Genomic DNA, 550,158 nt, shown 5'->3' on the forward strand with positions numbered 1-550,158 from the left:
AGCCATCACCAGCAGCGGGGGGGGGGGGGGGGGAAGGAGGAAAACCTTTCATGGTGACAAGCAAGGTAGGCTAATTCCAGCAGTTAACAAGAATATCAGAGGAACAGTGGGGGGTGGGGGGGGAGGGAGAAATACCATGGGGAAATAGTTTTACTTTGTGTAATGACTCATCCATTCCCAGTCTCTATTCAAGCCTAAGTTAATTGTATCCAGTTTGCAAATTAATTCCAATTCAGCAGTATCTCGTTCGAGTCTGTTTTTGAAGCTTTTTTGTTGAAGGATAGCCACTCTAAGATCTGTGATCGAGTGACCAGAGAGATTGAAGTGTTCTCCAACTGGTTTTTGAATGTTATAATTCTTGACATCTGATTTGTGTCCATTCATTCTTTTACGTAGAGACTGTCCAGTTTGGCCAATGTACATGGCAGAGGGACATTGCTGGCACATGATGGCATATATCAGATTGGTAGATGCACAGGTGAACGAGCCTCTGATAGTGTGGCTGATGTGATTAGGCCCTATGATGGTATCCCCTGAATAGATATGTGGACAGAATTGGCAACGGGCTTTGTTGCAAGGATAGGTTCCTGGGTTAGTGGTTCTGGTGTGTGGTGTGTGGTTGCTGGTGAGTATTTGCTTCAGATTGGGGGGCTGTCTGTAAGCAAGGACTGTCCTGTCTCCCAAGATCTGTGAGAGTGATGGGTCGTCCTTCAGGATAGGTTGTAGATCCTCGATGATGCGTTGGAGAGGTTTTAGTTCTACATAAAAATGTAGAAGCCCTCTACACCAACATTCCACACAAAGATGGACTACAAGCCGTCAGGAACAGTATTCCCGATACTGTCATGGCTAACCTGGTGGCTGAACTTTGTGACTTTGTCCTCACCCATAACTATTTCACATTTGGTGACAATGTATACCTTCAAATCAGCGGCACTGCGATGGGTACCCGCATGGCCCCACAGTATGCCAACATTTTTATGGCTGACTTAGAACAACGCTTCCTCAGCTCTCGTCCCCTAATGCCCCTACTCTACTTGCGCTACATTGATGACATCTTCATCACCTGAACCCATGGAAAAGAAGCTCTTGAGGAATTCCACCATGATTTCAACAATTTCCATCCCACCATCAACCTCAGCCTGGACCAGTCCACACAAGAGATCCACTTCCTGGACACTACGGTGCTAATAAGCGATGGTCACATAAACACCACCCTATATCAGAAACCTACTGACCGCTATTCCTACCTACATGCCTCTAGCTTTCATCCAGATCATACCACTCGATCCATTGTCTACAGCCAAGCTCTACGATATAACCGCATTTGCTCCAACCCTTCAGACAGAGACAAACACCTACAAGATCTCTATCATGCATTCCTACAACTACAATACCCACCTGCTGAAGTGAAGAAACAGATTGACAGAGCCAGAAGAGTACACAGAAGTCACCTACTACAGGACAGGCCCAACAAAGAAAATAACAGAACGCCACTAGCCATCACCTTCAGCCCCCAACTAAAACCTCTCCAACGCATCATCGAGGATCTACAACCTATCCTGAAGGACGACCCATCACTCTCACAGATCTTGGGAGATAGGCCAGTCCTTGCTTACAGACAGCCCCCCAATCTGAAGCAAATACTCACCAGCAACCACACACCACACAACAGAACCACTAACCCAGGAACCTATCCTTGCAACAAAGCCCGTTGCCAACTCTGTCCACATATCTATTCAGGGGATACCATCATAGGGCCTAATCACATCAGCCACACTATCAGAGGCTCGTTCACCTGCACATCTACCAATGTGATATATGCCATCATGTGCCAGCAATGCCCCTCTGCCATGTACATTGGCCAAACTGGACAGTCTCTACGTAAAAGAATGAATGGACACAAATCAGACGTCAAGAATTATAACATTCAAAAACCAGTTGGAGAACACTTCAATCTCTCTGGTCATTCGATTACAGACCTAAGAGTGGCTATCCTTCAACAAAAAAGCTTCAAAAACAGACTCCAACGAGAGACTGCTGAATTGGAATTAATTTGCAAACTGGATACAATTAACTTAGGCTTGAATAGAGACTGGGAATGGATGAATCATTACACAAAGTAAAACTATTTCCCCATGGTATTTCTCCCCCCCACCCCACTCCCCACTGTTCCTCTGATATTCTTGTTAACTGCTGGAATTAGCCTACCTTGCTTGTCACCATGAAAGGTTTTCCTCCCCCCACCCCGCTGCTGGTGATGGCTTATCTTAAGTGATCACTCTCCTTACAGTGTGTATGATAAACCCATTGTTTCATGTTCTCTGTGTGTGTATATAAATCTCTCCTCTGTTTTTTCCACCAAATGCATCCGATGAAGTGAGCTGTAGCTCACGAAAGCTTATGCTCTAATAAATTTGTTAGTCTCTAAGGTGCCACAAGTACTCCTTTTCTTTTTGCAAAGAGTTACAAAGGAATCTCACAAAACTGGGTAACTGGGCAAGAAAATGGCAGATGACATTCAATGTTGATAAATGCAAAGTAATGCACATTAGAAAACATAATCCCAACTATATATACAAAATGATGGGGTCTAAAATTAGCTGTTACCAGTCAAGAAAGAGATCTTGGAGTCATTGTGGAAAACGTGCTCAATGTGCAGCAGCAGTCAAAAAATCTAACAGAACTTTAGGAATTATTATGAAAAGGCTAGATAATATGACACAAAATATCAGAATGCCACTATATAAAGGCATGATACACCCACACCTTGAATACTGCATGCTGTTCTGGTGACTTCATCCAAATAAAGTTATATTATAATTGGAAAAGATACAGAGAAGGGAAAGAAAACTTATTAGAGGTATGGAACAACTTCCATATGATGAAAGATTAAAAAGACTGAAAATGTTCAGTTTGGAAAAGAGATTACTAAGGGGGAGATATGATTGAGGTCTATGAAATCATGAATGGTGTGGACAAAGTGAATAAGGCAGTGCTATTAACTCCTTCTCATAACACAGGAACCTGGGTCACTCAATTAAATTAATAGGCAGCCAGTTTAAAACAAACAGAAGGCAGTACTTCTTCACACAATGCACAATCAACCTGTGAAACTCGTTGCCAGGGGATGTTGTGAAGGTCAAAAGTATAACTGGGTTCAAAGAAGAATTAGATAAGTTCCTGGAGAGTAGGTCTATCAATAGCTATTAGCCAAGATGGTCAGGGATGAAGCCTCATGTTCTGGGTGTCCCTAAGCCTCTGACTGCCAGATGCTGGGACTGGATGACAGGGGACGGACCATTTGATAATTTCCCTTTTCTGACTCTTCCCTGTGAAGCATCTGGCACTGGTCACTGTTGAAAGACATGATGGGGCTAGCTGGACCATTGTTCTGACCCAGATTGGCCATTCTTATGTTCTTATCATGCTGGTCCCTCTCCACAGGCCACTGCAGAGAAGTCTGGGGTCATGGCAAAAGACAATATTTATCTGGCCCACATTAATAGTTAAGGGGATTTTAGAGCCCACTTTGCACAGGTGAGAAGATCTGCACAGGATGCAAGGCCAATGGCAAACCAGCCCCACTCTGTTACTGTCTCACTGTGATGCTGATTGGCTTCCCATCAACAGACTTTCCAGAGTTTGAGCTAGAGATGAGTTTATTGGCGTCCATCTCCTCTGCAAAGAGTCTCTAGTGCTTTGATGGTTTTTAGTGCACAGCACACTCAATTAGAGAAGTGAGATCAAAAGAGCCCTCTACGTGAAGAACATGCCATATTCCCATTGTTTTGTTTGATGTAAGGTGGCTCCATTCTAAAGAGCAGAGACACAGTAACCTATGTTTTAAAAGCATTTCTTTTCTTCTCACTATCAATGATGCCTTTATTGCCTCTTCTTTCATTTTGTGTTTCTATGTGCAGGAAAGGAGGCCTTTTCTGCACTCTGGTAATGAGTGGGAACAAATTAGGTTTGATCCCCAAATAACTGGTAATTACTTTCCCTGGTATCCAAAAGGTGGGTCAGGGGTACCCATTTATTTAACAATAAACAATCTTAGGAGCCACAAATACCATAAAAAAACCCTACAGACGATTTTGATTCCAAACTGAATTTACATGATTTATAGGAAGTACTAAAAAGACCGCTATTTCACTTCATGAGTCACCTCATTATGGTGCAGCTATTTGACTAGGCAGAGTACAAGGACCACTGTAAATATCTCACCAATCTCACATCTTTCTGTTTGAAAGAGAATGAGAAATTATGAAAATTGTGTATTTTAGGGAAATTTCTGTTCCTAAAAGAGCAGCTTACGTTTCATGGGCTCTATAGTGCTTGACGCCATAGCACATCTATTTCCAGTCCCTCTTCATGTACCAAGTACTGATTGCTTTGTCTGAATGTACAATTATAGGGTATAATTGTCACTGAAAATGTATGATTGTGAAGATCTTAACTTTATAGATACTAGACAGACTATATTAGGCAAAAAGTCTTCCATTTACAGTTTACCCTTTCATTTGTGGAGTAAAAATCTTTAAAAACCAAAAATAAAAACTAGTATAAAATTAATACCAGAATCAGTGATCTTTCCATTTGAAATGAGTTTACATCTCACAGTATCCTCATACTTAAAAACATTAGGGGCTCAAATTGCTATTCCACAGAACTTAATGCAGATGAAGGGAAGAGAAGCAAAGGTAGCTTTAAGTACCTTTACTTCTCTCCAAACCCTGGTCAATGGCACAAGTTAGATGTTATCAGGGTTATTCCATTTAGTGCCAGCTAGAATGGTTCCATGGGACCATTCCACTGGCTGGGAATCAGCAGAGCATACCATGCTCCTGTTCTGCCTCCTCCAGCTCTCATTACTCCTTTTCCCACCCATAGAATAGGTTCTCCCCACCACTAAACATAAGTACATAAGAATGGCTATACTGGGTCAGACCAAAGGTCCAGTATCCTGTCTTCTGACAGTGGCCAATGCCAGGTGCCCCAGAGGGAATGAATGGAAAATGTAATCATCAAATGATCCATTCCCTGTTGCCCATTCCCAGCGTCTGGCAAACAGAGGCTAGGGACACCATCCCTGCCCATCCTGGCTAATAACCATTGATGGTCCTAACCTCCAAGAACTTATCTAGTTCTAGGTGGAGGGGTGGTAGGGAAAGAGAAGAAGTGGGTAACTGTCAAAGATCTGGTCATGCACCATCTTCTGGTTACCCCCCAGATTGCTGTGAGAGGAATCCAAGCTTCTGGATTCCCATGTTTTAAGCCTCCTAAGTCTGAATGAAGTCCAGCCACTGTCTCCAATCCTGAGGCCCCGATGCATATTCTCAGGGCACAGACCTTTGTCTAGCACCCCTTTCTAAGAACTGGAACCCACTGTCCAACTGCCTATCCCCTGGTTCAATTGGACCCCTCAGACTTCCCCTATTTAACAAACTCCCCCTCAGACCCATTCTGGTTTACCATTTCTCTCTAAGGAGGTTGTGAAGCATCTAACACACCAGAAAATGAACACACTGATGCTCTTTTATACTTAATCGTATGATTCCCAGGAGAGTACAGATCATTTAGAAAATAACAAACACCTTAACTGAAATCCCCCTCACTAGCTCATCCTTCCCTAGGAGACCATCTGTGTCAAGTTGGCAGGCAAGTAGGGACCCCTGCCTCATGAAGGCTGTTACATACTAGGTGGCTTCTCCCTCAAGTAATCTTCTTCCCCAGCACCTGTCACCTTCCTCGCTCTCCTGCCCAGTGCTTCCTGTTCCTGTCCATCTCCCTAGTTTATGTGTTCTCTTTGTAACACCTGGTTTTCTTTGTTCTGTCTTTTTGTAACTTTCCTCTGCTCCAAAAAACAAACAAGTAAATACCCTCCGCTCAAGGAGGATGAGTAAAACTGGTTTCTCCCTAGGATAACTTGTATGGTCAAGCACCATCATTAGCATTAAAATATTTTCCATTGTCCCTTATCTGATGTATACTTGCTGCAAGTCCTGTACACAATGATGGATGAATGTACCACAGGTTTCCATGATACAGCCCATTTCATGATAATGTCTGAAAAACTTTTCAATAGCAACCAGAATTCATAAGCTGTATGAATCCCCAAAATCATCCCAGTAACATCACTCCTGTCAGGCCCTCTCCCCAACCTAGAGCATCTCCACCTAGCCCAGGTATGCCTCCATTCTTAAACTAGACTTTAGAGTAGCTTTAAAGTCATTTTGTTCTGCGTTGGCAGCACAGTCAACTTACAGGGGGCCAAGGATCTGTCCCATGGGGCGAAATATGCATATGGTCAGTTTAATGTAATTTCCCACCTCACCTCAAGCAAAAATGGAAAACCTTTTGCTCCCATCTCAAGGGAATTTTGCACCTATGCATCTGTCACAGGGTGGGACAAGTGTCCTTCTCCTTGTTCCTGCTCCCTGTGCTTGGGCTGGCAAAAGAAAGGGTCTCAGATGCCTCTTGCAGGTGCTTCACCCGTGTTCTTTTATTTACAGTGGCTGTACAGTCCCAATTCCCCCAGCACCGGTCCCCGCTCCAACCCCTCACTGAGTCCTCTGGCCTTTGAGGCTTGTGTCAGCCAGCAGAGGCAGAGCCACAACCCTCCTATCCTCCTACCTGGCTAGCCTCTCCTCACTGAGCTCTTCCCTGAGTTTATATTTCTTCCCAGTTATCAACCCAGCTGGTTCCACTTGGCTCAGCAGATTACACTGAGCCTGCCCTAGTTAGGGCCTGCAGCTGGGCTCCTGGCTAAGGGTCTTGGCCCATGTACCTGGCCACCCTACAGGGAAGCAGGGGGAAGCCGGGTCTTTAGCAGGGCATCCAAAGGTTTTATACCTCTGCCCTGCGACAGCATCTGACATCTACTACAATGAGTCACGTATTCCTGTATCCATATTTCCCTTTAGACTGTTCCATATAAAACATAGTATTGTAGGCACTGGCCCGCTATTACATATATATGCAATCGACACATCCTCCTTTGATGTTCGAGTTTCATTGACACCATTCCTCTTACATACCAATTCTCAGAACCGTGCCCTATACCACACTTATTCTACCATCACAATATAGCCAAGAGGTAGGCTTTGAGTTCACCGCAAAAAAGGTGTATTTCATCCAGATCACTATCTTAAGGCAAAGAAACCTTTTTATACAGTGAAGATATAGCCTGGGGGTATGTCTACACTACAAAATTAGGTCGAATTTATAGAAGTCGGTTTTGTAGAAAGCGTTTTTATATAGTCGAGTGTATGTGTCCCCACACAAATGCTCTAAGTGCATGTAGTCGGCGGACTGTGTCCACAGTACCGAGGCAACAGTTGACTTCCGGAGCTTTGCACTGTGGGTAGCTAGCCCACAGTTCCCGCAATCTCCACCACCCATTTGAATTCTGGGTAGAAATCCCAGTGCCTGATGGGGCTAAAACATTGTCGCGAGTGGTTCTGGGTACATATCGTCATGCCCCCGTTCCCTCCCTCCCTCCGTAAAAGCAAGGGCAGACAATCGTTTTGCACCTTTTTTCTTGAGTTACCTGTGCAGACGCCATACCACGGCAAGCATGGAGCCCGCTCAGCTAACCGTCACCGTATGTCTCTTGGGTGCTGGTGGACATGGTACTGCATTGCTACACAGCAGCAGTTTATTGCCTTTTGGCAGTGCAGTATGACTGCTAGCCGTCGTCGATGTAGTCCTGGGTGCTCTTTTAACTGGGCGCCTGGGCAAACATGGGAGTGACTCAGCCAGGTCATTTCCCTTGTTTCATCTCATGGCGATTGAGTCCTACTGGCAGTGCACTCTCTTTTAATTTGCAGCCAGCAGAAGATGATGGCCAGTAGTCATACTGCATCGGCTTCTGCCGAGCACTCAGGAGGTGATGATGGCTAGTGGTCGTACTGCACAGTCTGCTGCCAGCATGATGTATAAAGATAGATGAAGTGGCTTAAAAGAAGAAATAGACCAGATTTGTTTTGTATTCATTTTCTCCTCCCTCCCTCTGTGAAATTGACGGCCTGCTAAACCCAGTTTTGAGTTCTATCGTTGAGGTTTTGAGTTCTATCCTTGAGGCAGCCATTCAGTTTCTTGCAAAGCCACCCCCTTTGTTGATTTTAATTCCCTATAAGCCAACCCTATAAGCCATGTCATCAGTCTCCCCTCCCTCCATCAGGGCAACAGCAGACAATCATTCCGCGCCTTTTTTCTGTGCAGACGCCATACCACGGCAAGCATGGAGCCCGCTCAGATCACTTTGGCAATTAGGAGCACATTAAACACCACACGCATTATCCAGCAGTATATGCAGATCCAGAACCTGGCAAAGCGAAACCGGGCGAGTAGGCGACATCAGCGCAGTGACGAGAGTGATGAGGACATGGACACAGACTTCTCTCAAAGCATGGGCCCTGGCAATATGGGCATCATGGTGCTAATGGGGCAGGTTCATGCAGTGGAACGCCGATTCTGGGCTTGGGAAACAAGCACAGACTGGTGGGACCGCATAGTGTTGCAGGTCTGGGACGATTTCCAGTGGCTGTGAAACTTTCGCATGCGTAAGGGCACTTTCATGGAACTTTGTGACCTGCTTTCCCCTGCCCTGAGGCGCAAGAATACCCAGATGAGAGCAGCCCTCACAATTGAGAAGCGAGTGGCAATACCCCTGTGGAAGCTTGCAATGCCAGACAGCTACCGGTCGGTCGGGAATCAGTTTGGAGTGGGCAAATCTACTGTGGGGGCTGCTGTGATGCAAGTAGCCAACGCAATCAAAGATTTGCTGATATCAAGGGTAGTGACCCTGGGAAATGTGCAGGTCATAGTAGATGGCTTTGCTGCAATGGGATTCCCTAACTGTGGTGGGACCATAGACAGAACCCATATCCCTATCTTGGCACCAGAGCACCAAGCCAGAGAGTACATAAAGCGCAAGGGGTACTTTTCAATAGTGCTGCAAGCACTGGTGGATCACAAGGGACGTTTCACCAACATCAACGTGGAATGGCCGGGAAAGGTTCATGACACTCACATCTTCAGGAACTCTGGTCTGTTTCAAAAGCTGCAGGAAGGGACTTTCTTCCCAGACCAGAAAATAACCGTTGGGGATGTTGAAATGCCTATAGTTATCCTTGGGGACCCAGCCTACCCCTTAATGCCATGGCTCATGAAACCATACATAGGCTGCCTGGAGAGTAATCAGGAGCTGTTCAACTACAGGCTGAGCAAGTGCAGAATGGTGGTAGAATGTGCATTTGGATGTTTAAAAGCATGCTGGCGCAGTTTACTGACTTGGTTAGACCTCAGCGAAACCAATATTCCCACTGTTATTACTGCTTGCTGTGCGCTCCACAATATCTGTGAGAGTAAGGGATATACATTTATGGCGGGGTGGGAGGTTGAGGCAAATCGCCTGCTGCTGGTTACACACAGCCAGACACCAGGGTGGTTAGAAGAGCACAGGAGGATGCGGTGTGCATCAGAGAAGCTTTGAAAACCAGTTTCATGACTGGCCAGGCTACGGTGTGAAAGTTCTGTTTGTTTCTCCATGATGAAATCCCCCGCTTCTTGGTTCACTCTACTTCCCTGTAAGCTAACCACCCTCCCCACCTCCCTTCGATCACCGCTTGCAGAGGCAATAAAGACATTGTTGCTTCACATTCATGCATTCTTTATTAATTCATCACACAAATAGGGGGATAATTACCAAGGTAGCCCAGGAGGGGTGGTGGAGGAAGGAAGGACAAGGCCACACAGCACTTTAAAAGTTTAAAACTTATTGAATGCCAGCCTTCTGTTACTTGGACAATCCTCTGGGATGGAGTGGCTGGATGGCCGGAGGCCCCCCCAACGCATTCTTGGGCATCTGGGTGAGGAGGCTATGGAATTTGGGGAGGAGGGTGGTTGATTACACAGGGGCTGTAGCAGCAGTCTGTGCTCCTGCTGCCTTTCCTGCAGCTCAACCATATGCTGGAGCATATTAGGTTGATCCTCCAGCAGCCTCAGCATTGAATCCTGCCTCCTCTCATCACGCTACTGCCACCTTTCATCTTCAGCCCTCCCTTCAGCTCGCCACTTACTCTCTTCAGCACGCCACCTCTCCTCCCGGTCATTTTTTGCTTTCCTGAACTCTGACATTGTCTGCCTCCATGCATTCGTCTGTGCTCTGTCAGTGTGGGCAGACAGCATGAGCTCAGAGAACATTTAATCGCGAGTGCGTTTTTTTTCTCCTTCTAATCTTCGCTAGCCTCTGGGAAGGAGAAGATCCTGTGATCCTTGAAACACATGCAGCTGATGGAGAAAAAAAAAGGGACAGTGGTATTTGAAAAGACACATTTTATAGAACAATGGGTACACTCTTTCACGGTAAACCTTGCTGTTAACATTACATACATAGCACATGTGCTTTCGTTACAAGGTCATATTTTGCCTCCCCCCCCCTCCGCGTGGCTAACAGCGGGGAACATTTCTGTTCACCCATAGGCAAACAGCCCAGCAGGAATGGGCACCTCTGAATGTCCCCTTAAGAAAAGCACCCTATTTCAACCAGGTGACCATGAATGATATCACTCTCCTGAGGATAACACAGAGAGATAAAGAACGGATGTTGTTTGAACACAAGCAAACATACACTGCAATGCTTTGTTCTACAATGATTCCCGAGTACGTGCTACTGGCCTGGAGTGGTAAAGTGTCCTACCATGGTGGATGGAATAAGGCTGCCTTCCCCAGAAACCTTTTGCAAAGGCTTTGGGAGTATAACCAGGAGAGCCACGAATGCCAGGGCAAATTAATCATTAAACATGCTGGCTTTTAAACCTTGTATAGTATTTTAAAAGGTACACTCACCAAAGGTCCCTTCTCCGCCTGTTGGGTCCAGGAGGCAGCCTTGGGTGGGTTCGGGGGGTACTAGCTCCAGGTCCAGGGTGAGAAACAGTTCCTGGCTGTCGGGAAAACCGGTTTCTCTGCTTGTTTGCTGTGAGGTATCTACAGCCTCCTCCTCATCGTCTTCCTCGTCCCCAAAACCTGCTTCCGTGTTGCCTCCATCTCCATTGAAGGAGTCAAACAACATGGCTGGGGTAGTGGTGGCTGAACCCCCTAAAGTGGCATGCAGCTCATCATAGAAGCGGCATGTTTGGGGCTCTGACCCGGAGTGGCCATTCTCCTCTCTGGTTTTCTGGTAGGCTTGCATCAGCTCCTTAAGTTTCACGTGGCACTGCTTCGGGTCCCTGTTATGGCCTCTGTCCTTCATGCCCTGGGAGATTTTCACAAATGTTTTGGCATTTCGAAAACTGGAACGTAGTTCTGATAGCACGGATTCCTCTCCCCATACAGCGATCAGATTCCATACCTCCCGTTCGGTCCATGCTGGAGCTCTTTTGCGATTCTGGGACTCATCATGGTCACCTCTGCTGATGAGCTCTGCATGGTCACCTCTGCTGATGAGCTCTGCATGGTCACCTGCAGCTTGCCACACTGGCCAAACAGGAAATTGAAATTCAGAAGTTCACGGGCCTTTTCCTGTCTACTTGGTCAGTGCATCTGAGTTGAGAGTGCTGTCCAGAGCGGTCACAATGGAGCACTCTGGGATAGCTCCCGGAGGCCAATACCATCTAATTGCGTTCACAGTACCCCAAATTCGACCCAGCAAAACCGATTTCAGCGCTAATCCCCTTGTCAGGGGTGGAGAAGGAAATCAATTTTAGGAACCCTTTAAGTCGAAAAAAAGGGCTTCGTCATGTGGACGGGTGCAGGGTTACATCGATTTAACGCTGCTAAATTCGAACTCAACACCTAGTGTAGACCAGGGCTTAGGCTAGGAATGTATTCCAGAGAGAAGAAAGAACAAATGATATTGCTATGTGATTACATGCAGGGCTTACAAGATAGCAAAGTTAAGCTTATTTAAGCTACTTTAACTGAAAAATTGAATCGGGAAAGTTGATAGCAATGAATATAAATTAGAAGCTAGGAATTGTAGAAAATTGATAAGGGAAACAAAAGGACACAGTGAGAAGACACGTGGCCAGCAGAGTTGAAGACAACAAGAGTTTAAATATATTAGGAACAAAAGGAATCCAATGGTTTTATTCCATTACTAGAGGGAAATGGTAGAATTGTCCATAATAATATAGAAAAGGCAGAAGTGTTCATTAAATATTTATGTTCTGTTTGGGAAAAAGCCAGATGATGTATTCATGTCATATGATTATGATGATGAAATACTTTCCATTCCAATAGTAACTCAGGAGGATGTTAAACAGAAACTACTAAAGTTACATATTCTTAAACCAGCAGGTCCAGAAAACTTGCATCTGAGAGTTTAGAAAAGCTGGGTGAGGAGCATTCTGGTCAATTAATGTTGATTTTCAGTATGTCTTGTAACACTGGAGAAGTTTCAGATGATTGGAAGAAAACTAATATTGTGCCAATATTTTAAAAAGGTAAATAGGATGACACAAGTAATTATAGGCCTGTAAAGCTGGACAAAATAATAGAATGGCTGATATGGGACATAATTATGACTGAAGTGTGTTTACCAGACAAGTCTGGGAAGTGGGAAAACATGTTTCTTAAAGACAAAGGACAAGTTGACAGCCCTAGCCAGGTGTCATCAAAGATGATGGGCAATCACCTGTCAAATGGCCATTCTTTGTCAAGGAAGGGGGGCAGGAACAAATAGATCTGCATCTTGGTAAACAACTGCATGAAACCACTCACCCACCACATTCCATGTCTCCTTGCTCTCAGCTGGAAAGAACTTTATCTAGGGGGTCACTCTCAGGAAAATGCATTTCAAAGGGTTCCAGAACTATAAAAGTGAGGGGCAAAAACACCCTAAGTTCTCTCCCTATCCATCTCTCTCTTTTCACCTAAGAAGACAAAAAGAAAACAGCCGTTGGACCTTGGGAGCAGATCCAGAACTGAAACTAGGTCAGCAATGCTACTGAAAACCTATGGCAAGAATTTTCCCTTGAACCATGTCTAGTTTGTTAAGTTTAGTATGAGTTAGTGTTTTATCCTTATTTTTCTTGTAACCATTTCTGACTTGAGTGTCTTCATACTTGTACTCACTTGAAACCTCTCTCTTTGTAGTTAAATAAAAAAAATTATTCTTTAATCAAAATGAATCCAGTGTTATGAACGGTGTGCGTAACTCCATTTAGGGTGGTAACCTGTTGTATCTTGATGCCCTTAGAGGGGCAATGGATCTAATATATCTGGATTGTCTAGGACTCGGCTGGACAGTGCAGAACACGTTTTTTGGGGAAAATCTGGGCTGGGGAGTGTTTTGGGGTCACCATGCAGGTGGTAACCAAGCCTGGAGGAAGCTAGAGTGTGGCTTGTGTTTGCTGACAAGCTGCTGGGGTCAAAGCAGCTGGACCAGGGCTGTGGTTATACACAGACACTCAGGGTGTGACCTGCATGCTGTTTGGGAGGAGCCCAGGTTGGAGCCACATAAATAAAGCATTGTGAGACACCCCAGGTTGCAGGGAAGGTAATGACACAGACTTTCACTGGTCTGGGTTGCCCCCTGGAATGTCACACTCTGCCCCAAAGAGCTGATAGACTAGGTAAGATCCCACCCTGCAATGAGCAAAGGCAAGAGGCCTGTCACCTGAAAAGGCACACTCAGAGCAGTAAGGTGACATAAGTGCAGCTAGCCCCATAACCATGCTGTTGTCACGTGCACATTAGGAACTTTGTTGAGACCATCAATCCATTAGATGGTAGTATCTTTCAGCAAGAGCAATCAGAATTTCCATCTCATTCCTGGCTGTCCAGTGCTCTTCTAAAAGTTTTGTGTATAGCCTGAGAATGTACAAATGTTTTCTGATGGGTCTCTTCGATAACATAAAGTAATAGGTTCCAGTATATTTACCTGTATGCATCACTGGATAGTCACATACCTGGAGCTACCAAAGCCAGGGCCACAGAATTAAAGTGACAGGTTTCAGAGTAGCAGCCGTGTTAGTCTGTATTCGCAAAAAGAAAAGGAGTACTTGTGGCACCTTAGAGACTAACAAATTTATTAGAGCATAAGCTTTCGTTGAAGTGAGCTGTAGCTCACGAAAGCTTATGCTCTAATAAATTTGTTAGTCTCTAAGGTGCCAGAATTAAAGTGGTCAGCTAGGGCACTGCATTTCAGAGGGGGCATAAGCAGCCTCTCTTCTTTCCTGTGCTGTGTTTTAATTTTGCACTAGCATTTTGAAAGATACCTTTCCCCCCACCAACACACACATCTTGGCTGTTATTCAAGATCCGCTTCTCTGAGACTCTGGAAATAGCCCAGTCTCTTCTCACATGACTTGCTCATCAGGGGAGTACCATCATATAAGAAGTTGGGAAGCAAAAGGGAAACAAGTGAAAGATTAGAGAAAAGACAGAATAAAAAGGAAGTTCATAGAGGCAGATCTACAGAAGGCAACAGTGGAAACTAACAAGGGAGAATAAGAAAGCAGTGGTAGGGAATGGCAACTAGTAAAAGAGGAGGAAAAAGGGATATGAGCCAAACAAATAGGAAGATGGAAAATAAGAGAAAGGCTTCAGGGAAAGCAAGAGGAAGAAAACAGAAATACGTGTAGAAAAAGGGACAGAAAATTACCAAATGTATTTCAGCTAGCTCAAATAACTTAAGGACAAAAATACTTATTGAGACATTGTTTAACAAAAATCAGACATTGGAAGGCCAGGAAATTCTAAATGACATGAATGTGAAAATAATTGCTTGACAATATAGAAATTCAGAGTTTCATACATCGTAAGGCCAGAGGGACCATTGTGATCATCAAGTCTGACCTCCTGTATAACAAAAGCCACAGAACTGCCCTGAATTAATTCTTGTTCAAAATAGAGCACTCCTTTTAGAAAAAAAAAATCCAATCTTGATTTTAAATTTGCCAGTGATGGAGTATCCACCATGACCCTTGGTCTATTAGATTGAAGAACCCACTATGAACAAATTTCTGTTCCTCATATAGAGACTGTTTTTGATGCTGTCTTTGTATAATGCATAACATTATAGGATTCAGGTCTATGACTAGGGCTCCTAGGAACTACAGTAATACAAATAATAATCATCTGCAAAATGTATCAGTGGTGGTTTCATGTAAGTAATTATGGACTGTGATCAAATCACCCCTTAACCTTCTCTTTGAGAAGCTAAATAGATTGAGCTCCTTGAGCCTTTCACTATAAAGCATACTTTCCAATCCATTCTGAACCTTCCGAACCCTCTTCAATTTATAAACATCCTTCTTGAATTGTGGGCACCAGAACCAGACATAGTATTCTGGAAGTGGTGATACCAGTACCAAATATAAAGCTAATATTACTTCTTTACATCTACTCGAGATTCCCCTGTTGATACATCCAAGGATCACATTAGCCTTTTCAGCCACAGTGTCCACTGGGAGCTTATGTTCACCTGATTACCCATCGTGACCCCCGAGTCTTTTTGGAAGTCACTGCTTCCCCGGATAGAGTCCCCCATCCTGTACGTACTGCTTACATTCTTTGTTCCTAGATATATTAACTTACATTTGGCTACATTAAAATGCACTTGTGATAATTGGCACCAATATTCAGTGTCATTGCCCTATACTCATTTTCATACAACAATACAATTCCCTCCTCATTTCCCTCACCCCTGGTGGGTCATGCTCATCATGGCTGCTGCTGTGAGCACTCTGAAGCAGAAGTGTCAATAAACATGTTTTGTATAAAACTTTAGGGGAGCAAGGAAAGGGAGTTCTGAACCTTAACATTCACTTTCTGTTGTGATTATACTGGCAATGGTACCTCTGTGTGTTATATTTATAGCTGCTGAGGTGTGGCCTTAAGGGGTTCCCCTCCCCATCTGCAAATGCCTGATCCAAATACGGAAGAGAAAGAAGAACGCTCGGGATGACATGTTCTGTGAGATCTTGCAAGCCAGGGCTGCCTCAGACTGTGCTCAAAGGACCTGGATGGTGACTATTGCAGAAAACCTGGAAAAGGAAAGAGCGGACATGAGAAAAGCACATGAGTCCCAGCAGGAAAAGGAGAGTGAGATGCACCAGGGTATAATGGGACTTTTCTAGACATGAACACAGATGCTGCAGTATCTTGTGGACCTACAGGTTCAACAATCCCTGGGTCAACTCCTTGTGCAGTCCATGGAGAACTCCAGCATAGCACCTCCCTATGCCCCGCCCTCAACATTCCATGTGGCATCAGCAGCCGCATCCCTACCCCTATTAAGGGGTATTAAGGTCTACCACAGCTTCAGAAACACTGGCCTGTGAGAGCCACAGTTGATATATATGTAGCTAAAATGGACATGAATGTTCCTTCCCCTTCTTTAAGCTTTGCTCCATAACTGCATTAAGGTTTTAATGCATTTGCTTTTAACTTGCACTCGTTTTTAAGTGTTTATGTTACTCAGTAAAATTCTATATGGGGTCAATAGCTATGCTACTATAGTCCCCATAGTGTAGACATGACCTGAGTATGTCCCCTCAGTCCCTTTTGGTAGAATGAACACAGAGGTCATATTTTGGACACATGCCAATATGCACTACATACAGAGAGCTGTGGTCATATTTTGTTGCAGACAGAAAACAATGCCACCACAGTTGGTCCTATCTGGCATCTTTGTTGACAGTCTCAGCAGAGATACTAAGATATGAATACTCACAGAGAATGAACTAAGCTCTTGACCAGAGTAGGTTTGATGCACTTAGGCAAGGTAGTGTGGGAGAGCTTTCATTACAGCTCTCCACTCTGTACCAGTTCTGCAGATAAACTTATTCTCCCAGGGTAACACATAGGCAGGATTCAATTTAAAAGTATGATGCTCTAAAACTAGATGTTATCACTATGTTTCAGATACTGCTATTCTTCTTGTGTCCAAGAACTGTTTTAAATTGGGTTGCACTGAAATTTATGGAGCTGCTGCTTCTGGGAAGTGGGGGTTTGTTTTTAAAGACTAGAGTAAAACAGATAAACAAAAAGGTTTAAGGCATCATTTGCATGAATTAAAATCTCTAAGTGGTACCTGACCTAGATGGTGCAAAGAAAAATGTTTTCAAGATAGTTTGAAGTGGATGAAGAGTGCCTGAGAGACATACTGAGGTTTATCCAGAAAGATTTTTAAGGGCAAGTAGGAGAGATAGTGAATGCAACAGAGCTTTCCCTTGTAAATGGAAATGTAAAAAAAAGCAGAAGTGTGTCATACTCACATATGCATGTGGAAGTCTACTTTTTGTCCGTTCCCTTTAAGTGCATTTTCTTTCCCTTGTAGGCATGCAAGTGACGTACGATTTCAAGATGAGATCTTAATCTAGTTTATATATATATTACTACTTATATAGTGCAGTAGCACATGATAAATACCCTAAGGGTTGAGTGATGCTCTGTAATGGAAGTCTTAAAAACCTAAAAGACGTGCTTTGTGCTTCACTCAGTAATGAATCATACATCGCCCAAAATTAGGAGTTTACAACCCAAGGACACATCTACACTCAAGCTGGAAGTGTAACTTCCAGCACAAGTGGACATACATGCTCTAGGTTTGATTGAACTGATGTGCCAGAACTAGAAGTGTAGCCACAGCAGCACAGGTGGCAGGACAGGCTAGCCATCTGAGTTTGCATCGAGGGTCCCGGACATGACTGTACTTGGGTCAACTTGCCCAGCTGGCTGATATAGCTACACTTCTATTTTTAGTGCACTAGCTCAATCAAAGCTAGCATGAGTACATCTATTTGAGCTGGAAATTACATCTTCAGCCCAAGTGTAGATGGACCCTAAGTTCAACAACACACAGCGGAAAGCGATGGCATGTAATGCTAGCTTGGGCTAAGAGATGAATGAGGGTTACAGTTCATGATCATAAGATTAGCTTTTACCAGATTCATCTTGCTTGTTCCATTTTCTTAATAAATCAATCTTATTTTAGAAGTATTGTAAGTTTTTTCTGACTCATTGCAGGGGGAGGGAAGATGGAAGATAGGAACCGACAGAGTTCATGAGGTCACAGGAAGCTGGGGGAGAAAAGAGAGGAGGAGTGGCAGGGGTGGAAACAGTACATGAAGAATAAAGCAGTTTAGAGGTAAAGATCTAGAAGACAAGAGCATCAACCCGAATGAGGCAGGGAGAAGGCCACAAAAGTAAGAGACTGGCAGCACACGGTAGCACAAGGAAAAGAATCTGCAGTGGAGAAAGACAGCAAGTAATTTGTGAAGGTGGCAAGGAATAAATCAAAACAAGCAGTGCTCATACATTAATCAAAATTGTCAAGAACAATATATACTGTTAGCAGCCAAAAGAATGACGGCATGAATAATGGAATGGAAGAAGTGTTAAAAACCAGAAGTTATTAAATTGGGGGAAATGAATGAAGCATCAGAGAAAAAACTGGCAGCATTAAATAATAGGTAGAGTTAGCGTATTGAAGTACTGAACAAAATAGCAGTTTTAAATGGTAGACGAAATTCAGACATGTAGGCGACTCTTCGTTGACAGAGTTCAAGCTGTGACAGAGTCATTGGAGGGTCTGACAATATTTGACCGTCACTCTTGAGCTGTGGTGAGGCCATGGGCATGGAGAATTCCTCCATTGTCTGTTCAGGGAATGGGGTGTCATCTGTTGTATGTTCAGGAAGATCACGTGATTGAACATACAATATTAGTGAACTTGCATCCATCAATGTGAGCTAATGCTGGAATTTAGACTGCAGCAGAAGCACTTGCCTATTCTGCAATAAGGACAATTAAACAAATCACTAAAAGTTTCCTTTCTTCCTGAATCACTCCATGCTATCTATTGGTGATGCAAGATCCATTCAGAAGAGAAATTGGAAAGAATTTCTAACTAGGATTGCTAAAAAATAGAGAATGTTTTTTGCAAAGGATTTCTCCCTTTTTTTGTTGGGAAATTTTCCAATCAGCTCCATTTGTAATCTCATAGTTCCATATAAACTGAGCTACCTCTTCAGTGAGTTAGGTAGTTATTGGGCACCCTTATGCACCTTTATGGATCAGAGTCTCATCTGGCTTTGACTGGCACAACTCCATTATAGTAAATGGAGCTGCACTGATGTCACCTGCTGAGAATGTGACTCAATTATCCTTATTCCATCAGGAATCACATTGTTTCAGTAGCGTTGCTGGTGGAGTAAGGTACTACTCAACATAAATAAAGGGTGTAGAATATGGGGCTAATGCATACCTGTTCCTTGAAGGGAAATTCAAAAGCTACGAACTTCAAACAGCCTATTTATATCCCTCTGCAGTAACCAGCATAAGCACAGTCAAGAGCTTGCTCTAAAGGAACAGAACCTGCAACTCTCAGCTTCCTCTTGTTTCTCTTCAAGGAAGAGTTACCTTACAGGGATGGGACTTTCATAGCACCTTAGTTAGGAAATTGAAAGCTAATGGGACTTGAGGGGCTAACTCATATAGATGCTTTGAAAATCCCACCCTAGATTTGGAACAAACATCAGAGATCTGGTAGTTCTCACATCTAAAGATTGGTGTAGAGCTGATATCTGGGGATAAGTGACTGAAAGCTAAATTATGTTGTTGCATTTTCTTATTTTAATGAATTTGTACTTAAGAGAAAACATGTAAGAACCTGGAATAATGGAGAGTTGAAGGTGCCTTTGCTTCTCTAAAGCACAAAATAAGTCCTGGGGACAAAATACACTAACTACATATCCCAAAGAAAGTATGGTCTGGGATAGCCTGAGAAGTCAGTCATGTATTAAAGCCTACATTTTCATATACCACTATACCACTCATTCTTAGGCACAAGAATAATTTCACATGGGGTTTCTGGGCTCTAATACCGAGCACGTGAGGACTAAAGGACAGGTGGGTGCAACTGGATTGGGTTCTGGGAATGATGCGAAGGACAAGTCACCAGGTTTTGTTTTTCAGAATTACTGGGAAGCACTCAGGGAAGCTTGAATGAATGCAAGTAGGCAAATGCAAGATAGCCAACCCTCCACTGGCTATGTATGCTGCTCAAGTACAAGAGAGGCAGCAGCTGGAGAAAAAAATCCCCCCTCCCTCCCCCCTACAAACTGCCTCTGTCTTGTTCATTAATGAACAAGACAGAGGCAGTTTGTAGGGGTGAGAGACTGAGGAAGACAGATAGAGATTTGGTGTCCAGAAAGTGGTTCAGGCAATGTTGAGAAGGAGGTGAAAACAACAAGTATAGAGTTACATAAGGGGCATGAAGCTGGAAAGGAAGAGAGCATCAAAAGGCACAAGATACTATAATTCTCTAAGTGGCAATTACCAGCCACACATGAAGCTGCTTCTGAGATTCAGTAAAGACACAGGAATGATCGCATTGCACTTCTCAATTCATGAGGTGTGACTCAGACGTCGGCTGCATGACTGTCCTGTTACAATTGGTTCCTTTTAATTTCCAGGTCAGCACAGCTCCACTGCTGTGCAAGCTCTGTTGTGTTTTGCAAGTGCGGTACCTGCTGTTGCAGTTAGTTGAATGAGTGCTGTTTTCATGCCACAAGAGGAAGAGATAAATGGAACAAGAGAGAAACTTTATTAACCAGGGACATGATGAAATCTGGCACTTGGATTCACATTTACTGGCCAAAGTGATTTTCCAAAGCCAGTGCATGTGTTATGCTAGTTAATGAAATCAAACAAGCTGCACAAACACATGAAAAGTACGCCAGGAAATATGCAGATTCATTTCAGAGGAATTTAACTGATCTCAAAAGAGAGTGCTTTTCAAAAGGTTACCTATGTCTCTCAAAAAACCTTAAGCATTAAAGATATACTGTATCTTTAAGAACTGCTACAGCCTCATGCAATAAGAATGAGATTATTCTACACATATTGCTGAAATCATGTCAGAAAAAATTAATGGACACAGAGGTGAATGCTCCCAGTCTGCAACAGCACTCAGATGCTCCAGTGATTAAATACCTCTTGATGTGCAATCAAAAGATTGAAAAGATGCACAAATCAAAGAAATTTTACAGCAATAAGGAGTCTATTGATATTGTTGGACTGGCAAGAGTTATTGGTTTTGTTCCTTATTTTTATACTGTGTATTTTATTGTGCAAACCACACTCAATCACAAGTCAACATTTTAAGTTAAATAAGGGGTAAATAAGGTTTTAAAAAATACTTTGATATTTGTTTAAAAAATGTATTTTTGATCAATCTGGAATGGATTTTTAACATGGTGAGTGTTGGGATGATTTATTTGGGACATTGTTTGTCATGGACGTGAAAAGGGTAAGAACTGCTGATCTAGCATCAAGGACCTGAAGGATGACATGGAGAGTACGACCCAGCAAAGACACATTCTTTCTGCTAGGACTTGCTGTAAAACAAGAAGTCTTTTTCATGAAAAATGTTGAGATGTCACCATTTGTTTGCATTCCAATGTAGAATACAACCAAGACCTATCGAAACTTTTTATGGTAAAGAGAGAGAGAGAATCAGCAGACCAGAGATCATTAGTGAGCCATTAAAGCTGACGCCCCAAACACTGGAGTAAATATCACAGGGGCATTCTTCTAGATGGCCTGGCTGGCCAACTTGGAAAAAACAGTTGGAGGCAGAAAGAAGACTTTATAGGTAGGCTATGTGACAAAGACCACTGAGCAATATGGTGACTGGGCTTAAGCACATACTGAGGAAGGTAGCGTGTTGGGTTTTGTGTTGGGTTTTCCTTAGGAAATGTAGTTTCCTTGAAACAGAAAAGGCCTGGGAAATATACACAGTGGAAGACAAACTGGGACTATCCTGAGTCCCAAAAGCTCCTGGGCTTCCTGAAGTAATGTAAATTGAAGCTGTTGCTTTCCTGTAACTTTTCCAATTTTCCTGTAAATTTTCCAATTTCCTGTAATGTAAATTTGGGCTGTTTCTTATCCTGTAGTGAAGGATAAGATCAGATGAGACTAAACCATGATGCAGGCAGCTTTGAAATAATTTTCTCTAATGCTTTGTTCCATTTGCTAACAAACATACTAGTTTTAAGAAGGTTTTTGTTCACTCAGATACCCATAAGAGCACCCACACTGTACAGGGGGGATCAATCAGATTTGAAGGTCCACTTACTCCATTAAGTTGGTTTCTTGACTAGGTGACATTTTCTCTTGAACTCCTTAGCTGATGGCTGAGGGGGCAGGATATCACCTTGCTAATCTCTAGAACTCCGTAACAGTGGAGTAGTGTGAATTTAGCTGTAGACACAGGGAAACTGACACACTATCACCGTGGCCTCTGGTATTTGCTCTATGCCCAGGTGGGGGTGAAGGAGGGATGATGTAACACTCCGTCTGTCAACATTTTGAGGTATAGCAGAGAGCCAAGTCCACTCATGACATTGGAAACAAGCCAATCTCCCCCACTCCCTGCACTTCACTGTGGTGATAATGCAGCCCAGCAGCTAGAGCCAGACTTCTAACAAATGGTGGCCAACTGTATGCTCTGCACAGGCTTGGCTTTCTGCAGAGCCAGCTCTGAAGCCCCCACATCCTTGCTAGAAGGCCCATCTCTACCTGCCTTTCTTGAGGCCAGCTTGTCCATTGCATTAATTAGGCCGTTCCTGTGCTTCCTTTATTTCCACCAATGTTCTCATGCAATCTCCCACAGCACTGACCCTGTCAGCTAAATATTCCTCACCTCCAACAGACCCTGCTTTAGGGTTGCCTCTAGTTCATGGCTATTATTTCACAGACATCAAGCTTTGTGCTTCAGCGTATGTTGATGTTAGACAAGTGTTTACAGTGGAGAGTGTTTGCTTCTGGGACTACTGTCTTCCTCTCACACTGCCAGTAATTACTGAGGAAGCCAGACAGTTTGGGCTCTCTGCCATACCGCAGCTTGTCCTTGTCTGTAGTGGCTGTTTTCAGCACATTAAGCTAATTTGCATGCAAGGATCCAGTACTCTATTCAGTTAGAGTTAGAGGGCATGTTCATGCCCCTCTGCGTGCTCACCTTTCAATGCTTAGCCCTTCAGGGGGCTGTGATGAAGTGAGGGGTGCCAGAACATGGGGCCATGGCCCAATCACATTTTACTGGCTGTAAGGGCAAACAATGGGGCGGGGGTGAGGAAGGAGAGGAACAAGCAGCGGCCGGGGTCTTGGGGGGAAGGTGCGGCGTGGGAGGAGGGCCTTGGGGGAAAGGAGTGGAAGCGGGGAACAGGACCATGGGTCAGGCATAGGTGGTGCCCCCTCACCCCCCAAGTTTTAGGGGGTTTCCACTGCTCCTGGATGACACCTGCATGCCCATGAGTGGTGTGCAGTCCTCCGTCTGTGCATGGCAAAATGGAGCCACAAGCAAATGAAGGCTTTGCAACCACTAATCAGTATCTGCACAGAAAGGAAAAAATACAAGTCTGATTTGCCCAGAAGTGTGGGAAACAAGTTTAAAAAGCAGCATAAAATAACGTCGAGGGAAATGTCCAGCACCATCAGCGTACGAGCAGGAACACAGCTGGCAGTCTTCCCAGTAATTTTCTCAGTGCACTCTGCTCCTCTCTGGAGGGGGAGAATAGAAGCTGGAAACTGGAAGCAACATTACAACCAGCAGGAACCAGGGAGACTAGGGATAAATGGAACCAGGAGCAGGGCCAGGTTTTGTAACTAAAGAGAACTGAGGGGAAGGGGGAAGGAGAAAGGGGGAATGATTCCTTGGTAGCCATTTTTCAATTGCAAAATATGCTTGGAAAGGCACCATATATACATCTAAAGGGCACCCAAGGAGTGGGTGAGGAAGTGTGACAGTTGTCAAGACTTTGAGCTACCCTGTTACTCCCTGCCTACAGTGAGAGGGAGTCTCTTGTAGCTGGGTGTCAGTTCCCTGGCTACACCAACCTTTCAGTCACTCTGCTCTAGGCTATCCTAGACCTAACTTCCCCTTGCACCAAAAGCCTTGAATCCCTTTGAATCATTTCTCTGCAATATCCAGGCTATTCTGACACTGGCTACTCTCAGAAATTTTAGATTCTCTGCAGTGTCCCAGTTTTACTTAAGCCACTGCTCCTGTAAACCACATAGCACTTGTGAGTTCTTAAATAAGAGCAAAATAAAGTTTTATTTAAAGTAAGAAATAAAAGACATTTAACTAGACATAAGCACATGATGAAAACAATGCGGTTGGCAATACAAATTCATAACCATGATCAAATTCTGGATATAGATTTAAAAGGTACCCTTTCCTAGCTAACGAAAGTGATTTTCTTCTTAAAAGTTTCCGGTCATTTTGGCCAATCTGGCTGGTTTACCTTAATAACTCAGGATCTAATATGTTCATAAAAGCACCCTGCGTCTGCCAGGGATTTTTCACCTCAGATGAATGGACTCTCAGGGCTGCTTTTCCTACTTCTTGTGTTATACTGTGAAAACAGCCTTTTGTTTCCATACACAACTAGGGCTAAGCTCTAGTGTGTTCTAATGATTCCTTATTCCCACCTCTACGAGTATTTTGATTATTTGGTAGGTGTCCTCCATGGTTTATCAATTTGATTCGTTTTGGAAGGGAGCAAGGCTGATCAACTGGGACTATGATTATCTTGCCAGCAGATTAGGGAAGGGTTGCAAACTCGCCTTGCTTGGATGGGCCATCCAAGTCAGTAAAGCACTTTCAATAAAATACATTGTCCTTTAAATATTACCTCTGCATATGCCTCATAATTATGAGTCTTGACAAGTTACAAGCTTTCTGTAGACACCTTATATGATATCCCTTATGGATAAATATCTTGCAAGATATTTGTTGGTGTAATGAGTTTGTCAGGTCTTAGGTGAGAGCTGTTTACAAAGAACAGGGAACTTTTTGCCAACGGATCTGTGTGTCATAGGTGGCCATCTCCCTATTGGCCCCATCACTAAAAGCTGTATAGGAGAAGTACTGATCAATTATTTTATGTGATAGCATCTCTCATTCACTCACTCACAGCCACACTCACACACTTTATCTGCTGCTGTGGTGAACCACAGAAAGATCCCAGCTGCACTACCAAAGCCAACTGGGGGATATAGCAGAATGGGACCCGGAAGTCCCTTTTCAAAATCCCTGTGCTGTGTAAGTGCTCGATGTCTCCATCTGGCCCCATCTTGTCTGTGCAACACTTTGTCTTCTGAATTATGAGTGGTTCGGTTCTGAAATTATGCTAAACAAAATCCTTTGCATGCAGTGAAATAAGCATTTACACATTCCATCCTATAACCCTTAGAAGAATCTGAAAAATTAGGCCACAGCCCTAAAGCTTCTTCCAAAGAAGACTATTGGGTATTGTGCTAGATATTAATTGAGGATTGTGAGAAAGATTCTGCTCTTCTCAAAACACAATTGGAATGAGGCTTGGAAGTGTTTCTATTTAAGTCTATCTGCACTCAGTTTGCAGCTGCGTTTAAGTCAATGGAGCTCTAAGTCGATATACGCTAGCTGAAGATCTGACCCTCTTTCTTTTTTATTGAATGTCAAAGCAGGGTCACAAAGATGAAAATGACAGTGTTCTATCTATTTACTCCTTCCTTACCTTTGGTTTTGTTACAAGTATGGAAAGAGAACTCCAGAGAGTGAACTCACAGAGGTATTTTGTTTAGCTCTAACATCACTAATTAACTTTTATTAAATGAATGACAGTGACCTACCAATGTTTGTGATTATCCTCATGATTTTTTTCAAAGACATTTTGTTCCGTTCTCTGAATACTATAACTAGTTGAGAGTTTTCACTGAACTATTCTGATGCAAAATGTGGTTTCCCTAAAAATCAAAATTTTGAGTGGAGAAAAAAAGATAATACAAACAAAATCATCAAAATCTACGTGGAAAAAAAATCAAAGTGATGTTTCATTTTAATTGGAATGTTTTGAAATATCCCTACATTTCCAAATAGAACTGTTCTGAACACTTCATTCTTGTTTTCATGGCTTATTATTGGAGCAGGGCCATCTGTACCTCCATTTTAGGCCTGTCCTAAACTTTAAAGTTGTACTGAAATAACTGTCTGCTAGGAGTGGGGTTTTTTAATTTTTATTTTTTTATATCAGTACTGCCTCTAATGTGGGCCCAGTTATACCAGTACATTTACTCACATTCCTATACAGGAATAACTAAACAAGCATCTTTATATCAATATAACTTATTCCGCAGAGTTTATACTGTTTTACTTATAGCAGCATAATTAAAGCTGTACAATTTTTAGTTTAGACGAGGCCTCAGTAAGTTAACAATAATTTCATTATTAGAATCTGCAATTTGTTATTTTAAAGTGGAGGTGGTGAGAACATTCTTAACTGATTGTATTTTTGTCAAAATATGCTGTTTCATCAAAGCTAATTTTTTTTGTGGAGATATATGAATTTTGATGGGAAGGTTTAGAGGTCAGGAGTGACTAGCAAGCCCTGGAAAGACACACTCATAATTAAAAATCTTACCTTTTTGATCTGAGGTTGGACATTGGACACCATTCTGTTTCATGAAAATGTTTTAAAGGTTTTGTGTTCCTTCCAATGCAAAAAGAACATTGTACTCCTTCATCCTCTGGCCAGCTCGAGTATTAAAGGTGTATTGTATCCATAGAAAGTTGCTCTGGGATTAAATTTTTCATTAGAGCTGGTTAGAAGTTTAGTTATTTGGGGAAGGGGTTGTTTGTTTTTCATGTGGAAAATTTTAATGTAAAGAAGTTTTCATTTTTGTCAAATTTTTCCACATGAAATCATCATGGATTTGTCAAGAACAAATTGTGTCAAACTAACTTAAAAGCTTTATTTGACATGGTAACAAGCCTTGTGGATGGGGGGAAGTGGTGGATGTGGTATAGCTTGACTTTAGTAAGGCTTTTGATACTGTCTCGCATGACCTTCTCATAAACAAATGATAGAAATACAGCCTAGATGGAGCTACTATAAGATGGGTACATAAGTGGTTGGAAAACCATTCCCAGAGAGTAGTTATCTCTGGTTCATAGTAAAGCTGGAAGGGTATATCAAGTGAGGTCACACTGGCATCAGTTCTTTGTCCAGTTCTGTTCAATATCTTCATCAATCATTTAGATAATGGCATAGACAGTATGCTTATAAAGTTTGTGGATGATACCAAGTTGGAAGGGGTTGCAAATGCTTTGGAGGATAGGATTAAAATTCAAAATGATCTGGACAAATTGGAGAAATGGTTTGAAATAAATAGGAGGCCTTGCTGAGAAGAGTCTTGACTATTAGCCTCTGTGTGCAATTGGCTTGGCTATTAGCTTCTTTGAGTTGTTCTGCTGTCCCCAGGCCCTTCTGTGACATTGCTGTATAAGGCCTACAGGTAGGAACTGAACATCTATAAATGAACGCAAGTTACGGTTATTTAATACACTGTTTGACAGCCACTTATTTTCTCTTTTGGAACCAGTAATCCATTTCTTAGGTGCAAAGCAGAACAAGACCCTTACAACTTACCTTTCCAACCTATGTTAAACTAATGGTAAAGATCTGGCCAAAAAACTTGCAAAAATAGATAAATTGAATTAAGGCAAAGCTGACTTCGGTTTGAATTACTGAGCCTATACTGCAGGGCTGTCCACACAGTGGGAGATCTTACTGTGGGCTCAATTGTATCTTTTAGAAAGCTGAGCTAGGGGTGGGGAGCAGATGCAGAGATGGTACCTGGAAGCAGCGGGTAAGATTTTCAAGAGTGCTCAGCATTGACCTATCTCTGCTCCCAGTGAGCTCAATGGGAGTTTCACTATTAACTTCAAAGCGCTGGACCAGTGCTGAACACTTTTCAAGATGCTATGCCCCCACATTATGACTTTGTAAGGACCAATGTTTCCTGGAAGTTTGATGAGAAGTGCCCCCCCTCCATGCTTGTAGAACAGATGCCAGTCTAAGTTCCCTCTAAGGTGCGCGGCCACGCAGCTGCTTATTAAGTGCTGCACAGGACATGCCATGGCACTCCTCCCCCAGCCCTGACCAAGCCCAGCCCCATACCTGCCACAGCTGGGGGACAGGTGCCCCTCCCACAGCCGTGACCCAGCCCAGCCCCAAACCTGCCATGGCCAGAGGACAGGCACCCCTCCCGCAGCCCTGATCCAGCCCAGCCTAGACCTGTCGTGGCTGGGGGAGAGGCGCCTCTCCCCCCAGCCCAGGTGCTGCTGCACGGAGAGAGAGCTGGGGCGGGGGAGTCCTCTCTCCCCACTATAGCCCCACAGAGCCCCATTGCACCCCAAACCCCTAATCCCTAAAGCCCACCCCAGGGCCCGCACCCCTAGCTAGAGCTCTCATCCTGAACACACACCCCATCCCTGTGCCCCAGCCATGAGCCCCCTCCTATACTCCAGACTCCTTGGCCCCACCCTGCTACATGAATTTTGTTATGTGCACCAATATGGAGGTGATGTGTCACACATCACTTCCATATTGATGCACACAACAAAATTCGTTCCGCACATGGGTGAGAATAATGAGAGGGTTAGGGTTAGGGTGCCAGTGCTTCTCCAGTACAGCCATGCTGATGCATGAGGATTGAGGTTTCAGTCACCCCTCCTGCATAAGCCCTTTCTAGTGCTGCTTGCAGCATTAGCCAAACTTGGTGTATTTCACAGGCCTTAAGCCAAATTATGGCTTCCTATTGCAAGGGCAAAGTGAGCGATAAGGGCTTCTTCTTCATGTTTCACTCCAGGACACTTGCACTTGAGAGACTATAATTTGGTTCTTTATGCACTGCAGTATATAGTGCCTTTGTTTCTCATCTTCATTTCTTGGCTTGAATGTTTAAGTCAGATGCGAGCTATTTTTAATTAGGTTCTCCAACTAGTTAATGATTTTTTATTGTTGATCATCTAACTTTTCTTAAACCCAATATGGACATTGCATAATAAGAAGTTATGGTTTATGATGTAGGGCTCATCAGCTTTGTTGAACTCCACAGAGATCAGATTTTGGGTACAATGGAAAAGCCTCTCAATTACAGATTATTATTTGGAGTTAATGCCATATAGTGCACCAGTATGTGGCAGGTTAACAGATTAAAGTGACCAAAGAATCAGTTTATACTGATGAAATTTCATTGGTCTGTTTATAGAGGAGAAATTTTATCTTTGTCTGGATTTGTTTATATTTCAAAGAATGTGGTTTAAGCAATGAATATGCTGCATTCCTCAACACTTGTTCTATTATTCTTTGCTAAACTGAATATGCCATTTGAATTTATTCCCTATGTATTTAACAGCTTTCTTTATAAAATGTTTTACCATATGTGCAAAATGTATGCATAGATTCAGAGCTCATTAAGGCCAGAAGGGATCACGGATGGGATCTATGAAGGGGTTTAGGTGTTGCAACCCTGGGTGTTGTGGAGCCTAACTTTTAGGCACCTAGAAAGTCATGGGAACAACACTGCAATCCACAAAACTGGATTTAGGTGCCTAGGCTCCCTGTACAATGAATGGGGAGAGATAGGCACCCTAGACTGTGATCCACTAGTTTGGCAGAACTCTGGGCAGGTAGCCACCTAAGCTAGCCATTGAAAGATGCCTACAAGATAGATATGTGTGAGCTGCACACCTCTCTCAGAGAGAGGCGCCTAACTAATTCTGGGCTGCAGGGAGCCACCTAGCTCTTTTAGCAATCCATGAACGGGGGAATGATAGGTGTGATAGATGTTTAGCTAGCTAAGTTGCACACAGTATCCAAAACAAACGGGCTTGGAGTGGGTGAGGGGAGTACCTCCCTTATAACTTTTAGCCCAGTGGATAGGGTACTCAACCAGGATGTGGGAGACCCCTAATTCAAGTCTCCCCTCCTCTTGAGCAGGGATCTGTCGCCTCTCTGGAGAGTGCTCTAACTACTAGGCTACAGAGTCATCCCAATTAATATTTAATTATTCATTTGTTTAAAATGGAACATTTTAATAGGAAAGATTGAGGGACTCCCACCTCCAAATATTAGAGCCCTCACTGGAAAGTTGACTAATTCCTGTTCGTCTCCCACTCTGGAGGAGGGGGATTTGAACCAGGGGTCTCCCACATCCCAGGTGAGTCCACTAGGCTAAAAATTATAAAGAAGGTTGTCCTCCTTCTTACCTCCCAACCCCCACGTCACAGACCACCTACCAGATCAGCCCCTCCACCACCACCCCGGACATGACTTAGGCAACCCAACATCTATCTTTCTCAGTTTGTAAATTGCTCTGGGATTTAGGTGGGAGACAGGCATCAGGATGCCTGTCATAAGGCAGCAGTGCACATGCCCAGGGGGAAAAAATATTAAGCACCAAGTGAGTTTAGGCACCTACAGGGTTAAGCAGCAGCTGAGTACCAGTTCTGTGGATCACAGCAGTGCCTAAAAATGCGACTTAGGCACCTAAATACTGTTGTGGATCACTCTGCCCTCTCATTAGATCAGATAATCTGACCTTCTGTGTGTCACAGACCCTTAAATTTCAACCAGTCACCCTTGTTCTGAGCCCAGTAATTCACATTTGACTAGATCATAATGTGTTTGGCTAAGGTATGTCTTCTAGAAAAGCATCTAGTCTTGTTCTGATGACATCAAGAGATGGAGAATCCACCACTTCCCTTAGGAGTTTGTTCTAGTGGTTAGTTACCCTCACTGTTGAACATTTGTACCCAAGTTCTAATTTAAGTTTGTCTGCCTTCAGCTTCCAACCATAAATTTTTGGTTGGACTTTCTCAGGTAGATTAAAGAACCCTCTAGAACCCAATATTTTCTCCTCATGAAGATATTTATACATTTCTCAAACTTATTTTAGATAAATTATACAGATAGAGCTCTTTGAGTCTCACTGTCAGGCATTTCCTCTAACCCTTAAATCATTTTTATGGCTCTCTTGCATCCTCTCCACATTTTTAAAAGGACACTGAAAAATTGAACATTAGAACTGTACATGGTATTCCAGTATCAGTCTTCCCAATATTATTTATGGAGGTAGAATCACACCCCATTAGTTCTGCTCCTTTGTTTATATATCCAAGGAGGACCACATTCATCCTCTTTGCCACAGCATCACATTGGGGGTTCATGTTGAGTTGCTTGTCCACTATGACTCCTTAATCCTTTTTCAGAGTCATTACTTTGCAGGATACAGTCCCCCAGTCTGTAGGTATTGCCCGATATTCCTGGATATATAACTTTGCATTTGGCTGTAGCAACACTCATTCTGTTTGAATGGGCCCAGCTTACCAACCCATTCAGATTGCTCTCTATCACTGTCCTGTCCTCATTTACCTCTGTGCTAAGCTTATTTCATCTTGCAACTTTTAAAAAAATGAGGCTACATAAGTAGAAAGTTCATGTCACATTTTGATATCTTTCCCGTTGACGCTACGAGAGAGGGAGGCATACAGGAAACAATTTGAATAAATTAAAAATGTTTACTGTGATTGTGTTCTTGTATTGGTTTTCCATGAACATTCTGGCAAGTGAGCTCAGTGACAAATGTTTATGCAAACTATGAATTCTACACAGATATTGGAATGTATTCACCAAGAGAAAATATTAGCAAAAAGCAAGTTTTGAAATAACATGAGTATCCACACTGGAAACTTGACACTAAGAAATGCCCTCAAACCAATCAGGTAACAAAGATGCACCTTATGACCTATATGTCCAGTCATAAGCAACCAGCACAGCTTGTGATGTTGAATATCAAATTATTATAATGAATAGCTCATAAATGAGGTACAGTCAAAGTTATCCATGGGGAAAATTTGTAAATTTTAAACAGTCTGTGAAGAGTGATGTTTTCAGATAGTTTGCACACACAAGTTTAGCCTAAGTTAGTCACCTAGCTCTACTCTTAACAGTGTTGCAATATTTAATATCTATTGCAATTTGTTGTAAGTTAGCAAAAAAGCATAACATTAGCTTGTGGGATTTTACATTAGTTTAATGGTGCTACTTTCATGTAGTTAAATAATGTTTGTTCACTGGGAAAACTGTATGTACAGAGAACCATTGTAACAGTCCTGCATTTATGTATTGCCTTTCATCCCAAAGAATATAAGAATCCTTTATAGAATGATCTGTAGCTGTCCTATAACACCAATGATTGGAATGACCAAAGAACCAGGCCTCAAATACACATGCAAGCTGTCCAGGGATCTCTTCATCAATCAATTAAATACAGCCACTATGGAATGAAAAAATAGTGCAGTGCAACACCACCCAACATTTTTGGACAAAAATACATTATCCACTCCTATAATGCTCACCAGAAGACAATCTCTAAGGGGCAAATAATTGATCGCTCAGATCTACCGAGGACAAGTGTTCTGTATAAGCTTAGTATTACTACTCAGAGTAGCTAGCACCTGGAGATTTCCAGGGCCTCTCTGGGAACTGTATGAAAACAGCCCGTTACTAAAATATTTTGTGAACGCTGAAACAATTTCATTTTAGTTGTATCAAAACAAGGTGTTTTGACATTTCTACATCAAAGGTTTATGGAAGTTTCTGTTCTGCAAGAAGTTTTTCTATTTTGACTTTTCAATGGATTCAGGACTAAAGTTTAGAAATAGCAGAATTTCCGACAGGATAGAAATTCCGATTTTTGGCTACCACTTGCAGATAGTTAATAGATAAAGTGTGAGTTGATAGCAAGATTACATAGCATAGTTCCAGAGGTTTGTAGGACCAGTAAAACTTGTAAAGAGTTGCTAGGTAGAGCCATTTGCAATGCACTTCAAGAGGTCTGTGGGTGCTACCATGATGGGAGCTACTGAAAATACTTAGATAAGTGGCAGTATTTATCATTAATAATTTTTTTTAATTCCAAGTGTAAAAGCTATTGATTCTCTAAAGTAGGACCTGCCCCAGACATTTTGCTGCCTGAGACAAACTTCAATCTGAGCCTCCCTCAACACACGATCAAGCAAATATATTCCAAATCATGTTTTTACTAGGTTATTTATTGCCACTTTTGATGTTACTTATTAATAAAACAAAAAGTTAAAGCTTAGTTGTGCCTTGAGAGACCAGAGCAGCTCTGGATCACCATAAGATTAGAAGGACCATGAATCTTACTGCCTTCAAAGGAAAATTAAACTAGTCTCACTGCTTCCAGGCAGGCTAGGAAATACAACAAAGCAGAAGCAAGGGAACTTTAAGAGGTACAAAGATTATGTCTGCAGACAGACACACTAAACATAGTGGCAGCATGGGAATCACTAAATTTTTCTCACTGACCAAGTCAAAGAGCAGATGTTACAGTTTAAAAAAAAAAAAAAAGCTTTGTAAAAGCAGCAAGAGGTGTGCAGAGTACAAGTCCCAGAAGACAAAGAGAATCCTAGAAAAGCCTATCTACACCTGAAGCGACTTAAGCTACCAGATTCTGGCAATCTAAATATACACACATTTCTGCTTTCTCTACAGTGAACTAATCCAAGCCCAGCAATGTCAATGGGAAACTCCTGTTTACTTCAGTGGGAATGTGGGGGGTTCAATCCAGAGTCAAACTGTTGCTCACTTTCTCCAGGCTTCCTGTTCTCTTCCACAACCACTACCACCCTTCTTCCTTCCACTTCTGTGCCTATTCCCCCTGCTACTTCCCTGCCTCTCAAAAAATCCCCAGTAGTTTTCTGTTGTTTCATGGATTCCATTCAGTAGAAGTTATGGGCTAATAAAAGACACACATTTGTTAGAGTCAGTTTGTGTTATAAGGCTGTGAGAAACACCATTTACCTTCTTATTAGGTTCTGCCAGTACTTCAGTTTCTCCATTGGCTTAGCCCTCCAACAAAGCCTGTGTACTCTTTTTGTCTACCCAAATTTCCTGAGCAACAGCCCCCTCATTAGCAGCTGAGTGGACCATCTCTCCTTTTTTTCATGGGTTCATTCTTATTCATGAATGGCTCTAAAACAGTGGTTCTCAAACTTTTGTACTGGTGACCCCTTTCACATAGCAAGCCTCTGTGTGCGACTCCCCTTATACATTAAAAACACTTTTACATATTTAACACCATTATAAATGCTGGAAGCAAAGAGGAGTTTGGGGTGGAGGCTGACAGCTTGTGACCCCCATGTAATAACCTTGTGACACCAGCTTGAGAACCCCTGCTCTAAAAAAAGCCTTTGCTCAGCTCCTCTCATGCTACTTCCTCAATGATTTCTCCTTAAAAAGAACAGAATTCCAGTTTTTTTGGGGGGGGGTCTGTTTTGTCAAGAAAACCCACAGCAAGACAACTATTTCCTTGATCTTCCTCATTAAGAAAACCAGAAAACCAGCATGCTTAGCAATTTACAGTTCCCATGATTGCTGAACTACAAGTGCCAGAATACTTGTTTTCAGCCAAAAACCACACCACAGGTGTGCCTGAAAACTGAACTCAGAAAAGCTTAGCTCCCATGTAACACAGGAAAAACTTTTTCACTTATCTGCTTTTATCTGAGTTGTTCAGAGATTTTCATCACATCCAGTGGAATATGTCTTTTCTACCAAGGTAAAATCATCATTTTGGTTGACTACTTTTTCAAACACATTGGGGGTGGGGGAAGGGAGAAACAGGGAGGGACCTCCACGTTCTCTCACTTTTTTATTTTTTCCACTGGAAAGAGATGGAAAAGGATAGTAATGTATTTCTCCACCACAACACCTGCTCACTCTGAAAAATGAAGCTTTTTATGTCTCATTTTTTAACAAAATGAAAAGTTCTCATTTTTTAAAAAAAATTGCATGAATTATACTTTAAGAGTTTGCATTAAGAAGGATAAAAAAAACCTTTCTTGTTACAACTATAGGGATCTAAGTGTATATGTATGTTTTATACAATTGAAGTAGCATCCTTGACCCCAGAAGCTAGGTTTATATATGAGGATGTGAAAAGGCAACCTTGGTACCTGATGCTCTCTGCTTTAGTTCCCATCTTCTAGCTCCAGGAACTTCAAGTCTCTCACTTTTGGACAGGTCAGTTCCACTGATCTTAATTATTTAGCCCTGTAGCCAAATCAGAAAGCCTGTGGGTCAACAAAATAAACAATGGTTCAGCAACCTCATATTGGGTCTTCAGTCTGACTCCAGACTTAAAAGTCCATCCAGCCTGCTATTCAAGGGAGCTTTCATACCATCTTGCTCAGACTTTCCCTCTTGCCTCTTTCTCTTCCTTTTCCCTATTCTCTGTTATTCATTCCCTCCACTTTCTCTCAGGGTTGCCATGCAACAACAGTCCTCTGCACATACCCTTTTTCACACTCTCTCCTAAGCAGACAGAAGCCCAGTACCATCTGCGTTCAAGTCAAACATTCAAAGTAATAATGCTCAATGAGGTTGAAGTAGGAAGTTCACCCATCTCTAATGAAATGAAAAAAGGAGTCTGATTTAATTAATATGAAGACGTTGGTTCTATTTTATGTTTCTGGATTTATAAATCTAGGGTCCAGTTGTATGTTCCTTGGGTTCCTTAGGTTACCCCTAAACACAAATAATATTCATGAGATTTTGGGGTGCCCAGTGAATAAATGCAGGATCAAACCTTTAATAAGTACTGCTCCTCTATTTTGGAGGAAGTTTATTTTTTTTTAGAAATGACAGAACCATATATCAAATTCTCACAATGCACACACCAAAGAAGTAGCCCTTAGGCGAATCACAATGCTGAAATTGCTGTTCTGAGACTATAACAAAGTTTCTTGCTGTCAAAGCACAATAAAACTAGATTACATGGAAGGAGAAAAGCATAGGGTGACAATAGAAATGAAAACATGCTGTACAAATGATAAACACCTAAAACAATCCCCTACCAAGCAAAAACTTTTAAAATTTATAAAGAAAAGTAATGCAATGAAAACTATGAAATAACCATAACCCAAGAAGCCTCCAACATGTGTATTAGAAAAGGTCTCCACTCTTTTAAAGAAAATGACCAACACAACACAAAAACACATTGACGCTAATGATTGCATGACTTACTGGTCAGAAACCAGGTTCCTATAAGCATAAAGAAAAAATGTGTGTGGTGGCGGGGGGTGTGGGGAGTTGCAGCATTTTCCACATTTTAATTAGCCTCAGTGTACAAAAATTTCTCTGTACCGCCACCAAGGCCTGGTTTTATCTGAGTTACTGCTTATGACCTTTCATGTTTGAACCTGTGATGACCGTAAGTAAGGCTAGAATTTAGACGTGGGTATTTTTAGTAAAAGTCATGGACAGGTCATGGCAATAAACAAAAATTCACGGCTGGTGACCTGTCCAGCCTTATACTCAAAATACCTGTGATTAAATCTTGGTGGAGTGGGTGTTAGTAGGGGGACATCCAGAGGGGCCACTGAAGGGGGAGGACGGGGGAGAGTGATGCTGCGGAGGGGATGCCCAGGGCCAGCAGCACCAGCTGCCGGGGACCATGGACCGAGACCTACAGCTGCGCTGCTGGGTCCAGCAGACCACGGTTGCTCCAGCTAGCTGGGGACTGCTGTCTGGGGCCATGGACTGCAGCTGCTCCAGCTGCCCTGGGACCACTGACAGGGGCCGCCAGATCAGCGGCTGGTGTGGCTGTCCCTGGGGCCGCTCCAGCAGTGGCTGATACAGCTGTCCCAGGGACCATCTGAGCAGCTGGCTCTGGGGTCAGCCACACTGGCCACTGCAGAAGTCATGGAGGTCGCAGAAATTCACAGAATCCATGACTTCCGTGACCTCAGTGACAGACTCGGAGCCCTAACCATGAGCAATTTTATATTCCCTCCCTCTACACTGCACTTTTCAATGGTCATTGTTACCCAAACCTTTCCCTCCATTTTTTTCCTTTCAAAACGAAGGAGTTGTAGACCAAGCTGGATGAGCAAGCATCTTAGAGAGGTGATTAAGAAGAAGCAGAAAGCATACAGGGAGTGGAAGATGGGAGGGATCAGCAAGGAAAGCTACCTAATTGAGGTCACAACATGTAGGGATAAAGTGAGACAGGCTAAAAGTCGAGTAGAGTTGGACCTTGCAAAGGGAATTAAAACCAATAGTAAAAGGTTCTATAGCCTTATAAATAAGAAGAAAACTAAGAAAGAAGAAGTGGGGCCGCTTAACAATAAGGATGGAGTGGAGGTTAAAGATAATCTAGGCATGGCCCAATATCTAAACAAATACTTTGCCTCAGTCTTTAATAAGGCTAAAGAGGATCTTAGGGATAATGGTAGCATGACAAATGGGAATGAGGATATAGAGGTAGATATTACCATATCTGAGGTAGAAGCAAAACTGAAATAGCTTAATGGGACTAAATCGGGGGGCCCAGATAATCTTCATCCAAGAATATTAAAGGAATTGGCACCTGAAATTGCAAGCCCATTAGCAAGAATTTTTAATGAATCTGTGAACTCAGGAATAGTACCGAATGATTGGAGAATTGCTAATATAGTTCTTATTTTTAAGAAAGGAAAAAAAGGTGATCCGGGTAACTACAGGCCAGTTAGTTTGACTTCTGTAGTATGCAAGGTCCTGGAAAAAATTTGAAGAAGAAATTAGTTAAGGACATTGAAGTCAATGGTAAATGGGACAAAATACAACATGGTTTTACAAAAGGTAGATCATGCCAAACCAACCTAATCTCCTTTTTTGAAAAAGTAACAGATTTTTTAGATAAAGGAAATGCAGTGGATCTAATTTACCTAGATTTTAGTAAGGCATTTGATACCGTGCCACATGGGGAATTATTAGTTAAATTGGAGAAGATGGGGATCAATATGAACATCAAAAGGTGGATAAGAAATTGGTTAAAGGGGAGACTGCAACGGGTCCTACTGAAAGGCGAACTGTCAGGTTGGAGGGAGGTTACCAGTGGAGTTCCTCAGGGATCGGTTTTGGGACCAATCTTATTTAATCTTTTTATTACTGACCTTGGCACAAAAAGTGGGAGTGTGCTAATAAAGTTTGCAGATGATACAAAGCTGGGAGGTATTGCCAATTCGGAGAAGGATCGGGATATTATACAGGAGGATCTGGATGACGTTGTAAACTGGAGTAATAGTAATAGGATGAAATTTAATAGTGAGAAGTGTAAGGTTATGCATTTAGGGATTAATAACAAGAATTTTAGTTATAAGTTGGGGACGCATCAATTAGAAGTAACGGAAGAGGAGAAGGACCTTGGAGTATTGGTTGATCATAGGATGACTATGAGCTGCCAATGTGATATGGCTATGAAAAAAGCTAATGCGGTTTTGGGATGCATCAGGAGAGGCATTTCCAGTAGGGATAAGGAGGTTTTAGTACCGTTATACAAGGCACTGGTGAGACCTCACCTAGAATAGTGTGTGCAGTTCTGATCTCCCATGTTTAAAAAGGATGAATTCAAACTGGAGCAGGTACAGAGAAGGGCTACTAGGATGATTCGAGGAATGGAAAACTTGTCTTATGAAAGGAGCCTTAAGGAGCTTGGCTTGTTTAGCCTAACTAAAAGAAGGTTGAGGGGAGATATGATTGCTCTCTATAAATATATCAGAGGGATAAATACAGGAGAGGGAGAGGAATTATTTAAGCTTAGCACCAATGTGGACACAAGAACAAATGGGTATAAACTGGCCACCAGGAAGTTTAGACTTGAAATCAGACAAAGGTTTTTAACCATCAGAGGAGTGAAGTTTTGGAATAGCCTTCCAAGGGAAGCAGTGGGAGCAAAAGATCTATCTGGTTTTAAGATTCTACTTGATAAGTTTATGGAGGAGATGGTATGATGGGATAATGGGATTTTGGTAAGTAATTGATCTTTAAATATTCAGGGTAAATAGGCCAAATCCCCTGAGATGGGATATTAGATGGATGGGATCTGAGTTACCCAGGAAAGAATTTTCTGTAGTATCTGGCTGGTGAATCTTGCCCATATGCTCAGGGTTTAGCTGATTGCCATATTTGGGGTCGGGAAGGAATTTTCCTCCAGGGCAGATTGGAGAGGCCCTGGAGGTTTTTTAACTTCCTCTGTAGCATGGGGCATGGTTGACTTGAGGGAGGCTTCTCTGCTCCTTGAAGTCTTTAAACCATGATTTAAGGACTTCAATAGCTCAGACATGGGTGAGGTTTTTCATAGGAGTGAGTGGGTGAGATTCTGTGGCCTGCGCTGTGCAGGAGGTCAGACTAGATTATCAGAATGGTCCCTTCTGACCTTAGTATCTATGAATCTAAAACACAAATAGTTATATCTGTGAGAATGGGAAGGGAAATGAGACAGACATGTGGAATGCATGGGCAATATATGGATAGATTTCCATAGACACTGCAACAAAAAATCCCCCACCTCTCTCTCGCTGCCTCTGCATGTAGGGATAAAGTAGCTGAATTGAGTGACAGGTAAGAACTGGGAATTCTTTTCTTTCAGTGGATGCTAGTTGGCATGAGGGTACATGCTGCAGGAGTGAAAGCCTTTTGAAAAGCCCAGGAGAGTTTAAATATGCAGGAGGGGAGGCTCACATAAAAGGCTCACCCCCAGCCAAAGGAAAGGCAGCAAACCTGAGAGGGGTGGGCAGCCCCACGTCTAGTCATATGCTGTCTCGCATCACCCCTCCCAAGGCACCATGTTGTCTCCCCATTCAGAAGTTGGTCCAATAAAAGATATCACCTCACCCACCTTGTCTCTCTAATATCCTGCGACTGGCATGGCTACAATACATAATTCTGACTCACAGTGATTATGATATCACATGGCTTTGGGCCTTGAAACTGCCAACAAAAATGTGAGTGTAGACTCTTACACCAACAGGGAGTGCCATTTATACGTAAGTGTCAGAGTTCACACAAATGCATCTATTTGCAGGATCAGGTCCTTATTTTGTACAGTAATGACACATGTATCTCACAATGCTTAACAGCATTAAATAATATAGGGTATGTCTACACAACAGCTGGGAAGTGTAATTCCCAGTGCTGGTAGGCTCTGCTCAGCCTAGCATGCTAATAATAGCAGTGTGGTTACAGTGAGTGTCATGGGCAGGGGCTAGGGTGACCAGATGTCCTGATATTATTGGGACTATCCTGATATTAGGGGCTTTGTCTTCTATAGGCAACTATTACTGCCCCCCATCCTGATTTTTCACACTTGCTATCTGGTCACCCTAGTAGGAGGCACAAGCTAGCCGTTGAAGTACAATCTTTCCAGATCCCCTGGGTACAAACTCGGGTGGCTAGTTTGAGTCACTGCAACCACTCTGCTATTTTAGTGCATAAGCTCAAACAGAGTTAGTGTGTGCCTGTCTCCCCATGCTGGGAATCGCATCTCCCAGCTGCTGTGTACACATACCCACAGTTACCTTTTAAAAAAAATCTGTCTTCCTTTCCTATTATTTATTAAAAATAATCTCTCCACTTTTCATATTTACACAGCCACCAGTACCATAGTAGCTAAGCACCTCACAACACCCCTGCAAGGTAGACAATTGCTAGCATCCCCATTTCAACAGATATGGCACATGGGTCCAAGGTCATACAGGCTGTTTGTGGTAGAACAGCCACTTGAACCTACTTGATCTCCCAGACTAGCACCCTACCCACAAGACCATTCTTCATAGTCACACATTTAGGCAAGGAAAAAGGATATATTTTCAGAGGAGCTATGAAAATAGCTGGACAGTTAGTAAGGACTAAGCTATAGGAAGACTGCTGTAGATGTCTGGAGTTGTAGCTCTTGCACCAGCAGAAGGTGAGAGAAATTATATACAGAGTAGGAATGGGAAAAACATGCCTTCAGAGGAGATTTGACAGGAAATAGAGGTGATGTTTTTAACCACACAACAACAGTTCTGCCACCCTCATTAGTCAAACATTTCAGATAAAGGCAATAAAGGCCTCATGAAGCTCCAGAGAGGAGGGTGAAGCAGATCAATATTACACTGGCTGTTTGGTCTTCATTCAGTATTTATAGTATTCTAAAACACTGGTGGCTAGAGTCACAAAGGAATGCATCATAGAATATCAGGGTTAGAAGGGATCTCAGCTAGTCCAACCCCCTACTCAAAGCAGGACCAATCCCCAATTTTTGCCCCGATCCCTAAATACCCCCTCAAGCATTGAGCTCACAACCCTGGGTTTAGCAAGCCAATGCTCAAACCACTGAGCTATCCTTCCCGCCCAACATAGGCATGTTGCTGCTGAGATTCACTATGCCTAACCTAGAAAATCACCGAGGGTATGTCTGCACTATGATAAATAGAACAGTCACAGCTGGCCCAGATCAGCTGACTCAGGTTCATGGGGCTCAGGATACAGGGCTAAAAATTCTGGTGCAGACATTTGGGCTCAGAGTAGAGCCCAGGCTCTGAAAACCAATGAGGGGGATGGGTCCCAGAGCCCAGGCATCTGCATGAGCCCAAACATCTACATTACAGTTTTTTAGCTCTTCAGCCCAAGCCCTACAAGCCCAAGTCAGCTGTGGCTCTGTGACTTGGTGCCATGAGTTTTTTATTGCAGTGTAGATTTACCCTGGGATTCACAAAGCCTGAGTTCAGTGCCTAGGCTCCCTATGCAATGAGTGGAGAGAGAGATAGGCACCTCAGAATGGGACTTATAAAAGCTAGCATGCTAGGCAGCTCCCTCTCTAAAGTAGCCAGTGGGATATAACAGGGAAAGGGGTGTATCTTAAGCCCCACTCCTCTCTTGGAAATAAATGCCAAAGTCTGGGCTGCAGGGAAACACCTATCTCTGCTTGGGATACTCAGCTGCACACCCTGTCTTACAGAGATGTGCCTGTGCTGTTTTGACACCAACAAGGAGGAGGACCCTCCCCCTTAACTTTCAGCCCAGTGGACAGGGTACTCACCTGGGATGTGAAACACTCACTAGTTCAAGTCCCTTGTCTCATATTAAATGAGGATATTAATATAATAGGCATCACGGAAACTTGGTGGAATGAGGATAATCAATGGGACACAGTAATACCAGGATATAAAATATATCGGAAGGACAGAATAGGTCGTGCTGGTTGGGGAGTGGCACTACATGTGAAAGAAAGTGTAGAATCAAAGGAAGTAAAAATCTTAAATGAACCAAACTGTACCATAGAATCTCTATGGATAGTAATTCCATGCTTGAATAATAAGAATATAGCAGTAGGGATATACTACCGACCGCCTGACCAGGATGGTGATAGTGACTGCAAAATGTTCAGGGAGATTAGAGAGGCTATAAAAATAAAAAAACTCAATAAAATGGGGGATTTCAACTATCCCCATATTGACTGGGTACATATCACCTCAGGACAGGATGCAAAGATAAACTTTCTTGACACCTTAAATGACTGCTTCTTGGAGCAGCTAGTCTTGGAACCCACAAGAGGAGAGGCAATTCTTGATTTGGTCCTAAGTGGATGACAGGATCTGGTCCAAGAGGTGAATATAGCTGAACCACTTGGTAATAGTGACCATAATATAATTAAATTTAACATCCCTGTGGTGGGGATAACACCACAGCAGCCCATCACGGTAGCACTTAATTTCAGAAAGGGGAACTACACAAAAATGAGGAGGTTAGTGAAACAGAAATTAAAAAGGTACAGTGCCAAAAGTGAAATCCCTGCAAGCTGCATGGAAAGTTTTTAAAGATACCATAATAGAGGATCAAGAACCAAAAAGGTGCCTCTGTGGCTAAACAACAAAGTAAAAGAAGCAGTAAAAGGCATCCTTTAAAAAGTGGAAGTTAAATCCTAGTGAGGAAAATGGAATGACGCATAAACTCTGGCAAATGAAGTGTAAAAATATAATTAGGAAGGCCCAAAAAGAATTTGAATAACAGCTAGCCAAAGATTCAAAAAGTAATAGCAAAAAAAATTTTGAGTACATCAGAAGCAGGAAGCCTGCTAAACAACCAGTGGGGCGGCTGGACAATTGAGATACTAAAGGAGCACTCAAGGACGATAAGACCATTGTGGAGAAACTAAATGAATTCTTTGCATCGGTCTTCACGGCTGAGGTGTGAGGGAGATTCCCAAACCTGAGTTTCTTTTTAGGTGACAAATCTGAGGAACTGTCATTAGAGGAGGTTTTGGAACAAATTGATAAATTAAACAGTAATAAGTCACCAGGACCAGATGGTATTCACCCAAGAGTTCTGAAGGAACTCAAATGTGAAATTGCAAAACTACTAACTGTGGTCTGTAACCTATCATTTCAATCAGCTTCTGTACCAAATGACTGGAAGGTAGCTAATGTGATGCCAATTTTTTAAAAGGCTTCAGAGGTGATCCCGGCAATTACAGGCCAGTAAGCCTGACTTCAATACCAGGCAAATTGAAACTATAGTAAAGAACCAAATTGTCAGACACATAGATGAATATAATTTGTTGGGGGAAGAGTCAACATGTTTTTTGTAAAGGGAAATCACGCCTCACCAATCTACTAGAATTCTTTGAGAGAGTCAACAAGCATGTGGACAAGGGGGATCCAGTGGCTACAGTGTACTTAGATTTTCAGAAAGCCTTTGACAAGGTCCCTCACCAAAGGCTCTTAAGCAAAGTAAGCTGTCATGGGACAAGAGGGAAGGTCCTCTCACGGATCAGTACCTTGTTAAAAGATAGGAACCAAAGGGTAGGAATAAATAATCAGTTTTTGGATTGGAGAGAGGTAAATAGTGGTGTCCCCCAGGGGTTTGTACTGGGACCAGCTCTATTCAACATATTTATAAATGATCTGGAAAAAGGGTAAACAGTGAGGTGGCAAAATTTGCAGATGATACAAAACTATTCAAGATACTTAAGTCCCTGGCAGACAGCGAAGAGCTACAAAAGAATCTCACAAAACTGGGTGACTGGGCAACAAAATGGCAGATGAAATTTACTGTTGATAAATGCAAAGTAATGCCCATTGGAAAACATAATCCCAACTATACATATAAAATGATGGGTTTAAATTAGCTGTTACCACTCAAGAAAGAGATCTTGGAATCACCATGGATAATTCTCTGAAAACAATTGCTCCATCTGCAGCGGCAGTCAAAAAAGTGAACAGAATGTTGGGAATCATTAAGAAAGGGATAGATATTGCCACTATATAAATCCATGGTATGCCCACATCTTGAATACTGCATGCAGATGTGGTTGCCCCATCTCAAAAAAGATATCTTGGAATTGGAAAAGGTTCAGAAAAGGGCAACAAAAATTATTAGGGGTATGGAACGGCTTCGGTATGAGGAGAGATTAATAAGATTGGGACTTTTCAAAAAGAGATGACTGGGGGGGATATGATTGAAGTCTATAAAATAATGACTGGTGTAGATTAAGTAAATAAGGAAGTGTTATTTACTCCTTCTCATAACACAAGAACTCGGGGTCACCAAATGAAATTAATAGGCAGCAGGTTTAAATCAAACAAAAGGAAGTATTTCTTCACAAAATGCACAGTCAATCTGTGGAACCCTTTGCCAGAGGATGTTGTGAAGGCCAAGACTATAACAGGGTTAAAAAAAGAATTAGATAAATTCATGGAGGATAGATCCATCTATGGCTATTAGCCAGGATGGGCAGGAATGGTGTCTCTAGCTTCTGTTTGCCAGAAGCTGGGAATGGGGACAGGGAATGGATCACTTGATGATTACCTGTTCTGTTTATTCCCTCTGGGGCACCTGGCATTGGCCACTGTTGGAAGACAGTGCTAGATGGACCTTTGGTCTGACCCAGTTTGGCCATTTTTATGTTATGTTCTCTGATTGAGGTAGGAGAAGGGATCTGAACAAGGATCTGCCACCTCGCAGGAGAGAGGGCTTTAATCACTGGTCAGTAAGAACTTCTGATGTGGGGCTCCCTCAGGCTGTCCTGTTGAACCTGTCCTACTTTCGATAATAAATAAAAAATCCATTGGCTCCTGAGTCTCCTAGGTGAGTGCTCTAACCACAAGTCTACAGAGTCATTCTCATGCATAGTCATATTCTCTCTCTCTCTCTCTCTCTCTCTCTCTCTCTCTCTCATATATATATATATTTCACTATTTATCCAAAACTGAACAACTTCAACAGGAGAGAGTCCCAGTTCAGCTATAGGAGACCCACTATATACTATGCCAGATCCCAGTGGTTAGAGCACTCACCTTAGGGGTGCTAGTTCATATCCCTTCTCGCACTCAGGCAGATGGTGGACTTGAAGCAGGGGTGTTTCCCATCCCAAAGGAGCACCCTAACCACCAGGCTAAAAGTTATGAGGGAGGTCTTTCTGCTTGGCCTTTTTGTTATAGGGTCACCTATAGGAGCCTGATCTGAAAAGGGTGGCCTAAACACACCAGATTGGGTCCTGCAGGCAAGTTACGTGGAGGAGCACCTATTTTCTCCCATATCGCTCTGGGGATTAGGCACCAGGATGTCTGATGTGAGGCTGCAGTGCACAAATTCAAAGACAGACACATAGGCACCTAGAAAACTCTTACTGCAAAAATGTAAGTACTGGGTGATTTTAGATGCCTACAGAGTTCAGGGGCAGCTGAGCAGGAGTTTTGTGAATCCCATGGGGCCTGATTCTGGTATTCAGGTGCCTAAAGTGGTTGTTAGATACTAAATCCTTTTGTAAATCTAGCCCTGAATTAGTAGAAGACCTATTCCACTAGCTTTCACAAGAAGCTAATAATTTATATTCTAAGACAGATGAAAAGTCTTTTAAATTATTGTTTGAATGTACTCGTGTAGTGAATATATTAGGTCATATTTGTCCCCTGTATGAAACTAGTCTATACATGTAACTTTGTGCAAATTGCATGGTGGAGAAAAACGATCTCACAGACATCTGAGGAAGGGGTGTGAGTCATTTATTATTTTGTGCCCAAAACCAAGACTGTCAAGGAGTGAAAACATGGATTTTAAAAGTGCGAAGATATATTTGGCAACGTAGGAAATGATCTATGAATACTTTGGCTTTTTCATTAGTAACAAGGAGCCTTTCATGTTGTGCCTGTAGAAACATTTGAAATAAATCTCTAGCTAGTAATTACCCCCTAGAGTTTCAGAGATTTGTCATTTTTGTGTGCAGAAGAATGTACAGAATAGAAAAAAGATCCGACTAGATGCTTATCTCCTCAACCACATTTATGCCTCATTTTGCATGTAGAAATAAATAATTCAGGAGTGAAGAAGTTAATGATCTCCGTTCATCTTGTCTTATCTCTGCTTATCTTTAGGGCTTGTAACTAAACCCAATACAACCCAATTTCACCTTCTTTTCCCAATGTCTTTGAGTTGCAGTTAAACCTGATTTGTAACCATTTTCATCAACACATAACATTCTGGGGAAGAAAGGGGGAGAGAGAAAAAAAACCCGCTCCTTTTATTGGCCCATGAAGCTCTGCAGTTGTTTTCTACCCATAAGCAGCACAGAACTGGAATGTTCCATCTCCCTTTTACGCCACATCCAGACTTCTCAACAGAGCAGCGTGACAGAACATGTACTGACTGATGCACAGCAGCTCATTACAGTCTCAGTAATTCTGTCAGTCTAATTAACTGGGAAAATCACTTCCAAAGGCTTTTCACTGATTGAATTCAAGCATTTCATTTTAAATAAAACAGGTACCACTTTTCACCTACCAAAAAACTTGAAATAAAGTAAAACCAATTTCACCAAAGACTTTAACTTTATTTTTAAATTGGTCAGTTCTTCTGTCTTTCCTTTGCTGATAATGAAGATTCGTGTGATCTCCAACATCTTTCACCTTTTCCTTTTGTCTTCTTCTGTGATTAGGTCATATTCAAGTGCTAATGACACTACAACGTCTGCTGACATAGGAAATTCATCTCTGATTTGGGGTTCCTTCAACACATTCTTCTCTCTCTCTGACTCACACCCACACCCACAATATAAAGGTTTGGGCCATCCCCTGCTGTAGAAAAACCCATGTGAGGGATTCTGCAGTAGGAAATCTTCACTGAGGATCCACATGTAGACATCTCCCCACATACTCCCATGGGGTTGAGGGGCAGAGTGCCTTTCTCCCCTTGCCATATTAGGCCATACGGACTAACTCTAAACATAATGGATCTTGGGGTGATCCACAGGAAGTCAAGATCAACAATACAGTTGCTGTTTGCTTCTGCATTGGCTTTGGCCTCCAGATCTATGCTAGCAAGGAACCCACTCCTCTCCTCTTAGCTGTAGCGCCTCCACCATCCACAAAAAGCTAACTAATGTTCTCACAGCCTGAGGGGGAAACCAATATGCATCTACCCATCTTTCCCCCGTCCTGACTAGTCTACACCCTTACCCTGGCTTCTGGAGGGTGTGGATAGGGGGAGAGTAACATTGTGGTACCTGAATTCCACTTCTTCATGGAAGGGAGGGAGACCATTTTTTCAGGGGTATGCAGATCTAGGGATACACTCTGACCAGGTATATTTAAAAAAATGAATCATGCTGTCACTCCTACAGCCTGGAAAGGGAAGGACAGAGACTGTTATAATTTCTGGTTTTAAACACTTCGGAGGTGCTCAGGTACTCCAGGGATGGGGGCCTTTTGAGGGCTGAGACAGGCAACTAGAAAACAATGGTGATGTACAAGATCCTGGGTTACAATTTCAGTGCCCATTCACATTGGGTGAGAAGATGGGGGAAACATGTCTTGATCTGCTGCCAGACTTTCCAGCTACACTCAGGGAAGACCCCTTTGCTGTTTATGGACAATAAGAGCACAGTAGGGGCAGTGGAGAACTGACAGCAAAAGGGATCGATACAATGGCTTGAGTAACAAGTAAACAAGTAAGAAAAACTGTTAAAAATGAGGTTATGAAAACTCAGATTTTCAAATTATTTTCCATGTGAGCTGACAATTTAGGGATATTTAAATGTACTGGAAAAGAAATGGATAATAGATAAAGACTCAGTGACAAATAATCAGATAGAGGAAACCAATGAACAATATAAAGCAGTCCAATTTTAGAACCTAATCCTGCCAACACTTACATGAGCAATCCCTACCCATTATGAATGCTGTCATTGACTACATAAGGCTGCTACTCTGAAACCTACATAAGGATTAGAAAGTGAGGTAATGTTTGTGGGATCAGACCCTCATTTACATCTTTTCATATGTATTGCATCCCTAAAAACTTTACAGACTTCAATAACAGAATGAGAGAGAAATAAGAGTGGAAAAAGTAATTAATAGGTGCTAACAACAATAAAGGAATTGGAAACCACTGGCCCACCAATAGTTAATCCTGATTGCTATTTCCATCTACTCATGGCAAATTTCCGAGCAATTCACCTGCAAGGGATTTTGTCTTGTCTAATACCTTCATTTTGAAAAGGAGCAAAGTTTCGGTAAGTATACATGTTTCTATTTTATCCCATTTTCCCATTTTCTAACAGTTTTTGTTTTATGCTGCTTGGCTGAATATTGTAGAAATAGCACATCCCCTTTCCCTCCTTCCCTGAACTTTTGTTAGTTATCCTTACCTTTTAACTTTACTCAGCATCTTAGTTTGTGGTAGTTAAGTACATTTATGATTTAACACCCCAATTCTCCAACCTAAATCTCTTCTGTTCGAGCTTTGATTCAGTTTCACCATGCAGTACTTAAGCATTCAGCACTACCTCTGGCCATTCATAGAAAGTACAAGCTTGCCTCCAAATAGAAAAACTATGAAATGCACAACACACGGGAGAGCTCAAACTGTCATGCAGGTTTATAAACACAGAACAAAGTTATCACAGCTTTGATGGATCATGATCTGACTCAAAATTGACAAAGAGAAAATCAGGGCTGATTTCTAATGTGAAAAGCTAATCTAGGTGGCTAGAATTCATTTCCTCCTACTGCACTGTAATACCATTAAGATCAGTTCTGTTTCATGTATGTTTTCCTTTAGCAATATAGCACTGCCTGCAGCATTTCACTTCAGCCTCATTACGATTACAACGTCCCCTGAAATGTGGAGTGTGTGTAGTGGGGGCCTGGGGAAAGTGGTGTTGTAAGAACCAACCACTGGAACAAGATCCAAGTTTCATGACTGATCCCATCACTATCATGGGCCAACCCAAAACCCCAGATCTGAATACCCACCTTACTGAGGATGACTATAATTTACCGAGAGACAAAGTGGGTGAGGTAATATCTTTTATTGGATCAACTTCTGTTGGTTAAAGAAAAGCTTTCTAACTACACAGAGCTCTTCTTCAGGTTTGGGAAAGGTACTGAGGGTATGTCTATACTTAAAGTGCAACAATGGCACATCTACAGCTCTGCATCTTTGCCGCTGTAGTGCTTTAGCATAGATGCTACCTAAAGCTGATGGGAAGGGTTCTCCCATCAGCATAGGCAATCCACCTCCAAGAGGCAATAGCCAGGTCAATAGAAGAATTGTTCTGCCAACCTAGCACTGTCTATGCTGGGGGTTAATTCAGTTTAACTACATTGCTGAGAGGTGAGGATTTTTTACATCCCTGAGCAATGTAGCTGGATTGACCTAACTTTTTAGTGTACACCAAGCCTCAGAGTGTCAAAGCTAAATATAAGGTAGAACAGACTGTTTAGCATAAGTAGTTAACACACATTATAAGAGATCTTTCCAGGTAAAGTGGCCCATTAACATCTCTGCAGTCATAGGACAAAAAGGGAGGGTTAGTGGGTTACAGATATTTGTAATAAGCCATTAATCCAGTGTCTCTGTTCAGTCCATGATTTTTAGTGTCTAGCAGAGTTATGAATTTAAGCTCCCAGGCTCGTCTTTTGAAGGTGTTCTGCAGATTTCCTTTGAAACTGTGGACTTAGAGGTCAGATATACAGTGATAGCTTTGTGAAAAAATGTTCGCCGACAGGTGATAGGGTGTTTTTAATCTTTTATCATTTTTCTGAGTGAGTTCATTTGAGAGCATAATCACTGTCTGGTTTCACCCACATAGTTGTTCTTTGGGGCATTTAATGAACTGAGTGAGGTACACCACATATTGTGATAGGTATGTGTAGAACCCATGGATCCTTGAAGATCTGATGTGGAGGTAGCCTCAGAGATATGTCTGTAGGTTTTGCACCTGTTGTTATGGCAAGGTCTGGTGCTGCTTTTAGTTGGCATGTCCTGGTCTGTGGTAAGGTTGCTTCTGATGATGAGCTTGGAGAGGTTGGGGGGGGCAGAGTTGTTTGAACGCCAGAAAAGAGGGTTCAAGAAAGATTTCTTTCAGGGTATGGTCCTCATGAAGTATGGATTGTAACTGTTTAATAAAAGCCTGTATGGGTTCTATTGTTAGGTGTAGGTGACAACTAGGGGTGTTCCCAATCCTTATTTTTACCTGTCCTTAAATTTACCTGTCCTTATTTGTCTGTACCAAGGAACTAGAGCCAATAAACACATTTCCAGTCTCTTTCCTCCTCTTCCTCCCCCTTTCATTCAGCAGACCAGCTAGAATGGGACAACACAAAATTGGGGTCACAGAATTGAGACCTCAGATCTCAGTCTTTTCAAAGCTTGTGACCATTTTTACAGTAAAGAGGTGACAGAATTCATTATTATTTCAGGCATGCTGGTGAAGGTTACATGAGCATTTCACTAATGTAATGCTTGATATAAGAAGCAATGTAGCAATCTCTGCTCTCTATATCTTTTAACCTCTCCCATCTAACACTGGTAGTATTTCCTAATTTCCCCTTTCCAAAGCTAGCATTTTAAAAGCCACTTTGCATTTCCCTGCACCTTCATCAGCCTGAAGAGCAAAGATGCCTAGTTCCTGGTTGGCAAGTCAATTATCATTGGCTAGAGTTGTTAGACCAAGTCAAGTTCAGTTTGTCTTTAAAGCAACAACAGTTATTCTATCCATAATTCATGTTTGATGTGGAGCAGAAATACTGGGAAGGGAAAATGATTAAAAAATATGAGTCCCTCTGTCACAATTATTGTGCACAATCTTGTGTGGCATCGCCAAAACAGGGATTGTTGCATTTTTACTCTCTCACTCGGCCATTTAACACAGAGTTTCTTTAGGAGGTGAAACAATCTTTGAGCTCCAAGAAGAAGTATGAATAAGAGTGTCTGGAGCCTCCCTGCTTAGGATTTTCAGTCTAAAGGCATGGTCAAGGCCACTTCCTACAATGCCAGGGTCTCTCACTCTCCTCTCCCCGCACCATGCCAGAAGTAGTGACTAAGTAGTGACAGGGCTATGAACAATTTTGCCGTCTGAGCACTGCGTAGACACAGCAAGGTTAGCAGAGAAATTCTTCCATCAGTCTAATTACTGCCTCTCAGAGAGATAGATGAACTACATTGATGGACCAACCCATTCCGTCGATGTAGGAAGCGTTTACACTACAGTTCCATAGCTGTGTCGATGTAGTTGCTGTAGAGTAAAGTTGCTCTTAGATGTAATTGTGTACTTTCGTCACAGGTTAGATCCTGGGAACTGCATATGGCCCAAGGCTACTCGGAGATTCATGCTGTAGCAACCATAACTCACATTTTCTTTCTTTGCTGAATCTGCATCTCAGATTTCATAACATTTTAATGTAATAGTTTTTCTTCACATTGTAAACTGAAAATCTTATCAATGGATTTAAATGGTTTACCAAAAAGAAGGGAGTTGATTCAATTACAAAGGGAAGACTTACAATTTATAAATACTAAAAGGATATTTGGGATGGGGATTTAGTTGGGGATTGGTTCTGCTTTGAGCAGGGGGTTGGACTAGATGACTCCTTCTAACCCTGATATTCTATGATTCTATGATGCATTACAGCATCCTTAACCATGGAGAGCACTACATTATGAGATCTGTTTTCCAGCTCTTTAAATTCAAGTCTGTGCTAAGCAGCTAGTCTTGGATTACAGATGAACCAATCCATACTTTAGTCCCAAAAGCAACTGAAAGAGATGAAAAATAAATCTGAGTGTATTATACATCACTGTGCTAGCCCATGCCCAACAGAAAAACAGCTTTACTTGAGAACTACAGCAGGGAGAATATGGCAAACATTTCCATATTTTGTTTGTTTTATATTGATTCGCTTGCAATGTGTTTCCCTTCCTTTCTTGCTCACTTTCTACTAAGATACAAGAGTTTGACTTTCAGTAGCATGACTGGTTTCAGAAAGCAAATGTTAAGCATGCATGTCTGAGAACTTGAGGGAAGTGAATTTTAAATTCACTGCTCAAAATAATTCACAGAGGAAACTTGGTTATAATAGCTAGCCTCATTCAGTGTGGAACAGAAATAATCTGATGTGATTACTAGCACCAATAACTAGATGATCACACATTTTGTTGCTTCTGAAGGCTAAGCAAATAGCACACACCAACAAGGGCTCCTTGCATTCCTCCATTCCCTCATCGTATGCTCCCTGTGTGCTACCCTCCCCTGCCCCTGTATTTCAGGGGCTCCCTGCAACACCCCCATTCCCTCCCTTGTGCTGAGGGCTACACCTGTCTCCCATTCCCCCAACTGTGTGTGCCTCCCAACCTCCCCATATCAGGGTTCCCCATTCTCCCCCCAATACTAGGGGTTCTGTGTGCTCTCCTGTTCCCCATTTCAGCCTCATATCTCTCAATCCCTCCTTCCCCACCATGGCTGGGTCTCTGTGTGCCCCCACATTTATTTCCTCTGCCACATGCTAGGACTCTCAATCCTTTCATGTCCCTCTCCCCTATTCCCTTGTCCCCCATTGTCCCCCCACAAACACACCAGAGGCTCTATATGGCTTCCATTTCCACTGTCTCCCCATGCCTCCCATTTCTTCCTTCCCCCGCCTTACCAGAGTCTCCCATTCTTCCCTCCCCTGCCATTGGTTCTGTGCCTTCCCTTCCCACTTTCCACCCATTCTGGGGTCCCTCATTCTTCCCACACCCCATGCCAAAAGCTCTGTGCCAAAAGCCCCTATTTCCCCCTTCCCCACTATGGCAGGGTCTCTAAGTGTCCCCCATGCCTCCAATCTCCTCCATCCACACCAAGGGCTTTGTGTGGCTCCTATTATCACCTTCCCCCCATTCTCCCTTTCCCCTCATCATTCTTATTCTTTTCTTTCTGTATGGGAAGTAAGTCGCTTAGGGTGTCAATGTTTTTAACTGTATTGTGAGGCTCTGCAGAGGAGAGACATGGAGTACTGTTAAGCAGGAAGGTGTTAATGGGTTCCATCAGACTGAAGGATGCCAGGGCTTCCATATGTCTCCCATTTACCCCTTTCAGTTTTTTCTGGTTTTCTCCAAAATCAATAGAGTTCTGCCCATTAATGCCTAGAACATTGCCTGAAATTTGTGAACTGATCAGATGCAGCATTCAAAAGTTCTCATGTTGCAGCCAGCCAGCCAGCCAGAGAAATGCCATTGAACTGAATGTTAGACTTCACTTCACTCAGCCAAAAAACTAAGCAATGTAGCATGGATTTTAAATTTCAATAGCAAGCCATAGACTTAATGAAGTTTACAAAATCTATTTACTGACTACTTTCAAATAAATACATTTGAGAAAATCATGATGTGTTTGCAGACAATCTACAAACAGAAAAGGGGTAATGCTGGTCAAATAAATTATTCATTACAAGTTATGCACTCCTCTCTGCTGAGAATTTACCAATAAAACTGAGAACTGAGCCTGGGGAAAACTCTTGGTGATAAAGATGCCATCTGTATCACTGCCTGATTCAGCTGGTATTCTTATACTGTGGTACAACACATTTCAGAACGTACAAAGAGGTTACACCCCTATGACCAAAGGTGTTCAGATACTATAATGATGGGTATAGTATGAAACATTAATAGACAGATGGTCTGCCTGACAGATAGTGAGGTTTTGATTTATTTATTAAAAAGAAAGAAAAAACTGTATTCAGTTGAAATTGCAGAAGGATGTTACAACTGCACATAGAGGACTCTGACCAGAACACCTTTTCTCTCACATGATCTTTAATTACCAGAAATGGTCAGATTCTTTGGTTTATGTCTTATCTGTGTCATATATGACAAATATTTGCAGAAGGACAGGGTGCCTCTAAACACCTACTAAATCACTAGTATCACTTGAAGCTAGTAAATCCCCTCTTAGGGTGATCTGTTGTTATGAACTTTACAAACAAGACCCCAAGAAAACAACAGGGAACATGCATTAGATCATAAAATCATAGATGTGTAGGACTGGAAGGGACCTCAAGAGGTCATCTAGTCCAGTCCCCTGCACTCAAGCAGGACTATGTAATAGCTAGACCATTCCTGACAGGTTTTTGTCTAACCTGTTCTTAAAAACCTCAAATGATGTAGATTCCACAAGCTCCCTAGGCAATTTATTCCAATGCTTAACTATCATGACAGTTAGGAAGCATTTCCTAATGTCCAACCTAAACCTCCCTTGCTGCAATTTAAACCCATTGCTTCTTGCTTCTTGAGTATCCTAGGATATATTTCATCAGGCTCTGCCAACTTGAAGACATCTACATTGTCTAAGTCATTTTTAGCTTGTTCTTTCCCTGTTTTAGCCTCAGATCCTACCTCATTTTCACTGACGTTCACTGTGTAAGATGTCCAATCACTCATTACCTTTTTGTGTAAATGGAGACAAAAAAGTTGTGTAACAATTTGCCATTTCCACATTTTCTGTTATTGTCTTTTCCCCCTCATTGAGTAATAGACCTACCCTCTCCTTGCTTCTAATGTATTTGAAGAATGTTTTCTTGTTACTCTTTATGTCTCTAGTTAGTTTAATCTCATTTTGTGCCTGGGCCTTTTTAATTTTGTCCTTACAAGCTTGTGTTGTTTGTTAATATTCATCCTTTGTAATTTGATCTAGTTTCCTCTTTTTGTAGGACTCTTTTTTGAGTTTTAAATCACTGAACATCTCCTGGTTAAGGCAGGGTGGCCTCTTGCCATACTTTCTATCTTTCCTACACGGTGGGATAGTTTGCTCTTGTGCCCTTAATAATAATTGCATTGAAAAACTGCCAACTCTCCTTACCTATTTTTACCTTAGACTTGCTTCCCATTGGATCTTACCTACCAACTCCCTGAGTTTGCTGAAGTCTGCCTTCCTGAAATCCATTATCTTTATTCTGCTGTTTTCCATTCATTATCACTTTCAGCCAAGCTTCCTTCCACTTTCAAATTTTCAACCAGTTCCTTCCTATTTGTCACAATCAAATCTAGATGTCCCTCACCTCAGATCGGCAACAGCACCCCATTATGTAGACACAAGAAATCCTATTAAATTACTTCAGACTGTTCTCCACAAATTCGTACCATGAAAATGTAGTGACAGATCATCAGCTTATGCAAATCATCATAGCTCCACTGACTTCAATGAAGTCACACCAATTTATACCAGCAGAGAACATAAGAACATAAGAATGGCTATACTGGGTCAGACCAATGCTCCAGCTAACTCAGTACAGTATCCTGTCTTCCAACAGTGACCAATGCCAGGTGTCTCAGAAGGAATTAACAGAACAAGCACTCATTAAGTGATCCATCCCCTGTTATCCACTCCCAAAGTCTAGCAAGCAAGACATGGTGTGGCATCCCTGACCATCCTGGCTAATAGCCACTGAAGGACCTATCCTCCATGAACTTATCTAGTTCTTTTTTTAATCTTGTTATAGTTTCAGCCTTCACAACATCCTCTGGCAACAAGTTCCACAGATTGACTGTGCATTGTATGAAGAAATATTTCCTTTTGTTTGTTTAAAACCTGCTGCTTATTAATTTCGTTGGGTTTTTGTTCCCCTAGTTCTTGTGTTATGTGAAGGAGTAAATAACATTTCCTTATTCATGTTCTCCATACTAGTCAAGATTTTGTAGACCTCATTCATATCTCCTGTTAGAAGAGCCAGAAGATCTGACCCATTGTATCTTACCACATGGTTCTCCTAACTGACTCGAGATTTTTTTTTAATAATAAAGCTTTCACCTTCTAAATTATAGCTGATGGTGAGCCAGATTCTGCTTTCATTGACACTAGTGTAAATTTGAAGTAAATCTGACTTCAGTGGCATTATTCCAGTTATGTACCAGGACAAATGAGAGTAGGATGTGGCCTATTACTTTTTCAATTAAAAGGCAAGTAGTTCCATCTGTTTTTCTTATCTTAAAAATAGAAAATTATTAATCAGTTTTTCTCTGAACTTCCCATTGATACCATTCCCATTATAATAAATAACACAAAACTAGAACAAAAGCGCTTGAGTAATAACATAGTCATTTCTGAATAGAGCATCTGGCCCTTATTTACTTTACCTCCACTAGAGGTACATAGCATTAAAAATGTCCTTGAGTTTGATAGAACATGACATATATGCAAGACTTTGAAATCCTCTAGAGCTATCAGGCAGATTCTCAACTGATGTAAATCAATTTAGCTCCATTGATTTCAAGGCAGCTATAAAATGAATGATGATTTATTTCAATGGAGTAATTCCAATTTGCACCAGTTGAGGATCTGGCCTGTTATCTTTAATAGTTTTTATTGAATATTTATCCTCATAACACAGAGGCAAGATAGCATCTACAAGGAGGCCAAACACAGATCTAGTTAACAGTGCCAACAAGCTTACAAATATGTAAAACAAATCAACATTTTTCAGAGCTGAAATTCCCTTGCTATCTCTCTTCAGTCAAGATATAGCCCAAAAAAAGAGCAAAAATGAGATTCAATAATGAATATATCATGATCCAATATTAGATATGCTTGTAGCTGTTAAAAAGTGACATTCCTAATTAAATGCAAACATTCACTAATCAATCTGCTACTAACATGTAACACGCCTCTAAATGAAATAGAGGCAAATGGTGCCTACCCAAAGTAGTCAATGAATCAAGCTAAATCAAGATCCCAATTGTAGTTTGCAGTGTTTTTGTAGACGTATTGGTCCCAGACTATGAGAGAGACAAGGTAGGTTAAGTAATATCTTTTATTGGACCAACTAAATAAAATAAAAAAAAAAGATATTTCCTCACCTACCTTGTCTCTCTCAGGATCACAGTAGCATTCAATGAGTATCACATGTCCTGAATAAATATGAACTACTAGATTCATAGACTTTAAGGCTGGAAGGGACCATCATGATCATCTAGTCTGACCTCCCACACATCACAGGCCACAGAACCTCACCCACCCGCTCCTGTAATACACCCATAACGTCTGGCTAAATTTAAAGTCCTCAAATCTTGATTTAAAGATTTCAAGTTACAAATAATCCACCATTTATTCTAGTTCAAACCAGCAAATGACCCTCTCCCCATGCTGCAGAGGAAAGCGAAAAAAAACCAGGGTCTCTGCCAAGTGGGAGGGGTTCGCCCATAAGGGTAGGTTAATCCACCTCCCCAGGAGGTGGCAGGTAGGTCTATAGAAGAATGCTTCCATTGAACTAGCACAGTCTACACTGGGGATTACGTCAGTTTAACTGTGTTGCTCAGGGATGTGGATTTTTCACGCTCCTGAGCAATATAGCTGGGTATCTAACTTTTTAGTGTAGACCAGGCCTCAGAGCTCTCTCCATCTAGTGTGTTAGGAAAACGAAAAAAACCCAGGGTCTCTACTAATCTGACCTGGGAGGGAAATTGCTTCCTGATCACAAATATGGTGACCAGCTAGACCCTGAGCATGTGGGTGAGACCCTCCTGCCAGATACCTGTGAAAGAATTCTCTGTAGTAACTCGGGGCTTGCCTACACTTGAAATGCTACAGAAGTACACCTACAGAGCTGTATCTGCACTGCTGTAGCACTTCACTGTAGACACTACCTATGACAGTGGGAGCGGTTCTCCCATAAGGGTAGGTTAATCCACCTCCCCAAGAGGTGGCAGGTAGGTCTACAGAAGAATCCTTCCATTGAACTAGCACTGTCTACACTGGGGATTACGTCAGTTTAACTATGTTGCTCAGGGATGTGGATTTTTCACACTCCTGAGCAATATAGCTGGGTATCTAACTTTTTAGTGTAGACCAGGCCTCAGAGCTCTCCCCATCTAGAAGCATTATCTCCAGCCATTGGAGATATTTGCTAATAACATAAGCATCTGAGTTTTCCATCAAAAAAAGTCCATATGTCTATAACCACAGGGAGCTGGATAATAAAATCAAAATGTCCAGACTTGCTGCAAAGGCTGTATTCTCTCCTATGCATATTAGTTCTCCATAGGGGACGCTCCCCTCAAACCTATATATACCCAAGATCTGCAAAGATCTGAAAGGATTAAATGGAGGCAAAGCACATTTGCACAAAGACTATTTGATGCTTCACTGCCATCCAGGTCAGTCCATCTCCCAGATACCCATGGACAGCAAGGCTTGCACAGGAACAGTTCTGCCATGGCCTTCACTGATCATGGCTACCTCTGACATCCATCTGTGGAGTGTGGGGGCTGGAGTGTGGTTCCAATATACAGAGGGGTATGGAATATGACTAACTGCAGAGCCTGTCTGACTAGTATATACTGCATTGGCTTGCAGGCATTGAAGATGGGAAGATTCCACTACAGTCCACATGATCATCCCTCCCGGTCCTGTTACCCCTCCCACCCTCCCTCATGGAACTGAACTTGTAGACCACCTGTGCCAGGGTTTAAGTGGAAGGGGAGGGTGTGACAGAGTTGTGTATCCATGTGACGGCGTGCTGGAAGCTAGCAAGCTTAGGCATCAATCAGCTTTGCTGGAGAAGGTTGATTGGGGTTGGGCAAGCTAATTGGCTGATCAGGCTGAGTGAGCCAAGTAGTCCAGCAGCTGTGGGATATAAGAAGTACACAGAAAGGACATACTGGAAGACAGAAGGTATAACTAGGGCTAGCTGAGCCCAATGTGTACAGAGATCTCAAGGAAGGGAGATCTCTTTCCCATGCTGGCTCCATGGGAAAGGGCTAAAGGTAGAGAAACACTGCATATAATATTTCAGCTAGGACTGTATTGGTGTAGGTAATGGAAATGTAAGTAAATCACATGAAGTGGCCACACAGTGGAAAGAGTTTGAGAAGTTGCGGAGGCATCTGAGAACAGGGACAGACCATGCCCTGTCACAACGCCATTAAGGAGGATCCACAGTAGCATGCTCTCCTCCACTTGCAGACAAGCAGGAGAGGAAGGGCATAAAATCATATGAATTTCCAGGGGGAAAAGTGTATTAATTGAACAATACTAATACTGCATTCATTCTTCACCACACAGAACTGCCTCATGCAAGGAAATAGCACCATAATCACAGGAATCTTTGCAAGTCTAGAAATAATAGGCGAAGCTGTAAATCTCCCTCTATTTTGAACTTGTCTTGTGATCTTGCAAGCACATCTGCTGAGATTTCTAATTTCTAGGGAGTCACAAAGTTTCAGGCATCTTGAGAATAAAATCTATAAATATGTCAGCCATAGTCTATTTCCAAAAGACAGCCACTTACTTACGTTAATTATTATCATTATCAAAGTTATGGTAGCACCTAAGGACCCCAAACAAGGCTAATGGCTCCATTGTGTGTGATACCATACAAACACAAAGACAACCCCTGCCCCAGAGAGTTTATGATATAGGTGACAGACAGGACCAAAAAACCAGACAAACAGGGAGGGAGGACAAGGTACCAAAACAAACAGAAGGTAACAGAAATCACAGCCTATCATTTGCCTAACCAGTGTTAAACAGGAGCAATCTCCAGGCATCACTTTTGAAGTAGGTTCTAAGGAGGTGGTTAAAAGAGGATGCGATGATAGCTTAATGAATGATGATATGGAGTTTTTCCAAAGGATAGGAAGGTACAGTGGGAAAAAGTTTACTTTAAACTTACAGGTTATTGTATATAATTTTTCATCTCAAAATTCCTTCCTTGCAAGATGGTATAGGGTAAGACAACCACTTTCAACCACGGGCATAGTTTGGGAGGCTGGGGGAGGCATTGCACCCCCAAACTACAAGCCTCACCAGGCACAGAACTTGCCCCTCCCCACAAGCAGCCCCATTGGCCTGACTGGAGTTGCACCCACCCTTCCAAAATATAGAAATTATAGTATTTCCGCAATTTGCTTTTTAGTCTTAATTTTCTTTCCCCCCACCCTCAACTTTTTGTCTCTGCGCATGTCTACACCACAATCAGGTGTGATTGCAGCACCTGTAGATGTACTCAAGCTAACTTTGAGTAACAAAAGCAGTGGAGCTGTGGCAACATACAGCTGCACCAGCTCACCCTGTTTGCTCAGGGCTCCAGGTACACATGAAAGCAGCTGCTGTCTGGGCTGCCACAGCTTCACTGCTATTGCTATTCAAGCGGACTTAGATTTCTGTTATCAGTTCAAGAAGGTAGGTCACTAGGAACTATGCCTGCAATCAGTATGGGCATCTTCTTGGGTGTTTTCTCATCCCTAATTTTTATGGTGTGACAGATAAAGAGCCATATTGCTGAAACATGGTCTCTTTGACTGTGGGATTACTAGAACTCCTTACTTTCCCCGCTTCCAAAACAACAATAAATGGCCTCAGTTCAGGAAAGCACTTAAACACATGCTTCAGTCTCACAGATTTCATATACAGAATGATTACATACTTTATTGGCTTTCAAAAATGATAAATAGAAAAAAAAATAGAAATCACTCCAAGAGCTACCTACATAGTCCAAGGTTTAAGTTTCAAACAAATCAGTGAAAGAATTCCCCCCTCCCCCAAAGTTGCATATTATAGGAGGATCTGGCATCATTGTAAGCTGGTTGGAGCAGGGACTTTCTTTTTGTTCTGTGCTTGTACAAAGCCCAGCACAATGGCGTCCTGGTGCACGGGATCCTAGGTGCTATTGCAGTAAAAATAGCTATACTAACAATATTAGTTACAGTTGCCTAATACTTTCCATTGTAAGCCTCTCTTTTGATATCTAATGTGTGTAATTCTGTTACTCAAGCTACTAGTGGGATAGACCATGCTATCTATGCACTACCCTGCAAAAGGGGTGGCATGGTGCAGCACTTTTCCAGGGAGGGGAGAGCACCAGAGTGCAAATCTGCCTAGTCCCAAAGCAGGCCATACAAGTTGGAAAGGCCTTTCAGTTTCCCATGCTCCACTCCCCTCTCCCACTGCAACATGTGCAGAAGGGCCAGGCAAAATCTAGTCCACAAAGGGCCTGGTCCCATTCCTATGTGTCAATAAACAACTCTTACTGACATCAATCACAGCAAGACTGGGCCCAGAGAGCACAGCAAGTGAAATAAAATGGCAAATTGATCTTATATGTGCTTGTAGATTCAACTGAGAAAATATATGCTAAATATTTGTAGATATTAAATTAATTTAGTGTCTGTATTTTATGAGTGGTATCATTGCTTTGGCCTACTAATCATTCATTATAATTTTTCAAATGAATCATAAACTGTTAGCTGGTGATGTTTCAATGGAGTGCCTGGACAATTTAGGAAAAAAATAATATGTGGCTGGGTGGAGGGGTTATGTTAAATGGTTTTGCACTTCTTAAAAACAATATAGCTTGTTTCTCCTTGTTTGGAGGCATCAGCTCAAGTCTCTCCATGTCATTATAGTATCAATAAGCTGTTGCTAGGATGTGAATGTTTCCATGGCAATAGATGAACTCTCTAGCTGCATTGACAGCTAGAATTCCTTTCTCCCTCTCTCTTTCTCATATTATTGAATTCTTTCTTTGTTTCTGAACTAATGTATACATGAAAGTAGAACACGGATGGGTAAATTCTGCATTGATTTGGACACTGTGCAATCTCTGTTACTTCAATATGACTGCAAGGATTTGAATGAAGCATAAATCTGGCCGCAAGCATAGTTTGCTGCTTTCTTTTGATTCAGATTTCTAACATGGAGCCAGTATTGTAAGTACCATGCTCAGAAAATGGCCAGAAATCTTGAAGAACACAGGTCAGTCCTGGCATTCTTTCCTCTCCCTTGTTTTGTTCTTTTTTGGGACTACTTAAGAATGCAGAGCCACTTTTCAGCACACTCTATGAACAGGAACAGGCTGTGGTGTGATTGCCACCTGTTGGGTTTGAAACTGCAACTGCAGTGTTGCGAACTGTGAGGTTTCTGGAGCTTCACGGATCATGCTGTGGTAGGTTAATTGGGTGTCCTTTAAACAATGTTTTCAGGCCCTGGGAGGATTTACAAAAAAAAAAACCCTAAAAGTGTTTTGCTTTAGTTTACATAACCCCTAAGCCTACCCTCCAGAGACTGGCTACCGGAAGTAGCTCTTGGTCTTCTGAGCAGGTGAAAGTGGCAAAAGGTTGGTCACTACAGGTGTGCTACAACAACCATTTCCCTGACAAACAGCAGCATTTTGTCCCAGTTTCTATGTAGCCCTCTTCAGAATCAGGTACGCTGACCTTGCTGTGTCAGCTCCACCAGTGCAATTGATCGGAGATTGGCTAACAAATGTACTCCTCAAAGACCACCCTCACCAGATTTGTCACACGTTTTCTCTCCTTCTTCCCACAAGACCTTCAGTAATTGCTTGCCCCCGTTAGCACAAGATCCACATCCCCCTCAGCTGACCAAATCTCCCTGGAAACGCTCCAGGACACTCTGTTTACTCTGTAACTCACTTATTTCTCTCCTCCTGTTGTGAGGTTTAGGTAAGGGTTTTTAGAGCTACCCCATTTTTTGTCGTTGTTGTTGCCAGGCACCTGTTTTTGCTTCACAAGCTATTTAAATAAACACCCATTAAATCAGAAAGGGAAAAAAGGACACTGAACACTCAAAAAAAAATCAAATGAATCTGCATTTTAACAAACTCCCTCGTTCTCTCTCAACTCGCACAGTCTCTTAACGGGAAAATCTCTTGCTTGAAAGTCTTTCAAATGGCATCAAATGTCTCTATTGGGAAAAGGAGAGAGTAAGGCTGGTCGCTTTCATTTTCTAGTTTCTCTTCTTGCTGTTTCTTCTTAAGACAAATGCACACAAGGGGATGGAGTGAAGAATGACAAAAGATAGGAAAATGAAGCTTCTGCCTCTAGTTTTTGCAGTTCATTTTCTAGAGGACCACAAGCACAGCATATGACCCAACTAGCCACTCCTGGACCCCTGGCTTCATATTCCTGGTTGTAAAAAAAACCCAAACAAACATCTGGCTCGATTGCTCCAATTTTCTTCTCACCAGGCTTTAGAAGGCAAAACTTACACTGCTAACAGGCTTCTCTGTCATTATGTTCAGCTGTGACTGGTCACAGCAGGGTATTGTTAGATGACATTTCTCCTGGCTGCCTATAATGGACTCTTGTTAGACAGCCAGCAAAAAGGGGAAGGTAGGAGATATAAGCTGAGGTAAAAATAACACTCAAGGAAGGGGGAATTAACAGAAACTTTAAGTTCACATTTTAAATCAGGGTGGCCAACCTGCGGCTCCTTGTATAGGCATTGACTCCAGGGCTGGAGCTATGGGTGCCAACTTTCCAATGTGCTGGGGGGCACTCACTGCTCAACCCCTGACTTTGCCACAGACCCTGCCCCCCACTCCACCCCTTCCCACCCCATCCCCTGAGCCTGCCGTGCCCTCACTCCTCCCCATCCCCCTCCAAGCCTCCTGCACACCATGAAACAGCTGATCGGGAGGTGTGAGGAGGGAGGGGGAGATGCTGATCGTTAGGGCTGCCGGTGGGCGGGAGGCAGGAATGGATGGGAGGCTGCTGACATATTACTGTGGCTCTTTGCCAATGTACATTGGTAAATTCTGGCTTCTTCTCAGGCTCAGGTTGCCCTCCTCCCCACCCCGTCTTAGATAGTTGCTCCAGACATGGCAATGGAGATGGTCCCTTCTAGCTCCCTTTCTTTGTCTCGTATAGTCAAATCATCTTCCAGGAAGAAGGGGGGAAAAGGCTGAATGGAGTGATAGTAAATCTCTGTATCCCAGCAGGTAGTAGCAGTGGTGACAGTGATCAGCCATGGTGAGATAATTAGCCCTGCTAGAGATGACATCCCTGGGACTCAAATTATTTATGAAGACAAAGCTCTTTGGTGAAATCTGATCTATTCTGAATGCAAACTCACTCAAAACAAAACAAAAATGGGGGAAGAATTTCAGACCCCACGTATGAGGTCTTCAGCCCACCACATCTCCCTCAAAATACTCAAGCTGAGCAGTGTGCTAGACTGCCAATATGCTCATCATATTTTTTAGGAACTATCTCTAAACATTTCTGGCATGTGGTATTTAATGTGTTTGTTTGCAAATGGTTTTGGCAACATTCCTTGCTTATATAATATGAATAGATTTCCCAGGCATGCATCCCAGGTAGACAGATTAAGGAGGTCACAAGTTAAGGAGAAATGTGTCTGGAATTCCCTTGCTAAAATATTCATAGTACATTGTTGCCTTTCAGCCTCTGCCCTAGGCTGTTCCTTTGTTTTCTAAAGTTAGTTCTCTACATTCTGTGGAGAAACTCCCAGTCAGAGTACCATCAGCAAATCCTAGGGTGTCCCAGCTCACAGTGATGTTCCTCAGTATCACAAAACACATCTCCCAATACTTTTTGCTTTCCCTTACTTTGTCAGTCTATTGTTAATATCAGACAGATTATAAATATTGAATTTTGTGTCTTCCACCAGTATATGTGCTATTCAATGACTTTGAAAAACTGTTCCCAGCTTCACAGCTCTTCTGACCCATTTGCCTATCTGAAATTTTCATAATTTAAAAATTGCTGTACTGATTTTGTACAAAAATCAGCTCTTCAGCTGGTGTAAGTATGTGTAGTGCCCTGGAAGTCAGAGACAGGCCTATTTACATAGGCCCAGGTATTTTGCAGCTCTCATTAGGCCAGGATTTGATGAAAATGGTGGAGTAAACTACATGATGCTAGGTCAGCATCCACAAGTGTAACTGGCACGCTGAAAAGCTGCAAGGAGAGGTTGTTGCTGGAAAAACAACTAATGAGATAAGAAAAAACTCAGAGTTGCCTTTAGCTCTTATTGAAAAGGCTTCAGCCTGTCAGACATTCATAACTTTGAAATTACTTCTCAGATTGTTTTCAGGTCGTTTCATTTAAATAAACAGTAGGCTAAATTCAGAGGTGGCATAAATGGTGTGCTAAATTGGTTATCAGAGTAAGCTGATTGCAATTTACAGCCCAAAAGACTGATCCAAAGCCCACTGAGGTCAATGGAAATCTAACCATAAACTTCAGTGGATTTTGGAATAGGGTCCAACAGGGAATGAGGAGAGGACATGGCAAGAAAACTTACTTGTAAGGGCCAGGCAATGTAAGAAGGAATAAGATAAAGGAGGGGTCCTGAGCTAATTTCATTTACACTAGAGAACATTGCATGAAGTTCCGTGCAAGGTGACAATATGCCAATAATCCCTAGTTTCTGTTTCTTTCAATGACACTGAGCCCTGGTCTACACTAGGAGTTGAGGTCGAATTTAGCAGTGTTAAATCGATTTAACCCTGCACCCGTCCACATGACGAAATCCTTTTTTTTGACTTAAAGGGCTCTTAAAATCAATTTCCTTACTCCACCCCCGACAAGGGGATTAGCTCTGAAATCGGCCTTGTCGGGTCGAATTTGGGGTACTGTGGATGCAATTAGATGGTATTGGCCTCCGGGAGCTATCCCAGAGTGCTCCATTGTGACCGCTCTGGACAGCACTCTCAACTCAGATGCCCTGTCCAGGTAGACAGGAAAAGGCCCGTGAACTTTTGAATTTCAATTTCCTGATTGGCCAGCGTGGCAAGCTGCAGGTGAGTGCAGAGCTCATCAGCAGAGGTGACCATGACAGAGTCCCAGAATCACAAAAGAGCTCCAGCATGGACTGAACAGGAGTTACGGGATCTGATCATTGTATGGGGAGAGGAATCCGTGCTATCAGAACTACGTTCCAGTTTTCAGAATGCCAAAACATTTGTCAAAATCTCCCAGGGCATGAAGGACAGAGGCCATAACAGGGACCCGAAGCAGTGCCACGTGAAACTTAAGGAGCTGAGGCAAGCCTACCAGAAAACCAGAGAGACAAATGGCTGCTCTGGGTCAGAGCCCAAAACACACCGCTTCTATGATGAGCTGCATGCCATTTTAGGGGGTTTAGCCACCACTACCCCAGCCGTGTTGTTTGACTCCTTCAATGGAGATGGAGGCAACACGGAAGCACGTTTTGGGGACAAGGAAGATGATGATGATGAGGTTTTAGATAGTTCACAGCAAGTAAGCGGAGAAACTGGTTTTCCTGACAGCCAGGAACTGTTTCTCACCCTGGACCTGGAGCCAGTACCCCCCGAACCCACCCAAGGCTGCCTCCTGGACCCACCAGGCATAGAATGGACCTCTGATGAGTGTACCTTTTTAAAATAGTACACATGGTTTAAAAGCAAGCATGTTTAATGATTAATTTGTCCTGGCATTCGCTGCTCTCCTGGATGAGCTCCCAAAGCCTTTGGAAAAGATTTCTGGGGAGGGCAGCCTTATTCTGTCCACCATGATAGGACCCTTTACCACTCCAGACCAGTAGCACGTACTCTGGAATCATTGTAGAACAAAGCATTGCAGTGTATGTTTGCTGGCATTCAAACAACATCCGTTCTTTATCTCTCTGTGTTATCCTCAGGAGAGTGATATCATTCATGGTTACCTGGTTGAAATAAGGTGTTTTCTTATGGGGACATTCAGAGGTGCCCATTCCTGCTGGGCTGTTTGCCTGTGGCTGAACAGAAATGTTCCCCGCTGTTAGTCACAGGGAGGGGGGAGGAGTTAGCCACACGGTGTGGGGAGGCAAAATGCAACCTTGGAACAAAAGCACATGTGCTGTGTATGTAATGTTAACAGCAAGGTTTACCGAGAAAGAGTGTACCCATTGTTCTATAAAATGTGTCTTTTTAAATACCACTGTCCCTTTTTTTTTCTCCACCAGCTGCATGTGTTTCAAGGATCACAGGATCTTCTCCTTCCCAGAGGCTAGCGAAGATTAGAAGGAGAAAAAAACGCACTCGCGATTAAATGTTCTCTGAGCTCATGCTGTCCGCCCACACTGACAGAGCACAGACGAATGCATGGAGGCAGACAATGTCAGAGTGCAGGAAAGCAAAAAATGACCGGGAGGAGAGGTGGTGGGCTGAAGAGAGTAAGTGGTGGGCTGCAAAGAGTAAATGGTGGGCTGAAGAGAGGGCTGAAGCTGAAAGGTGGCGGCAGTGTGATGAGAGGAAGCAGGATTCAATGCTGAGGCTGCTGGAGGATCAAACTAATATGCTCCAGCATATGGTTGAGCTGCAGGAAAGGCAGCTGGAGCACAGACCGCCACTACAGACCCTGTGTAACCAACCTTCCTCCACCCCAAATTCCATAGCCTCCTTACCCAGACCCCCAAGAATGCGGTGGGGGGATCTCTGGCCACCCAGCCACTTCACCCCAGAGGATTGCCCAAGTAACAGAAGGCTGGCATTCAATAAGTTTTAAACTTTTAAAGTGCTGTGTGGCCTGGTCCTTCCCTTCTCCACCACCCATCCCAGTGCTTTTCTCCTCCATCACCCTTCCCAGGCTACCTTGGCAGTTATCCCCCTATTTGTGTGATGAATTAATAAAGAATGTGAAGCAACAATGACTTTAGTGCCTCTGCAAGCGGTGATCGAAGGGAGGAGAGGAGAGTGGTTAGCTTACAGGGAAGTAGAGTGAACCAAGGGGTGGGGAGTTTCATCAAGGAGAAACAAACAGAACTTTCACACTCTAGCCTGGCCAGTCATGAAACTGGTTTTCAAAGCTTCTCTGATGCGCACCGCGTCCTCCTGTGCTCTTCTAATCGCCCTGGTGTCTGACTGTGAGTAACCAGCAGCCAGGCGATTTGCCTCAACTTCCCATCCCGCCATAAATGTCTCCCCCTTACTCTCATAGATATTGTGGCGTGCCCAGCAAGCAGTAATAACAGTGGGAATATTGGTTTCGCTGAGGTCTAACAGAGTCAGTAAACTGCGCCAGTGTGCTTTTAAACGTCCAAATGCACATTCTACCACCATTCTGCACTTGCTCAGCCTGTAGCTGAACCGCTCCATCGTACTGTTCAGGCTGCCTGTGTATGGCTTCATGAGCCATGGCATTAAGGGGTAGACTGGGTCCCCAAGGATAACTATCGGCTTTTCTACATCCTCAGTGGTTATTTTCTGGTCTGGGAATAAAGTCCCTTGCTGCAGCTTTTGAAACAGACCAGAGTTCCTGAAGATGCGAGCGTCTTGAACCTTTCCCGGCCATTCCACGTTGATGTTGGTGAAACATCCCTTGTGATCCACCAGTGCTTGCAGCACTATTGAAAAGTACCCCTTGCGGTTTATGTACTCGCCAGCTTGGTGCTCCGGTGCCAAGATAGGGATATGGGTTCCATCTATGGCCCCACCACAGTTAGCGAATCCCATTGCAGCAAAGCCATCCGCTATGACCTGCACATTTCCCAGGGTCACTACCCTTGATATCAGCAGATCTTTGATTGCATTGGCTACTTGCATCGCAGCAGCCCCCACAGTAGATTTGCCCACTCTAAATTGATTCCCAACTGACCAGTAGCTGTCTGGCGTTGCAAGCTTCCACAGGGCTATTGCCACTCGCTTCTCAACTGTGAGGGCTGCTCTCATCTTGGTATTCATGCGCTTCAGGGCAGGGGAAAGCAGGTCACAAAGTTCCATGAAAGTGCCCTTACGCATGCGAAAGTTTCGCAGCCACTGGGAATTGTCCCAGACCTGCAATGCTATGCAGTCCCACCAGTCTGTGCTTGTTTCCCGGGCTCAGAATTGGCATTCCACAGCATGAACCTGCCCCATTAGCACCATGATGCCCACATTGCCAGGGCCCGTGCTTTGAGAGAAGTCTGTGTCCATATCCTCATCACTCTCGTCACCACGCTGACGTTGCCTACTTGCCCGGTTTTGCTTTGCCAGGTTCTGGTGCTGCATATACTGCTGGATAATGCCTGTGGTGTTTAATGTGCTCCTAATTGCCAAAATGATCTGAGCGGGCTCCATGCTTGCTGTGGTATGGCATCTGCACAGAAAAAAGGCACAGAACGATTGTCTGCCATTGCTCTGAGGGGGGAGCGACTGATGACATGGCTTACAGGGTTGGCTTACAGGGAATTAAAATCAACAAAGGGGGTGACTTTACATCAAGGAGAAACAAAAACAACTGTTACACAGAATGTCCCCCTCAAGGACTGAACTCAAAACCCTGGATTTAGCAGGCCAATGCTCAACCCACTAAGCTATCCCTCCTTCTGGTATTTCAGGCAGGACTGAATCTCCATTAAAGTTTTCAAGATGCCCCTGACAGACCTCACCAAAATGATTGTCGGCCATTGATTTCACGGAGGGAGGGAGGGATTGACGAGGGAGCAAATGAATACAAAACAAATCTGGTCTATTTCTTGTTTTGATCCACTCCATCTATCTTTTACATCTTTGGCTGGCAGCAGACGGTGCAGTAGAACTTCAAGCCATCCATATCTCCTGGCTGCTCAGCAGAAGATGGTGCAATAGGACTGCGAGCCATCCTCATCTCCTGCCTGCTCACCATAAGATGGTACAATAGGCCTGTCTGCAGGACTAAAGAGAATGACCTGGTTGAGTCACTCCTAATTTAGTCCCTGTGCCCATGTCTGCCCAGGCGCTCCTGACCGACCTTACTGAAGCGGCCAGGAGTACCTCGGACATGATGACAATGGTTTTCAGGCCTATTGCACCATATGCTGCCACAAGGCAATGGGTTGCTGTTGCTGTGTAGCAATGCAGTACCACGTCTGTCAGCACCCAGGAGACATATGGTGACAGTGAGCTGAGCGGGGTCCATGATTACCGTGGTATGGCGTCTGCATAGGTAACTCAGGAAAAAAGGCGCAAAACGATTGTCTGCCGTTGCTTTCATGGAAGGAGGGAGGGCCTGACGACATGTAACCAGAACCACCCGGGACAATGTTTTTTGCCCCATCAGGCATTGGGATCTCAAACCAGAATTCCAATGGGCAACGGAGACTGCAGGAACTGTGGGATAGCTACCCACAGTGCAACACTCCGGAAGTCGATGCTAGCCTCGGTACTGTAGAAGCACTCCGCCAAGTTAATGCATTTAGAGCATTTTGTGACACACACAATCGACTATATAAAAACAATTTCTAAAAAATCGACTTCTATAAATCCGACCTAATTTCATAGTGTAGACATACCCTGAATGTACATGCTTTGCCGAAGTGTTTGCAGGATCAGACCCTCTTAGAATAAGAGTGGTTGGCATTTTCTCTTCTTCATAATAGGTGATAGAACACTTGGCTGCCAGAAGTCCATGTGATATTCATGTCTTGAATGAAGCCCGCAAAACTCTACTGGGTGACTGAGGATAACCTACTATTAGTAGCTTTTTCATTTGTCTATGTATCAAAAAACCTAGCATATTTGAATGTGAAACTATGGAGACCCAGGCCTCCCCTCCTATCCCCAGCATCTTCTAACCTACAGGAGCCCCAGAATTTACCTATTTCACCAGCACACATCCCCTACAATGTCCCAACAGCCCTCTAAAACCATAACTCTGTTCTATAGTGACACCATGAAGAGGGGGAATGAAAAAGAAATCTGTGTCTTAAAAAATATCAATTTAATCTAATCTAGGTCCCCAAATACTAAAATATCTGAATCATAATCTCATAGTTTTTGAATGGTATCACTAGAGGGCAGAGATGGGGGTTTCTGTGAAGAAGACAAGTTCAATTATGAAAAATAATGGGAGGGGGAAATGGGCATAAATCCTTATATAACCAAATGTGGCCAGTGCACAAGATTTCATAGAGTTCTACTGCAATGAGATTGGAATGCTATGTGACAGGGCAGAGTTAAGGTACTTTGGATGTCATAACTCTGCATTCCTGTACCTTGCTATGTTTGGATTTCTTTTGAGTTTAACTTAACTGTGAATTTTATTAATGTATAAACACTTGGGGATAATTACAACATCCCTATAATGTAGTGTACCCTAAATTACTGATATATATTTTCAACTTTAACTCTATTTTAATGGAGTTTTTTTGGTCTGGATAAAGGGTCTGAATCACTACTGTGTTACTCCAGTTTTATGCTAGTGTAATGCAATTAAAAGAATCAGGTCACACAAGTGTAAAACTTGAATAACACAGCAGAGCATCAAACCCCAAATTTCGTACATAATCTCCAGCATTTATCCCTCACTTTCCCTGCTTATTTCACTTGTTTCAATCAGCCAGTTTAAACAAATTTCCTCTTATTACCAAGCAACCTGATGTCAATTTTCCTGTTTAGCTATTTACGTTTTTTGATTCAAGACTTTCCCTGCTGTGTCATAAATATTGTCCTTTTATCTGCATTCATAGGGTTTTTATGCCTTGTTGTATAAGCTTCAGACTGTTCCCTTTATATTGTTGTTACTGCTAATGAAGCTCTCTCTGACACTTCTCTACTTAGAGCATCTCTATTTTTCCCCTGGGTAGTGTAACGTAATACCTAATTTGTATGAACTGGAAATATGGCAGATCAGAGCATCTGTATTTCAGTTTAAGTTGAACAAGATCCAGCATCTACCATGATTAAACATCTGGTGAAATGAGCAGATTCCAGCCTTTTCAAAGCCAAGCATTCTTTCCCTGGGTTTGAAAACCTCCATTTCATGACTCAGAGATAAACAGGAGCAAAAAACAGGTTAATGTCTAGGTGACTTGGTACCTTGTTCTTGGGTTATTTTGGAAGTAGGAAGTGATAGAGGACTCAGGCTTAAACTTCTGGTGCAGTCAAGCACATTCACTGTCTGCAGGCCTGGGTCTCCCAGGGGAAGCTGATGAGCTTGAGGGCTGCTCCAATGTATGTCAGCTGCTAACTGCCCCCAAGGAACCAGAATTGCAGCCAAGGATCAACACAAACTCCTGGCCACATGTCCCTCCACTTCCACGCCAGCAGGAGGGAGAGGATAGCACAGGAGCCTCTCTGTTGGCTCCAGACCACGATAGGATCCTCCTTACACCAGGCTAATTCTTCTTGGCTCAGGTGCACTAGCTTTATAGCCAGATTCTAACAATGCAAAGAGGCCCCACCACATAAAATTATTTAGTTCTAACTCTAAAAAACTGCAAGGAATGTTATTCTTTGCAACATGCACAGGTGTTCCGGGGACCTCGTCCTAGCATCCATTGATGTCAGAAATAGTATTCAGCAACAACCTCTAACACATATTGATGGCAGTGCTCCTAGGGTCATCCTGTTGGAAAGAAGTCAGGACTAAGATGAACTTTATTCCACATGAGGGCTTTTGCTGCTCTTTGAATTGTTCATACTCAGGAGCACAAAGCACTCAGTCACTTTGGAGAATCGTGGCCATTCTTAAGATAAGGCTGTCTAAAGGGTAATTCTCTTGCTGTGAAAAAATATATGAGTAAAACTATTTGGTGATAGGGATACTGGAGACCTGGGTGGTCTTCCCTACTCTGTCACTGTCTTGCTGGAGGACCTTGAGCAAGTCACTTCACCTCTCTGTGTCTCCATTTGCCATCCCACCATTTCACTCTTTTGTCTATTTAAACTGTAAGCTCTATGGGTCAGGGACTATTGTTTAATGTGTGACTCTACAGTGGCTAGCATACTGGAGCCCCAGTCTTGGCTGGGGCTTCAAGGTGGTACTTTGCAAAAAAATAAATATCGTAATAATTTATTTGACATAATTACATTTGAGGGAATGTCTTCCACCAGCTCAAACAAACCTCATGTGGATGAAAAAAATTTGCAGCTCTTCACAAAGTTTTTTCTTGGACTCAGAAAATAATGTAATACCGCACTGGTTCCTTTTAATTAATCATTTGTACTGGCTTAGCTATAGCTCCTCTTATAGAGGCTCAATTAAAAAAAAAGTCTGTGATATGGGTTCTCATTTTGAATGATGTCTTGACAAGGTGGTATTGTCAGATCTGTGTCTTGTTTAGTGTATTTCTTATTGTTTCAATGGGAGGTGTCTTTGCTTTGTTAGTACAGGGAAAATTGATAAAACTTTTTCTTCAGGATGGTGAGATTGTGTCTAGGATTTTCTTAAATAATCTGAGTATCTAAGACACATTGACAAGCTTGTCTTAGATTTCTGATTCACTATAAATATAAAGCTTACATTTTTTCCAACTCAGGTACATCCTAGGATGATGCATCTCCAAAGTTTTCATGCTGTGGGATACTTTGAGAAAGAAATATCCTGTTTGTGACTCCCCTTTCAATACTTCGGTCACTCAGGCTTAGTTCTTAAACTGTTTTAATTTTTAAGACAAGCTACAGAATATTTGTAGATACCTAATGACCATTTGAGAATCACAGAAATCCCAGTTTAAAATGTGTGTGTGAATGTAATAGTTTAAATCCTCTCATTAGTAGATATTTGAAAACATCACAAAAACACCAGACACTTTAGTTCAACTGAAGATCAAATCTGTGAAACTTGGAGTCACTATTTCACTGAATGCATCCGATGAACTGAGCTGTAGCTCACGAAAGCTTATGCTCAAATAAATTTGTTAGTCTCTAAGGTGCCACAAGTACTCCTTTCTTTTTGCAGATACAGACTAACATGGCTGCTACTCTGAAACCTATTTAGATATACTAGAGCTACTATATATGGGAGTTTGCTATGTGTGGAACACCTACTTTAGATTACATTATAACCATCAAGCTGGCTGTCACTGAGAATTGAACCTAAGAGCTGTAGAGATAAGATCATAAACCTCTACAGCTTGAGGTAAAGGACTAAATGGGCATCTACATCAAATTCACATCTTTGATGGATCAGGCACAGAGAGGGACCCAAACTATACACCAAACAGTGGTTTACTTTTGTACCAAGTTTTCCTCTTGCCATTTTTATCAATCTCTGACTTTCATGAAGGTGTTATAAAATCATGTGCATGGCCTTTCCCTGTGTCACTATCATCATCTCTCTATGCAGCTACAGAGGTTCCAAATGGGCAGTAGCTCAGAGAGACCCCAGCATCCCAACCTTCTATTCACACTCATTTGATTAAACACTTACAAACAAATAAAGTACCTGGAAAGCTGATTAGATTTCTTCATAGCTGTAGCTTCCAAAGTATATAGCAGTGGACAGTCCTTACTTAGAATTCAGTCAACCCTCAGCGTTCATGTTGACTTCATGGGAATTATTCACACAGAAGGAATGCAAAACTCTTACTGATTCATTTATAACAACATAAGAATGGCCATACTGGGTCAGACTAATCATCCATCTAGCTCTGTCATAAATATAAAAAAGAGTAGCATAAAAGCCCTCCTTGGCAGCTGTACTGAATCATTTTACCTGTAAGGGGTTAAGAAGCTCAAATAACCTTGTTGGCACCTGACCAGAAGGACCAATAAGGAAAGAAGATACTTTCAAATCTGGTTGGGAGAGGTTTTGTTTGTGCTCTTTTTGTTGTTCCCTCTCCAGACAGAGAGAGAAGTCAAGTGGGGACAACATCTCCTGAAAATATACCTGGAATAATCCATCTAAGAATTACAGAAATTGTAAGTGAGGCAAGGAAATGCGTTAGGTTATCTTTTGTTTTAGCTTATGAATTTTCCCTATGCTAAGAGGTAATTTTATTCCTGTTTTTGTAACTGTGAAGCTGAGTCCAGAGGGGAGTCCTCTGTGTTTTAAATCTTTTTATTACCCTGTAAAGTTACCTTTTCATCCTGATTTTGCAGGTGTGATTCTTTTACTTTTTTTCTTTATAATAAAATTCTTCTTTTAAGAACCTGATTGATTTTCAGTGTCCTAAAAACCAAAGGGTTTGGTCTGCACTCACATTTGTTAACCAATTGGTTGGTATATTATTCTCAAGCCTCCCCAGGAAAGGGAGTGAAGGGACTTGGGGGGATATTTGGGGGGAATGGGGACTCCAAGTGACCCTTTCCTGATTTTTTGTTTAAATCACTTGGTGGTGGCAGCAATACCATCCAAGGACAAGGAAAAGAATTTGTGCTTAGGAAAGTTTTTAACCTAATCTGGGGGTCTTTCATGCAGGTCTCCACATCTGTACCCCAGAATTCAGAGTGGGGAGGAAACCCTGACAAGCTCATTATCCTGTCTTCCGGCAATGGCCAGTGCCAGTTGCTCCAAAGAGAATGAACACAAAAGGGCAATTATCAAGTGATCCAGCCCCAGGTTCTGACAGTCAGCGGTTTAAGGACACCCAGAGTTTGGGGTTATATCCCTGATTATCTTGGCTAATGGGTCAGTGGAGGACTAAGGTTTGCTTAAAAGAGTACATTGCCAAACAGCCACAGTAATACATCAGCAGCCCTCCCCCCCACCCCGCTCCCAGTGCCTCCTGCCCACCGGCAGCCCCCCCAATCAGTGCCTCCTCCTCCCTCCCCATACCTCCCAATCAGCTGTTTTATGGCATGCAGGAGGCTCAGGGGGTGAGGGAGGTGCGAGGGCATGGCCAGCTCAGGGCAGGGGGCGGGAAGGGGTGGAGTGGGGGCAGAGCCTGTGCCAGAGCCAAGGGTTGATCAGTGAGCACCCTCTGGCACATTGGAAAGTTCGTGCCTGTAGCTCCAGCCCTGGTGTCGGTGCCTATACAAGGAGCCGCATATTAACTTCTAAAGAGCTGCATGTGGCTCCGGAGCCACAGGTTGGCCACCCTGATCTAGAAGATAATAACATGATAAGTAACAGTCAGCACTGATTTGTCAAGAACAAATTGTGTCAAAACAACCTGATAGCTTTCTTTGACAGGGTAACAAGCCTTCTGGATAGGCAGGAAGCAGCAGATGTGGTATATCTTGAATTTAGTAAGGCTTTTGATACTGTCTTGCATGATCTTCTCATAAACAAACTATGGAAATACAACCTAGACAGAACTATTATAAGGTGGGTGCATAACTGATTGGAAAACCATTTCCAGAGAGTAGTTATCAGTGGTCCAGCTTGCGAGGTGGAAGGACATATCCAGTGGGGTCCCACAGGGATCAGTCCTGGTTCTGGTGCTGTTCAATATCTTAATCACTGATTTAGATAATGGCACAGAAATACACTTATAAAGTTTGCAGATGATACCAACCTGAGGGGAGGGGCTGGAGGTTGCTTTGGAGGATAGGATTAAATTTCAAAATGATCGGGACAAACTGGGGAAATGGGCTGAAGTAAATAGGATGAAATGGAATGTACTCAATAAGGACAAATGGAATGTACTCAACTTAAAAAGGAACAATCAGTTGCACACACACAAAATGGGAAATAACTGCTTAGTAAGGAGTACTGCAGAAAGATCTAGGGGTCATAATGGATCACAAGCTAAATATGAGTCAACAGTGTAACACATATATATATATATATATATATATATATATATATATATATATATATATAATGCTACAATTCTGTAACTGATACAATGTCTACACTACAGGGACTATCCCAGCATAGCTACAGCACTGTAATTATACCAGTATAACCCCATCATGTAGATAAAACCTACACCAATGGAAGGGGATTTTCAATAGATGTAGGAACAACAAATTCACAAGCCACAGTGGCTACACAGATGGAAACATTCTTCCATTGACCTATTTGCATCTACACTGGGGGTTAGGTCAGCATATCTACCTCACTCAGGTGGGTGAATTTTTCACATCCTGTCAACCTAAATTTTAAGTGTAGAGCAGGTCATAGGTCCATACCTAGGCATATTCTGAAAACCAGTATGAGACATTGAAATGACAAGAAACCAAGAAAAATAGCACTGCAAAACCAGACAGGTGAGATTTTATTTTTATTAGCATATTGTATATGATATCAGTAAAAAAATCCATTTCAGATAACTGTATTTATGAATAAGATTCCAAGGAACTGAGAACTGATATGTACCTCATGTCATTTCATGGTTGAAAGGTGATAAAATAACACAGCTGAGTGAAAATTTCAAGATCTCTGAACTTTCATTTTTCAAAAATATATGAGAGAAATAGCTTGGCAGATTGGTCCAGATTTTATTTAATATAGAAGTTTCTCTTGAAAATATTATGCAATATTTATTACAGCTAATCTTTCATACACCAACCAAGAAAGAATTACACAGCAGGTCTTTTCCTCTTCCTCCTACATTTCACAGTGTTTAAAATGTAATGGGGCCAGGCCACTTGTGTTAAATATAAAAACTAGATGATGTATTGTGAAATATAGTCTTCATTTGTTGTTGTCACATATTTTGAAGGCAAGTTTTGATATGTTGGATTAAAGCTATAATCAAAGTATTAAAGACATCTATTCCTTGCGACAGAGTCTAGTGCCTTGGAGGCAGCACACCCACTGTGACTTGTGTTGCTATATATACTTGTTGGCAGAATTACACTAATTTCTACAGCTGTATAGGACCTGTCCAAAAACTAAGAGCACACATTAGATTGATTCCCTTGCTGTGGGCACACTGAGCCTGTATATTTTATTTTTTATTTTGAAAAGTGTACTTTTTGTCATGAATGAGCCATCTTTTATTTTTTATCTTGGATTGCTTTTCCCCCCCAGTACTGCCTTTTAAAAAAAAATTTTAAAAAGTACCCTACATACATATTTGAAAAGCAGTATTTTTAAATCAGCAGGAAAAGACCACACAAAATCACTAGCACTGATTTTGTACTTCTCTGAAGGAAATGTTTCATGCTTTCCCAAATAAATTCTACAAGATACAGTTATGCTGGATGATGTTAATGCCTGCCACCCATTGAGACTTTGATGCAAAGACAATAACCAACCTGGTAAAAAAACAATGGATGTACTAAGCACCCTTCTTTCAGGCTAAATGGAAGGTACCAAATAAGCTCTTTATGTCATGGCTGGGTTGTGGGTGGCCAGACCCAGTAATAGTAGCCAGAGTCCCACAGTAAGGAAAGAGGAGTCAAGAGCCAGCTGGGTCAGGATACCAAGAGGTCAGAGGCAGGAACCAAACTGGAGATCAGGAACCATATGTCATATGCCAGGACTTGAGAATTGATACAGCCCACAGGGACTCTCCAAACATCATCCCCTAAAATCCACCATCCAACCCCAAGAAATATTGCACCTGGTTCCTGATACCCTTTAGCTCTGCATTTCCTCTCTGAATCTTAAAGCACTGAAAAAATAGAGCTCTGCTTCTCCGCCTTCTGCAAGCAAAATAGTGCCTCTGCCTGATGGAACACATCCGATGGTGATACTACAACAGGTGTCTGCAGATAGTGTTGAAGTTAAATCTGCAGTTTCTACCCCACAAACCACCATGATTGAGATTCAGAGTGCACTGTAAGCTCTACCCAGACAGATGAGTGAAACAGAACGCAGAATTTCTGAAGTGGGAGATAATTTCAAAGAGAACAAATTACTGGTTATGAAGAACTGTAATGATACCAAATACAGATGCCTACCTCATTGATATGGCTGACCTTGCAGCGAACAATGACTAGCATTCTATGGAAAGGGAATGCCTGAAAAATGCAAAGCAATTTGGACTGACTTTTTAGAGGTCTAAGATATGTCATTTTCCCTCCCTCCCTTTATTCTAACTCTCTTATTTACTTTATGCATTATGATGATTCTGATATTTTTGTTGTTAATGGAAACATTTATAAAAAATTTAAATAAACAAAGAACATGAGTTGAATGGTAAACAGTATTAATATCATCTACTGTGCATTTCCTATTGAGGAAATTATGGAAACAGGCAGTAGTCTTTTCAAATGAGAAATAGTTTGCTTTGTTTGTTGATGTGGTAGGGGGATAGTACTGATTCTGGCTTGATCCTTCAAAACCTTGCTTGTGCAAGTTGTCCCAAGGAACTTAAATGTCATGAATGAATCTCAATGTCATAATGTAATGAATAACGGCTTGCTTTATCAGGCCCTTTTTTGAGATCTTACAGGGTTGGAAAAATATATTTGGCGGAAATTATATGTAATGAGGGAAAAGAGAGAAACTCTGCCTTCAGAAAAATGATTAATTTATATTATCATAGCACCCAGAAGTCCCATCATGGATCAGGACCCCATTATGCAAGGTGCTGTACAAACAACAAAATGAGAGTCACTGTCTCCAAAGAGTTATATGTCGTTAGACCTGGTAGATAAGGTCCCCTGGGATGAAAATCTAAAGGAAAAAGGAGTTCAGGAGAGCAGGCATTTTCTTCAAAGAGACAATATTAAAGGTTCAACGGCAAACTATTCTGATGGGAAAAAAAAGATAGTCATATTGGCCTCTTGCTATTCTCTTGCTATCAGGAGCTTTTTAATGACCTGAAAATCAAAACGTGTTTCTATTTTTTTGTAGAATTCCTGACAAATTGCTTTGCTAAGGATGAGTGCAAAAGCGTAGTACAAACAAGAAGGGACAAAATCAGAAAGGCTAAGGCACAAAATAAGTTATACCTAGCGAGGAACATAAAGGCAGGGCCAGCTCTGTGGCACAGCTCCAAGAGCGCAACTGCCCTGGAAAAAAAAGGATGGCCTGAATGCCGCCCCTGGAAATGTGCTGCCCCAAGCACGTGCTTGCTTTGCTGGTGCCTAAAGCCAGTCCTGCATAAAGGCAATAAGAAAAAGTTCTGTAAATACATTAGGAGAAAGATGAAGGATATTGTTGGTCCTCTTTCCAGTACCAAATTTAGGGTGACTGGTGTATAATTCTCTGGGTCCTCTTGGTTCCCCTTTTTAAAGATAAGATGTTTGTCCTTCTTGAGTTTTCTAGTCCTCTGGGACCTCACCTGTTCTCCATGAGTTGTCAAAGATAATTGTTTCAGCTAGTCACTTAAATATCATAGGGAGAATTTCATCAGGCTCTACCAACTTGAATACCTCAAAATTTATTCAAATTTTGTTTAACCTGTTCTTTCTCTATTTTGGCTTGACTTCCTTCCCCCTTGTTGTTAATGTTAATTGTTAAAATTAACAAAAAGGAGAAAGGAACCATGAGGATCTGGGTCATTATAGACCAGTAATCCTAAATTCTATACCTGGAAAGAAAATGGAAGAAATTCTTAAGATATCAATTTGTAAGCACCTAGAGTATAACAGGGTGATAAGTAATGGAAACATGGATTTGTGAAGAACAAATCATGCCAAACCAGCCTCATTTTCTTCTTTGACAGGGTTACTGGCCTAGTAGATAAGAGGAAAGCTGTTGACATGCTGTATCTTTATTTTAGTAAGGCTTGTGACACAGTTTCACATGACACTCTCATAAGAAGACAAAGGAAATGTAGTCTAGATTAAATTACTAGCAGGTGGGTACAATACTGGTTGAAAGAACATATTCATAGGACGACTTATCTAATGGTATCCCACAAGAGTCTGTTTGGGGTTTGGTACCATTATGTATTTTCATTAATGACTTAGATAAAGGAGTGGAGAGTGCGCTTGTAACATTTGCAGATGATCCCGAGCTGGGAGGGGTTGCTATCACTCTGAAGGACCGGATTAGAATTCAAATTGACAAATTGGAGAAATGGTCTGAATTCAACACTATAAAATTTAATAAAGACCAGTGCAAAGTACTACACTTAGGAAGAAAATAATCAAATACAAAATGGGGAATTACTGAATAGGCAGTAGTACTGCTGAAAAAGATCTGGAAGTTATAGGGGATCACAAATTGAATGAAAGTCAATAATGTGATGCAGTTGCGAAAAAGGCTAATGTCATTCAGGTGTGCATTAACAGGAGTGTCATATGTAAAACACTCTATCCAGCATAGGTGAGGCCTCAGCTGGCGTGCCACACTTTAAGAAAGCTGTGGACAAATTGGAGAGAGAGTCCAGAGGAGTGCAACAAAAATAATTTAAGGTTTAGAAAACCTGACCTATAAAAAAAGGTTTAAAAAAACTGAACATGTTTAGTCTTGAGAAAAGATTGAGGGGAACCTGATAAAAGTCTTGAAATATATAAAGAGCTATTATAAAGAAGATGATGACCAATTGTTCTCCATGTCCACTAAAAGCAGGACAAGGAGTAATGGGCTTAATCTGCAGCAAGGGAGATTTAGGTTAAATATTAGGAAAAACTTTCTAACTATAAAGATAGTTGAGCACAGGAATAGGCTTCCAAGGGTGGTTGTGGCATCCCCCATCATTGGAGGTTTTTAACAACTGGTTAGACAAACATGTATCCATGATGATCTAGGATATGGGCCTTCTGGTATGATCTCCCAAGGTTCTTCCAGCCCTACAGTTCTATGAAAAAATAATGTTATGTTGAATGCATCTTTACAGTAAAGATCCTTTTGAACTACACACAAGCCTAAGCAAAAAGAAAAAAAAAGGAGTACTTGTGGCACCTTAGAGACTAACAAATTATAAATAAATGCTCAAATAAATTTGTTAGTCTCTATGGTGCCACAAGTCCTCCTTTTCTTTTTGCGAATACAGACTAACACGGCTGCTACTCTGACACAAGCCTATACTCTTCTAAAATACATTTTAAACTAAATCCTACTTTTCCAAATAAGCTTCATGTTATAGCCAGAAGCACACAATTTTCTCTCCCCCTCTCCCCCCACCAAAATCTGGCTACAATGTGACAATGCTTCACTGTTGGCACAATGAAACCTCAATCATTTCACTATACAAACATCCATTTGACAGAAAGATAGATATAATTTTGTTAGTTTGAAATAGCAAAAATTAGCTCATTTAAAGAAAAAATGATTACAAAATCAATAGCTGCTGCTTTGAAAAATAAGTGTTTTGTACTATGTAGTAGTAGAAGACTATTATCTTCTGACATTTTCTTTCCCTTTAATGATGTTTCATAAATACACAGAAACAAAGGATCAGGACTATTACAGTAAGTATTATGTATATATCTATCAAACAACATTGGATAATACAAAATTTATGTTAACATGTTTGTTTTCTGGATTTTCTGGATTTTTCCAGGAAGACATTTTTTAGGAAGAAAAATTATGTAAACATAGAACTAATTTCTGGCATGTGCTAGGTGTGTGCACTAAAAGAGGCACCAGCTACAATGGTCATTTTACGCTCCATTGATGCAGTGTTAGGCTAAGTGTTTTGTGCATGCTAATATACCCAGACGTGCTTTCTTAGTGCACAGGGAACATGAGCAGACATGCAGCTGGAGGTATGGCCCAGGGCCTGGCCCCTCTGCGCACCTGGCAGTGCCTGGAAGCAGAAACTAAGTGTAATACACAATTATTTTTTTGGACATTTCTCAACAAGTGCCGCTGGCAGGCAGAATGACTCATGACGCTTTCACTCAGCTAATCCAGCTCCTCTATATCGCTTTCCCACTCACTGTGCCTCTGGCAACAAAGCCAGAATCTAGCCCAAAGAAAGAAGAAAAAAAGTTGTTAGACTGTCACAAGACAGAATTATAACGAAGACATGAGTAGATTATAGAAATAATTAAAGGGAGATGATATTATGGGCCAGATCCCCAGCTGCTGTAAAGAAGCATGTCTTCAATGACTACAATGGAGCTAGGTCAATTTTCACCCATGGAAGATCTGACACTATGTAGAGTTTACAACACCAAGTGAGATAATGGGGAATGAATATGGATGTGTGTGTAAGAAATCCCAGTGGATCATAACTCAAGATTCATTGTCCCAACAGCAGAAACTCCACCTAAAGGCAACCTGAACCCAGCTAACATAATACCACAAGTGTGGGTGTGCCTGGAGGAGTGGGGGAAGGTTTCTGAAAAGAGCTATAGGCAGAGGATAGGGTACAGTATGTGCTGATCAAGATGGTATGATCTAGCGGATAGAGCACTAGGCAAGGAGTAAGGAAACTTAGGCCATGTCTACACTAGAGAGCTTACAGTAGCAGAGCTGTACCAATGCAGCTGCGCCACTGTTAGATCTCTCATGTAGCTATTTTATGCTGAGGGGAGAGAGCTCTCCCGTCAGCATAATTAAACCACCCCCAACAAGCAGTGATAACTACATCGGCAAGAGAAACTCTCCCACTGACATAGCGCTGTCCATACCGTTGCTTATGTCAGTGTAACTTATGTTGCTTAGGAGGGTGTTTTTTTCACACCCCTGAGCGACATAAGTTATACCAACAAAAGTGAAAGTGTAGACATAGCCTTAGGGCTTGTCTACAAAAACAATTAGTTTGTGGCCAGCTAGGGTGTGAATCTACCCTTCACTAGCCTACCACAGACCAGCGGTCCATGTGGACTCCGCTGACATGCATTAACAATTTGTTAATGCATTTTGATCTAGTTCTCTTTGAAACAACTAGATTAAAATGCATTAACAGTTTGTTAATGTACATCAGCAGAGTCCACATTGATAGCTGGTCCGCAGCACATTAGTATAGGGTAGATTCAGACCCGGCGTGCCTTGAACTAAATGTTCATGAAGACATACCTTGAGTGTGTATTCCCAGCTCTGCCATTCAACTGTTGTGTGACCCCAAGCAAATTACTTCGCTTTTCTGTTCCTCTGTTTCCTCTTTGGTGCAGTGGCTGTCTCTCACTGTGTGATTGTACAGGGCCTAGCACAAGGTGGCCCTGATTCTGGTGGAGTTTCATTGAAACCAGTTGTAATACTACAACAATAGCAGTAGTGTTAATCTCTGTTGGTGACACTTCTATGGTGTCTCAACCACAAATGAAAGCTTCCCTCCCCCACCAGAACCCACAGGCGAGGGAATGCCATTGCTGCCTCAATGAGTTGCAATTTGCTGCTCTCTGCAATAGTGGTGGTAAATTGTGCACCCCACTCCCACTCAATCTGCCTCTAGAAATATCTAACTTTGTGTCTGAGAATGAGAGACCCTGACTGCTGTTGAATCTTCTGTATTATATACTTGTCTGAGCATTTGCTTAGATTTCTATTTTGTGCTTGGGCTTTGCTCATGAATTCTAGTTGATGGTACAATGCTGTGGAAGGGTGCTTGCACTAAGGGAGGTCTATCAAATGAAGTGACTGACTAATTGAATGAGTTATTGGTAATAATAATGAGTCACTGGGTGCTTTTTTCACCTCTCTTTCAAACCAGCTTCTCCAAACCAGAGTCTTTATATATCAGAGACTGCAACGCTACTTCAAGATTTCAAACTGCACAAATTAGTCACTAACGCAGCAATAACACTTCAGATTCCCCGCAGTCTGCCCTCCCAAAATCAGCCACATCAAAGGGCAAACTTTTGTCTGCTGGTAATGACCTGAGATCTCAAATCCCTTTTCTAATTATTGGTTTCAGAGTAGCAACCGTGTTAGTCTGTATTCGCAAAAAGAAAAGGAGTACTTGTGGCACCTTAAAGACAAACAAATTTATTTGAGCGTAAGCTTTCGTGAAGTGAGCTGTAGCTCACGAAAGCTTACGCTCAAATAAATTTGTTAGTCTCTAAGGTGCCACAAGTACTCCTTTTCTTTTTTCTAATTATTGTGTCTGTTCTTCCTGACCTAAGAAGCATTGCAGGGAACTGGCAGACAGATTCTCAAGTCAAGCAGAATCTATGAGTTGGCTGCCAGCTATTAGAATCACAGTGCCAGCTTTTTAGCCTTTGTTTCCTTTGCATTAGGATTGGTGTTGACCTTTTAGGTTTTTGCAAATTTAAAGACTGAGAATTCTTAACATGTATAAGGTATGTGTGAATAAATTGTCTGAATAATGAATATCTCCACCTCAAGCAGTGATGGTTTTCAATTAGCAAAAAAAATCCTTAACCTCTTCAAATTGGTTTTGATTAGTGCTACTGCACAACTTCACGTGGTATTGTAACCAAAGAGAATGCTTTTGCCAAGAGTAACTTGATGAAATGGTATATACATGTATGAAAAATTCTGAATATGATATGGAATAATAATTTTGTGCATTTCCACATCAATTGTAATCTGAGGAGCTCAAAGCACTTTACAAATATTAATTAAACTACATAACATCCTTAGAAGATAGATAAAGGATATACAGAGATCCCTAAACCACCATTTAAATGCAGCCACCTCTAGGGTGGAACAAGGCTACTGCTTGACAGCACACAACAGCTTTAGTCCATGAAATGAAGAACAACATATCCAGTTGAAACCATGTGTGAGTGTGTGGAATGTAATTACCTGTTTTGTGGTAGCAGTGGTTTGTAGAGGTCTCAAACAGGACACCAGAGTTAACAATCTTATTTTTACTATGAGACCATGGAATCATTAATGGCCACAAGTGTTTATCAGAAAGGCTCCATCTCCAGCGGCAGTGCCCTCTAAAATTGGGGTATTGGTTTGGCATGAACTCTGATGAAAAAGGGTCAGCTACTGAAACACCTACACCACTTATTGCAGAGCCATCACTGCTTCTTGGAGGCGTCACGTCTAAATACTGATTCAGCTCAACTCCTCCTGATCTTGTTTGATCTAACAGGATCACAGTCCAAGGTGGCATGGCTACAGATAATATTAGTGTAGGGAAAGTGTTTCCTGCTATCATTATTATTTGTTTGTATTGTAGTAGCACATAGAGGTCCCCAATCAAGGATCACAGCCCTTTGTGCTAGGCACTGTACATATATAACAAAAAGATAATATCTGTCTAAAAATTTTACAATCTAAATACATCAGATTACTCACTAGAAGCCTTCCCCAAGGTAAGAATAATGAATCTGATGCTGTTCTCACACACTGTAACTGCATTGCTTTCAACTGAGTTATTTTTTATTTACCCCAGCATAACTGAGCAGAATTAGGCCTTTCTGACCCAACCACATTAAATTCAATCATGACAAAATGTGTTCCTTCATATTATATATGGTACATAGAGATGATGGCATCTGTGTACTGATTGATTACGGTTAACCCAAGTCAGCTGCAAGTAGTAGTTTAGCAGAGGCAAGTATTCACTGGAGTAATACAAATGCTGCTAATCTCTCATTTCAATGACCACTCAGAGGCACTGAATTCATACAAAAAAAATTATAAAAAATAATCATGTGAATATGAGACCAGCCATGCTTTTTATCATTGCATCTCCTCCCCCTATATTCCCCATACTAGCTCTTTTACCCATCAGGCATAAATCCAGACTCTTCATGACTCTCTTAACTCTCTCAAGCAAAGACAAATATCATACTCATGGACCAGAGGCCATAAACCTCCAGCAATCCCAGCTCAGAAATGACCTAGACTACAAACATTTCATAATGAGCCAGAGGGGGTGGAAAACAGAGAAGAAGCCACTTTGGTAATACTGGTAGTTTCCTTCAAATTTGAAAGGATGATTTTTAAAAACAATTAAAATGTTTATCATTTCTAAGGTTAATATACAAAAATAATGATCTTCCCCTCCTTGAAACTTCAGTATTCTTTAGAGAGCAAGGAACCTACTATTTCTAATGGTTGCTAGCACCCAGATTACTTGATCTTCTAAGCAATAATATTCAGCTCCTGCATGGCTCTTCATGTTTTCCTAGTCGCTTAAAAACATTAATTGATCAAACTTTACCATGCTTTGTGATACAGAGGTTTTTAAAGCTAGTCACATTTTTTTTTCATTTGAAACTTTTTTCAACTAAATGACTTTTTGGAAACATTTAAAAATGTTCAAGTTGTTTTTTTTTTTAAAGGGTTTTTGAAAGCAAAGGGGTTTGTTTCCCTTTCCCCGTTTTTTCTTAACCCCCTTGAAGGGTTAAAATCCATTGCTGGTGTAATAACCTGGTATATGGATTTGTGTACAGGCCCAAAGTCCAGAGTTTGGTCAAAAGGTCAGAGGCCTAGCAAATAGTGATTAGCTAAGAAAAAGCAGAATAACCTTGTTTTTTGTTAAATATGTCTGGTCAGCAAAACGCCAAATATTAGGGGCAATAATTGTGTCTTATTCAAAATTGAAAATAGAATAAAGAAGCCCTGTTTTTGTTGTGTTAGTTTCTTCTGTAGGGAGATGTTCTTCCCACACATCCAACTTTGAGTTTATAAAAGGTTGGAACATGTCAGTATAAGATATGGCCTCCTCCCTCCTCCCTTTCCCAGAACCAATGCCTGCCTTAAAACACAAATAAGCAACTTAAAAAACAATCTTTACTGCCATACACTTTCACTGTTTCTTTGCTTTTACCTCTAAATATGTATCTATGAAACAATCAAAGGAGCTACTTCATTCCTATAAACCACAAATTAAATTCAACATATATTCTATACTAATACATTTATTAAAGTACTAATTAAATACTATAAGTTAATTTGTTAACATAAAACCATGGGCGGAGACATTATGTAACCTTTTGACCATTGGCTACTGTGCTATCATGTCTTGCAGCTAGACCTATCCGGGTGTGTGGGACTGCCTACCCCGTCACTTTCCCCGCCCATGGAAAATCCATATATTCCATTGTAATCAATTAATTGACAGTATCTCTGAGCCTAATAAGCAAAGTGACACTCCATCAGTGCTGTACGCAATAAACTCCTATGCTTAACCTCTACACGGTGTGGATTTATGTCCTTTACCCCATCACCCCTTTTTTTTTTAAAGTCCCACTTTGCCACTGAATAAAAAGGTGGGGAAGGAGATAAAAGGGGGAAAAAACAAAACAAAAAAAATTAAAAATTTCCAGCTTTTTTTCTTTGTTGAAAAATCTGAAAATGTTTTAAATTTTCTAGGAAAAATTTTGTAATAAGAAAAAAAGTTTCACAAAAGATACTTACAATTATTCATGAAGCCTAACAAGTATTATTATCCCCATTACACAGGTGGGAAAACTAGAACATAGAGAGGTTAAATGACTTGCACAGGGTGAATTGCTACAATCTGCTTATAACACAAACCAGCCTTGTCTGCCCACCCCTGGAAACTCCCCCAAAACTATCAGCTGCTGGCAACAAAACCACCCCCAGGCTGGAATCCACAAGCCCTGCTCTTTCCCTCTGCAGGCTAGCAATTTGTACACCCCAGTCCTTAGGCCCCTGAGTCCTTGGGACAAAGCAAAGATAACAACCTGTGGCTAAATCTATGGAGATAGTTAGCCCGCAGGGTTCTGTTCTGGCCCTGGGGCACAGGTCCCTCCAACCTGTCAGTACACCCCACTTTGTTACACTCGAGTGCCAGTCCCTCGACTTCTGGACACCCATAATGCACACAGATTTGTTGCTTTCGTGAAAGCCAGTTCACTAATTTTGCCTTAGTTTAACCTTAGAACACTTCACTTAGTCGTGTCTATAGTAAAAACAAAGACAAGTTTATTTGACAAAGCTTAAGATAAAGATTCAAATCGAAGCAAGTATAGGGATTAGAAACATGAAGAAAAAATGCAACAAGAAAAATATCAAATGCAATCTAGAGCCTATAATTATTAACAAGTCCCTTTCCTGCCTAATCAGGTTTTTTTCTCACCCAATAGTCAGTCTGAACAGCACTTGTCCAGTCAAGAGAGCTGGGATACACTTTTCATGAGACTTTCATACTGGCTGAGTGTTACCTCTATAATAGATGCCATCTTGCACCCTTATTTTTTCTATTATACGGTTCCCGACCTTTTGTCTTTTTCATACCCAGGGCATTTGATTAACTCCACTTCCTGCTGGTTCCCTATTCAAGATCTTTTTCCTTGGCTCTTTTGTGTTTTGGAAAGGCGCAAGCCTCCAACTTGTCAAGATTGTCAATGTTTGGCTGAGCTAGGTCAAAAGATGCTAATTATTCTGACTTTTCCTTGAGTTAGCTCTGAGAACCACACTGCTCCAAGTGACCAGCTCAACTTTTAGCCGCTTTGGAACACAATAGTCTACATGTTACATAACTCTTAAAATATTTTATGTACATAAATCCTGCAATAGCCATGGCAACCAGCAAGTATTTAGCTATAGGCAGGGGCCATACATGCCCCCCTTTGGTGAAATATTATGAAGATGATGAACCCAGGGGAAACATGGGCCATGTCTAGGCAAGTCCCTGGGTATAGACTCTGTATCCCCCATCTGTGACCAACATGGGGTGTCTGGTTCACAGTTAGCATGAAGAGAATAATGCACATTAGGCCCTAAGTACCAGAGAAAAGTACACTCAGAATTGATGCACCCATTGATGCGCTGAATGAGCATCACAGATTTTTGTGTTCCATTGAAGTCCCTTGCCATATAGTGCAGGGAGAGATAGAGTACTTCATGTTCCTAAATTGTACACATTGTGCAAGGGCTCAAGTGCTTCTAGTGTTCAGTCCAATAGCTCCCACTAATGATTATGGACCAGACTATTCCTGGCTATAGTATGGATGAGCTAAGGTGAGACATCCCTTGCACAAGGGCCAGGGAAAAGAGCATTGGGAAAACCACTCCTCCTAGAGCTCCTGAGGGGTAACTCAAAGATGGATACATAAGGAGCAGGGCCATAATCTCTCTCTGTCTCTCCCTCTCACACACACAAACACCATTCTTCAGCCCATGGAGCTAGCTGGACATAGAGACGGGAGCACAATTCTAAAGAAGACTATATGCACTGAAGAAGGAAACAGGAGATCTATGTGCCTGTCTTTGGTGCAAGGTAAGGCACAGAGACACATTTCAATGAGTTTTAATAGAGGTTACTATGCAACCTTGAGTGTTCTATAATAATACAGCAGGAATGGGTAGAAAAGGACAAGATCTGAAGGGAAAGTGATTTTTCCCCATAAGATATAAAGCAAAGCTCAGGGGAGAGGTGGGCTGAGATACCCCCACCTAAATATCATATTATCTGTGAATGCATAACTCTACAGGACGGAGGGAATGTGAAATAAAACAGGGTTGCGGGGGGGGCAGTTATAGAATACTTTAGCAAATGGTAAATATAAACCTTGGGCCAGATTCAGCAGCACACGCCTGCTGTTTTGCATTGCTCTAATGATGCAAAAGCACCCATAAACCCAGTTTAGCCGGCAGGTTGAGATGGGTTTACAGCTATTTTGTATCAACTGGGACAGCACAAAGCAGCCAAAGCATAGCAACGAATCTAGGCATTTGTCTTTTAGTGTTGGACTTATTTTCCCAAATGTACCAGCTCGCTATTATAAAATTAATGAGGTAAGATGTAAGAGAGAAAAAGTAGGGGGGGAAAGCAAAAATAAAATATCTTTGTGACTGAGAGTGTGGTTTGACCTTTAATTTTTAAATTTAAGATATACTGAACCGTATTGTTTCCTCATAACCCATTTGATTGCACTTCAAACAAATGACACAAAATTTAGGTTTAATAGTCCTCACTAGTATCCAGATGTATTGCTTTTGTTTTGATTGTGCCTAGTTTATGATAGCAGCAAGAGAAGTCCCTCCCACAAGGCCTGGCTTAAACTTCTTCCCTCGAGCTCACTAATAAGAGAGGCTTTTCCCCACTCCTCGCAGGGGTTAGGTCCTGGGTTCTTTATTTCAGCCTGGTGCCTCCTCGCAAGGTGACGCCTCTCTGTGCCTGGGACACAAGAGGTGCTGTCCATTGGGAAAATAACTAATATCATCTCCCTAGTCATCAGGAATATAACCCAGCACATGAATAACAAAACGTAATACCCCACCAATTAAATGCCACACTCAGATTAGAACAATATAACACAGGGGACTTGATTGGAGACAGGAAACAAAGGCTCTAGGCAAAGAAAGAATTAAGACGAACTAAAATACTAGATCAATGATATAACAAATTCCACTTCTCCCTACATTCCCACTGCACATATAGCCCCATTCTCTGCCTACCACCTTTACAGGGAGATGGGACACAGAGGATAAGTCCTGTGATGAGTGCTGCAGCACTGTGAATGTTGGGCAGCTTGACAAAAAGAAAGGGCTTCCCTTATTGTGTCTTCACCCCGGGACTGGTTTCTCTCCTGGATCCCTTATCTGGGGTCATGTGGAGGTCTTGGCTGGCTCTAGGTAGTCAGTAGAGGATTGGTTCTCTGCCTCCCTGATTGCTGGTTTTTGCAGGGCTGGCACAACCTGACCACATACTAAATCCCACAATAATTCAAAGTCTCCTTTTGTGTGAGGAATCTGAGTTGATAGTTGCTCCTCTCTCTGCTCCATAGATTCCAAGGCCAGAAGGGACCATTGTAATCATCTAGTCTGACCTCCTGCATAACACAGGCAAGAGAATTTCACAAAAATAGTTCATAGAGCAGATATTGTAGAAAACCATCCAATCTTGATTTTAAAATTACCAATAATGGAGAATCCACCATGACCCTTGTTAAAGTGTTCCAATGGTTAATTACTCTCACTGTTAAAAATGTCAGGTTTCAGAGTAGCAGCCGTGTTAGTCTGTATTCGCAAAAAGAAAAGGAGTACTTGTGGCACCTTAGAGACTAACAAATTTATTAGAGCATAAGCTTTCGTGAGCTACAGCTCACTTCATCGGATGCATCCGATGAAGTGAGCTGTAGCTCACGAAAGCTTATGTTAAAAATGTGTGTCTTATTTCCAGTCTGAATTTGTCTAGCTTCCATTAATTTTATTATACAATTTTCTGCTAGATTAAAGAGCCCATAATTAGATATTTGTTCCCCATGTAGACTACAACCAAGTCAACCATTAACCTGCTTTTTGTTATGCTGAATAAATTGAACTCTCATGTTTTCTAATCCTTTAATCATTCCTGTGGATTTTCTCTAAACTCTCTCCAATTTATCAACATCCTTCTTGAATTGTAGGCACAAGAACTGAGTACAGTATTCCAGCAGCAGTCTCACCAGTGCCAAACAGAGGTAAAATAATACTTTTACTCCTACTCGAGATTCCCGTTTATGCATCCCAGAATTGCATTAGCCCTTTTGGCCACAGCCTCCCAATGGGAGTTCATGTCCAGCTGATTATCCACCACAACCCCCAAATATTTTTCAGAGTCACTGCTTCCCAGCCAGGATAGAGTCCTCCATCCTATAAGTATGGACTGCTTCTTTGTTCCTACATGTATACATTTATACTAGCATATTAAAAATACATATTGTTTGCTTGTGCCCAGTTTACCAAGTGATACATATCATTCTGAATCAGTGACCTGTCCTCTTTATTATTTACCACTCCCCCAAATTTTTATGCTTTCTGCTAACTTTGTCAGTGATGATTTCATGTTTTCTTCCAGTTCATTGACAAAAATGTTAAATAGCGTATGGCCAAGAACCCTTGAGGTTCAGAGACGTGACTGTTCCTCTTTATTTGTTAAGATAAAGTATTCCCCTGGGGTGGCTGCAATGCTTTTTGAGTTAGGAAATTGTTGTCTATAATGTTTTAGTATTCCAAACTCAGACAGCCTGAAAATGAAATCAAAATGAGTCCCTTTGTCTCTGCGACAGCCTGAATTCCCCCATCCCCACCCCCTGAGACTGAGCAGCCCTCACTTCTCATTGGCCTAGCAAATTGCCTAGATAAATCACTCCATCCAGTGCTCCCTGCAGGCTTGGGTAGGTCTTTTCAGTCTATTCTGTCCCCACCCGAGGTCCTAAGCAGTCTGGGAGATGGTATGTGGAGGCTATGGAGCCACTGTTGCTGTAGTCCAGAGGTCAGCATCTTGGAGGCTCAGTTCCGTGTTCTGGGAGCTAGAAAATTCCTGTCTACATTCCAAGCACTACAGAGACACAGCTGTACCAATACCACTTTAGTGTAGACACTAGCTACAGCAACAGAAGGGGGTTTTCCATCGCTGTAGTAAATCCACCCCCTTGAGATGCAGTAGCTATCCTTCCATCAACCTAGCTGCAATTACAAGGGTTGGGGAGTGGCTACATTAACTACATTGCACAGAATGCAACCTTTTTCCACAGTTTTGATCAATGTAGCGAGGCCTATCTCACTTTCAGGCATAGACCAGGCCTCCAGAGGCAATTACAGAAGTATGAAATGAGAGTCTTCAGAAAATTCTCTCTGGAAGGCATATTTAAACAGTAGACCACTCCTTGTGTTTTATTTTGTCTTTAGCATCTTCTCCTCCCTCCATCTTCTGGCCTCCCTCTGTAAAAGGCAAGCAAAATGGACAAGCACAGAAAATTGGAAGTCTTCCAAATTCATTTTGTCAAAAGCAAGGCACATTGCCTGCAGTAAGGACTCTTGGTCTCTCTCTCTCTCTCTCTCTCTCTCGCGCACACACGCTCTACAATGAGACACTTAGTTTGCATTCTGAGTATTTATTTTAATGGCAGGCAAATCAAGTAGAAAACAGCGATTACAGTCAAGAGATGGCCAAGTCCAATAAAGAACCTTCTCTTATACTAATTGACCTAAATATTCATCTACTAGAATAAAAGAAATTCAACTTGACAACAGGTCACTCTGGAATGATGAGAAACAAGTCCATGTAATGCATATGCTTAATTGCACCCACTTGTCCTTATTATTGCTACCTGCTGTAGCTATTATTATGGATCACTGCTTTTTCAGTCTATTAGAACTTCTGAAATTATTCCCATAAACTAACACAGGTCCTGATAAATGAGGTGAACTGTACTTCATCTATATCTGTACCAGATGATTGGAAGATAGCTAATGTAACCCCAAATTTAAAAAAAAAAGTCTCCAGAGGTAATCTTGGCAATTACAGATTGGCAAATCTAACTTTAGTACCAAGCAAATTAGTTGAAACTGTAGTAAAGAGCAGAATTATGACACATGTGTGAACATAATATTTTGGGAATGAGCCAACACAGTTCTTGTAAAGGGAAATCATTCCTCACCAATCTATTAGAATTCTTTGAAGGTGTCAACAAGCATGTGGACAAGGGTGATCAAATTAATATATAGTGTACTTGTCTTTTCAGAAAGCTTTTAACGAGGTCCCTCACCAAATGCTCTTAAGCAAAGAGAAGGTCCTCTCATGGTTCAGTAACTAGTCAAAAGACAGGAAGCAACGGTCAGTCATAAATAGTCAGTTTTCACAGTGAAGAGAGGTAAATATCAGGGTACCCCCAAGGATCTGTACTGGGACCTGTGCTGTTCAACATATTCATAAATGATCTGGAAAAGGGTAAACAGTGAGGTGGCAAATTTTGCAGATGATACAAAATTATTCAAGATAGTTACAAAGGGATCTCACAAAACTGGGTGACTCGTCAAGAAAATGGGAGATGAAATTCAATGTTGATAAATGCAAAGTTATGCACATTAGAAAAAATAATCCCAACTATACATACAAAATGATAGGGTCCAAACTAGCTGTTACCACTCTAGAAAGGACTTGGAGTCATCGTGCATAATTTTCTTAAAACATTCATTCAAAGTGCAGAGGCAGTCAAAAAACTAGCAATGTTAGAAAATATCATAGTGCCACTATATAATACCATGGTACTCCCAACCCTTAAATAGTGAATGCAGTTCTGGTTGCCCCATCTCAAAAAATATATATTAGAACTAGAAAAAGTACAGAGAAGGGCAACAAAAATTATTAGGGGTATGAAACAGCTTCCATACAAGGAGAGAGAAAAAGACTGGGATGGTTCAGCTTAGAAAAGAACTAACTAAGGGTATGTCTACACTACCCACTAGATCGGTGGGCAGCAATCGACCCCCGAGCGCTCACTCAACGACTCCTGTACTCCAGTGGCGCAAGAGGCACAGGCAGAGTCGACTGGGGAGCGTAGTGAAGATGCCGCAGTAAGTAGGTCTAAGTATGTCAACTTCACATAGCTGAAGTTGCGTAACTTAGAATGATCCCCTGCCCCAGTGCAGATCAGGTCTTAGTGGGCGATATTATAGAGATCTATAAAATCATGAATGGTGTGGATAAAGGGAATAAATAAGTATCAGAGGGGTAGCCGTGTTAATCTGGGTCTGTAAAAGCGGCAAAGAGTCCTGTGACATCTTATAGACTAACGGACGTATTGGAGCATAAGCTTTCATGGGTGGATACCCACTTCGTCGGATGCATGCATAAATAAGTGTTATTTACCCTTTCATATAAGACAAGAACCATGGGTCACCCACTGAAATTAACAGACATCAGGAATAAAAGAAACACAAGGAAGTATTCCTTCACACAACACACAGTCAACCTCATTGCCAAGGGATGTTATGAAAGCAAAAGAATAACTGGGTTCAAAAAAGAATGAGATAAGTTCATGGAGCATAGGTCCATCAATGGCTGTTAGCCAAGATGGTCAGAAATGCAACCCCGTGCTCTTGGTGTTCCTAAACCTCTGACTGCCAGAAGCTGGGACTGGACACCAGGGGATGGAGCAGTCAATAGTTGTCCTGTTCTGTTCATTCCCTCTGAACCATCTGATCCTGATCACTGTTGGACAACAGGATACTGCACTATATGGACCATTGGTCAGACCCAGTATGACCATTCTTATGTTCTTATGCATATGGAAGAAGGGCGAGTTAAAATTACAAAGGGAGACATATTGAATTCTTTTACAGGGACATCAGTCTATTGGTCCCTAACTGAACTTCCTGGGAGTGTAATTTAGCTCTGCCTTGAAGAGAGAAGCGTATGTTAATTGCATTGCTTCTAAATCCCCATTTCAGACTTTTTATTGATTGAATTCTGACTATAGCTGGATAAATAATGAAAATGTGTTCATAAAAGATTCCTTCATGAAATCCTGCCAACCTTCTCAATGAATATTAACAAGCTCAGTGACCTGGGATCAATCCTGACACATGTAAGATAATGCAAAGCAATAATAGCAATAGGACTTAAATTATGCCTCTTTCTCTGATAGAAAAAAAAACAAAACTATCTTCTAAGAGATTTCTAAAACTACGTCCCTTCTGTGCTGTATACATTAAATAGAGGTCAATGATATTGAAGACCACTTATAGATAATAATAAGGTAATTAGTGTTTATTAAATCCTTCAGCTTTACACTGGGTTGGGCATAGTGAGAGTTATGGCACTCAAGGGAGCACAAAAGCTACTGACAGCATTTGCTTCTGCAAAAGGGACAAGAAGCACTGATCATGCTCTACCATGCCTTTCTAAAGTGCAATCCTTCCCAGGACTCCCCACTGGGACAATGCAATTCTACATTTCTCCCAGCAAGGCGCCTGTGACAATTCCTGGGCATATCCAGGTTTGTGAAGCTACCAACCACCTGCCCTTAGCATGAGGAAGCCTTGTCTGTGCCTGCTATGGGGCAGTTCTCCAGCACCACCAGCCTCTGACAACGCTAGCACTGTCCTCCAGGCCACAGCCCTCACTCTCTCTTTACAAGTCAGCAATAGGGACGCTCCAACCCTTGAGCACTCTGAGCATCCCCATGTCTTCCCACTTATGACCAGCAATATAGCTCTTCTCAAATCTACAAACCAGGCCAGGCCTGCCTTCCTTCCCAGTGCTCAAGCAGGCCACAGACCTCTTACAATCCCTGGTGCAAGTCCGGCTCCTTGTTCTACACAGGAGAGGCCTGCCTGCTTTCCTTCACTGACAGTCCTCAATTGCTTGGCATTCATCCTCTTAAGTTGCACACCCACAGCCTAACTGTTGTGTGATGGGGCAAACTGAGCCAAGGGTTGCTTTTTAACCCCTTCCTATCTGGTGCAGGATTTGTCTACCCTGTCACAGGTGACAAATTTAAAGTTCCTATATCCAGACACAAAATATTGTTTTAAAAAATACCTTTTGATTAGAAATGCATCATGCTTGTTCTGAGTCTAGATGAAGATTTTGGGGCGAAAGTCTGAAAAAATTCTGTTTGGCCATTTCCGTACCATGGACAAATACATATTTTTCAGCATTTCCTCTGCACTCTGACAATTCAGAATGGCTTGTTTTTCTAAACTGAAAACTTTGCTCGTGTGTAATCATCCGAGCAATTTGAAGAAAATTGATCTAGGTACACTAAGATTATGAACTGTAACTCTCCAGGCCCACACTAACCTTAACTTTCAAAGGCATGCCAAAGTGCAGTCTTCCAGATAAATGTATATGTCTATGTTTGTATTGCTGCACATTTATTTCCAGGCATCAACATTTCCTTCAGTGTTTGATTATTTCACCAATTCATACAAAATGTTAAAATATATGCCATGAACATATGGGACTTGGCTTTCACATAGAACACCCTATGGATCAAATGCTGCTTTTTCCAGAAATTATGCTCTGACTTGGGCCAGATGGGCAGAGACAAACACTGCAGGAGAGACACTGAGGACACTGGCACTTGAAATAACTCAAGGACCCTTTTAAGGGTCATCCTAACTCATTCCTGCAAGAAATGCCTTAGGTGCCCAAGCCATCTGACTGCAGGTGGGGAGTTCCCAATCATGGATCACTAAACAGACATAGGCACCTGCCTGCAGCCCGGATTTACACACTGGTATCTGAGCAGGGGCGGAGCTTATGGCTCCACACTCTGGTTGGCATCTCCCAGTGGCTAAGTTAGATGACATCCCCAACTAGCATGCTGGCTTTTGTGGGTAGCATTCTTAGGCACCTATCTCTCCCCATTCAACATAGAGGGAGCTTAGGTACCTAACTCAGCTTTGTGTATCACAGTATTGTTCCTGGATTTCCTAGGTGCTGTGACATTCAACACTGCAATGCCTAAGTACCTTTGTGTATCCCACCCCCTCTGCCTCAGTTCTTCATCCTATGGCTAGTGTTATGCTGGAGATCACATCATAATGGTCCCTTCTGATCTTATAATCTATTAAATCAATTAACCTATTTATTTGGAAATTCTTGGGAATATTCATTCTCTACATTTGGGGTGGATACACTATATTATTTGTACATAATAAAGAGATACGGGGACCTCATTGTCCACCCCCTTTTACTTTATATAGTTATTTACACCTGTGTATTTTGTTCTGGTAGCATTTTACACCACTTTGAACAGGTGTAAATTACAACGTGCAAAGCATTGGAGATTCCAACACACCAGGTGAAACCCTGGTCCATTTGAGTAGTGGGGCAGGAGTTCACCTACTATTCCTGTTTTAAATGGAAATATCACAAGTACCCCCAAAATTTGAGGGGTTCGGAATGACATTGTCCATAGGTTCTCAGGGATGTGCAAGCTAAAAGCGATGCCTCTACCTCCTGTGTGTGCCAGCTAGCGCTTCTCACCTGACTCAGCAACTTTGCAAGTGTATACTCAGCAAAACTTTGATTATCCTGGCCTCAATTATCCTAAATCTTCTGTTATCAAAAAGAGGGTCACATGCATTAATCATATTAAAAATCCACTTAATTAACTGAAACCTTGATTATTCAGATTTATTCAGTGTCTCCCATGCCGCTTCAGTAATGAAGTTTGTACTGTGTTTGTAAAATGACATGTTTAACCAGTTTTCTTTTTCTTTCACTTACCTCTGAAATTTTGCTTAATGAGGCTTGTTCTTAATGGGACTAATCCCACAGTCCTCAGTGCAGTCAAGGTTTTCACCTGTCAAAAGGTCAATTTCATTTAATGTGCTATTTTTTCTGTGTCATGTAACAGAGATTATTATGTACCACCACTTTTATCTAGGCATCAATAACTCATTTTAAAATGTCAAAGGTCTTCCTAATGACCAGTCTGATGAGTCATTGAGCTTCATTAAAATCAAAGACCAAAACAGGCAACAGGTGGTTGTGATAATTAAGGAGTGAGAAGGGATGTGAACAGGCTCTCCTAGCTGCATTAGCTTCTGCCCTACACCTTATTCTGAGAAGGGGGCTAGGCAATGGCACATCAGACAGATTAATGACCACCTGGCTCCAGTCCTGAGTTAAGCTGTCAGATGGCTTTGATGAGGGCTGAGGGAGCAAAAGGAGGGACTGCTCCTCTTCATGCATGCTCCAAGATTCATTGTATTGAGAGTGGCTCAGTTTAAGGCCTTCTCATCTACTCATTCCGCATGCCAGAAAGTCCCTCTTCTGTTGAGGGAGAATGAGGCATCAACTCTGAAAGGAAAAAAAGTTGTTGCTATACTTTTCCCCCTTCTGTAGATTTTCACACTGAAGAGGAATGTTCCTATTCTAAAGCACCATTTAAAAATACTATTCTAACTGGCTATGCCCCAATCAACAGACCATGGGGCTTTTGAAAATAATCACTTGGGTATAGAAAACTGCATGCTGATAATCACCAGTTTACACACACAGCAGGTTCTTTGACCTTTCCCCTCCATTTCCCTGACAACTCCAATACCCCCTGATGATACGTCACTTTAGAAAAAGGAAGAATAATCCCCCTGATACAGATTTATCTATCTCAAATAATTATTTTCCAACTGTGAGTCCTACAGCATCTCTTCCCTTCCTCCTCCCATTGCCAATGAACTGAGGTACTTCATCAGAATTTGCTGCCCCCTTCCTATGGTAACCACTTTAACCTCCGCTAGGAATGCAAATAGAACCCCTGCAATGGACACATTGTTCTTGGTATGGAGTGAAAATAACTGCCAACCCCCAAAATGGATGCTACTCAGCCATCTTGCCTTTCCTGGATGTACAGTGACTAGACTTTGGAGCCTTACACCAGGGGCACCATTTCAGATTTTGGGGGGGCAACTTTAACCATGATTCCAGGGGCTACTTAGGCACCTGAAAACGGTAGGGGTTTTTTTTAAAATAATAACTTAGAAATTAGCTCATAGGAGCACTGTATCTAATTCCTATATAAAAAAAGAGAATTAAATAAATATTAGACCCACTCAGCTCTAATACTAACATAGTCTCTCATCTTGTGTCAAGTCACTTAAGGAACGCTGGTTAGGTTTAAAATTTTAAATGTATTGTGACAAAGTTCCTCCTCTGCCTTGGTGGGCCCTGCGCTTATTGGCAGATTTGCTCACCTCAGAGGTTCACGGCAGCCCTCAGATTGGCCACTTTCATGGCTCAAATCTGCCATTCACTCAGTTTGCCTCATCACTGGCCAGCATGCGGAAAAGGAAGAAGAACAATCCCTGCAGTCTCTGCTGATCCACCTAGTGTATTGGGGAACAGGCCAGAGACTTTCCCCTCTGGTGAAACCCACAGTCCAGGTCAACTCCTCTGGTATCAAGTAGGGAGTTGGGGGGATGGAGGGAACCCGGGCCCGCCCTCTACTCCAGGTTCCAGCCCAGGGCCCTGTGGATTGCAGCTGTCTATAATGTTTTGCATAACACCTGTGTGACAGCTACAACTCCCTGGACTACTTCCCTATGGCCTCCTCCCGACACCTTCTTTATTCTCACCACAGGACCTTCCTCCTGATGTCTGATAATGCTTGTACTTCTTAGTCTTCCAGCAGTATGCCTTCTCACTCTCAGCTTCTTGCACCTCTCTCTCACACACACACACACCACAAACTGGAGTGAGCTCCTTTTTAAATCCAGGTGCCCTGATTAGCCTGCCTGTCTTAACTGATTCTGGCAGCTTCTTGGTTGGCTGCAGGTGTTCTAATCAGCCTGTCTGCCTTAATTGTTTCCAGAAAGTTCCTGATTGTTCTGGAACCTTCTCTGTTACCTTACCCAGAGAAAAGGGACCTACTTAACCTGGAGCTAATATATCTGCCTTTGATCACTCTCCTGTAGCCATCTGGCCTGACCCTGTCACAGTATATTTTTAATTTGTTGCTAACTCTTGAACACAACAATTGAAGCAATTGTAGAAAATCTAGATTACTTTCTATCACTTTTTTGCAGTTCACCAAGCTTGGAAATTATCATTTAACTTTGGAAACATCCTGCCAGGGCAAGGCCCCGGCAGTTTATACTGCATCTGCCTTGGGCTCTAGGGGTGTTACCCCACTACAAATAATAAACTAGAAATTTTTCCCTGCTTTGCACAAAGGACGCGCATTGACACTGAGCAGTGGCTGAGCTAGACCTGAGCAATGTAACGCAGAATATGGAGCAGTCACTCTGCCTGCTTCCCATTCACTGGGAGTTAACTTTTCTCTCTCACTTGCATTGGAGCCCCTTCGACTTCAGGGATGTGACAGCAAAAGAATTTGGTCCAAGAAATGCTGAGCAGGCAGCCTGCTTCTGGAAATGCACAGGAGTATCTCTGTTTAGCTTTGGAATGAATGTTCCACTTAAAAATGCCAACCTGTCCAAACAAGTAATGTGTACATAAAATACATGCCCACAGCCTTCAAATGTGGTGTCTTTGGGTCTGTTCCTGGTAATGTTAGCAAATATTTTAAAATCTCCACACATTGATAAAATGATCATTACATTGATCAAGCAGAAGTTTCTCTGGTCACAATCCTTAGGCTTCTTGAAAAGCAGAACACAAACCTGTTTGCCAATCATTTCACAACCTGTTGCCATATGGTAAATCACATTTTATTACTAGATACAGCAAACTCCCAGTGATGCTATCTAATAAGAGGGCAACTCCCCATTAAGATCCCCTGACTCATTATGTTAATCAATTGCATTTTAAACACCTTATAAGCTCAGCCTGTTGAATCCCTAGCTTCAGGTCACATTCTCTGTACTAAGAAGAAAAGGAGGACTTGTGGCACCTTAGAGACTAACAAAGTTATTTGAGCATAAGCTTTCGTGAGCCACAGCTCACTTCATCGGATGCATTCAGTGCATTCTCTGTATTGATGCTGGTGCTTTGTTGTGCTCCAAGATCTAACAGGAGCAGGTACAAGCTCCTGGGGAATGGCTGATTCGAAATGATTTTATTATTAATGCCATTGCTGCTAGGGGCTGGGTCCAAAAGAATGTACTGCATTTGGGAAAGACAGCGGTGTGGTTTGTCCGAGTACTGTACCTGCCCTTCTGTCTCTCCTCCCCCCCCCCCATGAGGAAGGACCCCTCGGTGAGGAAGGAGTGGAGCAGAACAAAGCTGGAGGTAATGAAGGCAAAGGGGATTTGTAAGTTCAGCCTCCCCCCCCCACTCCCCGAGTTTCCTCTGCCCGGGGGCGGGGGGAGTTGATAGTCACCCAGTCTTGGGAGGCTGGGACACAGCAGTGGGGGTCACATCATGCCCCCCCCCCCGTACAAGTCCGGTAAAAAGAAGAAATGCCAGGAGAGGAAAAGGCGACTCACGTCCCTTCCCCTCCCCCCGCAGGCTCCGCCTCTCCACGCTTGTCCAGCCAACACACACACACGTGCCGCCCATCCCGCGGTGGGAGCGGGCGGGCGAAGCTTTGCCGTTTCTTTGGCGCAAGATCCCGCTCTCCCTCCCCGGCGCGGGGGTGCGGCAGCTGCCGGCCGCAGACAGTCGCGTGTCAGGCGCTGCGAGGCGCGCTGTGCATGTGTCACTTCGCCTCTCCCCGCCGCCCGGTGCGCCTCGCTGGCTGCGGGCTGGGGTCTCTCCCTCTCCCGCCGGGGGGGGGGGACGCCGCGGAGCCCGCCCGCCGCTCGCCAGCTCCTCCGCCCAGCACCATGGACAGCTCCTTCCCCGCCAACTCCAGCGCCTGCGGCCCCTCCGCCGCCTGCCCGCCTCTGCCGCCGGGCGTCTGGGGCAACCTGTCCGGGCGCCCGGAGGAGCCCGGCTGGAACCAGTCCGACGCCTGCGGCGGCGCCAACAGCAGCCAGGGGGCAGGCGGCGGCGGCCCGTGCCCGGCGAGCGGGGTCAGCCCGTCCGTGGTCACCGCCGTCACCATCATGGCTCTCTACTCCGTCGTGTGCGTGGTGGGGCTCTTCGGAAACTTCTTGGTCATGTATGTCATCATCAGGTAAGGGGCTGCCCCGGGGCCGGGGGCCGGAGGGAGAGAGACCGAGGAGGCACCACACACTTGGTTCTTGGTCGCTGTCCTCGGCACTGCCCGCAACCCGGGAGTAGCTCCCTGGCGCCAGACAGCGCAATTGCTTGACCCCGGGGCTGGGAGAGGACGGGCTGGAAGGGGGGCGTTAATCGCTCTTGAATTGGCTCGGCTGAAAGTAGGGTCCTGCTTGGAGATACTTTCCACACCCAGCTCCGTCTCTCCCGCCACCTGGAGAGGGTGTGAGGTTCTCGCAAATTTACCTCTTCCTGCTTCAGACGGGGGGCTGAGGGGGGATCTTTTAGACAGACCTCTCTGTTTTCTTCTTTCTGCTTTGTGGCTAATCGAGACGATATTAATGTATTGCTAAAATACCCTATGGGGGCATGACGCCTCTGCAAGGGGTAAACTGAAGAGGTGCTGGGGAAAAGTTGCACTCTAGGTCTGGTAGTGAAAGAAAAACATTTCGCAAAGATCAGATCAGAGGAAGGCAACGGACCTTTCTGCCTGATGAAGGAAATTTCGGCAAGGCTCAGAGGTGAGCTAACTAAACGAATAATATTAAATTACAGAGAAAGAAATTAACACAGTGTGTCACAGAGGCAAATATGACATCTGTTTGTTTACGTGGCAATTTATAATCTTCATGGCTGTGATTTATAATCTGGTAAACGCTCCCTGAGAGTCCAAAACAAATGCTCTAAAATAAGTGGAGAGAAATGCATTTGCTCAGAACATTTGTGATGTGCTTTCACACAGAACTCGAGGATACTAGCTAAGGAGACAGAAAGATTTAAACTATGATTCTTTAACACTACACACACGTGAATATTATAACACCTAACCTTTTTAACACACATAGCCCTTTCTTCCTGGGGCTCTGTAGTCTCCCCCTTGAAATTAAAGGCAAAATTCCCACTGACATCTACTAAGGAAAGGATCGGGCCCATTAAAACTAATTACTGTTTTTCCGATGTTGTTGCAATCTTTCTTAGCTTTCTCACAGATAATCTCCCTTCCAGATAAATATATTTACTAGTGGGACAACTGTTATTCAAAGGAGCCATTTAAGATTTAAAGGGTCATTTTATAATAAGTTGCAGTTGCTTCATAAGTGATCCCTCCACACTTGCAAATCAGATTTCTTAATACAAGGCAAGAGAGGAATGAAATTTGCTCATTACATTTGTCTAACATTTGGGAGAAATCAGATTACAATCACTTTCTCTGAGAAAACAGCACCATCTATTGAAAGCAATGATCGCAACAGATGGAATTGCTGTAGGAAATTGGGGGTTCATTTAGAATACATATTCTCCTGAGAATATACACCTTTCTTGCGTTAATTTTAATGTAATTTTTAAAGGTTTTCATGATGTGATGAGAAGAAGAAATAGAAATAATTTTATATATTAAAGCAAGGTGATACGTTATCCTGAGTGGTCCTGAAGTTATAAACCATTAGTATTTTAAATAAATAAAAATAATACGATGCCTTACCAAAGGCAAAACCAGATTAGTAGTTATTTTCTAAAATTGTTATGGTTTTCATTAATTTAATTTTGTTGTTTTAAAATAAATTTGTATTTTCCAGGGAATACAAACAGGAGGGAACTTTTTAATGTCTGATTCAACCTGGGACTAATTTGGCAGATTGGTGCGGCAGGGCACAATTAGCAGGAATAGCATGGAACCTAGTTGCTAGTGATGAGAGCTGTATTGTAACTGAAAGGGCAGGATGGAAACAGTCCCACAGCATCTGCTTGCATTACAGCAGCAACCACAGAAGCTTCACAATGGACATATTTCCCAATACTGTGAATCTTAACTGCAAAAATACAGGATTTGAGATATTGATGAGAATAGAAATTTGTCTCACCCACAGTATATATTTAAGAGCAGAAGTATCATGCTAGTGAATTTATGGTACACCAGTTAATAAGACAACTTGGCCAACAGGGTTAATGGAAATGGAGATTCAGTAATATACATCAGTGGTTCTAACTGGAGTAGTCCTATCCAAGGTCAAGGAGCTGTTGTTTCAAATAACCCTTTAGGAACTAGATTTTAAATTGAAATAGCTGGAAAGATTCTGTACCACTCTATGATTTTATCCAATCAGCAAGACATGCCATTTCCTGGCAACTTTGCAGCTGCACAAATACTTCTAAATGGCATGATGACTGTAATTGTATGATGCATGTATTGAATGTATTCCACTGGGGAAAATAAGATGCATAATATAACAGAGTAAAGATGCTTGTAAACAAATAAGTATTGGTTTGGGGTTGTTTAGTTATGCCGGCTGAACCTGTTAAATATCCAATAACTGATAGCACCATTTTAACAATCCTTGCTTTTATTATTATTTGTATTACAGCAGCACCAAGAAGCCTCAGTGTCCTAGACATGGTACATAGGCATTTTAAGGAACAGTCTCTTCCCCAAAAAGCTTACAATCTAAATAGACAAGACAAAGAGTGGGAGAAAGGAAGTATTATTACTTTCATTTTACAGATGGGGAGATGAGGCACAAAGAGGTTAAGGGTGGGATCCATAAAGGTACTTAGGCACCTAAATCCCAGTTGTAGGCACCAGTGAGATCCACCAAGCTCATGCTTGGCTGCCACATAACCTTATAAGTAGCTAAAGTCACTCAGCACCTATGTTTTTGCAGTAAAAGTTCCCTAGGCGCCTATGTTCCTACCTGTGGACATGTGCATTGCTGTCTCATTCTAGGCATCTGGGTACCTATCTCCCACCTAAGACCCAGAGTCATTTGCAAACCAGGGGAAGATACGTGTTTGGCTGCTTAAGTTGGGGTGGGGGCAGGATTTGATGCAATGAGCATGCTCAAAGGCTGCCTACCACATTGAGCTCCTCAGGTGAGTTCACACAAAACTGCAAGGGATGAAAGGGAAGAGGCCTCCCTTATAACCTTTAGCCCAGTGGTTAGGGTATGCAGGTGGAATATGAGAGACCCCGGTTCAAGTCCACCCCTCTGCCTGATAAGTAAAAGGGATTTGAATAGGGATCTGCCACCTTGCAGGTCAGTGCTTTAACCACTAAGCAATAGAGTCATTCTAACTGTCTGTGACTCAATTAATATTCAGTTATTTAATTAAAATGGAACAACTTCAATTGGAGAGAGATCCGCACGAGAATATTCTATTTCTTCAATGGGAGTTAGGCACCTAAATACCTTTGAGGAACTGCGCCTGGGTACCTTGCTCAGGGCCAACAATAACAGTAATGACTTGATCTTCAGAGGTGTTGAGCTTCAATAACTCCAGCTCTTTTGGAAATGTAGTCGAAAGCACATAGAGTTTCCCCATAGTCAGTGGTGAGCTGGTGCCGGTTCCCACAAACCGCTTGCTAAATTTTGAAGCAGTTTTTAGAACCGGTTATTAACCCGCTTCCCTGCAGGGGGCTCTGAGGCTTTGATGGGCTCCGGCCGGGAAGTGATGTAATTCTTCCTCCGGCCACCGGGGGCGATGCGCTGTGGGAGCCATGTGGGCTGCTGCCTGGCCCTGGGCACAAGCCCTGTTGCTGCTGCTGCTCCCCTGGGCCTGGGGCTCCCAATGCTGCCTGGTGGGTCCCCAGCTACTCTGCTGCGCCTGGGCTGCGTCCTGCTGCTCTCCCCGTGAGTAACCACCACCCTGCCTTGCAGCCAGCCCCCGTCTCCAGCCACCCCTGCACCCCCTACGCACAGCCAGCCCCTGCTGCACCCCCTGCCCTGCCTCCAGCCACCCCCGCACCCCTGCCTGCCTGCAGCCAGCCCCCGTCTCCAGCCACCCCTGCACCCCCTACGCACAGCCAGCCCCTGCTGCACCCCCTGCCCTGCCTCCAGCCACCCCCGCACCCCTGCCTGCCTGCAGCCAGCCCCCGTCTCCAGCCACCCCCTGCCCTGCCCTGCCCGCAGCCAGCCCCTGTCTCCAGCCACCCCCTCACCCCGTGCCCTGCTTGTGGCCAGCCCCAGCGCACCCCCTGCCCTGCCCGCACCAGCCCCTGCCGCACCCCCTGCCTGCAGCCAGCCCGTCTCCAGCCACTCCCGCACCCCTTGCTCTTCCCGCAGCCAGCCCCTGCCGCACGCACCCCCTGCCCTGCCCACAGCCAGCCCCTGCCGCACGCACCCCCTGCCCTGCCCGCAGCAAGCCCGTCTCCAGCCACCCCCACACCCTCTGTCCTGCCCGCACCAGCCCCTGCCGCACCCCCTGCCCACAGCCAGCCCATCTCCAGCCACCCCCCGCAACCCTGCCCGCAGCCAGCCTCTGCCACACCCCCTGCCCTCCCCTGCCCGCACCAGCCCCTGCCGCCCCCCCTGTCCTGCCCTCAGCCAGCCCCTGTCTCCAGCCAGCCCTGCATCCCCCTGCCCTGCCTGCAGCCAGCCCCTACCTCCAGTCAGCCCCTGCCCTGTCTCCAGCCAGCCCCACACCCTCCTGTCTCCAGCCAGCTCTGCATCCCCTGCCCTGCCTCCAGCTAGCCCTGCCCCGCGCTCCTGTCTGCAGCTGGCCCCACGTCCACTGGTGCCCTGCAGTTCCCAGGGCAGTAACCCTGCACACCTGCTTCAATGAGGGGGGCAGGGAGCAGCTGGGACCCACACATGTGCACACCCTAGGGTGACCAGACAGCAAGTGTGAAAAATCAGGACGGGGGTAGGGAGTAATAGGAGCCTATATAAGAAAAAGACACCAAAATCGGGACATCTGGTCACCCTAGCACACCCCCAGGGAGTGGCGGGGACCCACACATGTGAAACGAAGCTCATTTCTAGTTCAGGCCCATCTTTTTAAAAAAGAACTTTAGGCAGGGTTAACATACATCCGCATTTTCCCGGACAGGTCAGGCTTTTTGGTTCTTAAATCGCCGGTTCTTAAATTCCTCCTGGGAAAATACAGATATGGTAACCCTGTTGGTACAAAAAATACATACTGGGGCACAACCCTTAAATCAGAACTTTTTATAGGGAACCGGTTGTTAAGATTTTGGCAGCTCATCACTGCCCATAGTTAAGGTGAAAGCTCCATTAGAAGTAGTCAAACATCTACCCCCTAGCTCCTCCAAAAAGAAAAGGTCTTTCTGAAATTTTGCACACCACATTTCATTGTGGGTACATTATCTTTCCAGGAAGTTTGATAAGGTTAAGAAAAGGGGTTTTAAAATTATGGTTTTGGAGCACTGATCATGCAAGTCCTTGCATAATGTTCGGGTCTAACTATAATCCTCCATACTACTACTCAAGCCACTTCTGCATCTGCTCCCTTACTCTCCTGAGCAAAAGGGGTCAAGTCAAAGAGTGAAAGACATAGGCTTAAATGTGAATCTCAGTTTGCAAATTAGGTGCTTTGCTTATCTGTTTGCTCTTTTCCTTGACCAAATTTTTGCCACTAGGGAGGAGTGACTTGGCAGCTATTCAGCAGCATTCTCATTGATGCAGGATCAGATTCTCCAGCACATCCTGACTTTCTCATCACTTTTTACCTTGAATTTATATGTACACCATTCTTTACCTGCATCCTGTTGGATCAAGTCCTGGGTAGCCAACTCTAAGTTGTTTCTCAGTGATGATCAAGCAGCTCCTCTGCTGTGTTTCTGAGTGAACAACAGAACTCCATTTTATCACCCTCCATTGATTTCTTGACTATTGTGGTGCTATATTAGCTATTTTCTTTATGGATTCCATATAAATATTAATTACAAAATGAATAGGGTGCTGTAATGCTTTTCAAAAGACATGAAGGCGAATTATAATTTTCTTCTTAAATTAACATTTTCGTCGGCAAACATTGCTAGGCAACAACAAATGTGACTTCTAGCTATTGAGTGGCACATAAAAGTGTGCTATTAGTAACACAGTGAATTCAGTCACCAAAGCAAACTATGGGCCCTGTCCTGCTCCCATTCAAGTCAGTGGGAGATTTGTCATGGATGTGCATGGGAGTAGGATTGTGGACTAAGGGTCAGATCTTCAAAGCTATTTAGGCACCTAACTTCCACTGATTTCGATGGGAGGTAACTGCCTAAATACCTTTGAGGAGCTGAGACTAAGACTTTAGCATGTCCAGTGTTAGAAAGATGTAATACAAATGTAGTCAATTATCCTTGACACTACATGGATGTCTGGAAAGACGGAATATTTACCTCAGAGCTCAGTCCCAAGGTACTGAACTCCTCCTGAGAGGAGCTTAGTGCCCACAACACCCAGTAAAGTCAATGGGAACTGAAGGCACAGCATACTTCTCAGGATTGGAGCCTTAACTGCATTTCTTATAAATTAAGACTGAAGTCCCCTTGGTGATGTGTTCTTTATAAGAAATGCCTTGTATCTTGATGGTAAATGATTTGCCTAGTACCACAAACTTGAAATTACAGCATAAGAATGGCCATACTGGGTCAGACCACCAGTACATCTCGCCCAGTATCCTGTCTTCTGACAGCGGCCAATGCAGGGTGTTTCAGAGGGAATGAACAGGAGCTGGCAATTATCAAGTGATCCATCCCCTGTCATCTGCTCCCAGCTTCTGGCAGACAGACGCTTAGGACACCCAGATGAAAGGAGTCTTTACCAAATGATAGAAAACAAAATTCCTCCCTTCATATTTCTCAGGACATTTTTTTTAAACTAATGATTTAAAGGTAAAAGAGAAGCTATGATTAAGCTCACTGAAATCAATGGAAGTCTTTCAGTTGACTTCAGTGGGTTTTGGATGAGGCTCTGTAGGAATAAAAAATAACATTACTTTTAGTTTTTAATCACAGAATATGCTTTATATATTGTGGCAAATTGCCAGTACGATTATGATGGGTCCCGCGCTTCCTCCTCTTGGGGTGGAGGGGGTTCAGGGTGCAGTTTCCTGCCCCAGAACTAGGGTATCTACTGTCCCACTAGTAACCCAGAGAAGAGTAGTGGAGAGGGAGGGACCCGGGCCCACCCTCTACTGCGGGTCCCAGCCCAGGGGCCCTTCGGATAGTGGTAAACCACTTGAACTAGTGCTTCCTGCCCCTGGGTTACTTCCCTCTCCTGCTCTTCAGCTTGTGGGGCTTCCTGCCCTCTCTCTCTCTCTGCACAAGCTAGGTGTCTCTTTACCTAGGGTCTTGGTCTTCTAGCCAGCCATGGCACTGCTCCAACTTCTTCAAACTGCTCTCTGCTCCAACCACTCCTGGTCCGATTGAAACCGGGGGGGGGGGAGGTTATCATGTGACTGGCTTCAGGTGCTCTAATTGGCTTCAGGTGCTTTAATTAGCCTATAGCAAACTTTCTTCCCTCTACAGGGAATAAGGCTCCCTTCTATTACTCTCCTGCTGCCCTCTGGCCATGCTGTATCACAATATTCAAACAATTGAAAATTGTATTTTGTTCTTTTCAGTCAAGACATGGTGGTTAGAGCCCAACCTATTGCCAGGACATATTTCAGAGTCATCCCTTTGTGATCAGATGAAGAAGGGAGCAGCAGGCAACAGCAAGTCCAATCTGCACGTAGCTGATCTCCATGTGTTAGTTACAACAGGTCAAATTTTTTTAAAAAAAGTTATGGTTGAAAAATGGCCCTTTTTAAAACCAAACATTTCACACAAAACTCATAACTTTCTCTAAGAATTTTGCTTGCCATGGCATTTTTCACAGTTATCCCACTTTTTTATCAAAACTATTACCAACATTTTCCATGTGAAAGCTGGAAATTCTGATTCAGTGGTGAGTTGGCATCTAGCAATTTAAGTAGCCATGACCTCGCGATAGGTCATTCTGTGTTAGCATGGAGCAGGAGAAAAGGAGGAAGACGAGCCCTCAAAGATCAGAGGCAGGAGGCAGAAGACAGCCTGTTCAGGATTTGGATGAGGGGCAGTAAAGGAGGGAAATGGGCTTAGCGGGATAGTGAGGGGCCGTGGTGGAAAAGAAAGGGCCCTCAAGCTCATGATGGGAGGCAAAGAGAAGGTCTAGGACCAAATTAAGCCTATCCAGGGCAGTAAGCACACCACACCATTAGAAATTGATCTAATGCTATGGCACCCTTTTGTAGCAGCCAAGATCATCTCTCTTATCTGAAGAGGTAGGGTGGCAGCATTGGGATCCCTCCAGTACTTAGCTCGGTAATTGAGGTGCATCTGCTTGGGTAAGTTGATTGGACACACTGCACTCTTCTGCTCCTGCCACCCATACAGTGCTTTGCTGGATTGGTGGTGGTAGGGTGCCTCCAAGCAGGGATCTGGAAGTTAACACCTCATTGAGATGCATTGTGAGGTTCACCCCTCTGAGTGTAATTTCAGGGTCTCTGCAAACTCAGACTAATGTGTCTGCATCGGCTGCACTGCAGGTGCATTTTCAAATTTTTCTTCACAACTAAGAAGACTAGAAACTTTTTTTTTAACTGAAAGACAAGTTTCTCGTGTAATCAGAGGACTCCTGAATCTGGGGCCAAAGTGCCTATGCCTCAATCCAGGCTCAGAGTGAGGTACTGAAGGGATGGAAAATGTTGATGCTGATGTGTATTTTTTATAGGAAGGCTTTTAGAAGGGGACTCAATGATTCTTTTTCTTGTGTTATGTGTCACTGTTGTGAGGGTAATCTTTTCTTTGCTTATTTTGTGGAAAATATTGCTGCTGATTTCTTCAGATTCTTTCTGCTTTTAACATGTGGTATGTGAGTTTTTCTTTGCTAATGGCAACAGTGGGTTTATCGTGCTTGGTTTTCTTAACTGCTTTTTTGAGTGGTGAAACAGTGGTTTTGGGAGTGTTTGTTGTTTGGAATGCTGTACATTAGAATCCGATTAACTTATTAATGACTAAGAGACCCACTGCTGAATTATTGACATTGTCAAAAGGCCTGATCCAGAGAAATCAATGGAAATCTTTCAGTTGATGTCAGTGGGTTTTGGATCAGGCCCAGTAGGAGAAAACTGAAAAAGCAAAGGTGATGTATCTCAAAATATGTTTTATATATTCAAATACTTAAACTTATTGTTATTAATTACTCGATAATGTTTCAGGATACACTACTATAGTAGAATTTGTAAAATGAATTAATTCTGGGCAGTATGTGACCTCACTGTAATTGTATTTGATAATAGGCATTTTCAGAGTAACAGAAAGAAACAGCATTTTTGTGCAAATTATAGAGTGTGGATTAGTAAATTCTACTGTGAGTTTTTTTGGTTTTGTAGGTTTTGTACTTGTTTCTGCAGTGTAGAAGCCCTGGTCTAATAAATGTGTTATCAACTACGGAATTCTGTCAGAAATCTATTTGGACAACCCACTTCATGAAATCATACCTAACAATCGTTCCAAGTGCAAACCACTAAAACCAAATCCCACTGTGAATGTTTTGGGGGAGGGGGTTGCAATAGTGCTGCACTTTTAACTTTCTTCAAGTGGGATAAAAACTATGTGCTGTATCTGGGAAATTAACATCCGTTTTTCTATTTCTGGTATTATTATTTGTAGGACTGTCAATCGCAGTTAACTCAAGTGATTAACTCAAAACAAATTAATTTAAATTTAAAAAATTAATTGCAATTAATTGCAGTTTTAATCACACTGTTAAATAATAATAGAATATCAATGTAAATGTATTATAAATATTTTGGATGTTTTTCTATATTTTCAAATCTATTGATTTCAATTATATCACAAGTACAAAGTGTACAGTACTCACTTTATATAATTTTATTACAAATATTTGCCCAGTAAAAAGCTAAACAAAAGAAATAGTATTTATCAATTCACCTCATACAAGTACTTTAGTGCAATCTCTTTATCGTGCATGTGCAACTTACAAATGTAGAAATTTTTTTTACATAACTGCACTCAAAAACAAAACAATGTAAAACTTTAGAGCCTACAAGTCCACTCAGTCCTACTTCTTGTTCAGCCAATTGCTAAGACAAATAAGTTTGTTTACATTTACAGGAGATAATGCTGCCCTCTTCTTATTTACAATGTCACCTGAAAATGAGAACAGGCACTCGTATTGCACTGTTGTAGCTGGCATTACAAGGTATTTAGCCAGATGTGCTAAATGTTCAGATGCCCCTTCATGCTTTGACTTGTAGATTGCACTATTATTTATCTTTTTACAGTGCAAATATTTGTAATAAAAATAATAATATAAAGTGAGCACTCTACACTTTGTATTCTGCATTGTAATTGAAATCAATATGTTTGAAAATGTAGAAAAACATCCAAAATATTCATAATACATTTAAATTGTTATTCTACTGTTTAACAGTGAGATTAAAACTGCGATTAAGCGTGATTAATTTTTTTAATGGTTTGACAGCCTGAATTATTTGTTAGTTTTAGTAGTCGTACCAGAGTACTGACTTTCTTAAGCTTTTCCTTTAAGACTATACTAGTATTTATGAGAGCTGTCTGGAGGACAACAATTCTGGTTTGTGGCAGCATTCAAAATTTTTGTTCCACACAAGCACAACACCGAAACCTTTTGAATATTTTCATGAAAAATAGAATTTTGTTGAAATGTCTGTTTTCAGATGAAACATGAGGTTTTCTGGTCAGGAAAGTGTTTTGAGTCCATGGCTCGCTGGATACTTCAGACCACAGAGAGCAACTCTCATGCTCTATAGCTTGCTAGGCTGTGGGAGATCCTGCTTCAAGTTCCTTGACTCTGCTGTGAATCAAGGACTCGAACCTGGTCTCTCTCAACCCAGTGCAAATCAGTGATCAGAAGATTAAAGAGTATGAGAGAGTCTCTCTCTCAAGTGTTTCAGCTTTGACACAATGATATTTTGTCAAAAATATTTCTTCCAACTCTAATTTTTACTTGCTCACTGTCTTGAAGCTGCACAAGAATTGACTGCTGCAGTCATGCTGTACTGTTGGCACTACAATTGTGCAGGGATAGCATGCCAGTGCTGCTGATTTGGTATGAATTACCCTTTGTTTCATACCAATTTATACCTTTTCATTCCTTTGTGTGCTTTGCACAAGGGGATGGGGTGACCGGGCCCAAGAAAGGTAGTTTTGGACTGACTTTTGATATAGATAGGAGGTCAGTGAAGGTGACGGAGGATGCTGTGCGTGTGATGGAAGAAGACTCGACAACTCTTTCTCTGACAAGATTTAAAGCTTTAGTCATTATTCACAGGGAAGAATAGGGGCCAAAACTGACAGATAGCAAGGGATTACGAATTAAGGCAGTCTAAGACTAAGATTTTGTCAACACTAGCACTTTTGTTGGCAAAACTTTTGTCAGTCGGGGTGTGAAAAAATACATATGTTTCACTGACAAAAGTGCTGGTGTGGACAAAGTGTCTTGCCAACATAGCTAGTGCCACTCATTGGGGGTGGTTTAATTATGCCGGCGGGAGAACTCTTTCACCAGCATAGAGTGGCTACAGATCTTACAGGGGCACAGTGTATAGTGTAGCCATAGCTTAAGATGGGAACTGTTTGGACCAGGCATAGGTTGAATAACCAGACAAAAATTATCGTAAAGGAAATTTTATCAATATTCATGGACTAGTTAGAAATATTTTAGATCCAATTTTTTTTTATTTTATATACACATTGAGGAGTAAGAGGCGGGTATAACATGGTGTGTACCACACATTCTTACTTTTGTATTATTATTCTTCCTGGCCTCTGACTTCCCCCTCCTAAGTTTGTCATTAACTCTGTTTGTAACCCTTCCTTATTTAGATCCAGAGACAACCACATGTGTTTACATTATCCCCAAGGTACTCAAAATAAGCAAGGACAGTAGAATGTAAGCCCTTAGATTGTAAACTCTTTGGGATTTGACATCATGACATTTCTGTGTTCTAGAGAAACTGAGCACACTTAGGAGGTTAGATAAATGGTAAATAGCAATTAATGTGGTACACATTTTCAATATTTGTGGGTTGGGTGGAGGGTGATTTTTGTTTCCATCAAAAATTGGTCAACTGAGAAGAAAATAGTGCATGTTTTGAGAATTCAAACCATAACAGTTCCTTAGTAGCAGTTAGCCAAGTGATTATATGAAAAATGCACTCCAGTTATATGCTGTATTAAAGTCCATATGGCTAGCATTATTACTATGAAATTATTGAACGGTTATGAGAAAAATACCACCTGGTATTTCATGTTAAATAACCTGAACACCATTGTAGCTATCAGTGTATTGATCCATATCTTTTACATTTACAGAAAGACAAATGTCTGTGTTTACATACCATCTGTGGTTGAAACTTAGCCTGTGTAATCTCTACGGCTTGGTAAATCTTTGACTATCAGGCCATTTTCCCCCAGAGATCAAGGGAACCAAACTGATGAAAAGCATTTATACCTTTGTATTTATTTTATTAGAACTTGAACAAAGAATGAACATGACTCAAATGCTCTTTTCTATGCCTTTATTCAGCCTCATTAACAAAATCTATATTAACATTTTTTACATTGAAATATCACATTTAGGATAAATTGGGTGCCTCGGGGGATTGGTAATGGACCACATAAGCTTTCGTTTTATTTAAGTCTAGTTCAGACTGCCACTGATCAAAAGTTGTTACCATTTAGAGGTCAATCCTGTGAGGTTATTAATACCTCTGCTACACCCCTGGATGATTTGGTGCAACACACATTACAGTATCATACCTTGAAGCAAATACTGGGTGGAGAGAATGTTGCATCTCATAAAAGGAGTGTTACACAAATTACCACACCATGCAACACAGGAACTCCGGGAAGAACTGTGCTTCTGAGGAATGTCCCTGAAGCACAATTCCTCCCAGACCACCCCCAGGGCAATTCATCTGTGCCCCATATCTTACTTTGGGCTGTGTCAAATTAGCTTTATTTAGCTTTCTCATTAGATGCAACTGTGTAAAAATCCTGCAACTCCATGTTATTGATAACAATTGTGGTCAGATAACAGTGAAAGGATGAGATCAACATTTATCATCTAAAGTTATTTGTCTTACAAATATCATACTAAGTGATTTAAGGCATTTGTAATCACTTCACATACAACTCAGAGTGGTGAGTTTGCTGATTTTCCTTAAAAAATAAGGACCAAATTATATCCATGAAGCTGCATGCACATCTGATGACCAGTTTTGACCCATATATTACAAAGCCAAAGTCACTCCACTTTGCTACATGTTGTTCTCAACTAATAAATTAGAGTTATTATTGAGCCAAATTCTGCCCTTACCTCCGCTAATGGAAATTTGTAGTAAACTAATTTGTTCCAGAAGGATTACTCGGAATATACCCTGTTGAGCCTAAGGACAGGATTTAGCCCAGGACTCATGAAGTAATTAGCTGTTAAATGCAGAATGATTCTATCTTTATGGACCATGATTCATATGGAAATTTCCATCTGAGTTCAAACCAATAATGCATCTAGTCCAGTGTGCTGTCTGATCATGACTGTGTCAATCAGGGTCCACACAGCACAGGGGGAGAACAGGTTTACCTCCGCCCCCAAATTGAGCAGTTAAACCAACTGATTGCATACTGTATTATTGTACTACAAAAGAGTAAAACCTTTTATGAAAGCTTGTGATGTTCTGAACTTGATGGTCATTCTGAGATACGTATTATATATTGTGATTATGAATCTGTAGAAAACTACTCCTAACCAGTACAACTTCAGCTATACCTCACAGCAGGGAGGGGCACCTCCCACGCCAGTTGTTTACAGGAAACCAGCTTCAACAAGTACCCGTCCCTTGTCCAGCCCAGGAAAAGTCAATGGTGGACCATTACAATTAATGGGAAGACATTGAGACATCAAGTTCAGAATTTTTTTTAATTGTTGGCAAATTGACAAGTCAGAAAAACTGAATTGTTTTAGGGCATACAAAAGGGTTCTTTTAGACAAAAGGGAAGTGTTTTGTTTTGATCCAGGTTTGATTGGTGTTTAACATATTATTAAATAATTTTAATTAAAAAATTTCCTAGCAACCATGAAGCATTGCTTGTGTGCACACAGATCCTGTGGAGTATTCCTGCAAATGTTGCATTTGTTATTATGGGTGCAACCACTGATCTTTCTCAAAAATATGTTTCCCTGGAAGCATGGGGGAGGGAAGAAAGGTGAGTAGTTGAAGTTGAGAGTGGTTTTCTGACAAAGCAAGTATACCCTATAAAGGCCCACTGCTAGATAATGAGGATATACTGTATGTATTAACAACATTCATCTTTTCTCAGTGGTGTATTACACAGCTCGTATGGGAGCAACAGTTACTACTGGAGTCCCACCTTGTGTCATACTACCTAGTCATAATGAGACTGAGTTAAAGGTGGTTTGGCAGTCTTACCTCCTCTGACTGCAGGGAAGTTCGACAGTCTAAACACTTTTGACTGCAGGGAAGTTTCACCCATTTACACTAGAGTAGATAGAGCTCCAAATGTTCTTACTGTTCATTAGTTTGTGTATCAGAGCATTCACTTTACAGTAAATTTCTTTTTAAAATGAAATTGCTCTTCACTGCAAGTCTGGGAAAAGAGGAAGATTAAGACAATAAGAACTTTTTGCACTGAAACATAAAAAAACAAAGAATTTTTCTTCCCTGGCGGTTCTTTCTCTTTTAGAGATGTATTATAATAAAGAAACACGACATTATCAGATTGTTTTTATTTAGTGAAGACTCCTGCTAGGGCTATTTCCATACATATATGTGCAATAAAAAAGAGGAAATAAAATCATGAGATAAAAACAGTGGTAAAATAATTACATTATATAAGCTTTGCAGCAATTGCACATTCTAGCTAAAATAAATTCCTTACTCTCTGACTGCTAGAGTCTTCGCAGTCAAAGCAAAAAATCTTGCCTCAACTGGCACATAAGATTTCCTCTCTGAATGGAGATAAACTGCCATTCTTTGAGAAGAAGAAAGCTTTTTTGTTCCATCTGGGGGAGGACTAATACCAGTAAATAATTCATAATAAGTCATAGACAAAATATGAGAGGTCCCTCCTTTAGGAGAAAGTGATGGGAGGCAGGGGGAGAAGAGCCATTAAAAAAAAGCAACTAGTGAATTAATGGGCAGCTTGAGCCCAAGGCCAAACGCATTAAAACAATTAATTAAAAAACTGAATGAGTCAGACACCCTCAGTGAGACATGCAAGTGGGTGTCACATCATTCCCTACAAGAGCAGTGGCAGGTGGCTAAAAATCAACTAGAACCAACAATTACCTCTGCTTTCCTGCCCTCCTTTCCAGAAGCTGGGTTGCTGCTGAAACTGCTGATTGGCCCTGAATGCGCGAGAAAGGGCAGTGAACATACAGGCTTCTCCAAAGTAATTTTTAGTCTTTTGAAGCTACTTCCTTCTCCTATCCTGCAGGTGTTCTGTGAACACAGGGTGAGGGTTAGCATTGCTCTTGTCTCCTGGAGATGCTTCTCCTCCTCTCATTGCACCCTCTAGTATGGGAGGAGAGTAGCTCGGAGGGCAGAGACTTGGAGGAAGAAAGAAAATTTAGGGGAAGAGACACCTTGGGGAAGGGGAATAGAGTCCAGGGGAAAGAATGAGATGAAGAAAGGATATTGTGGGGAGAGGAATCCACAGAATAAAAGACCAAAATAATGGGAGGGTGGAGCTGGGTGGACAAAGACTGGTCTAAACTAACCTAACCTTCGGAGCGGAGCAGCTCCGGAGCAGTGGAGCTGCAGGATTTTGCCTGGAGCTGGAACGGAGCTGGAGCACAGCTCCAAACCCTGAATATAGGAGCTATGCTCTGGTCCAGTACATTCTACATTCAGATCTACCGTATATCTTTTTAAATGCCTGTACAGAAATTCCTTTGGGAAGCTGCACATCATCTAGCAGTTATGTAGGGAGAGAAGGGGGTTGTCTCTAGCAGTAAAGACAGAAATTGGATTATTTGGTGGCACTACTTCATTCCATGCTGAGCACATCTCAGTTCTGGTATACCCTCCCAACACTCTGCTGCACGTAAGTCTTGACAACTCTTTCCACTCTGTGATGCTTCCTGGCTCATGACTGAATTACAGAGCAGGTAGTGGAAAACAAATAAGTTCCACATTTCCAAAGAAGCCATTTGGACTGTATTATACATATTGTGCAGTTATCTAAAAATCAGTGCAGTTTTCCTGGCCTCCATACAGCATTTATCACTTTTGTAAGTATTAAGTAAAAACCAACTATTGTCCCTGCATTTACACGTGCTTCCTAGATTATGGCTAGCAAATTTAAAAGCTAGACAAAAAACACAGGTCTTGACAGCTTGGCCTGGATCATAAGGATTGCATGGTCTGTTTTGTTAGAACAGCAGTTTGGCCCAACATCCTATTCAAAATGTGTCCTTCTCCTAACCGATGCGGTCCAGCAAATTGCCGCCTTTCATCCCAGAAGTGGCTGCATGTCTATTAAACTTTTGCAGAACAAACATTTAAATCTCCCTTTTGAAATTTGTCCTGACCACCCCCCATCCCAATCACCACACTTCTTTGGATTCCTCTAATTAAATAATCACAGTCCCTAAAACCCAGAGGTACATTCTTCTCTCTCTCTCTCTCTCTCTCTCTTTTACACACACACACACACACACACACCATTTTTGAACTCTTATAATTAGACGCATGGCTAGTTAACCCCCTTCCTCATCATCATCTAACTGGGTTGGGTCAGGATAAGTTGATGAAACCGCTCAGGTCTCTCAGCTACGTCCATTTTCAGGTTTTGTCAAAATGCTATTTCAACCAGCTCTTCCCACCAACACCCCAGCTGTGTTCTGTACATGCCCCTGGTGAGACAGGGAAGCAGTCCTGGCAGTAAGGGGTATGGCAGGAGCTGGTGAGTCAGGCAGGGAGCATGAGGGGTACAAGTTTTAGGGAGGCAGGGGCTGGGTTTAGCTGGAGTAGAGAAGCCTGTGTGCAGAGGCAATGTCTGTGTGAGAGGCCCAGAGCGAGGAAACCCAGTGTCTCTTTGCCACTATAGTGGTACCTGAAGGGCTCGCCCTGGTACTTCTGCCTCACTTCCTCAGAGCCCAAAAGCAACAGTGCTGTACAAAGCCCATCAAGCACCAATGTAGAGACACTGAGCTCCTTCTAAACTGCTGCTTCAGCGTGCCAATACACCCAGGCAGCCATGACATGGAGAGCCCATGTCACTCCTTTTCCTTGGCATAGAGAGTCTGTGTTTCCTCACATCCCACGCGTCACTTGACTTTACCCTCACCCACTTGAGTGTGCATTTTTAGAGTTTCAATAGGCTCTTAATGACACCAGTTCCTGCATGGGGGGGGCGGAGGGAGAGGGGCAGCAGAACGGACAGATGCTTGCAAAAATATTTCTGAACACTACATATTTGTGCTGGGCCCAGTAAGAATTGAAAGTATTTGGTACTCAATGACTCACTAAGGACCGTGCGGAACTGGGCCCTGAGCCCACGATAGGCACAAATACTGTGCTTATTGTATGGTTTAGGGACCTGTAGCACGTATCCTCATACAATCAGGTACAAAACTAGGTTGCTGGACAAGACTGGCTTGGAGAAGTGTCTGTTTCCTAATCCAGTTCTTTAACAGTATAACACAGAGCACTGCTGCTGCCACACCATTGTGCTGTAAGGTTTGCTGTACATATCAATATAAAAAACATATGCAAACTAATGCCCATCTAATACCTCTGAACAGAACGATTCCTTGCAGTTCCTTTCAGTAAGGAAAGGAACAGCAACTTCAGTAAGTTGTACCACTTGCATTAAAGTGCCATGAACTAACAATGGTAAAAGCCCCAAAAGAAAATACGTTGTTGCTAATTATTGCTTTATTAGGGGGGATATATTATCTAGGCATGTATACAAGATTAATCAGAGCAGCCATGAAAATAAATGCTAATTTAAATTAGTTCAGCTTGGTGTATTTCATGCATTTTAATGTTCTGAAGCCCACTCAAGGAGACCTCAACTACATAAACTAGTTTAATGCATGCATCCATCTGAACGTAATAAGTCTTCATTTGTTTTAACACGTCATGTGTGCACAGAGGGTGTTAGTTTGTGAAGCTAATTTAATGTCCCCGAGCAAAGCAGAGAGAGATTTGTAGGAATCGTGTCCGTTATTCGTATACAGGTCTTTCCTGCACATTTCCTAATGGCTGGTTTGTCTGCCTCCTTATTTCAGTGAGCACAACAGCAGCCTAACAGTTTCATAAGAGCCTTCTTCCTGCAAAGAAACTCCCAAAATGACATCACAGCCAATTTCTCATTTATTTTCCATCTCCTGTGCCCTCACCAGACCAAATCTGGGCCCCTGCTCTAACCCCTTTGTACCAATCTGGTGGCCCTAAGGCCAGAAAGTTGCTCTAATGGGACAGCTGAGGATTCCTCTAGCTTGGAGTTCCACCAGCCGCAGCCCCCTCCGATGTAACACGCACACCCAGGGAACATTAGGAACAAAGTTGGGTGGGGCAGGAGTAGTATTCAAAATGCATGAGTCAAGCCTGGAAAAGTCATATGATCATGATATTTAAGCTACTTTTTGGTTGCTTTCTGGCTTTAAGTTTTGAATCTTTCTAGGGTTTATATATTCAAGCATTTCTCTGCAACCCTGAGGATGAGAAACCTAATGTGTATTTTAATGAAAGCTGCAATTCTCACACCTCGGTCTCTTGCCTCCATTTGTGTTGAGATGATGTCTAGGGCAGCTTAGGATCTGGCCCATTTTTGGACAGAAACAACTAAACAAAGTGCAAGGCACTGGAGAAGCAAACCTGTTACAAATAAGAAACTTCAACACCCGCAACCCGTAGTTTCAATTTAAAAAAATGAATGCATTTCTATCCTGTAGAAATTTGGATCCATTTGCTAAGGGTTTCCAGGAGAATAGTAGTTTGGTTTCCATTTTTCTTTGAAAAAGGAGACAACATTGCTGATAGAACAAGTTACTTTTTACATAACCAGTGAGAGAGAGAGAGAGAGAGAGAGAGAGAGAGCGCTATGCAGGAGAAGGGAATGCAACTTAAAGCATGACAAATAGAGTTGAAGGCCTACTGTGAAGATAAAAGTTGTTTAAAGTAATAGTCATGCATTAAATTGCCAAGGAAAATTGACAAATGATGACTCATGTCACATCAATATTACAACAAGTTTTAAATTTTGCTTTTATTTTGTTCCAAAATACAAATGTATTCCCACTGTTGCTGCACTGAGACCACTTGGACCATGCCATCTGCTTTAGTCAAATAATTTACAGTTGTCTGGAATCTTATGCATGGTGAGATGGGATGTCTGTGCCCGTTAATATTCTTCTCCTGCAGTATGGCAGTGATCCAGCAGAGCACATGCTTAACTTTACAGGAAGTTCCATGGAAGTCATTGGAGCTACTCATGTGCTCAAAGCTAAACAAGTATTTTAAATACTCTGCTGGACTGAAGCCTAAATGAGAGCAGAATTTGCCTTGCAGCCCCTTTAGAAAGATACACAACCTTTTCTTACTGTTCTAAGTCTGGCCACAATGCTCTCAAAATTAAATAAAAGATGAGATTTTTTTTTAAAAAAGTCTTAGTAATAGATGCTGATATTGTAACTTGAACATAGTCTATTTGATTAGTAAGTATTAAACCAGCACTGGGACAAAATATTACAACCTCAAATTTTTTGAAGTATTGCAATTCTATGAAAACATAAGTCATGTTTTGCAAAGTCAAATCCTGCCCTTGCTTACAAACAGGCCTATTGCAATATAAACTCCTCAGCATTTTCAGAATTTCAGCTGTTGAAATTCCATATGCCAAATGTTGATATTCAAATTTTCATAGGTTTTGATGCAAAGATTTTTTTTTAATACAAAAGCCAATAAAAAGATAGTTTTCAGGCTTCAAAGTTGCCTTAAATAAAATTCCAATTTTTTAAATTCTTAATAATTTACACCCACTATCATATTTCTTTACAAATGTTACTACATATATTTTAACTTATGTAGATGTGCTACAATTACACACATACACACACACTTACTTCAAGGTACTGTAACCTCATCATAGATGCCAGTAGGGCTGGATAACAGAAGAGTCTATGCACAATACTCACACAAGCAGGTTGATACCTAAACAGAAAACATAATAGCTATGAAGAAGTCTTTGGAATCTATATTTTAGGGAATGAGTGTTATATTTGTATGATGTTAAAAGTCTTTTAAACCAGTTACTTCAGTAATTTATTTGCACACCGACATGATACTGGACATATGAACAATCCCCTTATTTGGACAAATAATCACTTTTAATGTAGTTCATCTTTTAGAAAAAAGCCATTTATATAATCCAGGGGGCAGCAGGGTAATCCACTGGCAGGCCACAGGACATTTTGTTTACGTTGACCATCCACAAGCACGGCCCCCCACAGCTCCCAGTGGCCATGGTTCGCCAGGGTATTACGCTGATGGGCCATGTGCCAAAGATTGCCGACCCCCGATATAATTTTTAAAATGTACAGGAGAGATAGATATTTAAGACCTGATCAGGCCCTTGAGAGCCAAATACTTTCAGTAAGCATGAAGGCTCTGCTTCCTTTATATTTAAGAACAGATCAGTTAGGAATTTGAAGATTACATAGTGCATCAAGCAAGATCCTCCATAGGTGGTTTATATAGTCTATGAAATGAAATAATTCATAGTCTATGAACTTTTAAGGCCTTACTGACAATGAATAATGCAAAGACAGCAATAATGAAAGTATCTGAGCCTGGTCTGCCCTAGAAAATGAGATCGGTATAACTACATTGCTCAGGGGTGTGAAAAATCTCATCAACCCATCTACCGCTTCTCAGGGAGATGAATTACCTACACTGATAGGAGAATCCATCCCATTGGCACAGGTAGTGTCTTCACTGAAGCACTACAGCAGAGCAGCTGCAGCATTTAAGTGTAGAAAAGCCCTTTTATGTGGTGTGGCATGTTGTTGTCCCAGTATGCCCCATCATGGCCAGATGTGGCATTGCAGCAGTGCTACCTCGATTCCCACCCCCCATCCTTTGAGGTACCATGGCCGTAGAAGTGCTTTGGCCCTCAACCAAACCCCTTTGTATAGCCCCACCTCTGTCAGGGGTGCAGCTTCCTTTGCCAAAGTCCGACAAAAAATAAACAGAAAACCAAACCTTCAGCTCAGTTGGGCTCAGCAAGCCAGCTCTTCCTCACAAGTAGCTTTAATCTGCTACAGTTTGTCCCTACCCCAAGCCTCAGGCTCCTGTTCCCTCAACAACCCTACTGTTCAGGGGCTGGCACACTCCTCCCCCACTCAGGGGTTTATGGAGACTACAGTTTCATAGATTCATAGATATTAAGGTCAGAAGGGACCATTATGATCACCTATTCTGACCTCCTGCCAATGCAGGCCACAGAATCTCACCCACCCACTCCTGCAATAAACCTCTCACGTATGTCTGAGCTATTGAAATCCTCAAATCATGGTTTAAAGACTTCAACGTGCAGAGAATCCTCCATCCATGCCGCATGCTGCAGAGGAAGGTGAAAGACCCCCATGGCCTCTTCCAATCTGCCCTGGAGGAAAATTCCTTCCCGACCCCAAATATGGTGATCAGCTGAACCCTGAGCATGTGGGCAAGACTTGTCTCCAACTCATCCCTGGAGTATCTTGTTTGCTCTCCTTCCTCCATTTCAGCCTTCTTGCAGGCTGCTTGCGAAAGAGAGAGCACACAAGCACATACATACACAAGTGAGTACACATGCACATGTCCCACCTCCATTCCTGTGAGTCTTCTTCCTTCAGCTAGGTTCACCCACCTCTTTATGGCAACAAGCTCTATTCTCCCCCATCCGAGATTTATTTCCAATTAGGCCTGGCCCACCCTCTGGCACAAACAGGCTGGTTAACTGGCTCTCAAGCCCATATTAACCCTTTCCCTCCAGCAAACCATCACCTACCAGCCAATTTTTTCCTCCCTCCTCCCTATCTGTTGTTTTGATAGCTCTGGCTTTTTCTGAATCTCTCCCACATGGAATCTCCCCCAATAGTTTCAGTATCTCTTAGGAACCCAGCAGCTTCTTCTAAGTACGTCTCCACAGGAAAGAAGTATTGGTACTCTGAGAACCTCGCACAGAACCTACGTCTCTCTCTGATCACCTTATGTTTGTTGAGTAACCTATGTACTCACCCTTCTGTCCGGGCAATGTGGGGAGTGGCAGTAGAATGAGCAGCCTGGGTACTTTTTTGTTTCAGAATGCATTCTGTGCTTAGGTTTATAATTTAGATACATAGTTATGTATCATAATTTCCCCAAAAAAGCAATATGAGTATGATATCAACAGCTTGCTGTTTTAGTTTTAAACTAGAGAAAACTATTAAAAAAACAAAAACATTAAATGTGGGTTGCTTATGGCTGTACATACACAGTGCTATAAAATGAGAAACTTAGGAGATTAGTAACTGCTTCTGATATTCTGCTAGGTCAGAAGTTTTAAACCAAGTTCTTGAAACCATGTTCAGGTTGTACAAATCTGCTTTCACTAGTTAATGGTGGCTGCCAATTCCTTACAACCTGCAGCTGTTCAATAAAACTTCTAAACAGAGCAAGGCAAGAGAAAGAAACATAGAATATCTTCTTTTACACCTTTTACGTCTTTCCCCAGAGGGCCTCCTAAAAAGATCTTTAGTAATTTGTTTCTTTTACAAATCAGTCCTTAAAATGTAAAGACATTTTCTGTTTGGTAAGGCACTTTATATGTTATTTTGTGGGACCACAAAGGAGTTTAATTTAAAAAAAGATCATCTGACCCACTGAGAACAGGACAATCAGTGTGCTTAGCAACCTAGGAAGCAATCAGAATTCCAGAGCAGAATGGCCTGAAACTTACTTTTGTGAGAGAAAGTTTCATTTTACCACTGCAAATCTTTTAAACTCAATGACCTCATGCAGTATCAAATGTCTTCGTGAATACTACACTGTAGGATGTTCACAAAGGTTAATGAAACAAAGGGGAAGTTAATGCACCACTCAGAGCAATATTAAGGGTCTATCTATACTACAAGCCTACAAGCACTACAGGAGCACAGTTGTAGTACTGCAGCGATGCCGCGGGAGAGTTATAGCATAGACACTTGCTACAGGAACGGAAGGGGTTTTACCATCCCTGTAAATCCACCCACTAGAGAGACTGGAGCTAGGTGGAAGAAGAATCCTTCTGTCCATCGACCTAGCTGTGTCTACGGGATTAGATCAGCCTACTTATGTCATACAGGGCACAACATTTGTTGCAGCCCTAAGCAGCGTAGCTAGGTCAACCTACATTTGAGGTGCAGACTCGGCCTAACTCAAATTAAGATTTAAATTAACAACAAAAAAACCCTACCTGTTCAGCTGTGATTGAAAGGTACTAGGTAGATTTAAAACTAACTGATTGATTTTTAAAGCTGGTTACTAAGTGTACACTTCTAAAGAGTTAGTCCTTATATTAAAAGCAGCTCTCTTCTCATTCAATTTTTCCTAATTACGTAAGTAACTCACACTAACATACCAGGTCAGGATATGAGATCATCTTACATTTTCCACTGTTGTAACGTAATTATAGTAAATTTGTTATGTAATATTGTAAGTTTTAAATACAACTTTCCTAAAATTAGTAGCAAACCAAAAACTTTTAAAATAAAATTGGATTTTAGACATATTGGACATTTCTCTTTGTTTACTTTGTCACCAAGAATCTGAACCATTGCAATGCCACAATATATATGATTTAGGTCTCCATTTTTATATACTGCAATTCCAATACTTAGTAGATACAGCAGTTCTTTTCATCTAGTGTGGTGCCCAGTGGATACTAAAAATATTTGTTGAATCAGTTTTTGTCTCAATTCTGCTTCAGCCATAATGGTTCTTCTGCAAATTTTCTCCTAGATTGCACTGTCACTTATTAGAACAATACTTCATTTTGTTTTACAAACATTCATGGAGGTGTGTAAAAATATTTCATTTGAAGCCTGTGCATTAGACAGTTGCTTGATTAAATAAAATTAATTATAGAATGTGTCTCTGAATAATCTCAAAGCCAATACTGTTGTTTCACAGATGCTTCCTACAGGTAAGTCACTGGTATTGATTTTATTGATTAATACTGATAGCTGTGTTCATTCACCCACTTTCTGATTTTTCTAGGTACACCAAAATGAAGACTGCCACCAATATCTATATTTTCAACCTTGCCCTGGCAGATGCCCTAGCAACAAGTACTCTGCCATTCCAGAGTGTGAATTACTTGATGGGAACATGGCCATTTGGTACAATCCTTTGTAAGATCGTTATGTCCATAGACTACTACAATATGTTCACAAGTATCTTTACACTTTGCACCATGAGTGTGGATCGCTACATAGCTGTTTGCCACCCAGTCAAGGCTCTTGATTTTCGCACTCCCAGAAATGCCAAAATTGTCAATGTCTGCAACTGGATTCTTTCTTCAACCATAGGTCTGCCAGTTATGTTCATGGCAACCACAAAATACAGGCACGGTGAGTCTGACTTTCATAACTGGGTTTAAGTTAAACTGAATGTTTAAATGCTCACTTAAAACCATAATGTCCCCAGACTTATGGTTTTAAGTCGTATCCTCCACATCTACTCTACCCCTCCAAAAAACAAAAATCTATATTTTCAAAATATACACCAAGTACTGTAGGTGAACACGTATGTAGACGAAGCCTGTCACGTCATGAGATGTACACAAACTATAGCTGACAAGTAAGGAACATACTTTCAAGGGCTTTTGTTTCTTAAAATATACTTCCAGTTTTCATGTAAGAAAAATTATTATTGACCTATTAAGAGCCTCATCCAAAGCCCAAGAAAATCAGTGGAAAGACAGTCATTGACCTAGGATCTGATCCTGAGCCAACTGAAGCTAGTAACAAAGTTCCCCTTGATTTCAAAGATGCAGGAAAGAGCCTTAATGCACCAGATCAAGCCTTAACTTTCAAAAAGTGTGCAGGGCACCACTAGTACAAACCAAAGCATTAACAGTCTAATCCTGCAAACAGATTTGCCCGCACTGATTTTATTGGAACTCCTCATAGGGTTCAGGAGTCCCAGATAGCCAATCAAGTTCTAAGTAAAAATATGACCGGACGGGGTGGGGAAGGACAGCGGAAGGATGATAGAAAGAATAGGATTACAGAGACAAGAGCATGAGTTAGCTTAGTGATACTGCACACAATCTGAAGATATGGTTTAAGAACATAAGAATGGCCCTACTGTGTCAGACCAAAGACCAGTATCCTATTCTCCAACAGTGGCCAGTGCCAGGTGCCCCAGAGGGAATGAACAGAACAGGTAATCATCAAGTGATCCATCCCCTGTCGCTCATTCCCAGCTTCTGGCAAACAGAGGCTAGGGATACCATTCCTGCTCATCCTGGCTAATAGCCATTGATGGACCTATCCTCCATTAACTTATCTAGTTCTTTTTTGAATTCTGTTATGGTCTTGTCCTTCATAATATCCTCTGGCAAGGAGTTCCTCAGGCTGACTGTGAAGAAATACTTCCTTTTATTTGTTTTAAACTTGCTGCCTATTAATTTCATTTGGTGACCCCTAGTTCTTGTCTATGAGAAGTAGTAAACAACACTTCCTTATCTACTTTCTCTACACCAATCATGATTTTATAGACCTCAATCATATCTCCCCTTAACCATCTCTTTTCCCAAGCTGAAAAGTCGCAGTCTTATTAATCTCTCCTCATACGGAAACTGTAAGGTGTTATGTTAACTTGCATTACAGTAATAGCTGTGTGCACAACTTGTTTGTGTATATTATATATGGAAGGCGTTGTATGTCACTTCCTATCTTTAAATATTTGAGAACTTTGGCTTATATCACTAAAGAGCTTTGTTCTCGCTGTATGTATGTGTGTATGCACACACACACACACACACACTAGATGCGCAGAAATGCTGTAAATAAAGTTCTCCCAGGACTTATAAAGCACCTACAATGCAACTCAGACTTTGCCTATTCTGCCTTTATAAAAATATTCCTTTTTTATTATAGAACTTATTTTTTGTAATCAAGCACACCCACCTAGTGATTTACATTCACCATAATATAAAACATTAATTTCCCTCATATGCCAGAATATAATAGCATATTAGCACTTCAGAATTTCTTTTTAACGAGCACATTAACAGGAAATATTACCCAGAATAACACTGGAGCCATGCAGAAAACTCATCTACATAATAATTCTAGCAAACGCAGAAGTAGATCCAGGACTAAAAAAAGAAAAGCCAACAAGATACAAGAGCTAAGATATTGATGCTGTGGAGCAGAAGTATCTTCCACCGCTTGACATTTGGGAGTTGTGGCTACCAACCAAGGAGCAAACAAAAGAAAGGAACTTCACATTTGAACATAAGTAGCCACTATTATTGTCACAATTTAGAGTTAAACAGTTGAGTTGTCATGGTTAAGATAATTTAAACACACATGTAGAAACACAGATTAAGAACTCCACGTGCAGCAATAATACAAATGACAGAGAAATCTGAAAAATCCACAGGTTTGAGGGCAGAGTGGAAAATCTTGCATTGCAACTGCTGTCTTTATATGGATAACGGAAGAACTGCCTAGCCAATACATTTCATGTGTGTTAAATACATTAAATTGCAAAGAAAACACTCTCAAAAATATTTATGGGAATGTCTTGAGTACTACCATTTTGGATTTCATATAAACACAAAATCACCTTCACTCCCAACATTCAGTGGAAATATTTATCACATTTGATCTGATTGATGCATCTTACCTGATCGTTTCAGCCAGCAAGTTATGTTTTTGAATGTGTATATTATTATTCATGTTTAATAAGACTGGTATAGCCACCTCCTCTCCAGCCTGCTGGGCTCTTGCCTCTCTACTCTAACAATCAGCAGCTAAATTAATCTTCCTTTCCCTTCCTCAGCCATCCATGCACTTCTTTAAGGCCTCAAACCTTCAAGGTGCTGACAACTCTTAGCCTGATTCAACACAGCTCTTATGCACAAATTTAAACGCTGTAGTAACTAGGGATGGACTTAAGCACATGCTTTTTGTGAGCATGCAGGTGACTGTGACAGACTGCTGGGAGCTAGCAGCTGAGCCAGGACTCTGGTCACTTTGCATATGTTTACATAAGGATAAAAAAAACAGCGATTGGCCTGGGCCAACTGGCTTGGCCTCGGGCTCTCGGCTGAAAAATTGCTGTGTAGATGCTCAGGCTGCACGGTCCCAGAGCTCAGGCTCCAACCCGAGCCCAGTGTCTCCACAGCAATTTTTCAGCTGGGAGCCTGAGCCCTGGGAGCCTGAGTCAGTTGACCTGGGCCAGTCACAGGTTTTTTATCCCTGCATAGACGTACCCTTAGGGTTTCTCTAGGTAAAGTAGTTAGTGTCTGACTGGGGGGGCAGAAGACTGTGGGCTGATAAACTATGAAGCTAACTATCCCATCCACTAATAAGATAACCAAAAGAAGGAAGTGCAAAGGGAGGAGAGAGGGCTAGCAGGGCCCTGGGGAAGCCAGGTTGCTGGCTGATGAGATTGCTTTGTCGTCTTCTCCTCCCTGGAGAAAGAGTTGAGGATTGAAGGACACTCTAGGTAGAAGTGCTGCACAGGAATTTTGATGATGGCTTGGTGGAGGAAACAAATGAAAACAGAGGTATTGACAATAAAGAAGCGGTCCAAGACTGTTTGCAAGGAACCCAGGGAGGGAGAGACGCCTGCCCTGTTACTATGGTCCAATTGATTTCAGTGTGTGTAAGCATGTGTCTATGTGTTTTGCTGGATCAGGATAGCATGCAGGTCAGCACCTTGCAGGACTGAGCCCCAAATCTCTCCAATGCCATCTTGTCTCATTTTGCAAAAAATTCAAACTTCTCCTGACTTTTGAGATCCCCTGCTTGCAACTCATCTCCTATCACTCCCTCTGCTTCACCCACTCATCTTGTTGCTCCCCTCCTCCCATTCTTGCTTTTGTATCTTTTTCATGCTGCTTTCTACAGCTGGAAAACCATCCTCCTTCCTCATTGTCCTTTTAACCCCCAAATCCTCAAAACAAAACTGCCCTGTTTCAACAGATTTCATGCTGAAACTGAAAATTGGCCCAAGTTTGCAAACCATAAGTGAACCTTTTGACAAACAAAAGCAAAGCAAGAATCCTTTTGTTTTGGCTTTCTAACAAAAACATCATAACTCTCTAGCAATAACATTACATTTTTCAGAAGATGTACAGATCTGTGTACAGATCTGCATGGCTGTAAACAAACATGCATCAGCCATTCAAAGCTGTTTTGTTTCAGTTACTCATTTTATAAAATTGCATTGTACAATGTTGTGGGGCACGGGGAGGGGAGGAAAAGACTAAAGCAAAGCAAATTAAACACTGAACTGTTCACTCTTCTCTGTAATTTTGTTTTACTTTAGGTTCCATTGACTGCACACTTACGTTCTCTCACCCAGCTTGGTACTGGGAGAACCTACTGAAAATCTGTGTATTCATCTTTGCCTTCATCATGCCAGTCCTGATCATTACCGTGTGCTATGGCTTGATGATTTTACGCCTGAAGAGTGTCCGCATGCTGTCTGGCTCCAAAGAGAAGGATAGAAACCTGAGGAGAATCACGAGAATGGTCCTTGTAGTGGTGGCGGTGTTCATTGTTTGCTGGACTCCCATCCACATTTATGTCATCATTAAAGCCTTGATCAATATTCCAGAAACTACGTTCCAAACTGTCTCCTGGCACTTCTGTATCGCTTTAGGATACACAAATAGCTGCCTTAATCCAGTCCTTTATGCATTTCTAGATGAAAACTTCAAAAGATGTTTCAGAGAATTCTGCATTCCCACTTCCTCCACTATCGAGCAACAAAATTCCACCCGCATCCGACAAAATACTCGTGATCATGCCTCCACTGCCAATACTGTGGATAGGACTAACCATCAGGTATGACTAGCAGTGGAGATGTCATCTCTGGATTCAGGCCTCCCTCCTGGAGATGACATGTATTCGGAAGTTACAGTCTTTACTGATTTATAGCTATCAGGAGGTAGCTTGGTTTATCTTTACAGCTGGTGTACACGTACACACAACCCAATCCAGTGAGATGCTAAGTGCTCGCAATACCCAATGAAGTTTGGAAGTAGGGGGCTCTCAAAAGGACTTTGCATGATCAGGCCTAGTGTGTGTATGTGTGTGTGGCTGTGCGTGCGTGCGCGCGCACACACACACACACACACACACACACACACACACAGAAAGAAGCCGAATGGTCTTACTTACAGAATGTTTGCAACTGCTGAACAGTCTGTGAATGACTGATGAAGGATCATAGACTTTTCTATTCACACCACTAGTGCATGGTGGTAAGCCAAATAGATATCCCTATCCTCCTCCCATTTTAAAGGTGACTTTCAAAGGTAAAAAATATATTTGTGCAATCTTTTTGCTTCTTTATGGCCTATGAAGAAGTTCTGAAAGGTCGTTTTTCCTGGAAGTCTACACAAGCCTGGGCCCAGTCGTCACACAGTTTTTGTTCAACTATGTACAACTATGTTGGTTAGAAGTGTGATATTTTTAACCAATATAGTTATACTAGTGCAACCCCCAATGTGGGCACAGTTCTGCCAGTATAAAGAAGCTTTGTAACCCCTTCCCATAGAAGAATAAGTTATTACAATGCAAGCCAAGTTTATGACAAAATAAGTGCGTCCACGCTTCTTGTGGGGGGAGGTCTGTGCCACTTCAGCTATACTGGTATAATTAAAGCAGTACAACTTGTGTGTGAAGACTGGCCTTAAAGAACTAGTAGGTTTATGGCATCACAGATACCAAGGAAATCAAACTGGATTTATTGAGAGGGGAAGAGATTTTTATTCAAGCTGTTTAAAACGCTGGGGTTTGTTTTGTCTTTTTTTTTATTGATACCTATTTAATTCAATTGTCAAACTGCTGGATAAGAAGCTCTTCTGTTCGTGATTCAACACCCATGCCCCTATAATTAGGTCTGAGAGCTTCTATTCCACATCTGAGTCTTCCCAGGGAAACATCAAGCTAAACAGGGAAAGAAAAACATAACTTTCCTGTGATCAAAAAAATGAAGCAGAAAAATAAACCTTTATCAAGATCTTCTGAGTGTTCTTTACAATTCACATAAAAAAAGAAAAAGGGCACAAAACCTGCTGGTGCTGGGGAGATTCATACCCCAACTTGCTGCAAACCTTAAGTGTTTTTGTAGACTGGCCCTTAATCAGCAAACACACTCTGTTTCTAGTATAAGCGGCATCTACAGTACACTAGGAGGATTTGACAGAACTACCACTATAGCTATACCAACAAACCTTTCTAGTGTAGACAAAGCCTTAGAGGGGATTTGGTATGAGTACTAATTCCTTAGACTGCTCAGCACAATTCATATAATTTTCAGTGGAACAGACAAAGGACCCTAACAAAGTGCTGACTGAATGCTCTTAACTTCCACTAAAGTTAATGAGAACTGAAGGCACTGAGAACCCAAGCAAGATTAAGCCCAAAGTGCTTGAGACTTGAGCTGCTTGGGAATTTGACAAAGAATTGTGTGTCAGAAAGTGACAATTCATTGAATTGTTCTGAAAAGATGGTAGTATTTCACTTGCGTTCATTGAAGTAGGTGCTCAGATACTGTGGTGATGACAATCAATTAGCTAGAAATGAATCTATCAAAATGAATTGGACTTTTCAGAATTCAGCAGTCATCATCAACACAATTTGTTAACAGCTTATTTTTGTTAAAATAATCAGCAGCTGCCAAAAAAGAATAATAAAAAGGTCTTTTTCAGTAACAATAGGATCGTTAGCATCCTCCGTGCAGGAAAAATATTCAAGCAGATTTTAACCTAGGAAACAGAAACCTGCAGATAGTGTTCACCTGACTGGGGTAAGAAGTGGTTTTAAAATCTTTGGACCAGATTCCTAGCTGATATTAACCAGAATAGTCCCATCAAATTCAACAAAAAGCTGTTATGCCATTTACACCAGTTGAGTGTCTGACCTTTCCTTTATACTCTATACCAATGCTGGGTCACTCATAGAAGAGTCCAAAGTACTTTAACATTAAGCAGTTTTATTTGGGGAAAGGGACTTCCTCAGGATCCCTCCATTCCTTCTTTGCTTTTTATTCCTTCCTCACTTATACATCACTGTAAGTGCATTTATACTTTTATATACAGCCCTACAGTAAAAAAAAAAATCAAAGTGTGCCAAGCTTCCCTTAACCAAGGAGGTTTAGACAAGTACTCATTTCAGAACCCATCAGCTCCATCTCTTGAGTCAGCCAGGGAGAATCACCGAAAAGTGACACAAGTTGCTTCATCTCCCAGGAATGGAGCATGCCGCCCTTACATCATGCCCAGTGTTAGCAAAGTAGAGTAGCCCCTATCTTTTTTTTCCCATGTTAAATTATTTTGCACCATCTCAGAAGTATGCTGTGGATCAAATTCTGCTTTGTATATCTTAAGGGAGAACTGCACCTTATATTATTAAAAATGGGCATAGCCACACTATAAATAATAGCATACTTCAATTACTATAAAGCATGGGGGGGGGTTCTAATGAAATACTTCTAAATAACCTTGTTGGCAGAAAAGTGTCATTTTTGTGAATGTTTATTGCTAAATTCAGCAGCTCTTTAGAACTGGGCCCTATTCTGAAGCTCTATGACTGTTGTACATGGAGTGGCTCTAGAAATGAGCCCATTGCTTTTTCTCTAATGTATGTGATTCTCAAATCTGTTTGGCTTACTACTCATAAAGAAAATCAAGAATAAATGACACTCAGTGGACTGGAACTAACTGATTATCTTATAAAAATGCATGCAATTGCTGAAGCTGGTTTTTACAAGTGTGAAATGAACTTAATGATCAGGAAACACACGTTCATAAGTATATGAAAAATGGAAAGCTTTATGTGATCTATAAAAGTTAGAGATGGGCCTAAGCCACAACATTCATTTTTGGATGCAGATTTCCCCAAAGCATAGGGATATTCAGATCTGAGGATTATAATCCATTTCTAACTAAGTAGCTGCTAGTGGAATTTCACAGGGTTGCAGAGTTGCAGACAGAGCTGAAATAAAGCTTGTGAAATTTTGACACTGCTAAACCTGAATTTGATCTCTGGTTTGACCTCAGGTCATATCTTATTTTAAACCAGGAGTTAAAGAAAACACCTCCTTGCTGAAAAAAAAGTAAAGGCTCCTCTCCTGTGTTTCGCTGGGTGAGCAGGGCTGCCCTGAAGCACCTCGTTCTCTGTGACTGGTGCAGGGAGAGCTTCTCCTTTCCTGTTTCAATCAAGCCAGTGGTCTAAGTCTAATCAGGAGCTCTACTTTTTGAGCAACAAACACTTCATTTGGAAGGTGTTTCACCTTGATTTCAACTTGCTACAACACTGAAAAATACAGCCCATTTTCAGAGCATAGAAATGATCAGTGGCTTTCGAGAGAAAAACTGGCCGGTTTTGCTGTTGAAATTGTTGGTAGTGCCCTTCTGCACAGGTGCAGCACTGATCACAAAGAAAACTGTAACTATCTACCATGTGATATGCTATTGGGGGGTTCGTGAGCAGGGATTTAATTCCCGTCTTTTCAATCTCAAACTGAACTTTTGGACTATTACAGATGAATTATAGAAAAGTTAAAACTCTTAATTTAATTTAATTTAATTTAGAGTGACAATTGATTGTATTTAGCACAATAGGAAGCAAAAGCTTAGAAGAATATGCTCATGTATCACAGAGAACACTAACTTTTCAGCAATGACTGCAAAAAGTGCATTGAAGGGACCAAAGTTGTTCTCTACTAATGAAATTCACATAGGATTCTCTGTATAGAAAGAAAACTGCCACCATTATGTGCTTGGCACGTAATGTATTCTAGTTTAAACATGGTAACATAGTGTATGACATGGAGAAGATATTTCTCTATTTTAATTCCTCTGTTGTAAATATATTGGGCCAGATCCTCAGCTGGTGTAAATCAACATAACTCAGTGGAATTCAATGGCACTATGTCAATTCACACCAGCTGAGGGTCTAGCCCATTCAAATATGTGAGTAACCAATTAAAGGAACACAATTGTTGCCGCCTTACGTTACTGAGAACCAGCAAGAGGTTTTAAGTGGAAGAACTACTCTTATTTTGAAATTAGAGTCAGATCACTAGCTCAAACCACAATTTTTGTGGTAGTTTCTTCTGCCTTCATGATGTAAACTGAAAGGAAATTCTTGCCTTCAGCTTTGCACAGTGAAATAGTAGCAGCAAATGCTGGGTAAATTCACACACAAAAAAATTTGCAAGAAACACATGGGAGGGGAAATCAATGACCTACTCATGGTATTTACAATTTCTTTCCTTTCAGCTGGAACTTCTGGAAGCTGAAGCCACACCACTGGCATGAGAGGGTGTCCTGCCGCATAGCCCTCAAAGCAATCACAACACCAGTGCCAAGGTGTGTTTGTGGGGAATGTGTAGGAGACACTTTTTCCCTCCTGGAGGAAAGTGCTTGCTTTTAAGATCCATCAAAGTGATTTGCCACTACAGCAACTCTGCACTGCTCATTACAGAAGCATGAAACCTAATAGCAGGCAGAGTCAGATGAAATGGGGGCTTAGCATGCTCCAGTGTACAAAAATATACATATTCATCCAGAATATATACATTTATCTAAAAGAGGAATACTGGACATTACTGGGGTCAGATGGCCTGAGTTTTGCTCTGAATGGTTGCAGTAGCATTAGGTTGGAAGCAAAAACTCAAGGGATGGACAAATATAGGCTGCTTAATGGAGGTGATTTTCTAATAAATGGAAGTAGAATTGCATACAACACAGCAAGGGATATTTTGGAGCAGTTTCAGCTAGAAATGTGCTTTATAATGGTGGTTTCTTGCATCGGTTACAACACATGTTTTTTATATGAACAATCATCACTTAATCAGCTACAATAACAAAGGAGATCAAAGCTACCTGTGTGACACAGAGAACTTTCTCAAAAACTATCACCCTTTCAGCATTTTAATGGGAAATTACTCACTTTTTCAATGCTCACTTCAAAAACCCGAATCTTAACCTCCTCTTCCACTTTTAACATACAAAAATATTTTTCCAATAAAAATAATGCATTGTCATTTGTTCAGGAAGAAGCAAGTGGGAATAACAGTTGGAAAGGTTTGATGTTCCTCTGAGTTTTGTTGTGGTAAAATGGATCAATAAAGGGACTGCAGCTTTTTCTGTAAATTCCATTGTGAATATATGTATATTGTTAATCTTTTCAGAGCTAGCACAGTGTGTTTAAAAATTCTCTTTGAGCTAGTTTCTCCAATTTCACCTGTCCAATCAGTAACATCTCAGACACATCCAAGAACTCATTTTTTGTATAGCACTGTGGGATCCTTCAGGATGAAAGGAGCTATATAAAATGTAAATCACTATTGTTAAATCTGTGAAGAGCTTAAGCAAATACAGAACTTTAGGTCTTTTTTAAAAAGAAAAACAGTAAAGTTACATTATGAAAGTAAATTAATTTTTTAAAACCAAGCCCATAACATTTATGTTTTTCTAATCAATGTAATAAAATTGTAGTCTGTATTTCCATTTTCTGTTGGCTGCTAAAGCACTTCAAAATGTACAAAAGAAACACTGTACAGAAGCAATTGCCATGTAACCTGCTCTCTGGTATAAAAGACAACTTTCCGTGTAGATAAATTTGTGGTAATATGGTATTTTGTAGCCACTGTTTGGTATTTGCTGTATATAATTAAATGGTCAAGTTATTCATGAAGCAAAAAGTACTTACATGAATTTACGTGTATCGTAAAATAAAACCTACTCTCCCTCTTGTAATTAAAAAGCATATATAATTCTAATATTTTAGTGTGAACATGTTTGTTTCTGTCATGTATAGTGTAATACAGATGGAGAGCCAAACCCCGATCTGGTATAAATCAGGGTAGCACAACTAAAGTCAATGAAGCTACAATCAGTTTCTTCCAGCTGAGTATCTGACCATGTGCATCAGTAAAATACATATAATGGAACCCATTTGTTTCTCTTTCTGTTGAAAGCTGCCTCATGTTGCCACAGAATTTAATCCAGGGAAGCCACCTCTTACAGTAACACAAAACTATGAACCTCTTGCATAGGTCATCATTACAACACAGATTTCAAGGAGTAAATCCTTGATCTGGTTGCAATGATGGGTGAGCCTCTAGAGGGGAATGTGACGCACACTTTGCTAGTATATTTTATTATTCCTTGGCTAACAGCAAGAAGTAGAAACATCTCACGCATTATCTGTACCAGGAAGGAAAACTGAATAATTCTCAGCCTGCTTGGTTACTGACCAACACCAACAATGTCACTATTCTGCTATAGTCCATTTAATGGAGTTTACGAAACTCCAAGTGAAATATAAAGCTCACCAACTTCTTAAAGCCCTTAGTGGTAAGCCAGAAGAGCAATATATTAATTAAAAACAGAAGTCATGGCTTCCTGCACTCAGTTTTCCACTCAAAGTGCTTAATTATTTAAAACCCCAGTTTCTTTTGGACTAGGAATGGAATAACGTTCACAAGTACAGTAATCTCACTCTTCATGGTTAGTCAAATATTTTAAAAATGTGGCTTCCTACAGTTCAATAATTAAGTACATTTATCATTATTCAATGTGAATACCTATTAGCAGACATTGTAGTGAAGCATTAGAAGCATTAGAAAAGTGTATTTCCTTCATTTCTGGCAATGATTTAAAATGTCACAAATTACTATGTGACTTTTTGTTGTAATGCATTAATAAAAAATAATTGTGCTTTTCATTCGTGCACAATGTACTGTATTCCAAATGGCATCCATTCAGCAAAAACATCTAAAAGCTTGTCTCACTGTCCAAGCTTTTAGCTTAGTTAGGAAACAAGGTTAAGATCCAGTCTACACTACAAAACTGGAACCATTTTATTACCTCGTTCGGGGACAAACACAGTGTAACCAAGTTCCTTGATATTTGTTTGTGGACAGGCCTTTTCGGATACAAATGTCACACTTCTGGCACCCTAGTATCCTGCCACATGTCCTCATCACAATTAAGTTGAGAATAGTAAAAACGAGTGCTTAAAGTTGGCTCCAAAATAAATATTTGGGAATGTAAACAAGTGACCTGATTTTCAGAAGTGCCCCTTAGAGTCACCTTGAAGGATCATGTCCTTAACTATCCAGCTGCCTTCGAAGAGAATCAATGTTCTTTGTACAACAATGGAAATTTCTTATGTTTTATTATAAAAACAAAACATACGGGCTAAGCTCTGCCTGGATTTGCACCGCATGCAACCATGCTGAAATTACGAGTGTTACATAGACTACTGTGTTAAAACAGAATATAATCCCTGTCAGTCAAGTAATATACAAGTTAGGAAAATTATTTTTACACACGTAAAGTATAACAAATTCCAAATACCCGATTATTTGCTAGTTACAAAAGTAATACCCGATTATTTGCTAGTTACACAAGCTGATTCCATGCATTCCCCTCCCCCAACTTGGAAGAATTCTCAAAGACTTTTGGTCATGTATAGTACCCAGCTACTATAAATTACTGAAATACTATACTTCTGTCCATTCAGAGAATTCTTAATAAACAACCCACATGGTTGGAATTGCAGATGTAAGCGTGAACTTTGTATACAAACATGCAGGGCTCAACATCTGACTGGGGTCAAATTTTGTGTTTATACTTAGAGTCAGTTTAGGGCCAGAAGGGACCACTAGATCATCTAGTCTGATCTCCTAAACATGACAGGCCATCACCACCCACACTAAACACAACCACCAAAAATCGGATCAAAGTATTACAGCTCCCAGAAGACTAGACTAGACTATTATGGCAGAGAACAGAAGGGCCTGGGAAGCACCGTTGCCTCTGGCCCCACAAAAAAGACAGGGAAATGATTAAGTGAGAATATACGCTGACAATCCTGGCAAATGACCCGCATCTGCACATTGCAGAGGAAGCCCAAAAAACCCCAAGGTCACTGCTAATCTGACCTGGGGGAAAGTTCCTTCCTGTCCCCACATAGGGTGATCAGTCAGATGCAGAGCATGTGAACAGAAACCCACTAGCCAAGCACCTGAGAGAAAAAATGGTTGGTGCTGCCGCATTTATGATAGACAGGTGTAAATTTGTTTTTACTTCATATTCCATTCATTCAGTTAACTTATTTATATAACTCTGAAAACTTAGAATCTTTGTTCATTTTCTCATAATGCTTTCTCCAACCCTTTCTTTGCCTTTTTAATAATTCTTCATGCTGCTGCTTTACATCTTGTATAGTTCAGTAAGTCCTTGCTATTCATTGTACTTGTTGCTTGCTTGTATTTCTTTCTTTAATTGCTGCTTTACAATCTTCATTCCACCAGGGAACAGGATTTTGGAGTTTGTGGCAATTTGATGTCTTTCCTATGGTGAGGTTGGCTGCTGCTACAACTCCCTTTATATTATCATTGAAATTCCTCTAGATTTTTACTTATACAATTGGTACTTAGATTCTCAGAACACTTACTCTTTAAGAGTCCCCAGTTTTCATTTCTAAGGCTCCAGGTAGGAACTCCTGCACTGGCCTTCCCATTCCATCATCTTTATAGATTTCCCACCTACATTTAATTATGTTGCTTGTTGCAATTCCCAGCTCTAAACATGAAAATATTCCATTCACTGAATTAAACCTAGAAGGTGCTCCACTATTGAGCTATACCAGATTGGGTATGTCAATGAACTGTTCCAGGCATTTGCCATTATAATCAGTTTTTCTGCTTCTCCATAATTCATTATGGCTATTAAGATCTCCACAAATAATATATGGGCCTTTGACACCTTTAACTATCTCTTCCAGTTCTAGATTGTCTAGTTTTTTTACATGGATTGTAAACTTTCTAGATACATATTAAGGTGCTATTATCTGCAGAGGACCCTCAACAGTATTAAACTCAAGATTTATATTTTGTATATCCATGTGAATGTAGCTAAGACCTTCCTTTATAAATATACAGATCTCCTCCTCCTCCTGTTATTTCTCAGTCACATCTGAGGACATCATATGCTGCCAGTCTAAACAAATATAACTTTTTTCACCATCTAGGTTTCTTGTACTCGTATCACATCAGGTTTGCTTTCCCATTTTAGAAAACAGTTTTCTTTAATTCCTGTTCATGTGTTATTAAACTATGTGCATTCCAGGAAAAAAAAACACCATTAGAATCACATTGCTTAAACTACATTTTTACCTTCATTTAAATTTGCATGCATGCAGCCTATCAAGAGATTGGCTATATCCAAATACTTTCCTGTGGCTTTTGTTATAATTTTTATTCTTTCAGTCTTCTTCCCTGTCTGTAGAGTACAATTAATCATTTCTTTCATAAATGCTATAAATTTATCTTTACCTACAAGCCATATATTTTCATCTATCCCCCTTATGTTATCTTTCCTGCCCTGAACTGCATATTATTTTACCAGTAGCTCTTTTCCCTCACTGGCATTTTCCTCTTTCTCCATGTTATGCTGTGAATTCTTTTGGTAGCTTCTGCATAGGCTGTTTTATGGATAGTTTTATGTATCTCCCTAGCTCATTCTACTGCCATGCACACTTTGTATGATGCACTGGGCTTATCCCCACCACTGCTGCATTTTAGTTGTTCCTTCAACACAGTTCTCATACAAGTGTTCTCCTCCACACCTTATAGAGAGCCACCACATGCCCAAATCTTTGACATTTATAACATCTCAAAGGAGCCAGGTTGTGTGGCTTAACCCAGAAGAATAGATACCCTGTATTAACCCTATCAGGCAGCACTGCACCTTTGAATATTATTCAGACAGTTGTAGATGTGTGTTCTCCCCTCTCTTGCTAATTGGTCACTTAACAAACAGCACTTGGTCCTGACTTGGTACCCTTTTAATTTCATCCTCAATCATACCTAGTGGATCCCTATATTACCACTCTTGCTTCTATCATAAATTTAAGTGGCTGGCAAATTACTCTTATTTTTCCCTAAAATTGTAGTTTTAAGAATTTTTTCAGCCTATTTCTTATGTGTACATTCCACTAATACGTCTCCATGCTGCATTCTTTTAGCTCTTAATAGATCTGCAATACTTCATGTGACCCATTTTGCTGTTTTCAAGGGATTAACATCTCCTGTTCTTATATCTTCCGCTAATAATTTGTTGATTAGAATGTTGATCCTATTCCTTACTCTTTTTTCTATTCCCTGCCTGCTCCCGGTTTTTCAGATACAGATATTTCTATTTCCTCCCCCACTTCTTCCTACTCTGAAGCCATTTCTCATCCCTTGATTCTTCTCCCTCATTTGCCAACATAACTTCCAGCCTTTCTCTTTCAGCCTGTATTTCCAGCTCTGTTCAGCCAGTCCAAGCTCTCAGCTTACCCCAGCCAACTAGCCACGGTACCATAGGCCAACTAAGATTGTCAGGCATCCAGTTTTCGACCGGAATGCCCAGTCCAAAAAGAACCCTGGCAGCTCCAGTCGGTACTGCTGACTGGACTATTATAAGTCCGGTCGGCGATGCAGCGGGTGTCAAGGACTAAGGCAGGCTCCCTACCTGCCCTAGCTCCGCGTGGCTCCTGGAAGCAGCCACCAGGTCCTTGCAACCCCATGGCACATGGGGGGGCCAGAGAGGCTCCATGTGCTACCCCTGCCCCGAGTGCCAGCTCCACAGCTCCCATTGGCTGGGAGCCATGACCAATAGGAGCTGTGGGGGGGGCGCCTGTGAGCATGAGCCTTCCTCACTGCCCACATGCCTATGGGCTGCAGCGACCTGGAGGCCGCTTCCTGGGAGCTGTGGTAAGTGCTGCCAGAACCCCACACCCCAAAACCCCTCTCGCACCCCAACCCTCTAGCCCAGCCCAGAGTCCTCTCTAGGGTTGCCAGGTGTTCTGTTTTTGACCGGAACGCCTGGTCATAAAGGGACCCTGGTGGCTCCAGTCAGCACTGATGACCGGAATGTTAAAAAGTCCGGTCGGCTGAGCAGTGGGGCTAAGGCAGGCTCCCTACCTGCCATGGCTCTGCGTGGGTCCTGGAAGCAGCGGCCTGTCCCCCCTCTGGCTCCTACGTGTTGGGGCACCAGGGGGCTCTGCACGCTTCCCCCAAGTGCCAGCTCTGCATCTCCCATTGGCCAGGAATTGCAGCCAATGGGAGCAGGGGGAGGGGTGTGGCACACTGCAGAGTGGCCTGCCCGTGCCTCTGCTTAGGAGCTGGAGCGGGGACATGCTGCTGTTTCTGGGAGCTGCTTGATGTAAGCACCACCCAGAGCCTGCACCCCTGACCTGCTCCCACACCCCAAACCCCTGCCCCAACCCTGATCCCCCTCCCACCCTCCGAACCCCTCGATCCCAGCCCAGAGCACCCTCCTGTACCCCACACTCCCAGCTGTAGCCCTCACCCCCTCATGCCCCAACCTCCTGCCCCAGCCCAGACTTCCCTCCAGCACTCTGAACTCCTCATTTCTGGCCCCACCCCAGTGCCCCCATACCCTCCCATGCCCCAACCCCCTGAGCCAGTCCAGTGAAAATAAGCGAGTGAGTAAAGGTGGGGAGTGTGAGCGACATAGGGAGGGGGGGATGGAGTGAGCAGGGCCTCCGAGAAGGGGTGGGGCAGGGGCAGGGCCTTGGAGGAGGGACTGGGCAGGGCAGGGCAAGGGTGTTCAGCTTTGTGCAAGTAGAAAGTTGGCAACCCTAGTCCCCTCCTGTACCCAAACGCCCTCCTGGAGCCCGCACCACCCCCCCTCCAGCCTGGAGCCTTCACCCACACCCAAAACCCTTCATCCCCAGCCCCACCCCCGAGCCTTCACCCCCATCCAGAGCCCTTACTCTCCTCAACCCCCTGCCCCAGCCAGGTGAAAGTGAGTGAGGGTGGGGGAAAGCGAGCAACAGAGAAGGGAGATGGAGTGAGTGGGGATGGGGTCTCAGAGAAGGGGTGGGGCAGAGCAGGGATGTTTTGTTTTGTGCTGTTAGAAAGTTGACAACCCTCAGCCCAGCTCAACTGTCTCTTACCACCAACTTCCTCTTTTTATAAGCTTATCCCAGCTCCTCCCACAGCTAGGCTTTATCAGCCATTAGGCCTCATCATGTCCAAGTGCAGCCTATAAAATTAATTGGCCTATTTTATCTCTTCAATCTTGTAGGAGGGAGTGGACACCCCAACATATAGAGTAAGTCCATTGTCCCAACTTCAACCCTCATATGAGTATTTTGGAAATTTTTGGTGGGAGGCAAAAGCATTTCTCTGACTGTTTTGTTTTGTTTTAATGTTAGCTGTTAGAAGCAGCTCCGGGTTTTGAATAGTTAGAATAAACCCCAAGGATCTGGAGTAGTGAGCAAAGGTGAATGAACTAAATTTGTTGCAATTTAATTTTATCTGCTAACCACTTTAATTTTATCTGCCTCTTCATTCTAGCACTTCCTAACCTTTGTGTGCCTGTTTTTACAACTTTAATGTTATTTTAATGTAGTATCTTGTTTAGATATAATTCTATATTCCTCCTCTTTGCTCTTTATTTAAGAACATCTGTATGAAGATGTGTATTTAAGTGTTCATCTGCTGCTGTTTATTCCCCATCAGTTCCCAGTCCTCTCTCACATCACAATTGGCTGTCAGTCAGAATCACTGTACAACTCGGAATTATCACCGTACTTATTAGGTTCCTATGGACATGAATATGACACTACAAACAGAAGAGTTTGACTTCAGGTAAGGGAGAAGTTTAGGTGAAGATCAGCAGGGCACAAGGATTTTTTAGAAATAACCCTCCTGCTTTTGTCAGTGTCCTTGGGAAAGAAGTAAAAGAAGCATAGAAAAGTACAGACAATGTGAAATAAAATAAAAGGGAAGACTCACTTTTCCAGATGATGATTTTCCATGAAATATCAGCAGCCTTTGAAGGGATTACTTCATAGACTAAGCAAAATCCATGTGCTATCCATATGACTTGGAATATATTTTTCAAACTTCATCCAGGCATTTTGCCTTTCTTGCCATGTTAATCTAGGAATACACTCAATCTGGGAAAGTAAAGGCCACATATTGTTTGGTGAAGATAAAGGAAACTCACCCATACCACTGAAAACACAGAACTTTTCTTTTAATATTAAAATTGGGGTTGGTGGTTTAAAACGCTACTATTTAATTTTAACAATTATCTTTCCTTATTACTGATATTTATAGCTTACCTGTTGCTGTCTATCCACATTACTGGGGTTGAAAAATAAAACAACCAAAAGGAGCTTGAGAAAGCTACAAAAAGAAAAATACAAACATTTCTGTAGCTGTCAGGCTTCTGGAAAAGCCACAAGACTTTGACTATAGACGTTTGGATGGGGACTGCTGTGACACCAGTGGGGAAAATATAACTGCAGAAGGTAATGTCAACAAAATACTGGGAACCCCTCAAACTTGTCAGTTTCCTTTCAGCTCCTCTTGCTTAGAGATGAAGGCAGAGACGCAGCATAGAGACTACGGTGAGCGTTGTAGGTTTCATAAACATGTAGCACAGAGAATGGTTTATCAGTAACCAGAGTTCTCTATGATATTGTGAAGCACTCAGCTGAAGGAACATGCTAGGAGCTATATTAGAAACTGTCAGGACCCGGAGGCAGGGGAAAAGGAGAGGTGAAACTAGAAACATTCAGATTTTGCTGCTGTCCTCACAGTTTAACTCAAGTGCAGCCTTCTCCTTCTTGCCTTATTGAATACCAGGAGGCAGGCGGGCACAAGCCCGCCCTCCTCTAAAGGCTCCTCCCCAAACCATAGGGGAGGATCCACTGGACCTGGGACTTAACTGAATACTGGGGACAACTAAGGAATAACAGGTCAGAAGTGGGGGTCATAGGTTCAAAAGGGCTCCAGAGGGGACACCGAGCCGAGCACCCCGGTCAGCTCCCACTTCTCCTCAAAGTGGTGTAGGGAGCCAGTGGATACCGCCCAGAGGAACTCTGCCTGGATGTGAGAGACAAAGAAGGAATGGAAATAAGCCCTACAGTCACAGAGCACCTCCCCTCCAGTATCCTCCTCCTGGTATTGTAGATGGCAACTTTGGCCAGCGCCAGGAGGAGGCTGACGGGGAGGTCTCGCGACTTTGTGGAGACACAGACAGGGTGTGTATATATATAGAAAGGTTTGGGGAAAAGTGCAGCTAGAACCTCCAAAAGAGGTTCTGGAGGAGCTGAAAAGGGGGCTTCAACCTGGTGCATTCCAGATAGGCATGTGCCAGGGTCTCCCTCATGCCACAAAATGGACAGGTATAACAGGGATGGGGGTGAACCGACCAGGTACACGCCCATGCTCATGGCTCTCTGAATTTCTGACCAAGCAGTTTATTCTTAATCAGTACCCAGGTTGAGGGGGTCAGAGCTAAGGGGAAAATATCATGGGATTTGAATAAAGAGCAATCATTAAAAATAAATTGCCTGAACTTGCTAATGCTCTGAGGTTTCCATTTTACTGGTTGTTAATGATTGAATCTTTGCATTTGATTTCATAATGTTGCTTGTAGAGTAACTCGTCCTCCCCTTAACCAGTTATGCAGAGGTTAATGGATTATTATGGTGCCTGTTGAAGCAGTGGTTTCAGATTTCTGTGCATCAGGGGATATTGTGTGTATGATGGGTTGGACCCCCCCCCCTTCTGGAATGCCACCTCATGTACTGGGATTTCACTGAGTCTCTCCTGCTCCACCGGCCTGAGTTCCTACTCTGTTTTGCTGAATTAGGAACTCTGGCCTCTTGTAGCACGCGCACGCGCACACACACACACACACACACACACACAGGTAGAGCCACACCCAGCTGCAGCCACAGACTGAAGTCAGCTCTGTGTGAGATGACTCCCTCAGCACTCATGGGCACACCCCTTTTGGGAGATAAACCCAAAATAATACTGTCTTGTACTATATAGAAAAATCTGCACCATACAAGCTCATAAAAATCCGCCGTTTTCTTCAATGTGAAGAGAGATGTGCACGACTTCTCCTCCCCCCCAGTTAGAAATTATATAAACTGGGTTTAATAATAAAAAAAATTATTAAATACAAAAGGTAGATTTTGAACAGTTAAAGGGATAGCAAACAGAACAAAGCAGATTACCTTAGTAACTAAACAAAAACTGCAAATTGAGTTTAACACACTGGATAGGTAGGATACAAATTAGCAAATTCTCACCCAGAGTGATAAAAAGCTGGCCGATTCTTAAGGCACAAGTTGCCTTGGCTTTCCCAGGTTTTACTACACAGGCTAAAGATCTTAGCCTGGGACCGTCACTTCCCACTGTTCAATCTTTGTTCATTGGGTGTTTTCAGGTGTGTTGTTGTAGGGGGAGTGAGGACCCCTCATGTTCTCATTGTCCCTCTTTTATATTTTACCCCCACTTGCTGGAAAGTTTTTTGCTGTGACCTGGGTCAAACAGTTCCGATTGTGTACAGCTATCTCTGAGAGGTTTCTATTGTACACAGTTCCTGGGGTAATCATTATGCTAATGTGCATTTCTTCAATAAGCCACTAACATTGTTTGGCCTCATCCAACTTAGCACATCTGAAATACAGAGACATGATCAATATTCCCAGCTTCAGATACAAAAATTGAATACAAATTGGATAAACGCATTCAGTAAATCATAACCTTTCCAATGATACCTTACATGAGCCATCTTACATAAAGTACATTTTAGTTACGTCATATCTATATCATATTTCCATGAAGAATATGGGGTGTAACGTCACAGTATGCTCTGTTAATAATTAGCACTGCTATCGCACTTTTCATCTGCAACTTGATTATAAACAATGATTATTTATTGGACATTTACCCCAAAGAAACTTGTGAGCATACTGGAACGAACTGAGAAACAAGAGCGACTTTCTGCCGTCAGATGTAGGCAGTGACCCTTTGACTGCCAACATACTACAAAGAGACGTCCAACCCTAACTTCCTTTTACCTTCTGTTTGGTATCTTGTCTGGATGGCAAAACTGACCACAGCTAGAATCAGTCCCATCTAATCACACATCAGGCTTTTCCTGAAGTCAGTTCAGAAATTTTTTTAAGACAGTCACAATTTGTCCCCTCTCTGCAGCAAGTATGTCGGTCTCTCTCTCTTTTTTTTTTTTTTTTTTTTAAAGAGTATTCTGTTAAAGTCAGTCCCCTCACTCAGCCAGTGCTAGTGAGACAATTGACATCTTGGTTGATATCGGGAACGAATGAGGGAACCTCAAAAGCTAAAAGCATGAATTCCTACAGCTTGGGCTAGGTCTGGAGATTAGTCCCTGTATTTGGGAACTGTAAGACATCCTCTGAGTGGATGCAGATAACGTACTGAACAGTTGCTTACATTAACATAATGCTGAGGGTCATTAGACAGCCTTCACAGTTTAGGATTTAATTAATTATTTTTTGTGAAATTGATCTTTTTCCCTCTTTTAAAAGAAAAACTATTGCCTATTACTATTATTATTATAAGCCTGGTTACCTAAGTTTTGTGGGGCTAGACTTAAATAAAATGTCTCCTTCTTCTTTAATTGAAAAACTGGTGGTAAATTTCTCTCTCTCTCTCTGTTTCTTATTTTAACTTATGGTGTGACACTTTTCATCTACTTGGACTAAATATGCATTATTTTCCCCCTTCTGGTTGACAGATGAAAGAGTCACACTTTAGGAAAAATTGACAATGACAGTGTGTTTGATAGTTTCAGGCTTTATACTTTTTAGAATGAAAAAGAAGTCTGTGAGAGCGAAACACTTGTTGGACCCCAATATATAGGCTACTAAACACTGTTGTGACAGGTTTCCCTCAGGGTGCCACTTGGAACTAGGGTACCACTGAGCCTGCCTGACCTACCAGCCTGAGTTCCCTTTATACTGTACTGCTATGCAACCTGTCAAGCCCTTCATTAGGCTTCTGACTGCACTTAACCAGCACATATACAGGTAGGGACACACCCAGCTGCAGCTATACGCACATGCTGAGATCAGCTCTACATTGGAAGGCTCAGCTAAGGCACCGCCCGGTGACTAAGACATGCACCCCTGTCTGGAGTGTAAATCCAAAATTATAGCATTTTGCGCTGCACAGAGAACTGTACAGCTTACGCTCATGAAATTTGCCCCCTCCTTCAAGGTGGAGGAAGATATGCAACAGCTTTCTGCCCCAAGTTATAATTCCCACACACATTGGTTTTAAACAAAACAAGTTTATTAACTACAAAATATAGATTTTAAGTGGTTATACGTGATAGCAAACAGATCAAAGCAGATTACTATAGTAAATAAACAAAACCGCAAACTGAGTTTAACACACTAAATAGGTAGGATATGAATTAGCAAATTCTCACCCTGAGTGATAAACAGACTGACAGATTCTTAAGGCACAAGCTGCCTTGGCTTTCACAGGTTTTCATACACAGGTTAAAAATCCCTGTAGCCTGGGACAGTCACTTCCCACAGTTCAGTCCTTGCCCCTCCGGTGTTGCCATGTGTGATGTTGTAGGGAAAGTGAGGTACCATCATTTTCCCCCTTTTATATCTTCTTCCTACTTTCTGAAAAGCTCTTTTGCTGTGACCTGGGTCAAACAGTTTCCATTGTGTAGAGTTATCTCTGAGAGGTTTCTTTTGTACACAGTTCCTGTGGTAACCCTTGTGTCTGTGTGCATTTCCTCAATGAGCCATTAACATTGTTTGGCCTTTTTACTGTTGTACCTGAAAGGCTGCTTGTGGGTGTTTTCAATCTCACAACATGTTTCACTAATACATACATAGCCTAACTTCACATATGAGGATAGCACATACCAATCCAATGAGATATTAATGTCTAGCAGATCAAGACTTTTAGAATGATACCTCATAAAGCATACTTTGTACAAACATATCGTAATTACACAATAGTGATGAATATTGAGGTGCCAGAGTGTCAACTGTGATGCTGAATATGCTTATATTTATTACAATGAACATAAAAGACCTTCCATGAGTAGAGAGAATTCTGTGAAAAATGATCAAATATTCATGGTACATTCTGCTTTATTCATAAACTTTTTAAATACTAAGAGCAGCAAAAATAAAAGGCTTATCATAAACCTGAAGAGAAATATGATACTCCATTTCACACACTCCTTGTATCTGTTGCCATAAGACCTTACCCCAACCATTTTCTAAATATTTTTATATATTATGGTACCCAGAGTATGTATGCATGTAGGCCTGGGACTCCTAATGAATATTGCTAAGATGCTACTATCCAGTGATCTGGAAAACAACAGCACTTTGAAGTCCTAATCAGAGATTAACACCCCATTTTTCTACGTGCTGTGCAGACAAATGCAGAAGGGAACATTATGATCATCTAGTCTGACCTCCATCTTAAAGACATGGATAATGGAATGGAGAGTACACTTATTAAATTTACAGAGGACACCAAGCTGAGAGCTGTTACTAACAGTTGAGAGGACAGGATTACAGTTGAAAACATCCTTGACATATTGGAGAATTGGTGTGAAAGCAACACGATGAAATTCAATAAAGTAAGTGCAAAGTACTACACTTAGGAAGGAAAAATCAGATGCACAACTACAAAATGGGGAATAACTGGATAGGTGATATTACTGTCCAAAAGGATCTGGTGGAAGTAATGGATCACAAATTGAATGCGTCAACAATAAGATGCACTTACAAAAACTCATTCTGGAGTGTCCTAAAAACAGAGCTCTAAACAGGGGAGTTTGAGTGGGAGTTCTGTTGGAGGAGTTTGTATTGTGGTGCTTGTTTGGGGTTTGCTTTTGCTGGGGGGGCTGTGGTCTTTTTGGTGTGGCTTGTGTTTCCCAGATTAACAGGATTTAGGTGGGAAGGAGATGACAGATACAGAGGCAGCTGTGGGAGTGACTCCTGTAGTGAAAGACACATTGAGGATGACTGGATGTGGAAGCTCTGGTATGTACATGATCCTGGAGGGGGGAACCCGAAAGAGTTTTTTCTGCATGAAATGTCGTCTGATAGAGCTGATGGAGGAAAAGATCCGAGGTTTGGAGATGCAGGTGGAAAGTCTGGTTGAGTTTAGGAAGGGGTTTGAGCAGATGATGGAGCAAAGATATGAGGTATCTGAAGGGAAAAGCTCAGACTCACGGATGGAAGCAGGGCTGGGGAATTTTGAGGAGAGACTGGATGAGGAAAGTGGTCAGTGGAAACATGTGACTCAAAGAACCAGGCAGAGAAAAAGACGGGCTAGTGAAGGAGAAATAGAGCTTAGGAACAGGTTTGCAGAGTTGGAAAATGAAGAAGGGGCTCAGCAGGTACTTGTTGAAGGTGGAAGGGTAAGGAAGAAGAGAAGAGAGGCTAGTCCTATAGAAAAAGGGGAAGAGTCAAGGGAGACTACACCAAATATGAGCCCCAGGAGGATACAGGATGGGTTGAAGAAGATTGTAAGGGAAAATAGGAATGGAAAGAACTTGCAGCCAGAGGGAACAGGGGAGAGACTGGAGAATAGCACTGTCACCAGGAAAAGGCAGGTCTATGTGATTGGGGACTCTTTATTGAGAAGAATAGACAGGCCTGTAACTAGAGCTGATCCTGAGAATAGAAGGGTGTGCTGTCTTCCAGGTGCTAAGATACAGGATGTAGACCTGAGGTTGAAAAGGATCCTAAAGGGAGCGGGAAAGAATCCCCTAATTATCCTTCATGTGGGAACAAATGATACAGCTAGATTCTTGCTGGAAAGTATTAAGGGAGACTATGCTAGGCTGGGGAAGACGCTTAAGGAAATTGAGGCTCAGGTGATCTTTAGCGGGATCCTTCCTGTTCCTAGAGAAGGGCAACAAAGGTCTGACAAGATTATGACTGTCAACAGATGGCTTAGGCAGTGGTGCTATAAGGAGGGCTTTGGGATGTATGGCCACTGGGAGGCATTCACGGACAGAGGTCAGTTCTCTCGGGATGGACTTCATCTGAGTAGGGAAGGAAATAGACTTCTAGGATCGAGGCTGGAACAACTGATAAAGAGAGCTTTAAACTAGGAATTGGGGGGAGATGGATGGGAGATGTCCAGAAAATCTCCATGCCAGATTTTAGCATTGAGAGGGAAGAAGATGAAGTAAGAAAGGATACAGCCGTGGGTAGGAGAATGTATATAAGGAGCGAGGGCGGTGTGGATACTAGTCTAATAGGTTATACTGGCTGTAGAATGACTGTGCCTAATAGGATACAAAATGTGAGCGAGTCCAAACAGCAAAAATTAAGATGTTTGTACACCAATGCGAGGAGTCTAGGTAACAAAATGGAGGAACTAGAGCTACTGGTGCAGGAAGTGAAACCAGATATTATAGGGATAACAGAAACATGGTGGAATAGTAGTCATGACTGGACTACAGGTATTGAAGGGTATGTGCTCTTTAGGAAAGACAGAAACAAAGGTAAAGGGGGTGGAGTAGCATTGTATATCAATGATGAAGTAGAATGTAAAGAAATAAGAAGCGATGCAATGGATAAGACAGAGTCCGTCTGGGCAAAAATTACATTGGGGAAGAAAACTAGTAAAGCCTCTCCTACGATAGTGCTTGGGGTGTGCTATAGACCTCCGGGATCTAATTTGGATATGGATAGAGCCCTTTTTAGTCTTTAATAAAGTAAATACTAATGGAAACTGCATGATCATGGGAGACTTTAACTTCCCAGATATAGACTGGAGGACCAGTGCTAGTAATAATAATAGGGCTCAGATTTTCCTAGATGCGATAGCTGATGGATTCCTTCATCAAGTAGTTGCTGAACCGACCAGAGGGGATGCCATTTTAGATTTAATTTTGGTGAGTAGCGAGGACCTCATAGAAGAAATGGTTGTAGGGGACAATCTTGGCTCAAGTGATCATGAGCCAATTCAGTTCAAACTAAATGGAAGGATTAACAAAAATAAATCTGCAACTAGGGTTTTTGATTTCAAAAGGGCTGACTTTCAAAAATTAAGGAAATTAGTTAGGGAAGTGGATTGGACTGAAGAACTTATGGATCTAAAGGTAGAGGAGGCCTGGGATTACTTTAAATCAAAACTGCAGAAGCTATCGGAAGCCTGTAGCTATCGGAAGAAAGGGGAAAAAATTCATAGGAAGGAGTTGTAGACCAAGCTGGATGAGCAAGCATCTTAGAGAGGTGATTAAGAAGAAGCAGAAAGCATACAGGGAGTGGAAGATGGGAGGGATCAGCAAGGAAAGCTACCTAATTGAGGTCACAACATGTAGAGATAAAGTGAGACAGGCTAAAAGTCGAGTAGAGTTGGACCTTGCAAAGGGAATTAAAACCAATAGTAAAAGGTTCTATAGCCATATAAATAAGAAGAAAACTAAAAAGGAAGAAGTGGGGCCGCTTAACACTGAGGATGGAGTGGAGGTTAAAGATAATCTAGGCATGGCCCAATATCTAAACAAATACTTTGCCTGAGTCTTTAATAAGGCCAAAGAGGATCTTGGGGATAATGGTAGCATGACAAATGGGAAGTAGGATATAGAGGTAGATATTACCATATCAGAGGTAGAAGCGAAACTGAAACAGCTTAATGGGACTAAATCGGTGGGCCCAGATAATCTTCATCCAAGAATATTAAAGGCATTGGCACCTGAAATTGCAAGCCCATTAGCAAGAATTTTTAATGAATCTGTAAACTCAGGAATAGTACCGAATGATTGAAGAATTGCTAATATAGTTCCTATTTTTAAGAAAGGAAAAAAAAGTGATCCGGGTAACTACAGGCCAGTTAGTTTGACATCTGTAGTATGCAAGGTCCTGGAAAAAATTTTGAAGGAGAAATTAGTTAAGGACATTGAAGTCAATGGTAAATGGGGCAAAATACAACATGGTTTTACAAAAGGTAGATTGTGCCAAACCAACCTAATCTCCTTTTTGGAAAAAGTAACAGATTTTTTAGATAAAGGAAATGCAGTGGATCTAATTTACCTAGATTTCAGTAAGGCATTTGATACCGTGCCACATGGGGAATTATTAGTTAAATTGGAGAAGATGGGGATCAATATGAACATCAAAAGGTGGATAAGGAATTGGTTAAAGGGGAGACTGCAACGGGTCCTACTGAAAGGCAAACTGTCAGGTTGAAGGGAGGTTACCAGTGGAGTTCCTCAGGGATCGGTTTTGGGACCAATCTTATTTAATCTTTTTATTACTGACCTTGGCACAAAAAGTGGGAGTGTGCTAATAAAGTTTGCAGATGATACAAAGCTGAGAGGTATTGCCAATTCGGAGAAGGATCGGGATATTATACAGGAGGATCTGGATGACCTTGTAAACTGGAGTAATAGTAATAGGATGAAATTTAATAGTGAGAAGTGTAAGGTTTTGCATTTAGGGATTAATAACAAGAATTTTAGTTACAAGTTGGGGACGCATCAATTAGAAGTAACGGAAGAGGAGAAGGACCTTGGAGTATTGGTTGATCATAGGATGACTATGAGCTGCCAATGTGATATGGCTATGAAAAAAGCTAATGCGGTTTTGGGATGCATCAGGAGAGGCATTTCCAGTAGGGATAAGGAGGTTTTAGTACCGTTATACAAGGCACTGGTGAGACCTCACCTAGAATACTGTGTGCAGTTCTGGTCTCCCATGTTTAAAAAGGATGAATTCAAACTGGAGCAGGTACAGAGAAGGGCTACTAGGAAGATCCGAGGAATGGAAAACTTGTCTTATGAAAGGAGACTTAAGGAGCTTGGCTTGTTTAGCCTAACTAAAAGAAGGTTGAGGGGAGATATGATTGCTCTCTATAAATATATCAGAGGGATAAATACAGGAGAGGGAGAGGAATTATTTAAGCTCAGCACCAATGTGGACACAAGAACAAATGGGTATAAACTGGCCACCAGGAAGTTTAGACTTGAAATCAGACGAAGGTTTTTAACCATCAGAGGAGTGAAGTTTTGGAATAACCTTCCAAGGGAAGCAGTGGGGGCAAAAGATCTATCTGGTTTTAAGATTCTACTCGATAAGTTTATGGAGGAGATGGTATGATGGGATAATGGGGTTTTGGTAAGTAATTGATCTTTAAATATTCAGGGTAAATAGGCCAAATCCCCTGAGATGGGATATTAGATGGATGGGATCTGAGTTACTATAGAAAATTCTTTCCTGGGTATCTGGCTGGTGAATCTTGCCCATATGTTCAGGGTTTAGCTGATTGCCATATTTGGGGTCGGGAAGGAATTTTCCTCCAGGGCAGATTGGAGAGGCCCTGGAGATTTTTCGCCTTCCTCTGTAGCATGGGGCATGGTTGACTTGAGGGAGGCTTCTCTGCTCCTTGAAGTCTTTGAACCATGATTTAAAAAGACTTCAATAGCTCAGACATGGGTGAGGTTTTTCATAGGAGTGGGTGGGTGAGATTCTGTGGCCTGCGCTGTGCAGGAGGTCGGACTAGATGATCAGAATGGTCCCTTCTGACCTTAGTATCTATGAATCTATGAATGTCATATGTGAGACATGAGAGGTAATTGTCCTACTCTACAGGACACTGGTGAGGCCTAAGCAGGAGTACTGTATCCAGTTCTGGATGCCAGACTTTGGAGAGTGCACAAGAGAGCAACAAAAAAGATTAAAAGGTTTAGAAAATCAGATTTATGAGGAAAGGCTACAAGAACAGACTAAACATGCAGGAGAAAAGAACAGGAGGGGGACGACCTGATAACAGTCTCCAATATGTTAAGAGCTGTTATAAAGTGTATTGTGATCAACTGATCTCTGGGTCCACTGAAGGTAGGACAAGAAGTAGTGGGCTTAATTTGCAGTAAGGAAGATTTAGGTTAGATATTAGAAGAAACATTTTAATTATAAGAATAAATAAACTCTGGAATAGGCTTCCAAGGGAGGTTGTGGAATCCCCATCATTGAACGTTTTAACAATAGGTTGGACAAATACTTGCTGGGATGGTCTAGGTTTATTTGGTTTTGCCTCAACTCAGAGGGTTGGGTTTGATGATATCTCAAGGTCCCTTGCAGCCCTATATTTTTATGATAATACAAGCCATAGACCCTCAGAAGCCTGTATTGTCTGTTTGAACTATAGTATATCTTCAGGAAGGATATCCTTAAAGACTTCCAGTAATGGAGAATCCATCATATCCCTAGGCAATCTGGTCCAATGATTAATTACCCTCACAGTGTAAAATCTGTGATTTATTGCTAGACTGAATTTGTCTAGCTGCCAACCATTAGATCTTGTAACAGCTTCTTTCTTTTTTTTTTTTGGCTAGATCAAAGAGCTCTCTGCCATTACATTCTCATCCTCATATAGGTGCTTGTAGACTGTAATCAAGTCACCTCTTAATCTTCTCTTGAATACGCTAAATTGATTGAGCTTCTTAAGTCTTCCACTAGGAGGTATTTTTTCCAGACTTGTAATCATGCATATAGTTCTTTTCTGAACCCTTCCAATTTTTCAACATCTTTTTGAAATGTGTACAACAGATAAGAAAATGTTTTCCAGCAGTAGTCACACTGATTCTATATAATAAGGTAATACCACATCCCTACTCCTACTTGATATTCCCTTGCTTATGCATCCCAGCATCGTGTTCACCCCTCTTAGCTATAGCAGCACACTGGAAGATCATGTTCAGTCGACTCTTTACCTCTAAGTCTTTTCTAGTGTCACTGTATTCCAGGACACAGTCCCCCATCTTGTAAGAGTTACCTACATTCACTATTCTTATATGTATGCCCCTGGCCTTACCAAGCAATCCATACTGGCGCATGTGCTTGGCTGTATTCAGCACTAGGTTACTGATTCATGCTGGACTAAAAACAATAAAAGTCAATGAATTATTGACAAAAAATGGAAATATTTTTAAAATGTCATTTTTCCACCATTTTTGCATATCACTCCAGTAGCGGTAGACTCAATGATTTCTAGTCAGTTTCACTTTCTGGTTCTCTTTCGCTAGAACAATGCTGCACTATGGCAAATGCAACAGGGAAATATTTAAAAGTAATTTGATATTTTGCTCACATTTTATTTTAAACTAAAATCTAGGTTTGGGGCCTGAACTACCTGGAGTATCTGCTTAATAATATAAAAGCCCTCTTTCCTCTAAAACAAGTCAAGTATTGTACTGCCCACCACTTCAGCAGCCAATAAATTGTTGAATGTATTCCTACATTACTACATAAATAGCTGGTACATATTGACAGTGCAAACTGTAGTAAGTTTATTGGGCCAAATTCACCACTGACATAACAAGGGACAACATAATCAAAGTCAACAGATTTAAATCATGTTCCATAAGCTGGGAATTTAACTCTTTCTTATTAGTTGAGCCAGCGTAAGCCAATATAATAATTACATACATTTTGCCAAAGATTGGTCTGAATTCCTCAATTCTTAAAAAATAGCTTGAGGATATAAATGATGGAAAAACACCAGAGGAAAAAAAATGTTAAAGTATTGGACCAAGGGAAACTTGAACAGTCATTTTAAATTTAAAATCTCTATTACAATGAAGCTAATAGATTGAACAGAGGTTATAGATTGCATATGTATGTTTGTTACTACTTCTTTTAAAACTATTTATATACTAAAAGATGGTCTTTCCTCCAAAAAAAGATGTTTTTCTTTTTAAGATTATACCGCATCTGAATTCCAAGGACTGATACAATGATAAGAAAGAAATCTAGGCAAAGTTCTACCATTTTTTACAAGAAAAATATACATATGGTGTGATAATGAGCTGCTTGCAGACATGGAGACCTATGGCACCTTAGAGACTAACAAATTTATTAGAGCATAAGCTTTCATGAGCTACAGCTCACTTCAGCTCACGAAAGCTTATGCTCAAATAAATTTGTTAGTCTCTAAGGTGCCACAAGTACTCCTTTTCTTTTTGCGAATACAGACTAACACGGCAGCTACTCTGAAATGGAGACCCTATGTAATTATCACCACTAGGTGGCCCACCATTCAAATTGCTCCTCCAACAGTGACACACTACCTTCTACATTACCGAGAGTTAATGTCATTGCATACACACTGATCCATCACAAGTTATCATTTACAGTTGGCCATCTTTTACGTTTGACTGGCTTCTGGATACTGTGGCCTAAGCTGATATGGCATGCAAAAAGTAAAAAAAGCCACATGCGAAGTTACAGCAGATCAGAAGTTAATGCAAGTCATTCTTGTAAAGGAGGATCACCTGATCAACATCACAATGGATCAGTATATCTTTAAAGCCCTTTGTTACTATTACCTATCTAGTCATTTATAAACCTCCAGATTATTTTGTACAATATTGCTTTTTTAATGGTGGTGCCAGAATATACAAACATGTTATTCTGTATTGTAATGTTCTTGCATATGAGATACAATCAGGTTTACAAATAAAGAAAAATAATTAAAACAGAACATTTTGTGCATTTCTCTAGGAACACTGTCAATTAGAGTGAGAAAATGCTCAAAAGAAAGTACTTACTATTACAGAAATTGAGAAACCTGAATATTCATAGGACTCCATTAAATGCTAAGAGATATTTTGGGTTACACATCATAGAATCATAGAATATCAGGGTTGGAAGGGACCTCAGGAGGTCATCTAGTCCAACCCCCTGCTCAAAGCAGGACCAATCCCCAATTAAATCATCCCAGCCAGGGCTTTGTCAAGCCTGACCTTAAAAACTTCTAAGGAAGGAGATTCCACCACCTCCCTAGGTAACGCATTCCAGTGTTTCACCACCCTCCTAGTGAAAAGGTTTTTCCTAATATCCAACCTAAACCTCCCCCACTACAACTTGAGACCATTACTCCTTGTTCTGGTCATCTGCTACCTCTGAGAACAGTCTAGATCCATCCTCTTTGGAAACCCCTTTCAAATAGTTGAAAGCACCTATCAAATCCCCCCTCATTCTTCTCTTCCGCAGACTAAACAATCCCAGTTCCCTCAGCCACTCCTCGTAAGTCATGTGTTCCAGTCCCCTAATCATTTTTGTTGCCCTCCGCTGGATGTTTTCCAATTTTTCCTCATCCTTCTTGTCATGTGGGGCCCAAAACTGGTTGCAGTACTCCAGATGAGGCCTCACCAATGTTGAATAGAGGGGAACGATCACGTCCCTCGATCTGCTGGCAATGCCCCTACTTATACATCCCAAAATGCCATTGGCCTTCTTGGCAACTAGGGCACACTGTTGACTCATATCCACTTTCTCGTCCACTGTAACCCCTAGGTCCTTTTCTGCAGAACTGCTGCCTAGCCAGTCAGCCCCTAGTCTGTAGCGGTGCATGGGATTCTTCCGTCCTAAGTGCAGGACTCTGCATTTGTTGAACCTCATCAGATTTCTTTTGGCCCAATCCTCTAATTTGTCTAGGTCCCTCTGTATCCTATCCCTACTCTCCAGCGTATCTACCTCTCCTCCCAGTTTAGAGTCATCTGCAAACTTGCTGAGGGTGCAGTCCATGCCATCCTCCAGGTCATTAATGAAGATATTGAACAAAACCAGCCCCAGGACCGACACTTGGGGCACTCCACTTGATACCGGTTGCCAACTAGACATGGAGCCATTGATCACTACCCATTGAGCCCGATAATCTAGCCAGCTTTCTACCCACCTTATAGTCCATTCATCCAGCCCATACTTCTTTAACTTACAGGCAATAATACTGTGGGAGACCATGTCAAAAGCTTTGCTAAAGTCAAGGAACAACATGTCCACTGCTTTCCCCTAATCCACAGAGCCAGTTATCTCATCATAGAAGGCAATTAGATAAGTCAGGCATGACTTGCCCTTGGTGAATCCATATTATTGGATATAATGGTCAGTATCATCTGAATTTCCTTGGAGTGCAGTGCAATAGCAGAAGTACTCTGATGCCCAGAGGAATAACTTCTAACATCACTTTCTCTGCACACACCAAAATATTGAAGGTCATCATTCCATCCCCATTCTTTGTGCAAAGGTCCCATTGTTAACAATGGGAGTTCCCAGACCAGGATGAAGGCAACATATACCTCTAAGGAAATGTGAGGTACAAGAAAGAAAAAGTGGTTTTACACCGATGTGAAGATCACGGGTGACAGTTATCCTAGTTTACACAAATTCTATTACATTTACCAAGGCAACTATTATATGGGGATATTTACATCTGTGGAATATCAACAAATACATACAAAGAAAAGGAGTACTTGTGGCACCTTAGAGACTAACAAATTTATTTGAGCTTAAGCTTTCGTGAGCTACAGCTCACTTCAATGTAATTTTAAAAGTAGTAGCACAGTTCCAATCTCTCATTGTTACTTCAGAAAGGTGAGACTATAGAAACAAAGGCACACAACAGATGATGTGTGCAAATCATTGAAAACTACGACTTGCAGGGACTAGGTGGTTCCCAGATCTTCAGGGCGGCCTGTTTGGAATCAAGTGCAGCTTGGAGTTCGGGGAAGAAGAGAGCTACAAAGGTGACTGTAAGTGACCTTTATGGTTTCATGATGCTTTCGCCACTGGAAAAAATTGCAAATATATTGTTCTTGTGGAGAATTCAAAAAAATGCTCAGATTTTTAGTCTGGGCAGGGGACTAGGCTAAAAATACGAATACATGCTTGAATTAGCATTCAGCCAAAACAGTATAAATAGTTTCTGATTCACTCCATTCTTCAGATGAAAATGCTTGACATTTAATAACTGGAAATAGAATTGGGGAGGGGGCAGGAAAATGTTTCAGTAGAAGAGCAGAAGGGCAGTTTTTGAGTAAAAACTAGGAGATTAAAGAGCTGATCTGGCTATCTGATTTAGGGGTTTCTATAGTATCTGCAATTGTAATAGCTATTTCCAATCAATCAGTTCCCACCATGAGAACAGTATCCAGTTCTAGAAGATGTAGATAAATATTGTTATATAAGCCAGTGACTCCCTGGTCCAACAGACATTATAAGAGAGTGCACTACTGACTAACTTGAATCTTCTGGAACACTACCAAACACTTTGAGAGAATAGTGAAAACAATTAATCTAAGTCTGAGTCACTGCTGGAGAAATGAGTCAGGTTTCTTTTGAAAGTAATTGCTAATATTTTTATATGAATTCCCCAAATAGACTGAGTTTTGAACAGAGTGATATGGGGTTTAACAAACTGGTATTAGTGCAACAGAAGAGCCAAAAGCTTTACAGTCATCAGAGGAAATGAGATTTGAAGACTAACTCCTGCTCTTGTCAGATTCTTTTCAGAGAGAGACACCAGGGGTCAGATTCTGATCTCATGTGTATCAACAACAAGTCATTCAGTTGAACTCAGTGGAGTGAAAGTGATAAAGTCAGTGTCAGGCTCAAGAGACTCACATTTTGCAGCTATGGAGTGGGTATAATATAAAGAAAGTGGGAAAAGTTACACCTAGAAAGCCCCAGGATTTGGGCTAGGCTGGCTCCTCAGCAAATCCTCCTTGTCCCGTACAACAATGCACAAGTGGGAGTCTAAACAGGAAATCTTCTTGACATGTTCTCTCACTCTGTTCCACCACAACATGCCCTCTGGGAAGCGCAGTATGTGGTAGACTAATCAGGCAGAGGGAGTGACCCACAAAAGAAGCTGCTTAAATGCCCATCCCCAAGATCTGAGAAACTTGCGTTGCCACCACTTTCTGCACCCGTCTGTCTAGGTGCTTATAGAATCCTCATCACTGTAGCATATGAATGTCCCACAATTACGAATGGATTTTTTTCTTCACTGCAACCCTGTGGGATTTTACAGTTGGAGAATTGAGACACTGGATAGATGGCACGACTTGACCAAGGTCACACAAGTAGTCTGTGGCTGAGCTGGAAATTTAACCCAGGTCTCCTGAATTCCAGTTCAGCAGTATCCTATCATTAAGCCATCCTTCCCATCACATGCAGATCTCTTACACTGTGTGTGTGTGTGGGGGGGGAGTTAGTTACAGTACTTTGTACCATAAACTTGATTGCTCTGGGATGAGATCAATATACTTTGTTGCGCAGCTGCTCCAAACTCTTCCCCCAACCAGCTGCCATGCAGTGGCTTCTTAGCTGCTACCAAATTTCTGCCCTGGTCTACACTACAGAATTATTTCAGTATAACTACATGGCTCAGGGGTGTGAGCAACATAGTTATACAAAACTAAATGCTGGTGTAGAGAATACTCTGTCTGCAAGAGAGCAGCTCCTGCTGACTTAGCTACTGCCTCTCTCAGAGGTGGATCAACTAAGCCAACAGGAGCTCTCTCCATTGGCTTACAGCATCTTCATTAAAGTGTTACAGCAGCACAGCTGCATTGGGGCAGCTGCACCAATGCTGCATTTTAAATGTAAACAAGCCCTTTGCAACAGTTAGATTATAAGGCAGCAGGATGCTGATGTAGATAAAGCCCCAGGTCCCTGCTCAAGTAGGTTTTCTGTAATATTCCTCTTATCGGCATCATGCTGCAGAAAGGAGCATGTGCCCCATAGCTGGAGAATTCAGCCAAACACTCAAGCAGCCATGGATATAGAAAGTGACTGAATTGATTCTATCCTTTGCTCCAAATCACAAAAACATTCCCATCTGGAAAATCTACCAGCCTCAAACTATATTCCTGCCTGATAAACTTTACCTAGAATAAATATCATTGATTAGAGACCAGATTCACAAAAAAACAATTTGCAATATAAACACACAAAGATAGCAAAAGCCACAAATTATCTACAGATGCAATCTGCCCGTCACCCTGCACTCAGAAAGCTTTCAAGCTCCCCGTATTTGACAGGAGTCAGCTGGGAGAGCATTAAAACATCCAAACAATGAAGCAAGTCCAAGTCATCCTTCTTCAAGGCTATTTGGGCTGCTAGAGTTAAAAATAACATTTTAAAGTTAGTTCTATCATCTGTACAGCTTCTATCCAACAAAGATGCATGTTACTGTCCTGCCTCTCTTGTTTTAGTGGGGTGAGAGGGGAGAGAACTGGCTGTACAGAGCCACAGGGAGGTCACAGACAGGTCAGGTTCCATAAGAGAGAGCCACACCTGAGACACTGGGAAACCAGGTGCCAGCCCTTGCCAGGGCTTTAGGCTCAGCCGAGCACTGACAAATTCATTACTGGAAACTATTCTGTTTCACCTGCATGTTAGTATGGTTAAGATGGATATTGCATTTATAACAATGGGTTTAGTGTTTAGACTTTATTAAATGCTTGGATGTTGCTGCATGCATTAATCTCACTTAAAATATTTTTATCACATGCTATTAGGTAATACTTACATTTTTGCTTTATAACTGTAAAAAAATGTTTGCTCTAAAATCAGACGAACACACACACACATTAACAGAGTGCGTCTGAAGAGGACCGGGTTAAACAGCACTCCCAAGCTGACCCTTATATGTCCCTGGACTCAGAAGGCTGAGTCGAGCAGCACTTCCAAGCTGCCACCCTCATATGCCCCAGGTTCAGCATGTCCCTAAGCCCACTTTCACGTTACAATTGATTTGGTAGTAACCCACCTGATGAGCAAACCCCACAGGATTTTTGGGTGCTGCAGGGATCTTTAGCTTAGGTACGAGAAGCATTGCTGCAGAGTGAATGGGGAAGCCAAAAAACATCTACGAGAGCGAGAGAAGCAACCAGCTTAACCATGAAAGTTATTTATTGCCAGGTAATAACCATACAAGGGGAGCCAACAAACAAAACAGTTATAATATTAAATCTAACTTAAATTTGATTATAAAAGTCAGGTTTAGAAAACTATAACTGATCACACAAGTCAGGGTCAGAAGATCATACCTACAGAGTGAGAGCTGGGTTCTCACCACGCCGTGAAACTTGAATCGATCAGGGGTCCCAGGTGGTGGTGGTAGCTGAGGGTCTGGAGTGTTGGAGACAGGCAGAGCCCCCAGCACGATCAGTCAGGAGAAGATGAAGTCCCAGTGGAACTGATGCAGATTTTGGATCCAGGCATCAGAGCGCTTACTTGAGCATGGTTAGGGGTTTTTGTAGGGAAAGAACAATGGTTCAAGGGAGAACACTAGATTTGTTTATGGGTAAACTGATGGCTCAAGGAAGTATACCAAAGTTGTTTTGTTCAGGCTAGACCAGAGGTGGGAAAATTTTATGGCCCAAGGGCCACATTGGGGTTGCGAAACAGTATGGAGGGCCGGGTAGGGAAGTCTGTGCCTCCCCAAACAGCCTGGCCCCCACCCCTTATCTGCCCCCTCCCACTTCCTGCCCCCTGACTGCACCCCTCAGAACCCCCGACCCATCCAACCCCCCCTTGCTCCTTGTCGCCTGACCGCCCCCTCCCAGGACCCCCCGCCCCTAACCACACCCCCAGGACCCCACCCCCTATCCAACCCCCCTGCTCCCTGTCCCCCCAACATGCCCCATCCAACCCCCCCGCTCCCTGGCTCCTGACCACCCCCCCGAACTTCCACCCCATCCAACCACCGCATCCCTAATTGCCCCCCAGGGCCTCCTGTCCCTTATCCAACCTCCCCCCTTACCCTTACCATGCCGTTCAGAGTGGCAGGATAGGCTTATTTGAAAGCCTGGGAGGTGGGCGGGCACAAGCCGTGCTGCCCGTGAGGCGGCGTTGCTGAGGTGGAGGGGCCGGGGTGAGCCTCCCCAGCCGGGAGCTCAGGAGCTGGGCAGGACGGTCCTGTGGGCTGGATGTGGCTCGCGGGCCATAGTTTGCCCACCCTTGGGCTAGACAATAGGAACTGCTCATTCCTGACTATGGGTTGTGTTCCTTTGAGGGAGCTAACAAAACAATTAGGCAGCTTCAGTATTTTGGATTCCAATAAAGGATGTATTATTAGAATTGGTCTGATAACTACTGAGCTGGATGTGTGCAGGTATGGGTTCATTAACATCTGGAGCAGAAATCCCCCATCATGCAATGTTTCCCTGCTTTTCTGGTCCCAGAGTTCAGTGCGGTTCCTGCCTTGAAATCTCTGTTCTCCATTCTCTATGCTAATGGGGATGCCTCCCTGTTCCATCCTTGATGCAAATGAGGCTAAGGGAATTTCCTTAATCCTGTCACCCTTGTTCAGAGAGGTTTAGGTGCGTCTCCCACGGCCTTTTCATTGTTTTTTTGTGAGTCTTTCTTCTGCTCAGCTTTGGTTCAAGCAGAGGCAGGGGTGGGGTGGGGGGGAGAGATCTTTCGTGAGTCAGACAGGCTGGGTACTGTGCCCTGGTTCCCCAAGAACACAGAGCTGATAGGTAGCAAGTTCACAAGAAAGGAAGCATTAAGGTGATATAACATCAAGCTCAGCTTGATCCTTCATGCTGACTGCTGGAGTTTCAAATAACATACTCAGAGCCAAATATTTGTGATCAACCCACCCAACAGCACAGAAAATAATACATGTCTTTGGTAAAACTGCAACAACAAATTCAAGGAAATCACACTCTGCTCACTGATGTTTCTTGAGCAAGGAGAGAGGCTAAATTAACTGTGTGTGTCAGTTCTACTTCATACCCTTGTTCTTACATGGACAGAGTTGTTTTACAAGCTATTCCTTCCTATATCCTCAAAGCCCATCTAATTTCCTGAAGACTGAGGAAACCATGTTTCCTTGGTAAGCAAGCTATGTGGGTCTCTCAGTCACAGCAAGCTATCATTTGTGTCACTCTCAGAGGCTCTAGATGTATCTGCATAGAATTCTAGAACTGCCCAAGGCGAAAGTATTAGCAACATAATTCAGCATTTTACAATATAAGAAAATGGGGTTCAAATCACAGGCTGATTGAAATTGAATTCCCTTTGTTTGTCATCATGCAAGCAGGAGAATTTCCAGACTGAATAATAATACAGAGTCAATATCAACTGACAAGCGGCCTCAACGTGAAATAGAAAACAAAGGCCACACACACAGATAATGAAAGTAATGCACATTTTTTCTAGTTATGTGCAACATTGTGTATGGTTTGTGTTGGCACAATCCCCCCATTGCAGGGTTGAATGCTGCTCTCCTTCAGCAGAACCCTGCTGGGTGGACAGCAGTGGCAACATTGCCTTCACCACTCATGCAGTTTGTGTCACCACGTGCTAGCAGGAGTGAATATAATTCACTGTCTTTAAGAAGACTGAGAATTTAAAAAAATGTAGCTTGATCTACAAAGAGAGCAGTGCTTGAAGTGCCATAAGGGAAGAGGGTTTTGTGGAAACAACACTGGATTATGATTCAGGACTGCTGAATTCTATTCCTAACTCTGCCATAGATGTCCTGTGTGACCTTGGGAAAGTCACTTCTAGTCTTTAAGCACAAGTTTCCCAATGTGTAAAAGGGGAAATTTCCCTACCTCAAGTCGAGATTTGCAAGGATAGGTTCATTAATGTTTGTGAGGTGCTCCGCTACTGCCTTGAATAATGCCGTAGAAAAGTCTATAAACACAATATTTGAAGGGCACATTGCTTGCTCAGAGCAACTTTCTCACAAGTTCATAACTTTGATAATTTCTAACCAATTTTTCTAAGTGCAGTAAGGGGGATATAGCATATGTGCTAAATTTCATATTTCAAATCACAGCTGGGTTTTAAGCTATTTGTAGGAAGAAAAAATGTAGCATATTTTTAGAATGGGAAGAGTGTATTTTTATCCATACTCTCAGTAACTTAAAAGCAGTTGGATTCAGCTTGCTTAAACTTTCACCAAAAAAAAAAAAATCATCATTATTGGGACTGAGACAAACCATGGAGTATCTCAGAATAAAAAGGCAAATGTTTTGGGAAGTTGTGACGTGTTGTGAGAAAACTGTGTATTATAACAGAAGCAACCCAGCTACTCTCACAATAGCATTTGCTACCTATGAGCAAAATAGGTAAGGGAGAGAAAATAATTATGTATAAAAATGTAAGTGGGGGACCATATATTTCTGTACCAGTTAATACCTTAACTAGACTTGAAGTCTGTTAGATAATACAATGGTGTGTTTTGTGGAGCTTCTGATGTCAGTTCTACAGTTAGCTAGGATTGACTAATATTTCAAAATCATTTTTCTAGCCATTTAAAAATTATTAGTAGATTCTAAAATACAGAATTGCTTAGATATGTATTAGTGCCCTTGCATTTATATTTGCTTGTACCAACTTAATATATGGAAGCAACAACAACAAAAAACCAAGGAGAGCCAAACAACCTTCAAAAGGCATCTAACAAAATCAAGCTTCTGTCATGAAGATAGATACTGTTATACCATTTAATTATTAGGCACCAACTTCTTGTTTAAGCCACTGCACATAATGGATGTGCCTGAATCAGGGTTGTAGAATGACAAGGGCCTCATGCCGAAAAAAGCTCCACCTCAAGTGCTCCAGTACAGAGGTCTACTGGGATTCCGTGTGGTCAAAGAGTCTGCCTGCCTGGACTCCTCGCAGGATCAGGGCCTAACTTAACCGTTTACGTGGCATATAGCAGAAGCATAACTGACATACAGCCTGCATAACATGTTTTTGTTGGGTTTTTGTGCTGGGGAAGGTAAGTTGGCCAACTGACATACACGGTTGCTATAATTCGTTTTCAGTGCTCAAGTTCAAGTACCTATAGATGTGACGATGGTTTTTGTGCATAATGCCAAGACTTTCAATGATGCAATAAAAATGCAGATGGGAAAATATAAAGATATAAAAAGGAAAAAAAAACATTAAGTCCTATGAATGAGCTCATTATATTATTACTTCACTTGCAATATCACTAAAAGCCAGCAGGCTGTGCATGTGTACTAGTTTTCTTAATTAAAAAACCCTACTATTTGATAAAACTATCATAAAGCTGCCTTTTCCCAAAGGCAATCAAAAGGTAGTTTTATCCCAAAACATTGTCACCTGCTTTTCCTTTGTTTTATTTAAATGTAAGAAGGGAACATAGGCTGAGGATCTTGCCCAATAACCATAGATTACTGTGATATATACAAAAAAGAAAAGGAGTACTTGCAGCACCTTAGAGACTAACAAATTTATTTGAGCATAAGCTTTCGTGAGCTACAGCTCACTTCATAAAGCTTATGCTCAAATAAATTTGTTAGTCTCTAAGGTGCCACAAGTACTCCTTTTCTTTTTTGCGAATACAGACTAACACGGCTGCTACTCTGAAATCTGTGATATATACAGAATGATATTCACATACACACATTTTATGTATATATAACACAGTCTCCCACATATTTAAACCTTTTACTTACAGATAAGGTATATGCCCAGATCAAAGAGTTCCCTTCATTTACATTCTTACAAAAATAAGCTGATGAGCAGTTACACTTTATGCCACCAAAGTAACCTAAAGTAACCTAGGACAGTGTAATCTAAAAAACTGACAAGAAAGGAGGAAATGGAGAAGACTTATGTTTGCTTCATAACAGCGTATGACAGGGATCTGGAAGAAAGATATTTCCCGTGCTGCTGCGTGTGTTGCCTTTCTAAAGTGACATGAAATTTCCCTTATGCAGCTCCCATCACCTTTATTATTTTATTTTGGTAAAAAGAGCTGCCCGGCTGTGCTACATATATGAAAATGTAAACACATCGCATGTCTTTCAAGGACGTTCATTTGGCATGAGGTGTCTTTCTTAAGGAACAGATACAGCAGCCAGTTCAAGGGACTGTTTCAACCAAGCTGTTCCAAAAGGTACATTCTCTCCCAGAGTGCAAGGCATTTTTCAAAATAGCCATTCACATAAACTTCCTGATTCTAAAAAAACAGGCTTTGAAATAATAATCCCCAAGTAAATGTGCCTGTCTTAAGAATGTGCCTGTTTTTTATGTTACTGTTAGGTTTGTTTCGGGGGTTTTTTCAAAACCAATTTGGAAAAAAAACAAAAGTCTGAGTGAAGAATTCTGTCTTGCATGTTTAACACAGAAGTGTCAATGTAGGAGGCTAGTTCCCCTTGGCTACATGCATGTCATGTCCCCTAAATTTAGGAGTTGCATGCATGCATGCATGCATGCACCAAGAGGCAAAAAAATTAGTACTGAGCACACTTATAGCACTTTAAATTTTAAAATACTGAACAAATATTAACTTAACTAGCTAGTAAGCACTAGACTAGGGCTCAGAAGATCTGAGTTCTGTTCCTGACTCTGCCACTGGTCTATTGGGTGACCTTGGGCAATTCACTTCATTGCTCTGTGCCTTAGTTTCCCTAACTGTAAAAAGAGGATAATGATACTGCCCTTCTTGGTAAAGTGCTTTCAGATCTATTATTATTATGCATGTGTGTAACTTTATTCATGTGAGTCATTCCATTGACTTCTCATGGGTAAAGTTACTCACCAGTGTAAGTGTCCGCAAGACTGGGAATTAATCAATCTTCATATCACCATATGAGGTAGATAAGTGTTTATATATCTTCATTTTACAGCCGGGGAAAGTGAGACAAGAAGGATAACTTGTGAGAGCAGTGACAGTAACCTCTTCAAGGCCACACAATATCTGGAACAGAGTGAGCATTAGCACTCAGATGGTTCCTAAGTTCTTGACCAATCTACTAATGCAAAACACCTGTTTTGGAGAAAATTTACCCCTGTGCAGATGGCCCACAAAAAAGCTCATGTTCACGTAACTCCTCAAAATAGGGTCTAAGTGGAATATTAGTGGCACGTCAACTTGGTAGTGCTCCTATGCAGAGGGGGAATTTCACTCTAATAATAAGCCCTTCTGTTTAAAGGGCCCATGTAAAAAAGAAAGCAAGATTTCTAATTTCAGTGGATGGGAACAGAGTAAACTGCAGAACTTGCTGAGAGTTCAAGGAAATCATGACTGACATTTTAAAGTTTATCTTCTTTCTACATGTCCCACATAAAACAGGAAATACCACTTTGGCCTGACCATTAGAAGAAAACCACTCCATTTCCTGTTATTAGAGTTTAGCTTTTCTAAATGACACATACTGCCATAAATGACACATACTGCCATTGTAATCGGTCACCCTTAGGCCACACAAAAAATCTTCCCATACAGTGCAGGGAGACTCCTCCTGTGGAAATGCCTTACAGTTAGAGATGGATTTTATCAAAAAATAAATTGGTATACCAAATATACAGTATTATATTCACACCCATGCCCATATATATAGACCTGATACCCATGCGATAAATTGCATTTATCTTCCACATTGATTTACTTGAACTCTGCCCATTAACTTCTCCAATCAGCATTAATTCCAAAACTCTGAGTAGATTTAAATTAGCTCCATTATCACACACACACACTTCAACATACTGCAACAAAAACATTTCCTTTCCCCCTAAATGGTAGGATTTTCTCCCCCCAAAAATGACGTTTGTCTGCGGCACAAGGCTGTCGCCATTCAGTCCTGGACCAATGACAACTTTTACGTCCACTCTCTGATGAAATCATTAGAGCTAGAAATGACGCTCTGGGATTCTCTCCCATCTCAGTGGATTACAGCATTCACCTCTAGTCCTTGTAGCTTCTGAGCTCTGGAACACTGAAATAGAGAGACATCCTTGATCTACAGAAAAGCCATTAAAAATGGATTTTAGAAATGACTAAAATGGTTAAGTTCTACTTTTCCAATCACTCCAAGGTCTGTACAGCCGGACTCCCTGAACTAACGTAGAGATGGGCCTTACGGACAAAGAAATAACAACAAAGCTTTTTATTTTCTCTCTCTCCCTTGCACACACTTAATTCTAAAACATTTCTAACTAAGTTCTCCTGAATAATATATGAAACAACACACATGGATGGGTAATATAATGGCACCCATTTAGGACCACATGCATAATTCCATGTGTATTTTGCATTTTAGAGTAATGTTACCATTTGAAATTCATGCCCAAAACCTTTTATACAAACACAATTGATGGCAAACACCACTGAGCAGAGAACATGGTGCTCAGTTCTCTCTTGTATTGATGTGATTAACAGTTACATACACCACTTGTGTATATCTGTTTACATAGGATTCATCCCCTCCTGTACCTCCTCTGACTGAGAAATCTGAGATTTTTGAGCTGTTTTTGCTGCAATTATTTCAGCATCAGACAATAGAGTTATTTATCAGCTAAGAAGATTGGAATGTTTTCCCTTAATGAAAAATATGTCCTTTTATTCTGATGCTATCTTTACTTCACATGCTCCATGCTTTCTATTTCCTTCATGTCTGGGAGGCCTCAAAACCATCTGAAGAGCCAGGAGATGAGTTCTGATTGCTGCACTTATAGGTACAGTAAATTTACTTTTTCAGACAGGAGTTTTTTGCCTGAGATATTCGCTACTTTAAAGTTACCCTGTGCTGAGAATTCTCTGTTCTATTTTAAGTAAAAGTGATGTGACCCACTCTCTGCTAGTTGTGGAAACGTCAATAGTTCAAAAATCTATTGGCCAGCTAACAGGGCAGTATTCCAAAACTATTTCAGGCTACATGACCCTGTTACAACCAATTGTACTGTGTTGGTCAATCCAAGGACATTTTTGCATCGCTATATATTATACAGATATACACACATCTATAAATACACACGTGCGTATGCATGCATTCACACAGAGTAAGAGAATATGAATCACTGGGCCAAACTCTGCTCTCATTTGCACAGTGTAAATCTATTTCAACCAATGGAGTTACTCCAGGTTTTCAAGGGTCTGAGGGCTCATCACTGCTGCTGCTGATCACTCTGGCCCTGGTTCAGAAAAGCTCTGGAACATGTGGGCAGTGGAGGTGTTTAAAGTTAAGCACATGGGAAAGCAAACAGCAGCTTGCAAGACCAAGTCCCAAATGACTGAAATTTGGCCTTCATTTATTTATTGATTGTTTAGCACTAACAACAGGTTTAAATTTGAGATGGACCCCAGAGATTAATCCCCAAGTTGGTACCTCTGAACATGAGGATATCACAAATAGGTTAAGTAACTATTTGATCTAATGCCAAATACATGGGCAGAGATCCCTCTTCATTTCCACATCTCTTCATTTTCACATCTAATCATGTAGTTTTCATTTCGGGAATTACATCCAGGCATCAGACAATTGGATTTTCCCACCTTCTAGAGGTTTTGCTGGAAATGATGCAAGATAATAAAAAACACTCCATTTGCTGTTATTAGAGTTTAGTTTTTCTCATAAATGACACATACTGCCATTGCAATTGGTCACTCTTGAGCCACACAAAAAATCTTCCCATACAGTGCAGGGAGATTCCTCCTGTGGAAATGCCTTACATTTCAAGAGATGGATTTTATCAAAAAATAAGTTGGTATACCAAATATACAGTATTATATTCACACCCATGCCCATATATGTAGACATGATACCCATGCAATAAACTTCATTTATCTTCCACATTTGACTGATTTACCTGAACTCTGCCCATTAACTTCTCCAATCAGCATTAACTCCAAAACTCTGAGTAGATTTAAATTAGCTCCATTACCACACACACATATACGCACTTCAACAATCTGCCACAAAAATGTTTCCTTTCCCCCCAAATGGTAGGATTCCCCCTCTACACACACACACACCAAAAATGAGATTTCTCTGCAGCACAAGGCTGTCATCATTTAGTCCTGGACCAATGACAACTTTTCAGTCCACTCTCTGGTGGAATCATTACAGCTAGTTAAAAAAAAAAGTTACAGGTCAAAAAATATATACACAGATAAGTCAGCCATGAGACGCTAATTAGTAGATTAATGTCTCTTTCTTCACCGGAGTCTGTACTGCTATAAAGCCAACAATTTAATTCTCACTCTCAGATGTATGCTAATCATTTACATTATTTGTTTTACTCCTGAATACACATACACATGGGTTTTCCAAAGGTAAAATCCACTCCTATGCAGAGGGCCCATACAAGGCCTAGCCATGACTTATATCCCACTTAACATTATTTCAAGGGCTAGCATGGGACTGATGTGGTGGATAGGCCTTGTAGCTCACCCGATGTTGGTATTATCCAGCTTATTTAATTTCAAGTTTATCACATGCTCTTTGGGAGGTAATTTTGTCTGTCAAGCCAAAAACGTACTGACAATAAAATCTTCCATCATCTGTAGACTTTAAGGCTAGAAGGGCTCAGTATGAATAACTAATTATATGACCAAAGCATGTATCAGAGGGTTGGGGTGGAATGAATTTATTCCACTACTGAGTGATCACTGTAACAAAACAGAATTGAAAAAGTTAGGCAAATACAAATACATGCACGTACACACACACATATATAAAATGTGCAACAAATTTCTGCTTTGTCTTTATATTTTTCCAAGGCTTTGGCCAAGTTACTAGACTGAGGTCCAGCAGTTTGGTGTCACTTTCCCAGTGGAAAGCAGCCCTAAACTCAGCAGATCAAGCCCCTAAAGGGTCTCTCCTGGATAGATATATCCTTGAGTGGTACAGAGCTCCTGTATGACTCCCACACCAACTACTCTGGCTGTCAGTGTAGAGGGTGAGGCTAGGGACAAGGTCTGCTATTTGGAGCTTCCATAAACCTGGCTGCCATAATGGGGCCATTGGCAGATGAAGAAGGTGAAAGGATCTTGAGACTGTGGCTTGGTACAGAGCAGCCCCAGAATCAGAAAGTCCAAAGGGCACTGCACCAGGCATTCTATGCCTACAGGTGAAGATCTGTCCCTTCAAACTTTAGTTTATTTTAAGGCTTTTTTTAAAATGTACTTATTGTCTAAAATCTTGACAATTGATTTTTTTAAGAAATAAGGAAATATTCTAAGTGTGAGTGAAAATATTGGTTTTAGCATAATTTGTTTGTTGGGTAGTGGGTGCACACTTTACAAAAATGACAGATTAACTTTAAGGAAAGAATTTTTACTAAAATAATAAATATCACTAAAAAAATCTGAATTTTGTTGTTCACTAGGAACAACTGAAAAAAATATGCACGAAGTCTAAAAACATAATGAGGAATTCCTTAATTTCATAAGTCAATATTTTCTTGATTTATCTTAAGCAGAATTTTCTTTAAGTTCCTGAAGTATTTTACAGCTTTGGCTGCATAATGTCAGGATGCAATTGTCAAAAAAAAACAAAAACAAAAACGCAAAAAATCCCACCTTCAGTATTGTTGCTTAACTCAAGAGAATCTATATCTATATCTATCTATCTATATACACACACACACACACACACTTAGACATAAAACAAAGAAACCTTCATCATGTTACAGTTAAGGTTGCTAAGTGCAATTCAAGAGAACGGTATGGATGGGAAGGGCTGATGTCAGATCTATTTACATCACTTAGCTTGTGGTTTCCATAGTTTAGGAGGTTTAGTTAAAAGATTTTGTGGTTTTATTTTTAACAGATGTGCCCAGTGATTCTTTCAGTTTCTTTCTCCGATTCCTATACTAGTTCTTACAACCCAGTTCCAGTCCCCAGCTAGTTCTTGTTCTCTAGCTACAGCTCACCATGTCGAATACTAACGCTGACCCAACAACCAGTCCCACTCCCTAGTTCCAGTCCTGAGGCAGTGCTGGTATCCCAAATCCAATCCTACTTCCGAGCCACAGCATCCAACCACCTCCTGTTTTTGCCTCCTGCGCTTCTCCATCCCTCAGTCCACTCTTCTCCTCCCTCTAATATCTGCAGAAGGGAAAACCTGCTTCATGGGAACTTATACAGTCCACCTAGGCATGGCTCCCTTCAATCAAATTTTAGTAGATTTACCAGCTGCCAAAAGTGCCCAAACATCAGAGCCTCCCTGCTTCCTGCTGCATTCAATTCCCAAGTCCAACCCATCTCTAATGATCCAACATTTCCTGGATGTTCTGGGATAAAGCTAAGTGTTTAGATCTTAAAACATTAATTGCTTAGTAATGAAATGTTTCCAAGCAATTAAAACTAATTGCTAAGCAAGTGGAGGAGATCCAATCTATTCCAGTGAAGATGGTTAATTTTTTTTCATAATCAAAATTCTAATAACCTACACTATGCACACAGATAGGTCAATATCTGAACATGTATGATTTTTTGATATTTATAGCGTATTCTGCTTTAAAGCTAGATGAGTCCAAATACTCTTGAGAACATCTTTACACACTGGCTAACTGGAGTGCATCTCCTTCACGCCAGAGTATTTGGGTGTATATCTTTAAATTCCTCTAATGGGGATCCATTTAATAAAGAGGAATATTTCTTAAAACTCAGTGACTTTACAAAGTCACATATGCTTAAATGTGCAAATCAAACTATACTGCACATGTATAGACAATTCAACACCCAATTGGGAGTTCAAATGTGTATCCTGTGCTGAGAAACCTAAGGCTGAAAATTATGACACACTGTAGCAAAACAATGTAAGTGCTAATTTTTGATTTGATTAACATACTAGTTAAACTATGCCACCTGGGGTTATGAAACCATGCCACTTGGGGTTATGAAATTTTATAGAAAAATATTTTCCTACCCTAGAATATACAGTGAAATTTTCAACCAAATCTCACACTGAGGTCAAAAATAGAAGCAAGGTAGTCAAAAATAAAGCTTACAATGCAACTCCCAATGTGTCCGTAACTTTGGAATGGTATAATTAATATACATTTACATTATTTATATTTGGGTATGTAGACTGCAGGCATTTCTCTTGAAATCAACAGATAAACAATCTCATCTATAACATGTGGTCCTTTTTACAGTAGGAAATGTACAGTACATAAATATATAAATAAAAATATATACAGTACATGGTCACACATTCACATAAGTCATAAAGTGACACATATTAAAAAAAATATAAGCAACTATGTTTTATATGTTTGGATCTGCCCAGCTCCACCACTGTGTGCTGAATGTCATCGGGCAAGTCACTGCCGTTCTGTGCCTCAATTTCCCCTGTAAAACGGGGATAATAAACTGACTTCCTTTGTAAAGCATTTTGTGTTCTACTAATTAAAAGTGCTGTAAAAGGTCTATTATTCTGACTATGAATTCAAGATGAACTTGTACTTTACGTATTCCCTACTATCAAAAATATGTAAGCAGAAAATTGTCCTTTACTGAGTCCTATATTCCATAAGAAAAGTTGAAACTTGATGAGACAGAGTTTCCGCATTGCAGAACAAATTTATTTGTCACCAACACACATAAGGGACCCTCTCCGGATGGTAGGAAAACAGCATCTTGATCTTGTCCATACACAATTAGGAAATGTTTATGGTGTCCATTGACTGGGTGCCTTGAAAATTATTTAAAGTTCAGATTTATGCCTTGTTGTCACTGTTTAAATGGTAATGCAGTCAAAACAAGTGTAAGTAGAGATAAAAGTTCTTATTTGTAGTTATCTTGAAGAGACGAGTGGTAGGAGAGAAGATTGTATCCTGTTAGCATTATCATAGCTTTAAAAAAGTTCCTTCCATCAATAGGTTACATGAATAAAATAACCCCAAAGGTCTAGTATCTACAATATGTACATTCCTCTGTGACTTTCACGTGTGTGTGTGCTCGGTTTACCTCTGATGAAAGATCAGCCATTCCTGAATGTCAATCCATTTCCTCTCTGATTCAGCTAATGTTTGCCTCAGACATGTACCCAGAGGGAGCATCTTTTTTTAATTTTGGGGTTCCATTTTATTGGCATGAAATGAGTTTGGAGAGAGGAAATAATGCTTTGGAGAATGGGTTGTTTTTCTTTTAAAGGGGAAGAGATAAGCACTTGGAAAAAACAAAACCTGAAACTGTAGTAGCTTAAAGCATCAGGAGGTAACGAGGGACAGGGAGGAATCCTATCATGTACTGCAGGTTCCACTGTTCTCAGATAGCATTTTCAATTAAAGAAAGGTGGTGGATTCATCTATGGTTACTTGCTATTCCCTTCCACCACAGCTAGGGCATCGTGCTGCTGATAGATCTCTTGGACCAACATGGTGTTTGTATTCTTCCATTCTCTATACTTCTTTGCTGTCAGCTCAGGATCTTCCAGCAATTGGTTAATCATGGCCAGGTCATGCTCTTTACACTAGTAGGAAATCAAGAGGGTTAATAAATATATATTTTCCCATACACTGTACACCGTATTTTCCTTAATAAAAATAGTATGAACCTAAAGCTGGCAAATTGCTCATCTTGGCAATGTGATTCCCTTTTTGAGTATGGGAATTTTGAAACAAGCCCATGGCAAAAGTTTCTTCCAATTGAAGTTACAGTTCTGTTTATACCTGGGTATTTAAAATATCCCATATTTTTCACAGGATCTTTGCACAAAAGCCCAAGAGAAGAGTTACATGAAGAACTGATCACTTTTCATAAAATGCTAAATTTAAAAAAAACTGGTAACAGCAGCAGCAATTACTGCAATTTGGACACAGCTTTTGACCTTCAAGAAAAACACTCCATTCCCACATTGTAAATACCCCTACTTTAAGTGCTAGACATATTAAATTTAGATGTAATCCATACTCACATAGGGTGGCTATCTGTCCCACTCTAGTGGCTAGACCATATAGGGAGGTTTACAAGGCTGCTACTACTTGTAAGTTAATGAACCCAGTTCCTTTAGCTCAGTATGTAGAGCTCACATTTTTAGGCCAAGAGATCTCAGCTTCAGTCCTCACAGAGGATGTGAGCAGAGACATCAGTACATGGTGAATAAACACCTCAAGGTGGACAGGGATGGTGTCCCTCGCCTCTGTTTGTCAGAAGCTGGGAATTGGCAACAGGGGATGGATCACTTGATGATTATCTGTTCTGTTCATTCCCTCTGGGGCATCTGGCATTGACCACTGTCAGAAGACAGGATACTGGGCTAGATGGACCTTTGGTCTTATCCAATATGGCCATTCTTATGTCCTCTATTGCAGAGCTCCATTTTCCTTTTCCAGGTCTACAGTATCTTACTATTCTTTTAGCATGTCCCAGGCATACAGGACTTCTCCAAGCGGTGATACTGGATTTCAACTATGGAGACATAGACTTCAACAAAATGTTCTTAGTAATTCTAGGATGAGGACAAATGGATCTGAACTGAAATGGTTCTCCACCAACCATCATTTAGCTATGCCAACTCCAGACAGAAGCCTCTGTTGAGACAAATTAACTGCAAAAGTGCCAATTCTCTCTGGCATATGCTCGGAGTAGGCCTCTGCTGTTAAACAGCCCCATGAGATGGATTCTAGTGTTATAATAAGAAGGGATAAGCAAACACCCATTCTGGCTAGAAAAAAAAAATAAAAACAATGTATGTAGTTTGTCCGTTGCTCGTCTCCCTCCAGTGGATGTGAGGCAGCGGACCCCTCCACTGGCCTATGTCAAGCACCTCTAATCAGCCTCAGGCAAGAGTCATTACAGAAGAGAGGCAAAAGTAAGACAGAGAGGTCAGAGCTAGGAGGATGAGACAGAGAGTAAGTGGGGAAAAAAAGGCAGGTAAGAGGGCCTAGCACTTTCTTGACCCCAAGAATTATGCATAAAAGTGGTCCTGACCCATAGCCTCAACAACTTTCCCAAAAGGCCTTATCTCTGTGATCTGTGATTCTTGAATCAACTGGAATTGGACAGTTTCTTAGAAAGGCAGATTACTCAGGTTCAACCCTATGTCTAGCTGGCAACCTTTGTAAGAGAACAGCAAAAGGCACAGGACAGAGAAACAGACAGGTGCTGCTAACGTAGAAGCGGGGATTTTTTTTCCCAATGGATAAATTTTCTTACTTTGTGGATCTTTCTTCCGTATATCTGGAAAAAAGACTAATTTCCTCCAATCCTTTAGCATGTGAAACACTCTGCAAACAGCTTCCCTCTCTTCCTAGCCATCCGAAATATGTTTTGCTATTGATATACTGTGGTAGCAGCAATGATTCATTGCTAGAGATGTGGAGTAGCAAGTCCACACTAAATCCCAGTCAGCCTCGGTATGTTCATAAATCACTCTGCTTTAAGCTGATAAAGGTTTAGTCAAAGCACAGCAAATATGGATCAGATGTAAGACTTCCCTGAGTTCTACATTTGCAATAGATCATGCAGGGTTAATTATGTCCTGCTTCATGTAATATTAAAAAGAAATTACTTTAAAAGCATACTTTTCTACTGATTCACTGTTTGGCATTTTCCTTACTATGAGAATGTGCCTTTCACACTAACTAATGTAAACACCATTGCTTAAAGAATTCTATTTGTCTCTGTGTGAAATTCTCTAATGCCATATTTATCTTGTCAACACTCCAACTTCTCGGTTTGAATAAAGCAAAACCCATATTTTCTGCATTAAGAAAAGCACCCAAGAAAATGATTTTTCCATACTCAACTAGTGTTAGACCAAAAAAAAAAAAAAAAAAGAAAGTCTGGTTATAAAGAGTGCTAGCCACAGTCAGATCCATAATTTACTCATTTATTTACCCAGAGGGATGTGAATCCCCTTTGGAAATAAACAAAAACTCTAATAGCACTAAACTCATCCCAACTCACCATTATTCTAATCTGAAGATTTAACACTAAAATGTGAGCTACCAATCCACTTGGCACTAAGCAGTTCTGTTCTTTCCTTTACTGGTGACACACATTACACTGGAAAAGCCATGTAACGTTTTTCTGTCTCTCAGTTTCCTCACCTGTAAAACATGGATACTATTTATCTATCTTACAAGTATGTGGTGGGGCTTACTTCATTAATGCTGAGATCATCAGACAGCAGATGATACAGAAGAATGGATTATTATGAGTCTCAGAACAGCTGATTTGGCATTAGTACCAGTGAGAAATTTCTTTATAAATTTCTCCAGAGTAGACATGACTTAAAGCTAAGTAAAAACAATTGAGGTAACATACTTCTAATGACAAAAAAAGCAAGAGGATGGGGAAGGCAATTATTTTAATGTTCATTCATAGAATATCAGGTTTGGAAGGGACCTCAGGAGATCATCTAGTCCAACCCCCTACTCAAAGCAGGAACAATCCCCAATTTTTGCCCCAGATGCCTAAATGGCCCCCTAAAGGATTGAACTCATAACCCTGGATTTAGAAGGCCAATGCTCAAACGACTGAGCTATCCCTCCATCTCTCTATTTACAATTTAATTTTATATTAATAAGTTTTCTCTCTCTCTCTCTCTCTCTCCTCTAGTAGCACCCAGAAACAGGACTAGAAATTCCATGAGACACAAATGAGACTCCAAGTGAGTCCTACCCATCAGAGTATTGCAGAGTCTATCTATCTCTCAGACCCTCCAGGGAATGTTCTGAGAAATCCTCTACCCAAGGTAAGATTCCAACATGAAAGCAGGATGCTTGTGTTATTAAAACTATTTTAGTTCCAGTAGGCCCTTAAAATAGCTTTAGCATATCCTGTGCATTCTCTAGTAATCCCTTAAGGAAAACTTTCTTGGCTAAGGGTCATTTGTTTGTCCACTACCCTAAGTGTACTTTTTCTGCTCTCCCTCCTTTGAGGCTGTCCCATTTAGTACACTCACGAAATACCCCCTGAGTGTGTGAATTTTACAGCTGATTACATATGATCTCATAAATTCCTGACACCTTCTCCAATCAGACTGGAACTACAGCAAGAACTGAACTATTGCTTCTGCTTCCACTTTCAAATATAGCCACAAAACACAGAGGCAGGAGAAAGTAAAATATTATTTCAAAGACTTAACTGAACAACATTCACTTTGAGATTGGGTGAAGCTTGGAATTGTTTATTTTTCAATACAAACTGTTTTTCCTCTTTTTAGGCTGGAACTTTACCCCTTGTGTCACCTCACCTTTAATGTGCTATTCAGCATTCGGATTTGGTGAAGTTTCTCATTCATGGAGGGGTTTTTGCTCCGTTTGGCGAAGGACTTTCTGAGCTCTTTTTTGGTTGAAGGTCGACGGTCCCCGATGGGAGACAAACTTGCTTGTTCTAATGACTTGTAAAGTCGCTCCATTTCATCTTCGGAGCATTTTGCCTGTTCTATAAAGAAAAGATAATAAATAAGATAAGAATGTGACTATGACAGCAAGTTGCAGTGATGCTGGATTCAATTAATAGGATTTTTACAAAGTTAAAGCGATTATATTTTCAAAATAAAAACAGATGGCAGTAACATACATATGACAAAAAAAAAAGTAAATGCTGGTATTGATACTTCCAGCTGCTGCCTCAACAGTGACATGTCTATTTGTTGAAGTGAAGGGTTATTTTGTGTTCTGAGTGTCTTTATTATTTAACTCTGAACAACTGTTAACAACATTCACTTTGAGCAAAAAGAAGCTTTGATAGAATCTACTCTCATTCAGCTTTTCCCTTCACTCCAAATACTGTTCATCACCTTGAACACTTGTTCCACTGATCTCTCTCTGTTCCGAGAAAACACAGAGCAAATTCTGCAAGTTCAGCAGCATATCTTGAACTAACATTTTGTAGTTTTTAAACACACAATCAAAAATATTTTGATTGAGGGGATAAAAAAAGGGACATTTCAGGAATCACAAAAAACGTTTCCAAGAAGCTGGGACAAAGTATGAACAACTAAGACATATGGTCACATTACATACAGTTGCCAAATTTCATACACAGTGGCACAGAATTCTTCATGGAACTTTCACAATGAATCCTTGTTTAAGACTGTTTCAATTATTCCTTTCAGTCTGACAGCTTTCTAGTTGCAGCACCATCTCCTCTAGATGGGGACATTTGGGAAAAGGAGAGAACAGCTGGGAATTAAGCAGAAAGATAGGACAAAAGGGATAAAAGGTAAATTTTACCCTGGGATAAAAGGTAAATTTTTAAAAACACTATTTAATATGAAGGTGCAACAATTAATATGTGCCATATTTAGATGAGTGAAGATTAGTAAAAAAAAAATAGGGCTGTCACTTAATCACAGTTAACTCACACGATTAACTCAAAAAAATTAATTGCTATTAATCAGTTTTAATCGTACTGTTAAACAATAGAATACCAATTGAATTTTATTAAATATTTTGGATGTTTTTCTACATTTTCAAATGTATTCATTTCAATTACAACACAGAATACAAAGTGTACAGTTCTCACTTCATATTTTTATTACAAATATCTGCACTGTAAAAAATGATAAAAGAAACAGTTTTTCAGTTCACCTCATACAAGTATTGTAGAACAATCTTTTTATCGTGAAAGCACAATTTACAAATTTTGTTACATAACTGCACTCAAAACCAAAGCAATGTAAAACTTTAACACCTACAAGTCCACTCAGTCCTACTTCTTGTGCAGCCAATCGCTCAGAGAAACAAGTTTGTTTACATTTATGGGAGATAATGCTGCCTCATTCTTATTTACAATGTCACTTGAAAGTGAAAACATAGCTGGCATTGCAAGGTATTTACATGCCAGATATGCTAAACATTCATATGCACCTTCATGCTTTGGCCACCATTCCAGAGGACATGCTTCCATTCTGATGATGCTTGTTAAAAAAATAAAGTGTTAATAAAATTTGTGACTGAACTCCTTGGGGGAGAATTGTATGTCTCCTGCTCTGTGTTTTACCCATATTCTGAAATATATTTCATGTTATAGCATTCTCGGATGATGACCCAGCACCTGTTGTTCATTTTAAGAACACTTTCATTGCAGATTTGACAAAATGCAAAGAAGGTATCAATGTGAGATTTCTAAAGATAGCTACCGCACTTGACCCAAGATTTAAGAATCTGAAGTGCCTTCCAAAATCTGAGAGGGATGGGATGTGGAGCATGCTTTCAGAAGTCTTAAAAGAGCAATGCTCCAATGCAGAAATTACAGAACTTAAACCACCAAAAAAGAATATCAACCTTCTGTTGGTGTCATCTGACTCAGATGATGAAAATGAACATGCGTTGGTCTGCACTGCTTTGGATCATTGTAGAGAAGAACCCATCATCAGCATGAATACATGTCCCCTGGAATGCTGGTTGAAGCATGAAGGGACATATGAATCTTTAGAACATTTGGCACAAATATCTTGAAATGCCAGCTACAACAGTGCCATGCAAATGCCTGTTCTCACTTTGATGTGACATTGTAAACAAGAAGTGGGCAGCACTATTTCCTGCAAATTAAAACAAATCCGTTTGTCTGAGTGATTGACTGAACAAGAAGTAGGACTGAGTGGACTTGTTGGCTCTAAAGTTTTACATTGTTTTATTTTTAATGCAGTTTTTTGTATATTTTTTTGTATACTCTACATTTGTAAGTTCAATTTTCATTATAAAGAGATTGCACTATGGTACTTGTATTAAGTGAACTGAAAAAAAATTCTTTTATTTTTACAGTACAAATATTTATAATAAAAAATAAATATAAAGTGAGCACTGTATATTTTGTATTCTGTGTTGTAATTGAAATCAATACATTTGAAATGTGGAAAACATCCAAAAATATTTATATAAATGGTATTCTATATTGTTTAACAGCACAATTAATCACCATTAATTTTTAAAGCAGTTGGCAGCCCTAGTAAAAAGGCATTTTCAATATGGGAATTTTGACCTTAGGACTCATTTTTCTGCTGGTCTGACAAGAGCAGAGATTTTTGGTCATCAGAGACTTTAGCTCATACTACAAGCTACACATTTTAGGCTCATCTAGCCCACATAATCTCTCAGGAAAAAGGCCTGAGTTTATTGTTTCTTTCCATGATTTTGGGTCCTTTAGCTGGCAGGGGTATAAGAGTCAACTTTATATCACTGATTTTTTTTTTCTACAAATGGGCCCTGATGTGTCAACTGACTTTTGTTGATCAGAATATTTTATAAACTGAAATAAATTAAAAAGTGAAATTATTCCTTTCCTTTCATCCTACCAAACTGTCTTTTCTTGTCTGAACAGGTGCCATCCACCTTCCCCCCACACACACACACTCCCTCTCTCTCGTCTATACAAAAGAGTCTTCACATTATGACTACCCTAACCTCTCCAAGGAAAGGATTAATTAATAATGCCCACAGTGATCCCTCTTCTTGGATCTCCACAGTAAATGTCTTAAGGAAAAGGTAAATGGAAGCCACCACTGTGTCACAAGCTATGTTTATAAGCCTATGTCATACAGGTTCTTGAGTGACTCTTGCAATTAGAGAGCAGCACTAGGGGAGATCAAAGAGTAGGCTAAGAGCCAAGATATGATCCTAAGAATATCTCTGTAAGGTTTTTTTATAGTACCCATGACCATAATGTCTAAAAGCCTCATCCTGTATCCACTGAAGTGAATGGGAATCTTTCCATTGACTTCAATGGGCAGTGGCTCAGGCACAAAATGCTGAAGTGCTTTTTAAAATCCTTCGGCTATAGTGAGAAAACTTTAGTTTTATGGTACATTACACATATTTGTGTTTCCAGTGCTCAAGGCGTGTGTGGGTTATCTGGCACTTTTACATTACTCTGCAAATATAAACAGACTGACTGTACCTTGACTGGAACTAAATATAGCTTATGGCTTTGATACAATATTTGAGGGAGGGGAGATATTTAACAAGCTACAGGAAACCAAAAAAAATTGCACGTGCTAGGCATAATACACGGCAGTAATATTTCCTTAAAATTGCTGGCTCACACTGTTTACTTTGGAAGAAGCAGCTGCATTTGGTTCAAAAGTAGATTTCTGCTCATGGCACGGTTGGTTTTGCTGTTAACATCACACACTGGGATCGTAAATTTGAAACTAAATTTCAGAATGAAGGTAACAATTACCAGGTGTATAAGCAGGCTATTAGCCAGGATGGGTTGGGATGCAACACCATGCTCTGAGTGTCATAGAATCATAGAATATCAGGGTTGGAAGGGACCCCAGAAGGTCATCTAGTCCAACCCCCTGCTCAAAGCAGGACCAAGTCCCAGTTAAATCATCCCAGCCAGGGCTTTGTCAAGCCTGACCTTAAAAACCTCTAAGGAAGGAGATTCTACCACCTCCCTAGGTAACGCATTCCAGTGTTTCACCACCCTCTTAGTGAAAAAGTTTTTCCTAATATCCAATCTAAACCTCCCCCATAGCAACTTGAGACCATTACTCCTCGTTCTGTCATCTGCTACCATTGAGAACAGTCTAGAGTCATCCTCTTTGAAACCCCCTTTCAGGTAGTTGAAAGCAGCTATCAAATCCCCCCTCATTCTTCTCTTCTGCAGACTAAACAATCCCAGCTCCCTCAGCCTCTCCTCATAAGTCATGTGCTCTAGACCCCTAATCATTTTCGTTGCCCTTCGTTGTACTCTTTCCAATTTATCCACATCCTTCCTGTAGTGTGGGGCCCAAAACTGGACACAGTACTCCAGATGAGGCCTCACCAGTGTCGAATAGAGGGGAACGATCACGTCCCTCGATCTGCTCGCTATGCCCCTACTTATACATCCCAAATGCCATTGGCCTTCTTGGCAACAAGGGCACACTGCTGACTCATATCCAGCTTCTCGTCCACTGTCACCCCTAGGTCCTTTTCCGCAGAACTGCTGCCGAGCCATTCGGTCCCTAGTCTGTAGCGGTGCATTGGATTCTTCCATCCTAAGTGCAGGACCCTGCACTTATCCTTATTGAACCTCATTAGATTTCTTTTGGCCCAATCCTCCAATTTGTCTAGGTCCTTCTGTATCCTATCCCTCCCCTCCAGCGTATCTACCACTCCTCCCAGTTTAGTATCATCCGCAAATTTGCTGAGAGTGCAATCCACACCATCCTCCAGATCATTTATGAAGATATTGAACAAAACGGGCCCCAGGACCGACCCCTGGGGCACTCCACTTGACACCGGCTGCCAACTAGACATGGAGCCATTGATCACTACCCGTTGAGCCCGACAATCTAGCCAGCTTTCTACCCACCTTATAGTGCATTCATCCAGCCCATACTTCCTTAACTTGCTGACAAGAATGCTGTGGGAGACCGTGTCAAAAGCTTTGCTAAAGTCAAGAAACAATACATCCACTGCTTTCCCTTCATCCACAGAACCAGTAATCTCATCATAAAAGGCGATTAGATTAGTCAGGCATGACTTTCCCTTGGTGAATCCATGCTGACTGTTCCTGATCACTTTCCTCTCCTCTAAGTGCTTCAGGATTGATTCTTTGAGGACCTGCTCCATGATTTTTCCAGGGACTGAGGTGAGGCTGACTGGCCTGTAGTTCCCAGGATCCTCCTTCTTCCCTTTTTTAAAGATGGGCACTACATTAGCCTTTTTCCAGTCATCCGGGACTTCCCCCGTTCGCCACGAGTTTTCAAAGATAATGGCCAAGGGCTCTGCAATCACAGCCGCCAATTCCTTCAGCACTCTCGGATGCAATTCGTCCGGCCCCATGGACTTGTGCACGTCCAGCTTTTCTAAATAGTCCCTAACCACCTCTATCTCTACAGAGGGCTGGCCATCTCTTCCCCATTTTGTGTTGCCCAGCACAGCAGTCTGGGAGCTGACCTTGTTAGTGAAAACAGAGGCAAAAAAAGCATTGAGTACATTAGCTTTTTCCACATCCTCTGTCACTAGCTTGCCTCCCTTATTCAGTAAGGGGCCCACACTTTCCTTGGCTTTCTTCTTGTTGCCAACATACCTGAAGAAACCCTTCTTGTTACTCTTGACATCTCTTGCTAGCTGCAGCTCCAGGTGCGATTTGGCCCTCCTGATATCTTTCCTACATGCCCGAGCAATATTTTTATACTCTTCCCTGGTCATATGTCCAACCTTCCACTTCTTGTAAGCTTCTTTTTTATGTTTAAGATCCGCTAGGATTTCACCATTAAGCCAAGCTGGTCGCCTGCCATATTTACTATTCTTTCGACTCATCGGGATGGTTTGTCCCTGTAACCTCAACAGGGATTCCTTGAAATACAGCCAGCTCTCCTGGACTCCCTTCCCTTTCATGTTAGTCCCCCAGGGGATCCTGGCCATCTGTTCCCTGAGGGAGTCAAAGTCTGCTTTCCTGAAGTCCAGGGTCCGTATCCTGCTGCTTACCTTTCTTCCCTGCGTCAGGATCCTGAACTCAACCAACTCATGGTCACTGCCTCCCAGATTCCCATCCACTTTTGCTTCCCCCACTAATTCTACCCGGTTTGTGAGCAGCAGGTCGAGAAAAGCGCTCCCCCTAGTTGGCTCCCCTAGCACTTGCACCAGGAAATTGTCCCCTACGCTTTCCAAAAACTTCCTGGATTGTCTATGCACCGCTGTATTGCTCTCCCAGCAGATATCAGGAAAATTAAAGTCACCCATGAGAATCAGGGCATGCGATCTAGTAGCTTCCGTGAGTTGCCGGAAGAAAGCCTCATCCACCTCATCCCCCTGGTCCGGTGGTCTATAGCAGACTCCCACCATGACATCACTCTTGTTGCACACACTTCTAAACTTAATCCAGAGACACTCAGGTTTTTCCACAGTTTCGTACCGGAGCTCTGAGCAGTCATACTGCTCCCTTACATACAGTGCTACTCCCCCACCTTTTCTGCCCTGCCTGTCCTTCCTGAACAGTTTATAACCATCCATGACTGTACTCCAGTCATGTGAGTTATCCCACCAAGTCTCTGTTATTCCAGAGTGTCCCTAAACCTCTGACTGCTAGAAGCTGGGAATGAGCGACAGGGAATGGATCACTTGATGATTGTCTGTTCTGCTCATTCCCTCTGAAGCACCTGGCACTGGCCACTGTCAGAAGACAGGATACTGGGCTAGATGGACCATTGGTCTGACCCAGTATGGCCTTTCTTATGTTCTTATACAAGACTTTCTTTTGGAGCTACTCAATGATCACTGATGCACTACAGGGGCCACTGAGGAGCATGAGACATACCACCCATGAACACACCTCTTCTGATTTCTGCATACTGACATCTCATAGAGCAAAATTAATATTCTTAATAATAATAATAATAATAAATATCAGGGTATTTTATGTGGCAACACAGAGCACTAATTCCTAGGCCAACCAGCCAACTTTCAAACTCTTTTTGATCAATTCCCCTTTCCGTCACCTCCACAAAACAATCCAAAAGATTCTCAACTTGCTACTAAAACACTCACATAGTCAAAGGCCAAAACCAGCTATCTATCTCAAAGCCTATATGACAATGAGCTGATGAAAAATCACATTTAATTAAATCACTTCATCAATTCGGAGAGGTTAAGGCCAGAAAGGACCATTATATCATCTAGTCTAACCTCCTAAATCTCACAGGCCAGTAAATGTCACTCATTTACCACTCCACTGAGCCCAATAACTTGTGTTCTCATCCTACCTGCCTATTTTCTCAATTTACATCTTATGATACAAGAAGGGAGGATTTCCTTATGGCCAAAAAATCCACACAGCAGCTTCCAAGAAACTCCATATGGTAGCTCCCAAGTGACTAGCACTTCAAAGGACCGACAGAATAGGGTGACCAGCTGTCCCAATTTTATAGGGACAGTCCTGATATTCAGGGCTTTGTCTTACATAGCTGCCTATTACCATCCCCCATCCCAATTTTTCACACTTGCTATCTGATCGCCCTAGACCAGAATTTTGAATTCCACTTCCAACGCCTTTCAAAACTGCAGAATTAAAGATTTTTTTCCAAAAAAGGTGGGTCAGAGTCAGTAGATTTCACATGGAATGTTAAAATACAAAGCTGTTTTGCTCAGGTGAATAAAAGTAGCAACAGTGTAGAATCTAAATGGAATTTTAGGAAATGGTTTAAAACAGGGTTCTGTTGACCGTGGTATGTGGAGCACTGATGGAGTGGTCACATGATGTTCTCTGTTTCCAGTTGCTCATCAACCAGGAGCTGTAACCAAGGAGAAGAGTTGCCACCAGAAAAGTTAAAAATAACTAAGTAAATACTTTACTAATATTTCTCTTTGTAAACAAATTCTGTAGTTATCAATAGATAACATGCCTGTCTATAGATCAGAAGATTTCAGATTTGACTCCTGCCTGGCTTGTAGCTCTGACCTCAGCAGCCTGCCTTTTGAGCTCCCCTTCCCCAGAAGCAAAGCCCAATGCTTTGTGACATTGAAGGTTTTACTCAATATTTCATATTCAATGCTATATGGTTGCAAATGTGAGAGGTGATCCAGATGACTATAAATGGCGAAGGAGTTGTCCACAAGCCACTCATTTTTCAGGTGTGGTCCATGCCTTTGAAATGCCTCATTTTAATATGTCAATTAGGTGTTTTAACAAGTCCAATAAACAATTTGTGATAAAAAAAAATACTTAGCACTTGGACAGTGCTTATCAACTTTGAAGTGTTTCACAAGCCTTTTGTCATGTCAGAAAACAAGAAGACACTAATTGTAGTTTTGTTCCCATAAAAATACTAGGGAAAAAATTAAGGTTGGATGGTTGTGATAAAGTAAACACTGACCCAAACCTTGACCTGGAACTGAACTTTTTCTGAGGTTCAAATCATAGGCGCTGATCAGCTGTTCAGTAGCGGGCAGGAGGTGCTGGGGGGAGTGGAGTGAGGGTGGGGCATTGGGGGGAAGGGGTGGAGTGAGAGTCGAGCACCCCCAGGGAAATCTGAAAGTTGGTGATTCTGGTTCAAATAATGTGATGTACTCACAAATACTCAGCTTAGTGCTTCTGGTTCCATCCATGCCTGGAAACAGAGTACTGATACAGTATATCACAAGAGTGACTCAGTATTTCTATTCGAAACAGAAGCATAAGAAATCTCACAAGTAAGCCAATTCTCATGAGCTTTGCAAACAGATGTTTTGGGGTCCAGTGAATTCAATAGTTCATATAAAACTTGAGCAAGCTTAGGGTGTATTATTGTATCATTGCAATATGTTTACTTTGTGTCAGATAGTGAAAGGATATGCAGAGAGTACACATCACTCAGTCTCGCATGTCTGAGTGAAAAAACAATAGGTCATCTATTTTGCGACACCCATGTAAAAGTTTATCCTTTCAGGGCCTTCCCCCAGATCAGCGAAATGGGGTTTGTTCTGATGCTGTACAGTAGAACCTCAGAATTATGAACACCTTGGGAATGGAGGGGGTGGGTAAAGGAGACAATTGCCCAGAAGCCCACAGCAGGGCTAAGGCAGGCTTCCTGCCCTCCCTCGCTCCACACCACTCCCAGAAGCAGCCGGCATGTTCCTGCGGCCCCTGGGGGAGGATCTCTGCCCACTGCCCCGCCACAAGCACCGATTCCACAGCTCCCATAGGCTGGGAATTATGGCTAATGGGAGCTGTGGGGGCACTGCCTGAGGGCAGCGGCACTCCGTGGAGACCCCCTGGATCCCCTTCCTAGTAGCTGCTGCCAGAAGGGTGTGCTGATCACTTTCGGGAGCCTCCTAAGGTAAGGGGCAACCCCCTGGCCCCCTCCTGAATCCCATCCTCTGCCCCAGCCTAGAGCCGACACCCCCTCCTGCACCCAAACTCCCTCCCAGAGCCAACATCCCTTCGGACAAGGGCCCCACAAAATCTAATAGCTTCAGGCCCACAAAAGAGTTAATCTGGTCCTGTTTGTGGCTATCACAATGCCCCAGTTTCTGACTGTACCAAATATGTTGGTGTCTGATTCACAAAAGAGAAAAGAGATCGGAGAGAAAAATTAAAAAGAGAGACAACTCTGCACTTCCATCTTATGGCTCCCTTCCTCTCTCTCTCATCTCATCTCGTCTCCTTTCTCAGTTATGACTGTGGGATTCCAGTGTCTGTTTTCTATGGTAATGGAAGACATAGAACCTGTGGTTAAGAGGAACCAGGGAGACTTAAAATCTTATTGTTCTTTTTTTTAAAAAAAAAAAGTTCTGTTTCAAGATTTTGATGATGTCCCTGGGAAGTTAATTATAGCTTCCTCAAAGCCTCAGACGAAAGAAACTGGGAAATAATTGACTTAAGAGAGCATAGGTTAAACATACTAGTCCCAATGAATGCAGAGCTGCAAAACTCAATGCTGTAAAAGGGAGAGACAGAAGAAACAGGAAGGACATGCCATTACAAACATTAAATACCAGGCCATTTACCCAGCTTGTACTTTGGGTTCAGAACTGAATCAATTTTTAAAGAACTGAGACCTGACTAGAAGCTGCACAGTTAGAAGCTCATTTGCAAGGTTCTGAAAAATGTATAGGTGAATTTTCACTTTAAAACTTTGATCTTTTTCTACATCAATCAGAATTATCATCAAAATAAAGCTCAGGTTAGCCACATCCACTTACAGAGCTACCTTCCACATGCAGCGCCAGATTCTCTCCTGAAGCAGAACTGCACAAAGAGAACTCTGTTGCTTAGCTACAGCCAGAATCTGACCCCTTTATACAGTCAGAGCAGGAAATGGGGGTCAAGGCATACTATTGAATCTGGTCCATGGCATTATTAGCAGAGCTGGGTTAAACTAAGGGAAGAGAATGTCAACTCTGAAAACCAGGAATTGTTCAGATCCAGATCTCATTAACAAATTCTTTCCCACAAAGCCACCCCTGCTAAAGTTCAAGGAGTTTGAAGAACAGGCTCCAGTTTTGCACCATCTCTAATTATAAGCATGTGACAGATCATCAAATGTTACTGTCTAAAATGAAACAACAGAAGAACCATCATGAGAATCATTCGCTGGAAGAATTTCTTGCCTTAAGCTTTAGGCCATTAACCTCAGCTGGTCGTAAATCCTCAGGAAGAAGGATGTTATTGCTGTTGTAGAAGAAACCTATATAAATATATATAAATGTTCCCATTCTCTTGTAGTAATATTTCAATATCTTCTGCTTCCTTTCTTTCTTTGTTGTTGTTATTTGTGGTGGTGGTCATAATCAGGCAATTCATTCCAACAGTTGCCAAAATAAATAAAAATTATAGGGATTGGCTATTGAGTGTATCTTGCTGCCAGGGAGGAGGTAAGAGAAATTCCTGGATACAGAGCACGTAGTCAGATACTTGTTTATATTCTTAACTGACTGATGTTTACTTCTCTGTTTCTTTATGCCAGATGGAGTTTTGATTCCTTTGTCTTATGTGCAGCAAGCAACAATCCTGCAATATTAATTTCTATAAAAAGCAGATAATGGAATCAACTTCCTATTTCAGAGTGAGAAACCTGTTATGTCTCTCTACAGAAAATAGTCCCCTCTGTCTTCTCTCTTATCTAGGGTTTTGTATCACACTCATTTCTACAATATCTGAACCTTCCTCAAAATACAGCACAGTGGATTTAATACGACTACTACTATTTAAAAGCGCTGTGCAAGTCTCAACGCGTTCAGCATTTCAGTTTGAATAATAACTCGAGTCTGAACATTTAACGGAATCCTTTGCTTATCGTAAGAACATAGCCATTTTAAAAAGTCAGAATGGGTTTGTTTCATTTCCATTTTCCTGTGTCCATACAACGTTACTTCTTAAACATGATGTTTCCCTATGATCCACTGTATGGTTTTGGATCTACTGAATTCTGTCTCCTAAGGTGCATCACATAGTAGGGACTCTGCTGGTGTAGCTAGGATTGTATTTCATAAATTTACTGTTGCTTGTTCCTATTTTTATCAGCTCATTATTATACAGTTGGTTTTCTTTGCAGCAGAACATTTTTTTTAAAACTGGGGTTGCTGCGTTTCATTTTGTCTTGCCAGTATATCAGTAAAACAAAATTCCTTGTTTAGTGTTGAACATTCCCTGAGGTTTAAAATAACCGTTTAAATCTATTTTTGTCCCAGTTTTTTTTTCTTCACATATACAGTCATCAATGGTGCACATAATCCTCATAGCAAATGGCAAAACATGAGGCTAAACTCAGCTGAAGACAAACAAGCTGTGTATATACAACTAACCTGATGTTGGGCTTGGAAAGTCTCATTTTGGGTTATGGAACCCTTTACCCACCAGGCCCCCTTCTTTCCTACACAGCCCCTTCCTATAAAGTCAGAGATACTCCTCCCTCCGCGTAGGTCAGGATTTTCCCTATGTAGATCCTTTTCCCCCGGTTGTGGTAACCAAAGAATTCATCAGTTCTGGCAACCTTTCACCTAGGTCCTACATGCCACCATGTTAGAAATTCCATTCTGGTACTTTCCTTGCCAAAGGCCTCAAAGCAGATTGTGTGACAGGTTATTTCTCTCCCCTCAAGAGTGAAGAAGGAGGCAAGTGCATGGAGCTGAATGTGTCAAAGCCAGAGTATTAAACAACTGTATAATTGTTCTGGTTACAATGGTTAAGGCCATTAGGCAATAGAAGTATTGGGCCTTCAAGGAGCAGCAATATAAGCTGGGACCTTGCCCCTTACATCCTATCTCAGAGGCAGAGGGGTATGTAGGGGCATGTCTACACTTACCTCTGGAGCGATTGATCCAGCAGAGGTCGATTTATCACATCTAGTGAAGACGTGATAAATCAACCAGCAAGCGCTGTCCTTTCCACTGGAGCAAGAGGCGCAGACAGAATCAACGGGGGAGCATCAGCAGTCGACTTACCACAATGAAGACACCATGTTAAATAGATCTAAGTACGTTGACTTCAGCTACATTATTCACGTAGCTGAAGTTGAGTAACTTAGATAGATCCCACCCCCCGAGTGTAGACTAGGCCTAAGAGAGTGCAGGAGTGCAGACAAGTACAGGGAAGAACCAATACTGATTGCATTAACAAATCTTCAAGCCATGGTATATTTGTTTCACTGATTAAAACAGTCCTTTTGTTCTGTTGTTGCTTGCTCTGAATAGAGTATTTTTACATCTGGCTTGCCTGGGCTTGCTAATTGTACTTCACAGGGTTCAGACACATCACTATTAGCTATCTGGAGTAGGAATGTCCTGCTTAATGAGCCTCAGAACCAGCATTATATTCTTTCCAATATGCTCATCTCAAGCTGAATCCCTGATTTTCTCAAATCTCATAGCTGAAACACCATGAAATTTATCTGCCACTGAGACTTCACCCCCACCCAAATCTGCTACAGTAAAAAGCTTTCACTCTCCGCCCTCACCCTCTCCTCCACCCAAACCCCCACTCCCAACCAAATAAAGGAGAGAAATACGTGTACAGTATGTAATTGGATTACTCAGTAGTGGTTATGATGCACACAAGCAAACATGGTTATTCAGTTTCCATAGTGACTATGCTGTTGAAGTTATCTATTTCTGGAGTTCCATCACAGACCTTCGATAGCCAGGGATCAGTCTGCAAGCACTCTGCCTTTTTTGACAGCTGCCAGCTAGACAATGAGGGAGGGGGAGGAAACATTCCTTTTTTCCAAAATATGTTCAGCCATTTTAAACCAGTGTTCCAATGGGACCTTTATAACTTCACAAGACAATTATACCAAAAGGTTCACAGATTTTCTTCATCGTTTTTAGAGGTTGGTATTGTGTTATCTTAGTAAGATTTGATTCTGAAAAATTGTATTCCTAGTTTATTATATATCCTTGTGTCTATTCATTATCATGCTAAATCTTAGAGACAAGGTGGGTGAGGTAATTTCTTTTATTGGACCAACTTCTGTTGGTGAAAGAGACAAGCTGGTCCAATAAAAGATATTATCTCACCCACTTTATCTCTCTAATACCTTGGAACTGACATGGCTACAACTATACTGTATATGCTAAATCTTAGTAATACAAGTAATTGTCAAAATAACTGATTATATCACAGTAGTGTATATTAAGCAAAAAAGGTACAGCTACAAAGATTTGAATAGCAACCTCTGAGCGATTGGGGCAGTCCTCTCCCAGAGGCATGGAACCAAGCAAATATTGCACCCCATCACCTACTATTTAAGGAAGCTTACCCCACCTGAGCGAAACTATGGGATCTTGAACATAGAGCTCTTGGCATTAACACTGCCTTTGAACAGTGGTGTCACTACTTGGAAGGGCTCCATCATCCAGGCCATGTATTTACTGAGCTCAAGAACCTCGAGTACAGCGCAGGGCCAAGGCCATAAACCAAAGACAACTCCAGTGGGCCCTATTCTTTTCCCAATTCAACTTTACCTGGACTTACCTCCCTGGAACTAGAAACAGCAAAGCTGACACCTTGTCCCAAAAGATATAGCTCTAACCCACAAGGCCCTAGTCCAGAACCAGCTCACATTCACGTGACCCACTGCCAGGACCTGCTGATGCTCATCCACGCTTCCTCTGTCTCTGGAGTTCCACCATACGAGATGGCCATTACTGACTGAGAAAAACATGACACCCAGGAGGGGATCATGTTTGTCAAGGACCACATCTATGTTCCCCCTGGACCTTCCAGAGTGGCTGTTCTTCAACTGTGCCAAGACACCTACCAGGAAGGACACTTGGGGTGACATAAAACAATTAACATCCAGTACTTCTGGTGGCCCTGTATGCACCCCACAATAGGGACCTTTGTTGCTTACTGCCAGACATGTGCCTGCACCATGATTCCATGTCAGAAAGCCTATGGTCTCCTCCGACCTCTGGACACCCCATCTCAGCCCTGGAAGGCCATTTCCTTGGACTTTGTGGTAGAACTATCAGAATCCAGTGGTTTCATGACCATTCTGACAATGGTGGATTGCTTTTCCAAAATGTCCCACTTCAATTCCTACTTTGGTTTACCCTTTGCCGGCTCTGGCTAAACAATGTAGTCTATCTTCATGGCCTCCCAGATCATGTCACCTCTTATCAGGGGCTCCAGTTCACTGCCTGCTTCTGTCACTAGGTCCTACATCTATTAGGGGTCAATGTGCACCTGTCCTCTGTCTACAATCCTCAGTCAAATAGCCAAAGAATCAACCAGATCCTAGAACAATACCTATGATGCTACACCAACCATCACCCGGATGACTGGTCTACACTATCACCAAATGCTTAGTTCCTGTATAATAATGCAGACCATGCAACCATAGGCCACAGCCCCTTCTTTGTCAACTATGGGTCCCACCCCTGATTTCACCCACAACTATCAACATCCACATTCCCTTTCATTGGCCTCAGACCTAGTACAACACATTCATCACACCCAAGAAGAGGAGAAGGAGGACTACAAAAGGCATATGGATCAGCATAAGCAATAAGGCTCTACCTATTCTGTAGGACAAAAGATATGAATTTCTATAGAAAGACAAACAGATCCTCTCAGAAACTAGACCACAGGTTCCTTGGCCCATACCAGATTTGGTGACAAATTAAACAGGTCATCTTTGAGCTCCAACTCCCTCAATCCCTTGAGTCCACTTTGTATTTCATGTCTCACTCATAAAACCCTACACTGAGAACACATTTCCCCATAGACTCCCATCACCACTCCTACCAGTACAAGTACAAGATCAGGAGGAATACATTGTCCACAAAGTCCTTGATTCCAAAGTCAAGCAGTGTAAATTGTGGTACCTGATTTGATTGGGAAGGTTACGGCCCAGAGGAATGCACCTGAGAGCAAGCTGAGAACATTCACGCTCCTGCCCTGGTTCAGGTCTTTCATAGGAGCCACTCTGAGAAACTTGGACCCATGTCACCCAGAGGGCACCCCTAGGAGAGGAGATGATGTCATAACCCACAGGCCTTGAACATTGGCCCACAGGGTTCACAGGAGCAACCATGCTCCAATCCACCCCTTGGCAGCCTGCTGACAACTGTTTACCCAGGACTCATGAAGCCCAGCCCCTATTTGAGGTTCCACCCCTGAGGTCCTATTGGTGGAGTCCCACTGGCCTGACTTAAGCCAGCAGCAGGAACAGAAAGCTGTCTGAACAACTGAGATCCACCCTGCTCTTTGCTGTGTGCTTCCCACTCCCACTCCTCCAGCTTGACTTTCTGGCATCCCAACTCAGCTTGACTCCTGGCATCTGACTTGTGGTTCTGATCTCAGGTTTGTCTCCTGCTTCTGATCTCCCAGTATCCTGACCTGGCCTGACTCTTGACTCTTGTTTCATGACTGTGGATTCTAGCTCTGACCACTAGATCTGGCTGCCCACAACCCAGCCGTGACAGCAGTTTATATACTCAATGCACTGTACAGACATTCTCTCATCAATCACACTCCACTGGCAAGTTATTCAAAGAAAAATTAAAAAGAAGAGAGGAAAATGCAGAATTCATGTTCTATAGTCCTGCAGAGAGATGCCTCTCTGACATGCTTACCTTTGGATAGTGTCCTCGCTCCTATCAAATCCTCTGGCACAGTTAGGCGATCCCTGCTGCTGTCTGATGAATGTGTCTCTTCACTTAATAAAGAGTTCTGAGATCCATTATTAGATCTGAGAAGCCGGCTTTCTGCCATTTCACTACAGTCTGCCGTTGGATGATCATCAGCATGAATCTGGACACAGAAGGATAAAGGCTGATCAACCTCTTCCATGTTAACTATGTCAAGCCAAGACTGTCTCTCCGGATGAGCCATTTTGGCTAGCAAGGAAGATGAGGAACATTGTGACTTCATGGTGCTTTCCAGGGAGGACAGAGAACAGGATGCTTCACTTGATTGAGGTGAGATCAACAAGGGCTGCTGCTGAGCCTGTTTTCCGGAACAAATTGAGGGGGGAAAATAGTTATCCAACTTTTATTTTCTTATTATAATGGCCCATGAAATAGGAGATAACTATATATATAGTTTTGCACTAAGTTTCCCACATTTTCAAAGTATGAAAAGACGTGCATGGTCACAAATCAACAACTTCTCCCCATACATACTTACACACACCACAGAGTGCACATTCTCTTTTGAAAATGTTAGCATATGGGCTTTCAAATATCAGCTAAGGCCTTACGTGCTAGCTGTAAGCCCCGAGAAGAGGTGAAGAAGGTGCTGAGACTGTGGGGAAGTGGCTCAGGGAATTGAAGCAATATTGCCAGAGCAGTTAAGGCGAGGCAGCAGGAAGCTTCTGTCTATAGGGTCCCTGGGACAGGACCCAGAATAGTGGGTGGGCGTAGATCCTCCCCACTCACCATTGGGGAAGTGGCTGGACTATAGAACTGGGAGATACTTCCCCTCCCAGAAGGGGAAAAACATGGATAGTGACACAGCCGGAGGGCTAAGTCATACAAAGGGTGCTGCAGTTCCTGGACTGGGGTGGGTCTACAAGTGGAGACAAGGCCAGGAGAGGCACTACCAGGAGAGGGTGTGCCCGATGAGGGAGCTAATCTATGCAATGACGAGTAGGAGGCATTCCTCTGGGGAGCAAACTATGTCCCACTGAGTTCCTAAAATAGGAGAGATATCTGTAATGATCAGAAGAGAGAATATCAAAACTGGGAGCATGGAAAAAGGTTGAAGTTGGGAAACCTCGTGACTAGGCATGACAAACATAATGCATACTCATATCCTTAGATAAAGGGCCATTCTATTATACCTATTAACAATACACTAATGATCCATAGATTAACAGCATATCTAAAAACCAAATATAACATTTTATATTATGCTGTACCAGCTTTTGCAATTCACTATTTCCTTTTAAAGCTGGTGGGAGGGAAATGAAGCACAGTTTCTTCCTGGGGTGTAATCACTAATCTTTTGCAGCAGACAAGGAGAGTTGATTAAAAAAAAAAAATCCTGGATAGAGCTATGTGAGTAACTGATTTTTCAGTCACTGGCTGGTCTGAAAAATTAAAAAAAATATATCAGTTTGGGTGGAATAGAAACTGAAATTTTTCAGAATTCTCAGTGAATCAAAAAAGTTGAAAAAAAATTATTTCATGTCAAACAAAATGTTTTGTTTGGGTATTTTTAATAAAAGAAAATGAAGGACTAGATTCACAAAACTGGAGGGGGGGCAAAGGTGACGCATGGGGGGCTACATGCCCCCTCATTTGCATCTTGGGTTGTACTGACCATGCTCAGTAACACTGCTGACACTGGCTGCCCTTCCTCTGTCCCCCCACTATTGGCAGGCACAGGTCATCCCTGGCAGTGCCCTTATATCCAGTAGCCTGGTAGCTAGGGCACTTCCCAGGGATGGGGAGAGATCCAGGTTGAAATTCCCTCTCTGGAGCAGATATTTGAAACTCAGACCTTCCCTCTCCCAGGTGAGCGACTTAACCACTAGGCTATTCTGGAGTGGGTCTCTCTCCATCTCTACTGTTCCACTTTGTATAAAATATTCATTGGGCCAGAGAAAGAGAATAGGAATGACACTAATGGTTCAGGTACTCATCTGGGAAGATTGATGCCCAGGGTCCAGTGCCAGCTACAGAGTAGGGGTTTGAACCTGGTCCTCCCATTTCTCACATGAGGGCACTGACACCTCCACTAGCTCCAATTTTGTGAATGGTGAGTAAATCCCTTTCTGAATCTAGCCCCAACTCTGAAATGTTCCGTTCTGATAATGACAAAAGGATTTATTTTGACATTTCCAAAATATTTTCTTTTTTTGTTTTGACAGAAACAATTCACTGACTTTAACAAGAATTTGTGAAATGTTTTGGCCAACCCACATCTGCATATTTCGATAAAAAAAAGGTCAATCCAAAAAATTTCATCCAGCTCTAATCCTGGGACCCTGCTTGTAGCACTGACTGCATTCTGGTAACTATATTAAAAACGTTTTTTTCAGAGCTCTTGAACCTAACCCAGCTGCTTACAGAATTTAAATTATTTACACGGTCATAAATTTCATCTGCTAGAATCAGAAGTTCCTCATGGTATCCCAAGAAATAAATCTGACAATAAGCAAATCAGGGGGGTTTCTCTTCCCTAATATTTAAGTCAAGGAGAGACACTGGCCAAGTATTTGTACCCCAAAGCAGTACAAATAAAACATAAAAATGAATGCCAATGTGATGTTAATGTTCTGATTTTAAATGCTCAAAAATCAGGAAAGAAAAATTTGGAATTTACATATGTAAAAGAAAAGCCTTAATGATATGTAAACTTTGCATCTGTGTGAAGGACTCTTTTTCTTTTCATTTTGTATTACAGAGAAAAAAGATGAGGGGGAGATAGAGGAAAAAACTCTTCTACCTCTCTCTCTCTCTCTCTCTCTATTTATTTATTTTAAAGATATCCAGTATTTACCTAACTTACCATAGTGGTTGCTTTGGAGCTATTGCAATCTTCCATATACTAGTAAATCTTCATTTTAGAGACATTTTTAAAAGCAGATGTTTGACCAAGGCAATCCTAAGGATCCCACTAGAGATCGATGAGTCTTTAGGGCCTCTTTTACAGAGAAATTACTGACATGAAACCCCTTAACTGTCCTCTTGGGACCTCTGCAGTCTATTATCTCAAGGTAGCTGCTGCTGTTTGGGAGCAATAAATACACTCACATGTGGGGAAACCTAACACACATGGGCAGCAACAGTTTTTGTCCTACAAATGTCCAAAAGGACTTGTTTTTAATATTTTATTTTATTTTATTTTTACAGATACCCAGGAGCACTACTACACATAGTAGACTTATGACCATTCATGTTTTGTTTTTAAACTATCGAACTGATTTTTGGTTAGAGGACTACAAAGAAGCAGCTGAAACTTTATACTGGGAGTACAGCTCAATCCTCACTACCCTAACAGACACCATGAACTGAACTGGCTGCCTATTGGTGTCTGGAGAGAGTTTAAGATGCTAGTTTTGATCTTTAAAGCCTCAAGTAGATTGGGACCTTCCTGCCTGAGAAGCCATCATTTTCAAGAGAGCCTAAGTGATTCTAAAGTTTGAAGTATATAGTCCAGCTTGAGGAGACATACCTGTGCTAGCTCTGACCAAGTACGTACCTATGGCCTTGGATGGGCTCAGACTCAGGGTGGCTAGCTCCTCCTGCTGTTAGCACCACCAGGGCTACGATAATTCCTAGTGCGCTGGCTCAATCGAATTTACACCTTCCAGCTCTTGTGTAGACATACCCTCAGAAGCATAAGTCCCATTTTCAAAAGTGACAGACACTTGGGGGCCTAAATGTCATTGAAAGTCGGAAAGATTTAGGCTCCCAAGTGTATCACTTTTGACATGGGTTTGTGTTCCTAAGATAAATGTTACTTCTAATAAAAATTAGAAAGTATGCAACTAAGGTATGGATTCCAACCCTGGGTGTGTCCAAAAGAGCAGATTTTTCATACAAACGCATCCAAAGTCTGGCAAACGTCAGAGATTTATAGCACAAAAATTCTTTATTCAAGGCACACATCAAAAGCATTACTTCACATACCTTCCCAAAACCAACTGCTCCATTTCAAACATTACCCCAGTATGAGACATGCTGTTCATTTGTCCAGTGGCTCTGCTGCTCCAACAGCTGCCTCTGGTGATTTATGAAATTTTGGCCAAGGAGGACTTTGATATGACATTAAATCAGGTCTGCTGGTGTCTGAGTGCGCTCTGCTAGCTGTGACTAGTAGTTGAAGAAAGCTGTGGGTAGGACCGACCTGTGCCAACTAGTGCACTGCCTACTGACCAGTTCTAAAAAAAGTCTGGGTGCTTAGTGGATAATAGGCTTGTTTCCATCAGGAAGGTGATGTGAGGGTGGGGAGATGAAAGCTAAAGAGGGAAGAGGGTGGAAGAAAGGAAAGAGGAGCTTGATGAGGGGAGAGATCAAGGAAATGCGAGTCCTCACAACGTCCATCTTGCTTACACCCCTCCCGCTCCTCTGCCTTGCTAAAATCTTAAAGCCAGCCTTACTCCTGATGCAGTGGATTTTACATACAACAGAAGAACATATGGGAAGGAGACACCCAGTGATGGCCTTTGCAGTAATGGAGTGGCAAGTTTCTGGCATGCCAGAAAGAGAATATTAAAAATAGTACATGATTAAACCCACTTATGGAGAAATGCAGAGATATTCAATTAAAAACTCAAGATCAACATAAGGGAAGGGCAGCTACAAAGTGTTGTAACAACCCATTTGCTTTTATGCTGGCACTCTTAAGACAATGATTCACTGCAGTATAAAATTCAAGATACTTTATTCATTACTAGCCTTTGACCCAGCATAAATCTTTGAGCAGAGTCTTTAAGGTTTTCATTCTCTCTGCTATTTATAGCCTCTAGACCACATTTAACTTTCAGTTAGCACAGGAAATAAAGAATCTTGAATTTTACGTGCCAGTGAACAATACATGTTCCAGGAGTGCCAGGTGGGTTGTTTTATAGTGTTTAACATTAGACAACAGTTTTAGGAGAGGAAGTGCAGATTAATTTATCTGACTGAAACAGAAGGGGAAATAAGTGAGCGTGTGACACATAATCCTAACTTTATAAAAGCAAATTTAGCTCTGATGCAGAGTGCCAGACAGACATTCCTGCAGACATATTCTCTTTTTATCCACAGAACAGTACTCACAACTACAGTGCAAGCTTCACTGACTAACCCATGTGCCTCAACGTATTCAGGAAGAACTACCTCTATAGGTGAGGGAGTATTTAGTATTTGACTTTTTGCTTAGGAAAAATCAATATGGGAGCCTTTTAGTACCAACCACGCTCAAATTTATTGTGATGTGGACACCTGTTTAGTAGGAACTGGAAATAAGACCAGTTTATTTCACATGTCACTGCACTCCTTTTTGATATTAACAACTTTCATTTATTACTGGCCTGGGGTGGATTATTTAGGTTGCACTAGTGCCCAAAACATGCTAGGCACTTTCCAAACACAAAGTAAGACATAATGTAAGACACACACACATGTTCACTTCAGCTCCAAAGATTGTAGGTCCCTCTCCATCTGAACCCCCTCCTTACACATGAGATAAGTAGATAAAAATGTATAACTAGACCTTCTGTTTAGAATATTCCCTTCTGCCAGGCTTCTGTTATAGATTAAAGTAAATGGCTCCTGGGTGAGGGGAAGGGAACATAAAAACAAAAATCAGACAAATCAGCACCAGGCATTAGTTGCAGTGTCAACGTTTGGGCTCAGGCTCCAGCCCGAGCCCGAGCCCAAACGTTGACACTGGCCATTAAACAGCCCCTTAGCCTGAGCCCTGCAAGCCCAAGTCAGTTGGCCTGGGCCAGCCACAAGTTTTTCACTGCAGTGGAGAGATACCCTTAAAGAGTCTAAAAAGATAAAGAGAAAGGAGGGGGTGGGGCAAAGTGCTGCAACATGCAAGGAAGGTGATAAATAACTAATGGCAGGTGTTGATTTGACTGATTTTTGTTTTTATGTTCTTTTCCCCTCACCCAAGAGCGATTTACTTTAATCTATATCAAAAGCCAGGCAGAAGGAAACTGGGGAATATTCTAGACAGAAGCTCTATGGGGAAACAGAAAGAAAGAGACAACCAGCCTAGCTTTAGTAATAGTACTTTTTTTCCTTCTTCCAATCGTTTGCCTGTTCAATGTTAGAAGAAAGTGATTTTTTATCGTTGTCACATGACATCCTCCTCCCTCCATTCACCTCTCTCTCTCTCTCTCTCTCTCTCTCTCTCTCTCTCTCACACACACACACTGAGTTAAAGTAATAATTAATACATTTATGTTATGGAAAAATGTAAAAATGAATAATTCCAGAACAGACCCCAAATTTTGCCTGACCATTAGAAAGAAATGTGTCTCTCAGTGTGCTGGGTTTGTGCTAACTGAAACATGCCTTTCAGTTCACAAGGTCTGTGTTAATTATAGGAGAACATCCTGAAACAGAAATCTGTTCTAAAGTAATAAAATAACCATTAAGGACAGCTGTTGTTACAAATCTGTTTTCCGAAATTCAGAAATAAAATTTGTTAACCCCCACTCTTGCATTCTTATCTTGATTGTTCTCTTTTCATATGTAACAAGTGGTATGAATGGGCTTATTAAAGTCTGTCATGCCCAATTATTTTAAAATAGTCATGGTAAAAAATAAATAGGTAATAAAATGTAAATGTAATAAAAAATATGTTAAGTAAAATAAAATGTAATTGCGAATGCATGTTTAAATAAACAATAAAAGGTTAAGGTGCCAGCCTTAAAATAAAAAAAACAACTACCCAGGACCGTTTGGCTGAAAAATGCACTGGGTGAAATAGCCTGATAACCCTGAGGGCACACCGGAATCCACCCACAACCACCCCAAGGACGGGGGGGGAGGAGGGGGTCACAAAGAATCAGAAAACAAGATAACAAGTCATTATTGCTGTGCCATCTGCGTGATTGATTTTCACTTCAAATGCGAGACCAGCATGATGAGGCAAACCCCATAGACTTGTATGAGGATGAATGCCTATAAAAACAGATCCTAAAGACTGGGGTCTTTGGGTCTGGTTCTGCAACCAACTTCCAGGGGCATCGGATGCGCATCTGACAAGGCCCTGCTCCATCCTCGTGTCCAGGCTGCCTGGCCAGTGACTTGGCACGAGCAGCTTCTAGGCTGCTAACTGTAACAACAACCTTGCAGAACTTGTATTCACAATAAACATGGCATATTGCCTTATCCCCTGAATAAGATCCTGCTGGTTTTTATTTTCTAAATATAACACACACACACACACACACAGACTTGAGTTCCAATGGTTTTAGGTCCCTCTCTCAACACCAAACCCCCTCCTTCCATGCTAATGAGAAGCTTACTCATGAGATAAGTAGATAAAAATTGATATGTTGGGTGACTATGAGCTAGACTCTTTTCAGTATCACAGAAGAGTCTCTTTGGGAGGGATTTAAATGAGGGCAGGGTAGTGCCCTCCAACTTTCATTCTAAAATGATAACTTTTGATTTAGCACGCAAATTAGTCATTTCATCCATGTGTTCAGTTCTCAGTGCACTATCATGGAGAAGGATGATATATTAGTGTGAACTGTCACCAGGAAGGAAAGGAGGGAGGAGAAGGGTGCAGCAAAATAAGAACATCCATATTTCACAGGCAGATTAAATAAATGCTTACAGCCCTTATTTTAAATTATTAGTCAGACTTGCACCTTTTGAAGAGGGTGTGATGACATTTGTGCCATCAGTTTAGCAATTGGAAACAAGCTAATTACTGTAATACATACCAAATGAGGAGGAGGTGGCTGTTCTGTGTAAGGAGGGGGTGGAGTCTCTCCTGCTATTTCTGTATCTTCATGTTCACTCTCACTATAGCATTCTAGGAAAAAAGAGTAAAATGAAACAAAAAATAAATAGACACCTATTTATTCCTTCTAGCTGCTCAGCAGCTGAAGATCATTATATGATTATATTCAATTATATGATGGAGTTGCCTCCGATTGCAGGGAACTGCACTCAGTGACCCAAGAGGTCTCTTCCAGTCCTATGTATTTTGGTCTGAAGGCCAAAACCCATGGTCTTAATGTCTCCTACAGCAGTGTCTCTTCATTGCTATTTTATGACAACTTGTTTTGAAATGTATTTTTATTCCAATGTTATCGTTATGGCAGGAGTCATTAGATGGCACTGCCATAGACGATTTTACTAGTTCCTTTTCTTGGCATGTGAGCAGTTTTCAGTCTGCAAAAATGCTGCGTTGTTGGTTTTGCAATTTTGAGGAAGCTGTGGGAAGCAGTAGGAAAGTTTGTTCCCTTCCTTAGTCTCTCTATCTCGTGTCAATTCCTGGGGCAGAGTTGCTCCCGGGGAAGGAGGCATTGGTGTTTTGGACAAGATTCCTGGAAGAGGGTGATTGCCTGCATATTGAAGGAGTACTTGTGGCACCTTAGAATGCATCCGATGAAGTGAGCTGTAGCTCACGAAAGCTTATGCTCTAATAAATTTGTTAGTCTCTAAGGTGCCACAAGTACTCCTTTTCTTTTTCTGAATACAGACTAACACGGCTGCTACTCTAAAACCTGCCTGCATACTGTTTGTGACCATCTTCATTCTAGGATTGATGTACATAGGGTCAAACAAACAAGTTGCACTAAGAATGCAGTCAGATTCCACCTCACTATTTTTAACTCCAGCGAGAAAGACCTGAAAGGCCCCAACATCTGCTACTGCTCAGCAGAGGGACAACAATATGAATATAAAGGAAAATAGTAGGGGAGTTAGTGGAAGTATTCACTGCTGCCACTTGGGAGGGTTTTTTTTAAAAACTAGATTAAACAAACAAAGCATTCATAAACATGGTATAGGTTCTAATCCAGTTATACTCTTTTACAGACCGAGAAATTGAGACATAGAGCTTAAAATAGCAAAGGTGACAAAGGAAATCAGCATGCTGTTGGTCCTAACTCCCAGGGCCCTGCTGAAAACCACTGGGAAACACTGCTTCCACTGGATTAAATCCCTCAGTAGCAGCCACCAGCACTGGAGATTTAAACTCGGAGCAAGTGTTTATCTGAGAGACTTCAGTCTATTTAAATGCTTTCCCGTACCACATACCATGTGCGACAGAGTACACACATACTCTGCACCTGGACATCTGATCTGAACTGAGCCACTGTGCGGTTAGCAAGAATCAGTTAAGCAAAGTGTAATGACGACAACATCAGTGGGTGTTGGCAGATTGAGGTACGGACTGTTCCTGTGGTTTCAATTGGAACCAGTATTCTTCACTTCCTCTTCTAAGCTGTTGCACAATATTACTATGTGCTGTTAAACAGCAGTAGCAATACCACCTTGCTATTTTTGACATCGCTTACAGGGAGTTTGTGAGGTTTCTATTTTTATGTTCATGAAGCATTTTGTGGTTTTTGGATTTTATGGCACCATACAAGTGTGCAGCATCACCATTTGGTAACAATCAATTATCATATCTTTCAGATAAATTATTGGTTGTACTTTTTCCCCCTTCTTTTATATATGGAAAACTGTGTGGGTCACTTTTTTAGTTCTAATAATTTACCTGTCAGCAAAAAGCTCTGATGTGCAGATTTTAAACAAAAGAAAGATGTCACAAAGATGCTGATGAAATGATAGTCAGGGGATTTGCCAGGTTTTGTGTAGTTTTGCACATGTTCTCATTTTATTATTGGCAGAACTAGAGGATTATTTTAGTTATTTTTAACATAGCTATGGTTTTGTTTATTGCAAACTTTGGCCAGCTACATATTTTAAAGTCATATTTAGAATAACAGATTGAAATTTTATGCCAGTAGAAACATTTAAGAAATCAAAGGAACTATTGATTAATAAATAAAATATTCTTTCTGCGGCTTTTCTTTTATTCACACACATGACATCCAAAAAGTAAAATCAGTATCTGATTTCTGATTTTGGAAACTGATTGAAGGAGGGACTAAATACACAGGAACCATTCCCCTCAGTCTCCCCCCAAAATAGCAGGAATCCAAGAGTGGGAATCTAAGAGCTCCTTGAATAGTTAAGATGTGTGGCACTCAGGAAAGACTTACAATACTGGAAACTGTAGCATGTCCTTAGGCTATGTCAGCATTTTCCCAAAATGTGAGGTGTGCACACTTAGCTAATGGGAGGAAGATGGATAAACCTTTAACAACACACACACACACACACACACACACACACACACACACACACATGCATCAGGAGTATAGAGCAGGAGATGGGGAGGAGTGCATTTTCCTGAAAACAGCGGTGCGGGGTGTCAGCTTTTAAAAGTTTGGGCAATACTTGAAGAAGTTAAGTTTGTTCTGATGATGAAGTGCTGGTAACTTGGTCACCTGCTGAAGAGGTTAGCTGGGTAGAGTTTCTCAGGACAGGAGCTCTCTCATCTGCTTACATAGTTCCCATTAAGCTCAGTTGACTTTCCTAATTTTAATTGCTTCTTATTTTCCTAACTCTTCTCTTGCTTCAGCTATTTCTCCAAAGACAACCAGCATACTGTACTTCCTGGAACTTTCATTTTTAAGCTCCTGTTTGTTTTCATAATACTGAGAGGTTGCCAGTCAAATTATTGTCATTATCTTTCAATCAGCCATTTTGCTGCTTCTCTAAACAGCTCAAGCAAAGCTGGACCCCTTTCCTCCTCTGGTAAAATTATCAGACTGGGTTCCCTGCCACCTACTCTACAAACCACTCTGCTCTAACACCGGGGTGAGAGGATGAAGAGGCACTAGGGAACATATCCACAAATGGCAAGTTTCTGGAGAAAGCTAGTGGACCAGCAAATAGAGGTTTCTATTAAAGAGAAGGAAGGGGAAATGAACTGGATCCCAGTCAAAACAAAGGAGACAGTGAGGCATCCTGATTCTCCAGGCACCTCAAGTTATCATCACCAGTGATTTCTATCAGCACAAACAGCTTGTAATACCACTCCATATGGCACTGAACAAGCTCAGCAAAGTTAACACTAGCACTGTATGAATGAGTCCTTTGTATGAGCTATGTCCCCATTCACAGAGATAGCAGAGGATCTAAAGCAGGGGCGGTTAACCTTTTTACTATCATGGGCCCATAGGCACCAACTCCTGGGTGTTCCGGTGCTGGAGCACCCACGAAAAAAAATGGTGGGTGCGGAGCACCTACCAGCAGCCTCCCTATCAGAACCTCCCCCTCCCCCAGCGCCTCCTGCCTGCTGGTTGGACCCACCGATCAGCACTACCTCCTCCTTCCCAGTGCCTACCACCTTCTGCTGATCCGCTGTTTCATGGCATCAGGAGGCTCTGAGTGGGGAGGAGAGGAGCAAAGGTGGAGCGCTCGGGGGAGGGGGCAGAACTGGGCAGGTAAGGGGCGGGAAGAGGCAGGTAACAGGCCGGGAAGGGGCGGAGCGGGGATGGGAAGAAGCAGGGCAGGGGTGGAGTCTTGGGGGAAGGGGTGGAGTGGGGACAGCGCCTGGGCAGAGCTGGGGGGAGCACCCCCCAACAAATTAGAAACTCAGTGTCTATGCACGGGCTATTGACCCACATAAAAAAATCAATCACGGGCCACATACATCCCCGCAGGGGGGCACGGAGCCTCAGGGCTTCCCACCTACAACAGGGAAAGCCAGTGCTCACAGCTCCAGCCCCATGGGGTGGGGCGTTGAGGCTCGGGGCTACAGGCCCGGAGCCCCAAGACTAGCCACGAGCCAGATGAAATCAAGCAACGGGCCAGATCTGGCCCACAGCCTGTAGGTTCCCCTCCCGGCCTAAAGAGAAGATTGTATCAGAGTTCTTTGGTGCTCATAAACACAAATAGAGTGAGCCATTTAGGCTGTAAACTCCTTGGGTACAGGGACCTGCTATTTTATATCTCTAAAGCACCATCTACACATATTGTACTGTATTAATGAATAAATAATGGAAACTCTTTTAAATCATAAATTCCACAGTTGTCAGACAGTTAATTGTTGTGCCTTGGTTGATATGGAAATCAGATATTTCAGGGCACAACTGGCTTTTTGGTGCTAGTGAAACATGCAACAGCTAATGAGTCACAAACAAAGTTTAAAAAGAACAGAGTTGATATGAAATGAATTGTAGCAAAAATCTCACTGTGTAAAAAAAATGAAATCGTTCCATGCAAAAATTGTGATGTGGACATACCTTCTTCATTCTTTCCATTGGATGCCTGAGGAATTACAGCTAGCACCAGTTTATTTAGCCACCTATGTTATAAACAGAAAGCAAGCACATTTTTAGGGATATTTGTATTCTACCCTGCAACACCTCTGACAGTCTTCAGAAACAGTGATCTTCCTATCTTTTATTATCACCACCAGTATTTTTTTTCTTTCATCCTCAGTTTAAACTTCCTGAGGGATTCAGAGCTGGTCTACACTACAAGTTGGGTTAAAAAATTTCTTGCCCTCTGCAATGTAGTTAAGCTGACATAAGATCCAGTGTAAACACCACTAGGTTGATGGAAGAATTCTTCTATCAACCTACCCACTGCCTCTTGCAGAGGTGGATTTACTACAGCAATGAAATAACTCCTTCCACAGTGCTACAGCAGCGCAGCTCAAGGTGAGCCCCCCTGTAGTGCAGACTCTCCTTAAAGGGTGCTGAATACCTGCTACTCCCTTTGATTTCAAAGGAAGTTGAGGAGCATTCAAGCACCTCCCAAGGAGATATGTACTCCTCACCTCACAGGTTAAGGAACAATAAGGCTATTTAGAAATCCCTCTATTTTTAAACTGCTTCCATACACGGGTATCTGAACCCGTGACTTAATTATTTAAGATAGTGTAACAAATTATTTATTCCTCACAGTTACACAATCTTATGCTCTTAACAGATAATGGCATACTTTGTAAGAGTAGGTCCTTTAACTCAGGCTTCCTGACCAAATTTAAAATTAGGTAAGTTATGTTCTATGTCCCCTTACATCCCCAGTTTTATATAGCATTCTTCATTTTTTGTTCTAAACAGTTAGGTAGCATTGCTGCATGCTTTTAACAGCTGCTGCATTTCCCACCTTCTCTAGAGGGCTGTGTTTTCTTAGTGCATGAAGTGACACCTGGTTATAGTTTGTGTATCTTTTCAATTTATAAACCATTTGGATCCTTTGAACTGTAAGGTGCTATAGTATGTAAGATATTACCTGCTCAAAAATTCATTCACCCTCCTCTTCAGACCAATCTCTAGGTCTACTCGGCCTCTGGGAACTAGTTATACAACAATTAGATGACCATGTCTGATCTTGTTCCCATTGAGGTCACTGGGAAATTTGCCAATAAACTTCAGTAGGAGTAGGATTGGGTCCACCTCCTCCTGATCACTGTATGAAGTATAGATGTGCATAACAACTAAAGATTACGGATTGTCATTCCTGTAAAAGTGGAGAATGAATTTTGGCTCCAGTTTATTAAGGACCTTGACCTTACTCAATGAAGATTAATAGAAATGAAAGTAAAAAAGAATTCTTAGTATTTCAAACAGAATGGATAGGTCAAAAAAAAATCCAGATTTAAAAGATTACCATCATATAGGAGTGTAAAGTGCACAGTGGTAAATGCATGCAGCTATCTGCTATCTTCTAGCACATGTACTAAATAAATGAAGCAAACTACTTCCTGAATAAACCCATTAGTGGTTTAATGGATGGATGCCTGTAAGAGTTACAAACAAAGGTCCTGCTCCTATAAACATTTATGTACATGAGTAACTTTACATGCATGAATAGTCCCAACGAGTTCAGTGGGACTACTCAGAAATGTAAACAGTTTTAGGATTGGGACCAAGAAGGCAGATACTGCTCACTCTAGTTTTATGCATGTGTGATTTTTATATACAATACATTTCCATGGAAAACATCAGTATTAATACCACACTGAGAAATTAAGTTCTCATAAATCAGCAAATCCACAAAGATTAACTCTGGCCCTCTACAGGGGTGTCTCACTCCATCCTCAAGGAAGATTTTCTGCAAACTGCAGTTGTTAAGTAAATTTCATTATGGCTTAAAAAATCAAGGCCAATATTAAATTAGTGTATGCCCTGTTGTACTGTAACTTACTCTGTAAGGTTGTATAAGAAATTTCAGTTTGTATTATATAATACACATTAAAATTTGTCAGACAATTCATAATTCACAATACACATCATATTTTAAAGGCCTAAATTCAAGGGTCAGAGTTAAGCTTTGTGGATTTGCTGATTTATGAGAACTTCAGGAACATTGATTTATTTTTATGAAACATTCGCAGGCTTATTGAACATTGGCCTTATAATTGGATCCTAACTTAACCTTAACTATGGAGCAAATATTGCCACTCCATAATATCTTATTTAAATTGACATGTTTTTAAATAGCCACCACTAGAGCAGGGTGTTTTATCTTACATTTACCTGGCAGATAACCACTCCATCAGCACGAAAAAACAAAAACAGCAGTCCAAGAATACTCTTGAATCACAAACTACTACTTGACAACTAAAGAACCAACATGCAAACAAAGCAATGGTTCTAAGACGGTGGACAAGGATAGAGAAGTTGCTGTTACTTACCTATTCATTTCCTCCACATTCTCTGCTGCAAAATAAAATGTCTTGATCTGTGGGTGGCTGACCTTAATAGCACTTCAAGAAAAAACAACAACAACAACAACAACAACGCACACATACAGAGAGAGAGAGAGAGAGAGAGGGGAAAAGTTATTTTAGGTAGGAAAAAACAATGAAATTGTGAGAGCAAATTATCCAAAGCAAAACACCTTTGTACATCCCATTCTATTAATGCAGACCAAGTTATCCATTAAGAAATGTATTTCTTTCCTCAAAATTTGGTGCCATTTTTAGTGGAATTTTATAGATCTGTCATTTTAGCAAAGATACAAAGAACATTGGGTCAAGATAGATAAAAGGTTTTCTAGTACTGAAAAGACATTTTCAGAAGGAAAAAAATAGATGTATTTCTAGTCTATTAGCATCATTTTATGTCCTCCTGATTTGTACACCTTTTTGATGAAGAGAAGGGAGTAAAAAAGATACTTGTGAAAATAAATATTATAATTTGCCCTCTAACAAACCAACAATGGTACATGCTTGGGAATCAGCGCTAAAGTATCACAAGAAAGATGTGCCAGCTAAAGAAAAAAGTTTCCAATTCTGGATGCTCACATGCCAAAAATCCATCTCAATTCACCTCTGTTCAGTTACCCCTGCAAAAAGAAAGTCAGCCTGTTTCAGAAAAGTAATAAAGTTGCCTTCTAGTGAAGGACTGGAGGGCCAATGGGACTGGAATCTGCCCACGGGACTGAATTGAAAATTGATTCTATTCAATGGTTGTTTAGTGGCTTATATAAAATGAATTGAACTCAGTCCAAATACTGCAGGCAAGTAGCTACATAAAGACCATCATCAACTCCGTCAATAAGTGGCAGCTACAATGAAGGACCGTACTGCAACGGAGACTGAACTAGCTAGTTGAAACACACTGGTAAGTTAAAACAGAAGAAATTTACACTTCTACAGCCAATTTTATCTCTGTTCTGTGGGTAACTAGAGGATTTCAGGCAGCCGAAGCAGATCATGGGGCACCTTTTCTCAAAATACCTATGATTTTTTCATTTAAGACACCTCACCATTTTTGAAAGGGCACAACTTTATATGCTCTTCTTCCTACATGTTATTAGGTAGCTTTCTAATTATATGCACCAAACTCTAGAAAGGAGATTATTGTTATCACATAATTTAAATAATAAAGCAAATTATGCTAATTTCTGCATTTTGAAAATAAGATCATAGCAGGTCCCCCATATATGATAATTAGTACTGGGAGAAAACTTCAAAAGTTTCTGGTAACATTCATTCCAATTTTTAGATGAATTCATTGACTGTTTGCAGCCTTTTTGTGTTGTTTTATTGCAAATATTCTACCAAACCAGTTTCTGTCAGAAATTATCACTGAAACAACCAGTTGGAAATTAATTTGAGAATATCCACAGAAAGCAAACACTGAATTTGCAAATAAGAGTATTCGCAGAGGAATCCTCATTCTAAGAGTTTCAGTCATCCAGTCAGGGAATGTAAACACATCCCGTGATTTACAATTGAACATTTCATACTTGAGCCCCTAACTTTAGGCACCTGCACCCCTCATTTGCAAACACTATCTATCAGGCTTAGCATAGCAAATGGTCCATTGAAGCCAAAGGCAACAGTCAACACTTGCTACGTGTTATGTGGCTCAGCAAACAAGGGCTCTGAGAAACCAACAGGGAACTCTGGAGCCACAGACTCTCATACTCAGAACATTTTGCCTCTGTTCCTCAAGAATTCAAGTAACAGGCCTTCCAGCAAGCATGCCTTAAGAAAAATGTGGGGATAGAGCACCGGGAGAAGGCATTCTCTTAAAAGCCAGGATAAAACCATGTAATGTTTTATAGATTAAAAACCAAATCCTTGAACTGCATTTAGAAGCATCTGGAAGCCAGTGCAGTGTATGGAGCATGGTGGCTGGGGCCAGCCCTAGATAAAATGGTGCCCCAGGCAAGGAGCATCTCTGGCACCCCCACCCCTTCCATTTGTTAAAATTTTGAATACCTTATTTTTATTGCATTTGTAGCCCTTTTCATGACTTTGATGCATGATTTGCATACATGACTTATCCCTGTCATATAAGATGATAAATTTTCACGCTAGGATCTGTAAATCTGTATTTATTCATGCCATATGAAAGCAAATAAGAAAAAAATTGTTTCCTCAAATCTTATAGAAATATTTTAATTTTTAAGAATAACTGAAATATACTAATATCGAGAAATTGAACTGTGCACCAACAGAGTGGACCAGTATTAAATAGTGTTACATTAGGTGACAGTCTAAGAAGGTTACCCTAGTGCTGGGCTCTCATTTCACTTCACTTTGTTCTTATATCTCACTGACTGACTGCTGATGCCCCTCCCCTTATATAGCATGGCTGACAGCATTCTAGGAGGTTCAAGGAAAATGTAGTTCTCAGAAAGTCTGGAAGGTCTCACAAGATTCTGCAAAGAACATTCCAGCAGGTTAGCGAAAAGTGATTGCACATACAGAATACCTGAAACATTTTACTTCCAACATTCTATTTTCCCTTTTGTTGCTAACAACAAAAACAGCATCTTGAGCCTAGTGCCCCCCAAGGCTGGCACTCTAGGCAGTCACCGGGGTCGCCTGTCCCTAACTGTAGTACTAAATTAAACAGTTTATGCTGCTAAGTAAGTAAGCTGTCATGTCCTGAAAAGCAGAGATTCTGTGTGATCCTCAAACATGTCCCAAAGAATTCATTGCAGTAATCTAATCTAAGGAATAATCCCTGTTAATACACAGTAATATTGTTTATATCATTATTAACCCTCCCAGTTAAGAAAAGGTAGCTAATCAAGAGTATTCTCATTTGGACACTACTTGGAAGAAAGCCCTTGGCATAAAGTCATATTTGTTGTTTAATAGAGTATTATGACTCTGCATACCAGAGATTTTATCTTTACACGGGTGCACCAAATTCACTTTCCACAGCTCCTAAAACTGCATAAATCCCATGCCAGGGTTCTCCGTGGAAGGCTAGCTGCTCAGTCCAGATAGGGCAGCAATACACAGGAGGAGTAGTGAGCAAAAGGCATAGCAGGAAAATAAAACAAAACAAAATAAAGTAATAATAGTAATAAAATAATAATAATAATTTTCCAGGCAATGTGAAACACACAACACTAGCTATTCTTTGCACAAAAGTTAAGCCCAGTCATGGTGAAAGTAAGAAACTCAGAAGTTCTTCAGATAGTCTATTCATGCCATTTCTGACCTCCATCTCTTTTCATTGACCTCCATCAAATTCAAATGTAGCTTTTGGCATGTAAAATCTTTATTTAGCCAAGCATGGGGCTGAGTGACAAACTTACTACTTTTTCTTGCATTCACTCGCTCGGTCCACAGTGAAGTCTGGCAGGTTGATGAATCCTTCAGCTTTCTCTGCCTGCAACAAAATACGTCACCAGAATTAACCCAGGCTCCAGTGGTGGACACTGCTGACCAAGGTTACATGAATTCCCGACAACCTTTTATTCCATGCATATACATTTCTACTGGAAGGAGCGAGATAGGAACCACTTTTAAGTGACTGTGTGTAGGGGAATCAGAAATCCTGCATGGGTTGCCCATCTCATTGTGATGGCGGTGCCACTACTCCACCTCCTGTACAAGGGGGCAGGGTGTGGGCATAGCTTTTGCTCCACACCCCCAAGAACCAAGCCGCACAGATGAACCGGCACAGCAGGGGATGGAATCTGCACCTCGTATGGGGTTAGGGAAGATTACTCCACCCTCTGGAGCAACCATGCACTGACTCATATTCAGAATTTGTCACACAAAGTCACACTCTGGTTTGTAGGGACAGCTATGATACAAGCTCCAAAAGTAAAATTTAGCCTCGGATCAGAACAGGACTAAAATAGAGGAGGTGCTAGGGGAAAGCAGCTCCCTTTGTAATGATCAGTGATCACATGCCGATACTGCTGTACATGAACAAAGTCATCAGCCAGACCTCATACATGCAGCATGGGAAACTGAACTCTTAACCTTCAGCTCCAAAAAACAGAAGCTTCTTCTCATTTGAGGTGAAGGATAATGTCAATATAGGTCAATAGGAGTGAGAACCATATCCTCTTTTCAGGCCTGGCCATTAGCAACAGTCTCAGAGGAGATAAGCACTTGAGTTGACACTCAGTACAACGGTGCCTCATACACCTTGCTAAAATAAAGGGCCAGATTTCCCAGGCGTCCTTTAGTCACCCACAACAGGTGCCAGTGCAATTTAGACATCTAAATCTCTGATTTGCAGGTATAATTAGTTAATTAAGCATTTACAGGTGGGATTTTCAGAAGTGCTCATCCTGGACCCGGTTAAATGCCCGGTATGTGAAACACAGAGGTGCTGAGGGAGGACGGACAAAGCGCACCTCCCCAGATTTGAGTTAATAAAGTTGCAGCCTGCTGCTGAAATCCATCTCCATGTCTGTCTTCATTCACCTGTGCACCCTGTTCAGTCACTGTGGACCTGAACCCTTTCCCTCCCATGAATGGCGGTGATGCAGACACATAAGCACCTGCATCTGTATGTGTGGGGGAAATATGGATTTGTTCTTTCAAAAAAAGATTAGAAATATTAATTCCTGATCTATGCATTTCTTGTCCTTCCCCCTCAACCCTACCGCATTATAATTCTGAAAACGTACACTGGGAAAAGCAGCTGAGCTATCTAAAGATATTTCAAAGAGCAGGGATAATTCAGATGGAGCAGAAATGCAGAAGACTGACAGCATCTAAAACTACATTGTTTGTGTGTGAATCTGAAGTGACTATAAAAAAAGGAGGATATTAGCCAAGAATAGTCTCACATTTTTATACATCAAATATTTAAACTAGAGCGACTGAAGACATTGATAGAGAAAGTAAGTGCAGAGGAAGAAATAGGGTTAATCATAGGAGGTGAGGAAAATGCAGTTTGGTAGACTGGCTTCTTCTGCAGTGAGAAATGTTGTTGGTTTGCTACTGTTGTTTTTTGTCTTCTCTGGATTATAATTTTAATTATCTGTCCAGGGTGCTGAGATAGTGGGTTAGGTTTCTTTTATGTTTCACATGTTGAAATGTAATGAAGTTAAATTAACAGCAAGCAGGAGATCAGAAGTTTTTTTGTTTGTTTGTTTTTTAAAAGGAAAAATAATGTGTAGAAGAGATTTACCAAAATCGTATCATATTTAAAATGGGATAAACAATACCCTGAACTAATGCTTTCAACCTAGCAGCCACAGTATATGAATGGAAAAATAAATGAAAGCCAGTAAGAGAAAGAAGAATTCTGGGAAAGTGCCATCCAAGGTTTGGCTACTGATAGTACTAAGGGAAGAGAACAAGTTATGCAGGGTTAGAGTACCGAAATCTTGGTGACCTCCTAAGCTAAGTACTGTAAACAGACTACTTCTACATTTCTCTTCCCAGTATAAGCTTACAAAAACAAATGCCAACACAGATGAGTGCTCCATGTGGTGCCTAGCATAGCACTGAAACAGCGATTATTAAATGCACCATTGGACTGGAAAGGTACACCCACAATGCTGGTTTCTCCACTCCATTCACCCCCAATCTAGTTATACAATTTTAGAAATAGAGATTAAGATGATCTTTCTAAAAAGGAACATCCCTCACACCCAGCCCTAGCCACACACCAACTAACTGAAATTTAAAGCAAGAACCAATGAACTTTGCAACACCAGGAGGCTCTTTGGCAGCACATAATACGTACCTCCATTTATAGAAGAAGAAGAAGAAGAAGAAGAACGCACACTACCATACTATATGTTTTTATATCTTCCTTGAGGGATCAACAAGATACTACTTGTTGGTGAAGTTTGCCATTACTGAAAACGGATGCAAATCAAAGGCATTCAAAGTGTTCTTAATACACTTTTTACCATTTTAAAAGGAAATTGAAAAATTGGAGCAGATTCAGAGAATAGCTAAAAAATTAATCGAAGGTTGGACAAAATGCCTGACAGTGAGAGATTTAAAAAGCTTGATCTGTTTAGCTTATTAAAAAGAAGGTTTAAGAGATGATTTGATTACAGTGTACAAGTACCTTCATGGGGATGAAATACCAGGTATTAGACTCTTTAATCTAGCAGAGAAAGGTATAACAAAAACCAGTGACTGGAAGTTGAAGCCAGCTAAATACAAATTAGAAATAAGGCACTAATTTTTTTTTAACAATAAGGGCGATTAACCATTGTAACCAGCTCCCAAGGGAAGTGACATGTTCTCTATTGCTTGATATCTTCAAATCCAGATGGATAGCCAAACACTTGTTATGCTTCAGTCAGACAAGTTACTGGGCTCAACATGGGGAGAACTAGGTGAAATTCTATGGTCTGTGGTATACAGGAGTTCAGACAAGATGATCTAATGGACCACCCGCATCCCCCGACCTTAAAAATCTATGAATTTATGAATCCAGGGAATCCTAGCCCTTTCCATTCACCTACAGAGAGTGTATCTCTATAAACAAGTCTAGGATATAAGTAGGATGCAAGTCTCATTTGGGGATTTTTCAGGTTACAGTTGACCTTTTTTGTTCCACTGTGGGCCACTCAGTTTTAAAAGGGAATCTTTTCCCTCAGTCATTTAGGAAGATGGATACTTACAGCCTCAGTAAAATAGTGCACTTAAAAACAGGTGCTTCAACTAAACATGGGATTCAGTTCAGCTGCAGTCACATGACTATTCACGTTCTTAATGTTAAATAGCTGCTAAAATACTTTGCTGGAGCGGAACAATGGTGCTCAGCACTCTTCAGGATCAAAATGTAAGTGCATTTTAGGGTTCCATGTTCATTGTGACTTCATAATTTCCACAACACATTTGATTCATTTGCAAGTTGGACATGCCTTTGTTTTTTTTTTTGGGTGCTGTGTTTTTTTCTCAATTATTATTCTTATTGCTTTGTTTTGTTTCTGTTTAAACTGACAGCTCTATAAACTAGACCTGGTATCTTCCCTGCAATCCCAAGACATGTAGCAGGTATAACTGGGAACAAAGTTGTGATAGCTGTGTTGGCTCCCCAAAATTAGCATGCACAAAAACCAGTAAAATCTTATTGTCACAGAAATCAGCAAATAGGATGCATTCTAAATAAGCACAGGGAGCAAAATAAGGTGCCATTTTGACAGTCATTTTTTGGAGTGGAATGGCATTTTAAAAACTGAAAATTCTGTGAAAATCATAAGCCATTATCATTTGTCTGAAGAATTATTTTCTAACATGATTTTAACTGTACCATTATTAATTTCATAAGGATATGGTCAAGCTTCTCTATGATCCTGTTGTAATATCTCAAGATGGCCATGAAGGATTCAAATTAAAAGAACTCTGATCTACCTTTACAGCAGGATGTTCAAAAAGAAAGAACAAACTGTTACATTTTGATTTTAAGATGGGTTACCCTACATATAAAGGAAAACTGCCCAATCGTTTGAAAGTTCACAAATCAAGATACAGAATATCATCAGGAATAAACTGGGACGTGCATTTAAAAATATATATATTTATCATTGGTATGTTAGATCCTACTATTGGAAGCAGCCCTTTTGCTGAAAAGTCAGTGACTATAGCTGGTTTGTGAAAAATTTCAAAATTTTTAAGCTGTCAAATGATTTTTAAAATCATAATTAATTGCGAGATTATAAAAATTGTTGCAATTAATCGCACTGTTAAACAGTAATAGAATACCAATTTAAATGTATACTATTCATTTAAATGGGTTTGAAATAAACCCATTGTTTTTTAGTTTTAATGTTTTGCGATATTAAAGCAATTTATAAAATATAAATCATTTCCATTTTAGGCAAACAAAAAATATCTATAAAAATCTTGAAAAGTATTTTGATTAAAACTGTTACCAGATTTGTTGCAAAACACAAAAACTGGCTCATTAATGCCAACTTTTTTGAAATTTTTTTTTAAAAATGGATCAACTTTTGACCAAAAAACCCCTTTTCATTCAAAAGATTTCAACCAATTATATGTGTGATAGACACAAAACACAAGATCCCAGTGAAAGATACTAAGCCACTTTACCATTTAATAGGTTGAATACCCTCGGCTATGGTTTGGATTCTTATCTTTACTTTTTACGTGTTATTTATGTGATGCTGTATGGAATCTGGGGGACACTTGAGGATATTATGAATATCAATATTGTAAAATTGCAATGAGTTGTGCCAGATATGCCCTGTAAGGTATTTGAAAAAAATGTTATAATTTGCCAGATATGATGACCTTATTTATATGTTTGTATCACCTTCGTATTATGGTTATAGGTATGTATGTATGTATGTATGTATTTCAAAACTTGTGCTTATGCTTCTGGGTGACACCCCCAGAGAGTTTCAGCAGTGCCTAGCCTGCTTGATGGCCCATTAAGGATCATCAGCTACAACTGACTCATTGAGAGAAGGCAGATACACCTTGTGACTCAGCAAGGCATGCAAGGACATGGCTATGGACAGAACTCTAAGGTTTCCAAGCCATGTACTGGGCAGCTTGTGTTTGGGACAAAGGAAGCACAGGCCACATGGCAAAAGAAGCAGCTGCATCTTCTCCATTTTGTCTTCAGTCCTGTCTCTTGTCTTCAATCCTGCTTCTTACCTCTGGAAGGACTTTGCTACAAACTGAAGCTCTGAACAAAGGACTGAATGATCTATCCAAACTGTGGATGTGTTCCAGAGGGACTTTCAAGCCAGCAAACACACCAATACTGCTAAGAACTTGATATATGGACTTTGAAGTCTTTGTACGTATGTGATTGTTTTACCATTTAACATCTCTCCTTTTTTTTTTTATAATAAATCTTTAGTTTTAGACACTAACGGATTGGGTGGCAGCGTGGTATTTTGGGTAAGATCCAAACCTATATTGACCTGGTAATGTGGCTGACCCTTTGGGGTCAGAAGAACATTTTGTATATGTGAGCAGAGTTTTTTTAAAATAACTTCTCACTGTACTGGACCTAGGTGCTGGCTGGGAGCCAGAGAACTGGAATGCAATAAAGAGGGCTGTGCGATTTTTTTCTTCTTCTTGATACTTGGTGTGGGGAATCAGAAGCACAGTTTGTCACTGGTTGGGGAGTTTAACTTCAGTGTTATCCACCAGTCTTGGGAGTATCTGCTCTCCCTTTTGCAACCTGCCCTGACCTTGGCATTTCCAGTGAGGACTATCCCAGGCACCATGCTTATGTTCTCTTAAAAGTTAAGAGAACATAAACAATAGGGGGAAAGGTGAGAAATTGATAGCACTGGAGATTGAAGTTGTCACTTCATCCACAGAACAGCAGAGCACTGACAGCACAAACTGGTTTCTGTGGCCTCATCAGCATGCTTCAGTTGTGGCTGGGGGGACCATTTGTAGGCATGAGTGAGAAGTTCAACCTCCATGTCTATTCAATGCTCTGCTTCTCCGATAAATCCTAAGATTGCCAGTTGTGGATAATTTTTGTAATGTTTATACAGGCCTGTGAGGAACCAGAATGAAAATTAACTGACTTCATAGTCCAACAAACAGTCAGCAGAAGGCAATGACTTTTCGTCAGTGCCAAAGGGTCTGATGAGCACAGTTTAAACACAATTAGGTGGAGCAAGACTTAAGGATAAATGTTGAGTCCATCATCACCTGAACCCCCTTTTATTGTATTCATCTGATGATTTATCTAAGCTGATTCCTCATGAAACGTTGTTAGAGATCAAGACTTTGAACAATGTGTATAGCTATAGAAGGAAACTTGGAATTTTTGTCCATCCACTGAAAGTCACACAAGTACACAGAGCACCAACAGATACACAACAAACAGTTGATTAGTCTCCCAGTTTCCAATGAATCACAGGTGCACATGTGAGATAGATGTGAGATGAAACAGGAGTCTAGCACCAGAATTATTTGTGTTAGTTTTTCCCTTCCATGCAGAAGTAATGCCCCACTCACAAGGTTTCAGTATGAATGCTCCAGACTAGAACTAAAACTGCTTGGGGGAGGCAGAACCTGATGATGTCTTTTCTAAATGTTCCGTTTAGAAGCATCCATCCGTACAGAATAGCAACAAAAAGAGGGAACTAGAGACTAGCAGACAGTCACTCTCAAAGATGTCCGGAGTTCAGTCTGGATACGCATTCAGACATTTTGGAGCTTATCAGACTAATTTATTAAGATTGCCCCACTTACTCCCAAATCATTTCTCATTCACACCTTTCAACCCAATTAGATCCTTCTCAGTTTCCTTCTCCCAAGATACTCCCTGACTACCTTAACTGCCTCTCCTCATCCTTTTTTATTAAGGTCACAAATCTGATACTGTTCCTGTTGAGATTTCCCAGCTGCTGTCTTCTGATACACTGCTGGTGAGATGTGAATGCATTCGTTCCCCATTCCCTCTTCTGTGGAAGACCCACTATTTGAGCACAATAGCCAGACCAACAAAGAGTTCCAGAGCTTCTGAGGCCTTAGAACAGATTTAATCAAGAGCGTGCAATGCACTGGGGATTGTGGAGAATACCTCACCCTAACTTGAGAAAACAGAAATGTGGATTCAGTTAGAGATTCCACACAAATTCTGATATTTCTCCAGCCTTACTAGAAAAAGGCCATCAACAGCACACTGCTGTTGCTATGCTACCGTTGTCAGTATCTGGTTAACTGTAGCATCTACAGAAAGCTAAAAAACTTCTTGCTTCTTAAAATAAAGTAAGTGGTCATACAGAACCATAGATAGCCAAGGTCACTGACTTAATTCATTCATTTGACCTCAGCTTGATTCTGCCCTCACCACTCTTCACTAGTGCGTCAATGTTGAAGAGCATCTATGTTTAAAGGCCCTTTAATATAGTAATCTGAGTTGAGTGTTTAGATGCTAAAGTGGAAAGTTACTCTGCTGCATCCTCCCAGCCTGACATACAGCAGCTGATCCCCACATTGTTGAAACTACAGAATATTCTAATGTTCTTTAAAACATATAGGGCCCAATTCTTATATCAGTTCTGCTGGTGTAAGTCAGGATTAACTCTACTAATGGTAATATAATTGCACCAGTATAAAAATTGGTGTCATGCAGGTGAATTGGGTCCATAATATCTTTCAGCAAGTCAATAAGAAACCAGCAGAATCTTATTATATGCTGGTCCATAAACACTGCATCTTTATTCTGCTTCAGGCACAAGCATTTAGGAGCAGGAGTGATTAAGTGACCAAGGCATTAACAAGCATTTCTAAACATCAATGAAGAGGTGGAAATATTCGCTAAGCTATAAAATACAATGGGCAAAATACAGCCCTAGGAGAATTCCACTGAAATTAATCAAACTGCACCTGTGATGGCTTTGACCTAAAAAAGGTAAGTGAGAAAGGTTTCCTTTTCCTTTGATACCTTTTTGATGGTGTGATGCTGCTGAGCACTGTCTAGAGCTACGCTGGGCAGAGGCCTGTTCTTTAAGTTGTCCAAGGTAACAATAGTCCAGCTCAGCCTGTTACATAAAATTGTTTATAAAATCAAGAAAAGGTGGAGACAAATGGACCAGTACAAACTGGATTGCTTACATTAAAACAACGGTGATGAGGGGTCTTTCAGGCTCCTGGCATCAAGTTGCGGATTGATATGACAATGAACTGAAAGAGTCTCAAAATGGGAGGAAATGTTTAGAGTTGAAATCACTGAAATGTTTTTTGAATGGTTAATTAAATAAGGTAGCCACCCCTTTTTGGACATGGTCTATCTGAGGGTCACTCAGTGACAGTCAAGGGTGTGGGACATGGACTGTAAGGAGACAACTTTATCACCATGGCTTCCATCTCCATCATCTCCTCGGACCCCAGAATCTACCATTACTCCATTGGGCCTTCATCATCCTGATCCTGAGACAGAGACCTGAACAGAGCAAGCCAGGGAGAGGAAACTGATGATATCGCCACCTCCACCTGGAATGTAAGATTTGCATTTCACTCCCTCATGTCAATTTCCTTCTCACTCTTATTTTTCCTCTTTCCTATCTCTCTCTTTCCTTTTACTTTCGGTCCAAAAAAATTATGTTTAGCAGGCCAAGTCTGACATGTCTCAGAGTGGCTGATAAAACTGTGCTATACCCATGTTTCTCCAGTATCAAGGCTGAAAGTCAGATTCAACAGCAGAGTCAGGAGCTGCATTTTCTATCCTTGTTATTCTTCTCTCCTCGTGTGTCTCTCTTCTTTTTATCTTAAAGAAGGAAGGATTGGACTTCAACAACAACAGCGGCAACAAGAACTGCTGCAAACCACCTCAATGGTCTTCTCTTTTCCTCTAAAAGAACAGTTAATAACATCTAAAAAGAGCCCCGGAAAGGTGTTTCTCTCTATAAAAGAACTCTCTACAGCTAAAGGGATGTTAAAATGAAAACCTTTCTTCATATTTTACGTTTAAATGTTTTAGCAGCTTTCTTTGATAAAAGGTTTTTAAAAATTTTAGAGGTAATTGTTACAATGTAACTAAGCCAGTGAAGATGTGACAAGAAATCCCAGACCACACTTAACTGATTACTGTTGTAATTGTAATCAAAGCTTTCAGTAACTTCTTACCCCTTGTTGGGACCAAGACATCCCTTTTTCAGCAGGACAGCTATTTGCATTTTAAAAAGTTAATCATTCACTATTCAGCAATTTAAACTTCATTGTTCCAATCCACTGTGCTGTCCTAGTCGCCTAATCCCCTGACCCCTCCAAATTCTGTGCTCCCTCAGTGCAGGTGTCCATAAAAAAAAAATACAGTAGGAGCTTTTGTGCCAGACCCATGGGTCACATGAGTGAAACAGAGCAGTGGATGTGACAACAACAAGACAAGAGATAACACCATAATGAGCTGGCCAAGCTGTAATTCTGACACCAGCTTTACTATCAGAGAACAAAAATATCAAAAGGAGAGTAAAAGACAGGTCAAGCAAGGTTCATACTGGAGGTGGGAGAAATAATCAAGTCCCCTTATTAAAATTATGCAATTAGTTCCATTGAGAACATGAGGAGAGTGCTGCCCTTTCCTTGACGGTAAGTGCCTGTAAGCTTCTTAAATTTGCAAGTTCCTTCCAGCATTTAAATGTCAGTGGAGCATGTAAAGAACACGCAGGCTTAAAGGAACAGACTGTATGACAAGTCCATTTCACAAGTGCTTGCAGAAGCAAAAAATGTAGAAAGTTTCTAGCATTTGCTCATTTTGCAAGAAATCTCAGGGCTGAGCAAAAACTAAATAAGCCTGATCATTTATACATCTCCAGATTACACTTCAGATCTCCCCCAATCCTTTCCTTCCCAGTACTAGTAATCCCTGCTTAGTCACTCACACACAGTTAGGAGTTTATTGTACTCACCAATTGGCTGCTGTACCAGTATAACGATGACCCCTTCAGCACAAACCAGAACTTTTTCCATTTGTTACCAATGAAAGGTCCTTTTTCCTTTTTCTTGTAGAGCCACCCCTGGTAATCAGCTAGTCCCAGGTCCTTACACGATATCCTCCGTCGACTCATAACAACAATCTCTGTGCCATTAAAATAAATGGTTCTGCTTGTTTAAATCTACAAAGCTAAATAAATTAAATATATCAGACCATCTACATTTGCTATATTAACAGTCATCCAAGTGTCTCTTAAAATGCACATCAAAGTCAGGTGGTCAGTCAGTTTTATGATGTCTGTTAGACACGTTCATTTAAAAGGCATTCTAAATGTACAAAGATAAAATGAGAAGATGTTCTCAGAAAATAAATGACATGTACTGATTACTCTAATGATAATTGCACACAAATAAGACATGAATTACTGTAAAATAAAACAAACTAGATAAAAATGTGTTTCATCCTTCTTACAGCTTTAGAAAATAATAGATCTATTTAAGTCACAGCTAGAGAGGACTAGCTTTCAACTAAATGAAAAGCTGCACGTCTCTCTCTAGAATCTCCATCTCTCTGTCTATTGACATACCACAAAGGCTTAGTCCAAATGAACAGCATGCTGTCATTTTTTCAGAATCGATGCAAAAATAAGCAGAGTTTAACCAATAGTCCTTCACCAGCTGACCAGCGGTACAAAAACCTCGACCTCCCCCAAACAAGACACTTTAAAAAAAAAAAGAAAGAGGAACAAAAGAGGAGGGAAAAGATCTGTTACCTTGACTTTTCTGTTTGGTCTTCTGACGCAAGGGAACCTGCAAGAAATGCAGGAAGGAAAGAAAGGAAATTTCAGATTGTGTTACAACATTTGTAAAGAAAGACTGGGGGCAACTGGTGGAGGGGGTGTTTATACGGAGGATAAAATCTAAAAACCCACTTGCAGCTAAAGGGAAACTACTAGCTGAAGCATAAAATGTGTTAATTAAAACTGATGTATGTGCAGTTGAACAAGAACAAATGTAGCACTATTATATATATGAATCTATCCACTAGTGCTTCCTGTTTCACACCCACAGGAGCCTCTCTCGGATTGGTTTTTAGCTGAATCGTATGTTCTCTGAAGCAAAAAAAAGAAAAGTTAAGCCTGCAACATTTTAAGCCTCATTGCCTTTATTAGGGATAATTACTAATATGCAAGGGTGAAAAACACGTCAGGTATTTTGTTATCACTGAGCTCTTAGCACATTTTGGGCATTACTGTAAACAAATAATAAAAACAAAAATATCACTGCTTTTCCCCCTTCTTTGTCTTTCTAGTACACTTCTCCCCCTACATGAGTAAGATGTTGACAGAATACATTACAGGTAGGAGGGTAGTGTCTCAATAGTAAAAAAAATATAGTCCACATTTGGCGGATTTTCCTCATTATAATGTATAATATATATGCTTAGTTGATTATGTTATCCCATATATATTTATGTATTTTAATTATAGGCACTCATTTTCATATTTTACATATAGTATATTTTATCCAACATTATTATATGGAAAATATATTTGTCTTACTGAAAAACAGAAATGAAACTAAGGGTTATCAGCTTGAGTTAAAACCTATAGGGGAGCCTGAAGTTGAACTTGAGCTGCCAACTCAAATTAAAAGCTGAGTTGCTGTGTTTTCACTGCTATTTGAACCTGAGTTAGTTCATGTGGGTTAGCTAACCCAAGTTAAGAACATACCATTTTGCATAGTGTACACATAACCTAAACTATATGAAGTGAGGTCCAGAGAATAAGGAATTAGGAATCAAAAGCCCTGGGTTCTATTCTTAGCTCTCCCCTGACCTGTTGTGTTACCTCAGACAAGGCAACTCACTGCTCTTTGCCTCAGTTTTCCCATCTATAAAATGGGGAAAATAATAAATAGTTATTCTTTTTAAAACATTCAGACCTCTCACTGAAAAATGATGCATACAAGCTTAGTATTTTGATATTTGTTTACACACACAATCCAGCTATACAGAGGTGATATTCATCTGATGAACTGCAGAACTGTGTATCAAAGGACTATAATGTATCTTTGAACACTGAACTTGCCAAGATATTAGTCTTTTATCTTTTAAGTTATATTATCTTTAGGGAGAGAAAAGCTATTTTATGCTCTTTGGGGAGGTTTTCGTGGCTCCACGTACCAGTGAACTCATTGTAACTAAGACACTTGGCTTTAAAGTGGCAGGGACAACCACACACAAATATCAAAATCATGTTTTTTTAAACCTCAAACATTTTCTCAATATTTTTCTCTGTAACATAGGTAACACATACATAATTGTGTACCAGAAAGTTTTTATTGGTGCTTATTTGGGATGACTACCTAACTCACTTGTGGATGGCTTTGCCAAGAGTGAATTATCCCAGACTCATTATTTTTTATTTATGCTGTGATCCATTGGATGTTTCTCTCAGGACAATGTTTTCCTTGATCTATTCTCATGGAGCAATGAGCAAAGAGACCAGTTACATGGGAGCCACTAATGTTCCCCCACTCCCATATGGGCTGACCCTGAAGTCTTCTTTCCAAAGGAAGTTGTACCTGACTCAGGCCTGAGCCCATAGGAAAATAGTAAGAGCTGCCAGGACTACCTCCTTGGACCCAATACCTCCTACCTAGCAATTAGGATGGGATGATGAAAGAGGGAGATGAAATAACACCTCTTATACAGAAACCAGGTAGTGGAAATGATTCCATGATGTTGTAAAGATGACGCATCGTGTAAATCCTGATTAATGAAATGTCATGATGGTAAGATTGCAACACAGTGACAGGATGTGGCTCTCTGTAACTATTTGATGAAGAAGTAGCTCTCCTGCTAATGCACGACCTTTATCACTGAGCTAAAGCAAAATAGCTTAGACCATAGACTGGTTTGAAAGGAAGAGACAGAAATCTCATTGCATGAATCATTTATAATTGAACTGAACAAATCACGGGTAAATATAATGGAGGCAGCAATCCCGGGATCTGGACATGGATTGCAGTCGCCATGAATACTTCTGGTACCAGTTTCTATAGTTCCAGTAGCAGAAAGCCATGAACTTTTCTGTTAGATGACAAACATGAAACCTATGGCTAGTGTGCTCTGTTTTCACAAGCCCAACAGCCTTTATTACTTGTTAATAAAATCATATAAAAATAAGAACAGGAGAACTTTTTCTCCTTTAAAAAAATATTCCATTTATTCCTTACAGGTCATGAGCACAGTCAAGAGTCCCTGTAGTCCAGGACTCTGCAGCAGTGGAATTTGTCATGGAATCTCCCCAGTCTCACAGAATTTGTGCTCCAGAATTTCAGCTCTGATACCCCTCCTGGTCCCAAAGCTAATAAATTTAATATGCGGAAAAAAACATCTGTACTCACTGTTCATATTTAATATTGTTGAAACCTCCATTTTTTTAAAATTTAAATTAATCTAACACTACACTTGCAGTCTGCAGTTTGACAAAGAATCCAGAGACTTGCAAAATTTAGGTCCAGCTTGTCACAAAACACACAGGATGCTGGGTTGTACTAGCAAATGGTTCTCCAAAAATCAGATTGAAGTTTCCCATCTGCAAGATATCCAGATATGGCCACCATGTATAGGGAACCTTTCAATTCAGGATACTCAGGTGGGTAGCACAAGGAATCAATAAAGAGACACTTGAGATTTTCCGGTTTGCAAGTTTAATTTCAGATCAAAGACAAATCCTTTTAACAAGGAGGAGTTTTTCAAGACAATGAGAAGCAGAATCACTGAAAATCACTATAAAAACACACCCAACCATAACCAACAGAACTGATGGTCCAAACCAGTGGTATAGCAGCCATATCAGAAGAGACTATATGGATTACATAAGGTGCACTCACTGGAACAATATATGACTATTTGGTATGCTTCTTAAAGCACCCGCCTCTTGGAGTCATCCAATTTATGTGAGAATCTCAGCTTTCATTATCCTTCAAAGAGGACAGAGGAAAACATGAATCCCCTAATGGCCCCAAAACAGAAAGGCAAATAAACCAAATTTAATTTTTTAAAATTTCATTATTTTTAAGCCACTCATGATTTTGTGCAGCCTGACTTCTGATTTTCGCTTGCAGTTGACAATACTGCAATTTTTTTCATTGTAGTTTTACACATCAGGAACGTGGTGGACAGTGGTGGTACTGTGGCCTACTTGAACCTCTGCTCCTAAACGTAGACCACAAACCTACGGCTTACTATCCAGAGCTCCTCCTGCAGAGTGCAAATACATACATGCCCTAGCTGTAGCTTGATGAAACTGCAGAGCTCAAACTAGGTCACATTCACTTACCTCACTGGCTGACCCAATCAATAGGCAGGAACTATAGAGGTGTGACAGTTTGGGGGATATGTCTGTGTCAACTGACGAATTCCATTTTGGTTTTGTGAACATCACGTTGTATTTTCAACCTCCCTCTAGAAGGTAGCCTTTGGTGTGGCTTTGAACATTCATTTGATAACAGGAACTGACATCTGGAGGATAGATTATGAGTATGCTCCATAGTATAGCATAGCTCCATAGTGTAGACTCAGCCTATGCCAATGGAAGGGGTTTTTCTGTTGCTGTAGGAACACCACTTCCCTGAACAACGTTAGCTACATCAACAGAAGCACTCTTCCAGCAATACAGATGAGTCTACACTCGGGGTACTTTTGGAATAGCTGCGACGCTAATGGATGTTGATTTTTACACCCCTGAGCACGAACCTAAATTTTAAATGTAGACCAGGCCTTAAGGCATCCTGTAAATCTCTTGAGTATTAATGGTAGAGTGTTAGAGATTAAGCCAAAAGGGACCACCAGATCATCTAGTCTGACCTCCTGTATAGCACAGACTGTCAACACCACCCAGCAACTGCACACTAACCCAACAACCAAGATGAGGCCAAAGTATTAGTCCATAGGAGACTAGACTATTGCACTGCAAGTAGAGAATAGGAGACCCCAATGTGCACCAATGCCTGAAGGACCCATAATGGTAGGGAAATGATTAAGTGAGAAATACCCAGATCATCCTGGCAAGTGACCCGCATGCAGATGGTGCAGAGGAAAGCAAATAATCCCCAAGGTCACTGCCTATCTGACCTGGGGAAAATTCCTTCCCAAGCCCACATATAGCAATCAGTGAGAGTATGAGAGTGAATATAGAAGCAAATATATTTGCTAAGCCTGCGTTCCTTGCTTTACTGCCATGCTATCCCTGAAGGGTGTAAGTAGAAAACCAGAGCTCCCACACCAGGTGATCTCTGGGGGGAATGTGTCTAAGCAACATGAGGTTTGGGAGGGCTGACACACTGGTTCTGGGGTCTAGGCTAACAGATTGTGGGATACCACTGCCTGAGAAGGGTCAGACATGGGATCTGCACCTGAGAAAGTGCCAGAGAGACCAGAATCAGGAACAGTGATCAGAGTCACTACCAAGACCCAATGGGCTTAAAAGCACATGGGACTCCCCGTTGGATCCAAGCAAAACAGACTGGTGCTCCTCCAGAGAGCAAGACTGGACCAGGTTGTAACAATCTCATTGGCTGGCCCAATCAATAATCAATAACTTATTTAAAGATTGAACGTGATCTCAACCTTTTGGAGAGCAAAACTACACATACAAGTAGGGCAACCCATCCTGCAACTAATGGCTCTAACCAAAATTGTAGATATACTTACAAGAGCATTCCCATCAGCAGCCATGTAGGATTCCAAAACCCAAGGGGAAAAGCTGCAAAGAAAAAATATATGTTTATTTAAGATCTAAGCCACAATTTTACAGCATAAATCTCAGTGAACAGAGAAAATAGTTTTCAAAAATGTTCTAAATTGCTTAAGTTTACAAAAGTTATGTTCTTCAAACTTAAGGGTACTGTATATGATGTAACTTTACTAGCAGAGAAGTAAAATAATGATCTGGACCTTAGGTCTAGCTTCATCAAGTCTTTTTTCAAGATACGCAATATAAAAGCTCAAGGTTAAAATTTGTTTTAGGCAATGGGTAGAGCTGGTCTAAAAATAATTTTCCCTATAGAAATTTTTGATTAAAATGAAGAACTGATTAAAAAAACCCTAAACTTTTCATCAGAAATGTAGAGTTTTCCGACTAAAGACTTTGGCCAAAAATTGGAGTAGTAGTATCAAAGGAGTTTAGTTTGTTCCTCATGTTCCCATTCTCCTCTATGGGCTAGGATCCCCAGCTGGACTACATCTCCCATAAGCCATCCTGGTGTCCACTTTTGGTGGGGAGAAGCAGTGCAACATTAAGTCCTTGGCCAGGGTGTGTTATAGGAGATGAAGTCCAGAAGGGGATCTCTCCCAAAGAGAGAATCTCTCTCCAGGTTTTAGGCCACCAGTCTAGATAATATCAACTGAAGACTCAGTATGACTTTGGAGAGCAATATTCTTTTGGACTCTGAAATATTTGTGTCAGAGAAAAAATCAACGCAACTTACCAGACAGAAGAAAGCCAGAATAACTTTACTAGGACCAGATAACTAACTAGAAAACCAATCCCTCAAAAATAATGGACATCAAAGAGTCTCTCAATAAACCAGAGAGTTTAGAGAATATAGTATTTTGTTTAAATGAGCAGCAGCAGGAATGTAAGGAAATATAGTCACTCTTCAGTGAACTATAACTAGTACTTTTTTTCTGTGCTGTCTAAAACTGTGAATTTAAGAGATATGCCATTCTTAATATGTAATATTTGTTTTATTTTGAAAATAAAAACAGTAAACAGAAAAATACATATTGTGTATATTGTCCCCACATGTAATGGTCTATGACCAGGGTTTCCAAAATCTCCTCCGGCCTGCACACCTCGGGCTGTGACCACTTCAATGCGAGGTGTATGAGGTCAAATAGCTGGGACCTCGGGGGTTTGTTCTCCTGGTATTTCCACTCATGGAACCTCTGGGCCCTTACCGCTGCCGTTACCCCTGCTCGTGCTAGGATCTCTGCCTTCAGACGGGTATAGTCAGTGGCATCTGTGGCAGGCAAGTCAAAGTAGGCCTTCTGGGCCTCTCCACACAAAAAAGGGGCGAGGATCCTGGCCCAGGGCCAGAAGACCTCCCTAGTAGGCAGATGGACACGAGCAGCCAACAGAGAAACTTCCACAACAGAAGGTGAGCCAGAAGCTGCCCCCAGCTATGATGGTGGTGAGCCATTGGAAGAAGCAGAAGCCGGCCCCTGGGAGCTTGGGCAGGTTAGTCCTGGGAGAGAGACTTTTGGGCGGGACCAGGTGGAGGACCCCAGATATGGTAACGCCAGGAAAGAGGTGGCCGAGATTGATGGGATACCCGTGGATGGGAAGGTCCGGGGTCCCGGATCTTACTTTATAGTGAAGAAAGATCTCCTGTACCGCGTGGTGCAAATGCAGGAGCAAGAGATACAACAACTTCTAGTACCATGAAAACATCAAAAAGCCATATTGAATCTCGCCCACAGTCACCTGTTTGAAGGACCCCTAGGGGTAGAGAAAACCCAGGCATGGATCCTGCGGAGGTTCTTCTGGCCAGGAGTACATGAAGATGTTCGGCGATACTGCACCTCTTGTCCGGAGTGTCAGTTACATAGCCCTCGCCCTCACTTGCGGGCTCCTTTGATACAGGTTCCTTTCGAATGGATAGCCATGGATCTGGTAGGGCCCCTAGAGAAGACAGCTCGGGGCCACCAACATGTGCTTGTTGTACTGGACTATGCAACCGGGTACCCGGAAGCTGTTCCCCTGTGAAACACAGCTTCCAAGACAATAGCTAAAGAGCTAATACAGATCTTTGCCCGGGTTGGGCTACCCAAGGAGATATTGACTGATCAAGGGACACCTTTCATGTCCAAGTTGATGAAAGATCTCTGTTCATTGCTCCATGTACAAGCCCTACGGACCTCTGTATACCACCTGCAAACAGATGGCCTTGTGGAAAGGTTCAATAGGACCCTCAAGGCCATGATCAGGAAAATGGTGAGACGGGATGGGAAAGATTGGGATACTCTATTGCCTTACCTGATGTTCGCCATCCGGGAGGTTCCGCAAGCCTCCACGGGTTTCTCTCCATTCGAACTACTATATGGGCGCCACCCTCGGGGCATATTGGATATAGCCAGAGAAGCCTGGGAAGAGGAGCCAAATCCCAGAAGGAACATAGTTGAGCATGTACTGCAGATGAGAGATCGGATAGCCCGAGTTATGCCCATTGTACGGGAACACTTGGAGAGAGCACAGGAGATGTAACGAACCCATTATAACCACCAAGCGAAGCTTTGACGATTCCAACCAGAGGATTGGGTGATGGTACTGGTGCCCCCAGCAGAAAATAAACTGTTGGCCCAGTGGCAAGGACCCTACGAAATAATCAAAGCCGTGGGAGAGGTGAACTATAAGGTGTGGTAGCCAGGCCGCCAGAAATCGGAGCAAATTTACCACATCAATCTTCTAAAACCTTGGCACAATCGAGAGACGTACTTAGTCAAGCAGGAGACCCTTCCCCAGGAGGATAACTTACACGAGCAAGTGAGGATGTCATCTGACTTGATGCCGATCCAAAAGATCGAGGCAGCCGACATGATTAATCGCAACAGAGATGTGTTCTCTACAAAACCAGGGCGGACGACTGAGAACTATCATCATATCCGCACAATCCCCGGAGCCAAGGTAATGTTGAGACCCTACCGAATCCCAACAGCGAAAAGAGAGGAAATCATCATCCATATGTCATCATCCATATGCCAGACTGGGGAACCCGCTTGGAGAAAGTTGAGGTAGTACTGCGCACCTTAAGGCGGGCTGGTCTCATTGCTAATGCTGCTAAATGCGCCATCGGCCTAGCAGAGGCTAGGTACCTGGGATATATTGTGGAAAGGGGCATAGTGAAGCCCCAAAAGAATAAGCTAGAGGCAATTCAAAACTGGCCCCGGCCGACGCAAAAGAAGCAGGTCCATGCGTTCCTAGGCACGGTAGGCTACTACCGATGGTTTATTCCCCACTTTGCCACTAGGGCATGTCCCCTAATGGACCTGGTGAAGGCCCGAGGTAAAGTGGACAGACGCAGCAGAGGGGGCATTTACAGACCTTCAGACAGCCCTCTGTAATGACCCCGTACTCAGAGCCCCAGATTTTAACAGGGAATTTGTTTTACAAACAGACGCTTCCGAGGTGGGGTTGGGAGCAGTTCTGTCGCAAATGGTGGGAGAAGAGGAACACCCAATCCTCTACCTAAGCAGAAAGCTTCTCCCAAGAGAACAGAAATATGCAGTAGTTGAGAGAAAATGCCTTGCTGTCAAATGGGCTAGGGAGACACTGCGTTATTACCTCTTAGGCCGGCAATTTACTCTTGTGACGGACCATGCACCCCTCCAGTGGATGCAGCGGAATAAGGAAAAGAATGCAAGGGTCACCAGGTGGTTCTTATCCCTCCAACCATTCCAGTTCCGCATATGGCACAGGGCTGGGTGCCACCATGGCAACGCTGATGGTCTGTCACGAGCGTACTGCCTGGTGTCCCAAGTTGTCCAACTCTATGGTGTTGAGCAGAGGGGGGAGATATGTGACGGGGCAAGGCCAGATAGCTATGGAAGAGTAGTCTTATTGGGATCCGGGAAGTGGGCGGGCGAAGCCCGTCCACCGCTAAAGGATCCCCCCCAGTCTAAAAGGGGGATCCACAGGACCTAGATACCCAAAAAATTCCGGGGGACAACTAATAAAACAACAGGGACAGGAGTGCGGTCAAAGGGTCAAACTAAGGGAACCGGACGTGGACACCAAGCAGAGAACCCCGGAGAGTGCCCACTGCTCTTCAAAGGTGTCAAGGGAGTCAGAGGACGCCACCCAGAGGAACTCTGCCCAGATACGTGAATGGACCGAGGATCGGAAATAGGCCCCACAGTCACAGGAGACTCCATCGGCCAACCTCCTCACTCTGGTTTTATAGATGGCCATTTTAGCTAGGGCCAGGAGGAGGTTGACCAGGAGATCCCGTGACTTTGTGGGGCCACGGATAGGGAGTGCATAAATGAGAAGGTGAGGGGAGAAGTGCAACCAAAAACGTAATAAAATATTGGTGAGGAACTGGAATAGGGGCTGCAGCCTGGCACACTCCAGGTATACATGTGCCAGGGTATCCCTCACGCCGCAAAAGGGGAAGGTGTCTGGGATTGAAGTGAACCGCGCCAAGTACATGCCCGTGCTCACGGCTCCATGAAGGAGCCGCCAACTGACATCCCCGGCGAGCCTTGGGACTAAGGTGGAATATAGGCTGGCCCACTGGGGCTCCTCACCCTCCAAAGGTGGCAGGAGGTCCAGCCATTTTGTATCGGGGCGAGACACGAGGGTGCGGGCGTGAAGGGTGTGGAGCACGAGCATGTAGAGATGTTTTGTTGGCGCGGTTTGAAAGCAGACTGGCTGCATCTCGTGCAGCCGGCTTCTAGTGAAGGGGTGAAGGGGTCGGTTGGGTCCACGGGGCAGGGGTCCAATTAAAAGGTCCGGCGAGCCTGGGGTAATGGGTGGGCGGGGCGTGCCCTCGTGCAGGACCCGTTCGAGATGAACCCGAGCAGCAGGCGGCAAAGCAGCCTTCACCTCCTGAAGTATGCGCCGGGGAGTACAAGGTCTGGAAAGCCCCATGCGCTGAGCGAGCGTCAGGGGATCCAGCCAGTCTCCCCAGTCATAGTCCAGGAGATCTCCGACTCTTGTGACCTCTGCCAGGACCAAACTCTGGCGCACCGAGCGGGACTCCGCCACCTGCAAATGGAGCTGGGGGTTGTGTAGCAGGGGCTCCGCGAGGAGATCTGCCCCCTCGGTGGCCGCCACGAACCTGGTCGTTGTAAAGAGTTTCCAGGTCCAGAGGAGGTCCTGGTAGAAGACCAGCAGCCCAGAGAGGTCTCGCGGAAGACCTCTCGGATGGAAATAAAGGAGCTGCCGGTCATATCGGAGCCCTCGGAAGCGGCGCAGGAAGGCATGCGCCAGTATGCTCCACGCCAGACTACTTGCACCATAAAGGAGCCTCTGCAGGGTCTGGAGGCGGAAGACATGGACCTGAGTGAGCAGACATTTTAGGCCCTGCCCTCCCTCCTCCAGAGGTAGATGAAGAACCCCTGCAGGGACCCAGCGCAGTCCTGACCAAAAGAACTCCAGAATCGATGTCCGGAGGTTGGCCAGGAAACCCGGGGCTGGGACCAGGGTGTTGAGCCAGTACCAGAGCATGGACAGGACTAGTTGATTAAGCACTAGCGCTCTCCCTCGAAGGGAGAGGCACCGGAGTAGTCCTGTCCATTTCCAGAGTCGCTCTATCACCCCGCCCTCTAAATTCTGCCAGTTCTCCGGCGGAGAGGGATGCGTGGCAGAAAGGTAAACGCCCAGATAGAGCAGCGGACCCGTGCTCCACCGGATGGCCTGAAACGCGGGTGGGAGGGAGCTCGCCTGCCGCCAGTCCCCTACCACCAAGCCAGAGCTCTTGACCAAGTTGACCCGCGCGGAGGAGGCTGCCGAATAGATGGCCTGGCAAGCCTCCACCCGCACCAAGTCGCCCGGGTCCTGGACCACGAGGAGCACGTCATCAGCGTACGCCGACAGGACCAGCCGCAGCTCCGGCTCCCGCAGCACCAACCCTGTCAACATCCTTCGGAGGAGACAGAGGAAGGGCTCGATCGCCAGAGTGTACAGCTGGCCTGAGAGGGGGCACCCCTGCCGTACTCCTCACCCGAAGCTGACCGGTTCGGTCAGGGTCCAGTTGAGCCTGACCAAACACTCTGCGGAGGCGTACAGCACCCGGAGAAAATTCACAAACCTCGGTCCAAAGCCAAACACTTGCAGAGTGCTCAGGAGATACCCGTGATCCACCCTGTCGAACGCCTTCTCCTGATCTAAGGACCGGAGAGCGAACGACAGACCATCCCTACACCCGAGTTCCAATAGGTCCCGGACCAGATATAGGTTGTCAAAGATGCTGCAGCCCGGGACGGTGTAGGTCTGGTCTGGGTGGACCACATCCGCCAGCACGGACCCTAGCTGCAGCAAGATGGCTTTTGCCACGACTTTGTAGTGCGTGCTGAGGAGCGAGACGGGACGCCAATTTCGTAAATCGCGGAGGTCCCCCTTCTTCAGCAATAAGGCCAGCATGGCTCGCCTGCACGAAAGAGGGAGGACCCCACTCTGCAAAGACTCGGTCCAGACAGTGACTAGGTCTGGGCCCAGAAAGTCCCAGAACATGCGGTAGAACTCTACGGTCAGCCCGTCCATGCCCGGAGATTTATTGGTGGGCATGCGATGGAGGGATTCCGAGAACTCGGCCAGAGTGAGAGGTAGCTCTAGCCGGTCTCGGTCGCCCGCGCTGACCATCGGGAGCTCCTCCCACAGCACTCTGCAATCGTTAGGATCAGTCGGATCCGGGGAGAAAAGGCTTGAGTAGAAGGCTCTCGCCCTCCCGCACATCTCCACCGGATCCGTGAGGGGGGTGCCATCTTCTGCCAGTAGGCAGATGACATGTTTTTTAGCCCCCCTCTTTTTCTCCAGGGCGTAGAAGAAGCGGGAGCCACGATCCATCTCCCTAAGGAGACGGATGCGGGATCGAACAAAGGCACCCCGGGCCCAATGGTCCTCAAGGATCCGGAGCTCCTCTCGCTTCTCCCGGCCCACTCCGCAGAGGGATGGATCCTCGGGGCTGGCGGACAGATGCCTCTCCAGCTCTAAGACCTCCCGTTCCAACTGCTCTATTGCCGCATCCCTCCGTCGGCTGGCGCCCCAGGTGTAGTCACGGCAGAAGAGCCGGGCACGCACCTTCCCTAGGTCCCACCACTGTCGCGCCAAGGGAAAGGCACGCCGCTGCCCTCGCCAGGCCAGCCAGAACTCCCGGAAGGACGCCACGAAGCCCGCATCCTCCAGCAAGCTGTTGTTAAAATGCCAATAGGCCGGCCCCGGCCTCTCCGCGCAGAGGGAGGCTGTCACGGTGGCTATATGATGGTCAGAAAATGGGGCCGGCCGGATGCTGGAGGAGTGGGCTCGTGAAAGATGAAAGTGTGATAAATAAATGCGGTCCAACCGGGAGTGGCACGACCGATGGGCCTGCACCCGGACAAAGGTGAACGTGATAGTGTCATCCGGGTGGTGGTCGCGCCAGACGTCCACCAGGGAGTGGTGTTCGACTATCTCCTGGAGGACGGCGACGGCGGCCGGGCTCTGTTTGGTCCCCGAGTGGTCCCGCTCCTCGACGGTGATGTTAAAGTCCCCTCCCAGGACCAGGCACTCATGAGGATCCAAGGTGCCGAGGAAGGCGGACACCTGCTGATAGAATTGCAGCCGCTCCGGGCTCGCTGCTGGGGCATAGATGTTGATGAGGTTGACTACGAGCCCCTCCATATGGACCTGGAGGTGCAGCAGGCGGCCCGGCACAGCCTCGGCGACCCCCAGCACCTCGGGCCGTAGGTCGGGGGAGAACAGGGTCGCCACTCCAGCCGTACGAACTGTGAGGTGGCTAAAGTAGACCCTGTCCCCCCAATCCAGCCGCCAGCTGTCTTCGGCGGTCGGATCCGTATGGGTCTCCTGCAGGAAAACCACAGAGTACCTCCCCTCCCGAAGGAAGGAGAGCACCTGGGACCTGCGGAGACCTATCCTACAGCTGCGGGTGTTCAATGTTGCGATGGTAAAGGGTGCCATGAGGAGGGCTGGGGGGGGATCCTCACCGGCAGGGATGCTCGCGGCTCCAGGTGGGCCGCGCAGCAGTCCGTGACCCACCCTGTAGGTGAGTAAGGAGTCACGGAAGAGGCGGATCCGCTGGTAGGCCGCGGCGCCCTGCCTCCCAGTCCTTTTACCCTCCCCCATAAGGGCCCTTGCGGCCCGGAGGATTTGATTAAAGTCCCCCCATCACTGGAGGGCAAGCTGGACTTTGTTGCGGGAGCCACGGACGTCTTCTAGGAACTCCCGCAACTCCTCTCGCAGCGCATGGGGGGCTGAGGTTACGGTCTCCTGATTACTCCCTGACGGGGCCCTTGGTACAGCCCCGTGGCCCACCGAGACGGGCAGACAGGGTGCGGACCCCCGACGGGGCTCCTGATAAGTTGGCTTAAATGCTGGGGCGATAGGGGGTGGCGGAGGGAAGATAGCAGCCCCTGGTAGGTCGGGACGGGGAAACACAAAGGCCGCTCCCTGGGGGTCATCTGTTGGCAAGGGGAAGGAGACAGCCCCAGGGGCGGCAATAACATCTCGGGATGTGGACGGGATAGGGACAGGGGCAGGGGCAAGGTTAGAGGTGAGATTCTGGGCGGGTAGAGGGCTCTCAGTGATGCTGGGCGCAGGCTCTATGGTGGATTTGGCAGCCACAGCATCAGGGGGTGGACTCTCTTCTGTAGGGCCCTCTCCCAGGAAGGAGGTCGAATGCTCCTCACCAACAACGGGTGCCCCTGGTGGCTCAGGTTCCGGCCGCGTGGCACTGGCTGTCGCCTCAAGAGGTTCGGCGGCCCTCAGTGGGGTGCCATCTGAAGCCGGGTTGATGGAGGAGTCCAGGAGCTCCTCAGAGGTGGGAGTGGAAGCAACGGTTAGGGGGAGGGAGCATGGGGAAAGGGGGGCTGGAGTGAAGTCGCCTATATTGAGGCCCGCTGGCATAGGGTCGTCCTCCCCCTGGGTGACCGGGGTCAGACCCAGGGCCTCGATCTCCTCGTATATTGATGGGAGATCAGTTTCCGCCACCCCGGGATTCTCCCCGCTGCCACCTGATGCGACTGTTGCCTCGGGGCACACTGAGGTTTCAGATGGAGCCTCGGGGGCCTTGGAGGAGAGGGACTTCCGTGGAGGGGAGATACCGCCTTCCAGTGCTGCCACGTCTTCCCCAGCCGGCTCTGGTGGATGGAACACACCCGTGGGTAGAGTGGAAGGCTCGGCATCAGTGCCCCCCTTCCTGGTCTTCCGGGGGGCCTCTGCGTCAGATGGGAGGAGCGGAGCTCGAGCCTTCCACTTGCCCCGCTTCCCCTGGACTAGGGCCCAGCCCTCCATGGCATCATCTGGGGGCTGGCTAGCAGGGATTGTGTTAGGGGGCAGAAGCGATGGCTCAGAGACTCGAGGGGGTAACGGTGGAGCAGCACAAGGGAGGGAAGATTCCCCTTGGGGCGGACCCTCTCCCATGCCTGGCAGTGTCCCTGCCGCACCCTCCTCCACAGGCCTCGCCAGATTGCAAGCAGCGGGGGCGGGGCTCTCCCGCTCGTCTGGGCATAGTTGGGGAGGTGCCCCTTGGGCCCAAGCGGGAGCAATGGTGGACTGGGAAGGAGGAGGGGTGGTTTCGGACGCCGGGCAGCCACGGGCGCCGGCGATGACGGGGCCGGTGCCCTGCCGGGGCTTGGGGATCCCGGATGCCCCTCCTTGCCGGGCCAAGGGGCAGTCCCTCCGGACGTGCCCCATCGCCCGGCAGAGGTAGCACCGGGCCTCCCCCGTGGAATAATGCACCCGGTAATAGGCCCCCTGGTAAGGGACTAGGAAGGACCCCTCCAGCGCCTCTCCGTCACGCGCCGTCGGTGGCAGTTGAAGCTGCACTTGCCGGCGGAACGAGAGGACGTGACGGAGGGCGGGGTCTTTGCAGCCCAACGGGAGAGGGCTGATGACAGAGATGGGCTTCCCCAAGGTAGAAAGGGTGGGTAACAGGGCGGCATTGGGGAGAAAGGGAGGGACGGAGGTCAGGACCAGGCGGATGCCAAGGTCCTCTAGCAGCTCTAAGGGGACGAACACGCCCCCAACTGCCAGGCCCTTCTTCACCGCCTCCTGGGCGGCGGCCTCCGATGTTAAGAAGACGACAACCTTGCCATACATTTTGGAGGCCGCCACAATGGCCGTGGGCCCCACCACCCTCGCCAACGCCCGCACATAGGTCTCCACGTGGGGCGAGGCAGGCACCAGGAGGTCTCCACATGGGACGGACACCGTGCTTCCTGGTCATGGTGGGAAAGGGGCCCTGGCCGCTATAGATGGTAGCGGAAGCGGTGGGCTGGAAAAATGACGTAGCGGCAGGCGGGGGGGCTGCCGCCACCTGGGCGTATGCTCTGGGGGCCGGGGGAGGGACACCTTCAGAGCTGGTGGAGGGAACAGCGGGGAGGGGCGCCCCAGCTGGAGATGGGGCAGGGGTATTGGGGGCAGCCCCTACCATGGAGGGCCTGGTCTTTTTAGCGGGGCCCTTCCCCTTCTTCTTCCCCTGGCCCTTCCCGCCAGCAGGGGGGACTCCCCCCGAATCTGAGGGGGTGAGAGACGTGGCAGCAGTGGAGGTCACCATGGTGCCCGTTGCTGCTGGTGCCCCAGCGGGGGCGGTGGCAGATGGTTCGGCAGCGGAGGTAGAAGCTTGGGGGGGGTGACGGAGGGGTAGGTGGGGGAGGGGGAGCTCAGGCTGCTGGAGGGGTCTCACCCGTCTCATCCCCCGCCATCATGAGCAAGGAGGGAAGGGGGGACACCAGAAGGAGAAGGGGAGAGGGGAAGCAGGTCGACCACTCCTCCCCACTAGGCTGCAGGCAGGGGAGGAGGGCGCCAAAAGGGGTGGACTGGACGGGGGGCAATCAGCGGTTAGGGGTCAGTCACCGACACAAGGTGGAATTCCGGCTCCTCTTGGTGCACTAGGGGAGGGGGGGATACAACAACATTCGGGGTGCAGTGAAAGGGGTTGAAACTAAAATGGGGAGTTGCACAAGCGCATGGGAGGGGGCATGGGCACACGGAGCGAGGGGCTAAGCGGTTTGGAGGTAGAACAGGGAAACCAAGGGGCTAGCTTCAGAGGCTGGGGCGGGGCAAACAAACAAAGGCTGCAGAAGGAAATGGGCGGGGCAGGCAAACAAACTGAAGCTAGTACCGGGGGCTGGGACAAAAGGGGGGGCAAAGCTACAAGTGGCAAATGAGGCAGGTAGTAAAGGGCAAGCAGGGGGGTAGACAGTCCGGGGGGAGGCACGTGCACCCACGTGCGCTTGCACAAGTCTTTTTAAGGTGGCTGCTGCTTCTGGCCCAAAGGGTGGAAATAGGGCGTGGCAAGCCAAGCAAGCAGCTGAGTCCAGAGGCAGGAGCTGAGGCAGATGGTATACAGTCAGTGGGGGTGGTGGAGGGGGCAGTGGTGGTGGTAGTAGTGGTGGGGGTTGGGGGGACACACAGATGGATTGGGGGGCAGCTCCACGCCACACCCCCTGTGTCCCTGGAAACACAGTCAAGACCCCCACCACAAGAGCACAGTTTGAAAATTACTCAGTCTTAGGCCCCCTCCACGGTGGTCTGCAAAGTCTCCAGGTGCTCCCCCACTGGTAGATGGTCCTCTTCTCCTCCTCCTCGGGCTTCAGCAGCTCCAGCCAGCAGACTCCACAGCAACAGCAGCAGCTCCAGGAACTCCAGGTGGTGGTCCAGGCAGGCAGAAAGGACCCCTCTCAGGTGGTGGTGGTATCCGCAACAGCAGTGGCTGGGGTCCCTCACTCCTCCTCTCTGGGGAGTGGGCTAGCAGTCCCCCCCGGGGCTGCAGTTGGAGCAGTAGCAGCACCCGAAAGTGGGGGGTCTAGCAGCCAAGTAGCAGAGAATGGGGGGTGTCTGGCCCAGCCAGGGGAGCAGCTGGAGCAGCAGGGAGAGCTTAGGGCCTAGTAGCAGCAGAAGTAGCAGCTTCCCACCTCCCTCCAAGCTAGAAGGCTATGGGAGAGCAGTGGGAGAGAGAGAGAGAATGAGTCGCTCCAGGCTAAACAAATCCCTGGTACCAGGATAAGTGAAATGGCAGCCGCTTCAGGTCAATTAAGACACCTGGGGCCAATTAAGAACTTTCCAGAAGGCAGGGAGAAGGCTAGGTTGATTGGGACACCTGAAGCCAATCAGGGGCTGGCTGAAACTAGTTAAAAGCCTCCCAGTCAGTCAGCTGGGTGTGCATGTCAGAAGCTGTGGGAAGAAGTTGTGCGGTTGGAGAGGCTGAGTAGTACACATCATATCAGGCACAAGGAAGGAGGCCCTGAGGTAAGGGTGAAGTGGAGCTTGAGGAAGTGAGGGTTGCTGTGGGGGAAGTAGCCCAGGGAATTGTACATGTCATGTTTCTAAAAGGTCAGCTACCATAGCTGATACTATTAGGGTCCCTGGGCTGGAACCCAGAGTAGAGAGTGGGCCTGGGCTCCCCACCTCCACCTTTGCACCCGATTAATCACTGAGACTGGGAGACAACAGAGACTGCGCAAGGAAGTATAACTTCTCCTCACCTCCCTCGCTGGCTTATGATGAAAATGGCTCAATAGACTGTGACCCTTGTCTCTAGAGAAAGAAGGGCTATGTGGAGGGTCACAGTGAGACTCTGAGGCTAGTGAAATCCGCCAGGAAACGTGGGACCCACAGAGGCAAGGACAGAGCTTTGTCACAATATATACAGAGTCTGGCCTCCAACAGTTTCAAACCAAAAATAAAAAGATGAAAGTACCTAAATCTGAAGAAATAGATTTATAAGGAGAGATGCTATAGAAAAGAATGTCAAGGTTTAGAAGTCCAAGCATAAACAGGAAGAGAGGAAACATCTCAGTTATACAAGCAAATTAAAACAGAAGCATCAAATGCTGAACCAGAAAACAAGGAAGTAACTGAACGAACAATTGACAATGGTGATTACTGTGACATGACAGGTCTTTCCATAATTTTTCATTAATTTTTTTGTAATTATGAGAATTTACACAGATTCAGATCACTCTGAGCCTGTGAGTGAAAGATAAGAGATTTAGGAAACTGTCAAGGAAAAAGTTTCTGTATGGCTAATAGGAATTATAGAATCATAGAATACGAGGGTTGGAAGGGACCTCAGGAGGTCATCTAGTCTAACGCCCTGCTCAAAGCAGGACCAATTCCCAACTAAATCATCCCGGCCAGGGCTTTGTCAGCTGACCTTAAACACCTCAAAGGAAGGAGATTCCAGCACCTCCCTAGGTAACGCATTCCAGTGCTTCACCACCCTCCTAGTGAAAAAGTTTTTCCTAATATCCAACTGTCACAGGATCCCCGCAGGCTTTCTCCCTCTTGAGCCTGTGCCCTGTGTTTAAGCTGGTATAATAAAGAATCCTCCACGCCTTCTTTTGCTGGATCACCCAAGTGTCTTTATTTACAGTTTGAGAGGGGTAGCCATGTTAGTCTGGATCTGTAAAAGTGGCAAAGAGTCCTGTGGCACTCTATAGACTAACCGATGTATTGGAGTATGAGCTTTTGTGGGTGAATACCCACTTCGTCGGATGCATGTCAACATTATAGTTTCTTTTATTCATCCCACCTTGAGTAATCTCATTGCTCAAACTCTTTCAAAGTAAAGATAGCTGCTGATAAAATTTTAATTAACATTTGAAAAAAGTATTCTATTTTAACAAAAAGTTCTATATTTTGTAGCCAACCCATTGTGGAAAAAATACATTTCTTTTTAAATTCCTTATCTTATTTATTTGGTTATATATTAGAAGTTTACTCTCTCTATTGTGTGATAATGGTCACCTATTAAACAAATGTTTTGACACATGTACATCACATTAATATGTATTTTGTACATCATAGCTTACCCTAAAAGGTGAAAGGATTACTTTTAATATTGACAGTGAATTGCTTTAGAACTCTAACTACTCTATGGTCAAGGAAAGTTAATGTACATTAACAAGATCTGGATACCTGCAGAATTAGGAATCTTTGTGCAATCTTACATTGCTGCCCACATTAATTATTATTATTTGTATTATTCCCTTGAAGTCTCAAGTCAGATCAGGGCTCCATTGTGCTTTGCACACTATAAACACATGTTAAAATATTGTCCCTGCTTTATAGAGTTTATAATGTAAATAGGCCAGGCAGACAAAGGGTGGGTATTCACTCACGAAAGCTCATGCTCCAATACATCTGTTAGTCTATAAGGTGCCACAGGACTCTTTGCTCCTTTATTTACAGTGTTTGTGCAGTTCCCAGATACCCCCAAAGCTAGTGCCCCACAGACACTCCCAGGGTCTCCTTGCTTTTGAGGCTTCCTTCTTTGGTAAGGAGACAGCGATACCACGCTCCTGTCTCCTCCCAGGCTAGCCTCCCCACTGAGGTTTGCCCAGGGCTTTTATAGCTCTCTCATGCCTCAGGCCAGCTGTCAGCACTTAGCTCAGCATGTTCCTCTGAGCCAGCCCTCATTAGGGCTTGCAGTTGGGCTCCCTGCCAATACCTGTGTCTCTACCCCTCGCCTCCTGGCCGGAGGGAAGGCTGCAGCCAGCATTTTGGCAGGGCCTTAAAGGGGTTTACCCCTGCCCTGCCACACATTTCCCTCCTTCAAGGAGCCGCCAGGCTCACCCTGTCCCTGCCCCTCCTCAGGCGGACAAATCTGCCCCTCAGTGGGAGTGCCTGCATCCCCTCCGGGGGCTCCTGTGGGCCCTCCCCGGGACTTCCAAGCCCCCCTCCACATCTACAGTAGGGACAGGCCTCCCCGGTATGCCCCTTGGCCCAGCAGAGACTGCAGATCTAGTCCAGCGGTGCCTGGTGGCCCGGTACCCCACCTCCGAGTTCGGGTCCCCGGCCTCCTGGTCCTTGTCTCCCTCGGGTTTCCGAGAGCCACACTCTCGGCATTCTTGCCCAGAGGGTCCTTTGTTGCCACTCCTTAAGGTGCTCAGCTTGTTGTCTAGGAGTTTTCGTTCCCGTCTCTCCCCCTTCCCCCGACACAGCGGGGTGGGGGGGGGGTTCTTCCACTAGTTGGGGTTCGACCCTTTCCTCACCCCCTTCTGCTCTCTCTCTTAGGTACCCCCTGCCCCCTTCCTCTGGCTCCCCGTCTCGGGTTCTGGCTTCGCCCGGCGGGGTCCCCAATTGCCTCCCAGTAGGACCGGGTAGCAAGTTCTTTACTAATCCTACCCACTGCCACCGGAAGTGCCCCTGGACCTCCATAGGCTCCCGGGCCATCTGATACCTCTGGGTGTCCCTATGGACGCATCACAGGGCCACCTTTGCCCCTGGAATCACCCAGTGCAGCTTCACTAATTCCTTTCACACCAGTGACCAGTTGGAGGCGGAGTCTATCACCCCCTTCCGGGCCTCCCTCCCAGCAACACTGGTATAGTGGTCAGGGGCCGTCCCCCCGATCTCCTCCGTCTCCCAGTCCACCCACAAAAGTCTGCCAGCCCACAGTCCATCTGTAGACAGTCCTGCTTTTTATGGCCTGGGCATTCGCACTGCCAACATGTCAGTTCTCGACTGCGGGGGGTCCCGGGTCCGACCCCTTCTTGGGAGAAGAGTCCGGCAGGCTTCTTCCTGGTCCTGCCCCCTTACTAGGCTTCACCACCCGCCTGGACCCTCTGCCTCTACATATTCCTCCATTAGCCGGACGGTATCCGCCACCTGGCCTGGCTGATATCTTCGGACCCATACAAGCACCGGGTCTGGGGGCCCCAGGAGGAATTGTTCCAAGATTATTTGATCCATAACCTCCTCCACAATTTGGGCTGTAGGCCTCAGCCAGTGGCCTCAGCCCAATCAGTCAGTCTCTGGGTGAATGCCCTGGGCCGCAGGCCCTCTGTCCAGTGGGCCGTCCGGAACCGCTGATGATATCTCTCATTTGAGAGTCCTACTTGGTCCAGGATTGTGGCCTTTATCACCTCATAGTCCCTGGTCTGGGTCTCGCCCAAGGCCATGAATGTGGCTTGGGCCTCACACCCCCCAAGCGTGGGGCTAGCCGCAGGGCCCAGGTTGCCCGCTCCCAACCGGCCGTCGTAGTCACCTGTTCAAATGTACCCAGAACACATCGGGGTCGTCTGTGGGGCCCATCTTGCAAAGCCCCCACTCTGGCATCCTGGTTCCATCCCCATCACTGTAGTCACCACCCTCTGTAGGATCTGCTGCTGGGCCACTGACTGCTCCCTGATGAACTCCTGGAGGGTCCATTGCTGGTCCACCTGCCACATCATCAGGGCCTGTCTGTCTGCCTGCTGGGTCTCCTGCACCTCCTGCACGGTGCTCACCAGCCACTTCAAGGTCTCCTCCATGGCAGCCACGAATAGCAGTGGATAGGGAGATCCCAGACAAGCCCCCAGTGTCACAGGGTCCCTCTTGAGCCTGCGCCCTGTGTTTAGGCTGGTATAATAAAGAATCCTCCATGCTTTCTTTTGCTGGATCATCCAAGTGTCTTTATTTACAGTGTTCGTGCAGTTCCCAGATCCCCCAACAGCTAGTGCACCACAGACCCTCCCCAGGGTCTCCTGGCTTTTGAGGCTTCCTTCTTTGGTAAGGAGACAGCAATACCACCCTCCTGTCTCCTCCCAGGCTAGCCTCCTCACTGAGGTTTGCCCAGGGCCTTTATAGTCCTCTCATGCGTTGGCCCAGCTGTCAGCACTTAGCTCAGCATGTTCCTCTGAGCCAGCCTTCATTAGGGCTTGCAGCTGGGCTCCCTGCTGAATACCTGTCTCTACACCCCTGGCCTTCTGGCCAGAGGACAGGCTGCAGCCAGCATTTTGGCAGGGCCTTAAAGGGGTTTACCTCTGCCCTGCCACACCAACCTAAACCTCCCCCATTGCAACTTGAGACCATTACTCCTTGTTAGTCATCTGCTACCATTGAGAACAGTCTAGATCCATCCTCTTTGGAACCCCCTTGCAGATAGTTGAAAGCAGCTATCAAATCCCCCCTCATTCTTCTCTTCCACAGACTAAACAATCCCAGTTCCCTCAGCCACTCCTCGTAAGTCATGTGTTCCAGTCCCCTAATCATTTTTGTTGCCCTCTGCTGGACACTTTCCAATTTTTCCACATCCTTCTTGCAATGTGGGGCCCAAAACTGGACACAGTACTCCAGATGAGGCCTCATCAATGTTGAATAGAGGGGAATGATCACGTCCCTCGATCTGCTGGCAATGCCCCTATTTATACAGCCCAAAATGCCATTGGCCTTCTTGGCAACAAGGACACACTGTTGACTCATATCCAGCTTCTCATCCACTGTAACCCCCAGGTCCTTTTCTGCAGAACTGATGCCTAGCCGTTCGGTCCCTAGTCTGTAGCAGTGCCTGGGATTCTTCTGTCCTAAGTGCAGGACTCTGCATTTGTCCTTGTTGAACCTCATCGGATTTCTTTTGGCCCAATCCTCTAATTTGTCTAGGTCCCTCTCTATCCTATCCCTCCAGCGTATCTACCACTCCTCCCAGTTTAGTGTCATCTGCAAACTTGCTGAGGGTGCAGTCCACACCATCCTCCAGATCATTAATGAACGAAACAGGCCCCAGGACCAACCCTTGGGGGCACTCCACTTGATACCGGCTGCCAATTAGACATGGAGTCATTGATCACTACCGTTGAGCCCAATGATCTAGCCAGTTTTCTATGCACCGTCTAGTCCATTCATCCAGCCCATTTATGCTAAGGTGACTGAAATTGGTTTCAGAAAAATCTTTGCTATGACTTTGACTGAAGGTAGAATTTTCAAAAGCATTGAAGTAACTTGAGAACCAACGTCCCATTTCCAAAAGTGACTTTGACATGTAGGCATCTAAGTCCCATAGACTTTTTCCTCATGTTAGTTAACTTGAGTCAAGTCCTGCAATTGAATAAACCATTGTTACAGCCTCATATTCAGCAGGTCAATCGTCTTCTGATAGAGGCCCAGAACAGGCAAATGATCAGTTTCTAAGGTAAAACGTCTTCCCACTAAGTAGACTTTGAAGCATACAATAGCAAAAATCATTGCCAAGAACTCTCAGTCAGGGAATACTTTGCTTCCATTGGGATGAGAGTACAAGATGCAAATATAACTAGATGTTCGTCCTGGAGCAGAACTGCACCCGACTCCTGATTGCATTCATCAGTTTGAATCACTACAGGCTTCCTTGGATCAAGAAAAAGCACAGGATTGGATATGATAGAGGACTTGATGCAGGGTTTCAGAAAACCTGGTTTGTCTCTTTAGTCCAGACCAACTGGCTGTGGCCCTGAGTTAAATCTCACAGCAGCTTTGCAAGGATACTAAAGTGGGGCAGAGCACGGCCACCTATGTATTGAGTTAGGCCAAGAAACAAATGTAAACCCTTACAACCAGTACATAACACTAGTAAAGCAACAGCTTGTACCCATTTACGTGTCAGTTTCAAACCATTGGCTGAAAGTCTGCAGCATCTTTTGCAAAACTGAACTTAGCTGCATTCAACTTTATGACAGCATTGGGTTAGCAAGGATAGGAAGGGTCTTAGCAATGATAAGAATGTCATCCAAATAGCAACGTGCCCCCTGGATATTATCAAGGAGCTAAGAGACCACTCTTCAAAATACCTCAGGAGCAGAGACTAAACCCAAAAGGCAGACGTTGATAGCAGTACCTCCCAAATGGCATGCTGAAAGTCAATAACAATTGCGAACTTTCAGCCACAGGTATTTGCCAATAACTTATCAGTAATCCAACACAGAGAAAACCCAGGATCCACTTACCCGGCATGGCACCTCTTTGAACTTTGGTCATTAAAGCTGCTCATTTTCCACATATTTATTAAATGCTCTAAAATCTGTACACAGTCAAATGTCACCATTCTTCTTGTATACAATCACTGTGGGTGAGCTCCTTTCCATATCCCGAATAATACCGTTATATTTCATGCACTGCAATTCTGCTTGTATTTTGTCCACAAGTGCATGGGGTACACAACATGCAGGCAGTGCAAAGGGCTTGGCATTCCAATCCAACTGCAGAGAATACACACATCCCATGGACAGAACACCATCACTGTTAAATAAATCATGGCGAACAATACATTGGGTATCCCTTTCTAATCTAGCCGACAGAAATGCACCTGAGGTGTCCTGTGCAAGTTCATGCATAGCACAGATCAAATAACAATAATGGGACTATATGCACAACAGCGCCTTTAACAACGTAAAACTTTGAAGTCAAGGCTATGCATTTGTAGGGCACAGAGCATACAGCTTCACTCAGTGTCTGCAAAGCATACCAATTCCAAGACTTTATGTCCACTGTAGTCAGAGAGAGGCGAGTATGTTAAACTTCAGTACCGGTATCCACCATGCACTTCATCAGTGTACCATTAATTTCTGCAATACAGGATACCAACCCCAGTGCCTTGCCACATGAGAAAACCAGATTAAAAGGTGACATCAGGTTCCCTGGTAAAGGTAGTCTCATGCAGCTTCACATTCACAGTATGCACTTCAGGCCTACCCTTGTCATAGTGTACCACAGCACACTAACTTTAAGTGTACTTCCTTCCCACAAGCCCAACACTTAGCAGTTCTAGCTGAGCATGCAGGGAAATTGGCTATTTGACCGTACTGCCACAACAGTAACGGTGAGGAGCTGGTCCCTTTTGCTGATGAGGTCGTGAAGCTGGCTTAGTTAGCACTGTCTGACTCCGGGCAACTGAAGTAGAAGGGGGAGCTGATGGTTTAAGAGTAGAGACAAAGGTAGTAGCAGCCTGACACATAGAACCCCTTTCAGCCTAGACCATCTCAACTGCCTCATTCTTAGCAACTACAGCTTCAAGAGTCAGCATTCTAACATCTTTCACCTGTAACCATTCACCCAGGCAGTCATCGGCTACACTGGTGACAAAAAACGTCCCTAACTATGACTATCATAACATCCCTACATTCACAGTCCTGGGCCAACCACTGCAAACAATATGCAGACTCAAGAATGGTTTCATTGGGCTGCTGACAAATTTCAAAAAATGTCTTCCTCAAACAGAACACAATCTCCAGTGCAAAAATGCTCATTGAGGCACTGTCCAGCCACACCAAAGGAGGACTTGGGCTCTGGAAGTCCATCCTAAATATCAATGTTACCATGGCATAAGCAGTCCTGCAGCAAGGGTAACCTAGCAGCAGCGGAGAGTTGCATGATCTGCACATATATCATGCCATCAACACTTTACTGTTCTTTCCCAGTACTAATCTCTCAGCCTCCAATCTTCAAATAAAGTAGCACCAGTCAACAGCACAAATGATGTGCAGGCAGCATGGGTTGCACAATAGAAGTGCTTGTGTCAAGGTTCCTTCCCCACTCTGAACTCTAGGATACAGAAGTGGGGACCTGCATGAAAGACCCCCTAAGCCTATTCTTACCAGCTTAGGTTAAAAGCTGCCACCACCAAAGTGTTACACAAAGAACAGGGGAAGTGCCCACTTGGCAACGTCTCTCCCCCTAATATCCCCCCCAAGCACTACACCCCCTTTCCTGGGGAAGGCTTGAAAAAAATCCTCACCAATTTGCATAGGTGAACACAGACCCAAACCCTTGGATCTTAAGAACAATGAAAAAAGCAATCAGGTTCTTAAAAGAAGAATTTTAATTAAAGAAAAAGTAAAAGACTCAGCTCTGTAAAATCAGGATGGTAAATACCTTACAGGGTAATCAGATTCAAAACATAGAGAACCCCTCTAAGCAAAACCTTAAGTTACAAAAAGACACAAAAACAGGAATATACATTCCATTCAGCACAACTTATTTTATCCGCCATTTAAACAAACCAGAATCTAACGCATATTAACTAGATTGCTTATTAACCCCTTACAGGAGTTCTGACCTGCATTCCTGCTCTGGTCTTGGCAAAAGCATCACACAGACAGACAGAACCCTTTCTTCCCACCCCACTCTCCACCTTTGAAAGTATCTTGTCTCCTCATTGGTCATTTTGGTCAGGTGCCAGCGAGGTTGTCTTAGCTTCTTAACCCTTTACAGGTGAAAGGGTTTTTCCTCTGATCAGGAGGGATTTAAAGGTGTTTACCCTTCCCTTTATATTTATGACAGCTTGTTACCATAATGTCACAATCAAATGCACCCTAGAACACCCACACCAAAAAAATAAAAAGCAGCAGCAGCAAAACACACAGGTAAGCTGTCAATCAAAACATGTCATAACCATGAACCAGTGAAGTCAGCAACAGTCTGAACAAAACATAACAGTCTAAAATAGGATTTCCAACCCTCCAGGATTGTCCTGGAGTCTCCAGGAATTAAAGATTAATCTTAATTAAAAGTAATGTCATGTGATGAAACCTCCAGGAATTCATGCAACCCTAGTCTAAAATGCTGATGGCTAAGTTGGCCACCCTAGTCTAAAATGCCAATATGCTGGAGCAGACCCTGAGTAGCTGCACACAACCAATTTGTCAAAGTGGGATTTCTTCAAAGATGAATGTTTTCATTTTCAGAAATCCCTGATATTGAAAAACCATTGAAATTTCTGCACATTGGGGAGTCAGGGGGAAGCTTGCAGAGTTTAGACCAGCACAAATTATTAGTACTCTTTACTCCTGTTCTTACAAGATCTACATTAACCAAGTGGCATGTGAGTAACAGATGATGCAATGAGCATGAGAACACAAGCAAGTGACTTATAAGAAATATCTTGCAATTATTTCCACCTGGCTACTGCCTCCATTTTGAAAAATAGAGACATCACTGTCAAAGATCAAAAACACAGAGAGGAAATAAACAGGTACCCACAATCCTCATGTCAAAGGTAAGCCCTAATCTGCTGATCACATTTTTCTTGCAGAATTTAAAAGCTACAGTGTCTGAGTTTGTATCTCACAAGTTGTAAAATACAGTGCATGTGCTCATTTCCAGTGCTTTTGGCGCAAGTCTGACTTTTGGCACATCCCTCAGATGACATCCAGAAAGAGGGAATATGCCTTACAGCTTGTGAACAAACACTTTAGATATGTAACATGACTATCTGTATTGTGGTAGCATCCAAAATGAGCATGGCTCCGTTCCTGCTCAGAAAAGCGTACAATATAAAACAGATTGGCCAAAGAAATTCCATTTTTCACTCAAGCTAGAATCAGGGCTATGAAACAACCTGAAAGTAGGCAAATGATTTGGAATTCTCTCATTTTTGTTTTCTTTTCTTACGTTTCTCACTAACTTTAGCCCCACTGTTTTTTTGTTGCTGGAAAGACCATGCTCCAGTAGATAATGAATTGATAGATGACATTAAACTAGCCACAGCTTTATTTAAAAAAGAGACTTCACCATAGATTTCACTTAATCACCATTAACAATTTCATCACAACAAACTATAATGATGCTTGAGGCACGTCTGCAGTTGACTTGCATCAAGGTCATAGTCTTACATAACAGTCCTTGAGTCATCTCTCATTCTCTGGGGAAGGTCTTTTCAGCCACACAGGGTAAAGCCACATGAGCTTTAACCCCACGTATCTGAAAACAGATGACTCATCTGGACCCCGGCAGCAACACCTTTTGTGTTGTCCTTTTGGCAACTGGAGATGTTCTCAGTTAGCGTGGATTTCCCTTTTCCCAAATTACTATCTCACTTGTATCTCAAGGAGATGGAGGATCATCTGTAGATTTTCTCTGACGTACCTGTATCCAGGAAGGTCAGAAACTAGACTGATCAGTTGTTCCACCAGGGTAGCTTCAGATCCAAATGGTGAACACTTTTTGAATTCCCCATGTACTGTACCCCATGTTGGTGCAGCTGCAATCTGCCCTATGTTGGCTGCAATTAAATAACATTTCAAAATGTAAATGCGCTAAAACAGCTGCAAAACTACAGATTCCCCATTTGTTTTTTAAAGGACAAGAACTCTACACTGAAGCACCATCAACAATTAATGTTTTTCTAAAGAGTATCTGCACCCTGGACTAGAATTATATATTTAGGGGTTGACGGGGCCCCCTCTGGATAAATGGCCCTTTGCAAGGTGATGACAGGTATAAAATCAAGGCCAGTTCTGGAAGCAAGAAATGCATTTAACAGATTTCTACACAGCTTGGTTACAGGATTTCATACATTTCCAAATAGGTTGAAGGGGATTCAGTCCCCTCACATGGATGTCCCCCAAAAAGATGATTTCTGACTCCTCTTGAGAGAGGCCCAAGAAAAACTGGGGCAAGGTTCACTGATCCTACCATAAATGGAAAAGGATCCATAGATATAATCCTGACTGGATCGCAGGCAGTTACTAAGCTGTCAATCCAGCAGGGAGATGTGCAGACAGGCTGCATGTGCACGCACTTCTGAGGAAGTCTGAAGGAAGCAGTTCCAAGAGTAGCTGGCTCCCAGAAGAGAAGGGGAGGAGGAAAAAGTAGATTCAGGAGTGGCTTTAGCACCAGCATCCTTATTCCCTTGAAGCACTCAGGACAAAAACAAATTGTTATGGTGGCTGACTGTACTGGGGGTATATTTCTACCCTTTATCTGTACTAGCCAGTGTAACCGACTGGTGAGTATGTGGTATAGGATCCCTTTTGTGCTGATCTCCAGAGGGTCTGAGCTGTTACAGTCCTTAACTATAGCACTTTGGCTCCAGCTCTAGCAGCTCATGCTGTTACGTCTGGAGATCCCTGGTTCAATCCCCGGCATATCAACCATGTGAGCAGCCCTTACACTTGCAGGCTTGTAACATGCGGCAAGTTCAGGTGAGTGAGCTGACTGGCAGCCTGGCTCTGAAATTTACTCTGCTGCTAGCCTCAAGATAATCCCAAATGGGTTGCCAGAAAAGCAGAGGCCTGCTGGGAGACAGGACTGTGATTATGAAGATGCTGAAGCCCTCTTACTGAACCCCTTCCTTGTAGTGTCCTCAAACAGTCATACAGCAAAGCTAAGCCAGTGGCTGCTGAAATGGGTGAGAACAGCTCCTGAACTCCCATTGCTGGTGGGTGTAGGTGCTGGGGGAAAGCGTTAGTGCTAAGGGAATCCTTCCCACAAGCTGCTCTCCATTCCAAAACACAAAATTCCCTTGGTAGTCCAGACGATGAAAGAAAGGAGCAGTGAGGCAGCAAAAAGGCCTTGCCTGGAATCCTTCCTGAGAAACTGAGGCCCAGGAAAGACTGACAACAAAGGCAATGCAGGGGTCCTATGCTGTAATGTTTTTCCTCCTTCCCTCTGTGGAAAAGTAAAAGTAAATGTTTTCCCCCCAGAAACAAATCCCTGGCAAACGACACACACATGGAATAGACAAGAAACATCTACTCCCCCCCTGTGGAAGCCAACTGCAGAGAGCCCTGTCCATTCAGCAAGCACGTCAGCAGGGGAGATTTCAAGTATCACCTTCCAAAAAGAGAAAAAGCAGAAGTCTGCCTCCATTCACCAGAAACGGACAAGTATACCCAGAGCAGTTGCTCCAACACAAGGTAAAGAAACGTCTCTCATACTCCAACTCCTGTTGCTCTCATTCATAATAACTGAGTTCTTGGGTAGCTGAGTGGAAAGAGGTCTCAGAGTGAATCCCAACAATACAGAACTCCAAATTTATTCTTAGAAGCCACATTCATCTGAGTCTAAATATAGCGAGTGCACTACTGTTCCCTCTAAGCTGTGCACGTGTGCACGCGCACACAGATCCTAAACCCCACGCACAAGGCAAAACACCGCGTGCACAAAAATTTGCACAGAAGAAAATTTTTGCGCACACGGCCTGCCAAAAATTTGCACAGAACAAATTTTTTGCGCACACAGCCTGTCAAAAATTAGAGGGAACATTGGAGTGTGCTTAAAAAATTTCTGTAGAAATAGAAGGTATAGGGAATATTTCTGGAACATGGAAAATAGGAGGTGCAGCTAGAACTAGTAGAATTTTTTAAGGGCATCCACTAAAATAAAATATTTGTTTCCAAAATATTCCCTGAGGTTTTAGCTGCACAACTCACATTAGTCAAGTGAAGGAATCCTGGGAATAAACCACTAACAAACATTTAGAAAATGTAGGGGGTAAGGTTCATTGTAGAGCTGGTCAGAGAAATGCTGACAAAACATTTTTTCAGTCAGAATTTGGTTAGAATTTGTGGATTTGTCAAAAATAAAAATCTTTTGTAAAGGCGGGTTGGTTTTGATATAGTTCAATAGTAACCCCGCCTGTCAGGCGGGTTTCCAGAATAAACCTGCCAGGTTTGTTGTCAGTTCACCTGCCCAGCTCCTCAGTAGCCCACCTGAAAAGGAGCCAAAAGCCTGGAAATCCCAGCTCCCAGACTCACAGCCGCCTGGTGTGCTAGGGTCCCTTGCTCTGGGGCTACCAGCCTACCAGGCTGACAAGGAGCGGAGATCCTGGAGGCCCTGGTTCCCAAGTTCTTCAGCTCCCAGCTCCTCTTCAGCCTAACAGGCAGAATTTCATTTTGAAATTATCAACGTGTTATGATTTTTTTTTTAATGTAAACGTATTTTTAATTTCTGTTTCATGTAGAATTTCAATTGGGGGTTTTTGTTCCAAATTGAAAGGAAAATGCATTTTAAAATCCTCTGAAATGGATTTTACCGATTCTCCTCCCAGCTCTAGTTCATTGCTATGTCATCCACATCAAGGTCTTAATAAGGAATTTACCCTATAACTGTATATATGCACAGAGCCATCTAGTGGCCAGAAATAATTTAATTTAAGACAGTGAACTCATTAATACTTCAGAAACTAATTAACCCACCCACCCATGCCTAAAATGCCCTCTGATTTCATTAGAGCACTTCATGTTCCAAACTGAACATAGAACAATCTAATATCTGAATCTAATATAACTGACTGGCAGGCAATTGTGGCAAGAGCAATCAGTCCTTTTCAGAAGTGATACTAAACATGTCATGACTGGCAGTGGAACAAGATAATAGTAGCAGGTTTCAGAGTGGTAGCTGTGTTAGTCTTTATCAGCAAAGATAACTAGGAGTCCTTGTGGCACCTTAGAGATTAACAAATTTATTTGGGCATAAGCTTTCGTGGGTTAGAACCAGTGGTGAGCTGGAGATGATTCGCACCGGTTCGCGCGAACTGGTTGTTAAATTTTGAAGCAGTTTTAGAACCTGCTTCCCTGCAGGGGGCGCTGAGGCTTTGATGGGCTCCGGCCGGGAAGTGATGTAATTCCTCCTCTGGCCGCTGGGGGCGCTGCGCTGTGGGAGCCATGTGGGCTGCTGCCTGGCCCTGGGCACGAGCCCTGTTGCTGCTGCTGCTGCTCCCCTGGGCCTGGGGCTTCCAATGCTGCCTGGTGGGTCCCCGGCTGCTCTGCTGGGCCTGGGCTGCGTCCTGCTGCTCCGAGCTGCTCTCCCCGTGAGCACCCACCCCCCTGCCTGCAGCCAGCCCCTGCCTCCAGCCCCCCCCACCCGCTGCCCTGCCTACAGCCAGCCCCTGTCTCCAGCCACCCCCGCACACCCTGCCCGCAGCCAGCCCCTGCCGCACCCCCTGCCTCAGCCAGCCCCTGCTGCACCCCCTGCCCTGCCCTCAGCCAGCCCGTCTCCAGCCAGCCCCTGCCCGCAGCCAGCCCCTACCTCCAGTCAGCCCCTGCCCTGTCTCCAACCGGCCCCACACCCCCTTGCCTCCAGCCAACCTCGTACCCTCCTGTCTCCAGCCAGCTCCTCACCCCCTGCTCTGCCCGTAGCCAGCCCTGCATCCCCTGACTCCAGCTAGCCTTGCCCCACGCCTCTGCCTGCAGCTAGCCTCACGTCCACTGGTGCCCTGCAGTTCCCAGGGCAGTAACCCTGCACATCTACTTCAATGAGGGGGCAGGGAGCAGCTGGGACCCACACATGTGCACACCCTAGGGTGACCAGAGAGCAAGTGTGAAAAATTAGGACAGGGGGTGGGGGGTAATAGGAACCTATATAAGAAAAAGACCCCAAAATCGGGACTGTCCCTAAAAATTGGGACATCTGGTCATCCTAGCACACCCCCAGGAAGTGGCGGGGACCCACACATGTGAAATGGAGCTCCTTTCTAGTTCAGGCCCATCTTTTTAAAAAAGAACTTTAGGCAGGATTAACATACATCTGTATTTTCTCAGACTGGTCAGGCTTTTTGGTTCTTAAATCACCATCCAGGAGGAATTTTTAAAATTTAAAAATTTCTCCTGGGAAAATACAGACGTATGGTAACTCTGTTGGTACAAAAAGGGGCACATCCCTTAAATCAGAACTTTTTATAGGGAACCGGTTGTTAAGATTTTGGCAGCTCATCATCGGTTAGAACCCACTTCATCAGATACATGGAGTGAAAATACAGCAGGAGGTATAAATACATGAAAGGATGTGGGTTGCTTTACCAAGTGTGAGGTCAGTATAACAAGATAAATCAATTAACAGCAGGATACTAAGGGAGAAAAAATAACTTTTGAAGTGGTAAGAGAGTGGCCCATTACAGACATTTGACAAGGTGTGAGTAGGGAGAAATTGGTATTGGGGAAATTAACTTTAGGTTTTGTAATGACCCAACCACTCCCAGTCTCTATTCAAGCCTAATCTGATGGTGTCCAGTTTGCAAATTAATTCCAGTTCCGCAGCTTCATGTTGGAGTCTGTTTTTGAAGTTTTTTGCTGAAGAATTGCCACTTTTAGGTCTCAGAGTAGCAGCCATGTTAGTCTGTATTCGCAAAAAGAAAAGGAGTACTTGTGTCACCTTAGAGACTAACAAATTTATTACTTTTAGGTCTGTTATTGAGTGACCAGGGAGACTGAAGTGTTCTCCTACTGGTTTTTGAATGTTATGATTCCTGATGTCAGATTTGTGTCCATTTATTCTTTTGCGTAGAGACTGTCCGGTTTGGCCAATGCACATGGCAGAGGGGCATTGCTGGCACATGATGGCATATCTTACATTGGTAGACGTGCAGATGAACGACCCCTTGATGGTAAAACTGCTGTAGGATTGCTCAGTCACTAATACTCAGCCTCTCTCTTTGACGCATATATTTAAGAGTAAAAGAAAACAGAATGTCTCTACAATTTGTGCTCTATCTGGTTTGTGAGTGAATAGTCTCCCTGATCTGGCCACCTTGTAAATTCATTGTATGTATAAAGATCTGACACTGAGAATCAAAGAGAAATGTCAGAGAAAGTGAATAGATATAAAACAAAGCAAAACAAAATCCATGATGCTGGTCAGAAGGGGGAAAGCTGTGGAGAAATAGCTTGGCCTCTTCCATCAAAAGCCTCCATCCTATATTCATGACAGTGAATTTCTTAAATGGCTAAAAGGATGCTAGACTGTCATGACAGGATGTAGTCGAGATGGAAAATACCACCATTCTAGAATGAAATCCATTCAGATAAGGACCATTTTGTGCATGTCCTATATATAGAATGATGAAGGGCACTTGCAGAACAACAGGGTGCTAGGGGAACCAGAGTGCCAGCATCCGAGTTTTTGTTGTAACAGTTGCATTGGCAATGGCTCCAGAACTTAATATCCAAGCCTAAACACCAATACGGTGAAGAGCCAGATTCACCAAATCATGCTGTTTCAGGTATTTATGAATCAGAGCAGGTATTGCTCCACTGAAGGGAAAAATTCTATTTTAAGATATTAAACTCAAAGAGCAACTGTACTGTAGACACTGTTTGCACTGAAATATATTTTTGCTACTTACTGGACAGTCTACCCACTTACTGTATTATTGATTTTAGCAACACATTTCATTTCCTTTTATTCCCCTATTTGATTGACCTTCACTTTTTTCACCATCATTTTAGAAATGAAAGTTTGACTAGAAAGGAAGAGGTTTATAATTGTACTTAGCACTTATGTAGCACTCTATAGGTCCAAACTGCTACATGAACATTAAGGGTGCAGAGTTGCACCTGTAGGAGGAGGGTTCACAGAGAGGCGGGTAAGTAGAGGAGTATGAACATATAAGAACAATCAGTATTAATTGCATTCAGTCCGCATGGAATGGGAACCTTTCTCCTTTCTCGGTCTTTTAGGGCTTCCTTGTCTCACTGACTCCTGCCCAAGGAAAACCAGCAATCTGATTAGCCTCTATCGCCATGTGATGGGCGAGGATATTAGACTGAACTGGTCTGGGTAAAAGGACTCTGGGAATGATGCATGATAATTGTCAAGAAGAGAAAAAGAAAAACTGACCCTGAGCACCCTCACAGTGTCATCTCGGGAGGGGTGCACTGGAAGTTTTCCCACAAGTGTGAGTTCTGCACTTTTAGTATTTATACAGTATTTTGAGTCAATCTAGAACTTTGCAGATTCTGGCACAGATTTTCAGAAGTGACTAGTGGCTGAGACATTTTCAGGAAAAGCTGAGCACTTGCCCAATGAAAATCAGGCCTTTCCAAGTAATCTCAAATGGCGCACCCACAACCACTAGTTGCTTTTGAAGAAAAATTTGACCATAGCTTTAGTACTGCTGAAGCTAATATGATGTAGAAAAAAGGAGTCCTACATTCCCCCCCCCCACATTCAGTGTTGCTAACTCACAATTTTATCATGAGTGTTGCAATGGGCGTGGATTTTTTGAAAGCCTCAGCTCTTGGGGTCACATAGTATGTAAGAATCTCAGCTTCCATTTAGAAAAGTCTTCACAGTTGGAGAGAAAAGCTTAAAAAATGGGAACCCCCAAAATTCTGTAAGCAAATAAAAAAACACACAAAGTTGATTGCTTTTTACAATCACGATTTTATTGTGGCCTGACTAATTTTAAAAGCTGGAAGTTGGCAATGGAATCCACAAATGGTGACACAGGGACAGGCAAAAGATGGAAGTTGTAATAAGCTGCATGGCGTAGTTCAAGAATTTCCTCTATACACACCTAGAAAATGTAGCAATCAGTCATAGTCTGACACCATTTGTGCAGAAGGAATGAGAGAAAATGGTGTTCAATGAAAGGATAATTAGTACTAGTGTGTTTATATTATTAAATCGTTGGGAATTCAGACCCCCAAGTAAAGGAGGCAGGAAGGAGAGAAACATGATGTGCGAGGAGTGAAGCTCCAAGCACTGGGAGCTGCATGTAGAGAATGTTAGGTGTTTCTCCTGTAACTGAATCACAGATAGTATTCTAGTTAAGCAGCTGTTTCACAATACAAATCTTTTATCTTCACCTAGCACTCAAATGCTACACACTACAACCAGGGAGAAGTGGCAGAGGTTAACTGTCCTCTTTACCACCTTCAAAGCTTCTAGAAAAGTGTGACAATTTCAGTTTGAAAGTAGGAATTGTCTGCATGGAAACTGCCTCCTTTGGGTTATTAGAGAGACAAGCGGTGAGATAATATATTTTATTGGATCAAATTCTGTTGGTGAAAGAGACAAGCTTTTGAGCTACACAGAGCTCTTTCTCAGGTTCTGGGAAAGGTAACAAGAGTGTCTCAGCTAAATACAAGGTGGAAGAGATTGTTAAGCACAAGGAGTTAACACACATGTTGCAAGAGACCATTCAAGTTGAAGTGGGCAGTTAGCACCTCTGCAATGATAGCACAGAGAGAGAGTTACAGATGGTTGCAATGAGCCATAAATCCAGTATCTTTACCAAATCCATGATTTTTAGTGTCTAGCAAAATTATGAATTTAGGCTCCCAGGGTCATCTTTTCAAGGTGTAGTGCAAGTTTCCATTGAGGACAAGGACTGAGAGGTCAGTTGTGGAGTGATTATTCTGTGAAAAGTATTCACCCCACAGATGATATGGTATATTTGTCTTATTTTTCTGTGAGAGTTCATTCGGGAGCATAGGGATTGTTTCATTTCACCTACATGGTTGTTACTGGAGCGCTTAGTGTACTGGATGAAGTATACCATACGTTGCGATGGGCATGTGTAGGACCCATGGATCTTGAAAGGGATGTTGTGGGGGGGAGGCGGGAGGAGTGGTTATTGATCATTGTAGCAGTGAAAATGTCTGCAGGTTTTGCATCTGTTGTTCTGATGGGGCTGATGCCGCTTTGAGTTGATGCGTCTTAATCTGTGGGAAGCTTGCCTTTGATGAGTTTGGTGAGGTTCAGGGGTTGTTTGAAGGCCAGAAGAGTGGGGTTTGCGAAAGAGTTCTTTCAGGATGTGGTCCCCATCAAGTATGGATTGTAATTGGTTAAATGATGTTCTATAAGGAGTCCAGCGTGGGGTGGTAGGTGACAACTAGAGGTGTGCAGTCAGCGGTTTTGTTTTTTTTTTCCCCCCTGTACTGAAGTAGGTTCTTTTAGGATATTTGGGTGGCCCATTCCATGAGATGATCTATTTCTCTGGTGGAGTGTCCTTGTTTGATGAAAGCAGTTTTAATTGTGTCAAGGTGTCATGATGACCACAAAGAAACTCAGAAGCAAGACAGTCACTCGGAAGAGGCACCTCTCTGTAGGGATGGAAATATCTCCAAAGGAATCTTACTGCTGCTCTGCTAAACTTGAGCTAACCAAGCCGTTCCTCTGTCTCTGAGTTAAAGTCCAAGAATTTATGTAAGGCAGCAAATAGCCAGATTCAGATTTTAAATATACAAGAGTAAATCCAGAATAAAATTCTTTTAAATCCATGACTTTATTTGAGTTATATCAGTGGGTATAAGGCAGCAGATTCAGGCCCAAAATTATCAGATGTTTGTGCACTTGTACCCTTCACAGATCTTAGACATGCCCTGTACCTTTTTTGGTTAGAATAGTGATGATGGAGAGGAGACAGAAGAGAGGAAAACCTGCTGTATCTATAGATCACACAAAGAGCCTATGTAGAAATATTTGGAAAAATTCCTATACCTATGGACAGTCTGGAAAAGGGATCACATATGTACCCGTTATTTAAAAACAAAACAAAAAACCCCACCAGAGAGGCCTAGGAGCAAGAATAAAACATTAGCAAAGCTCACTGATAATGGCAAGGGTAGTTGCAGATATTTTACTGTTGTAATCAGCCGGACTGAACAGACTGGATCTATTGTAGCTATAGTTTCCTGTTTAAGCCTAAAATGCACAGAAATGGATCCCCAATGGAAGATTGTTAATTACCACTCGTAGGGGGGTAGCCCCAGCTCAGACAATTGCTTTTTGAACTTTTTACTGTTGAATAGCTGGTGAACACACTCAACCCATAGATTAAGAATTGTCATCATTGCACCTGAAATTAGTAGGTGATTGCAACAAAGTTGGTCCAAAATAGTGATCAAAACTTGTCTCTTACAAAAAATGGGCCTTTTTTAAAATGAATTTTTTTAACAAAATTAAAATAGTGGTGGAAAAATGTTCATGATTTTTTCCCATAAAAATAATTGAAAATTTCTGTGAAAAGCCTGGAAATTTTTCAAAAATTTTAATCAAAAATACTTACAATTTTGTGACCAGATCTGAATTACACTTTTTGCACTCATGGGCTTTAGAGTGTGGAACTCATTCTCCTCTAAAATCTATCCTATACATCTGTCGCCACATGAAACACAATTTGAGGGCTCCTTTTTTAAAATGGGGAAAAATGTATTTTTGAATGACCAAAGGTGACCCTCTATCACCTTCCTTCTCTCCCACATCCCCTTTTTCTCTAAATCGGACCCTATTTGTTTGTATGTGTTTGTATTTTAAGAAGATATTTTATTTGAATTTACACTGTTGTACAGCACCTCAAATACTTCACCAATAATTTTGATGCAATTATTATTTTTACAGTTCTGATGGGAAAAGAAAGCATACGTTCAAAATTTTAGAGTGATAAATGCATGGACTACTTTGTTGAATACAAAAAATCCAAAATAAAAACATTGTAACAAACCATTTAGGGGTTTTGTATAGTTTAAGTCTAACCATATAGCTTGCATATACTGTATTTCAATGGCACATGGGGGGGATATGGATCAGCATTCACATCGCACTCCCTATCAGTACCTCAACCAAGCTGGGGAAGCTAATGATCCAACCAGCCGACCAAATTTGGTGATCAATCCTGGTCACATGCCACCTGAGGAGTGTTGTGCATACGCTAAGAAGAGTGACACATGGTAAATAGAATTAGGAACGAAGCCTGAAGAGATTGATTTAGACACATCGCTTCTTGAACATGGCACATATATGTTATCAAAAAGCAGTAAGTGCCTGGAAGGTAGCTAACCAACACTCAATACATCAAACAGTCATGTACATTGATTTCAATTACAGTAATTTAAATCAGCTAGAGATTTTTTTTAAAAGATTAATATCAGTAGTTTAAATACCAGTGATTTAAGTTGCCTTGACTTAAACCAATCCACTTGGCAGGACAGTGCTTTTGGCCTGAACTCTTGCCTAACATATTGAATGACACTTTTGTCCCTCCCATCTAGGATTAATGGCCTGTCCAAGTACATGCTGCTATGCATCCTGTTTTTCTTCGCCGCTACATGACTTTTCTCACTTCTGATCAGATATTCTAATCTAGTGCATATGTTTCAAAAGTGTTATCATGCATAAGATAATAAACAAATAGTATTGTCTTACAGAAGTACTGTAAGTCACACAGGCTACGTCTACACTGCAATGAAAAAACCCATGGCTGGCTCATGCCAGCACACTTAGGCTCACGGCGTTTGGGCTGTGGGGCTGTTTCATTGCAGTGTAAATTTCCAGTTCAGGCTGAAGCCTGGGCTCTAGGACCCTGCAAGATGGGAGGGTGCCACCCTGAGCCAAGAAGACTACATGCAGTGAAACAACCCTGCAACCCGAGCCCTGCAAGCCTGAATCAGCTTACCATACCAGCCACGGGTGTCTAGTTGCTACGTAGACTTAGGAAACTGAGGCACAGAAAAACTATCTGTAAAATGGGGTTAACACCACTTCCCTATCTCACAGGGATGTTGTGAAGATAAATACATTACAAGTTGTGAAGTGCTTTGTGACCTACTTATGAAAAGCACTATATAGGAGCTAGGTATTATTATTACTATTATTTAATGTTTTGGATGTAGCTCATCTAAGACCAGTCTTTGGCTGGCACTAGTACCCTACCATAACTGAATTAGTGCCTTTTGACCAGTGATGATGCCTTTCTGATACCTAGGTCTGACTGAAGACGGTTAAAAGATCACAGAAAGCTCTGAGTACATTTGCAGAAAACCAGGTTCCTATTCAATAAGGGCAAAAAGCCAGTCTTCCTGAGATAGGATTTCTACGCCGCAGGGTTTCAAACCTGCTTTTAAATAGTGAAGAAATATTTGGGAAAATTAAAAGGTACATAACACCACTACTGAGGGACAAATTCTGTCCTTGCATATGCAAATCTCACAAATCTAAACCATATCTTTGAAGTAAGTGCTGGCCAAACCAAAAAAATCAATTATTCACCCAGCTCTAGTTAGAGCAGAATGTGTGTAGAGAAGTGTACTACATAAGGTTTTGTTTATATAGGGAAAAGTCCCAGAATAGCTCATGTGGAATTGCTTGTGCTGAATAGCTATTCACATTAGCTCACTACGTGGATACTCTTATTCTATACTAAGAGACCTACACAGGGTTACCTTACCTACACAGGGACAGGCAGGGAAGTTAAGGTGACTCAGCTGTAGGTGTGATGTGAATGTGTGTGAGTTAAAGCATGCCATTACCAGCTCTCACTCAGGAGTAAAATTATCTTAATTTGCTAAAAGAAAAGGAGTACTTGTGGCACCTTAGAGACTAACAAATAGTACTCCTTTTCTTTTTGCGAATACAGACTAACACGGCTGCTACTCTAAAACCTTAATTTGCTGTAAATTAATCCAACAGCAAACAGAGACTATGCTTATACTACAGCGCCTATGCAAGCACAGTCCCCTACTGTAATCACAACCCATACCAACACAAGGAATTTTTCTAATAGTGTAGGAACACCTCCCCAAACAACATTAGCTATGTAAACAGATGCACTCTATTGGCATAGCAGCGTCTCCACTGGAGGAGGTTGCTGGCATAGTTACATTGGCTGTGGGGGGAGGGGTGTGTATTTTTTTTCACAGCCCCAACTGACATAGCTATGGTGACATAACCTGTAATTGCAGACCAAGCCTAAAAGTGCCTTTGTGAGCTTTAGCTTAATCCACTCCCAAAGCACAAAGGCACTCTTGGGGCATGTCTACATGGTGACACTCAGAAAAAATAAAATGAATCAAGTAAAGGAGTGAAATCAATGTGCATGAGTTAAAGCACCCCCTGGCTCCTCACACGACCCTGTGGATGCTCTCACTCAGGAGTAAAGTGTAGTCTTATGCTTGGACTACACTTAAAACTTATATCAGCATAGCTATAGCAATCCAGGGTTGAAAAAAACCAAACAGATGCCAACCAGCATAACTATGCTGACAAAAATCCTAGTGTAGATGCAGCTGTGTTGACAGAAAAGCACTTCCATGGATGTAACTATAGTCATTCAGGGAGGTGGTGTTCCGACACTGACAGGAAAACTGTCAGCATAGGCGGCACCAACACAAGGGGTCTATGACAGCACATGGTCTGTAGTGTAGATGTAGCTTTAGTGCGGCATAAGAGTGCTTACATGAGGAGTTAGTGCAGAATAGCTTTGCACTTTAAATTCACATCTTAGCTATTTCTCATTAACTTTCCTGCAACTTAATTGTGTAGACAAGCCCCAAACCATAGCTGATCTATTGAAACCTTATTCCGAAATAGGTGTAACAGCAACAAAGTGGGGAAGTCTGTTTAAGGAACACCAACAGGTTTATTGCCTGACAGATGTTTTTAAGAAGTTATTCAAAAGTATTCCTGCAGGTTTCAGAGTAGCAGCTGTGTTAGTCTGTATTCGCAAAAAGAAAAGGAGTACTTGTGGCACCTTAAAGACTAACAAATTTATTTGAGCATAAGCTTTCATGAGCTACAGCTCACTTCAAAAGTATTCCCAATACTGTTTGCAAATGTTTCTGTTTGTATTACTTGTTTGTCAGTAAGAACTTGCATGGTACTCTCTCTTTGAGGCTGTGTGACAGCTATTATTAACACTTACATTTAGAGTTTTGCATTTCATAGCTCTGAGGTTTAACTCTGTTTAACACTTCTCTGAAAAAATTGTGAAAAGACAGAACTCTGACTTGTGCTGCCTCAAAGAGGTAAGCTGCAGTGCAGAAAATGGGTACAGTAAAAAAAGTGAATAGATTTCCTGCTAGCAAGTCAAACACTAGCAGGTACCTTACATGGAAACTGGATCTGACCAGGCCACAAATCCAAAGTGCAACTCCAACCTCCTCATGGTGCAACCCAGGTACTTAGTTACATAAGTCAAAAAACCAACAAAATGAGTAAAATGGAATCTGCTCATAACCTCGATCCTACCTCAACCTTGGCATTGGAAAAAAAGAGATGATGATGATGATGATGATGATAGTTGTATGTAATATTATCTCATCACCCATGGCACATGCAAGCAGCATTGCTAAATCATCATGGAACCACATTCAGCCTGGTTTCACTAGCAATAAGTGATGCAGCAGCCAGGCCTCTTTCTCCAGTTCCACTAATCATATTACATGCACTATCAGAAGTCTGAGGGGCCTTCAAGACCAGCCCCATGCACAGCATAATAAAATAATTAAACCTGACAGTGACAAAGGCCTGGACAACTACTGCAATTCGCATGTCAGAAAAAAGGGTGCACCCACCCAGCCAAATCTCAGAGGTACAGTGTTCATGGCTTCTCCTGCTATGCTGGAATCCCGTAGCAGTTGAAGATCCAACAGGATCTCCATTCTGCAAACCTGTTCACAAAAGGCTGCATATTCCCCATCCTTTAATCAAGGAAGCAAACCATATCTCCCTCCCTGGATAGTTCCCTCCAGCCACTATTACTACCTCTTTCATCCTGATTGAAGCCCAGCCAATTCATTCCCATCCATTGCCCTATTATTTTAGCTAGGCACTGAAACCATAAAAACAGAGACTTTACCAGAAGCCTGTATTGTCTCACTGTCTCCCCTAGCTGCCTCAGAGTACCTTGAACAGGATGGGGAACAGTATAAAACTCAGCAGTGTAACACACAAGCAAGCATACCATGCTGAACTGCAACATCAAAACACTGCACCCATCCTGAAAGACATTTACCACCACCTTAAAGTCCTTTGCAGTATAGTTGTAGCCATGTTGGTTTCAGAATATTAGAGAGACAAGGTGAGTAAGGTAATCTTCTACTGGACCAACTTCTGTTGGTGAAAGAAACCACCTTCATGCCCTGTAAGCCCTGCTTGCTGGGTGCAAGAGAGCTCCATAAAAATCAGAAGTGTGCCACAAGGATCAGGACAATTGGTGAGCAGCTTGTGCATGAAGAACTAACAATTACTCCACTAACCTGTGCAATTTCACCTCTCTCTCCCTGTCCAGTGAAAAAGTCAGTACCATATTCATAAAGAACACAGAAGCTGCAAACAGAATGTGCACACCCCACTCCTATTAGGAGTAAGAGATTTCCCATTTCCAAAAGGAAGAGAGAGAGAGCGAACAACCTGAACAAAGTCACAATGAAAACACAGTTTACAAGATGAATGTCCACACATCACTGAATTCAGAAATATGGAATTAGATTTTCTTGTACTGTAGGACTTCTACCTGATCAAGGTACATGCAGGAATGTGGCTAGAAGGCCTATGTAATAATGGCATAGCAGGAATATTTACTACTCCCAGAGGGCACTATATATCTCTAGGAAGCTACAGAACTTGAAAGACTAGGAAAAGAAAAGAAGTGACAGCAACCAATGGAAGTTACTAAAACATTTCTCACTATAGTAAGAGATGCCTAAAAGAAGATTGCTCTAAATGCTGAATTGTAAAACACTGGCATAACTGAAAGACTACCAAATCCAGAGAGAGACAAGGTGGGTGAGATCATATCTTTCATTGGATCAACTTCATAAACAAACTAGGGGAATACAACCTAGATGGAGCTACTATAAGGTGAGTGCATAACTGGTTGGAAAATCATTCCTAGAGAGCAGTTATCAGTGGTTCACAGTCATGCTGGAATGGCATACCGAGTGGGGTCCCACAGGGATAGGTTCTGGGTCTGAATATCTTCATCAATGATTTAGATAATGGCATAGAGAGTACACTTATAAAGTTTGTTGACGATACCAAGCTGGAAGGGGTTGCAAGTGCTTTGGAGGATAGGATTAAAATTCAAAATCATCTGGATAAACTGGAGAAATGGTCTGAAGTAAATAAGATGAAATTCAATAAGGACAAAAGCAAAGTACTCCACTTAGGAAGGAACAATCAGTTGCATACATACAAAATGGGAAAAGACTTCCTAGGAAGGAGTACTGCGGAAAGGGATATGGGGGTCATAGTGGATCACAAGCTAAATATGAGTCAACAGTGTAATGCTGTTGCAAAAAAAGCAAACATCATTCTGGGATGTATTAGCAGGAGTGTTGTAAGCAAGACACGAGAAGTAATTCTTCCACTCTACTCCATGCTGATTAGGCCTCAGCTGGAGTATTATGTCCAGTTCCAGGTGCCACATTTCAGGAAAGATGTAGACAAATTGGAGGAAGTCCAGAGAAGAGCAACAAAAATGATTAAAGGTCTAGAAAACATGACCTATGCAGGAAGGTTGAAAAAACTGAGTTTGTTTAGTCTGGAGAAGAGAAGACTGAGAGGGGACATGATAACAGTTTTCAAGTACAGAAAAGGTTGTTACAAGGAGGAGGGAGAAAAATTGTTCTTCTTAACCTCTGAGGATAGGACAAGAAGCAATGGTCTTAAATTGCAGCAAGGGCGGTTTAGGTTGAACGTTAGGAAAAACTTCCTAACTGTCAGAGTGGTTGAGCACTGGAATAAATTGCCTAGGGAGTTTGTGGAAACTCCATCATTGGGGATTTTTAAGAGCAGGTTAGACAAACACCTGTCACAGTTGGTCTAGATAATACTTAGTCTTGCCTTGAGTGCAGGGAACTGGACTAGATGACCTCTCAAGTTCCCTTCCAGTTCTACGATTCTATGATTCTATCAAAGAGACAAGTTTTCAAGCTACACAGAGCTCTTCTTCAGGTCTGGGAAAGGTCAATAACAGATATTACCTCACTCATCTCATCTCACTAATATCCTGGGACCAACACAGATGCAACACTGAAAATAACAAATACTCAATAACTGAAGACACTGTATTCAGATTTCTTAGCTGAAATAAAATAATATATTAGCAAGGGGTATATTAGGATTTAAATTCAACCAAGCACAGAGAGACTATCATACTTCCCAAAGGGCACCTCTTGGGAGTCAGAGATGCTTGGAGAGGTTACTTACCTGAACCTTAAATAGGTCTGAGTTCAGTTTAGGGGAATTGGTATTAGGTTTGGATCCAGTGTTTTGTAATCTGGAATAACCTATTCACAGAGAAGCCGAGGATTTGAACAAAACGAGAGTGACAGTTAAAGCCTTAGCTGAGTGAGAAAGCTGACATAATACATGCCTGTCAATTTGGATACCACCACCACCCCCCCTTCCCCACCGCCACACACATTTTTATGAGCAAAAAGATGAAAGATTCACATATTCATTCCTTCTTTAAAAAAAAAAAACATTTACTTAGTGCTATTGCTACAGCAGATTAAATCCCATTGTTTATATAGCACCATAAATCCATATAACGTTATGAGACTTGCACATTTTTTCTGAAAAACTGAAATTGGTTTAGCAGTTTGTTTACTTCACTATCAAATACTCCTCTTCACATACATCAATCATATTTCAGTGAAGTAACCAAAACGAGGCTCTCACACTCACTTTTGATGCAGCTTAGAGATAATCAGTGGGATCTTTTACAAAGTAGAAGTACATTCACTTAAAAAAAAATTTCAGAATAATCCATTTCCTTTGTTTAAGCAAAGGAAAAAAGGAAGTAGCACTTTTAAGCAGACCTTTATAGAACAGAGCAGTTACATGCCAATGTGAACAGTTTCCTTTATAAGTGTAATTACTGATCATTTGAAAGGAAGTGAAAATTCAATACCATAATAGTCATTCAGCAAAGATAATTTAGGAGGAAAGGATTAAAAGTTACATACCCACCAGCTAGGAATTCCTGTGACCAGCCACGCACTTGCCCTGCCAACTCCTATACATCTCAAAATGGAGAGGAAATTCTTACTCAAATTAGTTGCAATGCTGAAGTTGCCCAAGAGGAAACTGGTGCATCTCTGAAAAGTCATGACTATGCAAACTAAAAGTGGTAAATCAGTTGACATAGCAACTGCTGAACACCATACCAACCAAGACCATTCTAGTTGGGCCTGCAAAATTGGGGTGGATATTTCATGAACAAGTTCTCTCATGGTATTCCTGCACATCTAGTCCTGTAATCCAAAAGTGTAGAATGACACAAGAGGGCATAAATTAAATGAAATTTTACAATCTTCTTAGTTTAGATTTGGGGCTTTCAGTGCTAGTGGTTCCATATTACTGTGATTCACTTCTTCTTGGGTTTGTTTTATGGCACAGCACATTTATTGTTTTGACTACGGGTGTCATTGACACTATTGATGTCATTTGTAGACCATTCAAAAGAGAAATTAAATTTGGGTTTGCTTTGATCTGGCCAGAAAGACCGTATTACAGATTATTGCGCTTATTGGCAATGGAGCAGGGGCCAAGGATTTAATGACCACAGAAAATGAATGACTCATTTCACATTCTAGTGGCAGTCATTCTAAAGCCTCAACCACACTGGGGAGATTGTACCACTTTAAATATATTGGCATTGTTAAAGCAGTACAGCTACTCACCTTCATGTGGACACTGTTCTATTGGCATAAAGGTGCTAGGATAATTAATCCTGTATGGGAAGCGGAATAACTACAGCAGTGTAAGGTACCATTACACCATTACAATTCATCTGTACTAGGTTTGTACTGGTATAACTTTATCGGTAGAAAGTCACACTCCTAACCAACATGGATACATGATATAACTTCCAAGTACAGACTAGGCCTATGCCAGACCTATGTTCAGACTAAGATTCTGCCAAGGTTGAGACAGATTAATAAGGCAAAAGTTTACACTGCTGCTTCCCCCCATATCAGATTTTCTTTAAATAGAGGACTTCTGCTATTAGCAAATATCTCCAACAGCCAGAGATGGGACAGTAGACATGGAGGGCTCTGAGTTACTACAGCGAATTCTTTCCCAGGTGTCTGGCTGGTGGATCTTGCCTACATGCTCAGGGTCTAACGGATCATCACATTTGGAGTTAGGAAGGAATTTTCCCCCAGGTCAGATTGGCAGAGACATTAGGGTTTTTTCACCTTCCTCTGCAGTGTGGGCATCTTCACTTGCTGGTTTGACCTAGAGCAAATGGTATAACTTGAAGACTTTAAATCAAGATCTGTGGATGTCAGTAATTCAGCCAGAGATTATGGGTCTATTATAAGAGTGACTGGGGAGGTTCTGTGGCCTGCGATGAGTATGATTTTCCATTCTGGCCTTAAAGTCTACACGCCCGTATGTAAATTCAGCACCAAGGTTACTTTTTTTAAACAGAGTAAAAATATGTTTTATTATTAAATATTTAGTTGTTGTTGTGCCACATCTCCATGATGGATGAAGTCATCTGTGTTTGGAAGTTTGTGCTGTTTATAAAGCGCCCCTGGAATTTTCTGAATGGGAATGTGCTAGTTAAGTATTATTAAGTACTAATATTTTTTAATCAGAAGCAGTTGTACAGTACAGACCCGTTTACGTGTGAATCTGCTTAATGCACAGTAGTGCCATGCCTCCTATTGCTACCTATTTAACACGCGAGGTTTGTTAACACGTGGTACAGGAACTTGCTATGTAGTGCTACAGATTTGCTCACTAACAAAGAAATCGACAGGAAGTGCGGAGCAGAAATGTGTTGTACATCTTTACTGATATTGGTAAAGATGCATCACGCATGCTTAGTCATTGTCACGCTAGAGAGAGATAATATATATATATATATATATATATATATATATATATATATATATATATATATATATATTACACTACATTAGAAAATGTTAACCGTAGGTCTAATATAATGGCAGAGAGCAAGCGTCAGCGTTCCGACACTGTAGAAGAAAAGCTAGCTGCAATAGATCGAGTAAAATAGCAGAGAAACCTAGGCCAAAGTTTCAAAAGATATTGGGATTGTTGAAACTACTCTCCGAGGCTGGCCAAAAAACGAATCTAAACTGAACGGCTTTGTACAAAATATCGATTCTGTCATGGGGCTTAAGCAAAAACGCGTGCAGTATTCAGCAAAGCCCACAACAGACAAAGCCATTCCCACGGGGTTTGCTCAGGAAAGGCTGAAAGGAATGCCGCTAAGTGGGCCAAACCTTCAACTCAAGCGACAAAATTTGGAAATTAAATAGGGGGATGAATCATTCCAAGCCAGCAAGGGGTTTATAAAAGTCATTTTAAAAAGCGTCATGGCATAGCGCAGGTATCAATTTCTGGAGAAAGCTGATCAGCTGATGAATCAGCCGCGAATGCGTTTCATCTGAGGCGTATGACAGACTTCATAAGAAAGAAAAAAAACTGCAAGCCAGAAAGAGCAGAAAATAACAGCGTTTTTTAAAAAGTGAATCAGAGACACTTTTTTCAGCATGGCCCTCTTAACATGTGGTCGTGACGGGTTGACTCCCCACATCCGCGCGTAAACGGGTCTGTACTGTATTTATTAGTCTATTTGTTATATTTTTATTCTATATTGACAAAGGTTCCAATCCCTCCATGACTAGTCAGTTTGAGTCCCCTACCTGACTCCAGGGAAAAATAAAACTGGAAACAGGTGGACATTTAAATCAGAAGCTTTTCAGTTTCTCCAGTCCCTAGCTATCTAAGGTACTAGTGACTTGCCAGAGAGCAAAGTCTATTTACGTCTTCTTTCCACTGTATAATTTGAGGGTACATAGGAAGACAAGGGTAAGTGTGTGCATATTTGGCTCTGCATTACCCATTTTAAATATTTGAAGGGTATTCAGCAGAGTAATCAGTACTAACTGGGCCACGAAAGTATCAACTCAAAAGAGGAACCTGGGTGTCATATTAGACTGCTCAGTGAAGGCCTCTCTGCACAATATGCAGCTGCAATTAAAAGTCTGAATAGGATGTTAGGATGCCCAAGAAATGGCATGGGGAATAATACAAGCAATATTACAATGCCCTTATAGAAATTGAAGGTGTGACCTCCTATGGACTACTGTGAGCAGTACTGGTCACCCTGTTTCTAAAAGGATACTGCAGAACTAGAGAGAGTTCAAGAGAAGAGTCACAAGAATGATCCAGGGCCTGGAAAAAAAAACTCTCATATGAAAAGAGATTGAAAAGATTGGGATTGTTTTACCTTACAAAGGTGATGAATAAGAGGGGACATGATAAAATAGCAACTGGTCTAGGGAAGGTAGATTAGGAAATTCTGTTTTCCCTGCCTTGAAACACAAGAACATGGGCTATTCAATTAAATTAAAAGGTGGCAAATTCAAAATTGAAAAAAGAAAAACTTTTGCACACATTGCGTAGCCTGTGGAACTCACTGCCACAGAAGTCATTGAGGCCAAACACATCACATGTTTTAAAGAGATTGGGTATCTAGAGAGATATCAAGAATATCCAGGCTTATGACAAAAAGTGGAAGAAATATTAAATCTTATGCTTCAGGGTTTAAATCAAACCATCAGAGATTAGGGTGAGACCTGACCTAGGAGGCAGTTTATCTGATATTGGCCTTCTGGAAGGTTCTGACACCTTCCTCCAGAGGTGCTGGAACAATGTTTATAGTGTAGGTACTGATGATGGAAACAATGTATTTGGCTGTTATTACTACTTCAAGCCAGGGGTGCAGAGCACCCCCAGTACCCCTAGTTCTAGCACCACTGTCTTCCTATGAAGAATCTTGTGCTGGCCATAGTAAGAGATAGCATACTTGACTAGATGGACCTCGGGTCTGCTCCAGTCTGTCAATTCCTATGTTCCTAAAGGGATGAGGGACATAATACAGAAAGTGGACCCTAAGGTCTGGCAATCAGGCAGCAGACCAAGTGTTTTTATAGATAGTTCCTTAGAGATTTGCATTGCAGTTTGTGTAAGTAAAGATAACATGTGAAGGGGATTCCTTGCAAACACAGAAGCTGGAATGGAAGATTGAACCCTGGGGTTTACCAGGTGCATGAAGGCACCAGCAACTGTATGCTACACCTAGAGCTCTGGAAGCTGGCTTGGAAGCAGAATTATTATACCTGTGAAGCATAACAAATGGTGGATCACTGCATATGGGACAGCCAGGAAGAAAGTAGTTCCCAGTAGAAATATTACATCCCACATGTCTAACAGACAATAACTCAAATATAAAAAGTTAGCTATAGGCATAGTTTTCTAGACTCAAATGGTTATGCAAAATAAAAGGCCATTTCTAGGCCAGAGGATAGATTCTGTGCACTGAATATGTGTGGTTTTGATTCTGCTGAATGATGCAAACCCCCAGAAGAATCAAAACTATTTTCCCTCAGCAAAAAATAAATCCTACTAACATTACCATGTATTACACATATCTCAAGGGAAAAAAACTGACCCCCACCATCCCCAGCGTGCGCTCACACACACACACACACACACACACACACACACAGTTTATTTAAATGTTTTGTCAGAAAAGCTCAATAAATACATTCTTAGCACAAAAATCTGATAATCTCTGTATCTCCCATCAGCAAGAAAAATCAAGCTGTCCATCTATTCTTCCCACCCACTCCTGATTGTCTATCCAATTTAATAACTGGTGGCTATGCATAAAGAAACAAAAAAGACACTGAAGGAAAATTGCTCAGCACACTTCCCAAATTCTGCACTCCGTATGATTTCTGCCAAATACTACATACCGCAAATGTTTTCAACCATATGATTCAGATTTGCCACACCCACTTGCTACAGGGAAACAGTCACAGCACATATCTAAAGATTTATATTTAAAAACCATACACCATCTTCACCTCTTCCTTCCCTCTCCCTTCCCCCCGGCTCCCCACTCCACATACACTATGTTCAGATAACTCTAAAGGGTTTTACTTTAACTCATCAAAGCCAGGAAGTTCTGAGTCATGCACAAAGTTCTTGTTTGTTTGGGTTTGTTTCTACTTGCATGCATAAGAGCATGAAGTGGTTTCACAGCTCATAAAAATCAACTAGTGTCTGAAAACTGTAGCAACGCTTCAATACAAAGAGGCTGGTAGGACTTAAAACACATTTGTAGCCTGAATTTTACTTTTCCTTATGTTCTGGGTTCAAGTCAAGCCCTCAGGAGTATTATTTCAAAGCAATTGGGAGGGATTTGGCTGTGCAACTCCCATTAAGGCCAGTTCTTGTCTTTGAAAACATAATCTCAACAGATTTTGAGGGATTCATTTTCTTTTGATTAGAATAGGGAATCAGAACTCCTAAGTTCTAGTCCCAACTCTGCCACTGACTCACCATGTGATTTAGGGCAAACAACTGACCGTCTCTGCAGCTTAATTTCTCCATTTGTAAAATGGGTGTAAATAGTAATTACCTACTTCAGAAGAATGTTGGATGGTTTCATTAATACATACTTGTGATGAAGTGTTGGACGCTGCTTAGATTAAATGTTTCATATGCGGGCAATATATTGCAGTTGTTAAAAAGACAACAGAATGAGAGGAAGGAGAAAGAGAATCTCACCAGAGTGTCCAGAGGGTTGATTAAATGACTTGAAAACAAAGAGCAGCCGGTGAATCTAGCGGAGAACAAAATACTGGGTCAACAGCAGCACTAGCCAGGGCAAGGCATTGTTAACATTTTGTGAACAGAATCGTAAATTACAATGCATCTTCTCAAATTGTTCATTTCATAAACGTGCATCGCTGTTTTTTCCCCTCCCACCACCTTTGACCGAGTAGACTCCAGCAGCTCCAGTCACACGTTAACACAAATACTGTCTATTGTATGTACATAATTGTAATATGTTTGGGTAATTAGTAGCATACAGTAGCTTATCTTCATATGATTACTCACGTAGACAGTTTTCCTTGACATCTGTCAGGAACTTGTCTGGCTCCTGGTGCAGTCACCTACCAACTCAATGAGCTCAGCTGGACCCAATAAACCCTCACTAACTGACTGTGTTCCCTGATTAGACAGAAGGGCCAATGAATCACCATTTAAGTCTTGTAGCAACAGGAGAACAGTGGCTACTCAATGCATTCCACGGTCTGCAGTGGTGCCAGACATGCTTCCTGTACTGGCCCTGGCTGCAACCCATGCCTGCTCCCACTCCAGCCCTAGGCCCTATCTTCCTTAGAACTCCTGGCTCCGACTCCTGGCTTTCCCCTGACCACGCCTCTGGCTCTGCACTTTGATTCTTCTCCAACTACTCAGCCAGACTCCAGTTCTGATCACGAGGTCACAATGCTTACACCCCAGTGTGACACCACCTTTTATAAATCCCCATAACCCTTGATTGATACTGAATGTTCCAGATACAGTAGGTACCTGCTGTGCTTGCTGGTGTTACTAATTCCATACGAATGTTCCACTAAGGCAGGGGCGGCCAACCTGAACCTGAGAAGGAGCCAGAATTTACCAATATACATTGCCAAAGAGCCACACTAATATGTCAGCAGCCCCCCATCATATCCCCCCACTCCAACCTGCAGCGCCTCTTGCCCGGCGGCAGCTCCACCAATCAGTGCTTCCCTCTCCCTCCCCACACCTCCCGCAATCAGTTGTTCAGCAATGCGCAGGAGTCTCTGGTGGGGAGGGGGAAGAGTGAGGGCATGGCAGAGCAGGGGGTTGAGCACACCCCAGCACATTGGAAAGTTAGCATCTATAGAGCTCCAGCCCCGGAGTCGGTGCCTATGCAAGGAGTCGCATATTAACCTCTGAAGAGCCACATGCGGCTCCGGAGCCACAGGTTGGCCACCCTGCACTAAGACCAGGTCTATACTAAATACTTCTGCTGATATAGTAATATTGGTTAAGGGTGCGATTATTTTTAAGGACATTTCTATACGGACAATAGCCCTAGTATAGATGAAGTTATACCATCCAAAAAAAAAAAAGCATTCTTTTTCTGCTCTAAGCTGCTCCTGAACTCACGAGGACAGTTATACTCGCAAATGCTGCTTAAAGTGCTCTGAAAAAAGTGAGAGCCTATCACAATCTGGGTGTTCAGCTTTGGGAAGGCAATGCTTAAAGTGACCCCTTCCCTGACGTGGCTCGATTAAATATATTTGCCGGGTTGTGACCCATCCCCCCACTGCACCTCCACTTTAAGCACTGCCAGCAATGTTTTCTAGTGTACTGTAGGCCTAAAAGAATGATGGCAGCACAGCAGGTTCAGCTGAAGGCCTGCTATAAAGTAGTTCAAGAGACTTTAAAGGTAAGGAAGGCTGGGGGGAGAGGGAGGAAGGTGGGCAGAAGTGCAAACTTATAGAATCATAGAACTGGAAGGGACCTCAAGAGGTCATTTAGTCCAGTCCCCTACACTCATGGCAGGACTAAGTATTATCTAGACCATCCCTGACAGGTGTTTGCCCAACCTGCTCTTAAAAATCCCCAATGATGGAGATTCCACAACCTCCCTAGGCAATTTATTTTTCATACCAGTAGGGCCTGATCCAGCAAGACTTTTGCACATAGAAAAACAATGAAAATCACTCTGCACACAAACTGCTTGCCTGATTAGTCCCACGACTACAATACGGTTATAGCAACTCCTTTTGGACATGACAGGTTGTAACAGCCCCTTGTAGGACTAGCCAAAGTAACACAGTATGGACGTAATGGCTAGACAGATGGCGAACTGAGACTGTTTATTATGAAAAATGGGTGCATTGTAGCATATGCCTCTCCCTCCCAAAGTACAAGAAAAAAAAAGTAAGTGTTCCATTTTCAAAAACTGGAAATGGAAAAAAAAATGCATTTCCTAGTGAACATTTGCATTTAGAAACTTTCCTGCCAAACAAATTGAAAAAAAACTTCCAAAAAAAAATGTCAAATGAAAACTTTTTGGTCAGAATTTTTTAAAAAACAAATAATTACATATAATTTTTTTCAACCAGCTCTACTTGACTGTGAACTTTCTGGGGGTAGAGAGCAGTTTTTATTTATTTGTAGAACACCTAGCAAAATGGGATTCCAGCCCAATGGTAATACAAAGGACAAGAACCACTACATTGATATGGATATGCAATTAAACCATTTACAATTGTTATTCTATATAGGCCTGACCTGGAGTCTATTGACTACAGTTGTCTTTGGTTCAGGCCCCATGTGCAGCAGTCACTTCTCAATGTTAATATGATGTGAATGTTTTAACATGCAAGACCTCATCTCCATTATGGATGATTTTAAATTTACAAAAAGGCCATTTTTATATTAGTAACAAAACAGGAATGTAACATCGTGTAAGTTTTATGTTTGCATCCCAAGTTCTAAAATAGTGGCTTTAAAATATATATAATGCAAGAAGTATGGGGAATAAGCAGGAAAAACTTGAAAAGTTAGTAAATAAACACAACTATGACATAGTTGGTATCACAGAGACTTGGCGGGATAATACACATGACTGGAACATTGGTATAGAAAGGTACAGCTTACTCAGGAAGGACAGGCAGGGAAAAAAGGAAGGAGGTGTTGCCTTTTATATTAAAAATGTATACACTTGGACTGAGGTTGAGATGGAAATAGCAGGCAGACTTGTTGAAAGTCTCTGGGTAAGGATAAAAGGAGTAAAAAACAAGGGTGATGACATGGTAGGGGGTCTACTACAGACCATCTAACCAGGAAGAAGAGGTAGATGAGGCTTTTTTAAACAACTAACAAAATCATCCAAAGCACAGGAGTGAAGGTTCTGGAACAGTCTTCCAAGGGAAGCAGTGGTGGCAAAAGACATATCTGGCTTCAAGACTAAGCTTGATAAGTTTGTGGAAGGGATGATATGATGGGATAGCCTAATTTTGGCAATTAATTGATCTTCAGCTATTAGCGGTAGATATGCCCAATGGCCGGTGATGGGGTGTTAGATGGGGTGGCATCTGAGTTACAACAGAGAATTCGTTCCTGGTTGTTTGGTTGATGAGTCTTGCCCACATGCTCAGAGTTTAGCTGATCACCATATTTGGGGCTGGGAAGGAATTTTCCCCCAGGGCAGATTGGCAGAGGCTCTGGGGGGTTTTCGCCTTCCTCTGCAGCATGGGGCATGGGTCACTTGCTGGAGGATTCTCTGCACCTTGAAGTCTTTAAAGCACGATTTGAGGACTTCAATCGCTCAGACATAGGCTAGAGGTTTGTTACAGGATTGGGCGGGTGAGATTCAGTGGCCTGCATTGTGCAGGAGGTCAGACTAGATGATCATAATGGTCCCTTCTGACCTAAAAAAATCTATGACTTGGTGGTGAAGGGGGACTTGAACTACTCAGGCATCTATTGGGAAAACACCACAGCAGGACACAAATTATTCAACAAGTTCTTGGAATGTATTGGAGACCATTTTTTATTTCAGAAGGTGGAGAAAGCCAGTAGGAGAGAGGCTGTTCTAGATTTGATTTTGACTAATAGGAAGAAACTGGTTGAGAATTTGAATGTGGAAGGCAGCTTGAGTGAAAGTGATCATGAAATGGTAAAGTTCATGATTCTAAGGAATGGTAGGTGGGATAACAGCAAAATAAAGACAATAGATTTCAAGAAAGCAGATTTTAGCAAACTCAGGGAATCGGTAGGTAAGATCCCATGGGAAGCAAGTCTAAGGGGAAAAACAATTGAATACAGTTGGCAGATTTTCAAAGAGACGTTATTAAAAGGCACAAGAGCAAAACTATCCCACTGCATAGGAAAGATAGGAAGTATGGCAAGAGACCACCCTGACTTAACCGAGAGATCATCAATGATCTAAAAATAAAAAAAAAGTCCTAGAAAAAGTGGAAACTAGGTCAAATTACAATGGTTGAATATAAACAAATAACACAAGTATGTAGGGACAAAATTAGAAAGGCCAAGGCACAAAACGAGCTCAAACTAGCTAGAGACAAAGGAAAACAGGAAGATATTCTACAAATACATTAGAAGCAAGAAGAATACCAAGGACAGCATAGGCCCATTACTCAATGTGGGGGGGGGGGGCAGGGAAGAGACAACAACAGAAAATGTGGAAATGGTAGAGGTGCTTAATGACTTCTTCGTTTTCACCAAGAAGGTTGTTGGTGATTGGACGTCTAACATAGTACATGCCAGTGAAAATGAGGTAGGAGCAGAGGCTAAAATAGGGAAAGAACAAGTTAAAAATTAATTAGACAAGTTAGATGACCTGATGAAATGCATCATAGAATACTCAAGGAGCTGACTGAGGAGATATCTGAGCCATTCGCGATTATCTTTGAAAAATCATCAAAGACGGGAGAGATTCCAGAAGACTGGAAAAGAGCAAATATAAAAAGGGAAATAAGAACAACCCAGGGAATTACAGACCAGTCACTTAACTTCTCTACCCAGAAAGAACAAATACTTAAGCAGTCAATTTGCAAACATCTAGAAAATAAGAAGGTGAAAAGTAATAGCATGGATTTGTCAAGAATAAATTGTGTCAAACCAACCTGATAGCTTTCTTTGACAGGGTAACAAGACTTGTGGATGGGGAGGAAGTGGTAGATGTGGTATAGCTTGACTTTAGTAAAGCTTTGATACTGTCTTGCATGATCTTCTCATAACAAACTAGGGAAATGCAATCTATATTGAGCTACTATAAGGTGGGTGCAAAACTGGTTGGAAAACCATTCCTACAGAGTAGTTATCAGTAGTTCACAGTCATGCTGGAAGGGCATAACAAGTGGGGTCCCACACGGATCAGTTCCGGGTCCGGTTCTGTTCTATATCTTCATCAATGATTTAGATCAGGGGTTCTCAAACTTCGTTACATAGAGACCCCCTTCTGACAACAAAAATTACTATATGATCCCAGGAGGGGGGACCAAGCCTGAACCCGCCCAAGCCCTGCCGCCCTGGGTCAAGGGGGCCAAACCCCAAGGGCTTCAGCCCCTCATGGGGGGCCCATAACCTGAGACCTTCCACCCCAGTCTGAGCTTCGGCCCCGGGCGGGGGTTCGGGCTTCAGCTTTGCCCCCGGGTCCCAGCAAGTCTAAAGACAGCCCTAGCAACCCCATTAAAATGGGATGGTGACCCACTTTGGGGTCCCAACCCACAGTTTGAGAACCACTAATTTAGATAATGGCACAGAGACCACACTTACAAAGTGTGCAGACGATACCAAACTAGGAGGGGTTGCAAGTGCTTTGGAGGATAGGATTAAAATTCAGAATCATCTGGATAAACTGGAGAAATGGTCTGAAGAAAATAAGATGAAATTCAATAAGGATAAATGTAAAGTAATCCACTGAGGAGGGAACAATCAGTTGCACACATACAAAATCAGAAATGACTGCCTAGGAAGGAGTATTGCGGAAAGGGATATGGGGGTCATAGTGGATCACAAGCTAAATATGAGTCAACAGTGTAATGCTGTTGCAAAAAAAAGCAAACATCATTCTGGGATGTATTAGCAAGAGTGTTGTAAGCAAGACACGAGAAGTAATTCTTCCACTCTACTCCATGCTGATTAAGCCTCAACTGGAGTATTGTTGTGTCCAGTTCTGGGTGCCACATTTCAGGAAAGAACTGGACAAATTGGAGAAAGTCCAGAGAGCGCAACAGAAATGATTAAAGGTCTAGAAAACATGACCTATGCAGGAAGGTTGAAAAAATTGGGTTTGTTTAGTCTGGAAAAGAAAAACTGAGGGGGGACACGATAACAGTTTTCAAGTACATAAAAGGTTGTTACAAGGAGGAGGAGGAGGAATTGTTCTTCTTAACCTTTGAGGATAGGACAAGAAGCAATGGGCTTAAATTGCAGCAAAGGAGGTTTAGGTTGGACATTAGGAAAAACTTCCTACCTCTCAGGGTGGTTAAGCACTGGAATAAATTGCCTAAGGAGGTTGTGGAATCTTCATCATTGAAGATTTTTAAGAGCAAGTTAGACACCCGTCAGGGACGGTCTAGATAATACTTAGTCCTGCCATGAGTGCAGGGATTGGACTAGATGACTTCTCAAGGCCCCTTCCAGTCCTATGATTCTATGATATACACAGAGGGGGAGGGGAGCTGCCAAAGCCAAATTAACATCCAAGTTGCAGCCCTTTGTGAAAATGTACAGATCAAAATGAATTAATGCCCAAAATGAAAGCTTTACAATGGAAATGCTGATAAATTCTTGGTTAGAGCAGGATTAGCAGGTGCCACCCTCCTAAACTGTTCACTTGTCATTTCTCATCAGCACTTTCTGCTGAGGCTGCAGATAGCAATGTTTTTCGGTTCCTCTTTTTATACTTTGCTCCCCCACTTTATTGCTCTCTTGAGCATTGCAAATGCTGTTCGAGCATGCAAAGAATGACACAAGTTCCTTCTCTTTGGGTTATTTTTCTTTTTTCTGTGCTTCCTCCATCCCCGGTTTATTTGCATTCTCCATTATTAAAGCTCAGTTCACTAAGCCAAGGAAGGGACTAATTACTCAGACACATCAAGAAATACTCTGCTAATGTTAGACTCGTGGTCTAGTGGTTAGACTCCAGCCTTATTTATTTTTAATGTGCCCCTTACTATAATATCTAAGCACCAAGAATCAAGACATCTGGGTTCTCTCTATTTTGCCATTAATTCACTTGTTTACAGTAGCACTTTTCTCACCATTGATTTACCACCGGTGTAAACTCCACTAGAGGTAGCAACAGCAGGAGTGACAGAGTTGAGAAGGAGCAAACTTTTTCACTCGTGTGCTGCCTACCACTTGTGTGTTAAAACTGGAGACTTCAAATCAACATTAAAGTATGGTTCAATACTGTATTATTCCCACTTCGCATATGAGGAAATTGAAGTGCTAGTGTTAGATGACATCCTGCTTAAAAATAAAAACCTCTGCCATTTCTACACTGGCACTTTCACCATTGCTACTGGTAATGAAGATGCACTCATACTAGACTAATAGCAGAAGCACTGGAAATTCCCAATATAGTTGTTCTCACTCCATGAACTTGGGCAAGTCACATGATACCTTGGTGCTCAGTTTCCTCACATGTAAAATGTGAATAATCCTTAACCATCTTTTATTTAAAAAAAAAATAATCAGATTCCCATGATTATCCAACCGTAGTGGCACGCAGAATGGACTTTTGTCTTGAATGGCCCCTTGCAAGTCTTCTTCCTTTGGCAAGAGTCCATATGGGAGGGGTTAGGCTTCTTAAAGCCTTCAAAATTGCATCTTCCAAGCTCATTGGCCTATGCACTACATCCTTCAACTTCAGTTCTATGAACCTTCTATAAAAGCATACCTTCTTCTGCATGTTGGACATGACCCCACCATGGCGGTTATCTTGTTCTCAGCTGGTACAAGATTCCAACTTGCTGGGATCATCCAAATATCTTGTTTGTGACAAAAAATATCAAAACCATCGGATGTTAAGAACATACCATAACTTTTCACATTGAATATTTCTTTTAGTTTCCTCTCTACTTTTAATGACCATGTCTCTCTGCTTCATATAAGACAGCTGTCATATCTGCTGTGTTGAACACTTGTATCTTAGCTGTCACACAGACATCCCATCATCCAAATAGATGCCTTGGAGGACACTCAAATGCCATTGAAGCAAGACCAATCCAACGTGCAACTTCTTCGGATGTAAAACCTTCTGCTGTCAACTGAATACCCACATGGATAAAAACTATACACCCATTCAATGTCATTGCCATCTACATTCAGCATTGGCAGGCCATTCATTTCTGTTTTATAGGAGGCATGCATAGCTTTAGTTTAATCACTGTTGACCTTAAGTCCCATAGATTCTGCCATTTTCCCACCGGTCCTCCAGCATTAGCTGTAATCTCGTCAAATAAGGCAATATTATTTGCATACTCAAGATCATCTCATCAATATGACATCAGAGCAAAGTTAGCTATTGTGTTTTTAATTCATGAACACCTTAGATTCTAAAGGAGAAATCTGCTTTCCTTTTAAATCCTGGTTTAATTTCAAACAACATTTTTAGTCATTCTTACTGATGAGAAGGAATATAAATTAAACCCATGAATGGCAATGTAGAAAAATTGCACTCATTTTTCTCAGTCCACAAGTCTAAAAAAATCCTGAAAATTGTATTATTCTTATAAAAAGGTCTTTGAAGTTGGCACTGCTGACCCAATTGCTGGAGGTGGCCATCTTGGTGAAAGTGAGTTCATTTGAGAGGCTGACAGCACATGAGAAGAACTGACATGAAACAAGTTTCCAATAATCAGAATACATTTCACAAAGACACAATCTAAATGGTGACCATTGCTGCTTATATTGTGCACTTTCCTACTGCTGGGCTGAGTAAAAGGGATGCACATTTTCTTTTCACTGCTTAAGCCTTCTGCAGCGTAGGAATGATGAGAGAACCCCTAAAAGTACAAAACCCTTTAGAAACTCTGCTTTCAGTATACCTACAAAACATTGAAACTTAGTGACTCACAGAGGACTGTTTATCTTGTAAGATCCTCTTAAGAGCTGGCAATGATTCCAACTGCTCAAAGCAAGCAGATGCAAAGTCCTTCCTTACCCACTCTCCTTACAAGAACAACAAAGAGTCCGGTGGCACCTTAAAAACTAACAGATTTATCTGAGCATAAGCTTTCGTGGTTAAAAACCCCACTTCTTCAGATGCATGGAGTGAAAATTACAGATGCAGGCATAAATATACTGACACATGAAGAGAAGGGAGTTACTTGGACTTGTGAGGTACTAGTGTTGACAAGGCCAATTCGATCAGGGTGGATGTAGTCCACTCCCAATAATAGATGAGGAGGTGTCAATTCCAGGAGAGGCAAAGTTGCTTTTGTAATGAGCCAGCCGTTCCCAATCCCTATTCAAGCCCAAATTAAAAAAGGTAAGAAGGAGGATCCTGGGAACTACAGGCCAGTCAGCCTCACCTCAGTCCCTGGAAAAATCATGGAGCAGGTCCTCAAGGAATCAATTCTGAAGCACTGAGTGGAGAGGAAAGTGATCAGGAACAGTCAGCATGGATTCACCAAGGGCAAGTCATGCCTAACTAATCAAATTGCCTTCTATGATGAGATAACTGGCTCTGTGGATGAGGGGAAAGCGGTGGACGTGTTGTTCCTTGACTTTAGCAAAGCTTTTGACACGGTCTCCCACAGGATTCTTGCCAGCAAGTTAAAGAAGTATGGGCTGGATGAATGGACTATGGGCTGGATGAATGGAGGATAGAAAGTTGGCTAGATTGTCGGGCTCAATGGGTAGTGATCAATGGCTCCATGTCTAGTTGGCAGCCAGTATCAAGTGGAGCGCCCCAAGGGTCGGTCCTCGGGCCAGTTTTGTTCAATATCTTCATTGATGATCTGGAGGATGGCATGGACTGCACCCTCAGCAAGTTTGCAGATGATACTAAACTGGGAGGAGCGGTAGATACGCTGGAGGGTAGGGATAGGATAGAGAGGGACCTAGACAAATTAGAGGATTGGGCCAAAAGAAATCTAATGAGGTTCAACAAGGACAAGTGCAGAGTCCTGCACTTAGGATGGAAGAATCCCATGCACCGCTACAGACTAGAGACTGAATGGCTAGTCAGCAGTTCTGCAGAAAAGGACCTAGGGGTTACAGTGGATGAGAAAGTGGATATGAGTCAACAGTGTGCCTTTGTTGCCAAGAAGGCCAATGGCATTTTGGGATGTATAAGTAGGGGCATTGCCAGCAGATCAAGGGACGTGATCATTCCCCTCTATTCAACATTGGTGAGGCCTCATCTGAAGTACTGTGTCCAGTTTTGGGCCCCACACGACAAGAAGGATGTGGAAAAATTGGAAAATGTCCAGCGGAGGGCAACAAAAATGATTAGGGGACTGGAACACATGACTTATGAGGAGAGGCTGAGGGAACTAGGATTGTTTAGTCTGTGGAAGAGAAGAATGAGGGGGGATTTGATAGCTGCTTTCAACTGCCTGAAAGGGGGTTCCAAAGAGGATGGATCTAGACTTTTCTCAGTGGTAGCAGATGACAGAACAAGGAGTAATGGTCTCAAGTTGCAGTGGGGAAGGTTTAGGTTGGATATTAGGAAAAACTTTTTCACTAGGAGGGTGGTGAAACACTGGAATGCGTTATCTAGGGAGGTGGTGGAATCTCCTTCCTTAGAAGTTTTTAAGGTCAGGCTTGACAAAGCCCTGTCTGGGAATATTTAGTTGGGGATTGGTCCTGCTTTGAGCAGGGAGTTGGACTAGATGACCTCCTGAGGTCCCTTCCAACCTGATATTCTATATTCTATTCTAATGGTGTTAAATTTGCAAATGAATTTTAGTTCTGCTGTTTCTCTTTGAAGTCTGTTTCTAAAGTTTTTTTGTTCAAGTATAGCTACTTTCAAATCTGTTATAGAATGTCCAGGAAGATTGAAGTGTTCTCCTACTGGCTTTTTTGTGTTACCATTCCTGATATCCGATTTGTGTCCATTTATTCTTTTACGTAGGGACTGTCCGATTTGGCCAAGGTACATGGCAGAGGGGCATTGTTGGCACATGATGGCATATATAACATTAGTAGATGTGCATGTGAATGAGCCTCTGATGGTGTGGCTGATGTGGTTGGGTCCTCTGATGGTGTCGCTAGAGTAGATATGGGGACAGAGTAGGCAACAAGATTTGCTACAGGGATTGGTTCCTGGTTAGTGTTTCTGTGGTGTGTAATTGTTGGTGAGTATTTGGTTCAGGTTGGGGGGCTGTCTGTAAGTGAGGACTGGCCTGCCTCCCAAGGTCTGTGAGAGTGAGGGATCATTTTCCAGAATAGGTTGTAGATCATTGATGATGTGCTGGAGAGGTTTTAGCTGGGGGCTGTACGCGATGGCCAGTAGTGTTGTTATTTTCCTTGTTGGGCCTGTCCTGTAGGTGATTTCTGGGTACCCGTCTCACTCTATCAATCTGTTTCCTCACTTCCCCAGGTGGGTATTGTAGTTTTAAGCATGCTTGATAAAGAACTTGTAAGTGTTTGTCTCTATCTGAAGGATTGGAGCATATTTGGTTGTATCTTAGGGCTTGGCTGTAGACAATGGATTGTGTGATGTGTCCTGGATGGAAGCTGGAGACATGTAGGTAAGTATAGCGGTCAGTAGGTTTCCGATATAGGTTGGTGTTTATGTGACCATCACTTATTTGCACTGTAGTGTCCAGGAAGTAGATCTCTTGTGTGGACTGGTCCAGGCTGAGGTTGATGGTGGGATGGAAATTGTTGAAATCATGGTGGAATTCCTCAAGGGCTTCTTTTCCATGGGTCCAGATGATGAAGATGTCATCAATGTAACACAAGTCAAGTAGGGGCATTAGGGGATGAGAGCTGAGGAAACATTGTTCTAAGTCAGCCATAAAAATGTTGGCCTACTGTGGGGCCATGCGGGTACCCATAGCAGTGCCGCTGGCTTGAAGATATAAGTTGTCCCCAAATCTGAAATGGTTGTGGGTAAGGACAAAGTTACAAAGCTTAGCCACCAGGTGTGCCGTGGCCTCATCAGGAATACCGTTCTTGACAGCTTGTAGTCCATCCTCATGTGGAATATTGGTATAAAGAGCTTCTACATCCACGGTGGCCAGGACGATGTTTTCAGGAAGATCACCAGTGCATTGTAGTTTCCTCAGAAAGTTGGTGGTGTCTCAAAGATACCTAGGAGTGCTGGTAGTGTAGGGTCTGAGGAGAGAGTCCAAATAGCCAGATAATCCTGCTGTAAGAGTGCCGATGTCTGAGATGATGGGGGCATCCAGGGTTTCCAGGTTTATGGATCTTGGGTAGCAGATAGAATACCCCTGGTCGGGGCTCTGGAGGTGTGTCTTTACAAGGTGCTCCCTCCAGGTGACTTGTCTACCCTCAAATCAAGCAGGGGTCAAACCCATTCACCCACTCAACACTCCTAAGAAATTGTTTCTTCAGTGCAACCAAGTGCTGAGCCCCCACCCACTCATGACACAGTGCTCTGGGTGTGGTAAGCGGCTTTCAACTCCTGTTTTCCATGATTAAAACAGTTCCTTGTTTAACTACCCAAAATGGTGAAGCAATTAAGAGAATGAAATAAAGTGTAAAAGGAAATAGATTTTGAGGGTGGTGGAGGAAAGGCAAGAGACAATTAAGGCTCTAATTGGGCTGGCTTTGTATTGCTCATTCCTGCTTTACTGCATTTGCTTCCATGATGTCCTGCTTCTCTGCTACACACTGCATGTGTTCCATCTCCTGGCTCAACATCTCCGTCCCTCCCTGAAGGGTCTGTAAATCCTGGACATTTAGCCAGAGAGGTAACAACATATTTTGGGAGCTCAGCACAGCACTGGATAGTTTCTAGCTCCAGTCACTCCCTGCTTTCCAAGCCCAACCCTCTTAGGCGGACTCAAATTTTTTTAAATGTCACCATTTCAAGGGCACTGCCTGTCCTGAATTCTGCCTGCTAAAACCTTTGCTAGCCCCAGTTCCTATCCATTTGGGATTAAATAATGTAGGTTCAGCTCCAGAATTTCAGAGTCAAAACTAACAAGGCATTATGATGGAAATTCTCTCTTGCCCCAGTAGATAGCCCCCAGGAGACCCCCTCTCCTTACCAGGTGTTTCACACTAAACCATGCCCACCTCAGTCCCTAGCCTTCAATTAGAGTTGCCTCCCAACTCAGACTGTCCCTGCAATCTTGCTCTTGAATCAGTACTCATCTGAGGCCGACATGACCCAGGGTGTGGAGGAACAGTAAAAGGCCCTTTGCACTCTTTGGCCCCACAGCAGGACTGGGCAATGAGACCGTGAGCAGAGCAGTCATGCAGAAATGCCCACATATCTCCTGGGTCTTTGAACCAGCCTTAAATAAACTAAAGCAAAAAGCTGACACGCGGGTCCATAAAATCCACATTGTGCAGATCCAGTGGCTTCCAGCTCCATGCGACTGGCATGTGGGGCCAGATTTTCAAATGTGTTCAGCACCCAATATGCACCCAATGCACTTTTGAAAATCTGGCTGCAGCACCTATTCTTATACGAGGGAAAAGCAGCTTCAAGAGGATAGCATTGCAGTGCTGTACCTTGGATTGGGAAAGTCGCTTTGACTTCTTCAGTCTCTGCACAGAACTGCACCAAGTTGCTCTACCTTTACACAAGTGAAGTGGATTTCAACTGCCGCACTGTCCTCAATGCATGGATCACACCTATAATGCTATTCTCTACATGCAGAAGGCAGTTTGGATTTGTCTGATGATGCTTTTGTAAGATGATGCAGACCTAAAGTTCATGCTTTTTAGAGGACAGAGTTGTGGTAGATGGCTTCCATGTTTTTCTGAGTTAGTTCACACAGTCCTAATGGAAAGGAAACAAGTGTTGAATAAGTAAATCTATACATGTTCAAGTCTAGTGAAGGTGAGATATGTGGGACTGACTGTAGCATGCAACCTTTCCCCCCACTCTCCTAAAATCTGTTTCTCAGGGCTACCTCATGTCCAGAACAAAAGTTTTGCCTATAACATTTTTCCCCACTCAATAAAATTCTGAGCCAAGTTCATCCTAGATATGCCTATTTATAAGGCTTCCCTAACCTGAAGGCTTTTTCAGTCCTCAGAAAGAGCATCTCAGGGTAAGAGTCCATATCACCTTGAAAAAAAATTCTATGGCACTGCATGTCACTCAAAGATCTTGAACTGCACTAAGATTCACAACAAAAGCTGATGTTTCACTAGCAGTCCTGGCCTCTCCTTGAGAGCAGCTGGAGTTTGTCTGTCATGGTTTTGCCCAGGAACTTCCACAAGGTGGCAGCACCTCAGACCACTATTCCCGGGTAATTTTTACATTGCGGCATTCATAGGAGTTTTAAAGGTCACTGGCAATGTTATGCTGGGAAGCGGCTGCACACACCAAACAAACAGACAAATGAAAACAGTTACATGCCAGCGCTGCTATGCAAGACTGCTTGATTAATAGACATTATACAGTCTGTATGCATTGCATGCACACTCTAAGCAGCTATTGCTTATTTTTTAAATATTAAGTATTACATTTAAATCATCAGGCCTTCTACTCCAAATCTTTGGGCTGTCTGCCATAAGCACTAAAATGGAGTAACTCCCAAGATTTTTCTAAATCCTTACCCCATATAACAAATGTAAAGCATTCTGCAACCCTATCTCCTCCAGCCATAATGTCTTTAAATATTAACTACTTGCTGGACTGTGAAGGATTTTTAAGAGGTACAGAATAAGTTCTGTTTTACTCAGTGTGTTAGGGCTGGAGCAAGCAGTGTTATAAAAAGAAGGTATTTTTGTGATGTGACCCACTTGAACAACCAGAAAGACCGTGGGGACCCACTCCTCTCCAACGGGGCTCAAACTACAGAGAATTCAAATTTCAACCATGTGCTGCTTTGTACAGATCTCAGTTCAAAATGCCAGAGAATCAGGGTAACAAGTGAGGCTATTAGTCCCTATAGGAGGCTACAAAATAATTTTTTAACATGATGATCTCATCCACTGTAGCTGGCCAAACTGTGGTGAAAGCTGGTCAAGCTAGAACAGTGTTGAGTTGTGTTATATTTTAGAGGTTATGATCAGCACTATGCAAGATTTTCCAGAGAGTGCAAGTTACAACCGGTTCTAAATTCCCTGAACAATATTCAGATTAAGCAATTAAGAGCCTTACACTGTCCTGCCCTATAACACATATGGGCGCACAACTTTCTGTGAACCCAGCCAAATGACCCTGGGAGAAGAAATGGGCAGCAAAGACAGACTTTGAAAGAAAGAGCACAAGAAGGTTATTAAGATCCTGGCAAAACTATGTACAGATCTTACTTCAATGCCATTTGAACAATTATAACCCAGTACAAAGCTCCCCTCTATTCAACATTGGTGAGGCCTTATCTGGAATACTGTGTCCAGTTTTGGGCCCCACACTAAAAGAAGGATGTGGAAAAACTGGAAAACGCCCAGCAGAAAGCAACAAAAATGATTAGGGGACTGGAACACATGACTTATGAGGAGAGGCTGAGGGAACTGGGATTGTTTAGTCTGCGGAAGAGAAGAATGAGGGGGGATTTGATAGCTGCTTTCAACTGCCTGAAAGGGGGTTCCAAAGAGGATGGATCTAGACTGTTCTCAGTGGTAGCAGATGACAGAACAAGGAGTAATGGTCTCAAGTTGCAGTGGGGGAGGTTTAGGTTGGATATTAGGAAAAACTTTTTCACTAGGAGGGTGGTGAAACACTGGAATGTGTTACCTAGGGAGGTGGTGGAATCTCCTTCCTTAGAAGTTTTTATGGTCAGGCTTGACAAAGCCCTGGCTGGGATGATTTAGTTGGGGATTGATCCTGCTTTGAGCAGGGGGTTGGACTAGATGACCTCCTTAGGTCCCTTCCAACCCTGATATTCTATGATTCTATAATTCCAATTTCTGTAGACACCTACATTCCACCACTACAGAAGGACAATCTAGGAACTTAAATAGAACTCACCCTATATGCGTAACAGACATAGCAAACTACAAATCTCAAGCCTCTCTTACACATAACTTTCCAGTAACTTGTGAATATCATCTCTCTCTCTCACACACACACACACAATTTGATGGCGTGTGTGTGTCCATTCTCCAAAATGGGAAAAAATACAGGCACTCTATATTATTAAGAAAAATAAAACTGAAAACTAGCAAAAAACAAATGACAAGAGGCTACAAGGCTGTCTGAGATGCGTCTAAAACTACGATTTGTTAAGGACAAACTTCTTACACTGACTTGGCTCCAGTACAACTTCAAAAGATTTAGAGATTGATCATTGTTGTCTCTGCCAAAAAATATAAAGTGGGGGTCGGGAGGGGGAATACAAATACAAGTTATGGAATTGCCCTGACAGAGCAGAACAGTGGCTGGAAAATCAAAATCCTTCTAGATAGAGCGAAATCCTACCCTCCACCTTTCTCTGTGATATCATAGATTCTTAGTCTCATGTATTCTCAATAAACTAGGCTTCTGACCATGCACTGAATGCTCTGCAGGCATAGTGGTCTGTCCAGCCAGAGGTCATTGCAGGATCACAGAATCCTAGAAGATTAGGGTTGGAAGAGTTCTCAGGAGATCATCTAGTCAAAGACCCTGCTCAAAGAAATCATCCCAGCCAGGGTTTTGTCAAGCTGGGCCTTAAAAACCTCTGAGGATGGAGATTCCATCACATCCCTAGGTAACCCATTCCAGTGCTTCAGCACCTTCCGAGTGAAATAGTGTTTCCTAATGTCCAACCTAGACCTCCCACACTGCAACTTGAGACCATCGCTTCTTGTTCTGCCATCTGCCACCACTGAGAACAGCCTAGCTCCATCCTCTTTGAAACCCCCCTTCAGGTAGTTGTAGGCTGCTATCAAATCCCACCTCGCTCTTCTTTTCTGCAGACTAAATAAGCCCAGATCCCCCAGCCTTTCCTCATAAGTCATATGCCCAGACCCCTAACTATTTTCATTGCCCTCCACTAGACTCTCTCCAATTCGTTCACATCCTTTCTGTAGCAGAGGGGCCCAAAATTGGACACAATACTCCAGATGTGGCCTCCCCAGTGCCGAATAGAGGGGAATAATCACTTCCCTCAATCTGCTGGCAATGCTCATATTAATGCAGCCCAATATGCCGTTAGCCTTCTTGGCAACAAGGGCACACTGTTGACTCATATCCAGTTTCTCATTTACTGTAATCCCCAGGTCCTTTTCTGCAGAACTGCCGCTTAGCCAGTCGGTCACCAGCCTGTAGCAATGCATGGATTCTTCCGTCCTAAGTACAGGACTCTGCACTTGTCCTTGTTGAACCTCATCAGATTTCTTTTGGCCCAATCCTCCAATTTGTCTAGGTCACTCTGGACACACCTGTCCCTATCCTCCAGCATATTTACCTTTCCCTCAACTTACTGTCATCCGCAAATTTGCTGAGGGTGCAATCCATCCAGATCATTAATGAAGATGTTGAACAAAACCGGCCCCAGGACCGACCCTTGGGTCACTCCGCTTGATACCAGCTGCCAACTAGATACTGAGCCGTTGATCACTACCCTTTGAGCCCGATGATCTTGCCAACTTTCTATCCACCTTATAGTCCATTCATCCAATCCATACTTTTTTAACTTGCTGGCAAGAATACTGTGGGAGACCGTATCAAAAGCTTTGCTAAAGTCAAGGTATATCACGTCCAGTGCTTTCCCCATAACCACAGAGCCAGTTATCTCATCATAGAAGGCAATCAGGTTGGTCAGGCATGACTTGCCCTTGGTGAATCCATGTTGACTGTTCCTGATCACCTTTCTCTCCTCCAAGTGCTTCAAATTGGATTCCTTGAGGACCTGCTCCATGATTTTTCTGGGGACTGAGGTGAAGCTGACTCGTCTGTAGTTCCCCGGATTTTCCTTCTTCCTTTTTTTAAAGATGGGCACTACATTTGCCTTTTCCCCATCGTCTGGGACCTCCCCCAATCGCCACAAGTTTTCAAACATAATGGCTCTGCAATCATATCTGCCAGCTCCCTCAGCACCCTTAGATGCATTGCATCTGGCCCCATGGACTTTTGCATGTCCAGCTTTTCTAAATAGTCCTTAACCTGTTCTTTCATCACTGAGGGCTGCTCACCTCCTCCTCATACTGTGCTGACCTTGTCTATGAAGACAGAGGCAAAAAAAAAAAAAAAGCATTGAGTACTTCAGCTTTTTCCACATCATCTGTCACTAGATAGCCAGAGGTCATTGCAGGATCAGGGGCTAGATGACTGATGGTGCCTACCATCATAGTTTAATGAATAGTCTGCCGACACTAAATTGAGGAACCTTTGAGAGGCAGGAAGGATGGCACAGTTGTTTGAGCACTAATGTAAGACTTAGGAGACCCAGGTTTAATTTCCTGATCTGCTATGGGCTTCTTGTGTGATCTTGAGCAAACAACATGAAGCCTCGTGCTATTCTCATTAAAGTCAATGGCAAAACTCCCATTGACTTCAGTGGTGTAAGAGCAGTAGTGAGAATAAATACATTAAAGACTGTGAGGTGCTCAGACACTATGGTTACAGGGACCATATAAATAATATCTTAAATATTAGATAGATAGTCATTCTGCATGAAGACCCAGTCATCCATAGCAGTGTCCACCTTAGAAATTAAAAAAATTCAAAGAAATACAAGAGCATATTAAACTGCTCAGCCAAAGTGTGATTAATAAAGGCTAGGCACTGTAAACAATAACTGCAGTTGTACAGAAAGACTTCCAACTAGGTCTGACTACAACAGAATGCAACAGAGCTGACCCGGCTGCTAAAGAAGTCCTTGCCCTCAGCACCAGGGACGTAGACCCTGACCTGCAATGGGATCCATGAAGGCCAATTCTGATATCTGCACAGAGCCCTGTTGAACACAGGGCTGCAAGCGTCCACCCATGTGGATCCAATCGCAGAAGTATGGCCTAAATATCGAGCAAGCCTCCCTTTGTCTGAAATTAATGAAATAGAACAATTTCCCTGGACCCAGCTGAAGACGCTATGTTTCCCTCTTCCCAGATACCAAAGGTAACAGGGGAGAGATGCCAACTCTTCCTATTTTCCACCAGTATTTAATCTAGTATTTTGTCACTTTCCCTCCAGAAGCATCTCCCAGGACAGTTAATCTCAGTACAGTGAAAATTATGGGGGGTTGTTTTAATTCCCTTCTTAAAACATTTTCAAACATTGCCAGATATGATAGGGGTATTCACCCCTCCATACAATAGATTTCCCTCTCCATTTTGCTCTTTAAGATGGTCAGGCAGGGGCAGGGAAGGGCTTCAGGGAACATAAGTTAGAAAAGGAGGATTTCTTGCCACCAGCTTGTTTGTTTGAAATACAAGAAGTTAGAGAGCAGAACTCCTGAGAAAGTGGGTAGCAGCCTCCTTTCTTCCATTTTTAAAATCCAGTGATGTTCCCCTTTCATTTAATCTTCTCTGCTCAAAGAATCTTTTCTCCAGGGGAGGGAGAAAGAAATACAAACACCATGAATGATACCAAACCTTCTTTCAAAATGATGTAGTATCTGTCTCCCGAAGCCTGCCACAGAGAAAAACACTCCTTTTTCCTTCCTTCCCCTTTAAGGAATTTATTTTGCCTACTGTCCTCTCTCCAGCCTGATCCAGAGTCTAGATCTCTGAAGCATCTTGATGTTCCTGGCAGTTACTGTTGTTAGGACTGCGCTAATCCAGCTGAAGCTAATGTAAAGACTCAAGTTCGCCGCTCCAGGCCAATGGGGGCTGCAGAAAGCAGTGCGGGCCGAGGGATGTGCTGGCCGCTGCTTCCTGCAACCCCCATTGGCCTGGAGCGGCGAACCGTGGCCAGTGGGAGCTGCAATCGGCCGATCCTGTGGACGCACTAGGTAAACAAACCAGCCCGGCCCGCCAGGGGGCTTACCCTGGCGGGCTGTGAGCCAAAGGTTGCCAATCCCTGGTATACGCACTTTTGATAACCAATAGCTGTCTCAGAGACTTTCCAGGTATTGATTGTAACCACTAGTGTTTGGTTGAACTGGTGCCAGCTAAAATAAGGAACAAGAAGTCAGGCCTCCTAACACCGTTTCCTAATTCAGCATTAAACATTGATATTTCATTATTATCCAAAACTCACAGATAGGATCAGGGCCACATTGTGCTAGTTGCTGCACAAACACATAGAAAGACACCATCCTGCCCCAAAGATCTTACAAAGATGAGCTTGCAAGGACAAGTGAGATAGCCATCAACTGACATTTTTGCAATGGTTAGAAGCAAAGCCTGCCCCCATCTTACTAGCTCACTTTTGGCCTCTGCCAAAATAATAATGAAATTAACAGGAATATTTAGAAATCTGAGTGTGTTTGCATATCAGGAATCAAACTCAGAACTGGGGATGCTGTTTACGTTCTTGCATATGCCTTCTGATCAGAGCCAAGAAAATAGTTTAAAAAAAAAAAAAAACAGCGTCCACGCTCTGAAATGCCACCATTTGTGAACTTTTTTCAGTTGCTCCAGTTGGTTTTATTTATGTAGTGACACAAGCATGGAAAATTTCAGAGCTAAAATTTGTGGCTTCCTGACTCCAGGATCATTTTGAAGGAGTTCTCCTGTGACCATTCTGCTAGCTAAATATTTACACACATATACTGTGCATAACATTTACTTATGTGTATGGGCAGGAGCTCAGCATATTTCACATAATTTTTCAGGGTCTACATGTGTTTCAGATCATGACAACATGTTGAAAATATGTGCAAAACACATCTTAAACGTATTTATACAAAACATTACGTGCTTGTCCTTGAGGTGTTTTCTATATATAAAAAAACTGAAGATTAGATTTCCTGTTCTCACTCACGATCTTTTCTTATTATTAATCACTTCCTGGCCTTCATTAGGGATCAATCATGTGTTATTTTTATCAGTGTTTTATAAACTCAAAACTTAAGTGAGATAACACACACAACATCCAAAAAGCACCCAACCTGGAAAAAAAATATCCTGACGAAACAAGTGACATTTGATAATTTTACAGCAAATATGGTGGGAAAGTACAGTCACTTGCTTTATAGCCAGTAAGATCATGTCTGTTAAGAAGCTACTTCTGACAGCTCCTGAATGCACAGCCAAAACAGCTGTGATTAAGAACGGTTGTTAAGCTTGTCTGTGGCTGGATTTAAATCATATTTTTTTAAAACCTGTTTATAAAATAAATAGCTTGGCTTTGTCCACACATACTGAAACAAATGGTGTCCAAACCTGATCCAGTCACAGTTCAACTCCACAACGTTTTAAAAATGTCATTGCTTAGGCTGTGGTTTTTACTGTATGGACAGGGCCATAAATGCACTGAGATCGCCTCCTCACTATAAGCTCCAAGGGTCTTTGTTCTCAATAATTCTTAGGCCCTACTCCTGCAATAAGTTACACACATGCTGAGTAGTCCCACTGATTTCAAACGGGAATACTCATCCAGCTAAGATCTATCTATGGCCCCATTAGTGTAGTCTCCGAGCACCTTAGAATCCTTAATGGTATTTATCCGCACAACACCCCTACGAGGGAGGGCAGTACTGAAATCCCCATTTTATTGATGGAGAACTGAGATACAGACAGCCAGATCCACAAAAGGACTTCAGTGCACAGCACAACCCGGAGCTAGCCCACTGGGGGCCCTAAACAGGAATATTTTTGCCGTCCTCATCTCACACACACACACACACACACACACACACACACACACACACAGTAAAACAGGCAAGTTCTTATAATAAAAAAGCAAACAGGGGGTCCCCTTGAGCTGCTCATGGCCCTAAGCAATTGCTTAGTCTGCTTATAACTATCTCCAGCTCTGGTGAATAAACCCCAGATTTAAGCCCATAAGTCCCAGTGCTAGGCATATCTGTGATCCTCACAACCCTTGCTTGGCTGCTGCCTAACCCTGTAGGTGCCTACACTCACTGGGCACCTACATTTCTGCTATAAATGTTCCCTAGGCACTTAACTTTCTGCCTGTTTGCATGCACATGGCTGCCTCACTCGAGACATCTGGATGCCTCTCTTCTGTCTAAACCCTGTTCCAATCTCCTCACTCAGAGAGGGAAAGGGAATGGAACTGGGGTTCTCCCAGTTCCCAGGTGAGTGCTCTAACCACTGGGTTAACAGTTATTACAAACAAACATTCACCTCCTCCTATGTGTGGTGTTAGATCTCTCAGAAAATGCATACTGGATCAGGCCCTGCAGGCAAGACACGTGGTCTTCTGGATGAACCATCAGAGACACTCAAGAATTTATTTCACCCTCTAGTGTCTGATGTGTAAAGAGGATAAAAGCCTTTATACTGTGGAAAGTTAGCCCAGCTGATAATATTCTATGTCACACACTTTCAGTGAGAATATAGTTTTTCATGAAATTGCCAAGAAATGACAATGTTTCAGCAAATAGCACAGAACAAAAATGACAAAACATGCTGCCCCAAATGGGTGAAAAAGTAACCCCGTTTGCACAGCTCTGCTTAAATGATAGCATAAAGAAAGGTTTGAGAAGGCGCGTTCAGATAATTATTTATTATTTGTTAACCACCATCAGTATTGCTCACATGATAGCCACCATTTTGGCCAACACTCCAGTGATAGATCTGGGGAACCACCAGAGCTAAAAGCAAAAGCTGCTGTCAATGAAGCTAAAATTCTGTAGCTGGGGCTATAACAAATTCATAGCCTCTACAGATCGGGCACAGATGAGCACTTATAACAATATTCATCAGCGGGTTACACTCTCTGTTGTTAAAACATAGAGGCAGACTTGGTCCTTGTCCATAGAAGTGAACATTCTAAATGAGATAGTGAATATAGTTCAGACACCCAATGCCCGAGGGCCCCAGATGCTGGTCATCCTAAAAGCAATGCTGATGCCCTTGCTCTAGGCATTTCATTGGGCTGTTGAAGCCCCCTTTATACCTCTGAAACATGTAAAGGAATCATAGCCTGTGCCAGAATCTGGCCCACTGGGTTCCCTCCTCCTGAGAAGATGCCACACCTTCTTCTGGGGTTATTGGACAGTAGAAGTAGATTCTGAAAAGAAGAGGAGCTGCTCCTGGAGGTGAGAGGGAGGGAGGAGCAAGTAGTGGAGAGGTACTCACCTGCCAGGGCAGTGCTTGAGCATGTTTTGAAGGCATGTTCCTTTCTGCTGGATCTCCTAGCACTAATGCCCCCACCTTTGTTCAGTCTCCTACTGTTAACCAAGTGGTAGTGGCAGAAGTTGCAGCTAAAAAAGCAGCACCAGGCAACATGAGCTCACCAGCCAGGAAGGACAGAAACATGGGGATTTTCTTTCCAAAATACTTATCATGCTTTTCTGACTCTCATACCAAGTTTCAGGTTTGGGGTAGAAGTTCAGGCCACTTCTTGTTTTATCCAAATAGGTTTGCCCATCCCTACTTGAGACATGAATTCATTCAAAAAATAGGGCCAAATCTCGGTTGATAAAAATGAGCACAGCTCCATGGGACTTCACCCATTTTCACCAGGAAAAAGTCTCTGTAACATTAGAGTAAATCCAGAATGCCTTACCTTATCCATGTGCACAGAGAGGGGGGTTGAGCCAGAGGATAAATGTGTCTATACAACCAAAGGAGGCAAAATAAAGAATATTTTAAGAAGTGCAAGTGGCGCCTTGTAGTCTGTTAAATTAAGCCAACAAAAAGAAAAGAAAAAAACCACCTTGTAAATAAAGTGATTACAAATCTAGTTTCTAAATTCTGGCATGAGGCCAGGATCTAAGTGTGAAGCACTGAAAGGAAAACCTTTTGTAAATTCTTTCACGTGAAAGTCTGTGTTTAAAAGGCACAGGATACCAGTTTCAGAAAGGTCATGAAGTCACAACAGTATTTCCAAAGCAGAACTCAAAACAAAGTGTAAATCTGCAGAATCTAGCAAGGTCAGCATTCAACAAAAGAGTTGCACCCTCCCTCACACATGTTTAAAATAGTAATTGAAGTATGTCACAAGGTGAGCTGGGGCTGGTTTAACCTGCTTCCCAGGTAATGGAATTGAGTCCAAGGGCCAGCTGACAGTCATGTGACTTAGCTACAGTATATAAGGAGAAGCAGAAGCCTGCAAGGAGGGGATGTAATAAAGGTGAAAAAGTGGAAGTAGGGGATTTAGTTCTCTTCTGAAGGAAGCAAGAGAAATATCTAGGAAGTGCTTTCTCTGGTCTATTTGACCAGGCTAAAGGCAGTGTTTGAACTTGGGCTATAAAGTATGATAAACTGCTAATAAGAGCTAGTGAGCCTAGGGATGAGGGTTGGGAGATCTGCTTTATGGTAAGCTGATAGTTTATATTAATAAACTAGACTCCAATATGGTGAACTAATTCAAAAGCCCCAGTTGTAGGCTCTTTGCCTGGAAGAGGTAAACGGAGGCATTGGACGGGCCCGACATCAGATCAAGTAAAATACGGCTGCTACAGGTCTCTAAGTGGACATTTGGCTGCACTCAAGCAAGCTTCAGTGTTATCAAGAGCTGGCACCTAACATCAAATAGCAAAGAAGTTTTTTGGTGCATACATTCCTGGACAGTGCGGGGGGTATGGTAGTCTGTTCAAATGTGTATTCAATCACACTTCTCCTGTAACTACTCACATAATTGTGCCTCTAACCTTGCTGAGATTGCATGGATCAGTAATTATTACAAACAATTCATTTGCAAAGTTCTGTTATCTGTTCCCTAGATGGAAGTACCTTATCCTGGTTCCCTAATGAAGTCAATGGGAAGTTATGTGGCTCTGGGAAGAAGGATAAAGGAGTTGGAGGCGCAAGTGGGTTCTCGTCCATCCTCCCCGTGGAAGGAAAAGGCCTGGGTAGGGACCGTCGAATCGTGGAGGTCAACGAATGGCTACGCAGGTGGTGTCGGAGAGAAGGCTTTGGATTCTTTGACCATGGGATGGTGTTCCATGAAGGAGGAGTGGGCAGAGACGGGCTCCATCTTACGAAGAGAGGGAAGAACATCTTTGCCAGCAGGCTGGCTAACCTAGTGAGGAGGGCTTTAAACTAGGTTCACCGGGGGAAGGAGACCAAAGCCCTGAGGTAAGTGGGAAAGCGGGATACCGGGAGGAAGCACAGGCAGGAAGGTCTGTGAGGGGAGGGCTCCTGCCTCATACTGCGAATGAGGGGCGATCAACAGGTTATCTCAAGTGCTTATATACAAATGCACAAAGCCTTGGAAACAAGCAGGGAGAACTGGAGGTCCTGGTGATGTCAAGGAATTATGACGTGATTGGAATAACAGAGACTTGGTGGGATAACTCACATGACTGGAGTACAGTCATGGATGGTTATAAACTGTTCAGGAAGGACAGGCAGGGCAGAAAAGGTGGGGGAGTAGCACTGTATGTAAGGGAGCAGTATGACTGCTCAGAGCTCCGGTACGAAACTGTGGAAAAACCTGAGTGTCTCTGGATTAAGTTTAGAAGTGTGTGCAACAAGAGTGATGTCATGGTGGGAGTCTGCTATAGACCACCGGACCAGGGGGATGAGGTGGATGAGGCTTTCTTCCGGCAACTCACGGAAGCTACTAGATCGCATGCCCTGATTCTCATGGGTGACTTTAATTTTCCTGATATCTGCTGGGAGAGCAATACAGCGGTGCATAGACAATCCAGGAAGTTTTTGGAAAGCGTAGGGGACAATTTCCTGGTGCAAGTGCTAGGGGAGCCAACTAGGGGGAGCGCTTTTCTTGACCTGCTGCTCACAAACCGGGTAGAATTAGTGGGGGAAGCAAAAGTGGATGGGAATCTGGGAGGCAGTGACCATGAGTTGGTTGAGTTCAGGATCCTGACGCAGGGAAGAAAGGTAGGCAGCAGGATACGGACCCTGGACTTCAGGAAAGCAGACTTTGACTCCCTCAGGGAACAGATGGCCAGGATCCCCTGGGGGACTAACATGAAAGGGAAGGGAGTCCAGGAGAGCTGGCTGTATTTCAAGGAATCCCTGTTGAGGTTACAGGGACAAACCATCCCGATGAGTCGAAAGAATAGTAAATATGGCAGGCGACCAGCTTGGCTTAATGGTGAAATCCTAGCGGATCTTAAACATAAAAAAGAAGCTTACAAGAAGTGGAAGCTTGGACATATGACCAGGGAAGAGTAAAAAATATTGCTCGGGCATGTAGGAAAGATATCAGGAGGGCCAAATCGCACCTGGAGCTGCAGCTAGCAAGAGATGTCAAGAGTAACAAGAAGGGTTTCTTCAGGTATGTTGGCAACAAGAAGAAAGCCAAGGAAAGTGTGGGCCCCTTACTGAATGAGGGAGGCAAGCTAGTGACAGAGGATGTGGAAAAAGCTAATGTACTCAATGCTTTTTTTGCCTCTGTTTTCACTAACAAGGTCAGCTCCCAGACTGCTGTGCTGGGCAACACAAAATGGGGAAGAGATGGCCAGCCCTCTGTAGAGATAGAGGTGGTTAGGGACTATTTAGAAAAGCTGGACGTGCACAAGTCCATGGGGCCGGACGAATTGCATCCGAGAGTGCTGAAGGAATTGGCGGCTGTGATTGCAGAGCCCTTAGCCATTATCTTTGAAAACTCGTGGCGAACGGGGGAAGTCCCAGATGACTGGAAAAAGGCTAATGTAGTGCCCATCTTTAAAAAAGGGAAGAAGGAGGATCCTGGGAACTACAGGCCGGTCAGCCTCACCTCAGTCCCTGGAAAAATCATGGAGCAGGTCCTCAAAGAATCAATCCTGAAGCACTTAGAGGAGAGGAAAGTGATCAGGAACAGTCAGCATGGATTCACCAAGGGAAGGTCATGCCTGACTAATCTAATCGCCTTTTATGATGAGATTACTGGTTCTGTGGATGAAGGGAAAGCAGTGGATGTATTGTTTCTTGACTTTAGCAAAGCTTTTGACACGGTCTCCCACAGCATTCTTGTCAGGAAGTTAAGGGAGTATGGGCTGGATGAATGCACTATAAGGTGGGTAGAAAGCTGGCTAGATTGTCGGGCTCAATGGGTAGTGATCAATGGCTCCATGTCTAGTTGGCAGCCGGTGTCAAGTGGAGTGCCCCAGGGGTCGGTCCTGGGGCCCGTTTTGTTCAATATCTTCATAAATGATCTGGAGGATGGTGTGGATTGCAATCTCAGCAAATTTGCGGATGATACTAAACTGGGAGGAGTGGTAGATACGCTGGAGGGGGGGGATAGGATACAGAAGGACCTAGACAAATTGGAGGATTGGGCCAAAAGAAATCTAATGAGGTTCAATAAGGATAAATGCAGGGTCCTGCACTTAGGATGGAAGAATCCAATGCACCGCTACAGACTAGGGACCGAATGGCTCGGCAGCAGTTCTGCGGAAAAGGACCTAGGGGTGACAGTGGACGAGAAGCTGGATATGAGTCAGCAGTGTGCCCTTGTTGCCAAAAAGGCCAATGGCATTTTGGGTTGTATAAGTAGGGGCATAGCGAGCAGATCGAGGGACGTGATCGTTCCCCTCTATTCGACACTGGTGAGGCCTCATCTGGAGTACTGTGTCCAGTTTTGGGCCCCACACTACAGGAAGGATGTGGATAAATTGGAAAGAGTACAACGAAGGGCAACGAAAATGATTAGGGGTCTAGAGCACATGACTTATGAGGAGAGGCTGAGGGAGCTGGGATTGTTTAGTCTGAGAAGAGAAGAATGAGGGGGGATTTGATAGCTGCTTTCAACTACCTGAAAGGGGGTTTCAAAGAGGATGGCTCTAGACTGTTCTCAATGGTAGCAGATGACAGAACGAGGAGTAATGGTCTCAAGTTGCAATGGGGGAGGTTTAGATTGGATATTAGGAAAAACTTTTTCACTAAGAGGGTGGTGAAACACTGGAATGCGTTACCTAGGGAGGTGGTAGAATCTCCTTCCTTAGAGGTTTTTAAGGTCAGGCTTGACAAAGCCCTAGCTGGGATGATTTAACTGGGACTTGGTCCTGCTTTGAGCAGGGGGTTGGACTAGATGACCTTCTGGGGTCCCTTCCAACCCTGATATTCTATGATTCTATGATTCTATGGAGCATTGTCATTGACTTCATTGGTCACAGGATGGAGCTGTAATCAAGAAAGGGACAAAGTGGGGTACTAGCTCTCTACTCCTTGTCCCAGTTTTACACTGGGGTAATACCATTCCACCCACCTTGTGGTGTCTTGTATGCTTGTGTAAAGTGAATGGAAAAGCTACCATTATGCTTTGACAGCATTTTGCACAAGGTGTATGGGGCTAGATTCTCTTCTTTGGTCTGGCGTTTCTGTGCTGTTTTGGGTCAGAAAGTTTGCAGGTTGTCCCAGCTAAGGATTCTACTGGCATAGAACTGACATAGCACCAGCTTCCCTATAGCCCCCAGGGCGGAATACCTGAAGAGGGGTAAGGGTGTGTAGTCATAGCATTATCGTGCTCCAATAATCTCCAACTGGTAGGAGCTGAGAGTCACAGTTGCTATTGTACTGTAGAACACCCCAGGGATTATACTAAACTATGCTGGAGCTTGCACAGATCAGGGAGCCCCAACTAGCTTCTTTGCAGCTCCCTACCCCCCTCTGAACCTAGCTGATACTGGGAATTTGGACCTTAATTTTTAAATCCCTTTAAAAACGTTGTTTGCATTGCATCTTGGCTTTGTGTGTACTTACAAAGTTTAATACAAGCCCCCGCTCACAAGCCGCTGTGACAAAGAACAAATTAATACATTTAATATGATCTCCTTCCTCCCGTACAAGTCAGTTTTAAATTGCTGTAATGAATCTTCCACTTCTTTGCATGCGTAACCAGTCCTTGGCATGAACATAGCTTTTTCATCATCAAAGTACTTTACAAGCTAATTGCACTTAAAATGCCCTATTTGAAAAGCTAACCAAAAACGTATCTTCATTTTGAAAGTAATTGTTCTTATAGGTGACTGTGCATTAACAGAGCCACCTAACTATTGCCTCCCAAATGAAATAGCCCCTTTATCAGCGCATTGCACTAGGCTTACAACCTGCCTAGTGAGTGATGGTGACAGGCCTGAAGAGGCATATGTGTTACTTTGTGGAAAGAGCGTAGAAGTGGAGGACACTGCTGGATGTTGCTCAGTAATTTCACTGGTTTCAGAGTAGCAGCCGTATTAATCTGTATTCGCAAAAAGAAAAGGAGTACTTGTGGCACCTTAGAGACTAACAAATTTGAGCATAAGCTTTCGTGAGCTACAGCTCATTTCATCGGATACATTTCACTGATTCTCAAGGGAAGGCTGGCCTAGTCTACTAATTAGTAGAGTCCAAATATGATAGATCCTAGGTTCCAGGAATGTCTCAACCTACTCCTGCTGTAAAGAACCTTGAAATACACCTGTTTTGCTAAAGTGGAAAAAATAGTTCCAGGCCTCTGATGCCAGTGGGGTGCTTTTGCCACTGATAAAATGGTTCTTCCACCTGCTGCTCTTGTATTACTTTTGAGCGAAGGCCTGCTTTGCCAGTGTACTTGGGTTTCTCTATGCTGCTCCATCTGAACAAAGCAGCCCTAAATTTAGTGACTCTGGTCACCGAGGAATGGATTCATCCTGCATAGAGCCATCATAGCAGCACCCCTACAACCCACTCCCCTTTGGGCCACTGGCAGCCAACTAGGACGAGGGAGCCCAAAGATGATTTTTAAAGCCACCTTTGAATGTGCACTCATAAGATGAACTGAGGGTTCCTCAACTGGTTGTCAGGATCTTGGGCCACATGTTTTCTCCTCTTGGGACACCAAATGGGATAGTGCTATGCCTTTTGATTATTGAGGGGAAGAGAATCTTAATTCCTTTTAAATGACAGTTTACAATCTGTAAAAACTGACAAGACATCTAGAGATATGCAAGGCTAGCATTCTAGCTGCCTTCAAGCTCCGTGTTATTTTCCCCCTTTTACAAGAATGAGAATCAAAATTGGGGGTGGGCAAAAGAAATGTTCTCTTACCTGATCATTTCTGTATCAAGAATGATCCTTCCTGGTATCTATAGTATATGAAGAGGTTTAAAAGGCCAGGGTAATAAATATATGTGGTGATAGAGATTGGGTGTTTTTTTAGCAAAGCAACATGTTTTGGCACTGTCAATCTTTCTCCACTAAAGGATCCATCCTAACCCTCCCCTTTCTGTGCAAAAAACTGAAATAGCTCTTAAGAAAAAATCCCATTCAATTTCCTCAGCTACACTTACTTCTGGCGCAACTTTTCTGCCCGTAGGAAATGGGGGTTTTAGTCTAACAAGCTGTCAAATTACAAAAATGGGTAGTTTGCAGATGACTGTTGTTTTTCAAAGTAAACTGGTGCTCTGACAATACATCTCGCAAGTTTGCTTTATCCCAATGCATTCTCCTTTATTGCAAACAACAAGCTATAGTGAGTTGAAGATTTTTATCGCATCCTTCATCCATATGGAGCCCAAAGTGCTTTATTAACTTCACTAAAAGATTGTGCAGATGATAGGCCTACTCATGTCAATAACTCAGTGAGGAGCAGAAAGTCCTCACTTATCAGTTCACACAAGATGTTATTTGTTCCCCCTCCCCACATCCCCTTCTGCGGAAATGCAGGCTGCTTCTCCTGGGGGCTCCCATTCTACTGTCCTGCTTCAACAGGAGACCCAATCAGTTCAGAGTTGGAATATGAGTCATCCGGACTGTTTGACCTCTTGTACCGTTCGAGTGGCACAATGTGCAGCCATATCTCACTATGTGGAGATTTCCCCAGCATGGTGCAATTCCTAGTTGATACAGAGCCAGCACAGACAGTTTTTATGTCATCCCCTCCCCCTGCACCTCTTAACATAGGGGGCATGTTGGAGGTGGCGCCTGCTGCACTCCCACACTTCCTGGCTAGTGAATGACACCCCCACACCCTCATAGGGGCTGCTATCTTCTGGCTGACTTTAGAGCAGTGGTTCTCAAATTTTTTGTATGGGAGACCCCTTTCACACAGCAAGCCTCTGAGTGTGAACCACCCCCCCCCCACACACACCCCTTTATAAATTAAAAATGGGGATTTCAATTTAATTTTAAAATACTTTTAATTTATTTAATTAAGATGACAGCTCGTGACCCCCCCCCCAGGCAACAACCTCGCCCCAGTTTGAGAACCCCTGCTTTAGAGCAACCTTTGTGAACATGCCCTAAATTCAAGGAGGCATAACCTGAGTGAAGCTGAGGCTGTCGGCCAAGGAAGGCTACTAGAAGTACACCCTAGTTTAACAAAAACAAGGCTGAGAAAATACTTCTTAACTATAAATGAAGGCTCTTGGGATAGCTCAGAACCATACCACACACATCTCCACTCCACTGGATCTCTTTTTACTTTACCACGGACCAGAGAGAACCACACTGATTCTAGTAGTCTGCATTTGAAGATGGAGCGTGGCACTTTTTCCTTTGACTCTCTGCCCACTTTCGATCTCTCGGGGTGAGTAAAGGAGGGGAGGCATCTCCAGCTGCATGCAAAAGAAAATAGCAGTCCAATAGAGCGTGCCTTATTCAGACCACTCTGCTTATGCAATTTTTCCATGTAAACCTTTGCAAAAATGCATAAATGATTACATGTGCTTTTCTGAATCAAGTCCATAGTTAATAGTCCAAGTAGTACACATCAAACAATCTCTATTTGAAAACCGAGGAAGGGCATGTTAATGATCCGGAGAGTAGCACATTCAGTCTCAGTGGCAGAAAACAGCTACAGTTCTTCCTGTTCAATGTTTTTAATAACCCTTTTCCCTGTGTTACTCCCTCATTGTAGTGTATATCTACGGTAGTGTACTTATTTAATAGAATCTATTTTAAAGCTTGCATATTAAATAAAAATGTATAAAAGCAGATCTAGTTAAGGGATCACCAATTTTAAAGCTATCTGACCATGACATGTTGGTTTTAGGGGGGGGGGGGGGGGGGAGAAACACACACCAGGCGTTTTTCAGAGGACAGTGAAGTCTCGTACTTACCAGGCAGCAAGCTGAGAAGCAGCGCTGTTTTGAAAGCTCTCTCCCCCCCTCTCTGTGGCAGCATTTTGAAAGCTTGTGATGCTTGAAGTCAGAAAGTGTTAATATTGTAGCCTATTAGAACAGCATTAAGACTGAAGATTTCTGGGCAGTGGGGAACTGCTAGCCAATATAAACTTGCATGCAGACAGCTCTCAGTAAACACAAGGAAGTGCCTCTTTTACTTTTCTAGGTGCAGTGCCTTTTTGTTGAAACCTTCAATTTAATATACTGCACCCTATTCTCCTCTCGCTCGTGCCAGTGTTAATCAGGAGCAACTTCATTAAACCCGATGGAGTTGGTGTTAAAAGCAGTGTGAAAGAAGAATCAGGCCCAGTTCATTCTGGGAAAGCATTCAGTGCCAGAACTAACTGCTCACTCCCCGTATTGTTTTTCAAGACTAACATACAAAATATAAACTCTTCCGGAGGGCTGAACACTCTGTTTACAGAAATCTAAGTCCTTCTTATAGAAATCATGTCAGTTGGTCAATGAATAAAGATAAACTATTGCTAAAGCTGTCTAGAGCAGTGGTTCTCAAACTGTGGTCCGCGAGCTCCATTCAGGTGTCCGCGGATAGTTCCCTCTAAGGTGAGTGCCTGGGCGGCCACACACGAGAGAATGAATGGTCACCACCTAATTAGTGGAGCTGCGCAGGCGTGGCTCCATTAATTAGGTGCCTGGACCCTGGAGAAGAAGCACATGTAAGGTGAGGTGGTGGCTTTGGGGGAATAGGAGGTAGATGGGAGGGGGCAGTGGGTGAGAAGAGGGGGGGGGGGGAATTTGGGATGTGCAGGGCTGCGGTGGCTAGAGAAAGAGGTGACTTTCCCTAGCTCCAGGGCTGCAGCTGCTGGGGAGAGATGGCCCTCCTTCCCAGCCTCAGCTCTGCAGCAGGGGCGAGATCCCACCCCCTTCCCAGCCCCTGTTCGGGGGCTGCTGCAGTGGGGGGAGAGAGGGAAAGACCCCCACACCCCTTCCTTCCCAGCCCCACCACAGGGGCTGCCGCAGCAGGGGAGAGAGGGCACATCCATCGCATTAGAAAGGCAAGACTACTGATATTGAAATACGAGTTGTGTTTTTATTTGTAGAACAAAAAAACCATTAATTATTAAGATTTTTTTTTAATATAGCACTTTTCTCCAAAGTGCTTTACAATAGTTAGCTAATGGTACAAACAACATTTGGAAAGATCATTAAATGGTCTGCCGAGACCCTCAGCAATTTTCAAGTGGTCTGCGAAAAAAAAAGTTTGAGAACCACTGATCTAGAGGAACACATTGCAGCCCAAGTGCATGGTGGAAATCTGCACCAGTCCTGGCAATCTCCTAGAGCTGGGGTAGGGGAAGGTGACACTGTGAATGTATGTTCATTGTTGCAAATAGTTTAACATCTCTGAGAATGATGAAAATCATGGTACGTGCTGGTGCTTAAATTGATAGTGCTGCCACTGGATTGTGGGAAATGTTCATTTGCATCAGTTAAGTGGCTGGGATTTTTGGCCACTGGTGACTACAGGTCCTATCGTCATTGGGTGGAAGGCACCTGAGGAGCGTGCTGCGGTGGTGCCTCTGTTCCTCAAACAGCCAGTGGTTTTGTTTTCTTTCATAATGATCTTCATTGTCCCAATTCATCTTAAAGCCAGAAGGGATTATGATGATCGGGCATGCTGGCCCACATAACGCAGGGCATAGAATTTTACCCAACAATTCCTGCATCAAGCCCATAGTTTGACACCCTCCCTGTATAGCAGCAGGTGTCTCAGACCAACACCCAACCATTCAAGCAATCCTACGTATGTATAGCAGCCGGGAGCATACCTCCCAACACAGGTAGACAGACACACACTAGCTCTGCTGGAGCTACCACATTAAACATAGCAATGTGGCTACAGCTACATGGTTGGCAGCTCTAGCTACCCACCTGAGTTCATACTCTAGGGTGGCTGGGGGGTGGTTGGGTATCCTTATACTTGGGCAGCTAGACCAAGCCACTGCCTGTACCACCATGGCCCTATCATTTTTAATGAGCTAGCTCCAGCACACATGCATCTCGTTTTGCTGAGAGTCTATGCATACTAGAACAATGATTCTCAACCAGGGATCCAGGGCCCCCTGGGGGACCGTGAGCAGATTTCAGGGGGTCTATCAAGCAGGGCCAGCATCAGACTTACTAGGGCCCACGGCAGAAAGCCAAAACCCCTCTGCATGGGGCTGAAGCATGAGTCCTGAGCCCCACCACCTGGGGCTGACACTGAAGCCTGAGCAGCTTAGCTTCATGGGGCTCCCTGTGGCATGGGGCCCTGGCAACTGCCCTGTTTGCTACCCCCTAAAGCCGGCCCTGGCTTTTATATGCAGAAAATCAGTTATTGTGGCACAGGTGGGCCATGGAGGTTGTATTGCATGCTACGGGGGGCCTAAGAAGGAAAAAGATTGAGAACCCCTGTACTTGAATACATTCCTTTCCAGAACCTGGAATGGAGTGCAGTGTGAACATAGCCTTAGAGAACTACATACAATTAATAAAATGACCAAAATCCTCTACATTTTTACTTTTCATCAAAATTAAGAAAGAGAAATTTAACAAAAAATGATTGTTTTTCAATTGGTTATAGAACTGGTTGAAGTTTTCTAACTTTAGAAAGTTAAATTTTAATGCGACTGAAATTTCAATGGGGGGGGGGGAGAAAATTTTCACACACAAAAATCGTATTTTTTCAAACCAGATCCCAAAATTAACTTTTTCAATAAAATAATTACATATTTAATTTTCCTTCACTGGGGGAGAGAGATGTGTGCATGCGCACACGCATGCACACTCTTTAAATTATATTTTTTAAATGGTGTCCTACGATGGCTTCCTAGGTGTGTTTATTCTCTTAAATATTGTTTCTTCTAGTACTCATAATGTGCAACAAATATTTTATATTGCTTACAAATTTTCCATGCTCAGTAGTTGCAATATTGCCAAATTATCTGTGAGTCAAATATATTCACAAATTTCTTCAGCAAATTATTCTTAGTCTATAGTTCATCAAAACTATGACTATTACAATTAAATACATGAGGGATTCTCAAGATGGGATTTTGCAATTCCTGGACAGTTAGAAGGGGGTCACAAAAAAGTGATAGGGGTTATGACAGCCTAGTCTTTTCCATATTGCTAATGGGGAATAGGTACCACATATCTCCCAATTAATGAGAGTAGTATTGGTGGGAATCCCAGTATGGAAGAATCTGAGAACCACCTCAAGAATTGTAAATGGAGTAACTTTTATGACTAACAAAGGGATCCGTTTTAGGCAGATCACTGACTAGGACCCTAAAGCCCTTTCCCACTCCACAATGACCCCGCTGAAGTAGTTGATGGTCTACAGTTTTGGGTGTTCATTCCCAGCCAGGTTTCAGAAGCAGCACCGTAAGGCCTTCCAAGTCGGGAGCTAATTAGGTCCACCTGAGCCTATGTTTTGTACATTCTGTTTTAAGAGTTTATTTCTTAAAACCATCTGCAAAAGGCTTTTGTCTCCTCTGCAGCTAGAGGCTCCAAGTTGGCGGCCTCAAGGGCAAAGCAGAGGCTCTGCAATAAGACCCAACGCAGTGGGTGTGATTTTATGTTCAAACCTGCACTTCTGGTTAATTTTCCTCTTTTGTTGCACCCCTTGTCCTGGTATATTGCACCTATTGTTCTGAAGTAGATAGTCACATAAATTTAACACAAACTGATTCTGGGAGTTTTTCCTGCTTACACAATAGCATTAGTCAGTGTACCTACCATAAGCAATTTGTGTTCCCTCTAGGACTTCTTGGTAGTGATGGCTGCCATTTTAGTTAGGCTGTGAAAGAAACGCGAATACGCTTGGTGGAAGATGGAAATTCCCAAGGTCTGACCATTCTGTGCATCTCTTCTTTCATGTGTGCAAATCTGGAGGTCAGGAGGAGGTATTTCTGAGAATACCATAGGTCAGCAGCGCTTGAAAAGAGCAGACAGAGCCTCTTGCCCCCCCAGTGGGATATCACATTTTAAGTTGGGGGATAAGGAAAGGGTACTGGGCTCAGTGTTCTCAATACATTAGTTTCTCCCAATCGCTCTGTTCATCACAGACTGGAGATAATATTGGTTTAAGAGCTTATGCCCACTCTGGAAGGGTATGCTAGGAAACCAGATTAAAAATTACTTCAGGGAGTTTGATTATACCGCCCCCCGCCCCATCCCCGTTTGGACACTACTTGATTAAAATGATTTTTTAGGATTGTTCAGGTCTAGTCATTCAAACTGTCTTAACCAACTTCTTCCCTCGCTACATGGGGTCAGGGGAGCACTAGCTGAAACAGATCTTAATAGATTTTCTGCTATTTCTAAGGATACGTCTTCACTACCCGCCAGATCGGCGGGCAGCGATCAATCCATTGGGAATCGATTTATTGCGTCTAGTCTAGACATGATAAATCGATCCCTGAGAGCTCTCCCATCAACTCCTGTATTCCAGCACCGCGAGAGGCGTAGACAGAGGTCGACAGGGGAGCAGCAGCAGTCGACTCATCACGGTGGAGACACCATGTTAAGTCGATCTAAGTACATCAACTTCAGCTACGTTATTCACATAGCTGAAGTTGCATAACTTAGATTGTTTCCCCCCCGCCCCCCCCCCCCCCCCCCCCCCCCGTATAGACCAGGGCTAAGAGTCCCAACATTTCCTGCCAGGAGGTGGAGCAGTACTAGCAGTTGATGGGGAAGAGTTGTCCCATCTGGGACATGCCTGTTTCATTCCCTCTTCTGCACAAAAACTGTGTGCATCTTCTCTTCCCTGCTACTAGCTCTTCCTCCATAGGGAATAGTCAGCTCAGCAGAAAGAGGGAAGGACAGAAAAGGGAAAGAAAGGAGGAGATCAGGATTATAGCTCCACCTTCTTTCACTAACAGGGTCTGCAATTGGGATTCAGCAACCAGGAAAAAAGCAGATTTTCCTTTGGTTCAAGTCATAGAGACCTGTGTGTTTGAAGATGAAGGGCCAAGCTTCCAGACACAACCGCTGCTCAGGGTGGTCCAAGCAATTCTTAAGCAGAGTCCAAACTTACAAGTACTCCTTTTCTTTTTAAGTATCAGAGGAATTTTCAGAAAAATCAAAGGCCTGGAAATGAGGATCGCTCCTGGAAACACTGTCTTCCAGTCAATGCTATTATTACTGAAAAGAACAGTAAAGGTCTGGCTGATGTTATCTTAGGCAATAAACCAAATGGTTGGATAAACACTATAAATTAAAATAGCATTTATAGTTAACTGTTTGTGTAATAAATTCTTGGAAAGAGACCACTTGGAATTAATGTAATATAATTCTAGTTTGCAGGAAGTTCTGATTAACATCAGAGTCTCTTGTACTCAGCTTCCACTTAAAAAAAATAAATAAATAAATGGATCCTTATGTGAAGCAGTTAATCAAGAACTTTGATGTCAAACTGTTATAAATCATCAATATATTGAGTGGAATGTACTTCTGTAGAAGCTTTTGGATTGTGAAAAGTTCAGTTATAGCTATGAGTTGGTTTGTTTAAAAAAAAAAAAGAAGCTTCATTTGTACACCTATAAACTGAACTTCTTATTCTCACAATGTACCATGAGAGGGAGGAATAGTATGGAGTTTTAAGTACAGACCTTGAAGTCAGAAGACCTCATTTCTAATACATGCTGTGGCAAGCTTTCCTCTGATCAAGGGTGAGTCAATTACACGTACACCACACGAGACCCTGTGATCTAGGAAGTGGGAGGACTTTTGCAGAACTAGGCCAGTAGACAGATCTAAGAGCCACTAGATGTTGGCAAATTGAGGGAAACTGAGGCAGAAGATAAATGACCACCCCCTATCTGTAAGAATATAAGATTTCTTACTAACCACTCGACAACACTCTCAGAGTTACATAATGAGGCTGATTGATAAGTCTCCATCCCACCTTACAGTCTAGTCTAATGAGAGATGAGCTATGTCCTCTCTCCTCCAGAAATTAACTTATAAGAGGGCATAGGCTTGTGCTGTATTCAGAGCCATTGCACAGATATTTAGCATCAATTTAAACTCTGGAAGGAACCAGTATACTATAGTTATAATTGCCATAAATACTTGTTTCCCATTATCATCCAATAATTGAACCCAAATACATGTTTTGAGATACAGCTATTAGAATTCACTTTGCCAGGTGTGTATATTCTTGGACAATAGTGTCTCTATGGCACCTCAAAAAACTTTTTCAAACTTCTGGACTCCTTTAAAACTTAAGTTTATGCATACTTGTCAGCCTGATCATTGGACCAGCAATATCCAGAAAAGTTTGCTTATGAATAGCGATGGGATGCACCTTCAAATTCTTGATGTTCCTGTGAAAGGTCATAGTATAGGAATAGACAGTTGAATTTCTATTCAGAGCTACAGAACATACCTCAGTCCAAATAAATAGTCCTCTACAATAAAAACTTCTTGAAGCTGTAGAGAGGAATGGTTTGAAGCTTATTAGCCATTTAAAAAATAAAAAACCCTTCCTGACCAGTCCCAAAGCCACATCAGCTCTGCCTTCAGTGGAAAATAGCCCAGTAGGTTTCACTAGACTCTTCAAGTATGTTCTAGTTAGAGCTTTTCTCAACTACATTTTCCCTTACAGATCAGCCTTGAAGGATTACCTTACTCACAGGTGAAATGTTATTGCTCATTTACATTAAAAGAGGGATTGGTAACCAATTTACCAGTTCAGACCCAGCCTCAACTCTTAGTGAATTTAAGTGATTGCCATCTGATGGCAGATTGACTTCAATCCTGTTCCCAAGGGGAAGATTTCCTCATTCCCAAATCACCACTATTTGGCAAACTTGTGGCCTCATCAGAGGACAAGAACTGAACTACAGTCGGACACTAGAGGGGGTCCTTCCAGGTCAGGAATGAGAGATGTTTGTTTTGCTGCTGCCTCTTCTGTGAATAAATACAGCCTCAGGCTCCAGAATTAACAACTCACACACACCTAAGAATAGACAAAGAGATCGGTTTTACTGCATAAACGCCACATGGGAATGAGGTGCTTGCATTCTTTCAAGGGATGATTGAGGTAATCATGCAGGGAGCTGTAAAAAAGTATATTTACATCTGTTCTAGGTCATGCTACAATGTTTCTCTCCCCTACTGGGAACAGAGCTGGAGAATAATAGAGAAGAAATCAGACCTGAGTAAACATATAATCCTCATTCTTCCCATCAGAGAACTAGCCTTGGCAGCCATCTCATGTCTAGTGCCTAACTAGACTAAAATATACATATCCTGCTTGGCTTGTGAGGTACGTTGAGGACTCTGCCACCATCTTCTGGCCCCACCTCCTATGGCCAAGAAAACCTACACCCATATTTACAAGCTCCAGGGGCTGCCTCAGGACCTGGAAAGCCCTTCACCCCTGCTCTTAAAGTGAGAGCTTGCCATTCAAAACTGTCCTCAGTACACCACAGCTCTGAAGAATGTTAGATCAGCGATATTGTTAATGGGATTCAATCTTTTAGCTCTAGACTAAGTCCATAGTGACCAGAAGTAGCAATCAGCTTCCAGACTGCTGTTTGGTGCTCTAGAAGAAATTAACTGATTTCCACTACTCAGGTGACAGGTGCTCACAATCACCCAATGTTTTGAGTGTGCAAACAAGTCAACTACCCTGTTCTATCTAATCTAATGGTCCCTTATTCCCTCCCTCAAAAAAAGTGAATGTGCTGATTACATGATTGACAACGTGCAGAGTTCTCATAGTGCAGCTTGCTGTGAGTTTTCTATTTAAAACTGATGCAGCAATGTAGCCAGTTGAGTTCCATGAGATTACACATAAAAGCAAGCACTCTACTGCTCGTCATATATTTTACAGTTCAAGTCTTATGTACAGAGTTATATATAACCACTTTGAATGACTGTCCTTGTTTCATATATTTCAACACCACACAAATCAGAAATAAGCCAATTGGGAAAGTAATAACTTTAGAACTTGTGTGGGTTTTCTTTCTAGATTTGGCACTATGTGACTAAAATTGTGATAGGGAGAATATGGAGATATTTACTCTTCACAGGCTAGAGCAAATCTTGTTCCAAAACATGTAAATAATTATTTTTGAGAACTCTTCCTACACTTAATGTTTTTAATGAATTCCCTGGCTTGTTAAAGCATTCTAGCACATTATAAAACTCAAAGGCTATAAGAAAAGAAAAGAGAACATCCATACAATTGCCCAGATCTTTTATTAGGTTCTGCACTGGCACAGCAAGTCTGATGCAGGATCAGGGCCAAAAAGAGGAAGGTAAAGTAGAAAGCCTTGATTATTATATAGTATCAAATAATCCAGCCAACACTTCACTTCTATATTGGAGTATCTGATGTTGAAGTCATGCTCCGAGACTGTGTAAGCTGTTAAAGTTAGAGAAACAAGTACCCAAAAAAAAAAAAAAAAAAAAAAAATCTAGAAACCATGTGCAATGAGGCTGTTTAGAAGGTGCATTTTGATGACTGATAGGTCCATGTGTCGTTACCCTACTCAGATAAAAGGGAGGCAGGAGAACTCAAAGAGGACCTAGGATGTAAGCTGAACAGTTCTTAGGAACAGGTTTCAGAGTAGCAGCCGTGTTAGTCTGTATTCGCAAAAAGAAAAGGAGTACTTGTGGCACCTTAGAGACTAACAAATTTATTAGAGCATAAGCTTTCGTGAGCTTCACTTTTTTCCACCAAATGCATCCGATGAAGTGAGCTGTAGCTCACGAAAGCTTATGCTCTAATAAATTTGTTAGTCTCTAAGGTGCCACAAGTACTCCTTTTCTTTTTAGTTCTTAGGAAGGAATCCTAGAAGCAGCAAAACCCAGAAAATAGGTGAGAGCTGAACGTACTGTTGAATTCTTGGTTAAAATTGAAGCCCAGAATTGGGTTTAAATTGGACCCTCTATGCTGTGGATGTGTGTATAGGACAGTAGAGGAAGACACCTGCTCACCACATGCAACAAAAACCCATCTCTTCACAATTTGTACTTGAAAAACAAGTCACTTAAATCATATTCCTGCAAAGAGAAGTCCAGTCATTCCTCCAAATGTAAAGCTGTCGAATTTTTACCATCTGCTTCCTGATTTGGCTGAGTTTTAGGTTTCATGTTGTATTCAATGAACACACAAGTCTACACAGAATATTGTTTTAAAGCAAGTTTTGCTTAGTAAGAGAAAACATCTTGTTAATTTCCTTTAATCTTTGATTTAAAGAAACCACACATATAAAATTTACCCTGTATGCATGTCACTGTTGGGCAGCCCATTTCCAAACAGCAGTTGTCCAGAACACTTATAAATTAGTCATCCCAAATCCTAGAAAACCAGAACTGCTTTATAGTTGTCCTGAATATATCGTTACAGACTGTCCTCATTCTACCAGTTAATTTATTTCACTTTAACTCTGAAGACTTCTATTGGCCTGGCTATCCCCCTCCACTGCTTTTGATGTAAACAATCCTGCAACTTCAATGTACAATGCACACACACTACTCACTAATGCTAAAAATTCAGTACACCAATCTTTTTTGCAGACTGGAAAATGATTTGTCTAATGTTGTTCCCTAAGAATGTGTTGTTCCATCTCTCAGAATATTACAAACAGATGCAGTGATTCTGCATTGTTGTACCACAGCAGGCTAATAAATACTACCAGCTTCCTGTAAATTTAGTATTGCATACACAAAGGTCAACTGTTGCTGTATTCTTTAGTAAAATTAGTCTAGGTATTACTCATTAGCATACACACAGCCTACACACCAATAGTCAAACCCATGGCAGCCAAGTTTGTACTAACAGGCAATCTTGAACTTGTATGTTTCCCAAGTTTCGTCTGGATCCCAAAAGCTGCAAAGCACCCACAATACTCGTTGCCGTCAATGGCGGTTACATGCGCTCAGCACCTCTCAGGAGCAGGCCCTACGACACAAAAGTAGGTCAGGAAATATAGTTAAGCTTGCAGCACGTGTGCATGAAACCCATGAGAAATAAAAACATTCAGAAGTTTCCCCTTCTGAGTCAGAAACAGCTATTTGAATAAGGTGGGTGGTGTCAGAGATAACAGGAAGCTAAGAGAAAAACATTACTCACACAGACACATGTACACACCAGATGTGAGGCTCCCTTCTACAGCTGAGAATTAAGGAGGGATAGGAATGTTTTGGATAAGTCACATTTTTAATACTTTTCTATGCTACAAACAATGTTAAAAAAGAGGTACAACTTCTAACAAAGGCCGTTATGGTACAGAATAAACACAATCCAGACTCTGCCATAATCTGACCTTCATTGCTGCAGGTTCTTCTCTGATTTTAAATCCTTCTAGCTAAACCAGTAGTTGCACTTGTTCTGTATCATCTTGCTATCTGCTAAACATCAGCTAATTAATACTGAAGCTTAAGGTAGAGGTAGAGAGCTGTTCAAGTAAGACTTATCTTAAGTCTATTCTTCTCCCATATACTTCATTTTCTCATTGCCAGCAAAGGAACATCGGATAGGGAAGTAACCATTATCTGCAGATATACCTTGCTTGTGGCAATGATGACACACTATGCTATCTTCAAGTTCCTGCTCTTTTTATTCTGTGCATTTCCCCGTGAGTTAGTTTTTGGATTTCTCATTCATTTAATGCTCATGAAAAGTGAGAGACTTGATATTGGCTTGAAAAAGGATGTAGGGCTTGATAGTCATTTACACTAAGGCCCCTGGTACACCACTCTATCAGTGTCAATACAGGCCACCAGTGTGTACATTTCCCCTTCACAGCTCTGACAAGGCTCTCCCCACCCCCCAATTATAGCCTGAACCACCCCCTCTGCCATTCTAGTCCTCCTTCAGTACAGGGTTCCAGCTGTATGGCCATTTTTTCGATATAACAAGGTATTAGGGGCTAAATACTCCCTGCCTTGGTGCGAGGGAGATCACTTGTGCATGAATCATGGGGCAGGAAACACATGGAATGCTCTGAGAGTCAACTGCAGCCTCTCCACATAGAACATGGGCTCACGGAACTGAGAGATGACCATGGGGCAACATGGCGTGCTTTCCTAGCAAAGCAGGGGTGGAGCCAGAAATTAACAATGTTCCTTGCACAAACTTCTGCCCAGCTGCTTCCCGCCACCCTTCCCCAAGGAAGCAAGAGCACAGCTACCACAGGGAGCAAACACCTGGCCATGCTGCTCAAGAGACCGAAGAGCCTTAATAAGCGCGTGAAGAAAAAAAAAAAGGCAAGGCATTCGGTGGTTGAGCCTGGGATTTTCTCTAGATTCTTGGACTGAAGATGTTTTAATAGCTGCATCCCTTTCCAGGGTTTTACTAGCTTCCTCTCTCTCACCCTGCCCACCACCACCATGGGAAGGTTGTTCCCTCTCCTGTAACCCAACCCAGACTGAAGCATTGTTCCCCTTGTTCTCCCTATTCCCCATGCTGAAGAGGGACAAAATAGCTCTAGGAGAAGACACTTGCACCCTGAACCCAGGGCTCCAGAGGTAAAAAGTCTGTGCAGAACCCCAGCTCCCAGAAACAGTTTAATGATATACACTAATAATTTAATTTAAATGTTCTCATTGGATTAGAAACTTTCAGTGATTGCTTTAATTGTTAATCAAGTTCCTGTGCAGCAAATTAAGATTGCGTCCTCAGGAAGGGATCACACTTGCAAAAGGGTAGGCCAGGTGCACCAAAGAGGGCCATGGTGGCAGACTGCCAGGAACTTGAGTGTTGTCTATTTGACAACACTCTCTAATATATAAACATACACAACCATTATATTTGGTGATATTTCTAGCTTCTTTGATGTGCTGTGTTTCTTATTAATTAGATTTACCAGCAATGAAAACGAAGCGCTAGTGTAGGCTGTTCACAAGGATGTCAGAGAGCAGCAATAGGTTTAGTCTGTTCTAAGATACAGAAAACCAAAAGCAGGGCTGCATGTTAGGTACCTCTGTGCTGGGCAGTTCATGCCTACAAACTGAAACCACTGGGCTGGTAAGATGTTAGTGTCTCTTTCCTTCTCCAACATCTTCTGCCAGCCCTACCTCAAAGGAAAACTTCCCAGATGCTCCCATGGAAAGAAAGACAGTGTAGCCTCCCCATTTGGCAATCCAGTATTTTTTAATTAAAGTCACCTCCTATCAGACCTGCAAAATGCCAGCTTCACAAAGAAAGCAAAATTACAAAAGGAGCTTGCAATCTGCGCTGAAACAAAGTAAGCAAAACCTGGAGCTAAGAAACTTATTTCCCACGAGAGGGGCAAGCTCAGGCAGCTTGCTCAAACACACATTAAAGCATGGTTGATAAACACGTGCCTTTTGCAGCATCTGGAGCCAGTCCATCGTGCTCTGCCTACCAGGGTATGCCTGTTCGTGCTCGTTAACTTTGGCACACCTGATATGGGGTGATCTTTTATTTCACAGCAGTTATGTTTAGGAAGAAGGGATTGCAGACTTGCTCTCAGGAAAGCAGTTTTCTTTGTGGTGGAATTGGCAGAGGCAGCTTCCGCCAACTCAGTTTCTTGCAGAACTGGAGTTTTTTTGATTGCATTCATTCTTTTCCCCTGTTGTGCAGCCCTAATGCTACTAAAAGGTACAAGGTGGGTGAGGTAGTATCTTTTATTGGACCAACTTCTGTTGGTGAGAGACAAGCTTTCGAGCTGCACAGAGCTCATCCTCAGGTCTGCGTAAGATATTAAGGGCAGGTCTACACTTAAAACCCTGTATTGGCACAGATGCACCACTATAGTGCTTTAATGAAGACGCTCCTGTGCTGACAAGAGAGAGCTCTTATGTCAGCCTAGTTAATCCACCTCCTAGAGAGGGAGCAGCTGTGTTGATGAGAAAAGCCCTCCCTTTGACATAGCATTCTCTACACCAGGGGTGAAGTGGGTATAAATGTTGCTCAGGGATGTGGATTTTTCACAACCCTCGGGGATGTAGTTATACAGATGTAAGTCTGTGGTGTACACCAGGCCTAAAAAAATGTCTCCGCTAAATACAAGGTTGAACAAATAGTTCAGCATAAGTAGTTAGCACGTTTTAATGGGACCATTCAAGATGAAGTGGCCCATTAACACCTCTGTGGTCATAGGACAGAAAAAGGGGGGGTTAGTGGGTTATAGGTTTTTGTAATATGCCATAAATTCAGTGTCTTTAGTAGGACCATGATTTTAGCTGTTAAAAGTATCAATCTCAGACACAGCTTAGATCAGGGGTAGTCAAAGATGAACCGAGGGCCAAACCTGGACCGCCAGACACTTTTGAACAAACCCTCAAATCTTTTTATCGGCTTATCATCATTACTGTTGGTTTTTTAAATTATTTTCTCTGGAGTGTGGACCTTGACTACACCTTGACCAAAAAATAATAGACTACCTCTGGTTTAGATGTTGTTGAGCCTCCTTGCACTGCTGTTTTGATTGCATTTCTTGGTTACCATGTACATTATTTGACATTTGAAAATTTGTTGGGGTGGGTTTGGGCGGAGGGGCATGCACTGTGTCTACAACGGCCAACTAAATTATTAGTGATGGGCAAGCCTCCAGGGTGTGGGGACCTATTATGTACTTTGGGCCAGAAATCTTGTGAGATCATGCTCTCGTAGTATTTTGGTTTCCAATGGAAGTAGCAATACAAGGAGTAACTTCTTCTCACAGTAGTTTCCACCCAGCCAAAAATCAGGAATTGCCAAAGTACAAAAAATATCAACCTGCCCTCCAAAATCACAGTAATTGATGGCAGGACTTTGAAAGAAGCCAGAGATTTCTCCAAGGTGAACTGTAAATTAAAAATAAATGTGCTTGTACCCTTCACTGTTCAATGACGTTCAAGACCGGCGCTCCAAGACGTTTCAGAGAATCCTCTCAGGTGGTTTGCTGGGGTAGGGTTTTTTCACCTTCCTCTGCAGCATGGGTCCTGCTAGGATTGTCTGGATAGATCCCACCTAATCTCATCTCTCTGCCATTGCAGAGGCTTCTGCCTTTAGTGGCACCTCAGTCCCACCTGTCCTCTACCTCGCCTGAGGACTGAAATGCATTGATCTAATGTCACTGGAGTCAACAAAGGGGCATCTGGTGAAGTTTAGGGTATGTCTACACTGCAATTACACACTCACAGCAAGGTTCGGGCTAAGGGGCTGTTTAATTGCGGTGTAGATATTTGGCCTCAGGCTGTGGCCCCAAGCCTCTGGGACCCTTCCACCTTGCAAGGTGCTACAGCCTGGGCTCCAGCCCAAGCCTGAACAGGCTGCAATTAACAGCCCCCTTAGCCTGAGCCCATAAGCCTAAGCCGTGGTCTACACTAGGGAGGGAATCGATCTAAGTAAGTCGACTTCAGTTATTCACGTAGCTGAAGTTGACGTACTTAGATTGACTTACCATGGTGTCTTCACGGCGGTGAGTCGACTACTGCCGCTCCCCCGTTGACTCTGCCTGCACTTCTCGCAGCGGTGGAGTACAGGAGTCAATGGGAGAGTGCTCAGGGATTGATTTATTGCTTCTAGACTAGACGTGATAGATCGACCCCCGCTGTATCGATCGCTGCCCGCTGATCCGGAGGGTAGTGTAGACATACTCTGAGTCAACTGGCACAAGCCAACCTCAGGTTTTTAATTGTATTGTAGACACATACATAATGGCCGGTGATAATACAGGTAGTCAGACTAGATGATCTAATGGTCCCTTCTGGCCTTACATTTTATGATGTTTATGAAAAAAATTTAAGAGAAAGGGCCATATTTAAGGTAGTTAGGTGCCGACATATGTAGATGGGGCTAGTGGGATTTTTAGAATGCCTAGGTACTAAACTCCCATTGAAGTAAAGGGAGGTCCAAAATTGAAATAAATGGGAATTAGGGCACGTAGGCACTTGCGAAAACCTATTAAATGCCTATCTGCATCTGCAGGACACCTAAATAGCTTTAAAAATCTGTCCCCTAGAATCAGCGTCACAGCACCTCTCAATTGGGGGAAATGAGCAATGCCACTACAGAGATGAGAGACATCACTCTGGGGTTCCTCCAACAAAGAGAAAGTAGTAAGAGCCTTGCAATATCATTTGTTTTTATTAAAAAGTCTGAAGATATGTTTTATATGAATTAAAGGGCAAGATCAAAAGTTTAGTTTTGCTTTGCAGCCTAACTTTAAAGAAAAGGCAGAGAGGAGGAAGAGGGAATAGCTGGGAGACAGATTTTTAGATTTCTAACATGGTTTGTCTGATGGGTGTGGAAGCGACCAAGGACTGTTATTATAGTGTTCAAAATATAGGGATGCTAACTGGCCATATCAGATCAGCACAAAAGCTGGAACAGAGTAAATTAAACTTAAGATCCAAACTAGGGTTAAGAACCATTCTCAAGCACAATTTAAAAGCCAGAGTAGATTAAGCTGTAATGACTACCGAACTTTTAAACTACTTTGGCTAAATTAGAGCAAGCTTTCCTTACTATTCTTGTTAGACCGAGTCTGGGTTCCAGAGAACCAGATTGGATGAGCTACCACTACTAGACCCAGGAGGGGTCAAGTGTTCTCTGGAGGCAAAAAGCAATACATATCTCCGATTCCACCCATCTGAACCACATGTACAACCCTGTTCACAAATGTGTGCTTCTACAGACACCTTAAGCCCATCAAAGGCAAGCAGAACTTGTATACTATGAATTACACTGAATTTAACAGCAGTTGTTGAATTGGACCAGTTCAACAGCAGCCAGCCTAGCCTGTGTGCACAGGGCTGGACTATGTTGTAAGTGGCTTCTGACACACAATGTTCATTGCCTAGATTCTATTTATACCAGAGCCAATTTCTGCACTCGGCTCCACCCCATCCACACAGATGGAACTCAGCTGAGCTATAAGTGAGTTTGGCCTTGTCTGCACTATCATTTCTGTCATGTTGGAGGAGAGTAGTGCAGTAGTGCCCTCACTATTCTAATGTGGTACGATCATGTCTATGAAGATGGGGCCAAACTGTGTTATAACCGTGTTATAGAATGGGGTTACAGCTCTAGGGACAAATTCCACCCTCGTACAAATCACCATTGAAGTCAGAGTTGCACTAGCTTACCAGAGAGCTTAATTTAACCACCTGGTCTCTAGAGGGCCATAACAGAGTTCCATAACATTTTCGTAACATCAGCTTGGTCACATCTACGTAGGCAAAACCATGCTATGTCATAACATAGTCAGGGCAGCACCCCAACATGCTAAAATCCATAGTACAGACAAAGACTTTAAAAACTGTTAAACTGTTTTTCTTTTCTTTAATGTAGATGGAACACAGGAGACTGTCATTACTGCAAGATCACCCAATGCAGCATTTGGCAGTTGATTTAATGGAGAACATGACAGTATTTGTTTTTGGCACTGGTTAATTAGTGCACAGTGCTGTAGATAGGAATGTACAACTACATCTGGTTAAGAATAAAAAAATATACAGCTATATTTAACACTTAAATTAACCACTTTTTTGCATACTAACAACCTCTTGTACATTCAGTTTTAAACAAGATTTTTTTTAATAACCCTAATTTTACAAGCTTTTTCCCCCTCCCCAAATCCAGCTGCCGCTCGAGACTTTTAAAGGTGGAAAAACTGGAGCTATTTAAAAATAGCCAGTGTCTTACTACTGTAATGCATCACAGCATATTTTTCTTTCTGAAAACACAGATCTATCTGTTCAAAAACTGAACCACTACAGAGGTTCCATAAACCAGCAGGGTTTGTTTTATATGGATACTTTGGTTAACAGCAAATCATTCTTAAACAATGAAGGAAAAAAATCATTTCTTTTACCACCTCTATAGATGCACTTCCTTGGCATGTTGTAGCAATCCACATCTTTATGGATGAGCACTGCAGCAAGTCAGAGAACTAGTTTGCCTGTACTGAGATCTCAATAACTGGATTATAAACCAGGTTTAATATATTCCTAACACAGTTCTCTGGTTATCACAGAGAAGAAGCTACCTTTAGTCCTTACAAAGTTAAAGCTGCAGCAGTACTTGCCACAACCCCACATTATATACAAAATGGATGTTTCCCCTCTTGCCTTTCTGGTCCCGAGAACAGCTCGGATTTTCGCTGAGCCCTAGTATTTGGCAACCCAGTAGGTTGCGCAGCATCAGAGCATTTTAGCAAATGAAGTGCCACTGGACCTCATTGTAATGCAACGATTGCTTCTGCACAGGTCATACAGATTTCAGATCAGATGTGACCTCTGATTCACGGGCGCCTTACTTGTTTCCAGAGGAATGAATTCCCTCAGCTTTGGGGCAGGAAAAAGAAACTAGACCTTTATCCCACTTCCATCTCACGTTATCCAATCCCTCTGTTCCAGTATATTAGAGCCATCAAAAATCACCCACAAAAAGGGGAGGTGTGTACAACTCTCCAGGATAGAGCAAACACCAGTCACTATGTAATACTGTAGCTGAAAAGCAAGAAGTCTGACTGAGAAACAAAGGCCTTGGTAACAGAAGATGCGAACACATTCATTAAACAATCAGTGAGTCAACAGTTTAAGTCTTGTTATCCAACTGACCAGTAGTGAGGCTCTGTGGAGGAAGATTTTGTGGGTGATGTAACAGAGAGTTTTTTAGCTCCTTCCTCCTGGAAAGGATAGTTGCACTGTTTGAAGATCTGTATTCACAAAGCACCTGCTGCTCTATGTAGTCTGCGCCCCTCACTAACTGCTGTCAGCCACTGGCTTGCAAAATGCTGCTGCGAGGAGGAACTTTCTTCAATGATTGGGGTATCCTCTCATTACTGAAGTACCTGCAGAGGACATCTTCACCTGCAGTAAAACAGAAGGTGAAATCATGTAGTTTTTGCCTCTACAATTCATTATTAAGTAACCATCTTACTTTTTTTATACCTATTGAGAGAATCTCAAGGCATGATACAAATATCAATTGAGGCACAAACGTGCTTATGAGGTGATAATTATTATTGCATTTACCGATGGGTAAATTCAGGTCCATAGAGGTTTCAACTGACTTTCCAATGCTTAGAGCATGAAGTCAGTGGCAGAACTAGGAGTTGCTGGCATCCAGCCACCTGCTCTATCTGCGCACCACTTAGACAATAAAAGTGTGCAAGGTATTCAATACCCAAAAAAATAAAATTGATAAGCACAGAACAGTGTTTGAAGGTTAAGTAGAAGACTCAAACATGGCAAACCTGCTGTAAAGCAACATTTCACATGAGTTAAATTTCACATTTCACCATGATAATGCATGTTAGGTGAATGAAAACATTGTTTTCATACTGTGAACGACAAGTTGCACATTGCCACCTACTCCTGACTTGCTGTAAACCCTCTTAAAACCACATATTCTGTTTGGACACTGGAAATCAAGTATTTTGAAGAATAAATTCAAGCTCTTTATTTCTGATTGCACATTTATATTGTACTAACAGTTAGGTACATTAAAAAAACCTCCTAAAATCTAAACAAAAAAGCAGCCCTGCCACTGCTGATCATTCTGTTGGATTGGCCTAATTAGTCAGTTTTCAGCATTTTGCAAACTCAAAAGGAGCTTCTCTATATTGCAATGACCTTTCTTGGAAATCACACAGACTTCTGTAACTGACTTCAAGAACACATAACAATAGTCATCCTGTCTGCTTTCCTATTCTGCAGTTCTTATACAACCCCATCACTATAGTACCTGAACTTCGGAGAAACAACATGAATCAGAAGCTAGTATCCAACACCATCATACTAAGTTTCTCGCCATTCTGTGCATGCTGCTTTAGGATCCCTCACCTCCTAATTGACCCTCCAAATTGCCAAGCAGGTCAAGCGTTCATGCATAATAGTAATCAGTTTTGCCAGCATGAGTACATGTTAAAAGAATTTGATTTCTTCTGGCTTCATTTAAAAGAAAAAAAAAAAAAAACTGTTCAATGGGACCATGTCCCATTAGCAACAAAAACCTGGGTCCAAAATTTTAGAAGAGTCCTGATGACCCAATTTTGTTTTGGATTTCTTACCTTGACGTTTGTTGAGGCTTGAATTGGCACTTCCGGAGGAAGTGCTTCTTGTCTGTCTGACAATGATGTCTCTCGTGAGATAAGCATTGTCTATAGCATTCCTGGTTTTCTCTCCCTTTCCTTTCTCCTGGTCTCCTCTCCCTGCAATCACTTGGCTAATCGTGCCCCTTATCCCAACCACTTTATAAGAGCATCAAGCTTCTAGTGCTGGACACTAGCAGCAGTTGTGATAATTCCTGGAAAGCTCTGCTTTAGCTTGCTCAAAACCAGCCTCTACTTCAGATGGAACAAACATAAAAGCTCTGATCAAGAACAGCTTAGTCCTCAAACATTCACAGGACAGATGTGGGAGGGACGCGAAGGGTATGTGGAAAATGGAACAGCCGTTAGGTAGAAAGCAGAAACAAATACAAGTACAGATCTGCCCTGATCAGTCCAACCCATTTCAGATACTTACTGATCTGCTACAGTCAGCTGCAAAGACTGAACAACAAAGGTTTTGGTCTCAATGTAAACTAAGCCTAAGTTGTCCAACCACTGCCTCGTATTATTAATACTTATTAAAGCATAAACAGTGACATCAGCGCTGAACATCTGATCTGCAAACAGCATCCTTGATTCCTAAATTTAAGATTTTTTTCTCCCAATTCATTCTCCTGATTGAAGGAAGTTTTGTTTGTTTTAATATAGTCTTGCCTTTTCTCCCTGGTGCTCGGGGCCTCAAGAAAGGCTCTGCAGCTCCCAGCCAGCTCCCATCTGCAGGCATTGACAGAGGGCGAGGTTTTCCTAAGGGCAACATGGAGAAGGTTATAAGAGGAATGTACTGTTAAGTTTAAGAGAACATTATCTCATCTCCATTTATCTCATCACAGTGTTGTGGGAACAAATTATTTCAAGATAATTTTTGCTTTTAAAAACAAGGAAGCATTATGAGGTGATCTGACAAAATGCTTATCTCCAATTCTACTAAAAATGACTACCAAAAGTTACCACCTATGCACAAACGGTAAACCGAAATCTGATCTCATCCAACTGGGCTTTGATGCCAGCCATTAAAGTAACGAACAACAGGGTTTAATTTTAATGAAATGAATAAGTGGATTCAAACTTAGAATTTTGTTGTTTATGTTTTCCTCAGATTACCTTTAAAATTCAGCGAGCAGTTCTCACACTCTCCCAAAAAATCCATACCCACCCAAGCATTTAAATCTTGAATAGCAACAATAAAAAGAGGCATGAACTCACCATAAGACTGTGTTTTTTCCCTCATCTTTGTTGGCAGTATATTTGCTTCTATGGGATACCCAGGCAACTGATCAGAATCAGCAATAGTAAACCTTCGCCTTCGGCTTTCCTGATCGAGGAAAGAATTGGGAGACTCTGCGCCCTTGGAGCCAGGTAATGGCTGCTTAGGTTTATTACCTCCTCCATAAACGAGACTCTCCTTCTCATCTCTGAAAGGACATTTGCCTCAATTAGCAATGTGAAAGGATTTATACTACATGCAGTCATGAGTCCAGAATGATCATTCTAGCTCAGAGGTGGGCAAACTATGGCCCGTGTGCCATATCCGGCCCAAGGGACCATGCTACCCAGCCCCTGAGCTCCTGGCCAAGGAGGCTAGTCCCCGCCCCCTCCCCCACCATCCTCCCTCCCCCGCAGCCTAAGTGTGCTGCACCATGCCGCCAGCACAGCAGCATGGCTGGCTCCGGCATGGTATGGGGCCGGGGAGCAGGGGGTTGGATGGGACAGAGGTTTTGGGGGGGTGGTCAGGGGACGGGGAACAGGGGGGTTGGATAGGCGTAGGAGTCTCAGGAGGCCTCTCAGGGTGTGGATAGGGTTTGGGACAGTCAGGGGACAAGGAGGGGGGCTTGGATGGGTCAGGAATTCTGAGGGGGGCAGTCGGGGCGGGAAGTGGGAGGGGGCAGATAGGGGGGGGGGGCTGGGCTGTTTGGGGAGGCACAGCCTTCCCTACCTGGCCCTCTATATAGTTTTGCAACCCCGATGTGGCCCTTGGGGTTGCAAAGTACTTTGGATACTGTGGTTCTCTAGTGAATGCATTAAAAATTCTTTGAAGGGAGAAGTGCAGGTTAAAATAATGATGTTCTTAATTTTTTTTTCAGTTTTGGGTGCATATCCCTATTTGGGAGGTTTGGCATTTCAGTCATTACAAATGATATTAGCCAATGGGAGTATATCACCTTCCCTGCCCACTTACCAAAGAATGATTCTCTTAAGAGTTTTTAATTATAAAAAAAAATTCCAATTAGATTTTTACATGTTCTAGAGTGGTTTCTGCATGAACTTCCCCTCCTAGAGTGACCATATGTTCATGAAAACCAGAAGCACCTGTTTAATTCTAAAAAAACACACACACCACCCCACAACTGTGATCTGACCCACTTTTTACACCCACTATAATATGACTATCTGAAAGAGCTGCCAACCAGCTGAGCCATGAAACGGACAGCAGGTTCCGAGTACGTATGTACCTTAGGGCCCCCCCATCCTCATTCTTATAATTCCAGGCCTATCCAGACCTCTATGAGGCCCAAGAGACACATGTACAGTCATATCTATGGGAATTCAGAGACAGAGCCACACAGAACTGAAGCGAGCGTCTAGCCTAGGGAGAGCTCAGCTATGTCACCACCATATGCAAGAGGCAACTGAGTCAGGCTGGGCAAATGCCCATGGTTCTCTTCACTCTAAGGGTGGGAGGAGAGAAATGACAACAGCATATAAAATATAAAAGGAAGTGGGCACCCTCTCTCCTGCTTCCAGCTGCCAAAAGCTTCCCATGTTTACTTCCTTAAGGGAACAAAACCAACATACAATTATCTACTGCCTTTCCCTATCCCGTCCAGGAGGGGTGTCCGAGTTTTATAAACCCCCACCCCCTAACTCCAACTCTATCCTTACAAACACTCATTCAAGGTGCACACAGCTGGGCTTAGATTTGCTATTCTGGTCCTAAAAAACCTTAAAAGGGCTTTTTAAAAGCACTGCAGAGCCCCATAGTAAAAACTGTTTAAAAATGCTAGTCAAAGCATATCTAGTCTGACAAATTTTAGCACTGAAGACCAATGTTTTAAAAACCTGAGCATCTCAGTTAGGTTGTTAAATACGTATTTATTTACATTTATGTTTCATATTTATGAACAAGTGACCTGACTTTCAGAAGTGCTGAGCACCCAGCAGCTTCTCAGGAGTATTACCATGGGAGACTAGGTAGGTCAGATCACCAATGATTTGGGAACAGCCTAAAGCTAGCATCATCTCAACCACCTGATCTCTCTCTCTCTCTCCCCCCTCGTGACTAAGTCTGAATTTTATTATGGATTGAGTTCCTCAAAGACAAAAATACAGCCTGCCAACTGACTCTTTTACTCTGTCCAGAGTACTCCTGAGTTTTAGGGTTCTTTGTGTCTAAAATTTAAAACCGGTTGTGTTCAATCATAAAATTCTTCCAAGTAGTTATTGAAGCTGATAAGAACAGAACAGATCAGAAAAAAGTACGTCATGAAAAGGATTAAGTATGGCTACTTTTGCTACTCAGTGGTTTTTCACATGCCAGAATAGTACCCATTAATTTTTTTTTGGGCAACTCTGCTCTATGTAGCACACAGTGATTTTCTAAAACTGTACACAACTGTTCTCTCCAACAATAAGAAGTATTTAGTGGCTTATGCATTTACTAAGCCCAGAGAAAATCTGCAAGATCTGCAATTTCCTCAAGATAATTTGCACCGAGTTTTGCAGGCAAGCCAGCATAAAGAAGTCTGATAAAAAAGGAACTTTTTGTTTGGTAGTGCATGCATATCTGCATACCGAGGAGAATATGGAACAGCTGGTGGTGGAGGTATATAGAGGTCCAGGATGGCTGGCTTCTCTTTCTTCATCGAGGTATCCATGGTGCTTTCTGGTGACTGAGTTGTAGTTGGTGGAGGACTGGTCTGAAATTAAAGCAATATAATACCTGTAAGATATTTTTGAAATTATCTTCTCCAGCATCTCCTACCACCCACCAGAAGAAGCCAATCCTATAATCTGAGAGTTACCATATTTTACACTGTGGAACTCACTGTCGAAATAGAGTATTCAATGTGTATATGAGACTATAGAAGTTATTGCTGATGTAGGGACTGTGATGGATGTCTTCAGTATGCTGAAGAAATATAATTTCATTCAACCCATTGGCATGGCTGAACAATTTACTCTATGTCTAAAGGGCATGGATGAGAACAAGACATCAGACAATGTAGGTAACACTGTTAGGGTAGAGGTAGAAAAGTATGGAATATATTTGCCCCATTATTTGGAAGGTTTGCCCTGCCACCTCTTACTCAGTTTCACAACCTCCTAGTGCAGCAGAGATTACAAGGAGTGTTTTAATCTTTCCTTAGCAAGGAGATTGTATCCTTTATTTTTGAATGAAGATCTTTCCACAGCTATCCATTATTTTGTCACCTTGTGAGTAGATCACTAGTACCCAGTTTACATAAAGCTACACCTTGAAACCCATTTGGAAGTTGCTGGTGCACTAAGCACTTGCTCATTTATCAGGCTGTATTTCCCAAGGGATAAATATAAAAGCTGCACCAGTTGATTTCTCTGAAGTTTCAGATTGATCTAGAAAGCCAACAAATGGTTTGACTTCTGACTACCACAGAGACCACCTCTCCTTCTTTGTGATACCACAGCAAGAAAAGGTTACTTACTGTAATTGTGTTTTTGAGATGTGATGCAGACATCTACTCCATGTAGGCAAGTGCGGACCCAGCATGCTGGAGACAGACACTCTTGCCTAGCAGTACCCATAAAGGGGTGGCACTTGAGCCTCATGACTGTGGCCCCAAGCCTAGCTTTGTGAGGCAGCACCGCCCCAACCCCCCTCAGTTCCTTCATATCAAAAGCCCATGAGGAATCACAGATGCAGATTAAACAGAGGGCGGGTTGCGGAATACACATCTGCATCATGAAAAATCAGTTACCATAAGTAACCATTTCTTCTTCTTCGAGTAGATGCCAACATGCAATCTACATAGGCGGCTCACAAGCAGTACCCCAGTCTGGAGGCGGGCTTGAAGTCTACTGAAATAGGGATCGCAGGACTGCCCTTCTGGGGTGTGCATTCGCTCCGGAAGATGTGATAATAGCATAATGGTCCATAAACATACCTATGAGTGACCACTAGGCTGCCCTGCAAGTGTCCAGTCTGGAAAATGGTCACTGAGGAATGCTATCGATGTCACTTGCACTCTCGGGGAGAGAGCCCGGATCTGCTGACGAGGCAAAGCCGATGCCATCTCAGACAGTCTTGATACAGGATATTATCTTTCTAGATATGGTCTGTGCAGAGCTACTTTCCCCTTCATGCGGTGCACATACGAGATAAAATGGTTTAGTCCTGTCTAGATAAAAGGCTAGACATCACCTGATGTCCAGACTATGGAGGTGCTGTTCTTCGGGGGAAGAGTGCGGTTTAGGGAAAAAACACAGGTAAATACAATCGGCTGATTCAGATGAAAGAGACCACTTTGGATAAAAAACTTTGGGCATGGTCACAGCGTTACCTTGCCCTTCAAGAACTGAGCATAAGGCAACTCTGCTATTAGGGCCTGCAACTCTCACATCCTTCTTGCCAAAGCGAAGGCTAATGGGAACACAGTTTTCTGAGACAGGAGGGGAAGTGGGCAGGGTGCTCAAATGATAGGGCCGAATGAACCATGTTTAGGTCCAACAAGGGAATTGGCTCTTGGACCAAAGGACGCAAGTGGAAAAGCCCCTTCAGAAATCTCATTACCATGGCATTAGAAAAAAAAAAAACAAACAAACGTCCCTTGAATCGGGGGAATGAAACACTGATATTGCTGCCAAATGTACTCTCAGTGAACTGAGCACAGGGACTATTTCTGAAGATGTAACAGGTACTCTAAGAGGTCCTAGGTGGAAGCCCCTATTGTTGAGTTCCATGGGCCAAGGACCACACCAAGAATCTCTTCCATTTCGCTAAGTAGGCCATCCGAGTGAACAACTTCCTCCTACTTTTGAGTAGACTTGTTGGACAGCCTCTGAACACTGCTCTTCCTCTTCATTCATCCATGCCACAGCCATGGCATAATATGCAGGGAGCTGATCACAGGATGCAGAGTCCAGCTGTGGTTCTGAGTGACAAGGGTCAGGATGGAGACAGTGTGGGAAGTTGAATCAACAGAGCAAGTAGATCCGAGAACCAGCACTGTCTCAGCTGTGCTGGAGCAACGAGGATGAACTTGGCCCAATCCACCTTAAGTTTGAGGATGGACCTGAGGAATGACCAAAATAGGTGTAATGGCATACAGAAGAGTTGACCACCAGCTGCAGTGGAAGATGTTGTCAGAGAGAGTGCCTCTGCTGAGGCCCCGTCAAGAGCAGAATAGTAGACGCTTTCTGTTTTCCCTTCTCACAAACAGGTAGATCGCGGGGATGCCCCATGTTGCAAAGACGACATGGAAGACACTCTCCTTCAGAGACCACTCATGACTCAGGGAAAAAACCCTGCTGAGGTGGTCCACGAGACAACAATTTTGCACCCCCAACAAGTGGACTGCTACCGTAGTGATGTCCTCAATACAAAATTGTCACAAGTTGATCCCTAGAGGAAGAGTAATATGGAATGCACTTCCCTTTGTTTGTTTACATATTACATCGTGATGGTATCATCTGTGAGTATGTGAACCACTGAGTTTCTGATGTGGTCCTGGAAGACAACATGTATTGTAGATGGCCCAAAAGTTCCAACATGTTATGGACTGAGGCTTCCTATCCTGACCACAGACCCTGCACCCGCAGTGAGGCCAGATGTCCATCCCTTCATTCCCAAATCCAGAAGGGAACCACTGACTTGGTTGGCAATGGCCGAGTGAAGGAGACTCCTTAGCACACATGGTTTGGGGACTCCCACCAACACAAGGAATCTAGGACTACAGAAAGTCAGTGAACCAACCTATCCAGAGTATGCAGAGCAGGGAAGTAAACCATCCTGAGCCACATCTGAAGAGGGCGAAGGCACAGCCTGACAAACTGGACCACTTGTGTGCAAGTGGACACATGACCCAACAGGCTCAGACACAAGCGGACCGTCATGGAGGGCTGAGATTTTAGACTGAGTCAAAGCCGTTGAAATGCCTGAAAGCAGTTGGCTGGCAGGAACACCCTCGACCTCATAAAATCTAACTTGATTTCTTGAGTAGAACCAAGGTTGACTTTGTGGTGTTTAAAACAAGTCCCAGACAGTCAAGCAAACACCATGTGGTGTCTATGTGGGCTAGAACCTCCTCTCTGGAGCCACCCATCAGTAACCAGTCATCGAGGTACAGGAAATTGTGGATTCCCTTTCTCCTGAGATATGCCACAACCACCACCATGCATTTGGTGAAGATGAGGGGAAGAGACGACCCCAAATGGGAAAACCATATACAGAAAGTAACATTCTCCTACCACAAAATAGAGAAACCTCCTGTGGCTCCATAGAATTACCACATGAACATAACGTCCTGAAGATCCAAAGCAGCATACCAGTTGTTTTGAGACAGCACGGGAAGGATAGCCAATAGAATGGCCATGTGGAATCTCATGTACTTGATTAATTTGTTGAGGCCGTGAGGTCAAAAATAGGTCTCTCATCCTGCCCTTCGGTTTCAGCATCAGGAAATACTGGGAGAAAGAGTGTTCTCGCAGAACTTCCTCTATTGCTCCTAATCTCTACAGGGAGCTGACCTGCTTGATGAGCAGTGTCTTGTGAGAGGCATCCCTGAAGAGGGATGGAGGGTTTGGGGATGAAGGTGGGGGTGGGAAGAGAGCAAGGAGAGGAACAGGATTGTGTAGCCCGATCTGAGAGTGTCTAGGACCCTGCTGTCGGAGGTAATTGAGTCCTAAGAGAGGGCAGAGTAATGACTGGGCCATTGCTCTGGACTAAGGAATCAAAATAGGTGCTTAGCCAGCACCAAGGGAGTGTGTGTGGACTGTCCAAAGCCTGAGACCAACTGCTTTCTCTGCGTCCCACTGTTTCAGAGGGAAAGGTTGCAAAAAGGATTGCTGCAGGCGATAATGTTGCTGCTGCTGCACCCTATAGTGGTGTTTTTGTGCAAATGGCATGTAAACTCCCAAGGACCGCAAGGTAGCCCTGGAAAATCTTAAAGGAGTGCAGAGTGTCATTGTCTTATCCAAGAACAAAACAAGATTCGGCTGTCAAAAAGCAAGTCCTCGATGGTCTGCTGGATTTCCAAAACAATCCCACAGTTCTGCAACCAGGAAACCCACCTCATAGCTACTGCCGAGGCCATGACCCAGGTGTCCATAATGTCAAAGGCAGACTGCAAAGACATTTTGGCCACCAAGCAGCCATCCACAACAAATGCACAAACCTCCTCATGCAAGACATTGGGCAACTGGTCTTTGATATGGCTGTTCAACTACGGAATCATACTTGGACAGCAAAGCTTGTTGATTACCGCCTCATCCCTACAGATGAGGATTGCTATAGATCTTACTGCCCAAAAGATCCAACTGCTCTGAGTCTCTGTCATTGCGTGTTGTGACAAAAGTTCCTGCTCTACCTTGGTGGGTCTTGCGTTTATTGGTGGATTTGCTCACCTTGGAGCTTCACAGCAGCCCCCAGCTTGGCCGTTTTTCTGAACCCTCAAGTCCAGGTCAACTCCTCCTATGTCTGACCAGTAGTTGGGAGATTTGGGGGGATCCGGGTCTGCCCTCTACTCCGGGTTCCAGCCCAGGGCCCTGTGGAATGCAGCTGTCTAGAGTGCCTCCTGGAACAGCTGTGCGACAGCTACAACTCCCTGGGCTACTTCCCCATGGCCTCCTCCCAACACCTTCTTTATCCTCACCATAGGACCTTCCTTATGGTATCTGATGATGCTTGTACACCTCAGTCCTCCAACAGTCCACGTTCTGACTCTCAGTTCCTAGTGCCTCTTGCTCCCAGCTCCTCACATGCACACCACAAACTGAAGTGAGCTCCTTTTTAAAACCCAGGTGCCCTGATTAGCCTGCCTTAATTGATTCTAGCAGCTTCTTGATTGGCTGCAGGTGTGCTAATCAGCTGGTCTTAATTGTCTCCAGAAGGTTCCTGATTGTTCTGGAACCTTCCCTGTTACCTTACCCGGGGAAAAGGGACCTACTTAGCCTGGGGCTAATATATCTGCCTTCTGTTACTCTCCTATAGCCATCTGACCCAACCCTGTCACTGTGTAGACTTAAACCTATCCTGACAGGCCCAGTTGTTTACTGCCATTATCATCAGGGAATTCAGGGCCAGGCAGGGTAGGTTTAAGTCTACACTGAAATAGAACCCCTCAAATCATGGGAACAAAATAGCACTTTTCCATATACTAAGCCACCAGCAGTACCAAGGCCGGTGTACTCCAGAGGTCGCTGGCTCGAGGAGTGCATCATTCATCAGGAGGGCCACTCTCACAGGGATGTTGGGCTATAGAATATCTACTAGTTTGTGTGTGTTCTCCCGGAGAAACTCTGCCTGCATGTCAAGGGATGAGGCTACACAGCATAAAAGGTCCCGATGCACATTAAAGTCCTCCAGAACCAAACAGCACAGCGTAGTCCAGCAATGAGGATGAGGGTCTTGGCTGAGTGCAAACCAGCTCTTACTCCCAGGAAGGCGTACCCGGGAGGGAGGACTTTGGAGATTCTACTGGGAGGAAGACTGCCAATGCCTAGGCTTGCGGCTGATCCGCCGTCACCATTGTTGAGCTGGCAGCGGATTTCGGCTTTGAACACGACAAGGAATGGGATCACTGGGAATGAGGAGCATCCCACTGAGTCCAAGGAGGTCACTGATACGGATAGGGCATTGGTGGCCAGTAGGAGCAAGGACAGGGAAATTCTTCCGAGCCTATGCACACGCCAACTCTGAGAACCATACTGGTCCACTGGCAGACCTCGGAGCTCATCACGTGATGCAGAGCAAGATGACGACGACACTGCCTCAGAATTAGAAAAGCCCCAAGATCTCAGAAACATGGGAGAAGCGATGCTCAAGGGAGCCAACAGGCAGTCCGATTCATCCGTCACCCAGAACAAGATGGAATTCGTGCCCCGATGAAGGCCGAGTATGTTGGTGCCGTAGGCAGTGTTGGTCCCGGTGCAAACACTGGTACCGGAGCACCCAAGCGTGTCAACGTTGAGGGTGATGAGAGCCACTATGAGAGCATCTGCAGTGTTGAATGTAGCAGGGCCGAAGATGGTCCCAGTGCCGAGGTCCCCCGTACCGATTCTGATCAGGGTGCTGGAACAATTTGTGTAATGAAAGTGCTGAGAGCCATTGAACTAAACTGCAAACTGTCAAAATGATGGAAACCTTCAAGCCGGGGTGTGTGGCAGCACCCTTAGTTCCAGCACCGGCTCTATCCCAATCATGGGGAGGGGAGGGTCTGGATGTGGTTCTGACAGACATGAGGATTCAGAGGGGATATAGGTGGTGCAACCCTGGGAGGTCCTAGACCAAAAGGCAGAGTATGTCCCCAGCTGCCTGGTATGCCAACGAAATGGACACTGTGGGTACCAGCACTCCCTCATCAGTACCGGCCTCATTGGACACCCAGAGGCCGGAACCAGACCAGATGGTACAGGGTTTCTGCCCTTCTCTCTTGGTACCAGAGAAGGGTCAGAGGTACCCATGCCATCCCACATGCCAGAAATGATGCCGGGCCAGACTGCTCTTTTCTGGGAGAGGCAGAAGAGTTGCCCCGCAACCTACAGCTGTCCCAATTGGTCTTATGAGATCTCTTCATTGGCACTGATGATGGAGAATGGCTCCTCTGCCTCTTCGGAGAGGCACTTGCCCTGTAACAAGAGGTGGCAGCGCTTTCCAAGCCCAAGAATGATCTTCAGCCCAAGGAGGGCCTCAGTACCGGAACAGGCTACATGGCCTGTTCGTGGAGGTGCTGCTTGATGTGAAAGTCCCACACCACTTGAGTCCACTTCTTGAATGATCTACAGAGTGCACAATGCTCTTTCGGGTGGGCCTTGCCTTCATGTAGAGGGCATTGCTGGGGATCACCCTCCACACAAAGGACAGCGTTCAAACCTCGGTAAGGGCTTCACCAGGGACACAATCGAGCAATTAACACTATTTACTGACTAACTAACTAACTAAAATAAACTAGGCTAAGACTTAATGTGAGGTTGAGAGTCTACAACCACACAGAGCTCTGACTCCAGCCAATGGCAATGAGAAGGAACTGAGCGGGGCAGGGAGGAGGTCAGAGGGGCAGCACCTCATATAGCAGGGGAGGAACCACAGCCATGACTACCACCCGTCTACAGATACTTCTAGGCAAAAGTCTCCAGCTCCAGCGTGCCGGGCACAGACACATCTAAATGGAATAAACATCCGCATCTATACAAGAACTGTGATCAGCTGACGCACTCAAGCTAACAGGCCCTTGTTTAACAAGACAGGCTGCGTGAGGGGCCAGACAGTCTCAGAATCTCCTAAGCTTTGAAGTAAACTTCTCTCCCTGTGGTCTGCCAGACCCTGGATTTGATGTCCTTCAGGGGAAGCTTCAGATTCTCTTTTTCTCTTGCAGGGGAGAGGGAGAATGAGGAGGGAGACTATCTAGTTCTTCTTATAACCTGTCACCATAGCACTCAAGTTCCTGGAATGGAGGGTGTGTCCGAGAGAAAATGGTGCGTGTGGAGACAGGAGGGTTAGTTTTGGACACTGGGGCAGAGTTTTTATATTGGATAGATTAGTATTTTGTATATACACCCAGATCTTTGGATGGTCACATTTTAAATGACTCTGTACTATAAATAGCATCCACATTGTAAACCATGTAAAATAATGATGCTCAAAGAGCACAGGTGTAAGCTGATAGTCTCATTCATAAGTAGCAAGGAATTCAGATTTACAGCTTTCTGGAGTATGCATGCATGCATGCACGCACGCACGCACACACACCCCTCAAGCACTCCAGCTAGCCATCTATACACTTTGCTGAGAAACAACTACCCCCATAGCTATAGGGATCTTGTGCCAGAACAGAGGCTGGAACAAAGGAAAACACAGTTCCTGTAGTCATAGGTAATTTATTAGATTAGAATGTAATTAATTGAATCTTCCTGTAGCTGTTAAACAAATTGCTTTCTGCTATAACATGCTGTCCTCCAAAACTAGTCTTTGAAGTTATTAAATCCTGTTCCTCCCCGACCCATTATGCCTCCTCTGGCTTTCCCAACATCCAAATCATGCTTACATACGTCATTTGAACATATACACAAAACAAACAAGAAGCTCACTCCCTTTTCTTTCTGTGCTTGAACTACTTTTCCCTCTCCAGACTAAAACGGAAGGTATACATTGGATAACATTAGTTTATTCAGAAAAGATAATCTCGTGTAAATTCTCCAAACCAATCTCAGTATTTATTGTTTATTTACAAAATTCATCAGTGCAGATTATCAGCCTTTCAGCCTCAAATGGCTTTTTTCTAAAATCAGTGCCTTGAAAACTTGGATTATGAAAGCCAACATTAAATACTCTTATTCTTTTGGAATGTTAGATGAGATTTGGCTAAAAAAGGACCCCTTCTCATTTTAATTTTGATCCAAAAGGAACAGCCACTGCACAACGAACACCCCCAAAACTCCATAGATATATGGTCATACTGGTTGTTGTCGTCAGATATTAAAAGAATAAATTATCTTGAGGGGGGATTGCAAAGTAATTCATATCCAACTATTAACGTATAAATACAACTCTTCCATCAGCATATCACCTGTACAAGTGGTGGTTTCCAGCGTAGGTTTTTCAGTGGGGCTGGAGTAAAATTAAAAGAGCCTGTAGGACGTTTCTTAAGTAGCAGTTTAACTCCAGCAGGATTCTCTCGCAACTTTCCCACAAGGTTTTTTAGTTGCCATCCCACCTTAAAAAGAAGAAAAGGTACCTCTTGCATGCATTCAGAATGAATGGAATATAACTAGGTCAGACTGTTTCTCTCAAACAACACAAACAATAGAAGAAACCCACTGAAGCAGCTGTAAAGGGTACAAAACTTGAAAATCTAATTTTTTTTTTTTTAGTAGGGGTCTCAAAAATGTATCAATTATTTCAAAAAGAAAAAGGAGTACAGCTCCGATGAAGTGAGCTGTAGCTCACGAAAGCTTATGCTCTAATAAATTTGTTAGTCTCTAAGGTGCCACAAGTACTCCTTTTCTTTTTGCGAATACAGACTAACACGGCTGCTATTCTGAAACCTACAATTATTTCAAGTGCACGTCCATTTGTGATAGGTCAGGCTCCAGTTCAGCATGGGCTTATGCATATGCTCAACTTTGAACATACAAGTAGTCACACTGAATTACTCCAATATAATTATACCTGATATTTAATGCCACTGAGTTCTATAGGTCTGCTCTTGTTGTGTGAAGTTAAATGCAAACGTGACTGTTTATGGGACAGGGAACTAAAATGAGGGGAGAGGGAGAATCCCTCAACTCTCCGAGATGCAAAAGGTATTTTCCAAAAAAAATTTAAAAAATACCAACTTTTTATTAATAAAACATACACAAATTCAACACTTCACTTTAAACATAGGCCCCAAGTAAAAAATCATTTTATCCAAAAATATTGCAGTGATTTATTGAAAAACAATGTGTGATAAAAATCAAATCTTTCAAGTGTTTTCAGTTGAAGAAATGACTTCTACCTTAAGTGAAACCATTTTTACACACATTGCAATAAGGACACAAAAAAAAACCCTAAATACAACAAAGCTTGTTACCCACTTATCTTGAAGGGAAAGGTCTTGCAGAACAACCAAGGCTTACAAAAAGGTTGATAGGGCTTTTGATTACTTACTACAGTCTGACGATTAACCTGGATCACCTCATCACCAGCATGAATCTTTTGAGATCGATCAGCAGGGGACTACAGAGAAATAAATAATAGGAATATGTTTCAATAGGCTTTCCCTTTTTCTAAAAAAAGAAAAAAAAAAAACCACAGAAAACCAAACACAACTCTGCTCTTTTATGCCAAAACTCAGATTGTGAAAGTAATATTTAAAGCAGCAGCTAATGTGTGTATATATAAACTATATTTATATACAGAACTGTCAAGTGTGTATTATGTTCCCAGTACCCACGTGGTTTGAAAACTTTGAAAATTCATAGCGATCAGGGGAGGTCCCGGATGACTGGGAACAGGCTAATGTAGTGCCCATCTTTAAAAAAGGGAAAAACCACCCTATAGACCAGTCAGCCTCACCTCAGTCCCTGGAAAAATCATGAAGCAGGTCCTCAAGGAATCAATTCTGAAGCATTTAGAGGAGAGGAAAGTGATCAGGAATAGTCAGCATGGATTCACCAAGGGCAAGTCATGCCTGACTAACCTAATTGCCTTCTATGATGAGATAACTAGCTCTGTGCATGAGGGGAAAGCTGTGGATGTATTATTCCTTGATTTTAGCAAAGCTTTTGATACAGTCTCCCACAGTATTCTTGCTAGCAAGTTAAAGAAGTATGGGCTGGATGAATGGACTATAAGAAAGCTGTATAGAAAGCTGCCTAGATCAGGGGTCGGCAACCTGGCCGCCGGCCCCGCTCAACCCGCTGCTGGCCTGGATGGACGGAACCCCAGGCTGGCAGCGGGCTAAGTCGTGCCGACAGCCAGGACCCTGGTTGGCAGAGGCTGGAGAAGGGAACCCCAGACTGGCAGCGGGCTGAAAGGCTCAGCACGCTGCTGGTCTGGGGTTCCATCTGCCACCTGCGCTGCCATCTGGGATTCTGTCCGCCGGCTCCGCTCAGCCTGCGGCCGGCCCGGGGTTCCCTCCATCCAGACTGGCAGCGCGGGCAGCAGACAGAACCCCAGACGAGCAGGGAACTGAGCCCCTGCCGGCTGGGGTCCCGTCTGCTGCCTGGAGGGAATTTTCTGATAAAATGGTTTTTCATTGGAAAATATCAATTAATCAAAACGGAACTTTTTTGTAGGACTTTATCAGTTTTGACAGAACTGTCACTGGGAACAGTTTCTCAGGTCTAGGATGTAATTCCTGGTCTAAATCAGAACTTCAAGTCCCTGCTCTGCCTGATTCGGACCAGACACTTTAAGTAAATCAGTCTCCCTCATCTCAGCATATGGCTGTTTTGTGATCTCAATCTCTTCTGCTGGATCTGTTCAGCTTTGTATAAATAAATACTCAGCTTTAACAATTTAGCAATTGAGACATTCCCCCTCCCCACCTCCCAGACTCCAGAATAGCCCATGGGTTAGGGTACTCAGCTGGGATGTGGGAGACTGAAGTTCAAGTGTCAGGTCCAAATCAGGCAGAGCAGGGACTTGAATTTTTTTGTCCCATATTTCAAGTGTGTGCCCTAACCAGTGGGCTATTCAGGGAGAGGCACGCAAACACGCTCTCTCTTTTTGGGAAAATCCTTGAAAAAAAGAAGATCTCAGTTTGGTCCCAATGTGGATCAGGAACACATCTGAAACCTCTAAATTTTTTCACGAGACAGGAAAACACCAAGCTTTAGTTAATATACACCCATCTGTGCCAGTTCCTTATCCTAGCCTCACACCCAGAACACCCCCCACTCCCCCAACACACACTAGTCATCTCAGATACTTCAATTTGGATGTTCTAGAGTCTGTGTTAGCTAACAGCAGATCAGATAGTTATCAATAGCAACATAAATCTAAGTAAAGAAAAAGTGGCAATTAATAAGTGCTAAGAAAATCCAGGAACAGGAGCTAAAACAAGCATCACAAATTGTTTGGTTCTACAGGGCTGCATTGCAAAGAGTTAACAACTTTGTGCTATTTTAAATTTGGTTTAAAAACAAAATGTCTACATAAACTACACTGAATAAAAGGTTTTTAGAAGAGAAAACAGCTTTGAAGTGGATAATAAAAGATTAAACATATCCTATTAAGAAACAATATGGGCACTGTTAGTTATTTATGTTGCTACTTGTCATAACTAAATCTAAACACAATAACTAGGTTTCATTTAGTGTGTTCACTAAAAGCCTTAAGTCTCAAATACTGAAGATGTATGACAGAAAAAGTAACGAGTGCAGCTGGGGCCATTTCATTTTTCCCCTCACTGCTTACTAATCTAAATGAAAGCTACAAGTTTTAACTTAAGTCCCTAATTTAGTCATTTAATCCAAATGCCTGCATCAAGAAAATAAGAAAAATTATATTTAAGTAACAGGACAATATTATGTGTGTGCATGATGTGTACCGAGAGATATAGGTGTTAAACAACATTTAAAAATTAATTTCCTCCCAAAACAGACAACATGCTCAGCTAGACATTAACAAGCAGCTGTTAAACATGTAAATATTTACTCTGAATTATCTAAAGCTGGTGCCATGCACAGGTTACTGCTAGTTATTTAAAAAAATATTCCTGCTACCATAACAACATATCAACTCTGATGAAGCCGTGGCAACACTGGCAGAATAGAGATACGCTAACAGACGTGTCCACAGTGCAATTCACACAGGGAGGGCTACTCACCATAGCAAAAGCCTCACTATCTCCCCACAAACAACAATATGGCTAGCAGGACAATATCCCTGAGCTACTGAAGAACTGAAAGCCTGGATGGAAGTTTCTCTCTCATCACCACCAGACCTTCAAAACTCAAGTAATATCTTGTAATAGAGGGAGACTACAGGAGTAAATTGTGCAATGAGGAAGATGCTGTACATGTGACGGAGGCTCCAGCTACTATGAGTAACCGCATTTCTTTGCTATCCTCTTGCTTCTTCATCAAGGAAATGCCTGTTTGGAGGGGTGAATACTGTCCAAACCAAGGCTAACAGCATCTTTGGGGCTGTGATTATGCTTGCAGAAAACATTCTAGGGGGCTCCCACCCAGGTCAGTTCTGGGTCTGGTACTATTCAATATCTTCATTCATGACTTTGATAATGGAGTGGAGAGCAGACTTACAAAACCTGTGGAAGATATTAAGGGGTTGCAAGCACTTTGGAGAACAGGATTATATTTCAAAACTACCTTGAGAAATTAGAGAATTTGAATTCAATTAGATGAAATTCAAAAAAAAATTGCAAAGTACTATATTTAGGAAGGAAAGAAATCAAATGAACACCTACAAAACGGCGAATAACTGGCTAGGTGCAGTACTGCTGTAAAGGATCCAGCGGTTATAGTAGATCACAAATGGAAGGAGTGTCAATAATGAGATGCAGTAGGGAAAAAGAACATCTCAGAATATTAGCCTAACAGGAGCATCACATGTAAGAGTCAGGTGGTAATTATCTCACTCTACTCAGCACTGGAGAGGCCTCAGCTGGAGTACTGCGTCCAGTTCTGGGTGCCACACTTTAGGAAAGATGTGGATAAACTGGAGGGAGTCCAGACAAGAGCAACAAAAAATAAGAGATTTAGAAAACCTGACCAGTAAGGAAAAGGTTAAAAAACTATGCCTGCTTAGTCTTGAGAAAGAATACTGAAGGGGGACCGGATAACAGTCTCCATTATGTTACAGGCTGTTATAAAAAGGATAGGGATCAATTGTTCTCCATGTCTACTGCAGGTAGGACAAGTAATGGTCTTAATCTGCAGCCAGGAAGATTTAATTTTTTTTCTAATAGCTACTCTAAGGGAAATTAAGCTCTGGAACAGACTTCCAAGGGAAGTTGTGGAATCCCCATCATTAGAGATTTTTAAGAACAGGTTAGATAAAAGAGAAGTCAGGTATGGTCTAGGTTTTTGCTTGGTTCTGCCTCAGTGCAGGGGGCTGGACTTGATGACCTCTCAAAGTCCCTTCCAGCCCTACATTTCTGTGATTCTAGGATTCATTAAGCAGTGAGCACTGAATTCAGAGTATCCTACAGGATGATCAACAGTCTGCTTGAGAGATCTCAGATAGTACATATATAGCCAGTTTCAGCTCACAAGGCAGCTATTCCACTCCTATGGAGAACATGGAAGAAAGTAGAAAGTTTTGTTTTGGCCAGTGTGTTATCATGCAACACAGGAAATCATGAACAGGCAGGAAAATCTTGGAAATCCTGTCAACTGACTGAAATTTGACAGTGTATTGCTTTCCTGGAACCATTCACTGTGGTTGGTGTAGTAGTAGAGTTCTGATAACAGCCACCTGGTAAAGGTTTCATTCACATATGTTAAAAGTAATTTTTTGAGTCCTAAATAAAATGCAGATACTACTTTTGTCAGAAAGGTAGTTTGTAGCCGGATATAAACTACATCTTTTGTCATGAGAAAGAAGGGGGAAAAAGAGTAATTATTGCTAGTAAATCTCTCACTTTCATCTCCTAGTTGATGTTATTTCTCCCAGGAGAATGCAGTTTCCCTGAGAGAAGAGCTGATACTTGCAGATTCACCTGGGTTCAGAGTTTTGGTTTATGGTTGCAGCAGAGTCTCACTCAGAGCTTTCAGCCTGTGTTTCAACTACCTATACAACGTAATGGTGACCAAAATTACAATCTTTCACATATATCAAATGTTGACATTGCTGCACAGTAGACTCAGTCTTTCAGCCTATGGTGAACAAGTTATGCCAAATAACCCAGTAAGATTAAGAGTTGGCAGATATAAAAGATTACAGTTTTCATGATAAATGGCAAGTACAGATTTCCACCCACTCCTCCCTAACCACTATAACTTAGCAAGGGTTCAGAAGGAATCACCAGTGCTTTTTCTAACTAGAAAAGATCACACAAGCTGCACTTTACAGGTTCTTCCTTTCAGCAACCACACCATCCATGTAGATATTCCTACTTATCTATTTGGATTATAGTAGCACCTAGGAGCCACAGTCATTGACCAAAACCCTATTGTGTTAGGCGCTGTACAAGCATACAATAAATAGGCAGATTTCAGAGTAGCAGCCGGGTTAGTCTGTATTCGCAAAAAGAAAAGGAGTACTTGTGGCATCTTAGACTAAGCTTATGCTCAAATAAATTTTTCGTGAGCTACAGCTCACTTCATCGGATGCATTCAGTGGAAAGTACAGTGGGGAGATTTGTATACACAGAGAACATGAAAGAATGGGTGTTATCATACACATTGTAAGGAGAGTGATCACTTAAGATGAGCTATTACCAGCAGGAGGGGGGAAGAAAACCTTTAGTAGCGATAATCAAAGTGGGTCATTTCCAGTAGTTGACAAGAACGTCTGAGGAACAGTGGGGGGGAGGGAGAGGAATAACATGGGGAAATAGTGAGCTGTAGGTCACAAAAGCTTATGCTCAAATAAATTTGTTAGTCTCTAATGTGCCACAAGTACTCTTTTTTTGAAAAACTGGGTTTAAGTCAAGTCTGGAGAAGAGAAGTCAGAGAGGACATGATGATAAATTTTCAAGTACAGAAAAGTTGTTACAAGGAGGAGGACAGGACAGGAAGCAATGGGCTAAAATTACAGCAAGAGCGGTTTAGGTTGGACATTAGGAAAAACTTCCTACCTGTCAGAGTGGTTAAGCACTGGAATAAATTGCCTAGGGAGGTTGTGGAATCTCCATCATTGGGGATTTTTAAGAGCAAGTTGGAGAAACAACTGTCAGGGATGGTCTAGATAATACTTAGTTCTGCCTTGAGTGCAGGGGACTGGACTAGATGGCCTCTCGAGGTCCCTTCCCAGTTCTATGATGGAAACAGAGACCGTTGTGTGACTATTCTGGTAGTCTTTAGCCTGGCAACTTGAAAAGCAACAATCAAGGTCAATTTCCAAGACTGTTGTTCCCTCTATGGCTTCCAGAGACATGGAATGAATCAAGGCTATCCCATCAGAGAAGGATCTTAGTGGACAGCGGCTCACTAGATGTTAAATAATTTGAATATCTTCTCCACATTCAAATACAGGCTGTTTTTTCCATTTGTGCAGTAGGTAACTGCAGTGCCCCAGTGATGTTCTGATGTGGTCACTGTGATCCACATCTTACGTGCTGAAGCCACGTGGTTGGTCTGTGGGATCCGTGATCAGGTCTAGATTCTTTACCCTACTGTTTGCCACAGTCTCCGCACTTGTCTTTTGGTGACAGTCTTCAGGTTTGGGGACCTTTGGCCACCAATCAGAAGGGTTTCCTGACCTTAAGGCAGCATCTTCGGGGCTATTGGAGGTCTTTGAAGATGAGCAAGTTCGGGTTTGTTGTTATCTGGTCATATTATTGCTGCTTCTCTTCAGAGGGATGGAAGTTAAATATACGTGAGGATGGAGAGACAGACTGTTGGAATTGACATTAGCACTCCTGTGACGATTCTCATAGTAACAGGTTTCAGAGTAGCAGCCGTGTTAGTCTGTATTCGCAAAAAGAAAAGGAGTACCCGTGGCACCCTAGAGACTAACAAATTTATTAGAGCATAAGCTTTCGTGAGCTACAGCTCACTTCATCAGATGCATTTGGTAGAAAAAACAGAGGGGAGATTGATATACACACAGAGAGAACATGAAACAATGGGTTTATCATACACACTGTAAGGAGAGTGATCACTTAAGATAAACCATCACCAGCAGCAAGGAGGGAAAAAGAGGAAAACCTTTCATGGTGACAAGCAAGGTAGGCTATTTCCAGCAGTTAACAACATCATCTGAGGAACAGTGGGGGGTGGGGTCGGGGGGGGGAGAAATAACATGGGGAAATAGGCTTGAATAGAGACTGGGAATGGATGAGTCATTAAATAAAGTAAAACCTAAGTTAATTGTATCCAGTTTGCAAATTAATTCCAATTCATCAGTCTCCTTGGAGTCTGTTTTTGAATTTTTTGTTGAAGGATAGCCACTCTCAGGTCTGTAATCGAGTGACCAGAGAGATTGAAGTGTTCTCCAACTGGTTTTTGAATGTTGTAATTCTTGACGTTTGATTTGTGTCCATTCATTCTTTTACGTAGAGACTGTCCAGTTTGACCAATGTACATGGCAGAGGGGCATTGCTGGCACATGATGGCATATATCACATTGGTAGATGCACAGGTGAACGAGCCTCTGATAGTGTGGCTGATGCGATTAGGCCCTCTGATGGTGTCCCCTGAATAGATATGTGGACAGAGTTGGCAACGGGCTTTGTTGCAAGGATAGGTTCCTGGGTTGGTGGTTCTGTTGTATGGGTGTGGTTGCTGGTGAGTATTTGCTTCAGATTGGGGGCTGTCTGTAAGCAAGGACTGGCCTGTCTCCCAAGATCTGTGAGAATGATGGGTCGTCCTTCAGGATAGGTTGTAGATCCTTGATGATGCGTTGGAGAGGTTTTAGTTGGGGGCTGAAGGTGATGGCTAGTGGCGTTCTGTTGTTTTCTTTGTTGGGCCTGTCCTGTAGTAGGTTACTTCTGGGTATTCTTCTGGCTCTGTCAATCTGTTTCTTCACTTCAGCAGGTGGGTATTGTCGTTGTAAGAATGCATGATAGAGATCTTGTAGGTGTGTGTCTCTGTCTGAGGGGTTGGAGCAAATGCGGTTATATCGTAGAGCTTGGCTATAGACAATGGATCGTGTGGTATGATCTGGATGAAAGCTAGAGGCATGTAGGTAGAAATAGCGGTCAGTAGGTTTCCGATATAGGGTGGTGTTTATGTGACCATCGCTTATTAGCACCGTAGTGTCCAGAAAGTGGCTCTCTTGTGTGGACTGGTCCAGGCTGAGGTTGATGGTGGGATGGAAATTGTTGAAATCATGGTGGAATTCCTCAAGGGCTTCTTTTCCATGGGTCCAGATGATGAAGATATCATCAGTGTAGCGCAAGTAGAGTAGGGGCATTAGGAGACGAGAGCTGAGGAAGCATTGTTCTAAGTCAGCCATAAAAATGTTGGCATACTGTGGGGCCATGCGGGTACCAATCGCAGTGCCACTGATTTGAAGGTATACATTGTCCCCAAATGTGAAATAGTTATGGGTGAGGACAAAGTCACAAAGTTCAGCCACCAGGTTAGCCGTGACAGTATCGGGGATACTGTTCCTGACGGCTTGTAGCCCATCTTTGTGTGGAATGTTGGTGTAGAGGGCTTCTACATCCATAGTGGCTAGGATGGTGTTTTAGGAAGATCACCAATGGATTCTAGTTCCTCAGGAAGTCAGTGGTGTCTCGAAGATAGCTGGGAGTGCTGGTAACGTAGGGCCTGAGGAGGGAGTCTACATAGCCAGACAATCCTGCTGTCAGGGTGCCAATGCTGAGATGATGGGTCGTCCAGGATTTCCAGATTGGATCTTGGGTACCAGATAGAATACCCCAGGTCGGGATTCTAGGGGTGTGTCTGTGCGGATTTGTTCTTGTGCTTTTTCAGGGAGTTTCTTGAGCAAATGCTGTAGTTTCTTTTGGTAACTCTCAATGGGATCAGAGGGTAATGGCTTGTAGAAGTGGTGTTGAGAGCTGCCTAGTAGCCTCTTGTTCATACTCCGACCTATTCATGATGACGACAGCACCTCCTTTGTCAGCCTTTTTGGATTATGATGTCAGAGTTGTTTCTGAGGCTGTGGATGGCATTGTGTTCTGCATGGGGCAAGCGATGCTGCTTTTCCACAATTTCAGCTCGTGCACGTCGGCGGAAGCACTCTATGTGGAAGTCCAGGCTGCTGTTTCGACCTTCAGGAGGAGTCCACCCAGAATCCTTCTTTTTGTAGTGTTGGTAGGAAGGTCTCTGTGGGTTAATATGTTGGTCAGAGGTGTGTTGGAAATATTCCTTGAGTCGGAGATGTCGAAAATAGGATTCTAGGTCACCACAGAACTGTATCATGTTCGTGGGGGTGGAGGGGCAAAAGGAGAGGCCCTGAGATAGGACAGATTCTTCTGCTGGGCTAAGAGTATAGTTGGATAGATTAACAATATTTCTGGGTGGGTTACGGGAACCACTGTTGTGGCCTCTTGTGGCATGTAGTAGTTTAGATAGCTTAGTGTCCTTTTTCTTTTGTAGAGAAGCAAAGTGTGTGTTGTAAATGGCTTGTTTAGTTTTTGTAAAGTCCAGCCACGGGGAAGTTTGTGTGGAAGGTTGTTTCTTTATGAGAGGTTTCAGAGTAGCAGCCTTGTTAGTCTGTATTCGCAAAAAGAAAAGGAGTACTGGTGGCACCTTAGAGACTAACAAATTTATTAGAGCATAAGCTTTCGTGAGCTACAGCTCACTTCATCGGATGCATTTGGTGGGAAAAAACAGAGGAGAGATTTATGTACCACACAACAGAGAACATGAAACAATGGGTTTATCATACACACTGTAAGGAGAGTGATCACTTAAGATAAGCCATCACCAGCAGCAGGGGGGGAAAGGAGGAAAACCTTTCATGGTGACAAGCAAGGTAGGCTAATTCCAGCAGTTAACAAGAATATCAGAGGAACAGTGGGGGGTGGGGTGAGAGGGAGAAATACCATGGGGAAGTAGTTTTACTTTGTGTAATGACTCATCCATTCCCAGTCTCTATTCAGGCCTAAGTTAATTGTATCCAGTTTGCAAATTAATTCCAATTCAGCAGTCTCTCGTTGGAGTCTGTTTTTGAAGCTTTTTTGTTCAAGTATAGCCACTCTTAGGTCTGTGATCGAGTGACCAGAGAGATTGAAGTGTTCTCCAACTGGTTTTTGAATGTTATAATTCTTGACGTCTGATTTGTGTCCATTCCATTGTCTACAGCCAAGCGCTACGATATAACCGCATTTGCTCCAACCCCTCAGACAGAGACAAACACCTACAAGATCTCTATCATGCATTCCTACAACTACAATACCCACATGCTGAAGTGAAGAAACAGATTGACAGAGCCAGAAGAGTACCCAGAAGTCACCTACTACAGGACAGGCCCAACAAAGAAAACAACAGAATGCCACTAGCCATCACCTTCAGCCCCGAACTAAAACCTCTCCAACGCATCATCAAGGATTTACAACCTATCCTGAAGGACGAGCCATCACTCTCACAGATCTTGGGAGACAGACCAGTCCTTGCTTACAGACAGCCCCCCAATCTGAAGCAAATACTCACCAGCAACACACACACACAACAGAACCACTAACCCAGGAACCTATCCTTGCAACAAAGCCCGTTGCCAACTCTGTCCACTATCTATTCAGGGGATACCATCATAGGGCCTAATCACATCAGCCACACTATCAGAGGCTCGTTCACCTGCATCTACCAATGTGATATATGCCATCATGTGCCAGCAATGCCCCTCTGCCATGTACATTGGTCAAACTGGACAGTCTCTACGTAAAAGAATGAATGGACACAAATCAGACGTCAAGAATTATAACATTCAAAAACCAGTTGGAGAACACTTCAATCTCTCTGGTCACTCGATCACAGACCTAAGAGTGGCTATCCTTCAACAAAAAAGCTTCAAAAACAGACTCCAAGGAGAGAGCTGAATTGGAATTAATTTGCAAACTGGATACAATTAATTTAGGCTTGAATAGAGACTGGGAATGGATGAGTCATTTCAAAGTAAAACTATTTCCCCATGGTATTTCTCCTCCTACCCCACCCCCACTGTTCCTCTGATTCTTGTTAACTGCTGGAATTAGCCTACCTTGCTTGTCACCATGAAAGGTTTTCCTCCTTCTGCCCCCCCCCCCCCCGGCTGTGATGGCTTATCTTAAGTGATCACTCTCCTTACAGTGTGTATGATAAACCCATTGTTTCATGTTCTCTGTGTGTGTGTGTGTGTGTGTGTGTGTGTGTGTGTGTGTGTGTGTGTGTGTAAATCTCCTCTGTTTTTTACACAAAATGCATCCGATGAAGTGAGCTGTATCTCAAGAAAGCTTATGCTCTAATAAATTTGTTAGTCTCTAAGGTGCCACCAGTACTCCTTTTCTTCTTTATGAGAGTATCCAGTTTTGAGAGCTCATTCTTAATCTTTCCCTGTTTCTTTCCCTCATTCTTAATCTCTCTCATAGTAGTGTTTCATATGTATGCTATCTGCGCACTTTGGTGCGCAATATTCAGCTGCGGAGAAAAACAAGGGCTAAGGTAAATGTCCGCAAGGCGTGAGCGTTTGCTCTCCAGCTGGTCCCAGCTAGTTTGTGGATTATATTGTTCCTAGTCTTTATCTTGGCAGCAGTCATTTCAGATGCTGGCAACAGGTGAGGCTATGATCCACTCCAAGATCTTTTGGGAAATCCTCATGCCTGAGCTTGGTGTGACATTCAGGCAATTCTTTGCATGGCGGCTGCTCAGGTGGAATGCAAAGTGTTGTTTGGGGGAGTTTTTAGGGTTTAATCTGAGTCACCTTCACTAGTACTCCTGCAGTTTTTTCAGAGCTTCTGCGAGGATGTGTTTCACATGGGTGAAAGTGCTTGATTGGATGATGAGCGTGAGATCCTCCATGTAGCCAAATTTCCATGACTGGGTTCATGGCATAATGCTGATTAATAAGAATGATGGTGCCAAGATGGATCCTCATAGGAACCTGCTGTTCAGTAGATGAGATCTACTGGGTCTGTTCTATTAGGTATATGCGAAACTTGCAGTTGGTGAGCATAACTGTCAGAAGGAACACTGTTCTGCAATGCACCATTTTTAACACTTTGAGAAGCAGGCTGTCCCATCAAACTATGTTGTATGCTGAGGATAAGTCCACAAAGACCACTGCTGTTTTGAGCCTGCATTGACAGCCAGCTTTGATTTGAATTACCGGTTTACCTCATCATAGGTGCTTTGTCTTGGTTGAAACCCGGATTGCTCTTTAGGGATGTAGACCTCAAAGATGCTTTACAAGAGCTTGAATGTTATGCATAGTAAGATGTTTTTTGGATTGTTGCCCCCAGTTTTACAATGCCAGTGATCTCTGCCTGTTGCCATACTTTGGGCATTTGGTAAAGGGCATGTACGCAGCCATGCTGACCTAGGCTTTTCAGAAATTGTGGGAAGATGCCATCTGGTCCTGCAGCCTTGCTACGGTTGATGAGCATTATGGTCTTGTCCACATCTTCTCGTGAATGGCTTTAATATTACCGGGCAGTCCGATAGGGAGCAATGAAGCTCTTTCTTCACTTTCCTTTTGTGATGACAATCCACTTCAGACTCTGAATTCAGGAACATTTGGGTGGTGATGGCACTGGCTGTGACATGTGGCATTCTACACTGGGGAGAATTCACACTGCCCAGATTACGGAGATGCCTCCAGGCTTTACATAAGGTCATACTGGGTCAGACCGAAAGATCCATCTAGCCCAGTATCCTGTCTTCCAACAGTGACCAATGCCAGGTGCCCCAGAGGGAATGAAGAGAACAGGTAAATCACCAAGTGATCCATCCCCTGTCGCCCATTCCCAGCTTCTGGCTTTCCTGCTGAATGCGTGGAACCTAGGTTCTGCTAGTTGAGAGTGATGGGCAAAAGCTACGTGGAGTTGAGTGATTCCAGGAGTTGAAGCAGCGGGGTCACCTGTTATCCAGTACTCCTTTAGGAATGCCTCACTGTCTGTCAACCAACAAGAATTGTGGCTTTCCTGTAGCTGAGGGGAGGAGTGATGTTCCATTTTGTGCCCTCTTTAAGAAGGCTGATGAACCTGATGTTTGCAGGTATCCTGTGAACCACTTTTTCTGTGGTTTCTGAGTAGCTGTTCCCATAGGCCTTCCTAAAGTTCCAACACAGCGTTGGTAACAATGCGATTAGGGGACTTGGAGAGCAACGTATATGACAATAGGAGGGTGATCGCTATGCATAAAATTGTCAAGAACAGTTCGTTCCACAACTAGAGGCCATCTGTTCTGGCCACAGAACACAAACCACACGTCCAACAAGTAGCCTTGTCTCTGTCCAGCAAAACGGAAAGTTTCTTACTACTTGGAATTGAACAGTAGATGCCTGTCTTGAGTCGAAGCCTATGCAAAAAGTTGTTCATCTGAAGTATCATCGTCTCGTAACCCCAGGATGTATGACGGCTCTTGAGGTCTCCAACCCATATTAAAGGATAGTGGTGATTCAGTAAAACCTGAGTGGTACAGGAGACATTTGGTGGCTTATGGATGTCGGGGATCGCAAACTCACCGACTCTCGTTGTGACGACATATGGTGAAGAATTCAAAACCATGCAGCAGATTTTCAAGAGCTTGTCTCCCAAATGTTGCAGTTCATGTTTCGGAGAATGTTGGCTCCCCACTAAATGTTATTCTGTAATGCTACACGTTTTGATGCTTTTTCATTATACAATAAGTCTCTCTCTTCTTAAGTGCTTTGGCATAACCATCACTATCAACATGGCAACTGAACAGCAGTCGATGGCCTCACAGTCTAAAAAGCAACTCAAGTGACAATCCAGTGAAATGGCCCTTCTTAGGGCCATCACCAAAAGAGAAACATAGGATCATACCTAGATGTATGCCACCACAATGTAGAAGGCTGTCTCCTACAAAATGTGACTACTTGACCAAGCTATCAACAGAAGATAGAGGTCTTTGTGTTATTCTATTAAAACATACATATATGCATAATCTTTACAAATCCAGGGTAAACCAATGGTGTATCACACAAAGTCGCTTGCAACAGGATTTTGCGATCCATACATGGCAGAAACAAAGCCTCAGGAATCTGCCTAAACATACTTTTATCCAGAACAGTTTAAATTAAAAATACATCTACTTCAAATTGAATTAAATGTACTCACATTTTCTGTAGTTCCAGTAATTACATGCAATCCATCATAAGTTGATTTGATATACATTCCCTAATGTGGCGGGAGGGAAAGGGAGAAGAAATTGAAATAGTCAAATTTAAGAAAGGCAGTGCCAAAAATAAAAACTTGCATACTAATTATGTAACAGGTTAAGCAACATCTTACAACAAACTTAAAACTCATTCTGTGTAAAAAAACATCAAACATATGAAAATTCATGGACTCACATTTGTAAGTAGTGTAATCTAGTATCAAAGTGCTAAATGTTCCTTTTTTCCTGAATTCTTGGGCACTCAGTACATACAAGTTAAAGAGATTGGAATTTTATACTTCACCCTTTGCAGATTATCTTTAAAATATTTATTTTTAAATCATGTAACTTAACTTCTTTATAACCTTGATTATCCTGGAGAATTTTAGATAAGTCATTTAGAGTCCCTTGCATGCCAAGCACCTCGTCACAAGTTTGCTACAAATATTCTACAGACAAGGAAGCTCAAATAATCCCTGTTCTTAATGCAAGCCATCTTGTAACATTACAGTGTTGGCGTAAACCAGGAGCACAGGCAAACCATGCGCTAGCACCACTTTGCTATACTACTGGGTGTGGTTGCAAGGATAAATGCTAATGAAATAGGTCTGATCGTGTGGATTCTTAACATACCATCTACAAATGGGTTAACACTCACATTTTAATTACACATAGTAGACTTTTGTATCAATTTCCATATAGATAACAGGTATTTTTCCTTCCTGATAAGCTGTTTTGAATATTACTTACCATACTGTGCTTTTTAGCTATGCAGTGCCATTCAAGTGCTAAGTGCAATTTATGTGCCAGAAATTACTGACCACCACTTAGAAGCATGATCACAACATTTTACTTTCTTGATTTTCTTCTCCATTTGCAAAGATTTATCCTCCTTGCCCTCCTCCTTCACTGTCCCCCCATTTCTTGCAGAGCACAAGCTATCATGCTGCTATTCTGTGAATGCCCTTATTTGATACCCAAACCGCACTGAAGTTGCCATAGTTCTGGAACATGGTTAGTTCATTTGTGTCTCTTCCGTTAGCCCTGCAATAATGTAACTCAAAACACTGTAGGTTCTCCATAACAGCACCCATGTTTTTAAAAACTGTTCAACAAAAGATATTTCTCACTTCTTCATAGTTTTAAGAGTAAGTTAAATAATTTCAGATAAATATTTCAGTTTCCTTTAAAGCATTTAAATGTGAACCACCTCCACTCCAGCCAGAAAGGTCCCATCTCCAATTTTTTGTAAACACCATTCAATGGAATATCCAACCCGACCAACCATATTCAGCACATGGTCAAAGGTTTACTACACACCCCTGCTAAAAACAAACCCCCAAATACGCCCCACATCCAACCAAAATTACAGATAAAAAAAAATCTCACAAAACAGTATAGACAAAAAAATCCTTCAAAAAGTCTATGTAGAGTTGATTTAGGTGACCAGCGAAGGTAAGGGACCACTTTGTTCACCTCCGTCGATGAATCCCACCAATAGTCAGGTGTACTCAGCATACTACCATCTCAAAAATGCCTTAAACACAGACAAGGGACTGATCCTGCAGACAATTTTGCCCATGAGTCTAGTTAGTCCCACACTGAATCCTTACTGATTTTAAGGGGAATAAACAATACACATAGGCATAACAGCTTGCAGGGCCAGGCACTAACAATGCAGACATAGTAACCACAGAAGCAGACACAGCTAAGTTCTTACCAGGCCTTCCCCAGGCTTAATGTTGGTTAAATGAACCTCCTCCAGACATGCACTCTGGCTCATCAATGGATCTGTAGTTGATCTGATCATCTTATCACAAATTCCATTTAAAATCTTGGACTGAAAATGAACAAAAATTCATTAGGAAAGCCACATTCTAGAATTCCTCCCCACTAATTTCTCAATAAAGCAGAAGTTATTTAATTATAAAATCTGGCCCACTAAGAAAGTTTGATAGAACTGGTAGCAGAATACAAGACCATTCAAACAATTCTGCTTTATGGCCTTGTCTACCCTAGGCTTCTGGGGTAAAAATCTGCCACTTCTGCTACCACCAGTGACAAGGCATGTTGGGACAAAGTGCCGCTACAGTTGCCTGGAAAAAAGGCAACACCACCACCACCACTCTTGCAAAAATTTAGTCTATATTTTTCAATTCCGAACATTTGACTACGTTTAGTGCCAACAGCTGCCAACCGTTATTTAGATCTGCTTTAAGAAGGATTAGGCAGGATGGTGCTAAAGAAGCCAATGGCAACTGGTGAGTACTCTACACCAAGCTTTTGAGTAGGTAGGCATTTAACAATTAAGTATTTTAGCAGTTATTTCCTTTGTGCCAGTTGCTGGAATCCTTACAAACTTATATTTCCTTGTTACCAAAATATATCCAATCCCAACCCAATACCATTTCTAAGGACATATTCTGACCTTAAACACATGTAACTCAGACTAAGGAAGCCAGTGAAAGTCAGGCTTATGTATCAGAAGGGAGTAATTTGTCTTTTACATTCTTAAAGTTTCAAACAGGCAAAATGGCTGTTTAATCAGAGAAAATGGAATGGTCAAAACATCTATTTTCTTCCCACACACTCAAATTTACATTACACACCTCATTGTTTAAATTCATATCAAGACACAAAATACAATGTATTAAACTTAAAGTGGTTTTCAACAGTTAAGGAAAAAAAAAAAAGGAGGCCCTAAAATGTTCAGGATAGCATTTATTTGTAATTGGCTGCGAAACTGGAAGGTAGCTCACCTGAGAAAGTAAATATCTCCAAGTGCCCTTGGGACTTCTCACTCAGTGGAGACATGTGTAATTAAGGGGCTGCATAAAATGCGACCTTGTATAAAGATAGCTCTGTCGAATCACAGTGGGCACATGGTAAAATATTCTCAAGGTTTTTTATTCTAAACCAGATTTATAGAACTGAAGTAATGTAATTTAAATGAATCAAAACAATGCCCAAGCATGAATACGAGGAACTGCTAAAACAAGGGAATTCCAAAACAGTACGTATATGGAATGGGGTGTGGAAAAATGAGAAACTGAAAACTCCTATTTGCTTGATTTCCTTATTTATGGACACAATTATTTTTAGCTATTGTGCTACTGAATGCCTAAGCATCTATCAGCAAACGGAAGGCCTTATCAAAGAACACAGCCTGGCTCATGTCAAAAGCAGGAAGCGATGATTAACAGTTACAAAATATTAAAAGCATTTCATTACATCTCACTGTTGGTCACAAGGTTGCTTCAAAATGCTTTTGAAAACTCAGAGCTTTCAGAATGAAGTATAATTAGACATAGATCTTTCTAGTTCCATAGGCAGGATAGTGCCTTTACAGGGACCACAGCAAAGTACATTATCTATTAAATAAAGTGCTATATCCCACGCTGCAGATCATGGACATTTTGCTTTACTTGGTGTAACATCCTTTTACATTTCTTCCCCTCCCCTAAAAACTGAGCCAGACATTGGATTTGAAGAAATACCTATGGAATAAAACCTTAAGGATCCTACTGTATATAGCAGTCCTGACTTATACATCATACATCAGACATTATACATCATTAAAAACTCACCATTATCCCTTCTGAAAGAATAATGAAGGATAAAAACAGCCTGCAATGGGGTTTTGCTTACATGGTATATTTCAACTTTGTCAGTCTGAGTAATCAAGAAGTCATTGAAATAAATGGGAATATAAATAACTAAGTCATAACTGAACTGCACACTTACTACATGTAGAACTTTATCTTCCATTTCAGCCACAGTGCAATCCTAAAAAGAGAAAACAAGCACTAAATTAACAGACCTGTGTAAACATACTAGGTTGCAAAATACTGAAATACAGCTACCCCTGACCTCAAGCAAAAAGGATAGTACCTTTGGAGCAAGGATTAATCAGACATCTGCTTCGCCTTCAAGGCATGAAATGTACCATTGAACAACAATTTTCTGACACCTGGTCTAAAAAGCAATACAGACCTTCAAAATGTCAAAAGAATACAAACCTTCGGTTATTGCAGAAGAATTTTCCAGGAAAAATGAGTTATGCACAAATAAAGATGGACTTTGTTAAGGTAAACCATACAAGCTTGTTTTTAGATACTACAAATACTGAGCCAGCTATTACTGTATTCAACATTTCAAAATGGATAAAAAAAAACCACTGGTTAAAAATAGCTTCAGAAGTGCTTTTAAAATATGCTATTGATGGCATTCACAAAGGCAAGGGAATGGCACACAAAGCATTATTTACAAAGCTCAGGTACAAAGGACTTTGAACTGAAAAGAGTTCATTTAGTAGATTACAGAAGAGACCATTGTTCTCTGAAAAAAACAGCAAAACTGGAACACATCAATACATTCCCAGGTAAAAAGAAGGAGGGGGAGAAGGGAGGGTAAACTACTGGTACAGTTGTAAATATTTATTAATTACTTAAGAAACCCCCACTAAGACTTATTGTCTCAAAAATAACAAAACATTAGAAAATACCAAGTTAAGGTTATATTTGGGGGAAAAAACCCAAACATTACCAAGATCACTTGAACAATCTTAACTCTGACCCATATCGCACCAGAGTTCCAAGCTGCACAACTGTCGCACCTCATTGTAAAAGACTGAGACATTTTAACGAAGAGATTTCATGAAGGAGGATTTGCTGAAGACTAAGTATTTACAGTCTGCATAAATCTTTAAGTCTACTTACTTTATATAGTTTGCCAAAGAACTTAACACACAACTTGGGTTTTGTACATAAACGTACATGTTATGGAAGCGTGAGCTCAATACCCCGAGTCCTTAGCATTATGCTTATTTTTGGCCTGGTTCTTAAGGGGGTTAGAGCCACTGCATATGTATCTATAACAAGTCTGACCACACTTTTACATTTGATGCTCCATATGCTTTTGAGACTTGTCCTGAAAATTGCTCCAAAGGCAGTCACTTTTAGCGAACAGACAGAAACCTCACTTTTTCTGGTGACAGTGTAGTCATATGGGGGGGGGGGGGGAAGAGTAGCTTGCTATAATAATGTAAAGAGAGATGTACTTTGTTTTAAGTGCTCCAATAGAAAAATAATATATCAACAAGAGTAAGGTACTAGAAAACCTTTTAGATCACTTCTCAATTTTCAGTCACTGAAGTAATGACAACGTGCACTGTTTCCTCGTAGGATTGTCTTTTTGTTGTTCTCTGGACAGCCATACAAGGACAGAATAGTGTGGTGACTAAAGCCATGTCTACACTACAAAACTGATGTTGACTCAAGTTATGTTAGCACACAGATGCCATGGTTGGTACATCACTTGTGCCCATGCATACTTGGCTCCTTGTGTCAGCAGTTTACGCACTCACCAGGAGCGCTTGTATTGAGCAGAGTGCGGTACACCACGGGTAGGTATCTCAATGCGCAACTCGCCACCATCCAGCACACTATCCTTTTGGGAAGTTTTGGCAATGCATGATGGGGCTGAAATGAGTCATGCAGGGGTGACTGGAAGGATGGGGTCAATGTCCCATTTTGCAAGTGTCTCCATCCCATAATGTTATCTGTATCCCATAATGTTCATGCTTTAAAAAAAACAAAAAAAAAATCCCACAAACACACATGGCCTCCTCTGTCCACCATTCCTGAAAGAAGCATGGAGCCTGCACTATCATCACAAGCATTGCAAGTACAGGTTGCACAATCCTGAAATATTTCCAGAGCTACAAGAACCACCGAATAAAGTGGGGAAACATGACAATTCCTTAGAGGACAGACTGCGGTGGGACATAGTGGGAATCAATTCAAGGTTGTTAATAGCATTCTACTAACAGATGCAGATGGTGGAGTGCTGCTTCTGGGCCCAAGAAACAAGCACTGACTGGTGGAATCACATTATAATGCAGGTTTGGTATGATGAACAATGGCTGCAGAACTTTCAGATGAGCAAGGCCACATTCCTGGATCTGGGCAGTGATCTTTACCCAGCCCTCCCGCACAGGGACACCAAAATGAGAGCTGCACAGACAGTGCAGAAGTGAGTGGCAATTGCACTGTGGAAACTTGCAATGCCAGATTGCTACCGGTCAGTCAGCAATCAATTTGGAGTCAGAAAATTCACCATGAGGGCTGTTGTGAGGCAAATATGCAGGGCCAGTACGCAGAACTGACTCTCAGCAATGTGCAGGACATAGTGGATAGATTTACAGCAGTGCTGCTCCTGAATTTGCAGTGTGATGATGGCTTGCAACTCTCTATTTTGACATCAGACTATCTTGCCATTCAGAACACCGAACAGGAAGGTCTACTTTTCTGTGGTTACACAAGCACAGGTGAATCACCAGGGACGCTTCACTGACATCAGTGTGAGCTGGTCAGGGAAGATGCATGATGCTCACATCCTTAAGAACACAGGACTGTTGCAAAAGCTACAAGATTTTCTTTCCTGATCAGCAGTTTACCATTGGAAATGTTGAAATGCTAAAAAATTATCCTGGGGGACCCAGCCTACCCTTTGCTCCCCTGGCTCATGAAGGCATATACGTCCACCTTGACAGCACCAAGGAAGAATTCAACTACTGGCTCAGCAGATGCAGAATGACAGTTGAATTAACTTTTGGTGGTTTGAAGGGTCTCTGGCATTATTTACTTACAAGATTGGACCTCAGTGAGAAACATCTCAATGATTATAGCTGCCTGCTGTGTGCTGCATAATATATGTGAAGCAAAGGGGGGGAAGTTTCCATCGGGCTGCAGGGCAGAGGTGGAGGAGCGGTCTTTTGAATTTGAACAGTCAGACAAAAGGGCTATTAGAAGAGCTCAGTGCAGAGCTATATTGCTCCAGGAGGCTTTGAAAGACCATTTTAACACTGTGTGTGTGGTGTTGTTGTTGTTGTGTGTTCTACCTGGCTCTGCAGGAGTCGTGTGGTGATCACTGTACATGTAGGAATACAACATTGTCAATGCACCTATTAATTTTATTTTTGAATCATCTCATGAGTTATGTGGCACTGAGCAATAATAGGTAATTGGTAGCTTTCAGAACTGCTGATCACTTGGCAGCATATGCTGTGAACTAATAAAGATGAATTGTGTTCCAAAAAAACACAATCAGTGGGGAAAAAAAAAAAACAATTTTAAAATACATTTAAAGACTTACAAATTTAACAAACAGAATGTATGAAGGGGAAAGAACACTGATGCCCATTTCAGCTACACCAATCGTGGCTGTCACAGTAATGTTTAGCTATGATTGTCTTTAATGTCCCTTGGGTGGCATGGCAGGGTAGAGCAGTGGCCCCTAATGCCACACGGAATATTGGGGGAGTGGGAGGGGTATAGGGAGGTCCGGATATTGAGTTCTCAATGGGCTGTAGAGGGAGGTGAGATCAGGACTGTTGAACTTGCAGGTCCACCACAGTCTGCAGCCACTGTGTTTGCTGCCTGAGAAGCCTCATTATGTCTTCGTGCATCTCCCTCTCCTTTTCCCGCTGGAACTCTCTCTTCTCCACTCTTTCCTTCTCCAGGCTGGCCACAATATTCATCCTCCAGGCCCTGTGCTCGCAGTCTGATGCAGCAGTGGCTTGCAGGATCTCACTGAACATGTCATCCTGAGTCCTCTTCTTTCTCAGCTTTATCTGGCTCAGGCATTCTGCACATGTTGAAGGCGGTGTGAAAGCCGCAATGGCAACAGCTGAAGATAAACACACAGAGGTACCATTGTCAGTGTATTCACAACAGAAAGGGAAACTTGCTCCCTTGCAGTTGTAAGCACAACATTCTCACTTCTGCTTGGGATAGTTTGTGCACGACGCTAGTCACAGCACCAGCCATGGTGAGTATGGCCCGCCGGGGGTTGGGGGAAAATGGAACGAATTGCTTGGTTGCACGATTCCAGTAGTGTAGAGCAACAGCACTGAATATTTGCACCATTTTCCACAGGCAGTGGTGATTTTAGCTGATATCTCACTCCTGAGAAGAAAAGGAGTACTTGTGGCACCTTAGAGACTAACAAATTTATTTGAGCATAAGCTTTCGTGAGCTACAGCTCACTTCATCGGATGCATTTGGTGGAAAATACAGAGGGGAGATTTATATACACACACAGAGAACATGAAACAATGGGTTTTATCATACACACTGTAAGGCGAGTGATCACTTAAGGGTTTTATCATACACACTGTAAGGAGAGTGATCACTTAAGATGATCACTCTCCTTACAGTGTGTATGATAAAACCCATTGTTTCATGTTCTCTGTGTGTGTATAAATCTCCCCTCTGTATTTTCCACCAAATGCATCCGATGAAGTGAGCTGTAGCTCACGAAAGCTTATGCTCAAATAAATTTGTTAGTCTCTAAGATGCCACAAGTACTCCTTTTCCTTTTGCGAATACAGACTAACACGGCTGCTACTCTGAAACCTGTCACTCCTGAGAGTTACAAAGGCAGAGACCCCACAGTTGCTGCGGTGTCCTAAAACTGCCTGAGCCCATACGCTGCTAGCCTGTGCTGCTATTGCAATGGTGCCTACTGAAGTTATCGCTCAGCGTCATAGGAAAGTGCCCTACCACAGAGGATGAAATAAGGCTGCCATCCCTAAAAACCTTCAGGAAAGGATTGCCGAGTACCTCAATGAAAGTTTCATGGAGATCTCTCAGGAGGATTCCAGGGACACCCCTGTATACATAAACAAACTACTCTATGTGGCCCCTGCCTAACTCTAGAGAGGAATTAAAAGCAAATAGTAACTCTATGTCTCATGGTTGTACCACTACCTCTTCTAGCATGAGTAAATTAATAAAAAAGTCAAAAGTTGTGTCCTGCCACCCCTGTAATTGAAAATTTATCTAAACACACTTACCTGAGATTCCTTTCCCTGCATTGGGCTCGCCCATGATACACTGGTGAGACTGTGGCATCGCCAAAAATGGGTCTGGCTTGCTGCACAGCTGGATCCCAGGTTGTCTGACCCCATACTCCTGCCCCTCATCCACCTTCTTGCTGTTCACAGCGGGGGCCTGTGACTTGGTGGGCTCCTCAGAGGTATCCACAGTGCTTTGGGGAGGTGGGGATCCTCCACTGAGTATGGCTTGCAGCTCTTTGTAAAAGTGGCACATCTGCAGGTCAGTACCAGATCGAATGTTGGCCTCCCTGGTCTTCTGGTACACCTGCTGCAGTTCCTGGGCTTTCATACTGCATGGCTGCTGGTCCCCATCCTACCGGTTCTTCTACGTCCTCTGAGCCATCTGCTCATAGACGTCAACATTTCTAGGCTGATTCAGAGCTGAGCCTGCACAGCCTCTTCTTCCCACAGGCCCAGGAGATCCAGTATCTCCTGTCTACTCCAAGCCAGAGTGCTTCTGGAGCATGTAGCCAGCACGGGCAGCTGCACTCAACAGCGGAGAGCTGCTAGGTGTGCTCATCAAGCTGGACAATTGAGAAAAGGAATTTCAAAAATGCACTGGGCTTTAAAGGGAAGGGGGCTTTCAGTCTCGGTCTCTGTGACACCTGCAAACTAGAGTTAATAATGGTAACCTGAGAGGTCAGCGTGGGGCATTGTAGGACAGCTGCTGGAGGACACTTAGGCTCGACATAAGTAATTCAGTGTCTACACTTGCTCTTTGTCACGCAGGAAGGTGGTGTTACTATGTTGGCGTAACAGGGTGCTTATGTAAGTGGGAAACCCATTTAAAGTGAAGACACATGCACAACTAGGTTGATGTAACTGTCTTGTGTCAACCTAACTTTCTAGTGTAGACCAGGCCTAACTAAGCCCTTCCTTTTTTGTTTTAAGTGCAACTTAAACAGTAGAAAGTTTGGAAAAACTTAGTTGTGAAAAGAAAAGGAGTACTTGTGGCACCTTAGAGACTAACAAATTTATTTGTGTCACAACCCAAGGTAAACAACTGGGCTGGCCAATTGTCGGCCCACCACAAGAAACAACAAAAAAACCCCATCTTACAGCAGGTTCTTGTCACGTACACCAAAAGGAGCCATGCGCAGACCTGCTAACATAAAGAGCGCCAACCCGGGACCTGGGAGGCGAAAAAGCGTGTCATGTGCATAAATCAAAGGTGTCGTGTGCAGAGAACCAAAAGCAGACCTGCTGACGTAAAAGGGCCCCAACCCGGAAGGCGGAAAAGCTAAGCGACCTATAGCAAAACGACACGACCTCAACAAAGCCCCATAAAACACAGCAGCCACAAGCGAAACGGGGGGATTTTCCGTGTGTACGCCAAGGAGACTGATCATCCCTCGGCCAAGATAATCCTCCCGTTAGCACAGGCCCATGTCATGTCGTGTTCATTGTAACTTACCCTATGCCTACCATGCGACTGGGTCTGCACTGCTGGTCAATTGGCTCAGATGTGTGGTATGTATGTAACTTTTCCTATCACCTTTAAGTCTGTAACTCCCCCTCCCTCCCCTTTGCCTAAGAGGTTGTATAATTTGAATTGTCTATGGGCAAACCGTTTGCTCTATTCCCCAGCCACCACGTAACTTTGTTTATCCAATAAACGTTGCCGTTGTGCATTTTTATCAATTCACTTGTCAGTGGGTTTGTGTTTTACCCAGTAAAATAATTCCCAAGCCCGCTAGTGCCACAGACAATTTGAGCATAAGCTTTCGTGAGCATCCAATGAAGTGAGCTGTAGCTCATGAAAGCTTATGCTCAAATAAATTTGTTAGTCTCTAAGGTGCCACAAGTACTCCTTTTCTTTTTGCGAATACAGACTAACACGGCCGCTACTCTGAAACCTGTTAGTTGTGAGAGGTTTTTTCGAGAAAACTACCAGGTGCTCTGAAGGACTGTCTCTTAAGTAATTGATAGAAATATACAACTTTGACTCCAGTATAAAGTTGCTTGTTTTTTTAATAAGAATTTCCTTTGGGTATTTGAAAAACATATAACAACTAATCAGTGAGTCCCTGTGAACCATGCAAGCTGTGTAGGAATTAAGTCTTGTCTGTGACTAATCTTGCTTTAACCATGTTACTAAAATTCATGTTCTAAACATGACCCTCAAACTGCAGATTAGATAGGGCAGATGGACCCATGTCTCCATCCTTTCACCAAACACAACCAGAATCCTAATTCCCAATTATTTCAATTTGAGTTGGCCTGCTTAGTACACGTGATCCAAACACTGATTGCTCCCATGGTTAGAAACAATTCTAAAAGCAGCAGCATCTCATCAATTTCCATTCACTGGTTAAAAAGGGAGGCTTGTGAACATGTCAGGGAGAAGATTGTTGGGGGAGAGGAGGGAAGAAAGCAGAGGTAGATTGAGAAGCCTTGAATGATCATCTGCAAATGCACTGTTAAAAGTTAGCTAGCTACAGGGTTATGTGCAGAATGCCCCACAGCAAGGGTAAGAAGGGCGTTGAGCAATTAAGCAATAAACCCTGTTTGGGTGCCTGGTTCTTGCTTTTTCTATGACACTCCAGCACGAATCATTTGAGGTCACCTGCAGGAGCATAGAGTTACCCTAAAAGGGGAGAGGCAATTAACTCATTTTCTTTCAATATACTGTATGCATGGTTTTGAGAAGTTTTTGAAAATGACATAGCTTTTTCTCACATACAAAGTGCACAAGTCCATGTCACAGATTTCATCCCACCTACAAAAAAAACCCCACAATAAAATCCCCAACACAGACCACTTACCTGACCACCTTCTACAAGGGAGTTCCATGCTCCAGCAGGCATCAGTGGGAGCTACGTATCACAATATAGTACATACTGAGGCATCGAAGAAGAGTGGGAGCCAGCCACTGACCCCAGCTATATCCACAGCATGAAATGAGTTGGTCTGCTGAAAGTCACTTATGTGCCAAATGACCCTCTAGCCATTATGATTTGGCCAATCACAGCTAATAGTTAATTTTTAATAAAACATTGTGGAAGTCAGCCTGGTGGAAGCAGAAACGTGAGGAAAAGGCAGCTCTTCCAGTCACCTGTTGCAGTCCACACCCAGCGGCTACTGCTCTCTTCCAGAGTATAATTTGAGTTGCTATTGTATTTATTAAAACAAGTTACCAACGTTGATTCTAACCGGAGTTAAAAAAAAACAGCTTTCAGGTTTTCAAATTCAAAAGCAGCTATTCCAGGGCCAAACCCAATTCTTAAAAACACTAATGGACTTTAAAATGGGAGGCTGTATCAGACACCTAGCTCAACCTCTGCTGAAAAGTTTGAAATTAACTAAACAAAAATCTCAACTGCAGGAGAACAGAATGACCAAAGTCGGTAGCAGCCAGCCTGCACCTGCTCATTATCACGTGTATGGTACTCCAGCATATGTTTTCCTCACTAACAAGTTGCACATAACTAGCACACAGTTACTTCCCCAGCCACCCACCTTCCTTCCTTTTTGGAAAGGTGAGAAGGAAAGCAGGGAGGAGGAAAAAAGTCAACTGACCTTCTGAACCGTGGTAGTGAGATCCAAGCAGAGCTGAATGATTCTGTTCTTTGTCGCTGAGAAGTCGGCAATCCCTGTAAATGGGGCCCTGTAACCAGACAAAATCTGCTTAGAATGAAAAGCCCGCTCTGCTTCCAACTCTGGCTGTTAATGGGCACAGCACATAGATTTACACAGTTGAAGGTCAGATAGCAAACCTGAGACATGCTGGAACTATCACGTTAACACAGTAAAAATGTAATCTGAATAACGTAGCTGCAGTAAATAGACTAAAGTGCCTTGTAACACAAGTGCACCAATATGATGAGCAACCAACTACCCTTATAACAAGTGTATTCTTTATCATGAAAAATATCTCAGCCAAGATCAGCCTCTGTAATGGCTTGCTTTCCTTTAAGAAGTAAATCTGAACAGCTGCTAACCTTTCAGCACTGTTTACAAAGGACTCAAATCTAGCTCAGTGATTATACCCTCCCTTAAAGGAGATCGCTTTAGAGAGCTGTTGAGGGGGCATCTCAGCCCCACCTGCTACTTTATGAGGGGCAGGGAGAGAAGGGAAAGAGTTTCAAAATACTGACTGGGCTTAAAGTTGGATAAGTCAGCCATCTTGCTGCTGGGGCTAGCAGACAGGAAAGTTGATGGGAGCTGGCAGTGACCGGAGGAAAGGATCAAGTGAGAAGAGCAAGCTACTGCCAGGGACCACCACCTGACAGTGACAGGAGGACTATTCATGGGATAACAGCTCTTCCTCCCCATGATCTCCTTCTGACTTCCCTCCCCACAAGCTGGGTCCTTAAGAAAGCTGGCAACATGCGAGAGAATTTACAATCATCTCTTATCCTGTCCCAGCATCACTGCTTGGACACTATCTGCTCAGCTGCCTGTCTGTTTCCGCAGCAGCTGTCACAGAGCAACCCTAGCCCGTGTAAGGAAAAGCAAAGGAGTCTTTCTTGCTGCCTGTCTTTTTCCAGGCTCCTGAAGCACACATTTGGGAAAGGAGCAAATTCAGACAAAAATTAAAGCCACGTTAACAAATGGCTGTTTTTTAGACAATCATTTTGTGTAAGGGGGAGGAGCAGAAAGTTGCATCTGTATAAGGGGGAGGGGAGAAGGTGGGAATTTTTCTTTAAAGCCCTGTCTGAACTAGGGAATTTGAGGGAGGGTGGGGGGGGAGGAGAGGAGTTTCCCATCACTGTAACACGGGTCAAATCCATTGATTTTAGCAGTATCATCACCCCATGCCCTGCAGCCACCAACAGCCTGGCAATTCAACTGCTAATTACCAACATCCTAAGATGTAAATAAAGTGGGGTCTGGGTGGGAACAGAGACCAATTACATCCAGACAGTCACTCTAGAAGCTGCCTTTGGAAGCTGAAAAAATTAATTTCACTAACAAGTGATCATATGGATTATAAAAATATAATTTTTTTTAAGTTAGAGTACCAATCTCATACCTGTCCAACCATGCTAGCAAGGCCTTAGCAGCACCAATGAGCTCCACTACTGAGGTGAGGAATTCATTGGGAGGTTTGTGTGAGGTTTTCCCATCATAATTCGCATTTTTCCTCCGGCTGCTGATGTAATTCTGCAGGTTGTTGGAAGAAGCTCGCAATTTGAGAACCAAGTTCTTCATATTGTCTGTTTCAAGGCCATAATTCTGCAAGAAAAAGATTTTTTTAATAGTTTTGTAGTGCAATTAGCTATTTGGGATGGAGGATCCAGAGCACTGCTTATAATTACTCTCTCGATAAAAGAAAAATTGTTTGGGAAAAAAGCAACTTGATTGAACCAGACACCATTGGACAACCTGCTCTTTGAAATGCAGTCTCTGATTTATATTAGGCATTTGAAAGTATGCTATTAATCCCAGTTATCCTCAGTGCTCTTAACTCCTAGAGAATGCAGAAAGTCCCAAAATCCTGTTGTGGGTGTGTAGGTAACCTGTTTGGGAAGCAGGTGTAGGTGCTGTCCCAGATGCAAGGACGTGAAAAGCAATCCATAGATTTCTGAACATTCAGATGCAGCAGGGTTCCACTTCCAGCTGCAGAATGCCACGCAGACAAAAGCTACCTGACTGAAGGCCTGACTTTACTATGTGACAAACTTCATCAATTTCCACTGAAATCACTGGGAGTTGAGGGAACTCAGAATCTCAAAATATTAGGGCCGAAAATCCCATCACAACACTTGATTCTTACTGGAACACAGTAGTGTTGATTTCACTTTTCTCCAATTAAAGGTAATGAAGCCTGGCTGCTCCTAGTACTATGGTGGAAAACCAGAAGCAGCATAGCTATGTTCCACTCACAACAAAAAAGGGGGAAGTTTAAACCTGCTGAGGGACAAAAGCTGAACTACCAGGCAACAGATAGGATTAAATATTTACACTAGGGTTTTGACTGTGAAATTATAAACAGTTCTGAGGTAAGCGTTTCCCTACTAGAAAAGGGCATTTATTTGCAAGTGTATGGACAGCATCAACACTATGCATAAGAGTGAAAATTGCCTTTGAAGTCCCTGCCCCCCACCCCGAAAGGTAAAACCTATGGAATACTAGATAGCTCAGGAGAGTGATAATACATAGAGAACCTGTAACATGTAGGTCACGAGTTCAAATGCAGCCCAAGTCACTAATAACAAAAATTAGAATCCAGTTGGCTTACGCAAAATCAGTTTGTCTCAGTCCAAATGTTGGTCACAAAACCCATATTGTATCTGTTCTGTAGACAACAGAGGTTAAGGCCAACATTTTCAAAATGTGATTAATAATTGGGAATGCTTCACTGGAGACATCTTAAAGAAGCTTGATTTTCAGAAAGCAGATAGGTCCCTCAGCACTTTCTGAAAAATAAGGTCCCTTTTTCAGGTTGAGCACCAAAAAACAGGGATACCCATAATCACTAGTCATGTTTGAAAAAGCTTGGCCCTAGTCTTTAGGGTCTTATCTGTACTTGAGATCTTTGTGAAATTCTCCCATCACTGCTATTGCACAGATGAATTTCCACCATCCCTAGCAATGGCAAAAGTCCTAGCACAGACTAGCTATGCTCTGAGTTGGAGCTACACTAATGCCAGGGCAACACTGGACTTTACAAAAACCTCCGTTTAGACACAGCCCAAGGGCACCACTCTAGCACGAAGATCACTTTAGAGAGAGAAAAAAAAAAAAAACTACACCGCAACTCAAGAAGTTATTACAGAGACATGATGGGCTATAACATGTGCTAGGAATGGGGAAAGCCTTCTGATGATTTTCAACTGCACTTTGTATCTATACTGATTTGTAAGAGAGGAGAGACAACAAACCAGTTGTCCCCGTACAAATCTCATGCTGCCACTGCTGCCTCCTCCTCCCCTCCTCAATCACAGCATTTCTCCCAGAAGCCCTCTTATGGCCTTCAAAAACACCTCTTCCCACTCCATTAAGCTTACATGACCCGTGCCCCAGATGTACTGGCAGTATTCCTGATGTAGGATCTCTTATGCAGATTTTTGTGCTCCACTGTACTCAAGTTTCACGTACTCCGTGGCTTTCCCGGTCAAACATGCATAATGAAGTCTGGGATACCTTGGACTGAAAGAGCGGTAGCACAAGTGACAGGGAACTTTTTATTTATTCATTTTATTTAAAAAAAGCCCTCCCCCCACCCCAAAAAAGCCTACAGAACTCCCCCCAAGAATCTACAAAGCTAAAACATACTGGGATTTTTCAGGCACCAAATTGCCTTTAAAACTACCTCCCAGTTCTGGCCACAGTCCAGCAGGTATACACTGCAAAAGTCTACTAGAGCACTTGACAAGGGAGCACATAGTATCTAGAGTACAGCTAGAGAGGAGTTGCTGAGATGAGAGAGGATATGGTCTAAGAAACAACACCCTTCCAACAGCAGAGGATATCCTTAAGTTTTCCATCATCCTAGAGCAGGAAAATTTCTGGCTTTATTAATAAAAGTCTGAGCATTACATTCTGTAGCCATATAAACTTGCCCCCTTTCGATTTAAAGTAAAACAAAAACAAGAGAAGATCATTCTGATGAGTTTCTTGCAGCCAAGTTTTTTCATCCTCTTACATGATGCTGCAATATTGTTTGTTTTTGGTGTGCTGCTTCCTCACCACCAGCTCTGAGTGCCAAGCCAGCTCCTGCAGCCACAAGAATGTGAAAATAGCAGCATACAAGAAGAGTATAAAAGCCTAATTACTCTGGCAAGGGGAGAGGGCAAACAGAATATCCCTTCACTCGGGACTGAAAACGTTATAGGCCCTTTTAACCCACAAGGAGAGCAACTTACTCAAACAAGTTATTAGATGGTTAGAACCACTCAATAAAGAGCTGTGATCCTTTCAAATGAGGCAGGATGAGGGACAACTGCAAAATTCCCAAGGCCTGAGTTTCAAGCACTCATATGCATAAAAATGAGAATGCAACTGCATGCCTAATTTGTGCAAGCAATTATCACCATTGCACGCGAAGAAGTTACTCACTTTGTGCACCAACAATGGTTCTTCGAGATGTGCATCCCTACAAGTGCCCCATTGTAGGTTTGTCTGCTTCCCTGCGCCGCTGATCGGAGAACTTTGGTATCAGTGTCCGTTGGGCCCGTACTGCACCATGAGATTAGTCAGTGCGTGTGGGCTAACTGTCCTCACTTCCTTCTCCACCACAGTCAAAGTAGTACTCCAAAATAGAGGGGAGGAGGGCGGGTTGTGGAACACCCATAGGGACACAATCTCGAACCATCATCATTACTGAATAAGGTGAGTAACAACTTCTTAGGGACACTCCTCGATGGATGCTCCATTGTAGGTGACTACCAAGCTGCACCCCTTTTGGAGGGTTGGGACTTCGGAGTTGGGTCAGTCACAGATGACAGTACTGTGGAGCCAAAGATGGCATCAGAGGTGGAGTCCCCAGTGATCTGTGAAGGTGTGAGCGGACACCCACATCACCGCTCTGCAGATGTCTGCAATAGGGACATCCTTAAAGAAGGCGACAGATGAGGAGATCCATCTTGTGGAGTGTGTATGGATAGAGTCTGGAGGGGGTCATGTTACGAATTTGATTGCACTGTCTGATGCAATTTGAGACCCACTTAGAGTGTCTTTGGGCTGATATTGCTGAACCCTTTGATCTTTCCGCCATGGAGAAGAATAGTTTAGGGGACTTCCTGAAGCTTTGTGTCCGATCGAGGTAGAATGCAACGGCTCTCCTAACATCTAAGGTATGTAGTATGGCCTCCCTATTGTCTCGGTGAAGCTTGGAGTAGAAGATGGAAAAGTGGATAGACTGATTCATATGAAATGAGGATGTTATTTTAGGAATGAACTTTGGATTCGACCTTGCCTGGGAAGAATACTTGTAAGGGTGATGCACCATCAAAGCTGCTATCTCCCCTATTCTTCTAGACGAGATGATTGCTATCAGAAAAGCCGTTTTCACCGATAGGTATGTCAGCGAACAGGTAGCTATAGGCTCAAAGGGAGGCCTGGTCAGCCTTTTCAGTACCAGGTCTAGGTTCCATGAGGGGTAGAAAGTCAAAGTTGAGGGAAGAGGTTAGTTATACCCTTACGGAACCTTTTGGTCGTTGGATGAGATAGTACTGAATATCCCTCTATGGATCGGGGAAACATTGTGATGGCTGCTAAGTGGACCCTGAGAGAGCTTGGATAACCCCAATTTTTAAGGGTCAGAACATATTCCAGAATATGTGGAAGAGTTGCTGACACTGGAAAGATTTGTTAAGACATGCACAAAATCTGAAACCACCTCCGCAGGTAACTGCATTGTGTGAAGAACTTTCTACTGTGTTACAGAACTTCTTGCACTTCCCTTCAGCATGACCTTTCTAGGTGCTGGAACCATGTAGGAGCCATGCTTTGAGGCAGAGAATCCCTAAGTTGGGATGTACGCCCTTTGTCCTGTGAGAGGAGGTGCAGAGAGTTCAGAAGGGAAATCAGCAAGCACATCACGAGCTGCATCAGGTAAGGGTACCGGGTCTCTCTTTGCCAAGTAGGAGCAAATCAGGATTATGTGAGCTCCATCCCTCTACCTTTAGCAGGATCTTCAGCAGAAGGGGAAATGGAAGGAAAGTGTAAAGAAGGTCCTTGTCCCAGGGGAGAAGGAGAGGATCTCACAGAGAGTGCTGTCCATCTCCACCGTGGAGTAGTATCTTGGACACTTCTTGTTCTGGTAAGTGGCAAACCAGTCTGTGAACTGTGTTCCCCACTATGAGAACAAGTCGTGAAGAACTGACAGATGCATCTCCCATTTGTGATCATGCAGAAATTTGCCACTGAGCTTGTTTGCTATTGAGTTCTGCGAGCCCGGGTAAGCTGCGGACAAGGTGACGTGAGAGCTACACCAGTTACATAGCCTCATCGTGTCCGTGCATAGACAGGGTGACCTCGCCCTTCCTGGCAGTTCACGTAGTACATGAAGGCTATGCTGTCCATTAGGATCTTCGTATGTGATCCTGCTCTCAGCGAGGGAAATGGGCGCAGGCCTTCCTGACAACTCTCAATTCAAGGAGATTGATATGTAAGAATATCTCCACAGGTGACCATTTGCTTTGCATTGCATGGCTGTTTAGAGACGCACTCCATCCTCTGAGCAATACGTCTGTGATAAGGAGTGACGATGACGATGCCTGCAAGAAGGGAATCCCTTTTCATGCATTGGCTGGGTTCTTCCACCAGGCCAGGCAGTTTTTGATCCTGGTAGGTAGTAACAGGGTTTGTCCACACTGTCTCTATTCAGCTTGTAAACTGAACTGAACCATAGTTGTAGGCATCGCATGTGGAGTCAGGCATCTGGTATCACAGCTGTGCTCGCACTATATGCCCAGGGAGTTGGAGGCAGAGTCTGACTGGTATTTGAGGTCTGTATTGAGCTGGATCTATGAATAACACCAGGGATAGGAACCTGTCTTGAGGTAGGAAGGCTTTGGTGTTGAGCTGAAGGCCCAGACCTGTGAACAAGCATATAAATGAAGTTGATGGCTTGACAAGCCTCTTGGAGCAACTAGGCTCTGTGTAGACAATCATCCAGATACGGGTAGATCATAATCTTTTGTGAGTGTAGATGAGTGGCCACCACTGAGAGAACTGTGAAAAATACTCTCAGGGCTAATCCAAGTCTGAAGGAGAGGACTCTGTATTGGTAATGGTCAAGTTCCAGAATAAATCTGAAAAATCGTCTGTAAGCCAGTAATATTGAAATACGAAAGTAGGTGTCCTGCAGGCTGAAAACCAGTCTCCCTGTTCCAATGATGGACTAATCATTGATAAACTGACCATCTTGAACTTCTGATCCTCAAAAAACTTGAGAGCTCTGATGCCCAGGATAGGTCTCCAACCTCCCTTCCTTTTGTGTATTGGGAAGTAAAGACAGCAGAACACCTTGCCTCATAGATACAAGGTATCTATCGTTGAGGTATTTGTTTTATAGCTCCTAACTGTAGGAGTTGATCTACCTCCTGACATAGTAGACTCTTATGAAAAGGGTTCCTGAAGAGAGACAGGGAAGGGTGTTGTGGGGGGCGTCGATAGTTGAACTGGATGGAGTACCTGGAACTGAATCTCTAGGACCCATCTGTCCCACATTATTTACTGTGGAACGCTGCCAAAACAGTGGTCAAATGGGTGCATGGTTACAGACAGTAACAGGGAGTGGTCTTGTGATGCCTCGACTCGCTTGTCAAAAGTGGTGTTTAGGGCAGGTGGTTGGATGAAGATTGAAGAACAGAAGGTTTAAGGTGGCCTAGGAATACAATTTCCTATCAAGTTCATCGAGGCACTTCCAATCTCCGTCATAGGGTGCTCCCCTAGAACGATGTTGTTGGCCACGAGAGTTCACCACATCCACCACGATGGAACTGGGTGATGGGTAGGAGAAAAACTTTGTGGGGACATAATATTTCTTTTCTACCCACTTGCACATTGGAGCTATCAATGCCAGGGTTTGGCACACCGTTTTAGCCAGATCTAAGATGGCCTTATTGATTGGGAGAGTGATTTTTTTAAGAGGACAAAAAGTGGAGGATGACTATGAGCTGGTGGTGCGTGTCTGATCTCCTCCAATGGTATGTGGAGGGTATCTACTACTCTTTTCCCCTGCTCCTGAAACAGGCGGAAGTCATCTGCCATGTATGGTGATGAAGGCATGACCACTTCATCCAGCAAAGAGGAAGATATGGCTTTAGGTGTTATCTCCTCCTCCTCCATATCCCCTTCCTGCTCCTCTGTCTCTTGAGGCTCTGAAACCTTCAATGCTGTGGCTGAGGGAGCGTGCCTGGAGGGTTGTAGGCGATGCTTGAAGCTCATGAGGCAGACTGTCAGTGTGCCACCCAGCAGTCCCAGTATGGCCACTGTGGTGCCATAGGGCCTGATGGACTTGCCCACTGGTGGCTGTACCAAGATGGTGGTGGTGCCATCTGCTGGTACATTCCCAGACCCTATTGATAGTAGGTCCATATGGCACTCGAGAGGAGTGCTGCAATACCCCGTCCAGTTCACTACCCAATCCCTCACTTGATAGTGGGGGAGTGCCTGGCATGGTTGCAGGGACATACCCGTGCCCAGCAATGGCTCGGTGCCATGAATTCAGTATCGAGGGGCAGAGAGTTGGATACCTCCATCATGCCTAGATCACCAGCTTGATGGAATCCTACTGGTACCGAGTGTCCCAGTATTGGGTGAGATGGAGACCTTGCCTGTACTGGTCTCTCCAGTGCCTGGTAGGCTATTATCGCTCGCATTACCAATATCAGCACACATACCAGGAGCATTTTAGGGCATTTGCCCTTATTTCTCAGTATCGAAGATTCGGTGTCCATGCCCAGAGGGTCCATGGGCCTACAGCAGTACCAGATACTGATGGTCACTGTGAGGCATGAGGATTGTGGTCTCGGTGTTGGCAGTGCAGAGGATACCAAGTGAGATGGCAATCACTTTCAGCTATCCCGGTTCTCACTGTGGGGACTCCCCATTTTTTTTATTTTTTTTTTTTTTTTTAAATAAAACCTCTGAGAGGAGTCCCTGGACCATTTTTTTAGATCCCCTATCCTTCAAAGTCTAAAGATTGAGGGGAAGACTCACGCTCATCAGAGAACTGCTTCCATAAAGATGATTTTTGGAGGTGCTCTCTGTCCTAGTGGGATCTCAGGTGGAGCTGATGGCAGAGGGAACACTTCTGCTGGGATTGCTAGGTCATGATTGGGATTGCCTTGTTGCAAGTTTCAGAGTAGCAGCCGTGTTAGTCTGTATTCGCAAAAAGAAAAGGAGTACTGGTGGCACCTTAGAGACTAACAAATTTATTAGAGCATAAGCTTTCATGAGCTACAGCTCACTTCATCGGATGCATTATGAATTATCGGATGCATCGGATCTTGTTGCAAGTGCGGCACTTCTCGAAGCCCAGAGAGCCAGGCATACCCTTGTCTGGGAGATTTCTTCCCCCCCCCCTCTCCCCCACAACAGAGGTTGACAAAAGAACAGTCCTTTCTTCTTTTCCATTTGGTTTGTTGGTTTTTAAAAAGGCAGGACCAAATAAAATGGAACACGGAAAGAAACGGAAGAGGCTTCAAAAGGAAGCTAAAATTTAGCAAAATAAGAACTTTAATGATCAGCAAACATACAGCAATGGCTCCATCTCTAGCTAGGGGAGGAGCTAGCTTGAGAAGCAACTGAGGACGACGACAGTGCATGTGTGAGCCCAACAGACACTGCTACCGAAGTTCTCTAATCAGCAGCGCAGGGACACAGCCATACCTACAGTGCAGCACCCGTAGAGACTCAACTAGAAGAACCACCAGCTATTGCACAACTGTTTGAAAGAAAATCACCTTCTCATACAGGTTTTATGGGAAAATGAGCATTTCCAGATTGGATTTAATTCTGTTCCATTCTATCTGAGTTCCCATTCCGCACCTAATACCATGGTATCTGAACACCTACGTTATTTTGATGCTTGATCTCCCTCCAATTACTTCTTTGATTTAATCAGACCTTCTTTCATGTGAATTAATGTTTTTAATCTTCAAAATGTTTTACAAGTATCAGTCAATCTTCAACACCGCCAGGAGCTGGCTAAATATAATCCACTTCGTTTTAGTTTCTCCATCTTTAAGAACAGATTAAGTGACTCACCAGAGGCCACCAAAGGAGTTAGAGTCAGGATTAGAATCCAGGAATTGCTGGCTCCCAGTCCCATGCTCCAATCATGCCTCTCCTCCCTATTTATACCCAGCATCAGTCACTGATGTTTGGCAGGTAGCTGAAGCCCCAAAAATTTAGCTTTTTGCGTTAAAAAAGTTTAATACAACCCGACATTAATGTTTTAATTTTTTATTATTTCAAGAAAAAAGTTTTGTTGCTTATGTATATGGAAACTGTTTTCTAGTTCAATACATCAACAAACTTCATTTTTCATCAACACACACAAAGAAGTGGGTCCTTGGGAGCACATTATATCAAACATTCCTATCTGATTATTCATTAATTTGGGAAGACACATGTAAGTGTACAGCTTAAATAACACACCTCAAAGAGTGTCTACTTCCCCCATGCCGCCACCAAACCACGTTATAGTTTACAGAGACAACAGTCTGCTAAACACTGATCTGACAACTACTTCTATATCAGTTACCTTAACTCAAGTAGATGACATTTAAAAAAATATTTTCAACTGGAGACTTCTTAATAAAAAGTGGGGGGAGGGGGGGAAAGAGGGCTAAAGATCCAAAAAAGTATAAATTCTGAATATGCATTGATTCCAATTTCCTTCAGCCTCAAAATGTTAAAGTGAATGTAGTGCTGGGGTAAGTTGCGGGCTTGAAACCTCCACAAACTTAAGTTATAAATTTATATACATGGACAGTTACAGCACAAGCACAGCAGCGTACACTTAACCTAAAACAAAGGTTGCTATCCATCCTGGTATTTTTGGTTCATAGACTATCAGCGTTGAAAGGGACCTCAGGAGGTCATCTAGTCCAACCCCCTGCTCAAAGCAGGACCAATCCCCAACTAAATCATCCTAGCCAGGGCTTTGTGAACCCTGACCTTCATCTTGAATTTTTCAGGTCAATTCTGCAAGAACTACTTATATGTTGTCACTTGGCACTGGAATCCTCTAAAATGCCATCGTGATACAACTTGATCTGGTGGTCTTGTGAAAAACTGATCACATCATGCATGTCACATGATGCTGAAGACGATGACGACCAAATATAATTTCATTGTACTGCACCACACTGATACAACAATATCACAAGCATTGCTATAGCATGAGGGAGGAGTTTGCCTTATCAGGCAAAACTAACAAAGGCAGATCCACCACACCAAGGTCCCTCAACTCTAAAGGTAGAGAAAAAAACCCAGCTGCATCTTTCTACCATGGTTGAAGATCTAGTCTGCACTGTAATATATATTGGAGTATTATAAGCTACAGGAAAATTTGGGACCCTAATCCCGAGAGCAAACTAAAGATGAAGCTATTATTTCCCATTAATGCCTGCACTGTTCTTCATTCACTGAACCTATGCCAAAGTCTAGTCATATCCTCGGCAAGATGTTCCACAAGTTTACCACCCTTCCAGGTGATTTTTGCACAATTCTCCTTCATGGTGACATCTTAACTTTTAAATTTGTGTCACTGTTTGTGGTTTAACTCGAGTTTAAAAAGCAAATGTATGTCCCTTTAAAATTTCAGTCAACTAAAGTGTCTGCTCCCCACTTTAACATATGGAAAGCCAGAGATACTCAAATTTGATTTTTTTTTTAAGAAGTTCATTTTCTGACAGGACACCCTTTTAATCCAAGGTTTAAAAAAAAAAAAAAAAAAGTTTTTTCTGCCCCTTCTACCTGTTGAGACGAGTATTTTAGGCAGGCTCAAGAGCAACAAACATACATGCTCAGAGGGGAGCCCCTCGCCCTTTTCCTCCAGAGCACACACTTGCCTGCTGTCTCTTCAGTTACAGTACTGCTGCAGGTGTTTCTGATAAACACCCTTCTGAAAAGGCTAGGGGGAGGATATACAATCAAAACAGAAAACTGATTTTGCACAATGAACTGTCAAATGAACAACGTAAACAAATGGAAAAAATAGATCTACTCTAATTTTCACTTATACTACCTTAGGGGTGGTTTACTACAGCAACAGACAACATTTACAGACGGAAGTTGACAGTGTCCTTTTAATATCATTAGCTCCCATCCTTCAATGTGGTCTTCCTTTAGATTTTCTTTGATGTCCTTTCCATAAAGGACATTTTAGCCTCAGACTCTCCTGTATTCAGTGGCTGAATGGGCCTAGAAAAATCTCAGAGGTTGACAATCTGGTGACCATTTAAGGAGAAAGATGCTCCAAAGGCAACTCTAGCTTTCTTTCTTTCGGGGTCACAGGAGTTCTTGTGGAACCAGAGGACACTCTTGAAAGAGGTCGAGAAAAAAACCATGCTAGTCAGGACTGGGGGAAAAAGAGCAATCTTTTATAAAGGCTCAGAGTGGGGAAAAAAGCACCAAGACTCTGACAAGGCCATGTTGTGGGGTATAAGCCCAGAGAAGTCAGTTGCATTTACTATGGGCCAGGTCATGCAGCAGTAGATCGTGGGAGGTAGAAGAAGTCTTCATAAATGTACGCTTCTAACAGTAATTATGGATTGTTTTTTGGCTTTTTAATTTGAGGGTTAAGGGGGAAAAAAGTCACTTCAGCACAAAATACCAGAATGCATTAATGCATAAAACTGTATCTGAAGGACCTTGGGATGATAAGGGGGGGGGGGGAGAAGAAGGAGGAGGAGGAGACCTCCTCCTTCATATGAAAAGTGAAAGCGCTAGCAAAGCCATGAAAAGCTGACTTGCATCCAAACATGAAACAAACATTGGAGCACAAAATTAAGGCTGATTTGATACCATAATGCCTTTCCTAAAACTCAAAAAAAGAAATTAGGGTGACGACAAAGGACACGGCTAAAACACAGGAACACCTCCCCCCAAAAAACTCCCTCTACCCAAAAAAAGAGCAAGGACATTTTAGTTACAGCATATGAACTCTGTCTAATGGATTAACTTGAACTGTACTACACAAAGTATTTCCAGAAATGGGTCTGAGGTCAAAACTTTTGTCTACAAAGGAAATTAGGAGGAAATTGTAGGAGATAAAACAGCTTTAGGTTCTGGCAGTCATCCAGCTTTGTTTTATTCTCATATTATAATAGTACGGAAAAAAATGCCTTACGGTGGCTGCCACATCCATTATTCCACTCAGGCCAATATACAGTATATTTATTAATTCACCAGACTCTCTCCCGTGCCTGACACACTATACCCCACCCCCACAGCATGAGTTATGTTTCAGTTCTTCTGTTAAGTGAAGATTAATGTTAAAAAATATCGATATACAAAAATATTTAGGAAAAAAGCCTTTGCTATTGTACAAATGTTTTGGCTGAAGTATTTGAACAAAATATTTATAAATTCTGTTGATGATGCACAGTTGCTTTGTTATAGGATATCCCGTTTGTCGGTTTAATCGAGTACAAATGATCTCTGTACCATCTTTCTGAAACAAGAATAGCACATTTCACATGGAATAAAAGCTCTGTCCATTTTAAGAAGAATACACTCAGTGCAGCAATTGTAACATAATGAACGGAATGTAGGCCAGTAATGGCAAAAGAATTACTGAGCATTCTTTCCCACCATTCTCAGTGATGTAATTGTATATATTTCTGGCTCTAGCTCATAGCATTACATCAAACACGTACTCAAAGTGTGTCCAAATCATGGCTTTTAAATAAACTATCTGTAACACTGTACCACCAATACAGACAGCCATTTATGCATTCATTCCAGAGCAGGTCTACATTTAAAACCCATACATACAATTATACAAAAGGGAAGGAGGGAAACAGCTGAAATTTCAGATACAATGATTTTTTTTTTAAATAGTCCTACCATCAAAATATTCCTTAAATCATTTTTAAAAGGTCTTTTTATAAATTATCTACAAGAGTACAGAGTTCTATAGTTTTGCTAGTTTATGGAAAAGAGATGTGGCTAGCCTAGTCCACTCTGTATCAACAATCATTAACATCTGCCATTTCCACAATGTCATTTTTTATGACGAATGCACTGTACTTGACAGTTATTTTCTCGGTAATGTGTACAGTGACAGGAACCACGTGATTTTACCTTAATGCCATTCAAATAACTTCATTCTTCAAATGTAACCCATAATTTAGTACAGGAGTTTTCAAACTGGGGGTTGGAACCCCTCAGCGGGTCGTGAAGTTATTACATGGGGGGGAGTCGTGAGCTGTCAGCCTCCACCCCAAACCCCACTTTGCATCCAGCATTTATAACGGTGTTAAATATATATGTAAAAAAAATTAATTTATAATGGGGGTCGCACTCAGGTTTGCTGTGTGAAAGGGATCACCAGTAAAAAACGTTTGAGAACCATGGATTTAGTATGTTAACAGGCGGGAAAAATATGCAAACACTTCTGAGTTGGCACTGATTTGAATTAAACAATCTGCTACCGTTTCATTTTCAACACAGTAAGTTTCTTAAACCACCTGTATGTTCACTGAATAACTGACCAGTGCACAGAGAAGATCCACCGCCTCCAGAACCAGTTCCTGGTGTCCAATTCGTGAGATACCCAACTCTTCAAGATCTTGATGTGAAATCTGTAACAGCTGTTCACCATTTATCTTCTCCCGTTCAAATTTGGGGACATACTGCTGCAGGCAATCATCCAAGCCTACCAAGAGCATGAAAAAGACAAGCCAATTAGAATTTTTGTTTTATTGTAAAAACAGCACAAAGAAATGCCGTCATCAATATATGTAGCATTAGATTATCAAGCAAACACCACCTTACATCAGGTTGCATATTGGTAAAAAAGGGAACAGGTGCACCCAGTAGTTTGGTCTGCAAAACAGACACATGCCTAACTTGGAACACGCTCTCAATTGAGTGCACGCTCTAGGAGTATGCCCAAGTAGATATACTCCCCTTAACTTCAGATTAGTGGAGGACTGCACTCCTAATTGGGATATTTTCAACTGGGGAACAAGGCCTGCTGCAACTGGTGTTCAGTCCACCCTGAATCGGTTATTAGGATTGACCCAAGACCCTTACAGAAGAACACAGCAAGTAACAATCTATACTATTTAGTAGCCAAGATAAGCGATGTGCTTTATAGGAAGCAAGAAAAATCAAGGCCCGTCATACTTTGAAAAAAGTCCAGTTTAAAAAACAGAAAAACACCACACCGAAGAGAAGGGAAGCAATATAAAGTCAAAGTAATCAAGATGTTTGACATGTCTCAATATTTCCATGATTTATAGGAGACAAAATTGCATTTACTATCATTCCCTCAATCATCTATTCCCCATTGCAAAAGTTGAAGGCCCAAAGTCAACATGAAATCTAGTTAGCTTTGTTTTTATATTTAAAAAGAAAATATTTAAAAAGTAGTTCCAGGTATGACGACACCTGCTCTCTGAGTTCCCTTGTTGATTTTTACAATTATAATTTTCCTAGTTTTGCAAAAAAAAAAAAATAAATAAATTCCATCTCTTGTTGCTACATGCAAGATCTTTAAAAACAGAGGAAACTGACTATGGACAAGGAACTAAATGAAAATCAACTATACATCGTGGAATCAAATGAAGAAAAAAAAAGTCTTCTCTAATGCCTTACAATTATAATACTCTTAGATGCTAGTCGTAAGAATAGAAGGTAAAAAAATATTCGAACAGAAGTGTTTTTAAAGTTCATGAGGTCCTCTTAATGTCCTTCTCCAATTTGTAGACATAATTAAACTGAATAAAGGAAAACAAATCACCCTGATTCAGTCAGCTTTATATAGATGCATTGGTGTGACTGACAAAATACACGGCTAGACACATGAGAACTACATATTTGAAATATAGCCCATATACATGACAATTGTATAATATCCAACATATACTGTAACGGTTGACAAGAATGTATCAATATGTTTTCAAGAGTTTAGTATTACTATTTATTTTTCCTTCTTCATGGAGATTGGAGTGGGGGTTCCACCAATGGAAACAGTAATAATATCCTGAACTAAAAGCAATGAGGAAAGATGAGTGTACTCAGTACTCTCATCAACTTGCCACAGGTGACAAAAAACCAGGTGTTCCAGACACATTGGCTTGCCACACCCATATCTGTGAGAAAACGAAAGATGACTTTGCAAGTCAAATGCAATGTGTTCATACAACAGCAGCAAAGTGTAAAGTGACTACTGCCATACAATTTCTAGCCACAGGATCCTTGCAGATTGCAAGCTCTTGTGGGCTGGAACTTGTTTAATGCAACTTGCTCTGATGGCACCCTACCAGCAATGAACAGCAGCAATAGGCACCTCTGGGATTAGGCAGTCTGTCCCCTTCCAAGAACTGTGCATGCTTAGTTGTTGTGATATGTCAAACCCTGAGTGGATATACCCACACGCATGACTATTGACATCTTTTTTTTTTAAAGCAAAATCAAGCTGTTTTGTGCTGCCAACTCCTGCATTAGTGCCCAGATGCAAGTTGGCTGAGCACAAATTTCCTAGTGCTCTGTCTCCTACTAAAATTGCAATCTATTTTGGCGAGTTCTTCAGGGTTCTGAAAATTGAGTCCAGTGTTTGCTTTCTCCCGTGTGTGCCAAATTCCCCTGTGGGGTATGCAAACTATTTTCCCAGAAAATCTGGCCTTCATTGTTTAAAATAGTCAAATCTAGATTTAAACAAATCTAAACCAAGGCTAATATACTGTACACATATTTGGCATTCCCCATTTTTAATGCTTGTCCTGTAGACCACCGTTTCCAATCACTTCCCATTTGAAGCCCATAGTTTCCATTACAAATTGTACAGACACCTCAAGCAACTAAATTTTACTTGGACTGCTAAAAAATTTTCTTCAAAATTTCTTGGACACAATATTCGTGTTCCTATCTGTCCTGGGTGCTGACCCAGTTTTCTTGACTGATTCTTTGGCCTTTTTTTTTTATTTTTAATATATAAATGAACTCTACACAAAGAGACACCAGACACATTAATGTGCACATCCCCATGAGAAATAGAATTGTGCCTTTCAGATTCTTGGGGCTTTTCCCTATTCACATTTTCCTCTTCTTGAATATATATCACCACTCAACATCTATTTCTGAAAATATGTATTTAAAAGAAAGATCCTGTGCTTTTCACAATAACTTTTAACAATACTTTCATGGTCACTACACGAGAATATTTGTAAACTGAAATAATGCTACCAAATTATATGGGTATTAATCCAAAACAATCAACCCCAAGGCACAAGGACTGTTCATGGAGGGAAACATGTTTAAGACCAAAGTCATGAAAAGGTAATAATTTTTTATGAAAAATCAGAAAACGAAGATCTTGAAACCCAAACACTTTTATAGCAAGTATTCACACCGATTTTTTTTCTTTTTTGCACTAAGCAACATGTGTGAGATTTTTTATATTTTAATTGAGATTGCAAGCAGATTTTCCATAGTGTGAATGAAATATTTATGTATGGTATATAAGCCAAGAGAGCTCATGTTCCCATAATAGGGCAAAATAAATTTCAGACAAACTCATGTAAATCTGGTTAACAAAAAAATTTGGAAAACATTTTCAAAAACAGCACTCAAATGCATCATGTGATGGGAATCCTGCTATCAGCAACATTCCATCTCCAACCATCTGAAATGTTCCAGATTCTATCAGCTTTATACATGTAGTTTGTGCAATACAGAGATTCTCTTATACACTTCATTTTTCTCCATTTGCAGAATCTAGATGCTTCAGAGAACTTGGATTTTCCAGAAAGCTTAGTTCTTCAGATACTTTTTAGATGCAGGGCACTTCAAAAGGAATACAGTATTCTATCTCCTGCTTCCCAGTTCAGTTTCAGCAGATTTACACAATGGACAGTAGCATCAAAGCTACACAGAATACATGCGGTTCTAGTAGGAAGGGCAAACCATTACCTGTACGGTATGTGGCAAGGAACTTTAAAAATAAATAAATAAATAAATAAATAAATAAAAAAGCTGGGAGCTTCTTGGGGCTCCCATTGGCTGTGAACGGTGAATTGCAGCCCCTGGAGCTGCAATGGGCTATGCCTGTAGAAAGTCAATATAAACAAAATGTCTCGCGGCCCGCCAGCAGATTACCCTGATGCGCCATATGCTGAAGGTTGCCGACCCTTGTTCTAGCATATCAGGCAGAATAAACAAACTTCTTTCAATGTCTGCTTTTGGCTGTACGTGTAAATTGCCTCACTGTCAGTCATGGTACAGTCATTATCTGATCCTAAGTATCACATTACAAAAAAGCCAGGAGAAAAAGAATCCATGATAGACTCTCTGCCGCATAAAAATAACTTTTATAAAACTCCAACGCCTTACATGGTCAAGTTTACTTATGGGCATATTAGCTCCTCCAAATTTTTGTCAGATCATTTAAGTAGGTCTTGGTGATGTAGACAAAGGTCTGGTGCCATATGATTAAGTCTGGGTTTACTGGCTGCTGACATTGCAGAGAAGAGCATGACCTGGTGTATGGGTTCTTTCTTCCAATCCCATCTCTGAATTACAGAGAGAGAGAGAGAGAGAGAGAAGGATTGCCAGTATTTGCCTGCTAGCTTGGCCACACCTAGGAGAATGCCTTCCTTCTCATTTCCTCATGCAAATCACAACAGGGATAGGAGAGGTATCCAATCTTCAGCTTCGCTAATGGACACCTACTGTCCCACTAGATCCCAGTGCACACCTTGTGCAACAATCGTTTTCATTGTATATGATGGATATTGTATTGTACATAAAAATATTTGACCTGAAAATACACCGGAACCTCGCTAGAACTCGAGATTTGGGATCCATGCACGGTACCACGTTATAGCGAGGACCACATTAAAATGAATTGCAATTCAAGTAATTAAATTTGGGATCCATGGCCGCTGCTGCATTATTTGCGAATTTGCGCTGTATAGACGCATGTTCTAGCGAGGGTCCAGTGTACTATTTATTAAAGTTTGCCCAGAAATTAAATCCATATAGTTCACATTCACCCATAACTCTTTTACAAGGTAAAACCAAAAGTTTTGTATATAAGAGGGTGGCCAAATTCACCGACCCTCTGAGCCGCGTGTGACAATCTTCAGAAATTCAAGAGCCAGAGCGCGCCTGCTGGGGGTCCAGCCCCATTGCAGCTGGAGCCCCAAGACCCCCCCCCCATCCCCACTGGGAAAAAGCCAGAAGCAACGTGGGGGGGGTCACATGCCTCCCCCAGATTTTTGTCAGGATTTGCTGGCCCCGCTTAGTTAAATGATGCCACTGGACCCCCTTCTTACACGGCAGCTGCTGGAGCCAGCAAGCTGGGAGCTGCGGCAGTGGGGAGAGGCCCCTCGCCATGGAGCTAAAGCACTGGCCCCTCCTTACAGCTGCCAGCTGTTTACCACTGTCTCTCCATGCAGAGCTAACACCTGGGAGCTGCAGGGAGGGGCCACTGAGGGTGGGGGAGGGGCTCAAGCTGTTGGGGGGGTGAACCTTTAAATTGTGCCCCCCCACCCCCACCACACACACTCAGCAGGCACCAGTCATCTCTGGCAGAAGCCCCTAGCCCCTCCACCCTGCTGCAGGGCAGAAGCCCTGAGTCTCCCCCTCCCCGCAGTCTGGTAAGTGAAGAACGGGGCGGAAGGGAATAGGCAACTTGGTACGTGGGGCTCCGCAAGCCGCACTTTAACTGTAAAACAGCTGCAAGCACCTTGTGGTTTGGCTACCCCTGATAAAACTTACCACCTTGACCAGCACCGGCATACTTGTCATTTTGAATTAATTGAATGGCTATCCCGACTGAATTAACTCTCGCCCCTTAGACTGCATCTATACCAAGCAGGTTTAGCCAACACAGTAGCAAGAATGCATGGGCCCTGTCTACACTGGTGCTCCAACCACTGCTACAACTGGTGGAGCAGCATCTGTGCTGGCGAAGCAGTTAGAGGCAGTCTTTCTGGATAGTATGCATTAGCAGGGCAATAGAGGGAAACTGCCATTCCTATGTCCCATGCTTTACCTATAGAACTGATTTACAGGTTTGATGATGCAGAGCCTTAGGCAAATATCAACTTTTTTGTTGTTGTAAAAAAGAAACTATTTACCCTTTTCATAGCTTTGTTATTTAAAAGAACTAAATACGTGGATATTTACCACCACAGAGGCATAAAATCCTTCCATAATCTCAAATAATTTATTAAAAAACAAAAAGGGCTAAAGGTTTAATATTGAACTGTAGCATGACAATTTAAATGAGAAAAATACAGCCACAGTTTCACACTCCAGTGAAAAAGGCTAGCAAACATCAGGCCCTGTAAATAATGCTACGAAAAACAGACAGGGATGAACTGCACAGCTGTTCATGCAGGTTTTAATCCAGGTTGCGATATAGACAGCAAGCAGCAATGCACTCAGATTTATAGATCTAGCTTGAAGCAGGATTTCTAACTGCAGAGTTTTCACCAACAAGACAAACATGTAATCATTAGAGGCAGACAGTATCAGAGCACAACATTGTACTGAGTGAAAGACATCCCATGGGAGAAATGATGATTTAAAGACCTGCGGCCCATTCCCAGGGAAATCTTGGCTAAAGCTCAACCAAAGTTCATTTTTAAAATTGCTCACTTTCAGAGAAATCTTAGACATAACAAAAGAAAGATCCAGAGCTCCGATAATGTTATCTTCAGCTAGAGTTATAAGTCATTGCCATTATTTTCCATAGGGATTTTTCTGTTATTTATGGCCTCATTTTAAGATTTAGAATTACAAGCAAAATAGAATTCTAAAACCTGGAAAGCTATATAAATAGAAAAATGAACTGTACCATCACATCAGTGTTTTTTAAAAAAAAAAAAAAAAAAGTAATGATGTAACTTAATTTGGCTTTAATCAGAATGACTTAATAAAAATATTTGGCATGAAGATCTGGATTAAGAGCCAACCATGAACCTTCATCACACCAGACACTGAAAAATAGGTTATAACGCCTCCACAAATGTAATAGTACAAGATCTAAAGTGCAGCTGTGTACGTTTGCAAGAAACCATTGGCTATACACTGAAAATATAAACATTGCTAGCAGAGAGATTCATTGTAGTACATACCCATATATTTCAAGGGCTTTCGAAGCCAAAAAAACCTGTCAATTGCATGCATCCTGCATAAAGATCATCCCCAATCATTATATCTGCACATGCTGGCTTGTTTTGGTTTTATTTAGCATGTGCATACACAGAGAAAGACATACATGCTTCCCAGTATGAGAAAGCAGGACTTCTAAAAGCCAGGCTATGCTATTCATCTTATTCCTCAGCCCAATCAGTTTAACATCTAATGTGGGTAACCTTTGGACTTGATCCAGGAATTATTGGGTGAAATGGCCTGTATTATTCAGAAGATCAGACTAGATGATAATAATGAACCCTTCTGGCCTTTAAAAAAAAAAACTATTAATCTGTATTACACACACTTATAAGACTGTATTTACCTGTTACAAGTTGTACACAGTGACACTGAAAGATGGCCAGAGTTACCTACATTAAATGGTCATTTTTCATGAGACAGGTCATTTGTTCACAATGCAACTTAGTCGCATAAAAGCCAACGAAGTGGCACTACGTATCATTGTAGTAGGAACATCAAGAGCATCAGACTTGTGCATTATGCAGGAAGAGAACCAAAGAAAACTCTACAAGTTGCTCAGTTCCTTCCCACCTCTCTCTCTCCCCCTCCTTTTGAGGTTTGAAGGTAGCTAGCAAGGGTAGCATAATCTTGGGGATATGCATGATTTCCCTCATTACAGTAATTACTTTAACACAAGTACAGACAAAACTGTCAAGGTTAGTTGAATAATATTAAGCACCTGAATGCACCATACTTTAGGTACCCATTATGTGGCCTGATTTTCAAAGCATTTGGTCACCCACCTATAGCCTTTGTCTCAGGAAAAGTGGATGCATTAGGTTGGGCTTAGTTAATACATGCTAACTAAAGTGACCTCACTTCAACCTTTTTCCTAGTGCAGATGTAGGAAAGTTTCGGTCAGAATTAACTAGCACATATTAACCGACTTAAAATTAGCCACTTTTCCTAGTCGAAACAAAACCACTGACTTCACCTTGAATAGCAGGTCACTTAAATAGCTTTAAGCACCATGGTCGAAACTGGCTCAGTGAGGTAGAAAAGATGAGCACACCCCTCTTTAAGGATTTACCGCTCAAACTTTAGTACCCAGACTCTTCTCTGAGATACTGAATACTCAACTTGTAAAAGGCAGAAGCACAGGAATTACAAACAAGGCCCACATCCAGGTCTCAAAGTGCTGGCAGCAGGATTTGCTGCTGGCAGCTCTTCAATGCTAACTCCTCACTAATTCCAACCTCCGCCAAAACCGTGGCTAATTGACTAGAGCAATGGTGCCCAAACTTTTCCTGTCGCACCCCTCCTCCCCAGTAATGCAATCTGTCCATGCCCCCCATCCACCCCACTCCACCCTCCATTACTGCACAGCAGGGGAACTTGGGCTGATGGCGGAGCTGGGAACTGAACCGGGGGAGGAGCTGGGGTTAAAGGTGGAACTGAGCTAGATGGCACTTCCTTCCCACCAACCCAGGCCCCACCACACGCCTCCCCTCCCCCCCAGTTTGGGGACCACTGGACTAGATAGAGTCAGAAGCAATATCTAGGCATGTAGTCACACACACGTACACAAACAAGTGCACATGACATGAGGAAAAAAAATGCAAGTGTTTGCATCAAGATTTAAATTTTACTGGAGGAGGAGGCGGCTTTCTGAATATACATTCTTGGGCTGAGTCACTTAACAGCCAGTTCTGGCATTTCTCTAATCTGCTACATATGGCTAAATCTTAACCTTTCCACACATTAACAAGTTTAGTTTAGCAAACTTAATAAATCGGATGAAAGCAAAGCATGTCCACATGTTCACAGCAGACACCTGGCATTTCTATTTTCAACAAAAACCACTTACAAAAGCTAACTTTCACCAAATGCATTCAATATACATTAAAATAAAGTATGCCTGCACTGCATAGACTGCCTGGGCTTGCCTCATAACCAACACCACAAAGCAGCATTGCTGACATGACTCTGTAGATTAAAAAACAAAAATAAAAAACAAAACCATATTTGTGGCAAGATACAATTCACCTGCATCCCTAACTAGTGTACAGAGTGAACGAGACAAAAATCAAATGAATGGGCACATATCCTAGCCCTAATAAGGCATTTCCAGACTTTTTATTTAATTGACATACAATACTGTTTAGATAGCCATGGGTGATGTAAACCCAACTGCAGCACTGTTGGTAATACCCAAACATTTCTCCACTGAAAGGGGGAAGGTGGGGTGGAGGCAGAGCTCAAGGGAAAGGGGAGACTATATCTTTTAAAGAAAAACATCTCTTTCCATTTTTTTTAACATATTTAAACACTACATTTAATTAAGTCATCATAACCAGTGCCACTGACATGGATATACTGCCATCAAGTCAAAAATGTGACCCAGATCTGGTTACATTCTGTATCTTTCCCCAGTTCATTATCATTGTATTTAACAATCCACTCGTTTCCCCAGAAAAACAAAAACAAGAACTATCCATATACACATTCATTACACCCTACAAAATTTTCTGTATGCTGAATACCAAGTTTAGGAGAAGAACTTGTTAACAGTTTCAGCCAAGCTCTTCCAACAGTAATCATCTGAAGTAATTGTTGTGATGTATCCTACTGTTTATCACAGCCTATTAGTGAAATCTGGCTGAACGAAAACACATGGCTGGAAAACTGTCCACAAATAAAATCGCTTTTAGCATGGTGACAGAACAATGATCAAAAGCAATTTTATGCATGTGTGTTTTAAAGGGGAGGCAAAACAGAAATCTTCTATTAAAAGATATGCCAGAAGTAATATAGATAACGCTTTTATAGATATATCTAACAAGACCTTACAGATTGTGCGATGACCAGCAACACCCAGTCAGAACAATTAGCAAAATCCTGCTTCGAGACTGGTAACAGATCTCTTAAGAAAAGTTGCATTGATTTAACTATGGCCTTGTCTACACAGAAAAATTATACAAGTTTAACTAAAGAAAATTTTAGTTAACTCAATGCAACTTGTGCATTTAAACTAAACCACATAGGAGCTCTCTCCAAACCCACAAAGCTCCTCAGTTTAATGTGGTATACAGACTGATTTTAACCTCAAAGGACCCTTCCAGTTTACCTTAAATACAAGGCACAGTCAACAAGGCTACAAGTCCCAGTGAACTACCTTTAGCATGGCTGAACATCAGCATGATCTTCTCTACTGGCTTCAGCAACATAATGCATGATCTTGATTAACTCCATTTGAGTTTTAGCTTTTTTACTCAATGAACCATTCAGTAACAGAGATCCCTTTTCATAGATCTCCTCCTACATCAGGACCGCAACCCTATTCTCCAAGTTTTTTTTTTTTATTTTGGAGACTGCCAGGAAGAACTCTGCTCCACAGAGGGCTTGAAAACTCAGTTATCCAGGAAGAAGAGAAGTTTTCCCCAACCGAGTGGGGTCAAAGAGCTACTGGATCCTACCCTAGCAGCTGGAAGCAGAAAACAGAAGCTTGTGCACAGGAATATAGTGGCATGAGTATCACTTCTGAGTTAAGGCTGAGTCTAGACTAGAAAAATAGCTTGCTTTTTAAGACATGTTAGTTAACACATTTTTAACTAAGTTTTAAACTGACAATTACCCCTAGTCTACAGAGAATTTTAAGGAAGTTTATGAAAAAAAATAGGGAGGCATTAGGGAGGTTGCTTGGAAATTGACCCCTCCCACTCCTGACTGTAGAGTGACTATCTGAGAGGAGGCAAGCCACGGGCTATGCTTTAAGTGCCCATATGGACCCTGCTGGTGCACTCTAAGTACCTACAGCACGTTAACATAGTCCAGGTAGGCTAGGCCAGTGAATCCAGGAGCACCTCAACTGATTCATAATTACCACAGCTTGCCTCTTACATCTCCTCACTGCACAGTCTGTGCATGTGCAACAAGGGCAGTGGGGAAAGAATGCCTGCCCCACCAGCTGTGGCGCTACTTGCTGTGTTCATCGGACACAAGCAGTAGTGAGCAACACCCATTTTTATACATATAAAAATGTGTGCATGCTTGCAAAATTTATAGATTTAAGCCTTAACTAGTCATGTCATAATTACACGTACAAATTGGGAGGATTATGTAAAGTTAGGGAGGGCTGGCATTTGAGTGTAGTGTAAAAAGGATGAGCAGTGTTTAAAAAGTGTCAATTGGTCATGGGCAACCCTAGACTCTTCCCCATGAAACAGGGATCTTTTCCAATATTGCAAATGGCAGCTCTGCCTAGCTACACTAGGGCTTTGTACAGGCACTACTATAGTGGAGGCTGGCCATTGATGGCTGTAACTGGGGATAGCCCCTGGTATAGACAAGGCCTTTGTTTCCCTTTTCATACCATTTAGGACTTCGTGGAGAGCGCATAGCATGCTTAACCACATGCGTTCTTCTGTGTAATATCTAGTAACAATTAGCTAAGGCAGAGAACACCAGTGGGAAAATCATTCATTTCTTTTGCAGGTAGGTGGCAGCAACACGAGGTCAGACCAAGTTGTTGCTTCCAACCTCAGGTTGAGCATTCTGGTCAGTCAACTCACCCAAGACCTTCTAAGCACATATGAGCAGCTCCTCCAGTTTCCCTCATCTGAACCAGGATTTTTGGATCTCCTGGGCTGCTGAACGTTCCAGGAAATTTACGAGGAATTTTCCTAGGCTATTCAGTGGTGCCGACTACCCCGACATCAGCTTAACGCTCCATGGACAAATAGTTAGTGCAGTAACAGTCACAATTTTTCTGAACTCTCCCTATAACCAAATTTCAAGTCCATCCCATATATATCCCTATATGTCAGAGTCCATTATACATTGCCCACGTTGTACAATATGAAGCCTAGCACCTTGTCACCGAGTGAACATTTCCCAGAATTCTAAGCAGTGGATCCACAACAATTGGGGACCATAGCAGCCACCAGTGCCAAGCAAGCAAGATCCAACAACACTGGAAAACATTCCCTCAGCCACCAGCAGTCACTGTCTCACAAAGAAATCTGTGAGAAGAGGTCACTGCAAATAGCAGATACAGAAGTTTTGGCTAAACTAAAACAACACAGAGAGAATTCAGTTTTCCTCAAATTTTGCCAGCTCACATAACCATACTAAATTCAACCTTTTCATACCACTCAGTTTTATCATATGCACAAGGCTCAAAAGAGAACTCTCCCCCCTTAAGAGCAGTTTTTAAATATTTCATCATTTCACTTTCAAAAATGAGCTCAAAACACTGTCCCTACTTAGAAAGGTTTCAGAGTGGTAGCCGTGTTAGTCTGTATCAGCAAAAACAACAAAGAGTACTTGTGGCACACTAAAGACTAACAAATTTATTTGGGCATAAGCTTTCGTGGGCTAGAACCCACTTCATCAGATGGAGTGAAAAATACAGTAAGCAGGTTTGTTCCTACTTAGAAAATTACTCCCATGGTTATGAAAACCAGAGCATTTTTTTTTAAATGGAAAACAAAGATTTCTACAAAACAAACAATAGGCTTTGATTTCCTGTAGTGACTATCACATTGAAGCCTTATCCGCAGTAAGAATGGTAGGCCCTGTAATTCGAGTGGTGGAAACTACACACAGAGCTCAGGCCTTTTTAATCTCTGTGTTACCACCATCACAAATGCTATTGACAGAGTAGTGCCCAATTCAAGCCTACACTTTGGACTACACCATTGTCGCCATCACCTGAGGTGAATGCTAGGTCATACAACTGTGTCATTCTTCAAGATAATATAAAAACAATTGGCTAGATATCAGATGCATGTTATGCACTATATACAATCATGCAGCCTCACACCTTAGATTCCCAAGTTACTGGGAGAATAGGTCAGTCAGGACACTGAAGTGGCATTCAGCCTGCCTTTAGCTTGCACTAAAGAGAGATGGAACATCATTTTTATACCTCATCATCAGAGTAGCTCTTCAAAAGAGCCCATCTCTCTCCCTGCTCCAAGTGCTTTGATTTTACACTGAAAAGGCAAAGAGCAAGTGACATTTAAAACAAGACATGCTAAGAGAGGCAATGAAAACCCATTTAGCACCACCCTCCCCTATTTTAATTCTCCTAGCTCATCTTATTGTGAAAGTAAAGCTCTTGTAGCCAAGCCCATAGTGATTTACTCATTTCAGAGTTACAGCGCAATAAAGGAGCCCCGGGTGCACTAGCTCACTACCCGTCCACACTGGCAAGGCACAGAGAGCACTCTGACTCCGTGGCTACAACATTGCTGGTACTCCACCTCAGGGAGTGGAATAACATTTGCTGCGCCCCCGCTGGAGTGCCGCGGCGCCAGTGTGAACGAGGTGTTGCATTACTGCCCTCTGATCTCCGGAAACGTCCCATAATCCCCTTAAGTTAAGTGGCGACTCTTGTCATTGTTTTGGAATTGCTCCAGGAATGCGGATATGCCCTTTTCTGCTCTGTTTTTATGCTCTGTTTCTGACAGCCAGCTGCTTATCTGCTCCAAGACAAAGCAAGCCATGAGTGCGAGTGTGAGTCAGGAATCTCCTGCTGTCTGAACTTACAACACAGCATGCTGACATGCTCTCAGCCCCCCCCAAAACCCACTCCCTCTCTCCCCACATACACACACACACACACACACCCTGCCACACTCCACCCCACCCCGCGCATTTGAAAACCAAGTTGCAGCCACTTGCATGCTGGGATAGCTGCCCACAATGCACCGCTCCCAATGCCACTGCAAGTGCCACAAATGTGTGGCCAGACTGCAGCGCTTTCCCTACTATGCTCTATGAAGGCTGGTTTAACTCAAAGCGCTCTACATCTGCAAGTGTAGCCATGCCCTACAAATACAGCCACAGACTGAAACACTAGCAGCAGGAAAGGGGTGAACCTTCCTATACAGCTTAATGGTATGTTCTCATCAAAACATACAGTTGTAACAATGCAAGTGTTAATACTACCTTTTAAAACAACCTTGTAACACCTAGTTTGAGTCATCACCATACTATTAATGCAAGGGAAGGCTTGCCATAGTTTTCAGTCAATGCATGCATCTCTCTCTCTCTCTCTCTCTCTCTCTCTCTCTCTCTCTCACACACACACAGTTGGTGTTTAGTCAGTTCCTTTGTCTCTCTGTATAGTCAGTCTGTTTTTCATCTGCTGAAGAAACCTTTATGCAAACAGGATTTTTTTTAATCTTTTTGGGTTTTTTTTTTTAAATGACATTACTTTAAAGGGGTGCTTTTTTAGAAACTGGAATTTTTTGTATAGTGATTTTAACATTTTAATTGGCAGTCTCTCTAAGACTTTGTGCAAACACAGAATTCTCAGTTACACACATGTACGAGGGGACACAGTATCCTATAAATGCTTGACAGGATAATCCCGGGGGTGGAGGGGTGGGGGGCACGGCAGGCATTGTGTATTTTTGTGGTATACAATACCAAGTACAATGAGGCCCTGATCCGGACTGGAGCCACTTGCCACTACTACAACCTCAGCGTTAAGTACGAATAATAGTTGTTCTGCTTATTCTAATGTTGCAGCAGTCACCAAAAGATCATCTATTAACTTAACAGAGACACGGTGGGGGAGGTAGTATCTTTTATTGGACCAACTTCTGTTGGTGGAAGAGAAGCTTTCTGTTAACTTAATCACTGAAGCAAGAGACAGCGTTTTAGTCGTTTTTTTCAAATCTGCTCTCCTCAGTCTGCTTGACTTGTAATTTAATACAGAACCATCTTTTAAGGGCCAATTATTGCTGGAAGCCCCTCCAGCTATTTAACTTTGAGGACATGGATAACTACCAATCAGAATATGGCTTAAGCAAACAGAAGTTTTTACATAGTCATGTTTACACATCTGTTAATAACATTAACAGAATTCTACATTTTCATATCTTAGCACTACAATGTTAGCGAAAGAGTAAGGAGGAGGAGGGGCAGCACTGCACTGCACAGAAGTAGTTCATCCCAAAGGTAAGAACCAGACAGAGCTAGCATAGGCCAATCAGCACTGAAAATGAGAAAGAGGTCTGGTACTTGGCCTAGTTTTCTATCCAATCCTCCATCCTCTACCTATTTCTAGAGTCACTTAAAAGAAAAAACTTGTTTCTCTTTCGGTTTCTTATACAATTGTTCTTCTAGTTGTTTAATGACTAGGGGTTTTTAGTGTCATTCATAATTTTCTATTTGATTTAGCCTTCTATTGGTGCTCAGAGGTCCTACATTGTCCATTAACAGTTATCCCAAAATACTGAGTTGCATGTACAGTCCTAAGCAGGAGTGTAACTTGAGGGGAGCAGTACCCCAGCACAATGTAAGAACTACTGCAGGTTATATAACGACGTTCTTTTTATTTATATTTATATTTATATATATATATATAAAAATAAATATAAAAAGATATACAATTCCATAAGAAATCCAATGCAGAGTGATCCTGGATCAAAAATAGCAAGACACAGGGAGAATGGAAGGTAGACAGGGTGGGAAAAGGAGAACTATGTTGCATGTTTACTATTCTAAACACTTATAGCTTTGTTAGTTCTCTTTTTGTAACAAGCCTAGCTGCCTTTAACTCTCCCTAACAAAACAGTATTGTACCTCTAACACATTTTCTAGGTTGAAAAACATGTTGCTAGAATGATCTATTAAGCTCTCTCCTTATCCCAATCTTTTATAGGAGTAATATTCACATTTATCACAGAGTGGTTTTATTAGTGCTACTAACTCAAAACAAGTAAAAGGCTATAAAATCCCTAGCAAAATTAGAGTGTTGGTTTTGGGGGTTTTAACCCTGCAAACTACACATCACTTTTTAAAAGGTTGCATCTGTTCTGGATAAAGTCTATATAAAACTAAAAGGCATGGAAACTTATGGTGACTGATGTATCCGCTAATCAAAATATATTAAGTTTGATCCAGAAATTTTGTGAGCTTTGTGAATTCAAATATGGAAAGATTTAATTTTGACAACAAACTCACAGACTGGAATGTTTTCCTCATTACCATTTGTCTCAGCTAAGCATTGGAGGACCTTATATTTTCAATCTACCCAAAAAGATGAAGAACCCAACGTAACTAAAATCTAGGATTTATTTTTGGATGGTCACCTGTACGTAGATGTGATCATATTAAATGTTTCCAGCCTATGGTCACATTTTCAGTGTTCCAAGTCGTGCAAAATTGCTCATCATGTCAAATGGCGCACATGTACCAATATAAACTCAAACTAGTACTTCGGTGCAAGCATATGCATTATTTTGGGAGAGAAGAATTTAAAACCAAATAGAACTTCAAGGTTAGAGGACTAAAGTCACTTTGACATTTAACAGGTTTCAAGACTCTGTTACCTCATATTTAGCACATGAATTATAGGATTATTGATTTTTATGTTATGATTTCTGGACACTGATCACTGAACAGCTTTGTTCTCCCATGCATTTACATGCCCTATAGTGGCCTTCTTTATATCAAGCCAATCTTTATTTGTGAGAGGTCAGGATTTCTAGGGATTTTTAGTGGCAGTTTTAAAGAGGAATATTTTTGCGAGACGCCAAACCAATAGCTCTGGAAAATGAAACCTCTACCTACCGAACAGCAACAAAGCAGCAGTAACATATGCATCCCCAAGCTAGAGAGTGTGCCACTAGGAGCATCATTCAGTCGCCATTCCCACTATATCCTTGGCCTCTCGTCTGGCAGGTTCAGTAAGGCTATCAGTTGTGATGCTGGTTTCTGCAAAGTGGATCCCATTCATTAGAAAGGTGACATAGTACTAACTGGTTTGATAGTTGTCGTCATAACAGCAACCACATAATAATGAATTTGGCCACTCCCAAATGGGGGATGATGAAAAAAAACTCAGTCCATACCAGGAGTTCCCAAACTAGGTTCACTCCATGAACCACTGCTGCTCCACAGAGCACTTGCTGGCCACATGGCATTCATCCTTCTTTGTTCTTTCTACACTGTCTGGGTTCTTCACTGCAAAGAGCTTTGAAAACAGCCAGGAGGCAGCCAAGCTTGTCCTAACTATGTAAGAGCAAAGAAGAGAAGGAACAGGAACTACTGCTTCAAGGACAGGAATGCCAGTAGAGAAGATAACTGGGCAGTTTATTCAATAGAACAGGGGGAAAAGATGAAAGCTCGACATCTAGAGGGAAGCTTGTGCATAGGGAAGAGGGTGAGGATAAGGACAAAAGGGAAGCATGTGAGGAGAAAGATGATTAGTAGACAGATGTATGCAGGAACAAGGTGGAACGACATTAAGAGCAAAAGTAGGCTGTGTAAGACTTTCAAAAATCATATGGCATTGAAGTTTGATAAAATGCATTACTTCCCTCATCTTATTTTTCCTCATTAGCAATTGATTTGATTGCCAGACATAGCATGATCAGGAATGGAAAAAGAAGCTGCCCACAAGACAAAATGAAAATTTGTCTAGCATATTGCCAGATCACTATCCATGTACAATCCCTCTAACTCATTGTTTTCTCTCTCAATGGAAATCCTACCTCTCCCACATCAAACAAGTATGAAATTTTCCCCCCATCCCAGAAGTTTACAATTTTAAGTTTAATGGAATTAGAATCAACCAAATACTTGTGAGTATGCAGGAATTAAATCTCTCCAATTACCATTTTTCCCTCTCTCAATTTCCACCCTGCACCTTCTTTGCATGTGTGAATTTAGTGCTTGTAAAAGACACTGGACTGACAGCCCAAGCAAACCTAAAGTCTTCTATTTACTCACATTCAGTGATGGCAGTGCATGCTTTACTATACTCTAACCCGAAGGGACCGATTCTAGGATAGAGAAGATAGGTCAGCTTCCAACCCATTCAAATCCTTCTCCGTTTACTCCTGGGGGAATTCTGTGCCAAAAAAATAAATTCTGTGCACAGTATTTTAAAATTCTGCATATTTTATTTGACAAAATAACACAATATAATCACTCTGGTTTCAAGTATTTCGGTAATTTATTTAAACTACAATACAATGGATGGAGAAAGGGAATGGGGATCAAACCCCTTGCCTAACGGTAATGTAGCTAGATTTGACCCTTTATTTCTAGTTATTAGTCAACAAATATATGCAGCTCTATGCTCAGTGTTACAATATAGGCAACTGAAGAGCAAGTGAGGGCTGGGGGATCAAACTCACAATTTATACTGGCTACTGACCATCTCCAGAAAGGTCAGTAGCAAACAGTTCAGAGAGTACATTTTGAGGGGAAATTTTTTCAGTCCAAAAATCTAGACCAGTTCTAATCACTAAAGCACTATAAGCATTTATAAGCCCATACTTTCTTTTACACCTGTTTTATACTCCTGGGGGAATTCACAAAGATAATGGGAATAATTCACTAAGCAGGCAGGCTGCTACATTCTGCTCTACCTGAGGGGACAGAGCCTGCCCCCCACTTAACTCCTCAGAAACACCCTGAAGCCCTGCCCCTCCACACTGAGCATGCTGCCTAGCAAGCGAGAGGGACAGAGTGTGTGTCTCTCTCTCACACACACCTGCCCAGCTCTCCCTATCCCCACCCCGGCGGTGATTTACATCTCTACCAGCTGCTCCAGGTGCCCAAACCAACATGCCTGCACTGCCAGGGAGGGGCACGTGACCGCTCTTGTAGCTTTCCTTTGCTTCTCTGTCAAAAGTCATTTTTCTGTGGAGAAGCAAAAAAAAAAAAAAAAAAAAAAAAATCTGCAGGGAACATGAATTTTGCGCATAAACGGCGATGCAAAATTCCCCCAGGAGTAACTGCTTTGCTGAGATGCCCAACAAGTGAGCAATTAATGACAACTGCGGCAATGGCTTTTGTGATATGAATACCCAGTCACGGACAAATGGACTGAAACTAACCAACCAATTCTAACTTAGGTCAGTCAGGAAGACATCTGTGACAGCTTCTAGTCATAGATTCTGCATCCTATTTACCCAGCCTCTAGCCATCTAGTTGCCCTTGCTTCCCAGTACTAATAGGAGAACTTTTACTCAAGAAGGAGTCATTAATTTCATTTAAGAAAAAAAGGGGAAAAAAAAAGAGATGAAGTGTGCAATTCAGTCGCTTACAGCGTCAATACTCTTTGGTATAAAAACATATGGGTTATTGAAACAAACAAACAAAAGTTCTCTTTGAAGCACGCTTCTGAGGGATTTACCTTCATGGCTGGTCAACTAATACTTTAATATTTTAGGCTCCACCTACACGGCCCAGAGAAATTAGGTCAACACCTTTCTTCCAGGAGGAGAGATGTTTATTGATACACATTGGCAAACGTAGCTAGGGACCTTGCTGACCTTTAAAATAAATAAATAAATAAATAGTAAGTTTATACAGATCAAGCCCAAAATTTATTTTGTTTTAAAACTATATTAGTATACTGTGCATTACTTGTTTGTATTTCTCATACATCAGGTTTGTGTGCTCAGTAACTTAATGTGGTTACTGCGGTGGAGCAAACCCTGCTCTAAGGCCTTCACCTAAAACATGCAATTAAGAGCTCCCTCTGTTCAAAAAAGAGTATGGATTTTTGCGGTTTAAGGAGTAGTTCATTAGTCACAACAGCTCCTTTTCCGAACTCCAATAATTAAGGTTCTGATGTCTTGTTCCCACAGTGGAAGCAGGAGGCAGTTTTGCAACATTTACTCTTGGCTCCCAAGAAGAAATGGGGCAATCTAGTTGATGCAACAAGGTCTATTACTTTGTGTATGCACAGATGAAAAAAAGTATACACGTGGAAATCCGCTATAGCTATTGTTACATCCATGAGCTAGTCAAAGAATAATACGCAGTAAGCCAAAAGCTGCTAAAAGTTGACAGATAACCAGCCTTTGAGATAGTAATCTAGGAGATTACTACAAAACGTCATGAAACATTTATGAGTAGCAAGCCTAGAATCTAGTTGTCACCAGATGTTTTGTTTATGCCCCTCCTATAAGGATCACTAGCTATCCACAGCTGCTAACCACTTAAATATGGCAGAGCAAGACTTATGAAAACAAAATTAAAATACTGTTTGAATTCCCAAATTAAAAACAAATTGTGGATACATTCCTTATGACAAAGAAACAAAGGTTTTCACTTACTAAGACCAGCATTCTGACTCCAGTGGAGGGTTATTATTTGTATTACCGTAATGCCTAGGAGTCCCAGTCATGAACCAAGACCCATTGTGCAAGGTGCTGTACAGACACAGAACAAGAAAATGGTACCTGTCCCAAAGAGGTTACTGTTTAAGGCTACGTCTACACTAGAAACTTCAAAGCACTGCCGCGGGAGCACTTCTGCAGCAGCGCTTTGAAGTGTGAGTGTGGTCATACACAAGAGAGCTCTCCCAGTGCTCCTGGTAATCCACCTCAACAAGGGGAATAGCTCCAAGCGCTGGGACAGGGCTCCCAGCACTCAGAGCCAGTCCAAACTAGTGCTTTAAAGCGCTCAAAATTGCTGTGCTCAGTGGGGTGATTTTTCACACCCCTGAGCCAGAAAGTTAGAGTGCTATAAAATGTAAGCATAGACAAAACCTAAGCAGAAGACAAGAGACAACAGGTGGAGGTAGACTGAGGAATACAAGGAAACAAAGGCAACATTGGTCAGCAACAAAGGCAGTGGTCTCAACACACCAGCAGCCTAACCATTGTCAAGTTATTTGTAGGCATCACAGCAGGAGAGTTTTAAGGAGATTTTTGGAGAATGAGTTAGTTTTGCAGCTATTTATAAGGCACTTCTCCCAAGCATGAGAGGCAGCACACAGCAGAAAGCACCAAGGACTTGTTAAAAAAAAAAAAATTAAAACAAGCGAGCAACAGTGGCTGATCAGACAAAGGAGTCAACATCTCAATAATGAAAGACAGATAAGGAGGAAGGGAATATGCTGTAAAAAGCCTTGAAAAATGGAGAAGTAGCTCCTGTTTGATGTGATAGAGAAGCGGAGCCAGGGATGCACGAAAGGGGTGACATGGTCAAAGCGATGGGCTAGGAAAATGATCTTTGCAGCAAAGTACGTTTTTCCTGCACAGGTGATATCACAAGCCCTATCTTAATTAGCACAGAAACCAGTCTTCAGTCATCCCACTACTACAGACTCTCTTGTTTTGCAAAACCTGGTTAAAACATGGTTCACAGTTTTCAGTTTAGTCTTGTGGCACAGATTGAACCAAACTGTGTTCCCAGATCATGCTAGAAACTTAAATCTCAGCAGGGAAGTAAGAGGAACTGAAGTGTTTGAGTATCAGAGGGATAGCCGTGTTAGTCTGGATCTGTAAAAGCGGCAAAGAGTCCTGTGGCACCTTATAGACTAACAGATTTATTGGAGCATAAGCTTTCATGGGTGAAGTGTTTGAGTATTTTGCTTTGAAGTGTATTTGCAGTTTTAAGTCTACACAGACACAATATGATTTTGGATATTGAAGTGTACTTTTATTTTAAGCATTTTAGCTTATTTTTAAAGACTGATCTTAAAAAGAAATAATGCCAAAGGGAAGCCATGAGTCTCTGTGCTGTGGAGTTTTGACAACTACCGTCCCTCTGTAGAATCCAAGTATGCACTCCAAAGCTATTTCTTCACAAACTTCCCTTTGGGACAGATTATGTAGATGCTCAATGCATGGAACAGCTATAGAACTGGACTTTTACAAATCATAAATAAATTATTGCCACAAGCAACTCCTTCCTTAGGGGTCCTGTGAAGCACAGAGCCCCCACTCTGCCCTCAACACAGAACAGATTATTCCAAGTTCATCTCTCTTCTGGGGGTTGTCTTTAGTGTTAATTTCAACAATGAAATAATCATCGGCCTAAATTTCCTCCTGAGTCAGGCTTGTTCCTAGGATTTCTCCCTGCAGGACCCCTCTGTCAAGCTCCCTAAATCCTCTGCAGCAGAGACAGACCTCAACTTCTGCCAAATATGAGATTTGACAAGAGCCACCTGCTACTGGTTCAACAAAAATTGTTCTGTAGCTGACTCCAAGCCCTCCATCAATATGCAAGGTTCTAGAACCTGCCATGCTGTTATCAGTCTATTTACATTTTACCATGCTGGAAAAGCATATTAAACCACACCACAACACTGCAATAGTTTATGTCGACAAAAGCAAAATGGCATGGTGCAATATGCTATATTGATAAGTTTGAGATGCTAAAACATGTAGTATGTGATGTTACACCTCATATTCTTAATAGAAATATGTTTATGATATGAATATGGCATAACTAGGATATACTTCATGCAAGATGGCTCATGTAAGGTATCACTGGAAAGGTTATGATTTACTGAATGTGATTACCCAATCCGTATGCATGTATCATTTCTGTATCTAAAAAGTTAGGAATATTGACTATGTAACAACTACAACTGTGTGTGTACTTGCAGAAACACCCACCAGACAGTAGGACAATAGAACTCTGAAGATACTAATCTCTCACCTTCTCAAGGTGCTTCCTGGGATGCTGCATTGACACTACAAGGTCAGGTGATAACATCACCTGATGAAAAATACCCCCTTGGATTCTGCTGGTATTTTCCCACTTTACGGGGGATAGGGATCAAACAAAGGATTTCCTCCTTTTCCTTTTTAAGGGCTGAGGAGGGGGCTGATCTGGACTCTCATCCATTGCCTATCCAAGAAGGATGACTGCTGAAAGCACCTGAAAGGAAAGGTAGGGGCGAGTCCAGACTGAGACAGCGGTCCAGTCTGTTTGAAGAAATAACTGGAATATTAAGCTACTGAAACTCTGAAACTTACCTAAAATAATATTTAGGGTGAGAAATTACATTTTGTAACCTGTTTCTTTGGTGAATCAAGCTTAGTTTGCGTGTTTTGTTTTATTTGCTTGATAATCTGCTTTGCTCTGTTTGCCATCCCTTATAATCTCTTAAAATCTGTCTTTTGTACTTAAACTTATTTCTTGTTTATAACATAACCCAGTTTGTGTAATCCATATCGGATATCGGGGGGGGGGAGGGAAAAAGCTGTACATCTCTCTCTTCACATCGAGGGAGAAGGTGAATTTTTATGCATTTGCGCTGTGCAGATCTTTCTAAACAGCGCAATACAATACATCTTTGGGTCTGCTCTCCAAGGGAGGTGGACACCTGAGTGCTGGAACAAGTCCCTTAAGTGGAGTCTTCCCAGAGCTGAACTCAGTGTCGGTGTCTTTCTGCAGCTGGGGTGTAGCCCTGCCCGTGTGTGCGCGCTAGAGAAGGCTTAAGAGCCTGGTTCATCAACATAGGGTAAAAGCGGCCCACGATGGCAGAACAGGCAAGCTCAATGATATCCCAGTACATCAGGAGGCACCTTAAAAGGGGGACAACCCCTCCCAGTGTGATTTAGCATTACAGCATTAGAAATTTGATTTACTAGAATACAGTGTTTGACTCTGAGATCAAACAAGATCCATACAAATCTTTCCTCGTTCCCATATTTTTATAGTTGCTTTAAAGAATTACCTACCTATCCTTTAATTATTCCATGTCATAAAGCCAAGGTGAGGTGCACACTGATTGTTACTTCCCAATATGGCCAAAGAACTTGCCTGCATACAAGCAGATGTGCAATGCTGTTAACTGTAAAAAAGTTGACTAGTAACATTGCGACTTCTATATGTTTAAAACACCAATTCACATCAAATATTTGGAAGCCTGGTCAATTTTATTTATGTGATCTGTATTTACTGTTGTACTCAAACATTCTGTAGCACCAGTTCACGCTTAAACATGTTATTTTGGCAACATTTATCATAGAGTATTTTTCTTTAGTGGTGTGTGTTCTAGAGTCAGTTCTGCCAAAGTTTGCAGAAAATAGTCACTCAAACACAAAAAGGCAATCTCAAAAGGGCCAATCCTGCAAGATGCCGAGCACCTCTTGGGAATGCTCTCAAGGTAAGCAGAGGTTTCAGAAGTTAGCAATTTTGTGGGAGAGCACAGCCTTATAAATTTAAGCAATTTATACCGAAGAGCAGAATTAATTTTGGTAAAGCTGCAACAGGTGTTTAGCAGAATTTACCAACTGTTAATAAGTCGTAATTTCAACACATTTAATCCTTGGAAACCTGACAATGATACTGACCAATAAGAATTTAGTTGAATGTACAACATATACAGATGGGTCTGAGACACATGGACAGTCCATTCATCATCCAGCATTTCCGGCACTAACCAAGTTCTATTAACTGAAGTATAACTAAGTTATCAGAAAAGTTCAGGATCTGGAAAGTAAATATTTATGTGAATGACTACTGAACAAAAGGCCCTGAGCACGTCAGGCATGTGACTTGTCTGTCAAGAGCTGGAATTCCTCTCCAATTAGACTGCCTTGGGATTTGTGTCAGTACAATTCTTACTGAACTAAAACCTCTGCCATAAAAAAAAAAAAAAGTTGCCAATGTTACTATAATCACTATCTGATGCTTAGATACCAAGTTGAGAAGAGCCTTAGAAATTAGAAATACAAGATTTGTACCTTTTAAAATAGGTGGATTAAGAATATAAGAGAGTGTTCTCTAACAGGATACATTTTAAAACTACTTTTTAAAGCATACAACTGAAGGTATTTCACTGACTATATGTTTTGATCATGTCCAGGGATAATCATGTTGCAACTAGTTCCACTTCTATGGCCAATTCTTTAGAACAGGCATGATTTTAGATACATCAGGGATTAAAATTAAACTCTGAAGGGGGTCCAAAGAATACCATTAAGGTGAAAAAGTATAAGTATACCATCCTTGAATCTATTCAGCAGCTGCTTTCCTGCCTTCTTACAGGCCAATTTGAGGTCTAACAATTAGTAATATTTCATCAGTCCTACGTGCAGTCAGGCTAAGTTTTTCCCACTCAACATTACCTGGTTGGCTTGGACAAAATGTCACTCTGGCAGCACCTAGAGGTCTAACACAAAGACGAAGGAGGGTCCAGTGGTTAGGATGCTAGCCAGAGACTTAGGAGAGCCAGGTTCAACTTCCTCCTTTGCCAAAGCTGCTATAGGCACCAACTCCGTAGGTGCTCCAGGGCTCCACTTCTCCTCCTCCTCCTCCTCCTCCTCTCCTGAGCACTTGCAGCTCTGCTTCTCCCCCTAGCTCCTAGCACTCGCTGCGCAAAACAGCTGTTTCACAGCAGCAAGCACTGGGAGGGAGTGGAGAGGAGGGGGAATGCTGCGCACCGGGAAGAGGCGGGGCCAGGGCAGGAATTTGGGGAAGGGGTCCAATAGGGGCAGAAAGGGGGCGGAGCTGGGTCAGGGACTTTGGGGAAGGGGTTAGGATGGGGGCTGGGGCAAGCAAGCACCTACTGGCGCCTGGAAAAGTTGGCACTTGTGCCTAGAGCAAGTTGCTTAGTTTCTTTGTACCTCAGTTCCCTATCTCTAAAATGAGGGTAATAGTCTTTCCCAAACTCACAGGGATATTGTCAGGATAAATACATTAAAGATTCTGAGGTGCTCACATGCTACAGTAATGGGGGACCATATAAATACCTACAATAGGATCTGGGCACTGTTCAAACACATAGATGACACTGGCCCTGCCCCCAAGGAGTTTGTTTGTAGAGTCTTTTTAAATCATTACCTACTTTTTGGTGGGTTTACACACACACACACACACACACACACACACACACACTTAACAATATGCCTCATATGCCAGCATCTCACCATTCACAGACAGATCATGCATATGCTCTGGTGGATTACCACTGATGTCTGGGAAAGTGGTTAGGACATCACAGAAGACAGTAACAAGTACGAAAACCTCTCTCAAATATGACTAACAACAGGCCCTCACATCTTAGTGGCCTTAAGGTCAAAGGGCATATGCTATGCCACCACAGGCGCCGCCCGCCACCCCCCTCTCCCCACCAGGCGATAGATTATCTGTGACATACTCAGGGCAGGGACTTTTTATGCACTTGGCATTGCTGTGGCCCTCCACCCCTCCCCACACTTATTTGCTTCCCCCACCCCCAACAATGGATGAGCCTCATCACCCAGGGCAGACTGACATCATATACTCTCTTAAATACAGTCAGATTACAGTTGATCATTAATCAGTGCCAGAAAGGAGAGGGGGGAAATTAAAAATATTCTTTTAGCTTTATTCATGTGTAGGTACCACCAAGGGAAGTTGCACTTCAGTGAGTCACACAAAATACCTTCCAAAGATTCATCTGTGGGTTTGGTTTTCAAAATTATTATATTTTGATTATATACGGAGTTTGTTAATTTTTTTATATATTTAAATATACTTAATTCATTATTTCATCCAATGTTAATTAGATCTCATTAAAAAATACCCAATTGCTATTAAACACAAATGTTTTAAGTCAGTCTTTTTACATCTAGCTGAGCATTCATCACAGGTGAAAGTATGCATCTGAGGGGGGAGAGAATGTGTGTGCGCGCACACACACACACACACACAACAGTACATCATGTCTTATTTGTTCTTTCCTCCAAAGTCTCTCTCTTATTTTCTTTAGGAATTTTTAAAAGTTGTGTTTGTGGTTTATCATCATCACTTTAAAATTGACTTAACTACTACTATCTAGAGATTGAGCAACAGGAATTTTGTATGGGTTTGGGAGGGGAAAGAGGGAAGTTAAGCAGTGAACAGATACAGTTCCTTAAAATCATTCTGAAACAAGTTACCAGGTGAGCAAACTAATGGGTCAGTAGCACTGGTGAGCTCTTAAGTCGCCTTTGAAAAATTCCATCTTTCATGTGTTTCATATTGTTGGTAAATGTATTAGCAATGCAGTTTTTTGATCTTTATATTGTTAGTTTGGGGCAGACAACAATTCTTTCAAATTTTATATCTTGACACTTTATAGTTAAGAGAAAAGGAGTACCTGTGGCACCTTAGAGACTAACAAGTTTATCTGAGCATAAGCTTTCGTAAGCTACAGCTCACTTCATCGGATGCATCCAGATGCATCCGATGAAGTGAGCTGTAGCTCACGAAAGCTTATGCTCAAATAAATTTGTTAGTCTCTAAGGTGCCACAAGTACTCCTTTTCTTTTTGCAAATACAGACTAACACGGCTGCTACTCTGAAACCTGTCTTTATAGTTAAGGTAATGGTTTGGGGAAAGCGTAACACCTTTTTCTCCTGAATATTTTTGGTAACAATCTCACATCAGAATTCAGATTTGTGCTTTTCACTGCGCTCTCGCTTGCTCTCCCCAGTTCGTAAGCTGCCTCGGCCAAGCACCATCCTCTCATCTTCCAAAAGGGGTCTCCCTGTATTGTTCCCACATTCTTAAGGCATGTCTGAACTTGTTCCTTCTTGCCTTCTGGAGTTCCTCGGGGGAGGGGGGAGTCCTACACAGAAATCTTATAGTTCCATGTGCCAAAGTAAATACTTTAAATGAGGATATTATTGAGCAGACAGTGCCAAGTTATCCATTCAGATATGCACTCTACCACAGTACCTCTTTTTGGGCAACGTGACAGTAGCCAACTTTCAAACTAACTTTTCAAGATGCTGCTGAAGCTGCAATACTACCTCTCTCCAGAAACAGACTAATTTAACAAAAGGTCCGTACCAGTCATTCCAGAGCAGTGATTAGCAAACGAGGAGAGAGAATGCTAATCTGATAAATTTAAGTTTAAAATGGGAGTAAAATATTACGTCTGTGAGTCTAATATGCAAACTCTGTACAACAATGGCAGCAACAGGAGTATCTTGGACCAGTGTTTAACAGTGGAGGGCAGACACCCTTTTGGGCTCCATAACCAACTGCCCTGTGCCCCAACTAACAAACCCAGACTGCTAATGCAACTTCAATCATCTAATGAGAGCCCTCTCTTGAAGGAGCTGCCTCACTGACCTACTGTTGTCACAAGACAGTAGGGATGGGATGGGGGGAGGGGAGAGGAGGGAAGAGGGGGAAGAAGGGGCCGGGGGGTGAGGCAGCCACACTCTTAGGCCTGCCCCTGCAGTCCCAAGCTGGCTGGGAAAGCGGAGCCAACATGTCCTTTAAACAAGCACAAGCTTCTGTCCTCGCAGGGCAAGATTTACCCTCATGCAAGGAGGGGAGGGGAGGGGATGCATTGTGGAGCTGTTATATAAAAAGGCTGATTGAAGTGAAGGAAATTTCACTCCTGTAGCTTGGAGGTGGGTTTTCTGGGTGGCACAGCAGGAGGAGAATACAAGAACAAAATCCTATCCATTAATATTAGTAGTATGGCAACCCAATTGTTACCGCTTTTGTGCATGAAAGAGACAGAGGAATCAGGATCACACTAGCATGGGTGCATGTTCTGCAATCCAATTCAATGAGAGGATCTGTCCTATACCCTTGATGTACTCCAAATTAAGAGATTTTAATGGGATTCTTTCCATTATCAAGCAGCAACTGTAATGATGCTCGTTCTGGCGGGACCCAACTGAGAGGGCCAATTCAGGACAAATTGCTTAAAGCAGGGCAGTTACAGCCCAAGGCTGGGGTTTCTATGCACACCAAGGCAAACCAAACCACACAAACAGAGAAGACTTTGGTTTTACCCCACTGGCTAACCACAAGTCATACAAGCAATTCCCTCAGACACTCCAGTTTCCCAGTATCACCACCAGTGCCACTTGTTATGGGGACAAATGGTTAAGAAAACCAATACCCCAGTAAAAGAAAAAATGTTCTCTCAATACCAAAAGGACCAAGCCCCAGACCCAGGTCAATATACAAAGTTAGATCTTGCCCACAAATCACGCTGCTGCCAGTCCTTTAGAATCTAAAATCTGAAGGTTTAGTCATAAAAGAAAAAAAAAAGATATAGATGAGAGATAGAATTGGTTAAATGGAATCAATTACATACAGCAATGGCAAAGTTCTTGGTTCAGGCTTGCAGCCATGATTTAATTTGAACCTGCAGTTTATTCTGTCTCTGGAGTACATCCACAGCTGGGATGGGTCCTTCAGTCCTTGGTTCAAAGCTTCAGTGTAGCAAAGTTCCTCCAAAGATATGAAGCAGGATTGAAGACAAGATGGAGGAGCTGCAGCAGCTTTTTATAGTCTCTTGCCATGTGGTCTCTGCTTTCTTTGTTCCAAAGACAAGCTGTGCATCACATGGCATGGAAAAACCTCAGAGTTCTGTCCATAGGCATGTCCCTGCATACCTTGCTGAGTTACAAGGCGTGTCCACCTTCTCTCAATGGGTCAATTGTATAGGTGATGGTTCTTAAAGGGCCATCAAGCAGGCTAGGCAGAGCTGACATCAACTTGTTTGTGGTGTCACCCAGAAGCACAGCATAAGTTCGAAAAACAGACAGTATAGAGCCAATATTCATAACTTCAGCTACAAAAATGATACACACATATAGCATAATCATAATCAGCAAACCATAACCTTGTCTCAGACACCTCATTTGACCCCCTTTATATAAGATTTGGTGCCACTACAGGACCTTGGTTGTAACAATGATCTATACGGTCCCAGATTACGTCAATAACGTCACACCCCCCAACGCAAAATTGATGCAGGAAGGGATGACACAAACATCACTGACTGCATCCCAAGAGCTCACCATCCTTGTTTCTGTCTTACTACAGCTAGTATTGGGTTAGACGCCGTATCAGTGTATAACAGAAATGGTTTATCAAAGTCATGTTCAATAACATGAGTGAATCTCTTTACAAACTCAAGATAAAACTTGGTTAGAACAATAGTGGATTGGATCGGCTTTTGCAGCATGGTTCCTGTATGTCTCATGTGATCTTGCCAAGAGCTAAAGAACTTAGCTACTTTATTCATACAAGCTCTGGCAAATGTGTGGAACCCAACTAACATCAAGTCAATGTAGATATTAATGTTGTCCATAGTATAGGAATCTTGGCAGTTAGCCATGAAAGCAATATGGCACTGTGCCTCAGTTTCCATTTAAATACAGCACATCAGGTCTGGAGTGTCTTTTCTCTTTGAAGATGCACTGACAGCAACTGTGCTTTCAGGCACCAGTTTAGGTCCAGTTAACTGCAGGTATAAACAAGGCTCTAAGCAGGATCAATCACTGATGTGCCAATGGGAGAAAACCATCTTCATGTAAAGGGATTTATGAGTAATTACACTGACACATACACTGTTGTTTGGTGCAGTAAGATAGTAAACATTACTCCACAGCCTGATTCAGTACACAGCTAAGTGAATCACACAAAAGTGTAGTTTTACCCATTGTCAAATCACTAACTCATAGCTTCCCAGTTTTGTCCAGCATTGTGTGTGACATTTAATGTAAAAAGAAAAGGAGTACTTGTGGCACCTTAGAGACTAACAAATTTATTAGAGCATAAGCTTTCGTGAGCTGTTAGTCTCTATGGTGCCACAAGTACTCCTTTTATTTAATGTAAGTTAGCTCATTTACATGTATGCTAACAGCTTGCCTATAATCATAAACATCAGTTTTGAAAACACTGTTTATTTAGTGCCAGGGCAAGGAGTCAAGATGACACCAGATTTCCCTTGCAATGCTCCTCCACCAGGTGATCAGGGAGCACAAGTAGGCACCCCACTTAAGAAATGGGCAGGGGAAGGTCTATGGGAAGTCTCAGCTAATCAGAGGACTGGAGGGGGAACAGTTACTGGGTGGGAGGGAAGCATGGCTCAGCATTAAGAGTGCTAACCTGGGAATCAGGAGACTCATTCAATTCTCTGCTTTTCCATAGACTTCCTCTGTCACCTCAGGCAGGTCACTTAGGCTATGACTACACTAGCTCTTTTGTCAGTACAACTTGTGTCACTAAGGGGTGTGAAAAAAGAAAAAAACACTCCTGAGCAATGCAAATTACATGGAAAGAAGCACTGGTGCGAACAGTGCTATGTCTGTGGAAGACACTCTCACGGAGATCGCTCATCACTCATTGGGAGTGGTATAATTATGTCAATGGGAGAGCTTTCTCCCATCAGCATAAAGTGGCTACAATTGCATCAGTACAACTGTGCCACACTATAAGCTCTCTAGTGTAAACATGGCCTTAGTCTCTCTGAGCCTCAATTCCCCACCTGTAAAATGGGGAGAACACCATTGCCCTACTTCACAGGGATGATGAGAATAACTACATTAGAAAAGTCATGTAGTCCAACCGCAGAGGAATGGTTCAAAAAGTATGGGAGGTGGAGGATATGGAAAAATGGAACCCACCAGTTATATACCCAGCAGAACAAATAGATAACTGGTTACCTTTTATTCAATACTCAAGGTACATTCACCTGGGAAAAAAAAAAAACCACACCAACACGCTGTCCCATTATTTTGACTAGTATGTTAAATATCTATCAGAGATTTTACTCAATTTAATAAAAATCATAGGCATAGTTTGACTTCTATATTTAGGAGGGCAAGGGGTTTAATACTATTAATAATAGACACAGGTCTAACTTCTGGATTTACTGATTGTTAGTGATACTTAAATTACAGTGTACTTGAAATCACAAATACAGTTTACGTTCATTATTTAATCACCCTTTTTTTTGTTTTAACTTAATTTGCCAAGTCTACCAGCTGACACTTAAAAATCCACATTAGCATAAAAACAAATTCTTGAATAAACGGAACCGAGCACTTTCATGTAACTATGAATAACGTATCCCTGGTTTTAGAGATACATAAACATGCAATGCACACAAACAAATCCATCACTAAAGTCTGTCCCCTTTGCCCATCTGCCTAAGCACACTGCATTCACATTTAACCTTCTCTGTCACTCTGTTAGTCTCTAAGGTGCCACAAGCATTCTTCTTCTTTTTGCGGATACAGACTAACACGGCTGCTACTCGGAAATGGGTTCACTCTGTCACTCTCCTGGGCTTGACGCAGTCAATGCTGTACACTATTCAGATGCTTGGGAGCAGCTCAAATTTATGTTCACTTTCTTACAGTGTTACAGGTGCTGGTTAGAATGTCTAGATGACCGTGTTTCTGGGGGCAAGTCTCTTACTTTATAGGCTAGTAAAACTGAAATGACCCCAAGCTGGAGCTCTGCTGTGAGCATCAGGTGCTGCTCTCCTGCCTTCCCCTTAGCAACCCAGGTGGGAAAACTGACCTGGACACACACAGCACTTGGCAACATCACCGCTCACACCCCACCCCCTGAATATTCCTCTGCAGGGAGAAAACAGGGCCAAATAGAAGGGAGAAATCTGCCTCCACCCCCATGCATCACCCTTGTCACGTATCCATTTGGGGGAGGGGGCAATGCCCCTGCATAAGCCTCACAATCTCTGCCCATGATAAAAATCACTAGAGATGACATCACAGGTGTTGAAAGGATGCACACACTGCAACAGGGTAATGCCCTGTTCTATGGAAAGATCTGATGAGTTACTATATAATGGCTCTAAACAAAAGCTCACTGTTGTAATGACTGTTTTGTTTCTGATATTTACATACCAAGGATTTGTGAATCTCAATATTTCCTAAACCAACAGATGGATGGATGGATGGATGAAAGAAAGAAAGAGAGAAAGAGAGAGAAAGAAAGAAAGGAAGAATCATGAGGCGCTCAGATACTATGACAATTGGGGCCATGTAAGTACTTTAGATGGATAATGGGTTCTTCAAGGCAGCCCATTTTAGCCCCTGGTCCCATAACTGCTTCCCATTTCTCCTGCCTAAGCCAACTCCTTGCCACCCCACTGCTCCATGTAGCTGAGATCAGCAGGGGGAGAACAGAAGGAGACGGAGAAGCTGACTTCTCAGCAAGAAAAATAGCATCCTTAGTGGCGAGCAAGCTTACCTGCAACCAATATTCTCCTACTTGCCCACAGCCCAAGAAAGCATAACATCTAAGATGTGGGAAATAGTGAGGGGTGGCCTGGAGGACAGGCCTTCAAATCAGGACAGATAACTCCATTATGAATATTAAATACAAGAATTATTGATTCATTAAATCAATGAACAGGGCCATTATTTGGATTAATTCAGTAATGCTTGTAACCTGTGATGTTTCCTTATCTATGCAAGTTCTATTGCAATAAGAAAATGCAACAGACAAAGAAAACTGAGTGGCTGCCTGATATTTTGGGAGAGGAATTGAGGTCAAGTCACTTCTTTTGAACTTCTCTGGAGTTTAGGATTATTGGTTACTAGTAGTTGTCTGTTTTTGTTTCCTGGGGGCAGCACACCTGCAAGTAAACAGCTCACTCCAGATAGGCCCAGGGCCTGTGATATTTTAAAAAACCAACCTTAAAACATGATTGCAAAACTGTAGGAATTCTCTATATACATGTACACACACCCCTCCCATAAATGCAGTTCAAAAGGGTGTCATCTGTTGCAGTAAAAGAGCTAAAAGTAGAGACTTGTTTTCAGCCAAGATTGTGACATCAACAGCATGTTGTCCAGCACACACTATGGGTTTTCAGTAGCCCATGCAATGTGTCAGGCACTGTACAAGCATAAGGAAGTATGGTCCTTACCCCAGAAAGTTTTACATCTAAAAGTGACCAGCTTTCTTCTAGTCTGGAAAAAACATCAGGTAAAAACATGAAGCAAAAAGCCCATCACTTTAACTAGCAAGCACCCGTTTTTAAAACAGGAACAAGGCTTCCCCTATGTCAACTCCAGATAAAATAATAGATACAGAAGATTTCCTGTCACTGAAAAGCTTTTCAGTGGGAAAAGCTATGGATTGGGTTTATTTACCTCTCTGCTTTTGGGCAATTTACAGGGGTCTCTCTCAACTAAGAGACTTGACATCTCCAGTAAGCTAAAACTGAGCATACATCTTTGGATCCCAAAACACTTAAACACACTGTCATCACTCTGCATATTTCCATCCACAAGTAGTATTTACATTGTTTCTTTTTAAAAGCTTTCTAATAAGTCATTGTTGCTTTAAAGTTTAACAGGTTTTTAAAGTAACCTGATGGAATATTGTCTGTAGGCTTCTGATCCTTGGTTAAAATAGTTTGATCAGCCATGTAATGTAAAAATAAACAGACAGAAATGACTGTGTACACTCAGTCATGCAACTCCTGAGCTGTTCAAGAAATTGCAACACAGCAAAATCTGAAAATATGAGCTAAACATACTAATGTTTACTTCATACTTCAGTTGGTTTTTGGTACATGTTCACTGATCGGTGGATGTAAATCAGTAAAACTTTAAAAAAAAACACAACAACAGTAGAAACTGGTTGTGCAACTTTAAAAAGAAAAAGAAAGAAGAAAGAAAGAAAGAATTGTAAGTTTCAATCCAGATAAGTGATTGTCATAAACATAAAGGAAAGGGTAACCACCTTTCTGTATACAGTGCTATAAAATCCCTCCTGGCCAGAGGAAAAATCCTTTCGCCTGTAAAGGATTAAGAAGCTACAGTACCTGGCACCTGACCCAAAATGGCCAATGAGGGGACAAGATTCTTTCAGATCTGGAGGGAGAGGAATGAAGGGTTTGGTCTGTCTGTGTGATGCTTTTGCTGGGAACAGATTAGGAATGCAAGCCTTACAACTCCTGTAAAGTTAGTAAGTAATCTAGCTAGAAAATGCATTAGATTTTCTTTTGTTTAATAGCTTGTAAAATTAGCTGTGCTGGAGGGAATGTGTATTCCTGTTTTCATGTATTTTTGTAACTTAAGGTTTTGCCTAGAGGGATTCTCTATGTTTTGAATCTGATTACCTGTAAGGTATTTACCATCCTGATTTTACAGAGGTGATTCTTTTACTTTTTCTTCAATTAAAATTCTTCTTTTAAGAAGCTGATTGCTTTTTCATTGTTCTTAAGATCCAAGGGTTTGGGTCTGTGTTCACCTGTACCAATTGGTGAGGATCATCATCAAGCCTTCCCCAGGAAAGAGGGTGTAGGGCTGGGGGGGGGGGGGGGGGGGGGGAATTTTGTTTAAAAACGCTTGGTGGTGGCAGCATACTGTTCAAGGACAAGACAAAGCTTGTACCTTGAGAAGTTTTTAACCTATGCTGGTAAGAATAAGCTTAGGGGGTCTTTCATGCAGGGTCCTCACATCTGTACCCTAGAGTTCAGAGTGGGAAAGGAACCTTGACAGGGATCTGTTAAATATTTTCAACCTTCACGAACAGAGCATTTACTGGCTGGCTCTATTCATAATTTCAATAGACAGAAAAAGTGTCCATTCAAAGCCATTTCCTGGTCTATTACGCAAAACATCTTTACAATTATTTCTAAACATGAAAAACAAAAATTTTTCTGCAGCCCAATTAGAAGCAACTTTCAAGTCAGAAGAATGGAGATGCAAGTACTTATCTATAATCCCCACAATATTGTGCTTAAAATTATTTGGTACCTTACAACATTATTCAGTTTTCCCAAAAGAGCATTACAAAAAGTGAGGGCTTAGAGCAGTTGGGTGCCCATGTGCCATTCATAGTTGTTCCAGCTATGGTTTTCAACTGAATAGCATAAACAATTGTGATACAATTGACCTTTTCCAAGTTGCATAAGTTAAGCAACATAAAACACAACGAGCTTTAAATAGTCAAGAAGAGCCTCTCAAGATGAATTGCTACTAACTAGGAAAATAGAAAAAAAAAATGGGGAAATGCATTAAGACATATTTAGCACAACTGTATTTACAGGTACCAAGAACAAAAATCAGAGTAGTTTATGACATATCAGAGGGCAGAAGCCAATGATACCCATGAGTAGATGCACAGAGTAACTAAACCTGAAGCTGCAGTAAAATAATGAAATGTCATCTTGGTTCAGGGCTACCTGAGTCTAGAATTGTAACATAGAATCCGTTTTGTAATATAACAGAGATACACAATGAAAGGGTCTACACTCCAGTATAATTTCACACTATCTTTGCTGTATGCAGTTTGGTTTGAAGTCACAACTAATATAGACATGTCAACAGCTAGACAAGAACACGGCTATAGAGAACAAAAGAAATATAGATGATATTCCTTTCTGTTTCAGGAAGTAGTAATGGCAACAATGCTTCTTTTACACGAAAGAGAATCATACCATTAAAAAAAAAAGTCAGAAAAGAACAAAGCTACATTCTTCCCTATCAACATTTTTTCTAAAGAATGAATACAAAATGGCTAAGGTCAGATCAGAGGCCTCCGGGAAATTGTCTACACAGGGAAATTTCCTAGAATAAAATCATACTGCTATAGTTGTACTGTACAACTCCCCACATGAACAGTCTTATTCCAGAATAAGTGTCCACACAAGCGCCATACTAGTGTAACTATAGTGGTATGATTATGCCAGTGAACTCTCCTGGTAACTAGGTGGAATCTATCCCAGATTGGCAGAAACTAAGGGTATGCCTTCACTGCACAGCTACCTCAGTCATCAGTAACCAGGTTGACCTACCTTGAGTGACAACAGCCACACTGCAAAGCTATTGCCACGTGCTTCCACGCAGGTGCTGCACTCATTCACCTGAGGGCACTAGGACTCCTGGCATCATTTCCCAAAGTTTTTAGGGCTGCAGTTGAACTACGCTATGATTCTTTCACAGTGAATAGTGGTAGAACTTGTCCGTCCTTCTGAGCACACGGGGAAATTGTGTGAAGGCACTGGAGGACTATCAGCACTTGAGTGGTTCAGCTTGTGCCCACATTGCAAAGTGAGCTGGTTACAGTTGGAGCATAAGCAGTACTTTGAATACCCTATGACAGACCAACGACCCTTGGTATAAAAGCAACAACACACTTGGGTGAGAAGATGTGTTTACCAACAGGACTCAGGTTAAGGACAATACCTAAGAGTATGGAGTAGATTCTGCAGTGAAGCCCTGAGAGTGAAATCCTCAGTTCCTTGAAGTCAATGGTTAAACTCCCATCAACTTCAGTGGAACCAGAATTCACTGTTATCTAATGGCTGGTCAGACATCATATGCAAGATTGTACTGAGGTCAACAACCTATCTGTCAGTTTCCAGTAAACAGGTGACCACACGACAACTGGCATGACCCGTCCTAGTGGTCTCTATAGCGATTCAAAGGGCCTAGTGACCTAGACAATGAAGTATGCTCCCACTGCTAAAGGTGGGCCCCAGAATGGGGTTGAGGTAAATTTGTGGGTCAGTGCAGAAAAGCTTGCCAGCCACTCTGGACTTTTTCCTGTAAGCAGAGGAGAGCAGTCCGAATTACTGTTCTCACTGGGGCCAGTAAGCATGCTCCAAACAGTTTTCAGACACTATAAGAAAACACAAAAGTAAAATGGTTTTCACCTCTCTTTACAAATACTCAGAAACACTATAAACTTGTCAGAGGGTAGTCTGGAGCACAGCTCAGAGAAAAATTCTGTGCACATTGAACAATGAAGCCATGACAAAGACATGCATCAAACATTGTTATTTTCAAACAAGATTAGCTAGCTAGCATGGTTCCGCTTTTACTGTGTGCAGTGTCCAGTAATGTCAATTCAGCCCACTTTAATCACAAAAACATATTTATATTAATACACTTGTCCAGGAAAATCATGGAGTACTAGTCTGAATCAACAAGAGGCAGCAAGTGACAGTAACTAGTCTATATCAGTTGTTAGACTTTGTGACCAACAATAAGGCCATACACAAATTTATATAAGACTGTGTATGCCTAAAGCCCATATTCAAATTCAATTTAAATCCTGTAATATAAGCTTCTATATCATTATCTCTTAGGTCAACAGTTAGCCTGTCAATAAATCCAAGTACAAAAGCCAGAAAACATATGCTAGTCACACTTCCTGCCCCCCCCTCCAAAAAAAAGAGAAAATCAAATCTGCTTAAACTAAGTGCCTCTACTGATATTTCTACTAAAAGTTTTGTTTGGTTGTTTTGTTGGATTTCTTTTAAAAGGAGAAAGGAACTCCAGAAGTTCTGCTCTAGAAGAATTGGAAGCTGATGAGGCTTTAGTAGTAAAGAAAACCTCTTTTACAATCTCCTGTTGAGCTTCCAAATGGGGTTAGCCGGATCCAAATGGTTATTCCCCACATTTTCTAAAAAGTGCATTAATCCTTGTCTAACAGGAATGCATCAGTATCTGCAAACCTGAATCCTCCACTAAGAACTGTCATCCCCCATTGCATCTATTTACACCATTTTGTCAGGATTCATCTCAATGCCATCACAGTTCTGAGTACAGGTAGAACAGAGCACCAGCACACAGGCAGTTTTTCCTCAGACAGTGTGGTCTATTCCGCTATGCTGAAGATTATCTTAGCTATTACTCAGGGCACACATATACTCAAACAAATGCTACAGGTATTCCGTTTATAGTTTTGATGGGTATCATTGCTGTTTATTTGTAAGCATTTTTATCAATTTTAATTTCCCACAACTGTGAAAGTTTTGGCAAGTCAGAAAATTATTTAATGAGAACAGACATGGTGATTCAAATGTTTAACCTTTATAACCATTAACACACAAACTGTCAACATCACATGTCAAAATATATAAAGTATACTTAAATCAAATGTTAAGTTCTCAAGCAGCATTTTTCTTACTTTGCCTATCTGTCTGTCTGTCTGTGTGTATATATATATATATATATATATATATATATATATATATATATATATATATATATACATACATACATATACACACACACACACACACACATACATATATATATACATACATACATACACACACACACACACACACACACATTTTGATTGATAGAAATATTTTTCATCAGTTTGAGCGTACAGTGAAGTTGATGTTTACTGACATTTACTGATAAAAATCTAATCCTTCCAAACCTAGTTATAGGCTTGGAGGGTTTTTTTTGTTTGTTTGTTTGTTTTGCAAACATGGTGTAATTAGAAAATTAAGCTTTTTTTGAGCTATAGTAGCCACAGGATAAAACTTAAAATATCTATCTTTGGTCAGAAATAAAATCTGACAGTGGTGGCCTGAAAGGCAGACTTATTCTGGATTAAAAATTAAACATGAAACTTTGTGCCAACATGGCTATTACCCAGTTATTTACAGGCTTTTAAGTGCCAATACTGACATTCAGATGCAATGACAGAAGTTAACGTGTACCCATAAAGAAACACTTTTTCCCTGCCTTTTTCCTTATTACAAAATTGTCATGCATGGAGTGGTACCAGAATGAAATTTTTGATGTGAAGCTAAGAGGTCAAATTCACACTGTGAAATTGGAAATCAACGACAGAGTCTTTAATTTAGTCACTCCTATGAGCCTCTTCATTTCAAGGCAAACGTGTCTTAGTGTCAATCAGATGATTAAACTGCAACCAGGCCTTGATTATTCCGTGTCATACTAATTAAGTGAGAGCCCAAGTAAAGAGTGACCTGTTAAAAGGAACAAACAAGATGAAATAAGTTATGCAAGAAAACAAACCATGTTTACAAAGGGCATACAATAAAACCTTTTCAAATGATTAGCAGATTTATCCCTTTATCAAGTAAGGCAATAAACTTTGAATGCTAAGATAAAATACAGGAGAGACAGACTAGTAAGAGGAAAGAATGTGTTAGGTAAATATTCCATGTGACAAAGCAAGATACATTTCCTTTTAAATCAACACCATGGAAAGAAAGATCTTTCTATGGAAGTTGTGTGTGTTGTGCAGTTGTGCATTACATCACATTTCTACAGCATTCTCTTTCATAGAAGCTGCTTGCATACCCTGTCATCATAGGTGCTGTAGCATTCTTACTCAGTTCAGACTCACAATGCTGAAATTACCCATGTCATCCTATATCAAAACAGTAGCATAGCTTCCAAATCTGCCTGGTCTTCAGATAAAAGTTGCCAAGAACTGACCACAGCTATGCAGCTCAATCAGCATTAAGATGCTTACGTGAGGGCTTCTGGCCAATGGGAAACTTTCTCTTCACAGGGACAAAAAGAAAAGGAGTACTTGTGGCACCTTAGAGACTAACAAATTTATTAGAGCATAAACTTTCGTGAACTACAGCTCACTTCATCGGATGCATTGGCTTATGCTCTAATAAATTTGTTAGCCTCTAAGGTGCCACAAGTACTCCTTTTCTTTTTGCGAATACAGACTAACACGGCTGCTACTCTGAAACCTGTCATTTCACAGGTACAGTAATCATAGCTTCAAATCAGCTTGATGCCAACAGAACATTTTGATCCATCTTACTATATCCAATTCCATCTAACAAGTGAACCCTGCAATAGAATGTATAAACTCTCAAAAAGATGCAAATGATAGGTTGCAGGAAATGAAGCTCTCACCCAATTCTTAATCATTTTCTTCTCTGTGTAGCATATTGCAACATACAATAGCAGCTCATAAATTTCTCTATGATGTGACAAGATTTCTGTCTTTAATAAATGGATCATAAAGTCAGTCAAACTAGAGCTGCCAGGTTTTGACTATTTAAAAAAAAAAAAAAAAAAAACCACACAAAAAAACAACAGATATTAATACTTTAAAGCTGCCTTTCCAAAACAGTGTTGCCAGGAGGTTAGAGACAATCACACATAAAAATCCAGAGTGATCACAAAGTTATGACATCCTGCATCTACAAACACACATTGCAACTGGACAGCCCTGACCTCTTCAGGTGCCTGCCTCCCCATCCTCCAGAAAAAGAAACTTGCCCATTTGTTCAGCTCTGAAGATGCTCTGCACTCTTTTCAGATGCAGCAGCTACACTGAAGCTTCCCACAGCTATGTCAACACGCTGATGAAGCCTCAAAATGGGGTGGGAAACTTTGGTGGATAAATGAGAAAGATGGGTGGTATAGTCACAGAATCTAGAGCTCAGCTTTCCATTAGTTTCTCCATCTGTAAAATGGGGTTAATAATTCTAGCTTACTAAAACTGGTTGCAGTTTTCCAACAAAATTACACAAATGCCATGTCTTTTTTGAGAGTAATTGGCTTTGTTTAGAACTTTGCAGAATGAATCACATAATACTTGTAAAATTCTTTGAAAATAAATTGCATTATTGATTATGCAAATAGACTGGGCAATATGACCACAAGTGAAATGGACAAAGGGACTGAGCATTGGACAGAATTCGATGAAAGAAGTACCATGGAGCTCTCAATCCCAACCCAAAGCAAAGTTATCCAGGTCAAAAATGTACTCCTCTCCAAAAGGCAATACTATAACTTCGCTGGTTTCTGAACTATGGAGCTAGGAGACCAAAGTGGATGGGAAATTTCCCAGCAAACTGCCAGGTTTCCAGCAGGATTCTGGAAATCCTAAGCAAATAATGCCAAGCTTACACGCGCTCATGGAAAATAACTTTTCCTGCCCAGGAGACTGACTGACTTGGAACTAACATCAAATGCATCCTTCAAGTTGCAACGTCGGGTCATTTTATCAGCTCCTCTCCTCCCTTGGGGGGTGGGGGGGGGGGGGGTTGAATGGCCCAAAGCAGGACTGCTACTGTTCAGCCAGGCATTCGGGAGCCCTACGATTCCAGAGCGTGTTATTTAATGAGCATTTCAGGGATCTTCAAAAAGGATCACACGAGAGTCACGGCACGCCCCTACGGCCAAGCACCGACAACGGGCGCGTTGCACGGAGACCAGAGCTGTGCAGCACGAGCCCTGGTCTATGCAAAGGCAGGAGGCGGCGAGAACTACTAACATGAACTCCACAGCCGCGGCTCCCCCCCCCCGCAAGCCACAAAACAACACGTCCGGAGGCGCGGTGTGGGCGCGCGGCGAGTGCTAGAAGGGGAAGAAGGCACAGAGCTGGGGAGTCAGCAGGCGGCCGCGCTTCGCCAAGCGCCTGGAAGAGGGAGAGCGGGAGCTTGTTGGGCAGCGCCCCACGTCCCCGGCAGAAACCGGCGGGACACGGCGAGTCCCCTCCAGGCAGCTGTTCCCTTCCGCAGAAGGTTTGTGCCCGCCGCGGGGCGCGCGAGGGACCCCCTGGCTGCGAGCCCCGGCGGCTCCCCTGAGCGGGACGAGCCCGGCTGAGTCGCCCTCTTACCTTTGGTCCAGTCCACGACTTGCTTTGGGCTCCACTTGGTAACGGGCTCCATGCTGGGCGCTCTCCCGCCGGGCTGAGCCGCGCCACGAAGGTCCCTGCCGGGAAGCCTGCGCCAGCGGGGCACGCTCAGCCCAGCCACTTGTCCCGCTCTCCCTCCTCCCGCCACAGATTCCCCTTTCAAGCGCCCGTCCCCGCTCCAGCAGCTCCGCCCGCCTCCTGCGGGCTCCTCCTCCACGTGCTTCCCCCGGCTCCGCCCCTTCTGCTCTCCCGGCTTTGCAGGCGGAGGCGGGCCGGGAGCGGCTCGGGTTGCGTGTGCAGCTCTTTCCAGCCCAAGCGGGGGCTGAAGCGAAACTCCCGAGGAGGGCCGGGCCGGGCCGGCGCTGTCTGCTTCCCGCTCCGCCCGCCGGCGCCCACGCACGCTCCGCAGCCGCTCTGGGCCTCTGCCCGGGGCTTCCGGCCTCCCCAGGGGAGCGGGCGCAGGGGCGGCGGCGCGGACCCGTCCCCGGGGCTGGCTTCGCTCCATTTGTCCAGTGGCGGCGCTGAGAGCCAACTGTAAACCCTGCATATAATGGAAACCGCTCGCAGCGCCCCTCGTTCCAGCGCCTGTGCCCGCACGTACATTTTCTTCTTTAACCATTCTCCCCTGGCGTTTTTCTTTCCTTGCCCTGGGTCTCACTTTCCCTTAGAGGGCCTGAGTGGTGCCTACTGGTTTGGCAGGGCTGCGTGGCTGAGCCCTGCTGGCACTTCGGGGCTTGGCCCCAGCAACCTCCGGGCTTATCGCCTCAGGTATGAAAATAAAACACTTGCTTGAGCACCTCTCCCGTTACAAATATAAGCACCGGCCAGGATCCTGCAAGGAGTTGGGGGAGGACCCCCACATGCAACTCAAATACCCAACCGAGACCCGGGGCTTAAATTCAGTCCGAGCTATCGGGAGCAGAGTGCCAGTAAATGTTTTCACGCCCTGTGGAGCAAAAGTCTCAAGCTCCAGGAAATAATCTGTGAGAATTTAAATGCTACCTCGGCCCCAAACAGGCAAAGACCTAACCCACGTGCCTAACTGTAGGCAGTGGGAGTAGCACTATCAAAGTGGGACTGCCCAAAGTGAAGCACATTAAGTCTTTCCCAAAGCAAGGCCCCAGAATGCACATCTCTCTCACCAATGCTTCCGGGGGAGAAGAGATTCTTTAGTAAAATAAGATTTATGGTCTTAATTCCGCAAACACTTACGCACATGCTCAACTTGAACAGAGTAGAGCTGTTTGGAACATTTTCAATCAGTCACAGTTTCAACAACAACGAAAAGGAGGGGAAATAATTCTATGGGTTTTTTTCCACACATTTCAAACCTCCTTCCCTCACCCCCCCCCCCATTTTCCCCCTAGCTCTACTAACAAAAGTTATGCACCCATCTTCAACACTCTGGGGTTATCTACACTTAGAGCGGTGGCACCACTGTAGTGCTGCTTAGTGAAGACACTTCTTACACCAATGGGAGAGCTTCTCCCATTGGCATAGGTACTCCACCTCCACAAGATGTGCTAGCTATGTTAATAAGAGAAGCCCTACCTTCAACATAGCGCTGTCTATGCCGGGGGTTAAGTCAGTATAACTACATCGCTCAGGGGTGTGGACGTTCCATAATCCTGAGTGACATAGTTATGCTAGCATAAAAAGCCTCCCTTTTTCTGAAGGTTAGCATTTACAGAAGGAAGAGCCCTATTTTATGGCCCATTGAATAAGAATTATACAGTAGAACCTCAGAACGACAAACACCAGAGTTACGAACAGACCAGTCAACCAGACACCTCATTTGGAACTGGAAGTACACAATCAGGCAGCAGCAGAGACCAAAAAAGAAAAGCAAATACAGTGCAGTACTGTGTTAAATGTAAACTTCTACAAAATAAAGGGAAAGTTTAAAAAAAAAATTTCACAAGGTAAGGAAACGGTTTCTGTGCTTGTTTCATTTAAATTACAATGGTTAAAAGTAGCATTTTTCTTCTGCATAGCAAGATGTCAAAGCTGTATTAAGTCAATGTTCAACTGTAAATTTTTGAAAGAACAACCATAACGTTTTGTTCAGAGTTAAGAACATTTCAGAGTTACGAACAACCTCTATTCCCAAGGTGTTCGTAACTCTGAGGTTCTACTGTATTACAGCTGGTCAGAAACTGGAATTCCCATTCCAAGGAAAATTCTGAAATTTCAAAAAAACTTCCATTCCAAAATGGAATGAAAAATTAAATTTTCCCATGGAACAGGAATTCCAATTTTTTTTTTTTTTTTTCAAAAAAAATCAAAAGGGTATTTCATTTTGTATTTCTCTTAACACGTCTGAGGTTCCCCAAGCTGCTTAGATTTCCAGGATCCTGCTTTATTGGGAAGCCAGACATCTTGGGAGCTAAGGTTCTTAGGCTGCCAAGGAGCCAGGACCCTGAAAGACCTAAAACCCCTGACAGGCTGCCCAGAGCCAGATGGCCTCAGAGGTGAGAATGATTTTCCAATGGAAAATCTAAATTGTCTAGCAAAATTGAAAAATGTTTGTGGAAAATTTTGATTAGTCAGAAAGTAATTTTTCCTTCGGAAGATAATACTAACAGAAAATTGCCCCAACCAGCTCTACATTGTGTACTGCCACAGAACCTGGAGACCTGGACAAATCTAAAAAGTCAGTTTCTCCAGCAAGGAGAAAATGTACAGGTAATGATTTTAGGCTCGAGGAAGAGTGCAGCTGCAGCACACTTTTGCACTTTCCCAGCCCTGGTCTATGCTGGGGGGGGGGCGCGGACACCGATCTAAGTTACACAATTTCAGCTACGTGAATAACGTAGCTGAAGTCGACGTACTTAGGTTGACTTACCATGGTATCTTAACCGCGGTGAGTCAATGGCTGCCGCTCTCCCGTCGACTCCGCCTGCACCTCTCGTGGCGGTGGAGTACAGGAGTCGACAGGAGAGCGCTCGGGGGTTGATTTATCACGTCTAGACCCTGCTGGATCGATCTCTACCCGCCAATCCAGCAGGTAGTGTAGACATACACTCAGAAGCTGATTATGGGGTGTGGCTGCAATACAGGAAAAGTCTGATTGCTGCAGAACGCTCATATTAGAAAAAAGGTCATCCAGTATCAAACCATAAAAACTTTTAGGAATCCACTCAATAATTTGGGAAATGAACCCTTGGCATAAGAAATTAGGGCCCATTCCTAAAAGAAAAATAAACGGTTGACTATGTCAATAAGAGGGAGTATGGTCTAGTGGTTAAAGCTGGAGATCTAAATTCTGCTTCTGGTCCTGTCATAGACTAACTTAGTTCCTGATGTTGCGTGAGTTACTTTGTCACCTTTGCTTCAGTTCTCCCATCAATGATAACATCAAAACAGCTTTACTGGGGCATTGTGTGGTTTAATTCATTCACGTTTTAAAGCATTTTGAATCCTTGTATGGAAGGAATTATAGAGATGCAAAAAAGTATTATAATCTAACATGTTCTGTCAGGTAGTTCCTTTAAACGCTTTAGACCGAGACTATTCCAGCAAAACAGTTAATCTTTAAAATTTAATCCTTTTACATTAAGTGGAATAGCAATCCTCTGATGCAATGGGATCAGAGAACATAGAATGGTACTAGAGATGGAAATGGTTGATTCCTTTTCCATCTACAAAGTATTTGGCTATTGTATTTTAAACTGAAATTTCTTGCACAGGGCCTCCAAAATGGGTACAAAATATATCATCAAGCAAGGATTTGCTATAACATAGGGATTTTTACAGGGGCATAATTTGAGGAAATGGAGGAATTTAATTCCAAGCCATGCGAGATCAGTAGTTGCAGTAAACATTTTAAGGAATGCCATACACTCCACCCACACTGTAACTGGGGAACTCACACGGGTTAGCAATTGGGGGGAGATTATTTTTCATTTTTGGAAAAAATTATTTCTTTTTATGTTTGCTGTCTCTCTACCCCTACCTCTACTTCTTGGTCGATGGCAGAAATTAGGGACATTGATGGTATGTGGGGAAGAGCATCCCTAACCACCTGGCAGTATTATTAATTAATTATTATTATTTATTATTTAACATTTATATTGCAGTAGTGCCTAAGCCACAACCTGGTTGGGCCCAGTCATGCAAGGCAATTACTGTGGTGGCTGATGTCCACGCTACCCTCCTTCTGTTGGTGGTGTGCATCGTGAGCAGGAGCAATTCCACTGACTGAAGAGGGGCACTGTGGGGATCTCTCAGTGGGGCCAGGGCTCTAAGCTCCATACAGCTCTCTGCCTGGAGCCCAGCTGCACCCCAGGTTTCTCGCTCCCCCCCACTCTCAGCTGGGAATGGAGGGAAGCTGCCCAGGGCGTCTTGCCTCCAGCAGGGAGATCCACACCTGGAGTCCGGCCGGCTGCTGTGCTCCCGGCGAGGAGCCGGGACCTGGGGGGTGGGGGAGAGGGAGAGTAGGGCTCCCAGTGAGGAGCCCAGACGGTAGCCCTGCTTGGAGCAGAGACCCGGCAGCAACCCGGCTGGGGAGCCCTGAGCTGGCTTTCTTGTCAATTTCAGGGATCCAGCAGAGCCATGAAATTGACAAGACAGCCAGCAGCCAATATAGGGAAGACAGTATCTACACAGGTTTCAGAGTAGCAGCCGTGTTAGTCTGTATTTGCAAAAAGAAAAGGAGGACTTGTGGCACCTTAGAGACTAACAAATTTATTTGAGCATAAGCTTTCGTGAGCTACAGCTCACTTCGTCGGATGCATCCAAATGCATCCGACGAAGTGAGCTGTAGCTCACGAAAGCTTATGCTCAAATAAATTTGTTAGTATCTACACAGACACTGCGCCCCCCTAACAACACCGACATTAGCCCTACGCTTCTCGTGGAGACGGAGTTATTATGTCGATGTAGTAGGAGCACTTACATCAGCAGGAACAAGGCTGTAGCATAGACTCTACGCTGTATTGACATAGGTCAGGTCAACATACGCTGCCTTATGTCGACCTAACTCTCTAGTGTAGACCAAGCCTGAGACCATGCTAGGATATTGTCTATGTGTTAGGACTTGTCTACATTACCCGCTGGATTGACGGGCAACGATCGATCCAATGGTAAATCGACCACCAAGCGCTCTCCCATCAACTCTGGTACTCCACCGGGGCGAGAGGCACAGGCAGAGTCGACGGGAGAGCATCAGCTGTCGACTTACCATAGTGAAGACACCATGGTAAGTAGATCTAAGTACGTCAACTTCAGCTACATTATTCACATAGCTGAAGTTGCATAACTTAAATTGACAGCCTCCCACCCACCACACCCAGTGTAGACCAGGCCTTAGAGAAATGCTTTCCCTTTCCATTCTCACTTTAATTTTGGTTTTGGGTGGCCAGAGTCCTACTACTGAGTGGGAACCACTGACTGCATGGAGGAGCCCCACAAAGACCAGGAGTGGAGCAAGAAACACTCCTCAGTGTTGCCAACTCATAAGATTTTATCACAACTCTTGTGGTGTTTTTCTTAAAGTCCTGGCTCTTGGAGTCGTGATTACATGAAATCTCAGATTTCATAAAAACAAGGTACATTTTTAGCCCTCATAGTTGCAGAGAAAAGCTTGAAAACAGGAACCCTAAAAGGCTCAAAACCCAGAAGGCAAATTAAAAGAACCCTATTTTTAAAAAAAAAAAAAAAAAAAAAAAAAAAAACCTCAGGGGGACCTGACATGATTTTCAAATGCATGGGGATGGTAACACCAAAACAGGGAGGAAGAGGGCCTTGGACAAGGCAGGCTGTTGCTTGCTTAGTAGTAGTAGAAGATTATTGTAGTCCCTAGGTGCCCCAGGTGTGGACCAAGACCCCATTATGCTAGGAGCTGTACAAACATAGAACAAAAGACATTGCCTCCCCCCAAAATGCTGACAGATGCTGTGCTGAGAGCAGGGAAGGGAGCAGGAATCTTTGGTTGCCTGAGGTGGAAGTGCTCTCAAAGATATCAGCAGCAATTGCAGGTTCCCCGGGACCACTGCCTTCCCATGTTAGCACCCTAGCATATTAGTTGATATTCCTACTTCTACTCATTCAGTTCTGGGTGTTCCTGGTTTTGGAGATACATCTCAGTAAATTGTTTCTCTCACTATTACCCTCCTTGTGGGAGCTACATTACGTTTTTCAGTGTTTTTCAGGCTCACTGTCTTCTGAGGAAATGTTTATAATTTGTCCAAGGCAACTCTATGTGGTCAGAGCAAACCCCTAGTGACTGACAGAATATACTTGGAGGTTCTAAGGTCTGTATGAACTAGTACACAGCCCACTTTCTTCAACTGTTACCAAGTATGTCACTCATCTCAGAATCACTTTTCCATTCACCAACATTAGAGTAGCATGGGGGAAACTATCTAGGTATTTATACGATGTTCATCCTGAGGGATCTTGCTCAGCAACAGCTTCTTGCTCTACGTACCTGAGGCCCATTTGTCAAGTGCACTGCTCCTCTTCCCATTCAAGCAGAATGGTGAACTCTAATGTGATGGGTGAGCATGTGTGCGTGAAACTTTTTGTTCAACATTATTAAACTGCACAATGGGTATACGCAGTGGTGGTATAGCCGTGTTGGTCCCAGGATATTAGAAAGACAAGGTGAGTGTGGTAATATCTTTGATTGGCGAGAGAGACAAGCTTTTGAGTTTACACTTAGCTCTTCTTCAGGTCTGGGAAACATTAGTCTGGTCTAGACTACAGACCTATATCGGTATAACTACGTCACTCCGGGGTGTGAAAAATCCATACCCCAAAGCAATATAGCTATACCCCCCATGTAGACAGCGCTATGTTGGTGAGAGAGCTTCTCCCACCACCATACCTATCTCCTGTCAGGGAAGTGGATTAACAATGCCTTAGCTTAGACAGCATCTTCACTATAGTGCTACAGTGGCACAGCTGTAGTAGACTTCCCCTAACTCTGAGGGTTTGGCTACACTTACATTTTATAGCGCTCTGACTTGCTGGCTCAGGGGGGTGAAAAATCACCCCCCTGTGTGCAGCGAGTCAAAGCACTTTAAAGCGCTTGTGTAAACAGCCGTGCTTGCAGCGCTTGGAGCTAGTCCCCTCGTGGAGGTGGATTACCAGGAGTGCTGGGAGAGCTCTCTCCCAGCGCTCGTGCGTGACCACACTTGCACTTCAAAGCGCTGCCATGGGAGTGCTCCCGCGACAGCGCTTTGAAGTTTCCAGTGTAGCCTTGCCCTGAGTGTCACAGCTACTTGCAAGGTGGAACAGATTGCTTAGCATAAGTAGTTAACAGACATTTCAAGGGACCATTCAGATGAAGTGGCCCGTGAACACACCTGTCATAAGGATGAAAGAAGGGGGGTGGGAAAGCAGATGGGGGAACGGTAGCGTATAGATTGTTGTAATAGGCCATAAATCCAGTGTCTCTGTTCAGTCCATGATTTTTAGTGTCTGGCAAAATTATAAATTTAAGCTCCCAGGCTCATCTTTTGAAAGTGTTGTGCAAGTTTTCTTTGAGGATGAGGACTGATCACCTGTAGGTGAACGCTTTTAACAAAGCAATCACTCTGTATCTAACCTATCAGACCTGATCCTCAAAGGAAACCTGCAAAATACTTACAAAAGACAAGCCTAGGAGATTAAATTTATAACTTTGCTAGACACTAAAAATCATGGGCTGAATAGAGACACTGGATTTATGGCCTATTACAACAATCTACAACCCTCTCCCACAGCTGCTTTCCCACCCATTCACCTCCTTTATTTCCTCCCTATGATAGGAGGGATGTTAACAGCCACTTCACCTTGAATGGTCCCTTGAAATATTTGTTAACTACTTATGCTGAACAATCTGTTCCACCTTGTGACACTTTGGGTAAGGGCATGTCTACAACACAAAATTAAGTCGACATAATTTATGTCGGCATACAGACACTGCAGTAATTACATCATTTGCACGTGTCTACACTTTGCTTCTTGTGTCAGCGGTGCACGTCCTCACCAGGAGCGCTTGCACCAATTGAACAGTCGACATAGGCAACACAGTGTCTACACTGAGACAGCATTGACTTAACTACCTCACCATTGACTCTACATCTCTCATGGAGGTGTAGTAGATGAATTACATAGGTGGGAGCGAAATTTTAGTGTAGACGCTTACGTAGTTAAGTTGACGTAAGGTGCCTTGCGTCGACCTAACTCTGTAGTGTAGAACAGGCCTAAGTTTCCCAGACCAGAAGAAGAGCTCTATGTGTCTCAAAAGCTTGTGAATCTCAAGAAGTTGGTCCAATAAAAGATATTACCTCACCCACTTTGTCTTCACAATGGTTAGGCAGCTGACATGCTGGGCCCACTGTCTATCATGCTGTCCAATAATCTCTCGTTGTTTCCTTTTGCTCCCCCTCCCCCCACATCTATCTTACAGTATCCATCTGTTGTCTCTTGTCAGATACTTACACTGTAAGCTGTTTGGGACAGGGACTGTCTCTTTGTTCTATGTTTGTGTAGCACCTAGTATATAGGGTTGTGGTCCATGACTGGAGCTTTCAGACACTACTGCAACAGCATGCAAGTGAACAGATACATATACATACACCCTGCGGCAGAGTCTGTTGAGGCTTATAGCTGGATAAAGCATTTTAGAAATATAGTTTTAAAAAACAGAAACAACATGAAGTTAAGACTTTTGAGTGAGAGGAAGAAAAAAATATATATATATACATACACACATACACAAACAAACACACGAAAACCCTCTCAATATTAATTATTTTTCACTTATCGGAGAACCATCATTTTGCTCAGTTTTTGGTTAGGTTGTGGTTCATTTATTTGCTATTCAGTTTGTGAACCATGTGCCTGTCAGTTAGTCTCCAAACACTTTGGAAAGACTACAATGCAATTAGTTAAAATCCACATATTGGTACAAAAGCCCAAAGTTTACAGATTCCCCATAGTACCTATGTCATTCAAATGTAAACAACAACAAAAAAGCAACTCCCTCCTAACCAACCCACCTCAGGCAAATGACTGAATAAACAGATGGGGCTTGCAGTGCCCATTTAGCAGTTAAACAATGGTTAACGTAACAATGATTCTGTATTGTCTACACAGGGGCTGAGCTCCCCAGATTGTAAGAAGAAAAGCAAATGATTCTGTTGGCTTTAGAGCATTCATCTGGTGAGCAGCATCTCCTTTGTCATCAATTTTGGGCCCAATCCCACTTGGATAATCCCCCTCCCCGGTTTAAGGCATACAAATCAGGTCCATTGTCAGCAGACTAGCAAGGTGGTACATTTCCGTGTGGTTCTTAATTATTCCTCACTGGTATATCTGACAGGTTTTTTTTTAAATGGCTGATTTAGCGTTCTTAGACAAGATGGGATTGTGTTGACTCTGTAGCTGTATGACATACTGTACCCACTTACCCTCAGGTTACTGAAGGAGGTCTTTAGGACCTCATCTGGGGCAGAGGTAGAGAGTCCATAACTTGTCTCCTGTTTCTTACATGGATCCATTTCTGAGTTGCTTACCTGTGTTTCTTCAGAGTAAACCCAGACAGGAACTGTGTATTAAACGGCTTTTTCTCCAACTGCATCATCTCACTCTCTTCTTCCCTTAAAACAAGGTTCACTGATAAGTGACTGTCATGATGTAATTAGCTGGCATGATTAGATGAACTGCTATTTGTTTAATCATGGCTCTGTTTAAAATACTTGCTGCAACAGGAGAAGGGGAAAATCAGTTTTACCAGCTTTCTTCATTTCCATCAATGCCTACTTGAAACATAGCATTGCCCCTTGGCATGACTTCAGATGCTGCATATTTTACTGGACATCTTTAATGCCAATATGTTGTCTGACATGACTGTGGTGTCAGTAAACATGGTAGTGCTCTTTCTTTACTTACATCTGGTGTATTCATGGAGGATGGAGTTCAATCCTCTGCTGATGACCAGAACAAGGGCTGTCCAATTATATGAATTTCACTCAAAATGCATCGCACTGATTTCATTCAGACAAACATGCCGATCAATAGTTTGCTGTCTCCCTCCAGTTCTCATTCATAAAAGTTTTTCCACAATGACAGATGAGTATTTGAAGGCCACATTTCCCAGGGGTATCAACCCAGCGACTATATTTGAAAATTTGGTCTTGCAAGAATTTGCATGTATAAGTGTGGGTACAGATCAGATAACCATAGAGAACTAATTATCCAATTTGTATGCTCTGCTATTGTGCGTGAAAATGTGGGGATTTTGAACATGCAATTAATCACACTTGCAAATTTACACCATTTACAATTTACAATTTTTTGAAAATGTGCCCTCGTTTATATAATTAATTTAAAAGTTATGTTTAATCTCAGTCCAGTAAGGTTTAATTTTAACTGTATACTCTCAACAGGTACATTATTTGCTTAATTATAATCATTAGTATTTATAGCACTTTTAGGGCTAGACTGACTCTAGCCCTAAGGTGAGTATGAGGGAATAAGTACTTCCTTATAGCCATACAGCTGCATTATGGCTTCTAGACTGGAGCTCTGGGTGTGGGAGGGAGTCATATGGGAGTGACACCATTGTAGACTGCGTGCCCACAGAGTTTCTGAATGCCTGCTGTAACTCAGGCTGCTGTGATGCACAATATTCTCACAAGTCCTGAGGGGTCCCCTTACCGTGAATGGGTCTGGAATCTTGAGTCCCAGCCATTGAATGCCTAACACTCCCACTCACAAACACATGTGCAAGAAGGGTCTTGGGAGTACAGAGCCATGGCTCCATTCCCTCCTCCACAGAGCCAGCAAACTGATCAAGTGCACCCTGAAAAGGGGTGAAATAATGTCATACACCCCCAGTCACAGTGAGGGAGGACCAGGAGAGGAATTGTGTGAATGTCTGAATCACGATCCTTCACAGTGCTGTTCTGGAGGTGATACAGCTACGTCTGCCCTATACTCAGGGCTGAGACTGAATCTAGTCCTAATCTGCAAATCCCTGATGCTGGAAATCAGATCCCTGCAGGTGGAACCCAACAAAATCAGTGAGGTTCTACATAGGTGTAAGATTTTGTCTGCACAGATCCAATTGCAGGATCGGGGCTTAGATCTCAAAATCCTCAAAGGTAGGTAAGCATTATTATCCCTATTTAAAGGTGTGGGAAACTGTTTTATTGCAGTGTAGACACACTTAACTTTAAGGGTTAAGTGACGAGCCAAGCATCACACACCAAATAAAAAAAGCTTAAATGGTTTCAGTTCAGGGCACAGGAAAGTTATTCTTACTGGACATTTTTTTTAAAGGTCAGCATATTACAATGTATATCTTTGCACGTAGGAGTTGTTTGACTTTATCCTGTTTGTTCCTTCTGCAAATCTTTGGCTTAGAGAGCTTCATTGTATTTTACTGCATGTGTCTAAAGGGTTTACGTATTTATTAATGTGGGATTCGCAGTGTACCCAGAAATACTGGCAAACTTCGAATAGTAGAAAAATAGAAATCATGTGCCTCCCCTTGTCATCAATAATTATCATCAGGGAATGATTTTTCTGAACATGTGCCATTCATACTGTAGCACGTCATTTATTACTCCTCCTCCTCCTCATAACAACAGCAACAAAACAACAGTTTAGCATTTATATAGAGCTTTTCAAGCATTGCCATACTCATTCAGATAATCCCAGTGAAATCATGGGACCACTCACAGAATAAGAAAAGTATTTAACCCTAATTAACTAGCATTCACAAGGACCCTTTGAGGTAGGTAAGTATTTGAAACCTCACTTTACTGATTGGGAAACTTGAGAGAGAGAGATTAAGTGACTCACAGTGACTCAGCCTCAGAATTGGGATTGGTCCTTATGGAAAAACTAGCATGTGATCATGTCATTAATGACTGAATCAGAATACATGTGCACAAGGGGGACAAATCAAGATTCCATGGGCATTTATATCCCATTCCCTACTTTGATATCTGAAATCATCACATGCTCTTTATATGTGAAGAGTTTTGTATATGTGCTACAAAATGAAGATGTTAACGTTCTACTCTGTATACAATAGGTCTGTTTTGTCTGCACTTTGAATATGGAGTATTCCATTGGAATGATTTTCCTTTTGAGAGGTTCAGAAGAATATCCTGGACTGCTCTGTGGCTGGTTTGTGCTGTACCACAGGCTTCAGTAAAGGGAGTGTGGCCATGTTTTCCTATGCCCCAGAGATCCCAACTTACCATTTCAGCCCTTTCGGGCTGTCGGGAGCAGGCATAATTTAGAGCAATTTGAGGGTTGTTAATCTAAATTGTACTGGGGGATGGGCCCATCCCACAGCCAGCCCAGCATTGGGGAGTGCAAAAGTCACCTTTGTGTCCTTTCTTCCCATGATACAATTTCTACTACATGGCCTCAACTGAGGATTTCAACTCATGGTGTTATGGATGGGATGTTAACAGTGAAATGAAATTGACCAAAATGTATGCAGTCATTTCACTTTAAGTCCTGAATCTAAAATTATTTAGTTATAAAGCTATGAAACTTCTTTCTGTAAGACCAAAATATACATGTTAAATCAGAATGTTAATATAAAGGGTTTTTCTATAAGCTAAATATTGAATGCAATGAAGAGAAAGGAGGGGAGTCTATTAAACTGACCCTTTGGCTGGAAGCATCAGGATCTCTTGAGCTCTAATCCCAATTTTAGAGACTAACAAATTTATTTGAGCATTAGCTTTCGTGAGCTACTGCTCACTTTGCTCACGAAAGCTTATGCTCAAATAAATTTGTTAGTCTCTAAGGTGCCACAAGTACTCCATTTCTTTTTGCGAATACAGACTAACACAGCTGCTACTCTGAATCCCAATTTTGACACTGATTCCCTTGACAGACTAGTATAAATCACTTACCCTGTGCACTTCAGTTTCCCCATGTCTGAAATGGGGTTAATAATACTGACCTCGGCTCACCTACTTGATGTGAAAATTAATTAGTTGATGTTTGTAAAATGCTCTGAAGAGGACAAGGTGCTAAGTGTTGTTATGATTTTAAAGTAGAGACGGGCCAGACTTTTTCTTGCCTTTGTTAAATTAGTTTCATTTTCTATGGGTTTACAGTTGATCATAAAACTATATTTATTACCATGAAGAGGACAAAAAGAAAAGGAGTACTTGTGGCACCTTAGAGACTAACAAATTTATTTGAGCATAAGCTTTCGTGAGCGAAGTGAGCTCAAATAAATTTGTTAGTCTCTAAGGTGCCACAAGTACTCCTTTTCTTTTTGCAAATACAGACTAACATGGCTGCTACTCTGAAACCTGTCATGAAGAGGACAGTAATTATGAGTGTGCCAACAATAACCACAGCAATCTAGTGTGATGGTTATCAAAAGCTCTTGATGGAACTACCAGGCTCTTCAGTGAAAGGATTGTTTTTCATCAGCCTGTTTCATGCTACTTGTTTCCTGTAGATTTCATTGCAGTCTGGATCAGGTAGGTCTTATACCTGGATCTTCCTAGTTTTCTTTAATAGAGGTTTCAGTCAGCAGGTTCACAACTAAATCTCCAGGTTGTGAATTTTGGGACTTGCTTGCTGCTTGCCTATTTGTAGGTACATTGGCCGCTGATACTTTGCAAAAGACAGCTAAAAAATATGGAAGGGCTCTTCCTGCAGTTCTTACTCAATGTGAAATCCCCTTGACTCTAATGGCAAATTGCCTCAGTAAAAGTGCAGGAATGGCTCTGCCTTATAATCTATTTACGTTGCTTAACTCCTTGAGTTATTTTAGAAAGTCAGTCTCAAATCACTGAGCAGAAAACATATTCTTTCATAAGTTTTGTATTTATATAGCATTGTTCATGCAAGGATCTCAACAACTAACTAAGCCTCCCAGCATCCCTCAGTGGTGGTTAAATACAAAGTATATTTTACAGCTGGGTAAGTGGCAGTATAGAATTTGCCAGCCTGTCAGTATCAGCCTTAAATAGAAGCCTAGGGTGAAATCCTGGCCGTACTGAAGTTAGTGAGAGTTTTGCCATTGATTTGAGTGGAGCCAGGATTTCACCCTGGAGTCTTCACCCTCAGTCATTTGGCCTAGTTCTTGGACCACACGTAAGAAGAGAGTTACCTAGAGCAGACACTCCCATCATGGCCACTTTCCTCAGCTCCAGAAGAATTATGCCCCTGGATGAAAAAGAGCTGGCAGAGACTTAAAACACAAATGAAGTGATGGTTATGCTGGTAGAAAGGGAGAAACACCTTGAGAACATAGCAGAAGCCATGCCTACTCCATCTGTCAGGGATGTCTGTCCAGCGATCGTTTATCAGAGTGGTGCAGAAACATCGACTCACACTCAACTCTGTCCTCCGCTTAGACCCAGTGCCTCCAGGAGGTGAAGCAGAGATGGCACAACACTGCAGTAGGAGAGGGGGGAATATCTGTAGGTCACTTTTGTACCTATTGGCTATTTCAGGGGCTGAAACAGCCTCCAACATAATTTAGGCAGCCCGGGGGGCTACTCAAGCCATCTCTTGTTGTTGCTTGCAGCATGCCACACAAGCCAGAATGGCAACAGCAGAACGTGCTACATCCTGACCTTTACTGATGAACACCAGGGTTCCCACGTATTACAGCAGTGGCCAGAAATGCCTTCTGCCATCTCGGCTGGTCTGTTTTCTTTCTTCACTCAGAGGAAGACCTCAAGAATAGATCTCACTAATGGGAGAGCAGAGAGGACAATCGAAGCAAGAGAGTGCTGACAGTTCTTTAATTCTGGTATTTGTGCCTAGATGGTCGGGTGATGGCAGCACTAGAAATAGATAGATTTTTAAAATTATATAGGAGATCGCTTTCAAAAATACTGCAGAATTTTTCTCTTCACCCCCTCTTCCCCCACACTCCCCCGAGTATATATATTTCTTCTTCCTCTTCTTCTGGAGGGTATAAACAAGCTAGGCAAGCAAACATTTTACTTCAGATGCCTGCCATTCTTACTATTATACATTTGTTTCCAGACTCTAGTCTTTTGGAATACAAGATAATTGTGAGGAAACTCTTAATTATTTCCACTGGGGTTTTACATGGAAATATAAAAGTTAGTTATGAGGAAGTGGGGATTCAAAAATAAGGGAAAGACAGGAAATATTTCTATTGCCTATTTAAAACAAACCCCAAATAATCTGAGCAGATGTTTTGATGTTTTCCTGCACTGACTCACACCGTTTAATGCGTGTTTTAAGTGTAATCAAGATTGCAAGACACACATATTACAAACTGATTACTGCAGCCAAACAATGCAGTATCACCAAGAATAGAAGCCCCCACTAGTTTATAAACAGTTTACCTAGACATCAGTAAACACACTACAATGAAAGGCAAATCCACAGCTCTTATAATAATACTTTGTACTTCTACAGCATCTCTCGAACCATGTTGCAAACATTAATGAATTGTCTCACTAATTACATGTGGCCCTGTGGGTAAGACATTGAACTGGGACTCAGTTCCTTGCCCTGTCAGTTATCCTCCAAGTCACTGGGCATGTTGCTAAGAGCCTGATTCTAAACCAACTTCCACACCTACTTAACTTTAGGTCTGACAGTAGGTCCATTAATTTCAATGGGAAGCATGTGTCCAAGGGTATGTCTACATTGTAATTAGACACTCATGACTGACCCATGCCAGCTGACTCAAGCTAAAGGGCTCAGACTAAGGGGCAGTTTATTTGAGGCATAGATATTCTCTCTGGGAACCTCCCACCTCGTAGGGTCTTACAGCACCGAAGCCAAAACATCTAGATTGCAATGGAAGAGCCCCTTGGCCTGAGCCCTTCCAGCCTAAGTCAGCTGGCACACACCAGCTGCAGGTTTTTAATTTCAGTGTAGACATACCCTAACGGCAGGTCTACACTACAGCCTAAGTCAATATAACTTACGTCTCAGCGGTGTGAAGAATCCCCCCCTCCAAGCGATGCAAGTTTTGCACTGCTCACACCACTTCTCACCAAGGTGGAGTACTTATTGGCACAGCTGCACTGATGTAGCGCTGTAGTGAAGACTTGCCCTAAGAGTTTCCAGAGTAAGGGCCTTAATCTCTCTCAGAGTAAGAGCAGTTCCTCATCTATAATGAAGGGATATCACCAGGGGATTGCAAGTTTAAATCGGATCATGCTTGTGAGGTGCTCTGATACTACAGCAATGGGGCCCTACAAGTATGTAGACATATAGGAAAATATTGTCCTCATTTTACAGATGAGAGAAAACTTGCAAAACTTAGAGGTTAAATGACTTGTTCAGGTCCCATATGAAGTCTTTAGGAGACCCTGGAGCTGAACTCCCTAGTCATGAGACTTGCATACCAGTCTTCACCAGCAATGTTTGTGCTGTGAAAGTATCACTACCATAACACATTTGTCTTTTGCTTCAAATAGGAATTTTAAATTAAACTCATGTTTGTTTTGACTTTTATATATTCTTTTTTATTTATCATTGAGATGTTTAAACTTCTCTTTTGTTTAAATAAAATAATCAGAAGGGCAATAGTGAAATACAGTAATTTTACTGTATGTTTTCACAGATTTTTCCAGATTTTTCTTGCTTTTGCATAAGAGCCAATTCTTTCCTTATTTCAAACCTAAAACTCAAAGCGAAACTCTGGCTGAGGAACTCCATGCAGACAGACAGGAAAAAAAGATCTCACAATCTATCTGTGAACTGGAACTGGCTTGCACAGCTCTATGGATTTGGACCAAAGAGTAAGACTGTCAGTTGAATCAATGACTACCCTGAAGGCAATAAAAGTCATAAACAATTGTTGGTTCATTCTTTGGGAGTCCTTATTAATCATAGAAGAAAGGGTAAAGCAATTATCTGAAGTACAATAATCCCTCTTGAAATCTATCTAGTCTTCAAAAATAGGTTTACTGTCTCCCCTCAGGACAATAATTTTCATAACAGAAATCTGGCAAAAAAAACTTTGGAAACTACTTCCAGTAAACGTATATGTCTACAAGTCTTCCCTGTCTCCTATACAGCGATAATTATATTTCCTTTCCAGCTTAGAGGAATTGTTTCAAATATGATAATATAATTAAAAAGTTGAACAACAGGCAAGGAGTCCACCAGACAAGGAAAGAATTATACACTTGTGCAGGAATCAAGTTCATGCCAGGAACTTTTCTCTTCCTTTGTGTAAAAACCACAGCAGTGACCTCCCTCTCAGTAACAGAATCCTCAGAACTAAACTGCATACAAGAAAGATGTAAAGGAAAACGTGAACACCAAAAACAGCTTAATGACGGGAGATCCAATGGGCAGAAATTTCAGCATCAACATCAACTATGGGTGCATTGTTTATGCCTGAGGCCATAAGGAGACAAAGTTGTTTGAAGTCCTTGGCTTCTTGTGTGTGTAATATGTCTGTAGTATGTATTATCGCAGCACAAGCCAGACAACAGACATTTATTCTTTCCAAAAGCCACCAGAGATTGGCAGAATTGTTTTATTATTTAAAACATTGGATGCCTGGCATCTCTAGTGTATCACTCCTTACACAAGTACTGCCGTGGTCAGCATTAGACATGAGTCAAAGTTGTGGTTCAACACATGAGTTTCTGGCTCTTCCACATTAACAGAAGCACACAGACATTTATTAGTTGGGGGCTGTTTTTGCATGTGTGATGTATTTTGTCACTTTTAAAAAAAGTGAATTTAATGTTCAGAAAATGGACAGAGTTCAAGACTTAAAAGCCTCTTTATATCCACAAATCGGGTACAGCATGGAGGTGAAGTCAACCGCAATGGGCTTTGGAACAGTACCCAAAGTTTTTCCCATGCTTCATTGCCAGTGTGCCTCAACTACATTCTGGCGGGACCACCTATTTGTGAGAGTATAGTATTCCCTAATGTAGACAGCATCGTAAAACAGAGAGGGTATTTTGTATTAGTTTTTGCATTCATTCCATCTGTGGCAGTTTAAGGAGATCAGCCAGCTCAGCCGGAGGATTCCTGATGGACATTTATCCACAGCACAACTCTATGAGAACAAATCAGCACAATTTTCCCTCTGCTTTGGATAGACACTTGTCTTTTATAAAAGATGTTATATTAGCAGAGCTATTGGGGAATGTGTATCTTGTGCAGCTATTATGTATCTTCTCTTTCATGAACACCTAATTTACTACATTATTTAATTATATATATTACACACACACACACACACACACACACTTTTAAGACTGGGACAGCCTTAGAGTGAGATTTTCAATAAGTGAGTGCAGAGCATCAGTTCTATTGAACATCAGCAGGACTTAAGCTCCTAAATTCTTTAGGGGCTTTTGAACATCGTCCCCTTAAGGTGGCATTGACTGTTTTGCTTTCTAATGTTGATATTACATGAGAAATGGCTAACAAATGCAACAACTCTGCTGAGGCTCCTTAAGTGTTTTCCACATAACTTTACAGGAAGTCTAAGTTGGTTTTCTTTAATTTTTCTATGTTTCTTTAAGGTCTTTTCTGGAGCTTGCTCCCAAAAGACATATCAATAGTACATAAACAAGGGTCCAATTTTCAGAAGGTGCCATGACTTGAATGAGAGTTGTGGGTGCCCAGGAACTCTGCAAACCATGCCCCAAAGTTTTAATGTCAGATGTAAGAAAACTATGTGAACACAAGACCCCTTGCATGTGCAGATTTCTGGGGGTGAATCTCAGCACTATGAAGTCAATGAAAATCAGGGTGGTCAGGATTTCACTGTTGGCCTCAAAAGGCCTGCCCCAAAGCCCACTGAAGTAAATGGGAGTCGACATTGACTTCGGTGGGCTTTGGATCAAGCCCTAACTCATCTTCACTCCTGGCAATTCTGCCAGCATTTTTGTGTCAAAACATAAACCTCTTCTCATTGAGAGCATTGGTCAAATAGTTCAAATTAAAATGATGGCCGACGATTTCAGTACCTTTTGCCTTGAAAAAGCAGAGGGCTACCCAGACAATATTGTTAGTCCTTTGTTTATTTTCTGAAAGGAGAAAAACTCAATAGAAAAAAGTACATATCCCAAAGGCTTCACAAGTCTGTTTCATTCAGTGTTATTGTACTGGAAAATCCTTTACTATAGTAATATTTTCCTGTCTTTTGATAACGTTCTAGCTTTATGGTTCTCAATGTAATTTTTTTTCCACCTTTCTTTGTGAAAGCATGTGCATGGTAGAGAAGGCCATAGTTAAGGCTGCCAGTATAGTATTTGAACAAAACAAGTTTAAAAATGCATTACTCGCTTGGTGAGGCATGAGACGGTTTGGCACATCAAATCTTTGTGTCTTCTAAAATAATTACTTTCTAACAATAAGGACCCCATCATGCCTTATTTTACAATTCTCATCACAGTCACCTGTTCTTTTTCTCATTGACTTTATTTTGAACAAATGTACATTAAAAAATGTAAAGCAACCAGCCATGCTGTCAATTAAGGCCATGTCTACACTACCACCTACATTGGCAAAATTCATGTAGCTCAGAGGTGTGAAAAAAAACACCAACATAGCTATGGCCACTCTTCGAGGTGGTTTTATTATGTCAACAGGAGAGCTCTCTCCTGTTGGCATAGAGTGGCTACACGCAAGATCTTACAGCAGCGCAGCTGCATCGGTACAGCTGTGCAACTGTAAACCCACTAGTGTAGACACAGCATAAGAAAGTTTGGGGATTTTGTTCAAGCAGGTGCTGATACAGCAAGGTACTTCAGCACGTGAGCAGTTCCCATGAAACGGAACTACTCCTATGTTTAAAGTTACACATGTGCTTGAATACCTTGCTGAATCAAACCTTAATTTTGAGGAATTGCTCTCAACTGGAATATCTTATTTAGGGGGAAGTAATCATACATTTCCACTCACTGAGTCATTAAATAGTTGCTTTTATTAAAAACCTAAGGTGAGCTGCTTTCAATTCACTTTATGCTGTAAATCTGCAAGAATGAACCTCCGTAATATAATATTAAATGATGTAAGAGAACATAATCCCATAAACACTGATACCGGTGGCATGAGAGACCTTTTGTTAGGTTCTTAATGCAAAATACAGTATAACAATCCATTTAGCTAGGCAAAGTGAAAACCAAATCTGAACATTAAGCCCATGGTGTTAAGCAATACTAAAAGGTGAACCAATAACTGCTGGTGCTAGTGTGCCCATTTCCATACAAGTTGTGTGATAATGGCGTAGCATTGCGGTTAAGTGTTAAACATCCTATAGCCTTCATCAGCAGCTTATCTGAAGGCAAGTTTTCCAGGTGGTCCTTTAAATGATCAGTTATGTTGTTTGGAATAGCAAGCCCCTCTGCCACATGTCTGTTTCCCTGCTGTTTCTGTGTGAAGAAAGGTAACGTCTTTAACCGGTGAACAGTTGGTATGGTTTATGTAAACAATTACTAGTGCAGTATTTGAGAATCGTTACACAATGAGACAGACCTGAAAATGCATTTTCCTTTCATATTTTAGTAATTTTTATGTAGGAGAAAGTACAGTTTTCACATACAGAGCTATTGCCATGTAATATATATATTTTCTCCTTTCTGTGTGGAAAAAAACTAAATTCAAAATAGAAAAAATGCATTCTCAAGTCTTATTGATCATATATATTCATATACAATAGCTGGCTTTTCCAATGACAATATATATATACACACAAACACAGAGACATATGCCAAAAATATAGATGAACACAAAAATAAGAGATATATTTGAGTAATGCCTGTCTTCCTTTGCCAAATAAACCAAAGCCTCTTATGGCTGTAGTCTGTCTTAAAGATATAGAACGTGATCTTGCTCCCATTGAAGTCGATAAGAGTCCTACCATTGAATTCAAAGGGAGCAGTATCCACCCCACACATAATCAGCGGGGCAAATTAAACTTTGATGTAATCTACTGAAATTATTGAATTGCACTAAGCGTCTGTGTGGCCCTATATCTGTAGCAATGCCTGCTTGTACCAGTACAGTGCAGCGACTGTCAGATTTTTGAAATACAAACTGTTACTTTTAGGAAGTTAGAAATTGGCCATGAAAAGTTAGAACTGTATTTAGATATTTTAAAAAAAGCAAAACACACCCACTTAGCATTTTTAATTAAAGATGTATATTCTCTCTGGCACTTGGGAATCTTTAAAACGATTTTACCATTTAACACTATAATTTTTCCATTTATCCATAATAGGGAGTAACGCTTTTTGAGGTATGCCATAGGGCATGCCCACCCTGTAGTGCCCTCAGCTGACCGAGCAAGTCTCTGCAGGCACACTCCCCTCACTTGCCTCAGGCAGGGGTTCTTGCAACACATTGTTTGGTGGCCTCACTGACACTTTTTTCCTAAAATACTTAATTAACTTTAGGAAAAACAATTAAATATGCACGATTCAGATCCAAATCATTGTAATGTGTATTTGTAGGGTTTCTTGACAGACTCAATAACAAAAATAATGCTGCCTCCCTCTTCGGCCCCCCTCCATCCAGGGCTTAGTGGGTCCATGGGGCTTGCTGTGAAAAGTGATCTTTGTTAATATCAGAGCACATTTAGTAGCTACCTGGGAGGCTATGAAAAGTGAAAACGATATTATCAAACATACAAGTATCACTTTTCACAGATAGCTAGTAAGTCTGATGTGAAAAGTGATACTATACTTGCCTGTTTGTTAATATCACTTTTCTCAGCAAGCCCCAGGACCCATTAAGCCCGGGATAGGGGGCAGGGGAAAAGAGGGAGGCAGCAGGGGCCGGAGGCAATGGAGGGATGGATGCAGGCTGGAGGAGGCAGCAGGGGGGTCCGGGGTAATGGGCGGGAGGAATGCGAGGCCAGGAAGGCAGCAGGGTTGGGGGGGAGGGGCATGGATACTGGGCCACAGGGCAGCGGGGGCCAAGGATGTGATGGAGGTGAATGATGAGTACCACTGTTCCATGTCCAGAGCCTGGGCATGGTGTCTACTGCCATATGGCCAGGGTCAGCTCAGTGCCCACGGCCAGAGCCCACAGCTAGGGACAGGAATGGTGTGGCTGGAACCAGGGATCGGAGGTCACTGTCGGAGCTGTGGGTCAGCACCCAAGGCTAGTGTAAGGTGACCAGATGTCCCAATTTTATAGAGACAGTCCCGATATTTGGGGCTTTTTCTTATATAGGCGCCTATTGCCCCCCACCCCGTTCTGATTTTTCACACTTGCTATCTGGTCACCTAGCTAGTGCCTACAGCCACATGGCCAGAGCCCAGAGCTGGGTGCCGGAGTCCAGGAGTGTGTGTCTGGAACTAGAAGTCAGCACCCACCGCTGCATGTCTGGAGCCAGCGCTCGCTGCTGTGCAGCCAGGGGTCGGCACCTGGAGCCAGCTCCCACCACCTTGTGGCCGGAGCCTGGGAACAGAGTGTGGGTTGGTTCCTGTTGCCATGCAGCTGGGGCAGGGGATCAGCACATGGAGCTGCGGCTACCTGGCTGGAGCCAGGGGCCAGTGCTTGCCACCGCACGGCCAGAACTGGGGGCCAGAGGCTGACTGAGACTCCGTAGCAGAGCCGGGGTCAGCACCTGCTGCCCTGTGGCCAGAGCCAAGGGTTGGCACCCAAAGCCCTGTGCTTGTAGCCTGCTGCCGCGTGGCTGCAGCTGGGGGTCAGCGCCTGTGGCTGGAGCCTGAGACTGGAGCCGGGGGGCAGCGCCTGCTGCCATGCAGCTGGAACCAGAGGCTGGAGGCTGAAGCCCCACAGCTGGAGGCCATGGCCACGTGGCCATAGCCGGGGGGAAGGGTCAATACCCACTGTCCCGTGGGGCCACACGGCCAGGCTCCTGAAGTGCCACTGCTGGAGCCTGCCGCCAAAACCCCCTCCCCCCAAGGTAGGTCAAGAACTCACCTTGCTCCTGCAGCGTTGTGCCCCACCTCTCTCCAGAGGCATGCAGGCACATCCAGGAGCAGCCTAGGAGGCTGTTATGGCTGCACAAAACTCCCCTGGTGGCCACATGCAGCCACGGTGGTCGCATGTGGCCACGGTGGTCGCATTTGAGAAATGTTGCTCCAGAGTCTTTAAACAATCTTCCCCTTCTTCGGGGTCTAATGTATTTAGTTCCTACACCTTCCTCAATACAGCTCCCTTTTAAATTCCAGGGTGTTAATGGCCCTTCCTTCCGTGGGGGTTTTAGTACTGGCCATCGTGGCCCATAATGTTTTCCCCTCAGGTTTGGGAATTTTCCCAGGCCCTTAAAGAAACAGTGACAGGATTTCCTCCCAAACACTACTTATTCCCTGGACAGCTTCCTCTCTATCAGTATCTCCTAGGTCCTTGTATATACATCAGCCCTTTTCAAAATCTTAAAGGGCCACACCACCTGAGGAAGGTGGGCTAACCCCTAGGCACCACTACCCGTAAGAAGACTATCCCATTACAGGGTATTTTCAATAAATCATTTAAAGGGCCCAGTTCTGCTCCCCATAAAGTGAATGGGAATAAGATCATGCCCAAAATTATTAATGTATTTGAATCTAACAAGTGGGCTAGTGCCTATATGCATTCATTATTGGAGCTTTTTGAACTTTTCACACGGGACTGCAAAACATGTGGAGTTCATACATATACCTGAAACCCACTGGGTATTGTGTAAACCTGTTCTTGGCATGTGACCCTTTGCTGAAATTCAAAGCAAAATTATTTGCTATCACTGAAAACTGAAAGTCATGGTTTAATTGTGGTTCATGAAGCTTCTGATACTTGGTGATGTGATATGTTCTTTGTTCACCCCTGCAAACCCTTCTGAAACCTTGTTGCTAAAAATATAGCCAATTGATTGACTACACTTGGGCTTTGTTATGAAAAATGTTCAAGAGACTGAATAACAAAATTTAGTCTTTGTCTAAGACAAAATAGTACAATGTGAAAGGGAGACAGACATCTCATCTTTTGGGAAGCAATTCTTATCTCACAGCATGTTCACCTTACACAGTAGGTGTGCTTCAAAATGCACCCTCAAAACCACTTATATTTATATGACAGTAGCTTACAAGTTATAAAGCACTTTGTACAGCACCAAAGATCCAACTCACCAGTTTGTACCAGTTCCTTAACATGTTGTTTGGTACCTTTCCTTATCTTTGTTTTGGATACTACATTTTAAACCGGTTGCCGTGAAAGTGCCTGTACACAATAAATGTATTTTGCCTGTGACAGGCTTTATATTTGCTAATGCCAAAAGCTACATTTAGCATTGCAGAGTCTTGTGGGATATATCTCTCTTGAAATAAGTGAGCAAAGTGCAGGGCTGTCCCTAGCTATTCTGAGGCCCTACGCAGCCCTCTGCCCCCGCAGGCCCCCCGCAGGGCTGGCTTCGGGGACAGGGGGAACCACCCTCTGGCAGTCACCAGCCCTGTGGCTAGGGCCAGGCCGCTGCACTGCCTGCCACTGGTGAGTGCAGTCCCAACCCTGCTGCAGTCCTCAGGGGAGTGGGGATGGGGCTGGGGCAGAGCAAGGGCAGAAAGAGGCGGGGCTAGGGCAGAGTAGGGGCGGGAAGAGGCAGGGCTGGGGCGGAGCAGGGATGGGGGCTGTGGGGAAGATGCGGAACAGGGGCTGAGCAGCATGCAGCTATGCAGGGAACCTGTGTAGTTTGTGTATAGGTAAGGACGGCCCTGGCAAAGTGGATAGAATTGTGGGAAAAACACAATATAATTTGGTTAACATATCTGCCCACATGCTGGGTATAATACAGTATTAACATGATATGCTCTATACCTATGTATTTGCGACCACCCCAATAACCAATAACTGTTCTGGGTCTTGTCTTTACCAAAGTGGATTCAAAACAAACCAACAAACTCTTATTGAGGCATTTGCCATACTGCTTCATTTTTTAGATAGAGGGGGTGGCATTTTCAACAGCATTTAATGCTGGCATAACTCTGATCCCACTGAAGTCAACAGAAGTTTTGCCATTGACTGCAATGAGAGAAAAATTAGACCCAGTTTTTTAATATCCTACCCAAGAGATATAAAAAGAAAAGGAGTACTTGTGGCACCTTAGAGACTAACAAATTTATTAGAGCATAAGCTTTCGTGAGCTACAGCTCAACATCCAAGTTTTTAAGAGTTTATCTGAACAGAGCCAAAAATCTGATTCTTTTGGAAAACTTCCATCATCTGTCATCAGTTAATTATGGTCCTGCATTGCCCATCCATTCATGTTGTCCATTTCTTTGTAATCACTTAGGACCAGATTTTTAAAGGTATTCAGGCATCTAGTGGGATTTTGAAAAGCATTGGGTGTTAGGCATCCAGAAGCTTTGGAAAATCCCACTAGGAACCTAAAAATCTTTACAAATCTAGTCCTTAGTCTACTCGTGTTTGATATTAAAATCTTTGGAGTCTGTTAAGTTTTCTGGTTTTGTTTCAACACTCTTGTATTGCCATTGTATTTTTACTTGCATTATACGTTCGCTTTTTATTTCCTGCAGAACAGGAAGAACTGACAATCTCCTCCAAATCTCCCTACTAGGCTGTATTTGAAACTTGGCAGCTCTTCTTTATGGAGGTTAGATAGGAAACAGCATTTCTGAAGTTTTCTGTGAACAGATAATTCTTTGTACAATTCCATTATGTTCAGAATTATATCCAGATGCTTTAAAAGCATTGTTCTATTTTTATTTATCCAGCTATCTGGGTATTTGCATACTTTGGGTGGGGCAGGAAGGAGGCCTAACCATTCAAGCCAATCAGAGGGCACTAACAACATAATTGTATCTGTATTCTGCTACGAGAAGTTAGAGGATTATTTAAAAAAAACACTTTTCTAAATAAATATTAGTAAAGCTTTGATATGATTTCTTTATGTTGTTTCAGTATGACTCACAATTCCTGAACTTGAGCGTTGATTTTGAAAATATGTACCTTGGAGAGATCTTATCTTAAGAATTCCTGACTTTTGTGTCCATCCTTATTATTAGTTACATACTGACAGTTTGCTTGGCCTGGTACACAATATAGGGTAAGACATGAACTGTGCCTCAAGGAGCATACAGTCTAAGACAGCGATAGATATGAAACACAAAGCACTTACTTGAACTGGACAGTGATGCAGTAGTCACTTTTTGATGGGGAAAGAAGGGAGGGAAATTTTATTTAGTTTTGGTGAACTGTAGATTTCAACCAGTAAAAATCTTGAGTCTTGCAGAACCAGAGTGATTTAAAGAGGGAACTGAAAGAAAAAGGATGCAGCTTACTATACTAGGTTGGAGAAGATATTCCAGGAACAAGGGACAGTGTGAAAGAAGGAATGGAGAATAGAGTAGGGGAAGCATATAAAGGGGCCAGTGAGGCATGATGTGGTGGAGGAGTGAAGGATCGTAGAAGGAAATAAGATTGGAGATGTATATCAGGGGCCGGGGCAGAGTTGTCCAAGGGTTAAAGGTGAGGAAAAACAGCTTTTATATAATGCAGGTACAGAAAGGCCAATTGAAAATTCAGGAACAGTAATATAAGATAATGGGACAGTTATTCTGCTACATGCAGTGCCTGTCTGCTGGTGGATAGCTGGAACTCTTGCACTATGCCTCCTCAATGGACACGTCCCTGGTTGTAAGGAGTTCAATAACTACTGTATATTCATCTAAAAGTATATTTGTGGATCTCTGTGTCCACACCAAAGCAGGCATGATTCTCATTTACACTAAAAAAGTAGAATAATAGTTCAGCTATCTTTAAGAATGAAAACTTTTCCCATTTTAATGTTTTGGTGACTTCTCTGCACCATCTCTAAATTCCATGCTGTTTCATGTTCCACCTTGTCCGTCAGGATTCCTAGTGGTCATGTGACATAGATTGTCCTTAGGTTTAGTTCTGGGTTTGCTCCAAGATTAAAATTTAAAAAGTACTGATTTTTATCAGTTATAGTACAGTATTAATTTTCTTCTCAAATGCTTCTGCAGCAGTGCAGATACAGGTCAAAGGTTATATTTAAAAATTGATGCCCGGAGCTTTTTACACTAATGGAAAGTGAACAGCCAAAGCACTACACATCAAGTTGAGAGTATACCATGTACCACATATATAATGCATATGGCTAAAGCAACCGCATTGCTATAATGTTGAAAATAGGTGGAATTTACATTGTGAAAATATATGTTCATTGGCAAAGTTATAGTACATTTCTAATTACTTTCAATTAGATGTGAGGAAATCATAACTGAAATCAGAACTTCTGGATAACCTCAAAACTAATTATGTCATAAAAAACAACTATAAAGCAGACAACGTAAGATACAGAAACAAATTATCAAGCAAAGCACAAAGGGATTTCCTTTTCATGACATAGCATCTTTCATCCCAGGGTTTAATTAACTAAAACTCAAGTGAGACAGGTGTGGTCATAAACAGTAACTGACTTGTCCACAGTCAGATAGAAGTAGAGTAAGGAACAGAGCTGAGGTCTCCTGACTCCAACTCCTATGTTCAACTCACTCAAGTGCAGCTGAGGCCCTGATTCAGCAAAGCATCTAAGCACTCGAGTAGTTCACTGAGACTACACAGACACTTAAAGTTACGCATAAGCCTAAGTACCTTCCTGAATGGGCGCCTGAATGTGGAGACTCAACCTGAAAGGATGGTCTGGTAGCACAGGGAAGCACTGCAGCTGACTTCCGTATCTGTTCATTGGGTAAGCAAAGAACTTCAACCTCTGGGCCTGCCTACTACAAACACAAAATTCCCTTTTAAAAACATTAGATCACGAGTTTCAGAGTAGCAGCCGTGTTAGTCTGTATTCGCAAAAAAGAAAAGGAGTACTTGTGGCACCTTAGAGACTAACAAATTTATTTGAGCATAAGCTTTCATGAGCTACAGCTCACTTCATCGGATGCATTCCTTAGCTACAGCATCCGATGCATCCGATGAAGTGAGCTGTAGCTCACGAAAGCTTATGCTCAAATAAATTTGTTAGTCTCTAAGGTGCCACAAGTACTCCTTTTCTTTATTAGATCATGAGCCAGAGAAAATCATCCCACACACCAACAGATTAAGTGAAATGTATGACACCTCAGAGGTGCTGATTGTTGTCACGCCCAGGAGGGCCAGACTCCAGGCCATAATGTACTCTACAGGTATAACACCATTTTAAAAAAGCTATAGAGTAAATCAGAGCAGATATCGTTTCACATTTTAAACAAAATGTTCCGAGACTGGCTGTCTTGAATGCAACACTCTAAATCAACTACTGCTGCTCTATTTTTTTACTAAAAGAGGGTTTTAACAATGATGTATATAATGTAACAATTCATTTAAAAAAAACAAAAAAGGAATACTTGTGGCCCTTAGAGACTAACAAATGTATTTGAGCATAAGCTTTCGTGAGCTACAGCTCATTTCATCGGATGCATGCAGTGGAAAATACAGTGGGGAGATTTATATACACAGAGAACATGAAACAATGGGTGTTACCATACACAATGTAACAAGAGGTTTCAGAATAGCAGCCATGTTAGTCTGTATCCACAAAAAGAAAAGGAGTACTTGTGGCACCTTAGAGACTAACAAATTTATTTGAGCATAAGCTTTCATGAGCTACAGCTCACTTCATCAGATGCATCCAATGAAGTGAGCTGTAGCTCACAAAAGCTTATGCTCAAATAAATTTGTTAGTCTCTAAGGTGCCATAAGTATTCCTTTTCTTTTTATTGCAACAAGAGTGATCAGGTAAGGTGAGCTATTACCAGCAGGAGAGCAGGGGGAGGGGAACCTTTTGTATTGATAATTAAGGTGGGCCATTTCCAGCAATTGACAAGAACGTGTGAGGAACAGTTGGGGGTGTAGGGGGAGAACAAACATGGGGAAATAGTTTTACTTTGTGTAATGACACATCCACTCCCAGTCTTTATTCAAGCTTAAGTTAATTATATCCAGTTTGCAAATTAATTCCAATTCAGCAGTCTCTCGTTGGAGTCTGGAACTTAAGTGGATTTACTTGTTGTAGAATTATCCAGTGATACAGGATCTCCAATGTTCTTCACTTCTTCTACAATAGGTTTTTGCACTAAAGTTGTAAATTTATGTCATTTACAAAAGTTCTTTGATGTCTTTGCCTATACTGCATTTTAAAACATCTGCCAGAAATCAGGATAACATAACCAGCATCTGGAGTGAATTCAGGCAGCTATCTGTTGCTCTGGCCCTAAATCATTGAACTGTAGTCATTAATAAAATATACATTCTTTTCACCATTTTGCCATGTTCTCCTAGGGACTGCCTATTAAAGAAGGTAAGGTCATTATATAAAGACAAAGAGAGGTTTTGCATGTCATAGGAGACTGTTATCTTAGTACATACTTAGCTGAAAGGATCAGTTTCCCACTGTCTTTCATCAACAAAGATTCCTTCCTGGCTCAAATAATTACAAAAATATTCAGTCAGCAGATTTGTTCCAGATTTTTAACTCCTTTGGAAACAAAATTTCAAGGAAACAAAAGATTTAGAAATTAGTTAAGATAATGAACATCACTGAGCCAAGGATGCTTTTACTCTAGCCAGAGATTTGGAAAGCATGGGGAGGTGGAGGAAGGAAAAGACTCCTTCAATAGATTTCACAACTAATTCAATCTTAATTCCTTTCAGGGGTCTATAAAAAAGGATAGCTCAAACTCAAGCCACACATGGATCCAAGTGGCTACTTTTCTGTAAGGTCACTAAAAACAGTGTGTGCATATCAAACTACCCCACTTAAACAGATACTGTAATCTCCCACCAGAGACCTTTACCCCTCCCACAGCACAAATAGCACACAACATGCCACTCAACACACACAAGCACAAACACACATTACAACATGTGCACACACAGAAAAGGAGAAAGAGTAAAAAGATCCATGAATAAACTAATCCAAAGATGGACAGTAAAAATATGTAGTGATTTATCTTGAAGCCCACAACATTTACACAAAAGGTACCTATACCAGCCTGGCATAAGAAATGCAGAGAACAGCTCTCTGCATAACAATGGATAGAAAGGGAGAGCTGAGTTGACATGGTAGTTTAGTGGATTAAAGCATTAGTCCATTAGACCCTGATGCCACAGGTCAGGTCAGCTCTGTTTCTACTGTCAGGTCAAATCATGTCCATGTGATTTTTGTTTCTGGGAAGGAAGAAATACTTGCATTTAGATACTTTGTTTCCAATGGAAAAAATAACCACTCCAAGCCCTGAATGACTTGCTGACTGTGTTTAGCCATGCAAATGACTGGCTATGGAGTGGAGCTGATTGCGTTACATAAACGAGTTTATTCTTCCAGGTTCACTTCCCATGTGTCATCACAAGTAGTGGGCAAGACTCAAACATTTGGGAAGTGAATTTAGGCACAGTTAAGCACACACTAATTCTAGCATTGACCCAAATTTCATGGCATGGAAATCCCAACTGGTTTTAAACAGAGGTGGAAATAACATAAGAACAGACTCCTCCATGGTTATCAGGTGTGTCTATTCTTGCTCCCAGTCAAAACTACCTGTAGGGATAAATGTTAAGATTCTATGCCCAAATTCTGTGGTTGGCTTCTCTTCTGAGAAAGCTCTTGTGGAAATACTAATTGAAAATTTTCATCTGGTTCCAGTGCATACCTGGGTTTTGGAACTTAGCAATGTTTCTACTGGTCAGTTCGTCTATTGGTCAGTTGGTCAGAATTCAGTTAAAACCAACAAAGAACAAACCAATACAGAGCAATGGAATCTCCACCAGGGTGCCAACAAAGATGCTACTAATGACAATTATGATGGAGATTTTTTTGATTTTCCACTGGATATTTGTCCATTAGGAACAGAACTGACACCTCCAACTTATTTCACATAGATCACTGAAAAGGTATGAAATGCTAATGATTTGGGGTCACTATTGAGCCAGATTCAAATTGCTGGCCACTGGGGTGAAAGGCCTCTTATCCCATTATCAATTCCTTCAGCCATCCTGTCTCCAGTCTTTATTTTTTTTATTAGTTACAATAAAAAACCCAAAGCATTTTAACTTGATGCCTTCCCTCCACCCCAACATTTTTAAAGAACTAGTATCAAGTTTTGTATTTTTCTAAAAGTGCTTTGGATATAACCAGTACAAAATTAATTCAGAGTTGCAGACAGATTAAAGTAATTTCAGTTTTCAGCATGATTTGAATATGTCTGGAGAGAATGTTCACCGGGCGGCAACCATAACAGACGCAAGCTACAGCATTTTAATCCATTCAGATACATTGTGTCATGTGATTTGATTTTTGAAACCTTACATTTCTATCCAGTAAGCTTAGATTTTCTGAACATTCTTCATTACACGTATCAACACACCCTGCTTTCCCTCCAGCACTATACAATTGCTTGGATACTTAGGAGAAATTAGGAGCAAGAGTCGCCTGTTCTTGCTATGGGATGTTGAAAGAGAGTTACATGAATTAATATGTTTCTGAGTAGCAGCCGTGTTAGTCTGTATTCGCAAAAAGAAAAGGAGTACTTGTGGCACCTTAGAGACTAACAAATTTATTTGAGCATAAGCTTTCATGAGCTACAGCTCACTTCATCGGATGAAGTTAGTCTCTAAGGTGCCACAAGTACTCCTTTTCTTTTTATGAATTAATATAGTCACCAAGTCATACCACTCATTCAGAAGACAAGCCACACTGGCTCTGTGTTGGAGAGAGGAATGGAAAGGAGACAGGCAGGGCAGGGGGAAGATTCCAACCCATCATTTTACCATATTTGAATCTTTTTTATTTTTTCCCTTGAACAAGTTGAGGCTTTGCATCTAAGGGGGGGGGCTATTCCCCTCAGACATGTTTAGCATTCTTCTGAAACAGCTGGATCTCCCCAGAGTGGCTTGCTTTAGCTGAGCTTTTGTGCTAGGCTGCAAGGATTCTTCATGAGCTCACCATGGAGTACATGCATCCCTAATGAGGGTTAGGCCAGGGTTTTACTTGACAGCTGTTGCCATGAGATGAGCTGTATTTCTTTTTGTGGGAAAGAAAGGTCTGGCACTCTTACTCAAGGCAGGGATCTTATCTGTTTGAGCTCTGATTGGGGAGGAGGGGCGGGGCGGAACAAGGCCAACCCCGCTTTTCAAATGTTTTATGGAAGTTGAAAATAAATCAATTGACGCACATACGGGAGTCAACTGCTATTTAGAAGGGCTGGTTTTGAAGTTAGTTAATAGCAGTTAAGGAAACAAAAGTAATGACTTGCAGTGAATGATAATAAAAATAAGAACCAGGAAAAAACAAATAACCAAATAAACCAGCACCTGCCTGAACTCGAGGGTGAAAAAAAAATTACCAGCAAGGGGACATTACCTGCTCTCCCAATTACATGAAAATTGGTTTGGTGTTGGAACATAATTACCTGAAAATGACTAGGTGGTGAGGTTAAACCATATGTGGTCTAGTCAGTATTCATTTTGTGAAAGCGTAGAAGAAGAAAAGGGGATACCACAAAAAAACTGAGAGAAAAAGGAGAGTATAGTTCAGCCCTGTTTATCTGAAGCAGCTGATTATGAAGCCACTGCTGAATCAAGCTCATAATGCTTAGAGGTCAAATGAGACATTTGGATGTAAGAGTTTAAGCTTAGAGCTGGTTGGGAACATTTTGTAGGGATGATTTTTCAATGGAAAATGTAGTTTCTGACAAATCAAATGTTTTGTGAAATGTTTCAATATGCTGTGGGAAAAACCAAAAGGAAGAATTTTGTTTTAGGTGGGTTCAACCAGCATCAGAATATTTCAGATTGTTGAACTGACACCTGAAGTATTTCATTTCAGGTCAGTTCCACATTAAACTGCTTTTCCCTGTTGTGGTGCATTGGGAGTTGGAATTCAGGCCCCAATTCTGTCCTATTGGGGCCCAGGGCTTCCTGGCAGGATTATTTCTCCTATGAAGCAATGCAGTCTTTGTTCTGACTGACCAGCATGGTGCATCATGGGAGTCACATGATTGTAAGATGCATGACAGGAGATGTAGATTTATTAACCTAACCAGAAACATGCAAATACCAGCACACATGAGGACAGTGGTATTTATTCCTGATAGAAACATTGATGGAATTTTCATGCAACCTCTGCCTCCTGGGAAATTGCCATGGCAAATCTCAGTGCCACAGATTTTGGACAATGAGGGATCTTAAAAATTACTTTATACATAAATTTGCGTGCCAGAGTATTGTAAGTATCCAAGCATTGGATTTCAAGTATTTCAAACACAAAGTATGCTAAGATACAACTTTCAGTAAACATCTGATGATATATGCCACTGAGTGTTAGGGCCTGATTCTGCCATCTGTATTCATGCCACCTTATACTTTCTCTCGCACGTCGTACCATGTATGAAACTAGTTCATTCCTTGATGTACAGTATAATGCTTTAGCTGTTAAAGCAAGCAGTATGACTAGCAATGCACAGCTTGAAAGAACAGCAAGCCTTTCGTTCACTGGTGACTATATCTTTAGAAGTGGCATTTATTTCAGTCAATGCTCTGGAAATGGGTCAATTTTTCTTTCCATTGTGGCCAGCAACAGCTTCCTGCATTTTCAAGATGCAACTACAACTTACTTGGGAGCTACCATAACTCTATATTCAGGAGGTTAATTACATAAGGAAAGGGTCATCCTTGCACACCACATTTGTTTCCTCCTATGGAAAAAAACTAAAATGTGAAGGCTGTAGCTGGAAAGGACTGGGTGAAACAGCTCCCCAAGATTCTGATTCGGGAAACAAGTTAAGTGTTAACTTAAGTCCCATTAACTCCATTGCGTATGAATAAATGCTTTCCTTAACAAGAATGCTTTCAACTGCATACATTTCAGGCTGGTGGGATATCTGAAATTAACGCACAGGACTGATTTGATCTGTAAGCCGAGAGTTTAACAACCACTCCATAATAATGGAGTTTTTCTAGGAAACCAATATCTTCAGCTATTACTGAGCAGTATTTGTAAAAATCCTATTGCTTCCGTTACATCATGATACCATGCAAGGACACAGTTAGAGAAAAACAAACAAACTGATGTTGCCAACTACTGGGAAATAGCCAAACCAATCCCACGGTCTGCCAGTCCCACCCACTGATAAAATAAATTCCCTTCCTCCTGGCTACCTGCCCAAACCAGGGAATGTTAAATTATAGAAATATTTGGAGAGGCAAGGGATATGGCTTCTGATGGACTGTGAAAGAAAATGAACTACTGATTTAAGGACTTTCTACTGAGAACCTCCTGCCACCACCCCCAAAAGTTTAAACCCAGAGAGTTACTGTGAGATCATCTCAGCCAATTGTACTGGCCACTTCAGGTCAGATGGGGAGAGGAGACCTCAAAATCCCTGGCCTGACCCAGAAAGGGGTTCAGCACCTCCCAGAAGTTGCTAGTTGAAGTCCATTGCAGTTCAGAGGACTCAGCAACTTGTACAATTGAGTCCCCTGACATTAAGACAGATGTGTTGGCCCTGTAAATTAACCTGAGACTTTCTGATGGACATTTAAAAGCCTATATCCTCCCTACCCAATCCCTTTTTCACTTGCAGGTTCACCTGCTGCAGATACAAGGAATGCACACTGCACCAAGAGTGCTGGAACAATTTGTATAGTAGGGGTGCTGAGACCCACTGAAACAAACTGTAAACCCCATATATAATCAAAACCACTTCAAGCCAGGGGGTGCGGCTAATTCCAGCTAGCTCCCCTAGTTCCAGCACCTATGCACTGCACCCACCTGCACTTACAGGTACAGCTGTGTCAGAGTGAATGTACATCTAACCAGCTCTAATCATTGGGTCTATGTTTCACATTTATTAGACACTGTCTGAAGGTAGTGTGTATAATCATAATAATAATAATAATAATACCACCTTTCTCTTATATAGCACTTTTCTTCAGTAGATTTCAAAGCGCCTCACAATCTTTAAGGTAGTTTTCCTCACAATACCCCTGCAAGGTAGGAAAGTATTAGTATTGCTCTTTACAGAGGTGGTCTGAGGCACTGAGAGGCAAAGGGTCAGTCTACACTGCAATTAGACACCTGCGGCTGGCCCATGCCAGCTAACTTGGGCTCACAGGGCTCAGGCAAAGGGGCTGCTAAACTGCAGTGGTGACATTCGGGCTCAGGCTGCAGCCCAAGCTCTGGGACCCTCCCACCTTGTTGCTGGGGGAATTACTATATACAAGTTGACTTCATTGATTTTCTGGAGCCAAGATAAATACATAGTCCTGGGAACTACAGGCCAGTCAGCCTCACCTCAGTCCCTGGAAAAATCATGGAGCAGGTCCTCAAAGAATCAATCCTGAAGCACTTAGAGGAGAGGAAAGTGATCAGGAACAGTCAGCATGGATTCACCAAGGGAAGGTCATGCCTGACTAATCTAATCGCCTTTTATGATGAGATTACTGGTTCTGTGGATGAAGGGAAAGCAGTGGATGTATTGTTTCTTGACTTTAGCAAAGCTTTTGACACGGTCTCCCACAGCATTCTTGTCAGCAAGTTAAGGAAGTATGGGCCGGATGAATGCACTATAAGGTGGGTAGAAAGCTGGCTAGATTGTCGGGCTCAACGGGTAGTGATCAATGGCTCCATGTCTAGTTGGCAGCCGGTGTCAAGTGGAGTGCCCCAGGGGTCGGTCCTGGGGCCCGTTTTGTTCAATATCTTCATAAATGATCTGGAGGATGGTGTGGATTGCACTCTCAGCAAATTTGCGGATGATACTAAACTGGGAGGAGTGGTAGATACGCTGGAGGGGAGGGATAGGATACAGAAGGACCTAGACAAATTGGAGGATTGGGCCAAAAGAAATCTAATGAGGTTCAATAAGGATAAGTGCAGGGTCCTGCACTTAGGATGGAAGAATCCAATGCACCGCTACAGACTAGGGACCGAATGGCTCGGCAGCAGTTCTGCGGAAAAGGACCTAGGGGTGACAGTGGACGAGAAGCTGGATATGAGTCAGCAGTGTGCCCTTGTTGCCAAGAAGGCCAATGGCATTTTGGGATGTATAAGTAGGGGCATAGCGAGCAGATCGAGGGACGTGATCGTTCCCCTCTATTCGACACTGGTGAGGCCTCATCTGGAGTTCTGTGTCCAGTTTTGGGCCCCACACTACAAGAAGGATGTGGATAAATTGGAAAGAGTACAGCGAAGGGCAACAAAAATGATTAGGGGTCTAGAGCACATGACTTATGAGGAGAGGCTGAGGGAGCTGGGATTGTTTAGTCTGCAGAAGAGAAGAATGAGGGGGGATTTGATAGCTGCTTTCAACTACCTGAAAGGGGGTTTCAAAGAGGATGGCTCTAGACTGTTCTCAATGGTAGCAGATGACAGAACGAGGAGTAATGGTCTCAAGTTGCAATGGGGGAGGTTTAGATTGGATATTAGGAAAAACTTTTTCACTAAGAGGGTGGTGAAACACTGGAATGCGTTACCTAGGGAGGTGGTAGAATCTCCTTCCTTAGAGGTTTTTAAGGTCAGGCTTGACAAAGCCCTGGCTAGGATGATTTAACTGGGACTTGGTCCTGCTTTGAGCAGGGGGTTGGACTAGATGACCTTCTGGGGTCCCTTCCAACCCTGATATTCTATGATTCTATGATTCTATGATTCTATAAACTAAACAAAAGGCACAGATCATGACAAGTAATTTGGATTTTTGAATTTTGTTCTGTAGTTATAATATACCTATTATTATACAGCAATAACACTCTAAAGACATTTGTTTACACCGTATGCATTTTAAGTTGATAGTGTTCCTTTAAAAAAAATTTAGGGTCTGCTTTCCTGAACCGCTGCTTGGGCACCCATGCCACCATCTGAAGACAATGGAACCTGGAGGTATGCGGTACCTCTAAAAATCAGGCCCATTCTACCAAGGGTCTACAGAGCTACAGAATCAACTTTTCCACTTTGCAACTGTGCTTCACCCCAAGGCAACTATCTTCTCATTCAGCTTCCAGAGCAATAATTATAGAAATACAGTAGAAGAGAAATTTTTACTTTTGCAACATTTTTACTGAATTACCACAAGGCTCTCTCGGCAACAGTATATAAAGGATCCTCCTCAGACACTTCCTTTCCCTCTTTTGCCTTTTGAAATTCCAGTGTATTTGCGTGGTCTTTTAAAAAAACCTTATTGTGGGTGCATGAAGACACATTTAAGTAATGGGAACATTTGCTCCAACAGCTGTCACATCCCCACACTCTGCCAGGAAGCTCTCTGCTTTTGGTGGAGACATTTGCTACTTTAGGGAAGCCATCCACAAAATGGTTATTGTTCTGAAAAGTTCTTATTTACGCTGTTCACATGGAACTGGCAACAACACTCACTGTTCATTAGGAAACATCTGTCTGCAGGTTTTCACTATGGCAAGCAGTTTACTGTATGGTTTAATGCTTCTGGAGGTAAATAGGTTACTTTATAGCAGTTCTATACACAGAGATTTTACAAACCAAAATAAAGTCATGTGGAAAATCCATGTCACTGATAAAAGGCCAACATGTGGATGTTCAGGAAGACAGAGGAACATTTAGTTCAGTAATTGCTAAACTATAATGCTTTGTATTTGTAGGGCACCTTTCAACCAAGGTTTTCCACTGCTCTAACCAAACCACCTATGCTTCATAAAATGCCATTATGGATGTATAAGCTGGTGGCTTTTAAAGCCGAGACCAGCTCTAATGATTGGTTCTATGCGTCACATTACCTAAATACTTCACAGACCTAAGTACTTCTTGGCCCACAACAATAAAGGCTATTAATAATATAACCAGACCATTTGCACATCATTTATATAACGTTTACATTTTTCTTCTGTAATGTACTGTTCAGTGGAAGCTTGTTTGTTGACAATACTGTGTCAGACATGCTGAATAAGGACAATTAAACTCTATGTTCCCAAGTCAGAGAGAGCTTATATCAGACATTCCAAAAGCAGCCAAAACACAAACGTTAAGGTCAGCTGTTTCTAGGGCTTATACGCAAGTGGCTGCAAAACTTGGTAAAAGCGAATAAAGAGAAATTCTAATCTTTCAGTGTCTCCTCCACACACAGGACAGTTATTAGCCAACTAGTTATCTGCCAATGGCTATCCAGACACTGACATTAGATTTAACCCATTAGCAGAACCCCCCATTTGATAGCTGTACTCAGTGTTGAGACCTGCCACACTATCTTCTGCAGGCAACAGTCCTGCTATGAAGCAGGGCTCAATCCTGAAAGGTGCTGAACACTCCTGTGAGATCCTGTGACTCCATCTGAAGTCAGGCAGAGTTGAGGGCACTCAGTATCTCACCAGACTGAGCCTTGTCCTGACTGTCCTGGTCAGTAGAAATTGGGCTCATTATCATACTGCAAGACATTCTGATTAAAAAATTAGCTCTGCACAACACTAATAGAGCACATTAAGTGAAAGAACTGGCTACCTGACAGATCTCAAAAATTGGGAATCATAATCCCATGGGAGTGTTCCTACAGGAGTTCTGCAGGGATTGGCACCAACCTCAGCATTAGTCAATATTTTTATCAGTGATCTGGAAGTAAATATGAAGTCATGAAACTTAGAGATGATATAAAGTTTGGTGGAGTGATAGGTAATGATGAAGACAGGGCAGTCATACAGTGTGATCAGGACCATTTGGTAAGCTGGGCCCATTCAAACAAAATGTGTTTTAATGCAGCCAAATGCAAAGTCATTCATCTTGGTACAAGGAACGCAGGCCCCACCTACAGAATGGATATCCTGGAAAGTACCAGTCATCGTGGACAAGCAACTGAACATGAGCTCCCAGTGCAAAGAAGATTGAGAAGTGATGCAATTATGGTATATGAGTTCCTTCATGGAGAGAAAATACCAGACACTTAAGGGCTCTTTAATATAGCAGAGAAAGACATAACAAAAACCGATGGCTGGAAGCTGAAGCCAGACAAATTCAAATAGAAAAGAAGGCACATGTTTTTAACAGCAAGGATGATCAACCACTGGAACAAACTACTGAGGGAAGTGGTAGATTCTCCATCTCTTGATGTCTTCAAATCCAGACTGGCTGCCTTTCCAGAAGATATGCCTTAGCCAAACACAAACTATTTGGTTCAATACAGGGTAACTGGGTGAAATTTAATGAGAGATTCCTGTGAGATTCAGAGGTCAGACAAGATGATTCCTTCTGGCCTTAAATTCTATGGATCTATGAATACTATAATTCTAGGAAGCACCGTACCTGGAACCAATCCTTATGGAAAAAAAGAGAATTATATCCCTCTTATAGAATTTTTAAAAATAAAGCCTATTATATTATTATTTGTGTTAGGGTAACATCAAGAGGCCCAGCCAAGCTCTAGCCCCCTTGTGCTGGGCACTATACACACACATAGTAAGAGAAAGTCCCTGCCCTGATGAGCCTACATTTCTCTGTCAACAGAAAGTAAATTACAGCCCTGATCCTTCACTGGGCTCTATTACTGCGGATATTGGTTGCTCAGCACCAATGGTACACATCCTTCATCAGGTGCAAATCAGGTAATTCCACTGATAATGTCTCTTTCCTATCTTGTGATTGACACAGTCACAGAGGCTTATAATACAAACATTTAAATATTATCTTCAGTATGGAGTACAGATGTTATGAGTGAGATGGATGGATGCAGCAACTTACAAGCTGTCATAAATATAAAGGGAAGGGTAAACACCTTTAAAATCCCTCCTGGCCAGAGGAAAAGTCCTTTCATCTGTAAAGAGTTAAGAAGCTAGGATAACCTCACTGGCACCTGACCAAAATGACCAATGAGGAGACAAGATATTTTCAAAGCTTGAAGGGGGGAGAAACAAAGGCTCTCTCTGTCTGTGTGATGCTTTTGCCGGGAACAGAAAAGGAATGGAGTCTTAGAACTTAGTAATCTAGCTAGATATGCATTATTCTGTTTTGTTTAAATGGCTGATAAAATAGCTGTGCTGAATGGAATGTATATTCCTGTGTTGTGTCTTTTTGTAACTTAAGGTTTTGCCTAGACGGATTCTCTATGTTTTGAATCTGATTACCCTGTAAGGTATTCACCATCCTGATTTTACAGAGGTGATTCTTTTAATTTTTTTCTTCAGTTAAAATTCTTCCTTTAAGAACCTGATTGCTTTTTCATTGTTCTTAAGATCCAAGGGTTTGCGTCTGTGTTCACCTATGCAAATTGTTGAGGATTTTTATCAAGCCTTCCCCAGGAAAGGGGGTGTAGGGTTTGGGGAGGATTCTGGGGGGAAAGACATTTCCAAGTGAGCTCTTTCCCTGTTAAATATCTGTTAGACACTTGGTGATGGCAACAATAAAGTCCAAGGGCAAAAGGTAAAATAGTTTGTACCTTGGGGAAGTTTTAATCTAAGCTGGTAAAAATAAGCTTAGGGGGTTTTCATGCAGGTCCCCACATCTGTACCCTAGAATTCAGAGTAGGGAAGGAACTTTGACACAAGCGTTTAATAAAGTCTAAACACGGACCACTTTTTATAATTCTAATACCTATTTTAACAATGCTAACACTCAGGTGAATCAGATTGATTCCAGCTGTGCATTTGTCAGTATGAGGAATGGATACCTTGGCATAAGCTGGCACCTGGTTTGCCAGTGTCACAACATCTTTAAAGAGAACTGATTTCTTGAAGAATTTTTAGACAAATGCACCACCAAAAAATGATATACCTGAGGTACATCAGTGATGTTTTCATCCTCTCGCCATTGATCCTGCCTTGATTTCCTGAGGTCCCTTCCATCCCTAAGTTTCTATGAGTCTATGGACAGATGACCTAAACTGCCTCATACACTTCCATCACAACTTCAACCACTATCACCCATCCATCAAACTCTATTTAGAACACTCCCACACTAGCCTCAACTTCCTGGACACCATGATCAGGTTCAACAATGGAATCCTACAGACAACCTTACACAAGAAATGGATCACCACTCTTACCTTTGCAGATCCAGTAATCACCCAAACACATCAAGAAATCTGTTATCTACAGCCAGGCACTCAGATACCCAAAATATGCTCCAAGAAGAAAGTCTGAGATACACACCTTAACACATGGGGCTGACTTTCCAAAGTGCTGGGGGGTGCTTGACCCCCAACTCTGCCCTGGACCCCACCCCCACTCCATCCCTTACCCCACGGCCCCACCCCACCCTGCCTCTTCCTGCCCAGTTCTACCCTCTTCCCCAAGCACACCACATCCTCACTCCTCCCTTCCCCCCCAGAGCCTCCTGAACACCATGAAACAGCTGACTGTGGCAGGTGGGAGGCACTGGGAGGGGGAGGTGCTGATCTGCGGGAGGCACTGCGGGTGGTGGAGGGGAGCTGATGCGGGGGCTGCTGGTGGTTACTCAGCACACCACTTTTTCCCCGTGGGTGCTCCAGCCCCGGAGCACCAACTGAGTTGGCACCTATGCCTTAACACACTTAAAACCACCTTCATCAAACAAGGACACTCCACCAGAGAAATAGATTGCATCATGGAACAGCCCACCCAAATACCGTAGAGAACCTTCTTCAATACAGGAAAAAAAACAATCTTCTGACCACACACCTCTAATTGTCCCCTATTATCCCATACTGGAACCTTATAGGGTATCTGTGCTGCTGACACACCAGATTCCAGCTTATGCCAAGGTGCCTAGCCCTCACTGAACACTGACAAATGCATAGCTGGAAACCAGTATGTCTTACCTGTGTGTTAGTATTGTTAAAGTAAATATTAGAGTTATAAGATGTGTTTAGACTTTATGAAATGCTTGTAGGATGCTGCATGTATTAATCCTACTTATAATATCTGTGTCCCATGTTATACAGTTATATTTAAATGTTTGCTTTGTAATTATAAAAGTGTTTGCTAAAACTGTCAAACCCCAAAGCCACTGGAGAAGCATTACCAAGGGTGAAATTTCTAATTTACTTCAAGGGGTGTCATTTTCTCTCCAACAAAAGAAGGCCTGTAGACACCAGACAAGCCATTGTGGAACTTCCCTGAACAAAAGACTTTGTTGATTGTTTCCCCCACATCCATGAAGAGGATAGTTGCCAAGCCCTGGTCCCATCACAGCTTGAACGCTGGAGGAAGGGCATAAAAATCCCTGTCAAGGAGGAATTATCATCACTATGCTGCTTAGAATTCGGAGAGGGCAATATTTCTAGGCATAAGCAAGGGATCCCCAAGCTGCTTGGCTTGCAGTTTACTATAGCAGCTACTATCACCTTTTGGAACCTAAGATTGTATCTCGTTTGTGTGTAAGTTTACCTGCTTTACCCTTGTAAATAACTCTATTATTTCTTTTTCGTAGCTAATAAATCTTCTGTTAGTGTTATAGGATTGGCTACAAGCATTGTGTTTAAGAGATGAGGTACACTTGACAACAACACACATTTCAAGATCCAGGGGTCCTACATATGCCTATCAGAACAAGTGGGATACGTCATCCAGTGCACAAAATCCCCCAATAACCACTATGTGGGTGAAAACGGACACTCAACAGGCTCTCAGATGAACTCACACAGAAAAATAATAAACGATAAAAACACCCTAACATCCATGGGCAAACACTTTTCACAAAACAATCAGTCCATATCTGACCTCTTAGTCTTCATCCTCAAAGGAAACCTGCACAGCTCCTTCAAAAGATAAGCCTGGGGGCTTAATTTCATAACTTTCCTAGACAGCAAAAATCATGAACTCAGCAAAGACACTGGATTTATGACTCATTGCAACAATCTGTAAACCACTACCCCTCCTTTATCCTGTGACTGAAGAGGTATTCACTACCCACTTCACCTTGAATGGTCTCTTGCAACTTTTGTTATTTAGTTATTTAGCTGTGACATTCTCAGTACCTTTCTAAGACCTGAAGAAGAGCTCTGTGTAGCTCAAAAGCTTGTCTCTTTCACTAACAGAAAAAGATATTACCTCATCCACCTTGTCTCTCTAGTAAGAGATGGCACATAAGTAAGATGGTTCCCACAATATCTCAGTACCAGAATGTGAATTAACAGCATTATAATTCAAACATTTTTAAAAATGGAACAGATCAAACAGGTAAGCACCCTGAATTAATTCAGAAGTCAGTCACTTGCCAAGAAGAATCAATAACAATTTCCACTGTGATAGCGTTTCTCATTCATTAACTCAAAAGGAAAAAAAACACATTTCCAAAATGGAAGTCAAACCATTGTTTTAGGGTCCACCTTTAACAGACATTTATTCACAAACATTGGCTGGTAGAGCTAGGGTTGCCACCTTTCTAATGACTGGTAACCAGACCCCAAGGCCATGCCCCCTGCTCCTCCTCTTTACCCCAAGGCCCCATCCTTGTTCCACCTCTTCCCCCAACAAGACTCCGCCCCATTACTCACTCCTCTCCCCGTCTCTCCCCATTGCTTGCTGGATTGTCTCCACCTCCCTCCCCCCATGAGCTGGGCTCCCTCTGCTCCTGGGCTGAGCTGGGAGCTGCTGCAACCTGACAAGGAGCCTGCCTGCAGGTTGGAGGTAGCCCTGATTGGGCATGGGTTAATTACCCAGTGCCTCCCCCACCCCGCAGTAACCAGACTTTTGGTGTCTCGGTCAGTACATCTGAACAGATGCTGTCTAGTCCCCTTTTCAACTGGACTTTCTGGTCAAAAACTGGGCACCTGGCAACCCTAAATGGCACCCAGACACAAAAGCCAAAACCTGGACAGGTGGCAACCTTAGGTAGAGAAGCTTGTGCAGAAAAAGAAATTACATCTAATTAAATCATATTTTAATTCTGTGTCATATCCTCAAGGAATATATTCACATTCAATGTCCCTACTAATAGGTTGTGGATCTGATTTGAATCAATAGCAAATTGCTTCATGACACTAGATGAGTCCAGGTTCAGATAACTAACTTCTCAATCTTCAGAAGAAATAAATTGTAAATTTAAACCACTATGGCCTAATTCCTCCAGAATCTTAGTCTCAGTAGTTTCATGGTCCCCTGGTCCTTTTGCAGGAGGGAAGGGAATGTATAGTGGCTGTCACATGGGAAATTTGGGTGACTGGTAATTATTTGTATTGCAGTCGTACATAGGAGACCCAGTCATAGACCAGGACTCCATTTGTGCTAGGTGTTGCACACACAGAGAACAAAAAGCCCCCGAAGAGCTGATATTTTAAGTAGATGGAGTGCCTAAACTCTGAAAAATGGTGGAGAGAGGAATCTTCAAGACTTTTTTTAAGGAAACTGAGGATTTACCTCAAGTGGGACCATGATGCAGAGATAAGTACAGTAATTTGCCAAATATGCACTGACTTGCTAGGAATATGCCCACTAAGCATAAACAAAAATTTCATGTCTCAGTGCCACTGCTCACAAATAGCACTTCATCCGCTACTACATGCTATGACTTCTTAGGAATTTTTCCATACAGTGTCCACCGCACAACCATAGACATTTGACCATTAATTCATTTACCATGGATTAAATTGATGTTGAACTTCCTCATCCTAGTGCCCGACTGTTTTGTTAGCAAAGTAAAGCAAACTGAGAAGCCTTCACATTTTACATACTTATAGCACAGGGAGTAAGGAAAGTTGTGAGCTATATCTGGCACTGTCACATGACCTGGGGTAACTCACTTGATCTATGTGCCAGTTTCCTCCTCTGTAAAATGGAACACCACCACCGACCTACGTTACAGAGGTTCTGTGAAATGCTGATTCTCACAGACAAGGCTCTAAAGAAGTGCATAGTACTGTATCATTATAGCAACAGAGTTGTGCTCCTTAACAGAACCTGTCTAATCTGTGGACAGACAAAACATCAGCTGACCCAAACTTATGCCAAAAATGGCTCCAAATGTTTACAGGCTACAAGGAGGGGTGAGAGAGGATTATGCAAACAAGTCATCTCATCTGGTTCTTGCCCTTTTCAATTATGATTTGAGTAACAACTTGACTTAATGAATGAGTCAAGAAGGGAGTGGCTGTCTATGAAAGTACTATGATAATCAAGTCCAACTGGAGAGCAGTCAGTTGGATCCCTGAACTTCTGATGTATCAGATTTCCTCTTTATTATCCTGTACTGATTGGTCAGTCCAAGCTCCTAGAAGACGACTTGAATAACTGAATTTAAAAATACAATAAATTGTTTGCGACTTACTCTTCTCTTCCAACTCTGCAGCACTGACTGGAGTATATAGCCCATCATGGGAGGAACTGGTGTAGGAGAGCCTTGACTACTAATGAACTAAGGAAACAGTTTGCCAACTTTATTATGCTACTTCTAGAACATATGTAGCAATATGGCTCTCCATGATGACAAGTTCATGCATTCCTCTCATAACACTGCTGTGGTCTGAGCCAAGTCCCATACATGAAAGTCTTTTATTATCTTCGAGCCAAACCTTGTTCCCTTGTTTTGTGGCTGCAGTGGGCCTTATCCATTAGAACCAAAGAGATACCTCTACCAAAAAGGGCACTAGGCAAGGTTTGGGAGCCCCATGCAAGGGTTCACAAATCCCATGCCCCACAGAGCTCTTCTTGGTACTTCCTGCACTCCAGCTACAAGTTTATTGGAGACAGGGGAAACTTGGAATGAGTAGACCGACAACTACCGTTCTCTGCTGCGGGGCAAACACAGGCAGTTAGGCCTATAACAGCAGTATGTACTGCAGTCCTGAGGCTTCCTCTTTGTGGCTCAGGAATCACATTCCATTTCCTTGGCTCCTCCAGAGATCCCCAGCATGTAGCTTGGATGCTGAGACTGACTACTAGCTCCAGGGCTTGTTCCTTTGAAAATTATCTAATTTTCTTTTTGTTAAAATCTTGTGCTTTTTTTAAGGGCAGTAAGGAGGATGCCTAAAGGAAGGCACTTTTGTAAGCCTGTTCTACATGCAATTTCTCACTTTTTGGGAGGCTTGAGGGGATGATCCAGGCCCAGGCCACAAGCCATGCCTTCAGGTAATGAGTGGATAGGGCCCTGGAGTGGCATTCGGGAGACCTGGATTCTATTCTCTTCAAACAACCTACTCTGTGGCCTTTGGCGAGACTCTTTAACTCTCTGGTTCTTCTGCTTCCCATCTGTTTAGACTGTAAGTTCTTTGGGGGCCGGGACTGTTTTACCATATGTATATACAGTGCTTAGCACAACAAAGTGTGATCTTGTTTGGGGTCTTTAGGAACAACTGCAATATAAATAATAAATCCTTTAACAGGAATTACCCCTAATCCCTATTTGAAGGCCTTGGAGTTGTTACATTAGCAGAAACAGAAGGAAGGTCAGAATGAAAAATTCTCCCCCAACAAAAATCCTCTACTGGGAACTTAATGAGGAGGAAATTGATTGACCAGCTTTTGCTTTTTCCTTTTCTGGAAGGTCAGCAATAACTGCAGGGATCCTGCAGTATAATCAGACTCAAGATGTGTGGTTTGTTTCCCTTGTAAAGGTGCCGTGTCAAGAGTAGTAATGCTGAGCTCTGTCACTTGTGCACAGTTCGCACAGATGATATGATATCATTTCTATCCCCTATTCACTATAGCTCAGAGACAGATCTGGTGCTATATGGTTGTACAGCAAGGTGGAGGCACCCAAAACTCAGCCTGTACTGTGAAAAGGGTTGACATCACCTTAGTCTCTCCTTTACTCCCTCCCCCCCACCTCCCACCCGTTTGGAAAGAGCACAGAGCCATTCAGGTTCAGTGAACTCTCACAATGTTGCAAACTATATACTCTGTCAATTTCATCACTCTTGTTCCTCTGAAATAAATGAAGGTCTCTCCAAATAGCACGATACTGCAAGTCCTTGTATAAGTGCAGACTTTAAGACCTACTATACAAGTCTGTCTGGTCATATGTAGAAAGGAAGAAGTTGCAGGAGTTGAGGCAAGAAACAGTCATAGCCTGAATCAGGAGATTAGCTGTGAGAACAGATTTCAGAGATAGTATGAAGCTGCATGATTTGGCAAGATCCTGCAAGGAGTGGTGGAGGAAGAAAAATAGAAAAAATGTGAAGATGACACCAAGGAAAGCTTTGGTGACATGAAAGACATGGGAGAGGTCGGGGTAGATTTGTGAGTCATCATGACAAAGGTGGAAATTAAATCTATGGGAGCAGATAGAATTGCCTTCCTTATTCTCCCCTTCCAACACACCCCTTTTTCTTACTTCCTGGTTCTCACTGGGCCCAGTGGTGAACTACTGGAATACTTTGAGACACTATTCTTGAGAGACTGCTGACCCAGCTGGACTGATTCTCTTACCAAAGGTCTGGTGAGAAAGCCTCTTCCCATTCCCTTGCTGGATTTCTCTCTAGATCAACGCAGATTGAGATTTTTAGATACGCATTCAAACCATACAGACAAATATTTGCCCATTGCTAGTTGTGATTGCACATGTTCGTACCTTGTCATGTAGAAAACTTTTTGAATAGCTGCTGATTCATGGCAGTTTAAAATAAAACATTATTACTAGATCTGAAAGATCTAACATAATCCTGAGACTTTAAAATCCAAACCAGTTCATGTCTGCCTTTTATAAGACAGTAATATACAGGACTTAAAAGCTAAAATCTATTTGTTAATATTAATATCAAAAGGATATATGAAACTTCATTATTTCTTTTCATTATTGATCTCAGACATCACAGTAGAGCATAGCAGTGATGACACTCTGACATCAGAATAGACTGCCAGGAGTTAACTCCATTCATCTTTTCCAGCGGTAGAGAAAAACAAATTTAATTTCATCTAGATTTGTTTTTTAACTAATATCATTAACAACCAGGGTACTATTCTCTCTTAGGTGGGTATGGAACACTAAGTATGAGCATAGGAAATGCCATACTGGATCAGAACACTGGTGGTTCTTACACGATAACTTGCCTTTGCCAATACCTGCTATTTTAAAAGAAAATAAACCCTCCCCACCTCTCCCTAATGTCAGTTATGCCTTGTTTTGCATTTGTGGTGGTGAATCCTTCCCTGACCTCCACAGACAATCAGCATCTGATCCAAAGGCTTAGATCAAGCATTCTTTACTTGTTCTCTTACTCCTTTCTTCTCTATTTGGTTACTATCAGGCTGATGAAGATATCTAAATTGTAGCTGTCTATTTTTAAAAGCTTTCACATTCTCTCAGATACTATATTGAGATTATATTGTATCTTCATGGATTTACATATTTGGCAGTACTACTTTAGGTAAAAGCATGAAAAATACTACAGTTGATTCCATTTACTCAGGATCTGGCTAATAGGGACATTTGCTTAATTGGGACATGAGGTTAGGAACTGATTTTATGTAATATATTTAACCTGTAGGTTTTCACATCTGTTTAACTGTGACACCTTTTGCTAGATAATTTCATTATTCACAAAAAGAAAAGGAGGACTTGTGGCACCTTAGACACTAACAAATTTATTTGAGCATAAGCTTTCGTGAGCTACAGCTCACTTCATCGGATGCACTGTAGCTCACAAAAGCTTATGCTCTAATAAATTTGTTAGTCTCTAAGGTGCCACAAGTACTCCTTTTCTTTTTGCGAATACAGACTAACACGGCTGCTACTCTGACACTTTTCATTATTCACATCACATATTTAAAACATGCCCATCAGAGTAATAGCCCAGTGCCAACAAGTACATTGGATGCCAGTTTTTTAAATTGCCATTTGCAGTGTGATAGAATTGTAATTTGTAAAGAAATAACTGTGATAAGAGCTATGAAATGCTTCTTCACATTAACTTCTCTAATATCTTTATGCAATCATTTGTTTTATGTTAACATTTTAAAATTATACCAGCAAAAATGAGTGCAATTAAGTGCATACCTGTAGATATACAATTTATCAATTTGCCCTACATAATTCACTGTGGTTTTTTATTTGTCCATTTATAAATACAATACTGCCTGTAGCATTTGCTATAAACATACTCTTTCTGGAAACAGAAGCTGAAGTTGTTTCTTCCCACAACATTTCACCATCCATGAACAGTTAATTTATTTTATATACTGATCACAGTCAGCACCCCACTCCCTGTTGCCTTCCCTTTTCCCACAGGCTCCCTAGTATCTGCCCATATAGAATGAACATGGAGTAAGAGTAATAAATCAGGCTTTGCCCAATAAATTTGGCAGCTAGAGATGCATTATTCATCATATATTCACATCTCTATTACATTGACAAAAAGCAGAGGTGCAATGGTCACAAATGTGCAGGCTCGTATTTTTTGGTTTGTTTTTGTAAACTGTGCAGTTAAATATACGTTCAAAAATAAATGCATCAAGTGGTAAATGTTGTCTAATTTATGGGGTTACTGCAGCCTGGGCTGCGAGATTCTGATCTGATGATAACACTCTTGTTCTCAGATGTCCTGCAGCTGCTTTCATTAAAAACATAATATTTACATTCTGAAAAGTGATTAAATGAACCCTGCTTAAAAGCAGCAGTTTAAACAGCATCACACCTCCTCTCAGAAGGAAGAATTTGCACACCTGTCTTTTTTGGAAATGTTTCAATTTGCTATTTTTTGTGTGAGTGAACACAGACATAGGTAAACAATTTTTGTGTGTGTGCACCAACTCCACCCTCTCTTTAATCCTAGCTTGCTCAAGGCAGGCACATAATAACAGACATGTTGCAAGACCTGGGGATATACTGAGTATTTGATATGCCCGACCTACTTCCGATATGTTTGCTGCTGCCATCTTAGACGTTAATAATAAGTGTTAGGCATACGACATGACACATTTTCCCTTCAACGTCTTGCTCTCACAAAAATTAATATCTCCCGCAAGTGTAAAATACTCCTGAGAGCTGTGGATCTGGCATCTGCCAGACAGCAGTGAGTGTAACAAAGGGGTTAAGTCCTACAGATACAGCATGAGTCCTCCATACTTTACTGGAACAGGAAGTGTATCTGCCTTGGGGATTTTCCAGTGCACTGTCTGGATGGTCCCTCTGGTATCTCCTGGCATTGGATTAATGGTCCCCATAGCCCATATTGCACCTTTGCAGTCATAATTGTTTGTCTTTCCCTAAGTCGTGAATACAAAACCTATAAGCTGGAAATAGGGGCAACTGAAAAAGTTGGGGGGGGGGGGCAATTCAGCAAGCAGAGCACCAGCTGATCCATTCCATATCCATTAATCTCTCCCTATGTCTGAAGTAGAGCTGTTAAATGCAAACAGGTATCCACATATTACAGAAAACCCTTTATGGAAAGTTGTTTTCAGCAACTGATCTCACATTAATTTCAATAAAAATTTAGGAAGTGCCAGGGATTTCCCTACACCCCCCCTGAATTTCCCCCAACACCCCTACCCGCCAGTTTTGTGAACTAGTTACATGCAGTGTTGTCAATTTAGTGATTGTTTGAACATTTGAATTGAAATTGAAACATTAATACACACTTTAAAAGCATATAAAGCGTATGATAAAATACATGTATCTGAAAAAGTATAATAGATTTGAAAAGTATAAACATAGACGAGCTTCCTTATACAGCTGTTGTTTTTTATGACCATGTCAATGCATTCATTTCGGTGATGTTGGCCAACCTAATAATTTCAAATTATGATTTGTAAGCAAAGTCTAAATGAGCTCTCCCTGACAGCTAGTGATGAGCTGGCAGCTGAGGGGAAAGGCTTCAGGACCAGATTGTATTTACATTCACACCTCATCTACCTAGGTATCCAGCAAACAGAGCTGTGTTGCCCAAGTGGTAGATTTTGGCTGGGGTTGGGTTACAATCACTTGATTGTGTGGTGGGGGGGATGAAATGTTGTTATTCTTATTGTATGAGTAAAGGGCAGTAGAACTGTACTTTGCCTGTGCTGATTGAGGGCATCAAGAGAGAGGGTGGGACAGGTGTTTTGCTTGATGGTCTTCCTGAGTCACAAGTACTATTTGACCTGCCCCTCTCCACTGTTTAAAGACAGAGCTGATTAGGCTCCATAGATAGTCTTTTGTTTTGTTAAGTGATCACTACAGCTGAAATCACTGATAATCAGGTCTAAGTGCTTAGACCTGCTGTGGTACAGTGTTTCTGTGGAAGAGATGGCCCAGATTGCACTAGCAGCAAGGTTCCCCCACTGAGAGTGCAGCTGAAATCACTTAGAGCTGGGTGGAACCTTAAGAGAGCAACTCACAGAGGTCACAGTGGCAGGTGGCAGCAGAAGGTGATGGTGCAGGGCCATTGGCAACAGAGTGATGGAGTGAATGGTGGCACAATGAAAAACAGTGGCCAGAGTGAACAGTGAGCAGCAGGAGGAACGAGCAAGGTGCCTTCTTGCCCCCCCACCTGGTAGGTGAACTCATGTGAAAGCACCTCTGAACTCTGAGTCTCCACTGACCAAGGACAACACCAGTGAGTGTTAATGAGACTATTAAGAATGCTGGAGACACAACACAGTTCATGAGAACAAACATGGCTGTGGCATCATACTTTCTATTTAAGCAAGAGATATCACACACTACAAACTGGAGTGCATCCGATGAAGTGAGCTGTAGCTCACGAAAGCTTATGCTCAAATACATTTGTTACTCTCTAAGGTGCCACAAGTACTCCTTTTCTTTTTTACAAACTGGAGGCTAATGTTAAGTGCTTTGTCACTTGTTCATCCTGAAGTTGAACACTGGTTCCGAACAAGACCAGCAAATGCTCACTATCTTTCTGCAAGAAACTCAACTGACTGGCTAGAAGCATGTGGTGCAACAGTGAAAGACTCAACAGTTGAAAAAGTGAAGAACTCTCTCACCAAATTAAAAAAAATTTGCATACATGGCTGATGAATGCACCAATACAAATGGGCATCAAGTATTAAGTCATTGCATGCGTTATCTTGATGTCTGTGGTAGGCCAGTAGATTCATTTCTAGGTGTTCAAGTTATAGAAAACACATCAGCTGCATCTGTGACAATCCACATCTTAGAAGTGTTAAATGCTTGTCATTTTGAACCCAAACAGATGGCTGCTTGTGCATTTGATGGAGCTGCAAACTTCTCTGGAAGACAAACTTTGCTCAGAGAAAAGTGTAACCCTAATCTCTCCTATACACACTGCAGAGGCCATCTACTCCAATGAGCGCTAGTACGAGCTGCAGACTCTTCAAAAGACATTTAAAAAGCTATAAATTTAATGTCTTCATTAAAAAGAAAAGGAGTACTTGTGGCACCTTAGAGACTAACAAATTTATTAGAGCATAAGCTTTCGTGAGCTACAGCTCACTTCATCTTCATTGTATTCTTTTTTCAGCAAGAGTCCAAAAAGACTGAATATCTTGGAAAATATAGAATATACACTGGGACTGAAGTTCAAATTAGTCCAACCTGGGAAAACCCTCTGGCTTTCTTATGAGCGATCCTTGACTGTTGTCTTAAAATTACTCCAGCCATTATTACTGGCTTTGGAAAGTATCTATCGAGATGGGATGGATCTAAGTAGTGAGGCTGGTGGATTACTTTTGCTACTAAGTTGAGAGAAGACTATTGCCATTCTCTCTTTTGTAAGTCTACTGTTGAAACCACTTGGGTCATTAAACAATGCCATCCAGGCATCTGCTACAAAAGTAGTAGATCTTTGTCTAGCAATAGAAGCTACATTTGGATCAATCAGAGAGCTATCCATTGAAAAAGTACTGGAAGAACCAAAGACTTCAGTCCAGAAATTGAGTAATGAAGGCATTTATATTGAATCCTTAAGTGAAGAGGGCAAGAAGTGTTTGTTAAGACAACTGAAAAAGTACACAGACTTGATTCTTAAAAATCTACAACAGTGACTTTTAGATTCTACTCAACCTCCACATAGCTTTTACAGAACCCTATCCTATAAAACACCGACAGTTGAGTGGATTGAGGCACTACCAGCAATAGGGCTGCCATGTGCTCAGGACAGAATAGAGAATTTGAACATAGAGTGGAATATCATACAATGAATGAATGAAGATTTGAGTTCAACTTCTTTTTTATCATCACTAGTGGCTCGACCTGATCTTTGTGCTCTGTTTCCTGGGCTGAAAGAAGTAGGAATTCATCTCTTGCTTCTCCCAGTCCCAACAGCTACAACTGAGCACTCTTTTTCACCATTGAATAGAATGTTGTGTTCTGAAAGAAGTCACCTTCTGCCTGCTCATGTGAATGAACTAATGAGCATATCTACTGAAGGAATGGAAGTACCGGACACATAAGAAGCCACCAAAGGTGAATGCATTGCATTCAAGAAGTTCATTAACAGACTTGTGCAAAATTATAACAACAAACCAAGAAGGATGTAGATGTAGTGCTTCATAGAAAGCTTGAGTAGCCAACTTTAATTTGTGTGATGATTTTAAAACATGAGTTAAATCTAATAAAATGGTCATGAAACATTTTTCAGTTTTTACTATGGTGCCATACATCCCATCTTCACCCTCACGGTCTCACCCCTCATCGGCCATCACCTCCTCCCCCCCGTAAATTTGAACACCCCCTCAAATTTCAATTCTTGGGGAAAACAATGGGAAGTGCTAATGTAGACCAGTCAAAAAATGTTTTCTGCAACAGGTCAGCTTGCCATCGTTTGCCTACAGTTACAGTGCTGCAGCTGCCCCAATTCAGCTGCACCACTATAGTGCTTAGTGAGAATGCTACCTACTCCAACAGGAGAGCTTCTCTCCTCAGCATAGATACTCCACTTCCCTGAGAGGCAATAGCTATGTCAATGGGAAAAGCCCAGATTTTCCACACCACTGAGTGATGTTGTTGTATTGACACAAAGTGGTAGTGTAGATCAAGCTCTAGTCTAGACAGGGCTAAAGAGAACATCATCCCAAATTTACAGCTCAGCAGGGACTCCGGTACTTCAGCCTTCTCAGGCATTATCCATAGTAGTCTTCTTCTGAAGTTTTCCACCACTGGTAACTGTAGTGCAGCTCAACCACTGGTAGGAAGGAGGAGACCTCTAGTGGGGAGGTGGGGGTGGAGGGAAGAAGGCTACAAGTGAACTGTCATGTTTTAACATTAGAGAGACAAGGTGAGTGGGATAAAATCTTTTATTGGACCAAATACTGTTGGTGAGAGAAACAAGCTTTCAAATTTACAGAGAGCTCTTCTTCAGTTGTTTTAACATGTGTCAATTAAGAGGTGTTAACTAACTGGACTGTAAAATCTGGTATGGACAGCAGGACATATGTTACAGCCTCAAAACAAAACATCCTTAGAACAAACAAAATCCTGGAACAAATGCTTGTGTCCTATCTACATTACAGGTTTCAGAGTAGCAGCCGTGTTAGTCTGTATTCGCAAAAAGAAAAGGAGTACCCATGGCACCTTAGAGACTAACAAATTTATTAGAGCATAAGCTTTCGTGAGCTACAGCTCACTTCATCGGATGCATTTCGATGAGTGAGCTGTAGCTCACGAAAGCTTATGCTCTAATAAATTTGTTAGTCTCTAAGGTGCCACAGGTACTCCTTTTCTATCTACATTACAGTGTTATTAAATGTGTGTCAAAACACAACAAATCTTTCAAGTGAAGATATATTCATGTTGACAAACTGCTGGCAGCTAATGGTGGTTTAGTCTTTGTTTTGGGCAGACTTCTGAGCGGGATTAGATAACACAGTGGTTAAAGTACTAGTAGCCATCAAGAGTTTTGTCTATACTAGTGTTTCCAATGTTGCCATCAGCAAGAGAGCTACACTAGCTGTGGTCATGGTGGGAAATTAAAAAAAAAAAAAAAGAGGCTAGTATAAAGACAGCCTCAGGCTGGGAATGAATTTTAGTTTATTTGAGTTAGAAAAATAATGTTCTTTTATAAAACTTCTCAGAACCATCATTCATTGCATTGTAAGTCACCAAGAAAACACCTTTTGACTTATTCAGTTGTCTGGCAACTTTCAGACATAAAATAAGGAATTCCTAAAGAGCTAAAATTATATTTGGTTTCCTTTTACAGTCATAAGAAAAAAAAATATAAAACTGTTTGCTTACCAAAAATCCAAACACAGATTTAAAGAGGTTCTTTCCTATGGAAAAAGAAAAAACAGAAAAAAAATGAAATAAAAAGTAATTGAAATGATCATTGCTATTCTGGTCCAGCCTTCATCTGAAAGAAACAGAACTTGAAGATACTTTCAACTGAAATGTCCACCGGAAAAAAAACAGACAAGTTTCATCCAGAAGATCAAGGTTTTAAAGTCTTGCATTTCCTCCCCAATGTCAGCCCATGTCAAGTATTCAGATTTACCAACATATTTGTAAAGCTTTGTTGAGACTTTGGGTGAGAAATGATTCAAGCTTTATAAGGGTTGGACAGTTGTATTTCTTGACAAAGGGAAAAAAACCTTTTAAAGGTGTTACGGTCTGTACAAGAGTACATTGTTTAGCTGATAGGCCATAGGCATAACATCTTTTAATCCATTGCATCTATCATGTATATCTACTAAAAGTAAAATCAATATAATATTTCTTACTTTTTAATAACTGAAGGTGGGACTTGTAACATAGGCAAAGCATTTCTCTCACCAAAAACATGTGGAACCAGACCTCCTTTCCCATAGAAAAACACACGAAGAGAGGAGCGGAAAAAAGCCTTTAACAATTCACTATTCCTTTAGCAACATGCAAATAACCATCTTATCAATTTGAAACTAAACTTGGGAACCCAAATTTAATATCACCAATTACTATTTTAAGTGCATGCAGTATTGGTCTCTCTGTCAATGATCTAAGTGAACTCCTTTCAGTCATTACATATCTCATTATTTCCTTTAGCCAGCATGCTAGTGTATCATAACAAATGAAAGAGTTCAGAAATTATTACTTTCTCGGTTTCCTTTTATAAAACTCGAAACTGTTCCTAATATCTGTTTTTTCAGACCTCTATCCCAAAACTTCAAGTTCACAGGTTTCATGTAGGTCTATCAAAAACATAATTCAACCCCCGCACCCCCTTCTTCAACTTGGATCTGTTTATTTTAATCACACCCTGTGACCTGTCAGCCCTTACTGTGTGGAAGTTGAAGTCATCAAAGCAGGATTAGGAATACCTACGTCAGTTGTCAAACGTTGTTTCTTCATGTGGAGGAGACACCATGCAGGCAGTGGAATGTTTTCCTTTAATGACTGCATATTTTGTACTGTAATTGCTTTTATTTCTGCTGTGGTTATGAACAGCTTCCTATCTTTCAGTCAAAGTGCAGATATGTCTTTCCCGTTCCCATGCTTACTAGAGCTGGGCCCAACACAAAACCCTAGGACCCAAATGCTAAGAATTTAGGTCTAGGCCATCACAAACACTTACCTCTTGCAGGGGGAACCTTAAAAACAAAGGACCTGATTCTCTTCTCACTTCCACCCATAAGTAAATCCACATTAGTCTGTGGGCCTGATTCTGCCCTGCACCTTGTGTTGTCACAGCTATACAAAGTAGTGAAAAATGCTGCCAAATCAGACTTTTCCCACTCACTCACACCATTGGAAGCATTTTTCCCTTTCACCCACCTTTCACAGATCTAAGTGATTACACAAAGTGTAAGGCAGTGGAAAAATTGGGCCCAACAGAGTTTACACTGGTGTGAGCAGTGAATCAGACCCAAAGTTGTGTCTGCTGTCATGGCACTTTTCACATTAGACAAGATATGCTCCCTCCACACACAGAGGAGGAAGGAGAAAGAGAACAAGTCCCTTCCTCCCGCCAGCCCACCCTCAGTCTCCATCATCATCTCCTCTATCATAGAGGAAAGAAGAGAGAAATTCCTTTCCCACCCCATCAGGCAGGGAAGCAAGTGAGAAGAAAAAATGTTACCTCTTCCTAAAGGTTAGGGGCAGAAGAAAAAGGAAATGCTTCTTTCTTCCATCAGGGGACAAGACAACTAGAGGGAAGCGCTCATCCAACACAGGATTCAGTAGCAGGAAGATCAACACGGACCATCATTGTCTCTAATCATCTTCTCAATGGAGAAGTACAGGGAGATGCAAGAGGCACAATAAAGAATCAACATACATTTTGTTCAACAACAGGATCAGAGGCAAAAATGACAATCAACCCCCTGGTTTGGTTCATCTCTATCGTATTTTTAAATATGGTTTAGTGTTTGGATTTGCCCTTTTAAAGAGAAAGCAGAGAGACAACGAACCAGTGAAGCTCAACCAATTTATATCAGTAAGGTTCTGGCCACAGTTCCAGTTATCCCACAGGGGCAACTCACTGTTTCCTGGAGCAGAGAGAAGGCATTTCTGATGTTTTCACACGTACATTTGTTTCAGACATGATTCGTTATCCTGACAGGAAGTGTGTGTACAGGTGTTTTCCTGGGTAGCTTCAGGGGAAGAGTCATTGTTACTGGCAGTGGATGATTGGGCCATCAGGATACAGCTTCCTCCTTAAACTTATCCTGAAAATCCATTTCTTCTGACCTACGCCCCAAGAGGTGTTGAGCATGTGCCATTCCTATTGAGGTAAAAGAAATGTATGGATGCTCAACACCTCTCAAGATTATACTCCTAGGCCCTATTTCTCTGTTTCCCCATTTATGTGCTGGGCACAGGAATGAAGGAGGAGAAAGCCACCTTTGTGCCTCCTGAATTCTGTGAGTGCCCAGAGACCTGCTCAGTCCCATGTAGAAGTATACTTAAGGCTCCTCAGACTTTCACTTGGCCTGGTGGCCTAGAGCTGTTCCATCAGTTCTATGGCAAGCAGGGAACCTTCCTTAAACTGTAGAATTCCTGAGGGAGCCAGTTCTGCTCTCTCTCTCTATGGCCTCTTTACACTGCTGGGATGGCATGAAAAGGCCACTGCAGATTTTGGGGTCCTCTATTCTAAACTTTTTACAATTAGTTTGAGAGCTTTTTTTTAAGTTGCTTTTAGTGGCACTCTCTCGTCTCAAGATTCTACCTGTCTTTCCCCCTCAGCTTCCCCTGTAATCCCGGCCACATACTGATATTTTAAAAGTTTCAGAGTAGCAGCCGTGTTAGTCTGTATCCACAAAAAGAAAAGGAGGACTTGTGGCACCTTAGAGACTAACAAATTTATTTGAGCATAAGCTTTCGTGAGCTACAGCTCACTTCATTGGATGCATTCAGTGGAAAGCATTTTTAAGCATTATTGCCAACCCCTATAAGGAGACAGACCCCTCCAAAAAGAAAAAAAAATGGCTCCAAAAATCCCAGAAGTGTTAAAATTATCACATTTTGTGTTCTTGCTTCTGAGCTACTAGGTTTCACATTCTCAAGCTTATCTCCACTACCATGAAGGTTAGAAACTTACATTTCTTTTTAAATGAGAGCTGAAAGTTTCACATAACTACCTGACTCCAGGACCTGTTTATTTAAGAATAAACAAATATCATGAGACTCCAGGTAACATCATGTGATTTGGCAATTCCGCTTAACCCATAAAACTTTGGCTTAGTGCAAATGGTGCCTGTTTTAACTGAACAGCCTGATGATCCCATGGAGTCAATTTCCCTATACTTAGGTGGAGTTAAACTCTTTATCTGCCAAACACATTTCTTATATATATATATATCCTTCCTAATTGTCACATAACTAGCAAATGTAACCATATTTTTCCCGTCACTGTTTACCCTCATCCTCCAGCTCCCTTCTTCTGCAAATATTTGTGTTTGCTAATTGTGTTTGGTCTTAACTTAGTACATAATTTCTTTGGGGCAGGGACTGTTACTTTGTATTTCTATAGTGACCTGAACAATGAGAACCTGATTGCAACTGGAGCCTCACAATACAAACAACAACTTACCCCACTCCCCCAAGTGGGCTTTTCTTGACTGGACAATTTGACCCTTAATATGGAATTATTCACTTTCTCCACTTCTTAAAATATATGGTTTGCTTCTCCGGTACACTAACACTGCAGGTTATTCAGTAGTTCAGCCAAACAAAATCCAGAAATACATGCACTCCTGAACTTGAATGAAGCTCCTGTTCTGTTTCATCAGGACCTGTGCTATATCATAAAATGTCTCCCTGTCAGATTTTGTAAACTGAAAATAAAGTAGGTGTACACAATTCATGTAATTATAAGATTGCAAATTAGAGATAAATTGACTGTTAACATGCTGTAGCCTAGGTGCAAACAAACTATAAATGAAATGTAAAAACAAGTCATAAACCTAGTTGCTAGATATCAACAAATTTGAGGTTAACAAGCTATATATTAGGCATAAATAAGGCAGAAGCCAATTGCAGTGATAGTGCTGAATGAAAAAGGAGCAGGTAAGTACTAGGACATTTACCTCACCAATTCTCCAGCGGTCAGAGTCAAGTCAGAAAATTGGATTATGAACTACTTCCATAGGGCGAGGTTCATTCTAACTGGCACAGGGAGGTCCAGATTGCACCTTCCTTTGTGAGCCTAGCTCAATGCACCACAGGGTGGAAAGTTACAAGAGAAATGGAAGGTGAGGGAGATTAAAGGTGCTCTTGCAGTACTATCTGGGGTTCTGTAAAAGACCCATCAGTGAAATCTGATGTGGAGTTGTTCTAACACTGGCCTTTCCCAGTCACCATCACCTATTTCTGTGGTGTCACTGGCTAGTTGTTGGAGCCCCCCAAGGAAGAGAGGTGATGAGCGCATTGCAGAATTCCAGACATGCTTTGGATGGACTCTCTGCTGCAACGGTCTAAGCCAGCTTCCTGGTGCATTTGGCTGAAAGTACCATTAGAGCAGTTGTACCTGATACCATTTCTGGTGAGACACAACAAGAGTCCAGATCACCTCTTTCTACACTGACCCTATTCTAACCATGGTTCTCACACTGTAGTCTGTAGTCTACTGATGATCCATGGAGCACTTGGTGATGGTCTGAAAGCTGGTAACATGGTGCTGGCTCTCCTAATTTCCATCTGATAAGTCATGTGAAAAAAGACAGTTAAATATCAAATACTTTTCTAATATTACTTTACCAGGTAAGCAATTGCTGTAGCTGCCATAAGGAGGTTACATGATTGGGTATGGGAGGGTGGATGGTACATATCACAAATATGAAAGGAGGGATCTATGAAATAGTCTATTAAGATATAGTCCACTCATTATAAAACAAAAAGAGCACTCCTGTTGCAGTGTTCAGTTTTAGCTCAGGGGGAAGAGGACAGTCAGAGGAAAGTAGCAGTTTGTTTGAAGTGTCATGGCACAGTCAGCAACTGTATTCTGTGCTATTCAGATAATATTAGCTCTTTAGTGGAATATAAGCTAGGCAAGCATTTGTTGCAGCATTTGTTTTCTTGATACTAATAAAAGAATTTTTTCTTCTTTATTAATTGTCATAACCAGACAGGTGCTGGGCACTTCCACTGTTCTTGAAGTCAGTAGAAGTTGAAGGTCCTCAGCACCTCACAGCATTATACCCTAAAACTCCTCCTAAGAGCTTTGCCTGCTCAGACCAAAAGGCTTTGCCGTTGTTTCTAAGATGAGGAGGACTCTTTCACCTATAAACCTATTTACACTACAAATGGCTTGTCAGTCTAGAGACTTTAGAGCCACTTAGCCACAACTAAAAAGAAAGGTAACAAGAAGGCAAATACCTCTGCAAAGTGCTTGCATGCTACACCAAACCCAAGCAGCCCCAGCTTGATTTAAATTCTTGTGGAATCATCAAACGCAGAAATTAGAGCAACTGATATCACTAGTTACATAGCAGTGCAAAATAGTTATATAACATATTGCTAATGCAGTGACACCCATTACATCTAATGTGCAAGCATGTTAGCGGTTAGGGCTGATGCCTGAGTAAACTACCAGTGCTGCATCTGTTGCAGAAGATTATCCAAGTCCAGTTGTGGTTGCACACCAGGACCTGCTGACTTGAATCTTTACAGTTTGCTAGGGAGCCTAATGTAACTGGTTCCAGTTCCCAAGATGCTGACTGGTCAGCAAGGGCAGAAGAAGAACCAATCATAGTGTGAAAGGAAGAATGAATGCTCACTAGCAGCTCTAGCTTTCAGACTTCATCACAACTCTAGTTCATCTAGAGACTCACTTTCACTATCCCTCCAATTACTTCCAGTCTTTAAATGATACACCTAGAACAAAGCTGGCATGTGTTAAAATGGGCTCGGGGTATTTACATTTTCCTTTTAGTGGTTAATCCTTACGTAGAGCTGGAATAGCTATGACAGCATGTAAAGACTGCATGGGTACCAAAAAGGGATGTATGCTCACTGGCTGGGCTTATCACAGAGGGCTTTTTGTTTTCATCAGAGCCTTTTGAACAGCAGCACAAGCAAAAAGACCCTCCAACTACAGCTCAAAGAAATTTGGAAAAATCCAGTAGTGAATACTTGCAGGAAGTGCTCTGTTCAGTTACAATCTCTCATCCTGGAACAGACGTCAAGTAACATGATTATTACCTGGTGCTTTGGGGACAGGAGTGAGACACCAAAAGTTAACTCTCATGGACTGGTAACTGGTTAAAAGATAGGAAACAAAGGGTATGGGAGGTCAGTTTTCAGAATGGAGAGAGGTAAATGGTGGTGTCCCCCAGGGGTCTGTTCTGGGACCAGCCCTATTCAACATATTCATAAATGATCTGGAAAAGGGCTAAACAGTGAGTTGGCAAAATTTGCAGATGATACAAAATTACTAAAGATAGTTAAGACCCAGGCAGACTGCGAAGAGCTACAAAAGGATCTCTCAAAACTGGGTGACTGGGCAACAAAATGGCATATGAAATTTAATGCTGATAAATGCAAAGTAATGCACATTGGCAAGCATAATCCCAACTTTACATATAAAACGATAGGATCTAAATTAGCTGTTACCACTCAAGAAAGAGATCTTGGAGTCATTGTGGATAGTTCTCTGAAAACATCCACTCAATGTGCAGTGGCAGTCAAAAAACTGAATAAAATGCTGGGAATAATTAAGAAAGGGATAGATAATAGGACAGAAAATATCATGTTGCCTCTATATAAATCCATGATACGCCTACTTCTTGAATATTGTGTGGAGATGTGGTTGCCTCATCTCAAAAAAGACATACTGGAATTGGAAAAGGTTCAGAAAAGGGCAACAAAAATTATTAGGGGTATGGAACAGCTCCCGTATGAGGAGAGATTAATAAGATTGGGACTTTTCAGCTTGGAAAAGAGATGGCTAAGGGGAGATATGATTGAGGTCTATAAAATCATGACTGGTGTAGAGAAAGTAGGTAAGGAAGTGTCATTTACTACGTCTCATAACACAAGAACTAGGGGTCACCAAATGAAATTAATAGACAGCAGGTTTAAAACAAATAAAAGGAAGTCTTTCTTCACACAACGTACAGTCAACCTGTAGAACTCCTTGCCAGAGGATGTTGTGAAGACCAAGGCTATAACACGGCTCAAAAAAAGAACTAGATAAATTCATGGAGGATAGGTCCATCAATGGCTATTAGCCAGAATGGGTAGGAATGGTGTTCCTAGTCTCTGTTTGCCAGAAGCTGGGAATGAGTGACTGGGGATGGCTCACTTGATAATTACCTGTTCTGTTCATTCCCTCTGTGGCACCTGGCATTGGTCACTGTCAGAAGACAGGATACTGAGCTACATGGACATTTGCTCTGACCCAGTAGGACCATTCTTATGTTCTTATAACTTCAGAAACTATGAGTTGGGATCCTACAACACTCACAGATACGAGGATTGAATGAAGCTCATAAATATAATTACAAGCGGTCAAAATCCAGATACCAAAAGCTGAGCCCACTTAGTTTCATGGGTACTTAAGAACTATGAGGCTGCTGAGAAAGAGTCCATACATCCAACATAGAGGACACATTGATAATCTAAGCTGTTTCTGGCAATTTCAGGGACAAATTTTAGCATCTTGGGACCTAGATACTAAGGAGAAAGACACAACAGAAGTACCTCAGACAAGACAAACTGGATAAAGAAATTCATTTAAGAGAGAACTGTCTAGTCCCTGCAAATGGCTTATGCACGAATGCTGCAATGAAAACAGCTGCATTCCAAAGGGTCTTCAGCACTAGGGATTTCAGTTCAAACCAGCCAAGTGCCAGTTACTAAGTAATACTATTTTCTGGGCAGGTAGGCCAATGCCTTCAAACTTAGGTGCCTGAAGTTAGGCCCCTGTGTAAAGGTGGCCTGATTTTCAGAGATGCTGAACACCACACAACTCTCACTGATGTCAATGGGATGTGTGTGGTGCTCAGCACCTATGAAAAATCAGGCTACTTAGCTAGGTGCCTAACGTTAGGCACTCAGATCGGAAGACACTGATATTCTGAAAAGCACAAGAGTAGGAAACTGCCATCAAAAGTGCGGGAGCTACACGTTTCCCTTCTGCAGGTTCCTGCATTCTTTGGCATTGCTAGCTCACTCCACCTGCTGATTAAAGGCAGAACTGCATTTCAGGAGTCGAAAGCAACTGAAGGTTCCGGAAAGTTACCAAGGGCTTCAGTCAACCACCGTCATGCCAGTAGGGTGTTTGGATATCCAGAAGTACCAAGTTTACAATGGCGACATGGCACCATGCCCACACTCAGAAGGGACCCCGGTGCCCAGACCATGGCCCTACCTCTCCTCCACCCACACTCCGCCCACCACTTTGCCCACACTCTGCACCAAGGCCCCACCCCTGCTTGGACTCCCCCCTCAAAATGCCCTGCCTGCCGCTCGCTCCTCTACAGCCCATCCTCCCCTATGCAAGTGGCAGGCAGGACCTCCGGGGGAAGAGGCTGAGCAGAGGTGGGGCCTCAGGGTGGAGTGCGGGCAGAGCAGGGGGCGGGGCCACAGTCCAGGTGCTGGGGCCCACAAAAGATTAATCTGGCCCTGATGTCCAGAGCAATCCTGTAAGAAGCATTCTTAGAAATGTCCAAATGAGGGTCTGATGCTGGCAGACCAGGTGCCAGCGGATGCCAAGGCGCCTAGGCCTCACTGAACACTGACAAATGCATAACTGAAAACCAGTCTGGCTCACCTATATGTTAGTATTGTTAAAATAGACATTAAATTTATAAGCATGTGTTTAGTGTTTAGACTTAATGAAATCTTTGTAGGATGCTGCATGTATTGATCTCACTTATAACATCTGTATCCCATGGTATAAAGTTATATTGAGTGTTTGCATTGTAAACCCCTAACAGTGCAACTCACCAAACAGAAAAGAAGCATTGATTAATGTAAAAAGCTGGTCCTGCCCACCAACAAGGCCCACTGAAACCAAATAAGCCATTGTGAAACATGAAAGAACAAAGACTTTGTTAATTGCATTCCTCCCTCCCCCCTTCAGCACCCCTCCAAGAAGAGACTACCTGCACATGAACTCATCCCATGATCTTGAGCTCTAGGAAGAAGGGAATTAAAGTCACTGACCTGAAAGAACTTTATCACTATGCTGCGTGGAATTTGGAGAGGGCAATATTTCTAAGTATAAGCAAGGGATCCCTGAGCTGCGTGGCTTGGGTTAGCTCTAAAGGACATAGAAAGCTTGCATATTGCAGCAGCTTCTGTTGCCTTTTGGAAGCTAAGACCATAACACATTTGTGTGTGTATGTTTACCTTGTAAATAACTCTGATTTCTTTTTGCTAGTTAATAAATCTTTAGTAAGTTTATTATAGAATCGGCTACAAATGTTATCTTGGTGAGAGAACTGAGGGTGCTCTTGACCAAGGTAAGTGACTTGTCCTTTGGGACTGGGAGTAAACCAAATATTTCTGTGATTTTTGGTGTAAGGGACCATCGATCACAAAGGCAAGCTTGCCTGGGTAGCAAGATAGACCAGGATACCCAGGGAACTGTCTGTGACTCCACTTTAAGGCAGTTATAGCGCTTGAGGAGTTCACTTATTGCTTGGTTGGTAAAATCTAAATATAGAACACACGACTAGTTTGGGGTTTGTGCCCTGCTTTTTGACAGTCTGGCCTGAAGCTGGGCCTTGATCTACACTACAAACTTGTGTCAGTATAACTTCATTGCTCAGGGATGTGGAAAATCCATACCCCTGCATGATGCAATTATACCGACCAAACTGCTGGTGGAGACCATACTGTGTCGATGGGAGGGCTTCTCCATCAACATAGCTACCACCTCTTGGGGAGTACCTACGCTGATGGGAGAAGCTCTCCTGTCGGCATAGGTAGCATCTTCAGTAAGAGCTATAGCGGCACAGTTGCACCACTGCAGCGCTGTATGTATAGATAAGCCATAGCAATCACAGTCATTAGCCATTCTAGACAGCTTAACAGAGGGAAGACAGCCACACAAAGTAATCCAAAATGTAGATCATCATTTAGCTGCTAAGCCCCACTCGCAGAGTTGGAGGGGATTGGCCCATGCTGACTGCCAATGATTCCGAACCCCTGGTGTACCTGTGTCCATGTGCTAATAAAGGAAATAGGGTAAGCACAGAACCATTTAACAGCTTTTGTACATAGACCACTTCTAGACCTGCAGTGGATCAACCCTGTAGTAATAATCTCCTGGATACACAACTGTTCACAAACATCTTGCGCGATTCTGTAAGTGTGCTTCAAGGTTGTTCTTTATTATAGACTGATTTTTCTGTGTAGGTACAGAGTTTGTAACTGTGCATTTGTATTTCTGTATCTTTCCAGCCTTCCTTCTTTTGTACCAGTTTTGTTTAATATAAATGACTGACACTACTTCACTCACTCTCGGACCGTTCTCTCTTGTCCTTCATCTTCAGCCAATTGCTGCTCTTTACAGGCTATTATCCTAAGGTGGCCAGATCAATGGAGCTTTGAACATGTTCACTAGCAGAATGATGGCTGACCTATAACCAGGATGTACTGGACGAAGCCATTACCAGGGTCATAGCAAAAAACAGGTACAAGCAGTGACAAATTTTAAATGTCATTACAATATTAAACAGCTGCTATATGTTAGTGTAAAACAAACCTCCTCTCAACCCCCAATAATCTCCCTCTCACACAATCTATTAGCAGTTCCTTTCAGCAGCGCCTCCGATACTGCTTCGGGTGGTACTGAAACACCAGTTCCAGGGAGGTCAGGGCCAGCTACAGAAGATCGTCTCGAAGATACGAATTAGTGCCAGAAAAGGTATATATTAAAATAGACAAAGTGTTTTCTGTCACATGCAAAAATGAATTCACCAATGAAATATATATAATCTGAGCTGTACTGTCAATAAGTGTCATATTGACAAAGAGCTGGTCTGACCAGCTATCTCCTACTTTCTCTTTTATAAAGTTAAGATTCTATTCCTTTTCTCAGTGTTGCATTCCCAAGGTGCAGAGATGTTGATAACAAGACTTCTGTAGGTGGTTAGAACTTGTATTGGGTATCGTGTCTCCTTTATGCATATGTGAATTGTTTCGTAAAGCAGCAGAGTCAGTGGAGGAACACTTTACGCTGGAGCAGAGACTGGATTGGCATTAATAATACTTTGTACTTGCATCATTTTCAAAGCACAAAACATTTTCAAAATCTCTTCAAAGCACTGTATAAACATCACTTAATCCTTGGAACAGTTCTGTGTCAGTTCCCCCTTCTTCCTTCCCAAATCTGTAAATTGTTTTGTCCAAGGCCACACAGCAAGGCAGTGGCTGGGCCAGGATTAGAAGTCTAATGCTAGTCTCTCAGTCCCATAAATCCATTAGACTAGTGATTCGCAGCCTTTTCCATACCACAGTCTTCCTCCACACCATGACTACTGCAGGGCCCCATCTCCCATTTAGCAATATGAGAGGACCAGGATGGTTACAAACTCTTGACAGTGACACTGGAACATTTTTAATAGTGGGGATGTTGAAAGCCAGCCCCCTTACCTCTATCAACTCCCTCCCCCCCACCCAAAGTTGAGGCCAGGACCCCGAGTGCCCAGGGCCGGCAGCCAGGAGCCCGGGGGTGCTGCAGCTCCCCGCATCCTCGTAGTTCCCGTGCCTATGCCTCTTGACACATGTTCATAACAACTTTGTGGATCATAATCCCCAGGTTAAGAACCACATATTAGAGCATAGTGCCTTTCAGTTTCAGAATCTTTATATGTCAGAGTATCATTGCTTCTGGCAGATCTTAAGAATCAATATCTACATCCCAAGGTTTTTACTGAACTCTTTCCTAGACATTAGCCCATCAAAGCCAATAAGAGTTTGATCTGGCATTTAAGGATTTGAGCCCAGATCCACAAAGGGTATATAGGCACCTAGCTTTCTCTGAAATCAATGGGAGTTAGGCAGCTAAATGTTTTTGAGGATCTGGGTGTTGGGCAATAGTGGTGCTGGCATACAAAAGAGTTAGTAGGAACAAATGACTCCCCAAAAGCTCAGGCAATCAGTGAAACAAGAAAAACTTCCAGGTGTGTGACTTCAGAATTTTCAGGGACTGCAGAGGTTCAAAACTATGCCATTATTTTCAGGGCTGTTGAACTGATGCAGCTGTTTGTATTCCTTTATCTTGGAAAAAGCATAATTTCCTCTCCTCTTCGGCCTTCCATGACATCTTACATCCTCCACGCCTGTAACCCACATCTTCACCTCTTGCAGTCTGCTGGTAAAGAATTCTGTTTTTCTGACTGATTGCCAGCTAAGACTACTCAGATGTATGGGAAGACAATTCAAGCTTTTGGATAAATGAAGCCTTAAATTCCTGCATACCTGAATCTGAGCCAGATGCTTGCAGTAGCATTGCTGACTAGAGCTAGCCATCATCCTTAGATTCAGAATAGAGTTTGAACAAGACTTTCTTTCAAGAAGATCAATATTTAAACATGTTGTTGGTTCCAAAGGTGGAGAACAACCTAAGGCCAGTAGTCTTAAATAATACTAGTGATGGCAAAAGCTAACTCAGCTGCACAGGGTTTGGTTTTGTTTTTTAAAGTTCATTATAATGCTTTGGGTACAGACAACTATTATGTTTAGTATTCTTTTGCCAACTCAAAAATGACAACTGTCCATATTTTGATAAATTAAGTGTATTACTTGAGCCCCTTTTCCTGTAGTATCTGGGTGTTCTACAATTGTGTTGTTGTTTCACTTTAGCTTCTGTCAGTTCAGCTGTATCAGAGATCCCTATTCTTCTAACAACAACAATACCCAAGATGGATTACTTTCCTTACTCTTAGAGCAGAAGAACAGAAGTTCCAGTGAAGGACATGCTACATCAGAATATAGCTTTTATTCGGGTTTTTTAAAACAAGGACTCCATTTCAAGTGGGCTTAACACAAACCTAAAAATGGAGTGGTGGTCGGGAGGAGGGGAATCTATTTGCATGCCCCAAGGTAGCAAAGCCCCTGAGAGCACATGCTTAACCTGAGCATGTGCACAATGCCTTTGGCTTCAGTATGACAAATTTTCTATAGGCAACTTTCTTTTCAAGTTATCAGTATAAAGAATCTTCCCCATGCACAAAACCCTCACTCTGAACACTGTAACACAAGGGCAATGTGCACAAACTGAACAGAGCATAGGAACTCTTGCTGGCAAATATGTGGGTCAGAAAATTGTTTGCGTGGTCAGGATCTATACAGATCACAGCTACCTGGAAGGGTTCGTATACAAAACAATAGCCAAGAGCACCAATTACATTGGCAGTAGTTCCTTAAAAGGGGTTAGCATTGGCAGGGTAGCACAATCCAGTTTTTTTGTTTTTCTGTTTCAAGACATGCCCCATTCAGACTTGCGGGCTTCTTGTTCCAGTGAAGCTGCTATCAACAGCAACTAAAATAGACGGATGCAACGCATTATCATCAGAGACCCAGGTTCTTACATTTCTGCACATTCCAAATCCTTGTTAAAAAAAAAAACACACACTCTATCTCCAAAAATATTCAGGCCAATATGATGTGGTAGTTGATAGATCCCACAAAGCTTTAGATTTCTTTAAATGGAGTGCTCTTTGTACAAGTCTGTTTGGCCCTTGTTACATTTAGGGTGGGGTTTTCAAAAGTCCTTCACTGACTTGGAACAAAGGACTTCTGAATTTCTGGCCCCCTGCCCCCAGCTGTATTATTATTATTATTATTTGTGATGAAGCATGTGCAGAACTGTCTGAGATAGCGAAAGACATGAAAGGGAGCAACACAGAATAGTAGCAGCTCTGATTGTACACTGTTTGAATTCTTCAAGAGGTCATCAGTGTTGGATATGGCCCTACTGGGAAGCAAAAGTGTTAAACATGTTTTTAAAGTGTCCATATCAGGACTTTAAAATAAGCCTCAGGCAAGTTTTTGGAGTTCATGCAGCAGATATTTCACAGGCGATCCCAAATAAATCTCCAAGCCCTGACAGGAAAGCAGATAATCTAAAAGTAAGTTAACCCTTGCTAGTCCAGGGCAGCACCTCCTATGTTCCCAACTTTCTACTGAGATCAATAGAAACTTAAGGCATAGCTGGTACATCCACCAGCACAGCTGGGGCATGATAGCTAGCTGGGGTATGGCCTGGTCCCTGGAACAGGAATAAAATGATCCAGTATGTAAAGCACAATAAGGGCTCATACACTAGAGACATTACATCAATCAGTTGAAAAGCACCTTTGGTTCATGCACAAGAGCATGTCCATTAATTGCTGGGGAAGCAACAATCTTTGTAACTTACCTCAAAATTTTATAAGGGTAAGAACTGGGGTAGCATGAACTAGTGCAGGCTCTGTCATGTGTGCCAAGATGGACACAACACATTGGCAGAGTGGGTATACTGCCAGCTCCAGCAGCTGTCATCTAGGAAGAGAAGTGTGATTTTGGTTTTGTTAATTGACACCCATTTATTTCTTAATTATAATTTGTATTACATCAGCCTCTTGAGGCCCCACTAAATTCAGGACCACATTATGCTAGGCACCATATGCATGCATAATAAGAGGCAGTCTATGTTTTTAAAAGATTTTTTATTTGTTCTTTTACCATTGTGAGGAGAAGGAAACAAACGTTTGATATTGGAAGAGACCCACAAAAGGGTTAAACCAACCTTCTGTTTCACTCTGAACTCATTTAAACCATCATTTTTACAGTGATATTTTATAAAACAGCTTGAACTGAGATAGAGCAAGAATCTGAGATCCCACAGCAAATCCTTGGAAAGACTTCTGTTGGATAGCTGTTATCTACCAAACAACTCAAATTACTGATCAAAAGCCAGAAAACCTCTCTTCATGTTCTCTTTTCCAATGAGAGCTAAGCTGCTACTCAGAAAAATACATACATCAGGATTTACTAAAGATTCTAGATGTAACTCCAGGGTCTTAATACATCAGCCATATCCATTCTCCCTGGAGGGAACTGCATCATTTGTTCTTTTTAAAATGGATTATTTTCATCATATTGGTGAACAGAAAGATAAAACTTAACGAGGCTCATAACCTGAACTCTGTGTGCATCATAGAAGTATCTCAATGAGCCACACATATCCAAGTCCGTCTGTATGTGAGTTGGGCACTATAAAGAGTGTGACCTTCGCCAGGACTATAAATCTTGTCTTGGACAAAGTAAGCAGGAGAACAGTAGAGTCCTGTTATCACAGGAATTTACTACAGCACAGTCAAGTTAATCAAAATCCATTTGCACTTCCCTTGAAGTTGGATTAAAGAACATGCAGATTATCAAATCAGGAATTAAAATGGAAACAATTACACAACACAGTGATGTGCTGCAGGAGGCTTGTGATGGCTCATTGAGTCACACCCAGTAGAAGGGAAGTTTGGGTGTTTTCCCTGCCTCCAATGGGGCTCACTCCCTTCTGAATACAGTGTAGTTATCCCTGCCAGGGATGGTTTATCTTCAGGGCTCATAAAAATACTTCTGAAGGACAAATATTTTGCCTCATGCACACAGCTGTTGCACCAAATGCAGGTATTTTTTCTAAAATTTCCCAGGGAAAGAAACCTCAGACTCCCGACATGGTCTTTATGCCCACACCCACTTCTAACTGTTCAAGCTGAACAACGCACACTACTTTCAGTCTAATAAGTGTAGTTTTCAGGAAGACAATATAAACATTTCAACAGATGCAGCTTGATAACATTTGTTTGCAAAGTGGTCTTGCCTCCTTCTTTGGCTGTGGTTGTGAGAAAACATTTTTGCTGAAAATGAGAAGACAAATGGATTCCCAATGTCTTTTTCCTCTTTACAAGTCTAAGCATGTCTAACCGTGCCCAGTTCACATTATTTATCTCATGCTATGAGGATAAATTTTTGCAGAAGCCCCTCTTCAAACTATTGGCAGCAGCACTTCACTGATGCAACGTTAACTATTACAGTTGCGACCAGGTGCCACTCTAATGAACTCATGTAACTAGAATTCTTCAGGATGGGGAGGAGAAGAAATAATTTCCTATAGTTTAAGAACAATGTGAAGGATCCAATAGAAGGATAAAACTGATTAGTTTGGTGGTTTTCTCAAATGGATCACCCCCCCCCCCTTCCATTTCTCTGACTTTTTTTTTTTAAGAGGATTTCTCTCACTTCATAACAAGAAAATCTAAAAGCTGGCCCTGACCAAGTCCTCCCCAGCTTCTCCCTCACCCAGCAACAACCAAGTAACTTTAAATGCATTTTTCAAAGCAGAATAATAAAAAAAGTCTCACTCAGCAAATTCTTCTGAGCGTTTCTCACAAGTTTTGCTCCGGGTTGCAGACAGTCTCCCTTCCACTCCCTGTTGTGACTGAGAGCACTTTAGATTATTATGTGAGGAGATGCAAGACGGCATATCATGAATGAAACAAGTGAAAGGGAACATTTCATCTTCAACTGTTTCTCACTCACTGTACACAATGTATATGGTTAGCTGAACTCACCTATTAATGGGCTGGCCTGCCATAGGGCAGGGAGAATGATCTACTTCATCTAAACATCCCATTAGTCGATCTTTACACTTACTTTAAAACTAAAGACTTGTACATATGAAACAGCTTTCCTTTTGGTTTGTTTGATTACAGTTTTAAACAAAAGTAATGATCTCACATGGGTGTCCCAGAATTTGAGGGTAAAAAAAAGTTCAAATTGGGGGGCCTGCAATAGGCACTTAAATAAGTGGCCCAATTATTTCAGAGGCATTGAGTGCTTGTAGCACCAGCATCTTTGAAAACCAGGCCACTATCTGGGGTATCTAAATAGCAATTTGAGTGCCTAATTTCAGGCACCCATGTTTAAAACTCTTGCCCTTGGTTTTTACAGTTCAGGTTTGTTATAGTCTAAGGAAAATACATATTGCAGGATGAACAACAGAAATTGGTGCAAAAGGATACTTCTTACTGCACTATACTCTATTCTACCATTCTATTATTGCTTGCTAGAATGATAACTATGATTAGCCCTTAATTGTGAAAGCACTTCTCAGACATTAACAATGCTTCACTAAACCCCTGTGTGATAGGTACAAAACCCCATTTTGCAGTCCAGAAACTGGGGGAGAGAGGTTCAGTGACCTGTTCTAGATCACAGAGAATTATTGACTTCAGTGGGAGTTGCACATGCAACTGATTGGATGATCAGACCCAATGAGTTACTGCCTCCCAGGCCTGCATGTGTTCAGGGTACTCGATCGTGCCTCTGCCCACCATTTGCTCAGACTGTATAGTGCTTTATGATTTATATAATCTATATCCCGGTTGTCAACTATAAGTAAAGGCCCCAGCCCTGCACTCAGATACGCATTGATTGATCCCTGCCTCGTGTGGCAGAGGGATCAATCAGTGGGGCTCTGCCTGTGCAGATCCAATTGCTGGATTTGGGTCTGGGTTGGGATTAAAGCTGTCTGGATATTATACATTTGTTTTCTCGAGTAATATGTATTTGACTAACGGGCATTGGAAGTTGGTGAGGCAGAGGCCTAGTTCAGCAAGGTACTCAAGTACTCGCCTTATTTTATAATCCAGTGTGCAGTCCCATTAACTACAGTGGGACTATGCCCATGCTCAATGTTAGGCTCCTGCATAGGTACCTTGCTGAACTGTGTCAGAAACAAGAAAGCTGAGCCCTTGAGACACAAAGTACTGCAATCAATATTTGCTTCATTGCATCCAAAAGCCTCACCTTCACTGAGCAGCCTGCTTTTGTTTCCTTGGAAGGAAATTAAATTAACACATGATTTGCTTTATTATTATTTTTTCCCCTAGAGACAGGCCTGAACCAAAACCTCAAATCCATATACGCCTTAGCACAAAGGAAGTTCAGGCTGGAACCCAGCTTTGCAGTTCAGAGCAACAGAGTGTAAAAAACTGGGGGTCTGTGAATGTGACTAACAAAAACCACCACCAAAGAGAGTTAAAAAGCAAAAGCAACCAAGGGCAGAGTGGGATGAGCATGGAAATAAAGTGCTCCTTTTCTGCTATCAGCAAAGCCCCACAAAAATATTCCTTTCATTGCAAAAAGAAGGGTAAAGATCACAGCAACTGGCAGAGAAAGATGCTGACAGCAGCGATGGATGTAGGTGAAGCAAAAGACCAGTACAGCAAGGAGTGTTGTGGTAAATGCCCTATCATCTCCTTCTCCTCCCACCACCAGAGTCAACAGGGGCAGCAGTTAATCCTCCAGTTTTCAGAACAAAACAAATTCTTCTCATTCCACTAATCCATCACCCCATCAGCAGTATCAGCTGATGCACAGCCTCTCTCTCCTGCTATTCTGCAGTGTATGCAGCTGCATTGCGAGAAGCATTAATACCAATAGCCTCTGCTGACTTGGGCCCTGATCCTGCAGAGGTTTGGTATGCAAAATTCTCACTGAAGTCAATGGGAGTTGTGCATGCTGGACATTATCTTGTGTCAATAAAACGTAGCCAGCCTCAGCCTCAGTAATATTGCTGCTTGTAAGGGCTAGTTGAGTCAAGGAGATGTCAGGTTTACTGGACACAGGGTAAAGCAATATGTAAATAAATAAATAAATCCCCACATCCAGAAAAGTAGCCATGTCATTATTAATCCACTGTAACAGCAGAAACAACTTCCAGCTGTATTCTTTGGGAAGTTCCCTGCCGAAGGATCCAAAATTCTGAATAGGATGGATGTCACAAAGCTGTTTGAGCTATTGCCAAATGCAATAAAGGGGCCTGAAACAATGGAAGGGAAAGTCCTTCCCTCTTAAAATTACGTATGTTTTATTACATAAACTACTGGGAAAAAATCCTAGGCTGAAATCCTGGCTTCACTGATAGTTTTGCCATTGACTTCCATGAGGCCTGGATTTCACCCCTGGAGTTAATATGTACTTGGAATTTGAGCTCTGCTTGTGTTTAATATAAACTACAGATAACAAGAAATCTGTACAGTGTTGCAAAAAATGTCTCTACGTCCTATTTGACATCTGCTCTATACAGCTGTACCTGACTATCAGAATAATGGGCCTGAACCTCATTTATACTGTGGCCCCTTTACACCACTCTGGCAACATAAAGAGTCTTAAAGTGAGTTAAATTTAATTTATGCTGCCAGAGCAACATAAAGGGAAATTTAGTATAAACGAGCATCAGGCCCAAAATATTTAAAAAGAAAGTTGTACTCAATAATACAAACACGAAGGGTCAGATCCCCAGTTGGTATGAATCACCAGTTTACACCAGCTGAGAATCTAATTCAAAATATTATAGGTCAGATGCTAAATTTTCTCCTCTCTCTATATACAAACAAGGTTTGTCTACCTTAATTTATTATAGTTCTAAGAAAGTGTGATATACATATTGAATTAGATAATTGTATTAAATCACCTTACTGTCATATAGTGTGCACTATAGGTAACATACAATAACTATAAACACATCTGAGCTTTGAAAACTTTGTAAGAGGTAAATGTGGCTGTTTATTAAAAGTAGGTTTTTTTCCTCTTTAGATTAAGTAACTGGTACTTTTTTTTCCAGCTATTTTATTTAAACACAGGAAGGATTATCGCTGCAATGTTAATAATAAACATGCCTTTCCTGTTAGTTGTTATCTTTCATCTAGATGGATCCCAAAGCATTTCACACACATGTATGTGTGTGCACATGTGACAGGAAGATTAATTATTTCACCTGAAATGCTGCCCACTCTGGGGAGGGATGGAATGCAACAGCTGTTTAGCAGCTGGAAATAGAGCATTCTTGACAGCCAGCCCAACAGAGGAATTCATTTCTGCAGTAGGCTAGAGTTGCCACAAACCTTACTTTCTTTGGAATGGAGGGTAAAAGTCACTACTTTACTTCAGCTTTCCTTCAATAAAACAAAAGAAAAATAACACAGAGGAAAGAGGACAAACATACAAAGATTTCTGTCTGCCACTGTGGAGGAAACAGGAACCTAGATTACAGTATATGAAGAACTTTACACTATGTATGATTTGTTCACAGCTCGCAGATTTAACAATGAAGAGAGATAGTAACATCAATGTTTAGATGGCAGTACATAGTAACACTAAACATTGATTTAGGACAGAAAATGAAAACTACTTATATTATAGTAGCACCTAGATGCCCTAATCAAGGACTGGGGCTTTGTTGTGCTATGCAAACATGTAGCAAAACCCGTCCCTGCTCGTAGACAGTTCTTAATTGACATCTGTGACATAGTGCAACAGGTATATGAAAATAGAAAATGCCTGCATCACAGTTATACATATACACTAGCGAGTTTGCATAACAGAACTGGCCCTGATGCCCTACCTGTCCCAGGTGCTGAAAAATCAAATACAATTGGGGATATGGACATTTCTTAAAATCTTGGTAGAGAATATTGCAGGAAGCATTGTATCCACACAAAAGAATGGAGAGAATTCCTAAATGCCTTCTCAACTAACATGCAATTACTGTACAAGGGAGTCCCATAGCAGCAGAGGGCCCACATTTGGCCCAAGTACTTTATTTACTAACTATTGAAGCCAAGGCAGCCCTGAATGAAGACATTAATAGAACTGTCAAGGGGTGCTTTTGCTGGCTTGGGGTTTCTTTTTAAGTGAAGGAAACTGATTGATATAGAGATTTCCACACATCTGAAAAGCAACATTAACACGTTTGTCCAACAACATAGTAGTCACACACAAATTGACCCCCTCCATTGAAAAGGGCTACTGTACCTTATAGGTTTGGCAAGAGTACAGCAATCAAGACATTTCCTTAAACAATGAAAGCCAAGGGAAGTCGGCTGAATGTAGGAAACACAGATGAAATTTCCATTGGGATAAGACCTATGACTGATCGGCATTTCTTTAATGGACAACAAGCATTTGATTTAAAGCATCTTTTAATAAAAGAAGGCAAGAGGGCATTAGCAACAAGATGAAGAGATCTGACACTAAAGCACTGCGAGTGGCTTGTGACACAAAAAGATAAACAGTCTGACTCTTAACAATACGTATCTATGCATTTCCCTTCCCAAAAGGCCTTTTTACATTCTTCTGTTTTATCAGGGTGAGTAAGAACATATTGTCTTGATACATGACATTCATTTCTTTCCTCTCCTCCCCCTGCCCCAGTTTCTATATTAAAAAGTGAGCGATTTCAAAAAATTCAGCGTTCAGTCATTGGGTGAGATGTCACAATGAACACAGACCACCCACTGACTTCATCTGTTTTGTTTTTTTAGCCAAAAATGTCTACAGATTTTCCACTGCCCCTCATAATGAAAAACATACCCATTTTTTATACAATAGGTAATGGGGGGAGGGGTCAGGGGGAGGGGAAATTCATGAAGATCTCAGAAAATACAAGACATCATGCTGCACATTTTTTGCCTTTTATCCTAGTTATGCCTGAAGCCAGACAGAGCATCTTTCTTCCTTCTTTTCAGTTCACAATGCTGTTTAGAGGAGATGCAAGCCAGTTTCCCCCCTCAGTCTGCCTTTTTGAGGCTGCTGGATAAGATTACCAGGTTCTAGCCGGTTCACACTTAGGATCTCTATATTATAAGAGGGCTACAAAGCTGGAACGAAAAATGGAGTTAGCTCAGAAATGTGTGCTAAATGCTGCCGCAATCCAAGCTGTCAGGGATATTCAGCAGAGCTACATTGTACAAAGTTCTTTATCCTCACTTGTGAAATCCTCTGGCATGTCCTAGATTGCTACACATCCCCAAATTTATCATGCTGGGACATCAATGCTACCATAGGTTGTATGGCATTTTTGGCATAAGTGCTGTCACATAAAGATACATTCTGGGAGGATTTAGCAAACCAGAATATGCCAGAGATGGATTTCATAGACATGGAAAAGGAACTTTTAAAAAGGGAATTTAAAGTGATTTTCTCTGCTGAACGCATCTAGTTAGAAGCAACATATACTATATATTTATGGTCTTAAGTTTTGTATTAGTTTTGCAGGTCACTTTTGAAGGCACATCTGGAAGGAATGTTGTTTCATACTACACTTTCCAGTTCCACCCTAGGAACTCTCTACCTTTTTATGTTCATAGATCCACACCTATAGTCAGTCTCATCTCTAGCCACACCTGTCAAATGTAGTTAACTTAGACCCAAATCTATTATCCCTTTATTTTAACTGTAAGTTATTTACATTGCATTGCTTAAAATTTTGATGTATAAGAAATTTCGTGTATAATAAATGATCGTAATATCGTATATGAATTGCTTCATCCTCCACTTAAATATAAATATAGCCAACTCTGAGCTACACATGTTATTTGTTTAATGCCTCATAGCAATATTACCCAAAGCAAAGTAAAGGGTGTTACTTCAGTGAAGTGCAGAAACGGAAGAGAACCTTATCAATTGACACTAAAAGAAAGATTTTAGGCAGGCCAAATGCAGATACCCAAATTAGAATTTGTCCAGGACCCTAGGATTAACACCTTTATTTTTATGAAAAGTGCCATGTGACTTTAAATGACCACAAAGGGTCGGGTCTATGCTTTTACATTTAATTTGAGAGACTGTATTATTAAATCTTATTCTACCAAATTTCTGATTCTGCTCTTTCCTCAGGATAATAATGGCCAACTGGAAACTGGCAGGTTGAATGCTAAGAATCGGTTTCAAAATCAAAGTGTCTTTTTGTTAAGTACATGGCAAAAAAATTGCCAGTTAAAGAAATTAAGCTTCATTCGTAAATCATTTGCTTAATTTTCCTTCTTTGACTGTATAAACCTCTAGTTGCAATCATGAACAAAGTAATTCTGAAGATCCTCTTTAAAAAAAAACTTGATTCCTAATGCAGAAATGTGTGCTACACTGCTGAAAAAATAATGGATTTATGTAAGAAATAAACCCTTTTTTTGTTATTCTTCCTGATGTTCCCCAAGGAATTTTGATATTTGAGAGAAAGCAATGCTTGTTTCTTTATTAGCCAAGTTAAGCTTTTGTTAACAGCACCAAGTATAGCTCAATAAGGCTGCATGTTTCATTGGAACTGACACATTCCAGAGGGATATACTGGGTATATGGAACACCACTAGAACTTAACACAACAGGTGGTTCATGTTCTTGAGGTAACACTAAAGGTTGTCTCAAATACCTGGTGCATTAGGCAGCAAAGAAATGGTTAATAAAATGCTGTTCACCAAAAGAATCCCCAGATGAGACACCAAACCTGAAACTTCAAGGATGCATGAAAAATGAATAATCAGGACTGCCTATCTCTAGCAGGTATTTTTTCATCTTATTCAGAATAAGAAGTACTGTAGTAGGTCATTTATCTCCATTAACCTGGCAGTGGATTTCCCTCCACCTCCCAGGATCTACTTCATCTGTTTTGGTGTGCATGCATCAAGAGGAAGGGCAGGGCTGTGCACATCACTTGACCTACAGCAACCAGTGGTTACTCCATCCTAAAAGTTAACACAGCCAAGGCTGTCTGAATTTATTTGCAGAGTGACCTCCTCAGTGGGGAGTTCCTCTTGAGATGGGTGTCCTGGAGCAGCTGTGGATGGGGAACACATAAACTGTGTAGCATCACACTGCTAAGGCATCAAGGGGTTGGGAATAGTGGACACCAAAGACTCCATGTGGCCTCCAGTGGTTCAAGGTGGATCTGCAGGTTAAAATTCCCCTTCATTCCACCAGGTAGAACCCTGTCCCCATCCCTAATGGAACAGCATGAGGAAATCTCCAAAAGGCACACCTCTCTCCTTCTCCCCAACTCTTCCATCCAGTCTCTCCCCCAAGGGTTTCCTCAGGAGGGGGGCAATTCCCCCAGTACAGTGCAGACAGGAACATAATATAGCCCCGCCAGTCAGCTTAACACTGACATAAATATAAGAACATTGAATTTTGCTTCAGTGGAGTTTTGAGAAAAAGACTGGTGTTCTCAGAATTTCATGCAACATTTTGAAATAGCAACATTTGCACAACCCTCCTCCCTAAGGCTCACAGAGCCCCACAGGATTTAGTGATTAGCTCAAAAGATTAGGAGCTCGAAAAGTCTGGGTTTCAGTTTGAGCTACTTTCCATTGGTCTAGTGTCCCTTCCCTGACATGTCCATAATCATACTCAATGCTGACACTTCAACACAGTCTCAGAGAGATGCTGCAAGAAGAAAAGCAGTACTTGTGGCACCTTAGAGACTAACAAATTTATTAGAGCATAAGCTTTCGTGAGCTACAGCTCACTTCATCGGATGCATTTGGTGGAAAAAACAGAGGAGAGATTTACCTTAGTTGTTAGAGACCAAAATTTGTTACCAGGTAATGATTGCCTAATGGCTCAGGTGAAATGAGTTGGTGGGTCTCAGTTCAGACCACAGAAGACAGGTGTCCATATCACAATAGGCACCAATTGAAACCCTTGTTGGATAGCTTAATACAGATCAAAAATGAATTTGGTTGGACACTGATCTACCCTGCCACTTAAATGGTGTCAGTATTAAAGGGGAAGGGATAGCTCAGGGGTTTGCATGTTGACCTGCTAAACCCAGCAGTTGTGAGTTCAATCTTTGAGGGGGCCATTTAGAGATCTGGGGCAAAAATTGGCGATTGGTCCTGCTTTGAGCAGGGAGTTGGACTTGATGACCTCCTGAGATTCTATGTTGTGAGAGGAATGTAGTTTCTCTGGGAAACTTTGTATGTTTTAAATAAAAAAATATGATGTTACATTAGAAAGTTTCTTTTACTTTATGGGAATATATGTGGGAGCAAATGGAGAAGAAATCCCTAATGATATTTATTGATAACTGCACTGAAGTATAAGACCATGCGCACACATAACTGAGTTTCCTGTCTTTGAACCATGGAGTGATTATTTACATACAAGACAAAGGACTGGATCAGCCTTCACCACATTATAGGAATTAGGGAGAAAGTTTTTCTTTAGACAAAAATACAGTTTCTGTTAAAAGGTTGGAGTGCTTATCATCTTGGGTGTGTATAGATAAATAACTAACAAATAAGGGGAAATGTGCTGCTTTCCCTGTATATTAAACTTTCCCACAGTCAAAGCAATAGTCCTCCCAAAACATGGATGCAGTTTAGTTTCCATGATAGCCATGTCTGAATCTTGCGGGTTTCCCCTTAGCACACAGACAAGTCTTTTCAACGATTCCAAGTCAGAGAGTTCATGCATTTCTGCACCTAAAAAGCACATCAGTATGTGACAAAGTTCCTGCTCTACCTTGGTGGGTCTTGCGCTTACTGGTGGATATGCTCGCCTTGGAGCTTCACAGCAGCCCTCAGCTTGGCTGTTTTTCTGAATTCAAGTCCAGGTCGACTCCTCCTGTGTCTGACCAGGAGTTGGGAGGTTTGGGGGGAACCCGGGCCCTCTCTCTACTCCGGGTTCCAGCCCAAGGCCCTGTGGAATGCAGCTGTCTAGAGTGCCTCCTGGAACAGCCGTGTGACAGATACAACTCCCTGGGCTACTTCCCCATGGCCTCCCCCCAACACCTTCTTTATCCTCACCATAGGACCTTCCTCCTGGTGTCTGATAATGCTTGTACTCCTCAGTCCTCCAATAGTCCGCGTTCTCACTCTCAGCTCCTAGTGTCTCTTGCTCTCAGCTCCTCACAGGCACACCACAAACTGAAGTAAGCTCCTTTTTAAAACCCAGGTGCCTTGATTAGCCTGCCTTAATTGATTCTAGCAGCTTCTTGATTGGCTGCAGGTGTTCTAATCAGCCTGTCTGTCTTAATTGTCTCCAGAAGGTTCCTGATTGTTCTGGAACCTTCCCTGTTACCTTACCCAGGGAAAAGGGACCTACTGAGCCTGGGGCTAATATATCTGCCTTCTATTACTCTCCTATAGCCATCTGGCCTGACCCTGTCACAAATAGTAATGTGAAAGTTATTGTTAATGGTCCAGGGAAAAGACACAAACAGAGAGAGGAAACTCTTGAAGACTGTCCATAAATTCCTCTACTGTTTCACTCGTGACAAGTAGAAATTAAAATCTGAAGCTCTAGTAATAGATATAATGAAACGCTTAATCCTGAATGAAAAGGAGTACTTGTGGCACCTTAGAGACTAACAAATTTATTAGAGCATAAGCTTTCATGAGCTACAGCTCACTTCATCGGATGCATTCAGTGGAAAAACTGAATACCCCAATATAGTCTTTTAATAGTAATGGGGAGAAAAAGTAAAGTAGATTTTAAAATAATTCCAAAAGTGTTTCCCTTATTTTGTCCTTCCTAATAGTGCATGCTAGTGGTCTTTATTTTAGAACCTGTTAGATGGACATAGCATGTGTAACACTGACAGACCCTGGTCGTCGGCGGGTGGGATCAAACCTGGAACCTTGGAGCTAAATGCATGAGCCAAAAGCCACATGGCCTTTAGCTAAGGCCATAGTAGAATCATTAATCTAAGGGTATATCTACACTACCCGCTGGATCGGTGGGTAGTGATTGATCTATCAGGGATCGATTTATCGCGTCTAATGTAGACGCGATAAATTGATCCCTGATCGCTCTGCCGTCAAGTCCGGAATTCCACCACAGTGAGAGGCAGAAACGGAGTCGACGTGGGAGCGGCAGCCGTCGATCCCACGCCGTGAGGACGCAAAGTAAGTGATTCTAAGTCGATCTAAGATACATCGACTTCAGCTATGCTATTCTCATAGCTGAAGTTGCACATCTTAGATCAATCCTGCCCCCTAGTGTAGACCAGGCCTTAGTGGTCTCAGTGCCACTAAATGGGACAGAGCACCAGACCTAGGAGGTGTGTGTGTTACACATGCAATTAGGCTAATAAACTTACATCCTGTACTTTTAGGCTCTCGGCAGCACAAATAGCAACCTATCCCATCACTCAACCGACTCAAGTTTTGGGGTTTTTTGTTGTTGTTTTAAAAAAAAAACTTAAACTTTAAAATTCTTAATTAGAGCACATTGTTTCTTCCCTTGGGAAAATAAATATGCAGAAAAAGCCAAGTAACATATTGTAATGTGTGAATGATCCATATAGTAAGAAATCAACAGACTATTTGGAGCCCAATCCTATTCCCACTGAAATCAAATAGAGTTTTGCCACTGACTCTTGTAAGAGTTGGGTTAAATGTGATAGAAGAAAAACACTCCTCTAAACAAAACTGGGAATCTACACCTGAACACAGAAGCGAACACATATCCCCTAAAAAAAGATGCTACAGCCAACATTTACAAATGTAGCTACTGATTTTGAGTTCCTCTGCTTCTGGGTACTCAATATGAAACACCTTTGTCTGGATTTTCAGAGATGCCCCACAGTTCCCATTAACCTCAGTTGGAGTTGTGGGTGCTCAGCACCCCTAAAAAATCATGTTTTAGGTATCTCAGGTTGGGCACCCAAAAATTGATGTACCCCAAATTAATGGCTACTTTTGAGAAACTGGCTGCATGGGACTTATCCTGTTCCCACTGGCAGCAATGGGGTAGGATCAGGCCCTAAAGAGAAGAGGCAATAAATGAGGTCTGATAAACACAGAGAGGCTTGGTTTAGATCAGACAAGAACCTCCAGCCTAAAAATCAGAACTTAAGTAAGAGCAGGAACCTCTTTAGGTGTGTGATTCTGTAACCCTTACTCCCATGAATAGTCCTTAGATAAGTAATCATGTTTAAGTCAGGTGAATAAGGGCTGCAGAACTGGGCCACTCCAGGAGCCCCAGAATTTTTATTTTTTAAAATTATTTTAGAGTTTGGGTGTATAAAATGTCAGATTTTATTATTACTTTATTTCATTCAGAAGTTCTGAAAACGATGTTTTTTTTTTAAAGTTCATAACATTTTAAGGGAAAACTAGAAGAGTTTGGAAATGTTCTAAAAGCATTTTATAATTTGGAAATTTGTTAGCTTTTTACACTGCTTACCTTTCTCCTCCTCCACCTGTTTAATCCACATGCTTTATAAAAAAGTCACATTTTATGTTTCTTGGACATTTTTAGAGAGTATGGACATTGGTAATAGAACAGGCTGGCCGTGTTTACCAGAACCACACCACTCTGTTAGCAGATGTTTATTCTGCTGGGAAAGGTTTAAATGGATTCTGCTGATTCACTGAAGCAAGTGCTTCATCACATAAGCAGAGTGCAGGAGAGAGAATGTCGACTGGTTAGTGTAGAGGTCAGAACCCTAGTAGCAGCCATACCTGCGGAGAAGTCTCAGGTACTGAATTTTATGGCCTGATTCTAATTCACACTAAAGACAATTTACACAGTTTTAAAGGGACCTTAGTGTATCAATTTAAAGGGGTCTTAAAGGGAGCAAAAATTACATTTTAACTCAGTATGTTAGAGTGATGTAAAGTGACTTTAATGTACATTAGAATCAGACCCTATGTTTTTCTATTGTTAATTTCTTTACTGCTTAAGTCAAGCACCAGGAAGGAAGAGTTTTTGACTACATACAGCATGTGAGCTCTGTTTTAAAAACAGAAGGGTAAAACCGTCCAATAACATGTAATTAAAGAGTACTTCAATCTTATAAACAAAGCGCTCAACAGAAAACTACGAATGTTTGCAGCACTGACAAAACAAAGAGAAATGTAAAAAACAACAACTAACTGGGAACAGATCTCGCTCTGTACAGAGATGATCAAAACATTAGTGCTTTCCTCACTGTCAAAGCCAATGACGATGATTCACCATTTTCATGTGTACATTGGGTCAGATGTGGTTAGTAGAGGCAGAAATGCAGAAGCTAAAGTTACCACTGTACATTTTATGACCTTTGATGTATTTACATAATACAGAAACCATCGTCTGGAAGACACACATAGCTCTTTATGTTTGGGTTTTTTTATGAAGGGAGATTATGGTGAAGATTCTGTTATTATTTCAAAACTGGACACAAGAGTCAATGATGGTTGTTGTATGATATAGTACGAGTACAAAATTGGCATTTAACAAAGAAACAAATATAATAACAGACAAGAATGGCAAAGTACATACCTGTAGGTGACACTGAATAGGAAATTAATTTAAAAAAGGCAAGAAAACAATGCTCCAGAAAATTCCATGCTTCCCAGCTTGAACCATTACAAAGTTATTTTGGAGCTCACATAATAATATGTTGTCATATTCTAGAATACTCTTTCTTTAATATAATAGATTAATAATGTAATTTTAAAAATTTAATCTATTCACTGGAAGCACATTTCATACTACCATCCACTTTTCCGATGCAGAGGTCCCTCTGAGAAATTGCCTTCAGTAACACTAAGTTTTAATTTAATCATGAGAATGACACCATTGTAGGCATTGTGCCCACAAAACTCCTCGGATGCTGGCTGTAATTCAGGCTGCTGTGATGCAGGGGTATTTTCAAAAGTCATGAAAGTGTCAACATCTGGAATCTTGAGTTATAGCCGTTAAATTCACAGTGTTTAATCTTGAACATACTGAAGCAAGGTCAGAGAAAGGTTCCTGTATATTTTCATGTTGTTCTCTCCCCACTTGTCATAGAGTTGGCATGATACCAGGAGGAAGGACATTACAACAACTCCTCTTCTACTCCACCTAATAAAACACTAGTGTATTTTAGTGCTATACCCAGTTAAAACTAGGGAAGGAGAAACTAATTTGGCAAAAGGAAAAAGCCCATCGCCCTCCCAAACCTTCTTTAATGAGGTTCAAAAAGTTCTGCTAACTATTCCATCTGCGCCACCCAATCACTTTTAATTTTATGTCCCTCTGCATTACAAGAGCCTGATCCTGCCCCACTGAAGACAGTAAGAGCTTTGCTATTGACTTTAATGGAGCACAATCAGGACTTTAGCCCTGGAAACAGAAGTGTTGTAATATCATCAGATAAGTTGCTCTCCTAGTATAGTCAAACTGAGGAAGCCCCAGAAATCTTAGGAGAAGGCCTGTTTTTCAAAAACATAAAGGCCAAAATTGAGATACAAGAGGTTCAGATGGGAGAAACCATGGATAAGCATTAAACCTTTGGGATATTTTGCTGCCTAAACTTTTTGAGATTTGGTCATTACTAATAAATTACATCCTTGGTATAAAAATACCTCTTTATGAAGACCTCAAATACTTGCCTTCCCTCAAATTCAAATATTGTCCTCGTCAAAACTGCTCATAGACAAAAATATCTCAGAGACACTTTATTAAACTCCATAATCCATGTATCTACTCTGATTTAGCAAATAACTATTGAGAAAATACTCAAGGAAGCTACTTCAAGATTGTAAAGTCCTCAGCTTGGGGGAGGATGAGCAAAGGAGAACTACTTTCCGAGTAGCAGCCATGTTAGTCTGTATTTACAAAAAAGAAAAGGAGTACTTGTGGCACCTTAGAGACTAACAAATTTATTTGAGCATAAGCTTTCGTGAGCTACACTTCATCGGATGCATTTGGTGGAAAATACAGTGGGGATCCCACAGTATTTTCCACCAAATGCATCCGATGAAGTGAGCTGTAGCTCACGAAAGCTTATGCTCAAATAAATTTGTTAGTCTCTAAGGTGCCACAAGTACTCCTTTTCTTTTTTACAGAACTACTGTAAATTAGCTTCCCCAGTTAGCAACTATTCCAAGCCTAGCTGAAAAACAAATAAACAAAGACTCAACTGTTTGGTTTGCAGAAACTGCTAAAATAAGGCTTCACTGTGTTGTTGCAGGTATGTGAAAGGGGAGGGCTTTGGACCCGAGACCTCCTCCCGTTAATAAAATATTAATAGGAGCCTATAGCTTTTTTACATTGATAAGATAAAAATACCCCCTAGTCAAAATATAGATAGATAGATAGATAGATAGATAGATAGATAGATAGATAGATGTAAGCAGAGTCAGGATGAGCTCTACCCTGACATCTGGTGGTGAGTCATGGTGGGTTTGTGGAAAAGAACTTCAGGGCTGATGTCATTTACATAGGCACACCCACCCTGCCTAGATGGTCACTTTGGCTGCTGTAGGAGCCCCAGTTTCTCTGTTATTGGGGCAGGAATAAACTGTTATTATCCTGATTATGTGAATCAAGGACAGTGGAACTGTACTTGGCCTTTTGTTATGATGGAGGGACTCACCATCACCTAAGCAGCACTCACTAGGCAAGTGTCATGGGTTCCAAAACCCAGTGAATGGAGAGAGGCTGGGGACAGGTATTAGTATTTGGGGAGTATGGGCCTTCTGGTGGAGGCCTTACATGCTAATTGCAATTCCTTCTTTCTTCTCTGTAGAATATCAGAGCTAATTTTGATTCCATTAGGAGTCCAGTTACAGGCTGCTGAGCTGAATTCACGTTGGGCTAATAGTGTACCAGCACTAAGGCTCCCTTGCTACAAGCTGAAATCACAAAAGACCTAAACTTACTAAGAGCTGAAATCATTGAGTGTTGTGTTAAGTAGTGGGGGAGCTTGAAGATATATGGCGGAGCAGTTTGCGGGATGGCAAGCAAAGCAGAACGGCTGGTGGAGCAGAGCAGAGCAGTTTGTCGGATGCCTGGAGCAGCTCATGGGGGTAGCTGGCACAGCAGAGTCCCGTGGAGAGGTGGGGCAATCAGCTTTGGACCACATAAGGTGTCCCTTAACCCCTTCCCCCCCCATCTCCACGCAGTTTGGGAGGCAAAATTCTGCAGATAAACTTTCAAACTCGGGGGCTGCCCTGACCAGGGAAAGAGACTTTTGGGTCATTGGACTTTTGGGACTTTGGGTGATTTTGGGTTGCTGGACTCAAGAACCAAAGGGAAAAGACACGGCCCAATTTGGTTGGGCTGGGGTTTTTGCTCATGGGTTGTGTTATGAATCCTGTTGGTGGTGTTTCCCCAACATAATGCCACATTGTTTCTCTCTGTTATTAAAAGGCTTTTTGCTACACTCAGATTATGTGCTTGAATGAAGGGAAGTATTGCCTCTTGGAGGCGCCCAGCAGGGGTAGTATATATTTGTCCCAGGTCACTGGGTGGGGGCTCGAGCCAGTTTTGCATTGTGTTATTGGAATGGAACCCCTAGATACTAAACCCGGCCCTTGTTGCTGCCAACTCTGACGGACAAAAGGGTTACATATATAAATATATATATATATATATATATATATATGCAAAAATATTCACCATTGTATAAACTTTAATCAGATAGCTCAGTGGCCTCTATGCAATTGGAAACATCAGCCCCCCTTTTCCAAGCTGTTTGCAACAGCTCAGGAGGAACGTGGTTGTGTGCCACCTTTGCAGTCCCCAGGATTTGGATGCTGGCGAGGGAATCCCTGATATAAACTGCAATGGTACCCATGGGGCTGTTGTGACAGCCAAGAATAGCTGAAGAACACAGTTGCTATGGCCATGCCCCCTCTTTCCCAGTCATGCCTCCAACAACCCCAATTCCAGAAGCTGCAAGGATGGTGACATAGGCCTAGCTATGCGAGCTTGACACTACCTGGGGAATACCCCCATACAGGGGAATTCCCAGGTGACTGGTTCAGCCAGCTTTATGGCTCCTTTGCACTGGAAGAACCAGTATAAAGGGCCCACAGTGCAAATCAGGGCCCAGCAATTTTAGTTTTCCACGTCTACTCTATTTCTACATATTATATGTTGTGATCTCATTCTGAATGTTGTAGTGATCATTTACTAGACTAATTCCACCAAATGTTATGTGGGAAGCATGTTTCATAATCACCTTTCATCTTCATAAATAAAGCAAGTCCAGTCTCAAAACTGTTGGCCTTCATTAAAATAAGGCACCTATAAATATATTCCCTTATAATGCTTTATTTATCTAGAAGTCCTTTGGGAAACTGCCTTTGTGAGATCCGGTGCCTACTTATATATACTTCTAAGGGCCTGAATAAGGCCCCAGATAGATTTTCTGGCTTGATTACTGACCTCCTGTGTGACCTTGAGCAAGTCACTTCAACTCTGTGCCTCTTTTTCCGCATCTCACCCATTGTCTGTCTCATCTTCTTAGACTGTAAACTGTTGAGGGCAGAGACTGTCTAGACCTATTGTATGTTTACAATACCTAGCACAATGGGCTCCAATTTCAGAAAAGGCCATTAGCTAGTAATTTTAATTACTTATTATGATTATTGTTATTATTTCACCGCGGCTGCATTTTTGGTCAGGTATTTCAGAGTTCTGATAAGGAATATGGAGGGTTTTTTTTTTTTTCAGGACATCATTTCTCCACCACTCCTTCCCCAATACAAAACATAAAAAATGACTGGATTAAAGATTGCAAAACCAGAAGCTAGTTAATACAGAGGATTAATGCATTCTTCTTTCATGTGTGGAGACCCCTGTTCAAATCCAGATATATCATAATAATAGGATAAATATGGTGATCTCTGGGCCACTTGGAACAAGGGCCATTTACAGAGGCAATTCTGCAGTTGACTTGTCTCCCAGGAAAATGTCACTGTTTTCTCAGGTTTCTTTAAGTTTAAAACAGTTTAAACTGCTTGCTAATACCATGCGCCCAAACATGTAACTACAGAGAGGTACAGTTCCAGACTTTCTGAGATTGTACAATGGTGACGTTAATTATGCCACAGCCTTCTACAGAGACAAGAAGCAGTGTTTCAGTTGGCTTATTTTCTTTGGTGCCTACAGCTTTCACTGTTTATGAAAATCCCTGTCAGAAATAAAAAACAATAAAATAAAAAAAACCTTTTCTATCTTTGATCTTCTGGTACTGTGTGGTACCATGTAAATTAGTCTTGTTATTTAAGGCACTAGAAACCCATCCATCTACTCAGCATGCTGGACCACTTATCCACAGAAAAGGGCTGGGAACAAGAGGGGTGTTACAGACCATGACTGAAGTTCATTGACAAAGCTGTGGGAAAGAAGCTGGCACAGTTCCTGGCTTCTCTGTTGAGAGGCCATTCCACACTCTGCACTCCGAGCTGCTTTCCTTTTGATTTCAGCCCACTATATTACACTCTAAGTGACCCTTGTTGCAATGGAAACAAGCAGAGAAAAGCTGCTTAGTCAGCACTAGGGCAACTTCTCAGAACCCCCTGATTATTACCCATCTAAGCTCTTAATAGAATCCACCTCAATTGTCTATGAAAATCAGAAAATTCTGTTAAACTTTCCATTCACACAGAGAGCTCCCCTTAGAACTGTTTCAGATTGCTTTAAATTGGAGGGAAGTTGGACTGGGGAGGGGAAAATGGGGGTTGGAAAAGTATGGCAGATTTAGAGATACAAGGATTTTAAACTGTTTTCTGCCTAGGCCCAGAATCCTTCTTGCAGCCATGTCTGTAATGTCTGCACCGTCTCTGTCTTTTGAAAGGTTTCCAATTTAGTTATGGGATTTGAACCTTCTGAGCAGTCCCATCAGTTCCACTCGGACATTGTTATAGGACACTTGAGATTCCCTCAAAGAGGAAACACTTCTCTATATCACATCATTCACACTGGCAATCTTTTTCATGCTTTCCTTCCTGGTAATTGTTTGCTACCTTCACTCCCAGAAGCATATGCATATCCCCCTGATAATCCAGGTTGTTCCTCTCACTAGCTACAATCAAGCATAATGAGGCTGTGTCTACACTGAGGGGCATCTGAAATTCCCCCACCAGTGCTTTCTTTCGTATATGCACTCTCAACTTTAGGGTCACAAACAGGTGTCAAGGAGTCAGAGGGAATCCAGACAAGATCCTGGCTAGATGGAAGGAGGGTCCTAATCTGGAAAAAGTGATTGAGATACAGAAAAGACTGAAGACCTGCTCTAGTACAAGTATCCTACAGGACAACTGACAATGATTGGAGTTGTTGTGCAGACCCGCTGCCAGCACTTCTTCTATCATGCTGTTTAATTCTGCCTCTCTCTCTTTTTACTATTATGCTATGAAAATCTGCCAAATCTGCTCAGATGCGGGGGGGCAGTCCCATCATTTCTGGGAAACAGGTAAAAAAAGTTTCCTAGTGTAGATGCAACCATTGTGGCAGATGTACTTTGTTAACATGGATATAAGGGATGTAGAATGGCATCCACCCTTCAGATGTAGTGAGTCTTATTGCAATGAGTAGCTTTTGGGGGGGTAACATGGGAAAGAATGGGGGATGGGCTGGAAGTCTCAGAGCAACTCTCTGTATCTACATCCTGAAAAAAGGAGATATAGATTTGAGTAGTAATCAGTTACCCTACCAATACAAACCCCTGCCATTCCCTAGTAGGACAAGTTTAGATCAGAAGATCTTTTAAAAAAAAAAAAAAGTCTCTTCCAGGAAGACTATGATCAACGGTATGAAGTGGGCATTCTGTGTTTCTGTAAAAGAGAGCCTTGCAGGAGTCTAAAAAGGAAGGCATTCTCTCTCTGACCTGTATGTTCAAAGGAAAATATGATAGCCTAGGATCAAAAACTTTATTCAACAGCAGCAGATAAGTGTGTGCTTTATGGCACCTATAGTTCTGTACAAAGGGTCCCAAAGTCTTAAGAACACACCCTAGTTGTGGGACCATCCACCTCAGAGATAATTGGACCAGAAAGACTCAGAGATTTGTGTCTCCTGTACTAGTGAAACAGCAGTGATAAGACGCTATAAGATGCATAGGCAGCTGCTTGTGAAATGTATCCTAGTCACAGTGTCAGGAATCAGGGCTTGCAGTAGAGCCACTCTGCAGACAACCTAATGAGCACAGCTGGCCTGCAGCAGGCTGCCTGACTGATTGGAATGGTCAGCAGCCTGACTTTTAAACCCAACAGCAACAGCAGCTCTTCAGTGGCTGCTCAAAGCATTAACCCATGACTGTGATAGCATCTACCTTGCCCCTGGTCCTCTTCTACCTTCCCTCACTCCAGGTATCTTGGCTCTGACCCTCAGTTCTGATTTCTGACTCTGGCTCTAACCCTTGGATCTGATCTCTGACCTCCAGTTCTGACCTGTGCTGCAACTCCTGGCTCTGGCTGTGACTTGGTTCTGGTATCTGGCCTCTGACTCCAGCTCTGACCCTGGGCCTTGGTTGCTGTTCTAACCCCCTAGGCATGACTCCTGTTTCAACCACTAGTTTATTTAAGAAGCTATGTTGGATTTATTGTATATTGAATATACAATAATTGTATATTCTAAACAATTCCTTCTTGTTTCAGTCACAAAGAACGATGCTGAATGCAGGTTAAGTTGAACAAGTGGAACTTCATTAAGTCCTGCACAGTGCTCTGTCCATGTGGCTGAGTTGCTTCCAACCTTATTTCCCACAATGTCCATGTTCCACTGGTTTTCCTTCAGTGAACACGGGCCTTTTGGCTCCAGTTCCACTGATCAGGATACAAATATTTTAATATAAACATTAAGAACAAATAGTTGATGCCCACCTTGTGCCCCTTTGGCTAGAGGTTGCTAGCCTATATCCAAGTTGGAATCTTATCTTGACCATGGGCTCAGCTGGCTACGTAGGTTTTGAGATAGTTTGGTATCTTCAGCAGTCCACCACACTGGGCGTGACTTATCTCTGTCTCCCTGTCACCTCTCTGAGTCTAACAAACTATCTCTCTGTGGAGTCTCCTCCTTCCTTGTTGGGTTGGCCTCTGGATGGTTCTCCCTCTCTCCATTCTGTGATGATCTCTGTAGACTTTATCTGGGTGTTGTGGCTGCTGGCTCATAAATGTCTCCTGTTCCTTCAGATCACTTGTCCCTCCTCTGAGGTTATCTCATATGCACTGAGTGCCACTACACCCCTCATGACTCCTTTAGTCCTTCTGGTGTCTCTCTAATGGTGGGATCCTCACAGGAGTGCCTGTCTCCGGGCCAGAAGGTGCTTGGCTGACCTATCACACTCTGCTGCCGGCTTTCTCTGATCGTTGTTCAACTCCTCTTGGAGGCATCTCCATCCTGCTGGCTGCAACAGGTCTCTTCTCATTGTTAGCAGGGGTTTTGGTCCTTTGTCCCACCAGTCCCTGCATTGGACTGTTTTGGCACCCCTGAGATGGGGTATTCCTGTGTGCCAAAAATGCTAACAAGGAGTCTGAACTACAAGAAACAAGACTTCTGTAACAGTCTCTCATGACTTGTCTACACTTGGAAAGCAGCAGTTGCACTGCTGTAGTGCTTCAGTATAGACACTACCTATGCTAACAGGAGAGGTTCTCCCAGCAGCATAGGTAATCCATGTCTTGGAGAGGTAGTAGCTAGGTCAATGGAAAAAAATTTTGGTCAACCTAGTGCTAACTCCATGGGGACTTAGGTTGGCTTAACCATGCCACTCCAGGGTATGAATTTTTAATTCTTGTTCAGTGAAAAAACTGAATTCACTAAAGACTGATTGACTTTAACAAATGCAAAGACTGACCCCCTAACTAAAGCCTAACCATAGAGGATATGTTCAAGACCATGTCAAAAGCAGATAAAGTGTCCAGCAAGAGAAAAATGGAAAGAGCTTCCCAAAAGAAGTGTAAATGTACAAAAAAGCTGCCGCAGAGCCACAAGGTGACTCGATAAGACAATTAATTTTATTTTAAAAAAATCTGTAATTGTTCAAAGACAGTGCTGAAGCTGGACCATTATTGCCCCTCTTCACCAGGTCAGCAAGGAATGTTCAGAGTCAGGATGAATATTAATTAAACTTTTTGGTTTATAATAAATACACTTTTAATTATCAAGCATTTTCTTTAAACAGGATATGGTAGATGATCTTCAGCAGACAGATAGATTCACATCATTGGCGGTATCTGAGCCTCAGTAGCTTTCCAGTAAGTTACAAAACCACAAAAAATGAGAGGGTCCAGAAAGGACCCTGTATGACACAACTGAATAACCATCTTATCCTCATTGATATTGATTGAAGAATAAGCGAAAAGATAAATTGTCCATGGCAATGGAACAAAATAGAATCTAAGAAGTGTAATGTGCCATATAAAAAGAGCAACCATGTAGTTCAGTCCAAATGGATTAAGGGAAAAGCATCAAAATAAGAGAACATGAGAAAGCATAATGTGTACCTCTCCAGTAGTGGGCTGCATCTGAAATGGAATGCAAAATGGCAGCTGCCTCCAGCAGACAGCAGGCTGCTAGAAATTTGAAGTTGAAGTACACAGAAAAGAAACTAATACTAGTTTCCATACATAACTACGTGCATCAGACCTGGGGCATGGCCATGATATGGAAGTCAAGGGCCATGGCAGTCGCTCTGTGGTAACAGCCTTCTTGGTCATGTGAGAGTCCTGGGATTGATTCACAGACTCTTTTCTTCTCTGTCTCAGCCAATGCTTAAAGTGTGCGAAGTAATAATGGGTCACAGATCCAGGAAATACAATTTCTAAATAGTAAGCCAGATCACTGAAGAGGCCTGGGAAAAATCCCTTCTCATTGGCTGCTTTCCCCACCTGCCTGCCTCCTGGGGAAGAACGGACAATTAGAGCTACTGCAGGAACCAGGGAGAGCTCCCTCCCCTCTCACCATTCTCCCAGAAGGGTATGCGAGAGGAAGGGGCAGAAAGAGCGCAGCAGCCCAGGGTAACTCCACATCCTCCTCCCTCCTGCGAGTAATGGGGACAGTTCCTGTGCTCTCCCCCTCTCCTCCCTACAACACCTAGTCTGGGAAGGAGGAGAAGGGATCTCACTACAGTCCCCCCAACCGGGCCTGAAAGGGGGGTAAAGAACCCCAGAAGCTGCTGGAGGATCAGAGTGAGGCTAGGATGGGGGGGAGGAGAGAACTGATGGGGACTGGAGGGGGCAGAATTGATGGGAGCTGGGGGGACAGGATTGATTTGAAGGTTGGGGACGTGATGATAGACCCCGCTTACACTTTTTTCAGAGCACTTCAGGCATTGGTCCCTGCATAGGCAGCACACTCAAACCCACACTAGGCAATGTGAGGAATGCAACTGACAGGCTTCAACGGATCCAAAATAGCTTCTAGGGGAGGCTAGACCCTGCAAACATGAGATTAGGAAAGGATGGCACAATACTCTAACAATTCAGAACCATATTTCAACACTAACCCAAGTGTTACTACATCATTAGGGCCATTAAAACACTGCTGTACTTCCGCTCCATACCCCGCTGTGTAATTAGAGTGTGTGAGGAGCAGAAACAAAAAGAAAAATAGGGTTTTCCATTAAAAAATATATAAAGTATGTAAATGACTCATCTGGGCTGCATTTGTGTGCCCCTTTATTGCAAGGAGCCAATTATCGTAAGCACTATCAAATTTTAAGAGCTGTTTCAGCAACAGAGCTTTTTTTTCTATCAGAGGGAGTTAAGCTGGGTTGGTGTTTGGTGGTGTTGTGTGACAGTGCTAGTACTGCCACCTAGTGTCCAGGACTGAGGGTGTTGAACGAGTACAAATAAACTGGTTGTAAACTCTTCCTTTGTGCAAATAGATTTGGCAACCCCACCCCTAATTTCACCTGGGAGCAGTTTTGAAATTATACCAGGGTCTATCAGGGATGAGCTTTGCCAGATTAAAACGGAGATGGAGGGTCTGATTGTTCACTGCCTCGCACCTTGAGTAATCATTTACATCAGTCTAGGTTGAGTGCAAAATCATTTCTATTCTAATATGCTAGCATTTACGTCCATTTTGCACAGGTGTAAATGACTATCCAAAGCACAGGGCAGGGGAGAAGCAGGTCTATGATGGGATGTGAGACTATATGAATGACCCCAAGCACAGTCCCTGTGGAGATCATGACAGAAAGGCCAAACTAGATGATGCTTTCTGAAGCTGGTCATATCTTTCCTGGAGGTCATACTGTTGGAAATTCAGACTTATTTGGATAGATGAGTCAAATTCTTTCCTGTGGCTGAGCTCTGCTCAGCACAGGGGGCAAGGAAGGGGTAATGGCACTCTGATTCAGCCCCAGCCCAACATGAGTTAGAGCAGCTCACGGGTTGCTGTAACTTTTATCAGTGAAGAGGTGGATGGTGGAGCAGAGCTTTGCACTGCCACACTGCATATCAAAATGCTCTCTCCCTACCTTGGCTTACTCCCTACACTGGGGTAGCTGGCCTAAGAGCCACCTCTTTACACAGCAAAGAGTAGCTTTCCACCAGGGAATTCTCTGTTGCTATTTGTGGTCAGAATCTGGACCCAGAACTTGCGATTTGCTTTCATTGTTATTATAAATAACAAAATATAATCATCCTATGCGTTCTCCCCAAGTATGGCTGTTCCTAGATTTTCCCCTGCATGAGCTCCTCAGTCTCTGCCAGACTCTAGTTCCTTGTACCTCAGAGACTTCAATCTGCCACATCCCCTTGCTCGTACAAGCCAGTGGAAATTATTCTGCATCTTTATGTAGGGTTCTAGCACCTCTGCAGTATCCTCAATCCTACCTCCCCTTTTATAAAAAGATAAGAAAGTTAGTCAAAGGATCCTAAATTAAAAAGTGAATAAGTTAAAATCATTTGACTCAGCATGGAGTCTATTTAAGTATAACATAACAGAGTCACAGAAAGCATAGATGCAACAGCAAAGGAAGTTAGAAGTCAAGAAAAAAGACAGTATGGTTAAATTACCAGATTCAAGAGATTATTCAAGCTCTTCAAAAAAATGGGAATGCAGCCCAAAACAAGTTAATAGAAAGATGGAGCTTCTTCATCAAGAGGGCAATCCTTTCTGTGAACAGACATGGAAAGGAGCTTTTCATTGATTTAGTTAGCAAAAATAGGCCACTTTGAACCCAATTTTAGGAACTTTTCAATGTGTGGGGGTTTTTAAAACTGAATACATTAGTGAATGTAGCTTTATATATGATAGGTGCAGGGAGATACTGGCCACTGGCAACCACTAGACAGACAACTGGTCTGATCCAGTATGGCAATTCATATGTTCCTCGGTCATAAACTATTTTATAACACACTTAGGCCAAGTGTGGGTTTTGCAGCAATCACACTTTTCTAGCAATAGTTATTTTTAAATCAGTTACTAGTTTACAGGGCTTATATTCTAAAATGGACAGGTGCTCAATCTGCCATATACTATCATTTAGCAGCTAATTGTATAGCATACACTTTAATTTTGAATGGGTTCTCAAGTCAGGAGCAAAGCATTCTGTTTCTTTCTACTTAATTCAGATAAGGGTTAAAAAAAAAAAAGCCCCGTGCTAATTGTGTATTGCCCAAATATAGCAAAAATATTTGCATAGCCATGTTAAGCATTTTACAGTGTGCTGCACTCATTCAGAAACCATTTGTTAGCAAATGGAATGGAATCTCGTTGACAAAATTATATTCCTGTATTCTGCTGGCTTTTTAACTTTGTTTCCATAATTTACAGCAGGACCACATAGAGCCTTGGATAGGTGTCCCTTTTGTCAAATCTAAAGAAAGCTTCTTTTTAAAAAAAACTTATCTAAATAAAATAAATTAAAGATTTTGGTTTGTGCTTATGTAGAACTGTGTTTAGATCATCCTAGAGGCTTTGACAGTTCTGCAGCAGGCCAAAATGACAGTAACTGAAGCCCACAAACTTTCTAAGACTAATTTTATAAATTATCTTGATATTCCAAATATAGCACTTTGTCTTTGTGAATTTAGTGGCTATCACAGCTGAGAGGCAGTTAATTCTTTTAGATTTCCCATTGTGCAGTTGGATTGGGTTTTTTTAAATACTGACGGCGTGGAAAATGTGTGACATTTGAAAAAAGGGAAAGATCTAAATACAAAACAAAGCTGGACCTCACCCTAATGTGAAGGCAGCTCGGGCTGCATAGAAATGGATGAATTGGCACCTGTGGATCCCTTTCCTGTGACTGCTGAATCATTCATTCCTATGTTATGGCAACAGGACTTCCTATCAGCAAGTCAATAGAACATTCAGGGTAGGGTGTAAAGGCCAGGTCCTATTCACCAGGAAGCCATGATTAGCCATGTGATGTCAGAGGACTTTTTTATATCTTTGATATAACACAGCAACACTGTGGCAGAATAAAGCATATCCAGTTTTGAAGGTAGGGGCTGGGGGAGGGGCGTGAAAGAAACTAGTGCACACCCACATACCAATCTCTACATCTGTTATGGATTTTCCAGCATATCAAAATTCAGTCCTGTTCTTCCCCTTTTCTATCAGATAAGTGAGTGTTATTCAACAGACTTTTTATATAGGCATAGAGGGTGAGATTCATCCCTTCCCTCAGAAGGCCTCAGTAGTTGGAGTCCATCTAGGAAATTCCTTAGGGAGAAAATTTGGGATGAATTCATTTTTCAGTTTATGGGCAGGTCAAAGCTGTCCCCTCTGGGGGAGTAATTGGGTGACTGTATCCATGTAGTTAAGGTCCAACAGACTCTTTCATACTGGTCTATTCTGTGCTGGTGGTGTGGATCCCTCCTTGGGGGGAAAGCATCCTTTCTGGATGGCTGCTTTGCCTGTAGGTCTAAAGAGGTTCGTAAGTGACGTGGAGGGCATTACGTTGGCCCTCTGCATTAAGGTGGATTTCACCCAGAGTTAGGAGTGGTAGAAGGGCTCAGTCACCAGTGTTGACTTCAGTGGTGTAGAAACTCTGGAGGTCCAACGTAAGAGTTAATTAGATAGAATGTGACCAGTCAATGGAAGCAGTGGATTATATATAGTGCTGGTCAGAAAAACAAGGAAAAAAATTCTACACACATCTTCATTTGCTTTCAAAAATTTAGTCTGTCAAAATTTTCCAAACCAACTCAAAGAATTAGTATCAAATATAATTGTTATTAAGTAATCCCCTGTAAATATCTTAACATTTCTATGTCCGTGGATGGCGCTTAGCTTCTCCATCAAGACAGCAGTTTACCTTAGGCATATTGAGATGGTAAGGAAGTTTTCCATTGATTTCACAAAGCAGTTCCCCATGTCCTCAAATAAGGGGGAGTAGTCCTCTAGGAACTGGGATGTCTGAGGCAACAGCAGCTCTAATCCTGGATGAGCCCTTGCTTATGTGACAGCTGCCATCTTGTCTGCCACACTGTGTTTGAAATAGGGAACTCCAGTGCTGAAACCTCTATGAGATGTTATTGTTTGACCTAAAGCTTTGTGACTGGGTCTGTAAGAGATTCATATCCTGTGTGGATCAGGCACCGAGTGGGACCTGTAACATGCTGACCAGTACGTTAAAACGACAGTACAGAACTGCAGTCTGGGCACTGAAGCTTTTTGAGGAAGAGGCATTTCTCTCTCCTGATACCTAGGATAGATAGGGAAGAGGATATTGAAGGAGATAAAGAGGCCAGAACAGTACAAAACCTGAGGGTGAAGACAGCATGGACCCACCAATAAAGGGAGAAAACTCCCGTTAGCAACCACCCTATTTCTCTTGAACACACAAGCATGTTTCAGCCTTTTCCTGACACCAGCATTCAGCACCTGCAATTCGGGTCCACCTTCTGCCTCCCTGACTTGGATGCACACAGGAGGATTTTTTTTTTAAATTTTCTTAACCTGTTGAGGTGTATGCCTTTCTGATGTTTTATTGTATTGGAGCTGAATGCCAAGACAATACTTAGAGAGACAAGGTAGGTGAAGTAATATATTTTATTGGATCAACTTCTGTTGGTGAGAGAGAGAAGCTTTCAAGCCGCACAGAGCTCTTCTTCAGGTCTGGGAAACTTACTCAGGGCAAGTCTACATTACAAAATTAAGTCGACTTAAGTTACATTGATGTACAGCCACTGACATAATTAAACTATTTTTTTATGTCCACACTAGTTCCTTCTGTTGGTGGTGCACATCCTCATCATGCGTGTTGCACCAATTTAACTGTCCGTCTGAGGTATTGTGTGGCACTAACAGCTGGAGCCCTGCCATCTGGGGCTGATACCCAGAGCTCTGCTGCCCGACTCCAGCTGTCAGTCCTGGGCAGTGGGGCTCTGAGTATCAGCCTGGTGGGGTTCCGGCTGTGAGCCCTGGATGGTGTGGCTCCAGCTGTCATCCCCGGATGGCAGGGCTCCAGCTGTCAGCCACCGGGGTGACACTTTGAGTTGGTATGTCCTGGTCTGTGGGCAGCTTGCTTCTGACGGTGAACTTGGAGAGGCTGGAGGATTGTTTTAAAGCCAGAAGAGGGGGTTCAGGAAATATTTCTTTCAGGACGGGGCCCTCATCAAGTATGCATTCCAGTGTGGGGCGTTAGATGACAATTAGGGGTGTGCAGTTGGAGGAAGTTTTATTTCTGTATTCTCTCAGGGTATTTGGGTGAGCATTTTAGGAAATTCAGATTTACAATCCAAATAGATAAAGGAATAGAGAAGTGTTATTTATCCCTTCCCACAATACAAAAGCCAGGGGTCACTCGATGAAACTTATAGGCAGCTGGTTTAATACAAACAAGAGGAAATACGTTTTCACACAATTCACAATTTAACCTGTAGAATGCATTGCCATGGGATATTTGGTGGCCAAAAGTGTAACTGGATTAAAAAAAGAATAGATAATTTCATAAAGGATATGTCTATCAATGACCATTAGCCAAGATGGTCAGGGATATAATCCCATGCTCAGAGAGAGACCCTAAACCTCTGATTGCCAGAAACTGGGAGGGGAAGAAAGGGGTGGTTCTCTTCAAAACTCCCCCGGGAGCTCTGCTACTGGCCATTGTTGGAGACAAGGTAATGGATTAGATTGGTCTGACTCAGTATGGCAGTTCTTATGTACTTATGTTATTAAGTGGGAAATCAAATTACGAACAGTGAAGTTTAACGCTCTCCTGCTGACCACAATAATTATGCTAAAGATTGAAATCAGCAGAAGTTATACCTATCTTTTAAAACAGTTACTTCATGAAAGATAGAGACCTACACCCACGTTTACATGGTACAGGGAGGTATATGGAAGTAAAAGTTGTATTTTCTAATGAGGAAAAATTGAGATGGAAATAAGGACATATCAGGATTTTCTCTGGGGAAGCTTTCAGGCTCAATGTATAAACTCATAAAAGACAAGGTGGGTCAGTGAAAAATATCAGTTTTGCCTTCATATCAGTGACTGACATGATGACCTATTGTAACATTTATTTGGTATGTTTACAGAGATACTGCAGAAGTGTCCAAAAGTATTGTTCAAAACACTTTAATGCCTCACTAGGAGTTCAGTGCTGCAATTATTTAAATCCAACGGAATGTTGCTACTGACTTCAGTGGTGCAGGATCAAGGTCTGTGCTCCATATTTCTCTCTTAAGAACTAAGATACAGAGTTTTTAAATATATCATTCTTAATTTCTCTTCATGGCTGGAAGCTGAAGCTAGACAAATTCAGACAGGAGGTAAGGTGCAAATTTTTCACAGTGAGGGTAATTAACCATTGAAACATTTTACCAAAGGCTCTGGTTAATCTCCATCACTGGCAATTTTAAAATCAAGATTGGTTGTTTTTCTAAAAGATATGCTCTAGTTCAAACAGGAATTAATTCAGGGAAGTCCTTTGGCCTCACAGTAATCCCTTCTGGCCTTGAAATACATGACTCTAAGCACAGTTCAAAAATATAGATGGGAATTTGTAATACAAGCAGATAGATGTGTGTGTGTGTACATGTTTGTATGTGCTAGGTGGCTAACCTGCTTAGGTGCTTTTCAAAATCCCATTAGGCATCTTTAAGTGTCTAAATAAATTTTGAAAATCTGGCCACTAGCTATTATTACAAATGTGGCAATTGTTCATCATGTCACATGGTGCTGGATGCCAAAATGCTGCCTAACCATCCAGATTTTTAATGTTTGTATATAGCCATCGGTGGTACACATTATTGTGAGAGACCTACTGCAAGAGCCTTGAACACTCTATGCAGTTTTGAAATATATTATATGCATAGATTTTTTAGGCCAGAAGGGACTATTATAATCATGAAGTCTGACTTCCTGCATAACACAGCCCATCAAATATCACTCAATGACTTCTGCTTCTAGCCACACTTGTGGTTGAACAAGAGCCTATCTTTCAGAAAGATATATAGTGTTAAAGCCTCCATGTGATGTTGAATTTGTTGCATCCCTCAGTAAGCTGCTCCAATGCTTAAATATCCTCACTGTTAAAAATGTGCATATTATTTCCAGTTTTTTGTCCTAGAACAAAAGTTGTGCTATCAGATGGAGAGTCCCATGGAAAAAAAAAAAAAGTTTTTACTCTAGCTCAGGGGCGGTGAAGCCTTCCCCAAAGTGGAGGAGCCAGGGCTTCCCACCCCCAAGGCCCCACTCCTTCCCCCTGAGGCCCTTCCCCCAGCCAAGCCAGAAACCAGGGCAGGGCCAGGGAGCTTGCCCTTCACCCCCGATGTTCTGGTGCCCCTGCGCTAGCTTTATTTTCTCCTGCTAGGCTTTCATCAGCTGGTGTATGAAGGCTGAATTTCCTTTTACAGAAAAGCTAAGTAATTGTAAAGGGTAAGATACTGATAACATTTCATGGTTAAAGGGGATATTGTTTATAAAATCTTCAATAAAAAGGAAGTAGGTTTTTGGGACTGTGTGTCATAAAATTCACATTTAATGAGGGTTTTGTACACAAACAGCCTAAGATTATAACTGTGGTCATATTTAATAAGAATTTCATTAAGACCAAAAATAAATGGTGCTTTTTCTTCTGCAGTCATCAAGTTGTCATTAAGGTTGTGGCTTGGTTTTTTTTAAAAACTCAGTTTTGACAGAGTCATTTGGTTTTGTTTAAACAAAATTAATCTAACAGAAATTTTTCATGTGTGTTCCTATGCTAAAGAATTTTTGGAGAAATATTAATAAATACTCTCCTTAATATTATTAGAGAACTAAATACTATGTGGATTTGTGTCATAGTGAGAGACTTTAATACCCCAGATATAGACTAGAGAATAAATGGTACTAATACTGGTAGATCCCAATTGTACCGGGGTGCGATAGACAGTATGGAGTATGATGGGAGACTAAAGATAATCTGGGCATGGCACAAAAACTCAATGAATACTTTGCCTCAGATTTTAGTACAGATGATAATATGGAACATGGGCATGAAGGTAAGATGGCTGATGGAAATGAGGGACTAGAAATGGAAATCACCACATCTGAGGTAGAAGAAAAATTTAAAGAGCTTAATGTGCCCAAATCAGGGGGCTTGGATAATTTCTATCCCAGACTACTGAAAGAACTGGCACATGAGATTGCTAGTCCAGTAGCAAGGTTTTTTAATAATTCTATCCAGAAGTAGTACTATATGACTGGAGAATAGCTAACACTGTACCTATATTTAAGAAAGGGAAAAAAAGGTGATCCGGACCATTATAGACCTGTTAGTCTGACCTCATTAGTATGAAAGGCTTTAGAACTGTGAAGAAAAGAATAATTAAATTCATGGAGATAAATGGTAAAGGGAATGTAATGCAACATGGGTTTACTAAAGGTAGATCATGCCATACTAACTAACCTGGCTTCCTTCTTTAAGAAAATAACTGATTTTTTAGATAAGGAAAGTGCAGTATATCTAATATACAGGGGAAGATTAGGGTTTTGTGGGGTCCCTGGGCCAAAGTGGGGGCCCCTCCGCACTCCTTCTGCCTGCAACCCCTACCACCTCTCCTGCTGGAGCAACCAAGGAGGAGAGAGAGCTGGGAGTGTGGAGTAGAAATTAGATGATGTTTTCCAATCTTCGGAGGAGTGAGGTTCTGGAACAGCCTCCCAGTAGGAGTAGTGGGAGCAAACAATGTAAGCAGTTTTAAGAGAGCTGGATAAATCTATGAGTGTGATTGTATGATGGGGTTGCTTGTGACGGTAGGGCTCAGCAGTGCTAGGGCTCACTTCTAGGTTATGTCTTATGTTCCTAAAAGCTCATGCTTCAGAGCTTCAGCCAGTCACCTGCACAAGTCAGGAAGAGTTTTCCACCAACCCTATGTATTCTGTTGTTTGGTTGGTAGGTTGTTGGTTTTTTTCAGTGTTGTTGTTTTGGTGTCCTTCCTCTAAACCATCAGAGATGGCTATAGCTGAAGATGGGATACTGGATGGGGTGGGCCAGTGCTCTGAGGTGTCACCAAGCGTGATTCTTGCTCACATGGTCAGGGTCTAACTGATCACAGTATGTGGGATTGGAAAGGAATTTTCCCACAGGTCAGATTGGAAGATACCTGGGGGAAGAGAATTGCCTTCCTCTACAGCATGTGGGTGCAGGGTCACTTGCTAGGATTATCTGGGTATATCTCATTTAGTTCCCTGCCATTGCAGGGGCCTTTGGCATTGATGCACCTCAGTCCCGCCTTCTCTCCCTATGGCATGTAATAGTCTAGTCTCCTGTGGTCTGTAATACTTTGGTCTAATTTCGGTTGTTGTGATTAGTGTGCGGGTGCTGGGTGGTGTTGGTGGCCTGTGAAATACCGGAGGTCAGACTACATTATCTGGTGGTCTCTTCTGGCCTTATACTTTATGACTCTGAATTAAAACTAATAGTACCTTCCATGACTTTCAAAGAGCTTTAGGAATGTTAATTAATTAAGCCCCACAACGTGAAGTAGAGAAGTGTTATCACCATCTCACAGGTGGCATATGGAAGCCCAGAAGGGTTAGGTGATTTGCCCAAGATCAAATAAAGGCTGTGGCTATGCTATGCTGCCCTGAGGTTCTGGGTTCATGCTATCAGGTCAAAGACAGTTTTGCATAGAAATGTAGACTTCAACAGTGGTTTTCTTCAATGAGAAACACGGTGTTTGATGATTTTTGTAAGATTTGGCATTAATTTTGAAGTCAATACATTCTTCCCCTCAAAGCTTCGTGAACTCCAGGTTTCCATAACCCACAGGTGACAAAACTTAACATATCTAAAGGCACAGCTAAATACTTTCGATTTTCTACCCTAATAGGCAGGGTTTTGCCACAAGCCGGCTGGCCCTTTAAGAGAAGTCAGTCTTAGCCTTGCCTATGAGGATCAGCTACCCTCTTGGCTGAATCCTAATTGGCTGGGGATCAGGGGGCCTTGGATAATGATTGGACCTAACTTACAGAGAGTTTGCATAAAAGGCTGAGAGCTCAGTTAGGATGGGGAAAGAAGCTTGAAGAGGGAGTTAATACTTTGGGAGTGACCCTGATAGGAAAAGGTAGCAGGCGTGAAGGAGACATTCTAAGTGGGCTTCAGAGATGTCTGCTCCACAGGCAGATAGCCTTGGGAATAGACTGGAGTTGAGGATTCATACTAAGCGAAGAGACCTAGGAGGATGGATACCCAGGAGAGATAGGGTGTAGGGTTCCCTCTTGCTGGAAGAGGAGCTAGCCCTATGGTGGGATCTGAAAAGGGACAAGGTTCCAAGAAGATAGCCTTGTGTGTCAGTGTTCAAGAAGAGGAGCAGGGAATTGGGGAGAACCCAGATGGACTAAAATCACAAGCCCAGGGTGGGCAGTAGTAGCTTAGGTTTTGTTTAGGGGTGGGGGTTGAGTCCTGTTGGGGAGAAACCCAGGAACTTGCCCCTCTGAAAGAAGAGGGGGATTAAGGAATAGTTCAAAAGGGGTGAAAGACTGTATGAATGACTAGTATTGTGTTGGATGCTGCTTATTTGGGATATTAGTACCCTTGAGGAGTGAAGCTGTGTGTGACCTGGCTGGAGGGTTGAATCACAGAGAGAAGTGGTCCTGCAGCAGGGCCAAAGTGGCTATCATCAGGGAGTGCCCCTGGAAGAAAGCCTGCATGCTATGACCAGCCACAAGTGGACATGCTGGCTGGTGAGTGACTCCTCTACAGGTATATAAAACATGCCCAGGAACAGACTAAAAGTATAAGGCTTCAAATGGTAGAATTTGGGGGTAGCCTATAGATGAAAATGTAATTGGATTTTAGACCAAAAATGTATATTGTGTTACTAAACATAAAGACATGCTAATGAAATTTCAAGACAATTTTTTCATGCTGGAATAAGATTGTGCCTTTACATCTATAAAACCAGAAAAAAATCCTAATAAGAGCAAAGAAGTCACTAAAAACTTGAGAGAAGGAAACTGTAGGTTAAAGTTATACTTTAACAAACCCAACCATTTCAAATTACCACAGGGAAATATAGAATTAAGTTACCTAAAACAAACTTAGCTCTGCCTCTGTTTCCTTGCCCAAATTACCAACATAGCCTTACATCTACACACTGCAGAACTTCTACATTGAGACCATGAACCATATATCTCCCTCATACTGTCCCCTATGCCAATGGTCTTGACCGTTTTTATGTCTGTGCTCTACCAAAGCCATCAGATTTGGATCAGTGAAAAATCAAATGGGTGTCTGGTGTGAGCTGCTGCATGAGGAACTGACTATAGGTGCTGGTGCTTCTCTTTTCCACACTGTGCAGTCTCCTCCATACTAGGCAGTACTGCTGCAAAAGTATCTAACAGCATTACTTCCCCTGGCTCCAGAGCTGGGTTTGGGACTGGGAAGGAGACAATCAAGTCACAGGACAACAGGAGAGGTGGGGAGAGAGAGCCCTGTTGGGAATAAGAGAGGGCAGCTATACTTCTTTCTGGAGAAACTGGGCCCAGTAATGAAAGTAGACTTGAAAAAGAGAAGGAACTATCACAAAACAAGATAGGAGGAGTGGGAACTCCCCCTCTGCTTTAGCAGAGGAAGGAGAGCTATGATTCACCCCACCATTTCCCCTACCTTCACCATCTGGTTGGACCTTATTATATTCATCAGGGGATATAAAAGATTTCTCACCTGTGGGATAGAAAATGGTGAAAAAGTGGGCATACATCGGCAAAGGTGCAAGTAAAGAATTGCTCCAGGAAGCTGTGAACTTATTTTTTAAAGTTATTTGCTAAATCTCATTCTTTTATAGAGAGCTGTATAAGGGAGAATTATGGCTCAGTAATAATGTCTGAGTTACTTAAAAAAAACCCCAAACTAAATAACCAGAATGATCAAAGAGGGATATCACATCACAGAATGAGAGAATAGAATGGGAGAAAGTGACAAGAAAGGGAATCCAGTGCAGGTATCAAAAATAGGATACTTTAATTTAAATCCCAATAAAGTAAATACAATTCTGGTCGAAGCTTTACCTTCTCATATCGCCTTAAGGCCCAGTTTTACAGTTTAATAGCCCATTTGAGATTAAGTTGTTCTTCTTTAGACTATGCTCCACAGATGCTGGGAACTAACTTTATAGTTTCATGGTTGCTCTGCTATTTTGATTCAGCCAATGAGTCCTCTCCACTTTTCCACCAGCTAATGGTGTTGCATTCCCACCACCTAGGGTGACCAGATGTCCTGATTTTACAGAGACAGTCCCGATTTTTGGGTCTTTTTCTTAGATAGGCTCCTATTAGCCCCCACCCTCAGTCCTGATTTTTCACACTTGCTGTCTGGTCAGCCTACCACCACCAGAAAGGGCTGTGTGAGGGTAGAACAGTAGCACTTATATGACCTAAAATGGAATCCAGCATTATAATCAAATGCAGCTAGTTTCACCTGGTTCCAAGAGGAAAATATTATTCCCTAAGATAAGAGTACCCAGACCTCCTCTTTTTATAGTGTAAGGCTGAAAGGAACAGGAGCAAGCAACCAGTTGTGTAAAGAGCACCCTACTGTTGCATTCTCTTTTCTCCTTAGGATTTTATAGTATGAGGAGTATCTAACATGTGATGTTTTTACACACACACACACACACACACACACACACACAGGCGATTAGGATGCCAGTCTCATCTCTTTTGGTAGATGAACTTTGCAGCACAAGGGCTGCATTGGCAACTTGCCAGGAGTTTGAGCACTGCATTTAATTTGCAATAAAGTACACAACAGTCTCTATTTGACTTGTATCTTCCTTGCTGGATGAACAGAATTCATTTGTTTTTTGTTCAGCAACAATAAAAATGTGTAGTTTAGCTTTGTCCTTAAGTGGCAATAATAGACTGTTTTTCTTGTGTTCCTGATCCATGTTCAATAGGCCTTCTGTATAACCAAGTTTGAGGCTAAGTGGTGGGGAATAATGAAATATCAGTATCATTGCAGCCACCTAGGGCCTGATCCTGCAGTTGGATCTACAAAGGTAGATGGCTGTTTGTGCTTACATGAAGCCTCATTGACATTACTCACTGGAGTAAAGCCAAGCAAATGTGTTAGTATTTGTAGAATCAGGCCCCCAGATATGATGGCGATGAATGTGATATAAACCCTCAATACATTCAGTAATTTTTCTTCTGATGCTTCTCTATACCAAAAGTTTAGCAAAAATCCTAATACAGTAATTTGACACTAGACCTGGAAAAACTACCATAATGATTGTAAAATAACTTAAATACACAAGGAAAAGCCTTAATCCTGCTGAGCTACTTGCCTTTTGAAAAACAAATGTAAACAGCAAGATTCACTCTGAAAATCATAGTATGACTGATTTTTTTCAAAGAAAAAGGTTTATTTCAGTTTCCTGAATGATGTGACTCTGAAACAAAAGAAAGTAAGAGTTTTGAGGTGAGTTATTCAGAGTACACTTGCCCTAAGAGCTTAGATCAACTTCACAAGTTTCTGAAACTGGCCTCTTACTAATTAACTCATGTATAGGTGTCATGCTACACATGGCAGATTTGGCTACCTTTATTGTCTTTTTTACTACTAGGGAAACTTGCTACTGTGAAACATCTGTATGTTACACTATTTTTTTTTACTTTTTTTTTTTTACTATTTGATCATTGTTTTTTCATATTATTGTTTACTATCCCGTTTCTTACATTAATATACATAGTCTTCTAGCTTTTTAACTCAGGCTTGATTTTTTTATTTTATTTTTTTTCCAATATTCAGTATGTGTTGTGTGAGTTCCATTCTCTTTGGCTGTATTCAGTATATCATTTACTTTGAGATAGCATCAGTAGTAATGATTAGTGTCTGGGATCCTTTAATTAAAGCTGGTGCCGGCAGACTGTCAGATGAAAGATTCCCCCCACCTCTGTTCCCCCCAAGCAGGTCTTACCGGCAAATGCTGTAGTTAGAACTGACAGATCTTATGCTTGGTTATTATGCACTCTTTCCATGTAGAAACTCAGTCATGTGGCATTAGATTGAGGACAAAGTAGAGATGAGCACACCTCAAAAGGTTCAGTGATGTAAAGTGAAGCCTCAAGATTCACCACTAAGTCAGTTTCATTATTGTGACTGTAGTAACCTCCAGAGGCCTCAGTTGACATCGGAGCCCTATTGTAAGTTCTCTGGAATAGGGGATGTTTCTTATTAGACAACTCAGGCCTCCCCTTCTGGGGGGGCACAATCTAAAGGGGAGAACATATGACTGCCCCATGTGTCTCCTCTGCCGAGTGATACCGCCCATACCCTGTGCCGCCATGTTCTCCCTGCCCCACATTATCTGTGGCCCTGGGGGGGAGGAAGGGGGCTCTGTCCTTCTCCTCCTGAGCACTCCCTCTGGCATGTACGCTGCTTTCCCTGGAAGCTGGGTGGGAGCGGGATGGATCCGCTTCTGCCTGAGAGAGCTTGGCTGGGAGGCAGTGGCAGCCCACTCCCTGCCTGGGTTCAGCTTCCAGGGACAGAGGTCTTGCAAGCAGGAGCCTCCTCTGCTCCCCGCCATGTTTCCAGTTCGCTTGGCTCCTGTCACGAGCAGCTACAGTGGCAGCGGGCCACCTCCTGCCAGGGCCCTGCTCATGGGGACAGGGACCAAGAGAGCTGGAGCCCCTCCTCGGCATGCTTGGCCCCTGTCCCTGGCAGCTGAGACCCAGAAGGGAGCAGGCCAGTGGTGAGCTAGAGCCGGTTTGCACTGGTTTGCTAGAACTGGTTGTTAAATTTAGAAGCCCTTTTAGAACTGGTTGTTCCGCGAGCGACAACTGATTCTAAAAGGGCTTCTAAATTTAACTGGCCAAAAGTGGTGCCTTAGGCGCCGACTCCATGAGTGCTCCAGCCATGGAGCACGCAAGGGGAAAATTTGGTGGGTGCAGAGCAGCCACCGGCAGCTCCTCGCCCCACCCCCGGCCCCAGCTCACCTCCGCTCCGCCTCCGCCTCCTCCCCTGAACACGCCGCCCCGCTCTGCTTCTCCGCCCCCCTGGGCTTCCCACGAATCAGCTGTTCGCACGGGAAGCCAGGGCGGGCTGAGAAGCAAGCGGCGGCTTTCCGCTCAGGCCCAGGGAGGAGGAGGTGAGCTGGGAGGGGGGCGCGAAAAGGGCTGCTCGTGCCACAGCAGGTAACCCGGGGGGGGCACAGGGGAACCGCTCCCCACCCCAGCTCACCTCCGCCACCCTCGGCTTGAGTGGGAAGCCGCAGCCTGCTTCTCAGCCCTCCCCGGCTTCCCGCTGAACAGCTGATTCGTGGGAAGCGGGGTGGGAGGCGGAGAAGCAGAGCGGAGCAGCGCATTCAGGAGAGGAGGCAGAGCGGAGGCGAGGTGATCTGGGGCCGGGCCCGGGGCAGGGAGTTGCCGGTGGGTGCTCTGCACCCACCAATTTTCCCCATAGGTGCTCCAGCCCCGGAGCACCCAGGGAGTCGGCGCCTAAGGTGCCACTTTTTATGTGATCAGTGGGGGAGTGACCGCTCCCCCTGCTCCCCCCCAGGTAAGCTCCCCCACCCCTAGGAGCCAGAGGGACCTGCCGGATGCTTCCTGGGAGCTGCCCCAGGTAAGCACCGCCGGGACTCCCCACCTCGCCCCCCAGCAGGTGCCTCTGGCTCTTCGAGGTGGGGTGGGCACCCACTACGGTGGCCCACAAGACCCTCCTGCCCAGTTCTGGGGGCAGTCAGGGGACGGGGGGGTGGATGGGGCAGGGCTCCTGGGGGGGGGCATCAAGGAACATGGGGGGATTGGATGGGGCAGGAGTCCTGGGGGGCGGGGGTGGGCAACGATCCCCTTGTGGGTTGAGAAGGGAACCTGTTGTTAAGATTTTGGCAGCTCATCACTGGAGCAGGCCATCGCTGCCTCCCAGCCAGGCTCTCTCGGGCAGAAGCGGCTTCGTCCGGTTCCCTGCCCTGCTGCCGGGGGGTGGGAGGGAAGACCTGTGGGAAGGCCCAAAGCCCATGTAGAGGCACAGCACCTTTATGCAGGTGGCCCTGGCAGATCTCTGCAGCCCCTGAGAACTGTCTGGATCTCACAGGGTTTGTAGGCTGCACCTCTGGCTTTCCCTGTGTACAAAGATAGTGGTGCAACCCTCCCCTCCAGTGGAAAAAATCTGAAGAACCACCAGGAGGGGACCTACATAGAATTTATATGCCCCCTTTGTGGCTGCCTCTGAATAGGAACAAGATCCGATCCCATGTGTCCATTTTACGTGAATACTGTTTCACTACTTTCTAAGAATATCCATTATTTTTCTTGTGGGTCATGTAGCTTGCCCATGTACTGTCATTAAATATTAACTATTTCTGGTGTTAACAATGTCTGCAATTTAAATGAAAGTAAAAGGAGAAATTAAGCTTACATTACTTTTCTATTTTTATGTTTTGTATAAAGAAAACTTCCATAATTGAAACACTTGTAGGCTTATGATGAAATTCTGTCTATGCATGTGCAACTCCCAGTAAAATAAGTGAGAGTCTCATGCAGAAGGCAACATTTGGTCTGCAATATGTCTAAAGTCTACATCAGTACATAGCTAATTGTAAGTTGGGGGTTAGAATCTTGAATTCTATCATTACTGGATTCTGTCTCAAGAAAGGAGACCTAAAATCTGGTAACAACTAAACAGCCTTTCCTTCTGTTCTGTCCTAGTCAGTGAAGTGAGCTGTAGCTCACGAAAGCTTATGCTCTAATAAATTTGTTAGTCTCTAAGGTGCCACAAGTACTCCTTTTCTTTTTGACATAAGTTTATAAATTCAAATGACACAAGAACTCTCTTCTGTTCAGCATAGAATTATTCACTAGATGTCACTGTTGTCCTTCCTATGATAAACAGCCTAACCATTCATATATGCAGCTGTTTTTCTCCTTATATGCAGTCTTGTTGTAGCTGTGTTGGTCCCAGGATACTGACAAGACAAAGTGGGTGAGATAATATCTTTATTGGACCAAATTCTGTTGGTGAGAGAGACAAGCTTTTGAACTTACACAGAGCTGAAGAAGAGCTCTCTCACCAACAGAATAAAAGATTCAACCAATAAAAGATATACCTCACATTATATGGGGGGAAGGGTGAGTAACTTCATATTTACTCATAGGCTGCTCTAAATCATTAATTGTGCTGAGGAAGGCATGCATAATGCTAGGAAGGAAGACCTAGGACTCAACCATTCCAGTGGTTGTCAGGACTATATTCCTTAAAGTAATTCCTTCAAGATACTGATCTCTGTAGCATTTTATATCTGTGCCACAGGAGCCATCGCTGTGTCCCTCTACTTGTTCCTCGTGTGTTATTCTGGAGGTTGGGTGGCTAGTAAAACCTAAAGCTTTGAAGCTTTGGGGCATGTTAACCACCTTTCATTCAGAATAAATGAGGGAACAGTTAAATATTCCTTTGTTTAGTATTAGCTGAAACAACAGAAGCTATTACTCAAATCACAGACCAGCATGCAATGCTGGTGTAGGAGCTGAATCATGGCATTTTCTTTGGAGAATGCATGCAAACACAAGAGCTGGGTATTGTTAAGTGAAGCTTTGGATCTGTGAGCCAGAGAAGGCAGCAAGAATACCAAAAAGACACTGCAAGGGAATCACTGGTAAGGTGTCCCTGAGAAAGCCAAGAGCCAAGGCTGAAAAGAGGCTTGGAACTGTGAGAAAATAAATTGCTTCCTGTTTGATTCCTATTACGTTCAGTGAAACGGAACTTAGTACATTCTTTGTCAATAAACAGGATTGCCTCAAAGGCAACAGGATTATCTGTTTGAATCCATCATCAATCTCTCCTTCAGAAAATTAATATTCATGGCTTGCAGGTTGTTTCTAATCACTCAGGCTAACACGTTTACCTGGAGTTCCTAAGACTACTTAGCGCAGTTCTGGCTGTGGATTTGTGGGTAAGAGATGTTTCAGTTTCTTAGTGGTATAGGTGCATATTATGTTGTCTAGGGTTTTGTAGTCTATTTCTCCTAGTATATGATATTGTGATCATTTGTGCGGGGATGATACAGTGCTTTGGGAGCAATGCACTAATCCACATTTCTGCATAGAGGAGGAGGAGGAGGGTGGGATGGGAGTCATTTTAGTCAAAAAAGCATCCTTCCATTTGCTAAAAGGATCCACTGACCTGTAGAACATACTACTAAAGTGATTTTAAATATGTAGCAACTCTAACTTATTTATCAACTTCAGTTTCTCATGTGGGTGAGAAGAAATTAAGGTGTTAACAAAACAGTTGCTCAGGAAAACTTGTATAGTAGATAACTGTACCTCAGTATCTCTTAATACACAGGGAAACAGCGGCAATAAAGTTCTCAGCACTTGCATTTAATCTTTTGTTTAACAGATTATAAAATGTGTAAAGAACAAACCCAAGTTAAAATAAATAACTTGTGTTTTAGGAGTAATTTGGACTATTTTAGCTGGAAAATTTGTATAAATCTAGTTTGCTTGTTTACCATTTATATTATATGTTTACTTTTTGCCCTTCATTTGCCTTCTATTAATCAACATAGTACCTGTGTGCCTTACAAAGTAAATATATGTATTGGATTGATAATACATATGGGACCAACAGTATAAAGCTGCAATATCTAGTTTCCAAAAAGAAGTCTTCAGAGAACGTAAAACTGTTTCTAGTTTGTAAAAACCTTTTCACATTTAAAAAATGAAACTTGCATTTAAGGGCCTCAACAGCATTTTGGAAATGGAGGTGCTGTACATAATGGTACAGCAAACATAAACAGGCATACTTCATTAGCAGAATCGATTTACTTAGCAGGGTTAAGTATATCATAAATTCCTATATCAAAGATAAACAAATAGAGGGTTTAGGATTATGCAATAAAGTGGATGCCAGCATTTAATAATAGAGACATTATGTTGTCTTATTCCAAGCAATATATTTAGTTATTACTATTTCCTCTATAGACAGCCAATATGTTATTGCAACTATTTTCTAACATAGTCTGGATTAAAACTCAAAGGAGCAGAGAGGCCAGTTCTGCCCAGATTTATGCTCTGTGTGCAATCCAAGGAGCTTGTCCAAACACCGCTCTTATACCATTTTAATTATATTCGTTTAAAACTAGTGTGGTCAAAGGGGTACAACCGCACAATGTGCCTGCAGTTACACTGGTATAAAGCTACTTATATTGACATAACTTATTCCCCAGAATGTAGAGGAATAAGCTATCCCAGTATAATGTATCTGGATAGTAGTATAACTGTACCAACAGTATGAGAGGCTCTCTATTTTGGGTTTAAAAACAAACAAATCCCTAACTGAAAGTTAAATTGGTACAAAAACTGTGTGTCAAAACAAAAACTAGGCTGGAGCTAAACTAGCTTTTCAGTTGAGACTAAGTAGTGCTATTCATGGAATCACTCAGTAAATGGAAACTAGGCTCTTTGTGTTTGGTTCTCCATGCTTGCCACCTGCCAGACCTTTTGTAACCTAGGAAGCTGTTTTTAGGTTCACAGGCGGGGGAGAACTTTTTGATAAAGTGACATTAGTGTAGGCAAGACCGTTGCTTCCTGCAGGCGAGACTTCCTGCTACTATCCATGACTGTGACTCAAGAGTACTTGGGTTGTAAACTAGGGGAAATTCACCAGGAACTCAATGGACAGTGCATGTTTCAAAACATCACTCTGTAATTTTTTTTATTTGGATCTTAAAAGAAATGTTAGTACTCTGAAACAACCCTGGCTATGATAGACTGTTCCTTATTCTAGTATTCCTTTAAAAAAAAATTGAGGTACCACTAGCAAACAAAGTTAAAGTAGACATTATAAAGTGTGTGCTAAGACTGCAACAGGAAGATGCTGCTGTTCTTTTTCAAAATCAGATCTCATTCATTTTATCGAATATTTACTATAGTCTATAAATAAAAATACCTTGTAATACTTTTATGGTCATTGATCTTCAGTAAGTGCTTTATCCCTTCACCCTCATTAGTCACTTTGGTGTTTCATGAGGGGACACTCATACAAAGAGAAGCTCCCTTACTTCCTATTGAAATTTGCAAGCCATTTGGACAAATAACTGCATCATGGAGTGTTTTCTGAAAGTAACCAGGCTAAGGCTCAGAAGTTTCCTGGTGAGGGTCCTGCTCTTAATTCCTTTGTGCCTAGGCATGGGGATAGGTCAGCTTAAACCTTGAAAATAAAGGCAGCTAATGTGATATGGGTCAGAGACTTGAAGTATGTTGGTTAGCTATGCCATAGGCTGTTTAGGGCTCTGAAGTTTGGTAGATTCGGGTCTATTCCCAACTCTGCCATTGGCTAACCTTGGACAATGAACTTCACCTCTCTGTGCCTTAGTTCCTCATTTACAGAAGAGGGATAGTTATATTGATCTTCTTTTAAAGTGATATTATTACAGATTTTTTTTTAGGTCCATGGAAGTAAAATGTCATCTACTGCAAAGTATGGTGCACAAATGCAATTATTTTCAGAAGATGAGCAGCCACTTCCTATGTTAGATGAAGCCTCCAAGTGGCTTTTCTATTGCATTCATTGTTGGCCTGAGGTAACAAAGGCATGTAGGAGTGGAACTTCGCAACTGCAATCTTTTGGTTAGCTAAAGGCTTAAAAGGTGTTTCTAGCCATTATTAATTTGAGGCCCACACACTCTGGGTATGTTTACACTACTAGATGGAAGTGTAGATTCCAGCTTCAGGAGACATACCAGTGTTAGCACTGATCAAGCTAGCATGTTAAAAATAGAGGGTAGCCATGGCTGTGTGAGCAATGGGAGGGGCTAACCACCACCACGTACCAGATACCGAGCATCTTAGAAGGGTATGTACGCGGTGGCTAGCCCCTCCTCCCATTTGTACTGCCTCCGCTGCACTCTGTTTTTTTAGTGCACTAGCTCCATCAGAGATAGCACAGGCACATCTCCTCAGGCCTGAATTCACACCTCTAGTGTGAAGTGTAGAGGTGTTAGTTGCTTCTGCAGGCTGAGCTCCTTGCATATACTGGGCTCCTTGCGTTCCTCCATTTCTTCCCCCCCACCACTCCTTGCCCCCGCACCCACACAGTCTGCATGTGTGCCACCCTTCAATCACTTCAATTTCAGGGACTCCTTGCAAGCCCTGCCCCTTTTTCTCTCCCCCACCCACAATGCCAGTGGCTCCCTGTGCCTTCCTTCCCACCATTATTATTATTTTGTCCAGTCAGAGAGGCATCATTCAGATTGTCAAAACAATGTAAACTCTATTGGGATGATGGGTAAAGCTGAGGGGGTATTGTTGTGCATGAAGATGTTAATGGCTGTCATCAACAGATTCTTTGATCTATAGATAACTTGATCTGGTTGAAGCTGATGAGCTGCTGACCAGGTCCCAGGGGCTCTATGTTCCCCATTTCCCCCTTCTGGTTTTCTGACATTCACCAAAATCCAAGAGGGTTCTGCCTTTTGATGCCTAGAACGTTACCTGGAATTTTGGAATTGATTAGATGTTCAAAAGTTATCAATTACAGACACGCAGAAATTATAAAACACACCATAACTATTTCACATTTGGTGAAATGTATACCTTCAAGTTAGCAGCACTGGTCTGGGTACCTGCATGGCCCCACAGTATGCCAACATTTATATGACTGACTTAGAACAACGCTTCCTCAGCTCTCGTCCCCTAACGCCTCTACTCTAATTGTGCTACATTGATGACATCTTCATCATCTGGACCCATGGAAAACAAGCCCTTGAGGAATTCCACCATGATTTCAACAATTTCCATACCACTATCAACCTCAGCCTGGACCAGTCCACACAAGAGATCCACTTCCTGGACACTACAGTGCTAATAAGCGATGGTCACATAAACAGCACCCTATACCAGAAACCTACTGACTGCTATACTTACTTACATGCCTTCAGCTTTCATCCAGACTACAGCACACGATCCATTGTCTAAAACCAAGCTCTAAGATACAAGCACATTTGCTCCAACCCCTCAGACAGATACAAACATCTACAAGATCTCTATCAAGCATTCTTACAACTACAATACTCACCTGCTGAAGTGAAGAAACAGATTGACCGAGCCAGAAGAGTACCCAGACGTCACCTACTACAGGACAGGCCCAACAAAGAAAGTAAGAGAACGCCACTAGCCGTCACGTTCAGCCCCCAACTAAAGCCTCTCCAGCGCATCATCAAGGATCTACAACCTATCCTGAAAGATGATCCCTCGCTCTCACAGATCTTGGGAGACAGGTCAGTCCTTGCTTACAGACAGCCTCCTAACCTGAAGGAAATACTCACCAGCAACCACACAGCACACACCAAAAATACTAACCCAGGAACCTATCCTTACAACAAAGCCCGTTGCCAACTCTCTCCACATATCTATTCAGGGGACACCATCAGAGGGCCTAATCACATCAGCCACACCATCCAAGGCTCGTTCACCTGCACAACTACCAGTGTGATATATGCCATCATGTGCCAGCAATGCCCCTCTGCCATGTACGTTGGCCAAACTGGACAGTCTCTATGTAAAAGAATAAATGGACACAAATCAGATGTCAAGAATTATAACATTCAAAAACCAGTTGGAGAACACTTCAATCTCCCTGGTCACTCAATTACAGACCTAAAAGTGGAAATTCTTCAACAAAAAAACTTCAAAAACAGACTCCAACGAGAAACTGCTGAATTGAAATTAATTTGCAAACTGAACACCATTAAATTAGGCTTGAATAAAGACTGGGAGTGGATGGGTCATTACACAAAGTAAAACTATTTCCCCATGCTAATTTTTCCCCCTGCTGTTACTTACACCTTCTTGACAACTGTTGGAAATAGGTCATCCTGATTATCACTACAAAAGGTTTTTTTTCTCCTGCTGATAATAGGTCACCTTAATTGATTAGTCTCAGTATAGTGGTATGGCAACACCCATTTTTTCATGTTCTCTGTGTGTGTGTATAATATATATATATATATATATATATATATATATATATATAAATTTATATCTTCCTACTGTATTTTCCACTGCATGCATCCAATGAAGTAGGTTTTAGCTTATGCTCAAATACATTTGTTAGTCTTTAAGGTTCCACAAGTACTCCTCGTTCTTTTTGCTGATACAGACTAACACGGCTACCACTCTGAAAGAAATTATATATTGTTTCCCGTAGAATTAAGCAGATAAAGTTTCTGTACTTATAAACCCCAAACCATATCTAACTGCTGAATGTTACACAGTAACAGAGTCACTTCTTAACATTTTCTATAGTAACAGTCTAATCTTTCATATATATATATATATATATATACACATCTTTCTTATATACATTATCTAATCTTTCTTATATATTGTACCTTCTCTCTGTTGTTATCTTAAATGACCTGATGTCCAGCTGCCTCTGAGCCATGGTGTTGTTGCTTTATCAAGTACTGCTACCACTAGGCCCTTCTGTCTGTTCCCAGTTGTTGTGGAGGCCTGAGCATGCCTGTGCAAATGTTTATTCCCCCTGCTATTTCAGAGAATTTATCTCTCTACCATAAAGTATATAATGGGCACCCCAACCATACCTTGTTATCTAGTGTGGGACATGACCCACTTAATTGAGGAAGTGAATGATAGGAAGACATCAGATTGCATTGTATGTGGACCTGGGATCAGCAAGGGGCAAGGATAGGGTAACCAGATGACTTTTGGGAGATAGGAATTGGGAAAAGCTGCCGGGCTAGTTCTAATGAAATTTGGACAGAATCCTGGCTTAACTAGAATTGGCTTGGGGGCTGACAAAATCCTGGAGTGATTTTAGCTATTGGCAGCAACTGGTGTGCAGCATACATTCTAACAAAATAAAGGGGATGGCAGGTGTAACAGGTGCATTCTGTTTGCATTTACCAAAATACATAGCATCAATAAACAGTTAATTTGTAAATACAAACATTGTGAAGGGAATGTTCTGCAGTTAATGAGCACTCTGACTTTTGTATCATGCCAACTGTGATAGGTGAGTTTTAAACTGTATTTTTTGAATGAAACAAACCTCAATCATTTCCTTATTCTTTGTCTTCTGTACTTTTGTAAAGATAGCTCTCATGGTGGAGCTACATTAAACCTGGTTCTGGACCAATGATGCTGCAAGAGATTTTGTTCATTTTTATATTCACCTGAGGTAAGACGGATACATATACTTAATTCATTTTACTCAGTTTAGTGTGGGATGTTGTGCTCTGAGCTTTGATACAAAGGGTTATCTAGAGCCCCATCTGACATTGATTTCATCATTGTATATTTGTTTAAAAAACCTACAATGGATGTATGTTCTCCTAGGGCTCGTTTACTTTAAAAGAATCAAAAATACTTGAATAAAACAATGGGAAAGGATTTCATCTAGTACCCTTCTTAATTATCTGAGACAATGAAGAGAACAATGGATCAAATGAGGCTTTCATCTTTTCCGTTCACCTTTTGAGGCTTGAATGACTTTGCTGGTCAGTAGTGTCATATCTGTTTGTCTGATAGGATTGGCAAATGGACTCCTGTTTTTGCAGCCTCCGATATCAAGTTTGTTATTCTATGATAAATGTCTGAGATATATAAGACAGTTGGAGCATATACTTTGTCCTGGCAGGCAAGAGAGAAGAGGTGGAGGTAAACGGAAGACCAGGAGAGCAAAATCATCAATTGTAAAGAACTGGCATGCCCGGCTGCCAACCAGTCTGTTTAAAAAAAAAACAACAACAAAAAAACCAAAGTAATAAGATGCATTTTCAGTCCACGGTATCTCCAGCATTGTTATTTAAGGCTTTTCTACTGTTTGTTTGCCTGCTGTTTTATAACCAACACAGTCCTGAATAGGTGTTTCTTTAAAATGTGGGAGTTATAGCAGAAAGTATCACTGAATTCTCCACCAATTCTCCATAAAAGTCCTCCCTAACTGAAATAGTTTAAACACTTGAACCCACCTAAAAAAGATTTATTTTAATAAATGGAATTGAGTGATTAATCCCTCTTTTACTTTCATAAGTGTTTCTTCACTATACATATATTAATATAGTTACATTTAGTTCTTACTGCTGTTTGAGCACTTCTACAGAAAAAATGTTTCCACACACTACCACCCAGAATCTATGAATATTGACAAATATATCTAGAATTACTTAGAATCTGTCTGGATGAAGGTTCTCCCATCTTTATTTTATTTGCATGCTGAGATCATGAGGGTACTCTCAGTTACAGCTTTCATAATTCCTATATCTTGTTGCAACTAAACAGATGATTGCTATAGCAAACCTGCCTTCTGACCTGCAGTTTGGAGAGCTTTATTGGTAGAGAAGAGTAGAAGCAAATGTGGCATATGAAACAGTAACAAACAGTGTTTACTTACCTGGCTACTAAAGCTTAAAAGCAGTGCAGAGTTAAAAAACTTTGAGACTGCGGCTCTGTCTAAACTAAGACAGTTTTAGAAACACTGAACTAATGGAAGCAACATTGGGAACTTTAGTGTGGGTATGGTTAGACTGCCAGAACAGTTGCCAGCATCATGTTTTCTAAACCTTCTGGGAGCAAGTTGAAATGATGTGGTGCTGAAAACACTTTCTAATTCCCTGTGACATAAGCATGCAATTCCCTTTGAATTCATGGGAATCCCATGTGTACGCATCTGAGGGCAGAATTTGGCCTCTAAGAATGTTTCAAGTTTTGAATGTATTTTTGGGGGATCAAAGTCATCACAGTGTGACTTCAGCAATGTCATGACAGGAAGCCTGTGGGATGACAGCATCACACATTGCTGCAACATCAAGATGTTAAAATTGGATGAGGTTTGAGAGGGTGGGACCTGGGGACTAACTTTGCTAACGGCTCTCAAAATACTAATGCCCATTAGACTAGCATGGATGACTGTGGTCACAAGCACAAAAGAAAGATAGTCTTATTTATCCCTTCCCTCTCTAGAAGGGCAAACACCACTTTTCTGTGCCTCCTGGTATGTTAAGGGAAGCTTTCTTACAGAAAGGCATATGTAAATATTACCCAATTTCCTCCAGAGAAGAATTGGGATGTCTGCAAAAAGCCAAGAAAAAGCTGCCCTTAACCACTGAACTACAATCCTATTTCTCTCCCTCTCTCTTGCCCGATGAGTGTTCCAATGTGGATAAATCATTAAATAGTCATTAGGCTAGAGAGAGAGACAGAGAGAGAGTGGGAATGAGTCTGTAGCCAAGTGGTCAGGGCACCCACCTGGGAGATCCTGGATCCAGTTCCTCTGCTCCAAGCACTCTTTATCCACAGTAGAACAGCTCCAACAGGAGAGAGACAGAGAGCCCCTGCATCAGAATATCCCATAGCCCAGCAGTTAGAGAACTCTCCTAAAAGGTGGGACATCCCCTGTTGAATCCTTTCTTATCCTCTGGCAGAGATGGGGGAATTGAACCTGGGTCTCTCTATGCCAGGCAAGTGCTCTAACCACTGGCTAAAAGTTATAAGGTAGCATCACCAACATCTCCTTCTCTGCTGGCCAGATTTTGAATGGGACCACCTAATCCAGTAGGCATGTTTAGAGGCCACCTATTGGATTGGCCCCTGCATGTGAGAGAGGTGGTCAAATGCCTATCTTTGCCCTGTTCATGATTCGCTCAGGGGGGAGAAAGAGAGGCAGCAGAGCATATACTCAGAGGTAGAAACTTAGGCACCAAGGGAACTTCTACTATGAAATTTAGGTGCTGAGTGAGTTTAGGCACCTACAGGGTTTGGCTGCAGTTTTGTGGATCGTAGTGGAGCCAAAACTGGGACTTAGGTGCCTAAGTCTGGGCTTTAGGCACCTAAGTATCTTTGTAGATCGCAAATTAAAGTTGTCTGTCTAAATGTATTAGAGAGAACATCATCCAGTAGGGTCGGGGGCAAGGTCCATGTGTCTTGAAGTGGGTTTTTGCCTGTTCCTCTGCTCCCCCTTTATCCAATATGCACTCACCTGTGCTGGAACTGCTTATAAGGATTCTGCAAAGGCAGCTATGTGGCAGTTTTGTGGTTACTTCAAGGCCAGATTCAATGCAATTGCAAAACTATGTTGCTTTTGTAGTGTTGTATTCCACCAATTTTGTGGGCAAAAGCTCAGAATTCCAGCCTACCTTTTGTTTAAAAAACAGACTAATATCCCATAACAGTAATATGTTTACAATTACTTCAACATTAGTTTTAGAATGTTTTCCAAATTGGTATACTTATTAATGAAATAAGCTAATAATTTTATTAGCTATGACTGATATAACTAATCCAATGTAAAGTCTCAACAGCAATTCAAATTGATCTCTTGTTAAAACTATCGGATTTTCATAGGAAAAGAGAGAACAAAACAGAAGCAATGGTACTGTCCTGAACAGCATAGTAAGTTGCCTTCATATTGAGAACTATGTTTGGAGAAGAGATCAAATTCTGTCATCGGATGCCACCACATGACCAGAAGAGAAGAATTGGACAAAATCCTTATATATATTTTACTTTAAGTGAACCTGCCTTTAGAAATACTTCAGTATGTTTCTATAATGAGGCTCTTAGAAGTGTGGTTCCACTCTCAATCTGTAAAAATGGCATTGCAAGATTTCATGTTTGTCTTAAGAATGTATATAATAATATTCTACGATTTTCACTCTGAAGCCTAAAATGTCTGAGTCAGTATGAAGTGATGGAAACAGCTACAAGCATGGTTGAGGGTTCTTTTTGTTCAGAATATCACCAGATTTAATCATCACTGGGATTTGTGGGTTGTTACTGTCCAAGTTTTAATTTGTCAACTTGTTACAAATTACAACTGTGCAGGGTACAGCTACAGTAAAGCATGTTTAATGTATTTATGCCACGCCAAGAATCCTAGACTATTGTGGTATCACAGGTAAGTCAATAAATCACCACCATTATTCAACAGCTAATTTGCATGCAACAACTTAATGATTGTATCAGGGAGATTGCACAGATGGTGGATTACTTGGCCGAGCTGCCACACCCAACACTAGTTTAGAAGCTACTAGTTTTATCTAACACTTACTTGGTTTACAATTAAAATCACTTTTTTTTCTGTCAGCCCTGAAGCCTTAAATTGGAATATGAAAGTCAAACAGAGTTCCGTCTGGCTCATATAATCCGTAATAAAGATTCTCTATTCTGAACTGTTGTACAGGTCTGAGGGCAATCCAAAGATGCTAGTAAAGTTTAAATGGGTGTACCTGAGAATAGAGTCTGGACAATGGGCAATGGGTATTAAAGGCCAGGGCAGGCTAAGCCTCCCGACCTAGGCCATGGCCCACTCATGTTCTCCTGGGGGCCCTGCCATCCTCCCCCTTTACCCAGAAACCAGTGGGGGCTCAGCTTCAGCCAGCAACCTGGAGCTCAAGCCTGTTGGCAGCCAACAGTGGTGCTCAAACTGGCAAGGGTGAGGGTCGGGCCAGTGGCCTGGCCCAGTGCTGGCAGGGGGCCAGTCGACATGGCTGGGGCTGGTAGGCCAGGGCTCCTCTGGTTGCAAGGGGTAGGTTGGTCTCGGGGCTCCTCTGGTAGCAGGGGGTAGGGTTTGGGGTGGAACAGGCAGGGCTGGAGTGTTAGCCTCCCCGAAGTAAGGGGGAGGGGGTTTCACCTGTTGCCCATGGTCTGGACCTGCATTTAAATCTTACTGAAAAATTCTAATACTGTACAGTTTATAACAGAATCTCGCTCATTCCCTAGTAAAAACTTTTGAGTTGTTAGCTATGAATCTGGAAGCAAATATGGAAGCTGTCTAAAATCCTACCTGCTACATGGGGCCACAACAGTGGTACCCCAACTCACCCAGCAATATTGTCAATCTATCCAGCTACACACTCAGCCCAGCAGAAGAGTCTGTCCTATCTCGGGGACTTGGGGACTTTTTGCCCCACCACCCCCACAAACATGATACAGTTCTGCGGTGATCTGGAAGCCTACTTTCGCCGTCTCCGTCTCAAAGAATACTTTCAGGATAACACTGAACAGCGTGCTGATACACAGATATCCTCCCACCAACAGCACAAGAAGAAGAACGTCCTGAGGGACGAAATGACAGTCTGGACCTATACATAGAATGCTTCTGCCGACATGCACAAGCAGAAATTGTGGAAAAACAACATTGCTTGCCTCATAACCTAAGTCGTGCAGAATGCAATGCGATCCACAGCCTCAGAAACAACCCTGATATTATAATCAAAGAGGCCGATAAAGGAGGTGCTGTTGTCATCATGAACAGAGCCGACTACCAAAAGAAGGCTGCCAGACAACTTTCCAATACAAAATTCTACAGGCCACTTTCCTCAGATCCCACTGAGGAATACTCTAAGAAACTGCACGATCTACTCAGGACACTCCCTACACTAACACAGGAACAAATCAACATACCCTTAGAGCCCTGACCAGGGCTTATTCTATCTACTACCCAAGATCCACAAACCCGGAAATCCTGGATGCCCCATCATCTCAGGCATTGGCATTCTCACTGAAGGATTGTCCGGATATGTGGACTCGCTACTCAAACCCTATACCACCGGCACTCCCAGCTATCTCCATGACACCACTGATTTCCTGAGAAAACTACAGTGCATTGGTGATCTTCCAGAAAACACTATCCTAGCCACCATGGATGTAGAGGCTCTCTACACAAACATCCCCCACACAGATGGAATACAAGTTGTCAGGAACAGTCTCTGATGATGCCACAGCACAACTGGTTGCTGAGCTCTGTAACTTTATCCTCATGCACAATTATTTCAAAGTTGGTGACAATATATACCTCCAGACCAGTGGCACTGCTATGGGCACCTGCATGGCACCCCACAATATGCCAACATTTTTATGGCTGACCTGGAACAACGCTTCCTTAGCGCTCATCCACTCACGCCCCTTCTCTATCTATGCTACATTAATGACATCTTCATCATCTGGACCCATGGGAAGGAAACCCCTGGAAGAATTCCACCACGATTTCAACAGCTTCCACCCCACCATCAACCTCAGCCTGGACCAATCTACACGGGAGGTCCACTTCCTAGACACCATGGTGCAAATAAGTGACGGTCACGTTAACACCACCCTATACCAAAAATCCACTGACCGCTATGCCTACCTTCATGCCTCCAGCTTCCATTACGGACACACCACACGATCCATTGTCTACAGCCAAGCGCTGAGGTACAACCGCATTTGCTCCAACCCCTCAGATAGAGACCAACACCTACTAGATCTTCACCAAGCATTCTCAAAACTAGGATACGCGCATGAGGAAATAAAGAAACAGAGCTGACGTGTAGCCAGAAGCCTCCTGCTGCAAGACAAGCCCAAGAAAGAAACCAACAGAACTCCACTGGCCATCACATACATTCCTCAGCTAAAACCTCTCCAACGCATCATCAGTGATCTACAACCCATCCTGGACAACGATCCCTCACTTTCACAGGCCTTGGGAGGCAGGCCAGTCCTCGCCCCCAGACAACCCACCAATCTGAAACATATTCTCACCAGCAATGACACACCGCACCATAGTAACTCTAACTCAGGAAACAATCAATGCAACAAACCTTGATGCCAACTCTGCCCACATAGCTACACCAGCAACACCATCACAGGACCTAACCAGATCAGCCACACCATCACCGGTTCATTCACCTGCATGTCCACCAATGTAACATACGTGATTATGTGCCAGCAATGCCCCTCTGCTATGTACATCAGCCAAACTGGACAGTCCCTACATAAAAGGATAAATGGACATAAATCAGATATTAGGAATGGCAATATAAACCTGTAGGAGAACAGTTCAATCTCCCTGGACACACAATAGCAGATTTAAAGGTAGCCATCCTGCAGCAAAAAAACTTCAGGACCAGACTTCAAAGAGAAACTGTGGAGCTTCAGCTCATTTGCAAATTTGACACCATCAGCTCAGGATTAAACAAAGACTGTGAATGGCTAGCCAACTACAAAAGCAGTTTCTCCTCCCTCGGTGTTCACATCTCAACTGCATCCTCCCTGATTGAACTAACCTCGTTATCCCTAGCCTGATTCTTGCTTGCATATTTATACCTGCCTCTGGAAATTTCCACTACATGCATCTGACGAAGTGGGTATTCACCCATGAAAGCTCATGCTCCAATACATCTGTTAGTCTATAAGGTGCCACAGGACTCTTTTACAGATCCAGACTACCATGGCTACCCCTCTGATACTTGAAGCAAATATGCTATGGAAAGGGCTACCATTTTTGCAGTCACTTTTCTGGAGTATAAAGGCACTCTGAATTACAGTAATTGACGAATCTAAGGACTTTTTCCTTAATGGTGTTGAGCTCTCAGAAATCCCTCTGATTTAAATAGGCCACACCTTACCCCATGTGGTTCAGGGAATAAGCCTCTGGGCTTCAGTGGATACTGAAGCCGGGGCTCTTATATGATAAAGCAGAAACCCATGGGCTTGGCATGCTTACTTTCAGTGGCCATGAAAATTTCTTGAGTTATGCTTTGGCTAGCAAAAGCAGAACCAGAAAGAAGTATAGTATTTTGTGAAGCTGGAGTTAACTGGTATGACTAAGCTAGTATCAACTGAACTCTTTTCTGTCAGGAACTTAGTATTATGTAGTAATGTGAGTGCAGGGAATAATGTCCATGTGAGGATTATTGTAAATGTAGTACGTTATCAATCTTGTGTATGTATTTAAAAACAAACTGTAAATCCAACAAACAAAATCCAAAGTTATTGTTTATTTGACATTTGAAAACATTTTTTCATATATGTAAAACTTGATACTGTAGGTATTTTACTTAAAGTCAGATTTTACTTACTTTACAAACATTATACAATTATATCTCCACTTTTGGCTCTTAACATTTTTTTTTAGCTGCCTGTCTCCTTCCATCTCCTCTGTTAACCCTACACAAACTATTCACTCCCTAATACCCTTTGGGAATCTATTTTCCCCCATCTCTCATCTCTCTGCATGGTCACTGGCTGCCTTCTCTGCACTTTCATGTCTCCTTTTTATATTTTAATTTAGCTTTTAGAGTATTTTGAACACAAAAAGTGATGTCTGTTGGTAAGTGCTAAATATTTTCTCTGTTCTTACTAGTTTTTCTTTTCTTTTTGTTTCGCCTTAGTGAGTATTGCCCTCTTTATAATAGGTTTCTGTAGGGTTATCAAGTAGTAGTGTTTTACACATGGAAGGAAGGGAGAGGAAATTGACTAGAATTATAGTCAGTATTCTTCTGCTGCAGTCCTTCCACATATGCAAAGCTTTATCTACTTGATGCAAGGAAGAAACTTGAAGTTAAAGTACTAGGATTAGTCATCTTCCTTCTGCTGCTAGCTTTCTACTCAAGAAGCTGACCTCAAATTAAAATACTTATCAGTTTTAAAAAGCAGCTCAATAAGACCTACAAGTGACCTCAGCCTCTTCAGTTACCATGTTGTATACTAAAAAACATGACATTTTAATATAATTCATTAACAGTGTAAAACTTTAAGGTTATAATTATAACCCTAATTTTTATCCACTATCATACATTCTTAAAGGACTTGTAACAGAAACTGCTTTCAAGGAGCACAAATTTAAAAACCTGAACAATTTCTAACTGTTACCTGTAATCCTACCTCTTGCTATAACTGACAAACGAAAGAGAAAATGCTGCTTTTTTCAATTGACATCACTTTAGGACTGATCTTGCCAGCACTTAGACTATATGAGTAGTCCCATTGACTCCAGGGGCCTTAGGCATGTGTATAGTAGTTCGTAGGGTCAGGGTCTCTGTGTATGGAGTTTCAATGTTGCTCCACTTTGTATGTGACTCTTTCATTGGGTATGTCTACACATGGAGGGATATGAAGAACTTTCTTAAACATTTAACAAAAATAGCAAGACTCAGACCAATGTTCCCTCTAATTTTTGACAGGCCGTGTGTGCCAAAAATTTCTTCTGTGCAAATTGTTGTGCTTCTGTGCAAATTTTTGAGCGCACAGTGTTTCACCGTGTGCACGGGGTTTAGGATCTGTGTGCATGCACATGTGCACAGCTTAGAGGGAACAGTGACTTAGACCTAGCCAGGGCTTTTTTTTTTTTTAAAGGTTTACTTTATTATTTTGTATTGGAAAAGGGTCCTGTTCTACTAAAATGCTGTACACAGACACTCTACACTGCAACTTTGTTCTTCCTTCAATGATTTTTTTCATGTTCTTTTTAGCTACCACTAGCATTGTTTCAAGGAAGGGCTGTCTGAAAAGGACACTATCACTTTTTAAATGCATTCCTGACAACATCATTGCTGCCCTAGCAACTCAATTTCACTTTATCATCATTTTAGCTCAGCTTCTGCCTCAACGTTCATCTTGATCTTTAACAGTGCTCCTCTGCAGTTTTATAAAACATTTTTCTCCCTCCTTCCCCACTGACCACATTTCAGTCCTTAAGTACAGAATGAAATGCCCTGTTGCCTCTGTCACTAATACACATAAATTTGATTTGATGCTCTAAATGACTAGCAGTAGTAGCCTCTAATCGCGAAAGCCAAAACGTGGTGGTGGTGAAAACATTGTGGAAAGGCACTGGACTTTTTCTGCTCGGTCTCAGCAACCGGTGGGTGTGATCCATCCTTATTTCTAGAAGGAAAGCGCAGTGTGTCTGGTGCAGCCAAATACAATCCCAGGGCGGCAGGAGGCAGTTCT

General features: G+C 42.4%; 3 protein-coding genes across 12 annotated transcripts; 1 reads left to right on the plus strand and 2 right to left on the minus strand.

Moving 5' to 3' along the window:
* The first annotated feature begins 101,699 nt into the window (after nt 1-101,699).
* On the plus strand, nt 101,700-137,101 carry OPRM1 (opioid receptor mu 1). Its single transcript, XM_038397296.2, has 4 exons — nt 101,700-102,238; nt 126,343-126,695; nt 130,633-131,153; nt 135,599-137,101. Exons 1-4 carry the CDS (start codon nt 101,814-101,816, stop codon nt 135,635-135,637), a joined length of 1,338 nt encoding a protein of 445 aa, XP_038253224.1. The 5' UTR covers nt 101,700-101,813; the 3' UTR covers nt 135,638-137,101.
* A 34,818-nt stretch (nt 137,102-171,919) lies between these two features.
* On the minus strand, nt 171,920-307,500 carry IPCEF1 (interaction protein for cytohesin exchange factors 1). 9 transcript variants are annotated; one of them, XM_043511225.1, is made up of 11 exons: nt 307,280-307,500; nt 229,832-229,883; nt 224,883-224,919; nt 224,085-224,254; nt 214,062-214,135; nt 210,691-210,762; nt 208,289-208,350; nt 203,903-203,994; nt 196,137-196,509; nt 179,897-180,087; nt 171,920-176,167 (listed from the first exon to the last, which is right to left on the minus strand). In XM_043511225.1, exons 2-11 carry the CDS (start codon nt 229,853-229,855, stop codon nt 176,009-176,011), a joined length of 1,254 nt encoding a protein of 417 aa, XP_043367160.1. In that variant the 5' UTR covers nt 229,856-229,883; nt 307,280-307,500; the 3' UTR covers nt 171,920-176,008. The 9 variants fall into 9 exon arrangements, with proteins under 9 accessions (XP_043367160.1, XP_043367164.1, XP_038251707.1 ...); XM_043511229.1 differs by lacking the exon at nt 307,280-307,500 and adding an exon at nt 269,765-269,860 and having other exon boundaries at nt 196,137-196,314; XM_038395779.2 differs by lacking the exon at nt 307,280-307,500 and adding an exon at nt 269,765-269,860.
* Nucleotides 307,501-323,569: 16,069 nt separating this feature from the next.
* CNKSR3 (CNKSR family member 3) lies at nt 323,570-422,859 on the minus strand. Of its 2 annotated transcripts, none has more exons than XM_038395776.2 (13): nt 422,448-422,859; nt 380,983-381,146; nt 367,836-368,038; nt 366,380-366,467; nt 357,706-357,747; nt 355,682-355,801; nt 353,922-353,981; nt 340,214-340,282; nt 339,132-339,278; nt 330,166-330,290; nt 327,580-327,788; nt 327,031-327,120; nt 323,570-325,132 (listed from the first exon to the last, which is right to left on the minus strand). In XM_038395776.2, exons 1-13 carry the CDS (start codon nt 422,497-422,499, stop codon nt 325,035-325,037), a joined length of 1,467 nt encoding a protein of 488 aa, XP_038251704.1. In that variant the 5' UTR covers nt 422,500-422,859; the 3' UTR covers nt 323,570-325,034. The 2 variants fall into 2 exon arrangements, with proteins under 2 accessions (XP_038251704.1, XP_043367159.1); XM_043511224.1 differs by lacking the exon at nt 422,448-422,859 and adding an exon at nt 389,517-389,581.
* Nucleotides 422,860-550,158: the final 127,299 nt, after the last annotated feature.

This window comes from Dermochelys coriacea, chromosome 3 (assembly GCF_009764565.3).
Source record: "Dermochelys coriacea isolate rDerCor1 chromosome 3, rDerCor1.pri.v4, whole genome shotgun sequence".
Lineage (NCBI taxonomy): Eukaryota > Metazoa > Chordata > Testudines > Dermochelyidae > Dermochelys > Dermochelys coriacea.

Bases quoted from the DNA above. Each gene is read 5' to 3' on its own strand.
- OPRM1 (XM_038397296.2), top strand. From the start codon at position 101,814: ATGTGTCACTTCGCCTCTCCCCGCCGCCCGGTGCGCCTCGCTGGCTGC. The intron at 102,239-126,342 runs GTAAGGGGCTGC...TGATTTTTCTAG, and splicing joins GTCATGTATGTCATCATCAG to GTACACCAAAATGAAGACTG. The intron at 126,696-130,632 runs GTGAGTCTGACT...GTTTTACTTTAG, and splicing joins AACCACAAAATACAGGCACG to GTTCCATTGACTGCACACTT.
- CNKSR3 (XM_043511224.1), bottom strand. From the start codon at position 389,580: ATGTCAGCAATGCTGCTTTGTGGTGTTGGTTATGAGGCAAGCCCAGGC. The intron at 368,039-380,982 runs GTCAGTTATTCA...TTTTTCTTGCAG, and splicing joins TGGATCTTCTCTGTGCACTG to AATTATGGCCTTGAAACAGA. The intron at 327,121-327,579 runs GTGAGTTCATGC...TGTTGCCCTTAG, and splicing joins GGAAAAAACACAGTCTTATG to GAAAACCTCGCCCTCTGTCA.
- IPCEF1 (XM_043511225.1), bottom strand. From the start codon at position 229,855: ATGGCTGCTGATGGGAATGCTCTT. The intron at 224,920-229,831 runs GTAAGTATATCT...CATTTCTTGCAG, and splicing joins CTGCTGATGGGAATGCTCTT to GTTCCCTTGCGTCAGAAGAC. The intron at 208,351-210,690 runs GTAAGTAACAGC...TTTATAACATAG, and splicing joins AATGTGGAGGAAATGAATAG to GTGGCTAAATAAACTGGTGC.